This window comes from Eretmochelys imbricata, chromosome 4 (assembly GCF_965152235.1).
Source record: "Eretmochelys imbricata isolate rEreImb1 chromosome 4, rEreImb1.hap1, whole genome shotgun sequence".
In the NCBI taxonomy this organism is placed as follows: Eukaryota; Metazoa; Chordata; order Testudines; family Cheloniidae; genus Eretmochelys; species Eretmochelys imbricata.
In genome coordinates, this window is record NC_135575.1 from 90103597 (window position 1) to 90680312 (window position 576716).

Here is a 576716-nt window from a genome sequence, read left to right on the forward strand (position 1 = left end):
TGAGCAAAATGCCATTTAATTGCCCAAGGAAATAGCAAATAGTAAAAAAAAAAACAACCTTCAGCTTCATAACAGAAGACAAATAATTTTTTAGAAAATAAAGATTTTTTTTTTAAGTATGAAGCACATGCCAGCTAGATTACATCTCTTCAATGAGAATAAATGAACATGCAGGTCTCTCCCTCTCCCCAGTGCAGGTGCAGCCTTAATTGAGATGTACTGATATACCGAAACAAAATGAATGATCTTACTGGAGCTAAATGAATGTGCTGTTAAAATACTTGCAGGCATGTCCTTAGAGAATTAACTAGTCTCAAGTGTTTTTAATTTGTCATATTGCTCAAAACATCCATTAAGAGTCTGTGTGAAATACAGAAATTATTGGGAGGGTTTTTTCTAAATTTATTTTCTTGCATTCAAGATAAACCAATGGAGGAACAATTACAGGAAAATGAGTGTACCACTGCCTATCATTCTGACTAATTTTGTCTCATTGTTTCCTTCTCCTTCTGTGTCTGTATCTACCTCTTGTCTTGCCTTGTACTTTTTAGATTTCAATTTCTTTGTTCTGGGCTTGTCTAGAGACTAGCACAATGGAAGCCTGGCTGTTGACTCTGGCTCCTAGGCTACATGGTACAAATAAATGTTATCAGATAATAAAAGTAAACTGTGGTGCATTTAAAAAACAACTCTGTAGCCATGAACAATTGTCTTTTTTACAAATTAATATTTAACAATTATAGAATATATGTATATAATATAGAAGTTGAACGTAATAAATCTGTGCCTCCTATTCATCTAACTGCCAAACACTAAAACCATTTTGGGTGATTGATATGAATACAACTCTGCTATCTCTAGAAATTGAGTATGATTTAAAACAAAAAAATGGTGGCCTAATTCTGCTTCCACTGAAGTCAAGGGAAGTTTAACCACAGGCTTCAGTAGAAGCAGAGAGGGGTCAAAACAACTGTGGTGGTTGGTCAGTTAATAAAGTCCTTGAGTATTTTTATATATTCATGTCACAAGGTCCACTCACTGCTAGTGGTACCGCTTGCCGGCCATCCTGGGGAGTAGCTCCAGCCAGATGTTGAGCCCTCCCCTGGAAGTGTGTCTTCTGTTGTCCTCTCGCCCTGCAGACCCCTCTTGCTCCAGGAACTGCAGCCTCCTCTTCATGACTGAGGCCTCCAGCCAGGTCATCATGTGCATTTCCACTTCCTGGGTATCAATGTCCCTCTTGACAGCTGGTCTCAGGCAGTCTTCCTACTCACTGCCCCACCAGTGCCAATTTATCAGCAGCCAGTAGGGGGACTTGGGCCCACCCTTTATTCCAGGTCCCAGTTTAGAGGCCCCCCTCATGGCCAGCCATGAGGAATAATAAGAATAGGAAATAGGAATAATAATTTCCTACTTCACTGGGAAATTTTGAGGCTAATTTCATTAGTGTGTATAGGAAGCATAGATACTATGGTGATGGGGGCCATATAAGCATCTAGAGCAGTGGTGGGCAACCTGCGGGCCGCATACAGCCCATCAGGGTAATCTGATTGCGGGCCGTGAGACATTTTGCTAATGTTGACTGTCCATAGGCATGGCCCCCTGCAGCAGCCACAGTTCACCGTTCCTGACCAATGGGAGCTGCGGGCCACAGGGACATGCTGGCTGCCACTTCCCACAGCTTCCATTGGCTGGGAATGGCGAACCACAGCCACTGGGAGCTGCAGGGGGGCTGTGCCTGCGGACAGTCAATGTCAGCAAAATTTATCCCAGGTCACATTTGAATTCCATGAGAGAGTTAAAAACCTGAATCCAGGTTTCCTGAAACCCAGTACCTTAATCAGAAGACCATCCTGCCTGATTAAGAAGAGGAACTTTAGTCGGTGTAAAACTTGCGGTATGCACTGGCAAGTGTTTCTCAAATTACTCCTAAAAATTGGAGCATATTTTGATTGGGCCACACTGTGTTTCTCCTAATTTGGTTCCTCCCCAGCTGTGGAGTGCAAGGTGGCTAACTTTACATAAACATAGTAATCATGAGACAGTAACTTAAGTCAGAGAAGTTCAAAATTCAGTAGTTTTATTATCTGGAAAAAGTCTCCAAAGGTTGACAGTCCTTCGGCAGCCCATCTTTTAAAGTTAATGTCTTCCTGTCCTGAAGGAAAATCTGATCGATGAATGCCTGGAAATTCAGTAATTATTTTGCTACTACACTGAGGAACCTTATTTCCTTTTTTCAATACTGGCAGGGTGGTTCCTAAGAAAGGGGGATGTTCAGTTTCCTGAGGGAGAAAAATGTCTTTGGCTTCAGTCACAGTGGGGAAAAAAATAAAAGCAGAGGTTCTTTCTGTGCCATGTAAAAGTGCAGAATATTTTATGTAGTTCTTCTTAATACCAAGTATGTAGAAACAGTGGTAAGACCTGTAGTGAAGGACATTGATCAATGTTTATCAGGTTGTCAGCAAACATAACTGTGAGTTATGTCGTCCTTTTGAAGTCTTTACGTGAGAGAGAGTAAAGGAGGTGCAGACTGACTTTTTAATTTTTTTTTAATTAGTAGAGTTGGGCTAATTTTGTATCTCCACGTCTTTGAATACTTCTGAGACACCCTAGGTATGGAAAAGTAATTTAGAGCATTTCACTGATGCTCTAGGGCATTATTGCTTCTGGCTTGGTCATAGTTACACAAACAGATATGTTGAATAGAGGCTTGTGTTCCACTGAGATAAAAAAAATAGATTGTGAGCTGTGGGGGGCAGGGGGGAGAAATGTTGATCAAACTATGATGCCCTGGTTCTCGTCAGAATCTGTGACGGCTACTGCAAGCAGTTCAACAATAGAGAAAAGGAAAAAAGTGACACAGGACGCACTTGCCTAGAGTGGCATTTTAAGGAAAAAGGCTCTGATCAAGACCTATTAAAATAAGACTGTGTATAGTTCTTGTTACAAACTGATGTTCAAAATTCAGTTTCTCCAGTACTACAAAAAGATTGTTCCAATGAACTGTATCAAACCCCTTCTGTGCCTCTAATGGTAGAAGGCTGCTTTCATTCAATTGATTAATGTGGTAGTGGTGGTGGTTTCTTTTTTTTGCTGAATATTATTTATGCTTCTCCCTGGATTAAAGACAGATTATATCTAGCCCAATTCACACTAACCAGTTTGCTAAGACATTTGCAAATATTTTATTGTCATGATTTTGATCAGGCTTCTGGATTTTTCTTTTCTCCGGAGTACAGTTATACTGAATTCCAAATGAGGATCAAACAATTTTTCCTGATCAATGGAGACTGAACATTGGTGGCACTGGAAGCTTCTGAAAAAAGATTTATATTTATAAAGGTTTACTGTTAAAGCCATCCAATCCTGGAAACATGCCATTTGAAAAGTCTCTTGCAGCATTTTGAACTTCCTCAGTTAAAATCTATACTTCACTCTGTACTCTGTTCTTTGGTAATCTGTAGGATTTTTCAGTTCTCAAACACACAAAACTGTATGTATTTGTGTTTGTAGAAGTAGTTCCTGAAGGTTCATAAAGTTTTCTATCTGTCTAATTTCTTTCATTACAGTTGTAGGTATAACTGTCAGATTGGGATATTTTGGAAATCATACAGCTGATTTAATTTCCAAAATTTAAAAATGTTGGATATATGAGGGAGCTGCTTGTGCCCTAGGTGAGATGTCTTCAAGTGGCAAGTGAATTTCTCTAGCTCCATTTTGCTTCTTGGGAAGCACAGTGATCAGCTGGAAGAGATTTTAGTTTCTTTTCTAAAATCACTTCTCCTCCTGAAAGATCTCTTTTGGGTTTCTCATATAGGTAATAGTCAATCCACTAGCGCATTGCCTCCCTCAAAATCTGTAGTGAGTTTGTCCAATGCTTTTTTATTTTGTAATAGTCTATATATGTTCATTGATAAATTGAACACACAAATGCTTCTCTTTTCAGCATAAGAGAGGAATTTCCTTCTTGATGTATTGTCTTGAACATAATGCTTTTCAAGACAGATATCCATCTCTGCCCCTATTTTAGGACTGGTCTACATAAGGATTTATTCTGGAATATCTGTTCCTAGTTAACTCCCTTTGTGGACACACTTATTCCAGAATAAGCATGCCCACCCAAGCAGTTAATCAGGAACAGCTATGCTTAAAATTCAAACCCTACCTTAATCCAAATTAACTTCCCTGTGTAAACAGGCTATAGGAGTGAAAATTTTTTAGCTGTTTCAGCTTTATCATAGAATCACAGAAGATTAGTGTTGGAAGAGACCTCAGATGGTCATCTAGTCCAACCCCCTGCTCAAAACAGGACCAACCCCAACTAAATCATCCCAGCCAGGGCTTTGTCAAGCTGGACCTTAAAAACCTGTAAGCATGGAGATTACACCACCCATTCCAGTGCTTCACCACCCTCCTAGTGAAATAGTGTTTCCTAATATCCAACCTAGACCTCCCCCCTGCAACTTGAGACCATTGATGCTGCTTCTGTCATCTGCAGCCACTGAGACCAGCCTAGCTCCATCCTCTTTAGAACTCCCCTTCAGGTAGCTGAAGGTTGCTCTCAAATCCTCCCATACTCTTCTCTTCTGCAAACTAAATAAGCCCAGTTCCCTCAGCCTCTCCTTGTAAGTCATGTGCCCCAGCACCCTAATCGTTTTCATTGCCCTCTGCTGGACTCTCTCCAATTTGCCCACATCCCTTCTGTAGTGGGGAGGGGGCAAAACTGGACACAGTATTCCAGATGTAGCCTCACCAATGCCAGATAGAGGGAATAATCTCTCCCCTCAATCTGCTGGCAATGCTCTTACTGATGCAGCCCAATATGCAGTTTGCCTTCTTGGCAACAAGGATACTGACTCATATCCAGCTTCTAGTACACTGTAATCCCCAGGTCCTTCTCTGAAAAACTGCCACTTAGCCTGGTAATCCCCAGCCTTTAGCAGTGCATAGGATTCTTCTGTTGTAAGTGCAGGACTCTGCACGTGTCCTTGTTGAACCTAATCAGATTTCTTTTGGCCCAATCCTCCAATTCGTCTGGGTGACTCAGGACCCTATCCTTACTGTCCAGCATATCTACCTCTCCACACAGCTTAGTGTCATCCATGAATTTGCTGAGGGTGCAATCCATCCCATTGTCAAGATCATTAATGAAGATGTTGAACAAAACTGGCAAAAACAACATTTGGAGGGGAAAGTGAAGTCCTTAAGTGATTTATGTTTAGAAGCTTTCACACATTGACTAAGTAGTGTTCTATGAGGAGACAACTTGGGTGTTTTTTTGGTGTGTGTTTTTTTTTTAAACTGGAGGTTTAATGCCACATTAAGTCTACTTGAGAGAGTTTTCTGTTTATAAGATGGGAGTAATTGGTAAATAAGTCTGATAGAAAATTAAGAAATTCATCACGACAGACACATACCCCAGGTAGTAACTTATTGTGAGATTTGTGGGAGAAAGCAAGAGAGGGCATCCTTTCTCATTTGTAATGACTGAAGTTACTACAAAGGGCAAAGCTTAATAGGTTAGGGAATATCCACCATTTTTCATTTAAAAAGGAGAGGATTTTCATAGGTTTTAATGGGTGGGTAATGTCTTCGCTACAGTATATACAGAATTCTTAAGACTACAGAAGAGATGAGGGGAAATCACATTATATTGTCTGTAACCAAACAATTTTTGTCTAAATTGGCTATCCTCTCTCTGTTACTGTGATGTACCTCTACTGATAAATTGTTGGAAAATCAATCTGTTGCAGACTGAACGTTAAATATAGATCTTTTATTTAATTATGTCTCAAACAAAGCAAAACCCATTCAGATACCCTGCTGAGGGCAAAATGAATAGATTGGTTATTAAATTATCATGGTTAAAACTAGAACAAAGATAGTCAGTTATCATGGAACCAGTAATTATTACCCAGGCAGTAATGCTTTCCTACTGGATTCTGTTAAGTATAATTAATCTAAGCAAGATGACATAGATGGTACACTCTCTCTCCTCTTATTGGATCCTAAGTGTAAGAGAGAGATCTTTTTTCAAGCGCTGTGAATTTTAATGATTATGTATAATATTAGACCATTCAATGATTCATTTTAATTATATCAATTGAATCTTGTAAATTGGATGGGTGAGTGAGTAGGAACTGAAGTTGTAACCCTGTGTAGCAGACTTGGATGTAAGAATCAGTAGTTGGGACCCTGAAGAAAGAAACGGTATTGTAACTGTTCTGAGGATATTGAGTCTATTTGCAAGAAAATAATAGAAATAGTTTCCCCCTAAATTAGACTATAGACTGCTTTCAGTCGGGAATGCCAAAGGTTGATTGTCATAACATTCTAAAATATGGTGCTGCTCATTGATTAATTTATTATTGTGGAAACTAAGCACATACCATAAACTAGTTTAAAAAGAAACCACCTGTTTTTAATTTTTCATTTAGCAAACAGAACTACAATGTTAAATGCCAGCATTGATTTCTTTTTGTCTCTCTCTCGCGCGCGCACATTTTCTTTTCAGTTCAGTTTTCTTTTCTGCTCTTGTGTCTATGAATACCTTAGTGCTTCTACAAGATGGTTAAACATAAAAATTTGTGCTCCTTTAAGATCTTCAGGGTTGCTGAATGTAGGATAATATACCTAATGCTTTGCTATCTGAGAAGTTTCTTTACTATATTGAATGCAGTTCTGTCACTGGAAAAGTCATAGAATTGATAGTTCATAGAAGTGACAGTTTCTGTCTTTGAGTAAAATCTCTTTGCCATGGCAGTCTGTAAAATGGATTGCCTGTATTTAAAGTCATGTAGGGAGAAAATTACAGAGTAGCGGTGAAGGCTACCTCTTGCAGGTATACTTGACACCTTATGGGCTCTAAATTTTTATTCTATTTTGCTAGTAGTTAGAGATCTATTTTGGGGGGGTATGCATTAAAGTGGGGTTCTCTACTTCAGGGAGAACCAGAAGCTGTACATATGATGATTTTCTAGGAGTTTCAAATTAGTGTTCAATATTTTATGAACTTATCAACTGCTGCTACTCTTTGTCTCTGCAGTCACTTGATCTCGACATCTGTCTAGCCTTTCAATTATTTGCTGTAAAGAGGACTGCAGCAACATTGGGGCAGATCCTCCGCGGTTTAAATTGTCATATCTCTATTGACTACGATAGTTTGTAGAAGCTGAGAATCTGCCTTCGGTGATTTCTGAAAACATACTCTCTAATTTGCTGTGGTCAAACTCTAGGTAATATTTTGTATGACTGTGATGGTGAGAGTACCAGGTTTTGCAGACTGCACAGTTCTGCCATCTTGAATATCTTATCTGATCTCACTATTTTGGAGTGACCAGTTTTCATATCAAATTTAAATGTTCTCTCCTACAGCTCAGAAAGGATTCCACAGAAGTCTGGGAACCTAATTCTGTGACGTAATCAGTTGTGGAACCAAATTTAGATTCTAGATGAGGATCCAAAAGACCTAGCTGGCAGCTCAGACACTCGCTTAGTTGCCATGCTGCTTTACACAGTCTCATCAAGTCCAAGGGTTATGGTGAAATATATTTTTATCAATTTGCTATTGTAAACACTTATTAGGATATCTGAATTAGGCTTTCTTAGTACTGGACATCTTGCATAGACACAGGAATAATGGGGAATGTTTAGCATGCTATTCAGAAATAGTACTCCAAAAATGTCCTGCTGGAATTTTGAATCAAATATTTGTTTCCCTCTGTCATATGGCAGATGGAGCAATAAAATAAGAATATAAAATGTAGGGGGGATAAAATCAGCCAGTCTAATGTTCCTGCTCTTTATTCTACTTTTCCGTTCATTTTCTCTCGAAATAAATGTCTTTGTGCTTATTTCCTCCCATTGTCTTCCCCAGTAGCATACTAACTGTTGAGCAAATGCTGAAATGTTCTAAATCATTTTTCCCCCACCCTTAAAGTCAAATGGAGGTGAAGGCCCCTTTGGAGATCTTAGACATAATCTAAGTTGGAAAACCACAGTTGAAAACCACTGTTTTAAATGACACACATGGCCCTAGATTTTTTTTCAACTACTGTGGGGGAGGGCAGTGGGCCAGTAACTGTCTGCAAGCTGTTCACAAGCTACCTGGGCCCTGCTCAATAAGTTAGAGCAAATAATGCTTTCCGTTAGCACCACTGTGTTGCAAGACCACTTCAGCTAAGCAAAGCTGTTTTACATCAGCTCAGTGACAACTATAAGCATATGTTCTGGAAATCTTTGGAGGAGAGGGAGTATTGCAGTGTTGATCCTATGAATCAAGCTGTCACTAAGGATGCATTTGTTTTACAGTGCAAATTGGTATATCTTGGCAGATAATCAGACGTTGACTGCCTCATCCACATAGCAAGGATCTTCCCATATGGGAGGGACTTTAGAGGAAATAATTTCAAGAGGAAATGATGAATGTATCTGTTCTTGTTCTCGGAGAAAAAAAGGGTTAATGTGACAACATTTTGAAGTAGTGGCATCAGGTGAGCTGCCTCTATCCTCTCTTCCAGGAAGAAAAATGCATGATCTGATGAACTAGTGCTTGGTGTCATTTTCCAGAGATGGTGACTGTTTGTTTGTGGCAACCCATGAACTAAGACTGGGAATTCATGTAACAGTTCTCATTGCTGAGAGTGCAAACAGAAACAAGAGAGAAGGGGCAAGGGCAGAGAGGGGATATAAGAATGGGTAGCCCTCCCTGATCAGTTAGATGGAAGCACTGTGATATGAAGTCCCACACCTAACTGGGATTTCGACCAGCCTCTTCTCAACAAAAATTGATTTGGTCACCGTCTGATGTGAACAACTGGGACAAGGCTGCTGGTCTTGAGATCCCCATATACTACTGAACACATTCTGAGGGTGCAGGTTTGCAAAAAGTGGCTGTCCATTTTCTGGGATGTGGGATTTTGATTGGGGGAGGGGGAACACAAACACCTCCCTCCCTCCCCCAGCCCTGAAAAGAATGCAACTGAGAGCTGGAACAAAAATTTGAAAGAACAAGGGAAGAGCAGAAGACCAGAAATAACACCTGGTAAGAGGGGAAAAAATATTCCTTTGCCTATGTGCTATTATGTATATTACTACCTGCATAGACTCCAGGCCCCACTGTATTAAATGCTCTGCAGACACGTAGTGACATTCTCAAAGAACTCAATCTAAATAGTCATAGCGGTATTCTTCAAGTAAGTGATGTTTGTTTTTAAACATGTTGATTTTGTTGACTTGGTCTTTTACCTTTTCAGGAGTATGTAAACAATGGTTTTGCGTAGAACACCAACCTACCCAAGGCAAGCATGGCTTATGCTTTGTTGTTCAGAACTAAGTCCTATATGCATTACCTTTTGCACCAACTAGTCAACTAGTCCATTCACTCCTACCTTCCTTGTTTGTGAGCGGTGTCTTTTAGTTTTGAATCCCTTAGAAATATAAACAACAAATAAACGAAAGGACCTTTGACTTTATTTCAACTGTCTATGCAGCAATTTAAATTGACCCATATTTTATCCATTTTTTCCTTTCCTTTTTGTCCAGTGATTGATGCCACAATCCTTGGTGTCTAATCTTTGTACATTTTGTTTTGTTCAAATAGTATCTAGTAGCTGAAGTCTATAGGAAGAGGTTTGGGATTTCTTTTGGATCTTAGTGACCATGCTAACATTGGATGGTTAAGGACTATTTGAATGTATTCTGATACTCCAATAAAAAGGAAGCATAAGGCACCAGAATAACTTTTGCAATTGAACCCAGCACTCTTAGCCATTTCATTAGTTCTAATTATAGCTAATTTATTTAAATTCCCATGAAAATAACTTGGTAGGATGGAAACTATTACATCGTGCTTAGTTAATTACTTTAGTAAAAATGAGCAACTGGGGGCCAGTGTAATAGCGCAGTAAACAAATACATTAGTCACTTAGACTTGCTGTTGCTGAAAACAATGGTTTGAGTCTCTGTACTGCTGGTCCAGTGACTAATTAGTTCTTATAGCTAAGGAATTGAATCACATTTTTGAACCTTAATGCTGACATTTCTTCTCTATGAAGAAGATTATAAAGATCAATCAAGGACATCTCGGTTTAGAAAAGCAAAATAGGGGTTGGATCCTACAGTTTGACTGATCACGTGAGGTAAGAGTTAATAAAGCCAATGAGTCTTACTGAATCTGAGATTTGAGTAAAATCATCTTAACTGAAGGCAAAGTGATCCCTTTGGTGAGTAAGGGTTTGCAGGAATGTCAACAGGAAAGTCTGTAGTAAATTATCTCTGCTTTCATCAGTAGATCTTATCCTGAAAGAGGATATAAGAGGCTCATTGGCATGAGGCTAATTTGATTAGTAGAGGGAAGTTATGGGGGAAAAAATGGAGTGACCTTTTCATACAATAAGAAATTGTATCTTGCAGGGGGAGTTAAAGGGACTCTTATTAAGTAGCATTTTTTAAGAGTGATGAACTATTTTTTGCATTTTGTCAGTTGTCACTAATTATCTGTAAGAACCTTGAAAATCCAGTACCACTTCCTTTTCCATTGTTCTAATTCTGTTTTACGTTAAGATGATGTGCAAAGTGACCAACTGGGGAAGGAAAAAATAAAAGCATCAGCCACAGAGCACTTTGCATCCCCTAGCTTTAGTTACAGAAATAAAACTCAAAGGCAGTACAAATCACCTCAGAATACTGGGTAATAAATAGAGCTAGGTAACTTTAGTCAGATGGATCATTTATTAATTGAAAGACAGTTTTGGTTGACTCAAAACTATTCAGGAATTTGACCTGAATTCACTGGATAGTTTCTCACACATCTCAACCCTCTCCCAAACTGGGGGACTTTTGGCATCATTCAGAATATGGAGACAGGGATAGCACCCTTACAACCATTTAGCCCTGTGGTTAGAGCACTCACCTGGGACGTGGGAGACTGGAATTCAATTCCCTGCTCTGCCTGATTTGGGAAAGGGATTTGGAGTGCAATTACATTTATAATGACAATGAATAGACTATGAATTGCCACTTTGGATGACAAGTAGTTATTGTGCCAGGGAAGGCGAGAGAATGACTCTAAAGCTTGGTGGTTAGGGCACTCTATCAACTGAGACCCAGGTTCCTGCTCCAAATTATCTGAAAAGGAGACACTGAAGATCTGTTCCAGAATATCTCATTATGCGGTGACTATGGAACTAGCCTGAAATGTGGCAGACACAAGTTCATAAATCATTCTTCACATCAAGCAGAGGAGGGAATGAAACCCTGGTCTCTCACATCCCAGATGGGTGCTCTAGCCACTGGGCTAAAAGTTGGAGAAAGAGGCAGTGCTGTCTTAAGTCCTTTTTTTTTTTGAGGTCGGGGACTGTCAAGGTTCCTTCCCCACTCTGAACTCTAGGGTACAGATGTGGGGACCTGCATGAAAACCTCCTAAACTTATGTTTACCAGCTTATTTTTACCAGCTTAGAAAACTGCCCCAAGGTACAAATTAATTTTACCCTTTGCCCTTGGATTTCCACTGCCACCACCAAACTTTATCTGGGTTTACTGGGAAACATAGTTTGGACACTTCTTTCCCCCCAAAATCCTCCCAACCCTTGCACCCCACTTCCTGGGGAAGGTTTGGTAAAAATCCTCACCAATTTGTATAGGTGACCACAGACCCAAACCCTTGGATCTTAGAACAATGAAAAAGCATTCAGTTTTGTTACAAGAAGACTTTTAATAGAAGTAAAGGAATCACCTCTGTAAAATCAGGATAGTAGATACCTTACAGGGTAATTAGATTCAAAACATAGAGAATCCCTCTAGGCAGAACCTTAAGTTACAAAAAAGACACACAGACAGGAATAGTCATTCTATTCAGCACAGTTCTTTTCTCAGCCATTTAAAGAAATCATAATCTAACACATACCTAGCTAGATTACTTACTAAAAGTTCTAAGACTCCATTCCTGTTCTGTCCCCGGCAAAAGCAGCATACAGACAGACACAGACCCTTTGTTTTTCTCCCTTCTCCCAGCTTTTGAAAGTGTCTTGTCTCCTCATTGGTCATTTTGGTCAGGTGCCAGCATGGTTACCTTTAGATTCTTAACCTTTTACAGGTGAGAGGATTTTTCCTCTGGGATTTTAAAGGGGTTTACCCTTCCCTTTATATTTATGACAGGGACAATTAAATGAATTCATGTCAAATTCATAATAGCATCGAGTTGACCAAAACTAGTATTCTGGGAAATCAACTTTGTCCAAAAAAATTCTTTCTAAGTGAGAGGTGAGTCTGTTTTAAATATAAAGAAAATTCCAAAATGATAAATTCTGTGCTAACTACCGGATAATGCTCCTTTTAAAATTAAATTAACTGGTTTAGGACAAAGGATATGGTTGGGGGGGCCTGATTCTGCTCTGTTAAACCATTCTAGTTGAGTAGCTGTTGAACTGAATATAAGAATTACTGGTGTATAAGGAAAATTAACATCAGGTGCGCAATCCCAATACATTGGGCTGGATTCTACAGAGTTCTGATGGTCTCCTATAAGGTGTTAAGCCCCAAAATAAGCAGGAATATTTGAGTCTACATAGTAGGAAATAGTTACTTCAGTTAGTTTAACTCCCCACAGACTTATTAAAAAGAACGACAGAAGCTGTCCATCCAGACTTTGGCAAAACAATGTTTTATCCTAGTGTTAAATGTTGTACCAAGGGCAAAACACTGGAAAAGTGGTTGAAACATCCTATAAGTAAAATCATACAGTAGAAAGCAGACATTTTTTTCACCTTGTCACCTAACAGTAATCAAGAAGAGGAAAGTTAAGTGAGTTATCTCCTTTACAGTCTTTCACAGCAGAAAATGGAGTTACTCTTTGGCCTATGTGCTAATTGACTGCCATGCAGTAATTGGATGGAAGATTGAAATTGAACACCTGGGACAAGCTCTTTTCTTCTCACCATCAGTTATGATAATGTGGAGGCTTCTTTGTCCAATGTTCTCTAACTTCACAATGATCTGTCTAAATATATTTTTTTATTTTTCTTCCAAAATCATTACCTATGTGTCAGGCAATATAAACTGAACTACAGGTATTAGCAGTTGTCTCTGTGAGTTACAAGTAGTCTGGCACCAGTCGATTTCTGTCCCACCAAGCTACTTTTAGCTTTTGAGTTGAAATATATTTTCAATTCTATATTTCTCAAATAAATGGTGAGGGTTGCTAGGTTGGGGCTCTTGTCTGTTTGTTTAAAGTTCATAAAATTTCCATATGGCCATTGCTAAGCTATCCCAACATGAGGGAAACTGGGGATGGGTTTTTCACAATTTTTAACTCCCAACATTATAATTTTAAGTTTTGATTTTGCTAAATTTAAGAGATTGGTAAAGAAATAAAGGAATTATACAAGTAATGCATAGCACATGCACTAAATAGGTTGAATAGATTGAAGTGAACAGAAAATGTTATAAAAATAAACATCTATATTTATATAAATTCAGATAATTAGAAATGAAAAATAATAATGCGCTAAAGCCTTTGTCCTGCAAACATGTAATCACTTGTGCAATTCTAATCCGAAGTAGCAACAAGTAGTGCCAATCAAGTTCCACTGACTTCAGCATAGGCCCAATATGAATTTTAGGGGAGGTATTTGAGCAGCCCCAGTATTTATTTATGTGGATAAAAATATGAAAAGGATCAGAAATGCTAAAAATGTGTCAGATTCTAAAAAAGATCCCTCACCATGTAGATTAGCAACTCTCTGCCAATCTCCTCCATTACTCAAAGAAAAAGTTAGTTGACTCAGCTCGTACATCTTGTTAGTGAAGAGCCTGTATAAAAGGATAGCCTTGTTGTGTGAACTTTTGGGCAAGCAGGGGACAATGTCCAGAGGTGAATGCCCCTCAATGAAAACACAGTTGACCCAAGTACCCCCCAATACTGTAAATGGCCACCACAGATACAGGAGAGAGGCTAGACCTCACAATAAACATAATGCAAAATATGCAAAGGAATCAAGGGAAAATGATGATTATTACATGCAGGCTTGGAGGACTGTGAATTTACTAAAGGTGATTCTTTTGTCTGTCTGTCTCTCTCTCCCCCATTGTTTTGTCTTTCTCAGTCAGTCTTCTAGACTATAAGTTCCTTAGTGTTGGGGCTGTCTTTGGAGGTCTTCTGCTTGATTTTGTGCTATGGTGTTTAAATCTGCTATAGACAGGTCAAAGTCTACCCATGACATGTATAAGTAAGCACTAGAATGCACAAGTAAAATGGAAATCCACAGCAACCATCAGGGAGTGCAGGAAGGAATCACTGCTCTTCAACACAGTGACTGGGAAGTATTCTGTAACTCAGTGACTGGGAAGTGAGGCTGCAAGGCAGTGGCTTTTTACATGTGGTAGTGTCAACAGACTGCCTCCTCTGGAGCATCCCCTCAGGGCTTCAGGGCTGCCCTGCAAGCAGTCCCTCAATTCTGTTTCCACTCTTGGTTCCTCAATAAATTCAAAAAGTCTTTTACAAGTCCAGTAAGAAGACCCCTCCTTAGGATCTGGTTTATTAACTTAAAATTCAAAAATAAACACAGTGGTTTTCCCTCCAGCCTTAAATTAGGCACAGCTCCAAAATCCACAGGTGTCTCAGGATCTTTCTTTTCTAGCAGGTTACTTTCAGCCCTTCCTAGCTCGGGCAACTTTTCTGATCTTAGGGTCTCCTTTCTCACTCTAGCTACAGTCTTCTGAACTCCCCCTAGCTTCCTGCTGCCCTTTAGAAGGCAACAGCTGATCTCTCACCTGTGCCTCTTCAGCAATAGTAATCAGGGGCAAGCCACCCTGTTAGCAACAGATGTGTACATAATATCTTGTTAACTGCAAGTGCAGGGAGGAGAAGCAACCGTATAGGACCTCTGTACATATCCCATTCAGTGTAACAGACAGTGAGAGGAAAGAAAGTAGAAGCAGACAGCTGTTTAGGCAAAGAAAATCGATAACCATGTAGGCAAAGAAAATCGATAACCATGTATGTAACAACTATACAGGGTCATCTGATACCCAACTGATGTTTTGTTTTTATAATTCATTTTTTAAAAAAAACTTTAGCTAGGCACATTGCTGGCTTATTTTAACAAATGTTCTTCTTATTCTTTGCCTTGTCCTCCCTCACCTGCTCTTTCTCATTATACTGGGTTTGACTAGCATAGAGACACTCCTAAGCACTGGGTATACTGTAAACTATACACATCCCAGAAAAAGCCCTGAAAGTCGTTGTGCCTCAGACATTCCCTTTGGGGTAAGTACTTCATGTTCACTTTTGCTTGGGGGAGGGGAAGGAGAAGGGAAGCAATTTGCTGCTAGCCTCTACTAGCAAATTACAATTCCCTCCCATTCCCCATATCAATGCAAGCAAAACTCATCCACATGGCAGGGGCTCAAACTTTAATAATACTAAAAGGAGGCTTACACCCTCTCTTTTTTTTATTGATTTGCATGTAATTTCTCTCCTGGGAATCTGCTGAATGCCTGAGGCATCCTGCAAAACAATCTTTTTGGCTGATTTAGACATTAGAGAGCATTCCGATTTTAACATAAAAACTAAATTAAGGCTGCAATGGCAACTAGGAGTTGTAATCTTCCTTTTCCCTTGGTCCTAGATCAGTCTACAAGTCCCTCTTTTGTCTTATCAGGAGCTGCCTGATGGGTGAGACATTTTACTATGGAGAAACATTTGCAAAATCCTGTTTTTGTTTCTTTTGGAGGGGTTGTTTGCAGTTTTTGTCCCCACCCTACTAAGAGCATGGGTTTTTTTTGGTTTTCTTTAAAGAGCAACTTTGTACTTCTATCGTGCCCTATGTTTTCCAAGTGTTGGAAAATACTCATTAATTGTAGAGCAAGGTTACCTGGTTCCTGGTTCCTTTGCAGGTGCACAAAGATGGGGAAGAGGCACAAAAAGGCACAAGGATCACAGAGCTAGACACAGTAATAGTCCTTGAACTCAGAATGCACAAAAACTACACAAGGCAATTGCTACCATCAAAGCTAGCCAGTCTAACTGAGGTAGCGAGGTACAGACTGCAGGGAAAGCAGATACGAACAAGTGTGGAGAATAGAGGATACTTCCTAGGCCTGACTGAAAATAATCTGTCGAACTTTTTTGACAGAAATATTGAGGTTCTGACTAAATGTTTTTTTAGAAAAAACAAACTCAATTTTTTTGTTCAGTTTTTAAATGTTTGGTTTTCTGCTGGAAAATTTAGAAGAGATGTGTATTCTCATTTTAATACAAGTGTTCTGTAGGAAGAAAATGTTTTGATTCTCTCTGCTTTCCACTTGAATGCAATCACTGCACTGTTTGCAGCATGGAGTTTGTGGCATAACAGCAAAATCTATCCCTATTTCTGTAAGAGTTGTGAATGTAAGTGGCAGGTTGGCATGAGTTATTGTAGAAATATTGAGTACAGTAATTTAGAGCCAATCCTGCCAGTCTCACAGGTTGAATTGTCACTGACAACTGGAAATGCAGTGCATAGGTGGCTTGGAATATCAGGCTCTTGGTCAGCAAATGTTCAGTGGCTTTGTGTGAGAATCTGACTGTGTGCACATTTTAGTAAGTAAATAAACCTCACCTCCTCCAAATATTATGTCACTGGGAACTTGAGTTTCCATTGGGTCATTAAAATCTCTATCCATGTTGAAAAGTTCAGAATACTTCTTCGGTACATAAGAATGTTTCTACAATTGTATTTCAGAGACTGTTTGCTTTGTTTTCAAAGGCTGATTTACAGTGAAAATGAGTTGGGGCGTTTGCTTTCTGAGGATTTTTTAAGTTTCATTTTTAAAGATTTTCACGTCATTATGGATGAGGGATTTTGATATAACTTGAGAGATTCTTCCTTTGCTGATTAGTATGTACAGTACTCTGGGAGTTTTCCCCTTCAAAGCAGACCTGACTTAAATCTTTTAATCTAGCTCTTTTTTTCATTATCGGCCATTCTCCTGAGCTTCTTTACTTAGAGACAGTCCATCAATAGCTACTGTATAGGAAGGCTGGAGTCGGGCAATATACAAGGGTTTAATGGTACCACACTATTTTCCTATTCTTGTTTTGTTCATGGACATCTTTAGGTATCTTCATGGTCTCAATGAAGCTCCCTTCAACTATGTTGCTTACCTTGGAGTTTGCTTTGGACAACCGCTGCTTGGCTCTGATGTCTTTCCCCTCTGTAGTTTTTTCTTTCCTATTCTGAACTGCCACTAAGCATTCCAAATCAGTTCTGATCATTCACAAAAACACGTTCTCTGTGCAGGCCAGAGTAGCTCCCTAAAGTTTGAAATTATTTTTAAGCAGTTTAAAATGTAAACAATACATACATCTGAGCTCTCTAGGGAGAAATGGAAACGGTCACTTAACGCGAATGACCTGGTACATAAATCCAAAAGACTAAAGAAAACAAGAGAAAACTGCTGGGAAATAGAATGTAAATACGTAGATGATCGTGTAATTTATTTATTGGCCAGAACTTCAATAATTTTGAAGGAGCCCTGATCCTGACTGGTATTTGTGACAAGGTGTAAAAGTGTTGTGGCATGTTAGAGGTTCTTGCCTATCACATGACTGATCTGGGCAGGGTTATAAAAGGAAAAGGGTGGATATGTCCTCTCTTCTTCCAGCTGGCAAGACCTTGGTTGGTGGTTATAGGGTAGCTTGAGTTGGCTTTGTCTGGGTTTAGAGTTTTGATTTTGGAAATGGGCAGCCCTAGGAAAGGCATATGAAGTGATCAGTAGTGGACTTTTTTCTTTTTCCAGCTATTGGTAAGAGAAAGGAGTGAGATACAATGTGCTATGGGTGAGAAGACTACATATAGGATCAAATCCTGGGAACAGAGCTTTGAGAACAGAGGCTTAATGGGAGGGGAAGCAATTCTTTCTTTGAACAGGAGAGTGGAATCGCCCCCTATTTTTCAACAAACTGAAGTGGGACATTTGGGGTATATCTACACTGCAATTAGACACTCGCGGCTGGCTAATGCCAGCTGACTCAGACGTGTGGGGCTGTTCAATTGCAGCGTAGACTTTCAGGCTCAGGCTGCAGCCTGGGTTCTGGGAGCCTCCCACTTCGGTGGATTGTCGAGCTTGAACTCCAGACCAAACCTGAATCTCTACACTGCAATTAAGCAGCCCATGAGCCCAAGTCGGCTAGCCTGGGCCAATTGTGTTTTTTAATTGCAGTGTAGACATAGCATCAGTCTTAACCATTACTGAATGGCAACATTTTTGAGAGATGGGAGGAATTTTGTTGCACCAAAATATGGCATTTCATTCAGATTTGTACTAGGAAGGTCATAGTGGTATAATAGTAATCTAGCCTTTTTTGAAATTGGAGAGGTTAGTTTTAGCACCATATATGACTATTTATTCTGTGCTAGAAAAAAGATCAAATGTGTTAAGACAGCTGTCAACACTTCTGTCCTTATTTGATTCAATAGTAAAGATTGGCTTTTTAGCATCTATAAATAAAACCTGGCCTTACAATGTGCTTGCAAATTACCTCTGAAGACTATATATTTCATCTTTGATGGAAATGAAATACAAGTCCAATGCAGTCAGTGGAGTTTTGCATACTTGTATTAGGCATGACGTGTGCTCATGTAAGAGGAGATTTCTGGATGTCATTTACCCAACAGGTAATACTCAACCTCGTCTGATTTAGAATGTAAACACTGAGTCTTGAGCGATGCCATGGTCTCTTGGAATGTATTTCAATCTAGAGTGAACCAGATTGACAAAATAAGAATGTCAAGTGAAAACAGTCACAGAATATCTGTCATGAACAGTGATTGATTACCAGTCTTGATCAGCCTTGGAAAAGCCTGGTGAAGAATACAGAACGTATTTGTTCAGGATGGCATAAGCTAATTAAACTATTTATAAAGTACATGGCATTACACTGTACTGAAGAAGTGATATTACACATACTTGATCCTGCTTTCTGTCTTCCGTTGATTAGAAACAAACATTAAATTCTATATAGGTAGAATATCTCATGAGAGAGTTGTTTGAAGCAAACAAATAAAATTCTAAATTTCCCAAATATCTGTTTAAACATTTCAAAAAGGAAGTTCCATTTATCATGTTGACTTGATTTTTTAAAAAAAATCAAGTTTTCCTATTAACGTGTATATATAAAAGATCAAAATCCAAACAAAACCATTCTGATTGACCCAGTCTGATTTTCTTCTCCGATTTTTCAATTTGCAATAATTCTTGACATTTTGAACTTTGTCCCAATTTGGGAATGAGAGCTTTGCAATAGCTGAAAAATTCTCACGGGCCACCCTTACTGACGCCAGTGCTCTTAACCTAAGATCAGGTGTGGTTTTTTTTTAAAGTCAAAGCATGATAGAACCTAAATAAGATTTAAAGAAGCCCAAAGAGAAATTGTCCAGGCAGCATATGGCTGGACACAACTGGATGAAAACTGACATAGTTATCAATGGGTAAATGATATAAAGACAAGAGAGGCTGACTGAAACATATATGCTATAGCTGTTATCACCAGGGCTGGCCTTAAGCCAAATGGTGCCCCAGGCGAGGAGCATCTGACATGTGCCCCCCCCCCATTGATTATATTTTAAATACCTTATTTTTACTGTATTTGTAGCCAATTCATGACTTTGATGCCCCTAAATCCGGCCGTGGCTGTCAGTGACATAGATACTATGTTTGAAATCTAAACAAACCTAGTGAACGAATGAAGCCAATAGAAAACCATTTAGAATTCCTAACACTCCCATGCATTTTTAGCTTAAGCCATTGCCCCTTTCCTTACTAATGGTGTATAGATAAATTGCTGTACATTTTACAGATTTATCCAATGTTGTTTTTATTGCCTGATTTTTTCCCACACAGTAAAGAGTCTGCCTCTTCATTGCTGTATACAATATTTAAAACAAAGCAAAACTGTGTGACTTTATGCACCCAGGTGCCTGCATTTTATATATACGCTCCAATGTGCACTTGGCAGGATGTCCCTTACATGCTACTGTGTGGTGCCTGTTTTGTGTGGATGCAGTTTAGTCACTCACATCCATCTCGGTACAAGATACCCAAGGAAATTCATATTACAATCTACTGGAGAAGGCTACGGGGATTCTTCTGTTGCTTAAATAAGGGGAGGGAATATAGACAGTGAACCTCATAAATCCTTGAGCTTTCTATGCCTTCCTCACAGGGCATGAATGCTGGATGTTTCACTGTACTTTGCTATGCGCCATTTGTTATCTTTAAATGCAGTGTCTGGCTTATTTGAGGGATTCTAGCTCTGGTCTTCTGCATATGAATACTGACTTCACTAGAAAACAGATACCATAGAAGGAAACAGCAGTGTTTGAAAACAAAAAATAAGAAAACAACCTGCATATCCTCTTGGATAGAAATGAATAAATACATTGTTGAAACACACCATCTCACCGCTTGTGGAAAAAGCGTACATGGCTAGTAAGATTTTTCCAAGCAGGTACACTGTGCATTGTTCACAAGCACTCTGCCACACATTGCAAATGCAAAGCAGTATTTTATTTTCGTTCTAATTATTTCCATGTGTATAGATGTGAGAGCAGCTTTGGGATTTTACAAACTGAGGATTCCAATACAATAATGAACAGCTTATCATCAACTGGCAGTTGTTCTGTCTTAGCTTGCAATTCCTAGCCTCATTCAGCCAGTTGAGTATCTCTTTTTTTTTTTTTGTTAAATGTAAGTACCTCTTATTCTTCTGCTGCTTCAATAATGTGTTACTCCCTAAAGTTACCATCTCTGAAATTTAATTATCTGTTAACTAAATCATGCACTTTAGGAGTTCGTTAGATTAAACAGGAGCCTATGTTCCTAAAAAGGTATGCTGTAATTTTAAAAAAGAACTGGGTCAGATGAGATGCAGTGTTAAACAAGAGTGAATGTAGAAATGAAAGTCATTAAGTATGCATGTAAAGGTTTGGTACAGTGTGGTATAACCTTGATAACAATAACAGACCACATATGCATCAAACCTGCAATAAAACCAGTATTTCCTGAAACATAGCTCTCCTCTGAGAGCCCCAAAGCACTAGCAGGAACAAATTAGCATACCAGAATCCTACAGAATTCCACTGATGGAATGTCCCCATGTGAGGTAGATTTACTTTTTCACCGAAATTGGTATATTAAATGTATTTGCAATTTTCTCCTTTTCCTTCTCAGATACAGCTGCCCTAAAATCTATCAAATCCTAGCTACTTAGTGAAGTTTTTCCATTGGATTGCCCTGTTGATCCATGAAATGGTACTGTTACAGACATCAAAGTGACCTATTAGGCACCCTTTTGCTTAGACAATGCTGCAAGCACCTCATCAATTCCAGGAATATTTTTCCTTCTCCGCCAAGGAGCTGAGTCCATTTAGAAAATGTCTGGCATAGCAAATCAATATGCTGCAATACTAGTTATTTTCATCTATAAGGCTTTTTATTATGAAGCCTTAAAGTATACATAGATTGATAGCCTCAACTACCCTGCATAATAGGAAGACATAGACATAATGGAGCTGAAGTGCTATGACGTTTAATAACACTGTTATGTAACCTAAGGATCTTAATGAACTAAAAAAGTGAGGAGGAGGCAGACCAAAGAAGTCAAAAATCCAACTAAAATTCCCAGATAGTCAATGTTTAAGGTAAGTGAAACCAGAAGGGTTTATTTAGTAATGAGTAGGAAACAGGCCAACTGCATACATTGTCATGCATAACTAGCTTTTGACTTTTACAGTCTAGGACTGGATATCCAATAAATTCAAAATAATAGAAAGGCAGGATGAGTGGCAAGAGAACCCAAGACTGGATTAATTCTTTGCTTTATGTGTAGAATTGTGAACGTGTTGGAATATGATGGCCCTCTTTACCAACAATAAAGAAAGTTGAATGAATCTGCATTTGTAATGTGAATTATCCTTCTTCTGAAGAAGACTGATCTCTGGGCATAAATATTAGTGAAGTTTGATATTTAAGAGATTAACTCTTCCCAAAATGTATTGTGACAGATGGTGTATAACTTCAGATGGTGTATATCCTTTCTTATGGGAATTGTACTTGCTGCACCAGTATTGATCATTTTAATATTTTTTTCTACCACTGCTTCTAAAAGGAAAATTTCTATTTTTATTCAAGTGAACACTGATAACCATTCCCTGGGAACAGTTTTCCAACCAATTGTGCACTCACCTTATAGTAGCTCCATCTAGGTTGTATTTCCGTAGTTAGAGAAGGTCATGCAAGACAGTATCACAAGCCTTACCAATGTCAAGATATGCAGCATCTATCACCTCTCCCCCTCAGCCCCCATACACAAGGTTTGTTACCTTGTAAAGACAGCTGTTAGGTTGATTTGACACAATTTGTTCTTGACAAATCCATTCTGTGTTATTATCTTCTAGGTATTTACCAATTGCTTAAGTATTTGCTCTAGTACCTGGAAAGATAATTAAGATGACTGGTCTGTAAATCTGCAGGTTGTCATTTCCCTTTCTATAGATTGGCACTAAATTTGCCCTTTTCCAGTACTCTAGAATCTTTCTGGTCTTTCATGACTTTTCAAAGATAATCAATATTGGCTCATATCTCCTCAGTCAGAGAATATCAGGGTTGGAAGGGACCTCAGGAGGTCATCTAGTCCAACTCCCTGCTCAAAGTGGGACCAATCCCACTCTAAATCATCCCAGCCAGGGCTTTGTCAAGCCTGATCTTAAACCTCTAAGGAAGAAGATTCCATCACCTCCCTAGGTAACCCATTCCAGTGCTTCACCACCCTCCGAGTGAAATACTTTTTCCTAATATCCAACCTAAACCTTCCCCACTGCAACTTTTCCTGATTTTTCTTTGACTAGAGAGCTTTTCTTCTTCATCCTAGTTAATTTCAGGTCTCTGATCAGGCAGAAAGGGCTACTTGAGTGTCCCTTAGATGCAAATCATATTCTGGACCTGATTTCTTTCACCTTAAGTCATGCTGACCTCACATTATTTTACAAGTACTCCAGCTGAAACCAGTGGGGGCTTATGTCTCAACAAGATTTAAGATGGCAGAGTCAGGTCCTCTTAGAATAGGATATATATATTGTGACAAAGTTCTTCCTCTACCTTGGTGGGTCTTGCACTTATTGGTGGATTTGCTCGCCTTGGAGCTTCATGGCAGCCCTCACCTTGGCCGTTTTTCTGAATTCACAGTCCAGGTCAACTTCTCCTGTGTCTGACCAGGAGTTGGGAGGATTTGGGGGGAACCCCGGCCTGCCCTCTACTCTGGGCTCCAGCCCAGGGCCCTGTGGAATGCAGCTGTCTAAAGTGCCTCCTGGAACAGCTGTGCAACAGCTACAACTCCCTGGGCTACTTCCCCATGGCCTCCTCCCAACACCTTCTTTATCCTCACCATAGGACCTTCCTCCTGGTGTCTGATAATGCTTGTATACCTCAGTCCTCCAACAGTCCACGTTCTCACTCTGAGCTCCTAGTGCCTCTTGCTCCCAGCTCCTCACATGCACACCACAAACTGAAGTGAGCTCCTTTTTAAAAACCAGGTGCCCTGATTAGCCTTTCTTAATTGATTCTAGCAGCTTCTTGATTGGCTGCAGGTGTTCTAATCAGCCTGTCTTAATGGTCTCCAGAAGGTTCCTGATTGTTCTGGAACCTTCCTTGTTACCTTATCCAGGGAAAAGGGACCTACTTAACCTGGGGCTAATATCTGCCTTCTATTACTCTCCTGTAGCCATCTGGCCGGACCCTGTAACAATATATATATAAAATTCAACAGCCAGAAATGCAGGAGGTCTGTACGGTTTCAGAAGCCATGTGCAATGTCGGAAACAATTACATTAATTTTGATCAGTTAACCAATGTAAATCTCGCTAACTCTTAAAAAATTGTTAATCAGATAATGTATCCTTTTTATCCCATTTTAAGCTTACTCTTGGCCTTACTTTAAGTGTCAGTTTTGTATATGCTTTTAAGATGTCATCAGCCCCCACTTGAAGAACAGATGAGCGGTTTTAAACTTTTTTTTATTGGAAACATGCAAATATTTTTATTCAAAATAAATTGAGATAATTTCAATAGTAAACTATCCTGGAGAAATGTCTTTAAGTGTTCCCATCACTGTCAAGAAACCAACACTATAGACATGCCAATATTAATGCATCTTTTTTTGTCCACCTCATGAGCATGAGCATTAAAGTAATTATATAATACCTGTCTTCCTACTCATTTCATTATCTCCCATTTTGAAATTCATCTAAAGGCTTGAATGTAATCTTAAAGATTTCATAAGTTTCTATTTCAATGAAATCAAACTGTATGACATTTGATCAGAGTAGGATAATTTAGGATTAGAAAATAAATGTAATGTGTAATCGCAGGGTAGTGCATAATTCATGGCCATTCACGGACAAAATCCCATATTTAAATTATACCACAATTTTGACAAAAATGACTGCATTCAGTAGAGAAAATTAAAAGCTAACACTTAAATCTCTCATTCATTCCACTGGAGTTCCTTGCATTCTTTTTTAAATGACCATTTCATTTTAAAAGGAAACTAAGCCTGTGTGGAAGACCATGAAAAGTGCATTTTAACCTGATTGTGGGATGGTATTGACTAGAACTAAGCCTCAAAAAGTTATGGCTCAAATAGTAAATTGAGTTCATGCTACTTTTGTGAATATTTTCACAAATGAGTTTACGGAGAAGAATATTTGCAGAAACAGCAAATTTGAAGTGAATATTTATGGAAAATCACCCAGATTTAGCAACTAACACATTTTTTATAAATGAAATTAATCCTAAATTATATAACAATCAAATCTAACTGCTCCCAAAATTATCTTAGTCTCTAGAAAATTCAGATCTCCCCTGTATGAGACTACAGGGCTTAAACTGAACTTCACTGAAGTTAATGGAAAGGCTCACATTAACTTCAGTTGTCAGTGGACTTTGAATCAGGGTCATAATCTCAAGGAAGTGGACCAAATTCGATTTTAATCATGCATTCACTATTTTCATGATTGATTTTTTTTTTCTTTCCAAGTAATTTTTTAAAAAGGCATCACATCTTTTCCAGGTGAACTTTTACTTTCCTATGTGGCTTGTTTTATACAAATTAAATATTTTGGATTTATTTATCATACCGAGATGTCCACTTGCGGCTGAAACTGTTGTCTCTACCATAATTACAAGTGACGCCTAGCATGACTATACCTAAAATAAATTAGAAAGTTTTCTTTGTTTTTCAAGTTTACCTCATACATGTGACGGAACTTTGTGTACATTGAGGTTACTGTTTCTTCTGTGTGCTCAGTAAGTTAGCAAGTTTCTCTTTTGCTGAAGACCTCTTCTGACTAACGGTATATCTTCATTAGAGCTAGAGGAGTAATGCACTATAAGCAGACGTGTAGCCAGGGCAGCACAAGCAGTGGGACAGGCTAGCCATGGAGGTACATAACTCGGTGGCTATCTTGTCCTGCTGGTTGCACCTATACTTCTTCTCTTTTTAGTCTGCTAGCTTGATTAGACTTAGCACAGGTATGTCTACTTGAGCTTGAAATTCTATTCTTTACAGATTTTTATACCATGCTCATTACTGTATTATCTGAGTGTCTTCCAGTAGTGTATTAGTGTCCCTAACAGCTGTCAGGTGTTTTGTTCTCTCATCCTCTCTCCTGAGAGCCAGAGGGAGGAGCACATGCAGAGGAGTGTCTTGTTTGGGTAGTGTTGTGAATATACTTATTGCTATGTGTTAGAGAAGGCAAGGTCAAAGAAATGTGCCTTGCACTTGGAACAGAAAATGAAGTTTGTGATCATAGAAATCAGGGTTGACAGGGACATCAAGTCCAAACCCTGCTCAAAGCCAGACCAATCCCCAACTAAATGATCCCAGCCAGGGCTTTGTCAAACCTGACCTTAAAAACCTCTAAGGAAGGAGATTCCACCACCTCCCTAGGTAACACATTCCAGTGCTTCACTACCCTCTTAGTGAAAGTTTTTCCTAATATGCAACCTAAACCTCCCCCACTGCAACTTGAGACCATTACTCCTTGTTCTGTCATCATGGAGAACAGTCTAAATCCATCCTCTTTGGAACCCCCTTTCAGGTAGCTGAAAGCAGCTATCAAATCCCCCTTCATTCTTCTCTTCTGCAGACTAAATAATCCCAGTTCTCTCAGCCTCCCCTCATAAGTCTTGTGCTCCAGCCCCCTACTCATGATGATCCTTAGTTCTTGGTGGCTTTCATTCTGCAGTTTCAGGAACTTGGAAAATCACTGGAACCCACAAAGCCTGCATTCAGTGCCTAGGATTTCTATATAATGAATAGAGATGGACAGATGCTTCAGAATGTGATCCACAAAATACAACACCCTAGGTAGCTCCACTCCTAAGATAGCCAATGGCAGCTGACAATGAAAGGGATGTGTCCTAAGCATCACACTTTTTTCTTTTTCAATCTCTCATGTTGAAGTTGTTCCACTTTGTATAAATACTTAAACAGCTATTGGAGCACAGGGACTGGACCCTGGGTATAACCCAACCCAGATGAGTACCCTCAACTATTAGGCTATGGGGTCATTCTCACTCTGTGTCCTAGTGAGTATTCAAGTATTTAAACAAAGTGGAACAGCTTCAACAGGAGTGACTGAGGGAGCCCCACATCAGAATATTTCATATTCAGTGGTTAAAGCACCCTTCTGAGAAGGGGGAGACCCCTGTTCATATCTTTTCTCCCAATTAGACACAGTGGAAAATTGAACAGGGGGATCTCACATCCTGGGTGAGTGCCCCAACCACTGGGCTAAAAGTGGAAAGAGCCACCACTACACCACCAACTCCTTCTATAGATTTTGGATAGGCTCTTATTCAATAGGTGTGCTCAGCGCATACCTACCAGATTAGGCCTGATAGGCACCTTCACCTGGTTTGAAGATCCTGGTGTGATTTTACACATGTTGACATCTGGATGCTAGAGTGAGGCTTTGTTGCATACCTAGTGGCAGAAACTTAGATGTCTAGAGGATTCATACGGTGAACGTTTAGGTGCCAAAGGATTTTAGTCACCTACTGGATGAGTTAGCAGCCAAGCAGGGGTTTTGAGGATCTTGGTGGCATGTAAGTGTTGTCACCAAAGTCCTTTGGTGGGTCTGGGTCTAAGTGACTTGCCCATAATCACCCAGGAAATTTGTGGCAGTACAGAAATTGAACCCAAGTCTCTCACATTCTAAAGTAGGACCCTAACCATTGGACTACCTTTCCTCTTCTCAACCTTCCTCCTCTGCTCTTCTTCTGTTGATGTTTGTAAACACAAAAACAATTTTATAAAATATATTTTAAAGATTTAAAATGAAGTCACAGCATCATACTATTGAGTGTTGTTTCAGAAAATTGAACTTTTAATATTAATCCAATTGATAGTGTCCCTTTAAGGTGCCTGTCACTACACAGAACGTGGTTTCATTTGCAGTGGTCAGTACCTTGTTATTGCAGATTGCCGATCACAAGAAAAAGGTACTACAGCTTTCCCTTCATCCCATTTGTTCAAACCACATTCATCCTCTTCAATGACTTTTTTTTTTTTCTTTCTTGGACCATATTGCTGTCTGCCATCTCAGATTCTTAGGAATATGATAGAAATATGAAGTAAATATATAGTAATTAGATTAGTATTAATTACCAAATAATAATAATTATACTTCCTCCACACCCTGCAGTACAAGCAAGGTGTGGGGAAGAGAGAATCAGAGAATCGCCTGTTGAAGGTGAAGGGAAGGGAAAGATAGGGGAATGGAAGGAGAGGAGGAAAGGGGTGTACCTCACCTTGTTTCCAGGAGCTGAGATGTCTTCCCTCCCTGTTTCAGAGGGTGTTTCCACTGCTGCCATCCCTATCAAAGGCACACCTCAACTATTAAAGTGATCATTTGTTATACTGCCATAAATACAATCTTGAGTTAGTGATTTTCAAAAAGATATGTAAGTTACTTTTCAAATAGTCCTGTCTACTAAATAAGATATATTGGTAATGCCATTAATCAAAAAGTATTGTATATTTAACATAAAACATAGGAGGGGGATCTATATCCTGTGGACATAATGCAACATTTAATTTTGGACTCATTGAGTATTCTATATATGTAGTGGGAGCAGGAGAGGGAATGCTTAGGCAATATTCTGTATAACTGTATACGTCCCTTCTTCTGAACCTCAGTTTAACTCTTTCTTGAACTACAGGCCAGTGTTCTGTCTTTTCTGAAAGCATTACAGAATTAAACTTCGGAGCTATTATATGCAAAATCCTGATAAATGTATGTTAATAATTCCTAGTCAGTTTTCAGAGTACTGTACACTTAATAAAGCAAACGTGAAATGCACACAATACACATTCTAAATAGTAAAACATAAATAATATTTGGAATACTATGAACAACTTTTAAACAAAAGCTATTAGACAATAAATCTACTCGTGTTCCTTATCCAAACTCTTCCCCTTCCCCCCATTTGTTGCTGTTACCTTATATTTGGAATGTTTGTATCAACACAACATTTTTCTATACTTTAGCACAGACATCAAAACACAATGCTTCTGATCTTCTCTCAGAGGTGATTTCTGTAGTGTGAGCATACTATGGAGTGTGTCCGTCCAAGGGATTTTTCAGAGCTTGAGAAATAGCAGCCTCCCAGTCCTTGCAAACACTTCAGAATTCAATCAGCAAACGGTCTGGAGATCTCCACAGCCAGCAGCCCTTGGGTTAATAGTTGACTGGTCCTCTCTGTTGCTCGTGAAACGGAAATCTGTAGCCTATATCTAAAGTAGGAGAGGGATTGGGTTCAGTATATGAAATATCTACTTCCTGGATCTCTAAGGTTTTCAGTGTATAGGGCATTATTTAATTTCCATAAGCCGAACAAAGGGCTTGTCTACACACATGTAATCTGAACTTCAGGGCAGTGAACAGCAGTGTGCAGTAAAGCTGTCATAAATATAAAGGGAAGGATAACCACCTTTCTGTCTACAGTGCTATAAAATCCCTCCTGGCCAGAGGCAAAATCCTTTCATCTGTAAACGGTTAAGAAGCTAAGGTAACTCCGCTGGCACCTGACCAAAATGGCCAATGAAGGGACAAGATCCTTTCAAATCTGTAAGGGGTTTGGTCTGTCTGTGTGATGATTTTGCCGGGAACAGATCAGGAATGCAGCCTTACCACTCCTGTAAAGTTAGTAAGTAATCTAGCTAGACAATGCATTAGATTTTCTTTTGATTAATGGCTTGTAAAATAAGCTGTGCTGGAGGGAATGTATCTTCCTGTTTTTGTGTCTCTTTGTAACTTAAGGTTTTGCCTAGAGGGATTCTCTATATTTTGAATCTGATTACCCTGTAAGGTATTTACCATCCTGATTTTACAGAGGTGATTCTTTTACCCTTTTTCTTGAATTAAAATTGTTCTTTTAAGAACCAGATTGATTTTTCATTCTTCTTAAGATCCAAGGGGTTGGGTCTGTGTTCACCTGTACCAGTTGGCGAGGGTTATTATCAAGCCTTTCCCAGGACAGGGGGTGTAGGGCTTGAGGTGGGGGGGGTATTTTGCGGGAAGACGTCTCCAAGTGGTCTCTTTCCCTGTTCTTTGTTTAAAATGCTTGGTGGTGGCAGCATACCGTTCAAGGACAAGGCAAAGTTTGTATCTTGAGGAAGTTTTTAACCTAATCTGGTAAGAATAAGCTTAGGGTTTTTTTCATGCAGGTCCCCACATCTGTACCCTAGAGTTCAGAGTGGGGAAGGAACCTTGACAAAAGCGCTGCATTGTAATTCCCTGGGGTAGACACTTTAGGAGCAAACTAAATGGTTCATTAATGTATTCCAGTAGGAACTAGGAACCTGTTAGTATACTTCTGCAGTGTCCACATGGGATTTACAGCACAGCACTTTGGAGAACTCTGCTATTCAAATGCCTGTAGTCAAAACTGTGGGACAGTGTAGACATTAGCCTAAGTTAAAAACAAATTCACAAACCTCATTCTCTCTAAGAAACAGTGCCAATTCAGAGAAATTAGATGGTACCTGAATGTAAGTTCTTCAGGCTCTGTATCCTGTAGGGGTAACAAATGCTCTGCACTCTTCTCTAAGTCCATAAGACACACCAGCGTGGACCAAACACCATCCTAATATGGGGCTTCCTTCTTTAATAACACTGGAATAGCTCTGACCAAAGCAGTACAAAGATTGAGACCTAGCCCTTACAGCAGACACATTTCTTGGCACTGCATCAGTCAGCTACCTTTACTTCCTGTATTTTTAACCTTCCCTCTCCCCTTGCTCTCTAATTGGCTGAACTCTCAGAGGGTGACTAGAAGGCAATATGCCAGCAAGGTTGTCCACAAAGAACTTCATATACAGCTACTGAGTATTTCTGGTAATTGCCACACCTTGTTCTGGAAGTTTCTGGGTGGTTCTAGCTGAGCTGCTTCAGTATCTAGTATGTGACTGTCAAGGTTCCTTCCCAACTCTGAACTCTAGGGTACAGATGTGGGGACCTGCATGAAAAAAAACCCTAAGCTTATTTTTACCAGCTTAAGTTAAAACTTCCAAGGTACAAACTATTTTTCCTTTTGTCCCTGGACTTTATTTCTGCCACCACCAAGCGTCTAACAAATATAACAGGGAAAGAGTCCACTTGGAAACTTCTTTCCCCCCAAAATTCCCCCAAGCCCTACACCCCCTTTCCCGGGAAGGCTTGATAAAAATTCTCACCAATTTGCATAGGTGAACACAGACCCAAACCCTTGGATCTTAAGAATGATGAAAAAGCAATCAGGTTCTTAGAAGAATTGAAGAAAAAGGTAAAAGAATCACCTCTGTAAAATCAGGGTGGTAAATACCTTACAGGGTAATCAGATTCAAAACATAGAGAATCCCTCTAGGCTAAACCTTAAGTTACAAAAAGACACAAAACCAGGAATATACATTCCATTCAGCACAGCTTATTTTATCAGCCATTTAAACAAAAGAGAATCTAACACATCTAACTAGATTGCTTACTGACTTTTTACAGGAGTTCTGATCTGCATTCCTGCTCTGGTCCTGGCAAAACACACACACACACACACACACACACACACACACACACACACACACACACACACACACACACACACACACACACACACACACACACACAGAACCCTTTGCGTCTCCCCCCCACCCCAGCTTTGAAAGTATCTTGTCTCCTCATTGGTCATTTTGGTCAGGTGCCAGCGAGGTTGTCTTAGCTTCTTAACCCTTTACAGGTGAAAGGGTTTTTTTCCTCTGGCCAGGAGGGATTTAAAGGTGTTTACCCTTCCCTTTATATTTATGACAGTAACATACAGTTTACTTTTGGTTAACATTAATTACATATTTCAGAGTAACAGCCGTGTTAGTCTGTATTCGCAAAAAGAAAAGGAGTACTTGTGGCACCTTAGAGACTAACCAATTTATTTGAGCATGAGCTTTCGTGAGCTACAGCTCGCTGTAGCTCACGAAAGCTCATGCTCAAATAAATTGGTTAGTCTCTAAGGTGCCACAAGTACTCCTTTTCATTAATTACATAAGAAATGTATGGCTCGAAGGGACTTGAGAGGTGCTCAAGTCCAACCCCCTGTGCTGAGGCAGCTCTAAATAAGCATAGACCATCCCTGACAAGTGTTTGTAGAACCTGTTCTTAAAAACCTCCAATGACAGAGATTCCACAACCTTTCTTGGAAGCCGGTTCCAGAGCTTAACTACCCTATAGTTAGGTTAGATATTAGGAAAAACTTTCAAGTTCCCTTGCTGCAGATGAAGCCATTACCTCTTGTCCTACCTTTAGTGGACACAGAAAACAAGTGATCCCTGTCCTTTTGTAAAAGCCCTTAGAATATTTGAAGACTGTTTCAGGTCCCCCCCGCCCCCCCAGTCTCTCTCTTTTTTTAATCAAGATGAAACATGGCCAGTTTCTTTTTTTAAACTGTTCTTCATAGTTTGGGTTTTCTAAACCTTTTATCATTTTTGTTGCTCTTCTCTGGACTCTCCCTAATTTGTCTACATCTTTTCTAAACTGTAGTGCCTGGAATTGGATACAGTACTCCAACTGAGGCATCACCAATGCTGAGTAGAATGGGACAGTTACCTTCTTATTTATGACAGGTTTCAGAGTAACAGCCGTGTTAGTCTGTATTCGCAAAAAGAATGGTAGGGAGAGTGGTCACTTTGGATAAGCTATTACCAGCAGGAGACTGAGTTTGTGTGTGGGGGGGCGGAGGGTGAGAAAACCCGGATTTGTGCTGGAAATGGCCCAACTTGATTATCATACACATTGTAAGGAGAGTGATCACTTTAGATAAGCTATTACCAGCAGGAGAGTGGGGTGAGAGAAGGTATTGTTTCATGGTCTCTGTGTATATAATGTCTTCTGCAGTTTCCACAGTATGCATCCGATGAAGTGAGCTGTAGCTCATGAAAGCTTATGCTCAAATAAATTGGTTAGTCTCTAAGGTGCCACAAGTACTCATTTTCTTCTTATTTATGACACTCCAGTTAATACACCCCAGAATATTAGCCTTTTCCACAACTGTATCCCATTGTTGACTCATATTCAATTTGTGATCTACCATAACCCCCAGATCCTCTTCAGCATTACTACCACCTAGCTAGTATCCCCATTTTGTAGTTGTGCATTTGATTTTTTTCCTTCCTAAGTGTAGTACTTAACACTTGTCTTTATTGGATTTCATCTTGTTGATTTCAGACCAATTTGTCAAGGTGCTTTTGAATACCAATCCTGTCCATGGAAATGCTTGCAATTCCTTCCAGCTTTGTAGTCATAAAATTTTATAAGCATATTCTCTACACCATTTTCCAAGTCACTTATGAAAATATTGAATAGCCCTCAACCCACAGCTGACCCTGTGTGACCATGCTAGATACAACCCCCAGTTTGATAGTAAACCATTGGCAGCTACTCAGAAGTATGATCTTTCAACCAGTTGTGCACCCAGCTTAGAGTAATTTCATCTAGACCACATTTGCCTAGTTTGTTTATGAGACTATCATGTGAGACTGTATCAAAAGCCTCACTAAAGCAAACCTGATACAATTTACAATCTAAGGGTTGCAATTTGAGTAAAATAATAAAGTGCAACGTACGGTAATATAAAGATAGTGATGTATACTAACAGAAAACAGTGATACAATGACTCTTCAGAATTCTAAAGCAGCTTTCTCATCTTCATGTTTCTTTTCTTTGAACTTAACATTTTATAAACTTGAATAATATATATTCACTTATTTATGCATATGCTCTTAATACGTTTACTGCTACATATCTTGTAGTTACCCCAGTTATCTTGTAGTTACTTTTTCATACCCATTAGGCAGAAAATCAAATAGTTAATCCATATTAGAAATGTATTCTGATAAATTAAATTCCCTATCCTTTTCTAGTTTCGATTATTGATTCTATCTATTTCCAGATTATTTTCTGAAAATAATTAAATGAGGAATTGTATATTTTTTTAAAAGATAGTTTCCTTATGAAAGCTATGAGAATTTATTTAAAAGTTCCTGGGATATTATATTTAACAAAATAATAATTAAACAATTGCAGAGCACATGTATATATGTATGTAGTGGATTGCAGTTGTTACAGCAGGAGTTGGGCTATTATATGGGAAGTGTGTGTGCAACATACATATGTAAGCAGGGAGACATTTTTCATATAACTGAGCAGTATCGGAATAAGGCAATAATTGGGGAGACTTAATTTTGGCAGCTGATTTTCAAATGCTATAACACTACTTCTGGACCTGGAGTAAAAGCTATTCTACTCCATTGCTATTTGAAAGGGGATTTTCAGTAGCAAAAACTTCATCCTACCTAATGGTGGGTGGCATCTGAATATCTTGTTTGACATATTATTGTTACAATCTGTTTAACTTCAACTGAGTTGCTATGTTCTCTTGAAAACTCCACCCACTCAGCCCCTGGGTTGTGGACCATGTTGTGGATCATGTTGTCATAGCTTGATGTACACCTAATTAATCACAGAAATGAATTTGAAGCAGTGTTTTTTTCTTTAGGGGATTCACATTCATGCAGCTAGAACTAAACAAATGACCATTTAAGCAAAACAAACGGATATGCCCACCTTCTTTTCCGATGAAGTGAGCTGTAGCTCACGAAAGCTTATGCTCAAATAAATTTGTTAGTCTCTAAGGTGCCACAAGTACTCCTTTTCTTTTTGCTTCTTTTCCTTTGTGCCCTCTGTATCTATGTTCCTCAATTTCCAACAAAATTAGTGTAATACAGCAGATGGGGATTCTCTAATTGTGCTTCTGTTGTATTAATGGTTATCGATTTGCCTAGACCTGGAAGAACTGAGTAATTACACAGTTTAACACTATAAATAAGAGCAGGTGCAACTGTAAATAGTCCCTGATTAACAATTTCATTTTAAATGTTATAACAGATTTCTGTAGGCAAATTACTCCCACTGGTAAGGAAGTGTGCTTTTTTATAATACAATTTACTACATCTAGTACTTAATTATACCAACAATAACAAAGAACCTTACTGTGCCAAAAACCTCAAAATATATTGGTCCTTACTAGCAAAATAACAGCAGTAAAACAAATGAATTGTTATTGGAAACCTTCCTTGTGAAGCACAAATGTAAATTATAGCTTTCAGTGCTGTGCTTGTTTGTCATGTACTATATCAGAAGAGGAAGGTTGACACAAAGGGAGAAATCCCAGTGTTGAATGTTAATATAGTACTGTGTTTAATGCATATAGCTTTCAACATGAAGCATTGTTACTTGCCCCCTATAATATGGAAATTCTAAATGAAATAAGGTAGCTTAATCTTCTAGTCTGGAAGACGGCTAAAGGACAAGGGTTAAGAGTTGTCTAGATTGCATGCAATGAAAATGGTACTTTTTTTTTTTTTCAAATTAAGAAATAATTGTGATTTACTATATGAGAGCTGGGGTGAATAAACATGGAACACCTTAATTTCCTGAATAAAGTAACAAAATAATGGTAAATTAGAGCATTTGGTGTTTGCCATTGTTCCAGTACTAAATATTACCACTGATCCTGGAAGCTATTCTGGAGGAGGCTTTAGAAATCAGGGAAGATTAGGCTGCAGAATCTTACTGATGCATCACAACTCCTCCAGCTTTTTCATGTAAGAGTTAAAATAGAGTTGAGGGGGAGAGCTCTACAGAAAGGAGGATCGGAACAATTTAGAGAGCAGAGGAAATCCAGTGGAGTTGTGGAGGGACTGATGAAAGCATTAATATGAGAAGCAAGGGTAAGGAGGCAAGAGGCAAAACTGAAGCTGAAAGATCTACTGAAGAAATCCTTTGTTTATAGAGAGAGAAATTTATTGATGGCTTCAGAGGAGGCAAGAAGAGAGGAGACCAAGGAAGAGGTTTGAGAATGGACCAAAGAGAGGCCGTAGGCTTTCAGGCTGCATTGAAGTTGTTGTGCATTTATTTGATCTTCAGAAGAAGAATGTAGCCATCTCAAAGCACTCAGTTAAAAGAAGTTTACTATTACTGTAAGTATGAAATCAAGTCAGGAACAGATAGCACTAATCTCTGGTACTCTTAGTGGTAATTTGATTAAATCTGAGTCTTATCCCATAAAAGAGAGTGGTTGAAACATCAGCTAGCCTTTACAATAGGCTGTGAATTTTGAGACGCACCATCTCCAGATGTCAGCAGTTAGAGTAGAATTCATGAAGGTGATCCATGGGCCAAAGTAAATTAGTGGTACAAAATTATGGGTATTAGTGTTACATGTATTAAGTGCTGACAATATGCAAGGGCAAAATGTTCAGCTGATACTGTAGGGATGTGGGGGGAACAAATGTATTTCGCCAAAAAGAAGGAAGTTGGAGTAATCATGATGTGGTGATCACCACATGGATGGTGGTATAGAGGAATGGTTGAAGGAAGATATCTAGATATAGATTTGTGAGGGAAGAAACATTCAGATGTGAGCACAGTCTAGGGTTTGAATGGATAATGAAATTTTGAATACCTCTGGGAGCTGCTGGTGCAATGTTCCCCTCCTGAAGTATGATTTAGATAGCTATAAGACATCTTGTCTAACATAGCATTTATTGTTAGGAAAGGTAGGGCTTCCCAGAGAGCTCAAATAGATGAGAAATCTGTATCAAACAGAGCTGCACTAGCCAGTTGCTACATCCACCACTGTTCCAAAGGGATTTCAAACTGGGCACAGCTTGGGTTGGTGAGGGACATGGAGGAATCAAAGATGATTCCCAAGTTGCAAGTCAAGAATGAGAGAGCAGAATAGGACTGTAAGAATGCAAGCTGTTAGAGCCAGGGAAAGGCTGATATTGTAGACTTAACAAATGTATACGGAGAATGGAAAATAAGCAACCATGCATTCAAGAAGAAATGGTGCAGTGGTACAGTACTCCCCTTCTGTCTTGCTATGGAAGTGAGTTAAAGAGAACCAAAAAAAAAAAAAAAATTAAAGTATCACTCCATGTCCCATCCATCTGTAGTACTCTTTCTCGTAGGCTCCACTTAAGTGACTTGTGCCCAGCAATTTCACAATTGTACATCTCCACCTAGAACTTGCCAGTGCTACTTATTATACGTGTAGTCAGGTAGTAGACAGCAATATAAAGTATTTCTTCAGCATTTCAATGCCTCCCATTCACTGTTGGCCTGGACATCAAAGAACTGAGCTCAGGATTCAAAGTGTATCCCTGGCATGGTTACAAAGCTGAATTTATTGAAAGCAACTACTGACTGAAGTCGGAGGAAAGGAGGAGAGACTAGCTAAAGGGTGACCTCTCTGGAGTGAGTGGGATAATTGATCTTAAAGAGTATCTGAGAGAGAATAGAAATCACAGTAGATGCATAGTGTGTGGGAAGTAAATATGGACACTAACATTTCCAGTGAAAAGATTAGGAAAAAAGCTGAGTGGTAAATAATGAATGAAAAATAGTTAATGGGTGGAAATAGCTAATAGACTAATATTAAAGTTGAAGAGTAGTGGAAGGAGAAAGAGGTACTCGACGGCAGAGCAGATATAGTGGAGACTCACTAAATTCACACGTGTGTGTGTGTGTGTGTGTGTAAGCCTTAGAGAAAGCAGTACTACCCTGGGCATTACTTACTGTATCCTCTAAAGTCCTTTCCACATGAGAATGGTATTTCATGTGTAACTTTCAACTTTTAGACATGCAGGATGAGAATGGAGCCAAATCTGCATTCATAGATAGGATCAACACAGATAAAGGAAAGCATCACAAGAATAATCAAAAAACCTGGCACTTGCTGATTGTTTTGTTTTTTCCCCAAGTCTAATTGTTCATGATTTTACTGTGTGGCACCCATTGCCTCATCAACATGACTGAACAATAAGAGACCTTGGCATGTGGATACATTTTTCTAAACTGCACAAAATGATAACTTTGGGGAAAAACAATTAAATTCTCAATTCATAGCTTATTAACCAAAATCTTGTTTGACTCAGAAGCCTATTTAGTTTCACTAGATACCTTTAGTTTCACTTTCCCCCAATATTTTCTCTAAATCATATTAATTGACCAGGTAAAAATAGTCACACTGCTAATTTCTTCCGTTTTCCAAAGTAGGGCCCAAAACAAGCCTAAACTGTTTGGGTTTTTTTTTCAGTTTGAGTTTAGTAAGCCACCTAGTGTGGCATTTAATTCCATAGTAATCTCCCTAATGGGCTGAAGAATATTTCCTCTGTCATGTATAAATCCCCTAAAGGATTTTGAACACAAGTAGGGTGTTATGGATACAATTTATCATACCCAGATTGCCCCATTCCATGAGGGGGCTAGAGAGTCAGAAAAACTGTGGTGTTACACCTGCAGGGTTTCCTGCTAAATTTACTCTCCAGAAGTAGAGGATTGGAGCCCTGAGTAACTTAGAGCTTCCAAATCATGCAGATTTGAGTGGAAGTGACCAGTTAACTCTGTCTTTTTGGGACAGTTCCTGTGTCTGTTTTGTCCCACTGGCTCCCTTGTCCTGTTGCAGCACAGCCCTTGCAAGAGTAATGCTGCCTTTGGTTGATTCCACTTGTAGTACAGAAAGGAGTCAGATGGTGTATATTCTGCCCGAAAAAGCATTTACACCTGCTGGAGTATCGTCTGGGTGAGAACTATAGGATATCCATTGGCCTAACAACCCAGGTTAGTAAGGGACAATGCTATGGAATGCTAACTTTTTTTTCTCTACTCCAACCCACTCGTCCCATTCCAATACCACACAGAGCACCTTCAACGCACGGCTGCAACAGAGGTGTCCACAAGTTTTAAGGGAATGAAAGACCATGCTGTGAAGATATTGCCTAATTTCCATATAGCCAGTGGGCAATCCATCCGTGTTCCCTCTGCATGCATACATGGTCTATGTCCTCTACTACACTAAATGCAGCAAAATTAACTCCTTGCCATTTTCCCTGGGTTAATTTTGTGGCCTTCAGCTTCTGTGTCTTCCAGTAACAGATGACATTGGGTATTGACACTTTTTTGTTTGATATCATTTGAGAATGGAAAGTGTTACCATGGTGATAAATATATTTTATCTGTTGGTGAAACTTTTTCCATGTTTTATTGTCTTGGATTTTTTTTACTGGTTCTATTTTGGTTTTCCTTAACACTTGTATGTCCAGATGCAGGAATTCTGAATGGTTTGTCACTATGAATTATGTGTTTCTTTAATTTTGTTAAGAATTTGTGGTCATATGTTTCTGGTTTCGATGGAAACAAGCATGAGACTACAAAATCAAATATATATAATGTTGTTGTATTCTGAATAATAGCTTTGTTTTTATGAAAACAAATACCACTATAAAATTGTTTACAAAATTGAATATGTGAGCATGTACTGTAAATTGGATAAATTCATGCTTCAATCTCCAATACTACCATAGAAAAGCTTGTATATAAAGTAGCAACATAAGATACAATTTCTTAGTGCTGCAGTGTATAATTTTCAAAAGTGTTCAGTGTTGGCCTAACAAAGCTTCCTTTAAAGCTCCTACTCATGAATAGGCAGGGCTAGGTTTTCAGGATGTAACAACTCTGTAAACTGTCAAAGTTCAGAATAAGGTGCAGTTGTATAGGTGGTTCCAAGCACTAATTAACTGAAATAGTTAAAGAATTGCAATTTACCTATTAAAATAGGGAAGCAAGATTTTTGTGCACCCAAAATTACTTTTCTTAAATTATTGTAAAATAAAGTATGTGCATAAGTCTTATGATTTACTGGGGGGCTTATGATTTACTGCTGGATCAACGGCATATCCAAAATATCAGATTTTCAGAAAATGAAAAGAAATCATAGAATATCAGGTTTGGAAGGGACCTCAGGAGGTCATCTAGTCCAACCCCCTGCTCAAAGCAGGACCAATCCCCAACTAAATCATCCCAGCCAGGGCTTTGTCAAGCCTGACCTTAAAAACTTCTAAGGAAGGAGATTCCACCACCTCCCTAGGTAACACATTCCAGTGTTTCACCACCCTCCTAGTGAAAAAGTTTTTCCTAATATCCAACCTAAACCTCCCCCACTGCAACTTGAGACCATTACTCCTTGTTCTGTCATCTGCTACCACTGAGAACAATCTCTAGATCCGTCCTCTCTGGAACCCCCTTTCAAGTAGTTGAAAGCAGCTATCAAATCCCCCCCTCATTCTTCTCTTCCGCAGACTAAACAATCCCAGTTCCCTCAGCCTCTCCTCATAAGTCATGTGTTCCAGTCCCCTAATCATTTTTGTTGCCCTCCGCTGGACTCTTTCCAATTTTTCCATATCCTTCTTGTAGTGTGGGGCCCAAAACTGGACACAGTACTCCAGATGAGGCCTCACCAATGTCGAATAGAGGGGAACAATCAAATCCCTCAATCTGCTGGCAATACATATACATCCCAAATAACCATAGAAGTCCCCACGTATCCTCAAACATGGAATTTTTCTGCAGAAGTCACCCATTAACACAGAACTATACTCCAGATCTAACCTCTCATTTAAATATTTGTTAGTCCTTATGGTTTTGAGGAAAACGTTCCAAACGTGAGTCAGCTGTAACTAACGTGGTTCTGTCTGGCCTGAAACAATAGCACGGATGATATAACTTCCCTATTCATCTCAATGAGGTATTGACCCAAAGACCCAATGATAACTTCTCAACTTTTGTGCACTATTTCATTACTGACCACTTTACTACAGTACAATGTTTCTGCTAAGGTACTTCTCCATTATCTTGGAATGCAGTCCCAGATACTTGGATGGATGCAGTTGGCACTTAGTTGCTGAGTGGGGCAACTAGGATATCAAAGCACTGCCCCTTCTCAAACTGTAACCTCCACTTCTGCCCACAATGGGGAGAAGGTGTAATACTCTCCCAGTGGAAAAAAACTTCACCGACTCCTTTTTGTGCCTACAACCTGGATTGCCTTTTCTACCTTCAGAAAGCCAAGAGCACCACAGCACTGCTACCAATGCCTCCAACTGTATTGCCTGGCACAGTCTAGCTACATTTAGTCCGTGCATCTTTTTTCTTTTCAGGATATGGACAGTGTGGGGCAGCATAAATGAGTGCATCTTAATATCACAGTTACAGAAGTGAGTGTTTTGATTGTTAATCTAGTGAACTCTTTCGGTCTTTATTTTTCTGCAGAAGTTCTGCCCTGCTACTCTAAAGAACTGGTGAAGTGAGTGGGGCCATGGTTCAGCTTTTATGTCCCCTATGCCACAGAGTACACAGGGCACCAGACATGGGACTTGCGGCAATGACTTTATGCTGAGAGAATAATCTTTTGACTGCAGTATTATTGCACGAAAAGAAGATGTCGTTCAGTAGCATCTGAAATCTTCTGTTTGAACAGCCTGCATAATTAGATTATGGTAGGAATAATTGTTTGATCTGGTGGATATAGCATAAATCTCGAATTAGAAACAGATGTGCACACAGTTAGAGCCATGATGGCTGACTCCTGTGTTGCAGAAAGAGAGAACCAAAACACAGTAACCACTGTATAACACAAGAGTCAACATAAGCTACTATTTGAGAAACTATACTTGCAAATTCACACAAACATTCAATACTCTGCTCAATATATTCAAATATGCTCCCCATCCCCTCGCTTGCCAAAATGGGCACAACATCTAGATGTACTTGTAACTGGGCCTTGGGTTATTCCCCCCACAAACCAAGTCTTTGGTGGCTTGCATTTTCTTTCTGAATAGTGTCTGCCAATATTTCAACGCTTACTTTGGAAGTGGGGTGTTGGCAGCAAAGTCTGACTTAGGTGATTTAGGTTGTTCAGCATACTTGCTTTCTAGTCTACATTATTGGTTGTTGCTTCAAGCTGGGGCACTGATGTTGGAACAACTGGCAGCAGGGGAATTGTACTTCTTTTGTAAGCCATGGAGATGCCCCTGAATCTCACAACCGGTCAGTGTGGTGGTGCCAAAACCTATTGCATGCCATTTGTAGAATATAGGGCAAGGGACCTTTTTGCGCACTAACAAAAGCAATCTACTGGGTCCCCGATAATCATGTGCTATCACTGACCCACTTTTAGCTGGTCCCTCTCACCATAGCTTACATTATTTGATGATTCTTGACTTCTAGACACAGATCTGGCTTTAAGTTCAAGCATGATCTGAGACTTTAGCCAGGAAACAGTGTTGCAGGTGTTTGGTTCATCGTGGCATGTACTGCAATATGCTAGCAAGAAGCATGCTAGCTGCTGCTGGAATGGCCTCTTGTCTGTCATGTATTGTAGGGCTTGCTTAAAAGTTTGTACCAACCATTCAGCCAAGCCACTTGTGGCTGGGTGGTATGGTACCAAGGTGATATATCTAATACCATTTTAATTCATGAGCATCCAAAATTTCCAGGCTACACTGCGTTGTGCTGGCTGTCCAGGTCTTGCAAACAAGCTTAAGTTTTTCTATTGCCTGTGCGGCTGTGGTGGTCTTTACGCAAAAACCTGCCAGTCGTTTGGAACGCGGATCTACCGTGCCTAGATATAGCCTTCCCCAAAATGGTCCTGCAAAATCAATATGCAGACGTTGCGAGGGAGTTGGTGGCCATTCCAAAGGGTACAATGGTACTGGATTAGGCACATGCTATTATCTTTTGGCATCCCAAACATTCCTTAGCAAGCTGTTCTCTTTGGTCAATGCCAGGCCACCGTACAAAACTTCTGGCTAATGTCTTCATTTTTACTACCCCTAGGTATAATGACATGAATTGCCTATATGATACATCCTTGATATATGGTAAACGTGTAAAATCATGCCAGATTAGAACTGTCGGTATATTTCCAGCCCTTCAGAATGGCTTCATAAACCTGAGCTAGTGTGTAATCCCTCTTGGTTTCTTGCTTGATCAAACTGTAAGTCACTGGGTCACCCTCAATTTGAAACAAGGTGATACGTTCAATAGATTTAGTCTCTACTACAAGTTGCCCTTCAGCTAGCACAGGTAGGAGAGAGCATATGCTCCTGTTCTTTTAAATTTGATGTCATAGATCTAACCGGCTTGGAAGAGAGCCCAGCATTGCATACATGCTGCTGTTGTCACAGAAACTCCCTTTCTCGGGTAAAGTGGTTGCTAGTCAGTGGTAAGTGAGAATTTCCTTACACTCGGTACCAGGCTTAAAGCCCCCTTGTCTATTTGCACACAGTTATGTTCTGCCACTGAGAGAGATCAGGAGGCAAAAGCTATGGGTCTATCACTGCTATCTGCCATGCCGTGTGATAGAACTGCCCCCAATTCCATGTGAGGAAGCATCACATGCTAACTTGATGAGCGAGGAATGGTTAAAGTGTGTAAGCGCACAGTCTGATGTGGCCAACTGTTCTGCTTCTGGTAAAGGTTTTATTTTAACACTCACCTGGCCATACCCACTTTTGACCCACTTTCTGCAGTAAACGTTTCAGTGAATGCAATACAGTTGCTAGGTTTGGTAAAAATTAGCTATAGTAATAGATAAACTCTAGAAATTATCTAAAATTGCAATACAGCCTATGGCAGTGGAGCTTGCAGGACTGCTTTAATCTTCTCCTGAGAATTATGTAGGCCTTTTGCATTAATAACATGCCCAGCTATTGAGTCCTTGAAAAAAGTGTCATTTTATGTGCTTGGCTATAACCTGTATTCTTCTAGACATTCTAATACCCTTTACAGTATTTCCAGATGTTCTTCCTCATTTCCACTGGTCACAAAAATGTCCTCCAAGCAACAATTTGTTCTCATTGCCATTGCCACATAGTAGCAGCTGAAGCTATACCAAATGTTAGCCTGTTTTAGTGGTACAGACCCATTAGTGTGTTGATTGTGGGGTATGACTTAGATTCTTCTTCAACTTCCATCTGTAGGTAGCTCTGCGACAATTCAATTTTGCGTAATTGTTGTCCCCCTGCTGCTAGCAAAAACGTTTTCAGTTCGAGGTGAGGGCATATTTCACCTTTCAGTAAGGGGTTTACAGTGACCTTAAAATCTCACCCTTACTGCATCACATTTTTCTTTTTTCTCTACAATTGGAATAATAGGTGTTCCCCATTCGCTCCAGGCCATGGCCAAAAGTATGCTCTCTTCCAAATGTTTCAGTTCAGCATCTACCTTTGAGTAGATACTGTTAACTTTGCAAAGCTTGGGCTGCACCTCCACAGCTGGGATTATTTTAGCCTTCCTGCGTTTGAGTTCCTATATCCTCCTTGAATACGCTAGTGCCTGACTTAGTATGCTTCCGGTTGTTGTTCAACTGTTGTAATAGGGTCTGCTGAAAGTGACTGCAGCATCTTTCTAGATTTCTAGTCCAGAGGAAATTTTGTAACCATTCATGGCCCCACTGGCTCATCCCTCTGAACATCATACAATTCTAATAAACAGTGCTTACTGTTAAATTCAGTATTCACTCGCATCGCTGCAATTGGCACCATCTTTTCTCCTGTACATGATTTAGTCATATCAATGTCTATTTGATATTTTTACAAGTTTTCTCATATTCCAAACAGCAAATGACAGACGCTGCGGATCACGTATCCAATTCTATTTTTATTATCTTTTCCCCACCGCTTAGGGTGTCAACCAAATTTCTGGCTTAACATTTTTGCTCACACTGGATATATCCAGGCTGGCTTTTCCACTCTTGCCTTCTGTGTCACTACTGCCTCTGTCTACAGCGTGTAAATTGATATTTCCTTTTCTAGACCCTGATTGGCCTCTTCCTGATTTTGCTTAGTGTGACAAACTGCTTGGATATGACCTTTTTATTACAGCTTCTGCAATATGCATCTTTAAATTGACAATAAGAAGGATCATGGAACCCTTTTTGCACAACAATACCATGTCTATCTGCTGAGTGGACCAGCTTTTGCCTTGGGTTACTGATAGTAGATGCATTTCTACATCTGTTTTAGCTCCAGTATGCAATTCTGCTGCATCCCTTGATAAAGCATCCATTGCTACTCCCATTTCTACCGTGTGCTTAAAAGTAAGATGTTATTTAGTTAAGAGCCTCTTCCATGTGCTTTTATTAAGCAATATACACATAAGTCTGTCTCTTGGGGCCTTGCTAAGCTCATCCTTAAAAGCACTGAATTCTGATAATCTTTTTAACTCTGTTGCAAAGAAGGAAATAGATTCATCTTCAAGTTGAATCCTCTAATGCAACCTTAAGCTCTCTGCTATAATCAGCCTGGGTGCGAAGTGCTCTTGAACAATTTGCACCATCCCTTTACAGATTTTACTTGCTGGCTTCTCTGGGGTGATCACTGTGTACTAAACTGTGTGTGTGTGCTTCCCCCATCACACTCTGTAATGCTGTTATGTGTTTTTTCTGGGGGAATCTCATTCGCTTCAAAATACTGCTCTAGTCTGTCTCTCTCTATGTGGGCCACTCCTCTCTAGCACTTTTGGAGGTCTCCATTGTTCCAGTATAGGCTGCCGCTTCACCTTGCTGCTGTTAGTTTAGGAGTTTGGAGTACTCATTTTTAGCAGACATCTCTCCTCTCGCCCCTAATCTATCAATGTTTGTAGATTGTCTTGCTACTCTGGTGCATAGGAGGTTCTTGGAATCCTTGCCTCCAGTTGTTGTGTATGGTGGATACAGCACAAGTCCCTGATTAGAAACAGACTTGTACATGTGGTTGGAACCATGATGGCTGACCTCGTCTATTGCAGAGAGAAGGAAGGAAAAACATAGTAGGCACTATATAACAGATTCAACATAAGCAACTTCTTAAACTATTACTACAAATTCTCTTAAACAGATTCAGCAATGCTCAATACATTCCAATATGTCACAGTAATGTGTATGGGTATTTACCTTCAAATTTAGGCCTTGGTTTTTTTTACATGTGACATAAGAGAACACATGTCATGTAGCATCACTTTGTCTACTTATGTGTGGATCTTCATACTGTCTCTCATGGTAGATGCTTCTAAAGATCAGGTGGTAAAGTAAATAGTCATGGTTTTTGAGGTGTCAGTGGAAAATGAGTCTCACTCCATTACAGGGAAAGGACCCTGTCATGAATGCACATTTGGGTGGGCTTTAGAGTTGCCAAATATCATGATGTTAGATGGATTTTATTAAAGCCCTAGCTCCTACAAGCATGTGATTGGGAGAGAATGTCCTCTTTTCATTATAAAAGAGGTGAATTTCTAGCCATCAAACTGGCAAATGAAAGCCTGCAAATGCGAAGTGAGTTACACAAAAGGCTCAGAGAGGCTAATAAAAATTCTTACTTTTTATTTTCTGTAATAATCATATAATTTTTTTTTTTGTGTGGCTTGAGTGACTTAAAAAAATGCTTGGCGTTGGCAACACTGTGTTAAGAATCTTTAAACTACTAGGATATGGTGAAGGTGAGCATTCCTTCCTTCTTAATTAGCTCAGCCATAACACAGAAGGGCTGTCAAATATAGGATAAAAACAATAGTTTGCATAGCATAATAGAAGATTAGGTTGAAAGACTTCAGGAGGCCATCTAGTCCAACCCCTTGCTCAAAGCAGGACAAACCCCAACTAAATCATCCCAGGTCAAACTGGGCCTTAACCCTTAAGGATGGAGATTCCACCACCTGCCTAGGTAACCCGTTCCAGTGCTTCACCACCCTCCTAGTGAAATAGCATTTCCTAATATCCAACCTAGACCTCCCCCACTGCAACTTGACACCATTGCTCCTTGTTCTGTCGTCTGCCGCCACTGAGAACACCTAGCTCCATCCTCTTTGGAACCCCCCTTCAGGAAATTGAAGGCTGCTCTCAAATCCTCCCATACTCTTCTCTTCTGTAGACTAAAGTCCAGTTCCTTCTACCTCTCCTCGTAAGTCATGTGCCCCGGCTCCCTAATCATTTTAGTTCCACTCCGCTGGACTCTCTCCAGTTTGTCCACATCCTTTCTGTAGTGTGGGGTGGAGCAAAACTGGATGCTATCCTCCAAATGTGGCCTCACCAGCGCCAAATAGAGGGAAATAATCACTCTCCTCAATCTGTTGGCAGTGCTCCTACTAAGGCAGCCCAGTATGCTGTTAGCCTTCTTGGAAACAAGGGCACATTGTTGATTCGTATCCAGCTTCTTGTCCACTGTAATCACCAGGTCCTTTTCTGCAGAACTGTGCTAACCCAGTCAGCTAGCTAGCCGGCCTGTAGCAGTTCATGGGATTCTTCTGTCCTAAGTGCAGAACTCTGCACTTGTCCTTGTTGAACCTCATCAGATTTCTTTTGGCCCACTCATGCAATTTGTCTAGGTCACTCTGTACCCTTTTCCTACCTTCCAGCATATCTACCTCTCCCCCTAGCTTACTGTCATCCGTGAATTTGCTGAGGGTGTTCATGGATCTAAGTAAATACTTTGAAGTGACTGAAATTACATCCATATAAATTACTCACAACTGTTTTATGCTAATATAGTTTAAATGAGCAATTCATTCATGAACATGTTTAATAATTATATCTCACCAAGTCTCAGAAGTACATCACATATGTTCTATTAACTACTGCATAGGGTGTGGCAAATCCATAAACTCAGAGATGCTTTGCTAGAATCTCCATTTGCAGCTTATGGATGTTGTATTCTGAAGGATGAAAAGGAATTCGCCATTGTCTACTTTAACTATTCTATAAATATGTTGTTAATTGAATGTAAAGGCCCAAAAATAAATGCCTTGTCCAACTCCAGCTAGAGATGGTGAACCTGGAGGAGGAAGCTTGACTTTTTTACCAGACAATTTTACTCAAATTCAAGAGTAGATTCTGAAGTAACATCTGCTTCTCCCTATACCACCTCTCCCAGACCCATCATAAACAAAATACAGTACATCTCAGTTTCTAGTTGAAGTTTGGATTAAAAAGGGAAAACAAACCCCAACCCTGAGATTCTGTAACTTGCAGGGCTGAGGGAAATATCTTCATTTAGTTTCAAAGGCTTTGTTGGGAAATTAAAAAAATTACAGGGACTTGTTTAAACTAAGGATTGTTATATCTTAATGTTAATCACATTTATTAGAGAAAATATGTATTGATGGTTTAAAATTAGTTAAATGAAAGGTTAGGTTTGGTATGTTACTTTAGATTTATTTCTATAGGTCGCTGTTTTCTACGCATTTGGTAAACTATGCTGTAGCTTTGGCCTGGTAAATTGATTTTCAAAACAGTATAATTATTGAAAGAGGTCACCCTTTTCTAAGCTCAAATAGAGGGCATTTAATTATTTTTACATTAGAACTAAGATTCTGCAATACTAAGCAAACAGTGTCTCTGGTATATTCTGTAGCACTCCCACGTTGGATTTATTAATAATCTTGGCATACATTTCCATGGAACATGCAAAGCTAGTATTATCTGAACAAACACAATAGCTGATACCACCGGAATCCTTATACCAACCAGATGATGCTAGACTTAATTTGTAACAAGTGGTATAGTAGAGTGATTAAACACAGCCCTTTTCTGCTGTTTTTAAAGCTAGACACTGATACCACTAATTCAATTCTCTGTCTGCAGTGGGCTTTGAAAGTAACAAATATATAATCCTTGTCCCTCTACAAGCAGTGTAGCTTTATGTATTTCTGTTTTCTGTAGAGTTCATGTTAGGTTTATCTAAAGGAAAATTCATCAGGTGAACTCAACAGTTTTGTTATATCTGTTGCAGTGTTGGAAAATGATTGATGCAATGTATTTCTGATTCTACCTCTGTGGGATGGAATGTATGGAATGTTAAAATGGTTGGTTGTAGAGGATTGTTTTTATCAAAGTGCCGGAAAAAAAACCCAAACAAACAAAAAAACCGCCAGAAACCCTCACATTAGTTCACAGCAAAGGCCACATATTAAAGGCCTGACTTGATCATTCTCAAATCCTATGCTGTTATAGAATTATTAAACTGAAAAGCCACCAGGTATGTATGTTTACCTCCAAAACTTTTCTTTCTAACTACACAGGCTTATGTTAAGGATCAAATCCTTATTTACAAGAATATCTTGAAGTGATCAAAGTGTTTTGCTCTCTGAGTTTTTCCTGAATAAAGACTAAGAAAGGAGAGAGAAGGCCTATAAACCTCTCTTTTCACTGTGTGAAAGGAAGCCAAAGATTGAAAAAATGCAGGAGTATGAACTTCTATCCACTCTCTAGTCAGGTCACAGGAGTTGTAATGCATATTGGTCAAGGCCATGTGGGAAAAAGGCAGAGTCTTAGGAAGCGGTACTCCATGTGCAACTTAGTAGGAACAAAACATTGTAAATTACAAAAGCCCAGAAGAGCAGTAATTCCCCCTCTGTGGTTCTAACGGATCATGGGGCTGGTGGCTGCCATTTAATGTCAGCATTCGTACAAGAAATCTACCACAGCGGGTGTGGGTGCAGAAGTGCATACAGGCAAAGACTTCACTTAAGATTAATTGGATCTGCCCTTAGTATTCCAACAGATCATGTGGCTGCATTGTAAATCATATCAATCATTGCTATGACCCCTTCTGGCTCTGCACAGCTATTGGTCTGGCAGAGAGAATGTTACAGCAGATGGATCTGTCAGGTGGCTGCTGCTTTCCTCCCATGCTGTTTTAGGCATGAAGCAGAGCATATGGCCCTACACGATGGCTGCATCAACACAGAGATAATACATAAAAGCTTTGGGGGATGCAAATGTTCTTTGTGCAGCCAGGCTAGGGTCCTGATTTTACTCCACTGCTACAAATCAGATCAGAGCCAAGCGTGCATGATCCTGCCAAGAAAAAAAGTATTGCCAGTCTACAGTTTCCTCTCTAGCTATCACTTTGGAACCGTTTGCATATGTGCTGATGTTGATAGTAGCTCCGTGTAACAAACTGACTATTTGTTCCAGGATTGATAGTACAAATGGCATTGACTGGAGTTTGAAGCCAACACAAGACTTCTGTTACTATTCAGATGCAGAAAGCAGAGATACAGTTGGCATCATGGAAGCGTCTTCCTTTATGCAGCCTAGTGCTGCTTTTACCAAAGTCATGGTTATCAACATGTGATGGATTCTCTTTTGGGGGATATTTCAATAGGGAATAGAATAAATGTAGTTTAGAGTAAGCGCTCTTCTAATTTCCGTGTAGATTGACTGAGAAGATCCCCCCCCCGCCCCTATCAGTAGAAAGCATATCCCTTATTAAGAAACATAAAGTGAGAGGATACATTTTACTTCAGAAATTACATCTGTCTCTGCTTTTGATTTTGAAAAGCTGTTATTAAAAGATTAACATATTGTATTCTGTCCTACATAGGTTCGTATTGCTATAGAATCTGAATGCCTTCCTGTAGCCTATTATACACCATGACTAATATTCTTCACATTTGGTTTATCTCTTTCTAAACCTCTTTCCAGGGTGAGAATAGTGTGTGCAGTGCAGGATTTTGGTAGGGTTTTTTTAATGTGCACTCTGTGGATATGTTAAAGAAGGCAAAGTCAAAGTGCAGCTTAACTTGGAATAGAAGGTGAGACTTCTGATGGTCCTTAGCTCCTGTAAGAGTACATTCCTCAGTCTTGACCAGTCCCCAAGAAAGCTTGATCTCCCACGCGCTCTTTACCCTATTGTAGAAATTTCCATTGTGCCTGAGGAGAGGAGTCATTAACCCTGGTCCTCATTAAGCAATGTGTTTGGTAGCCATGGTCCAGGCCACTGAGTGCCTTGAAAGTAAGGACAGACCTTCAACTTGACCTACTATTCTCTAGGAAGCCAGTGCAGAGAGGGAAGGACAGGTCTGATGTGTATGTAGTACCTTCTTTTGTATACCAGCAGAGCACATATCTAGTACCTTCACACAAATCCTCTCCAAGGGTCCAATTGATAAAATATCAGACTGGGTGGAATCTGTGACTCTGCTCCTGAGGGAAAGTTATAGTGGTTGAAAACTATATGTGGCTGCCTCATATGAGGTCCTTTCTCATTCTTCTGCCCTTGAGCTGCTTAGGTGTCAATGGCAGCAAAGCCTGGTAGTGCTGCTCTGCTAGGGCCAGAATTTGTCCTTAGTTTGAAACTGGCTGTTATGCCGCTGAGACATACCAGGGTACAATCCAGACAAATGAGTAAATATCACCTCTTCCCTCTAACCTGGAGTGCCCTTTACACTGCTTTGCTGCTGTAGCCTCCAGCCTGGACTACTCAGAAACAGCCTCCATCGTGCAAGTCACTCCCAACTATGTCTTTGTGTGTGCTGCAGCCAGCCACGCCAAGACCCTTACCAGCCTTGGTTATATAGCAGTGTGACCGCCAACCACTCCCAGTCTTAGATTTTTCCATGAAAATGTACATCCTGTACTGCCCACCCCTCTCCTGGACAATAACAGTTTATAAAAAGTCTGTTTTGCTTTAGTAGAAATAATATGCACATAACTAGCCACCTCAAATGGAGTTTTTTAGACACTTCAATTAAAACACACAGGATTAGATAAATGTTAAAACAAATTTATTAACTACAAAGAGATTTTAAGTGAGTCCAAGTAATGAGGCATAAAAGTTAGAAATGATTACAAGTAAAATAAAGATAGACACGAGTTGAGTTTTATCTTAACAAACTATTCTAAATGCAAAGCAAAGATTTTTTCACCATATGCTCTCGGCAGTCTTACAGACCGAACTTCTTACGTGAGGACCCCTCCCCACATCCACACTCCTTCCTTTGTCCTTCAGGAGCCATGAATGCAGAGAAATAGAATGGTGCCTTGGGGTGTTTGTCCTTCCTTTGCATAGTTTCCTTTTCCCTCTTGAAAAAACATTTCCAGATGGGTACCAGGAGACAAGAAGTTTATATGGAAGGATGTTCCTGCTGCTTTTCCTAATCTTGTGGGACTTCCTTTGTCTCACCTTTCTGCTTGATGACTCTGTTTACTGCTTAAATACAAATTAAGCAAAGCACACATTCCTTTGAGACAGACCTATTTGCCAACCTCAATTTGGAACATGTGGTGGTAACACCATACAGTGGAATCTTGTAACTTCACATACAATGTTCCCACATATCTTTTATCAGGACATAACTCAATTTGCTTGTTATTTAATAAGATCATACCTCACAAAACATACTTTGTACAAAGATTATTATAATATTTTAAGTTGTGAACACCTGGGAATATTTTGTCATATCCACTAACTGAAAACAGACTTCCTGAGGTTTAACATCATATGAGTGATACACATAAATATCTCTATTTTTGCATATTTATTAATCTTCATTAATGTTTGTTACAAAGATAGTTAAACTATCTTCCATAATTAATAATTTACTATACTTTTTATATCTTAAGTAATAATCTGTTGGTTCTCCTGTTGGTTTATCTAATAGTGTCTGCTCTTAGGCACTGTCTGTACAGTTATATATGATTTTTTTAATACTGAAACATGCTTTATGATGAACACTTAGAGCAATTCTTGCTACCTGAATGCTCTGAGTCTAGTCCAAAGCTGTCTGCTACTTTCATCAGAGAATATTTCATTGCCTACTGAAGAAGACATATTTTTATGATCATCACCTCTATTATTCAAGTACAGTTATTTTTAATTTTGTCTTTATGGCAAGAAACCAGTCTGAAGCTGCTACTTTGTAAATTGAGACATGATTTCACCTCTGTATCTACATAAGACACTATATGGGTTAGATATACAAAGAAACTTAGGCGTGATGAGACTGAGTGTCACCATGTCCAATTTCTAGGTGCCTAGAATATCATTGGGAGTCTGAACTCCTGAGTTCAGCACCTATGCTCCTCAAACAATGAATGGGGAGAAACGGGTGCCTCAGAATGGGATTCACTTAAATTAGCCAATGGGTTATGCCTAGCTGAAGGGTGTAGGCTAAGCTCTGCATAGACCTGGGCTTCAGAGAAGTACCTCTCTCAGCTGGAAACCCCCTCCTGGTATTAGAAGCCTATGCTGTTTTAGAAAAAAAAACTAAGGAAGATTGAGGAGGAGCTTCCTTGTAACTCTTAGGACAGTGGTTGGGGTACTCGGCTGTGATGTGAGAACCCTCCAGTTCATGTTCCCTCGCTACCTCTCATGTGGGTGCTCTAGCCACTGGGCTATGGGATATCTTGATGTGAGGGCTCCCTTGGTCTCTCTTATTGCACTGTGAACAAATAAAGAATAGTAGGGCCAGAGAGAGCAAGCATGAGAACGATGGTGTTGGGTTGGGCTACCATCCTTTATTGATCACATCCTACATCAGCCTTTTCACAAATTTTCCTGTCTAGCCAACCTCGCTATAGTTTCCTACGTTATCCCATTTATCCTTTTTGTAAATACAGGTGCAATGTCAGTTTCCATCCCCCCCACCCAGTCCGCTACAGTGTTCTGAGATTTGTTCAAAATCAACATTAATGGTTCAGAGAGCTCCTCAACAAGTTCTTTTTGTGTTCTTGGTTGCAAATTACCTTTTTTTGACGTGACTTAAAAATGTTTAAGCAGCAACTATTATGATTGTTGATAAATGATATAGTGAATTGTTTGACCAGACTTTAGTTTATTAGTAACTATTTGGTCTTGAATATATTTATCAGTCAAGTTTACAGCTCTAAGCCAACAATAACAGTACTGGAAAAAGGCTCAATATGATACCAGTCTCTGGGAAGCCATCTCGTGCAGCATTGTAACATTCGCCCCTCAACATTACACCCCTAATACTCTACAGCAGTGGTGGGCAACCTGCAACCCGTGAGCCACATGCTGCCCATCAGGGTAATCCACTGGTGGGCTGTGAGACAGTTTGTTTTCATGGATCATCCACAGGCACGGCTGCCCGCAGCTCCTGCTGGCCGGGAACGGCAAATTGTGGCCACTGGGAGCTGCGGGCGGCCATGCCTGAGGATGATCAATGTAAATAAACTGTCTCGCAGCCCGTCAGCAGATTACCCTGACGGACCGCAGGTTGCCCACCACTGCCTTAAGTCTTTGTTCTGAACATATGCATTTCAGGTTCCAAGGGGTGAGAAGGCACATCTTAGGTTTATACAGGGGTAGAACATTCATATATCTTGTCATTTGCCTTTGGAACATTCCCACATTAGCCTGCAAGAGTCCCTCCCTACATGTTGCTATGGTAAAACTCTTGTATACACTGATCCTGACAGTTTTCCTACCTTCTAAAGCCAAAGCTAACTTCAGCTAATGCAGGGTGTTATGGGATACTTGACATGGGTGAGTAGAATTGTCAGGGTATAATAACTTACCAAAACATTTGTTAGGAATAATATTAATATATGTTCAGCTAACATGAATTAAAAATCCTTCTCAGCCTGCATAAATATAAAGGGAAGGGTAAACCCCTTTGAAATCCCTCCTGGCCAGGGGAAAGCCCCTCTCACCTGTAAAGGGTTAAGAAGCTAAAGGTAACCTCGCTGGCACCTGACCAAAATGACCAATGAGGAGACAAGATACTTTCAAAAGCTGGGAGGAGGGAGAGAAACAAAGGGTCTGTGTCTGTCTGTAGTCGTCTTGGCGGGGATAGACCAGGAATGGAGTCTTAGAACTTTTAGTAAGTAATCTAGCTAGGTATGTGTTAGATTATGATTTCTTTAAATGGCTGAGAAAAGAACTGTGCTGAATAGAATAACTATTTCTGTCTGTGTATCTTTTTTGTAACTTAAGGTTTTGCCTAGAGGGGTTCTCTATGTTTTTGAATCTAATTACCCTGTAAGATATCTACCATCCTGATTTTACAGGGGGGATTTCTTTATTTCTATTTACTTCTATTTTTTATTAAAAGTCTTCTTGTAAAAAACTGAATGCTTTTTCATTGTTCTCAGATCCAAGGGTTTGGGTCTGTGGTCACCTATGCAAATCGGTGAGGCTTTTTATCCAACATTTCCCAGGAAAGGGGGGGTGCAAGTGTTGGGAGGATTGTTCATTGTTCTTAAGATCCAAGGGTCTGGGTCTGTAGTCACCTAGGCAAATTGGTGAGGCTTTTTACCAAACCTTGTCCAGGAAGTGGGGTGCAGGGTTTTGGGAAGTATTTTGGGGGGAAAGACGCGTCCAAACAGCTCTTCCCCAGTAACCAGTATTAGTTTGGTGGTGGTAGCGGCCAGTCCAAGGACAACGGGGGGAATATTTTGTACCTTGGGGAAGTTTTGACCTAAGCTGGTAAAGATAAGCTTAGGAGGTTTTTCATGCAGGTCCCCACATCTGTACCCTAGAGTTCAGAGTGGGGGAGGAACCTTGACACAGCCACTCTTGTAAAGGATATTTTCATGATCACTGTAAACTGTAACTACATCATCCTGATTCTTATGGAGTAGAGAACAGAAATATTTAGTGAATACGTCTACATCATGATTGACAATTCTACCATTCTTATGAAGTGTCAATCTGTACCATTGTTAGAATTTTGTTTGATATATTTAAATTTTAAATGTAATACTTTTTATAAACATAATGGTTGGTGTTTTTTATTACTGATACTTTTAGCTCCCCTTATCAATTGCCTGCAATGTCTATCTGCTGACTTGCAATCATTGCTATGAGTTTCTCCATATTTTCATGTACTATATATTTCTTCTTTTACTTTGAGTAGAATCTGGCTTTGTTTTTTTGCTGGGAGGTTCATCTAATAAAATATTCATAATTCCCTATTCATATATTTTGTTTAAATATTTCCTCCCACTCAGTTTTGCTCATGATTGTTTTTCAGTTTTGGGAAATGGGTCTTTTAAAAGAACTCTGTGTGTGTGTGTGTGTGTGTGTGTGTGTGTGTGTGTGTGTGTGTGTGTGTGCGTGCGTGCGTGCATATAAATAAATAATTACTGGACAGCACATAGCAACTGAAGTTAGATAATTCACTTGCACCCAGGGAATCATAATTGTTTAGTTCTAGTAATCTTTCAGACAGAATAGATGTCTAATATAGAATTACCTGGAGTTGGTTTCAAATGATGAAATCTTTTACTTCAGAGCAGAACCCTGAAGTGTGTGTTATAGGAAAAGTAGTAGATGTTAGAACATTTTAAAATGATTGGACTCTGATTATTCTCATTCTTCCTTGCAATATACACATGTGGCTCCCAGTAAAGTGTGTAGTTTGTTTCCTGTTTCTTCTCTTCATCCATATTTCTCCCCTTCTAGCTAGATGGGCTGAGGTTGATCCATAACAGTAGGGTACTGAATTCTACCTCATCCAAAGGATTCTTAGACCAAAGGTATTTTTAGGTTTGCTTGTGGTTCTCACAAAACATTAGTAGCAGTCATATAATTTTGCCCTCACCACTGAAAGTGTAGGAGCAATCCTACTGCCACCATTTCAATAGGAGAGGGGAGAAAACTTTTAGTCGTGACTGTCTAATCAAAATCCTATGGAAGTTCAGTAGAAGAATTTTGGATTTTTTTTAATTTTTTTTTTTTTATTCCTGGTACTATTGTACTTCTTGAGAGGGTTTTTCAACAGCAAATGTCATCTGACGTTGAGAACAAAAGCATATGATCAGTAATATTTTTAAAGCTACGATAATGGGGAGAGCCAAATGATCAGTATACTTCTCAACTGTTGTGACATGAAACTTCTTGAAGTTTCAACTGGAAAGAGGTGGGAAATGAACTGCTAAAAGAAGCACATCCCATTCTCTCTGTAAAAATATTATCTGGAAAAAGTTAGCAAGACAGCAGGAGCTTAGTGGGTGGCTTTAAAATCTATCTACATTTAAGAAGTTGACCGCTATTAAATTCCCTCCTACTGTACAGAAAAGTGCCACTTGAAAAATGCTTTCAGGACAGCAGGAGCTAGAGTATGTGGTAGCCCATCTACTGTAAGTTTAAAAAGTTGGACTCAATTCTTAACCGCTATATATAGAAATAGAAGTTGGAAAATGTCTTTTAGATCAGCAGTAGTTATGCGAGTTAAAATAAATGTACAGGCAGCTTCCTTCTGGCCACCTCTGCAAGCCCTTCTTCCTCTTGAAAAGAATAAGGTGGGGATTGATAAGAAATGTGTAGCCGCACTTGGCTAAGAAGATGTTTTTGAATTAACTTTGCAACTTCTAGATACCGAGTAGGTTGCACCAGAGACCAACTGCACTCTAAGGGATTCCCCTTTTTGGTGAGGGCAGGTTCTATTTCAACCCCTACCTGCCTTTTGGAATTATATTGGGAAGGACATCTTCTAGTTTGATGTGGAGACTAGATTGGAACCTTGCAGATAAAAGCTGCTGAGTAGAAATGCTGAATCAGGATATGCCCCAGCCACCCTGGCTATTCGAACATAGACCATCACCTCCAGCCAGCGCCATCCACATTTTAAATCTGTTACGGTGACCTATGAAATATACCATTTGAAAAATGTTCTCTCATTTGAAATCCAGTAAGCCAAATTTGCCTTTTTACTTAACTGCAGTGACTTTAATTGGATGAGAATAACAAGAAAAATAAAGTAATAACAAAAAATTAATCAAATTAGCACAGTGAATGGATCTGTTCATAAGCTACAACCAGCTCCACCGAATTCTTACTTTGCATCGCCAAACAACTTTAATTGGCAAGACGTTTGAACTTTGCCAGTCCAGACTATCCAGACTTTAAAGGTACAGTCAACAGACGGTACCCACAGTTTAAAGTTCTACACCACCACATTTCTCCTTTTCATTGTGAAGTTATAAATTTAGGATGAAATACTAGTCCTGCTGTTAGTAAGAGTTTTACCATTTACTTTAGTGGGGTCAAGATTGTCTCCCTTAGTTTTTTGGGGTTCTACAATATCGTTGTGGTCTGAAGTGCGTTTCAGGAAACTCATCCAGTTCCTTGTGTGATTTAAGATCCATTTTTTTAATAATTGTTTCTATATTCACATTATTTTTGGAATGGTCAGTAGGTTGGGATGGGGGGGAGAAGATCCGCTTTAGAATATGATGGTGCCCTACAAGTCCCTTAGTATAAGAGAAGTTGCAGACATCTCTCGCAACATTAACCACTTCCCTTGGCATGTATACATTGGTCCCTTTGTGCTAGTTTATGTTGGCTGAAGCTGTGTAAACCAGAGAGCCTCTCATTGACCTCACTGAAAATTTTATTCTCATTCCAAACCGTGGCTGTGTGGTGCCTATGTTTAAACATAAATGAATGTTACACTATGCTAATTATTGCCCAATTAAGCTGACATTCCGTTCTGTGAAAGTATGGGAGGAGAATATTGAAAAGCTGCTCTATGGAATAGTTGAAATTTGGAAGAGTCGGTATGAAATAACGCCGGATATGAGCACAACTGATACTATATTTGCACTATGAATCTTCATGGAGAAGTTCAGAGTAAAGAGACAACTATGCATGACCTATGTGGACCTGAAGAAGGCATACCAACAGAACTAGTTTGGTGGCATATGTGACAGAGGTGTGCAAGATGTCCTTCTGAGCCACTGATAGTTTAGCCAAAATGAAATGGGGCTACAGTAGAGAATTTCCAGTAAATGTTGGCCTGCACTGGGGTCAGCCTTAACTCCTTTTGTGTTTGTGGTTATCATGGATGTGATAAGTGATGATATACAAAGCCTTGGAATATGCTGTTCTCTGATGACTTAATAATATATGTGGAAGCCTGGGGCACCCTACAAACCAACTTTGAACAGTGGTAACCTAGTTTTGACAAAGCTGAAATTAGTGAATGTTGCTAAGACCTAGGCTATGATAACAGGGAGGAGGCGCTATAATAAGGGCTATCACAGGCTGAGATATTGGAAGAGTGAAAGAAGTATCTAGGATCAATGGTTGTTGACAATGGTGCCCTTCTGAGTGATGCCTAGTATCACACTAAAGCTGTTTGGTGCATATTGTGGGAGGTGACCCCAGTTGTTTGTGACAAAAGATGCCAATAATGTGTATAAAATTACAGGTTGACCCATCCAAATGTACAGAACAGAGTCTTGGCTAGTCACTAGAAAAGAAATCAGCATGCTCTCCACCAGGGAAGGAAGATGTTGAGATGAGATGATTGAATGGTTGGACCCTCCCTGAGGGGAAGCAAAATGAGGCAGTAAAGGGACTAATGCAGATGGTTCCGACTGAAGATCAGTTGAGGGAGGCTACATTGGTATGGGCACATCCAGTGGAGACATGGAAGCTATATTGGGAAGATGGCTCTTGTAATGACTGTGGATGGAAGACAACAAAGGGGGAGATCAAGCCCTCAGTACATTGGTCCGAATATCAGCAGACCTCAGGACAGTCTGCAGGAAAGCCCGGTATTTGACTTAGTTTTGAAAGAAGGCTATAAAAGTCTCCACCCCCGAATAAGGAAGTGACAAGAATGATGAACCCACCCCTACAGTGTATTAATGGCTTAAGTTTTTTTTATCCTAACTCATTTGCATATCTAATCTGTTTCAGGTACAATACGAGCACTTCTGTGTTTTGGTAATTTTGGAAACAAAAAGCTTTGGTAGCTGTGAACACTCGAATTAAAATATATTTTTGCAATTTTTGGAATGAAAATGATGCTGGTTTCGTAGTTCTGAATACTAGTAACTTCTTTTTGTCTGAAGAATGGGTCTATCAAGGGGAATGGTCACGCAAGCTTCCCAAATAATTATGCTAATATACTTCTGTCATCCGCTTTAAGCTATTCATATAGGTTAGCTATGTAAGCATGTAATTCCTATTCTCTTCCTCCCTGTCCCCTTTTCTTCTATTGTCTGTTATATCCACTTATTGTGTTCTTGGTTTAAATTAGATTGTACGTTCTTTGAAGTAACTACTTTGTCGTCTTCTGTGTTTGTACATCTATTATAATTACTATTGTAAGCAGAGTCAGGATGAGCTCTACCCTGACATCTGGTGGCGAGTCATGGTGGGTTGTAGGAAAAACTTCAGGGGCTGATCTCATTTGCACAGGCACACCCACCCTGCCTAGATGATCACTTTGGCTGCTGTACTTTCAGTTTCTCTGTTATTGGGGCAGGAATAAACTGTTGTTATCCTGATTATGTGAATCAAGGACAGTGGAACTGTACTTGGCCTTTTGTTATGATGAAGGGACTCACCATCAACTAAGCAGCACTCGCTAGGCAAGGGTTGTGAGTTCCAAAACCCAGTGAATGGAGAGATGCTGGGGACAAGTATTAATACTTGTGGTATGGGCCCCCTGGTGAGGGCATTACATGCTAATTGCACTTCCTCCTCTCTCCACTGTGGAATATCAGAGCTAATTTTGATTCCATTAGAAGTCTAGTTACAGGCTGCTGACATTAATTCACTTTGGGCTAATGGTACACCAGCACTGAGGCTCCCCTACTACAAGCTGAAATCACAAAAGAGCTAAACTTACTAAGAGCTGAAATCACAGAGTGTTGTGTTAGTAGTGGGGGAGCCTGAAGATATATTGCAGAGCAGTTTGCGGGACAGCTGGCAGAGCAGAGCGGCTGGCGGAGCAGAGCAGTTTGTCGGATGCCTGGAGCAGCTCATGGGGGTGGCTGGCAGAGCGGAGCCCCATGGAGAGGTGGGGCAATCAGCTTTGGATCACATAAGGTGCCCCTTAATCTCCCCCCCCCCCATCTCCACACAGGTTGGGAGGTAAAACTCTGCAGATAAACTTTTGAACTCTGGGGCTGCCCTGACCAGGGACAGAGACTTTTGGGTTGTTGGACTTTTGGGACTTTGGGTGATTTGGGGTTGCTGGACTCAAGAACCAAAGGGAAAGGACATGCCCTAATTTGCTTGGGGTGGGTTTTTTGCTCATGGGTTGTGTTATGAATCCTGTTGGTGGTGGTTCCCCAACATAATGCCACATTGTTTGCGAGAGGGGAAGTATTGCCTCTTGGAGGTGCCCAGCGGGGATGGTATATACTTGTCCCAGGTCACTGGGTTGGGGCTCGAGCCGGTTTTGCATTGTGTTATTGGAATGGAACCCCTAGATACTGAACCCGGCCCTTGTTGCTGCCAACTCTGATGGGCAGAAGGGTTGCACTAAAATACAGGTTGTACAGCCACTATCACAATTACCAAATACAGATAACTTATAATAGTGTGGAAATAAGTTTAGCCCATATAGCTGAATTCTGGGCTTCTTTGCTGAGAGACCCAATAGAATAGTGATTTCTTTTTATTATTACTATGTGGAATCTTGCCCATTAAAACTGCATTAGGAACTAGACCACATTCAATCCAAACAGTGATTTATAGGCAAAAGGCACCATGTTCCATTACTATTCCAGTAAACACTTACTTAATATAATTACCACTGATAAGTAATTCTGTAGGCCAGGAAATAATCATTATTCAGTATGTGCAGTACTTTCTTGGCTTTTTTTCATATTTCCCCCTCCCCCCCATTATTTCTTAAACAAGGTCTTTTTAAGATTATTTTCCAGATTTCTTCAGTTTAAAAGGACAAAAGCTAGGGCTGATAAAATTGTTTTGCTCTATTAAAAGCATAATCAGTGCCACTAACAAACTGAACAAAGGAGCCAAGATTGGAAACAGTTTTACTGCTGTACCAAAATACCTGCATGAAAAGTTGTTGTTTTTTTTTAATTGGCATACACCATATTATGAAATTTACTGGCATTAAACTAAATTATACTTAGTCTTGAAAGGGAATGGGTTACCTAACTTCTTAGTGTAAAGTTAATTAATGCTGGCAGTCAATATTTTTGTTTTTTTCTTCTACACACAGTGTACTCACTGCTATACTGTACAGAAAAAGGCAAGAAGCTTACATTCTAAAATTCTTAGTATAGCCCTATAGGGTCACATTCCACAATCTATATCATTCCCCCTTGTGTATATGCATACACACACTCCTCCCCCTTCCATCCTGCTGTCTGCAGCAGGGTGCAGCAGCAACACAACTGCTCTGCTCTGCATTCCAGCTCTGAAAGTCCCCAGTGCTCTTGTGTTCCTGCTCAGCAATGCAGTATTAGCCAATGGATCCACTGGTCTCCCCTGTTTTCCTCACCCTGCCCGTGCCTGCTACCAAACCGAGTTGCACAGGAAATCCCTCTTAGCAGGTACCTCAAATCATGTTTATTTGTGGGGTGCAGCTGCACTGGTCTAACTTGCCTCTGTGTAGGAGGCAGCAGAATTTGGCCCACAATGTACTAAGTAATCAGCAGATGTATTTCTGCACTGTAGCATCATAATTTTAACTAAACTGATTTTTCTACCAATATTCATTTCATTGGAAGATAGGCTGTGCAGTGGTGGTAAGTTTTAAGGAAGGATTTGACAGAGCCACAGCAAGAAAGCAAGTGAGTTCCAATAGGGGAAGAAAGTAAAACAATGAAGGTGATAATGGGAAAGTAAGGTGTGTGGTTTTTTTAATGGTAGGGAGGCTTGGGTGCAGCAGAGGAGAGGAGAGGGAAAGCAATTTGAAATGAGACCAAAGATGAAGGCAGGAATAGACATTTAGAGTACAAGCATAATTGAAAGAGAAAGGAGAAGACAAAATAGGAGAGACAAGACACTGCTGACAAAGTTCCGACAAAGACTGCTAGTTTCACCCTGTTGATGAACTGTTTGGGTTTCTTAAGAGAGCCTATTGATTTCCAGCCCAAATGAACAAATTGGTTTGGATATGTCTGGGAAAGAATCTGAAAAGCATACAAACTTGAATGTCTTGATCACCCCTCTTTAGTTGAATTACTGAGGTTGCTCTGTGATGGCTGGAAAGGAATTTGAAATGAGGCCTTGAAAGTGATGAGCTATAGTGTGAATCCATTTTCTTGCCTAGTCGCAAGTCCTTTTGTCCATCTATACAGAGTTCATGTAATCTTGAAAGTTGAGTTTTCAGAAATAATAAAAACATAAGTAAAAATACCTTGATTAGACATTGTGATTATAGTGTACTATTACATAATGTTTCTTTGGTATAAAGGGTACTCTGTGATGTACTAAACACAGTACACTCTGTGTAGGAAAAGGGAAATCCTGTCTCCTCACCTGCTGTTTCAGAAGGCTCCAGACAGTTTGCATGAGTTAGGGTGTAGCTATGTTTAGGTAGCCTGCATAGGGGACTTCAATCCCTGGGTGATGCAGAACAGGTTTTGATAGGCAAGATGGTGCCAGCACATAAATTGCTATGTGGCTCCACTGGCCATTGGTCAGGGTTGCAACTCCTTGCTTTGGGTGTCCCTAGCCTCTGACTGCCGGAAGCTAGGAATGGGTGACAGGGAATGGATTACGTGATTATTGCCTCTTCTGTTCATTCCCTCTGAAGTATCTGGCATTGGTCATTGCTGGAAGACTGAATACTGGGCTAGATGGACCATTGGTCTCAGCCAGCGTGACCAGTCTTATGCTTCTGACCAGAAGAACTGAATTTTCAAAATGTGTGTAAAACACTGAATAACAATATGGTGACAAGAAAAGGAGTACTAGTGGCGCCTTAGAGACTAACCAATTTATTTGAGCATGAGCTTTCGTGAGCTACAGCTCACTTCATCGGATACATTAATTATAATTAATTAATGTATTATAATTAATTAATTATAATTAATTAATGTAGCTCACAAAAGCTTATGCTCAAATTGGTTAGTCTCTAAGGTGCCACTAGTACTCCTTTTCTTTTTGCGAATACAGACTAACATGGCTGCTACTCTGAAACCTGTCAATATGGTGACAGTGGAACTAGACAGTAAATGAGCTGCATATGGTTTATGGGACTGTACAGTAAATAAGCAGAGAGTTGTCATCAAGGCAAATGCTAATTGTAGTGCACAAGCCAAGCAAACCAAGTTGTGCTCTGGGGAGTTTTTCTAGGCGCTAGGGAAGAGAAGGAATATCCCTCTTTGCATGGCCCCAGACATGCTACAATGGCCTTTGTGACACCTGAGCATACCTACCCATGCACATATATCTGTGGGTGGTGGTGGTGGTAGGGAGATAGCCAGTGGATCTGTGCAGTTGTGGATGCTTCCTACTGCTAACTATTCTCCCCCACAACCTTGCACCTTGGGGAGCAGAGTCCTTCCACGGAGCCAGCACAGGGCTGCAGAACCACTCTGAATGGGGTCCCAGAATTTAGCCTTCTACCCCTAGCCTGGAACCTTATTTGTTTTGCTACATTCAGGATCCTCCATACCACTCGCAGAGGGCAGAATTTTCTCCAGTGGATATTTTGCAAAATGTTTATTTTTAGGTATTAGGGAGGAACTACGGTGGTACGTATTCTTGCATGTCATATGGAAAATAAAGGTCAATGCTAATAATTTTAGAGCGGAACCTACTTGCTAATATGATATGTATCTGCCCTGCCCTTAGGCACTGTGATGGGGTGAGATCTGCCAGAACTTGGAAATACTACTCCTGACAGGCAGTGCTCACAAACACATCAAAACATCAACAACTCAATGACCTTTATTTTTGCAATGTCATTTCCAGAGATGCCACTTCTTGGGTAGTGACAGAAAATAGCTAATGACAGGTGAACTTCAAAAAGATGGTTTTGTTTTGTTTATTTCATTAACATCCAAAAAGTTTAGATTAAATACACAAGTCTGGATGCTTGTCTAAAAAATGAACTGCTTTGGCCTGCTCAACTAGACTGGAAATACCATGAAAGCTTTATTATATATTTTCACTCTTCTTGTCTTGCCTAGAAAATAGGAAAGGAAAATTTCTAATCTCTTTCAACCTTTAAGTTGGGGGGTGTTCTGGGTCATTTTAAGTTTTGGGCAGAAGTTTAGGGTAATTCTTAATTTATATACACTGGTTTTCCTACCCTTAGTTTGTAATTGATGCAGTAATAATAAATTGCTCTAATCAAGTTTCAGTGGCAAGCAGGAGGACAAGTAATTTAAGAGAAGTGTAAAATGCTAAATAAAAGATTAGTCTAAAAAATGAATGAGGCATGATAGGAATACAAATTGAACCTATGAAGAAAAGGAGAACTTGTTTTAAAAATATGTGGAAGTAAATTTCCAATGTATACAGTAAGAAATGCAGCAAAAGAAACCACAGACTTAGGATCTAATGGAAAACTCTTTTGGGGAAAATAGTGCATTTATAAAATCTTGATTTTATACGTATTTAAACAAGTATAATCTAATGCATGATTTGCATTCTGTAGTTTGAGAAGCAAAGTGTTGGCTGAAAATATTCCAAATGCTACAACCTATAACTTCAGTAATATAGCACTTTTACTTTTCAAACTTTCCTAAATTGTTTTTTCTTTTTAGTCAGAAAAGCTGTTAATCCACTATTCAAATCTGTGTATATTTAGGATTCAACTCCTTTTACTCAATTACCTTATAAATGAACAAGAATAAATTCTTTCTGAACTAGTAGGAGGAAAAAGTGGCACTGTATGTGATTGGAAAGGTAACTTCCCCACCCCTGCCATTTTAATTCCAGCAAGGTTTGACATTAGATTTCTCCTGGCCTCTGAGTGGTCAAAGAGACCTAATTCCTTTTTGGAATAGAAATGCGTCGACATTCTTTCCAGAATGCTTTTTCCTAATCTCTCAATTTAGTATGGTTCTGTCTCTCCACTGCCTTGCACCTTGTCTAGTTATACACCCTGGTACAAAGTGGGTGTAAACCACAACCTGATCAGAATGATATTTTACATTGGTTTTCTACAGGTGCAAATGATTACACAAGGTACAAGATGCTAGACAATTTGGCCATATACATACATAGTTTTTTGAGCTTAAATAAAGATAGACTAAAGAGCAAAAGCAGCAGTGCTGCTTAATTACAAGAAACTTGACTTTTCCGAACTCTTACCAAATAAAGCTCAGGGTTTAAAGTTTCCTGAAAAACTGATTCTCTGTCTTAAAGTTGCACAGACACACTCTCTCTTCCTTGTTGCACTAGACAACTATGGGTGCCTTAACTCCACACAGGGTGCACTAATCTCTTCACATTAAAACACACATTTGCCAAGGTGGCTAGGTGCCTGGTAAAACCCAATGTTCAGATGCAATTGTTCAGAGTGGACAATTCAAAGTGATCTCAGAAACAACCAGAGTATGTGTTGGGAGAGAACAGGCTGACCCAGAGGCGGATTTGAATAGATGGTGGAGTAAGCACTGAGTTAATTACCTTACACTTGATTTATTAGTATGTAAATACCCATATTTACTACAACACCCCCAAAACCCTTATTGAGTAATATGAATGCCCACACAATAAATATTAACAGCTACTGAATATACTGAATATAATTATTCCTGCCCCTGATTACTATTTACAGCATTAGCATTTTCTACAGACAATTTTTACCTTACAAATACATTTTATTTTATTTTTTTGCTATAATTGCAGCCACAAATTCCCTTGATCAGCAGTTCACAGGGAAGAGAGGAAAGGCCATGTCCCCAAGCTCATTTGTGGAGCTGGGAAAGGAAGGGAGGGGGAAATAGCACAGCTTTACACAAAAGGGTATTCTTGAGATCCCCACCTTTCTCGTGCAGCTGCAATGCTTATCAATCCTTAACGAGGAGAAGGGAGGGGAGAGGAGTAGCACTTTATTTATCAAGCGAAGAGACAGTGCCTGCCCATGCCTTCCTCCCTAATACCATACTAGCGGTTACCCAGGTCTTTACTTAATCCTTACATACCCCAACAGTATGTGACAAGAAACACTGTTTGAAAGACAGTCTTTATAACAATGCAGCCATGTGTATGTCAGTGAGTAATCCACCCAAGTCCTGGGTTCGTTTACAGTAGTTATTTACCGGAACACCTGCTTTTATGTCCCACATCATAGTCATATCTGAGCTCCTCCCATTGATGTAGTGTATTCTCTTCTGAACCCTGGGGAAGGGGTTGGGCCAGATTCTCATTTTACACTTGGAAATTGAGACATAAAGGGGGCTCAGATTTCACCCCCCTAAGCCAAGGGGAGTTTTGCCATGGACATCAGAGGGTCCAGGAATGCGCCCAGAGAGATTTTGACTTGTGCAAGGTCACACAGGTAGTCTGTAAAAGAGTTGGGATGCATGAGCATTTCCTGAGCAGCCACAAGATCCTTCTTTCTCCCTTCACATCCTAAATTACATGGTTTATTTTAATAAAATAATTAATTTTAATTTCTTTACCACTTTGGCCACAACAGACCCTATAACCTCAGTGCCATAAAAATAAAGCCATTCTTAATGTACTGTTCCAAAATTTTGTACCTCAATAGTAGCAAGCGACAAAAAGAGGAAGACCTACTTACTAAAGGGTGGAGAGTAGGAAAAAACATTATTTTATAGTTACTGGTATTAGGAGGGACTGATCTTAAACCCATAAAAATAAACAAAGACTCCCGCTGATTTCAGAGGACTTTGGACATGGTTCATGTCTTTAATATTGTTCAAAGAATAAGTCTTAAGAGTACTGAATATAGGGTCAAAATGTTCACATTTCAGTATTTTTTTTCTAGTTTTTTCTTCATCCAGTGTTGGACTTTGTAAAAATATACAGCATTACACAAAGTAGTGTTGTGAAGCAGGTTATTAATCTCTTTTTATACTGAGGTTTCAAAACAAGATGGTAATAGATAAGTAATTATGCAAAATGTGTAATATACGTATGCATGTATGTGTATGTAATGGTGAAAGATAGTCAAGACAGAAAATGTGTTTTGAAATTTATCCCCATAAAAAGAGAACAATTAGCACAGTGTGTGTACACAATTTAATTGGTTTATTATACAAGGTGCTTATATCATTTCCCATCAATGGTGTTTATGTGCTGCACTTTGCCTTGTACTACTTGATTCTTTAATGCATACTGGGAATGTGCATTCAACACAATAGCGTAATGTAGTCTTAATTTTCACTTCAGTTCTTTATGAATAAGAACTATGTGGAATACACCATCACCAAAACATATTCTGTTAATGCTTTTATACTTAACAAACTTTGCTCCTATTCTTCATAGGAATTGGAGCCCAGAGTTCCTTGCTGTGGACAGCATTAAACTGCTCTGCACAGTCTTTGCTGTCTTGATGAATCTTTCATGCTTTAGAATAATGTTTACATCTGTTTCCATATTCTTTCTTTCCCCATCTGTTCTAGACATATAATTTATCTTTATAGAGCTTTTTTCCCCTCTAATTGCTACATGCTTTCAATCTGCTGTATTTACTTTTTCATTTAACTGCATTTACTGCCCTTCTGTTACTAGAGGCCTTCTTCGTCAAATATTTCATGTGTCAAACCAGTTTAAATACATTACGGGCCTGACTCCTTCCATAGTCAAAAGTTTCATTAAAGTAAATAGCATATGTTACTTCTAGCAGCCTTTCTTGGGCTCTTTGTGGGGAGCAGCTTTCATTTACAAATGGGCTTGTACAGAAAGTGCTGAAGTGATGCATTGTATACTCAAAAAGAAAAGGAGTACTTGTGGCACCTTAGAGACTAACCAATTTATTTGAGCATAAGCTTTCGTGAGCTACAGATGCATCCGATGAAGTGAGCTGTAGCTCACGAAAGCTTATGCTCAAATAAATTGGTTAGTCTCTAAGGTGCCACAAGTACTCCTTTTCTTTTTGCGAATACAGACTAACACGGCTGTTACTCTGAAACCTGGCATTGTATACTGCAATCCTGATCAACTGCCTACTCTGTCAGCAGAACCTACTTATGGCCTCTTAAAGCCTCCCTTATATGAAAGTGACTGACCTGGGGGCTATTGTACTTAGCACTGTGCGTTCACATTCACATGCTTGTGTCAAAGGATATTATTACCACAAAAATGAACTTCAAATTTCAGCTTTCCAAGCTCTCTTCTTTGGGATTTCTTTGCAGGACAAGTTCGTTTGAAAGTGTTACAGGATATTATATCTCCTTAATTTTTCATACGCTTGTCATGTCAAGCTATTTTTTTTTCTGTTGTCTACAAGCTCTCAGAGCTAGCCCTGAATTATTTATACTGGCAGCCATCAACACAATCTGATAGAAACAGTTGTGCTAATACTCAGCTCTGGACAGACAGGTTGAGTCCAGTAATTGAAAAGAGGAATTTGCCATGTTGATAGCTCATACAGCCATGAAGAAACACACGTGCTGCACGGTACAGAATACTGATACATTTGCAAGAAAAAAAGGTCAGCTTTGATTTGTCATTTAGGATTGCCAGCAGAATTCCAGGGGGTGACATGCTATAGGACTGGAAAGATTAAGTGTACATTTGTTTTTGTTCACATTCTTAAAGTTTCATGGAATATGTTTACAGTGAATATTACACGTTCTACCTCTCTGCTCCTTCTGTGCGGCTGGTCAGGAGCAGTAGGCTTGTTCTTGAGCTGACGCTGCCAAGGCCCTGGCACTTCTGGTGCAGCATTGGTGATTGAGCTGTCATTGCCTGTTACTGTGGCTGGGCAGCAGCTATGAAAATGAAAAGTGATCTAATAGGTGAATAATTAGCTCTTCTTTGGTTTGTTGAGTAGAGTAGAGCACTACTTAGGTCAAAGCTCTCCAGGGGAGAAGACTTCCTGTCCTAGGCCATGCAATGTACCTTGTGTTCACCACCTGGGCTCCAGAATAGTGACAGGTTTCAGAGTAGAAGCCGTGTTCGTCTGTATACGTCTATATACAGACTGACTAAGGTGCCACAAGTACTCCTTTTCTTTTTGCATATAATGACAGTAGATCGTAACTAGGAGCAGAGGTTAAGAAGTGAAGCTATGTCTCCCTCTAGTGGAGACTTGAGTTCCTCAAAGGTCAAGTTGTACTTAAATAGGTGTGCTGACCAGGAGCAATGGTCAAAGAAGTCCTTCAAACAAGATTCTTTGGCATCATTTAGGAAGGCTTTGGGTGAGGGGAGGAAGCTGTTGAAGCAGCAAGTGGAAAATAGAATCATCTGGTACTGGAGAGACTACTAGCCCTTTATATAAGCAGAGGAGAACTTGTGGTTCGGATTTGAAGGATCTTTTAGTCCTCCTCTAATGTTTTAAATATGCAGGCAAATACCAAGTATTAGAAACATAATGTGGAACTATTCCCAAATTGTTAGTGTCGTTATTGGGATGTTCAATGTTCTGCCAATAAAGGCTGTGGATGCTTGTAAATAATTTAAACAGTTTTTTGCCTGCCTCTCTTCAATTTGCATTCTTGAATTTCTCATCTGTTTGAAGCTAAGCAGGAGTGTAAGCATTTTTAGGAAAAAGTACAGCACAGATTTACTTTTTAATGCTCATTAGTACCAAGATCCAAAACAGTAAGACTATTAAAGATATAAAACTATAGGGCTCTTGACTTGATCACAGTTAACTCATGCGATTAACTAACTCAAAAAATTAACTGTGATTTAAAAAAAAAATAATCGTGATTTAATCAATTGTTAAACAATAGAATACCAATTGAAATGTATTAAATATTTTTGGATGGTTTTTCTACACTTTCAAATGTATTGATTTCTATTACAACACAGAATACAAGTGTACAGTGTTCACTTTATATTTTTATGACAAATATTTACACTGTAAAATCATAAACAAAAAATTAGTATTTTTCAGTTTACCTCATACAAGTACTGTAGTGCAATCTCTTTATCATGAAAGTGTAACTTACAAATGTAGCTTGTTTTGCTTTGAGTGCAGCTATGTAACAATGTCAAACTTTGAAGCCTACAAATCCACTCAGTTGTCCTTGTTCAGCTAACTGCTAAGACAAATACATTTGTTTACATTTATGGGAGATACTGCTGTCTGCTTCTTATTTGCAATGTCACCTGAAAGTGAGAACAGGCATTCGCGTGGCACTTTAGCATATCTGGCACTTAAATACCTTGCAACGCCGGCTATCAAACATACATATGCCTCTTCATGCTTTAGCCACCATTTCCAGAGGACATGCTTCCATGCTGATAATGCTCATTAAAAAATAGTGTTAGTTAAATTTTTGACTCAACTCCTTGGGAGAGAATTGTATGTCTCCTGTTCTGTTTTACCCACATTCTGCCATATATATATCCCGTTACATTAGTCTCGGATGATGACCCAGAACATGTTCGTTTTAAGAACACTTACACAGCAGATTTGACAAAGCGCAAAGAAGGTACCAATGTGAGATTTCTAAGCACTCGACCCAAGGTTTAAGAATCTGAAGTGCCTTCTAAAATCTAAGAAGGATGAGGTGTGGAACATGTTTTCAGATGTCTTAAAAGAATAACACTCCAATGCAGAAACTACAGAACTCAAATCACCAAAAAAGAAAATCCGCCTTCTGCTGGTGGCATCCGACTCATGATGATGAAAATGAACATGCGTCGGTCCCTCTGCTTTGCATAGTTATCGAGCAGAACCTGTCATCAGCATGGATGCATGTCTTCTGGAATGGTGGTTGAACCATGAGGGGACATATGAATCTTTAGCGCATCTGGCACGTAAATATCTTGCAATGCTGGCTACAACAGTGCCATGCGAATGCCTGTTCTCACTTTCAGGTGACATTGTAAACAAGACATGGGCAGCGTTATCTCCTGCAAATTGTAACCAAATTTATTTGTCTGAGTGATTGGCTGAAGTAGAACTGAGTGGACTTGTAGGTTCTAAAGTTTTACATTGTTTTATTTTTGAATGCAATTATTTTTTGTACATAATTCTACATTTGTAAGTTCAACTTTCATTATAAAGACATTGCACTTAAGTGAATTGAAAAATATTTCTATTGTTTTTTACAGTGCAACTATTTGTAATAAATAAAGTGAGCACTGTACACTTTGTATTCTATGTTGTAATTGAAATAAATATATTTGAAAATGTAGGAAACATCCAAAAATATTTAAATAAATGGTATTCTATTGTTTAACTGTGCGATTAATTTTTTTAATCTCTTGACATCCCTAAAAACTTTTACCTCAGGAAATTACTGAAAGACACACTCCATGCAGGATTTTCTATTAATATTAATCTTTCAAAACTTAGATCGGTCTCGCTCTCTCACGAATATCCCCTAAAAATCACCACCTCAGGTAGAATGACAGTAACTGTCTTCTATTAAACCAAATTTAAGTAGCTAACTTTAATAATAAAATAAAAAAAAAAAGGGCAGGGGGCAGGATTTTAGGGAATCCGTAGTCCGCATACTGTCATAGAAATAATCCTATAAACAAAACGTAAATGGCTGGTAGCATTTCTTATTACAAGTAAGTAAATTAAGCAAGGGATATGTGAAAGATCATACTCTCAAGTACCTTAGAGTATGTCCATACTGCAATTAGACATCCAGGGGTGGCCCATGCCAGCTGTCTCAGGCTAAGGGGCTGTTTAATTGCAGTGCAGATGTTTGGGTGTGGTCTGCAAACCGGACTCTAGGAACCTATGGGAGGGTCCTAGATCTCATCCTGCAGCCCAAACCGAAATGTCTACATCACGATTAAACAGCCCCTGAGCCCTGCAAGCCTGAATCAGCTGGCATGGGCCAGCCACAGTTGTCTAATTGCAATGTAGACATAGCCATAATGTTGCAGAATTGATATCAGGAGTCACCACAGAGGCAACTGTATATTTTCTAAAGTGAGGTATTCTGAATGAGAATTAACTATTGAAAGGAGAACTGTAGAGATCTGCAAATAATGGGTTTGTGTTTTGTAAACCTAAACTGTTGACTTTTCTTTTCAGCTACTGATACTCATCAGGCTTGCTTGGTGAGGGGGCGGGATAGCTCAGTGGTTTGAGCATTGGCCTCCTAAACCCAGGGTTGTGAGTTCAATCCTTGGGGGGGTTATTTAGGGATCTGGGGCAAAAAATGAGGATTGGTCCTGCTTTGAGCAGGGGGTTGGAATACATGACTTTCTGAGGTCCCTTCTAGCCCTGATATTCTATGATGTTTCAAAATGACATACACGAAAAACTCCACCTCCACGTTTTTCCCTATTGGCTGTAGTCCTGGTATAATCCAAGGCCGCAATAGTGGGAATCTTTCTAGTGCTAAAGAGCACACATGAGGCATTGGCAATAGAGCTCAAGAATTGCATCTCAAGTTGCTGATTCTCTGAGGAAAAACTGTAAAAATCTCCCTCAACATGAGGTGAGGGGCAAGACACAGTAGCCATTCAATATCGGGTCACAGATTCATTACATTCATTACAAAAAGAAAAGGAGTACTTGTGGCACCTTTCATCGGATGCAGTGAGCTGTTGCTCATGAAAGATTATGCTCAAATAAATTGGTTAATCTCTAAGGTGCCACAAGTACTCCTTTTTTTTTTTTGCGGATACACACTAACACGGCTGTTACTCTGAAACCTACATTTGTTACATTAGCCAGGATAGGCTCGGGAAACCATCTCTGCCCATGTTTGCCAGAAGCTGGGAAAGGTGATGGGATGGATCACTTGATGATTACCTGTTCTGTTCATTTCATCTGGGGCACGTGGCATTGGCTACTGTTGGAAGACAGGATACTAGGCTAGGTGGATCTTTGGTCTGACCCAGTATGGCCATTCGTATGCTCTTGTATTGGGAGTCACCCTATGTATTTGAATTCTTCTGTGGGGGGCTTGTGGCTATAACACTCCTCAATTTCTGTTTCGTAACTTGGGGATTAGGTGTTTAACCCCATTCCCTAATATCTGCCTATGTGGAGGGGCACTAGCTGTTCATTGGTAACTCTCAATATTGTAGTGGAGCCATTGCAATGCTTAAGGTTGAGTTCCATTTCACATGTAAAGCAGGAGTTTAACCTTTTGATTTTGTATGAAAAATAAGGTGCATCTGCCCCAAATTTTCAACAATTTGAGTAAAGTTTGAATTTTGAGAAGTTTCTAGAAAATGGTTTTGTTACTTTCCAAATCCTACTCAAACATTGGCCCCCTAAAAAAGTTTATATATGGAATCTGATGACTTTCCAGTCCAGCTGATACTAAGGCAACAGATGTAGACATTTTAAAAAAAAAAGTTGGCTTGCTAGGATTGTGTGACTATTTGATTAATTAGCAAAACAAAAATCAAACAAAACATTCTTTGACCCAACTGAATCCTTACGTGTTCCAGTTATTCTACAGAGTATAAGATTTATAACTACCAGGATTCTCTCTGAAGTAATAGCTGATGGTTTGTCAAGGACCAGAACCCTCAGGCCTTGACCATTCAGTCACTCCTGTATTTTGCTGAGCAATTCTATTGTGGCAAAGACCCCAGTCATTGTAGATGTTGCTTTTGTTGAAGACTAAGACGTGTCACTGGTTAGAGTTTCATGAACAGAATGTTCAACAAAGGACTCCTTTGCTTTTGATGAATAGTCTGATAATTGTTCAGCTGGCTCAAGAACTGAATCGTCTCATCTGGGAACTAGAGGAATTTTGAAATATTTTAATCAAATAATGGCTTTTTATTTCAAAAAACGATTTTAAAGATATTTTTGGAAAAAAGTGTTTTTTAGCATAAAGGCCATTTATGAAAAGCTACTTTCTTTTGAAAAATGTCAACCTGTTCCTGAATCAGCTGAATGGTAGAGCTGAGCTCTTGAACAAGCTGAATAGTTCAATGAAGACTAGAATCTTCATCATAGCAATTCCTCCTTTCATTCAGAACAGGATCTTGGCAGACCTTGTTGACAGTTGGGGTCGAACAACCCATACCAGGTGTCTCTTTGGGATAGAGGCAGAGTGACCACCATGGCTCCATACAGATCTTGAAAAATGAAAGGGAACTAATCATTCCTCCTGCTGAATACATGGCAAAAGACGGAAAAGATACAGGTCACCAGGCTTCCTACAGGAGAATTTCAAAAGTAATGGGATTTGTTGGGTAGTAGAGAGCAGCTGTCAGAAGATGGAAGGAAGGAGATTTTTTTCAATTATGCAAAGCCATAAGGTGGGGCCAAGTTTGCAACTGTTTCGTTGAACCTGGCTGAAGTTTCATGTTGACAATGAAACCTAACAGTCGCTGCATTTCTCCCAGGTGGGAACTTTTACAAAAAAAACATTGAATACTGTCAGTCATTTGAGGTTTTGACTTGTTCGAGAGAGAGAGAGAGCTCTCACAATTGAGAGACAATTCTAATAAGAACTAGTTGTCAGTTATCCAAGCCTCCTGTAGAGTCTCATTGATGTAGAAGTACATATGAATAGATCTTCTTTTTTTTTTTTTTTTTAAGGTCTTTGTTTTCGTGACTGCTGGATGCCCTAGTTACTGGAGATTTCCAGTAGGACTAATACTTTTTTGAACATATATCTGACAATCAAATGCAATTTCTGACATTCTTGGAATAACACACACATGAATAAAAATGACAGGCAACTTGAAAGTATCTTTTTACTTTAGCTATTCTTTAGAATTGAAGTGATGCTCATTTGCAATTTCATTTTTTTCTAACAATTTCATAGTTATCAATATATAGTTACTACTAACTACAAATACATAAGTTAATAACTTTAATTTTTGCTATTTGAAATATATTACTTATCCTTGGAAAAATACACACGAATGCTGCTCAATTATTATCTTCTGATACATTCATATTTGATACATAATCACCATGTAAGAGAAAGGAGCAGTAATAAATTGCATATAACTAAATGCTTATGTAGGCTGCAAATTCTTCAAATTCAAAATCTTCATAGTAGACTGTGCCTGTGATCTGCATCTATGTTCTCCACATCACTGAACACTCTCATATGGCAAACTACTTGGCAGAGCTACCAGGAATTACCTTGGGGAAAAAAATGAGATATGGAAGATGGACAGAGTTCTTCTTTTGCCATTCTGAGAGATCACTCGATCATGGAATGCATGGTTTATGGAGATGTTTCCAAAGCAGACACCAGAGCCTGAGATACAAATGCTGTCCCCAAACATACGGTTTTTAATCATGCATACCTGATTTTTTGATGTGCAGTTTTTCACATATGATCTGATTACTAGTGTGAATTCATCATTATTGTTGTCTGTTGGCTTTCAGCATGATCTGTTCAGCAAATGCTTAGAAGTCTATTGTATCAGAACAGTTTGCACCAAAATTAAATGGATCCATCACACATGAAAGATAGATCCTTGTTCTGTATCCAGATGACTGAAATATAAAGAACTAAAAAGCAGAAATATTGGCATCATAGTGCTTAAGTTTCTCTCAAAGTACACATAGTTCATAGGATAATGGGGATGCAGGATCCATGTGCGTTATTTTCTCGGATTAATTCTTCAGATAGTTCAAGTATACCAACAACCTCTGCAGTGGGAGTTAGCGATGTTTTATTGGATTCTTCACTCATTACCATGCAACTCAAAGTCCTGTTTAAAAAAAAAAATTAGATGTTTTTACTAAAACCCTAGATCTATTTTTCTTTCGCACTTCTGTCTGGTCCTCTTATTTCATTCACTATCCCGGAATGGGACTGATAGACATTTTCCCATACGTTTTCAGAACAAACTGAGATACTTAAACTTATCTCAAACTTAAATAGTGGCAAACCCATGGTTACTATGAAAATATAAATTGTGGGGAGAAGAGGAGGCTCATGGTGTTCTAGAATTTCCTACAGTGTGCGTACCACATATCGGCCATACTTTTCAGGTAACAGTGTTTCACAATCTATGTTGCATAACTGAAAACACAGCAGCATCTGGCCTTTTTAGTAGAACAATTGGTTTGTCGTGAAAGTCTCTGCATTAAAAGTTAGGCACTTTTAACTGAGAACCACGGTAGGGTCTAACTTTTCTTCCCTGACTCTTATCAGGGATTTGCAAATAGATCCCCAAATATTCATTTATAGCATCTGTGACTCTGAGAACATTTTCATTGTTACTGTGCCATGTACTCTGTCATAAACATAAAGGGAAGGGTAAAACCTTTAAATCCCTTCTGGCCAGAGGAAAAACCATTTCACCTGTAAAGGGTTAAGAAGCTATGACAGCCTTGCTGGCACCTGACCAAAATGACCAATGAGGAGACAAGATACTTTCAAAGCTGGAGGGGCGGGGGAAACAAAGGGTTCTCTCTGTGTGTTGCTTTTGCGGGGACCAGAGGAGGAATGCAGGTCAGAACTCCTGTAAAAAGTCAGTAAGCAATCTAGTTAGATATGCGTTAGATTCTCTTTTGTTTAAATGGCTGATAAAATAAATTGTGCTGAATGGAATGGATATTTCTGTTTTTGTGTCTTTTTGTAACTTAAGGTTTTGTCTATAGGAATTCTCTATGTTTTGAATCTGATTACCCTGTAAGGTATTTACCATCCTAATTTTACAGAGGTGATTCTTTTACTTTTTCTTTTCTTTTTTTAAGAACCTGATTGCTTTTTTAATGTTCTTATGATCCAAGGGTTTGGGTCTGTGTTCACCCATGCAAACTTGATTTTTATCAAGCCTTCCCCAGGAAAGGGGGTGTAGGGCTTGGGGGTATTTTGTGGGGAAAGATGTTTCCAGGTGGGCTCGTTCCCTGTTATATTTGTTAGACGCTTGGTGGTGGCAGCAATAAAGTCCAGGGACAAAAGGTAAAATAGTTTGTACCTTGGGGAAGTTTTAACCTAAACTGGTAAAAATAAGCATAGGGGATTTTTCATGCAGGTCCCCACATCTGTACCCTAGAATTCAGAGTGGGGAAGGAACCTTGACATACTCTTTTATAAACTGATTGAAACTTGATGACTATAAAACACAGCAAACAACTTTCAGGATAACATTCAATCAAAAGTGATCTGTTTTCTATAATCTTTCCTTCATAGTCTCACAAAGGGTAAGAAACCTACTTTAATGTTGTTGGAAATAAAAGTAGTCTCTTCATAAACAGTGTTTGAGTCCAGGCACCATGCTAGATTTAAACTTGAAATTTATTGTCATGACATGAACTTTTAGAATGCTCAGTTAAACGTTCAAAAATTATTTTTGAAATTCAGTATTCTCAGACAAAGTTATAGAAAGAAGGCAAGTTTCAACATATATGTAATTGTTGTAGCCTAAACTGCGTGGCAGTTAGCTATATAACATCTTGAGTTCACTCTTAATGATTGGCATATTGTACTGTACATGTTTCATTATGTGCATTTTGACACTGAAGAGTTTGTTTGAGACAATTACATAAGACCTTTGTTTACAGTACTCCCATCCTAGTCAGAATAGACATGATCAAAAAGCCTTAAATCAAAATGTGTTAATCCTATTTACTTTTTTTTAAAGTTGTCTAACAATAACGTTTGCTGAAAACTCAGCAGAGATTTAGATGTTTGGAGATTTAGGCCATGTGAAAGATTAATTTAGAGTGGGGGGAGGAAAGAAGAGATTGTAGTGGATTGTGGGATTGTAACAGGGTCCACTCCTGCCTCTCCTCCTGGGGCCCTCTTGCTGCCCCAATTCTCAGGCCAGCATCAGGCCTTTTCCATCAGCCCCAATCTGTTTCCGCTGATTGGAGCTGACCGGGCAGGGGCTAATTAGGTGCTTTTGCACCAGCACCCTGCTACTGGGGCATGTTTCCCTGTTGCACAATGTGTCTTTATATTTCAATCCTAATAAAGTGTACAATATTGTATAGCATGCAAGTGTAAGATTTAGCTTTTCAGTGCATGGTGACGAGACACTAATCTGTAAAAATGTGAGGGAGAAGGGGTTTGAAAACACTCAGTTTGGAATCGGACAGAGCTGCGGTTTGCTGTTGCACAGTGAGAACAGAAGGCATGAGTGAAATACTGGCCTTATTGAAATCAATGGCACAATTCTCATTGGCTTCAGTGGGGCTGGGATTTCATCATATATCTTTATAACTAACTTCAATGAAGTTCAAGGTTCCCATAGGGAAAGTCAGTCCCAACCCCAAATGGTATGCAATATGCTTGTCTGCCATATTGCTCTCTATGCTTGGCAGAATGCAAACTTAAGTATCATGGTTGCCGTATGTTTGCCACTGTGTCTGCACAATACCACTGTGTCCAAGACCTAAACAATACAAAGGACGAGCTGTTGCTGCTAAGAGTCATGTTAGCTAACATGCAGATTCCATTTGGAATCTGGCAGGACTATGAATCTTAAGACTCTGGGATTTAAAAGTTAAATTTGCAAAGACACTCCCCCCGCCCTCCCCACACCCATATTCCTGTTATTCTCCTGACCATCATTCTCCCACTTTGTGGAACAGACTAAAGTTCCAGTGGCTTCTTTCAATGATCAAAAGAAGAAATGGTGGTTCAGGCTGAATTCTTATCCAAAATGTAACTGAACTACTCATTTTTCTTGAGCCAGCACATTTATTTTTAGTCCCAACTGGATTACCGTTAAAACGCCCTTTTTAGTGCCCATTGAATTGGCTTCAGATAATGTTTTCCTCATTTACAGTTTTGGCTTGAACACTTCAGAATGGTTCTAAAACTAGGGGAGGAGGAATTTTTTTTTAAAATCTGAACAAATTTGCCCACTTGTGGACTGTCTATTATGAGTTTATGAATGAACATGGACACTGTTCCTATAAAACATTAAGAGATGTGTTATTCGAAAGGACAGGATTTTTCCCCCATTTAAAATTGTCAAGAGGGCCTTGGTTGGTTTTAAATCAGGGGATTCACAATTCCTTGCTATGCTATGATCAGATTCTTCTAATTTTGCTCAAATCAGTAGTTCAAAGAGCTCTTTAAGCTTGAGTTTACCTTCCTTACCTTTCATAGTCCATTAGATGATAGGCAATGTTAAAGATGACATTTTAACTGACAGCTTCTACAAGACACATAAGAGGCTCCTTGGACCATTTTCCTAGTAAATTGCTGGTTTCTTGAACTGATATTCTTCTTCTCCTTTTTTATTGTTTCTATAATTGCAGTAGCACTTTCATAATGAAAGATCCTGTCAGATTTTCTGTTCAACAGTTAGTTTTTGAGGGTTTAATGACTCTGCTGTTCTAATTCACATTAGGCTGGAACTTCATGTTGAAGAACCCTTTGCCTACATACCTATACTTTATTCAGTGATCTACAACCTATCCTGGAAAACAATCCCTCACTCTCAGACCTTAGGAGGCAGGCCACTCCTCACCTACAGACAGCCCCCCAACCTGAAGCAAGTACACACCACACCACAGAAACACTAACCCAGGAACCAATCCCTGTAACAAACCCTGTTGCCTACTCCATTCCCATGTCTACTCTAGCGACACCATCATAGGACCCAACCACATGAGACACACTATCAGGGGCTCATTCACTTGCACATCTACTAATGTGGTATATGACATCATGTGCCAGCAATGCCCCTCTGCCGTGTACATTGGCCAAACTGGACAGTCTCTACGTAAAAGAATAAATGGACACAAATCAGACATCAGGAATGGGAACATACAAAAGTTATTAGTGGACACTCACTCTCCCTGGACATTCTATAACAGATTTAAAAGTAGCCATCCTTCAACAACAACAACAACAACAACAACAAAAAACTTCAAAAGCAGATTTCAAAGAGAAACTGCAGAGCTACAATTCACTCTCAAATGTAACACCATTAATTTGGGCTTGAACAGGTACTGAGACTGGCTGGCTCACTACAAAAGCAATTTTCCCTCTCCTGGTATTGATCTCCTCATCAATTAGGAGTGGACCACATTCATCCTGACTGAATTGGCCCTTTAACACTGGTTCTCCACTTGTAAGGTAACTCCTTCTCTTCATGTGTCAGTATATATATGCCTGCATCTGTAATTTTCACTCATTGCATCTGAAGAAGTGGGTTTTTTACCCATGAAAGCTTATGCCCAAATAAATCTGTTAGTCTTTAAGGTGCCACTGGACTCCTCGTTGTTTTTGTGGACACAGACTAACATGGCTACCCCCTCTGAAACTTGATTTGAATGAGTTTGGCTAGTTTGATTTTTTTTAAAAAAAATCTTGTCATATTTAAGCCATTTTTTGTCCCACAGAGTCTGAAATGAAATGTTGCCAATGGACTCTTTCTCTGTTGTCCAACACAATGTAATGACAATGAAAATGTTTTGCTTTTTTATTTTCCATAGCGATATAGGAGAAGATTTTGCAAAGGCAGAATGGGAGTTGGGCCTCTAACACGCCTCTTGGCCTTTGAAAATCTCCTCCCAAAACTAATTTTTTGGAAAGTATTTTAAACAAGGAAAGGAAATATATTAAAAACTAACGGTGCCAATTGGGCCCTGATTCTTCTAAGATTTACATATGCTTTACTTTACGCACATGTTTCAGTGAGGTTCATACGACTGTTTTTCAGTGAGTAAAGTTCAGTTCATCTGTATATATTTATAGGATCAGGGCCTGAGGTTTTCTTTTCCTTGTCCTAGATATTATAGGCATCTCTAATAGTGCAGGACCTTAATCTAGAGTATAAAGGCTATGCAATAAGGGCCTATTTGTCTTAACTTTATTTAATGTAGGGTTACATCAAATTGTTGAGGAGGTTATACTGCAAGTTTTCGGGGGGCGGAGGGATTGTATTTTTGTGAGATTCTTTTTGTTTTGAGGGGGGCGGGGGTTCCAGGTCTGCATGCCAATGTATGATTTTTCCCTTTGGGAACAAAACATTCAGATTTTTCCTCATACTTTATTTTTGTCCCCTTCAAATTTCTCTCTTCTATCCTAGAATGTGTAAACACTCATTTATCATCTAGTCATCTATACAAGACTGCTCTGAGAAAAAAATAATTGACAAAGATTTTCTTATTGATTGTTACATTGAGTCACTTGTTTTATCTTTTATTGTCTCCACTATTTGGGGTACTTATATTCTGAGTGCTTTTATAATGAGAACAGTTGGCTTGCATGTGGGTGTCAGCTATTCCACTAATAATATTTTTGTCTCTCTAGCTGATTGTGATTATTCTGTTTCCTTAAATGGATTTGTAGCTTTTAGGAAATTGGATAGGAGTTGATACTTGACATCATCCGCTTACTAAGAAATAATTTCATTGGGCATGTTAAATCATGTCATTTATTTTTCTGTTTTTGGAGACAACTGACACTGAAATATTGACGATTTTTATATTTAGTTAAATTATCCACTACCAAGTACTGGATAGTTTGCTATTATATTTAAGGAGGGGGAACTGGATAACATTGCTAGCAAAGAGATTACAATTACTTTAGGCTTTAGCAAATAGTATTTTTCAATTTATACATGATTAAGAAACTTGGTGGATTTTTTTCATTGCTGAGTATGGATGTGGTGGTGATGTTCATTTTATTGAAAATCTTCCTGTTTTTTAAATGTTGCATCTACAAAGTCAAAGATATGAGGAATCTAATCTGGAATCATCTCATCTTTCACTTGACAATGCTATGTTTTTATAATTAAATATCTAAACCTTAGTGACCTGTAACTTGCGTGAAAACCTAGTGAAGAGATTTTACCATATCCTGTGGTTAGACTGAACTTTTCATTTTATCCCTCAGAGGTAAATATTTGTATTGACCTAAGGATTTTGGGAAATACCCATTAGCATTAATGGGTTTATACACCTACATCTCAAGTCCTAAGGATACCCCAAAAGCTGGTTTTCAATGTTATCCTGAATGAGTTGTAGGATTCTGATAGTCAACTACATCTTATCTTAGTTCTCTGTATAGTCAGTGTGATTATGCCATTTCTTGCCAGATGTTAGTCTTCCTTATGTTTCTTTTGTTGCTCATTTATGACTGCTGACTTTTGCCTGTAAATCCTGATATGTCCCCTTATCTTAGGACAAATAGCCTTCACATGAAATTAAAGGTTGCTTCTAAAACCCATCCCACTCCTATAATTAATCTGATTTTTTTAAAGTTTCTTTTTATCATCTATACTTGCTAAATGTTCCTACAATAGCCTATTTATATTCTTCCAAGTATTATGGAATGTAATTACTTGAATTCTTTGTATGTTATGGACTTGTTATAGTGTAGGACCTGATTCAGGAGGGCTCTTTAGTCCAGGTGATTTTTAAATGCTTAATACCCATAGATCTTAAAGCTGAGTACATAGTTAAATACTGCTCTGAAGAGGGATGCTTTCTTGACTCAGAACTGTAGTTAGTTGCCAGATACAATGGATATTGATTAGCACATTTGAGTCTCCATAATACTGAAGATAGGTCTAACTAATGAAACCTGGACATTTTCTCCAATAACAGAAATCCAGTTGTTGTCTCTTTAACAATAAAACAATTTAAAAGCTGAATATGTCCCTTAACATATTCCCTGTCCAATGATGTTAAATCCAAATCATCATGGATCATTCTAATGCTATCTAACAAAGAAAACTCATATATATGATTTAAAAGAGCATAGTAAGTTAATCTCATAGTAATGGCCACTTAAAGTTCTTCTGATAGGTTTGCTTACATATGCACAGTAATTGCCCTAAGCTTTGTAGAGAGCTTAATGCTTTTATTCAATATAGTAAAGAAACAAAGACTTGCACTCAACATTTGTTGGCAGAGGAAGGAAATATTTCTGTGGCAGGTTGTTGCAAAAAATGCTGGCAATTTCAAACGGCTCAAAAATTTTGAATAGTATACTAAGTACTGGTGGAGGTGAAATAGTTGGTACAGGTGAGGTGGTCAAAAGTGCGTGGTAAATGCAATTTATCACATGGCTTTGTAATTCATATTACCACCACGTGTGTATATATAGGAAAATTGGTATGGATACTTATAAAGGGGAGTTTGGGTTCTTCTCGATCTACTTTTATGGATTCCCTGCAGTCAAATGTTATATGAGCTCTAGTTGACTCACTGTGGAAGGTCAGCTTATTTAACATGCCCTAGATATAAGGGTGGTGGAATGGCCTCTCTTTAGAAGAAGCTAGGGTTTGGGCTGAGCAGTTCAAAGATTAGAACAGCCAAAATGGGGGAGAATGTTTGGGTAGGACTTTAGTTTGTTTAATTTGTGTTAACACGTTAATCAAAGGAAAACCTTCAGGAAAGTGGGGAGGGTGACTTTGAAACTCTTATATTTGCAGCAGGCACCCAGGGAAGTTAGATAAAAACATGGATTCTCTCACTGGAAGGTTGCAATATAACGTTCTATTTCTTTAGAATTGAAAAAAATGATATGAACAAACCCAGAAACAGAGAGAAATAAATCAAGTTGTTCCCTAAGATAGTGTGGAACTGCTTACCCCACCTTGCTTTAAGGTCAAATATGTCACGTTTTAATCCTCTCTTTTATAGTTTGGCTTCCCTGAATGTCACACTATAAGGCATATTTTCCAATTCTTTAAACATTCCTATGGTTCTTCCTTCTCTGAACCCTCTCCAATTTATTAACATCCTTCTTGAAGTGTGGATACCCAAATTGGACAGAGTATTGCAGCAGCAGTCACACCAGTATCAAATACAGAGAACCTCTCTATTTTTACTTGCTATTCCCCCATTTATATATCTAGGAATTGGATTGGTCCTTCTAGCCACAGACTCTCACTGGGAGCTCATGTTCAGCTGATTATCCATAGTAAACTCCAAGTCTTTTTCAGAGTCACTACTTGCCAAAATAGGCCTGTATCTTGCAAGTATGGCCTACAGATCTTGTTCTTAATTACATAACTACGTTTGGCTGTATCAAAGTGTGTACTGTTTGCTTGAATGTGGCTTACTAAGCTATCCAGATCTCTCTCTATGTGTGACTGGTGCTCTTCATTATTTACCTACCTCCTTAACCTTTGTACCATCCGCAAACTTTATTGGTAATGTTTTTTTTATTTTTCAGGTCATTGATAAAAGCATCAAATAGTGTAGGGCCAAAAACCCTGGTCTAGTGGCCAGTGAATGCTAATTCACGTTTGATCTGTGTATGTTGGATCTTCATCAGCCACAGCTTACCAAGGTGGTGCTGAGATGACTGCACTGCAAAAACCTAGATAGATAGTTTTACTCATTTGTATCTGGTTTCAGAGTAGCAGCTGGGTTCGTCTGTATTCGCAAAAAGAAAAGGAGGACTTGTGGCACCTTAGAGACTAACCAATTTATTTGAGCATAAGCTTTCGTGAGCTACAGCTCACTTCATCGGATGCATTCAGTGGATTCATTTGTATCTGTTTTCCACTAAATAGTAGTGTTTAGGAGGACAGGGCTGTGTATGAGTGTCGTTAGCTGGCTTCCTAGCAGCATGTCGTGTCCCTTCGTAACTTCTGTTAAGATAAAATCAAAATATGAAGAGGCTATCAGCTATGTGAACATGAATTTAAAATGGCTAAACTATAGTGACATCTGTTACTGGGAATTCTTTCATTATAATTACATCAAATATGTTAAATGACGAGTAATTCATGTAGGATGAAATTTACCCGAGAGAGGGACAGCACAAGTTAGGGCTTCAAAATATGGTTTAAATGGGTCTCCAATGGTGAACTGTGGCATGGGGTGAATTTTGCTCATAGTGCATGTTTAAATGGGTTGTTGAACATGCTTGGTAGTTGATCCTTGCTGAAGGTCTCAGTTGGAGTTTAGCTCCCTGCCTGCCATTAACTTACAGAGACAGGGCTCAAATTTTAATATATTTCGCTCTTAACTTTATTCAGTCACATATCCATTTAGTGGATGGCAATTATTTCTACTTATTTAGGACAGCTTTAGAGAGTTAATGTGAAGTGTCAAGGATCTATAGTGATTTTTATGGAAGTGTTGGTGAACAATGGTGAAATTTTAAACTCTGGCCTTTTAATACAGAAGTTTTTAAAAGAAGATATAAAAAGACATACACACGATGCATTGAATCCCAGACTTCCTCTGAATGTTTTATTCAGTGGAATATTGCATTAAATTTAGTCTCTCTTTTTTTAAAAATTCACTGATTTTGTTTTACAAAAGAAATACCTGGTTAATTGGGGGCAATTGCTTGTCCATGGTAGTGGTCCAATTTTTTTTTATTTTATTTTTTGCTTTCACCACTGTATTCAAGAACTGTAATCTTTCTCTCCGCTGCAGTGGTTGGGTGCACATAGAGGGGCACCTACATAATGCATTGGGAGCAAGGTTTTCATAACACAGGGCAGGATTTGGCCTAAATGGTTTGTCTGAAAATGGTTTCCTTTATGGACATCTGAGAGAACATTAATAATAATAAACTGACAGTCATTTGTATTTTTAGTAATGTGTTCAGATCTCCAATTTGGATAAAAGAGGAGGTAGGAAAAATAATCAGTTTTAATTTTCTGCTTTCAAGAACACCTGGTAGTGTCTAACAGTATACACTGTTACATATGTCTGAAATATTAGCAGCATGAAAGGGGGGCATACATTAAAACAGTTTGTCATAACGAATGATGACAAGTCATTTGGTTGTCAAATACAATGTAACATAATAATTCAGGCAGTGATCTGGTTAGGGAAATGTACCACCGCTCCTGTCCAAATCTAAAAATGAATAGAAAAGGCTAATGCAAACAGCAAGAACTAATGTCCAGAATTTATGGAACTCTAAATGATATACAAACAGTGTAGTTGCTACATATAAAATAGAAATGGAAATTGGAATTCCAAAGTCCCTGACATCTCCATATGGCTCACCCTTCTGGGGAGAATTCCAGTGGAAAATAAACACCCACTTTCTCCTACATACTGGTTATCACTTAAAAATGAATCCAGACATTCCAGTATTTTTTGGAGTGCATAACCACACACATTTTCTGAGATTGTCCTCAGATGCCAAATATACAATAGCTTGCAAAAATACCTATAGCATACAGTTGAGGGGTGGGAGGAGGAACACACACACAAACCTACTCTATTCTGGAATCCCCCTTCAAAGCAATACAGAAAAACACTCAAATTTAACAGTAGCTCTTAGAAAGCATACAGCCATCTCATGGCTCACAAAAGAGAATCCTACAATTAAGATATGGCTGGACAAAATATTAAATATGAGCTATGGAATAAATCACTGCACAAATCCTACAAACTCAAGAATGGTTTTTAAAAAAAAAAAAAGATGGATCTTAGACAATGTATTACTCTTGACATATAAAAGAACAAAAATTAACAGACGCATGCAAAATCACTCCTAAATTATAATACCAGCATTCAGTGATTCTGACCTTCTAGGGAAATAAGACCGTATTAGCATTTAAAATGCCTACTCAGTTATAATGCAATATCACTCTAAAAATAGACTCTTATCCATCTTGTTTGCCCACTTTTCTTTCTGATTTATTGACTTTCTATTACGGTTAAGTTCCTTGTGTTCTTTCTGTTTATGTAACTTATTGTGTAATTGCATATATGTTCTATTCACCTAAGCATTTATTCAGTTGTGTAACTGTCCCTGTCAAACACAAACTGGTATTTAAAAGAAAAATCTCGTGTTTCAAAGCAGTCAGGGCATTTCTGATTAAAAGAGAGTATCTCTTTTATTATCAGATACATGTAGTGAAGTTGCATCCCTGATTTAGTGTATATAAAGTATCTCTGATCTGAGAAGTGAAGTGTCCATATGTACCAGAAGGAAAAATGCTTTTGAAATGTATGACCCCATTCTACAATCAAATTTTCACGACGGGAGCAGGACTGACTTCAGTGGAGCTACCCAGGGGCACAGTCGGTTGCAGAATCAGGGTGTTTTTCCTTTTTCTTGCACTGTTAGAGTATGTGAAGAACTTGGATACCAGGTGATAAAGGTGGTACAAGAACTGGTGTAGAATACGATGGTCTGGAAATAGAGACCATTTTATTTTTTTTTAAATCATCCCTCATTATTAAAATTTGTATCTAGTGCTTCATGCTTCTGCATTCCTTGATCCAGAATAACTTTTAAATTAATGCAGAGACACTTTTAAGCTAAATGCAGCACAATGCTGTTTAGATTTTTTTTTCAAAAACTTGTAATCTTGGTAATGCCCACGTACCACACACATTAGAAAGAGTCAAAGAACAACGGAACCTATTTTGTGCCCCACAGCATATAACTTTTAATTAATAATTCAGTTTTATTTTAAAATATCCTAAATCCAATTTAGCTCAGCAACATTTTTCTTCACTCCCCTTTATTTTCTCACTGGAGGATAAAATAAACTCAGATGAACACAAGTGACATTCTATTATGACAAAAATAGGTTTATATTTTTGTGCTTATTTCAATAATTTATTTTTTTCTGTAAATAATTATTAAATTTGGTAAACAGGCTACTTTTATGAAGGCCTGATCCTGCAATGTGGAAGCTGAGAGACAACATCATGGAGGATCACAGTCTTGTAGACACTGGCAGCTGGTGGCCAAATAGTGGAGCTTGGGCTGGCAATTAGATTCTTACTCCCAGACTGTTTCTAAAAAAAATATTTGTACCAAATAAGATCAGTCAGCCAGCTAATTAATTTGGGGCTCTTTCCCCTCCTCCAGTCAGTAGATTCTGCCCCTCCTTTCCCTTAGCTCCTCAGCTGTAACTCCTAAAACTGCTCCTGAAAATGAACAGGCAACCCACTTTTGCAATGCTCCCTGGGGACTCCTGCGACAGCCACCAACTTCTAAACCAAGGGAAGGGAGGGATGGAGGGCAGACTTGGTGTGTATTAGGGCTGGTGCAGCCCTAACTTCTGCTGCTTCCAGGTTGCTCTGCATCAGGGAGCTGCAACTGCTACATGTAGACGGCCTCTTCTCTCCCTTCCCCTCCCCTCCATCCCAGTTCAGATAGAGCCCTTGGACCTGGTTTTCTAAAGTGCTGGGCACCTAAAATTCTAATTGAAGTCTCTGGCAGCTGTGGGTGTCCCAGTAGCTTCTGAAAATCAGGCTAAATGCATCAAAAATTTGGCACCCAGAATAAGAGGGCACTTCTGAGAATCTAGCTATTACTACAAGGGTGTCTGAGAGAATCTCCTAAATAGTTTAGTAGTTGCTTTGGGGACCGTATGGAGAGACAGTCCTATAGTAAATACAAGATATTAGTAGCTTTTATTTTCTGATCAATTTTGTGCAAAATGTGAGTGTTTGACACTGATAATTATTTTGAATAAAATGAGCTATGGAACTTATGCAACAATTATAGTAATTCAACAAGGATGTAGTTACTGGACATGTACTTCAGTATTTGAAATCAGCAGCAAGCAGGGTTGCCAACCCTCCAGGATTGGCCTGGACTCTCCAGGAATTAAAGATTAATTTTTAATTAGATTATGTCATGTGGCTAAATCTCCAGGAATACATCCAACCAAAACTGGCAACCCTAGCAGCAAGCCATTGGACATGAGCACTGAATAAATATCTAGGCTAACAAACAATGCAGGCAGCTAAGACTGTGATATTATTTGTACAATCACTGTGTTGGGAGATTCTACTATGAATTGGAAACATACTGAGGATGTAGCGGGCCACAGATGACAGACAGTCCTGCTTTGGAAACTTTCATGTTGGATATGCCTTTTCAGAAATCATAACTTTCACACTGATTTAAAAACTGCTGTGGTGGCACTAACTAATACTGTGAAACAGAAACATTTGCAGCACAGACCAGATTTGAATGTCCTTAGAAACTGTTTCCTCATACTGTGGTGCTTCAGATGAGAATATAGAACTGGTATTTATTTGTCAGTTCTTGTTGCACTGTAACCTGGGATTGAGAAGATTTCAGAAATATTTCTGGAATCTTGTACACTGTAATAATCTCCAACAATGCAGTGCTCCAAAAGCAAATTCTAGAGCAGCATGAATGTCTGCACCATTTTTACTGCCTGTAAGCAAAGGCAGCAGTGCAGTACTTAATTATTCCTTTTCAGTTCACAACACCTTTCCATCAGCCAGTGGAAAGATTCGGAAGGCATGGTTCTGTGTCTTTTGTAACGCAAACAGCTTTTTCTTTTGTTTGTAGCCGGAACAGATTCCCTCTCCCCAGAAATAAACTACCTTTGTTTCTCTCCAATATCATTATTGGGATTTTATAGCCACACGTATATATTTATATATATACAAAACGAAATATAAATGTAGTGCATTTTTTGTTGGAGGAAAATATATGGTAGAATGTGATGCACTATTGGTAGAACTGTGCAGTCGTGTACGTTATGTTTTTTGTGTTCTGGAAGCTGCTCCCCCACCCCTTCTCTTTATTGGTGAGGATTCTACAGGTTGAGATCAATAGTGCTTTCTGACCATTTGATCAGTCACATTATTGCATTACCCAGTATATTTTGCTGGAGCTCACAGCTTGAATAGCTAATTGAAATTCGCTGCCAATTTGTGTAGCATTCAAGAGTGGTGCACTGTGTATAGCTTCAGCTGAATCTGCATGCATATAACATGTACAATGTCTTCATGTTGCCTTGGTATTGACATAATGACCATTTTGGAAAAGGGTTATTTTGAATCAGGAGACGTACATTATTTGCTGTGTTTGATTAAGATAATCAGCGTAATAAAACCGAAAACTGGAATCCTCTTATTCCAAGTCCAGATAGCAGACAGCACACTTATGTTTAGCATCTTAGCAATTCTTTCACTCTTCAGTTGGAAGGAAGCTTCTGCCACCAGCAGCGTTATTAGCATTCATCATTTAGAATTAAGGCATGAAATATCTTTGTATAGATATTTGTTTTCACCATTTTATGAACAAAGCTCAAGCATGAAACCTTGACTAACAAACCTTGTCTAAAATCTTTCTTAGAGAGGAATGTACAGGCATTGAAAAAGCTTACTCGTATGTTCTGAGAGAATAAAATTCCTACATGAGAAAATGTCGTCGTCTTCATCTTGGCATAGAACTAGTCCTCATCTCAGAAGTCTCATCAAAAAATGATAGTTGCTGACCTAGAGATGGAAACTGCCCCATTAGGAATTGAAATAAAGTTTTGCAATGCATTTCCTTTAAAACAGCAATTTCTGCCTTCAGTTGTACACACCCAGCATCCCTTGAAACTGTGTGCAACTCTCATGGGTCTCATGAGATTGTACCCACAGCAGCTTGGTTGCTATTAGCAGGAATGACCACTTCTTTCCAAACTCAGAGCATGAGGAGAGGGCAGAGCATAGCATTTACATTGCTGAGATGGAGGCTCTATTGTGGCTAAACCATCCAAGACAGATGGCGATCCAGCCTTTTTGAAAATCTCAGGGAAGAAGCTTCCACAACTTCCCTAAGCAGTTTCTTCCATCATCTCACTGTTTTTACAGTTAGGAAGTTTTTCCTAAAATTTAATCTAAATCTGATATGCTGTAGTTTGAATCCACTGCTTCTTGTCCTGCCCTCTGAGAAGAGAAAAAAATTTTCTCCATCTTTTTTATGGCAGTATTTGAAGACTGCTGTCATTCTCCCCCGCCCCCTTAATCTCCCCTTCTCCAAAATAAACACGCCCAGTTCTTCAGCCTTTGCTCATATGGCTTGCATTCCATCTCTTTGATCATCTTTGTCATTCACATCTGGAACAAATCTAAGGAAGTCTAAGATAATGAACACCTGCTTTCATGAGATGTGAAGAGCTCTGTGTAAGCACAACAAAAGTTAGTACAATAAAATGTTTTCTCGCTCACACAGTATCTCTATTTTAATTTAAATATTTTTATATTCTCTTGCTGCATTTCTTGCTACATCCTTCTCTTTAGTATGTCAGTTATACATACTAAAGCTAACTGAAAGCTAAGCTTCCTTAAAGTGATGTGCAAATTACATTTCACTAAGTGGATGTAAGGCTAAGGGAGACTGAGTGTAAGTGCTTGTCTAAATGAAGACTTTAGTTTGCCACAAGCAAGGATGCAAATCTACCTTGCAGTAGCCTGCTGCGGTCTAAGTGTCCATATGAACCCTGCTGCTGCACACTAAAACTTCTGTTGAGCACTTTGAAACAGGAGTAGATTCAAGTGCACTTGGGAACTTTTGGTGTACAGTGGTAGGGTCTGCACAGACTTAGTGTGCAGCAGGTTAGTTTAAGATTCATTTACAAACTTGCTGTGAACTAAGTATTTGTATAGACAAGCTCTAAGATAGCAGAAAGTAAATACAGAAGTGGCCAGAACGAGGTGAGGAAGGGAAGACTCTTTTTGCTGGGTGAAATTCAACTCGGTGAAGGGTTGCAAAAGGCAGGTGCACTAAAATGTCTTGTGACAGGAAAGGGTCAGATTTTGGCAGTTCTATGCTCTGGATAACCGAAGATAGTTTCAAATTTAATATCTGATATGCTAAAAAAAAATTCTGCTTCATAAAAGAGAATCAAGGTACAGTTACCATGGGAATTGGGAATGACAGTGACCATTCTGACTTTACTACTCTTAAAACAATTTTATGCTCCTGTAACTGCTTACCTCAGCTGAGTTACACCAGCATAAAACTAGCATAAGGGTACAGAATCAATCCCTTGACTTCTGTATGTTTAAATCCTCAAATATAATGCTGTATTAACATATTTGCTACATAGATTTTTAATTATTGTAGCAGTCAGAATATCACTAAGAATTGCGGACAATTATTTATAATCCATATAAATGTCAGGAGTATTATTTTAGAACTATAGCAATAAACCCAGTGCTGGAGATAATAAATTTCATTTTAGTTTCCTTAGATCCTTTAAATTTCCTCGCTGTGTTTCAAGACTCAAATTCCAAAAGGATTGATAATACTCTTTCAGGCTTTACCATTAAGCTAAAATGAAAGGAAATAAATTCCTATCCAGTCACAGAATACTGAAGATATTGCAGCTGCAGTTCACACACAACACTAAGTTTTATAGGTCTAAAAATGATCAGTGCAATATTCACATTCTGACACATTGTGCTTTAAGAAAATGATGTATTGCAAAACACACAGTTGCAGATGCATAATATTTACCTGTTGCAATTATCTGGCTCATATATGCCAACACTTCAGTACATTTTCCTCGAACAATTCTGTGCAGAGTCCAGGGCTCTGGAAAATATATATGTGGTGGGGGTTGTTTGTGTGTGTGTGGGGTGGGGGGTGGCAGGAAAGTGTTTCTGGGTTGGGGAATAGGTTCGGTGGTCTGGGATAGGCAGGAGGAAGATTGTGGCATTTAGCCACAGTCATGGGCAAGCCTCACCATCACAAAAAGTCTGGGGGAAGGATTATGCTTTGTCGGGTACTTGGTCCCATGGGAACAGTGAAAGATCTACTATCCTATAGCTTCAGCCATCTCCACCAACCAATCTGTAGAGTGAGGTCATGGCCTTGCTTCATTCCACCCCCACCCTCACTGCTTTGGAGGGAGGGGCATTCCCCCAGAGGTGTAAAAGAGTAAGCAGTACTGTGCTCCTGTGAGCTAGGGACCCATGTGTGGAGATGCAGAAGACTACTTGCACTCACTCACATTGAGTACAAGGGATAATGTGGCTATTTGCTCTTTTAATCTTTCTTCATAGATCAGTCTTTCCACATTCATATTTTTCTTTTTTCTGAATTCCAACTTTGCTACATCTTTCTAGTCATGAGGTACCAGATGTGCAGTAATCCAAGGGAAGTCTCCCCAGAACCAGATAGACAGGGAATTTTACGTCCTGCCAGTGATGCAATGCCTTTCAATATGCTGTTGACTGTTTTTCACTGTCACATCCCTTACACACTCCTGTTTCATTTGCTGACCACTAGCACTCCTACCTCCCTTTCAGTGTTACTTCTTTACAATGGTTTTCCTCCCATTGAATAACTGATTATTTTTTTCATTTTCTTGCAGATGGATTTGCTGGTATTTTACAAAGCTAAATATTTTGTTTTCAAAGAATATTTGTGTATTTGTAGCCTTAAGGTCCCTTTGTATATTTTTTCCTTATTTGTATTTGTGGAATTAATTAATGTGCAATTTACTCCTCCTCTCAGCTCTTTAATGAAAAACTGAAATAAAATCATACCCAGCACTTCATCATCCCATCAGATAAGTCTTCCACCAAATCAGTATAATACTTCTTATTACTATCCTTCAGTCAGCTTCACATCCATGTGACAGTGTTCATAGCCAATCGAATGTGAATCATTTTTGCAATACAATTAAGGCACAATATGACATGCTTATATCTATGCTGCTTATTGCTAATTTTTCCATTTGTTCACTTCATATTTGTTCTATTATCTGACTAGGGATTGAAATTACACTTCGAAACAGAGCTGGGAGAATGATTTATGTTGAATTATTTGAATTTTACCTCTTCTACTGATCACAAATTATCTGTGAGCACATCTTGATTTTGTTGGCAGACAATTCTCAAAGAAAAAGATTATTATTTACCTAGTTATACTCCCCATTTCTTAATCAGTGGTTCAATAAATTTGGTATTTAATTCATTTTACTCCCTAGGATGCATATTATCCAGACTTGATTTGTATTCACATGTTTAAGCATTCTCTTACCTGTCTCTCAACAGCTATATTACATGGCCTTTCAAGGTTATAATTTGGAGAAAACCGGTAGTAGGAAAGATACCAGTCTTGAATACATTACCCATTTGAATTTATATAATCACATAAGATATTTGCACAGTAGATCTATATACATAAAAATATAGGTCATGGTATAAATATCTAGGTAGAAAATCCATGCCATGCCTATTTCACTGCTGAGTCACATTGCTTTTTTGTTGCCTCCTACCACCCCTTTCCCTGCATTCATATATGATGTCAATTTTGACTGAGGCTGTCTTGTTTTTATTAATCTACAAAACTCTACTAGCACACTACTGATATGATGAATCTGTTAGGTAATTCAACACACTTCAGACACCCTAATACGCAGTTTAGGAAAGCAACAGAGGTTAAATTAAGTGATCTTTCACTGTGTTTTGAATAACTTTGATGTGTTTTTAAAGTAATTCATTCTATTCTATATATTCTTATACCACATGTATCACTGAAGTGTCTGAGAACCTTCCAGCAATGCGTTAAACAAGGTGACTAACATCTGTCACATGTTTGCTCTTTCATCCTCTCTCCCGGGAAAGAAATATGTGCAATAGCGTTCTGGATTTTTTTAAAATACATAAGCACATGCATGTGTGTTTACCCATAGAACTGTATACAGTATTGATTAAAGAAGGCAAGATCAAATAAATGAACCATGCACTTAGAGCAGAAGGTGCTGAGGCTTGTGATAGTCCTTAGTTCTTTGGAGTTCATTCCACCGTCTTGGGCCAGCTCTTGAGAAAGCTCTGTATCCTGCACAGATGAGCTTTACCTTTATTGTAGAGTTCCGTTGTGCCAGATGAGCAGAGTTGTCACCCATGGTCTTCATCTAAGAGCTTTAGCTGATCTTTTAGCTACTCTGGGCCCAGGCCTATGAGTATCTTGAAGCTGAGGACTCGGAGCTTGAACTTGATTTGATATTCAATGGGAAGCCAGTGTAACGAGCAGAGTACAGGTTTGATGTGTTCACAGTAGCCAGTGTTGCTGAGGAGACTTGCTGTAGCATTCTGTACCAGCAGGAGCTTTCCTAAGTGCTAAAGTCTTCATGCCCATGTGTGTTGCATTGCTATAGGACAGTCAAGGAGTAATACTTGATCCTTGATTTAAAAAGAAGCTATTTAAAATTTAGTTATGCAGAAAATTCATTATCCAAAAATGCATGTAGCTTATAAAGGTGTGATATATAGGAATGTTTTAAATATGTAGAAACTGGGTTATTGCAAACTGACTTCATATATTGATTGTTACTATAAGAAAGAGGAACTGATACTTCTGAGCGTTTAAAATTAGAAGCTTTGGTTTAATAAATTTAAGTTTTTTATTTTATTAAAGACTGGGTGAAAGTAATAAACTGTCGTCCAAGCAAGTACAGAAACAGATATTAAAAGCCATGTACACAAATATATATGAAAATGTTTATCAGTTTAAGTAAAATGCCAGGTTCTCATAAATTATACAATGGAAGATTGGTTCTTCCATATTAAGTTACTTTTCCCAGAATGCAATTTGGAGATTATATACAATTCAGGACCATTATTTCCTTTAAAAGAGAGTCATAAATGGGTATATCTCAGGCAAGTAATATAGGATATTAAACTTACAAGTTTTCTATACTGCATGATGTAGTTTGCCCGTAGAGTGTTACAATTTTTAGATGAGATAATGAAAGCCTTATGATTTAAAGATTCAAAGTCCAGATAAATCTAGTTAGCAGACATTTTCCTCTGTGTTGAACACTGAAAACTTATCAGATAAGTTCAGTTCAGTCATTTGCTCACCTACTGTATCTCAGATTTTCATCGAAGTTGAATTAGCTGGTGTCCTCTTAGCATAGTAATTGTTCAGAAAAATGGTCTGTTTCAGTGAAGGTAGCTGCAAACTTTAAAAATAAGCCAAATTAGAAAAGAGATGGAATTGGTCAACTAAGTAAAATCTTTTGGGTGAAATCTTGTCCCTACTGAAGTTATTGGGAGTTCTGCCATTGACTTCAGTGGAACCAAGCCTTCAGCCTTTTTATTTGATTTTATTTTGGGGGATAGGAGGAAAAACTCTGGGCAAAAATTACCTCTGTTGAACAATAGAAGTTCTATGAATTCCCTAGGCTGTGTAGAAATGAGTTACTCACTATTCTGAAATGCAAGTAGCTAGTGGCCATACAGCTTCAGGCCCAGGCTAGAGACTGAGAGGAGCTGCTTTTCTTCCAGCTTGATCACAAAAGTTTCTTGTTTGTGTGGGGCAAAAAGGGATAGGATGCATCTCCCTCTTTCAATATCTTCTGGGTATAAAAGAGGAGGATTCCCTCCACTAATCACAGACTGCAGGAGACCTCTCTCCATCAAACTGTCCTGCTTCCACTTTTTTTCAAATCACGGAGAGCACAATATGCATAGCCTAAGGCTCATTTAAGCTTCTACTCTAGCTGAAGAATAGTTAGAGTAGAACCTGCACGGGTGTTAAATTGTTAAGGGATTCAGTGAGTTCCCCATGAATGGGTTCCCACGCATGGTGATTGTTCGGCTATACCAAAAGGAGGACAGGAGAGACGTTACATATTGTTTTGATCAGGCCACAACTTGTTAGACAACTGCAACTACCTAGCAGATAAAAACATACAGTGCAGGTAACTCCATGTTCATTCAATAACTTCTCAGGGGGTTTCTGCCACCCTCCCCGCTCTTTCCATCCAGGTCCCTCAGCCAACCCATTGCTGGGACCTTACCATCCACCCCATTGTAGGAGGGTTAAAGTGGGTGATAAGAAAGGTGTGTGTGCATCCTGCCATACCAGTCATAGGAGTCCCCACCTCCTGTTCCTCCCCACCCCCATTCCTTTAACCAACACCTCCTTTTTTTAAAGTCCTTTACCAAGCCATTTATTGGGTCACTACATACCTTTTTGAAAGAATATGCAAAAAGGTTAAAAGGATGAAAAGTTTAAAGAAATAAAAATATAGACACACTTCAGGTTCAAGGAGTATTGCACACAGGTTAAAACAGTCACAAAGACTGTTACTACAATGAGATTTACACAACACAACCAAGAGGGTACCATTCCCCATTCTCTTGGCAACACACATGCAAGACCACAGTGAAAATCTGTTCAGATGGCAATTCTCAAACTTAAGTTTTTATAAATATCAGTTGACGTTCATCATAATGCTAAAGTCAGTTTGTAAGATGATATTGAACCTTTATGTACATGACTGCTACAAAGAAAGGCATGAAATCCACAATGAGACATTGATTACAGGATTAAAAATTTCACAGCCTGTGTATAGAAATAAATATTTCATTACTGTGAAGCCACATCTGTTAATTATGAAAATCTACAGAAAAGAATTGCATTCATCAATAGCAAGGAGAAAGAAGAAGCCTCATTCTAGGGAGGAAAAGAACAGATTAGAGAATCATACCCATGTATCATGTAAAATTAAAAAATGCAAATTTTGAATGATGGAGCTATAATTCCACTGTGGAGTCCTAGTGGTTACACAAACAACTCAAGCTGTTCTCTCTGAGTATATGATGTCACCTGAATCCACTCAATAGAGTTATAGCCTCATAATGCACAATCGCACATTCTGTATTTTCTGTATGTAATTGTTTATCTAACTATAGCCTGCATGGGGAAAATAGTATTTTCAGGTTACTTTAAATATACTACACATACTTAAAACTTTAGTACAACTACAATAGTGCAAACCAGAATGTTGTTATTTTTCCTGCTATAATATATACCTTCTTGGTGTGGGTGTTTTTACGGTATATAGCTCTCAGATCAGTTCAGGGCCCCATTTTGTGAGGTGCTATTAAAAATAAAGGTTGAGATGCAGCATTTTTGTATCCCTGTTATGTGAACAGATTTTCCTGTGATTAAAAAATTCTGACCTTTTGAGCTCCTGTACTACAAAGGACTCAACTGAAGCCCCACTGACTTCAGTGGGGCTCTGGTTGAAAGCAGGTGTTGGCTCACACATAGTGGCTTCCAGGATTCGGACCTTCATTTGCACCATGTTGTTATTAAAACATAACCGGCCTTATGAAAAGTGGCATTATAAAATTTCAATTTGGACAGTTCTGAAATGTTCCCCAACTTTAATCATCTACTTCTGCAAGTGCAGAAAAAATATCTTTGCCATGCTGTATTTAAGGTAGTCATTGACACAGAGACTGTCAAAGTAAAGGCTCAATTCTGAATGCATCTTGCAATATGTTGTCTTCAACGCTTATTGGCATCACCGGAGGTACATAGGAACATACAAAGTCAAGCCCTGAATTGGAACATAAATATTTTTAGATCATTTCCTCCTCATATTAGACTCCAGAATCTAAATCTGTTTAGTTTAAAAAAGAGCATATTATGCTGGAGATCAGAGTAGATGATCTCAGTGGTCCCTTCTGCCCTTAGAATCTATATTAGGCAATTACAGGTTTTTAATTTGATGAAAGCGTACCTGGGAGATACAGGAAGTGAATTGACATTAGAGACTAAGATAGAGGTGGTACTGCATTGTTCCTTTAATCCAATTGCATCTGAGTTTCTCTGTAAAATGGTAGACATATATATAAATAATTTGTCTACCATTATACAGAGAAACTGTATAGTGTATATTCTCAGGATAGAGGGACTCCCTCTTTGAAACATTCAGTTTTTTTCAACAGTTACCATATTATGGTTCTGTGAAATCTATTCTTATTTTGTATTGTAACTATAAAATCTCAGAACAGAGTATGGCATACATTGACTTTGTAGTGACTGGAGAGGCTCAGGCTTTCTGGTGTGATATCAGACTAGTAAGTGTTTGTGGGTATTGGTTCAGATTGACTTTGTCTGACAAGAGACCATAACTAAGAAAAGAAAAGTGTTCTCTTTAAAAGGTGATCAGATTATCGCTGGTGTAAATTTCCCCAGCTCCATTGAAGTTGATGGAGCCACACCAGTTTACAGCAATTGGGGATGTGTCCCTGAAAGGGACTGTTATTTGGGGCCTTCATTTAGAAATCTGATTACACTGGTAATTTAGCTGAGAAGTGCATGTTTTACTCAAGAAGCAGTAATTTTGGGTCACTTTATTATGCAGCATGTGTGTTGCATAATGAAGTAATATTATCATCACTTGATCTAATCCTTAGTACAGGAATTCAGAATGATCTATGTATAGCTCTTTCCCTTGAAAAAATCAAAGCAGCTAGGAACAGTGATCTTTCTACTCACTACTACCATTAATCACTACATGCCAAATTCTTTCCTGACGTAACTCCTAGCTTACACCATGGCCCTTATCTATAAGATCTTCTGGTTACTCAACCACTGCTGGTATTTACATAAGCTGAAGGAATTGCTTCATGTGTATTACAGAGCACCTGATTCCTCTTGTCACCTTTTATATCAGTGTCTCTTACTTTGGTGTAGTATTAGGCCTGGAGCCAGCTACTCTGAGGTAAGAAAGCTGAGACAAGCTGTAGAAATGCATTAAGTGGCATCTTGGTGTCCATCCCAGGATGCTATAGTTCCTGCATAAACACTCAGGCAGTCCCAATCCTTGCCCCACAGAGTTAATGGTCTAATATGAAACACAATGCAAATGGTGAGTGTGACAAGCTAGAAAAGTCCCTTCTCTCCTGTCTTCCACTCTGTATCAACATACAGGTGTGGGCAAGTGGAAGATGGTAATATTTTTAGAACTTATCCTTTATAATTTATAAATACGTATCTTGGTCTGCCTCATTTGTTCTATTTTCACTTAGTGTTCATTCCTTCTACGTCATTTTCATTCTTATTTTTCATGGTTTTTGCTCTCAATCTTGATCTCTCCTGCTCATGCCCAGTTCTCCTGTTTCTTCAGTTTCTTTCAAATGCTCTTCCAAGTTCATGCATGTGCAACCCAGTGTTGCTGGACTTGTTTTTGAGTCTGCTTCTGCCTTTGAGTTAACTAAGGTGAGTCTTTTAGTTCATATGTTCAACTCCAGAGGTTCTTATCTGAGAAGCTTGGCCAACAAGCCAGGAAGTAGTGGGGCAGCATTACACATGCACCCAGCTCAGGGGAAACACCATGCATAAGTTTACTTAGCTCATGCACCAGCCCGCATTGCCCGTTCTGTTCCTGTTGACCTGAGGGAAGGAGCCTTTGGATTTCCTTTCTCTCCTTCGCCTGTGCACTGAGTAACTGCACATTCTCTTCCACCATGTTCTGAGGTTTCAGACTTTAACTCAGGCAGTCATTAATTCTGTAAACTGGGGGGAAGAGACAGAGCATGGTCTTTTTCCTTACCACTGTCCCACACTGCTTAGTTCTCTTCTCTCCCCCTCACCCCCGCCCCTTCCTCCTGCAGTCCCCCTGGGCTCTCCAACTTTGTTTCTTTTCCAGGTCATTTCCCTCCTTGCTTAGTGTCCCCTTTCCCCAAACCAATAGGTTCTCACTGCTTTTACCATCATTCAGATCTTACCTACCCCCAACTCTAAATTGGGTTTCTCTCAATTCTTCCCCTTGAGCAGTCTGCCACTTTTCACTCTACTTTCCCTCCTAAATCCTATTCTAGAATTATTTTCTTGGCAACAGTGTTCACTTAGTCATGATGCCAGGGACTTCCCTGGCTGCAACTTTCACCAGAAGCCTCCTGAAAGAGGGGAGTTCAGCAGAAAAGACAATACTGCCACACTTCTGCCTCTGAAGTGGGAAAATTATCCTTTTGCTTGTGGATCCTGAGAGGCATGATACTCCCCCTCCCCCACCGCCCCCGACACCATTTTTTTTTATTTTAATTTTGCATTGTGCCTAGAGAGTCATTGATAGGGCACAATAGAAGTTTGAAGGATGATTATTAAAGAACAATTCTGGCAAGTCACACCCTCTAACTGAAAGCCATTGCTTTGCTTTAATTTCTTGAATTTCTTGCTGCTTCTACTGAGTTGAAACACGCTGGCTATTTTTGGTCTTAAACTTTCTTTAAGATGTTAATGTATTGAGAAAGCACAGAGGTATGAGACAAAGCACAGAGATGACTAAGCCTTTGTGTTCAAAGAGCTTTGCATGTACAGGAAAAAAACATGAAATTATTCTGGTTATTAAAAGTATAACTTAGAAAAACCGATTACGATGAAACTTTATGTTCAGAGTACTTCAGTCCCTGCATTTAAGAGTATAAACCAACGAAGTACAGAATATTGTTCAGTAACTTTTCAATGCGTTGAATCTCTATCTTCAGTGAAAAAAATTATGATCCTGTACTTACCATATGATTATTCATTCTTATGAGCAAGTCATGAATTTGACTGTATGACCAACATAATTAAATGTTAAATACAGAGCAGCAGTAAATGTTCCCAGTAAGTTTTTAATGCTAAGAGCAAGCAACATCTAGCTTATGTCCGTTTTTACTATTTATTCTCTTTCCTTCTGATATAACTTTTACTAGAAAACAATATTTAAGGTAGAAGCATTTATTGTCCTCTCTTATAGACAGTTGTTCCAATAACTATTTAGTAGTGCTGGCATCACAGGGAGAAAATTGTATACCTCATCTGCTGTCCTGCCTGTGGCTGTAATAAAGTCTCTGTAGTAATCTAATTGCATCGACTTAGCAGGAAAGTGGAATTCTAATTGACAACATAAAGCCAAGCAAATTGCACCATCACAAGCGACATGCTGACTTAAGTCCAGTTGACACTGATGTCAAAAGTATTTTTCTGTGGCGAAGAAAAGTCAGATGCATTTCAATTATTAAACTTCCAAACATGTAAATTATCCAATCAACTGAGTATACTGTCTTTTAGGTGGGATCTTGAATTCCAGTCTTGCATTCCTTACATACTTACATCCCTTGTGATTTTTTTAAAAGGAGTTTGGGGTATTCCAGGACTGTAGGGGATGATCCTGGTTTCTAAGCAGAAGTGAGAAAAGCAATTCAAGGCCCATGAATTGCTTTTCTCACTTCTGCTTAGAGAGTGATATCAGTCCCTCCACTTTTGCAGGTGGAGAGGACTGAGATCCAGACCTGTTTTTCGGGGGGGGAGGGAGTACCCTGCTTTGGGGTAAGCTGGAGAAGATTTTATATTGTGAGTCCTAACTGATGTGTCTTATTAATCAACATGTATTTGTCCACAGATATGGACACATTTTAAAATCTAAATTATGTATATAATCTCACCCCAACCTTCCCACCCCTAGCTGGAGCTTGGAAAGAATGCAGGAAAGGGGAAACCTATGAAGTTAGAGTTATTGCTCAGCCATGAAAGAGCTATTCCTCATCCCCATGGCTGGCTTCCATCAGCTCCTGCTACTGGTACTTAAGGAACATCGCACTGACATCTGGAACCCCTGACCCAATAGCCATAGTTAAGGAGTGCAAACAAGCTAAAGACATCCATCAGCACAGATTCAAGCAACACACTCACTTTTCTGTTTTAATTTTTAAGAAAACAATGGAACAAAGCTGCTCCTATAGAACATTTTGGTAAAATTTTCTTGCTCTCCTTTCCAGATAGAAACAATGATAAAATAAGCTCAGAACACAAGCAATGTACATAACTGCTTATCTGATATGTGGTGAGGTTTAGGGCAGAAAGAAGGTCACAGGAAATTTTGATAAATAAGATAACATTTTGTTTGACAAAAGCCTGAGAACTGCTTTAAACTGAAAAATTGCATGTATAGCTTTTTGACTGAGAATTCCCCTAAATCAGTGACTCTCCAGGCCAATGTTGCTGGTAAATAGAAAAGCCATCGTATATGAGAGAAATTATAGTGCATCCTTTCCTATTTGCTCAAAAGGTCTCCTGGGAGCTTGAAAAACAAATTATGTTTTCATTATTCATCTGGCCTCCTAACTGAAGCTCTTTGGCAGAACACAGCTTTCAGGGTTCAGGAAATGTAGAGGTCAGGCTAAAAGCTAGAATGTGAAGGTGAAAGGCTACATAATTCCCAAGCCTGCAGTTCAAGGAAACAAGTCTAAGTCCCAAATGAAACTCAATAGAATGAATGGGCCCAAAACAAAGGTGATGTATCTCCTTCTGCAAACCCTGAAAGGACCAAATTCTCCAAATGCACACACTTGTCATGAAATCTGTCCCCATGAAAATCAGTGGCAAAGCAACCATTGACTTCAATAGACTATCAGGGTTGGAAGGGACCTTAGGAGGTCATCATCTAGTCCAACCCCCTGCTCAAAGCAGGACCAATCCCCAATTTTTACCCCAGATCCCTAAATGGCCCCCTCAAGGATTGAACTCTCAACCCTGGGTTTAGCAGGCCAATGCTCAAACTGCTGAGCTATCCCTCCCCCAATAGTGTCATGATATTTAATTTTTTCACTACTCTGATACGAGTCAATTTTGAAATGCCTTTTTCCCTAGTAGGAATAGTAGATTCACTTTAAAAATTAAATTGGTCTGAAATAATTGACTGGTTGCACAGATATTCCCTCCCTTTAAAATAGGGAATTCCACTACAATTAATTGTTGAATTGCTCGAGCCAGAGGAAAGTTTTAAGACCACTTAAGTTGTTGTTTGTATTCCATAGCACCTAGACATGGACCAAGACCCCATTGTGCTAAATGCTCAAACACAATAAAATGATTGCCCCTCCGCTGAAGAGCTTACAATTTGAGTATGAGACAAGCAACAAAAGGTGGATACAGATCAATGGGGGAGTAACAGGAAACAATGAGACAATATTGGTCAATATGAAAGGCAGTGGTCAAGTTTATTGAAGGTATCATGGCAAAGGAGAAATTTAAGGAGGATATGAAGGAGAACAATTACACTCTGAGTTAATGTCATTTTCCCCTTAAATTATTAAAAGAAAAACCCATGAGCTCTGAAAAATTCAGGATTTTCATATTTATTTTGTTTTGCTTCCTGATTTTTCACAAGCATGCATTGATTTGCTTGCATATTTAAACACACTTGCAATGATATCTATTTTCTAAAATAACACTTGGACACCCTACTGTTTTGTGGGGATGTTTATGTGCCTGAATAATTCCAAAATATTAAGAAATTCACTTGCTTACTGGTGTGAATAAGAGAATTAGACTGCTACGAGGTTGATATGAAAAAAAAAAAGTAATTCTGAAATATATACGCACTGGTCAGCTGTTGGGAAAACGTCAGGAGTATGGTCTCCATATTCGCTGCAGGACCCTCAGACACTAGAAGCAGCAGATGCATAGTGAGAGGGAAGAGTGATTTTGGGGAGCGTGCATGCACCATCTGTCAGAACAGAGGTTTTGTGAAGTTTCTCTGTCCAGCAGAACATGGGCCAGTCCAGGGAGGTATCTGTTACCCACCTCTACTTGGTGTTGCCCTCACAGTCCAAAGATGCAAATGTGGCAAAGTCTACTGCAGACTGAGGGATTCTTCCTCTTCAACCTTTGTAGAGCTCTCATCTGCCAAACCTGGCTACCTGGACTTAGAATAGGAAAGAGACTGTGGCTCTCAAGAATGAAGTGGCTCTCAGAGAGACTAGATAGAGGATATAGGATTTCATTATTCATAGGAGATCCAACCTTTGGCACATTGTCTAGGAGGTAACTAGTCAGAAGATTTCACCAAGTTGCTGCCAGTGCTTGCAAGTCTTCAAGTATATGGGAAAGAGCCCATTTAAACTTCCCAGAAGTCCCAGGCATAGAAAGGGAAGCAGTTCACACGCAGTTCCCTCTATTGCACCTATGTGGGTCTCTCATGTAGCAGAGATCATGCCATACACTACAGTGTGTGGAGCAGGATTTGCAGAGCTTATGTGGAAGAGCAGTCTCTGTCCCACTGCACAATGGGGATTTGGGGAAGAGTGGTAAATCCTCTGCTAGGTTAATCCACTGAACTCTCCCCCCTGCACCACCTTGTAGTAGAGACACAAGTGTCAAGAAGGCTACCTTAGCAGATGTCTGTTGGCAAGGAATTGCATGGGGAGAAGGATCCCTTCTACCATAGCCTCAGAAGAACACCCTAGGACTCAGCCTGTTTCCACTATGCAGTGGGGCATTTGCACTATGCAGTGGGGCAGGAATTTGGCCTAAGGTAGTTCACAGCTCTTCATTGTTTCAGGCAGACAGTACAAAAGCATTATGGTAGTGCACAGGACTGAGAAAATGCAACTGCTTAGAAAATTGCTATAATCAAAGTTAAACAGTGAAGTCCAATTTCATTTCCAAACTGAGTGCCATGAAAAAGTAAACATTGCCACTAATAAAGAATAATTTTGATTTTAAATATTTGAGCATTTTAAATAATCCACAATGGGGATTACACTCAGTACTAAAATCTATGCCCTATAGTAAGGCGTAGTATCAGGCCATTAACCTGCTGCAAGTAAGTGTTTTTCTATATTGATGATATAATTTAAATAAGGACAGGGCATGCATGAGCTAACACTTTTTATTCTTACCAACAGAATATTAATACCAATTCCCTTGTGCTTAGGTCTAGTTAGTCTTTATATTTAATATAAAATTTGTAGTTAAAGTCTGTTTTTGATGATACCAAGGGAAGCTATTTTCCCTTCCAGTGTTTAATTGTTTAAGAAAGCAATATTCACTACTCTCTCAATCTAGAACTGCCTGTTCTGTCATAGGTGATAGAATCACTGGCCAGCGTTGTGATCCTGATTACCAGAAATTTATATTAACATTCTAGAAGTCACTTAGAGAAGTCTAAGCCCTTGGGTGACAAAGGAAACATAAGTTAGCATGCGCTGCACAAACTGGAAGTGATAGCAAGAGCTTTGCATATAACTGTTTGTCATTTAAAATCTTTCTGAGTAAATTCATTTATGTTGGTGTAAAGCCTTTTACAAGAGATGCAAAAGTAAGGCTAGCCACTGATTATACCATTAATAATTCTCTTCATATAACCCACCCCACCAAAAAACCCTTTTCATTTTTGATCGTATCCAAGGTATAATGATTTCAGACTGTTTAGAATGTATATATACATATGTATATGCTTTAGAGTCTTCAGAGTAAGAAATTATTGTTGTTCCTATGCAGCATCTAATGCTGTGTGTGACACACGTTACACTACACATTGTAGATTGCCAGCTAAAGACTGTAAAGAAGACCTAAAGTAATATTTCATTTGTCAGGTTTTTTTTAATGTCACATGTTGCACAAATTGGAAAAAGAGCAAGTAACTTGCTGGCATGTCACACACAAAAAAAGAGAGGTGCCCACAGCCTGGGCTGCCTGGCTAGAGGGCATGTTACAGTCCGGGGGAGTGAGGAAAGCCAGCTGGTTCTGGTAAATTACCTGTCTAATGTCCTGAAAGAGTTCTGCTGAGCTGCTATGGCTGGTTAAGAGCAGATTGTTTTTGCTTTTCTCTTTCACACTAAATGCCGATGTGGGCACTTTCATCTTAGTAGCTATATTTTCTCTTCTTGGTTCATTGTCTGCTTTGGCAGAAAACACCACACAAAAATCTGTTCCATTACAGGTCACCTGATTGCTTGGAGGTCCTTTGTCAGCCTAAATCATTGTTTGGTCTGACTAATGTCATATTTTATATATGCTTTTTATTCCTTTATAACATTTTTCATTCAGTGCTTGAATATCAAAAGATTACTTAAAGGTTATTAAGATTAAATCTTAAATGCTCAAGATCTGAAAGCGGTGTGCTGTGTTTTGTTAAAATCCTAATAATACAGGTAGCAAAACACACTCAATTTTTGCATATCTATTTTATTATCTCTGTAGGGGTATGAGGCATATTTATTTGATTTGCAAGATTAGGTTCTGAATTTTCACAGCTTGTGAATGTAGAAAAATATGGGTGTGGAAATAGATTTTTACTTGATATTGGATTTTAAAAAATTGTTTGTGGTTTAAAGTAAACATTTTGAAGCTTACATGAGTGTTAGATATTGATGATCCTGCATGAGGCCTAAAAGAGTAAATAAAGCTAGCTAGTGATTTTTGGAAGACACAGTAAATACTCTGCAAACTATTAGACATTTAGTAAATGTACTACAATGGAATTCTGTAATGATACCCATTAATATTACGACTGCTCCACTAGACAAAATAGTAAAACCAAAATACTGAGTTGGCACAAAACGGTCACACTGAATCAACAAATCCTTCTCTTGCGGATATTAAAAGTGATTATATAGGTATATTTTTCCACCTACGTCGAGGATATGTCTAAACTTAGTTCTTGTCATTAAAAGTTCAAAATCTCTAAAATTCCTCCTTTTAAAAAAATAAAGTAACTTTGATAGAATTAAAGTTTTAAATAAAAACCTATTCAACAAAAACACTAATTCTGTAGTTTATAAAAAAGAAATGCAAACAGGTTTAAATGTCAGAACATCTGAAGGTAAAGTTTTTAAAAAGCTTGATAGTCAGCAAATAAGGTCATTGTACTAGTATCTCAAAATCTTAAGTCTGGAAATAGTTCTGGTTTCTACACCAACCTGAACTCTGCTCCCTTTTGCTCTCAGGGGCTTTAGGGGAGACAAATTGTCATTCACTAACAGATAAGGTAGGAGTATGAGACCTTGGTTGTTAATTTGGAGCAGGAAAGGTATATATTAATTGTCACTGGAAAAGTTGAAAGGAGAGCTCATGGGCTGCTGGTTTGTAGGTCAGTGCATCTTCAACTAGGCTGCAGGAATATTCTTTTTGGAAGAGTCTGTCTCTGTCTCGTTCTCCCAATCTCTCCTTCTCTACTTCCCTCACTCCCAGCTGCCTGCGCTCAGAGCTGTGGAGTGGAGGGAACAACTAGAGTAGCAGAGAAAGTCCCTGTCCCAGCAGTAATCATCATCAGCCATAAGTGGAGGGAAGGCTGGATGAAACAGGAAGCAGCAGCTGAGCTGCCAAAATTTTGCTGTGGAGGGCTATGTATTGTCTTAATGGGTCTTCTGTGGTGACTGGCCCCCACTACCATAGTGTGAGCTTCACACTGCCAGCTGCAGAATCAGGAGCCCAAGCACAGGGATCTCATCCCCACGTCACAGGGTATTGCATTTAAAATATTTTCCTTTTTTTTTCCTGTTCCCTCCTGTTCTTTGAAACAACAAAAAGGCCTCTTCAAAGAATCTGAGCACTGTGTGTTTTTTTTAAAAGATAAACAAAATAAATAGTATTTTTCAATTCTCCTCGTACAAGTCCACTTGGTCCTACTTCTTGTTCAGCCAATCACTAAGACGTTTGTTTACATTTACTGGAGATAATGGTGTCCACTTCTTGTTTATGATGTTACCTGAAAGTGGGAACAGGCGTTTAGATGGCACAGTTGTAGCTGGTGTTGCAAGACATTTGTATCAGATATGCTAAACATTCGTATGTTCCTTCCTGTTTCAACTTGTAGGCTCTAAAGTTTTACATTGTTTTGTTTTTGAGTGCAGTTACTTTTTTTTAAAAACACAAGTTGCACTTTAACAATATAAAGATTACACTACATTTTGAGGTGAATTGAAAAATACAATTTTTTCTTTCTTTTTACAGTGCAAATATTTGTAATAAAATAATATAAAGTGAGCACTGTAGACTTTTTATTCTATGTTGTAATTGAAATCAATATATTTGAAAATGTAGAAAAACATCCAAAGATATTTATAATAAATTTAAGTGGTGGTGGTGGTGGTGTTTCAGTTCAATTAAGACTGCGATTAGTTACAACTATTTTAATCTTGCAATTAGTTGCGATTATTAAAAAAATCACTGCACAGCCCTGTTTATTATAATACACCCTTTGATGCACTTTATGAATTGATTTGCCATCTTTGTAGTAACAGAATAGTACAACCTATTCTGTTGTTAATTTGAATCCCAAAATCTCCTTCAATATCCTTTTCATTCATTATAATGTATCCACAGATGGCCTTCTGATTTTTTTTGTGTCCAAAATTAATCAGATTGCTTATATTACAATTCTATTGACCATTTCATAGAACACTGCCCTAATATATTTAATTATCTTTATGACACCATTAATGTTCATTGGGTCTCAGCGGAGAAATAAAAACAAAATCCCTTCTTGGCAGGGTGACCTATCCCGTTTTTATAGGGACAGTTCCTGTTTTTTTGGGATTTTTTCTTGTATCGGCATCTGTTACCTCCCCACCCCCATCCCATTTTTTCACTGTTGCTATCTGGTCACCCTACTGCTTGGAAGAATTGAGTCTACACCCCGATCCTACAATTGAATCAGTGAGGCACCCTTGGGCCTGTGCAGAGCCCCAGTGACATTAGTGGGACTCCGCAAGATGGTAAAGTCTACCTGCGTTTATCAGCTTGCAGGATCAGGATCTACGTTAAGCCTTCTGAAGATACTCTGCTAGGTAAGGCATTTCTAAGTTTGCTGTACTTGGCAGCAAGCCAAAATTTGATTTTTGTGGAAAGTGCATTTTCTGTCAAAAATCATTTCAATGGAAGATTTCCAACTAGCTGTAATTGAAATATTCCTTTTAGAGGCATAAAAGATGCCAAAGGAATATCAAAGTATTATGTTACGGTGCAGAGCCAAGGAAGAGGAGGTTTTTGAATCAGGATCTGGACAAGTTTTGAGTACAGGCTTGGGGTCAAACACAGGCTCTGTTTCAACTGTGCTGAGACTGTGAGCTCTTCTCATGATATTTTGGGTCAAAAAGGTAGGAGTCTTGAATGATCAATACATAAATCCATCTCCCTCCCTTCCCTATCTCTCCCCCCCCCCGCCCTCCCAAAAAATAAACCCCACAAAAAACCCTTTCTCATTTGAAATGATAAAAATAAAAACATATACTGAAATCTGTCCATCCTATGATCTGAATGAGGCAGGAATCCTGACTTGGAGGTGGGAGGGGGAGAGGATGTGATAATGTAATTAATGACTCTTATAATGCATATACACAAGGAGGCCAAATTAAGGTTTTATGGGCAACCTGAGTTCCAACATTGCCTAATTTTTGAGAGCTTCACTTTACAACCTTAAGTCTTTTAACCTAGCTCTATTGTGATAATATATTTGTAGGTCACAAGGTAAAGAGTGAGGGATGGGCAGAATGTACCCAAATAATTCAAGAACTATTCAGAAATTGTTATGATTATGACTGGGTAAATATACAGGAATTCAGCAGCTGGAAAGAATAGGGTTAACTAATCTATTAAGAAGGGAAAAACTGCAGCTGCCTACCCCTCAGTTCATGGACTGTCAAGAAAATATGGCTGGCGACAGCTGTGGTAAATTATGTCATTCTGCCAGGGCATAAGGGGAGCATGCTTTGAGGCCTCTGAGCTAACCTGCACTAGAAAGCTCTCTAGAAGTTGAGAGAAGTGTGTTTAGTTGAAAGAAACCCTGTTGGTGAAGTCTGACTACAAGAAACAATCATGTAATTAAGACCAAGGGGCAAAGGGTAGCCTTCTGTGCTCTTTTTTTTTAAAAAACAAAACAAAACAAAGCAAAACAAAAATCCTCTCAATCCCCCCTGATTGTGAGACTTATGTTTTTCAGATCACTTTATAACATGCATAATTCTGTCACTTACCTGTTTTATTACAATTCTATATATGCCTTCTAATGTTCACTGCTGTGATACATACATTTTAAAGTGATTTGGAAGTAAAGAACTTAAAGCAACTGTGAAAGAATAGGAGTTAAAGAAAAGACAGGACCACTGACCAAACTTCTCCATAATAGGTTCACAAAGTGAATCCAATTCCAAGTCCCCATTGGAGTCTGTGCCTTTCACAATGCTGGAGGAAGAAGTTGGGATTGTAATGTCACGCAATTAATATCTCTGCTCATAAGAAGTGATGGGCAAACCTCAGTGTTTTGAGTTGGATAAGTATCCACTTATTCAGCTGCTTATCCAAATGGGTTTGGTCTTGAACTCATGAGAACAGACTTCCTAGTGAAATTTGAGACTTTGTTTGATCCTTCAAGCAGATATACATTGGTTCTTACTTTTGTTTGGATCAGTTCACCATCTTTACTCATAAGATATCTTAAAAGTTGCCCTATTATTTTTACCAGGAAATAAACCATTGTTTTTAAATGTAAAATTGGTAATTTTCTCTGATGTATTTTGTTATGGGTTGGGTGGATGGATCTACATACACATTTACTCAATGGCTTAATTTTTTTTATTCCTGTAAAGTTCAAAGTCATAATTTTATGGTCACATTAGAAATAGTATTTTTGGAAAACAAAAATAAATTGCCTTCATTTAATTTTAAATCATATAATAATGGAGGCCTTTTTATGTTGAGAGGGAGGCAAGTTTGAACATTGAATAGGAACATAAATGACAGGAAAAAAAGAGGATGTAAAAATGGAAGAACATATCTGTATTTACTTCTACACTTATTAAAACAATTTCTCCTAATACCAAAAGATTAGAAGTTAATGTAGTGAATGCCTGTGCCCTGACATTCTCAGTTAACTTCCTAAATTGGCATATGTTGAGAACAGTCTAAAATGTAGACTAAAGGTATTCTAATACAAAATTTGTCTTTTGTAATTTATGTCCAGTCTGCTGCTTGAGCTAAGTAAATTATCTGGTTTTGTTGACCATGTCTTTGCATTTTCCCTTTTTATATAGTCATGAAGAATCAAAACCACTCAGACTGGCAGTAAAAATGATAGACGTTCCTTGGTAGGGCAGGTTATACTGGGAAATACTTTTTTTTTTTTTTTTTTTTGCTATCATTGGTAGAGGGTTTTTGGGGGTGGAGGTGTGGTAACCCTTACATGAACTGCTCTGACACCTCGTTGATTTGTAATAGACCCTTGACCCTTGAGACATATGAGATCTAAAGACTATCCCTTTTGGTAGCCTGGTGACAACAATCCATTTGATATGGTAGCCTTATAAAGGTTTAAAGTATGGTCTTTGTGTAACCCACACGCCTCCTGAGAGTAATGAGTCTGCTCCCCAAAGCCTTAGCTAACAGCCATATGGTCCAGATCTGAGGTCCCAGGTTCAATCCTGCCCACTGGTGACCAGAGTCTGTTGGCGTTATAAGTGGGGGCTCATCCGGGATTTCATCTGGGAAGTTTCTGAAGCTGGGACATGCTTCCTCAGCTAGGGAAAGTATGTAACCCATACACCACCTCGGTGTGGTGTTCTGTCTCATCTAATGGCACTGAGACTACTTATAGATTAATGAGTCTGTTCTACAGCCTTAGCTAAGAGGCATATGGCTTTTAGCTCATGCAGTAGAAGCTCATGCATTTAGCTTCACAGGTTCCAGGTTCAATCCTGCCCAATGACAATTGGGGTCCATCGATGTTACATTTGCACATGATCACTGAGCTTTAAAGTGAAAGAGGCTTTTTTACTACATCCCGCAACATTCTGTTGACATGGCACAGATGGCTGAAGTACAGTGGGCACAGTTAACTTTTTTCTTTTACCTTTCTACTCCTAAAATAAGAAATGATTGATCCTCTTGGTATTTCACAAGATAAGTATGGGGAATACCTGCTCACACCCCTTCCCATTTCCCTCTTTTCTTGTAACTCTTCCCTCATAATGACTGCATGTCTGTCTGTCTATAGGCACAATGCCCAATCCTGCCTGGGGCCTGTAGGTGTTACTGCAATGTCAATAACTAGTCATATTGTACAAATCAGTAAAAAGATAAGGGAAAAAAAGAGAACTTTTTAACTGCCCACTGTGAGTAGAATTTTCAGTCTCTGACCAAGAGTATGGAACATCATCCAGATGTATGAGTGTTCATTTGGATGGAGGCAGGGTTCCTTTACCGAGTTGGATGTTGTGACAGAATACAGCCCTGTATTGACACCCTTCACACTATTGTTGTTATCTTTGAACAAGATATGCCTTGTAAGGTGTCATTAGAAAACTCCACAATTTGCCAGTCTGTACTGTCTTGATAAAATGTGTAGTAACATTGCATGTGAAGTTATAAGATTTTCCTCTATGATGATGATCATACACGTTCCAAACCCCACAGTCCTGCCTAAGTAGAAAGTCAGGTAAGTCTTAAAGGAAGGAATGTGTGCTTGCCTTAATTTGCATTTAAGCAGTAAACAGGGTCATCAAGCAGGGAAGGAAAACAAAGGAAGTTCAAGCAGGTGGGGAAAAAAAAAAGCAGGGAAGATCCTTTCACATAGACTCTTTCGGTCAGGTCTACACTAAAAACTTTCATTGGTATAAATAGGTCACTCGGGGGTTGAAAAATCCACACCCCGGCGATGCAGTTATGCCAACCTAACCCCCAGTGTAGACAGCATTATGTCAATGGGAGGGCTCCTCCTGTTAACATAACTACCACCTCTACATTATTTACATTACAGGGGTGCTGCAGTTTTATGCAATTACATTGATGTAAATTTGGAGTAAATCTATATTCACACCTAGGTAACTGAAAGCACAGTGGGACCCTGTGTGGCCTGTGTCCTGAAATGTGGCAAGTGTCTATGAATTAGGCAGTAAATATTAAAACAAGAGAGCTGCCTCATTCACAGTGTACTGTCCAACCTGTGCACTGAATGATGGAAGGGTCCTGAAGAAAAATTGTGAACAAATAATTAAACACTATAGTACCTCTTATGCCCAAAGGGAAAGACTTAAGTTTGCCTGGGAAAGGTTTGCACCTATTGACTGAGTGATTTACTTTGTAATCTTAATTTTCTTATAATGCAGGGATCGGCATTCCAGACCAATGGTGGCTGTCGGAAGTGGCATAGGCCAAGGAATGTGTTGGCTGCTGCTTCCCGCAGCCCCTATTGGTCTGGAACAGTGAACCGCGGCCAGAGAGAGCTGTGATCAGCCGAACCTGCGGACACCGCTGGTAAACTGTCCTGGCTCGCCAGCGGCTTTCCCTGACAGGCCGCATGCCAAATGTTGCTGATCCCTGTTATAATGTATGCTTTTCTATGGGATACAATATATGTAAGAAGATGAATTATTTAACCATCTGCATACATGATAAAACAGAGAATTTCACTTGTAAAATTTTGTCCTAAACCAAAGTATGACACTATTTTTTCTCCTTTCATATTAAATATATGAATGACTTACCTTTCAAAAATTACTTTCTGTGACCTGCTCATATATGAAGAAGCCAATAAAACTGTATTTGAGACAAGCACATATGGTCTATTTTCTTTTCTACACTTTTTTTCTCCTAGTTTTCCATATACTATTGAAACTTGTAGCCTGACTTAGTTATAATCACATCTGTTCCTCTATTAGTCACTTTATAATCCATGATAAGAAGAAGAAAAAGAATGCTTCATATCATGGAGCAGCAAATAGGTAAAAATCATACCAAGGGTACTAAAAGCCTAGCTCAAACAAATTGGTATGGTTGAATTTGGCTCAATGAATTTTTTTTCTTTAACACAGTTCAGTGGCTGTAATATGATGATTTTGGAAACCTATTCAGATAATCTTCATAGAATAAAATCTATCAAATGACCATTTTTCATTTCTTACTTTTTTTGTCCCCCCTCCCCCCCACACAGATGACACGAGAACAATATATACTGGCAACACAGCAGAACAGCCTGCCAAGGATTGAAAATCCGCAACTTTATCCAGTGGGAATTTATGGATGGCGAAAGAGGTGCTTATACTTCTTTGTCCTTCTGCTGTTGGTTACCATGATTGTTAACTTAGCAATGACAATATGGATTTTGAAGGTCATGAATTTCACAGTGGTAAGTACCACCATGATTTTACATCTCTTGATCTTCATGTTAATAGCTTGTCCTTTTTTCAGTGCACGTTCATGTATTCTTTAATGCTTGCACATTATTAAACTATCAACATACACGTTACAGATTTATTGCTTAATTAAAATGGAAGGTTACAATTTTTTGGTTTGTTTATTGATACTGGATATTAGGAAAAAGGATTTGTCAGTTTACATCATGTGAATCTGGAAATGGACATTTTAACTACTAATTGGCTTTATTATCCATGTAAATATGTGAAGGTGGTTGCTGTTTTTTTTTTTTTATGGATCACAACACATCATAACTCTACTGTGGGAAGACTTAGTGACTCCCTTATCTCTGTAAATCTATGGACTCTGCTTATGTATATATAAATAATATTTTAAATGTGTTTACAGACTTTGCTTGAGATGATGCAACGTTCTTCTTCAGATAATAAGCCAAATTCAAGGGATGTTAAATACAGCTAGAGGATATTTAAATCAGTTATAAAGATGTTCTTAAAATGCATAAGAATTCCTCTGTATGCTTGTCTTCATGATACATTGTACCGTACTGAGGCCAGGGCATAAAAGGCCATACAGGTGAAATATTCAAAACAAACACCTTTGTACCTGGGACTTATTTGGCTTTCAGGACTACAGCCTACCATAGGACTACCTAATTTAGGATTTTAAATTTTTGGAAAACTAAAATACCTTAATTACAGCTGTACAAAAATGAAATATCAAAACACTTTTTTCCATGCCTAGCATAAAATGATCAGGGGAACTGGAGTACTAGGGGGCATGTTCCCTGGAAGAACTGCTATTGATGGGAAACCAAGGGAATGGGGAGGGAGTGGAGTTAGATTGGAAGCCACTCAGCCACATAGACACAGCAATCCACAGGGTTTATAAAGTTCCACTTGTTCAATTTTACCTGTTTCAGCTTCTTTCCTTTACAAATAAAATCTGGTAACATCTGATCAGGGAATTCTCTGAAGTGTAGCAGCTGGCAGAATGAGTCCTGTAACTTGGTCTGGAATTTGCAGACACAAACCTAGTCCAGTAATGTGCCCGGTGGAAGGAGGAGTTTGAACTGTACATAGACCTGGCCATGCAGGAGGACGGCAACAGCAGGAAATTAAAACTATTAGTTTACCTTATTGGGGAACAATGTAAAATGAGAAAACAGTGGAGCCCAAAGGAATATGTGACCTCATAGTAACTAATCTGAGAAATAACAGATGGTACCAATTGAAGTCTGTGGATGGTAGATGGTAAGCACCCCAGACCTCTCTTGGGAATACAGCATACAGCCATACAAACCATGGATCTGATCGGGTAGTAAGCATGCAAAGAAAGTCTTATGACACTATGTAGTCCAGTGGGCCAAGGAGTTCAAAAGTGTGTAGAGCAGGGGCATTAGAGGACCTGTAGGGACTAGTGCAGCCTGGTGGTGGTAAAGATGTCATCAGGCATGTTGTTCATCTGCATAGACCAAAGCCACTGAAACCGGCATTGAAAATATCCACTGCACACAATAGATGAAATCTTGCTAGTACTTTCCAGATCCAGAATCTGAATGGTCTGTGGTGTGAAGACTGGGTTTTGACTCATAAGCCTGGTTAAAGAGTCAGCATGTGCAGCACTGTTTGGTCACTACAGATGGCTATGCCTGCTGATGAATATAAGCCCAGTGCCAGACGTGTTCCAGAGATGACTCATTGAGTGCTGTAAGGACTGCTTAGGGTGAAAACAATTGCAGATGATATCCTCATTGTAGGTGAAAGAAGCCATGATACAGAAGCTGAATGAGACTATGACAGGAAATGACAAGCTTTTCTACAGCGATGCAGGGACAAGAACATAAAACTGAATGCAGATAAAATGTGACTCAAACAACATGAGGTGACATACATTAAACATCTGCTCACAGCACAGGGACAGAGAGCCGATCCCATCAAAATGAAAGCAGTCAGACATTCCACGTTCCTAGTAGATGTGAAAGGGGTACCTAGGTGCTGAAATTAGGAGTGCTGAATGTGCTACCACGCCCACTGGCTTGAAGTGGTTTTCGTCATATACAGGATTTACAGTTTGGTTCAATGGCTCTCATCACCCCTCATACAATTTGTTCCAGCACTCCTGAAGGGGTACAGCACTTTATAGGAATGATACATTTTCTGTCCACATTTGTCTGCAATAGAGGAACCATATGTCAGCTCCTGTACAAGTCTCTAGCCTCTCATAAGGCAGGATGTTGAGAGGGACTGGGCAGGTCCGTAACAGCAAGCATTTGACATGCTGAAACAAAGGATAATGGATGCCCCTGTCCTGAAGTACTACAAGACAGGAGAGACACTGTCACTCCAGTGTGATGCATCAGAGAAAGGATTGGGTATAGCTCTTTTGCAAAAGCAGCCAGTCACTTATTCCAACAGACCCCTGTCAGAGACTGAACAAAATAGAAAAAAAGCTTCTGGCTATGGTTTTGGAGTGGAGGGTTTCCATCAGTACACCTGTAGCCAATAATAGTGCAAAAAGCTTAGACACCCCTAGAAACAATCATGGCAAAGCCCCTTCTTGCATATGTTGATGCATCTCCAACACTACCAAGGAGATCAGATGTTGTACACATATGTACCCAGTATCAGCGAGCTGGAGGAACGGGGTCTGGACATTGAATCCATTAGCATGCTGCACTGTCTCCTGGTTTCAACACTGAAGCTGATGAAAATCAAAGAGGCAATGGAAAAGCCCAATTGCAAGCAGTCAAAAGAATGTGATAAGAGCAGGGTGGCCAGAAGAAAAAAGCCAAGTTTCTGGTAGGAGCAGAACCATATTTTCAAATTAAAGATTAATTGAGTGTGCAGGATAGAATATTTTGAGGACAGGAAGTTTGTTGTCTCCACCACATTCCATAAGCATGTCGTGCACAAAATACAGGACTCGCACCTTGGCATTGACCGTTGTCTTAAACAGGCTTGTGAGTAGATTTAACAGCCAGGAATGAATACACATCTCTGCTCCTTGATAGCAGGGTGTGACGCCTGCTGGTCATGTGATAACCACCAGCAGAAAGACTGTTACCACATGATCTGCCCACCACTGAGTGGAGGCCTGCTGCATCCAGAAGGATGGAGAATCCACCAAGAGGAGATGGCCAACAATCAGTGAAAGCAGGCAACAGAGTATAGCTGGTTAGCAAACAACCTGCTGACCCTGGAGACGGACGCTCCTCACAACTCATAAGCCTACTCCTTCTGTTTTTTCTCTATTGGCTAGGTCCTCGCAGGAGGACCTGGCTCCAGGGCTTCTATGTACTTCACCTGTTGAGAAGACCAAACTATCTCAAAGACTGTTCAACCACATGAGTCTGCGGTAAAGATGAAGCTCCAATTTAGCTGTGTGCTAATGACCTCTGGCAGAAGAGACAGGAGCTGGAGTCTGGGTGTCAATTATTTGTGTTTAATTTTATATTAAAATGTTTGTTAAAACAGGGAAGATATATCATGGTCAGTGGAACTGAAGTGTCCCTGGAGGAATAGGGAGTGGAGGTAGTTAGGTTAAAGGACAACTCAGCCACATGGAGGCAGAAGTCCACAGGCTTTAATAAAGTTTCTCTTGTTTAATTTACTTTGCATTCAGCTTCACTCTTTGGGAATAAAACATCTAGAAGCTTTATTGGAAAGTGAATAACTTGTAATGGGATATAGAATCAAATCTCACATTTAGTGCACAGTGCAAATCTATCTGTTTCAGTGCTTCTGCTTACTATTTAGCAGATTGAAGCCTTTGGTTTAGTAGTTTTAGCAGTATGCATGTGGCAAATATAATTAAATGAACGGGAGCTTAGTGATTTCACTAAGATAACATTTGAAGTGTAATACACTTTATACCTAAATGCAGTTCTTCATGACAATGCTGGATATTGCAGTTCAAAAATCACTTAATGTGGATTTTTAACAGTCCTGAAATATTACAAATCCAATTAGATTATATTTAGTTGACATATGTGAATTAATCTTTAATCCTCCTGTTAAGAGGAAAAATAATTTTATATTTTTCACCAGTCCTTGCACTTGTATTCAAGTAAGCAATTGTTAATAGCGTAAGAAGAAAAAAATCACCCCATGACATCAAAAAGCAGAAAATAATGTGCAATTTGTTCAGGTAACATTACTGATCTACCAGCATTATATTTCACTTTCATTATTGCAGTTTGTCCCAGAAATGCAAACTCACATCTGTTAACATTTCTTATTTGAACAAGCATAGTGTATGCTATTGTTATCAAAAATTCTGTACCAAGGAAGACTGGAAGGATCATTTTATTTTATGGTGGTTCCATTAGTATATCATTTTTACCAACATTTGTATATAGTATATCATTGTTGACACTGGATTATTAACCTTTATTCTTCACATGGTGGAATGTGTAATAGCTTTGTTTGGTGAAATATTCTATTTTGGGACTGAATAGTTTCTCACTCCAAATATTTATATATATTCATGACCTATCATCTGGTTAGCCTGTTACAGAAAACAGGGTTTATAGATATAAATCTTGACTGGTTTATGATATTCTAATTCTGCATGAATGTTCTTACTCAAAATTGTATAATTTATAGTTTGCAAATATTTTTATTAACAGTGTGTTAGTCATTGTAGTATTTCAAATGCAGTGATCATACATAATATAAGAAATATCATAAATCTTACTATTGCACTTGTCCATGTATAAGAGCTTGACAGGGAATGGGTTCCTATCAGTAAGGGATCTGGTTGAACTCTCCACAGTTAAACCCACACAGGAAATCCCTTTGTATCAAACACTGTAATGATGATGTCAGAAAATCCTCCCAAAAATTGTTGAGAAAATTCTAATCTGTAAATCTGAAAAAAATCTATTCTATTCATTGGCATTCATGAGAAAAATAAGACTACATTTTTCAGATAACTATATGTTCTGACATTTCAGCTCAGCACGATTAGCCCCAATCTTGTCTATTTAAATTGTCTAGCATATTAGGATTTCACTGGTTTCAGGGGTAGTCGTGTTAGTTTGTATCAGCAAAAACAACGAGGAGTCCTTGTGGCACCTTAAAGACTAACACATTTATTTGGGCATAAGCTTTCATGGGCTATAACCCACTTCATCAGATTCATGGAGTGAAAAAAGTAGACAGGTATAAATATACAGCACATGAAAAGATGGGAGTTGCCTTGCCAAGTGGGGGGCCAATGCTAATGAAGCCAATTCAATTAGGCTGGATGTAGCCCATTCCTAACAGTTGACAAGAAGGTGTGAGTATCAACAGAGGCAAAATTATTTTTTTGTAGTGACCCAGCCACTCCCAGTTTTTTTTTCAGGCCTAATTTGATGGTGTCAAGTTTGCAAATTAGTTCCAGTTCTGCAGTTTCTCGTTGAGTCTGTTTTTGAAGTTTTTTTTTTTGTTGAATGGCCACGTTTAAGTCTGTTGCGTATCCAGGTTGAAGTGCTCTCTCACTTGATTTTGATTGACTTCATTCTTTTTAAAGCATCTTTAAAATTACCAAGGTAGTGTATGCATATATTTTTTGTTAATATATATATGGAAAATATGCCTGTGCATCAATATAACCACAATTCGCTGGATGATTTTCAAGGTTAAAAAATAAACAGTGGTATTGGTAAAATCCATGCTGGCTAGACTTTAACGTGCATAGCAGAAGTAGCTATGATGTCAAATTAAGAATGGGACATGATTTATTCATGTTGACTTAAGCTTAAGATCTAAAAATTATGTGTCTGAGAGCAATGAGAATTGAGGAATTGACTTGGAGATCTGATTACCAAACTAGAATGTATAGCTGAGTTAACTTACATACTCATGGTGTTTAGGTACAATGTATACACTATTTCATGTAACTTGTAATCTATGATTTGTTAAAAGCAGAAATTAATCCCTTTCTTTGTCTAGCTAAACAACTTTGAACTTTTCAGAGTAGTTTAAATTATGACGTTATTTGCCTGAGTTTCTTTACAATCACTTTTTTAGAAGATAGTGAGTGACCAACACATAGTGACAATTGCTGGATCAGAAATACAGCAATGTTGGCTTTGAATTAACCAGTCATCACCCATTTTTAAGAGACTAATGTAACCGTGTGTGTGTCCATGTAAATCTGTTATAGTTCTATGTTGGAACATCTCTTTAGTTAAAGCTGTAGAAACTTGTGCTTTTAGCTCCGGAGGTCCTCACTTCAATTCTTTGTGTTGGCCGAGATGGTGGCTGTCACACTAAGTTGAAGCTTAGATCTTTCCAGGAAAGGCCTATAAGCAAATGAAAAAAGAGCTATAAAAAGTCTCAAAGACAAAGCTGGAGACAAGCTGACCAAAGAAAGTAAAGGGTCCTTCCTATATAACTAAAGGAATTCACAGAAAGGTGGGAATACTCTTTAAAATATATATATGGTATGTATACTGATATATTTTATGAATATATTATCTGGATACCGTCCTGTAGCTATTTTCTGATTTTAATTATGTAGTACATATGTATTTTAAATTTTGGTGATGGTGAAAAACATTTAACCTATTTTTACATGTTCATGTCTTTATAGCAGATCTCTCATAACATTGAGACTTAGCTTTTTAATTTTAATACTGAAATTGCCCTTCATTCCCTGTTGCTGTCTTGATGGTTGTGCAACATCAAGTGATGACCTTCAAACCCTAAGAGGAGCTGTATTTTAGTACAGTGTGCTCTTCTTAGAGTCTGTACATTTCAGAAATGTTAACATTGTAGCCAACCTAGAGAAATTATGGATCCCATCATCTCTAGTAATGTGTTTTGCCCTAAACTTGTCACAGTTTAATGGATTCTAGTGTGCGCTACCCTGGCTACCCACTAGGACTGCTTTGAGGGGAATCCAAGCTCTGTTTCCTGCTCAGCCCTCGTTGCCAGTTGCGAAACCATTTGGTGGTTACACATTGTCCACCAACTAGCTCCTGTGGGGGATGACGTTTGCCTATGCACTTCTAGTCTGGCCTCAATTCCAACTGGAGATCAAGAAGTGAAAGGCTTTGTCTATTTTACCAATAGTTCCCCCCATCATCTAATTCCTAGATATCTCATTCCCATCTCTGCAGTCATTTGCAATTTACAATAAAACATTGGCAATTTTTGACTGGGGGTTGGACTAGATGACCTCCTGAGGTCCCTTCCAACCCTGATATTCTATGGTTCTAAGACTGCTTTGTGCTGTTTGCTTGCATGGTGGAGCTTTAACTCATTCATTGCAGGTAGTCATGCCAATAGCAGGAACAAAAGATACCATCATTTGTGAAGAGATGTTTAATGTTTACCAACTTCTGCCATGTTATCTTCAAACGTACATAATATTACTTTAAACCCCCCCATCATTATGGAGTTGCACAACTTGAAGTGTAAATAAATGTGAAGCTATATGTTTTGGGTTTTTTATGGGTGGTGTTTTGACAAAGCATCATGGATGCTGTTAGCGTGCAGAATCCTCCAGAAATGCTGGATACGTTACCAAGCCAGCCAAACAATTAAGACTGTTTTAGTCATTGCAATGTAAATGGACTCAGATTTATGGGGGTTCCTGGCCAGTAAGGTATTAGGTTACTGTTTGTCTAATAACCCTGGGTGTCTTGTGGTTCTGCAGCTTTGGTCCAGAGCTCTGACCCCATCACTCCACAAGCCTCACCCTGGCTTTGTCCCACCTGCTTACCTCTTGCAGGTTGAGCTTTAGTACCATTCTAGCCTTGAATTTCCCCCCAAATCCAGCCTCGCTCCTGGACCCTCACAGAGGAAGTTTTAGGTTCACTGCCTTTATAGAAACAGTAAAACACTTCAACCTGTCAGCTTTCTAGAAGCACACACTTTTTCCTGAATTTACACAGCACGGATTTACAATGAAAACCAAACAAGTTAATGAACTATAGAGCATGGATTAACTGATATCTAGTAAAAGAGAGAAAGATTACAAGCAAATAAAAGTGGAAAATATACGTCTAATAATTTAAAATTTAATATAGCAAGATAGTCTTTTGTTCAAAATGGTTTCTTTCCCTCGGTGGTCTTTCCAGTCTTTTGCTGGCCAACCTGGCTATGACCCAACAAAGATCTGATCGCTTGGTTTCGTTGTCTCCTAAAGTGAAGGATAAAGACGGAGGCTCTCTCCCTTCATATTCCTAAAGGGATGCTTTTTTCTTACAAGTTAGGAAGGACTACTGCAGATTCACTCTTCTGTGTGTCCCTGGGGTGCAGGAGCCATGTTAATTCTGTTTCTCGAGTTCCGATCAGGATAACCCTTGCCGGATTAGCTTCATCTCTTTCTTTACTGCTAATATATAAATTGAGATAAACGCATAATCCTTTGTCTAAAACAGACCTGTTTATCACCTTTACCTAGATTAGGCTGCCTGGTCTTAATCGTGTTCTAGTAATATAATACAGAGGGAATTAATAATGTCTCATATATTAACAACGCACTTTACAATGATATTAATAACCAACATGTTAGCTTTCATATGATACTTCTCAAACCATATTTCCTGCAAATATTATTGCAGTAGTATATAAGGTGTGAAAACAGGGATGTGTAGAGTCAGTCCCCACCAAACGATTAAAATAGGCGCTAAATCAGACTTCATTAAAAATCCCTCTGCAGCCCTGTTCAGCATTTTCATGATTCAGGCAGGCCAAGTAAAACCTTGTGCAGCAATGAAAGCTATTTTTAATTGAACACAAACCTAGTTCCAGGCATAAAATGAGGATAAATGACTTTTTTGATTTTCCTGCCTGGGATTCTTTGCTTCATATTCACAATTGAACATACACTGCTTGTTTGGCTGCCAAGACTTAGGTCCATCTATTTGAACAGCATGACGCCAGTTTACCAGTTGATCAGATGCTTGCCCTAGGACATGCATGCCAGCCAGGCATAGGTGTAAATGGGCAGCATGCATAATAATTCAGATGCACTTAACTTTTGCAATAATACTATCCTCAAGTGTTTCACTCAGGCACTTGCATTAGCATCCTGTGCCTACACTTCAACACATCTGTGGATGTTTGTATGTCAAAAATAATACTCAATAGTAGAGGGAAATTCTCTCTTATACGAGAGAAAAGTGATCAGGAACAGTCAGCATGGATTCACCAAGGGAAGGTCATGCCTGACTAATCTAATCGCCTTCTATGATGAGATTACTGGTTCTGTGGATGAAGGGAAAGCAGTGGATGTATTTTATCTTGACTTTAGCAAAGCTTTTAACACAGTCTCCCAGAGTATTCTTGTCAGCAAGTTAAAGAAGTATGGGCTGGATGAATGCACTATAAGGTGGGTAGAAAGTTGGCTAGATTGTCGGGCTCAACGGGTAGTGATCAATGGCTCCATGTCTAGTTGGTAGCCGGTGTCAAGTGGAGTGCCCCAGGGGTCGGTCCTGGGGCCGGTTTTGTTCAATATCTTCATAAATGATCTGGAGGATGGTGTGGATTGCACTCTCAGCAAATTTGCGGATGATACTAAACTAGGAGGAGTGGTAGATATGCTGGAGGGCAGGGATAGGATACAGAAGGAACTAGACAAATTGGAGGATTGGGCCAAAAGAAATCTGATGAGGTTCAACAAGGATAAGTGCAGGGTCCTGCACTTAGGACGGAAGAACCCAATGCACAGCTACAGACTAGGGACCGAATGGCTAGGCAGCAGTTCTGCGGAAAAGGACCTAGGGGTGACAGAGGACGAGAAGCTGGATATGAGTCAACAGTGTGCCCTTGTTTCCAAGAAGGCCAATGGCATTTTGGGATGTATACGTAGGGGCATTGCCAGCAGATCGAGGGACGTGATCGTCCCCCTCTCTTCGACATTGGTGAGGCCTCATCTGGAGTACTGTGTCCAGTATTGGGCCCCGCACTACAAGAAGGATGTGGATAAATTGGAGAGAGTCCAGCAAAGGGCAACAAAAATGATTAGGGGTCTGGAACACATGACTTACGAGGAGAGGCTGAGGGAACTGGGATTGTTTAGTCTGCAGAAGAGAAGAATGAGGGGGGATTTGATAGCTGCTTTCAACTACCTGAGAGGTGGTTCCAGAGAGGATGGTTCTAGACTATTCTCAGTGGTAGAAGAGGACAGGACAAGGAGTAATGGTCTCAAGTTGCAGTGGGGGAGGTTTAGGTTGGATATTAGGAAAAACTTTTTCACTAGGAGGGTGGTGAAACACTGGAATGCGTTACCTAGAGAGGTGGTAGAATCTCCTTCCTTAGAAGTTTTTAAGGTCAGGCTTGACAAAGCCCTGGCTGGGATGATTTAATTGGGGACTGGTCCTGCTTTGAGTAGGGGGTTAGACTAGATGACCTCCTGAGGCCCCTTCCAACTCTGATATTCTATGATTCTATGAAATGCTATCAGTCATTTATAGCAACCAACAATTATTCTGAGTATAAATCAACAACTAGTTAGCTTTGTGGTTTCAAAATATATGCATTATCCTATGAAAGTACCCTCTAGCTCTCAACTAAATACCATCTGGAGACAAACTGGGCCCATGGGATTCACTCCTTTGCAATTCAAAGATCAGGTTGCCTACTTGTCTTGAGTAATACGGAACTTGCCAAAAGAATTCTGTATGAAAAATGTCTTTATGTGAGGCTAAAGAGAACAAAATACTCTGCATTTGTTGGTTCTGCTTCTCTGTTCAAGGAACAATCCAAGATAATATTTGACCTGCAGCCTAGTGCTGGGAGATGGTTCAGAGGTTTGATTTAGATATACATCTAAAAGCTGGATGCTACCTTAATAGTCCAAACAGTTATAATTCTACAAAAATTTACTGGAAGTCTCACAAGAACAAGATTTTCTGTGAGATTCCTGTTACTTTGTTTTCCTTTGAGTTAGAAAACATGAGAGTGCAGTCTTTGTTGTGATGTACGGGAGTTTATGCCAGAAAGTGCAGAGGACTACAAAAGTAGAAAGAACTTTTCATCACAAAATGCTCTTTTCAGGTTTCTGATAGGTTCATTCAATTTTACCAATGAGCTAACGGCTTGCAGTATAATCCCAATCAAGAGTCTACACTGCCAGAAGTTTCAATCCTCCACTTGTGACATTACAACTGAGGAACAAATATTTGATAGAAGCAAAGGCATTCTACTCATGTAAATTTAGATTGTAAGCTCTTTGGGGCAGAAGCTATATTCCTATATGATTGATACAGTGGTCAGTACAATGCTGACTTGATTCTGACTAGAGCCTGATGGCTATTTTTAGTAGTAAATAATGGGGGGAGAGAGAGAGAAATATTGCATAAAAGGAGTTGTTTCTAAATAGAATGCATCACACAAATTTTTGAAAAGCACCAAATGCTTTTTTCAGTTTCTCAGTGGCTGGAACTGGATCCACATTTGGTGCTGAGTTTACTGTTCAGCATTAGGGAAATCCCTCATCATTTCTTCAAAGTATCAGACTTCAGTTAATTTTACTGGTACAGAACTAGAAGCAATTGTGTTCAGTGCTTTAATCAAAAGTTTGACTATGGTAGCAAATCACCTCTGAATTACCAATGCATAAGTAATTAATTTTCTTGCAAAAATATGTAATAGTGTCTTGTTTTTCTCCACATGTATCACAGTATTAGGGGGAGCATCTCTGCTTCAGACGTAACAGATTGTTTTGACCACCCAGATCTATTTATTTTGTATTTTGATCCAGTAATCTCTGTATCATCAATTCTGATGGCTTGTCTTGATAGACAAGCATCTCAATCTGTGTTATCTCAACTCATTTCTAAATGATCCTAAAAAAGGAACATGATTAAACAGTTTAGGAGGAATATTGGCATTACTTAATAGAAACATAAAAAGTTTCCAATATGCAGATGTTAAATGCCAGCTAATCAGTCCGAATCATTCATAATTTTCAAAGTTTACTGAGGATGTGCTGACCGCTACTCAAAAATAATGTAGATGGTTGCAGACAAAGTCTCTATTTCTTATGAAAGAAGTACTTCTCTATTGGTGACTGTACTTTTACTAAAGAGTGTACTTTTATCCACTCAAAAAGCATCAGTTTCATAGCTCATTCACTTACCAACATGTGCTCTTTTTTCAGGGGTGAAAGTAACTTAAAGGAATTACCGGTAAACCGGATTCCTGAGCGGGGGCATTGCCTCAACAAGAAGAGGCGTGGCCTCAAAATGAAGATTTAAAGGCCCCAAGGCTTTGGCTGTGGCTGGGAGCCCCGGGGCCTTTTAATCACCCCCGGATCTACCAGCTGCAGAGGCTCAGGGGTGATTTAAAGGGCCTGAGGCTCTGGCCACCATTACCACAGCGGAGCTCCACGCCCTTTAAATCAACGGAGCCCTGCCACCGCTACCCCGGGGCTCCAGCAGTGGGGCTTGGGCAGTGCTTTAAAGGGCCTGCGGCTCCGGCTGCTGCAGTGAGCCCTGGGCTCTTTAAATCGCCAGCCTGGGGAAGCCGGTCTGGTCCAGCATGGCATACCGGCTCTTGCCAGTACGCCATACCGGCTTACTTTCATCTCTGTCCCTTTTAGATTGTAAATGGTTCCTTATGCACATATACAAAGCTTGATGTCCCAACAGTGGTGACTATTTAGACTCAAGAAAATAGTTTGGAAGACTAAATCTTAAACAAAGGGGAAGAAAAAAGAAAGTGGATTAAAAATAAGTAAATAACATAGAACAATAATCCTTTCAACAATGTATCTTGGTAAATTACATGCATTTCTTTGACTTGATGTATTATCAAGTTGTTGAATCATAGCTAGTTACATCATTTATTGCATAGGATTGTTTCAGGATGTGTAAATGCACTTTATAGTCTTTAAATCTGTATGTCACTCCTGAGCTATAAATTCTCTATGGATTTTGATTATTGCAAATTGCCTCTGCACAGAGGAAAGATAAAATTGCTCATTTCTGGATTTGTTCTGTCATTTTGCATCTATTGGAAGAATATTGTTTGAGATTTCAGCAAGCACACAGGACAAAGTCCTTACACCTTGTTCTCCTTCCTCCCTTCCGCTTGGATGTGAGGGAAATTAAAACCAATTTAGTTAGAGAGAGTACTGCGTTGTTTAATGGTAGTTATAGAGAGTACTGCGTTGTTTAATGCATTATATCCTGTAGGTTGTCACTGTTAAAGTTTATACTACAATAAACCTTGCCTGGCATACAATCTGTTGGAAGCATAGAGGGTACTCTGGCCCCTGGTGGGGTCATTACCAGTCCACATATGTTAGAGCAGCCTTGGATCTACTCTACCAAATGCCAGTACTGCTGTAGAACAACCCTATGTTGAGGGATCCATACCACCTCCTTTAGTCTACCACACTGACAGCAGATAGTGGGTGCCACCGGTAATCTGTTCCATACTCATAAGAACGGCCATACTGGGTCGGAGCAAAGGTCCATCAAGCCCAGTATCCTGTCCTCTGACAATGGCCAATGGCAGGTGCCCCAAAGGGAGTGAACAGACAGGTTATCATAAAGTGATCCATGCCCTGTTACCCAATCCCAGCTTCTGGCAAACAGAGGCTAGGGACATCATTCCTGCCCATCCTGGCTAATAACCATTGATGGACCTATCCTCCATGAATCTATCTAGCTCCCTTTTGAACCCCCTTATGGTATTGGCCTTCATAACACCCTCAGGCAAGGAGTTCCAGAGGTTGACTGTGTGTTGCGTGAAAAAATACTTTCTTGTACTTGTTTTAAACCTGCTACCTATTAATTTAATTTGGTGGCCCCTTGTTCTTGTATTATGAGAAGGAGTAAATAACACTTCCTTATTTACTTTCTCAATACCACTCATGATTTTATAGCCCTCTATCATATCCCCCCTTAGTCGCCTCTTTTCCAAGCTGAAAAGTCCCAGTCTTATTAATCTCTCCTCATACTGAAGCTGTTCTATACCCCTAATCATTTTTGTAGCCCTTTTCCAAACCTTTTCCAATGCCAATATATCTTTTTTGAGATGGGGGCAACCACATCTGCATGCGGTATTCAAGGTGTTGGCATACTATGGATTTATATAGAGGCAATATGATATTTTCTGTCATATTATCTGTCCCATTTTTGATGATTCCCAACATTCTGTTCGCTTTTTTGACTGCTGCTGAACATTGAGTGGATGATTTCAGAGAACTATCCACAATGACTCCAAGATCTTTCTTGAGTGGTAACAGCTAATTTAAATCCCATCATTGTATATGTATAGTTAGGATTATGTTTTCCAATGTACATTACTTTGCATTTATCAACATTAAAGTTCAGCTGCCATTTTGTTGCCCGTCGCTCAGTTTTGTGAGATCCTTTTGTATCTCTTCTCAGTCTGCCGGGGACTTAACTATCTTGAGTAGTTTTGTATCATCTGCAAATTTTGTGACCTCACTGTTTACACCTTTTTCCAGATCATATATGAATATGTTAAAAAGGACTGGGCCCAGTACAGATCCCTGGGGCACACCACTCTTTACTTCTCTCCATTCTGAAAACTGACCATTTATTCCTACGCTTTGTTTTCTATCTTTTAACCAGTTACCAATCCATGAGAGAGAGTCTTCCCTCTTATCCCATGACTGCTTATTTTGCTTAAGAGCCTTTGGTGAGGGACCTGGTCAAAGGCTTTCTGAGAATCTAAATACATTATATCCACTGGGTCTTCTTTGTCCACATGCTTGTTGACCCCCTCGAGGAATTCTAGTAGATTGAGGCATGATTTCCCTTTACAAAAACCATGTTGACTATTTCCCAACAAATTATGTTCATCTATGTGTCTGACAATTTTGTTCTTTAAGATAGTTTCAACCAATTTGCCAAGTACTGAAGTGAGGTTTACGGGCCTGTAGTTGCCAGGGTCACCTCTGGAGCCCTTTTTAAAAATTGGTGTCACATTAGCTATCCTCCAGTCATTTTGGTACAGAATCTGATTTAAATTATAGGTTACAGATGATAGTTAATAGTCCTGCAATTTCACATTTGAGTTCCTTCAGAACTCTTGGGTGAATACCATCAGGTCCTGGAGACCTATTAGTGTTTATCAGTTTGTTCCAAAACCTCCTTTAATGACACCTCAATTTGGGACAGTTCCTCAGATCTGTCACCCAAAAAGAATGGCTTAGGTTTGGGAATCTCCCTCACATCCTCAACAGTGAAGACCGATGCAAAGAATTCATTTAGTTTCTCCGCAATGGCCTTATCATCTTTTCGCATCTTGATCGTCCAGTGTCCCCACTAGCTGTTTAGCAGGCTTTCTGCTTTTGATATATTTAAAAAAAAAATTGCTATTACTTTTGGAGTCTTTGGCTAGCTGTTCAAATTATTTTTGGTCTTTCTAATTCTATTTTTACACTTCATTTGCAAGAGTTTATGCTCTTTTCTATTTTCCTCATTAGGATTTATCTTCCACTTTTAAAGGATGCCTTTTTGCTTCTCACTGCTTTTTACTTTGTGGTTTAACTATGGTGGCCCTTTTTTTTTGGTTCTCTTACTATGTTTTTTTTTTTTTTTTTAAATTGGAGTATACATCTAAGTTGAGCCTCTATTATGGTGTCTTTTAAAAGTTTCCACACAGCTTGCAGGGATTTTACTTTTAGTACTGTACCTTTTAATTTCTGTTTCACTAACCACCTCATTTTTTGTAGTTCCCCTTTCTGAAATTAAATGCGACAGTGTTGGGCCACTGTGGAGTTTTCCCCGCCACAGGGATGTTAAATTTATATTATGGTTACTGTTACCAAGCGGTCCAGCTATATTCACTTCTTCAACCTGATCCTCTGCTCCACTTAGGACTAAATCAAGAATTGCCTTTCCTCTCGTGCATTCCAGGACTAGCTGCTTCAAGAAGCAGTCTTTTAAGGTGTCAAGAAACTTTATCTCAGCATCCCTTCCTGAGGTTATATGTACCCAGTCAATATGGGGATAGTTGAAATCCCTCATTATTTATTATTGAGTTTTTTATTTTAATAGCCTCCATAATCTCCCTGACCATTTCAGAGTCACTAACACCATCCTGGTCAGGTGGTCAGTAATATAGCCCTACTGCTATATTCTTATTTTTCAAGCATGGAATTACTATCCATAGAGATTCCATAGTACAATTTAGTTCATTTAAGATTTTTACTTCATTTGATTCTACGTTTTCTTTTACATATCGTGCCACTCCTCCACCAGCACGACCTGTTCTGTCCTTCCAATATATCTTGTACCCTGGTATTACTGTGTCCCATTGATTATTCTCATTCTGCCAGGTTTCTGTGATGCCTATTATATCAATATCCTCATTTAATACTAGGCACTCTAGTTCACCCATCTTATTATTTAGACTTCTAGTATTGGTATATAAGCATTTTAAAAACTTTTCATTTTTTGGTTGTCCTCTATTGCATGATGTAATTGAATTGGACTTTTTTTCATTTGACTGTTTCTCATCAGATCCTCCCTGTATTTTATCATTTTCCATCCTCTTCTCCTTATCAGGACATAGGGAATCTCCATTTATAGATCCTCCTCTAAGGGATCTCCGAACCACATGCTCCTCCGCACCTGTCTGCTTTCCCCCAGCCCTTAGTTTAAAAACTGTTCTACAACCCTTTTAATTTTAAGTGCCAGCAATCTGGTTCTATTTTGGTTTAGGTGGAGCCCATCCTTCCTTTATAGGCTGCCCCTCTCCCAAAAGCTTCCCCGGTTCCTAATAAATCTAAACCCCTCCTCCCTACACTATTGTCTCATCCACGCATTGAGACCCTGCAATTCTGCCTGTCTAACTGGCGTTGTGCGTGGAACTGGAAGCATTTCAGAGAATGCTACCATGGAGGTCCTGGACTTCAGTCTCTTACCTAGCAGCCTAAATTTGGCATCCAGGACCTCTCTCCTATCCTTCCCCATGTCATTGATACCTACATGTACCACGACCACAGGCTCCTCCCCTGCACTACACATAAGCCATCTAGATGTCTCAAGAGATCTGCAACCTTCGCACCAGGCAGGTAAGTCACCATGCAGTTCTCCCGATCATCGCAAACCTAGCTATCTATGTTTCTAATGATCGAATTGCCCATTACTAATACCGGTCTCTTCCTAATAACTGGAGTTCCCTCCCCTGGAGAAGTATCCTCAGTGTGAGAGGATACCACATCATCATCTGGGAGGAGGGTCCCAACTATGGGATCATTTACGTCTGCTCCAGTTGGATGTTCTCCTTCCCTGAGGTTTTCATCCTCCTCAACAGCACAGAGGCTGTCAGACAGGGGGTGGGACCATTCTACTGTGTCCCAGAAAGTCTCATCTATGTATCTCTATGTACATTATTCTTGTTTGGTGACATAGAAATCTAAAACTAAAATGGAAGGTCTCATTTTTCTGCCTTTAGATTAACTTCAGAAATATACGTGCAGCTCTGTTTAACTTCAGTGGGAACCATGATCACAAGTGTCTAAGGAGGTAATTAGTTCTATTTTTACTTTGCACTACAGAGTTGAAGTATCTGGAAAATTGGTGAATAATTTAGCAAGTGTCTGAGAATATAGCTTAAATGTGATTAGCAGTCCATGGAATGAATTTAAGACGTGCTTTGTAAAACTTTATTGACACAACTTTTGAATGCTGCTTAGGACTTTCCAGGAGGGAGGGGGAGGGACTTGGGAGAAGGGGGTGGAATGGGTGTGGGCGAGGGTGGTGCGGGGGCAGGAAGAGGCAGGATGGGGCGTGGCCAGGGACGAGGGTGGTCGAACACCCACTGGGCAGAGGGGAAGTCCATGTCTATGCCCCTGTGTGCCAATATTCCGGTCATGAGATTTATCTCACCAATTCTCTGGGATGACAATTGAGTCATAATTTAGCTTATGGGCTAATACTTCCAATTTGTCCCACATTTTTCTCCATACTCCTTGCATTTGTGGAGACACATCTCAGATTTTGAGTAGATTCCACCACTGTTACGCTTCTTGCTGCTTCTCTGACCCAATTGTAATTTCCCATTTCCTCCCCAACATATAGTTCTCTGTTAAGGGTCTCCTATTCTTTGCAAAGAACTCTCACTTCAAACCTGTAAAGAATAACTTGTCACACACAAGCATTATGATATGGATGCATGGGTAAGATTTAAGGAACAATATATTTACATTGAAAGGATATTTTATGGACTTTGAATAAAACATTTTCACTGGGGGTCTTGTGCCTCGGTAATGACCCATTCCCAAACAAGAAGGAGTTGTCACCCCTCCATAGTCAGCTGGTGAGGTAAAGCAAGATTCTGTTGTCTACCCCGGCCACATCCCAAAACAGGCAAGTAAACCACTTGGAGTTGGAAAGGAACATTATAGCAGGCAGGAGACTGTTCTGGCTATGAATAGAGACAAAATTTTGTTTCAGAATAACAAAGGGTAGGGAGAGGCACTCTTGATCCATTCACTGAGGAAACCCCTAAAAGATCATGGGACTTTTATGAATGTTTGGATCCTGCTTCTTGTGAAACCAGACAGCTCTGCAACAGATTAAATTCTTGGGGAAGGGAGCCTACTGTAAAGGAAAGGTAACTGTTGGTAAGTGTAAACCATGTTTGCATTTTATGATTTTGTGTTGTAATTATTTGCTTCTATCACTCTCTCATTTGTAGTTAAATCTTTATTCTTTCTTAAATAAAAACCTACTTTTGTTTTATCATAGGTGCTCACAAGTGCTGTGTGGTTTAAAATAAAACTGGTAAATTGGGGTACACTGCACCTTTGGGTGCAGGGGATCTGGAATTTCTGTGAGTAGCCAGTGCCAGGGGATGGATATAATGAGGGAATGATTCTAAGGGACTTGAGGAGTCGGGTGCACCTATTATTAACATGCAAGGCAAACGTTAGGGCTGGCATAGCCAAGAGGTGTGGCTGAAAGGCTCGTGGTGGTAGGAACCTGATATCCAGCTACCACAAGAAAGCCTCCCTCTCACAGGATTCAGGGGGTAACAATGTGTGTCACAGTCCTGGGTACCCTGAAAACCATCACAATGTGCAAAGAGACTCTTCCTCTTTTTGATCAGGTGGACCCCATCTCTTCCCAGCAGTCCTCCTTCCCTGAACAGCATCCTATGGTCAAGGAAACCAAAGCCCTCCTGTTAATGCCATCTGCACAGCCATGCATTCATACTCAGGGTGCATGTGTCCCTGATTGGGACATTATCCTCAAGAGGGAGGGTGGACAAGAACACAACCTGTACTCTTGACTCCCTCATGTCTTCTCCCAGAGCACTGTAGTCCCTCTGATCTTCTTAGGGTCATGCCTGGCAATATTATTAGTGCCCATGTGGATGAGCAGCATGTGGCAGTGGAACAGATAAGCCTTAGCAACCTTTCCATAATGTCTCAGATTATGGGCTCCACTGCAAGGACCCAGGGACTAGAACCTGGATCTGCAGAGACTGGGACAGCTGATAGGCTCACACTGCTATTGGAAGGCCACACAGACTTTGGCCTGTTGCAATGTGAGACTTTGCCTGATCTCCAGTTTCCAGCCTGACTCTGACTTTTGTTACTGGGTTCCAGCCTCATACTACCTCTGGTCTCCAGTCTATGACCCCAGCCTGACTCTGGGTCTTGCAATTCCTCCAACTCCTGCCCACTGACTACCATCCCTAGTAAGCAGATTCGAGCCCAACTGTGACTGCTAAACCAAACTGCCTACTCCCCGGTCCCTCACGTCCAACTGGGGAGCACACCTCCTGGGACATTATGTGGGGTAGGCCAATGGATGCTGCCATCCACCTCAAAAGGGAATCTCCAGCCATTACCACACTGTGCCTTGTACTTGTGGGTGCAGTGGCTGTGAGTATCCCAGCCTTGGGGATGGTTGTCTTCTCCTCAGCCATTGGGATCTGCTCCTCTCCTCCTGTTTCCAGTATTGCATACTAGTTCTTGCTCTCTATGGATGGAGGACCAGCAGCCAGTCTCCTTACTCCTCTGGTACCATTGTAGTAATCTGTGGTTAACTAGCATCCTCCATCTTGGATGTCTCCATGTGCATTCTGACAATGAAGCCCTCCTACTAGTGGATGCTATGCAGATGAGCCATGTCCTCCTGCAGTTCTCTTCCGGGCTTCCTGAATGATTCCACCAACGGATACCTGTCACTCTGGGTGATTTCTCCTGCATGGTTTTCTTCAGCAAGGACATGCAAACTGTATTTCCCAGAAGTCAAGACCAGGATTTGGATTGAAGTCTCCAGGGTCAGTATGCCTCCCTGGCCAAGAGCCAAACAGATGCAAGCAGAGAAAGAGCTAGTAGTGGTTCTGGTGACAGGCTGTTTACCTCCCATTGCAGATCCTTCCTCAAATGGCCTGCAAGTTAAGCAGGGATGGGCAGAAGGGGGAGACTCTGCCTCTCTGCCTTTCTCTTTTGGTGAACTCCCTTTATCACCCAGCTGCCTTCATCTCACCAGGAATGTGATGAAACCACCAAACATTTTAAACAGGATTAAAATGGCAATAAGAACTCTTTCATCACATATATGAATGAAATGTTTCTATGGACTTCATGGAACATCTGACTAAGGCTCCATTTTATCCCATGGGTCTGGCAGTTGATGGCATTTGCTGTGGATGCTTGAAGGTTGTATGTTTCTAGACAGCTAGAGACTATAAAAAGTAAAAACAAGTAAACCTTCTGACCTTGAAATCTATGATTAAACCAACAAAACCAGAATATGAATGAGGCTCCCTGAGACACCATAAAAATTGTTGAAGCATCACAGAGCACAAGCCAACATGATTACACAAGTCAAAAACCTCAGATTGTAAAGTTGGCCAATTCTTCCTGAAAAAAATCCAATCTAATGTATCTCACTTGTGAAATGAAGAAAGAAAGAAAAAGTAACTTTCATTGATTCATTGTGGTTGGCAATGTGTTACGGGCTAGTTCTGTGACTTCAGAATTCTTCATGCTAATAAAACACCCAAGAGTGCATTATCCCTCAGAAACTCTGTAGTGCAAATTTCCTTTTTTCTTTGCCCTCTAGTTAAACACAATTAATTATTTTCATTAGAGAAAATAAATCGGGTCTTTTTTCAGTGACATTCATAATAATGAAATGTGTATGTTTTTTTTTATGTTGCACAGAATTGTCTTTTTAATTGTTCCTCATTTTCTCTAGTCCAAGTGGACAAATTGTTTTTGTATGTAATACATACTAGAACAATACTGAAAGTATTCCAGAACCAAAAAAACTTCATTAAAGAAACAAGATACTCTACTCACCTATGACATTATTCGCAAAACTAAGCCACTTAAAAGCAACAAACTGCCCACATAATGTGTTTTTTGATCAAGTCCAAAGAAAAAGAAAGTCCAAATGCTTGATCAACTAAGTTTTTTATTACTACTACTACTAACAATAATTCCTGGCTCTTGTATAACACTTTTCATCAGTAGATTTCCACAAGCAGTTTTATTTTGAGTTTGGTTTCTCAGAGTATGTCTACACAGCCAGTGACAGCAAGTCCCCCCACCCCTGGCCTGGGTCAACCAACCTGGGTTAGTGGGGCTTGCAGTAGCACTCTAAAAATAGGTATGTAGGCAGAACTTTGAAGTTGTCTCGGACTGGAGCTCAGGCTCTGAAGCCCACCTGAGATGTTCCCCTCTGGTGTCATCTGGACTGTTGATCAGCTAGGTCACTCCAATTCTTGATTCTGGGAGCCAGAATTACCCTGCTCTGCTGTGAGAACCCCCACTCCTGGTCTGTTTATGCACAGCCTCTGGCATGTAAGCTGTCCTTGGATTGTACAACCAAATGACACTAGCCAATATCTCCGGTCCCAGACACAACCCTAGGAACCTCTGTCTTGCAGTGTCCAGTTATGCTCGCTGGACACTGCAAGCTTGTATGAGTTTGTCAATTTAACAAAGAAATTGATGTAGAATCATGGAAGATTAGGATTGGAAGAGACCTCAGGAGGTCATCTAGTCCAACCCCCAGCTCAAAGTAGGACCAACACCAACTAAATCATCCCAGCCAGAGCTCTGTCAAGCCAGGCCTTAAAAACCTCTAAGGATGGAGAGTCCACCACCTCCCTAGGTAACCCATTCCAGTGCTTCACCACCCTCCTAGTGAAATAGTGTTTCCTAATAGCCAGCCTAGTCCTCTCTCGCTGCAAGTTGAGACCATTGCTCCTTGTTCTGTCTCTGCCACCTCTGACAACAGTTGAGCTCCATCCTCTTTGGAACCCCCCTTCAGGTAGTTGAAGGCTGCTATCAAATCCCCCCTCACTTTGCTCTTCTCTTCTGCACAAGACTGAACAAGCCCAGTTCCCTCAGCCTCTCCTCGTAAGTCATGTGCCCCCGCCCCCTGATCGTTTTCATTGCCCTCTGCTGGACTCTCTCTAATTTGTCCACATCCTTTCTGTAGTGGGGGGCCCAAAACTGGATGCAATACTCCAGATGTGGCCTCACCAGTGCCGAATAGAGAATAATCACTTCCCTTGATCTGCTGGCAGTGCTCCTACTAAGGCAACTCGATATGCCGTTTGCCTTCTTGGCAACAAGGGCACATTGTTGACTCATATCCAGCTTCTTGTCCATGTAATCCCCAAGTTCTTTTCTGCAGAACTGCTGCTGAGCCAGTTGGTCCCCAACCTGTAGCGGTGCATGGGATTCTTTCGTCTTATGTCCAGGACTCTGCACTCGTCCTTGTTCAACCTCATCAGATTTTTTTGGCCAAATCCTCTAATTTGTCTAGGTGCCTCTGGACCCTATCCCTACCCTCCAGCGTATGTACCTCTCCCCCGCAGCTTAGTGTCATGTGCAAGTGTTAGTCGCAAGTGCAAACTTGCTGAGGGTGCAATCCATCCCATCATCAAGATCATTAATGGAGATGTTGAACAAAACCGGCCCGAGGACCGACCTGTGGCCCTCTGCTTGATACCAGCTGGCAGCTAGACATTGGGCTATTGATTGCTACCTGTTGAGCCCGACAGTCTAGCCAGCTTTCTATCCACCTTAAAGTCCATTCATCCAATCCATACTTCTTTAACTTGCTGGCAAAAATACTGTGGGAGACCGTATCAAAAGCTTTGCTAAAGTCAACATATATCACAACCACTGCTTTCCCCATATCCACAGAGCCAGTTATCTCCTCATAGAAGGCAATCAGGTTGGTCAGGCATCACTTGCCCTTGGTGAATCGATGTTGATTGTTCCTGATTATCTTCCTCTCCTCCAAGTGCTTCAAAGTGGATTCCTTGAGGAGCTGCTCCATGATTTTTCCAGGGACTGAGTTGAGGCTGACGGGTCTGTAGTTCCCTGGGTTTCTTCTTCTTCCCTTTTTTAAAGATGAGCACTTTATTTACCTTTTTCCAATAGTCTGGGACCTCCCCCCAATCACCATGAATTTTCAAAGATAATGGCCAATGGCTCTGCAATCACATCAGCCAATTCCCTCAGCACCCTCGGATGCATTAGATCTGGACCCGTGGACTTGTGCATGTCCAGCTTTTCTAAATAGTCCTTAACCACACAATCATACCACACAATTATATCCTATTATAAGGATGAACATGGGGGTGCTGGGTGTTCCCCTGAGGTACAGAAAATCACACGACACCCCTCCCTATTCTTCAGAGTCTGAGCTCCAGCCCAAGCTGCAATTTCAAACACTGTCTACACAGCTGTTTTTAGAGTGGTAGAATGAGCCCTGCTAACCCAAGTCTGTTCACCTGTGCTTGGAGGTTTGACATTGAGGGCTGTGTAGACATACCCTAAGAGGCTGGCTTGGCTAGTGACACATTGCCCCTTACTATGTTCTAGAAGGACAGAGTCAATAATAAAGAGAAGTGACTACAGCACCATTTCAAGAGCATCCCAGGGACAGAATTGTGGCTCTGAAAACTGTAATTGCTTTCCTGCTTCCACCATGCTTTTGAGGGATAATAATTTGCGGCTGATTTACATCCCTGATGCTGGCTCTGTAGGCCTGTACATTGCAGTAACAGAGCTAGTGTTCTACTCGTTTCCTGCACAGCTGCTCTATGGGGGGCAATAAGTGCAGCTGATGCATAATTCTATTTGTGCTTCTGTGCCCAGACTAAAGGGCTGAGCTGACCATACAGACATCTGGAGCAGGAAAGTCTTTCTTTCTTTCTTTCTTGTTATTTCTCATGGGCGGGGCAGGCCAAGAGACAGTTTTACGCTAAATATTTTATTTTAAATTTTACTGTTAAGGGAGGAATATTAGCATTCATCTATTTATCAAGAGGCAATAAAATTGTAAGTAAAATATATCTGTTTTTTGAGAATTTATAATTAGTTTAAAAGGAAACACTTATAACCTATTAACGGTGACAGGTTTCAGAGTGGTAGCCGTGTTAATCTGTACAAAAAAAAATTCTTCTGATAATAGCCCACCTTAATTAATTAGTCTTGTTACAGATGGTATGGTAACACCCATTGTTTAATGTTCTCTGTGTGTATATATATCTTCCTACAGTATTTTCCACTGCATGCATCCGATGAAGTGGGTTTTAGTCCACGAAAGCTTATGCTCAAATAAATGTTAGTTTCTAAGGTGCCACAAGTACTCGTCGTTCTATAACCTATTAAGTTAATCATTATAACGTATTATGTTAACCTATTAAGTTAACCATTAAGATAAATAATGCCTGCATAGGGGCTTACATTTGAGGCTGGTGTGCATGTATGTGGTTTCTTCAGAAGGGTTTGTACAGTATTTATATTTTAAAATTACTACTAAAAGACTATTTGGAGTCATAGTTACGGTGGGTGTATTGCAGTGAAATATGTATGTCTTGATTGATTTAAAATGCTTGATTTTTGTATGTCGGCAGTCTAACTTTAATTTTTCATTGCCTTGCTTTAGGTGTTTTGGGGTTGTAAATGATTTGAGGAGGGAATAAGTATGTTATCACTTAGCAACTGGTTTGGGGAGTTGTTTGGCTTTAGAATTTTCCAGGGTGTAGCTTTTTTGTTTTCATGTAGAAAAATTAAAATACCCGTTTAAAAATGATTTTTAAAAGTTTATAAAAGCAAGAAGTGTCTTGAGATTATTAAATTAAAAATGTGAATGGAACTGACCAAGCTAAAAATGAATGGAAATCAACAACCATATTCCAACAATAGCTTCAAAATTCTTGAGGAAAGATCCTGTCAGATAAAACGCTACTGCCTTTCCAGAACGAGTAAAATTTTCACATACTTATAAATCATTTTGGTAGCAAGAACAAATAACCTGTAACTTCCATTCCATTCAAGTGTTTTCTTCTTCAGTCCCTGTGCTTATAGTGCTCAGTCCCTGTGCTTACTTCCAGATCAATGTTTTTTTTGTTTTTTTTTTAAATGTAGCTATGTAAATATTCTCTTTTTTCCTCAAGGGCAAATGTTAGCCTTATCACTGTGAGATCAATTCTGTTACCTCCTGCACATTAAAAAATTTAGCAGTTTGCATTTTTGACCCGAGTGGGAGAGGGCAGCAAGAGAGAGAAGCCAAGTGTACATATTGAGTTGTCCACTTCATTGTAAAATGCTGGAAGAAAAAGATAAAAACCTTAAGTTTTACAGTACAGCTTTTCTTCATACAATTTATAAAAGATAAAAGACTGCATTAAATTAACACATCTTTCTCCCCCTCTGCCCCCACACCCCCACTGGGTATAGTGAAGAACTCTCAAAAAAGGAACACTGAGTGAGTGTGTGGGACATCCTAAAATGTGTGCAGAGGAAATCTTTTTCTTATAGATCTCCCCTGCCCATGCTGTAAGAGGTTGGGTTATCACTGACTTCTACTTAATCTTCATCTGACCCACACAAAGGTCTCTCTCCAGAGGGAGGGGAAGGATGGGTGATCCACATTGTCAAGGTTCCTTCCCCACTCTGAACTCTAGGGTACAGATGTGGGGACCTGCATGAAAAACCTCCTAAGCTTATCTTTACCAGCTTAGGTCAAAACTTCCCCAAGGTACAAAATATTCCACCCTTTGTCCTTGGATTGGCCGCTACCACCACCAAACAAATACTGGTTACTGGGGAAGAGTTGTTTGGACACGTCTTTCCCCCCAAAATATTTCCCAAAACCTTGCACCCCACTTCCTGGACAAGGTTTGGTAAAAAGCCTCACCAATTTGCCTAGGTGACTACAGACCCAGACCCTTGGATCTGAGAACAATGAAAAAGCATTCAGTTTTCTTACAAGAAGACTTTTAATAGAAATAGAAGTAAATAGAAATAAAGAAATCCCCCCTGTAAAATCAGGATGGTAGATACCTTACAGGGTAATTAGATTCAAAACATAGAGAACCCCTCTAGGCAAAACCTTAAGTTACAAAAAGGATACACAGACAGAAATAGTTATTCTATTCAGCACAATTCTTTTTCTCAGCCATTTAAAGAAATCATAATCTAACACATACCTAGCTAGATTACTTACTAAAAGTTCTAAGACTCCATTCTTGGTCTATCCCCAGCAGAAACAGCATATAGACAGACCCACAGACCCTTTGTTTCTCTCCCTCCTCCCAGCTTTTGAAAGTATCTTGTCTCCTCATTGGTCATTTTGGTCAGGTGCCAGTGAGGTTACCTTTAGCTTCTTAACCCTTTACAGGTGAGAGGATTTTTTTTTCTGGCCAGGAGGGATTTTAAAGGGGTTTACCCTTCCCTTTATATTTATGACACACATGTACCATCCCCCTGCACCCCAACTTCACAGAGATTTAGCCTTTTTAGCATAACCTTAAGTTGTTTTTTTTTTTCTGGTGCTGTGGGACTTCTCCCCCGTACTCCTCTTAAGGGGATTCTGGGGACAGCACACAGCTGGAGAAGCCCTTGTTATCCTGGTTCCACTTGGGGCTGGCTCCATGGGGGACTCTGACTAGGTTTTGAAGGAGAGCTACAGGGCCCAGGAATACACAATCACAGTGTCCATGGAGAATCCCTCTATGTCTGCAGGTTCTGTAGGCTATACCTTTTACTCATTCCATTGGAAGAGGCAAATCTTGTAGATATGCCTCTTAAAATGTTCTGGGCAAACTTCCCCCAACCCCCGCCCTTGTGCTTTACTGCAGGAGTGTAGTCCATTTTGTAGCAGGCTCTGTGGAGAAATAAATGTCCTGTAATGAAATGGTTATCTGAGTTTTGGACTAAATGTCAAAAGACTATTGTACTCCTCTTGTAAGATTTAATAAAGCTATAATCTCCAGTTCACTCAAGTTTAATAAACCATTTACTTTCAAGAAAATAAAATTGGATAACAGATGAAGGTTTTTATTACAGGAAAAAAGACTATGAATACCATTTCTAAAGGGAAATATTTATGGATTTCTGATTCATGGTGTGTGTGAAAGAAAAATGACTTCAGATGCCCTAAGGTCCAGGTTAGAATTGAATCACTTATGTAAAGCAGTGTACAGTGAAACATGTCATGAGAATTTTTTTATTGCAGATGTTTAAAGAATGTTTCTTAACTCTTTGCCTCATTTCCAAGGAGAAAATCGGTATGAATTATGGCATATTCAGATTAATAAAGGTATAATCTCATCAGAGAGTCCCACCAACTCACATGGAATTTAAAAAAGTCAAATTGAGTAATCAAGGCACATAAATATTTCACGATATTATGCCTCACTTGTTTGAAATTGAATGCTTAAGTAATATTTCAAAGTTTGATAAGCATATAATGTGTAACTGTTTATTAACAGAAAAAGATTTTCTTAAATATTAATTGCTATAGCATGCAGTGCATTTAATTAGTAACAGAGAAACTTCTGAGAAATTCTCTATTGATGACCTGATAATGACATTACAAAACAAGATTATTTATCAATATGTAGTGTGCGCTGCTGAAAATAAGAATTTTATACAAGAACATTTGATTATGTGTTTCTAATTGAGGAAGGGGGAAAATGTGTGCTGAGTAGTTCATGGAGTTGACATTTCTGGTTCCTCCATGCAGTGCGTTTTGGTTTTTGTGTTGAGGATAGAACATGGCTGAATATGGGCAAATTCTAGTTTCAAGTTTGCAACAACTACCTTGTTTTTGACAAAAAATGAATCCGACAAATTTTGACATTTTTAATTGTGTAAAAATGTTAGGTCTGTGGTTCTTGCCTGTGTCACCTTTTGGAGTCACTTAGTATCTATCACTTGATGATTACCTATTCTGTTCATTCTCTCTGAAGCACTTGGCATTGGCCACTGTCAGAAGACAGGATACTGGGCTAGATGGTTATATAGCAGTGTTAATTAGATTGTAAACTCTTTGGGAGATGGATCATCATTTCATTTGGTTTATGTACAGTGTCTGATGCAATGGGGCCCTGATCCCTGATGAATAGTAAATAATACATGGTGAAAACATCTGGGGACCAATAAATGTTGGCTCATCCAGAACTACAGCACAAGTTTCTGACAAACACTATCAGGTTTCCTGTTCAATATCTGTGAGTAAGCAACATGTTTGTATGCTGAAAGAAGGGTCAGATACTTTAGTTCCAGATGACAATCTGGCTTGGGAGAAATTTTCTTTTTCCTATGTAGAAAAGAGAAATACCTCACAAAATTATTCAGTAACCTGCTGAGTAGCAGTGTAGCACAGTAGGACAGAGCTAAATTGAAATCTTATCAAAATAAGTATTGGATCTGGAGACAAAAATCAAAATGATCAGCAATGCCAGTATGGTTTAATTTACAGATCATGTCCAAGCCTGAGTCACTGAATGGTCCAAAACATTTCAAGATAAATTCTAGATATTAAAATTGATGGATTAAAACAATACTGAAGGTATGAGAGCTGCTAATAAATGCAGCTGTTGGCTAGACATTTTCTATGGGTTTTGAAATATTTTATTTTTCCACTCAACTTTTTAAACTTTAGTTTCTCATGTTTGTTTTAATAAGTTCTGGAACTGATTTAAAAGTTACGCTTTTACATAAAATACTTGTGCTGAAAAGCACCCAACTCATCCATTATTTCCACCTGAGCGATTGGCTGTGGCTCTGGATCTATCAGTTTTTGGTCTCCAGGTAGCTTGTTACAGTAATGTGGGTCTAGCATTTTCTCAAGCTGTACATGATACAGTTATTAGGATACTATGACTTTGGATATATTAATTTTTACAGTCATATCAACCTTACAAGATCAACAGATTTTTTTAAGGAAAGCAGGGGAGGAGTTCACTCAGTAACCCAGACTGAAGTAACAGGTAGTATACATGATCTGTCAGATTACTAGAAATATCTACATTTTTCTTTACATATCTTTATTAAAGTTGTATGGTTACACTGACTTTGTGTCTCACTGTTCTTTAAAGGGATAGTGAATAAAATTAGTGATGAGCAATATAAAACAGTGTGTCGGTCTGGTTTGGAATTTTGGATTTCTAGTCAAATTTTATCTAAACTGTTCGTTTGAAACTCTGGAGTTTGCAAGACTTTGAGGGAGAGGCATTCTGAAGGGAGAGCCTGTATTTCCTGCTTCTATACTGGCTTTCAGATTGCTGCAAGAATAATGCTTCTCAAGATATTTAACACTTGTTGGTTTCAGGTCAGAAAGGAAATGGAAGTGCAATGACTTCTCAGTTCAGAAACAAACCATATTGTCCTAACTCAAATATCTTGAACTTTAGAGATTTATTTTAGGGTCATTTGATGTGTTAGGTGAAGTTTTCAGGTCTGATTTCTCAACTGGTTCACTTATCTGTAAATACAATACTGAATACATTTTTTTGCACAAAGGGTTAAAGGTATCAATAAGTAACTTGTTGGAGGCTCTCTACTGATAATAGATGCATTGGCTTCATTGGGATTACTCACATGCTTAAATTTAGGACTATCCTTAACTACCTTGCTCAATTGGCACCTGAGTGAGAGAACAAACTTTCATAACTGTTTTATTGTCAGAACGGATAGAATTTCATAAAACAAAACAATATTAAACAATATTTTTCTTGTTTTAATGTGTTTCCTCTGTCATGCCTGAAGAACAAATTTCTTACCACTTAGAAAGAGCTGTGTGGTACCATCTTTGAGGTGAAAGTAAAGAAGGTCTGCTTAGGCAGTTTGACATTGCCAGGGAATTAACAGCGTAGGCTGGGAGCTGCGCAGCTTGGAAATACCCCAGTCAGGACAGAGACAAACACAAGTTTCTACCCAAGAGAGACAACACTGCTGGGGAACCAAAAGCCCAAGAATTGGTGATGGTGCTGGAACATGAAGGGGGAATACCGGTGCAGTTGCCCTGAACAGTGACAGAAGTAGATGATTGAATTCAGCTGCTTCTTTTCATCAGTGGCGGAAGCAAAGATATTGGGATGATGTGCTGTGTATACACTGTGTAATCTAGTTGACAGGTGATTTCGTTAAGCCTTACAAATATCCTGAAAATATACTGCTTGTAGACAGATTCTTTCCATAAAAGTTTCAAAACTATTAAGACATAATAAATGTTGTTTTTCAGCGATTATTGGGGGTACATCTTAGCTCATTCCTTTAATTTAATAACCTGGTGACCCTGCTTTTCTTTGCATTTGATAAAAATAATGGGAGAGATTTTTCAAAGGTATAGATGGCAGTTAGGTGCCCAACTCCCATTGCCTTTCAATATGAGTTAGGCACCTAATTTAAGTCTTTGAAAAATCTCCCCCGATATGCATATCTTTGTTATAGGGGCATTTAAAGAGTGGTGTTCACCTATTCATTTCCACGTTTTGAAGTATTTTGCCTTTGTAAACAATGTGATATCTAAATACCTTGTTGTTGTTTAGCAACTGTATTTGAATTTTTAAATTTTGTTTTTAGTTTTGATCACTATATTAATATGAGCACCACACCACCCCAGATATGAACTTAGTATCAATCCTATGTTAACTCATTTTCTGAAAATATCCAAAAAAATCATTTTAAAAATGCTTGCAACTGACTTGAAAATTACAATGTACTGAAAGCATAAGGGATTTAGCATTTCAGGGAACCATTTTAATTAATTTCATTGATGAAAGGTGTATTTTTCCAAACGTTCCAACACTCTATTGTTACTCATTAGACTCATGGGTCAGTATTACCCCCATCCCCCCCCCCAAAAAAAAAAGTCACTGATATGCCAGTAAACCAGCAATCTGCCAGGAAATAATCCCAAGTGCATGAGCCTTCAATGCTGTTCATATCCTAATAATGAGATGAGAGCATGAACTGAACCCTAAAATGTTTTTAGAAAACATTGCAGACATTCTCTTTCACAGGAAGTACTGTTTCATGGAGTAGCATAATAATCTAGCATCCTATATCCTGTGTGCAACAGGAGAGAAGAATTTGCTGGTGTATTGGAATCCTAATTATATATGCCAGGCATGTGACAGTGGCAAGGGTCAATTCACCTTTGTCTTAGTTTCCCCATCTGTAAAATGTGGCTAGTAATATTCCCCCACACAATTCAAAAGAGTTTTGCGAGTGCTAATTAATGAATGTCTATGCTGTTCTTTGAATATGTAAGGCGTTACACAAATGGTAGGTGGTGGTGTTATAACTGAACTAGAGAGAATTTTTTTGCACCGTTTGAGAATGAAAGAACACAGAATGAATTGAAAATGAGGATATGCGACTGTTCAGTGGAACAACAAATCACTAGCTGGCTATGGTGTTTTTGCTTACAAGGGCCTGATTCTGATTTCACATCTCTAACTCCCCCTAATTTAACCAGGATGAGATCAGAATCAGGCCCATGAGATGTAAAACATCCAGGGTTTGCAGGATTCAGGCACTAAGGACAGATTTTAAACACTGACAGAAGCTACTGAGAACCCAAGAATTGAACAATGTGGGTTGTATTACATCCTGATTTGACTTTAAGAAAGAAGATTTTATCCTTTTTCAGAGATTTTTCACACTGGAGTGATTCAACATCTATTTATATAAGCTACCAGAGTTTGAGGTTTTCATGAGACCTGCTACATTCAAAGGAAAGCTTTCTTGATCTGGAACTTTGCAATTATTTCTACTTTCAGTCTTTCCCATTTATTAAATTGCAAATATAATGCTTAGTATTGTTTATAGGCACGTGCTTTTATTAAAAAAGAAAATATCTCACTATTTTAAAAAAAAAATCCTAAACCTAGGAGAAATCCATTGCACCATGTTGGTGGGAGGCTACTGGTATTCTAATTCAACCTCTATTTTCCTTCATTCTGAGAACATCTTTTGGTAGCTAGAATAACTTTTTAATTATAACTTGAGTGGACATACGGAGGAATACAATGGAGAATACATTGCTAATCAAGTAAATGATACGATTTACTTGGACAAAATGTGAAGTGACAGCTAAATATATATATCAATTAAATTCTTCCTAAATTCAAGATCTTGGCTCCTCCCTTCCCCCTTCTCCTTAACAAAGAAGCAGGTAGGGACTTCCCAGCTTTTCAAAATCTATCTAGAATTCCTTTGGTCCCAATATGTGTCATTTACATTTATAATAAAATATAAATATTGTAAAATCAGGTATTATATTGCCTGAAATCTTGAATGAAGACTTAGTTTAAATTGGCTTTGATAAGGAAGATTGTGTGGACTGACATCTGTTTGAAAGACAGTAAACAGTAAGAATCAATTATGTACTGGACTGGAAGAGAAGTATGTACTGGGGTACTGGAGGCATCCCTGTTTGGTCCCATCAAATGTAATGTTCTTATTAATAGCCCAAAAGATGGTTTAACAACACATGGCATTTGCATATGAAATTAAACTGGGAGATGCTATACACAGCATAATAAAGAGACTTGGAGAGCATAGAAATATAGACAGGAAATGACCAAATGAGATTCCTCTTGAAAAATTTGGGGAAAAATGAAAACAATAGATTCTCAATGGGAAAGAGAAACCTAAAAAGTGGTTGTCTTGAAAGAAATATCAGGGTGATAGTGAACAGCAATTTAAATATTAATACGACAACTATAAAGCTAATGCAATTTAGGGCAGCATATGCAAAGGAATTGGATTGTGGAATAGGAAGGTAATAGTTCCTTTCTGTACAGTTCTGGTGAGGCCATACCTTGAATATTGTGTAAGGTTCTAGCCACCAAATACTGGAAAGATGTAGACAAATTGGAGATAGTTCAAAGACAATGGAGAATAAAATAAATACATACACATGATCATGAGCTGGCTGATGGAATTAATTGATGAAACAATATTAAGACCTAAGGCCTCAGTCCTACAAATACTTAAGTGTGACAGATGTTCGTCTGCCTAATGTTGCCTAATGCACTACCAGAAGAGGCTCAGATGCTACAGTGATGAATGTTGTATATGAATTTTGTATGGAGTAGAATAGAATAGCAGGACTACTCCTGTACATGACAATGGGACTATTCATGTATAAAGCTTGGCATCTTTGACGCATGGGGGCCTAAATATTTATAGCTTGATTTAGTAAAGATTAAAGGGGATAGAACAGTTAATACTCATGTTTGAAGGGGTAAATGATGGGTTCCATTTAGATAATTAAATAATGAGATGTTAAATAGTTAAGCTCAGTTGGGTTTACTAAATTAGATTGTTCTAACCAAAAAAAAGATCAGCACAATATGGAAAAGCTGTACTCACCAATACAGGGCTCAATGATTGCTAGCTTTGACTGGTCAAAACTGGTTTATAATTTCATAGGTTTTTATGGACTAGTTATTACTTTCTACACCTTGAAGTTAACTGCATACTGAATATTATCCAGTCACCAACAAACGTTTCCAGCATAACAATTTAACCAACTTAACAACAAAGCTTAGTGAGTTTAAAAAAAAAAAAAATACGTCTGCACCGTCATTTCATTTTGTCTTTTTCTGGCTTGGAACATTTTATGCATTCTCCAGTCATATGTTAATGCCACATTGTGGTTATACACAGGCAAGGGGAATCATGTCCCCTCATATATTACCATTCTGTTTGCCCTTTCTTGTGGTTTTAGTTACGATTTTATTAGCCAATCACAAGAATAAAAACAAACTTAAAATAGGTTTTGAAATTGGATCATGCTTGCCAATATTTTTTCACTCTAAGCAATATAAAATCCACAAACTAGTAATTCTTCATTATCTCTTAGCATATCTTTCACAAGTCCTTATAATACACTCATATGCTAACAGTTTCTTACCATAGCTATGACGGATACTTGGAGCTATAGGCCCATATGGTAACAAAGTGTTTGAACATCGAGAAAAGAAAGGACTTACTTAACATGGTAAAGAGGTTGTAGTGAGAAGCAGCATTTGAAATTAAGTGAAATTAAGAAAAGGGGAAAAAATATGCTTATTAGAAAAAAGCTTCCTGAGAAAAAGTTCTAATAGTCAATGAAATAATACCCCCAGGTAAGCAAGCCAAGCTCCGTTGTTTGGGCCTCTTAAAACTAAAGTGGAGAGAGCACTAGAGAATATATTGCAAGGAAGAATCCTGGAGGAAAGGTTTCGGAGTAGCAGTCGTGTTAGTCTGTATTTGCAAAAAGAAAAGGAGTACCTGTGGCACCTTAGGGACTAACAAATTTATTTGAGCATAAGCTTCCGATGAAGTGACCTGGAGGAAAGATTGTTTTGGTTTAAGGCAGGGTTCAGTTTCCAGTTGAGCTGGCAGGGAAACCATTTTCATATCCAATGAACATTTGAGATTTTTCATTTGGATGAAACCAGACTTCCCCTCCTCCCTCAAACAGAGAGAGATCAGCATAGTCAATAGTTCAGTGTTTAGGGCACATATTGGATTCTGAGAAGGAACATTCCACCTGAGAGCCTTAATCCTCAGGCTATTGGTTGTTCTGGGGTGGGTCTCTCTCTCTTGTTGGAGCTGTTCTGCTCCAACAGTTCTTTGTATAACTAATTATTCATTGGGACAGAGAAAGAGAGGGATAGACTGTGTACCCTGGTGATTAGGGCACTACCTGGGAAGTGGTAGACCCCAGTTCAAGTCCCTACATCTCTGACAAAAAAAAAAGTGTTCTATCGAAAAATACCCAACCGGCGCTAGTTTTCAGTACAAATAAAGATCTGTCTCTCGTTTGGCTGTCTGCAAATGCTAATGCTTCATGATTTCACAATGGTGTTGAGGATAAATCCTCTGATGTATGTGAAGTGCTTTAACGTTGGCATAATGAATTCCATATAAGTATATAGATAGCTAGAATTCTCTAGGATTCTAGTCCACTGGGGAAGTGGATTAGATAACCCCACAGATCATTTCCATTTCAGCTATCTATTGTTGCATGACAACTCAGAAGTAAGGTTCTGCTGAATGGGGAAAAAATACATTGGAAATGTCCTGATTATTACATACTCAAAGTGTACTTATTTTAAAAAGTGTGTAAATGTGTTTTAATAACTCTCCTGCTTTTTTGGCCATTGCCCTTGCACAAAGCTTTAAAAAGTTCAAAGAGAGGATGTTTGCTCAGGGGTGAAATGGAGGCAAAGGTTAATTCTGGTGATTCAGTGTAAATGGTGTAATTTTGGATTTAAAAATCAATGAGTGTTGGTTGGTTTGCAACAGGTACTTGAGGGTTAGCTGTATTGAATGTTAAAGCATCACATGACAAAAATAAAATACCTGAATTGTAAATGCATAACCATTTTAACTGCATGTCTGAAAGTATCATTGGCTGTAATTAAATAGGTTTTGTGAGGGAGCAAAAGGAGAGAGCTGTATTTTATATTTTTGCACATTTAATTATGGATCTATCAACTGATGCTTTTCTTAAAAATAAGCATGTTAATTTTTATACATCAGGGCTTAATTCTGAACAGTTAGGTGGTTGAAGATGGATACTTTTTGAGCAGGATATCTTTTTTTTTTTTTTTTTTTTAAAAGTACCTGCCATCTCAGCCCCTCACTCAGTCCTAACAATTATCATTTCTTGTCTGTGGTTTTGGAAAGGAAACAAGAGGAATGTGAAAGTACAGGAGGAAAACCCACATGGGGATGAGCAATAGAAATAGGGAGGTGTGTGGGGGGGAGGAAGTAATTGAAAAGAAGTAATTTAAGAGAAGTGAAGAGCCCGATTGTATTTACTATTCTGTCTGCACACAAGTAGCCCAACTGAAGTGTTCATAGGGTGGGCCATTAGAAAGGTTCAGTTTTTCTTACTGAAGATGATGGTCATTGCACTTTGTGATATATGATTGTACTTCACTAGAAATAATTTCATTTGAACTCTGGTTCAAATTGGTTCAAGTATCTCTGCAAGAGCGGCTTCCTTGAACTAGTTTTATTGTCAGTTATAGAGAAAAGTTATTTTGTGAATTTCAGGTTAAAAAAACTAAACATTTATAAAAAAAAAAAATCAATATAATATTTGCGTTCTTAATTTGAGCCTTTAGAGCTGGTAATGATGCTATAGTCTTTATATATGTTATTAGAGAAACATTAAAGATATGGTGCATCAGATTTTATTATTTAAATGTTTATTATTTAAATGTTTAACTATTTATGGAAATATTTTAACTTGCTATGTGTACCTTGAGTACCTTGAAGCCATTCATTAGTTGTTCCTTTATTGCTCTGCCAATTAATGAATGCCTATAAATTTTATATTCTTTTAGAAATGCATTTGGCCTCAAATCATGATGATCCATCCTTCTTTGGTGATACAAAATAAATAAAATTGCTGGATGCAAAAATGATTTTACAAGTATTTATTACTTACAATAACACGGTCTTTAGTCTTTATAAACGATACAGTGAAAATTACTGTTCAGCTGAGGTCACAGAGGCAGAACTGAGAGGTTGAATCTTGAAAATATATGCTGTAAAGAAAAGGCCTCTTTCTCCAAATACACAGCAAATTAATATTTTTTTAAAAAGGAGCCTGTATGTTAGTCTATGGTTCATTCAATATCTACCAAGTAAGCAAAATCTAAGTACCAGTAGGATAATTGGAGACAGCTATCATAGAGCAAGACAAATGTATCTTACTGACAGATCATAAGAATGGCCATACTGAGTCAGACCAAAGGTCCATCCAGCCCAGTATCCTGTCTACCGACAGTGGCCAATGCTAGGTGCCCCAGAGGGAGTGAAGCCAACAGGTAATGACCAAGTGATCTCTCTCCTGCCATCCATCTCCACCCAGAGGCTAGGGATTAATAGCCATTAATGGATATATCCTCCATGAATTTATCCAGTTCTCTTTTAAACCCTGTTATAGTCCTTGCCTTCACAACCTCCTCAGGCAAGGAGTTCCACAGGTTCCACTATATGCTGAGTGAAGAACTTCCTTTTATTTGTTTTAAACCGGTTACCCATTAATTTCATTTGGTGGCACCTAGTTCTTATATTATGGGAACAAGTAAATAACTTTTCCTTATTCACTTTCTCTACACCACTCATGATTTTATATACCTCTATCATATCCCCCCTAGTCTCCTCTTTTCCAAGCTGAAAAGTCCTAGCCTCTTTAATCTTGCCTCATATGGGATCTGTTCCAAACCCCTAATCATTTTAGTTGCCCTTTTCTGAACCTTTTCTAATGCCAGTATATCTTGTTTGAGATGAGGAGACCACATCTGTATGCAGTATTCAAGATGTGGGCATACCATGGATTTATATAAGGGCAATAAGATATAAGATGAGGGCAGAGTTTATTGAATCTGACGACCCTGTGTTCTTAACTCTGCATGCAATTTTCCCTGAAAAGAACAGATGCTGAACAATATGGCACATCTGATTTTATGCTGCTCATGCATGCTAGCCTCTAGCATTCTTGATGAGGTCAGAAGATTAGTGAAATTTCAGTTGTCAGGAACAGTGGCCATGTAGGTAGAAGGCTCAAATCAGGTGTACTAAAGCAAAGTATATATGTGTCTTACTTGCCCTTCAGCATATTTCTCTATGACCATCTGTAAAAGGACCTAAGCTCAACAGAGCACACTTGTTGCATAATTTTGCTGCTTTCTAAGATACATTCTCTGTATTCGATATCTTTCCTTTTACATTTCTTGTTGGGTTTACATTTTTACTCCATGTATTTTTAATCTTCCTTTAGCTAACTCCACATCTTACTCCTTCTCATCACACAAGAACTAGAGGTCACCAAATGAAATTAATAGGCAGCAGGTTCAAAACAAAAGGAAGTATTTCTTCACACAATGCACAGTCAACCTGTGGAACTCTTTACCAGAGGATTTTGTGAAGAGGAAGACTATATCAGGGTTCAAAAAAGAACTAGATAAATCCATGGAGGATAGGTTCATCAACAGCTATTCGCTGGGATGGGCAGGGTGGTTTGCCAGAAGCTGGAAATGGGCGACAGGATGGATCACTTGATGATTGTCTGGTCTGTTAGGTTCCTCTGGGATATCTGGCATTGGCCGCTGTTGGAGGGCAGGATGCTAGGCTGCATGGACCTTTGGTCTGATCCAGTATGGCCGTTCTTATGGATTCATCATGGACAGCTCAATAAATTATATCTTTAATGTGCTGCTACAGTTAAATAAAGTATGCTGCTTTGGTGCATTATGAAAGGTAAAAAAAAAAAATCTGCGTTCAGTGTCATTCACTTCTCCTTAAGGAAACTGTAACAAAGATGGAAAAGAGAGGGGTAGCAAAGGTGGCTACAGGCACAGAAAGACTTGCATATGAGAAGAGATTGCAAAAGGTGGGATTATTTATCCTGGGAGGCTGAAAAGGTAAGAAGGGCCTTGATTGAGTTAAAAGTATTAAGGGCATAGTTTAAACTGCTCACTTTTTTCTTTACAGAAGGACAAGGATATTCTTGTGTAATAAAAAAGAAATAAATTTTGAATAACCAAAAAAGAAGTACTGTTTTATGCAGCACCTAGTCAACAAGTAAAACTCACTACTGTAGAAACCTGAATCATGTGCTGTCTGATTTTCTTTTCAAAGATAGCTAATTTCCTGACTGCTGACCCCATTTGTGACTATTCACTTTAAAATGATAAAAGTAATCTGGTGTTGTGCTTTCAGAAGTAAGCTGATTACCTTTGAGGGACTGGAGAGAATTATTTCCTCCATTTACTGTATTGCACAATTGCCTACATAGGTCTCCACTGAAATGTTGTCTTTTGCCCAGTAAATGTTACCAGGGAGGTGTTCTGTATGTAATAATGTTATGTGCAGATGGTAACAGTATTGCTATACTGAGCATTCAAAAATTACTCAGGTCGCAACAAAGTATGACATTAAAATAAATTTTGAGGGTTTTATATTTGCCTCCTGACTTTTGAGGGTTCATTTTTTCAAGGTTTTCTCTGCAACAATAAGGGCTAGTAACTTTATTTCAATGAAAGCTGATGGAATCACAAGATTCCAGGTACTGGGGCTTTAAGAAAAATACCCAACATCTTAAGACTTGTGATAAAATCAGGAAAGTCGGCGACACTGTGGTAACCTCAGAAGATATTACTAACACTATAGATGCCTTATTAGGGAATGGGAGGGAGAGATCTTCACTTTCTTCTGAATCATTGGGTATTGGCCATTGTTAGAGGCCAAGATAACAGAATATATGTACCAGTGGCCTAATCCAGTATGGCAAAACTTATCTTCCTAAAACATGTTCTGATTTGCTTTGATCTTGCTGGAGCTTGGAGTACAATCGTGTCCAAGACTAACATTCTAATGTGTCAATACTTTAAACTACTCCAAGTTATACAGGGATTATGATGCTTAGAAGTTAGCCTATATTGGACCAATGTAATTTCTGCATAAATGTCCGAAAACCAAACCAGCCAGTGGTGAGGAGCTGCCAGGTTCTGAAAGACTTGGCCGGCAATCTTGATACCAAGATGGTTAGAGATCCCTGGGAGAATTGCCAAGAGCAGAGTTCCTAGTGTGTGATATTTTGAAGCTTTGGTGCACCTGAAGGATAGGTCATGTTGGAAGTGGATGCTGACTTTTGGGGACTTGAAGGAAAGCAGGAGCAGTGTGAGCAGTGTTACTGTGGGCCACAAGGAGGTGTTGCAGAGGCTGACTTTTGCACAATGCATTGTACTTGTGTTTTCTTTGTTTTGTTTAAGCAGGACGTAAACCTGATTATATAAGTGATTTCAAAATTCAAGAAACTGAGCTCACTCATTCCTATATTCTCCCTTCACGTACTGTGAGCTTAGCAATTACTAGTCACTAGTAGAGTGGGAATTACCCAGCTCATGAAGTCTGTAAGTTCTGTTTTACTTTCTCAGTTGTCTGCAGGCTTTTAGACCTCCCTGCTGCTGAACAATTTTATTTATTTTTTAAAAGAGTGTGGGGAGGCGGGAATGGCAAAATGGAGAAAAAAATAACAATTTGGTGAAATCGGTCCCTAATTCTTAATTCAGTCTTCTGGACCATCTCTATGCCAAAGTAGAGCAGTGACCCAGTTGTTTCTCTGGGCAAGAAATGGGTGAGAAGTCAAGATCTGCAGCAGATCACATCAAGCTGATGATCTCTTTGCCAGTGACTGACAGGCCAGGTTCTGACCCCTAAGCTACAAATTGACTGACTACTCAATGAGAAAGTTCTGTTGACTTTCTTGTTAGAATAAAAGAGATTTTCAGGCAAGTGGAGATATGCTTTCCTATTATTAACCATGTGTATAAAAGAATGTCCTATTGATCAGATTAAATGTATTTTGATATTTTTCCCTTTTCTTGGAGAATAGATAATACATACAATGGTCCACAGTCACACCTAATCATGTGGTAAATGTGCACTGAACCTGTCAAGGTTCCTTCCAGAACACAAATTGAGTGACAATACAGTGAATGACAGGCTTTGATATTGATATTGATTTGATATTGATTTAGTGCTATCCACTAAAAACCCTGTTCTAAAACTGTAGCAAGCAGTTGTCACTTGTTTCCACCAGCACCCAAAGTTTGGCATGTTAAATTCAGGCTTTACTAGCCACTGTACTCTAACAGTCAAATGCATCTGTTACATTATTTGGATATAGTGAAGAACTGAGAGGAATCTACTTCTGTTCTGCCCAAGGGGGAACGATACATCATAATTAAAAGCTAGCAACTGGTGCTGCCAGCAACAAGAATTTCCAGACTTTAAATGGGGTTATAAGAAAACATAAGTTGTTAGTCACAGCATCTATTTAAAGTGAAACAGATTTGTATTTGGGTCATGCACCAATCTGGACCCCTCATTGAGCCAAAGACTCCCTAGGTCATCTAGCAGAACGGGGTGACACTTGCACAGCCATTGTGCTTCCATTGTTAGCAACCCAGAAAAATTGTCAAGTTTGATTCCACAGCTATACTTTTTTGAGTGTTGGATAGTGACTTACTCTGACAGGCTTTTTTTCCTTGAGTAAATCTATCCATAACTGTTTAGCAGTACTAGGTATCAAACTCCCATTGGGGGGAAAAAAAAGATTGCAATGAGAGAATGCAAAATTGTAGTAGTGAGGAGAGTAGAAAATGGAATATAGGATTGAAGACTTACTGTATAAACATATTAAATGGAGTCCTTGTAGAATCACTGTGACCTCCTGTATGCTGGTGTGGAAGCCATTTTTCTTAGGTAATCAGGGAATCAATGTATTGATACATGAGGAAATGAAACGGTTACTAAAGGCTTTTAGAACCCTTTGAGAACCCAAAGCAGTGGTAACTGAACTGTTTATCTACAGGCAGTGTCAAGAATAAATTAATGGGGGCACAGCTCATCCATCTGATAAATGATTGATACAAACAAGAGTGATTTCACCTGAAAGGTCTCAAGTGGGCACGTAGGCGCATGCACGAGCTCTGTAACATTATGTTCAGAACATTCCAAACATTTATATTTACCCAAAAAAAGTCTGAAATGGTTTTGAGGAATCATCTGCCAGGATTCTGGGGGCCCTCCTTCCATCTAGCTGCTGAAGAACTTAAGTGTCAGATCCTGCCTCCCAAAAAAGCTTCCTTGTATAGCTCCAAAGCACACTTTGTAACTAAACTTATAATACATTTTCTCCAGACAAAGCACATAACTCATAATAGCCCCTAATAGGCTAACAATTTCCCTAGCAACAGACAGGGAAATTTTTTCATTTTTTTCCTTATCAGAAAGCATTTCTAATCATCATAATAAAATGTATATATCCGAGGTACCCAAAACTAACATCGGACGTCCAAACATTCCTTCAATTTTGACTAGCAGAATTGCAAACATGCAGCTGCACAGCCTTGCTCCTCGGGGCCTAAGATTATTTCTAGCTCTATGGTGTTCGGTTTTCAGATCATCATGGCTGAATACACAAGATGGCTGACTGTAATACTGTCAAATTCTGGGTTATAAAACAATGTGAAAACATTTAGTGGTGCTGGATGTCTTGAAATATTAAAATAAGTTTATAGTTGGTAATCTGTGAACCTGTATTACTTGGATCAGATAGATTACAGCATAAAAAGGTAGAGGATAAACTCTCTTCAAAAGATAAATGCCCTTCAAAATACCAATGTCTGAATCGGTGCTCTTGTCATATTTCTGTCTATGGACTTTATTATTTAATGTCTAATAGACAATCGTTTTATCTTTTTATGTGAGATGGGTCGGGGGGGGGGGGGGGCGATAACCTAGGAAGATAATGGCAGCATGAATTCTGAGTTGTCAGGTGTATTTGGTTTCTTTACAAAGAGATCATTTAAAACTCTATGCAGTTACGCAGAACACAGTTTGGGATGTATGATATCAGAGAACTGAATAATCTTTGAAAACTCGTGGTGATCGGGGGAGGTCCCGGACAATTGGAAAAAGGCAAATATAGTACCCATCTTTAAAAAAACAGAAGGAGGAGAATCCAGGGAACTACAGACTGGTCAGCCTCACCTCAGTCCCTGGAAAAATCATGGAGCAGGTCCTCAAGGAATCCATTTTGAAGTACTTGGAGGAGAGGAAGGTGATCAGGAACAGTCAACATGGATTCACCAAGGGCAAGTCATGCCTGACCAACCTGATTGCCTTCTATGATAACTTCTCTGTGGATATGGGGAAAGCAGTGGATGTGATATACCTTGACTTTAGCAAAGCTTTGGATTGTGTCTCCCACAGTGCTCTTGCCAGCAAATTAAAGAATATGGATTGGATGAATGGATTATAAGGTTGATAGAAAGCTAGCTAGATCGTCAGGCTCAACAGGTCAAGGTCTAGTTGGCAGCTGGCATCAAGCGCTGTGCCCCAGGGGTTGGTCCTGGGGCTGGTTTTGTTTATCATCTTCATTAATCTGGACGGTAGGATGGATTACACCCTCAGGAAGTTCATGGATGACACTAAGCTTCAGGGAGAGGTAGATATGCTGGAGGGTAGGGATAGGTCCAGAGTGATTTAGACAAATTGGAGGATTGGTCCAAAGGAAATCTGATGAAGTTCAACAAGGACAAGTGCAGAGTCCTGCAATTAGGATGGAAGAATCCCATGCACTGTTAGAAGCTGGGGACTGACTAGCTAAGCAGCAGTTTTGTAGAAAAGGACCTGGGGATTACAGTGTACGAGAAGCTGGATATGAGTCAACAGTGTGCCTTTGTTACCAAGAAGGCTGCTAGCATACTGGGCTGCATTAGGAGGAGCATTGCCAGCAGATTGAGGGAAGTGATTATTCCCCTCTCTTTGGCACTGGTGTGGCCACATCTGGAGTATTGGAGTATACGAAAAGGATGTGGACAAATTAGAGAGTGTCCAGCGGAGGGCAATGAAAATTATTAGGAGGATGGGGTACGTGACTTATTAGGAGAGGCTGAGGAAACTGGGATTATTTAGTCTGCAGAAGAGAAGAGTGGGTGGGATTTGATACCAGCCTTCAACTACCTAAATGAGGGGTTCTAAAGGGGACGGAGCTAGGCTGTTCTCAGTGATGGCAGATGACAGAACAAGGAGCAATGGTCTTAAGTTGCAGTGGGGGAGGTCTAGGTTGGATGTTAGGAAACACTATTTCACTAGGAGGGTGGTAAAGCACTGGAATGGGTGGTGTGATCTCCATGCTTAAAGGTTTTTAAGGTCCAGCTTGACAAAGCCCTGGCGGGGATGATTTAGTTGGGGTTGGTCCTGCTTTGAGCAGGGGGTTGGACTAGATGACCTCCTGAGATCTCTTCCAAACCTAATCTTCTATTATTCTATTAATCTTAGTTCCACAATATTTTCCACCAGGGTTTGTAACATCTCTGTACTTATTGCTGCATAGAAGTTCCTCCTCATGGATCCTCAACCTGTAATGGACTGTTTTTTCTAAGGAGATTTCATTACCTGGAAGATTGTTTTTGTAGTTTTTAGTCATGCAGGTTAAATTAATCTGAATGTAGCCACTCTGAGTTTGACTCCAATCCCTACAAACTCAAAATTAGAGGAAAGTTACTAGTAATGTGTGATGTTTAGCCAAAAACTCCTGGTAACATCTGATTCATAGTTTAGAGGTTTAAATTTACAGAGCATTTAAGTTATCTGAAATAAAAGTGCAAATTTATAGCTTACTACTTCTGGAAATACACATGTACTTCATAATACAAAATATTCTGTTTGCATCATATTTCCAACCCATCTTCAATGCACCTGCATTCTGAAATGTAATAATGAAACAGTCTATATGTGTACTGTGGCACAAAGCCCACTAATTTGCTATATTCTGTTCATGTTTGGAAGGTGACTCTTCAAGTACACAATATTGTCGGTAGCTGCTATACGTTGGTTTTCAGAAGATAGCAATTTCATGTTTCACTTCCATTTGTCTTTTGATATATTTAAGACTGTTTCTTGTACTATTACAACAATCAGAATCTTTCTTCTGCAGAGTGCGACAAGCTACAAACAGATCTTTCAAAACTGGGTGACGTGACAAGAAAATGGCTGATGAAATTCAATGTTGATAAATGCATAGTAATGCACACTGGAAAACATAATCCCAACTATACATAAAAAATTATGGGGGTCTAGAGTGGCTGTTACCACTCAAGAAAGAGATCTTGGAATCATTGTAGATAGTTCTCTGAAAGCATCCACTCAATGTGCAGCAACAGTCAAAAAAGCAAACATAAGGTTGTGAATCATTAAGAAAGGGATAGAAGATAAGACAGGAAATATATTACCTCTATTTAAATCCATGGTACACCTACATCTTAAATACTGCATGCAGATGTGGTCGCCCCATCTCAAAAGAGATATATTGGAATTGGAAAAGGTTCATAAAATAGCAACAAAAATGATTAGGGTTATGGAATGGCTGCCATATGAGGAGAGATTAATAAAACTGGGACATTTCAGTTTGGAAAAGAGATGACTAAGGGGGGATATGATAGAGGTCTATAAAATCATGACTGGTGTGGAGAAAGTAAATAAGGAAGTGTTATTTACTCCTCATAACACAAGAACTAGGGGTCACCAAATGAAATTAATAGGCAGTAGGTTCAAAACAAAAGGAAGTATTTTTCACATGCAGCATGTCCCTGCAGCCCAGGCCACTTCTAGCAGTTCCCATTGGCTGGGGACGGCTAACTGCGGCCACTGGGAGCTTTGGGGGGCTGTATCTGTGGATGGTCAACGTAAACAAAATGTCTCGCAGCCTGCCAGTGAATTACCCTGATTGGCCACATGCCAAAGGTTGCCAACCCCTGCCCTAGCCTCTGTTTGCCGGAAGGGGATGGATCACTTGATGATTACCTGTTCTGTTCATTCCCTCTGGGTCATCTGGCATTGGCCACTGTCGAAAGACAGGATACTAGGCTAGATGGACTTTTGGTCTGACCTCGTATGGCTGTTCTTATGTTCTTTCAGTAACAAAAGGAATATTTCTCTTGGAAGTGTTGTTCATATTATTCTTTATTATTATGGTATTACAGCCCTCCCACCTCTGCCACCAGAAAAAAACAAATTTTGGTCCCAACGTGCTAAGTATTATATGTATTATGCAGGAAGAGACTGTGCCCAGAACAAATTACAATCTTAGAAGTATTACCACCTTTATTTTAAAGTTAGGGAACTGAAGCTAATTGGAGAGTTGCAGTACCGTAACCTTCTACTCATAAGTAGGGGCTTACCAAATTCACCGCTGCCAGCAGCAGCACAGAGGTAAGGATGTCATGGTATGGTATTGCCGTGCTTAGTTCTGCGCTGCTGCCTTCAGAGCTGGTTCCTCAGCTAGCTGCCACTCTCTGGCTGCCCAGCTCTGAAGGCAGCGCAGAAGTAAAGGTGGCAATACCACGAACCCCCTACAATAACCTTGCAACCCCCCTTTTGCGTCAGGACCCCCTTTGAGAAATGCTGGTCTCCCCTGTGAAATAGTATAGGGTAAAAGTACACACGACCAGATTTTGTGGGAGAAACCAGATTTCGTGGTCTGTGACGCATTTTTCACGGCCGTGAATTTGGTAGGGCCCTATTCATAAGGCATATACCCTAAAATAAGTAGTCTTGCTAGCATGTTCCTGAATTGCCTGATCTAATCAGGATTACTTCATTTATCACATTTTCATTGACATGTATGTATCGTTCATCTGGGTCTACATAACTCCTTTATTTTAGCTTAAAATGTGCTCTCACTTCACTTCATGGTCTCCTTTTTTCATACAAATTTCAAGGCAAAGTTTTCCCCCTAGAATGTGAGCCCACTCCTTATTTAAATTATCACTCTCAGCATACGTATTTAATTTAATTCATATTTAAGATGCCACCTTAATCTAAATGAATCAGCAAATTGCAGGTGCTCTTACACCCCCCCAAGAAACACATTTTTTTCAGATTCTCCGTAAGGGCAATATAAAGAGAGTATTCTACCATAAGGATAATGCTTAATGTCTAAGCTAATGGCCTGTTAGTTATTAACATCTCTTCATTTATCTTAATTTTAAAATAAAAAATGTAGCTTCCAAACTGTACACTTGGCCAGTATAGACCACCTCATCTTCATTACAGTCATCCTTGTATCCCATTTTGCCTCTCCATTGTGTTTCACGCCTTCCTTGTTTCATTGTGTTCCTGTTTACACTGTGACCACATTGGAGCAGACACTCTGCTTTATTTCTAAAGTGCCTAGTACAGTGGGATCCCTAATCTGACTGGAGCCTTTTGGTACTACTTCAGCACAATTAATATTAAAGTCCAGGCAGGTTATAGTAATATCTATACTGGCCCACCAGAAGGGAGCTCATTGCAGGATTGTGAGCTAAGCTTGTACAGTGTGCAGCTAAGGAAGTCCCCACTGAGCACACTTGCGAAACTAATTTGATTGTAATCTCAGAATGTATGCATGGACTGTGGCAAGAGTAAAATTGCCCACTCTGTGCGTGTGAGGTGCACATTGGCTCAGAGATGGGTCTTTGCTTGTCTTCTAATTTCACCATGTCAAGGATCTTTTACTGGAAATAGGCTATATTCCATTTATACCCACAATTAAAATATCTGAGGTAATCTATACAAAGCTATATAATTTGCGGTCATAGGAGTTGGTTGCACATTTCAAAGGGTAGAATTCAACCCCGTGTGTTGTTAGATCCATCTAGTATTTCAATATCATTTAAAATGTATTATATTTTGTTGTGAAACTAAATTACTGAAAAAAAAACTATGCAACATTATTTTTGAACTGATTGTACAAAAGAAGTCAGCAGCTGCAAAATTCTAGGCACTGTTGGTAAAAATGTTAGTAACTATTACAAATGAAGAAAAATAGTACATGTTGGCTGCACTTATTTCATTTATGGATACATGACATGAAGAGAATTTTCTCTGTCTGCTTTGGAAGAGACCTAGTAGAAATTCTATACAAACTGAAAAATAAATCGAGAATTGGAGTTAAAACAAGTACGGCAAGCATATAGCAGTGAATTCTTGTAACATTCTGACATGTACTACTGTACAGGAATTGGTTTGGTGCTTATATGAGAAATTGCAAATAATAAAATATAATTTAGTTGACTATTGAGAGAAAAAGATTATAGCCTGAGTCGATGATAGATTATACTTTACTGAGACAGTCATTTCTAATTTATTCTACTGAGAACTCTAGCAAATAAATAGATATTATGTAACTTAATCAGTTTTGTCTAATGATATGTGACTAAAATTATATGCAAATCATCTTTTAAAGACAGAGGAAGTTCCAAATTCTGGTTTAATGAATGGATTCAACATTTATGTGGTAGTTAACTTAATTTCTTAAAGTGAAATCCATTTTTCCCTCATAAGATAACTCCTTGGGTATTTATACAGTGCTTAGGATCTAAGAAAACAAGGCTTTGCATGAAGGGGATACCACAGGAGATGAGAGAATGCTACCACAATCTCTCCCAATGTAGAGGTTACAGAGCTACACTGTGAGGTGTTAGTAACCCTTATTCTGGGCTATTATCAGGAATAGAAACTTTTGCCCACTCTTCCTCCTAAACGGTAATTTGGGGCAACAATTCTGGGCCACTAGATCTGCTAAAAACAGTGTTCCCTTCTATAGCTCTCATGAGGTGAAACTTTTCTATGCTGCTGCTCCTTCTATACCCATTCTGTCATGCAAGCATTCTGTGACTTATTTTCATTTTACATAATTTTTTTAAAAGCCTGCTGACTTGATTGAAATTCACTTTACTTATGGTTTAATGGTTTCTAAAGGCCAATGTTAGGTGCAATTTTTAAGCGTTTTTATTAAGTTCGGTTTTTCCTTATACAATAATGAAACACATACAAAGCGTAAGAAAGGGAGGAGAAAAAAGAAACAAGTTCTGCTTAAAGAAAAGGAGTACTTGTGGCACCTTAAAGACAAACAAATTTATTTGAGCATAAGCTTTCGTGAGCTACTGCTCACTTCAAGGCTTGCATCTGATGAAGTGAGCTGTAGCTCACGAAAGCTTATGCTCAAATAAATGTGTTAGTCTCTAAGGTGCCACAAGTCCTCCTCCTGAAAATTGTGTTTAGATACTATCATGAAATGCAGAAATTGTGGGCCTAAAATTCCCCTGGGTAAAATCAGAGAGGAAGACCAAGGGTTGGAAAACAGATCAAGAGCAAATTCCCATGCCGCTATAAAGTATTTCACCTTTCTACTCCATCTGCCACTATCTTGCTGCTCCACCTTTTCTTTCCTGTTTAACTTTCCACCTGTTCTGTTTGCAGTCCCTGGTGCTGTCTTTAGGGATACATCTACAATGCAGTTGCACACCCACAGTTGGCCCAGGCCAGCTGTCTTGGGATCAGAGAACAGGGCTGTTGAATTGTGATGTAGACGTTCCAGCTCGTGCTGGCACCCAGGCCCTTGGACCCTTCAAGGTAGGAGGGTTCCAGAGCTCTGGCTTCAGCAAGCCAAAATGTCTACACTGCAATTAAGCAGCCCTGAGCCTGAGACTGTCAGGCTGCATGTATCTAATTGCAGTGTAGACATACCCTATTTGGCCACTCTCCAGGGCATTGGTGCTGTCTGGTCAAAGTCCCATTCATGTGCCCCAGAAATCCCAAGCATTACTTTAGTATGTAAGGGAGTATGGATGGTCTTTAAAACACAGGGGGGTTTGTCAACTGACCTAGATTCTGTTTCCGACTTTACTACACAGACTTCCTTGGGTAAGTCAGATAGACTCCTAACTTGGCTCCTATGTCTAAACTGCAGACACCCCTGGCTGGCAAGTACCAACTGACTCCGACTAGGGGGCTGTTTAATTGCAGTGTAGATGTTTGGGCTCAGGCTGCAGCCTGAACTGTGGCACCCTCTCACCTCACAGGTCCAAGAGCCTCAGCTCCAACCTGAGCCCAAACATCTACACTGCAATTAAAAAGCCTCTTAGCCCAAGCCCCTCAAGCCCAAGATGGCTGGCATGGGCCAGCTGCGGGTTTTTAATTGCAGTATGGACATACCTTCAGTCTTTCCATTCACTTCAATGGGAGTTTGATCAGGTACTTAATCACTTACTACCTCTGAAATTAAGAGAGCTGATTTTTAACCTCCGGTTATACACTGGGTTTAAACCAACACTGACGTCAGTGACCTTGCTTCTAAATTACCTCACTCTAACTTGTCAGCATTAGTTCCAAGATGTCAGTGAGATATTTAGATGAGTGTTCTGCAGGCTAGCTTGATTTATTATATTAAATTGACAAGTTAGTATTTATTTGAAGTTACATGTTTTTAATTAAGCTAAAGTATTAGCATTTACAATAATTTATTAAAGCTTGTATTTATCATAGTGGCTAGTGAATGGTAAATAACCCATATGCAAATGAATACTGTAAAATTCAAATGAAGAAATAATCTTATGTATGAGAATGAACTGAGAGAAGAGCTTAAAAAATCTAGAAATAAGATAAGTCCATTTTGCCCATTTGTTTTCCTCACTTCCATTTTCCTCAGACTACACATAAGCCTTATTCTGTGTCCAAAATAACAAAACTTAAAGCTTTTTAATATAAGCAGATACTTGTAGCTACTGTTAAGAAGATTAATTTTGTGGGAGACTGTGACAAAGTGGATTTTTGAAAAGCAGGCCAACAAAGTTTTGCATTTGAAATGAAATTATAAAACTGTTCAACATCATCAATGTATTTATCTTCTAGAATGAACTTGGAGTAGTTTTGAATCTACAGGCTTTCACTAACATCGCACGTTAAAAGTTCCTTCAGCTTTTTCAGCCAAGCCTGTGATAAATCTATAGTTTGTGTTTTGTAGAAACTATTCTCTTTCTTTGACCTTGTTCTTGCTTTCTTAGTCTGAAATTGTGATGTGTTATTTATTGAACAATATTTCTATGCATCCGCTATAAGGAGTCCTTTAACCTCAGGTCAGAAAAACAAGCACCCAAATGCAATCTTCTGTCTGCAGCTTTTACAAGATGGAAGAATTTTTCCAACACTACCTACCTACTTGCTGTTATTTACAGGATATACTTGTCAAGAAATGCTATTTTGGAGTAAATCTTGAGAACACATACATTATTCAATATTTAACTGTCAGGAAAAGCATACCTCTTATTTACCCGCTTTGCTAGAGCAAAGGTGTCATTAAAACATGATGATTTTCAAGTGCCGAAGTTCTAGTTGAATATTAGCAATTCAGTAGAGAGAATAGATACTTCTAATGCTGTACTAAATATGTTTTAGCCCATAAATTATTGTATATTAATAATACTGCTTTGTACTTGTTAGCTCTTTCATCCAAAGATTTTAAAACACTTCTGCTCATTTTAATAGGTGAGAAAGCTATTCTTGGGAAAGTCAATATTCCTTAAGGTCTTTCTCAGAGCTGGGACTCAAACCTGGGTTTCTTGAGTGTCACAGCTGTTCTCTAATCAGTGTTATGCAACCTTTCTGATATACTGATCACATAGAACAGTTTTTATCCTCTGTATGATTGGAAGAGATCTGTGCTAATGCGACTATCATTTTTTCTCATTGTTTATTGATGTTTACCAGTTCAGCTCATGTCTTTACCTATTTATTTTCTTCTCTGTATCCTCAAAGTAGTGTATTAATTGCTTAAAGTCATACTACCCTGAGAGCTGTGATCCTGTTTAATTTCACAAACAAACCCAAGTTATTCTGGGTCACCTGAAGAAAAGCAAAATGAGGAAGTAAAATGTGCTGAGCATTCAGTAGGTGGAACTCTTTCCTTTGGCTAGGTGTTGAGTGCTTCAGGAGATATTGGGGCTGTGTATAAGAGTGAAAGCAGAAGTCCTGATCTCCTATGGTAATTAAAGATCCTAAGGCCCTTTTTATAAGAATTGGAATGATAACCTTTGTTCTGGTTGAATTGCAAATCAGGAAATTCTATTCTGCTTAACTTTCCTCTGCAGAAACAGCTCTTCTTTACTTAGGATCAGATTTTTAAAAGTACTTAGGCACCTCATTCATTTGAAAATTAGATATGGGTGCCTAGTGAGATTTTTTTCAAAGGCACCAGGGTACCTAACTCCAAATTAGAGTTAAGCAGCTAGGCACTTTTGAAAATCCTACTAGGCCCCTATCTGCACTAGAAGTGCCTAAATTCCTTAAAATAGGAAGGGTCAGGTTTTTAAGGATGTTGCACAGAGTTGCTGTGTGGCTAATAGTTGCCAGATTCCCATCAGAAGTGGCTGCATTCTGGGGTACATCTACATTGTAATTTAAGGTGTAATTGTAGCACAGGTAGACATACCTGTGCTATCTTTAATCTAGGTAGTGTGAGTAATAGCAGCGAAGATATGGCAGCATGGGCTAGCACAGTCTGGCAAATAGCCCACGCTGAAGCCCATACTGCTGTGTTTTCACCGCTGTTTAGTATAACTACTCACAGGTATAGCTTTGCAGGACCGGGGCCATGGTTCTAAGCTTTTGGGGCAGTCAAGCTGTTAGTTTAGAAGTTCTTTTCTTTGTAAAGCGCTAGTCACATTTATAGGACTATATTAAAAACTAATAAATGCAACTTGATGAAATGTGCAGAAGATTGTACAAAATGGAAAGGCAGTAATGATGAAATATTGGGATCCCTGCCCCATCACCTGCTGCATAAATTCACCAGAGAGAGGGAGCGTTTACAAGAAGTAGCAGGGAGGAGTCTGAGAACAGCTGCTCAGTGTTGCATGTTCTTTCTACCATGAATTAGTTAACACTTCTTGAAACAGTATTAAGTCCCTCTCGCTGGCCACGATCCATACCCATTGAAGAAAAGTCGCATGTTTGTTTCCAATGGACTTTGGATCAGGGGCTATAGCCTCAGTTTAGGATCATAGCCAGAGTTCAGCTACTGCCCATCAACTCATGGCAGCTCAGCAAGAAAGCTGGTTGTGCTGCAAGCAATGGGTGGGAGGACCTTGCGTGGGGAATACTAACACAGTCCCCTTCATATGTCGGTCTGGGAATCTTAAGTCCTTGTAGGGTCCTAACCTTTGCTAACTTCAAGTGACTCCCTGTGTCCCAGCCACTTTCCAAGATGGGTACAGGATGTGCATCTGCAAACCACTCTCAGCAGCTAGACAACTCTCAGATAAATGGTTTCCTTCTGTTTAATTTTTATACAGAGAGTTGGAGGCCCTAACTTCTGGAAGGAATCCGATTGGCTGATGGAGGGTTGTCCATGTAGTTACGTGGGCCAGTATTCAGTAACTATAAATCATAAAAAAAAAAAGCATACATTTTATAAAACTACTTCATGATCAGCATTTTATAGAAGCTTACCATATTTACTCAGTGGTTGAATGCATTTGTTTGGAGGCCTGCATACCACACTGTATCCTGATGTATGAGTGGCTTTTGGATGTGCAGACAGTTGTGTGCGGTATTACTTCAGTCCGTCTCCTTCATTAAAATACAGTCGTGGTGTTTTTGGTGTCTAAAATAGGATTGTTCAACAGACTAGCATGCTACAATAACACTCTGTATTTTATTGTAAGAAAATCTAGTATAACACACAAATGTAACAGAGGTAAGCAATTACAGTAGTCCATCAAACCTAATGTGACTGGATCTTCCAGGGTAGGGTTCGTTGGGTTGGGGTGGCAGGCAATTGGAAGAAGGGTAGAAGAGACAGTGACCACTCCTCCCACTGTTTGACAGAGGAATTGTCCTACCACAATCAAATCAAAAGATAGAAAACTGAATGTTTTCTCTGCGTTAGATGAGACTGTCAAGATAAATGAGATTTTGCAACACCTACAGACTGGTAATCAGTTCAGGAAATTCACAGAATAGCTTGAGATGCATGAGAAATTCCTTGGGCAACAAAATTTAGATTCCTTTATTTAATTTTTTCCTTTCTGAAATTAGGCAGTACAAGTGCAATCTGTTTGAGAACAAGTTGTGATGTGACTACAGATGCCTAAATAATTTAAGTGCATGATGGAGTGGTACACTGGCTTCCTTCTAAACTGTGCTGATATATTTCAATGCTAATGAGTAACATTTTGTCTGCTGACCTACTGAGGAATTACTCAAAATTTCAATCAAGAAAATTATTCTTTCAAATTAGACACTTCTGAATAATTACCAACAAGTGTATTAAAATCTTCAAGTATTTTTCATACACTTGTCAGATAACTAAGAAGTAGTTTAAGCTATTTTTACAGAAGATTCGGGCTCTTGTTACTCAGGTCAAGAAAGTACAAACGGTTGCACTTTAAAGGGTTATACGTTTTTTAAAATATTCAGTTGTTACCACAATGACACTACTAAAATCCATAATCTGTCAGTCACAAAAAAGTAGAAAATATTACTTTTCTCACGAGTCTTAAGAAGTCAACATTGCCTTAAACAAAGAAGTTTAAATAGTGTCTCAATCTACAAGAACTATAAAAGTACTCAATATGTACAATTTTAAATAGAATATAAATATAAAATGTAAGAATCCAAACCTCCAAGATGCTGAGTTCTGCAAAACACTTCGTAGTCCCACTGACTAGTAACCACTAGCCTTGTGCTCCCCTTCCTCTAGGTAAAAGGTTGAGATGTATTAATGTGTGAAAGAGAATCCATGTATATGCACACTTGTATATTTGTGTTTGCATAAAAATGTTTTGGAAAATATCTTCCTCTGTCTTGATGACCTTGATCGATAGGTCTTTCAGCCCTTGTATAGATGACGCCGATCACAACACGTCTTCCATTCTTCTCATATCCTGGCCTTCCTTCTCCATGTGCGGCCATGTCTTTTTACAAATAAACCTTCCTGTCTCATTTGAGTCGGCTGAGTGGTCGTTTCAGTTTCTGTGGGTACCACTCAGCGACAGCTGCAGTCCATCAACTGTCAGTGAGCCTTGCTATATGCACAGACCTGTAAATGTAACGGTTTCTGGTATCAGTTTTCTCATTTGTTTCCTCATGTACTGGAAGAATCTCTGAAAAGACAATTTGTCCTTCCTCTTACTAGGTTCCTGAAGTGACTTCTGACCTAGTTAATCTTCCATCACTAGTGGTGTGTGTTAGTGGGGATTTCCATCATTCTTGGACATCCTTACTGTGACCCTTTTTTTTATTGTGCTGCGCACAAGACTGCATACAGTTTTCTTCTCACTATTGAGCCAGAGATGATGTTGGAATTCCTGTCTGTGGAGTAACCAGTCAATACTGTTGCTGCCTTTCATTCATGTAACTCCTTTTTATTAGTTGGTTCATGACTTATAGTTGAGCTTCTGAGTTCCCTTGTGCACTTATTAATCTTATCCCTCTCTGTCTTGAATATGTTATGGGTATCCATTCCTCATTTCCATCTTTTATGTCGTTTACTCTTGCGTGCCACACTCTTCCACTTTCCTTCGTTTTAGATCTCTGTTCCATCTACTGTTTCATTGTGCAATGTCTCTCTTGTAGGCCCTTCTGATCTAAAGTTCCTGTGGAGCTTCTTACAGGAACCCACTGTGTATGACATAAGTGATCCAAGTCCTATTTCTTAGTGGACAGAACTTCACATAACAATTAGCAAAACTTGAAAAATCTAACACCTCTAGGCCCAAGGTTTTAAGCCTCATAACCAGTGTGAAAAATATCTGAGCTACTGATCTATAAACTACCACCAAAATGTCATCCCTTACAGTATAAAGGAAAATAAAGCCATCAGATGGAAACTTTCTGATTACTAACAACTTGGATCAGAGACTTAAGTATTAAATGTTATCGCTTTAAAAATTTGAGAGTCATGGAATCCCCTTGGTTTTTCTCTTCTCTAACAAATGTAAACGTTCAAGTTAATACACTAGAGAATGTTCCAAATTAGCCATTTGTTTTCAAATGAAAATAAGATTTTCCAAACCAATGAAACTAGAAAGAAAATTTAATTTATTAACTCACTAATCATTTCAGGCTTGTAACTGTGTCAAATTTTTCCTGTTGAGTTCTTTTTTACTCAGGATTCATTATCATTTAAATTAGTTTTACAAGACAATTTTTGTTCGACACCTAAGATCCGTTAAAATGAAAATAAGAACAATATTTAAGTACTTGTGAAATTCTCCCATATTCAGCCAATAATCTGAATTTATGTGTATTGTGTTTGTGGGTGGACAACTCCTTTCTTCTCAAGTGCAGCAAAATTGTGAATGTTCATGTAATTAACAGCCTGAAAATTACCAGAGAAAGATTAAGAACCTGATTTGGCTAACCTGTGTTTCATTCATGCTAAAAGAAATAGCAAGGTGAGGTAGTATCTTTTAATGGACCGATTTTCTGTTGGTGAAAGAGACAAGCTTTAAGCTCCACAGAACACAAGAATTTTGTGCAGCTCAAAGTTTGTCTCTTTCACCAACAGAAGTTGGCCCAATAAAACAGGGCTCTCCACCTTTCAGGACTACTGTACCCCTGTTTTACCTCACTTAAAAACTACTTGTTTACAAAATCAGACATACAAATACAGATGTGTCACAGTACACTATTGCTGAAAAATTGCTTATTTTCTCATTTTTACCATATAATTATAAAATAAATCAATTGGAACATAAATATTGTACTTACATTTCAGTGTATAGTATATAGAGAGGTATAAACAAGTCATTGTATGAAATATTAATTTGTGCTGACTTCACTAGTGCTTTTTACGTAGCCTGTTGTAAAACTAGGCAAATATCTAGATGAGTTGATGTACCCCCTAGAAGACGTGCATATCCCCAAAGGTACACGTACCTCTGGTTGAGAACCACTGCAATAAAATATACTGTCTCACCCACTCTCTCTCTTTCCTTAAGATATTCAATTTCAAACACTTTGTTTAGATATTTATTTTGGTCAGTGGGGTCTAAGACAGACCAGGTGTAGATAGATGCATTTTTATTTAGAAACACCCACAAGTACAGCCTCATGGGTTCTCTGCAGCAGGACCTGATGTGACATATGATCTTGGTTTAGGTGTCTGTTGCCTATTGTATGATTTTGTTTTTTTAATTTGGTCATTTGTGGAAACTAAGAGTCTTATTTAATGAGACAAAACGTGTGTGTGTGTGTGTGTGTGAGAGAGAGAGATGTGCTTATCCTCCACTTTAATTTAGGCACAGCTTAGTCCCATGAGCAGTCAGTGATGTATCAAGCATGGCCAGGAGAGAAGTTGTCAGGGGACTGAAGCAAAGGCTCTAGTGAGTGTCAGGAAGGAGTGGAAAAGGAGTCTGTTATGTAGGGAGGTAGCAGGATCAGATCTGTGTGTATCCAAGTACAGAGGCTGCAGTGATTGTAGGAGAAGGGAGATATCAGGAGTCTGCCCTGGAGAGGATCCTGCTCCTCTCTGAGTCTGTGAGGCATTGATTATGGAAGCCAGATAGGGATTTAGTCTGGAACCAAAGAGCAACAAAATCTGGTAGCATAAGTTATAGCTTATTTATATTAGATTCCTTGCTACCATATTGCATTATGATACACCAACAGAGACCTATCCACGCACATATATAATTTGTAGTGCTATCGCTCATAACAAATTACTGGATTCTTTGCATATGATGATAGGTTTTAATATTTTGTGTAAACATTACAATGCCGGTTCCATGTAGATTTCTAGAACCTTGTTTCTGAAGCTTTGCCAAAACTCCTATTGAACTCAAACATATGCATCCCTCTGGAATTTTCACTTGTATTTGTTCCATGAAAGATATTAATGAATGGAAGTTCTCTTTCAGGTGATGTGCAATTGTAGTTCTGTCCTGTTACTAGACTCTTGTCTTTGAGTTGAGTGGAGGCTGGCAGGAGAAGGGGAGAGGACTTTAATTATAGACCAAATCCTTTTACTCACTCAACAATCCAGTAGGAGTTTTGCTCCCTTAAAGCCTGAACAAGGACTGTAAGATTTGACCCTAAAATTTTGCTATAGCTGTAGATTTGCTGTTTTTCAGTAATTTTGCTCTGTTTTTCAGACTATAAATTTTGTTGCAATTCTTTTCAGTAGTACTGAAGCATTAATCCCAAATTAAATAACCATAAAGAGTGATGCAAAATGCAGGAAAATAATCAGTGCCTTAGAGGCAACTAATGCTGTCGTCTGTTAAGCAGATCTCTACAGCCACCACGACAGTATTACAGGCAAAGAAAGATGTCTTTTCAGTAGCATTGTCTCTAACTTCCTCTTCACACCCTGAATGTCTGATGATCCATCTCTCATGTGGCACCTGGCATGATTAATTGAAAGTTGTGTACTTAAAACCCAACAAAAAACTTGACAGCCTACATGGGTGAAAAGCATTTTCAATTAGTGTCATCTACTGTGCCTGAGCAACAGCTCATTGGAAAAGGTAATGTCATTCAGCTAATGAATACATGCTTCATACCTGAAGATTATTCATCTTTTGTTGCAGTGGTTGTCACCTTCCTTCCCCCAGTTTCATGCATGGCATGAAGAATCTATCTAATATTTAAAACAGGAGAATGGGATTCAGGAGTCAAGGGGTGAAATCTTGTCCCAATGACTTCAGTGCAGCCAGGATTTTGCCCCTGGGGTTTATTCTTCATTGGCTCACTGTGTGAAGGTGGATAAGTTAATTACAGCAGGTCTTTGCAAAGGCTTAAGGCTCACTGAAATCTGTGAGAATAATATTTGCTCTGAACATCTGAAAATTGGACACATTTATTTTTCTGTGTCTCAGTTTAGCCATCTGTAAAACGGTTACAGTAATACTTGCCTTCCAGAAAGATTCTGATGTTTAAACATATTGAGAGCCTCAGCTGAAATGTGCTCTGTAAGTACAAAATGTTACAAACAGCAAGTGGTTAAATGACAGCTGAATGATTAAAAATATTAATCCCCTGGAAGTCTCAACTCACTGTTTGACAAACTCTTATTAATGTGATGATATACAAGAGAGCCTCATCAGTAGAGATGAATTTTTTTTTTTGATGAACCTTTTTATGCAGATTTTTTAGGTTGGCAAATATTTCATGAATTCACATCAGCTTTCCCAAATTGTTTTGGTTGAAACAAAATTCTGAAAAATTGAAACATTTTGACACTTTTGAAATGAAATGTTTCAAATTATTTTTTTGTTTAGAATTTAACTTCAAATGGTTTTTCTTTTTTTTCCCCTTTCTTTTTTTTTTAAAACCCTTTGAAACTAAACACTTCATCTCAGGCAAAACCAAACCAAAACATTTCCATTGACCAGAAACTTTTAATTATTTGGATTTGGCCACCAGACTGAAAAATCAGTTATTTGCAGTGAGAATTATGTGCTTACTTAATATTTTGTTTAGTTTGGTGGATTGCTGTTTTTTGATACAAGGAGTTATCACTTAACAAGTAAAGGATATGATTGGTATAAATTTTACTGAGAATTAAACTCTCACTATTCACATTCAGAAAATGTAGACTGAGATTTCCTTGCAACTTGAACATGCTCCAAATAGCTCTCAAATCCCATGAGATGATGCTTAAAATAACAGTGTTGCTTTTATGAAGCCACGTCTTCTTTCCACCTGAGAACTATAAATGGCAGGTGAATTTTAGAAATAGACTGCTTTGAACGGGTGTGCTTCCAATGCTATTAAAGGAGGATAGAGTCTGGAAACATATTAAATCCACCCCTGGAAATATTTACTATTAGCATGGTAGATTCAGTATGCTTTTGAAGCTTTAAATAAATGATTGTTTTAAAGAGGAAATATAAACTGTAATTTTAACTATGCAATACATTGTATGTTTAAAAATTTCAAGTGCTGTTATTTTTATAGATTAGGGACAATTTTTGTTACATCTGATAATTTACAGGCCCTTTGACAAATCAAGATTTTGTCATTTTCCATATGCATTAAACTCTGAACTCTTCCTGAAATGTCTTGATGATCTGTTGATGAAATCTGCCACGCATTCATAAATTGTAGATGAGTGTTAATCAAAATTTATCAGGCTAAAAATTCCAATGCAATGGGATTACTACCTCTATTCTAAGTCAAACTAAGCAATATTTTCATTTTGCTTAAACTTAAAATACTTCTTACTTTCCACTGGCAACTTTTATTTAATTATTCCTTAATTTTTCAGTTAGGACTGAAGAGGGGGGTTGTTTCTATTTTTGTACATGTGTCTGTATCAAATAGTATGTTAAGTATACAAATTGGACCTTGCATTTTATCATCTAGGCCTTTATACCAGTGTATCTCTGACTTCAGTATAGTTTCTTCTTTTCATACCAGTGTAACTAAGAGGAGATTCAGGTCAATAGTCTGTCTGTATGCTTTGGGAATTTTATCAATATAGCAGAGATGAAATTAATGAATTACTGACCACTAAAGCATTCTTCTCCATGGGGCAGTGCTTTCTACCATATTTGAAAACTTAGTTCTGTGGCACCTTGACAGCAGCAAATGACTCAAACTCTCCAACTCCACTTGATAGACTACATTCTCTCATCATATTAGTGTTCCCCTGCCCCCTCAAAGGCAATTTCAGGCCTAAATCAAAGTCCTGGACAGATGTTTTGTTCACTCCTGATTGTAATGGAAGTATAGTCAAAGGGGAAATAATCACCTATACAGTCTCAGAAGAGTTAATTACTTTCAGGAGCAAATTGGCCCCCTGGATATGAACATGACGGTACACCTATAGTAATAATCAGGAAGCAGAACATCAGGTCTTCAGAGTAATGGCACTCATAAACATAAGCCAGGATGTGGATGTTTAATTTTAATACTAGTTTTGCAATCTGCTTTAAAAGTCCATTTTCTGTTTGTGGTGACATTGTGATCTCCGGCTACTCTTACCTGAATCAGACTTGTTTCAGGATATTGAACATGTGGAAAGATATACTGTGGGTGTAGAGTGTCAGAGATTTAGAGCTGCTAAACACATGAGATTAAACTTCATGTACAGAAGAATGGTTGGTTCCTGTTCAGTTCCATGACAGCTGAGCCTTGCAAGTCCTGCTGAGGCTCTTAGGACAAAGTGGCATAAAATTTGATATAATGTTGTGAATAAAACATTAAGCACCTTCTCAGCTCCCTCTTACAGGTTATTTTATTGGCAATGAGATGTACAGCAACATGAATCCTACATCTAGGAGACTGTATCATACCCACAAGTAGCAAAAGACATTGTGGGTTTTTTGCCTAATACATCTTTGGAATACATAAATTATTCCACTTAAATTGTTCAAACACTGTTAATATGTATAATATTTGATACAGTAAAAGTAGATACCATATAAATGCAGAGAACTGTTGCTTACTCTTGTGAGTGCGAGTCCTGCAACTTTTGGTGTTTTCCTTAACATACCAACTGTTGGAATCAATCTCTTGCATAACAATCTGAGTTCATTTAAAAAAAAAAAATTCTAACATTTGTAGTTGCAGAGAAATGAACCAAGCGCACACTAAAGTCTGAAAACTCAGAAGGCAAACAAAAATAGCCCAAAATTTTATTTATTTTATTTAATATCATAATTGGCTTTTTTGGGGGTGGGGGAGAAGAATAGCTGACCCATGATTTTTTTGACAACTTGGGGTCGGCATGTTTTGGGAATCGGTTGCCTTAGTTATTGATAAAGATGCTGTTCTGCATCAAGTCTACATATATTGTTATGTTTATATAATATATATTCTTGGCCGAGGAGGACCAGTGAATGCCAGTTTTTAAGATTAACCAAACAGCTCTTTCAAAGCATAGTACATTTATTTAAAGACAAAAGCATACAGAGAAAACATGAAAGAAAAAAATGATCTAAATGCATACTTACATTTTACCATAGCCCCCATCAGTCCTGTGGAGATATTGGTAGGTTCCAGTTCATCCAATCCTTCCACAGGGGTAGCTTTCCCATGGACAAAAGTCACGACTGTCTGTTGAAACAAAAAGAAGGCCCCTATGTAGTTCAAACTGGCTTTTTATACCCAAACTCCTGCTTTGTCTACCAGCATCCTGAAAAGAAGTAAAACCAGTCACTGCCCCTTTACCCAGCCCTTTGAGGCTTGGCCCACTGAGGATCTGCATAAGCAGATTTGGGATTTTTGCATTAATGACTCCTTATTGACTCCAGATTTTGCAGGGAATATGACCTCGTCCCCGCCCTCCCCCAGCAAGTGAGAAACACACACACATACATATGACACTTAATGATACAAAGGGCTGTGAATGTATGAATCTCTATCATCTGGTCCATCTCACTGTCATGTTTGAAGTTGTCATGCTTTGAAGCCCTGGCTCAAACATACAAACAACATTTATAACATTAAATACAATAAGTTCCCTGTATGCCTGTGTTCATCATATCTGTTGCAAATAATACTTTAAAAAACATAAGCATAACATAAAATGTCAATTGCTTATAACCAACCTAATAATTAACTTTGCTAACAGTTAGCATAAGGTACCCTGCACTGTCGCCTGGACCTGCGGGGCTCCCCTGATACTTCAACACTACTGATGTCTGAAATTGGCTAGTTCAGTTGTGATTGTTTCAATCTGCTGTGCTTATTGCCTACCTGAGACCCTCCTGGGCATGTCTCACATGCTTCATTTTTATGTGGAGTACAGTATTGTCAAATTTCAGTACTCCCATTTCATAGTTCCTGAGTTAACTGAACACTATTAAACACATCAAGTGCTTCAGAACCAGCCGCAAATAAGGATACCTTGTGAGTGACTTCCTTTTATCTGGCACCACTTACCTCTGGATACAGAGTAAAAGTGCTGTTTGAACTTCCTCCAGTTGTCTTTTACGTGTCCAGAGTTTCAGCTCTAATGGAGCTTTGAAATGCTCCAGTTTTTCACTCGGAGTCGTCTTAACTTTTTACTCCTGATATTATGTGGTATTCAGTGGTCATCCTGTGCTTAAGGAGCTTGAAAGAGATCTGCTTTATTCTGTGTCCAGTTCCAACTGGCTATGCCTAACAATCAAAGTTTTACAGCACCTAGACCTGCTGTCTAAGAAGCTCAGCCATTAAAGGCCCCAGCCTCCTTATACTACAAACACAACCCCTGGGTGCCTTTAAAATAACTGGTTTATTTATTTATTGACAAGGGAAATATATTTCCTTACTGATTTTTAAGGTTTTGAATTGGGCTTGTATGGAGTAGGTGTACTGAACCTAACTGAAATGTCTTGTGTTCCTATACCAAGACTTCCGAGGATATACTCGATTACAGACCTAAAAGTGGCAATTCTTCAACAAAAAAACTTCAAAAACAGACTCCAATGAGAGACTGAATTGGAATTAGTTTGCAAACTGGATACAATTAACTTAGGCTTGACTGGGAGTGGATGTGTCATTACACAAAGTAAAACTATTTCCCCTTGTTTATTTCCCCCCTTACTGTTCCTCACTTGTTCTTGCCAACTGCTGGAAATGGCCCACCTTGATTATCATGACAAAAGGTTCTCCCCCTACTCTCCTGCTGGTAATAGCTCACCTTACCTGATCACTCTGGTTACAGTGTGTATGGTAACACCCATTGTTTCATGTTCTCTGTGTATATAAAATCTCCCCACTTTATTTTCCACTGCATGCATCTGATGAAGTGAGCTGTAGCTCACGAAAGCTTATGCTCAAATAAATTTGTTAGTTTCTAAGGTGCCACAAGTACTCCTTTTTCTTTTTAAGGCTATACTATATATACTATATGCCCTGGGCTTCAAAATGGTAATATGCCACTACATTTCCTTCCCTCCCTCCCTTCCATACTTTAAACATTGCTCTGGTAGTCTTCAGATCTATTTTTAATCTTTCAGAGCAAACATTATCTCACTAACCCTCTTTCAAACTTATTCCATATCAGTCATATATCAGTTCTCCAATATATTTCTTCAATTTTGATGGTAATATCTTTGGCACCTTGTGGTAATGTAAAAAACAAACAAAGGGCCCAGAAGATACACAATAGAAGTGTACTTAATGGCAAGTGATTGTCATATATATCTCAAGTGATTTGCCAATAAATTGTAATAGGAAGTAGCTGACCTTGAATTTACATAATAAAGCTGAAAGTTTAAACTCCTTGGTTTTTGCACCTTCCAATACATACATGTTGTAACTAGTTGCACCATATATGGTGCAATAAATGTGAAATTTGACGTACAGTAGCAAAGGACAAGAAGCTCACTTGGAACATGTACAGATAGAATAAATATATAGGGACATGTGCAGAAATTCTTGAGTGATTTTAAAAGTCATATGCAACGTTAAAGATGAGGATAGAACTAGAACATTAAAGTAACTTAGTTCAAGCAAGTATAGCTATGGAAGCAATATAAAAAGAACAAAAACATTAATGTGTCTTAGGAAGAAACTCAATACATTCCAGTAATTTGTTTCTATATTTTTCCTCTCTAGATTTTTAATTTTCTTGGATGAGTCTCATTTTTTCATATGAACTTGAAGTGGAGGACTAGGTTTAATATGAAAGCAGGTATTTAATGTAGTCTATGTTTATACTGCTTTTCTATCCGGTAACCTGGTGCAACATTTTAGATTATAAATGGGTGTCCTGGGGAAGCCCATCAGTGTTATGTTTTAATAGCTGAGCTTAGAGAGCACAACTGAGTGGATCATGGATCATAACTGCACTTTAAATAGTGGTCTACACTCCACTGAATTATCAGAAAGATAACTAAAATTGTGGAGTAACTGGCTTTTTATAATGATAAAATCTCATACATGAGTTCCATTAGAATTGTACAATAAATCCTAAGAACTACAGATGTATCACAAGGTTCTAGGTGAGCGGTCCATGTAGTTAATGATGGTGGACACCATAAACTTAGTACAGTCTGTTTGTATTCAGAATACAAAGGGATCATGTTAAGTGATCAGTTCAGTCGCATCTTAAAACTGGTCATTAGTTTTAAATACCTAAAACCAAAAAAGTCTATCAATTATATATTTAAAAGGGCTGATCATAGAATATCAGGGTTGCTCAAAGCAGGACAGATCCCCGACTAAATCATTCCAGCCAGGGCTTTGTCAAGCCTGACCTTAAAAACTTCTGGGGAAGGAGATTCCACTACCTCCCTAGGTAACGCATTCCAGTGTTTAAATGATAATGGATATGCTTTGGTAATGTCTCTTCAAGATGACTAATTCTTACAACAGTTTAGTAGAATTAGCTGGTGTTGCTCAGCAGAGTTTTGGATAAAATAAGAACTTGCCCAAATACTCCAACAAAATTTGAATCCATCCCTACTGGAACATTTATGGAGCTTGGTTACTATCTTTTTTCACTTGGAAATCTCAGCCCATACTCTGGTTTACATCAGAAACAGTAATCTAATGAGGGAGGTTATTCTTGATGTATTTCTGACCCAGTTAAAAGCAAGGATGTACTGGTAATCTCACACGAAGGTCTATTCTTCAGAGATTTCCAGACCAAAAGTTCTGAAAAGGTCAATTGAGCCTCAGATGAGGATCTGAACTTTTGGACACTTATCCCAAGTGAACCAGCAAGCCTTTAAAGTGTGCCTATTAGTAATTTCTGGCAGTTCCCATATATCAGATAATGGGGAAGGAAAATACTGTGGAACCATAGTTGCAAACCTTTCTAGCAATAATATGAAAAAAAAAATTCTGTAAGTGTAACTGAGTACATTTATAATATAAAAAGATGTGCATAACTTAACAGTATGTGAGACAACTCCTGATGGCCAACAGGTGAGAAATAAGATAATAAACTTATCTGATGCATTTTAATATTTATTTATTATTAATTGTGAAGCAAAGAAGTGTGGTCACTGGTATGAGATTCTTGCTTTGAAGTTTCATCTTTGAAATACAGCCCTGGCGATGTATAACAGTGGACCAGGCTGAGTGTATATATATATATTTTAACTGACCCTTTCTGTGAAAGATGGCTTTCACTTCAGACATTTTGTTTCCATGCTGCACAAGTTTTATTTTAGAGACACCCACCTTGTTTCTCTAATAGCCTGGGACCAACACAGCTATGACAACACTGTATATGTTGTTGTTTTCAGATATTCAGTTAGGTGAATTATAAAACCAATTAGAAAATATTTCCTTCTGTTTAAAAAAAAAATCAGACATACCATACTACTTGAACAACTCCACAATCAGGAAATCTTGGTGATTTGTCTTGTATTGAAATGAAAAATGTATTTTTAACTTATTCTTTACTAAGAAAGCAATGATCCTACTTCAGGGCAAAACTTTGCATGATGAAGGCAGTTGTGAGGTACTCTTTGTAAATAGATTTGCAATTATCTGTTAAGGTGACAGCACATTCAATGACATTATACTGAGGAAATTGATTCTAAATCATCACCACATTTTCAAAAAAATTCTTTAATGGCCATTTTAATAAGGTACTTTGTGTTTAACACATACATTTATAAATAATATACAGGCGTGATTAAGCTTTAAACACCTTGTATCCCACACTGTGGGAATTGCTTGAGGAATTTTATTCGTATTCTAGTCTATATTTGCCTTGTGATGTCTCCTTAGAGGCATCTGAGAAATAGAACATCCACAGTTATAAAAGGATGTATTACAAAACCTCCTTCCAAGATTGGCTGAAGAAGAATAAGGTGGGAGAGACTTCCTAGCTGACTCATCCCCAACATATTTATCTTTAGCCATACAGCTGCTCTAGATGCAGTTTGAACTGCAGATGAATTGTGTGCCAGTCCCCCATAAGTAGGTCATCCAATTCTTCCTTGAGGCTTTCTTCTCTGCTATCCATGCACTGGAGCTCAATTATTGGTGATCCCTTGAGGTCAAGGGTCATCTCTTTTCACAGGTTTTATTGCCCCAGTGTTCCCCTTATAGAGCCTACATAAGGGCTGATAGAATTCTAATCCCTGTCCTTTCCTTACTCCTCTGTGGAACACAACTCATCCCAAAGAGGCAGGGAGTGGTGGGCAAAAGATGGTCTTGTGGCTTGCCTTGGGAGCAAGCTTACTGAAGCCTCTGCACAAGAGATGTGGTAAAGAATGCTTCCTGGTGTTCCATCTGTCATTGTGCTTCTACATAGTTCTTACTGTGGGCTGTGCCAAAAAGTATGTAATCTAGTCATTAATTAGCATAATGTCACAAAGTGGATTTTAAACTGTAGATTCAGGTACTAGCTAAACCTTGAATATTTTGGAGTCTTACCTCAGTTATACAGTTGTGCATCCAGGCATCACAAAATCAGAGTGCCACCTGACATTGGTGCATTAGGATTTGGTCCAACCTGAGTTGCTCGAGGAGGCAGAACTTGGAACCACAAGAGGTCTTGGCCATATCCTTTATCCATAATTCCCCTATGGGGGTCTAACTCATAGTTGGGGAATCCCACCCATTATTATAGATATAGTACCTAGAGTCCGCAAATAAGGTGAGGACCCCACTGCTGTATAAACATGTAGTAAAAACAGTCACTGCTCTGGAGAAATTTACAAACTTAACAGACAAGATAGCTGAACTGTGGTTGGTAGGGGGAAGGAATGCCATACACAACACAGCGATGTGCAACAGTGGTCGAGATAAGTCTGTATGGTCTCAACTCTTTTAAATTAATTTCATTATGTCCTCTTACTTCTATACATACTCCCACTGGTGAGGATGGAAGGTTGAAAGGATGAGTTAGTAGGAGTAGAAGAAGGGAAAAGAAGGGTAATATTAAGACAGGGAAAGGGAGACAGAAGAGAGAATGGAGGGATATAGAGAAGGCAGAGTGTAGCTGCAGCAGTTAAATCATGAGGGAGGAGGATGGGAAGAAGGTTGGAGCCAATTATGGTGAAGAAAGGGAAAAAAAAATCAGAGTAAAAACAGAATAAAATAGAGTTCAGTTATGACATTTGTGTGAAGGCTGCTGTGGCTGGTGCTTGGTGCTGGGGGAGAAAGGAAGTGGGGGGCGGTATCTCAGGTCAAACTCCACCTGGAGAGGTTCCTCATGTCTAAAAACCATTTTTAACCTCCTGATAGCCTTGGATACTGAAGGACTCAGCGATAGGATTCAGAGCTGTTGACAGTGATGTTGGCAGCATGGAGGTAAGGTTCTTTGGCAATTCCAATAATCATTGGGGAAGTGAAAGCATCTCCTGCTCTAGCAGAGAGGTAGAATGGGCCAGTTAGGAAATCACTATGCTAAGTTTTTGTAAAGCGCTCTAAGATCCTAATTCTTACAGTGCTTTTGAAGGTCGATATTAATCTGATGGGTGGATAAAAAGAAGCACAAAGATTAGGTGATTTATGAAACACCAAGTCATTGGCTCAGTTGGGAAAATAACCCTGGAGTCCAAATTCCTTCTAGATTTTTTTTTTTATGTAGCTGCTCCTCTTTGGCTGGAAATATGGAAATGCTAACACTTATAATAGTTGCTTCATGCTAAAGCATCTGGTCAATAGCAGAAACTAAGGCCTTGTCTACATTGGGGTTTCAGTTGCTGGGTTAGCTGCATTAATGCAACTCCCTAGTGTAGACTCAATTTATATTGGTCTCGTTCACTTGGTTTTATTTGTCTGGACACGAAGCACTAGTGTAAGTTGTGCTTACACTAGAGTTGCACAGTGCAGCTACAGTCATGGCTGAAATCCCAGTGTACACCAGGGTTAAATCCAAGTAACTATTGTCCAGAACACACAGATGAAACACTTTAAGTATGTCAAAGCAAACCATACATGGTTCAGATTTCAGGATGAATAAAAAGTTCTTGTGTTAACATTAGATGAATACAAATGGGTAGAATAAATGTTTAATCTGGAATGAATGAACCTAATGGAACTAATTTTGCCATCATGCAAACACTGAACGCAGCAAATCATTTGCTGTATCACCCTACTGAGAGTCGTCAGTCTACAACGAGGTCACTAAAGATCAAATAAAATATTCAGGACTGTAACTGTATAACATTAGCCTTTGTTTGAACTGAACAAATCCTGGCTGACTCCGGGATCACTCTGTATATAAGCTGACATTTCAGCTATGTATCCTAGTAGCTCTTTTTATCGAAATTAATGGAACATACATAAATTTCATTCTCTCAGCAACTTGTACTGCACTAAAGACTAGTGAAGGAGGTGTCTGATACAAAATGTTTTTCATAAGTTTGATGGACTTTGGAATTAAAATACAAAACATATTTAATGAGAAATTTTCTTTAACTACTGGCTAGTCACTGGCCATAAGAGACCATATGCATTGTTACTGTGTATAGATGATTCTCTGCAATTTTTCATATTGATTTACACCATGTAAATTTGGGCTGGCTGAAAAAGTTTAAAAATAAATAAATCTAGACTATCACTCTGCTCTGATGTTTCTCTACCTTGCTTTTAGCAGATGTCTTTGATATAGAATATGCAAAAAAAAATTCTGATGAGCTACTTAAATAGCCAGTCCATTTTTTCCCCTTTTTTGTGATTCATATCAGTTTTAAATCTGACCTAGTAAAAGGTTAATGTAATGTAATGTCAGAGTATTGGCTGATAAATTATTAACTGACATCTGTTTTATCAGTTCACATTTTTCAAATCTTATGCAAATGAATGTGGCAGTTAGGCATGGACAAAACATAGGTGTTGCAGTTATGGTATGAGTGAGAGGTAGGGGATATAAATATATAGCTGTTTACAGTTGACTAAAAGTACACTAATGTTTGCATAGTGGAACACACAATCTTATTTTCTCCATTATCTGGCATAATAATTTCATTCATAAAAGAACCACTTTTTAGCACTTCAGTTGGGTAGGCAGAACACTTCCAGGCCTTTCAGTTGCAGCTACATGGTGAAAGCCTGCAGAATCTGTTCATCCTATTTCTGTATAATACATATAGGGTTTGTTAGTTTAATTGATACATACAACATCTAATCTGTATTTAAATCCTCTTCTCACATAGTTAAGTATACAGAGTACTTAAATCTACATAGTCCGCCATGTCATGGGTAAGTGACAGTAAAGGCTTTACCCTGACCTCCCTTCTAGGCAGTCTCAGCAAAAAGAGAGTTCTATCGACTATTGCCTAGAAGGAAAGCCAGGGCATAGAATGTTGCACAAGGCCCCAGTGAAATGAAATGGTGTGGGAAACTTGCAGAAAAGACTTGGCAAAGATTGTTCATAGCTTGTCCTATTATAATGGTTAAGTTAATTAAATTATAGCCTTTTTCTTCTAGAGGAATAGGTGTTTTTTTCATTAGTGGCATGCTAAGATGGAAGTACCATATTTTCCTGGAAATGATGTAGTAAAAAATAGCTTGCCATGACAGTACTCAAGGGGTATTTTACCATTTCCTATTGCTTGTGGTGAGAAATCACCACATAAGCATTTAAAAAAATAAGTGGACTGGAGAAGGAAAGTGAAAATGAGTTTAGCCCAAATGTGTGCTGAATGCTGCACCATCAGGCCATGGGGAAGCATTCAGCATGGAATTTGACTTAACTTTTAAAAAATGTTTTGACTATATGAAATACTCATGGTATTTCCTAGATTGTCCTCTTTTTATAGAGCCTTGTATGTGCTATACACTTTCCAAACACTTAAGGATGATCAGTGTTGTGAAGAGTTCGTGATCTAAGGTACGCTCTAGAATACCTGGCAATGGATGGGCTTCCAAGATGTAATACTATGGAGAAGACCATATACAATACAATATTCTGTCTCATCACAAATACCATGCATTGCATGGCTTATAATGAGACTCCTGCATTTTGTGACTTCACCTTCTAGAATATTTTTACTTGAGCCAAGAAATAATTAGTTGAAACTTTATTTCTATGTAAAAAGAAAAGGAGGACTTGTGGCACCTTAGAGACTAACAAATTTATTTGAGCATAAGCTTTCGTAATCTACAGCTTACTTCATCAGATGCATTAAGTGGAAAATACAGTGGGGAGATTTATATACACAGAGAACAAGAAACAATGGGTGTTACCATACACACTGTACTCAGAGTGATCACTTAAGGTGAGCTATTACCAGCAGGAGAGTGGGTGGGGGGGCAGATAAACATGGGGAAATATCACCTTTTGTAGTGATAATCAAGGTGGGCCATTTCCAGCAGTTGACAAGAATGTCTGAGGAACAGTGGGGAGTGGGGGGGGGATAAACATAAACAGGAAATAATTTTACTTTGTGTAATGACTCATCCTCTCCCAGTCTCCATTCAAGCCTAAGTTAATTGTGTCCAGTTTGCAAATTAATTCTAATTCAGCAGTCTCTCGTTGGAGTCCATTTTTGAAGTTTTTTTTGTTGAAGTATTGCCACTTTTAGGTCTGTAATCGAGTGACCAGAGAGATTGAAGTGTTCTCCGACTGGTTTTTGAATGTTATAATTCTTGACATCTGATTTGTGTCCATTTATTCTTTTATGTAGAGACTTGCTTACAGACAGTCCCCCAACCTGAAGCAAATATTCACCAGCAACCACACAACAGAACCACTAACCCAGGAACCTATCCTTGCAACAAAGCCCGTTGCCAACTGTGTCCACATATCTATTCAGGGGACACCATCATAGGGCCTAATCCCAACAGCCACACTATCAGAGGCTCGTTCACCTGCACATCTACCAATGTGATATATGCCATTATGTGCCAGCAATGCCCCTCTGCCATGTACATTGGTCAAACTGGACAGTCTCTACGTAAAAGAATAAATGGACACAAATCAGACGTCAAGAATTATAACATTCAAAAACCAGTTGGAGAACACTTCAATCTTTCTGGTCACTCGATTACAGACCTAAAGGTGGCAATACTTCAACAAAAAAACTTCAAAAACAGACTCCAATGAGAGACTGCTGAATTGGAATTAATTTGTAAACTGGATACAATTAACTTAGGTTTGAAAAGAGACTGGGAGTGGATTATGATGTGGTCGTTACACAAAGTAAAACTATTTCCCCATGTTTACCCCCACCCCCCACTGTTCCTCAGACGTTCTTGTCACCTTGATTATCACTACAAAAGCCCCCCCCCCCACCCCCCGTGCTCCCCTGCTGGTAATAGCTCACCTTAAGTGATCACTCTGGTTACAGTGTGTATGTATGGGGCTTATTCCTTCACCCACTTACTTCCCTGGTCCTTCTCACATGAACAGAGATCAACAATACCCGAAGTTCAAAGGTGCAAACAATTCAATGTTTATTGGGGTGAACTTCCAGCAAGCATGATTCCAGTTTCCTTCCTTAGTGTCCCCCTTCCCAGCTCTGACACCACAGAGCCTTACACCTGTGTCCTTGTTCCCATTCCTGCCCATAGCCAAACATGATTCCAATTTCCCCACCCCCATTCCCTGTTCCCATTTATCCCTTTAGCAAAACATGATTCCAATATCTTCCACCCACACACCCACCCACTCACTTCCTGATTGACTGCAGGCTATATAGTAAAACTTGAGTTCTGCTTTGCTGTACCTTAACCAATCATTTTCCTGAAATTTAACTAACCAATCCTAACCTATTGTAACATGATTATGTAACCAATTATATCCCACCACCTTACTTAGTTTACACCCAGCAAAATTAATTATACCGCAGACAGGAACAATCACAGAACCAGACAGAGATTATACAGACAAACAATAGCAAAGTGGGAACTATAATGACAAAACAATACAGAAGTGAGGATGTCATGCCCAGCTATTGATAAGTGAGTTCTTGCCAGACAGGATGCTATCAAACTAAGTTTCCTTTTACATTTTCTAGGCACTTCCCTTTCTCTGGAGGCGATGGGCACTATCAGAACAGGATTGTATTCCTAACAGCCCAATAGTACCTTCTTTCAATGTGGCTAGTTTGGAATGTGAGGATGTGGCCGGTCGCTTCCCAGCTTATGGCTGCCTCTGCTGCTTAGCCAAAGGCCTTAGCCTAAGAACAGGGCCTCAGACTGTCACAGTAAGAGAAGGACCTTACACCGGCAGACAGTGGTTTTGATTCTTTCTTTTATACCCCTAACTAGCCAAGTGATAAGAATACACCTAAATTCTTAGTCTAGCCCTTTACAGACAGGCCTGAATATCTATATCCTAACACTCTCAACATCTTCCTCCTAAAGCTCAGAAAATCTGGGTGGATCATGTGATGTATTTCCTTCCACTTATCAGATGACTCACTAACTTCACTCTATCACGGCATAGGCAACTTCTTGTACCTGCTTCAGGAATGTGCCAATATCTGAGATCTGCAAGCAGGAACATTGAATGACCCACTGACCTTGGTCAAACATTATAACCTTGTCTTAGCAACTTATTCAGGTGCCAAGTTTGTGAGAGCAGTGCTTCAATCATAATTTGACTAATGCATCTGAAACTTCTCATTTCCGCCATATGATACTGCTTGCCAATCGCCTATAATGGGATCCACATTGACATACGAAGAAAAAACAGTTATTTCCATACAGTAACTGGTTCTTCATGATGCCTTACTCAGTGCGGATCCCATGGCCTGGCTTCCATTCCTACTTTGAGCACTCAGCAACATGGGCTTCAAATTGTGAGGTAACTGAGAGAGGGTCACAGGTGCTCTGCCCTTTGTGCCCTCACACAGGAGAGCAAGGCACTCAGGGGACATTCACAACCCCACTTGACTTGGATCTTCTCTTCATGAGGCACGTGTTCACCTATGGTGGAATCCACACTGACTACAATATCTCATAGAATCACAGTTACTGTAGGGTAAGTAACTTATCTTTTTCAAATGACTTATCCTAAACAGTCTCGTTCTTTAAACATACTTTTGATTCTGCTTTTCAGATCATTTTAGATTTTGTTTTCCTCTCTCACTGCCTGATACATGTTTTGTTTTTAAATATAGCTCTTTTGTATATTTTCTGGTAAAAGGTTTTTGATTCAGCTTTTCCGTGACTTTGACACCTGTGAGATGACACGTGAGCTGAGGACAGCCTTATGCAACTTATTGTTAAAAATCAATTTCCCCGTTTTACAATGTACAACTGAGTTGTGATGAGTTCTGTAGTATTAACCAAGAAAATCACTTTATGAAGTAACATGAAGTCTGTTTTTTCTAAGTCTCTTCGGGTAAATTTATCATTTTTATATTTGAAAAGACTAAGAATCCTTATTTTAAGTGTCTGCAAAATAAGGGAATAGCTATTGTGGTTATATTCTAGAACTTTTTGTACAGTGTTTTTTTTTCCTTCAAGAATGAAGCTGATTAGTATAGACACACAAGAAAGAAAATTAAGCCCCTGTCCTTGTTAGCACAGCTAAACTATACCTAGTAGCTTAATGAGCTTTAAGTTGATAGGACAATATGCCAATCCTAAACATTATTAGAACTGATACGGAGAACCAAATTCCAACTGTATAGGGCTGTAGCTGTGATGACAAAGCAGTAGGTAGTGGGTGCACTAAGCTCATTTTGAAAACAATGTTTTGTGACTTGTGAAACTTTTTCACATGCAGTTCCATTTTAGTGTTGATGTGGCCCAGACTTTAGAAAACATTTTCAAGTTTGTTGCAGTGCAAATTACTTCACTGGTGTAACACACTAGAGAATCACCTGTCTCTATTAGACTGTGATCAGGTGCAATATGCTATAGGTTACCTGTTGATTTTGCTTACTGTAATTTTAATGTATGTGGCACATCAGAATTATTAGTAGGGCTCTGAAAAATATTCACTGAATTTCAAAACCGCGTGATCTGATCCTGAGATAGGAGGTCAAACTCATTCACAGGCCTTGGCCCACGATCACAAAAATGTCTTTAACACGAGCAATGGAAGCTACTTTAGGAACCATTCCTACATTTCAGAATGAAGGAAAATTTAAAATCCTTTGTGAAAGTGACTACTGCCTGTATGCATTTAAGACCTTGAAAGCCACCATCTTACCTAGGAGGACAAAATAATCTCAAGATGGATAGCAGTACACTGAGCATCATGATGCTGACAATGAAGCTCAGAGTAGCTCTGGAAGCTACATCTCAAATTATATTAAGGGATTGCATAAAATAATGGAAGGAAGCTCTATGAATTACCAAGTAGCTTCAATACCTGTATACCAGACCCACTCATTGGGATTCAAACACAGAAGCTACAGATCTTCAGCCATTTTCGGTCACATGAAAGAAGGTAGATTGTGCCCAGATTGTCAATACATTTAGAAACAAATTCTAGGAAGAAAGATCTATTGAAAGTCACCAATCTATTGTGTGCATTTAAACTATCTGCTCAGTCTGTCTGAGACCAAGGACTTGAAGCTGTCTCTCTCATATCCCAGGTGAGTACCCTAACAATGAGTCTATTGTGAGATTGGGGTGAAGGTGGCAGTATGCTCTCATTTTAACCAGAAATTCCATCTTGGACTTGAGAAACGTTTCCTGATGAAAGTTTTATCAAAACTGAACAGAGGCTGGGTTTCAACAAAATGGCATTTTAAAAAAAAATGTCAAAATTCCTGACCCCCTCTGGTTACACCAGATATCCAACTTGATCATAACAATCCCTTGACATTATGACATATTAGAAACTTATATTTTGTAGATAGCACCAGTTTTACCTTTTCATTTCCAGAGTTTTTAATATAAGAATTCAGCACAGCTGTGGACTTCTACAAATCCTCTAAAAACAAAAACAAAAAAAAACCCCATCAAACAGTGATGCAATTTGGGGGATAATTTAAACCCACTACACATACAATGAAAGTTACTTGAAATATATTAAAATTCTAAAAAGTAACATACTCTAACACCAAACAAAGTTTTAATGGCTATTAAAATATGTTCAGTAAATCTTGCTCACTTTATCTCATTGCATTTAATGCGTATTATAGCATTATTTAATTATGTATATTTTTCAACACATTATCGTAATCCAAATCCACTACAAAGAAAATTCTTCAAGTGAGCTAGTCACATTTTCAAATATTAATATTGCTTATCTTGGAGATAAGACACTGGTTTTAGCTAACTTTAGGTACCTCGGAAAGCTACAGCGTTTGGCAGTCTCTAGTTATTTGGGTAGAGCTCAGCTGGGAACCACCTTATAGCGCCATGCAAGGGGGGTAGCAGCACTGGGTGGATGGAACCTTCTGCAGGTTTGCTACTTCCCCTCCCATTCATGTGGGCAAGTGGGGGTGAGGAGCGGGGAGTCTGGGCTCCACCACACTCAATGTGCCACCCAGTGCAGCCGAGCTGGCGCACTGCAGGAAGCAATCTGGGCCACATAGAAACCAGCTACCAGAGTGTGGCTGTTAAATTCTTTTGCACAGCCTGACCCCAGGGAAGTGTAGGAACATACTGCCCCTTATGGGGAGCTTGTGGCAAAACCATAATCATGTCCATAATTTACAATCTGGGAAAGTAATATAACTGGGTTTTGCTGCTGAAGAGCACTCTTTACCAAGTACCTTCTGCTATAGAGGTGGTTGTGTCAAGGAGCTAGCTGCATGCTGTTTTCCACATTGTGTCTCAGTGAATAATCACACAGCATGACTGTGAATATTCATGACAGCACCATTTTCTATCTGCTTTTAGATGATGCCAGTGTGACACTGAAGGAGGATAAAATGAAAAACTCAATGTTAAGTCCTTAATAAAAAACTAGGCTTAAGACATGTGAGTGATCACGTTTCCCTTTATTTCCCTCTAAAACCTCTGCAACAAGCCTTTGCTGTGTATCCTGAAGTTCCAATTAGATTAAAATAGACGGTTGTGGTCTAGTAAAGACTCTCTCTGGATGTTTTCAGAATTCAGTACAAGACTTTACTCTTCGTCTGTTCATCCCTGACTATGACATCTAAATACGATAATGAGCACATTTGAAAAGCAAAGATAATACTTATGCTGTATGATGCCTGGACCTAGAACTCAGTATTAATACAATACCAATAGTGCAGCCTATTACGTAGAAATATTGCACTTTTGTTTTTTTGGTGATTGATTACAAACTTACATGTTGATTAATTTTCATGCTCTTTGCAATGAGAACTGCTAGCAGCAACAGAAAGACAGATGACATATTGAGGGCTGTAGTTTACCTTTGCTCTTTTATTTAGGGCAGCCTTTAAGTGCTAAGGCATCAGTATCTGATGTGTGATTCGAATACCAAAAATAGCTATTAATAGCTTAGCAGGGAGCCCCTAGCAACTAGGCACTTTTAAAGTATCCACAAAAAGAAAAGGAGTACTTGTACCACCTTAGAGACTAACAAATTTATTTGAACATAAGCTTTCATCCGATGAGGTGAGCTGTAGCTCACAAAAGCTTATGCTCAAATAAATTTGTTATTCTCTAAGGTGCCACAAGTCCTCCTTTTCTTTTTGCGGATACAGACTAACATGGCTGCTACTCTGAAACCTGTCATTAAAGTATTCAGTAATTCATCTGAAAGTTATTGCATTTTGGAGATGCGTATTCCAAGCATTGAAGTCTGTGCTTTTGCATAGGAAAGCTGTTTTCTGACTGACAGTTCTACTCCAGATGAAATTGGGACATGTGGTTAATTTCAGTTAGGCTTGCCTGCTGATATTAGAAAAGTGACTGTTGTGCAGTCCTTTGCATCCTAGTTAATGTGCCCCAGCTTTACAGCCAATCCCAGTGGTCACTGACAAGATGTGTTTGGCAGCAATAGATTCCAGATGGTGAACTCTAAAATCCGTCTTTTTGCTGCAGCAGCAGCATCTGGATCTGTGCTGGCATTCTCATTGATCTCTATTCAGCCCCCTGTGCTCATTTTTCTATCTGAAATTGTCATGGCTATTAAACTGCCTATGGGGATGTTTCCTTTTGGAAGGCATTTTCTTTTCAGTCACAAGTTGTTCACTCATTGTTCTTTCTATCCTTTTCCTCACATTTAAAAAAGGGAGGCAGAAATGGTAAAATATGAATCATACATTTATTGCTACAAAATATGTTTCAAATGGGGGACACTTGCTCTAGAAGGATTACATTTAAAATAATTCCAATTATTGCCCTAACAGACTGGGCTAATAACACAGGATATGGTTGCTCTTTCCTTATTAAAAACCTGGGGACTAAGGGGAAGAAAAACTCTGCAGTATTCCCCATATTCTGTCTGTATGTTCTTTCATACAGAACAGGCCCTGAGACTTCAGTGGAGCCAGGATTTCCCCCAAAATCTTTCTGACAACTCAGAAAACAGAGTAATAAGTTAACAAGAATAATTTGAGTTCCTCAGATTCCCAGTTCCAGGGCACCCATTGTGACAGTATCTGAGTGCTGCTGAGTTGGAGCCCTGAATTCCTAAGTCTTTGAATTATGAAGAAAACTTTCCCATGCCTCTGTCTCCATTATGTAGAAGTAGATGACTTGTTTATATGTATTCCTGGAGTGTTACTTTATAATTAGCTGCAGAGGAAGTAAAAGCACAGATATCTTTGTTTCTGAACCTATTACAACTTTTACAGCTTCATTTATAAGTTAAAAACTTTGATTTGCTCATGAATCCTCTCTTTGACAACAGTTCTCTGAAAAACTAAAACATTTCAATGAATAAACATGGCAAATTGTTTTGCTCTAGTCCAACAGTTGCCTATTGAAAGCTCATTTTATTTGTGCATCCTAAAAGAAGATAGAAAAATAGTTCATGTTAATATTAACTTCACAGTAAATTTATCTGAAGGCCCCATTCTATGTATTGTGCTGACTCAAATGTCCCTTGAGTCAGCACAGTGCAAGAGAAAAAGGGAGCTTTCATTTTCCCACAAGATTATATCTTACTCTTATACAGACCATTAGAGATTCCTTAAAATTATTGCAAATTAATACAGAGGGCTTGTATAAATTGATACTGAAATAACATTAAATGCTTCATAGCCTTCTGAAAACCAGAGTAAAAATATAGCTATTTAAAAGTAAATAAGTCCCCTGAGAGAGTATTTTATGGCCACTACTAATTTAAAACATTAACCTAAAACACAGAATCATATGGAGTAGCTGCTTTATATTCTTTAATAGGTTAAGGCAGTATTATTTAAGACACAGTTTTCATGAAATGGCCTACTTTTATATTAATAAAAACAGCAAGGAGTCTGGTAGCACCTTAAAGGCTAACAAATTTATTTGGGCATAAGTTTTCTTAATTTAAAAACCACTTCTTCAGATGGAACAATATTTATTTATATTAAACAAATTTATTTTATTTAAATTTAATTTAATATTTAATTTATTTATATTAAATAAAACAATATTTATATTAACGGATTCCTGCCACACATAATTGATGGCATGCTTTCCCAACTATCTGTGTGGTGGTCTTGCTTAACATTTATTCAAGGCAAGAGGGATTGGTCCTACTTTGAGCAGGGGGTTGAACTAGATGATCTCCTGAGGTCCCTTCCAACCCTGATATTCTATGATTCTATGAAATAATGCACAATTTTCACACTTATTTTGGACAATACTCATGGAAACTATGAAAAGGAGAAAACATAAAATGCATAAAAGTTGCCTTTTCCTATTATAACAGTCAGCACACACAGCCTTCTACTGTATCCCAAATATCATGCGTATTTGTTTTTCCCAAGAAAAGCTGAAGATAGTCCTCAATTAGATAGTATATTTGAGATTTGAGAAAGCAAATGTTCTAGTGCTGGAAGTAACTGTTCTGCAGATACTTAAGTAACATTAATATGACTTGGCAACAGAAAACCAGTGCAATAATTTTACATTATGAAGCATTCACAAAGAGATGCTAATAAAGCCATGCATTTATGCTAGGTTCCATTCATACAGATCAACGCCCATTCCTTTACTGATCATTAAAATAAACTCTACATACCAATATTGTAGCTACTACACAATGCACCAATCGGCAAATACCCCTAGATTAAGAGTCACAAAAAAGGAAAGGTAAATACTGAGAAAGGAAAACACAGTCTAGGCTGCTGTACTTCTATTTCTACTTCAAAACCACAATTAATCAGACTTCTCTGTACTGCATTTTAAATCCCAGGAAAGAAACAGTTAACCAAACACAAGAATGACCTTCATTTTCAACTTTGTTTCTTTAATACAGTACACACTTGCCCTTCTGACTCGCAAGAAATTCAGCATTTTTTGGTAGCATATTTGCAATATATTGTTGCCTTCTGAATTTTAGCCATTTAGACAGGTTTCATCAGCAGAACTTTTATACCTAAGCAAAAAGGGACCAAGCAACTTTTCAGTCAAACAAGAACATAGGTAACAGCTGAATGTGAAACTCACTTTCCTTTCTCCATCCTGCATTGTGAAGGCCTTCCTCTGTCTATTAAGTAGTTTGCTGTGATTTCATCACATATAAATGTGCCTTGCTTAAAATGTACATATACAACTTTTGTCAGTCAGGGTCGTTAAGTTGCATTCACCAGTTGTCCAGTTTAAGTGGGGTGGAGGAATTTTGCAAAAATACTGAATGAAGTGCAATAATTTCAATTATCTATGAGCCTTGTTTGAAACAAAGTCTCAGCACTTTGTTTTTCCAAGAAAACGAATGGATTATCCTAAGAACCATGTTTGTATTGACTTCGTTTTTTCTACTGCTGCTTAAGCCTTTATTTAACTTTTTGGTCATAATAGAATAATATACGCAAATAGAGCTCAGCTGTTTAACATTCTTAGATGTGTACAGAACCTATTTAGAATGAATATCCATAGCTGCTGGTATTTAAAAACCTCTTTCAAAGGAAAAGGAGGACTTGTGGCACCTTAGAGACTAACCAATTTATTTGAGCATGAGCTTTCGTGAGCTACAGCTACTCCTTTCAAAGGAGTTATCAGCATTAACAGGATTCACTTCCTACTATGTTTACATTAAATTCAGCATCACAAAAATTCTGGTGGTAAAAGTAACTATGTTAGAAAGATTTGCATATGTCTGAAGATAGGGGTTCATATAAAATATTTTGCTACAAACGTTGGTTTTCAACCTATTACGGGTTTTCTCTGTTTCCAGTCATAGAATTTGACCTACTGTAGCTATAGAAAACAGTCAGTTACAGAGATTTCACCTGGAAATAATGTAAAAGTATTAGCATATATATATATATATATATACTATATGGGTATTTTGATTTTATTCACATGCTATGGATACAGTTGCTAGCCGGTAAACTATCTGCAATATTTATGTTAGAAACCCCCAACTTAAAGGAATCATAAAGCTGCCAATTTCCTGAAGATTTCTGATATATGTAGATCTAAAAGTAGTTTGCACCTGATTTAAATGTATGTGGGGGACATAACCAAATAACTGTTGACTGAGGAGAAAATAAGAAAATAATTAATGTGAAAGGGAAGCCAGAATGGCATGAAACTATTTAAATGTATGAGAAAAGTCTCTCAGTGAGTTGTGCTGAGTAAAATATCATTACAGATGTTAGTAGTTTTGAATCTGAGTAGGCACTTTGTACCAAAAATATTTCCACTTACTGAAGAGGACAAACTAAAGTTTGATCAAATAGCCATCTCTGTGTTAACAGCCCCTCTGTGATTCAGAGTACAATTGGGGCCTTAAATGGTAAAAATTAAGTTTCCTTACTGCAACATTTTCATCTCATTGTGGTAAGACCAATCGTTTTCCTGCTTTGTGTTATCACCATAAAATCAGCATATACTTTCTACCACTGTTGATATAGTCACCTGACTTTGCTGTTTTAGTAAACATGCCAGATTTTTGCCCTGTATAATTCTATTGCTGTCAACAGGATTGCCCAGGTAACTGAACTGAGGCTTTAGCGCAGTTTTCATCTTGTAGCTCTCTTCAGTGTAGGCACTACCTATGCTCATGGGAGGGAGTTCTCCTGTCAGCAGTAGATAATCCATGTCTCTAAAAGGCAGGAGGTAGGTTGACAGAATTCTTCCATTGACCTAGTGCTGTCTACCTCCAGGAGTTTGGTTGGCATAGCTACCTCTCTCTCGAGGGCGTGGATTTTTCACACTCTTGAGAGATGTAGATATACTGATGTAAGTTCCCAGTGTAGATCACCCCACCGAAAGACAGAAGGAGCAGAAAGTGAGACACAGCCTGAATTAGCAGCTGGTAGCACAACCCTGTGGGGAAAAAACCTACAGAGCGATTCCATTTACTGAGGTCTGTAACAAGAAACCGCTTCCTTCTCTCTCACTCTTTCTCTGCCTCAATTATTTTAGGATGTTTGCTCTCTCTTGTCTGTGCCCTGTGAAAAGTCTTAGCTCAAAATCACTAGCCTCTGACAGCACAGAGTTTCTGTTGCCAGAAGTAAACATGGCCTAGTTTGCTGGGCACGATAAGTACGTCGTCTTTTGTGCACTGCTCTTCAACACAACCCTTAGGCAGGCTTGACTGTATCCAATGTCCATTGGATTTGCCTACTCTTAGTCTCCTTCCAATAAATTCAGTGCACTGTATGGGTTGAACACTAATGACTACCCAGATATGGTAGTTGTAGCTAGCTCTCAAGGCATCTGTGATAGGGTGTCCACACAATACAAGACCCTGAAGGGGTTAAGGTGGCTAGGTGGGCCAAATAACTGCCTAGGCTCCACCTGGAGAAGGAGCAAGGAGTCCTAATTAGAGATGAAGCTCAGCTGGACAGGAACAGGAGGGACCTGTATAAAGCCCAGTACTTGCGGAGAAGAGGTACAGAGATTAAGAGGCAGGCTGCAGTCCCTCTCAGGGTAAGAGAAAACAAGGTAGGTAGTAGCCTGGGAATGCAGCTGGAAGGTTTTGGACTGTGCAGTCCTTGACTTCTTGTGGTACAGTCCCTGGGCTTGAATCTAGTGCAGAAGGTGGGCCTGGGTTCCCCACCGGTCACTGAAGAAGTGTCACCATTAAGAGGCAGTGAAAGGGAAGACTGGCTAGGACAGGGGGTTCTGAGACACTTTGCTACATGCATTTCCCTCCCTCCCACCCACCAAAGGGGAAAAGTACAGTGACCTGGGCCAAGCCATAAAGCAGGAATGGCTAAGTTCCAAGAGAGGGAGACGGATGGAATGAGCAACCACAGGAAGGGGAGTCAGACTGGCAGAGCTAATCCCCAGAAGGAGGATCTCCAGCAGTGAGTACAGCGCACTCTGTGACAGGGTTCTTTGGGGCAGGCCCTCTGTTACTTCTCCATTTCAGTGAGGACTTGTAAACTAAGTATCTATATTCTTATTTATAAACTGTTAAGTCAGTAAGCTGTGACTACTGATTACCATACAAAACTTGATCATTTCACTGTTACACCTGTAACCCTTGTTCCTATCCTCTGTATGTTTTGTCCATCTGGTGTATCTTACATAAGCCAAAATTGTGGGCACTACGAAGGAGAGACTGTGCCTCTTGTCTGTATAGCACCTATCACAATGAGATTCTGATCCTTGATTAGGCCCTTAGGGCACTACTATAACAAAAATAAATGATTCATAGGTTGTTATAAGCAGAGCTGGGCAAAAATTTTCAGCTGAATAGTTAACTCACTAGAAAATGTTTTTTGATTGACCTGTAACTATTCACACTCATTGAATAGTGTCTGCCAAAACAAACAAAACATGTCACTTATGACCTTTAGCTGAGTAATTTGAGCATTCAACTGGGAGGTGAAATGCCTGGGTTAAATTCCCTGCTCCAATGGCTATTTAATTATTTATACAAAGTAGAGCAGCTTCAACAGGAGAGACTAAAAGTGACTTACCTCAGAATAGCCCATCCTTGCAATGTGGGAGACCCAAATAGTTAAAATCCCTTCTCTATACTAGGAGGAATTTAGCCTACGTCTTTCACATCTTACTTGAGTGCCATAACCACTAGGCTGCAGATTATAAGGGAGGTTGCTATCACCACTTCCTCTTTTGCCAAATTTCTTTTGCAGCTTTTGAATTTGGCTTGACTTGATTTTTGAAATTGTCAGTGAACCAAAAATTTCAGTTACTCACCAACCTATAATTATAAGGCTAGAAGGGATCATTGTGATCACATAGTCTGACCTCCTACATAACACAGGCCATAGGAGTTCCTGAATTAGTTTGTTTCATCTAGAGCATTTTTTTAGGAAAGCATCCCATCCTGATTTAAAATTTTCCAATGGTGGAGGATCCACCCCAGTTCTTGGTAATCACCCTCACTGTTAAATATTTGCCCTTTATTTCTAGTCTGAATTTCCCTAAGTTCAACTTCCAGCCACTGAATCTTATTGTATCTTTGTCTGCTAGATTGACGAGCCTTCTTTTAAATTTGTTTCCTATTTATGGACTATAATCAAGTCAACTCTTCAGTATTACAGCTGGGTGATTTTTTTTAAGTGAATAGTAAATTTGCATAAAAATGGATTTCGGAGGGCACCAAAACTATTTGAATATGAATCAAATTCTGCAAATAGTTTCTGCAAACACACACAAAAAACACTTATGACCCTGAAAACAAATTTTGGAAATGTCAAAACCTTACAACCCTGAAAACATTTATTTTGAAAATGTTGAAATGAACCACTTCATATCTACATTTTCCAGTCAAATTGTCAATTTGAATCAGTTTCATTTAGAATCATTTTGTTTTGACCAATTTTTTTTTTCAATTTTTCATTTTGGTGGGACAGGGAGAATCCGTTTTGGTTCCAAACTAAATGTTTATTTTTGCTTCAGCCAGCTATTGCACCAATGCTAATTACAGAGCTAATGTAACTCCTCTACTCCATTTTTACATCCAAGGATCATGTTAGCCCTTCTGGGCAGTGTCACACTGGAAGAACATGTTAAGATGGCTATCCATCATGGGTTTCAGTCTTTTTTGGAGTTGCTGCTTATCAGAATAGAATCCCCCAATCTGTAAGTATGGCCTATATTCTTTGTTCCTAGATGGATAACTTTATATTTGCCCATTCTAATACACATTATTTGTTTGAACAACCCAGATAGCTATATATCAGTGACCTGTCCTCGGTATTATTTACCACTCCCCCAATCTATTTTCTGCAAATTTTTATCAGTGATTTTGTGTCTTTTTCTAGGTCATTGACAAAGATTTTAAATAGTTTAGGGCCAAGAGCTGACCCTTGCAGGGCCCAACCAGAAACATACCTGTTCAGTGATGATACCATATTACTATATTTTGAAACCTATCAGCCAGTTTTTAATCCATTTAATATGTATCAAAGGGTGCACTCAGTCGCGTTGCATCTCCTCCTGGCCATCCTTGGAATTAACTCTACCTTCTGGCTCCCCCACACCCCCCAGGTTTGCCGGCCCAAGCTCCCTTCTCTCAGGGAGTGACTGCAGACTGCTCCCCTGTTCCCCTTTCTGCTCTCAGCTACTGGGCTTTATACAGGCACCTCCTGTTCCTGCCCAGCTGAGCCTCATTTAATCAACCCCTGCTCCCTGGCTTCTCTTCCAGGTGCAGCTTTGGGAGTTAATTGGCCTACCTGGCCACCTTAACCCTTTCCAGCCTTGTGTGTGATGGACACCCCATCACAATGTGCTCTGTTTATTTTGTATCATTCTAGTTTCTTAATCAAAATGGTATGCAGTACCAAGTCAAATGCTTCACAGAAGTCTATTACATGAACACTATTACCTTTTATCAATCAAACTTGTAATCATAAAAAAAATTGAATAAATCTGACAGGATCTATTCTCCATATATCCATGCTGATTGGCATTAATCATGCTAAGTTCTTTTAATAGTATCCTGTATCAATCATTCCATTATTTTGCCCAGGATCAATGACAGTTATCTGGGTTGTCCCATATATCTTTAGCTTTCTTAGGCCACGTCTTCACTACCCACCGGATCGGCAGGTAGTGATGGATCTATCGGAGGTCGATTTATCGCATCTTGTGTAGACGCGATAAATCGATCCCCAGTCACACTGCTGTCAAATCCAGAACTCCACCAGGGTGAGAGGCGGAAGCGGAGTCGACGGGGGAGCGGTGCGAGGACACGAAGTAAGTGATTCTAAGTCGATCTAAGATTCGTTGACTTCAGCTACGCTAGTCTCGTAGCTGAAGTTGCGTATCTTAGATCGACCCCTCCCCCCGCAGTGTAGACCAGGCCTTAAAGTCTTCCTGAACTTCTGCAGTGTTTCAAGATTTAGTGAAAATCGGTGTTAATGGTCTAGACAGCTCCTCAACTGACTCTTTAAATAACCTCCCAAGTTAGCTGTGCCTGTTGATAACATGTCTAGTGTTAGTAGCTGCTGTTAACATCCTTCTGAGTTACTGTTGGCATGTATCATCATGTGATAGGAATACATCATCTGGCTTTTCCCAAATATAAAACAGACATGTTTATCTAATGTTTCTGCATTATTAATGAAAATTCTACTATTTCCATCTAATAATGGACTAAGATTCCTTTTGTTCCTAATATGCTTTAAAAACAAACAAAAAACCATATTAACGTTACCTCTGCTGGCCATAGATGTCTCCTTGTGTCCTTTGGCTCATCGCATTAATTTGCGGTAATTCCTAGATTTTGGCTTTTATTCACTACTATTGTGTGTGTGTGTGTGTGTGTGTGTGTATGGGGTTGATAGTAGTAAATAAGTGTGTGTGTGTGTGTGTGTATGTGTATATATATATATATATAGTTGCTTTTACTTTCCCTCTCATGCAGGCTGGTTTCTTAACCAGTGTGGCTTTCTTGCTAGATTCTGAGATTTTTTGGGCATCTAGTAAAACATTCTTAAACAGTTCCCAATTATCATTCACATTGTTGTGTTAACGTTCTTTCTTCCAATTGATTTCACTCATTGTATTCGGTTTTATGAAACTGCCATGTTAAAGTAGTAAGTATGCTATTACTGGTATGGACTTCATTCTGTTTGCACATCACAAGTGTAGTCAAGTCATGATCACTTGTACCCAAGCTACCACAGTATTTTTAGTTTTGTGATCGATTGCTCTTAATCGGTCAAGATGAGATCTAATATAGAATTCCCTCATGTTGGATGCAACACTTTTTGAGTTAGGAAGTTGTCATCTATAATTTTTCCAAATTGTGACAGTGTTTTAGTACTGGCAACATGAGATCTCCAGTGTATGTCACTCAAACTGAAATCCCCCATGATAATTCATCTTTTTTTCTATGCATTCTAGAAAGGTGCTTAAAGAGCCAGTCATTCTCTTCTCTAGTGTGATTTGTTGGTCTGTAGCAGACATCAACTCACACCCCATCTTCTGTTTTATCTGTTTAGAACATGATCCATAAGCATTCAAGATCATTTGCTTCCAAGTTGTCAGTGACTTGGAAACAAGGAATGTCATTTTTGACATAGAATGCCACTCCTCCCTCCTCTATTGCCCACTCAATCCTTTCTAAATAGTTTACAGCCATTGATTTTTACATGCCACTTAGAGCTGAAATTAGAGCACCATTTCATTTTGTGGCATCTTTCAAGGTTTCAAAATTTATTTTTATCACTCAGTTGGAATTAAAACAAAACCTTTCAAGTTCTTTTGCAAGTGTGTATCCATCATGTTCTCCCCTGTAGCTTGCAGACAAAGTCCCTGGGCTGGAATGTGTCAGATGCAGATTCAAGTCTCTGCTGTGCCTAATTCAAACAGAGGTTTTTGTAACTCCAGTCACTTCACATCAGCTTGAGCAGGGACTTGAATCTGGGGTTCCCATATCCCAGGCCAGCTCCCTAAGTACCCAGATATTGTGTGCATGCTCTTGTGTGCACATGCACACATGTATTTGTCTCTCTTTCTTGCCCATACCCCAGCCCCAAAACCTTCCTGTAACGATATTGGGACTCATTAAATAACAAACCTATGAATGAAAAAGGAATAAATCTTTAATAAAACAAACCAAAGAGCATCTCTGGTGAACTGCTTCACAGAGCCATGTGCCTCCAGGGCACACCTCCAAATTCCCACACTCTCAATGCAGTCCCTGATGAGGGAGCATCTCCAAATCACAATCTTTCATAAAAATCTCTCTACACTTCCCAATGAGAGTTTTGTGGAAATTGATTTGTCTCTGCAAAACTCTTCAGCGAAATAACATATTTTGCTAAAAATTCATTTCAGCGAAAATATTCCGACCAGCTCTAGCTTCAGTCATGAAAGTCTTCCCACCAGACAACATGCAATTCATTAACACCTTTGCCATAGCAATATATTCTCATTTTAATACACAGACAATTAATAAGCTGGGTTTAGAAGTGCATTTTGATACCAAAATGGCCTTAACACACTAGTGAGTCAGGCATAAGATATTTTTTTCCGGCTGTACCAGCCAGATTAATTTTGTTTCACCTGTGATTGAGTCCAAAATTTAATATTTGAAATATTCAGCACATTAGCAAACTTTAGGAAGGATCTAGTGTACATGCCCAAAATACATTCATGTTCTTCCTCTGACTGAATTTTGGGATATGGAAAACAGAAATGTCAAAATCCTTAACTAAAGTGGGCTTTGTTGGTTTGTTTCTCTGTATATAAATAAACCCATGAACAAGCAAGATTTCAATATAAGCAACTAGAAATCATTTCTTAAAATAATTTTTGTCTGTGGATATTTTGTGAGCTGTTCATTGAAAATATTAATATTTGAAATTCAATTTCTGTTAATTTTAATTGGATACCTATGTCACATAGTACATTTCTGATACCTGGTTGGATGATTGCTGTAGTTACCACAAGCATGTCATGGACACTGGAGTAGAAAGGGAGATGATTCATGCAAACACAAATGGGAGATGAGGTTCTCCACAAGAAAATCTCTATTTTATATGTGATCCACACTATAAGAGTTTGAGAATTCCTGTCTTGTAGAATTTAATTAAAAAAATAACTTTTATATGTAACAGGGAATTATATTCCTTCTACAGAGTGATTTGAAACATAATATAGAAATAATAGAATTCTGTTAAATTATGTAGAACCCTAATAAATTTCTAGAGTCCTAATGGTGTTTCACCCTAATTAAATTCTACAGGACTACTTCATAAGAGTTAATTGTCTTGCAGTATTAATCACTGAAAGAACACACTGAGGGTACAAAGGCTATTATATTTATTTAAAATAATGAAGGAATATTTGTGGAATAACTTTTCTTCAAGACTTGTCCAACTCTAGAAATCAGGCTGGAACAATTTATTTCTCTTATGCTGAACTGCCTTGGGCCCTGATCCAATATTATGATCCACACAGGCAGACTGCTGAACCCTCACATAACTGCTTTTACCTCAGTAATCCCATACAGGCAGGATCAGGGCCTCAGTTCATATAACACTACTTTTTGAAATTTACATTAGAATTTGGAAGTTGCAAAAATGCATCTACTTGAGATTAAAGCAAGATGAAGTTGTTTTCTTTTTAAATTCTCTTTTGCCTGTTTCTGTGTTTCCAGAATCTGTAAAACAGATTAAATCCGCTAAGAATAATTTTCTCTGGAGTACCATTGGTGGGATTAAGCTTTACATATTTGCAGCCTTTGTCTTTGACTTTGACCTTTCCCTCTTCCTCTTGGCTTCCAGTTGCCTTTTGTGTGTGTGTGTGTCTCTGTGCTCATCTTTAATGTTAATTTTCCTGCTTTTCTGGTCTATCTTGTCAGTTGTTCTCTGTAAATCCTCCTTGCTGAATGCTGTCTGCAAATCAAAATTTTTACTGTTTTCTCACATAACATGCCGCCTCCTATTTTGTTGCTTGCAGTAACAATTGTAGCCCCTTCCGGTACCAAGTTGAGCAAATCTGGCAATAGTGTGAATCCTTGTCTCACTCTCCTATGGTTGTCCTAAATCATTCTGTCAGTTTCTTCTTCTTTATCGGCACTGCACCCATCAAGTTGCTCTCGATATTTTCTATCAGTTTGATCAATTTCTCAGGGATGCTATACATTCTGAAAATGTGCCATAACCTTTTCTGCCAAAATGTTATCAAAAGCCTGTTTGAAGTCTAAAGTTGTTGTGGCAGGTTCAGTTGTGTTCTGCAATAGTTCTCCAATGCCAGTCTTATCACAAATAACTGGTATATTGTACTTCACCTGGTGTATATCTGGCCTATTACTCTGCAAGTCCTGCTTCAATGTGCCTCTTTAGTCTCCTCTGCAATATCTTGGTGAATGCTTTCCCTGGTATACCCAATATGCTGTTACCTCTGCAGTTTTTGTACTCACTCATGTCTCCTTTGTTATAGACTTTCCCCTATATATTCATCACTTGCTCTTGTTTGTAAATTTTATTGAATATTTTGTGCATTACCCTTACCACCTATTTGCAAAAGGTCTGCAGTTATGTTGTCACTTCCTAGAACCTTTTTCATTTTCAAACTTTTTATCGAGATCTTTACTATTTCCTCTAAGAATTCTGGAATCTGCTCTCCATCAGCTTCTCCAAGACTAATTTATCAATGTGTTCTGCACATTGTACAGCTCTTCAGAGTATTATTTGTATCACTGATTCTTTGCTTGTTTGTTTGTCCTCAATTATTTGCTCTTGCTTCTCTTTCACTGCTGATATTTTCAACTCCATGTGTCCCACTAAATTCTCTTATCTTGCAGTATAACCCCAATGCCTCCTTTCTGTTCATGTTGTCTTCTGTATCTTTACATTGTTTGCTTATCCAGTTGTTTCTCTTTGCTTTCTGTTTTATCTGTCTGGTCAACCCATCTTACTCAGTTCTTAATCTTGCATCTTTCTTTTTATTCTCCTTCAGCTGCCTGTCTCTTAGCTGCAGCACTTTATCTGTTATCCACCTTGTTTGGGCTTTGTAGCCCAACACTTGTTCAGCCACTCTCTCAATGCCATTATTTTCAATCTTCCATTTCCTTCAACTTTCATTTCTTCCTTCACCAGGGACCTGATGATTTTCTGCATGACTTCTTTGTATTCTTTCCTGATGTCTGGTCTTTCAGTTTATCCAGGTCAGGTCGTTTTTTAGTTACTCTGTATCAACCTCATTGACTTCAGCAATAACTCATGATCTGATCCAATATCAGCTGCAAATGATCTACATGACAACGCATTTGTTTTCCATCTTCAGTTCACAGACACAAAGCCTATCATGTTCTTCTTTTGCCCATCAGGTGATATTTATGTCCACTTCCACTATGGTTTTCTTTGTTGAAATAGCATGTTTGTTATCATCAGGTTGTTACTTAGGCAGAAGTTAAGTTTAGGCAAAGCTAAAGATGACTAGTTATAACTGCAAATCTTGATCTAAGCAAACCATCTTCTGTCAGCAAGTGTTGTGAGGCTGCTTCTAGTGTCCTGTTCAATAACATTAAATCTCATTGTATTATGCATCTCATGATCAGTGTTTCACAACTTCCTCTAAAAGTTCCTTTTTGTCCTTGACTTCTCTTCCATGTTTATGTTGTTTATCAGATTTTGTTGAGGTCTTAAGTCATCATTATCATCTGACTTCAAATCAAACATCTTTGTAACATTGCATTTGTAATATCCTGTATTGTAATTGCGAACAAAATTAGCATTGAGACAGGATTTCAACGTAATTGAATTTCTACCAATCAGAGTCCCCATTGTGTATTCCAGTTTATCCAGTGTTTAAATGATGAGACTTAATTGTTCCACCAAACTGAAGGCAATACTTTCCAAATTCAGTATTTCTTTCAGATGTCCTTTTGGTCTAGTCACTGAAAGCTGTTTCACCAGAATACCCAATTAACAGTATCTACAGTAGGTATTGTCTGGTATCTTCTCAGAACAACAGTCATATCCCAGCTGTGACTGGGAGTGAACTCATCTTTTGCCTAATTTTTATTAATATGTTAACATCCCCTTCATTTCAGGAAACTTCTTTGTTTGCAGGCTGAGTGGTCATATTAATATATTTCTTTCAGCCATAAGGTTGAATTTGTTCTTCTGTAATTTATATCGGCAATCAATTTTAGATTATCATACTAGACTGGGGTGGGGAAACTTTTTGGCCTCAGGGCCACATCTGGGTATCTGTCTGTCCCTTGTATGGCCGGCCATGAATGCTCACGAAATTGGGGTTGGGGTGCTGGAGGGGGTGAGGGCTCTGGCTGGGGTTGTGGCCAGAAATGAGGAGTTCAGGGTGTGGGAGGAGGTTTGGGGGGTGCAGGAGGTGAGGGCTCTGGCTGGGGGTGTGGGCTCTGGGGTGGGGCTGGGGATGAGGGTTTTGGAGGGTGAGAGGGGGACCAGGGCTGGGGCAGGGGATTGGGGCACAGGGTGGAGTGGCTCAGGGTGCAGGCTCTGGACAGCGCTTACCTCAAGCAGCTCCCAGAAGCAGCATCATGTTCCCTCCCCCTCCCCGGCTCCTACGCGGAGGTGCAGCCAGGTGGCTCTGCTGTGCACGGCTGTGTCCTCAGGCACACCCCTGCAGCTCCTATTGACCGTGGTTCCCAGCCAATGGGAGCTGCGGGGGCAGCACTTGTGGGGGGGCAGCATGCGGAGTGGAGTCCCCTACATGTAGTAGCAGGAGTGGGGACATGCCACTGCTTCTGGGATCCGTGCAGAGTGGCCCCCGACTCTGCTCCCCAGCTGGAGCGCCAGAGTGGGGCAAGCCCCAGACCCCGCTCCCCAATGGGAGCATGAGGGCTGGATTAAAACGGCTGGCAGGCTGGATCTGGCCTATGGGCCATAGTTTGCCCATCCCTGTACTCAGGGAGGGATTTACTGTGTAACATACCATGCCCTGGCAATGTTTGAACATAAGAAAATTCCTAATGTGGGAAGGACACAACAAAAGTCATTGATTTCATGCTTGGCAGTGCAGAACAGGGGCTACTGGCCCCACAGCCTGACGGCCCCACAGCCTGACCTATTTGGAATTTCTCCAGAGAACCGAATGCATCCTTCCTACGACTAAACTGATTCTCTTAGGGCTTGTCTAGTCTGGCACTTTACAGCGCTGCAACTTTCTTGCTCAGGGGTGTGAAAAACCACCTCCCTGAGCGCAGCAAGTTTCAGCGCTGTAAAGCACGAGTGTAGACAGTGCACCAGTGCTGAGAGCCGCATTCCCAGGCCTGGTAGCTACGCCCCTCGTGGAGGTGGATTTTTTTAGAGCGCTGGGAGAGCTTTCTCAGAGTGCTCTGCCACAACTACACAAGCTGTAGTTTCGCTAGATACAATTGGAAGTGCCTCTTTACAAAATATTACTTATGATGGCTTTATTGATGATTTTGTAAAGAAAAAGTATAGAAAAAAAGCTATCAGAATAAATATATATATATTTAATTGAATAAGTTTCTTCAGAGGAAGTTAACTTATTTTTTCATTCATGCATCTACACTTTTTATTTTTACACATTTTTCACGTTAACGTAGTGTAAATACAAGCTTTCATCTAGGCCAGAAGTTCTCAAATTGTGGTCTGAGAACTACATTCAGCTGGACCAAAGAAAGGTCATGTTTTTTTATAAAGTGCTCTTGTACAATAGTTTATAAAGCACCTTTATTACACTAGTTAGCTAACGGTACAAACAATATTTGGAAAGATCATTAAGTGGTCTGCCGAGACCCTCAGCACTTTTCAAAAAAAAAAAAAGTTAGACTACAAAAACAATCAAGGTACCTCACTTTATTTTCATTTACTTCTTATTATATAGGAGGAGGGTGAAGAAAAAAAGAATGTTCTTTCTTTTGTCTGGGTCCCATGGAGGAGGGTAGGGGGCAAAAAATGAAGCTCAGCACAGGGCCCCACTAACTCTAAATCCGCCACTGCCTGTACTAGATTCATAGTGGGAAAACAGAGGACTGGTTGGTAGGAGATCTCAAGTTCTATTCCTGGCTCTGCCATGGATTTTCTGTAAACTAGGTCAAATCATTTAGGGCCAGACTCTGCCTGCTGCTTTGTAAGGAGTAAAAAAACAATTATAGGCCTTATGTTCCCTCAAGTGGGAAAAATACTAGTTGTATTACTTGCAAGTCCCCTGAGCAACCTAGATGTGGTTCTGATACAGATTGCATCACACAGAGGAAATTGATCAGAACTGAAATTTACTGGAACAAGTATTCAGAACAGCTAATTCAGTATAAACCTCTGGAATAAGAGCCCCCCCTCCTTCCACCCGCAATTTAGCTTAATCCATTTCCAAGTGGATTAAACTATACAAGATTTTTTTTTCTGGATCCAGAAAGCTATGTTCGTAAACTTTCCAAGTGTAGACTTGTCCTAAGCCTCTTTGTAAATGCCACTAATAGATAGATAGATAGATAGATAGATAGATTTTTTAAACACATTTTGTTCTACTGTGGAAACCTAATTTTTGTTTTACTTATCTTCGGGCCCTCCCTTGGAGTAATGATTAACTCTGTTGAAGTCAATGATGTAAAACCAGGGGAAGTGAGATCAGATTCTATCCCTTCTAGCTTTTCTCTGTGCTTTTTGTTCATTTATGCATGCACAGTACCAAAGACCAAAGCCCTGAGGTAAGTGGGAAAGCGGGATACAGGGAGGAAGCACAGGCAGGAACGTCTGTGAGGGGAGGGCTCCTGCCTCATACTGAGAATGAGGGGCGATCAGCAGGTTATCTCAAGTGCTTATATACGAATGCACAAAGCCTTGGAAACAAGCAGGGAGAACTGGAGGTCCTGGTGATGTCAAGGAATTATGACATGATTGGAATAACAGAGACTTGGTGGGATAACTCACATGACTGGAGTACTGTCATGGATGGTTATAAACTGTTCAGGAAGGACAGGCAGGGCAGAAAAGGTGGGTGAGTAGCACTGTATGTAAGGGATCAGTATGACTGCTCAGAGCTCCGGTACGAAACTGCAGAAAAACCTGAGTGTCTCTGGATTAAGTTTAGAAGTGTGAGCAACAAGAGTGATGTAGTGGTGGGAGTCTGCTATAGACCACCGGACCAGGGGGATGAGGTGGATGAGGCTTTCTTCCGGCAACTCGCAGAAGCTACTAGATCGCACGCCCTGGTTCTCATGGGTGACTTTAATTTTCCTGATATCTGCTGGGAGAGCAATACAGCGATGCATAGACAATCCAGGAAGTTTTTGGAAAGTGTAGGGGACAATTTCCTGGTGCAAGTGCTAGAGGAGCCAACTGGGGGGGAGCTTTTCTTGACCTGCTGCTCACAAACCGGGAAGAATTAGTGGGGGAAGCAAAAGTGGATGGGAATCTGGGAGGCAGTGACCATGAGTTGGTTGAGTTCAGGATCCTGACACAGGGAAGAAAGGTAAGCAGCAGGATACGGACCCTGGACTTCAGGAAAGCAGACTTCGACTCCCTCAGGGAACGGATAGGTAGGATCCCCTGGGGGACTAACATGAAGGGGAAAGGAGTCCAGGAGAGCTGGCTGTATTTCAAGGAATCCCTGTTGAGGTTACAGGGAAAAACCATCCCGATGATCGAAAGAATAGTAAATATGGCAGGCGACCAACTTGGCTTAACGGTGAAATCCTAGCGGATCTTAAACATAAAAAAGAAGCTTACAAGAAGTGGAAGGTTGGACATATGACCAGGGAAGAGTATAAAAATATTGCTCGGGCATGTAGGAATGAAATCAGGAAGGCCAAATAGCACCTGGAGCTGCAGCTAACAAGAGATGTCAAGAGTAACAAGAAGGGTTTCTTCAGGTATGTTGGCAACAAGAAGAAAGCCAACGAAAGTGTGGGCCCCTTACTGAATGAGGGAGGCAACCTAGTGACAGAGGATGTGGAAAAAGCTAATGTACTCAATGCTTTTTTTGCCTCTGTCTTCACTAACAAGGTCAGCTCCCAGACTGCTGCACTGGGCATCACAACATGGGGAGTAGATGGCCAGCCCTCTGTGGAGAAAGAGGTGGTTAGGGACTATTTAGAAAAGCTGGAAGTGCACAAGTCCATGGGGCCGGATGAGTTGCATCCGAGAGTGCTAAAGGAATTAGCGGCTGTGATTGCAGAGCCATTGGCCATTATCTTTGAAAACTCGTGGCGAACGGGGGAAGTACCAGATGACTGGAAAAAGGCTAATGTAGTGCCAATCTTTAAAAAAGGGAAGAGGGAGGATCCTGGGAACTACAGGCCAGTCAGCCTCACCTCAGTCCCCTGAAAAATCATGGAGCAGGTCCTCAAAGAATCAATCCTGAAGCACTTGCATGAGAGGAAAGTGATCAGGAACAGTCAGCATGGATTCACCAAGGGAAGGTCATGCCTGACTAATCTACTCGCCTTCTATGATGAGATTACTGGTTCTGTGGATGAAGGGAAAGCAGTGGATGTATTGTTTCTTGACTTTAGCAAAGCTTTTGACACGGTCTCCCAGAGTATTCTTGTCAGCAAGTTAAAGAAGTACGGGCTGGATGAATGCACTATAAGGTGGGTAGAAAGTTGGCTAGACTGTCGGGCTCAACGGGTAGTGATCAATGGCTCCATGTCTAGCTGGCAGCCGGTGTCAAGTGGAGTGCCCCAGGGCTTGGTCCTTGGACCGGTTTTATTCAATATCTTCATAAATGATCTGGAGGATGGTGTGGATTGCACTCTCAGCAAATTTGCGGATGATAGTAAACTGGGAGGAGTGGTAGATACGCTGGAGGGCAGGGATAGGATACAGAGGGATCTAGACAAATTGGAGGATTGGGCCAAAAGAAATCTGATGAGGTTCAATAAGGATAAGTGCAGGGTCCTGCACTTAGGACGGAAGAACCCAATGCACAGCTATAGACTAGGGACCGAATGGCTAGGCAGCAGTTCTGCGGAAAAGGACCTAGGGGTGACAGAGGACGAGAAGCTGGATATGAGTCAGCAGTGTGCCCTTGTTGCCAAGAAGGCCAATGGCATTTTGGGATGTACAAGTAGGGGCATAGTGAGCAGATCGAGGGACGTGATCGTTCCCCTCTATTCGACATTGGTGAGGCCTCATCTGGAGTACTGTGTCCAGTTTTGGGCCCCACACTACAAGAAGGATGTGGATAAATTGGAGAGAGTCCAGCGAAGGGCAACAAAAATGACTAGGGGTCTGGAACACATGACTTATGAGGAGAGGCTGAGGGAAGTGGGATTGTTTGGTCTGCAGAAGAGAAGAATGAGGGGGGATTTGATAGCTGCTTTCAACTACCTGGGAGGTGGTTCCAGAGAGGATGGTTCTAGACTATTCTCAGTGGTAGAAGAGGACAGGACAAGGAGTAATGGTCTCAAGTTGCAGTGGGAGAGGTTTAGGTTGGATATTAGGAAAAACTTTTTCACTAGGAGGGTGGTGAAACACTGGAATGTGTTACCTAGAGAGGTGGTAGAATCTCCTTCCTTTGAAGTTTTTAAAGTCAGGCTTGACAAAGCCCTGGCTGGGATAATTTAATTGGGGATTGGTCCTGCTTTGAGCAGGGGGTTGGACTAGATGACCTCCTGAGGTCCCTTCCAACCCTGATATTCTATGAGTACTCTTTTCAAAGCACTGTCTCTATCATTTCAGTATTCAAATTCCATTTAAAGATTCAGCTCTGGAAATGCTATACAATTTTGATGCAAAATTTCAGCAAAATAAAATGTTGTTTACTAGCAGGTTTCGCATGAGGGAAAGCAAGCTGTTAAATCCCTGAATCCTGAGGGTTAATGGTATTAATTTGGCTGTGGGGCCACAGTGATGCATGCTATCTTTTTGTACCGTTTGAAAGGAAATCCCTCCTTTTACTTATTTTTAAATCTGAATGAAATTGCAGATGAAATATTAGTCTGTTATAGCCTTTGGAGATGTTTTCAAATGCATCTTTTATCTGTCTTCCAGTTCAGTGTTAAACTGCGGGGGAAGTGAATTATATTTTGTACTGCCTGGACCTACATTGACTGACACACACACACACACACACACACTCTCTCTCTCTCTCTCTCTCTCTCTCTCTCTCTCTCTCACAAATGTGATCAATTAAAAACAACTATTTTTAATAGGGCTATCAATTAATCGCAGTTAACTCACACGATTAACTCAAAAAACTTAATCGCACTTATAACAATAGAATACCAATTGAAATTTATTAAATATTTTTGGATATTTTTCTACATTTTCAATATTGATTTCAATAACAATACAGAATACAAAGTGCACAGTGCTCACTCTATATTATTTTTATTACAAATATATGCACTGTAAAAAATGATTAAAAAATAGTATTTTTCAGTTCAGCTCACACAAGTACTGAAGTGCAATATCTTTATCGTGAAAGTAACTTACAAATGCAGATTTTTTTTGGTTACATAACTGCACTCAAAAACAAAACAGTGTACAACTTTAGAGCCTACAAGTCCACTCAGTCCTACTTCTTCTTCTGCCAAGTTTGTTTAAATTGACAGGAGATACGCTGCCATTGTTACCAACCTTGTTTGAGTGATTGGCTGACCAAGAAGTAGGATTGAGTGAACTTGCAGGCTCTAAAGTTTTACATTGTTTTATTTTTGAATGCAGGATTTTTGTATGTAATTCTACATTTGTAAGTTCAACTTTCATGATAGAGATTGCACTACAGTACATGTACGAGGTGAATTGAAAAACTTTTTTTTGTTTTTTACACTGCAAATATTTGTAATAAATATAAAATGACAAATTTGTATTCTGTTATAATTGAAATTAATATATTTGAAAATGTAGTAAACATCCAATTTTTTAAAAAATAAATGGTATTCTATTGTTTAACAGTGCAATAAACCATGATTATTTTTTTTAATTGCGGGATTAATTGAGACATCTTTTTTTAATTGCTTGACAGCCTTGATTTTTAACTCTTTTTGGTCAATGGAAATAAAATTTGCAAAGAGGAAAACTTCATCAATAGTCTGGAATAAAATTTAAGTTTTATATCTTTCTCCGACAAATGTCCTACATTGCACCAATGGAAATGTAAAATGTTGCAATAAGGGCTGAGTAATTCAGGATTGTAGACTTGTAACAACATGAAGAGTTGGTAAGACTGTCTGACCAATTACTATTTGTAGGCTGGGTAGAAGAAGGTGGCGTTCTTAAGAGATTAAAAGGCAATGACTCAGAGTGTGGTTCCTAGATTTATATAGCTGGTTGGAGTGAGCCTCTTGGAACTGTTTGTTTGTTTTGTATTTTTGACCTACACCAGCTGCTATAAAGTTTGAGTGCACATAATTTAAATTGCAAACTGGACAATTACCTGTAATTAAATCCTTGTACTACTTCCATGGCTGATTTGATTTTTAAAACTGGTTAGCTAAGGCAAAGCCTTTAGTAGGGATAGAAGGAACCCCCTGAAGCTACATAAGCACAAGTAGACAACCAACGTGAAGTGTTACACGCTTCTTTTTTTTCATGAGAACTTTGTCCACTCCCGCTCCCCTTTTATATTCCAGTAGCATTTCTTAAATGGAAGCGGAACTCAGTAGCTGTGGAGAAAAGCTTCTGAATGTTTGAGTGCTGCTGAAGTTAGACAAAATGAATTTAGTATTCCCATCCTCCATGAATGGAGAGGGAGTGGAACAGAAACTGGGAAGAAGCCAAAATCCTCCTCCAGGAGGGGCAGAGTGGAGATAGATTATATTTTATAGTTATAAGGAAGCATAGTGAGGAATGTGACTTATTTGAAAGCTACAGAAGTGGATGGATGAGCAGTCAAGTCAATTTTATTAAAATCGACCGATATGTCTGTGTATGGTTTTTTGTTTTGTATTCGCAATCTAAAACCACAACATCCATACAAATTAAAACATCAGTCAGAACAAAAAAATACTCTCTTTGACACACTGTTGAAAGGGCAAAAATTACCACCAATTGGATTACTAGAAAGTATTGAGGAAAAAAAACACATTATTTTTTTGAGATCCTGATAAAAATTCATTTTGTACTCCAGAGGTAAAATCCAGCATGCTCTCAGAAGCTGGAAAATTTTACAATCCCAAAGATGAGGTGGATCTTCGAACACTCCAGATTTACATGGACAGAAGCTAAGGGCTTGTCTATGCTTGAAATGCTACAGAAGCACCACTGTAACACATCAGCATAGATGCTATCTGCGCTGGTGGGAGGGGTTCTAGCTAGGTGGATGGAAACATTCTTCTGTCAACTTAATGCTGCCTACATGAGGATTTAAGTTAGCTTAACTCCATCACATGGATTTTTCACACCTCTGAGTGTTGTAGCTGAGTCGATCTAAGTGAGGAAGGTTAAGTAAGCTTGTTGTTGAAGTGTTTGGCAGCCTTGATGGCTGCCATGAATTAACAATACCATGGAGTTGAAGAAAGAGGCAAAGACTTTGTAGCATAGGACAGAGAAGTTGGGTTGATAAACTATTGAATGGTACTGTAAAGTATGGGAAAACACCCTGTGCCTTGGAGGTTGCTGAATGATAAAGTGGTGTCTATCTGGATCAGAGGAAGGTCTGTTGGAGGACTAGATGGTCCTCCCAGGACACTGTGTTGAGCAATAAAGAACTTCTTCTCCACATCCATTTTTCCCCACTCTTTATTTTATTTGATGTTGGAATTCCTTATCATGAAAGAGGACTTGCAAGGCTGAATCTGAATCCTTTCTAGAAAGTTTGAGAATTTTTGAAAGAATGGTGTTATCGTTTTCTGTAATATACGTATGAAACCGGGGTTGGAGCAAAATAGAATGCCAAAGAATAAGACTATCGGAGTTGTTGATATAAGCTGTTCAAGTGAAGAATAGATAGTGTGGGCTGGGTTTTGCAAAGTGTTGTTGAATTTAATCAGGGAATGTGTATACTGAGTCTGAGATTAGTCACTAAGTGATAAAGCATAGTTAATTATCAAGTCAAGAAAGTGGGTGAGTCATTGAGGAAGTCAGAGTTATGTTTAGAAGGACAGGATTTAACTAAAAAAGATTTCAGGGAGCAGCAGTTGAAGTGCTAGATGTATGAAGGATGGATATAATGGGAAAAGTGGATATAATGGGAAGATTTAAGAAGACAAGTCCTTATCTACAAGTCTCCATCCTTTGCCCGCTAATCCTCATCTCCCTTTCTCTAGGTGACATCATCTGCTCTCATGTTGTTAACTACCATCTCTATGCAGTGACTCCCAAATCTATCTGTTCCACTTCACCTAACACCACCTCTGTATCTGATATGACTTCTTAGATACCTTATTGCCATCTTAAATTTGACTTTTCAAAAACTTAACTCCTCATCTTTCCTCTAAAGCCTCCCTTCTTTCTCCGTTGCCACTAACAGTTCCTGTCACTCAAGTTCGTGATCTTGTCACATCTTTGGCTCTCATATCTCTGTACGCTGTTGAAATCTTGTTTCCTCTTCCTCATTGATAATGTTGCTGACCAGGCCGTGGACAGTCAGACCTAATGGTGACAGTAAGAGTTCAGCCCACAAGTTAAAGCTGGGTCTAGGGTGGGTAGAGTCCCAGAAACAAGCCAAGTACCACAGGAGCAAAAGCCAAATGCCAGAGCTGGGGTGGAGTTGTAAGCCAGAGTCGGCCGGGGATCAGTACTGGAGAGACAGAAGCCAAGTGCCAGAATCAGAGGGCTAACCAAAGTCATAAGGCAGAGGTGGGGGCCAAAGCCTTAAGCCAGAGGAGATTAGGGACTGGAAGCAAGCTGGAGCAAGGGCTAGAATGAGCAAGGACTGGAACAAGGGCAAGCACAGCTGTAGGTGTGGTATGTGTTGAGCTGCTGCTGATCTGCTGTGGGGCCCAGGCTTACAAATGGGATTGAGCATACAGAGTGGATTCATATTTTTTGGAAGCAGGCTCAAAGTTGTACACTACTCAGAGCTATCAATGGCAAAATCAAATATAAAACCATAAAGATGTTTTGTTTGGTCAACAACTTCCCCTTTATCCTCCTACTGACACATAAAATTGAACAACTGATTTGAATGTTTTTCCTAGTTAACAAAACTTTCCTGTACAATAAAATATCAAAACTTTAGAGATGGATTTTTCCTATTTTTCCATAACTCAGTGCTATAGAAATTGCAGACGTTGTATTATTATTCAGTTGTGCTTTGTCTGCAGCTTGCTTTAAGGGGTGCTAGTGCTGCAAGTAAGCCCATAAATGGTCGTTTGTATCAAGTTGTGCTTGTTTCCTGAGCAAAAGGATGGTATTGGAGGTGTCTACAACTTATGGCTTTAAATTTCCATGTAAATGTTTTGATTGCTAAGCCTGCTTCATAAAGAACTTGATTACAGAATTTACCAGCAGATAAACTAAAATGACCTCAGCAGTTATGAATCTAAGTCTCATCGAAAGGCACTGGAACTTAAATGCCTAAATGACATAGAAGCCTATGAAAATGTTACTTCAAAACTGTTGCTAAGGAGAAGGCCAAGGCAAAGGACTAGCGTATAATCAAAGAGGGGAACGAAACATTATTTGCATGCAGAATAATTCTCTGAGCAGACTAGGATACAGGAGTCTATCCTATTTATCAGTTAAAGTTATAGTTAGGCCTTATTAGAGTACTCATACAGGTAAGAGGAGGTCTGCAGTTAACCGTGGGTCTATGTTAATTTCTATTAAATAAGCCCAGAGAATAAAAGGTGTTAACATGACCCTCTCACTGCACAACAATAAACAATTAAACAAAATTCAAGGCCTGTTTAGTACCATGGCAGCAACAACCATTACAATGTTTATAACCTTTTATTAAAGATACAAGAAAAAGAAGGGAAAATATTTAAAGCAGCGGTTCTCAAACTTTAGTAACCCAGGGACCCCCCCCCCCTTTGATTTAAAATTTTGTTGTGGACCCACCCCCGCCCCACTGTTTCCCACCCCTCCTCTTTCCCACCTCTTTCTGCCCCCTTCTTTTCTCTGCACTCCTCCCAGAGGAAAACTCTGGATTCTTCTTCTTTTATGATGTGCTATATTTTATTTGAAAAGCTTTCAGCTAGCCCTACAGGAGTGAGCTTTGCATTCTTGGACAGGCTTCTCAGAAAGCTCTGTCTTCCTTCACAAATGAGCTTTACCCTTGTGGTAGACAATGCCATTGTTCCAGAGTAGTACATTGACCATAGCAATCATGATCTCAGAGCATGAGGCAATCATTTAACTATTTTGATCCAAAAGTGTGAAGTGCCCTGAAAATCTTGACACAGTGTGCTGTTGGAAAACACTGTAGTGAGTAAAGACAAGTCGGATGTTCTCATAGATTTTTAAGGCCTATTATGATCATCTAGTCCAGAGGTGGGCAAACTATGACCTGCAGGACCATCCTGCCCGGCCCCTGAGCTCCCAGTCCCTCCCTTGCAGTCCCCCTTCCCTGTAGTGATGCCGCCGTGCGGACAGTGTGGCTTGCACCTGCGCACCTCCCAGGCTTTCCAATAAGCCTGTCCTGCCGCTCTGAGCAGCATGGTAAGGAGTGGGGGGAGGGGAGGTTGGATAAGGGGCAGGAGGTCCCAGGGGGAAGTCAGGAGACGGGAGCATTTGGATGGGGTGAAGGTTTGGGGATGGGGGCGGTCAAGAGACAGGGAGCTGGGGGGGGTGGGGGAGTAGATAGAGGGTGGGGTCCCGGGGGGCTGGTTAGGAGTGGAGGGTCCCGGGTGGGGATGGTCAGGGGACAAGGAGCAGGGGGAGTTGATGGGTTGGGAGTTCTGACGGGGGCATACGGGGGTGGGAAGTGGGAAGGGGCGGATAGGGGGCGGGGGCCAGGTTGTTTGAGGAGGCACAGCCTTTCTTACCTGGCCCTCCGTACCATTTCGCAACCCCGATGTGGCCCTCGCACCAAATAGTTTGCCCACCCCGATCTAGTCTGACCTCCTGCATAACATACTGCCCTAGAAAGAAGAGAAGTATTAGACACTTTCTCCCCAAGATGACAAGGTAATTGAGTGCCTGCACAAGGTCACTTCATGTGGAACTGGGAAGAGAGTCCAGTATGGCACTATCCTTGTGGGTCAAGAATGCAGACCTGCAAAACTGCCGGGTAGCTGACAGCGCCATGCTGCCACCTAGGAGCAGCTGTAATCAGTTTGCACTCCACTACCTATGTTTCTTTTTTGTCACAGACCATGAGACGTCCTGTCTCAAGGGGTCTGACAAACAGCAGTTCCAATGATTCCTGATTGGCTCCCCACCCTGTAAACCAAATGGCTGTTCCAGGAAGTGTCCAGGCAACAGCAGGATTCTCTGTAGCTGTCATGACCACTATTCCTAGTGAACTCCTGGCTTCAACCTCAGCTTGATTTGGACTTTGTCTTCAGACTCAGATTCTGAAGCCTCACACAGATTCTGACCCTTGGTATTAACCCTGGCCTAGAACCTGACTACACACTCCACCTCTACCCCCTGCCTCAGGTTTGCCCCTACTCTGACTCTTGACTGCCTGTGTTGGGACACAGAAACATAGGCCATCGAATTTCACCCAGTAATTCCTGTAATTCAGTAGCTTTTGGTTGAATTATAGAACAATGTATAGAAAAAAAAATGCAATCTTGATTTAAAGACTTCAAGTCATGGCGAATCCACCTCTTTGTTGCTGAGTTATTCCAACAGTTAATTGCCCTCCCCCTTTAAAATGTTCACCTTATTTTCAGTTTGAATTTGTCTAGTTTAGTTTCAACTTCCAGCCACTGGAGACTGCTGTTGGTAGCCTGGGTTGCTGACGTGAAGCACTGCTCTCTAGGCTATTTGTCGATTGCTCAGTGTTGATTTTTTTTTTTAAGCCCGCTCGGGAAGTAATGTGAATTAAAGCCAGGTCATCATAGTGTAGTGCAGTCTTCTGGACAATCAGAGAGAGGAAAACACAATCCTCATAGATGATACTATGTGCAAACTACTCATTGCCACCAAGGGATCCAGAAGAACTCTGAAACTGTGGACTGGCTTGACCAGTTGCAGCTAAGTCTTCAGCTGGAAGAGCCTGTGTCAAGGTTCCTCCCCCACTCTGAACTCTAGGGTACAGATGTGGGGACCTGCATGAAAAAACCTCCTAAGCTTATCTTTACCAGCTTAGGTCAAAACTTCCCCAAGGTACAAAATATTCCCCCCCGTTGTCCTTGGACTGGCCGCTACCACCACCAAACTAATACTGGTTACTGGGGAAGAGCTGTTTGGACGCGTCTTTCCCCAAAAAATACTCCCCAAAACCCTGCACCCCACTTCCTGGACAAGGTTTGGTAAAAAGCCTCACCAATTTGCCTAGGTGACTACAGACCCAGACCCTTGGATCTTAAGAACAATGCACAATCCTCCCAACACTTGCACCCCCCCTTTCCTGGGAAATGTTGGATAAAAAGCCTCACCAATTTGCATAGGTGACCACAAACCCAAACCCTTGGATCTGAGAACAATGAAAAAGCATTCAGTTTTTTACAAGAAGACTTTTAATAAAAAATAGAAGTAAATAGAAATAAAGAATTCCCCCCTGTAAAATCAGGATGGTAGATATCTTACAGGGTAATTAGATTCAAAAACATAGAGAACCCCTCTAGGCAAAACCTTAAGTTACAAAAAAGATACACAGACAGAAATAGTTATTCTATTCAGCACAATTCTTTTCTCAGCCATTTAAAGAAATCATAATCTAACACATACCTAGCTAGATTACTTACTAAAAGTTCTAAGACTCCATTCCTGGTCTATCCCCGGCCAAGACGACTACAGACAGACCCAGCCCCTTTGTTTCTCTCCCTCCTCCCAGCTTTTGAAAGTATCTTGTCTCCTCATTGGTCATTTTGGTCAGGTGCCAGCGAGGTTACCTTTAGCTTCTTAACCCTTTACAGGTGAGAGGAGCTTTCCCCTGGCCAGGAGGGATTTCAAAGGGGTTTACCCTTTCCTTTATATTTATGACAGCCTGCACCACAGCTATACTTATTCCAAAGTGTCTTCATCAGGTTCATGGCATAATTCCTTTCTTGCTAGGGTTTGACATCAGCCAGCTCTTGTTCATCAACGTGTTGATCTCAGCCATACACTTAATTAGCTGGGTGAAAATGACATTATCATAGTGTGAGGGACAGACAGAGCTGTGAGTCCTCTCCTTACCACTGGCATTTGAGTCATTTAAGTGACATCAGTAGTCCTACTGGTCACATGTAGATGAGGAATAGCACTGGAAAAAGAAGTGATCCACATAAGATACTAAAGCTGAGGGGACTGATGGAGAATATGCGGTTTCTTGAGCAGTCATTTAAATCTGTGCAAAGTGGTTATAAAATGCTATCAGATCAGAATCAGTGTTTTACATCCACTTTGAACAGACGTAAACAATTCCAAGATGTGCAAGGTAGCGGAGAAGCAGGCTCATTATCTGTACATGCATATGTAGCTAGCTAGCATATATTGCCTGCTTTGTTTACTGCCCTGTTCTACTGTACTTCTGCCTTCAGCATGACAGGAATCTCTGAAATCAGACAGCATTGACATGGTTACATATGGTCCACTGTAGTGGGGTGGCCACCTGCTCCTGCCTGGAAGGGCCTAAAACAGCCCTAGGAGAGGGCTGGGGCAGGGGAAAAACTGGGCTGATTGGCAGAGTAGCCGCAGCTGGGGACCAAGCCCCAAACACACCCAGCGGGCCTTATAAAAGGCAGGGAAGCCAGGAGCAAAAAGACACTCTCTCTAGCCCTGGGAGGGAGGGACCTGGCTGCAGAGACCTGAATAGAGGACCTAGTTTGGAGCAGGGCTGGGGAAAGGCCAAGGGAGCCCAGGAGCTCAGGCCTAGGAAAGCCCCATGCTGCAGACCTGGGAAGGCCTATTAGGTACGGGAGTTGCAGGGGCAGCCACAGGTAGCCAGAGGCAGCAGGTCTAAACCCTCTCACCTGTGATGAGTGGCTTCTACTACAGTCTGCCCTAGGGAATAGAGGCTAGTTGGTGACTGGCAGTAGCCTTGAGATGAGGATAGTGGGAGGGGGAGACCCAGAACTGGGGGGGTACTGTCAGGGGGCAGCACTCAGTTAAAGTGGCACCGGGGTATTGGGAGGGACACGGGAGCCAGCAGCAAGGCGAGACACAGGCTGAAGAGGGCGCTCTGGACGCTGGTACGCTAATTCCTTGAGACGACCAGCAGGAGGTGCTGCCCGTGAGTCTGCACCCAGCTACGTCCACTCTGGTTTATGTCTCCAAGAGCCATAAATGCAGGTGTGTGTGTGTAGTGTTTAACTAAGTGTTCCTTGAATCTTCCCCACCCGCTGAAACAAAGACACTGCTTAAGGCTCATGTTATAAGGTTACCTAGATTTGATGGGGTGCTAGGGTACATTTTATACTGCCCTATTTTAGAGTACATTTTAAACATATTTTTACCCTATGCCCTTTTTTTTTTTTTTTTCCAGAAAAGGGGATAAATTGGCACATAATACCCATTTCTATGTTTAGGGCCTAAGTATACTTAGGAAAGTAAACAAAATAGAGTAATAGTGTGATTCTTAACAGTCTTTTGAATACCTTCTTGCTTAAACATGTGTATATACTTTTTTAAAACTTGCTAGCTTTAAAATATATTTCTAGATTATAATTGCTGTTAAAAATGTTAAGTGTAATATACACCTTGCTGGGTAGACTACTTTTTAATTATGCATCTGATTATTTAAACTGAGAAACATTTTCTAGAATAGTTTAAACTGTAACCTGACACTGGCCTACTGTACCAGCCAGGCTGACTTTCAGTTTTGCAGGCCGTATCCATCAAGGTTTAAAATGTCAAATAGCTTACAAACCCCAGCCATTTCTAATTAAAATCATGTCATCCTTATGTCCTATACAGAGAATTCTGATGCCTTGCCCCCTTGGTCCTGAAAGGATTTTTTTTTTTTAGTCTGTGGTAGGGATGCAAATGCAATGCATTATCCTCTGCAAGAAAGTTCCACTATAGTCTGTGATGATTACTGATTAAAATTAATGGCACTTGAAAAATGGGACTGAACCAAATGTGAGATTTATCATTTAGATGCCCACTGTAAACATCTACCTTTAATGCAGAGTTTGTGGATTTACCTAATGAATAAGTGGTGATTCATTTTCACTGAACTACACAAAGCAGCGTCCAAAATCATTTCTGCTAAATGTATCTGATTCAAAGGGTTTAAACTGGAAAGGTGCCTGATTTGAAGTTTTATGACATTTTACATTTCAAAAGATATGCATCAAAGGCAACTTTGTTTTCCTATTTTACATTTTAAGGATAAGTTGGCTTTGCCTTATAAATAATTAATATCACAAAGAATTTAAGATCTGAAATGACGAATAGCATTTGGCAGTAATAATGTATTGGTCTGGAGCTAAGCATATATTATTCTAACAGCTGGACATTGAAATTCATAGTGGTATAAATTGCAGCCCTCATTTGATCGATTGATATGGAAAAGTGAAAGATCAAACTACAAGGTGTCCTCACATAGGTGCCTCTAGTCTGACAATATGGTTAAAAGATAGGAACTGCATATTGCCTCAAAATAGTGGTCCACCTAGTCCCATAACCTGACAGTGCCTAGTACCAGATGTTTCAGAGGAAGGTGTAAGAAATCCTATTGTAAAACATAAATTATGGAAATACCAGCCTGATGAGTATCCTTCTAAGACCTTTTAGTGAATGACTGACTTATGCCCTGAAGCATGGGTATTTAATTATATATTGTGGCAATGAGTTCCACTAGTTAGTTATGTGTTGTGTTAATAAGAAGGACATTTCTTTTTACTAGTTTTACATTTGCTACCTTTCAGTTCCACTCAATGGCCCCTTGCTATTGTATTATGGGAGGATTAATAACAGCACACAACTTTTTGTGTAGTACCATTTAGTTCTTCTTTGAGGGCTTGTCCCTGTGTATAGCACACTTCACGTACTCTGTGCACTTGGGACTGGAGAATTCTTCCTAGCAGTGTCTGCTTGGTCTGTACATTCTCTCTCCACACACTCTCTCTCTTTGAGAGAGAGCACCATACCACAGGTATAAGGTGGCTGTCAAATCACCACTCATTTTGGTTGCTTCTCATGGCTCGTGGTTTGGGATGGTGCCTCAGCGTTTGTGCCTCTTTGGCCTTATTCGTAAATAGTTAAAAGAGGCTAGTTTATACTCTAGTTAATTTAGTTTAGTGTATTTTGGGGTTCGGTACCCTGGCTGGAGTCCCACTGAGTAGGAGAACAATCTCTGCTCCACTTTCTTTCCTCTTCCTCTTCTATCCCCATGCCTTCAAGAGCTGTGGACAGCCAGAAGCCCTTCCCGCTCACAGAAGATCACAATGCCTGTCTTTACTGCCACAGACAACCACATCCCTTCCAGGTGCGATATCTGCAGTTGGTTTCTGAGGAGGATAAAGCAGTGAAGAGAGTTCTGGCTTAAGAAGTTTTTCATGGAGAAGACTGGGAGCCAGTCTGGAGTGTAACAAGGGAGACACCACCTGTCCATCTGAAGAAGGTAGGAGTTCCTCTTGAGTGTGGCTATGGCCAGTTCCAGGGCCTCTGCTCTCTGCATTGGCTCCAAGAGACTGTGGTAAACAGAGCCGGGGTAAACATGGGGAAGGGAGGCACAGACAATCCCATAGAGACAAGAGGGAAAGTTACTAGTTCAAGTCCTGCAAGAAGAGGCAGAAGTCCCCATATCATTCCAAGGTGGAGGAGCCCTCACTGTCCGGTCCAGGACTTCAACTAAAGACAAAGCATTGCACCCTCCATTACCAGTAGCAGTACCTGAGCATTTCTAGTGGCTGTATCTGGAACAGCATCCTCAGCTCCTGTGTGTGCAGCACTAGCTGCTCATGCAGTGGAGGAGGAGGCAGATAATCCGTCTACTCTGGTCCACTTCTTGGCACCAGAAAACTCTCTGATCCTCCTGGAATCAGAGTCACCATTACTGTCTGGGGACCCGTGCCTGGCAACAGGATGCCAACACCAATCTTGCTGTGGAGCCAATCAGTGAATCCCTCATCAAGCTGGGGGAGAGCCCAACTTTTGCAGCTACTGTCGATGAGCACAAGGCTCCCTGGTAGAAGGAAGGATCTCCACAGCCTTTCCTGGAGCTATGAAAACCCTCTGAATGGGAGGACAAGTCTAAGCCGGAAGACAGTGCACCAGTGAGCTTGTCATTGTCCTCTCTGGCTTCCCCTCCATGCCTGGGTGACCCTAAGGACTTTCAGATCTTGGTTTACAGGGTGGCAAAGGCCTTAAATGCCCCTGGAACAGGATCCAGGAGGTTCTGCACAGGCTGCTGGACATCCTGCACAGCTTGGGCCTGAGCAGAATAGTGCTGAAAATTTATGAGGCCATCCTTGAGCTGTCCAAGATGTTCTGGCAGGCACCAGCCACCACAGCACCAGTGTTGAAGTTGGCAGAGAAGAGGTATTTTGTTCCACAAAGGAGTCAAAATACCTTTTCTTTCATCTGGTCCCCAACTGTTACTTATCACCTTATTTTCTGTGTGCTTGCAAATTGATTATTTCCTTCATTCTCTTTCTGGGTACCATAGTTAAACTGACTGGTCTATAAATCCCTGTGTTGTCCTTATTCCCCCTTTTTATAGGTAGGTACTATATTTACCCTTTTCCAGTCTTCTGCGATCTTCCTCATCTAAAAGATAATTGCTAATGGCTCAGAGATTTCTTCATCCAGTTCCTCATATATTCTAGGATGTATTTCATCTGAACCTGCCCACTTGAAGATATGAAACTTATCTACATAATTCTCATCTTGTTCTTTCTCTATTTTAGCTGCAGGTCCTACGCCATTTACACTGATGTTAACTGTGTTAGTGAACGTCCAGTCACTGATAACCTTTTTGGTGAAAAACTGAAACAAAGGCATTTAACACTTCAGCCATTGCTGTATTTTTTTATGATTGTCTTTCCCTCCTCATTGAATAATGGACCTCTCTTGTCGTTGTCCTTGGTCTTCCTTTTGTTTCTAACATATTTGTAAAATATTTTCTTATTACTTTTTATGCCCCTAGCTAGTTTAATTTCTTTTTATGTCTTGGCCTTTCCAATTTTGTATCTACATGCTTGTGGTGGTGGTTTTTATATTCATCATTTGTCATTTGACCTAGTTTCCACTTCTTGTATAACTCTTTTTGAGTTTCAGGTCATTGAAGTTCTTTTTGGTAAGGCAGGGTCGTCTCTCACCACATTTCCTATTTTTCCTGTGCATTGGGATTTTTTGCTCGTGTGTCCTTAATAATGTCTCTTTAAAAAACTGTCAACTCTTGAACTTTTTTGCCCTCTTAGACTTGCTTCCCATACAATCTTGCCTACCACCTCTCTTAGATTGCTGAGTCTGCCTTCTCAAAGTCCATTATCTTTATTCTGCTGTTTTCTGTCCAACATTCCTTATGCATGTATGAATCCCCACTGAAGTTATTGACGTGTAAGGGTGAACTGACTGGCTTCTCCTTGCAGGATTAGCACCTTAGTTTCCTTAATTTTGTCTTGTTAAGGGGCTTTCTCAAGTCCACACTACCATTTACTTCAGTATAATTTGTTGCTCAGGGGTGTGAATAAGCCAGCATAGCTACAACCTCTTGTAGAGGTGATTTTATTATGCTGATGGGAGAGCTCTCTCCCATCTGCACAGAGCATCTTCACCAGATGCGATACCAATGCAGCCGCACTGATGTAGCGCTTCTTGTGTAGACTAGCACAAAGGATTTTGAAAGTCCAATACATGTCAGATAATTCTCCCATATCTATGGTTGGTTGGTTTGTTTGGTGATGTATTATATTTAAGTAAGTGTAATACAGGTTCCTATGGGTGGTACTGAAAGCAGGTCTCTCCATATTACCATTATAAACCCTTTATTTTCAGGATTTTATTTCTTTCAGGATGAGATTTTGCACAATGAACATAAAAATCATGTTATTTTGATAGACGGAGTGGTTGTCTGTTGGGTAGTGATCTGCATTTTAAACCGCATTAAATATATCTTTTTTTACTATAGCTGGAGCCATTACAGTCTGGTTTTAAAAAATCAGCCACTGTACCTGTTACACATTATACACGCATAATAACTCACTTTTTAAAAAAGTTCCTAAATCGTTATTTATAATGGTCCAAATTATCCATTAACTAATATTTGTAAAATTTTCCATAGCACTTTTTTAATTTTTAAAAAATAAATTAATACTTAAGGTACATCTGCACTGCAATAAAGTATTTGGCTGGCTTGTCACCTGACTCCGTCTCATGGGGCTTGGGCTTCAGGGCAATAAAATTGCAGTGTAGACATTTGAGCTCAGGCTGGGAGATGGGAGCCCAGCCCAAGCTCAAACATCTATACTGCAATTTTATAGCCCCATGAGCCCATGTCAGCTGACTCAGAGGCCAGCCAAATACTTTATTGCAGCATAGACATACCCTGAAAACTTCTAAGACTTTTAATTGTTTTTCCTTTTTCTACTGTACTCTGCACCATGAGAAAGAAAAATAAAGAACAATAACATCTAGAAAATGTTGATTGGGAAAAAAATCTACTATAAGGTGCTTTGTCCTTAAGTCATATTATAAAACCTAGCAGACCGTATGTCTTGTTTGCAATATCTACACTGTATAGGGTTTTTTAAAAAATGGATACTAGGAAATGCCCTTCTGGATCATACCAGTGGTTGGTCTAGTCAAATGTCCCATCACCAGAAGTGGCTAGTGTCAGATGCTTCAAAGGAAATGCAAGAAACCCTGCAGTAGGCAACTAATGTACGTTGCTCCCAATTCCAAGTAATTAGAGATTGGCTTATGCCTGTAAAATTGAAGATTTTGTATCCCTTTGAAAAATCTTTTCTCTGTTTAATATTTACATTAAACTTGAGTATTCATCTTATTCATATATCTAATCCCTTTTAAATACTGCTAAACTCTTGGCCTCAAGGACTGCTTGTGGCAATGACTTCCACAGATAGTTGTGTGGAAAAGGTGTTTCCTTTACCAATTTTAAATTTTCTGCCATTCAGTTTCATTGAGTACCGCCTTGTTTTTGTATTATGAGAAAGTGAATAGCAGTTCATCTGTATTTAGTTCTGTGATTGTCACATCTAGATGTTTATAGGTTTGATTTTGTAGGCAATCAATGGCATTTAAAATGACAATGTGTAGTTTGACTACCTGACATTGAAACAATGTCAGGTAGTCAAACTACACATTGTCATTTTAAACGTTATTGATTGACTACAACACACTCTTAAAATTGGTGCTTCTGAGACTGGCACTACAGAATTTCCTAAAGCTGCTTGACCTACCATCCTTTGTGAGGCCACGCGGAGAAGTACCATCTTTACGGCAATGGTGTCTGAAAATATTGATAAAGATAAATAAAATAGGCATGATGTTGAAGGTGGAACTTCCTGGAGTTATGTAAAATTGCTCTCTTAGTTCTATATAAAAGGTCAGTGCAAATTTTCGGTACTATATATTGACAGCTAAGAAGGATGGTTACTTAGTACTTAATCACCTCAGCAGTGATTTTTTTGCTGTTGAATAGATGAACAGGAAAAAGGTGCATTTAGAAATTATATAAATAGTAGATCATAACTTGTATTTTAAAGTAAGCAGCTGAAAGACACAAGTTTATTTCAGGCATTTTGATATCCTTTCAAACACTAACTCAGTTAGTGTGCAGTTTGTTCAGCATTTGTATGGCATTTAATCCTACAATTGAACCAGCTTTTAAATATCCAAAATGTCAATGAACTAGGTAAGCAAGAGTCCCTGCACAGACATTCTTTAGAGGCAATTTTGACTGCATGCCACATTTCATATCCTTTTCGCTCGAGACTGTAATAACAGCAGATGACTTCTCAGTTTCAGTAGATGAAAGGCAGTGGATCTCTACTGGCAATGATAAATGTATTTGTCTGATAGAACTAAATGTTTTATAATGCATTTCAGGCAGTGTTAAAATGATTAAATTGACTGTGCAAAAATAATACTGAACAAAATTTTGATTCATGAGTAACTATATATTTTTATTTGAAACCCTTATATATTCTTTATATGACCCCAGCAAAGTACAAAGGAACAAATGTGCTGAGAGAGAGAGAATTAATTTAGATTCAATTAAAATGCTGCAGAATTTTTTTTTTAAACACAGCCTTAAATCCAGTGTTGCTGTGGATCCCCCTGTGTTAAGTGGGTAAATTCTTTGGAAAACATGGAAATGAAGTGATTGAGCTGGCTACGTACTTTTCAGGATTCAGAAATGTGATGTTGAACATTGATTGCTCCCACCAAAGTAAATTACGCCCCCCCCCTCACCCACTCCCACCCCCACCCCCCGTTTGAGTGGCTGTGTATAGATTAAGATGGATTAATTTTAGGCACTCAAGTCTGAAAATGTTGACCTGAAGTTGTCTAACCTCATAGGTTCTGGAACTAGGGCTGCTGGGGTGGGATGGCTGCCACACCCCCTGGCTTGAAGTGGTTTCCATCATACACAGGGTTTACAGTTTGGTTCAATGGCTCTCAGCAACCCCACTATACAAATTGTTCTAGTGCCCTTGTCTACACTGCCTCCCTCCCCCCCAAAAAAAATAAAATCCTCCACAGCAGTGCATCGTAGAGCCTGGGTTTAAACTTGAGCTCATGGGGCTTGTGTTATGGTGCTAAAAATAGCCATGTAGATGTTCTGGGTTGGACTGGAGCTCATGGCTCTGAAGCCCACCTCTTTCGCAGGGCCCCAAGTTCTAGCCCAAGTCAGAACATGTACGTGGCTAGTTTTATCATCCTAATGCAGGCCCAAATTTCTAGACCGGGGATCTGAGACTTGCTACCATGTTTTTGTTTTTGCAGTGTAGACATATCCTAAGAGGCTAGTTTTTAAAGGTGCTTAGGCACCTAAAGATATAGACAAGTGCCTAGATGCATAGTGTGTTAGTCAAAAGCATGCACCTCCCATGAGGAATTTAAATACCTTTACAAATCATTCCTATGTTTCTAAACACAGCCCTGACCTAGATCTCTCTGAAATCCTAGAAATTATCATCCAACTGGACCAGATACTGCTTTCATTTGTATCCGTTTAACTGTGGTTTTATGGATGTATATGAAAGCAGAAATTACCCTTAGTAGAGTCAAAAAATCCTGCATAAAAGATTCTCTTTTTGGTTATGGAGACCACAACAGTTTGTAGGCATTTGCAGTTGAATTGGAGCTCATATGAATTTCACACTAAAGACATTTTCTGACCAGAGTTAGTGCTGATTTGAAAAAATTCAAAATTTTAAATTTGAACTAAAAAGTAATGAAAATTTAAATGAGAATGAAAGGGACAAATTAATCAAATAGCTGATGACAATAGAGAGAGCCTGCTTAGGCTCTATGAAGAGATTGAATTGGTATTTCCGTTTCTGAGTTCAGCAGAAAGGCAGAGGTTAATCTTAAATGTCACAACTTCTCTTTTTCCCTTGGGTAGGGTCAAGAGCAGAACAGGGAAGTGTCCACGTTGATGATAAAAATTAATGGCTACTTTGGAAAGAAAATAAGGATAGAACTCAAAGAGCTGCTAACAATGCTATGTAGAGAAGGTTAACAGAAATATCCCCTCCAGCTCAGTAAGAGAAGGGGGGGACCAATTCTAAGGGACGGAAAAGTGGGCAGCCCTACTAGCCTGACACGAGATTAAGCTCTAGCTTAATAAGGGGGACCTGATGGGATGCTGAACGAGAATTGGTTTAAGAAAGCCCTGGAGTAAGGTAAAAGTGATTTGTATAGGTCCTACAGAAATTTCCATTTAAATGGGTTTTCTGCTGTTTTCCTGTTCTATACGCTTTAAAGAGAAGGCCCTGATCTGTCCTTCCGTGTTAAAATACAAGTTAAAGTGACTCCATCAATTTCCTTCTGTCAGATGACTATAGAGTAGAGAATTTTTTTTTCTGTTTTCAGTTTGCTATATTTGTGTATTTGGCAGCACTTTGTGTACTGTCAATCTCACAGTTTATCTTCTAAAGTCAGTCAGTCAATTTCTTCCTGTCTTGTTCGTGCACTTTTCATACACATCAGTGAGGAGGGAGAAAACCTTCTTATTAAAAATGAAAATATTATTGTAAACCCCAACATTTTGAAGTAGGATCTTTTAGTTGTCCATGTAGTATGTGTGGAGGGAGACATCTCTGATGTTCAGACTACAGTTTTTGTTGATTGGGTTCTTTAACCCTGTATAACTGAAAGGTGTGTTTTAAACCCTAACCAACACATTTCCTGTATTTATTTTTTTCATAATAGGGTTTACTGAATTTTTCCTTTGGGGAAGGTAAACTTAGCTCAATGTCATAATAGTAGTTTTATTTGTATTGCAGTAGAACCTATAGGCCAGGGCCCAATTATGTTAGACACCGTGCAACCATATAACAAAGAGACAGACCCTGCCCCAAGGAATTTATGATCTAACTATGTATTATATACCTATAGAGCAGGTCTTCCATCACTTGCATCTGTTCTTATTTCTGATACATGTTGGAAGGATTTAAAACTGTGCTGTAATATGGACAAATTCAAAATATAATCTTAAAAAAACTCCCAACATTTAACAAATAAGTTTTGCTTTACTAGATAAAAATGAATTACAATATGTATGTTCTTGCTTAATTCTGTTGGTCTTACTTATAAATCTGCATGACGATATTTTAAAGACTCCTACTCATTTTTAAATGTTTTATTTATGAATCAGTTTAAATTTTAATGAAATGTTTTTATACAAGTAAAATGATCTATATTATTCTGGAAGCCTCAAACCATTATGCTTTCCAAAGATATAGCAGAACACATAGCTTTGTCATGTAGAGAGGATAAATAGTCATTTGAAACCTTTAGCTTGTACTTCCAAGTAAAGAGTAAACTTTTTTCCTTAAAAACAAAAGTTAACAGTCTTAAAAGAAACCCATCATAACACCATTTAAAATAAATCACTGTAGATTATTTTTCTCAAACACTTGTATTAAACTTTTGTCTATTTTAGCCCATGTAACAACTGAAAAATTGTGGGTTTTGTAAAGACTTATTTAAGATACCATATGTTTTAAAGGTTTCTAATTGTATAATGGAGGATCTATAGAATTATAATTTTTAAATAGAAAACTCACTTTTGTGTAAGTATAATGTAGACAACAGAAATGTCAGAGTTCTTACTTGGGCAGAGCGTGTTTTTTTGTTTTTCTTCTGTTTTGTTCCCATAAAGTTCCATCATGCATATTGGCTTTCTAATGTTCTCCTTATGCAATCTCTCTCACAGTGGTGTAGGTGGATTACTGCATCCTAATTATGGATGAGAGATGCGACTCAGGAGAAATTAAGAACCAACTTCAACTAAAACTCTTTGAAGATAACTTCATTTCCAATTCCCAAGTACTTCTTTATTTCCTTTTTCTTGTTGAGTCCAGGTTTGATTATAGTATTTCTAGCCTGAAGGGAAATAGGAAATATCAGCCGCTCAAGATGTTTGGTCGAATGAGATTTTCTTCTCAATTTTGAAACTTGACTCAGAAACAGATATTTGATAGGACTTTCCAAATATTGCTACAACTCTAGGCACTTCCTGGTGATGGTCTTGCAAATTCTCCTTTGGGCTGAAACTTCCCATCTAATGTTTTGGAGTAACCCATAGGTAATTTTCAGTCACTTGTAACTTTTCAAATTTTGAATCATGTTTCTTCAAACACAAAGACACTTATCTTATTTGAAGACTAAATGCATGGAAAGAGTAAAGTTTTTAAATGTGAGTGTAAGAGTCAATAGTGTAACACTGTTGCAAAAAAACCCCAAACATCGTTCTGGGATTTTTTCGCAAGAGTGTTGTAAGTAAGACACGAGAAATAATTCTTCTACTCTACTCTGCTCTGAATGGGAGTTTAGTGTTCAGTATAGTGGCCTGAATGGGAGTATAGTATTCAGTTCTGTGTGCCACATTTCAGGAAAGATGTGGAATAATTGGAGACAGCAACAAGAATGATTAAAGGTCTAGAAAACATGACCTAAGAGGGAAGATTGAAAAAATTGGGTTTGTTTAGTCTGGAGAAAAGAAGACTGAGAGGGGACATGATAGTAGTTTTCAAGTACATAAAAAGTTGTTACAAGGAGGAGGAAGAAAAATTGTTCTCCTTAACCTCTGAGTGTAGGACAAGAAGCAATGGGTTTAAATTGCAGCAAGGGAGGTCTGGTTGGACTTCAGGAAAAACTTCCTAACTGCCAGAGTCTTTAAGCACTGGAATAAATTGCCTGGGGAATTTGTGGAATCTCCCTCATTGGAGATTTTCAAGAGCAATTTAGACAAATGTGTTAGGGATGGCTAGATAATCAGTCTTCCCATAAGTGCAGGGGGCTGGATTAGATGACCTCTTGAGGTTCCTTCCAGTCCTATGATTCTATGAGACAGTGGACAGCAAAAATAGTACTTGTACTATATTTTGGACATGGAAACATGCAATTTATGTTTGTGTGTGCATATACACACACAGAGCTCATCTGAATTATTTCAAACTCTGTCCCCAGAAAATATCTTTTGAATGAAAGTAAGCATGATAAATTCCTGCCCAAAGGGAACACTTTTTTTTTAAAAAATTGAAAGTTAAACTGAAATGATGAGGGCTTTGGAACATCTCTTTCAATCTGTGTTTAGGTTGCACAGTCTGTAGCATTGTCGCTAACTCTGGCAGAAGAACTAGGCAGTCTGCAACCAGGGTCGGATTTAGGGGCAGGTGTTAGCATGAATAAATACAAATTTACAGATCCCAGTATGCAAATGTATCATCTTATATGACTGGGATAAAAAATGCATCCAAATTATTGCCCAAAGTCCTGAGTGCAATAAAAATAAGGTATTCAAAAGTTTAACAAATGGGATTGGGGGAGCAACGAAGACGCTCCTTGCCTGGGACACCATTTGGTTTAGGGCCCTGTCTGTACCTTAGGTTCTGAAGAAGTTAATAGTTACCTCAAAGAGTAAATTTTTCCTTCTTTGAAATCTTTCTTACCTGATGAAGAGTTGGTTTGGGGATCTTACAGTGTGTGAGGTTTATTATGTTAGAAATTATCTTCAGGCATGTTCTGACACTAATGTACCTAAAGTTTTTTTTGTTTGTTTTTTTTAAAAACCTGTTTTTGGGGGAAAGAAGCTGAAGTCTTGGTATATGCAGTGAATTTTGGGAAAGAGCATGTGAGGACAGTAAAACAACACCAAGCCTACACCCAGAAGTTGTTGTTCTATACCCTCTTTTGGGACAACCGCATCCAAACAGTATTGCCACTCTGTCATAGGAGGTAATGAGTAACAAATTAATTTCTATTTGGAAAAGTGACTTTGGTAGGAAAGCAGCTGGGTGTAGAAAGGTAGGAGATACCAGGAGAAGCTTGTTCTTTACTATCTAGACCAGTGGTTCTCAAATTTATTTGATTGCACCTCCCTTCTTTGTGTCTGTATTCGTTTACAACCCCCCACCCCACGACCACACAAGTACATATGCCAATTTTTAAAATATACACAGCTCTTACTAAACAGCAAGACCTTGATTCAAACGACCCAATGATCCATTGTAATAAGACCAAGAGCAAAATTGTGATTGTGGTTGATGCTTACTATTAAATATGCACACTGCATTGTAGCAAATGGATTAATGTACAGATGGCAACAACATTTTACAATGCCATGCAAGCTTTATAGAAATCTGTCAAAATGCATAGCACCATCTAGAGTCAAATGCACAGCACCATCTGAGGATCTGATACGACTGGAAGAAACAGTTTTGCTAGTTATTCATTGCTGTGGGTAAAATGTGCAGAGTCAGTTTTTTTGTTTGCTTATTTGGTTTTTTCCCCCTAAAGCTTCTTATGCCCCCGCAGTTTGAGAACCTCTGATCGAGACAAATTCCAGTTCTTATGAATAGATGGCTTAAATTGAATCCAGCCTGAGCACTGAATGAAGCTGTGGTAAAAATAGGATGTAATCATATAATTAAAGACTGTATCATAATGCATATGCACAGGCATCCTTAATTCTGGCATTTTCTAACTTTTGAGTATTTGTTTTAATTTGCACCCTAAATAACATTCTTTAAATAAAATTTTGCTGTGTAATTTCCTAGGGGTTTTGCTGCTGCTTTTTAGTGTTTTTGTTTTTAGGAAAAAGGGAAATCAAATTCCATGTTAGATACAACTGCAACAACACTTAACCATCAGACCTCATCATCGGGGTTTGAACTCTCAGTACTGCAGCATAGACATTTAGCAATTGAACTACAGGATTAGCTGTATTAACTGTTAACAGGGGAGAACTGTTATCCTGGAGGATGGATGGACCACTGGTACCATATGTTAGATCTGAAGGATTGATGGGAGAAGCCTGGCCCCTCTCTCTCTCTCCATGCTCCTCCTCTTCCAGAAGATGGGGAGCTCTTGCCCCTTGTGGTGACCCCTAAGGCAAAACGAGATATGGAGGCCATGTGCCTGGTCTGAGAGGGGGACATGAGGGTGTCTTTCCTGCCCAACCACCACTACAGCAGCTCCAGCAGTTCCCTGTTTACAGCGCACTGCAGCGTAGTGTATTGGTGGCGGGGCTGCTTTGGCAGTGGTGTGTGGGCTTGGTTTTTTAGAATGCTCATATTCAGTCCTTATTTTAAAGAACTCTCAGTGTTTTCCTGAGCAACACAGATAGAAGGGAAGTGGCAATTTTTAATAGTTTGCAACTCAGCTAGCTTGAACGTGGCAAACAAAATGCACTGATGTAGCTCCAGCAGCTTTCTTCCGGCTCAATTTCAAAGGCCTACTCAAACAATTAGTGTCTCAAAAACTATTCCAGAACAATTAAGATGGAGAACAAACTCTTGCTGTTTGCAAAAGCTTCATCACAATTTCACTAGCAATGTAAGCATTTTTTTTCAAGACTGTTTCTGCACCAAAAAAGAACTTTGTAAGACTACATATAACAGTGCCACTTGGTGATTCCCACCATAATGCAGTAAATGAAATCTGCAAATAAACAGGCTTTACAATGTTAATGTCTACGTATAGACGAGAGTTAAGTATTACCATCATTTTACAGATTGATCTGAGACAGAGACATAGAAAGCCAAATTTTGTTCTCAGCTGCACAAATGTAATACCTAAATAAATCAATGCAGTTATATCAATGTAAATCTGGAGTAACTGAGGACAGAATTTGTCTCAGAAGTTAAATTACTTGCCTGTGCAAGAACAATATAATTTAATGAATTTCAGTTGCGTCTGGATCCAGGAAATCTGGATTCCATTCCAAGTTCTGATACTGGCTTTCTGTGACACCTTGGCCATAGCTCACTTCCTGTGTGAAATGAAGAGAATCTTTACCTACTTCATGATTAAATGCTGTTAATTCTGTATGAGTAAAAGGTATTGGTGCTAGTCATTTTAGAGGATGGCAGTGTAACTTAGGAACCACCTACCTCCCAGTCTTAAATTCCCTCTGAGAGATACCATCACCACTTGTTTTCACACTTGTGCATTTTCAACCAGAAGTAGCATGTTAAATGTGTCGTGCAAATAATCCATTGCATTTCCTAATATTTCTTTGTTTGCTACTTGGTGCTCTGGGGAGTGTTTCTGACAAAAATAGCATGAGCATCATTGCTCTATTTTTATTTGTGCCACACAAAAAGGTTTGCTACATACTTCACATAGCAAATAGTGAGACAAACCTCTTCCAAAAGGGCCTGGTGTACAATCTAGAATTTAGATATATGTAGCATGACAGGTGAGAGAGCAAACGAGGGAATGAGGGAAGTAAGGATAGTTTTAGGTGAATAAAATCACATGGTAAAACAAGGATCATGTACACTTCCTGATGGTTTATTTTTCTGTATTTTCAATTATATGTTATGATGAAAAACTTATTACCAACCGAGTTCTTAGACTTAAGGCCCTTTGTTTACAGTTTTACCATGGTTTGTTGCAGGGAGAGGAGGGAGTGGGGTGCCAAAAATTTCCTGGGATTTACAAAAGCTGCTTTTGTTTTTTACCAATTATTTTTTCACCCCAATATTGGACCACTCAAGTATGTGATTATGTTAAGAACATCCAGTACATTACAGTAGTGTGTATAGTTTAATATATAGATATGTATAGTTTAATAAGTTAGTCTACATGTAGATGTGAAGCTGTCCAAGTAAGACAATGTAGTGGGAAATACACCTGTGCACGTGCATGCAGACATTCCATTAACGTACTGTTCATGAAATAAACCGCAGCATTAAACTGCTTTTACTTTCAACGCACTTACCTTTCTCTATTTGATGGTTTCTTTCTGTCTTCCTGTACCCTGATATTTTCCCAGAAAACTGAAATTATTTTTTTTCTGAGAGTCTCACCCATATTTAATGTTTTTGTAATAAACACTGATAAATTCCTGGGAAATTTTAAACAAAAACTGAAAATGAAGGGCCTTGCTTTGTACTATAGTAGAAAGGGCCCTTAGAAATTGCTGATGATACAATAATATATAGTTTCTATAACTTACTCTTATTTTTCTTTGAGAAGCACAAAAATATTTATTCCTTTTAATCATTTTATTACACATCATTGAAAGTTTTCTTATTAAACATGAACTAAAGCAACACATTCACCCCACCCCACTTATTTCTAGTGAATCATGATGAGCAAGGACTATCATTAAAAAGCCATTAATTTTGACATGTGGTGATGCCAATATACTATTAATCTAATAAAAACAAAATATATGTTTCAAACCTACATGATAAATTTAGCTTATACAGTAGAACTGTAAAACAGATGTTCCTGCCAGAAATTCTTAATTGTTAGAGCTGAAATTCTTAAGACTTACAAACTTATTTATAAAATATTACAGTATTTGACATGTACCACATCTACTGTGGAGATGACTAATGCATTTACAATAATTGTGTGGTATGTTTCATTATTATAGCTGCTTTTCTGTAATTTCTTAAATGCATAAACTAGATTCTAATCTCTGATCTGCAGACTACATCAATTCTTAACTCAGACTCTGCATGTAAAAGCAAATCAGATCTGCAGTTCAGAAATGCAGCAAGACAGAGTGAACATCTGAGATGATAAAAGACCAGAACAGCTAGGATTATGGTTTTTTTAATGTACAGCAATGTTTTCATAGTCATGGAAACAATTCCCAGATTGATGATATAAATTGTATTGCTATTGTGACAAAGTTCCTCCTCTGCCTTGGTGGGTCCTGCGCTTATTGGCAGATTTGCTCGCCTCAGAGGTTCACGGCAGCCCACAGTTTGGACGCTTTCGTGGCTCAAATTTGCCATTCACTCAGTTAGCCTCATCACTGGCCAGCATGGGGAAAGGAAGAAGAACAATCCCCACAGTCTTTGCTGATCCACCTCGCGGATTGGGGAACAGGTCAGAGACCTTTCCCTTTGGTGGAATCCACAGTCCAGGTCAACTCCTCCGGTATCAAGTAGGGAGTTGGAGGGATGGAGGGAACCCAGTCCCGCCCTGTACTCTGGGTTCCAGCCCAGGGCCCTGTGGATTGCAGCTGTCTACAGTGGCTCCTGTAACAGCTGCGTGACCGCTACAACTCCCTGGGCTACTTCCCCATGGCCTCCTTCCAACACCTTTATTCTCACCACAGGACCTTCCTCCTGATGTCTGATAATGCTTGTACTTCTCAGTCTTCCAGTAGTATGCCTTCTCACTCTCAGCTTCTTGCACCTCTTGCTCCCAGCTCCTCGCACACATGCCACAAACTGAAGTGAGCTCCTTTTAAAACCCAGATGCCCTGATTAGCCTCCCTGTCTTAATTGATTCTAGAAAGTTCCTAATTGTTCTGGAACCTTCCCTGTTACCTTACCCAGGGAAAAGGGACCTACTTAACCTGGGGCTAATATATCTGCCTTCTATCACTCTCCTGTAGCAACTCTTTAACCACACTGCTGTCCCTGTTATTTCACTAGTTGTCCCCTGTAATCATTTGGTTTCCCGGTCCTGTGGATCCCCCTCTTAGGCTATGGGGGGGATCCTTTAGCAGTGGGTGGGTTTCGCCTGCCCACTTCCTGGATCCCAATAGGATCATTCTCCTGTAGCCATCTGGTCTGACCCTGTCACACTATAAACTCTCTAGAATATATTCTAATCCAATTTTGATTTCTGACAGCAAACTATTTGTCTGGTATGATAGTATTTATTTCTTTGGCTGGTTTTAATTTGGCTTTGAATGTGATTCAGTTATTGTATTAATTTGTTCTATAAACTTCCAAAGTCCTTCTTGAAATATACTATGGCTTGTAAAGTAACTGAAATGAAATGAAGAGATACATTTGAAACAAGGATATTTCAGTTTGAAATGATCACTGCATAAAAGAGACCCTACAGGTATGGTAGAGGTTAGAATCTCTTTGTATTGAAGTTCAGAGTCCTATCTGTCAGTTATGGTTTCCAGACTTTTGTAATTAAAAATACACTGAAACTTGGAAAACCCATTCAGGAATTGGTGCTATCTTCGTTCTCATAATTATATCTTCAGTCACTCTACAATAACCAGTGCAATACAAGGAGTACATGGCTTAGCATTTTGTGAGGTTTAGTATTAATTTCAGAGGTTTTATTTGTTTTTCTTGCTTTCTAAATATTAATCAAGTGATGTGTACTGAAGATTTGGATTACTGTGGTTCTAAGTATCCACTTGCAAAACAAATTGCAAAATCATATTATCCTGTGGTTGGCTGGTTTATTTATTTTTCTTGGATACATTTCATGTTTGGGTTGAGATTACCATTTAGAAGTTGCAGGGGTAGAAGGTGGTGACAAACAAAAAGCAGTCTGAAGCTGATGAACAAAAAATTAAGTGATTTAGGATTAGGTGGTTGAGGATTCATTATTGAAACAGACATTTTCTATCAAACTACTAGTTGTGGATTTTAATGTTGTGCTCAGGAGACAAGTGCTTTTCTTCTGCATAATTTTGCATTTTGCAGGATAGGACCGCGATCTAGTTTCTGTCCATTTCTATCAACAATGTTTTGATTCTACTTCCTTTCCCACTTTTTGTAATGATTCCTTGAGGGCTTTCTTCAGGGCAAGATGATTTGTGATACACAAAAGAAGGTGGACTTTTAGTAAGTATGAGTAATAATGGTTCAAATAAGATGGAAAACCCACAACTTTTCCCCCAATGGTTGAACAAAACTAAATCTCTTCTTCAAATTTGAAAAAAAAAAATTCACCTGCCTCCTAAAGAGCTGTATTCTGGTGGCATGTCCATGGCTGCATCAGAAGGTATACCTGAGCAAGCTTTGGTCAAGTTAGCTTGCTTAAAATAGCCATGTAGCTACAGTAGCATGGGTGGTATCCAGCCAAAGTAATCAATGCCGCCACCTGTGCCACTACTGAAATACTGCTACTTTTAGCAAGCTGATCGAAGTTAGCTCAAACATACCTATATGTGCTGCAATCATAACTCCTGATTGCAGCGTAGACGCAAGTGACAAGAGAAACAGAAATGCCGAAGTACCACAAGGGAAGTTGATCTTGCACATTTCAGCTTGATTTGAGAGCAAGGACATCCCACAATATTTCCATCCTAATTATTCAAACCCAAAAGAATAGCATAATTTAAATAATATCTGGATATCCATTCAAATATCTAGAGACTTATCTATTTTGGGTAAAATTTTCAGAAGCACTTTGTGACATAGGCTCTGAATCACTGGACTAGAAGTTGGTGATTGCCTGGCGTTCAGTAATCATGAGGTGTCTACACAGAATATGGAAAAACAGAAGAGTCCTAACCAGTAATATATGTCCTTGGTGCTTCAAAAGGACTAATTTCCAAAAGATAAAAAAAATTGTAAGCAAAATTGATTGCAAAGAAAAAATTTAGATGGAAATGTGAATGAAAATTGGGAGCTCTTTAAGAAGAGTTTATTAGATGTTCAAAAAGCCATAATTCTACAATCAAGAAAAAGGATAACTTGGCTAAAAGTTCTGGTTCAGGGATGAGATGAATGCAGCAATTTCAGTGTGTGCATTTATGTAGTTTATGGAAAAAGGAAGAAATAGATAGTCATCAATTTATAAATTAGAAGTTATAAAGTGTAGAAAATTGATAAGGGAAGCTATGGATCAGCGAGCAGACAGGGAAATAAACTCCATGGCATGTAGGCTAATGGCAATAGGAAGGCATTTTTAAATATACTAGGAAGAAAAGAAATCCTAGCAAAGGCATAGACCGTTGCTAGATGCAGATGCTTAAACGGTTAATAATGATGCAGAAATGGCTCGAAGTGCTGAAAAAAATATTTCTCATCTGTATTTGGAAAGAAGCAGGATGATATATTTGAATCAGATGAGAATGAAAAAGTTCGTTCTGAACCATCAGTAAACAAGGATGTTCAACACATTCTCGAGATTAACATTTTTATATGCACCGGGCCCAGGCAACTTGCACCCAAAAGTCCTAAAGAGTTGGCTAAGGAAATCTCTGTCCCACTGATTTTAATTTCTAATAAATCTTAGAGTAGTGAATAATTCCAGAAGATTGCTGGGCCAATATTCAAAAAGGTGAAGCAGGGTGACCGGGTACCTATAGCCTTGTTAGTCCGACACCCATAGTACACAAAGTGATGAAAAAGATAATATGGGATTCAATTCATAAAGAGTCAAAGGATAGGAAAATAATTTAATGCCAGCCAACATCATTTTATGGAAGTAGGTCTTGTTAAACCTAATTTTGCTCTTTGAGGTCAGAAGTTTGGTTGATAAAAGTAACTGTGTAATATAACTTGGTGCTTGTCTACATGGGGAAGTGTGTGCACAGGAAGTTTGAATTTTGAGATGCGTTAGCAGCTCTGCACTAACTCCCCATTTGGATGCTCTCTTACTATGCACTAGAAAGGCTCTTGGGTGGTTTCGCTTAATACACTTTAAAAAGTATTCCTCTAAAGTCACTTGTGGCGCACAGTAAGGCTGTCCACTCAGGGAGTCAGTATGGGTAGTTACTGCACTGTAAATTCAGACCCTAGCTTTCTGCACACTCACTTCCCTGTGTAGATAAGCCCTTAAACCTTTGTAAGGCATCTGACTAAATACTACATCACATTCTGATTAAAAAATTAACACTATCAAAAAGCAATAAAGCATCTGTTAGATTAAAAACTAGCTAAATAGGAGATCTCAAACTATAGGTGTCAATAGGGAATTCTCATCTAACAGGGGTGTTTCTGGTGAGGTTCCACAGGGATTGGTGGTAGGCCCAATGCTATTAAACATTTTTGTCAATGATCTGGAAATACAAAATGACTGCTGAAAAAATTTGTGAATGTCACAAAGATTGGTAGAGTGGTAAATAACGATGACAGGGCAGTCAAATAGAGCAATCTGGCTCTCTTGGTATGCTGGGCCCATTCAGACAAAATAAATATTAACAGAGCCAGATGGAGAGTTATACTTCTGGAACAAGGAATGCAGGCAATACCTACAGAATAGGGGACTGATACTGGAAAATAGTGACTCAAAGGATTTAGGAAGAGGCATGGACAAACAATTGAACATGAGCTCCCAGTGCAATACTGTGACAAACAGGACTAATGTGATCCTTGGATATATAAATAGGGGAGTAGTGAGTAGGATGATCACATTTTTACCTCTGTACCTGTCCATCTGTGAGATAAATACTGGAATATTGCATATAATTATGGTGCCCACATTTAAACTAGGATGATGGCAGAAAAGAGTCATAAAAATGATTTAAAAATAAAAATGCAAAAAATACTTTTTACTCGTACTAATATCAGTAAAACGAAAAGGAGCACTTGTGGCACCTTAGAGACTAACAAATTTATTAGAGCATAAGCTTTTGTGAGCTATAGCTCACTTCATCGGATGTATACAGTGGAAAATATAGCGGGGAGATTTTATATACACAGAGAACATGAAACAATGGGTGTTACCATACAGACTGTAACAAGAGTGACCAGGAAAGGTGAGCTATTACCAGCAGGACAGAGGGAAGGGGTGGGGGGGGGACCTTTTGTAGTGATAATCAAGGTGGGCCATTTCCAGGAGTTTACAAGAACCTTAGGAGGGGAAATAAACAAGGGGAAATAGTTTTATTTTGTGTAATGACCCATCCACTCCCAATCTTTATTCAAGCCTCAGTTAATTGTATACAGTTTGCAAATTAATTCCAATTCAGCAGTGTCTCGTTGGAGGCTGTTTTTGAAGCTTTTTTGTTGAAGAATTGCCACTTTCACGTCTGTAATCGAGTGACCGAAGAGATTCAGGTTGGGGGGGCTGTCTGTAAGCAAGGAATGGCCTGTCTCCCAAGATCTGTGAGACTGATGAGTCATCCTTCAGTATAGGTTGTAGATCCATGAAGATGCGTTGGAGAGGTTTTAGTTGGGGGCTGAAGGTGATGGCTAGTGGCGTTCTGTTATTTTCTTTGTTGAGCCTGTCCTGTAGTAGGTGACTTCTGGGTACCCTTCTGGCTCTGTCAATCTGTTCCTTCACTTCAGCAGGTGGGTATTGTAGTTGTAGGAATGTTTGATAGCGATCCTGTAGGTGTTTGTCTCTGTCTGAGGGTTTGGAGCAAATGTAGTTGTATCGTAGAGCTTGGCTATAGACAATGGATCATGTGGTGTGGTCTGGATGAAGGCTGGAGGCATGTAGGTAGGAATAGCGGTCAGTAGGTTTCCGGTATAGGGTGGTGTTTATATGACCATCGCTTATTAGCACCATAGTGTCCAGGAAGTGGATCTCTTGTGTGGACTGGTGCAGGCTCAGGTTGATGGTGGGATGGAAATTGTTGAAATCATGGAATTCCTCAAGGGCTTCTTTTCCATGGGTCCAGATGATGATGATGTCATCAATGTAGCACACGTAGAGTAGGGGCGATAGGGGATGAGAGCTGAAGAAGTGTTGTTCTAAATCAGCCATAAAAATGTTGGTATACTGTGGGGCCTTGTGGGTACCCATAGCAAACAATGCAGTTAATACAGCAAAAAATGTTTTATAATGTAAAACATACTTAAACTTTTGGATGCAGTATTTTCTCTTCTCCTAAAGTAATTTGCAATTGGATACAGTTAATTGAACTGTAAAAACTTACAGATGAAAATATACTGGTGTTTCTTTTTTACATTTAGTGCCTCTCTTTCCCTTTGTATAACAAAAGTCTTGCTGTTAGTTACCAGCTGCCATATGTCTAACTATGGCATGATCTTAATATACTTTTATCATCCCAGTAAGTGTCCCCCATCTGACATGCTTTTCCACATCAACAGCTACCTTAATTTTTAGAGTGTACGTGCTGCTAGAGTACCAGCAACCAGATTTGTACTCTACGGGTCTTTGCTTAAGTTTTCTGCTAAGAGGATGTAATCAAAGAGATCTTTCACTCTGGAATCCAGCAAAAGTGCAGACAAAAAGGAAGACTGTTAAAATAATCCTATATTTAACATAATTATCATCATATGATTTGTTTTTAGAATGTATAATTACAGAAAGCTAGATATACACCTACCTAAGGATTACATTTGCTTCGATTATAAAATTCTGCAGATTCAAAGGACCAGGAATTGAGCATAGTCATACACTAGAAAAAACATCTTCAGCAGCAGAAGCTCAGGGTAAAATATGGCCACCCACATTCTGTCTTCTATAAGTTGTGGAAATACCACAAAGGGTCTGTAAAGCAATATCCGCTAGATTAAATGCATATTAACATTTGCTTTTGAAGCACATCAGTGCACTCTGTTTTAGGGGCATAGGGTTTCCTGTTTAAAGATACCAGAAAGTATTTGGTCCAAAATGTGTGTGTTATATATAATAAGCTGCACAAATATATATTTATCCAGACCTGTATACATAAATCTATGATGAGACCAGGTCAGGTAAAAATAACTTCCCCACTAGCAAAACACAAAATAAAATAAAAATCTTAGCCTCAGTAGAAGTCTGGATAAATAGAGAGGCTTTGCAATGTTTCCTGTAGATCAACACATTTGGACTCTCCCTGTTAAATCAAGGAGGGGAGTGAATTCCAGGGCTCTCATCTGCCACCAGCCTCAAAAAAACAAATCCGGGCAATCCCGACTCAGAAGGTTCATCTGATTTTAGTTGTCATATTACAACAGACAGGTAATTTTTTTCATTTACGGAGGATCAAAAGCTTTGCATGTTAAAACCAACAACTGTAATTGTCCCTGGAAACTAATCAGTACAGTTTATGGAGCACTTTTGTAGTGTGCTCCCTGAAAGAAGCATTGCTATATACACAGGCAGCTGCTTTCTGCACTAGTTAAACACTTGGGTGATCTACAATTGTATCCCAGCCCAGGGAGTCTGGAAGTAACAAATAAGCAAGTTGCAGACACCACTGATTTGGTCAACCTAATTTATACTGTCTACACACATGCATGTCACATATAATTTGAAAGCTTATTGTGTCTACTTTAAGGTAAAGTATGATGTGGAGCTGTCAAATGGTGCTGTTACCATAGAAAGGGGGATAAAAAATGAAACCATCAACAAGTTAAAATGATCACTTTGAAATATTTGCATTTGTTTGCTATTTTAATAACTCTGTTATTTTAAGCCATAAAATTGGATCTTTGTGACCTCAAAGCACAACCACAATCTAAAGGGTAAAACAAAATCTAATAAAAAATTTGTACGGGTATCATTGAAATAGTAATAGTGATGGTGACATTTCTAGTCAACATCATTATCATCATCATGAACTCTGATAGTGTGGGTTATCACACTCTTCCTTGTCTTGGCATATACAAAGTTCTGTGCAGGGAAGATTGTTCTGACTATACTCAGTTGATTGGGGCACAACCCTTACTGGCACAGGAACAAATAAGGTGCTGTAGAAGTTCAGATGCCATTGGGCCACTGAAGAATACAGGAAGTAGTTAATCATCCACATTTTTCCATCCACGTTGCAATGGTGATCCAATATCTATGTTTGAAGATATCCAAATCTTTATTTGTTTGTCAAGATGTTCTTTTGATGTGTTCTTCAAAACTTTCCTCACATGGTGGTAGTTTGGCCAGTGACCTGTCCTTTTTGATGGCTACACATATGCACAAGCAATTCAGGTCTCTATGGGTTTCCTGTTCTTTTCACTCTGGTCATACAGCACTGCTACCAATTTCCTTGCTGCAGAATTTGCAGCTTGTCCATCGCTCCCCGAGTTTGGCAAGATGTCCGAAGCAGTAAGGGCCCTCTGTTTTGGGATTTAAACACAGAATTTTTTCCCCAGTGTCAAATAGGGATGATATGGTCACATCCTGTTAATGCATTTACAGCAGAAAGTATGTTGCAGAGTCAAGAGTGAGTGCATCAGAAATTCTATGCCTGGGAATTAAGTGATTCTTGTCAGTTGTGCTGGTAACATTGCCTTTTTTGATCCACATGTTATCTATGGGTTCTGTTTTTTTGGAAAGTAGTGAACAGCAAAGACCAAAACATCTGTATTAGGTAACCCGATTACTATGGTTCCTGACTCACCAAGAGATGCAAAATCCATATTGGGCACATACAGCATGCAGAAACATCCTTGTGTCCACTTCTTCCTCATTACTGCAAAAGCCTAGGGCTTCTTCAACACCTTTACTGTAGTTGACTTTGTTACTTCACCACTGGAAAAGCCTCCAGCAAGGAGGAGTGTTTTTTTTGGGGTTTGCTGCTCGATTGTCAGGTGCATTTTGAACCATATAGTCATACATGTGACTGCTTCTTGGATGCCATGTTTAGAAACCTTTGCCATTGAGGCACAAGGTGTCCACCAATTCCCTGGTATTTCTTGCATCCAACCTTAGATCTAGTCCAATGCTGTCTTTGTGCAGTTTTCACTGATTTACTGTTATATCTATCAAACATTTTGATTACAAAATTAACTTTGTCAAATCCTTTTAGGACCTGTCTCAAAAATACTCAGCAGCCAATTCATCTAGTTTGTTTTCAGCCATCGTTTGTGTGAGAAGCCATGGCATCTGTGATGTACACTATAATTTCTTTGTTGCATACTTTTAGCTCATGGATTCTTTCAGCTGGAGCTTCTAGCTGATGCCCTAATTCATCTTGGTCTGTTCTTTTCATTGTTCTGGGAGCACAGAAGCGGGGCACAGATCCTACTGGGTGACCAAGAACAGTCGCCATTGAAACATCATCTCTGCATCTTGCTAAGGACAGGAAAACAATTTCCGGACGGATAGCTACCGTGTTTGTCCCTCCCTTGCCAGACTTAAATTTGGTGGTCTTGGCCATGTTAGCAAATGTTTTGATGCCAGATTTCTCGAGTGGGCTGAAGAAGCTACATATGCCCTCAATCAATTGTGCACCAAAATTTCCTGTTTTCAGTAGTGTCTTGTGTACATCTGATATTACATGCAGCCCACTAGATATGTTGATAAACACCACTGAATGTGATTCAGGGTCAAATGGGTTTGTCATATCATTTATGAAATGCTTGGTAAGAGCTGTAACATGCTTTTTGTTCCTTGCCTCTGCACTGAATAGGAGCGGTGTGATGACAATAAAGTCCTCAACTCTTTCTCTTATAGGTTTTGCATGTTCAATCAGGATGTTTTGTGAGGGCTCATCTGACGAGGGCTGGCTTCTTTTTGTCAGTCCTACATCCCAATGCTGCTGGTTGAGTCTTTAACTGTAGAAGCATGTGAACATGATGCTTTCAGACCAGATTTAGTGTGTTTTCTTTCCTAAATTCAGTACAATTCTGACATATGCCAAATTCAACTTGTTTGTGTATTTGGAAAGCAACCCCTCTGATAGAGTATTGATGGCACATCATCTGAACTAGAAAACTCATCTAGTAGCCACCAATACAATTAATCTCTCTTGGCTTCTGCTGCCAGAATGACACTAGGTCCCATATTCTTCATAGAGATGATATTGTGATATGATTTACTTTATGCAAGATAAGTCATGTGAGATCATTGAAAAGGTTGTGATTTACTGAATGATTATCTTATTTATTTGCATGTATCATTTGGTATCTGAAATTAGGAATATTATCTATGCATCTATTACAAATGTGTTTACACCTGGGAATGCCCACTAGGCAGAATGCAATCAGTCTAGATGGCTGGCTGGGAAGGACAATTAGGGAGAACTATAGGACTTAGAAAATGCTAATCTCCCACCGGGGAGCCTTCCTGAGGATGCTACGAACAGCTTCTGACTCATGGCTGCAATGACACTATGGGATCATGCAACCAAGTCACCTGGTACTGAACTCCATCATACAATACCAGTGTTTTTCCATTGAAAGGCGTAGGAACTAAAGAGGAGAGACAAAGGTTTACTGCCATATGCAAAAGCTATTTAAGGAAGGGGAGAGACATCATCTTGGTTCTCCTTCACTGACTGCCCGCCCAAAGGAGACACTTGGGAACACCTGAGAAACAAGGACCGAACTGGGGGAAAACCCAGGGCTGAACCCAGGCTAGAGGGATTTTTAGTCTGTGGAAGGTATACCTGGGGTTTTAAGCTACAAGCAAGTGCAGTTTGCCCTCAAGAATCTCTGCAAATTGCCTAAACCAACAATTGGGGGGAGAATTGGCTACCAATATTCAATTTCTTTAGTATATTAAAAGCTTAGACTGCAGTTTTGTTAGTTTGCTCAGCGATCTGCTTTGATTTGTTTGCTATCCCTTATAATAACTTTAAAATCTATCTTTTGTAGTTAACCTTATTTCTGTTTTCTCTAAAAACAATCTGTGGCAATCCTAACTGGGGTCAGAAAGCTATTGCATATCTTCCTCCACGTTGAGGGAGGGAGGGAATTTCATGAGCTTACACTGTACAGTTCCCTGTGCAGCACAAGATGGTATAATTTTGGGTTTACCCTTCCAAGGGTTGTGTGCACTTGAGTAACTGGGCAGTTCCTTAGCTGAGCCTTCCCATGCAGAGCTGATCTCAGCATCTGTGTGAAGCTGCAGCTGGGTGTGTCCCTGCCTGTATGTGTGCTGGAAGGGGCTTGAGAGCCTGTCACAGCTGTACAGTGTAAAGGGAGCCCAGGCTGGTGGGTCAGGCAGGCTCAGTGGTACCCCAGTTCCAAGTGGCACACCGGGGAGAGCCTGTCATACCTCCAGTACAATTAATCTCTCCTGGCTTCTGCTGCCAGCATCACAGAATTCTGTCCAGCACTGCATTCTTTTGATTTTCTTGAAAAATAATATTTTTCAAAGTTTTTGTGAAGTGTCTTTCTCTTTGCTGTAAGCTTTAAGAGGCTTGTATCCTCCATATCTTCATATATGTAACTTCCCTGTGCAGGTAAAATTCCTGAAGTATATTATTTAGTATTACCACCACCACTTCCACCATTTTCATTTTGTACAGACACACAGCTTTGTGTGAAATTAGATGTTAATATCAAATTGCCATTTTTGTTTAGTGAGCACTTTGATTGAAGCTGTATATTATTATTTCTAACACTAATTCTGACATAAGTATCACTGAATTAAAAAGGTAATTTCTAGAATAGTTCAAAAGCTACTACTGCATGCATAGGTAATTACAAATTAAAACCTTCTACCAGACAAACTAGATGCTACACTGTATGTACAAAAGCATGCAAATGGAGAAGCATTACATTAGGATTTCACATATATTTATATCAACCCTCAAATTATGACCACTCAATCTTCTGCTATTGATGCATAACCTTCAGTGAGAGACTGAACTAGTCAGCAAATTTCCACTGAAAATATCAAAAAATATTATCACTTGAGATACTTTAGCAATTAAGAATGTGATGTGAAAACATTTCATTTTAATATATTCCAAAATGTTGTTGGTTTTTTTTCCCCACATGCTAAACAGCCTCCTCATTTCTTAAAAAAAAGAAAAATAAAAAAATTGCCAATAAAAAACAAACACATTTTTTTCATACGTTGTTGTTTTATAGCTTTGACCAAAAACCACCACCTTAAGGGTGTGGAAATCGGCTTAAACAGGAAAAACTATAGTCATAGTCATGTTGCAGCGTTTCTGGAACTGTGCAAAAAAACATTTTCATTTTGGGTACCATTGTTTCATCTTGCCTACACGCTGATAGCACCACTTTCCAGCTTCACATCGTCCCTCCTCTAAATGTCCATAAAATAAGTTTTCAAATGAGAAATGATGTGGTTATTTATAAAATGGGTACATTAAACTCCACAAAAATGGCCTTTTGGAGGGGGAACTGCTGTACACCCATACATGTATAGGTATTGATGACTGAGAGAAGATCTGCAACAGGGGGAAATGGTGGCCAGGTCTAAATGGAAAAATAGCATTGTTGGCCAAGAATGCTTATCAAGACTTCCAAAAACAGTACATCATCCAACAAGATCCCTTTGGTTGCACACAATGGTAAGAGAACATGGGAAAATTCCTCTGCCAAGAGGAGAGAGATTGTTTTTGGTTGTTTATGTGGCCATACAGCATCAAGTATGTTTTATATAGACTAAGCATAAGAAAGGTAACCTAAATCTCGGATAGTAGGAAAGCTGAGAATCTGCATCATCTGGGTCAGAGCTGGGGGGACGTTGGCATATTGATGGCTGCCAGCAATAACCTCCACTTCTTGCTGGGGTGGAGTAATTTGGCCAATGGGAGAGTGCTCTCTAATAGGCATAGCGCATCTTCACCAGATGTGCTATAGTGACGCAGCTGTGCCAATGTAGTGCTGTACTGTAGACTTGTTCTTGGTGTTTTGCTAGGAGGTTTAACAAAAGGATTTAGCAAAACAGCACAAGTTGTACTTACTTTAACCAGGTGCCACACTGGCATGTAATGGCAGCCTGCCTCTTTAGATATCTGTATCTTCAATAAGTTTTAATAGCACATCTTTCAGGTATTAATAGTTTTTTTTTCTCTTTGCTTTGTGATATAGTTTTGAGAATCTTTGGGAAGATTGCAGTAACTTCGATTTTCTGAGGGACTAATAATAATTGAACATTTTACATTCTGATTACAGAAATACAAAAGGTAGATAAAAAGTTTAGATGCAGTAGCATGTTTAAAAGTGAGCATGATAGTCAAATTGTCCTGTCTTTTGGAGAAGTATATTTTCTGCTTGACACAACCATTTATTTGAATGACTGGACAGCTAGCCAAAATGTTGTAATATCACTGGTAGCATTTTTGTTACAAACGTTGGATCTAATTTACACGGAATTACATTTATTATGTGGATGATTAGTTGGATGCCCTCTCTGCATGTAATTTTCAGGGCCTTTTTCAAAGTGACAAGTTAGAGGAATAGCTTAAAATATATTTAGGACTTCTTGTATCTAACTTTTTCATTAATAAAAATAACATTCTACAGTTTAAATGTAGAAACTCTTGTTTAAATATATAGTTTTCCATTTATCTCAAAATGTAATGGTAAAGTAACTAAATATACAGTTACCCTCTGACAATCTTTTTGTACTCTTTTAACACAATCAATGTCACAATATTATATTAGTCATTTATTATGTGGCCAATCAAACAACAGGAAAACAAAAAGCAGCAGTACAGGTGAAAAGTTACTTATTTAAATGTCCTGCAATGAAAAAGATCACAGCAATGCAGAGCATCATTCTCCACCTCTGATGTATCATTTTTTTTCAATTTTGAAGCAGCTGTCTGTGGTCATTATGCACTTTGTTTTACAACCATAGGAAACAAGCACAAGACATACAGTTAGAACAGAAGGATGTTTTGGTTCCAGATGGCTTACAGAATGTCTCTCTTCCCCCCCGCCCTTCTGCACTCTACTAACTTTGACTTTTACTGTCTAGCTACCGTATCTGCCTTAAATCCTGGCTCTAGCTAAATGCACTTTAATTTAAATGTATTACTGGTAAGAGAGCATCTGTAGTGAGCCTTTTTTATCAGCTTTTGAAATCTTGTGCTATCAACACAATAATTTGTTCCTCTACTATCATACACATTGTAAGTGATGATTCTGAAAATTTGCTTGCCCCATACAGTGTTTAACAATAGAGCAACAGGACTGTATACTTGTCATTTCCACTGGAGCCCAAATATATTTGACCCACTGCTTACATGTGAAGCCCCCCCTCTTGTTCACTGGCCCAGTATGAGGTTGTTCAAGATAGGGGAAGCCTGCTTTGCAACATTTTTACACAAGTTTGGAAAATTGGGCCTGAGGCTCCTTTGTATGCTCTGTGTTGTGTCACTTTGTGTCCACCTCAGACCAGACCCAGTCAGACAAACTACCAGGATAAGGGTCCCTCTTACAAATATGTTCTAACTCCCGCAATAACTGAACCCAAACAAACAAACAAGCCAATGTTCTCCTTTGTGTCATTTAAACGCCTCTCGGGGTGCTCTTTAAGTTCTTTTTGGTCCTACCTGTAAAGAACATAGAACAAGTCTACAGTCCAGCAGCCTCCTCTCTGCTTGCCCGCTATGTGCTCCCAGCTCAGTCAGTGCTGAGACCTCCTGCCACGGGGGGGTGCGCAGTGGTACATCCTGGCAGGAACCAGGAAGTTCTTCCAACATGATGCAGTTTGTAGTCCATAACTTCTAGTTCCCACGGTTGCTGTTGAAGCACACTGGACCTTGAGCTACACATGCAACGAGGTCCTGATCCATTGCTCAATGGAAAGACTCCCATTGACTTGAAAGGGCTTTGACTCAGGCCCCTATTTATGATGTATGTTTGAAGGGTATTTTGTTTTTCTTAAATACATGATGTTATAGCTTTGGAGCACCTTACTCTTGGTTTTTGTGTGTTTTTTTTCCCCTCTTCCCACATTAGTCTTGCCAATTTTTGGAATCTTTGTTGATTACTAATCCTCTGTTCCCAACACAGTAAAATTAAAATCCATCCAAGACCCAATTGGCTTGCCAAAGCAGGTCTTTCACAGTAATTGATGACTAGCAGTACATAGTAGCACCATCTGGTGTCAACAGAGCATCTTTTACATAATCCCTAATGGTAGTGCGACGGACACTTGTAATGTGGAATGTACATAGTGATAAATTTTGTGGCAATTTCACAGTACTTGCAAATGAAAAAGAAATGCATAAGTATTTCTCTCCACACACACACTCACTCACTCACTCTGCCAGCTGTTAAGAATCTCTTGTTTCTGCTGATGCAATATACATAACTTTGAAAGTGTGGTGGGTTTTTTTTCCCAAGATATGTCATAAGACTTGAAAAATATTCCTGAAAGCAGGAATGTTAGTGAAATGGATTTTTATTCTCACTTTTTATATTTATTTGCTAATGAAATCATTCAATACTGAATATTCAGCTTGAGTTTCAATAGGTTCCATCTTAAATGTGAAATAAATCCTTAGTTCTATTTTAAAAATATATCTTGATGGAGCAAAATTAACTTGAGAGCACATGTTGCAGATAACAAAACTGGACTAGCACAGCATAAACTTTTTTATTAAGGATTATTTTACTGGCCTGAAGTTCTCTGAATTCTTATTTGCTCCACTATTGTGTTGAATTCTGGTTATAAATACTTTTCAAAGTGCTAAAATGAGATTCTAATCAGGGTGACGGTACAGAGAATGGATTTAATGTGTGTGTGAAAGGTGGGGTAGGGAAGGAGAGAATGTTCGGGGGAGGTGTGTTCTGGAGATTTTTGTCAGGGTGCAGAGAAAAAGGATTGTCTGGCTTTTTTCCCCTCACTTTTCATCAGCCAAGCAACCTCATTATCTTCTCTTCTCCTTCTCCATCACTCTGTCCATTTTCTAAGTATAAAACAGGACAGGTTCTGGTAAATGGGGGCTTGAAGGTAGGAGAATCTTATTTACCTATCTGTGTCCCCTGTACTTCCCCTTGTACCAACCCTTGTAGTGTTTTCTACCCTGTATCTGCTAGCCCAGCAAGCATGTGCTTCCTCCCTTCCCCCAAAAAAAACCTTTTCGAGTCTTTCTTTCTTTCTCTCTCTTTCTACTGTGTTCCTCCTGGGTTGTCTGTCCTTATGTTCTGTTTATATCTTCCGTTTTCTCATCACAACAAGCAGTACTGACTTTTCAGAGGGGCCTTTTAATCTCGGTTCCCTCACCCCTTGATTTTTTCCCTCGCAGAATAAGTGCGAACAAAAGCTTGGCTCCAGAGGAATCATCTCAAGGGGGAAAATGTTGCACCCACTTATAAGGACCTCACCTAAGGAAGCAGTCTGATACTAAAGAATGTTGCTGCTGCTCTGGAGTGATTAGGTCTGCTTTCACTAAGAAGTTATTTCAATAATGTATGTTTTGTCTTACTACTTTTGAGTTGTTGGTGGTATTTGCAGTTTTGGTATCCTGGCTAGCTGAAAACAAATTCCAGGTCTCTTCCAAAAAGGTACTCCTCTCCCCCCTTTCAGCGTGTCTGTTTTGGATCCTGGCTCTGACACATTCACTCATGGATCTGCTCACTTTTTCTCTGTACTATCTTCCCCTTTTTCTACTCTTGCTCACAATCCCTAGTTCCTTTCCATGTACTCTGCTACTCTGTCATGTCAAGAAGATGTAGATTAATGCAATTAAGATGTTGGTTTTTCAAATTATACCTTCAATATTTTTCTCTCCAGCTCTTCTCTCCATCCAATCTCTCTCCATAATTATGTACTCTCACCGGTTCTTGTCTTCTTGTTCCTTATGCCCCTTCTTTTCTCGTCTTTCCTTTATACTCTTCCCTCTGCCCTTTAACCCACCCACTTGGTCTTCTGGGAATGTGTGGAAAGGGTTAAAATGAGCAAATGGATCATAGAGTGAACCTGCAAATGTGGGATGTTCTAGTATACTTAATCCAGCTGCAGAGTCTCACACAGATATCCTCCATGCTCTTTACTTTGTGTACTGCAACAATAAATGAGGCTCATTCTAAGCACTCTAATATAATCCATTTTATTGCTATACACTCAAATAATAGAGTCATTAAAGCTGGGAATAGAAACTTTGAACGCTTTCAATCAAATAAAAATGTTGCCACTGTTTCACTGCTGGTAGAAAGACATAAATTGTATCCTATTCATGACACAATTATAGCAAAACATCTTTGTGGTTTGTAAACGAACAAAGTATACATACATTTTGCTCATCAATAAAATGTGCAATACATGTTGAAGTTGACATCATAAATAAATATGATATATTTGTATTCAAGGACAGGGTAGGACAAACTCCAGTGCTTATTGCAGCAAAAGGAACAAGGTGGAAAATGATTCTGTACAACTTGTCAATGTCGCCTTTAAAAATCTTCCTTCATTGACAGCATTCTCATTTTATTTTATCTGTTTCAAGACTGGGGAAAAGTCATATGGGAAAATATCAAGTTTTGATTTTTTTTCTAAACTTTTATTTGCAAAGCTAGACTGACAGCATTCTGTTTTTCTTTTTTGGTAAATTTATTTATGGTATTAACATAAGGAAATAAATAGTCCCTATGTAAAATAATGCAGAGCTAAGTAATCCAAAGTAAAGCATTGTTAACTTGAAATATGTTGTATTCAGCATATACGATAAGGGTAAAGGAGTTGAATCCTAACCTCTTCACTTCCTCTTTGCCTAGCTTTGATTTAAATGGTACAGTAAAAAAAAAAACAAAAAACCTCATTTCTTTTAAAGACTACCTTCACAAAGCTAGTGTAATTTGGTTTTATATGAAGTCCTCTTCAGTGATGAGTGGGACCAGAATTAATCTCTACAATTTGTGAGCAGATAGGCAGCCCCATCTGGAGCCCCAATGGAGCTTTGGGCCATTGCATCCATGTGAGCTCAGCTCCAATAACACTTGCTCCATTTACACACATTTGGACTATGTATGGGATCTCCTTTATTGCCCTGGGGAGCTGTGGAGGACTTTCTTTAGGGCTAGCCCCCTGGCTACTAACTTCCACATAGCCATGCTGCAGAACTTAATTAGCAAAGTTTCATTCATTCAGGGCCAGAAGGGATCACTGTAATAATCTAGTTTGACCTCCTCTATAAAACAGGCCATAGAACTACCCTGAAATAATTTCTGTTTGCACTAGAATATACATTTTAGGGGAAAAACTCAATCTTAATTTAAAAATTTCCAGTGAAGAAGAAGAGGGCCTTGCATGAGCCCTCTTTGCTTGGGTGAATTTCACTCCATTAGAGTTTTTTAAAAAAAAATATTTTGAAAAAGAGGAACAAACATGGAACCACTAATTAGAAATCTGGCTATGCAATATACCTAACATTCAGTTAACAGAATTCCCTGTTGTGTGTGTGGGGGGGAGGGGGTAGAGAAGTTCACAATTGTATTCAAATCAAATATGAACTTGCAGAAAATACCATCTTCTGCATACTGTTACTAGTCCTCTTGTAAAATTTTCATAATACTTTATTCAAAACCAAGAGATTGGCCACTGTACACCAATACACAATACCATTATCCATCTACAAAGGCACCCATGAACATTTACGTAGACTGTGGGAGGCATCACAGAAATAGAAGTATAATTAGCATCTTTAAGATGTTAATATTCCATGTAGTATTTCTTTATGGAAAAAGAAATCACTATGGTATCTCAGATAGTAACAAACACTTAATCTTAATAATGTCACAATGGAAAATGATTATTTTAATAATCATTTAAAAGTTAAGGAAAAAGTTGACAAATTCAGAATTTTACTTCACACAGGGTAATCAATTTAATATGTATTTAAGTTAATTGATAATCCTTAATATTCCACTGTAACCAATGTAAGTCCTTCAGGTAACCACCTAAATATATTAAAAGGCCAATTCCATTAATATTATTTAGGAAGCTGAAATGTTTTTTATCAATGCTTCTAATCAACTACATTATTTTTTCTTTGAGCAACCTTTTTCTTTATAAATTTTGGAAATCCCTACAGACTTGATATTGTCAACCTTAACTACAGTAAGTACTATCCAACTATACCAGTAGTCTAAAGACAAACAATGGGACTAATTATGGAGTGACTTACTACTCAGTGTGAGTAAGCGTAGCTGAATTGGGCCCTGTGTGACTCGGTCTTTTATGTGCACGTAATTAAGATACGTTTTAATTTGAAAGTGTGAGTTCAGTTCTTAAGAATGGTTCCAGTTGGGGTAGTTCCTTCTCCATGCCTGTTCAGTCCTTGGTTTCTCAGAAGAGTGAATAATTTTAATTCTTCTGCCAAGAGCTAGTCTTTCAGTTCTGTGATGTCCACTCCTTAATTTGAGGGATATAAAACATAAGGCAAAGTATAACTGAAATATATATTAGAGAGTTAGTTGAAAAATTGCTATTGAAACTGTGGGGAGGGGGTGTTTTTGTTTGTTTGTTTGTTTTTTAATTGGGTTTTAAGTTAAATTATTTTTTGTCTGTTTTGTGCAGAAAATTTGTTTTGTTTTTTGTCGTAAAACATATGGCTGAAAACAGGAATATTTCAATTTGAAAATACCACTATGGTGTCCTGTGAAAACTGTGTTTGGTTCCCTCATGTCCCTATTCTCGTTTATGGGCTGGGTTGTCTGGCCAAACTACATCTCCTATGATACACCATGGGCCGGGGCTCCCATGATACACTACCTCCCCTTCCCAAGAGGTATTTCTGTTCCATGGCAAAGAAAATTCATTTTTCAACTAGCTTTAGTGTGTTTTTTAGACCTCCCCCCCTCGCCCCATAACTTTAGACCTGAAAATGGAAAACTGATGTAAGCTGATCGCTAGAGTTCAAAGACACAAACAGATGAGTTCCAGTTTTGCACCATGAAACTGAAAACGATCTGAAGATCCCCACAGATGGACAAAAACCCTCTTGCACTTTGTGTAAAATTACTAAGTTAATTACAGGGTGTCCCCAACCCCAAACAATCATTTCATTACTGGTCTTCAGAATGATTAGGCCAGATGTCAGCCTAGCTGTGTGATAATGATGTCCAATGTTTATGGGGAGTACAACAGAAATTGTTTTGTAGATTCTCCCAGAAATACTGAAGATGGCTCTGCATCTGTTCTAAGAAGACTTTAATTATGTTACTTTCATGCACATATAACTTGTGCCCCTAAAATTGATTTGATTACTTTTTTATTAGGTAATTTATTATGAGAATAATTCCACTGGGAATACAGCTAGAAATATCAATAGCTAATGGTAAAAAGGTGAAAGAATTTTGAATGTTGCTTACTGTGCTAATGTGTTTAGGCAACAGAAATCAGTTTCAGTATTTATTTTTGCTAGTCTCTAGATGTTTTGTTCTTTTTTTAAAAAATAAATTGACAGCTTAGCTAAAATAAACAGTAAGACTAAAAGAGTGCAATTAAATTTTCAGCAGGATTGAATAATGTTTTAAAAACTGTTTCATGCTTATATAGTTGCACTTTTCCTAGTTTCTGTATCTTCGAGAAGTGGGGATAGTGTATAGAATCTGAAAAAAAGAAATGTTAAGTGAGATTCTCAATTGATGCGTATCAAACTGCTGCTAGTGAAGCAATGCTGATGTATACCAATTAAGGATCTGACCACTTAGTAAAAAGAGGTCTTACACTACACAATAACATAGTGACAGATGCAGTATAAGTATCTCAATATAATCGAATAAGGCAAATGCACTTCATGAGGGGGGGGGAACTCTCTGCATTGTATAAATAAATCTTGTTAGTGATTTCATAGAATCCTAGGACTGGAAGGGATCTGGAGAGGTCATCTAGGCCAGTCCCCTGTACTCATGGCAGGACTGAGTATTATCTAAACCATCCCTGACAGGTGTTTGTCTAACCTGCTCTTAAAAATCTTCAATGAGGGAGTTTTCACAACCTCCCTAGGCAATTTATTCTAGTGCTTAACCACCCTAATGGGATTTTTTTCCCAATGTCCAACCTAAACCTCCCATGCTGCAAATTAAGCACTCATATGTGCGAAACAACTGATGTTTGTATTTTATTTTTAGGATAAACATTAAAACCATCTTATAAAAACTGAGTTTTACTAACTTTTTTCCATGCAAGCCAAATGTTGGACCAATTAACTTTGTATAGTCTGTTTTAAAAGGAACTAAATGACTGGTATATCTGTTTTATCACCATTGGTCTTCTGCACTTCTGTTTATCAGATATTTAGACAGAATCCGTGGTAGGTTCACTTGGTCATTTCCTTAATGTTTTAAAAAACATTTTCTATCCATTGCACGTAAAGTACAATACAGGATCAATTAAGGCAGACTGCTTGGTTTTACTGTCTCCTTTTAACTCCATTAGCAATGCTTAAGCCTCCCTACATTTAGCAAAGCATTTTTAAATAACCTCCTGACTTGGAAAGCACGAGTCATAGCTCACTCACGTTTGCTTTGTGTAATGGTGTGTATAAAATGGCTTATCTAACAAAAGTAAAGAATATTAACCTGGAGTTATAAAAGTTTTTGTTGCTTGAAGGAATTGCCAATACAGTGACAAAAAATGAAATACCGGTAAATCAGTTTTTTTCCTTTAGAAAGACCACCTTCCTTGTTTTTAATCTTTAAGATTCATTTTAAATATTAAATCATATACACTAAACCCATTTAACAGTTCTTTTACAGACATATCTGTGCCCACTTACTTACAGCCCAAGACTTTAAAAATTCCTGAATGTTGGTATTAAAAGCTTGATTGACCCCATGGACTGATTATTCACTTTTTCATTTTCAAGAGCAGAAACATTTGTCATAATAGAGAAAAATGTCTGTCTTCAAAGCATCTCAAATCCATTTCATAAGCTCCAGTAAATTAGACTTCCTTTCCTTCCCAACAACTTTCAATAAAATTGTAACTTAGAACTTTATTCACCTTGACATAGTCATTCAAATGCAGCAAAATTATTGCTAGATAATCTCAGTGGCAGCATATAATAAATGTTTTGTTTCCCTATTTCTGTGGTTTAATATTCTTTCTTTTTTGAATTTCCGGTGTAGAGCTGACATGTGGTGTAGAAAAATCACTAAGCCAACAACGTCAGAATATTACTGACACAGGTGTTAACAGAAAGAAAAAACAGGCCTCGTTGGGCTCTGGGTATTGAAGTGCTGGATGGAGCTGGCGTCAACATCAGAGAATGGAAAAAGAGGGCCTCTGATACTTTTTTTTTTAGATGGTAGACAGAAGGGGGAAACTATAATATTTCTAAAGATTATCCTACATTTTTTTTGCAGTGCTTTTGTATCCATGTTGGTCCCGGGATATGAGGCAAAGTGGGTGAGGTAAAGCTTTCATTGGACCAAGTTCTGTTGGTGAAAGAGACATTATTTCAACCTACACAGAGCTCTTCTTCAGGTCTGGGAAAGGTAATCCGTGTGTCACAGCTAAATATAATCTGTTCCACTTTGTAGTTAGTAGTGATACTCTGATTCCTTTCCCAGACCTGAAGAAGAGCTCTGTGAAGCTCAAAAGTTTGTCTCTTTCACCAACAGACCAGTAAAAGATATTACCTTACCCTTCTTTTGTTTGTATGTGTTGCAGTGAATTTAACTGTCCCACAGAACAAAAGATTATGGGACTGAGGCTTCATGCTCCAATACAGTGAAGAGTGTGAATGGAGAGAAGTAATTCTGCCAAGCAAGAAAAAATTGTAATCGATTTCCATGCCTGCCAAACATGCTGATTTGTTTCATTCACACTACTGTGTTGCTACGTTTTTTGATAAAACCCACCTAGTGGAATTGGAGAGCATGAAAGTGGGATACCAGGGAGTATAAATCAATCAATATTGCTGCAGTCAGTGACTTAGTATTTCTTTTGGACATTGAATCAAATCTTGATTCAATATATTGTGTTGGTCTTTGGGGTGATGCAGATAGAAATGGCACCTAATCTAAAATTCTGAAGACAAGTACTAGAAAATTATGTCCTTGGGAAGTGAGTTGTATTCCTCCTTTTCCTTGGGTGGCATTAAGACTTGTTTGGACTAATGGCTAAACTGTCTGTGTATAAATGTAGCCTTGGATATATTTCAAAATACAATGTCAAGCACCTTTAATCCTTGACCACTTCAGAGTTTAATTTACACAAACCTCATTTTATTTGAAACCTTATTTTCTTCAAGAGCCAGCTCTGACAGACCAAATTTTTAATCTCACAGGTCACTTACTTTCTACAGAAGTACATCAGAAGATTTTTTTACATCAGTTAACATAAAAATAATAGTTTCATATTATGCTAGTAAATTAGATTAACGAAAGGCTTCATGTCCTTACTCTGACAAGGTAAATAATGAAATCTCAGAAGGACTCCTGTAAAGACAGTGGTGCACCAGACCATACATTTTACTGATTACAGAACTAGTCAACGTCAGAGTCGATGTGTTTTAGTGCCTTTTAAAATGTTTTACATTGCACAAAGGGGATTTATTCTAGTGGTCTCTCAAAGTTATTTATTTCCATTTTTCAGACTGATTCCTATCAATTTCCACATAATGAATAATTTTGCTAGATAGTACCCACTAACCATCTATGTTTTTATGACTGTAATAATAAACACCATGGCTTACATGAAGCTTCCCTGAGACCAAGTGGGTGGAGATTGAAAACTACACATCCCTATCACTTAATCTAAAGGAGTATTTATTTCAGCTCCTACCAGTACTCGGTAAATGACATATCAGCCTTGCTCTGACTGTCCCCAGGATAGGGCAAAGGTATTCATACACACACAACCTATTTTTTTTAAATGGATGTTGAGCCACCAGCTTCTTTCCCATTGGATATCCTGCCTCTCTTCCCAAATGGGCTGCTTCTAGCAGTGATTTACACACTTTCATCTCCATTGTATCTTACTCATGGCTGGCTGTCTGCTTCGTGCCCATTCTGCGCTCCAGATTGAGGTGTTCTAATCCACCCTCCCAAATCTTATCTTTGAGAAACAGGAGAATAAATTGGCTGAGTCCTAATCTTTTCTCTACAGCTTCCACAAAATATCTTAATTAGAGTGGATATTTCGTACTGGCTTTCACTTTACCCTCATTTCCCCACCCTCCCCTCGGCTCACACTCTATTCAGAAACAGTGGGACCCAAAATCTTCGTTTTATCTTCCTGATGTTGCTCTCGCCACATATTTCAATCCGAGACCAACTGTATCTGGTTTTCTTAACTGTGTGGTGCACACTGAGGGGGCAGGACTGCCCAGGGTCAGGTTGATAACCTCACCAGAGGGCCTGGCTGCTGCCAGAATTTACCAGGGTTGAGGCAGCCAATAAAAGTAGACGCCGGCCAACACCAAAAGGTCGTCTCAAAGCCCAGCTTCTGATGCAAGCTGCCTGAAGTGCAAAAAAAACAGAAGCTTGAGCTGATCATTTGTCCAGAAATGGATTTTATTTTAAAATGAAAAGTCTCAAATTTATAATCAAGGGGGCTGATTATGTAAATCCTTTCTGCTAGAAGTGGTAATCTCCTTGAAATCAACAATTCTCTGATCAACTGCTTGCACTGTTGAACTATTATGACCTCCATAAATCATAAGGGGTGTAATAATAGATCTCATATTGACTTCCAAAACTGAAGCAGTGATTTGAAATCACACTGTATACTCTTACCATATATGAAATATATTATTTCAAATTTCAAGAGAAAAGAGTAATTTTATGCCACTTTATACCATTGAAATGGCTGAAGCTTTTGAATTTAAGGTTTGCTAAAATGAAAATAACATACCACAGAGCATGAATGGGAACAAAATAATCCAAGAGTTCACTTTCAACAGTAACCCTGGAAATAAACTATCTTTATATGCCATGCAGTAGACAGACCTCTGATCCCAGACCAAAGTTTTCACAGGTAAAATCAGACAACAGTAAATATGTAATAATTACTTATTTTCCATTTCCCCTCTCCCCCCAGCATATTGTCTGAGAGTTCTTTAAGTATTTAAAATGAGAAATTACAACACTATCCTCCTCCTTTCTCAATTCTGGTCCAGGGCATGCATTAGGCATAACACTCAAGTATTTGCCTCTTCCCTCACATACTTCTACAGGCCAGCTGGATTTTTATGCATACAGCAGGGTTACAGAGACTGGGAAGGATATTCCTGCAATTGCTACTCCTAGACACCAATATATGGCACTGGGCACTAGCAGCCCTTTCCTCAAACAAGCCCTTATGCTCTAATCCCACAGTCTTCTCCTGATTTCCTTCAATACTGTGGTCCCCCCACCCGGCTTCTCCAGGCTCCCAGGACCCTGGGTTCCCCCAACACCCATGCTGGCTCTGGATCCACCTTCTTTCTCCCTCTGAGTCTGCCAAATGAAAGAGAGAGGCTTCTGCCTGCACCCACTTCCCACTGCTTATGAGCAGCCTGAGGGGAAAATAATTGGTTCTCTCTCACTTCTGTAAAAGATCACACATGGACAAAATTTAGCAGCTATTCTAGCCTATAGAGGAAAAAGAGAGAGAAAAAACAATCTTACTGGAGGAATCCCAGGTCTGTCTTACACCCAGGAATATGCAAAAAGAAAAGGAGTACTTGTGGCACCTTAAAGACTAACCAATTTATTTGAGCATAATCTTTCGTGAGCTACAGCTCACTTCATCGGATGCATACTGTGGAAAGTGCAGAAGACATTATATACACAGAGACCATGAAACAATACCTCCTCCCACCCCACTCTCCTGCTGGTAATAGCTTATCTAAAGTGATCACTCTCCTTACAATGTGTATGATAATCAAGTTGGGCCATTTCCAGCACAAATCCAGGTTTTCTCACCCCCCCCACCCCCGGCCCTCCCCACACACACACAAACTCACTCTCCTGCTAGTAATAGCTCGTCCAAACTGACCACTCTCCTTACAATGTGTATGATAATCAAAGTGGGCCATTTCCAGCATAAATCCAAGTTTAACCAGAATGTCTCGGGGGGGGGGGGTGGGTAGGAAAAAACAAGGGGAAATAGGCCTCCTTGCATAATGACTTAGCCACTCCCAGTCTCTATTTAAGCCTAAATTAATAGTATCCAATTTGCAAATGAATTCCAATTCAGCAGTTTCTCGCTGGAGTCTGGATTTGAAGTTTTTTTGTTTTAAGATAGCGACCTTCATGTCTGTAATTGCGTGACCAGAGAGATTGAAGTGTTCTCCTACTGGTTTATGAATGTTATAATTCTTGACATCTGATTTGTGTCCATTTATTCTTTGACGTAGAGACTGTCCCGTTTGACCAATGTACATGGCAGAGGGGCATTGCTGGCACATGATGGCATATATCACATTTGTGGATGTACAGGTGAACGAACTTCTGATAGTGTGGCTGATGTTATTAGGCCCTGTGATGGTGTCCCCTGAATAGATATGTGGACACAGTTGGCAACGGGCTTTGTTGCAAGGATAGGTTCCTGGGTTAGTGGTTCTGTTGTGTGGTATGTGGTTGTTGGTGAGTATTTGCTTCAGGTTGGGGGGCTGTCTGTAGTCAAGGACTGGCCTGTCTCCCAAGATTTGTGAGAGTGTTGGGTCATCCTTCAGGATAGGTTGTAGATCCTTAATAATGCGTCGGAGGGGTTTTAGTTGGGGGCTGAAGGTGACGGCTAGTGGCGTTCTGTTATTTTCTTTGTTAGGCCTGTCCTGTAGTAGGTGACTTCTGGGAACTCTTCTGGCTCTATCAATCTGTTTCTTCACTTCCGCAGGTGGGTATTGTAGTTGTAAGAATGCATGATAGAGATCTTGTAGGTGTTTGTCTCTGTCTGAGGGGTTGGAGCAAATGCGGTTGTATCGCAGAGCTTGGCTGTAGACAATGGATCGTGTGGTGTGGTCAGGGTGAAAGCTGGAGGCATGTAGGTAGGAATAGCGGTCAGTAAGTTTCCGGTATAGGGTGGTGTTTATGTGACCATTGTTTATTAGCACTGTAGTGTCCAGGAAGTGGATCTCTTGTGTGGACTGGACCAGGCTGAGGTTGATGGTGGGATGGAAATTGTTGAAATCATGGTGGAATTCCTCAAGGGCTGCTTTTCCATGGGTCCAGATGATGAAGATGTCATCGATATAGCACAAGTAGAGTAGGGGCGTTAGGGGACGAGAGCTGAGGAAGCGTTGTTCTAAATCAGCCATAAAAATGTTGGCATATTGTGGGGCCATGCGGGTACCCATAGCATTGCCGCTGATCTGAAGGTATACATTGTCCCCAAATGTAAAATAGTGGGGACAATGTATAAAATGTAAAAGAGTGGGGTGGGAGGAGGTATTGTTTCATGGTCTCTGTGTATATAATGTCTTCTGCCGTTTCCACAGTATGCATCCAATGAAGTGAGCTGTAGCTCACAAAAGCTTATGCTCAAATAAATTGGTTAGTCTCTAAGGTGCCACAAGTACTCCTTTTCTTTTTGCGAATACAGACTAACACGGCTGTTACTCTGAAACCCAGGAATATGAGGCCTGTGTTAATTCTTCTCTCTTTGGGTACTGATTTCCATAGTCTAGGTCTAGCACTTGTGTATATTCTGCCTCCCACATTCAGGAGCCCTCCTCAGGTTTGTTCTCCTGTAGCACATAGAGAAAGCATTTAATTACAGAATCTTGCAGTAGATCTATTTAACAACACAGTTAGTGAATTTTAAAATGAGAGAGACAGGTCTTAACTGTCAACAAGTAATGGAATTGAATTTGTCAAGTACCACAGCTTGACAAGAAAATAGGAATCACATTCAATTCAGTCTAAGATGATTCATTACATACATTAGACTCCAGACAAGGCATCTGGAAGTATCAAGCAGATGATGCATGTCTTGTAGTGGTGCCAAAGCATGCTGTTGGTATGCACTAAGTACCAAACAATAATACTTTGTTCAAGTATTATTATTACATAGTGACGCTAACGTTACGAACCTTTGGGTTCAATCAAGAAATTTACTAGCAGTACTATGCCTGGTGTGTGGTTGGTAAAACTCCCGTTTACTACATAAAGATAATGTGTTACATTAGGATAAAGCTGAATCCTACAAGCAGCTAATATTATAGCCTGGAAAGTTTCAAATAATATGGGCCAATTATTTGGCGAGGGAGAGAAGAGGAATAGCTCAAACAAAATAACTTACAGCCCTTATTCCACAAGGGTGCAAATAAATTTGAGAGATCCATTCTTTTCTTGGAGTTCCTTTATTCATTCTGTACTGAATCTCATTTTTTTTCTTCACGTCTTTGTGGGCCCTTTTGTTCTCTATGCATATTAGAATAATTTGTTTTTTTTTTTGCCCTATAGCAATTGTAGTTTAAAACAAATGCTTGAACTATTAATGTTCAGAGAGACCTTAAGCGCGTTAGCTCTCTTGGGCTAAGAACACACCGGAGTCAAGGGCAAACTGCTAAAATGTTTTAGCATTACTGTGGTATAGTAAAACAAAATTCATGTCTTTAAAAGCAAAAAAGAAAGCAGATGTAAAAAGTAACATGAAGCACTACCAAGGTATGAAATGACACATACAGCACTTCATATTTCTATAGTCTTTAATACTGAAGCCTTATAACCTTGAACTTTAGAGCATGCAACTTCAGATGTGCAATGGATGTTGAACCCCATAATACCATTTTGTACAACTTTTAATGCAGGACCTTGCTTTAATGTTAATTTCTCCATTAACATTTTACTCAGTTTCTTTGGGTGGGGAGCACAGTTCATAGCCTGAGTTTGTAGATGTGTGACATTCTTCAATATATAAATGGGTCATAGAAGGCAATATGCAATGCTAAAATTTATCCTGACATTCAGTAGAAGCATGGACATAGGGTGGAAGTTGGTACAAGACAAAGGTCTTGAGCAATGAAATACTGGGGAAAAATTAATATTTTGTTCTGCATCGCCTAGTGCAAGCCAGTATAAAGATTAGGAAAGCTGGCCATGAACGAGAGATAATAGAGAATATCTGATATAGACTATATGCGATCATTCTCCTAGGGCTTGTCTCCACTTACCGAGGGATCGGCGTGCTGTGCCAATTGCTCTCCCATTGACTCCAATACTCCACCTAAATGAGAAGCATAAGGTAAGTCGATGGGAGAGTTTCTCCTGTCGACCCAGTGCAGTGTAGACACCTCACTAAGTCGACCTAAGGTACGGTGACTCCAGCTACGTTACTACGTTGCGTAACTTAGGTCAACTTAGCTCTGTAGTGTAGACCTGCTCTTAGTAAATTTTGTCTGTGGATGTTAACTGAACTCTTATCCCTGAATGTTTGTGTTATGAATTCAATTTAGGCATTTGGCTTGTATGTCTGTTAAAGGAACAACATAAATCTTAAATTTAGTCAACTAGAGTTAAGTTAGTTTCAGGTACAACACCTACCGTTGAGTTCCCCGGGTCTTGTATGTAGGATTTGCACTTTTTCTTATTTATTAAAATGTTTACTGTGATCTGAAGATATTTTTTCCCAGTTTGGCCACCAAACTGAAAAATCAGTTATTTGCTCAGCTCTGATTGTAGTAACTGTTTGTTATAAGGGCCATGGTATTGGGGTAGGAACTGTGGTGTGGGAGATTGGCTGAGCTCAGATTGAGCACTCCCCAAATCACAGCCCATATTTTGCTCATATGGAAAGGGAAGCTTTGAGGAGTGTCAGTTGGGGGCCAAATCACAGTGGATATAGGGAAAGTAATTAAAGTCTCTCTCTTTCCATTGATGGCCAGGCAGCAAATAAATAGAATCATGTTGGATAGATAAGTTTTCACAACGGGTATAATATAATTATGACCTTTTGTTAAACTAGAACCAACTGTGCGGTATTTTAAATTTCCTCATTAGTGGCTTTGTGGTCAATGTTTTTCTTTTTGGTGGAATCATACCAGAAGTCCAGTGGGTCATTTACTTTTTAATTTCAAGTGTTAAAACTATTAAATAATTAATGAAATTACCTAAATAAAGAGGCAGTTCTCTGGCTGACTGCCTCTATATGACTCTTATTGGATGATCTTCTACCTGTAGCAGTCACTTCTAAATCCCAGATAAGATTACATGGTTTACATTCCCCTAAAAACTTTTGAATAGCAAGCTGGGGGAGAAAGAGGAGAATTAGTGTTCTTTGGAATCCTTGTAGAAACGAAGATATGTGGTTTGTTTCTGGAAAATACAAAGGCCCCAAAAGCCCACAGCCACAGCTGAGGATACCACAGCTCAGATCAGCAGGCAAGAAAGGTCACCTTTACACTCCTCTGTTCCTGGGCCAGCTCTGCAACACACCAATCCTTCAGGATAATTTAAAGCAACCTGAATGCTGCTTGATCTTGCACAAGGGATTGTGAATGGCTCTAATAGGTCAATATGTAGCTGTGGAACAGCAGGGCTCAGGGTTGCCTTAGAAATGGTTTCTACACCAGCCATAAAGAGAGTATGACACTCTACACCCCAGGGGAGAATTCCGTAACCGTCGTGTTCAACATTTGTATACAGTTGTAATATGGAATACAAAGCATGCCTTGTAAAGTATCATAGGAAAGGTTATGATCTGTTGAAACCCACTGTTTCATCTAAATATGTATATCATTAATGCATATGAAGTTATGAGAATTGTGTTGTGTGACTGTCACTAAAATATGCTGTGGGTTTGGGAAGCACCCAGATACTAGCTCCCCAAAGACAATAACCAGGGGGATAACCAGTGCCCAGGCAGGTGTTGAACAACCATCAACAGCCATTGTCCAGCAAGGGAGCTACAATTCAATGACTCACTTGCACAAGGCTATACCCAGGGCAAGTGCTCAACCTTGCCTGGTTACTTAGCAATGTCCACCAGACATGCCTGGACTTATGTTCTCTAAGCACATGGACTAAGTGTATAAAACAGAACACAGTGGACCCATCCTTCATCCTTTCTTCTTCCCCACCAATGCTGAAGGCAACGAGAACACTGGAGCTGAAGAGACTGGTCCCTGGGCAAGAGAAAAAAGCTTACCTATGAAAGACTGTAATCAACCTGCAATATCCAGTGGGGTGAGAAAAACTGCTTAATCTAGATGTTGCCCAGTCTAATAGGGCTGAGAATTTAGACTGTGTGCTTATTTTATTTTCATAACCACTCTTTTTGCCTATCACTTGTAATCACTTAAAATCTATCTTTTTAATCAATAAATTTATTCTAGTGTTTATCCTTACCAGTGAGTTTGACTGAAGTGCTTGGTAAATCTGCTCAGGTTACAAAGGGTGGTGTATATCCACTTTCCATTAATGAAATGGTGAACCAATTAATAAACTTGCATTGCTAAAGAAAGGGTCTTGAGCAGCGCAAGATGGCATATTCCTAGGGTACAAGGCTGAGAACTAGGGGTATTTTGCTTGTTCCTTTATCTGTGTGATTCATGAGTGGCTCTGGGAGCATTCATGCAAAATGTACAGTAAGGGTTCATATTCAAGTGGAATCTGGGTATTAAGTCTTGGGCTTGAGGAGCAAAACCCGCAGGCTCAGTCTACAGAAGCTGCTGTGTAGCATGCCTTCAGCCACTGCTATCTGATATATGGGAAGTGGTTGATGTGCTCACATGGGATTTTTAGCTTATTTGGGTTGCTGTTGTGTGTTGCCTCACTGATTATGCCCCAACATTCTATATACTCATTCTGTGTCCTGCTGTGGGGAGCCCTGCAGAGTATTGGCACCTGCCAAGCCTGGGGCACCTTTCTGTGTCACGTTGTGATCAGTTGGGGACACTTGTGCCATGCATATTTTTTTTTTTGTTTCTATGGTCCTAGTAGGTCCTCAGAAGTGGACACAGGATCCGGGCTTTCTTGTATAATTACATATTTATGACAATATGTTTTTTATTTTATTCAAATAGGTACTGTGTGTTTATATTTCAAAATGTGTGCTAAAAAGCCTGATGGAAAACATGCAGAGTACGCTGATTCAGCAGCCATCTTTTGAAGCTTCCTGTCTCCATATTAGAGACTAATTATTACTTTCAGCCCAGTTCTGTTCCCGATGAAACCACTGGGAATTTTGCCATAACTAAGCAGGAGCAGGCTCTTTCAATTGTATTATCATTAACAAAATTGTGTTTAAACAACTTCTTTATTCTTCCGCCATTCTTTGATTGTACTCCAATCTTTAGTGTAAAAGAAAATAAAGGGGAAAATAAAGCACTCATGCTCAGAACTTTCAGGCCAATATTTATCCCAGCTAATATTTCACAACCCCAGTTCCTGAGCTACGTTTTAGTGAATGCTGCTTTTGCACAAACCACTGTACAGTGGCAACGCTGCTCTGTAGCTGCTTCTCCATCCTCTGAGCCTGGAGTAGCCTCCCTGCCTCTTGTTCCCCCACTGGAAAGATGCTAGTGGAGATGGATAATGCATTCTTATAAAATTAGAGCTGGTGAAGCTGTCCTCAATTCTCCAGTGAGTGGTAGCATGCAGGGATCGTCCCTTGCATGGGCTCCCCAGATCCTGACCTAGCCTTTGCTCAGTGGAATAGTATTAGTTTTGCTACAGGATTACAAAGAAGAAAGCAGGATTTGCCACAAACTCAGGTGTAAAATGCCTCTTTTCATATGAGATAGAATGTTAAATATAGATTCTTTGTAACCATCTTTGTTTTTACTCGAAACTGCTGTGTGTCTGGAATTTCCAGAAGGCTTCAAAAACCTTCATTCTCCTGCTCACCACAGACCTAGCAAAGACTTTGACTAGTGATTGTAAAAGTAATGACAGGTTTCAGAGTAACAGCCGTGTTAGTCTGTATTCGCAAAAAGAAAAGGAGTACTTGTGGCACCTTAGAGACTAACCAGTTTATTTGAGCATGAGCTTTCGTGAGCTCACTTTCATCACGAAAGCTCATGCTCAAATAAACTGGTTAGTCTCTAAGGTGCCACAAGTACTCCTTTTCTTTTTGTAAAAGTAATGTTTATCTTCAAGCTAGTGAACCTACTGGATGACTGTTACGTTTTTTTAAATATTTTTGCAGCTTTTGAAAAGTCGAATAAGTTGTTATCCACATGTGTATCAAGTGGAGTGCCCCAAGGGTCGGTCCTCGGGCTGGTTTTGTTCAATATCTTCATAAATGATCTGGAGGATGGTGCGGATTGCACCCTCAGCAAGTTTGTAGATGACACTAAATTGGGAGGAGAGGTAGATACGCTGGAGGGTAGGGATAGGATACAGAGGGCCCTAGACAAATTAGAGGATTGGGCCAAAAGAAATCTGATGAAGTTCAACAAGGACAAGTGCAGAGTCCTGCACTTAGGACGGAAGAATCCCATGCAGCGCTACAGACTAGGGACCGAATGGCTCGGCAGCAGTTCTGCAAAAAAGGACCTAGAGGTTACAATGGACGAGAAGCTGGATATGAGTCAACAGTGTGCCCTTGTTGCCAAGAAGGCCAGTGGCATTTTGGGATGTATGTGTAAGGGCATTGCCAGCAGATCGAGGGACGTGATCATTTCCGTCTATTCGACATTGGTGAGGCCTCATCTGGAGTACTGTGTCCAGGGTTGGGCCCCACACTACAAGAAGGATGTGGAAAAATTGGAAAAAGTCCAGCAGAGGGCAACAAAAATGATTAGGGGTCTGGAACACATGACTTATGAGGAGAGGCTGAGGGCACTGGGATTGTTTAGTCTGCGGAAGAGAAGAATGAGGGGGGATTTGATAGCTGCTTTCAACTACCTGAAAGGGGGTTCCAAAGAGGATGGCTCTAGACTGTTTTCAGTGGTAGCAGATGACAGAACAAGGAGTAATGGTCTCAAGTTGCAGTGGGGGAGGTTTAGGTTGGATATTAGGAAAAACTTTTTCACTAGGAGGGTGGTGAAACACTGGAATGTGTTACCTAGGGAGGTGGTGGAATCTCCTTCCTTAGATATTTTTAAGGTCAGGCTTGACAAAGCCCTGGCTGGGATGATTTAATTGGGGATCGGTCCTGCTTTGAGCAGGGGGTTGGACTAGATTACCTCCTGAGGTCCTTTCCAACCTTGATATTCTATGAAAAACTTGATCTCTCATGCACTTTTGTATATTCAGAGAGTCCCTTTCACTTTACTTCCCTCTTCCTTATTCTTTGCATTTAATGCTTCTAGACTTTGAGCTGAATGTTTATTTCTTCACAGTGGTTACTTCCAAAAGTGAAATAAATATATATATGTTGTTGTTGTTTGTAGGATGGAATGGGGAATCTGAGAGTCACCAAAAAAGGAATTCGACTTGAAGGCATATCTGAATTTCTACTTCCATTGTATGTGAAAGAAATACATTCCCGAAAGGTAGGAGCTTGATATCTTTTGGGTTTATTTACAGCTAATTCAAATTAATTTCTTCACCCTGAAAACGTAGAATAGGATTTCTGCACCCTCTAAACTGGCATTCAATGCAGGCTTGCTTTGAGAATACCTTAGGAGAAATCACTGTAGATCACAGAAAGGCTCATGAGTGCCAAAGATGAGCTTTAATCTAAGAAGTAGATATTCACTGTTTTCTAAAACTTTCTGTTCCTGTGCTATTACTTAAAAAGTGCCATCATCCCTCATCTATGTGGGAAAACAAAATATGCACATTAAACTTCAGGAGATGGAGCTCAGCACTGTGAATGGAACATTTGATTCTTCTAATTTGATGTGAACCCAGAAATACAAGTTCTGCAAAATGCAATGAAAAGAATGAATAGTTTCATATATACTCAAGTAGCTCCACCTGAGTACCTTCTAGCTTCAGCTAGTGTAATTTTTTTCATGGGGAACAGGGAATTTTATTAAAACTGGATAATGTACACTAGGATGGAGATTTTTCAAAGCAACCCATTTGTAATATTGCTAAAAATGTAATTGTTTTATCACTTAACAGCAGGCCATTATAGAAAAAATAGTTAAATCAAGACATTATATATTCAAAAGTGCAACGCAGCTCATTTCAACTGAGTCATGCTGGGTTGTAGCTCTCCTAGATATATTAAAAATAAAAAAATTTGCAGTACTTGAATTCTATTAAGTTCTCGCTGCTCTACAAATGCTATCAGAGAGGAATGTTAAAATGTGTTTTAGTCAATGAAGTACAGAGAATTTCAATATGCATATTGCAAATGTTGAAAGGAATGAAGAGCTATTAAAAATGTCTTTCTGCTATTAAATCTCCCTCAGAAAAGTCTTTGACCTCCACAGGCAGTAGAAACAATCATGTATGCTTGAAAATGTATCATGAGAACTACAGGCTACACGAAGCTTAAAATCTAAATTTATAAGTGGTACAGTACCTTGATATTTTTCCTTCATGATTATATTCTTAGTGTAGTAGAGGGAGCCTGAGAAATGGGGCCTGGTGCAAGAGTCCTGTTACGAGGCCTGAGACCTGAACTGGAGTAGTAGTCAGGCCCTGTAATATAAAGCAAAGCTAGCAAAAGTCAGGCAGTGAGCAGAAGTCAGAGCCTGCCTGCCTGCAAGCTCACAGCAACTGGCAAAAACAGGGCTGATACAGCAAAAATAGACCCATTCCTAAGATGTGTGTGGCACTCAGGCAAGCACATTCCAGAGGGTGATACCAGAACACCCCGATACCAAGTATGTTACAAACACACTCTCCAAAGATGATAGGAGGTCACACTGATTCTCCCCCTCCATCCCCAACCCTTAAAGATAAGGTCAGGATGTCAGTATGATTGATAGAGATGTTTTGATTGAACCCACTTATCAGCTAAAGGAGTGGTAACTAACTACATCAGAGGGACAATAGGCAACTTCTGGGTATCCATGTATGAAGAGAGGTCTCAGAGGGAGTGTCTTTGGCCGGCCCAGGGTGGAATGGAAAGTCCCGCCAACATCTGACAACACTTAGTTCTTAAAATAATCAATTGAAATGGACAATTAACTGCTCTGTCTCCTTTATCTGTAAGATAAAAAAACTGGTGAAGATTTAGAGTCGTGAGTGTTTGCCTGCCAACTGAAATATCATGTAACACTTTATGAATCTGTTTCAGAGTAACAGCCGTGTTAGTCTGTATTCGTAAAAAGAAAAGGAGTACTTGTGGCACCTTAGAGACTAACCAACTTATTTGAGCATAAGCTTTCGTGAGCTACAGCTCACTTCATCGGATGCATATTGTGGAAAGCGTAGAAGATCTTTTTATACACACAAAGTATGAAAAAATACCTCCCCCCCCCCACCCCACTCTCCTGCTGGTAATAGCTTATCTAAAGTGATCACTCTCCTTGCAATGTGGCCCAACTTGATTATCATACACATTGTAAGGAGAGTGATCACTTTAGATAAGCTATTACCAGCAGGAGAGTGGGGTGGGGGGAGGTATTTTTTCATGCTTTGTGTGTATAAAAAGATCTTCTACGTTTTCCACAGTATGCATCCGATGAAGTGAGCTGTAGCTCACGAAAGCTTATGCTCAAATAAGTTGGTTAGTCTCTAAGGTACCACAACTACTCCTTTTCTTTTTATGAATCTGTGTATATGTCAAAATAGTGATTGTGTTTTGATCACTTTATTAGATAGATAATCATCTTTGACTTTTTTCTATTCACAATCAGTTTGTTCCTTTAAGGCTTGCCTTTTGAAAAATATTCCTTATGAAAGGTTTGCTAAAAATAGGAAAAGGTAATTAATGTAACATCTATAAGCAAACCTTCAGTAACAAGGTAGCTGAATATATTTAGAAATGCAAATATCATCGCTTGGATTTAGATCACGATACAACCAAAAGATTAAGCTCACAAAAATGACCTCTATATATTTTATTAGCCATTTCTACAAGGAATAGACATTTAAGGTCACATTCTGCCCTCTAATACATGAACATGCAACTCTGGGTAGAATTTGTCCCCTCCAATAATTTTTTTTCAAAGTGTCATGCTATGGAAAGGCACAAAGTCCCTCTCAAAATAATCTTCCTAAAAGTCTCATGTGCATCTTTGCAACTCGATGATATTTGATACACTGACTTAGCTTTAGCTTTTTTTATCATTTCCAGAAGTAACAAAGTAAACCACTAATATTCTAAGGGTGATGCTGCGGCCTAAGGTAGGAAATAGAAGATTTGTTTTAAAGGCTGCAGAATACTTAATGAACATTTTGAAATAAAGCTAAAAAAATAAATTCAAGTATTCCTAAAAGTATCCATGTCCTAACCCAGCCAATAGAAACTTTACAAGTGCAGTGTTTATGGAAGTTTTGCAAATTCCCCAAACTCTGCAATCCTTGTAACTACACTGGGGGAAACACAGCTCCTTCCAAGTGGTCACAGAATGCCAGATGAAGTATGCCATGACTGTTCCTTCCCATGTGTGATTTGTGATTCTGTCCGTCCCAACTACTATGTATGATAATCAGGCTTATGGGAATTATGTTACTGTATTTACCCACCGAGACCTTGCTATTGCCAAGTGCTTAAGCAAGTGTGAGTTTGCTCACACAGATAGAATTGGGAAAGGTACAGAGAAGGGCAGTAAAACTTATTAGGATATGGAACAGCTTCCATATGAATAGAGATTAAAAGGACTCTGACTGGTCATCTTAGAAAAGAGACAGCATAAGAGAGGTCTATATAATTACGAATGGTGCGGAGAACATGAATATGGAAGTGTTATTTACTCCTTTGCATAATATGAGAAGCAGGGGTCACCCAATGAAATTTAATAGTCAACAAGTTTAAAACAACCATAAGGAAGTACTTCTCTACACAATGCACAGTCATCCCGTGGAACTTGTTGCTAGGGGATGTTGTGAAGGCCAAAAGTATAACTGGATCCAAAAAACATTTAGATAAGTCGATGGGGCATGACTCATATCCCTTGATGGACCTAAGAGGGTCAGGGACACAATCCCATATTCTGGGTATCCCTAAATCTCTGACTATTAGAAGCTGGGTTTGGACAATGTGATGGATCACTAAATAATTGCCTGTTCTGTTCATTTCCTCTGAAGCATCTAGCACTGACTACTGTCAGAAGATAGGAGAATGGGCTAGGTGGACCATTGAGCTGACCTAGTATGGCCATTCTTATGTGAAATAATCCAGTTGAAATCAATGGGAGGCATCTTGACTGCATTGAAGTCAAAGGGAGTTCTACCATTAATTTCAATGGGGCCAATGCTGCTGCTTACATAAGCAAAGTCCTATGGAAGATTGGTGTGCCAGGAAGACTAGATAGTCTCCCAGAGGACTACTGTGAGATGAAATAGTCAAAATATAAAATGGCTGATGCTTGGTTGGAGAAAGGTAGGCCTGGGAGTAAGTCCTCTGGAAAAAATAGAAAAAAGGGAAGAGGATAGCTGTAGCTGCATTGTTTGGCAAAGGTTTGGAGCACCCGTTCAGCCACAGAGCCTATATTCTGGACCAGTACTTACTTAACACTCCCTAACACTGAAACATAATGGAGACTGATTACAGTCCTAAGGCTGTAGTAAATATTGTGGGATGTAAAAATGTGGAGTGAGTGTGAGTGAGTGTGTGTAAGATACTTCTGGAGCTGTGCTAAAGCTGGAAATGCATGGTGGTTTTTTAGTTCTTCTACTAGCTGTTGAGAAATATTTGCATTATTTTGGGACCTTCCTACCAAGCTGACCTTTCCCCTAGATATGCAGAACCATCATGCTTGATTGTCTGGGCCACAGATATAGTAAATGCCACCATTTGAAAGTAATAAATTAGGATGTATTTTTTTGATGGCAGGAAGAGAGTGGAACACAATTTAAATCTGTTCAACTACATTGTATTAGGAGAGTGTTGGCCTTTTTGGGGAGTGGGATGGGGAAACAGAGACTGTGACTTCCATAACAATGGTGAACATGTGAATCTCATACACTAATTTTCTTTCTGGTATGCATAGATTTCTGACCTTTTTGCCAGCAAATGGTAATATACAGAGAAAATCAAATCACAGTTGTAGTAAACTTAGTAAAGTTAATAAAAAGGAAAACAATAAACACATTCTCACAGCGTCAAATTCCTAATGTTCTTTATAAAATAGACTTTATTTGTGTTATGTTGTAGGAAACAGTCTTGAAAATGTTCCCCAAACTTAAATTTATTAATATCTCCCATTATTGGCAATCGTTTCTGATACTTTAAAAGTAGAAGTAACTGTGATTTATAAACAATACTTGACATTCAGACTGAGATAATAGAGGTTCTGTTGTTATCACTTATTGTCTTTCCTTCCTTTTGATTAACTTTCTATTTAAATGAGACCAGAAATCTTATCTTGTATTTTCCAGATTTAATAATATCCAGCTCCTATAATAAACTAACATCAAATTCAGATAGCATCAGTGTGAACAGAATATTGTCTTAGGTGCTAAGTTACAGCACAAATGTAAGCAGCTGATTGGATACTCATTCCAGATCCCAGAGGGGAATTATTATTTAAACTATATATGTAAATTTCTCTGTTTCCACTTGAAATAGGCTTTGCACGTGCAAATGAAGAAAATACTTTAAGAATAGTTGTTGTGTTTTTCACCTTAGCCACCTTTTGAAAGGAACATACCTGAAATTCTGCACTTGTAAATTGTAAGGTTACTCACTTGCATCTTCCTTGTGATTTAATCCATAAGTGTCACAGCTTGCTTGGAAAAAAAAAAAAAAAGATGTGTATCTGTTATATTAAGAATACAAAACATTAAAATGTGAGAAGGAGAATAAAGCAGCAGAATGAGGTTTTTAACCCCCCCCGCCCTATTTTTTCTCCTTGGAGATAGTATAAACCCATGGTGAAATAATATTATTAATGTAAGTAATGTACATCAAGGAGTAAAAGATACAACTGAATCTGAGGACTTTACATGCTCTTTTTTTGTTGCTGATTTATTTTCCATACTACTAAAAATGGAACCCATAAAAGGTCTGATCTACAAATATCTTCTCTTTTATCAAGTTTGCTATTTTCCCATTAAAAGCAGGTAGGCAGTGAAATTAAGTTGGTTGTTAGTACTTGAGCTGAAACAATTGATAGATCAGAAAATATTTTCTCACAACTGCTATGTTTTCCCGGCACAGAAGAGGGAGGCTGTAGAGAGGTTACGTGGGGACTGCTGCACACACCTGGGGGCACTGTAAAGCAGTGTTTCACTGTTGCTCTCCATATCTAAGGCAAGGGAGAACTGAGCTCGGGAGAGGCCAGGGAACTTCCAGTGTTGGAATCATGTCTACTAATCCACTGACCAAAACCCACTGCAGATGATTTACTTTGGTTTTGTACAAATTCTAACTCCTCTACTCTATATCTTGTAATTACTTAATTTAGAAATATTTGTATAACAGGATTCTAGGATTGCCCCTCTGTGTGTCACTCTGAAGCCTAGAATGTCTGCTGAGTCAGCGTGACGTGATGGAAACTGCTACAAGGATATCTGAGAGTTCTTCTTCTTTAGAATATTACCAGATTCAGTCATCACTGGGATTCATGCTCTGTAACTGTTCATTTTTAAAGTTCCTGGTCATTTTTAGCTTTTTGTCATTTTAGGAGTTACACCCATATAACAAACGGATTTCCACCTAGTGAAAAATTAATATGAAAAGCAAATGCTAACCATTTTTTTTAAAAGCCCATTTGGAGATTTGAAATATTGATGCTAGGAATTTGGCTTTCTCAAATGTTTACCCTTAGCAAATAGTGTGGAATTAGTCTTCCTCAAGCGATGTCCTATTCTTCACCATGGTAAAGTAGTAGCACTAGTTAGTTATGCAAAGTTTTGCTTCCCAGAAATGTAAACAAAATATTCATATTTACTTTGGCTGTAGAAATTATATAACTGATAGGTGCAACTTGCCTAGGAGCCAGTGACTGATAGGTCTGGTGCTGTCCCCTCTGATGTACCCACTCCCTGATAGAATCAGTCTTAAAAACTCATTGTAGGAACCGTGTGAGTCACAGTTCAGGGCAACTGCACTGGTCTTCCTCCACTGTAGGCTCCCAGTTCCTCAGCTGTCATGTCTCTTGGGTGGAGACTTGTCTCTCTACCATCTGACAGGGGTTTTTCCAGGCTGCACAGATTTCTCGCTATACTGTGAAATTCCCAGCAAGCCAGACTGCCTGACTAGCATCTGTACTTTGAAGTTGAAGGCAATGACCAGATAATTGCCCAGAGTTATGAGTTACCACTCAGCTCCTTCCAAGCAAGCACATTTATTATTAAGGTAAAAGTATTACAGAGAAAACATATTAAAAACAATAAAAGGACCTACACACCTGCTAATAAGCTTACCAGATATTACCCTCAACTCCAACAAGAGCTCTGACAGGAGTCAGTGCTTCAGATTTCTCAAAGGGGCTTCTCCTGTAGTTACAAATTCGTAACAGCCATAGCTCAGACCAAGTATGCCCATGAATAGGTTAGTCTTTTTTTTTTATACCACTTAGGCCTTTGATCTTGTGATGCTGAGAACAGGTAATCAATAGATAGTGGTCCTCTCCTCAGGGCATAGCTTCAAAAGGTTGACTTTTTGCTTTCACCTTCACCTAGAGATTCCCCGTTATTTGTCCAAAATTTCATTCTTGTCTGGCCAATTGTTCAGTATAGTCATTTGAAATTCATAACACTTCCCAGGGTTCACATTCCATCTTTCCCCTAGAGAAGTTGCATACAGTTCTGGTCCACATTAATAGGTACATTTTGCATTTATTACAATGGCCACCAAACTTAATTCAATGATTTTTTTCATGGATATTGCCTTATCTGTCATCTTGTGGATCTTGATACCCGAAGAAAGGAAAGTTTCGGGGAAGCATGGATACAATATTCTATTCAAAACATCTAGATTTTGAAATACACATTTTTCATTTGTTTGAACTGATACCTCATTCTTAAACCCTAACTGCAACTAATCTGATCTTTTTCTTGAGTTTTAGCCTTAGAAAGTTACTTTATTTATCTAGCTAGAAGATTCTGAAAGACTGTAAGAAGTTCATTACCACAGACGAAAGTCCCTTGTGTATCAGCTTTGCTCTTGACATTTTTTTCCATAAACTTCTTTAACTGACTTAGTACTCCTGGGACTTTGTGCAATAACTTCCAGTATATGAGAGGCATTATGACTGCAGTACTGATTTAGTGAAAGAAAATGTACTGTGAACCTTTCACACAGAATCATCCTCTTCTTCTTAGATATCCTGAACGTTGGGATACTTCAAGCTGCATTATTTGTATGTTTTTCTCTTTAGGTGTAGAGAATTGTTATAATTGTATACATTATCTCCCCTAACTCTTGTCAAAATGTTTGGAAGCTATTTATTTCCAACCAATTTAACAAACATTAAAGAAATGAAATAAAATACTGCACTCTAAAAAAGCTTAACAATAAAGCTGAAAATGGGAAAAGAAAAGAGGTGAGGGATGATACTAATGGTTCCAACTCAGCTGCCTATGGCGTCTGTGACAAAACCCCATTCCGATAAGGCCAGCAGTTGTCAAACTAATTGTCAATCTTTTGAACTTATATTTTAGAGTAAAAAGATTGTAATTTTTTGTTTAATTGGTGAGAGAAGTTGTGAGATGAAATTCGGGGGGAGTTCTACAGCCTAGGGCACATCACAGTAGTAGATTACTCCTTGCCTACTGATTGAAGTCATGATAGTGAGAATCTTAAATGGTTGCTGGTGTCTGAATACAGATATGCAAGGTCTGAAATATAGAGGGACAGATTCTCTGCCTCATTCCGGTCTAACTAAACCGTTAATATCTCCCTTGATGGAGAGTTCTAGCAGTCATTGAGCCAGGCCATGCAAAGGGGTGTCAAATAGTTACAGGGGAGCGGGACCCAGGCTATCAAAGGCCTTGTGTTTTTGTTTTGTCTTTTACTTTACTTCTCGTTGGGGGTTGGGCCAGTGGGCTTGGACTGAAGCTGCTAGTCTGAGCTGCTGCAATTGCCACGGTGTCCACAATACTATTTTTAACATGCTAGTTCAAGCTGAGCTATCATGAATCTGTCTACCTGCTCTGGGATATACAGTTTGACTCTTGCCTCCTTGTTCTGTTTCGCTTTTTTGCTTTTCCAGTCAAATTCCTCCTCTTCCCTGTGAACCATAAAACTGGGTCTATAAACTTTCTACTATAGCAAGCAAATATGCCAATATGAATGTTTGAAGGAATATGTGGAGACCATCTTTACTGGATGGAACTTGCAGAATGGTTGGAAAAGGGTCATAAAACTGACAACGGTGTGCAAATCTGCTATCAGGTGCAGAAGGATGTGGTACAATATTTTGCATCATCTCTTGGATATTTTGTTGTACTTAGGTGATTAGCTTTGAAAGTTTTAGATGAGAAATTAGACAGTTCTTGTAATGGTAATTTTGGGGGGGTTACTTGAATTGCTTGCAAGGTACATGATTAGTTGTTTGTGAGATCACTTGAAAGCTCTGAAGGCCAGTATGGCAAAGGTGACATGCTTATCAAACTGAAATCAAAATGAATTTACAGAAGGATAACAAGAATAGTATGGCAGACAGCTTTCCCAACCTTGTTGAAAGTAAAATATTTTTCTTATGTTTGATTGTACTCCAGACCTTTCCTGACTGGAACCAATATCTTAGGTACTGAGGTTTTGAAAGATGGCACAAAGGTTGTTGAGAGCTTTGTAGATTTCATTGGTATCCTCTCCAAAACAAAGGAGGATTTACAGATACGTTTCAGAGGGGTAACCTTGTTAGTCCTAATCAGCAAAAGCAAGGAGGAGTCCTTGTGGCACCTTAGAGACTAACAAATTTATTTGGGCATAAGCTTTTGTGGGCTATAACTGACTTCATCAGATACATGGAGTGAAAAATACAGTAGGCAGGTATAAATATACAGCACATGAAAAAATGGGAGTTGCCTTACCAAGTGTGGGGTCAGTGCTAACAAGGCCAATCCAATCAGGGTGGTCAGTGGCTAACAAGGCCAATCCAATCAGACCCATTCCCAACAGTTGACAAGAAGCTGTGAGTATCAACAGAGGGAAAATTACGTTTTGTAGTGACCCAGCCACTCCGTCTTTATTCAGGCCTAATTTTATTGTCAAGTTTGCAAATTAATTCTAGTTCTGCAGTTTTTCAGAAAGCTAAAATGAACTAAGACCCATCTAAGAACATCCACAGGGCAGGAAGAGTTAAGCAATTTGGCATTTTTATTTCTCTAGGGAACTTGAAAGCAAGACGGATAGACTGGGAGTAGCTAATTAGTAAGATTGCTTCAGAGAAGGCTAGGACGGTCCCTTTGCAAAAGTACTTAGTGGTGATTGCACAATGGCAAGGGGCAGGGGACCCAGATTTGCGTTTCAAACTGGCACAAAACTGTATTCAGCCAGCATACCTAGATCCTAAGCACTCCCTTCAACTCACAGCACAGAGACTAGAGGGGAATAGGAAAGAGAAGTGATCAAAGGGAGTATAGCAAACAGGTCCCTAGAGAGCAGCAGCCAGGTTCGCTAACTGCCCCTTCCTGAATCCAATCTACTGCTGTATATTTAGCCAATGTAAAGAAAAGGGAGCAAGTATTGTATAATGATATCTGGGTAAAATTTTGCATCCTGAACTAGCTGCAAGTGATGAAGGAGCCATACTGTAATCTGTTACAGAAAGGGAATTACACTAATCAAATCTTGTGATCCCATAAGCATGTGTTTCTGTTGTAAAATGTTCACAAGCATCAATAGGTGTAGCCTATACAAATTGAACTACTGAAAAAAAAAATCAAAATGCATCCAACAAATAGGTGGGCTAAGAACTTTTGGCATCATTTTGACCACAACTTTTTCATGGAAATCTATCTCTGAATGATTTACCCAGCAGCAAATCTTCTGTTTTCCCAGGATCAAGGGACAAGGCTGCTCTGTTTTCAAATGTCCCATCTGTAACAGAGACTGCACCTGCTGGCTGCATAGATTCAGTGATATATAGTTCCATATCAGCAGTATCTATTCAAACAGTTTTATGAAATTGTCACCAAGAGATCCCATATGTACGTTGAACAAGAAGGGTAATATGATTGATCCTTGTCATGCACTGCAAATCATCCCTTGGTAATTATAAGTCTTTTTCCATTATTGCCAGCTGACTCCTTCAATCCATAATATGATTTGAACCACTGGAGGGAAGTTCACGCCACACAGCAGCATCCCTTAATCTCTGAAGCAGCAATCCATGGTTAGTTGTGTCAAAAGCTGCCAAAAGGTCTGTCTGGACCAGAACGTCAAATGACCCTCCCCTAAACTGGTTTGTTTATGGTTTAAAATAATTTTCTTGCCATTAAATGGCTTTCTGCTCTCATCATTTTTATTAATCTAGCAAGTAACCATCATCAGATGATAATTAAAATAGCATCACACACAGATCAATTGCTGATTTGCAAATAACTCATAATGTATTTAACTAATTTGAGACTTCAAGGTTTCTGAGTTAAAATATTATAGTTTGCCGAAGCTGTACTATCAGTGTAGAGGTTTATTAGTTGTAAATATACTGCAAGTGTAACAGGCAACTCTCCCAAATTCCTTAATCCTGACTAGTTATTTACCACTCACCCATACAATGTTGCCTGAAGCATTAAGGAAGCCCAAATTTGCACCCCTGTAATGCAGTCTCCTTGCCTGTCTTGGAGAGAGAGACTGTTTTCCTTCATTCTATAATCCATTGCTTCATATTCCATCTTTTCTGTCCAGCTAATAGGGTCAAAAGAGTGCTCTCTGTTCCTGTATCACATGCTTTCAAGAGATTGCCCTAAGAGAACACATTAGTATATAATACAATAAAAGATTATTAGAAAAAATGGTTTACAAGGCACAAAATCAAGAATCTTGATCAAATGAAATATATGTACAACATATTAGTAAAATCATGCATTTTTGTACTCAGAGTTGAACACCTAATTAGGTTCAAAATCTATATTTTTATTTTAAAATGCCTAGTATGCTCTTGGAGGGAGTCGGGGAAATGTTTCTTGGAAATTCACGTTCATGTGAAAGGTGAACTTCCTTAGAGATTCCATCCACTCGAGATTTTTTCGCTCAAGCCTTGTGTTTCCCGCATGAAACGTAGTAGAAAGAATGCTGCTAGCTCACACACAAGGCAGTGTTAGCGGAGACTAGCATGCAATAGGCTCCTTCTTCCACCCATCCCACCCTACCTTACATGTATCACCCTCTTATATTCAGCTTAAAAGAGGGGATAAGATCAGATTCACTCTTTGGAAAGGTGGTTCAGAAGCTCATCTTTTGAGGGTTGGCATTTAGGCATCCTGTCCCCTTCAGCAGCTGCTCATCAGTGAGGTTATGTCTGAGTCCTCTCCCCAACTGGAGGTTTTCTTTGGAAGGAGTGGAGTGAGTTCCTCCTATTCTTCCTGTGAGCAGAAGGTTGGATTTGGCATGTTCTGATTATTGTTGTTTTTTTGTGGTCAGTTGTAACATCCATATCACAAACCAAACTTCTGTGGTTTCTCCAGCCTCTAATACACAGAGAATTCATAATTTAAAGAATAAACAGGAAATGCTGGGGTATGCTTCAGCCACTTTTAGGAGCGCTTCTTGCTGATTCCTGGTATTTCTTAAGTAGTATTTTCTATACCTCTGTTGTCTTTGGGCCTCATGATGGTCAATTTGAATTCTACTACTCCATGTAGCAGAGGTTTTAGAGGGAAATACTGACTCCATCCTAGGTAGGTGAAAGAGAGTATATGTTCAATTACTAGGTGGAGATCTTTCTACATTCAGAAGCTGTTTCTGGTCTTGGTGATATCAGCTGTTGCCCCTGGTGAACTTCAATATTCCTTCCACGCGTAAACTCATATTTTGCATAGATTCAAGTTCTTAACTGGCTTCATAGACGGTAACAGTATTTCTACTTGTAAAAGAAGTGAGACTTTTGATGACTATGACTGACTGACAGTTAACCACATTGAAAGAGTGAATATATAATGTGACTATTTGAGGGGAAATTCTGCCCTTATATACATGTTCAAAACTCCCACTGATGTAAGTGGAAGCTGCACTTGTATGTCAGAGTAGCATTTGGCTGTCTATAACTCTGCAGTCAAGAAGAGAACATTTCTACCGGTAATGTTGCTTTGATAAATTCAACAAATACATGATTAATTTAGTGTTCCTAGAAGTAACAAGGCTGTTAGCTTCTTAATCATTGCTTATCTTTTGGAAGGTATTTGATTACATTGTTCTTGTGATTATATTACAGTGGCATGGTTGCTGAAATTGATTGCCCCAAAAAGATTTATTACTTGGATGGGATCAAATATATTTTTTATTAAAACTTAACTAGAACTGAAAAATATTGGCTTGTTTCCAGTCTGGGTTATCAAAAACCATTTGTAATCTAGTAGTATAATGATGATGATGTTTGTGTTATTTACCAGTTGCACACTACATGCCTAGAAGGTGTCCATAATTTTCTCTAATGTTCTGGAAGAGCTATCTTTTTATTTAGTGGGCTTTCTTCCCAAGCGCATTCTCATGTATGCATGCAGGGCCAGATTCTCTGCTCCTTCCTCTCCACCCCAGACATGCCATTTGTGCTGGGGGATCTAGGAGACTATTTTGGTGTAGGTATGAGATCTACAGGCACTGAGGATTCTTATATGCTGGGGAATTGTCAAAGGGGTGGGGGAGTGTCTAGTCTATGCTATCTTTGCATCACCTGAGCAGCACAAAGGGAATGCAGAATCCACCCTTCATTGTTTTCAGTGTAAAGTACAATGTCTATTTCTGTGACCAAATTTTACCTTCCTGTGTAGTGTGATAAAATCTAAAATGCTCCTGAATTCCTAATGTTGAAATCTACTTGCCTTTACGATTATTTGCCTAATGGTGAGAATAAAGTAGTCATTGTTTCATTGTTGCTCTCAGAACGATGGTGTTCCAATGTACTGAGAGTCCAGTGTCAGTTTATTGTCTATGAACATGACAATGTTGTCTTAATCATAAGCTTTGCCAAGGGACCAGTCACAATTGTTTTTGCTGGTTGTCTGTGTAGTGACTGCCATTCTGAAATTCAGTTGGCTGTTCTGCATTATCTAATGGCACCTAAGGACACGTTGATTTACGACAGTGTCCTTGATTTGCTTTACTTCACTGAAACCTGTATGGGGTCATCCAGTGGTAAAACTGTAATTTTAACACATTTTTGTTTTCAAATCATCCTTTTATTATTTCATTGATTTATTGTCTATCCAAGCAGATGTCTGACTTTTAGTTTTAGGTGATAACAATGTCCCTGACTAATCATCAGTGGTTTAAATCCACCCTCTCTTGTACCAAGCCTGAGTAGCTGGCCTTGGCATGTGGATGTGGGGGTGAGGAGAATTCCTCTCCAAGTCATGAAGTGCCAGCAACCTCTTTGCCTGCTACTGCCCATAGCCCTGGCTTCATCAAGGGTAAATGCTGGGTAAATTTTTAAATTTAGTAATGACCTTTTCATCTATCTGATCCTTCATATAGCTCATCCAGAGTTGTACTTACTTTTAATTTAAGTGTGAGGCTTTTTAGGGAAGGAGGGGAGGATGAGTTTTCTCAGGGAAAGTTGTATTAAATGAAATCTTCAGCTCAACAACAGTTAAGAAAAATTTCCAGTTGCCATCACTGAAAATAGCAGTCTTGGAGGTTACCACTTGATTGGTTGGAGACCAGCTTTTTTGTCCAGGTTCAGTATGAATTTCATTCTTATCTTCTAGTCACTGTATCTCATCTGAGAGTGAAAGGGAATGAAGGCCTCTTTGCCATCATATTCCAGGAATTGTAGTTTTGCCCTCCTTAGTATTTTAGTTTTGTCCACATTTCCTAAACATGTAACTGTTAGTGTATGTCGTATTATCCTTTAATTCAGCTGTGGACCTGAGCGCTCAGTGTGCACTCTACAGTAAACAGTCTTCAGTGAGATCAGATTATTCTACATCTTTCTAGTTGGTAAATCTGTGTCCTTCAGTTGCATGGTATGGGAGAAGCCTTGATACAATCTCTTCTCATAATTTTGCATGGGAGTGCGAAGTTTCGGTGTGGTGGGGCCAGGGGGGATTTGAGTGTTTGTTTGAATTGCTGGCTAGAAGTTGGTTATTAGCATTTGGCTCTTCCTATTGCCGTAACTCACTGTGTAGCGCCCTCAAATGACAAAACCCTAGCTCTTTTCATCAGTGCAGTGGTAAAATAGGATTGGAGTCCATAAACATTTTGGTTATAATTAGTTTATTCATGGGAGGGAGGAAAATAAACAGAAGTTGAACACAAATAACTTTAACTTCTGTCTGTAGTGTGTTCATTCACCATAGAAAGATCGAGCTTTTGTTCAAAGGTTCAAAATATAAAAAGTTAATTCATGTAACTCTCCACTCTATTATACTAGCTTTATGTCAGTACAATCCTACTGAAGTTTATGGAATTAGATTGGCATAGAACCTATATATCAAAGTGAAGAATCAAGCCCCATATTCCTGGTTCCTTGGGTTGATGAGACAAATGGAGCTTCTTACGTCTGTATATTATAGGCACGTAAAATGTTCTTGAAAATTTAATATAGGTTTTAAAAAGTGTTTAGAATTTACAGAGTACAAAAAGTCCCATAACAAGAAAATGACAGCCTTTATGCATTAGACAAAGAAAAGGTACTAGTGTCATTTCACAGGAAACCCCTACCCAGGTGAGAACTTTAAAAACTAGAGAGAATTGAGACACAATCTTACATTCTCTCTTTTTATAATGGAAAGAGAAAAAGAAGTTTTTATTGTCTTGCACACTTCCATTAGATCCATGGATCTCACTGGGAAATTCCGGAAGAACCCTCTGTTAGAATTGTAAATCTCTAGTTACTAACAAATTACAGATAAATTGCCCTTCCAAAAATACATATGGGACTTCAGGTAACTCAGTAACCTATGGAGGGCATTTTAATTGTTTTCCTTTAAGTTCAAAAGATTGATTCTCCATTAGATACAAACATTATCTCGAAATGGTAAAACTAATAAAGTGTCTAAAGTAGGGCTATGTGACATTAGGAGATTTCATTTCTTAAAAACAGAGAACATAATTAACATTCTATATCTAAAAATGTTGATATACAAATTGCTTCTTAGTGTGAAGAAACTCTGGTCCTTCATATACACTATTCCCACTTTGGCAAACCTGAGAACAGAAAGTTTAATGATAGAATATAAAAAGAAAGAAAAATGATAGAAGGAAAAGAAAAGTACACAAAACGAAAAATAATGAAAATACTGCTTTTGTAACTGTTCAGAGTTAGTTCTCTCTAAGGTGGTAGTAAAGACTGAAATCTCTGACTGAGTCATGTACAGCCACAAAGCCATTGATTGGAATAAAAAAACCCCCATAAGTTCAAACGTAGAACAAACTTTTAAGTTCAGCTTAAGAAAGAAAGGGGGTTCATAAAATATTAATTCTGAGACCGAGATTAAATTAGTTTATTGACATTTTGAACTTTGAGTTTGGTAAAATGCAGACTTCTTTATTTACAAAACTCAGTTTTTATCCATTAGCAAAATCCATAGACAATCTTCAATTCATGTCAAATTTACAATTGAACAGCACTGTATAGTTGTATAGGCATAATTTATCAGAGCAAGTTCTTTGATGTTGTAACTTTGCTTTCAATATACCTTGTCTTTTTCATACTTTTTTCACAATATTTTTTTATGTAAATCATTTATAATCAATACATTTAAAAAGTCAAGCTGCCAGATCATTTAAAATCTACTGAAATAAACATAAGTCAAAACTCTAAAGTATGTTTGGGACAGTAAAGATTTTGTGAACGGTCAAACTCAAATCTTAGCACAATCTTTGTGTTTTCAGTTCATCTTCTCTAAAATCACATCTTATTTCTAGGGATTGATGAACCAGTTTACATAAAATAAAAATCATCCTGTATCTTTACTCAACGCTCAGACTGAACCTTTATTGTGTTTGACTAACTTTCTCCCTATTGTTTTTGTCTGCACTCATGGATTCCAGCAGCAAGCAGAAATGCTGAAAGGCTGCTCTCACAATATTTTTGGACAGACAGAGGAAGGAAAAATGTCTATGAACAAATCCCATAGTATTCATAAGTCTGATCAGTAGGAGTAGAAGGAGTTCATAGAATCATAGAATATCAGGGTTGGAAGGGACCTCAGGAGGTCATCTAGTCCAACCCCTTGCTCAAAGCAGGACCAATCCCCAATTAAATCATCCCAGCCAGGGCTTTGTCAAGCCTGACCTTAAAAACTTCTAAGAAAGGAGATTCTACCACCTCCCTAGGTAACGCATTCCAGTGTTTCACCACCCTCCCAGTGAAAAAGTTTTTCCTAATATCCAACCTAAACTTCTCCCACTGCAACTTTAGACCATTACTCCTTGTCCTGTCCTGTCCTCTTCTACCACTGAGAATAGTCTAGAAACATCCTCTCTAGAACCACCTCTCAGGTAGTTGAAAGCAGCTATCAAATCCCCCCTCATTCTTCTCTTCTGCAGACTAAACAATCCCAGTTCCCTCAGCCTCTCCTCATAAGTCATGTGTTCCAGACCCCTAGTCATTTTTGTTGCCCTTCACTGGACTCTCTCCAATTTATCCACATCCTTCTTGTAGTGTGGGGCCCAAAACTGGACACAGTACTCCAGATGAGGCCTCACCAATGTCGAATAGAGGGGAACGATCACGTCCCTCGATCTGCTCGCTATGCCCCTACTTGTACGTCCCAAAATGCCATTGGCCTTCTTGGCAACAAGGGCACACTGCTGACTCATATCCAGCTTCTCGTCCACTGTCACCCCTAGGTCCTTTTCCGCAGAACTGCTGCCTAGCTATTCGGTCCCTAGTCTGTAGCTGTGCATTGGGTTCTTCCATCCTAAGTGCAGGGTCCTGCACTTATCCTTATTGAACCTCATCAGATTTCTTTTGGCCCAATCCTCTAATTTGTCTAGGTCCCTCTGTATCCTATCCCTACCCTCCAGCGTATCTACCACTCCTCCCAGTTTAGTATCATCCGCAAATTTGCTGAGGGTGCAATCCATACCATCCTCCAGATCATTTATGAAGATATTGAACAAAACCGGCCCCAGGACCGACCCCTGGGGCACTCCACTTGACACCGGCTGCCAACTAGACATGGAGCCATTGATCACTACCCGTTGAGCCCAACAATCTAGCCAACTTTCCACCCACCTTATAGTGCATTCATCCAGCCCATACTTCTTTAACTTGCTGACAAGAATACTGTGGGAGACTGTGTCAAAAGCTTTGCTAAAGTCAAGAAACAATACATCCACTGCTTTCCCTTCATCCACAGAACCAGTAATCTCATCATAGAAGGCGATTAGATTAGTCAGGCATGACCTTCCTTTGGTGAATCCATGCTGACTGTTCCTGATCACTTTCCTCTCATGTAAGTGCTTCAGGATTGATTCCTTGAGGACCTGCTCCATGATTTTTCCGGGGACTGAGGGGAGGCAGACTGGCCTGTAGTTCCCAGAATCCTCCTCCTTCCCTTTTTTAAAGATTGGCACTACATTAGCCTTTTTCCAGTCATCTGGGACTTCCCCCGTTCACCACGAGTTTTCAAAGATAATGGCCAATGGCTCTGCAATCACAGCCGCCAATTCCTTTAGCACTCTCAGATGCAACGTGTCTGGCCCCATGGACTTGTGCACGTCCAGCTTTTCTAAATAGTCCCTAACCACCTCTTTCTCCACAGAGAGCTGGCCATCTACTCCCCATGCTGTGATGCCCAGTGCAGCAGTCTGGGAGCTGACCGTGTTAGTGAAGACAGAGGCAAAAAAAGCATTGAGTACATTAGCTTTTTCCACATCCTCTGTCACTAGGTTGCCTCCCTCATTCAGTAAGGGGCCCACACTTTCGTTGGCTTTCTTCTTGTTGCCAACATACCTGAAGAAACCCTACTTGTTACTCTTGACATCTCTTGCTAGCTGCAGCTCCAGGTGCGATTTGGCCCTCCTGATTTCATTCCTACATGCCCGAGCAATATTTTTATACTCTTCCCTGGTCATATGTCCAACCTTCCACTTCTTGTAAGCTTCTTTTTAATGTTTAAGATCTGCTAGGATTTCACCGTTAAGCCAAGCTGGTCGCCTGCCATATTTACTATTCTTTCGACACATCGGGATGGTTTGTCCCTGTAACCTCAACAGGGATTCCTTGAAATACAGCCAGCTCTCCTGGACTCCTTTCCCCTTCATGTTAATCCTACCCATCCATTCCCTGAGGGAGTCGAAGTCTGCTTTCCTGAAGTCCAGGGTCCGTATCCTGCTGCTTACCTTTCTTCCCTGTGTCAGGATCCTGAACTCAACCAACTCATGGTCACTGCCTCCGAGCTTCCCATCCACTTTTGCTTCCGCCACTAATTCTTCCCAGTTTGTGAGAAGCAGGTCAAGAAAAGCTCCCTCCCTAGTTGGCTTCTCTAGCACTTAGACCAGGAAATTGTTTTAAGTTAAGGTTTTAGCCCCTCAGGCGTGCTGCAGACCAAGTTGGAGCCTGCCCCAAACACAAGGCCTTCGTAGAATGGCCTTCTGCAGTACATGCAGTGTAGTTGTAACCATGTAGCTCCCCAGATATTAGAGAGACAGAGCTCTGTGTGGCTCAGAAACTTGTCTCTCACTAACAAAAGTTGGTCCAATAATAGATATTTCCTCACCCACCTTTTCTTCTGCAGAACAGTTCAATACTCCCCACCCAATACAGGGCTTTGCCTAATCATAAAATTTAGCCCTATATGAGAAAATATCTCTCATAACTGTACCATCCAGCTCTTCTCTGAACAAATCACTTGTTCCTGTACTATAGGTGATTAGTGCAACCGCCTCTTCTTTTTATTTATAATATTGTATCCTTCCATCTTTGAGATTATTTTTCCTATTTTCTCTATCCTCAAAAACTCTGAATGCCATACTGATTTTCATCTCTTTTAGCTTTTCCTGCATCAGACTTTTTAACATTTTTTTATTGTTGTCCACCTGTTCCACATGTTAACACATTTCTAGTGTAACTAATTTCAGCTCTAGTCAGTTCACTTACTATGTCTGCATTCAGCTAGCAATATTTGGAAATGACCTGGGCTAAGGTTAAGGACTTGGAGCCTTCCAAACACATTTCAACCTTTATACCAGACATACCTGTTGAATTTACAGTACCTAGCTTATTGTATGGAATAAATCAAGTTAGGATAACCATCTGGTTCCCTAAGCAGGTGATCATCAGCGAAGGAATTTTCAGTTTTGACAATACCTGGTTCAATATTTTGCTGTACCCCAAAAGAGCTCCCATCCCTCTAGTAATGGAACTTTTACATGTTTTGTGCCTGCAGGCCTCTTTCCTATCAAAGCTGCTTAGTATAAAAATGTTCAAATTTCGGAAGCTGCAGCAGTACTAGTACTAACTAAATTCCAAACGTCTTTCCTCAGCAGTGAAAAGGAAATGATCTGTGTTGTATCAAAGATTGTTGTATTAATCTGTAAAGTATGTGGAGTATTGTGATAACAGGGTCCAAACTGCAAAGGTTCTTTTTGGCTAAATAAAGAATATGCTTCTTAAAACCAAAGACTATATTTCCCACCCTTAGTATTTTCTCCTACTGCAATTAGTATAGGGAAAATTATCACCAGCCTTTACTACACATAGATACTTAAAATATTGTTCATGCAATACCTCCTTACCACAGGCTTTCAAAATGTCTTCCTTTAGTAATCACCCTTTATAGGTGTAAAACAGAGTCGCCACTCTTCCAGGATGAGCCATCTCCTCGTGCGTTATGCACTTAAACTTTATTGGTTGTATTTGACTTCAGTGGTAAACATTATAGAGCAGGGACTTTCTTTCTCTGTGGTATGTCTATACAGAACCAAGAACTGTGCTTAATAAATAATATGTTTCCATATAGCAAGCACTACTGATTTTTCTTTTTTAACACAAGTGCCACGTAAAGGAGAATTTCTATGCAAATGTTAACATTTCTGCACTAAGCAACTTTGAGCTTAATTCTTTTGAGAATATTTGGGGACAAACATGGTTTTCCCAGAACAGTGACAGTGCAATTTCTGTGATTGTGCTGCATTCAATAGTGATAAGAACAAATAATATTAACCTTAAATTAAATGCTTGCTAGCACATTCAGCATCACTAGGGTTGCCAGGTGTCCGGGTTTCAACTGAAACACCTGGTGGATAAGGGATCCTGGCAGCTCCAGGCAGTACCACTGACGGGCTATTAAAAGTCCGGTTGGTGCGGGATTGGCACGTTCCCTACCTGGCTCTGCATAGCTCCCTGGAAGCAGCGACATGTCCCTTGGCTCCTATGCAGAGGAATGGCCATGGGAGCTCCATGTGCTGCCCCTGCCCTGAGCACTGGCTCCCATGGCCAATGGGATCTGTGGGGGCAGCACCTGCAGTGGAGGCATCACAGAGTTGCCTGGCTGCGCTTCTGCCTAGGAGCAAGGGACATGTTGCTGCTTCCGGGGAGCCACCAGAGCTGAGCACCGCCTAGAACCTTCTCCGTGCACCCCCTCTCTCTCCCCGTCCCTGAGTCCCATCCTGCACGCAAACTCGCTCCCAAAGCCCAAACCCCCTGTCCTAGCTCAGAACCCCCTCCCACACTCCGAACCCCTCATCCCCAACCTGGAGCCTCCTCCTGCACCCAGAGTCCTCCCTTCCTCCTGCTCCCCAACCCTGTGCCTCAGCCTGGATCCCCCACTTACAATCTGAACCCCTCTTCCCCAGCCTGGATCCCCCTCCTGCACCCTGAACTCCGCATTGCTGGCCCCAGCCCAGAGCCTGGACCACCTTCCAGATTCCGAATACTAGAGCCCACTCCAAACCCCTTGGCCCCAGCCTAGAGCCTGTACCCTTGCCCCAGCCCAGTGAAAATGAGAGCATGAGTGAGGGTGATGGAAAGCAAGCATCCGAGGGAGCGGGGATGGAGTGAATGGGGGAGGGCAGACTTGAAGAATTGGCAGGGCAAGCTGTTCAGTTTTGGGCAGTTACAAAGTTGGCAACCTTAAGCATTGCCAGGAGCCAGCCTGTACAAACCAAATGATTTTGAACTCTATTTTGTTCTAAGTAGAGACACAGACAAGACGTTGCTTTGGAAATGAGTGTAAAATGCATTTATTACAAGTACATTTAAAAGTAATTTTGAAAAATTGCATCAGTAAGTTAAAATGTTTCTTAAATATAACTTATTCTATTCAATTACAAACACCCTTCCACACCTGATTTTTAGGGTTCTCTGAGGACAAGATTTATAATAGTTTGAGACGGAATCTACTTCCAGTACTTTAAGCTGTGTTCCTTGTGTCCTACTTTGGGTCTGGTCATGCAGTCCTTATTCAAGAATAATTTAGTGATGAGTGCCACTGAAATGCAATTAATAATATCAGGTTTCAGAATAACAGCCGTGTTAGTCTGTATTCGCAAAAAGAAAAGGAGTACTTGTGGCACCTTAGAGACTAACCAATTTATTTGAGCATAAGCTTTCGTGAGCTACAGCTCACTTCACCCATAACTATTTTACATTTGGGGACAACGTATACCTTCAGATCAGCGGCACTGCTATGGGTACCCGCATGGCCCCACAGTATGCCAACATTTTTATGGCTGATTTAGAACGCTTCCTCAGCTCTCGTCCCCTAACGCCCCTACTCTACTTGCGCTATATTCATGACATCTTCATCATCTGGACCCATGGAAAAGAAGCCCTTGAGGAATTCCACCATGATTTCAACAATTTCCATCCCACCATCAACCTCAGCCTGGTCCAGTCCACACAAGAGATCCACTTCCTGGACACTACAGTGCTAATAAACAATGGTCACATAAACACCACCCTATACCGGAAACCTACTGACCGCTATTCCTACCTACATGCCTCCAGCTTTCACCCTGACCACACCACACGATCCATCATCTACAGCCAAGCTCTGCGATACAACCGCATTTGCTCCAACCCCTCAGACAGAGACAAACACCTACAAGATCTCTATCAAGCATTCTTACAACTACAATACCCACCTGTGGAAGTGAAGAAACAGATTGATAGAGCCAGAAGAGTTTCCAGAAGTCACCTACTACAGGACAGGCCTAACAAAGAAAATGACAGAACACCACTAGCCGTCACCTTCAGCCCCCAACTAAAACCCCTCCAATGCATTATTAAGGATCTACAACCTATCCTGAAGGATGACCCAACACACTCACAAATCTTGGGAGACAGGCCAGACCTTGACTACAGACTACAGATAGCGACCTTCATGTCTGTAATTGCGTGACCAGAGAGATTGAAGTGTTCTCCGACTGGTTTATGGATATTATAATTCTTGACATCTGATTTGTGTCCATTTATTCTTTTACGTAGAGACTGTCCAGTTTGACCAATGTACATGGCAGAGGGGCATTGCTGGCACATGATGGCATATATCACATTGGTGGATGTGCAGGTGAACGAGCCTCTGATAGTGTGGCTGATGTTATTAGGCCCTGTGATGGTGTCCCCTGAATAGATATGTGGGCACAGTTGGCAACGGGCTTTGTTGCAAGGATAGGTTCCTGGGTTAGTGGTTCTGTTGTGTGGTATGTGGTTGTTGGTGAGTATTTGCTTCAGGTTGGGGGGCTGTCCGTAGGCAAAACAAACAACAAACAAACACAACAAACAAACAACAAAAGTACTTCAAATCCAGACTCTAGCGAGAAACTGCTGAATTGGAATTCATTTGCAAATTGGATACTATTAATTTAGGCTTAAATAGAGACTGGGAGTGGCTAAGTCATTATGCAAGGTAACCTATTTCCCCTTGTTTCTTCCTACCCCCCCACCCCCCCAGATGTTCTTGTTAAACCCTGGATTTATGCTGGAAATGGCCCACCTTGATTATCATACACATTGTAAGGAGAGTGGTCACTTTGGATGAACTATTACCAGCAGGAGAGTGAGTTTGTGGGGGGGGGGGGGGCGGAGGGTGAGAAAACCTGGATTTGTGCTGGAAATGGCCCAACTTGATTATCATACATATTATAAGGAGAGTGATCACTTTAGATAAGCTATTACCAGCAGGAGAGTGGGGTGGGAGGAGGTATTGTTTCATGGTCTCTGTGTATATAATGTCTTCTGCAGTTTCCACAGTATGCATCCGATGAAGTGAGCTGTAGCTCACGAAAGCTTATGCTCAAATAAATTGGTTAGTCTCTAAGGTGCCAAAAGTACTCCTTTTCTTTTTTTAATTAATAATATGACACTAGATCAAATGCCAAGAATGCATTAGGGTGGGGCTGGGAGGTTGTAAGTGCCTCCAGGGCAGATCCTCAGGGTATATTTTTCTCAGTACCAATGAATTCTTACTTAATTGATTAATATTAAAGTCCATCTTTTACACATACATTTGTATATCTTTTTGCTTTTTTTAGTGTATTATTTGTTATGTCCCATAGCATTGGGACTATGAGAGTAAGATTTCAGAGGAAGTCAAGTGGAAATTATTTAAATAAACAAAATCCAGAGAAATGGTACTATGAAAAATTACTGTTGCATACCCGTGATTGAAGCCATAAGTGAGCTGGGATAAAGAAAACTCACAGGGAAAGCAAAAGTTTTATAGGGAAACAGCTGAGCATATTACCACATTTGTCTTGGAGTGTTAGCATTAGTTTCATAAGATGAACATCTGTGCACTTACTCTGAAGTTGGGAGGCTTTCTTGAGCTAGAGGAGTTACAGGACTCATTCATATCTGCTGACTTGGATTTGCTTTTTTTTGCAAAGCAAGTGCCGATAGTTGTTTTCAAAGTTTGCAGGATTGCACCTTACAGTTTACTGGTACTGAAGTCATTGGACTGATACATGATAGAGAATGCTGTGTGCAGTGCATAGCAGCAAGTGACAGGGAGAAAAACAAAAGAAAATGTTATTTTAATGAAGTCTAGAGTGAGAGTCTAGAGCGAACAACAAGGCTTTAACTAGCTGGATCAGAAATATAGATCAAAAATCCATGAAGGAAGAATTAGTTGTATTTTTAGTTTTAACGCTTACTGAATTCCATGTTGGCACCTGATGAATTACATGTTTCTTTTAAAATCCATGGATTACCTTTCTTTTCCATTGATTTTTGTGGAATCCAATTACCTCCAAAACTCTAGAGGAAAAGAGTCCCTAATTTTTGGGTAATTAGTCCCCCTGATTAGCTGAGCCAGAAAACTGACACAGCTAGTTAATCAGCTTTCTGGAGCAGCAACCATGTACCCTAGTTTCATGAGTCTCATGGGAAAATTGCACATTCTACAATTAAACAAAATCCATTTTGAGAAATATTTTAGTAAAAATCACACCACGCCAAAGATCCGGGCCCAGATTTTGTTCACAAGGTATTAGATATACCACATTTGTATCCCCCACTATTATAGATATAACAGCACAGGATACATTGCACAGGTTCTGGACAAGTCACACAACCAACCCTTTATCTCTGACTCTGAATATGATGTATGGATCTGTTCTTCTGGGCCACAGTATGCTCCATATTTGTTTTCTCAGCTGTATTGTTTAGATCAGGGCTTTCAATCTGGCCCACAGGATTCCCAGCCCCATGGTGCAGCGGGCTAAGGCAGGCTCCCTGCCTGCTCTGGCCCTGCGCCGCTCCCAGAAGCAGCCAGCACCATGTCCCTGTAGCCCCTTGGGGGGCAGGGGAGGGCAGAGTGCCCCCCCCAGCTCTCATTGGCCAGGAATGGGGAACCGCAGCCAATGGGAGCTGCGGGGGTGGTACCCACAGGAGAAGGCAGCATGCAGCAGAACTGCCTGCCCCACCCCACCCCACCCCCCAGGAGCTGCTGCTGGACATGCTGGCCACTTCTGGGAGCAGCGCGGGGCCAGGGCAGGCAGGTAGCCTGGCTGCATGCCACTGGCACCCCGAACCCCTCCTGTACCCCTAGCCCCCTGACACACCCTGCATCCCAATCCCCTGCCATGAGCCCCATTCCTGACCCTGCACCCCAACCATTTGCCCAGAACCTCTTCCTGTACACCGCACCCCCTCCCACACCCCACTCCCCTGCCCTAGCCTTACATTCATGGCCCTGCATACAATTTCCCCCCCCCCCCCCCCCAAGATGTGGCCTTCAGGTCAAAAAGTTTGCCCACCCCGATTTATATTTTTCCACAACATTACTCCTGTTGAATAGTAATGCTTATTCCATGAGTAGTCCCATGGATTCTTCAACATGAGTGACCGAATTTGGTCCTTAGGTAAGTTATATAGAATGAGAATGGCAGTGTCTGCAATAGAAAGAATATCTCCTAAGATCCTGCTTCAGACACAGATGGAAAAAAGGTCTTCCTAGAAACTGCTTTATGTGGACTAACGCTAGCTGAAGATCCGATGCCTCCCCCCAGAACGCAAATTCTGCTACCACAGTGTGGATCATGCATATTAAGAGAATTGTGTTTTGAAAGTAATTAAAACTAATAATTTTATACAAAGCAGGAAAAATTTGTTGACTGAGATAAGCATTATGCAACATTTTCATTATACTTAAAATTAGGAAAAATAACCTACCTTGGTTCTGTCTTTTGAAAATTGAAACTCTGTTTTTGCATAGACTATAGACGGTGGCTGAGTACTGATGGCCCAATACCAAAATGCCTCATACATGAGCTAGCAGGACCTCTTCTAGAAGCAACAGGCTAAATCTTTTTCTCTGTCCTTCACTTTTGTGCAAAGATGGGCACAGATGTTAGGACACTCGCATGCAAGATTCAGGAGACCTGCTCTACCCACAGTCTTTCTCTGTAACTTTGGGCAGGTCACTTTGTCTCTGTACCTCAGTTCCTCATCTGTAAAATGGGGATGTTTTCGGGAGAAATACATTAGAAGAGTGTGAAGCACTCAGATGCTGCCAATGGGTGCCATGAGTAGACCATATGGAACAAGGTTGCAGAGCTGATGATATAGAAGGAAGCACAAGATTTGTCCTGAAACCATCAACAAATTCTCAGCACCTAGAGTTGCTATTTATTTCTTTGTTTCCAGGATCTAAAGGATCAGTTTTATATCGCATCATTTTAGCTCATGCTTCTCTTATGATATTTCCTATGTATTTTGAAATTGACATGCTATTAATTGCTCATGAGAAGTCGCACCTTTTTCCTAACCAAAGCCGTGGCAAGTAAAGCCCAGCCTTTTTGCTCTACTAAGCACTGCTGTTAATGAGACTAGAAGTGAAATATTTTCATTAAAAATATGAAACTACTAATGATGTTGCTCCTGACTGGGGAAGAAGGGCAAACAGTACTGTGGTGGACTGTTGCCAGCAAATGTCTCCATTCTTTGAGAGGCCGTGGGAGCAGCAGTGCTAACAGTAGTCTAGCGCAGGTGAAAGCAAGTAGACGGCCTAGTAATGTAAGAAAAATCTGGAGATTCATCTTGGCCTGTCACACTTAAATGCTTCATTCCCCGATAGTACAAACAGGTTTTTTCACCTGACTTGAATACATGTATAGTGTAGTAAACAGAGTGCTTTGTTTCTTGTACAGTCACGGAAATGTACATTAAAGATAACATTACTACACTCTCTGCAACTTTATCGCAAGCCTGTTGTTTCCTGTAGCATCTATTTCTATATTGTACTCTTCTGTAGCAAACTTGGCACTAGGCCTAAATATGCAAGGTGCAAAGTGCCTCCTGAGAAATGCTGAGTACCCTCAAGCGCCAGTAACTTCACTGTAGCTACAGGCTGCTCAGCACCTCTCAAGAGGCACTGAACAACTTTTTGGGTAGCTGAGGGGGCTCCAGTTCTACTGCCTCCACTGATCATAGCTTTGGTAGGAAGGCAACGACAGAGAGAGAGGCAGTGTTATAAGAAGGCATGTTCTGAGCCCCTGACGTTCAGAGGTGCTATGTACACACAACTATCATTGACTTCAGTTGCAGATGGAGTTGTGAGTGCCCAAAGCAGCTGAAAATCTTGATTTTTAAGCATTTTTTAAAATTGTCAATTTAAATGTTCAGTTGCACACAGTTGTGGAGGGTTATTTTATTGATTGATTGGTGAATTATGGAATGTCAGACAATGGCGGAGGGTCAGACTTTTGTTTAATGATAGTAGATGTTGAGATGCAGAAAGTTAAATGATCACCGTTAACGCACAAATTGTCATATGAGATTTTAAAATATAAAAAAAAAATAGAATTTAAATCAAACTCTAAGAAGTTCTCAAGTAGCATTTTTCTTTTCATATCCGTAAATGTAGATGATTATTTATGGAAATATTTCTCAGTTTGTGTGTGTAAGGTGAAATTAACGTTTACTGATATTTACTGATAAGTAGGCTTGGAAGGATTAGATTTTTTTAAAGATGTCCAAGGTATGTTCATAGGCTGTATTTTATCATGTACTTTACAGATCATTCCTGAAAACAGGGGCTTATGGAAAAATTAAGTTAAATATGGAGATTTTGGCAGAAATAATTAGAGCTCCTGATATGCAGTTAATGTAGATCACCACCAGTGTGAGGTTTTTTCAAGCACTGGAATAATTTCATTCCTTTGTTCTTTAAAAACTTAATAGAATCCAGTTGCAGACTGGATTATGGTTAGTCCTTTGCAGTAAAACTATGGCAGAATTTTTTCAGCCAGTAGGGTAGGGCAAGGTCCAGAAAATTGTCTTAACATTTTTTTTATCACAATGAAAAGATGGCACAATGAAATGTGTCACAGGCATTTCAGACAGATGTTACTCTGGATGAAACAGGTTCAATGCTATTCTTATGTTAAAATGAGATTGGGCCATCCGGTGCCAAAAGTATCTTATCACTGATGCCACAGTATCCTTGCTGATGCAGGTGTATGTGAAGCAAAACTATCTATCTATATAACTATAATTATTAGTAGCTAGTGACTTGTAGGCTGTCTTGAGTCAGGGCAAATGAGTGTTTGTTTCAGATAAGCCTATAAACCTAACACAGTACAAAAGGTTCCTGTGACTGTTTGACATTTAATTTTGCTGCCAGTCTGGATTTTACTGTGAAAAATTTGGCATTCACAAGTCCCATGTGACTTTCTTTTTCCCAGGGCATATGGTGGGGCCAGTGTATTGAGCGGCTCTCACAGGAATTCCTAAGATTTTTCTAATAGTCTGCTTTAGCTATTTATGTTCCCAGCTACACTCTTACTGTCAGTTAAATCTTATTCTCGTGTATTTTTGCCATTGTATTTTTATGTGATTGCTTCTGCTTCTATCCAAGATCTGCAGTTATTTTTCACCATATCAATTACATGTAGCAAGGGACAATTTTAAAAAAGGAGATTTGACAAAAAGCCAGATTGATCATTGAGTTACTCCATTTTTTTTTCACCAGGGTAATTCCATTGATTTCAATTCAGTTACATGGGTTAAAGCTAGAGTGATGCAGTGGTGTATCAGGCTAAAAGTTTACCTAACCATAGATGTGAACAAGATTGCTGTTCTGCCCACAGGGTCTCAGACAACAGTTTCGTTGCCCTTATCCCTTCTGAGATTTGGAGAAGGTGCCGCCTTCATCCCATCCCAATGAGTCGAAAGAATAGTAAATATGGCAGGCGACCAGCTTGGCTTAACGGTGAAATCCTAGCGGATCTTAAACATAAAAAAGAAGCTTACAAGAAGTGGAAGGTTGGACATATGACCAGGGAAGAGTATAAAAATATTGCTCGGGCATGTAGGAATGAAATCAGGAGGGCCAAATCGCACCTGGAGCTGCAGCTAGCGAGAGATGTCAAGAGTAACAAGAAGGGTTTCTTCAGGTATGTTGGCAACAAGAAGAAAGCCAAGGAAAGTGTGGGCCCCTTACTGAATGAGGGAGGCAACCTAGTGACAGAGGATGTGGAAAAAGCTAATGTACTCAATGCTTTTTTTGCCTCTGTTTTCACTAACAAGGTCAGCTCCCAGACTGCTGCGCTGGGCATCACAAAATGGGGAAGTGATGGCCAGCCCTCTGTGGAGATAGAGATGGTTAGGGACTATTTAGAAAAGCTGGACGTGCACAAGTCCATGGGGCCGGACGAGTTGCATCCGAGAGTGCTGAAGGAATTGGCGGCTGTGATTGCAGAGCCATTGGCCATTATCTTTGAAAACTCGTGGCGAACTGGGGAAGTCCCGGATGACTGGAAAAAGGCTAATGTAGTGCCAATCTTTAAAAAAGGGAAGAAGGAGGATCCTGGGAACTACAGGCCAGTCAGCCTCACCTCAGTCCCTGGAAAAATCATGGAGCAGGTCCTCAAAGAATCAATCCTGAAGCACTTGCATGAGAGGAAAGTGATCAGGAACAGCCAGCATGGATTCACCAAGGGAAGGTCATGCCTGACTAATCTAATTGCCTTTTATCATGAGATTACTGGTTCTGTGGATGAAGGGAAAGCAGTGGATGTATTGTATCTTGACTTTAGCAAAGCTTTTGACACGGTCTCCCACAGTATTCTTGTCAGCAAGTTAAGGAAGTATGGGCTGGATGAATGCACTATAAGGTGGGTAGAAAGCTGGCTAGATTGTCGGGCTCAACGGGTAGTGATCAATGGCTCCATGTCTAGTTGGCAGCCGGTGTCAAGTGGAGTGCCCCAGGGGTCGGTCCTGGGGCTGGTTTTGTTCAATATCTTCATAAATGATCTGGAGGATGGTGTGGATTGCACTCTCAGCAAATTTGCGGACGATACTAAACTGGGAGGAGTAGTAGATACGCTGGAGGGGAGGGATAGGATACAGAAGGACCTAGACAAATTGGAGGATTAGGCCAAAAGAAATCTGATGAGGCTCAATAAGGATAAGTGCAGGGTCCTGCACTTAGCACGGAAGAATCCAATGCACCGCTACAGACTAGGGACCGAATGGCTAGGCAGCAGTTCTGCGGAAAAGGACCTAGGGGTGACAGTGGACGAGAAGCTGGATATGAGTCAGCAGTGTGCCCTTGTTGCCAAGGTCGCCAATGGCATTTTGGGATGCATAAGTAGGGGCATAGCGAGCAGATCGAGGGACGTGATCGTCCCCCTCTATTCGACATTGGTGAGGCCTCATCTGGAGTACTGTGTCCAGTTTTGGGCCCCACACTACAAGAAGGATGTGGATAAATTGGAGAGAGTCCAGCGAAGGGCAACAAAAATGATTAGGGGTCTAGAACACATGACTTATGAGGAGAGGCTGAGGGAGCTGGGATTGTTTAGCCTGCAGAAGAGAAGAATGAGGGGGGATTTGATAGCTGCTTTCAACTACCTGAAAGGGGGTTCCAAAGAGGATGGCTCTAGACTGTTCTCAATGGTAGCAGATGACAGAACGAGGAGTAATGGTCTCAAGTTGCAGTGGGGGAGGTTTAGATTGGATATTAGGAAAAACTTTTTCACTAAGAGGGTGGTGAAACACTGGAATGCGTTGCCTAGGGAGGTGGTGGAACCTCCTTCCTTGGAAGTTTTTAAGGTCAGGCTTGACAAAGCCCTGGCTGGGATGATTTAACTGGGAATTGGTCCTGCTTCGAGCAGGGGGTTGGACTAGATGACCTTCAGGGGTCCCTTCCAACCCTGATATTCTATGATTCTATGATTCCTCTGTAGTACATATCCATCTGGGGATAACAACCTCATATAACCACAGGGTTACCTCTTGTGATACCATTACTGATTGCAAGCTTTGTTTACCATTCTAGAGCCTCACAGTGTCATTTTCATTAAATAGTGGCCATTTCCATGACCCCAAATGATATTCATATTTTTGAGACTTAACAAATTGATTTGGGCATAAGCTTCTGTGGGCTAAAACCCACTTCATCAGATGCATGGAGTGAAAAATACAGTAGAATCATAGAATCATAGAATATCAGGGTTGGAAGGGACCTCAGGAGGTCATCTAGTCCAACCCCCTGCTCAAAAGCAGGACCAGTCCCCAATTAAATCATCCCAGCCAGGGCTTTGTCAAGCCTAACCTTAAAAAATTCTAAGGAAGGAGACTCCACCACCTCCCTAGGCAACGCATTCCAGTGTTTCACCACCCTCGTAGTGAAAAAGTTTTTCCTAATATCCAACCTAAACCTCCCCCACTGCAACTTGAGACCATTACTCCTTGTCCTTTCCTCTTCCACCACTGAGAATAGTCTAGAGCCATCCTCTCTGGAACCACCTCTCAGGTAGTTGAAAGCAGCTATCAAATCCCCCCTCATTCTTCTCTTCTGCAGACTAAACAATCCCAGTTCCCTCAGCCTCTCCTCATAAGTCATGTGTTCCAGACCCCTAATCATTTTTGTTGCCCTTCGCTGGACTCTCTCCAATTTATCCACATCCTTCTTGTAGTGTGGGGCCCAAAACTGGACACAGTACTCCAGATGAGGCCTCACCAATGTCGAATAGAGGGGGACGATCACGTCCCTCGATCTGCTCGCTATGCCCCTACTTATACATCCCAAAATGCCATTGGCGACCTTGGCAACAAGGGCACACTGCTGACTCGTATCCAGCTTCTCGTCCACTGTCACCCCTAGGTCCTTTTCCGCAGAACTGCTGCCTAGCCATTCGGTCCCTAGTCTGTAGCTGTGCATTGGGTTCTTCTGTCCTAAGTGCAGGACCCTGCACTTATCCTTATTGAACCTCATCAGATTTCTTTTGGCCAAATCCTCCAATTTGTCTAGGTCCCTCTGTATCCTATCCCTGCCCTCCAGCATATCTACCACTCCTCCCAGTTTAGTATCATCCGCAAATTTGCTGAGAGTGCAATCCATACCATCCTCCAGATCATTTATGAAGATATTGAACAAAACCGGCCCCAGGACCGACCCCTGGGACACTCCTCTTGACACCGGCTGCCAACTAGACATGGAGCCATTGATCACTACCCGTTGAGCCCAACAATCTAGCCAACTTTCTACCCACCTTATAGTGCATTCATCCAGCCCATACTTCTTTAACTTGCTGACAAGAATACTGTGGGAGACCGTGTCAAAAGCTTTGCTAAAGTCAAAATACAATACATCCACTGCTTTCCCTTCATCCACAGAACCAGTAATCTCATCATGGAAGGCGATTAGATTAGTCAGGCATGACCTTCCCTTGGTGAATCCATGCTGACTGTTCCTGATCACTTTCCTCTCATGTAAGTGCTTCAGGATTGATTCTTTGAGGACCTGCAAGATATATATGATAGCATATGAAAACACAGGAGTTGCCTTACCAAGTGGGGGGATCAGTGCTAACGAGCCAATTCAATTAAGGTGGAAGTGGCCTGTTCTCAACAGTTGACAAGAAGAGGTGAATACCAAGGGAGGGGAAATCTGTAGTGCTAACAAGGCCAATGCAATCAAGGTGGCCAATTTCCAATAGTTGACAAGAAGATGTGAGTATCAGCAGAGGGAAAATTACTTTTTGTAATGACCCATCCACTCCCAGTCTTTATTCAAGTGTAATTTGATGGTGTCCAGTTTGCAAATTCATTCCCGTTCTGCAGTTTCTCGTTGGAGTCTGTTTTTGAAGTTTTTTTGTTGAAGAATTGCCACTTTTAAGTCTGTTATTGAGTGTCCAGGGAGATTGAAGCGTTTTCCTACTGGTTTTTGAATATTACAATTCTTGATGTCTGATTTGTGTCCATTTATTGTTTTGCGTAGAAACTGTCCAGTTTGGCCAATGTACATGGCAGAGGGGCATTGCTGGCACATGATGGCATATATCACATTGGTAGATGTGCAGGTAAACGAGCCACTGATGGTGTGGCTGATGTGATTCGGCCCTATGATGGTGTCCCCTGAACAGATATGCAGACGGAGTTGGCAACGGGATTTGTTTCAGGGATTGCTTCCTGGGTTAGTGTTTTTGTTGCGTGGTGTGTAGATGCTAGAGAGTGTTTGCTTCAGGTTCCCTATACCAGAAACCTACTGACCACTATACTTACCTACATGCCTCCAGCTTTCTTCCAGACCACATCATGTGATCCATTGTTTACAGCCAAGCTCTACGATACAATCTCATTTGCTCCAATCCTTCAGACAGACACACATACCTACAGGATCTCTACCAAGCATTCTAAAAACTTCAGTACCCCCCTGATGAGGTGAAGAAACAGATTGACAGAGCCAGAAGGTTACCCAGAAGTCTCCTACTACAGGACAGGCTCAACAAAGAAAGTAACAGAATGCCACTAGCCATCACCTACAGCCCCCAACTAAAACCTCTCCAGCGCATCATCAAGGATCTACAACCTATCCCGAAGGATGATGCCCCCACTCTCTCAGACCTTGGGAGACAGGCCAGTCCTCGCTTACAGACAGCCCCCCAACCTGAAGCAAATACTCACCAGCAACTGTACACCACACAACAAAAACACTAACCCAGGAAGCAATCCCTGAAACAAACCCTGTTGTCAAGATTGGCAGAGCACAGAAAGATCAACTATGTTAAAATAAAACCCACAGCAAATTGTGTGTATCTGGCAAGGGGAGTAGGAATTCTTGCAGCAAGAATGTGTGATGCACGTGTGGTTGAAATGAACTTGATACCCTTCAAATTGAGTAACAATCTGTTTGGGTGCAATTGGATATGTCACTACATTCACTGTTCCTTTCTTGCAATATCAGATACTGGTGGAAAGGCTGTCCTGCAGTCTTGGATGAAGCTGCATTTTTGTATCAGCTGACTTAAGAGCATATGAAGGAGGGAGTGAAGTGTTTACAAAGGGCTTGTATCTGAGTCAGGGCAGAGTGTTGGATCTCAAGCAAGGTCTGGTCTCTAAATGAATGAGTAAGTGAAAGCTCCTTGACCCCAATCTAGTCCTAAAATCTTGATTCACTATATCAGGAAGGTGCATATGCATGTTATAAGTTCTAAACTGGTATCAGATAGGGACCCTAGAAATAAAAACAAAGAGAATCCCTGACATACAAACTTGCAGGCCGAATTTATTCCTGGTATAACACTTTACTTGAATGGCATAGAAGCTAATGGAGTTACACCAAGGATGAATTTGGCCGTGTGTGTAGAGACAGATACAGACACCTTCCCTGGTTGTGCAGCTCCTGTGAAAGAGAAACTTCTGTTGATTGCTGATTAGGCTGTTTGAGGATTTCACCAACAGGCCCTTAATGTCACATAATAGATGGATTCTACTTAAATCCGTGGACTTACTCCAGGATCACCTATTGTCCTTTTCTTGTTTATTGTCTATAAGTAACTTAAAACCTTCAGAGCCCTTAAAAAATCTTTGGGATATGACTTTGTGGTGTGTACTGCCACATAGCTTGTAAAATGTAATACTACACTTAAACTTCCCACATTTGAAATCTCTTTTTTTTTAATAATAGCTAAATACTGAACCTTCTCTAATGCTATGTCTACTCCCATTGAGATGTGTAGAGTATATACACTGCACACGTCTCCTAGAATGGGTATAAATAGCAGTATAGATAGATTAAGTGAGCAGAATAAAGGTACTGCTTAAGTGAGCAGAATAAAGACACATCAAAACCTTAGGGTATATACCCTACACCTACAACATGACTCTCTACATGTCCAAGCAATGCCTCCCATACCTGCAGTGCTGTCCTTAGTAGTATCGGGTCCCATCACCAGTAGGGAAAGGCTCCAGCAGCAGGCAAAGGCTCTTGCAGGGAGGATGCAGTGGGGAAAGGCTCTGGCAGCTCCCCACTGCCAGAGCCTTTCACAGCTGCATGTAACTATGCACTTCAGTGTGGAGGCAGCCAGCTTTTCACTGCAGCATGTAGCTACATATATCTGGGATGCTGCCCGTGAAAACAAGGCCTAAATGATGTGTGAGAAAGGGTATTATTTATCACTCTCATAATATCAGCCAAGTGGTATTATGGTACCTCTCTTGATGACATCACTATAATAGTGTCATTGGTTTATACAGTTTGCAAAGAATGAAATCAGCATACATAATAAATATTATAAAATGATCAGTGAACCTAGTGAAGCTGTATCAAATGAATAATTTATGGATACGCAGGTGATAGATTTAACATACATGAGATCTTTTAAAGTAAGGGTCAGTCAGCATTTTCATTATACAGTGAACTTATTTTCTGCTTCAATTTGCTCTGTGTTGAAGCTTGACAATTTCTCTCTTCTCAGGAATGATTTTTTTTTTTGTACAAAGCTGCAAATTTTAAAGAATTGTATCAGTTAGTTTAAGTTGTGAATGTGTTTGCAGTTGCTACTGTTTTCTCTATAGGTAACGTTGAAATCGTCTCTTCCCTCCCCGAACCCTGAATTTGTTTACAGATATTTGGAATGTACCCTATCACATCTCAGGGTATGTGATGAGGTGGGCTTCCTGCACTGGCCCTGTGGGGGTTGGATTAGGTCAGACAGGCCCAATTAAGTGGCAATCAGGGAAAGATTTAGTCCATGAGGAGTCTGCTAATTGGAAGCAAGCTCATGTAAGGGAGCAGGCTTACACAGAGCCAAGAAAAACAAGGTAGTTGAGGTAACATCTTTTATTGGATCAACTTCTCTTGGTGAGAAAGACAAACTTTCAAGCCACACAGAACTGCGCTTCGGGTCTGACAAAGGAACTCCCAAAGTCGCAGCAAAATGCAAGGTAGAACAGACTGTTTAGCATAAGTAGTTAGCACATATTGTAAGGGATCATTCAAGATAGAGTGGCCTGTTAAAATCTCTTCAGGCATAGGACAAAAAGAAGGGGGTGGTAGATTACAGGTGGTTGTAAAGAAGACATAAATCCAGTGTCACTGTTCAGTCCATGGTTTTTAGTATCTAGCAGAGTGATTAATTTAAGCTCCCAGGCTTACCTTTTGAAGGTGCTGTACAGGTTTCCATTGAGGATAAGGCTTGAGATATAGAGTGATCACTTTATGAAAAGTAAAAACAATGCGGGGTCCTTGTGGCACCTTAGAGACTAACAAATGTGTTTTGGCATAAGGATTTTGTGGACTATAACCCACTTCATCAGATGCATGGAGTGAAAAATACAGTAGGTAGGTATAAATATACAACACATGAAAAGATGGGAGTTGTCTTACCAAGTGGGGGTAAGTGCCAATTCAATCAGGGTGTATGTGGCCCATTCCCCACAAGTAAGCGGCAAGCGGGGCCGGCCCACAACATTTTGTCACCTGAGGTGAGGAGCTCAAATGATGCCCCCATGCCCCCTCGCTTGGGCCAAAACTTTGAAAGGTCTCAATTCTGTCTTCCTGTTCTACTCCTCTCATGGTACTGCTCTGCTACCGACCCCAATAAAGGAGAACTAACAACTTAAAATGCCTTGTTCACAAATTTTAAGTAACACTTACATTTGCTGTTCAGGCGTTTGAAAGTTAACTTTTCGTGTCTGCATAGTAAACACTGGCATTTTTTCTGTTTGATTATTCAAAGTGGTGCTTTCCATGCCTTCTTGGCTGCCAAGATTTGAACTGCTTCCTGAAGGTCCACAGTCTGGGCCAGTTCATGCTCTGTTGAGATGGTTGCAAGGCCAACTAGCCTCTCCTGTGTCATTGTGGAGCGTAGATGTGTTTTTATTAACTTCAGTTTGGAGAAGCTGCGTTCTCCACTGGCAACCGTTACAGGAAGTGTTAGAAGTATACAAAGAGCAACAAAACCATTTGGAAAGAGGGTGGTCATCTTATTTGTGTACATATATTCCAGAACAGCCTTTGGAGTTGATCCTGCTGAAATGTATCTTGAAAGGGTTTTTAGTTCATTACCTAAATCACTCGCATCAATATTGCGCATGTCATCATGTGTCAACACTGTCTCTAGTGCCCTGCATTCCTGGTGTAGGTATTCTTCAGATAAAGGGAGGAGTTTTGTAACATCATACAACATCCCAAATATAGTGCTGTCTTCCTTGAGCTGCATGAAACGTTCTTCAACTGACTCTATTGCACAATCTAGCACCTGCTTAAAGAATTCAACTTTACGTGGCGTGGGGGATTTCATGCCAGTAACAAAGACATGTTCCCCATTGTCTTTGGGGAACATGAAGTTTTTCACTTGCTGTGGCCCCTGCAGTACAAGGAAGTCCCTCAGGCCACTGCTCAAGTGGGTCCACAGTCCTGGATCATCTAGACTTAAGGAACTCAACTCAGCAGCAGCTGTTTCTTGCGCCTCCACCACACTCTTCTGAGTTACTTTTCTTCAGGAATGTGCATGGTTACATCCATTTGAGATGGAGATATGGATGCTGCAGTAGCTGCCAGGTCACCTGCACTCTGACTAACTGGAAGATCAGGCATCGCCTCATCACTCACATCCTCACTGGGGCCGGAAGGCTCACCGTGAACATTTATATCTATGTATCTCAGGAGAGCTCCTTCCTGCTTAGATAGAAAAGCTTCCTTGCTTGCTTGCTTGCTTGCTTGCTTGCTTTCTGATTACTGCCCCAGAGGGGTGTTTTATTCTTTCACTCATGATTGTTGTTCTGTGCCATCTATAGTGGCTCTCAACACTCAAGTGAAGGGGACAAATAAGCAGGCTGGTAGCAGGGCCTGAGTGAGGGAAGATATCAGTGTCTTAAGGGCCTAACTGGCTCCTACTACTTCAGTTGACTGCCTGTTCTCCTCAAGTGGGTTCAGGAAAGCAGCAGGAAACAGGAAGCTCCCTGAGAAGCTGGTGTTAATCAGTCCAGGCTCCTGGGGGTGCTAGAGAGGTTCATAAGAGGCTCCTCCTCCTTTCTCTCCTTGCAGCTCCGGCTGCTTTCTGTTATTCCCTCTCACCTTTTCTCCTGCCTGCCTGTTATGTCTCTTGTGCTCTCCTTCCTCCAGCACAGCACTCCACCATCTCTGTGTATCTATAGCAGAGATAATACATATGCGCCTGCAACAGACACAATTTTCTACACTCTGGGTCCTAGTGCCCGCCCCCCACACACACACAGTCTGGCACCTGAGGCGGCCACCTCACTTCGCCTCATGGTAAGGCCAGCCCTGTTGACAAGAAGGGGTGAATATCAACAGAGGGAAAATTTACTTTTTGTAGTCACCCAGCCACTCCCAGTCTTTATTCAGGCCTCATTTGGTGGTGTCCAGTTTGCAAATTCATTCCAGTTCTGCAGTTTCTCGTTGAAGTTGTTTTTGAAGTTCTTTTGTTTAAGAATGGCAATTTTTAAGTCTTTTATTGAGTGTCGAGGGAGATTGAATTGCTCTCCTACTGGTTTTTGAATGTTACAATTCTTGGTGTCTGATTTGTGTCCATTTATTCTTTTGCGTAGAGACTGTCCAGTTTGGCCAATGTACATGGCAGAGGGGCATTGCTGGCACATGGCGGCATATATCACATTGGTGGTTGTTGTTCACCCACAGGTGACATGGTGCTTTTGTTCTTTTTATCTTTTTCCTGTGTGAGTTTGAGAGCATAGTGACTCTCTGGTTTCACTCACATACTTGTTGTTGGGGCATTTAGTGTTGCCCACGCGTTGAGATAGGCTTGTATAGGATCTGTGGATTGTGAAAGGTGTATTGTGGGGGTGTTGATCATTGTGGCAGTGGAGATATGTCTGCAGGCTTTGCATCTGTTGTTCTGGCAGGGTCTGGTGCTGCTTTGAGTTGGTGTCCTAGTCTGTGGTCTCACCAACAGAAGTTGGCCCAATAAAAGATATTACCTCACCCACCTTTTGTCTCTAATATCCTGAGACCAACACAGCTAAAACTACACTGCATAAAGCCCAGAGACTGGCTTCAGGGTTAAGAGTGTTAGTCACTCTCAGTGAGGTAAGAGAGAGGGAAGGAGGGATAGGAATCCCTGAGACCTAGAAGACCCTTGGAAAGAGGGGTCTGACTAGGAAGAGTGGAAGCAAGGTAGGAAGTAGCTCAAAGGTGAGAACAGTAAGGTTAGGGAAGATGCAGACCTTGATTGCTTAGTAAAGGGCCCTGAAATGAAACCCAGAGTAGAAAGCAGACCTGAGTTCCCCTACCAACCATTCCCAAGTGGTACTGCCAAAGGCGGTGAATTAGCAGATTTCCTGAGTCATGGCAGGAGTAACAGGCTCAGGGCAGCGGGAATAAGCACTATTGAATGCTGATCATCTGGAGAGACTTGGAAAGTCTCCCCCAATCCCCAGAAGGAGAACCATGGTGTGACTTGTCAGAGGGCTGAGTAACAAAATAGCTGCACTACAACTCTATGAGCAAGAGGAGAGTGGCAAACGGAGTGAGTGAGTGGGGCAGTGGGCTATACAACTGTTTAAGGGGGTGCCAAACCAGGGGGAGCTAGTCCCCTGAATCACCCGGGTAAAACAAATGGCAATAATCCACCAATGAAGTCATAAATACATAGATTACTTTAGCAAAGTCTGGATCTGAAAGAACAGGTCATAAATTCTGAGCTGGAAGCAGATGAAAAATAGTGCCCTTAGCCATTGGTACCATTTTGGATTCCAGCAGCAAACAGGGCTCCAGGAGTACCCTAAAACTGTGACTCTTGGACAAAGGATGGAGAAGCATTCTCAGTGATAGAGATGGAAACCCATAATCACCAAATACTTTTCTCAGATGACTGGAACTCTGCTCACACACCAGGCTTAGAGCCAGACTGAATGGGAGCAAGGAAATCTCAGGACTGCAAACAAAAAAAAAATGTGTACCATTATTAGTTTGTAGACAACTGCAGTAATCATAAGGATTCCAAAGGAGCCTTTAAAGTACAATATATATGCTGTGAATGAATATTAAGAGCAAATGCAAAGGTGTCGGCCAGGATTGTATGAAACCTCTCTGGGGGAAGATGGAATGTGAGCCCTGGGAAGTATTATGAACTTCAAAGAACTGTATTCAGCAATGTGCCAGACAACAATGGATTTTTGGGACAAACAGTATCAAGTAATTTTTGCCTGAGGAATCTTAAAGGAGGTGACTCCAAATCCTCCATCTCCAGTTAGGCAAAACTCCAGCCTTTTGAAGCTATGCCCTGAGGAGAGGACCATTGTCTGCTAATTACCTGTTCTCAGAGTAAAAGGCCCAAGCTGTATAAAGAAAAGACTAACCTATTCATGGTGGTTCTGATTCCGAACTAACGGTGTTACGAAATTGTAACCATGGGATTTAAAAGACTGACTGCTACCAGAGCCCCTGCTGAAGTTGAGGGATGGTGGGGAAGGGGGGAATATCTGGTAAACTTTTTAGCATATGTGTAGGTGTGACGAGGCTGCCCGTGGGAGCCACCTGAGGTCACTCAATTAGGGTGAACTGCAAATGGAGCAGACAAACCCCCAAAGCTGGTGGATATTCCAATACTTAAATATACCAAGCCAGCACAGAACCACTTCTATAGTACCTCATTGGTTACTCAGAATTTCAAACAACAAACTTCCCTTAAAGTGCCCAGCCTCAGGCCTCCATCCAGACACACATGTTAAACATATGATGATGAATTCTGAAAATCTTTTTTCATCATATAAAAGAACAGGTTCTTCCAATCCCAAAGGATCAGGCCCCAGACCCAGGTCTAATTATAACTTAGATCTTACCCAAAATACATGCTATAGTCATTTTTTGTTGAAAGATCAATATACCTACAAACTTGAATTCAATTCTTGAGGTTCAGGTACATAGCAGAGATGAGCTTGTAGTTTCCAAAAGTCCTTTTGGAAATAGTCCATAGGTTATAGTCCAATGTCCATATTCAGGGTGACTCCAGTCAGTGACTGGGGATCTCAATCCTTATGGCTTAAGGTTTCCCCCTCTTGAAACCCAAAGCAGCTCTGAGATGAAGAAGGATCATGTCCCAGGGTTTTTATATATTTCCAGTAGCCTTTTGGGATGAGAAAACAATAGGCTTAACTTTCCTTCTCCTAAACATCATGGCAATTAGCACAGGGTAATGTATCCATTAAATAGTTCAGAACAGGTTACCACAACCTTCAAAGAGACGTATAGACAACAATACTACTTCACTCAAGTGTCTTCATAAATGTTAATATTCCTTTTTTGATCTTTGAATCAAAGCTATAGCAGTAGACAAGACTTGTTTGCTTACATCACAAGACCTGAACACACATCTACCTTTCTATCTCAAACAATGCAGGCTTGCATTTTAAAGCTCTATTCATTTACATATTTTCCTAACCCATCTTTAAAGTTCGGCTCTGGGTCAGGTCAGTCTGAGAGTTAATTAATTCTTTCTGGCCCTATGGCACCTTTCAATGAGAGATTATACTACACTCATAACGTCACAGTAAGTTCTTCTTTTGTATTTAATGTTTCCTCTCCAAAGTTTTCCCCTCTAGAATAAATGTGCTTGAATATAAAAAGCTGCGTGGTAACTTGTGATTACTGGCAATCTACATTGTACATAACTTTTGGAGAGAAAGTATAACAGATGCTGCTTGCCTATATGGGCAGTCTGGCTTGATGGGAATATCACAGCGTAGGTGGAGAACTGTGCAGCCTGGAAAAAATTGGGCCAGGAGAGAGAGAGAGAGAGAGAGAGCCATCTAGCCAAGAGAAAGGCACCGAGGAGCCAGGAGCCTAGAGTGGGTGACCTGGGTGCACCATGTAGAGGGGATACATGTGCAGTTGTCCTGAACTGTGACAATGGTTCCAAAGAATCAATGGATAAGTGAGTCAGTTACAAAGCAAGCATTTGGGATTCAAAGTATCAAAATATATTTTAGTAAAGTAGAAACCAAGAGCTTAAAAAAAATCGTTACTTTTGGACCCCATTTTTACTGTAAACAAATCCAAAACGGAGGTTGATGTCTAACACACACAAATTGTATGACAGTATTTCAGAAGAGTCTCAGTTCATGACACCATAAAACAACGTATGGGCCTCAGTGCCTATTCCTAATTCCATTACTTCTGCTGTTTAGTCAGATTCTTAATACCATTATATCATAGTTTATGTATGTGAGTACAGTGTACTAATTTTAGTGTGTAGCTCTAGGCAAGAATATACACAATCCCATGCATTACAAATGAGGAAAAAAAAAATATATATATATATATAATGTGTATTTTATTGTGTGATTATACCAACTGAATAATGAAACAAGAAATATGAAAGCTAAAATAAATATAGGAGTGATCAAAATTGATTTAATAATATATATTCTTTTCAAGCTTCTCCTTTTTTAATGAAAAGTAAACTAATATTGGACAAGAAATGAATAGCTAGTTTAACTTTTCTTGGTGACTCAGATATGAAAGATTAAATTTATGGGTTTTATAGATCCAAAGTTTTGTGTCTTCAAACCAAAAAAAAAAAAAAAAAAAAAGCAGCTGACAGCTGGCCTTGTGATAAAGGCTAGCCTTGCATTATGAAAGAATGCTTGGAAGTGATTGATTGGCCAAGGTAATTTTCTACTAGATTATAGCAATTAGAATAAATATGAATTGTCAGTATGCCAGCCACTTTTCCTTGACCTGTTGAAAGCCATGTGCAAATAGGCTTATAGGACAGCTGGAGCAAAGGCAGCTCAGAGACATAGGTATGTAACATGATTCATGTCATCTCACCTCACCTGATGAAAATGAATTTTAGTAACTTTAAAATATTTATGCAAGCATTAGCACTTTGGAAGAATGGCACTTGGTAACTGCTAGTGGCATGCCCAACAGTTAAAAACAGCAGTTAAAACAGATGTCTTATTTACTTTCCAGGATGACCCATTGTCATGTGTTGGAGGGATAGGAATAGTGAAAGTAATGTATTTTAATCAAGGCAGAATGAATACTGAATAGTTGTTAATCAGATTTTGAAGAACAAATCAATTAGGGCAAAATCCTATGTCCTTAATTAGCTAGTCTTCCCCCACTCTCCCAGGTAAAGCCATCCATTGAAGTCAATGGGAGTTTTACCTGAGTAAGGGATGTAGGATGTGCTTGTTGTTGTTGTTGTTTTATAGGATATTTTTATAATACTTCAATTGGATGACTATTTAATATAAAACAAAAAGTTCCTTAAAATTATCCAATGTAAAGTATATTTAAAATAGTCAATAGATGCAACATTTCTTCAATCATTTCTCATAATGTTTTACAAGAAGTTATTGTAAATCACTTATCATGCTGCTTTTTGCCATATTTCTAATATAACACATGAACTAGGATCACCAAATGAAATTAATAGGCAGCGGGTATTTTTTCACACAACACATAGTCAACCTGTGGAACTCCTTGCCAGAGGATCTTGTGAAGGCCAAGACTATAACCAGATTCAAAAAAGAACGAGATAGAATCATAGGACTGGAAGGGACCTCGAGAGGTTACCTGGACCAGTCCCCTACACTCATGAAAGAACTAAGTATTATCTAGACCTTCCCTGACAGGTATTTGTCTAACCTGCTCTTAAAAATCTCCAATGATGGAGATTCCACAACCTCCCTAGGCAATTTATTCTAGTGCTTAACCACCCTGACAGTAAGTTTTTCTTAGTGTCCAACCTAAACCTCTCTTGCTGCAATTTAAGCCCATTGCTCTTGTCCTATCCTCAGGGTTAAGAAAAACAATGTTTCTCTCTCTTCCTTGTAAAACCTTTTATGTACTTGAAAATGGTTATCATGTCCCCTCTCAGTCTTTCTTCCAGACTAAACAAACCCATTTTTTTCAATTTTCCCTCATGGGTCATGTTTTCTAGACCTTTAATCATTTTTGTTGTTCTTCTCTGGACTATCTCCAACTTGTCCACATCTTTCCTGAAATGTGGTGTCAAGAACTGGACAAAATATTCTAGCTGAGGCCTAATCAGCATGGAGTAGAGTGGAAGAATTACTTCTCATGTCTTGCTTACAACACTCCTACTAATATGTCTCAGAATGATGTTCGCTTTTTTTCAACAGTGTTACTCTATTAACTCATATCTAGCTTGTTATCCACTATGACCTTCAGATCCCTTTCCACAGTACTCCTTCCTAGGCAGTCATTTTCCATTTTGTATGTGGAACTGATTATTCCTTCCTATGTGGAGTGCTTTGCATTTGTCCTTATAGAGTTTCATCCTATTTTCTTCTGACCATTTCTCCAGTTTGTCCTGATCATTCTGAATTTTAATTCTATCCTCCAAAGCACTTGCAACCCCTTCCAGCTTGGTATCATCCTCAAACTTTATAAGTGTACTCTCTATTATCTAAATCAATGATGAAGATATTGAACAGAACGGGACCCCACTCATTATGAGCTTCCAGCATGACTGTGAACCACTGATAACTACTCTCCGGGAATGGTTTTCCAGCCAGTTTTGCACCCACCTTATAGTAGCTCCATCTAGGTCGTCTTTCCCTGGTTTGTTTATGAGAAGGTCATGTGAGACTGTATCAAAAGCTTTACTAAAGTCAAGATATACCATGTTTACCATCCCCTCTCTCCCCCTCCCCCCCCCACCTCATCCACAAGGGTTGTTACCCTGTCAAAAAAGGCTATCAGGTTGGTTTGACATGATTTTTTTTTTTTTTTGACAAATCCATGCTGACTGTTACTTATCACCTTATTATGTTCTGGATGTTTGCAAATTGATTGCTTAATTATTTGCTCCTTTATCTTTCCTGGTGAAGAAGTTAAGCTGACTGGTCCATAACTCCCCAGGCTGGTTTTTTAGATTGGCACTATATTTGCCCCTTTTCCAGGCATCTCGAATCTCTCCCGTCTTCCATGACTTTTCAAAGATAATCAGTACTGGCTCAGATATCTGTTCAGTCAGCTCCTTGAGTATTCTAGGATGCTTTTCATCAGGCCCTGGGGACTTGAAGACATCAAACTTGTCTTAGTAATTTTTAACTTGTTCTTTCCCTATTTTAGCCTCTGTTTCTACCTCATTTTCACTGGCATTCACTAAGTTAGACATACGATCACCACTAACCTTGGTGAAAACCGAAACAAAGCACCTCTACCATTTCCACATTTTTAGTTATTTCCCATCCCCTCACTGAGTAACGGGCTTACTCTGCTCTTGGTCTTCCTCCTGCTTCTAATGTATTTGTAGAATGTTTTCTTGTTATCCTTTATGTCTCTAGCTAGTTTGATCTCATTTTGTGACTTTGCCTTTTTTAATTTTGTCCCTACATACTTGTGTTATTTGTTTATACTCATCCTTTGTAATTAGACCTAGTTTCCACTTTTTGTAGTACTTTTTTTTTTTAAGATCACTGAAGATCTCTCTGTTAAGTCAGGGTGGTCTCTTGCCATACCTCCTATCTTTCTTACACAGTGGATAGTTCGCTCTTGTGCCCTTAATAATGTTACTTTGAAAAACTGCCAACTGTCTTCAATTGTTTTTCCCCTTAGACTTGCTTCCATGGGATCTTATCTACCAACTCCCTGAGTTTGCTAAAGTCTGCTTTCTTGAAATCCATGGTCTTTATTTTGCTGTTCTCCCTCCTACCGTTCCTTAGAATCATGAACTCTACCATTTCATGATCACTATCACCCTAGCTGCCTTCCACTTTCAAATTTTCAACCAATTCCTCTCTTTGTCAAAATAAAATCAAGAACTGCCCTTCTCCTAGCAGCTTTCTCGACCTTCTGAAATAAAAAAATGTCTCAAATACATTACAAGAACTTGTTGCATAATCTGTGCTTGCTGTGTTATTTTCCCAACAGATGTCTGAGTAGTTGAAGTCCCCCATAACCATCAAGTCCCTGTGCTTTGGATGATTTTGTTAATTGTTTAAAAAAAGCCTCATCCACTACTTCTTCCTGATTAGGCCACCTGTAATAGACCCTTACCATGACATCACCCTTGTTTTTTACCCCTTTTATCCTTACCCAGGAACTTTCCTGAAGTACCTCGTCCCTGTACCAAGCCAGCTTGGTCAGAGGCAAAATTTCAAAGGCATTGAGCCTGTATTGTCAATAAAGTACCAGTGGCTGGGTTACCTGAAACAGCTGTCTGCCTTCCTTGGGACATGAGGAGAGCTCCTACAGGAGATAGCTCTTTGATCCCATGTACCAAACAGCATAATAAGACTCAAATAAACAGAGGTACACATAATCATAAAAATAATACCGATATCTTCCATATTTTTCACAGTGCTTCACCACCTTTTTAATGTGTTTATCCTCCTAACATCCCTGTGAGGTAGGTAAATGCTATTATCCCCATTTTACAGATGGGAAGCTGAGGCAAAGAAAGACTTTCAGAATGTCACTTTCCCAAGCTCATATAAGAAGCTTGCAGAGGAGCAGGCAAGCAGCTTCCATTTCCCAGGCTAGCAACTTAGTTTGTCATATGCATTATACTACTTCTCAATTCCAAATGGTAGTGGCCTATGAATTTGGACAAGAATCTGAGTTCTGTCTCTGCTGCTTCCTTGAAGTTCCAAGTGATCATGGAATGCAGCCAAGTGACAGTGTAAAATCCTAGTTTGTCATGGATATTTTGCCGTATGAATGCAAAAAATCATGTAAATTTGGCCTGTAACATTGGCAGATTCTTTTACTATCATAGCTTTTAAAATATATTTCCTTCTATAGGTTTGCTATTCTGCTTGAGGTCCTATTTGCTCCTGAAAGTTTGAAGAATTCATATTCTTCAATCTTTCACCTACTTAATAATTTTATTTTAGAAAAGTTTCTTCATGTTTGGACGTGATGCCTTTATAGGTATAGCTGGAATAATTCTGAGGTGAGTTTTAGTTTGGAATGCAATGTGAATAGCAGATACAGATGGATAGATTGTTGTAGTATGCAAATCCTGAGAGAGAATTTGGCAGTGGTACAGATAGAAGTAGAAGTATCTTACCTATAGATCCCTGGGTACACTCAAGGCCAGTGTACTGAATATTCATAAAGGAAACTGACATCTCTAGCACTAGTCCTTTTTCAATTAATTTCCTTTTTGGAATTGTGATGTAATATTTCTAAAGCAGCACACAATGCCTTCTGGTTAGTCAACCATATTCATATCTTTTTTTCAGCTGCTGACTGGTTGACTTATGCACTTTTATCATTAATCTCAGTACATCTACAGTTAATATTTCTTCTCCCTTCTTTTTAAAAGAATAAAATATACTGCAGTTATACTTGTCTATGAACTGGTGGAAAAGACATTAGGGCACTTTATCCAGTTAAAAAATTCCACCAGCTGGTGACTGGATTTGTTGTGTAGAAGTTCATTTTATTACTAATGAAATTTAAAGCAAGACCCTAGTAGTCTGTAGTCATTAACTCTACCAGACAAGATAGACAGCTTATTTTAAAGATAGCTTTGGCTGTACAATTAGTTTATATGATTCACTGAATTCTGATTTAATATGGACAAAAGTCACTAAGAAATCAACAGACTCTACCATACAAAGCAAAATAGACTGAGTGAAATGGTAGCCTGTCACAGGTTGCCCTTTATTAGTGTTCATGAGCAAAAAATGATACTCTGCCACATGCCTCAGTGTATTTCAAATTATTTCAATTAAATTTTTAGTGACAGTCAAGCTGGGGATGGATTTAAATGCACCTGGTGTAAGCTTTCACACGGATTCAGGTTTCACCCCACAAATTGATTTGTATTGCAGGGTCAGTGGGAGAGTGGTGGAACCCTTCTGTTATAACCTGGTTATTTTCTCTCTAGATCATATAAACCTTACACCCCTTCTCATTTTGTTACAATACCTGCCATGTGTTTTGTCCTACTGAATTATGGCTTTGGAACAGCCTCCAGCTATCATGAATCACAGGTAATACAGTAGAATGAATGAATCCAAATAAACCTTTTCATCCACAAAGCAGTACCTGGAGACATTTTATACAAAGCATTAGAGAAAATAAAAAGTGAGACAATAAAATGAAAGATGAAGATGTTTCAACACTAAAAGGACAGCATGGCACAGACGATGTTTTTTCTAATCAATTCTTGATTGAGACTCGTGCATTTCTTTCACAAAAGCAAAGTTAAAATAAAATAAGTGTTTTATTAAGTTGAGATGGGTTAAGGGAAGTATCTAAAAGTTAAATATCCATCCTCTTCCCCTCTGGAAACCTCAGTCTAAATCCTTCTACATTAAATCCTTGAATCAGGTGGCAAGAGAAAAATGAGTAGGCCCTGCTGCCCTGGGGGAAACCATTTTCAATGGAAGATCCTTAACTCTGGAATTTAGTCTCCATGTTAGTCTGCCAGAACCTACATTCACTGACCTTCATCACAATGCCAGGTGTTCTATGCTATCTGTTCACTCAGGTCCTTCTCTGATGTTACATTAGTTTAGACGTTCCTCATGTCAAAAGAACTGGTTAGATAAGCACTTAGGGATGGTGTTCTTTCGTTTCTCTTTATTGTGAATATTGGAAATCATCTGTTTGGCAAACAATCATTAGCAGTATGTTATGGGTTGTTGCTTTTTTAATTATGGGCCACGTTTTCAAAGGCCTCAACCCAGCTTCTAATTTTGTACTTGCAGTTTTCTGACATCAGTCGGTTATGGATACAAAACTGCAGGCCAAAAACTACAGCCTAATTTTGAAAATTTGACCTTTGATTTCGAGCAGTAGATGTTCATGTGCCCAGAGACTTGTACAGTGGATATGTAATTTTATAAACTTAATAAACATGATTTTGAAGATCTGTTCTCTCCAAATGCATATATTCCCATATCAAGCTGAAAACACAGTTGAGTCAGTCTCATGAGATATTCACAGCTGGAATAATACAGGTGTTTGAAGGTAAGAATTGAAATATATTGGTTTTATTCAACACTTCCCTCAATATAACTTCAAACCAATGCTGTTAGGACTTCAGTTTCATAATTCATTCTGATATAATTTACAAGGAAGAAAAATATTAATACACTTTTCTTTGCCTTTTGTCTTTTTCACATCAGTTTGATTTTGTCTAGTATATAACAAAACCTAGAGCTGATTTGTCATAGTAGCCTACTAAAACCTAAATGCCATTGATTGAGTCAAGTTAGAATTATTTCAAACTGAAATTTTTCTACTACCCATCAGGGAGTATGTATTTGAAGAATCAGAAAGATCTGACCCAGAAAAATGTTATTGTTAAGGTACAGTTTTAGGAAAGCACTATGCAAAAGAAACATTGGTGCTTGGCTTATAAAATGCTTTGGTTGAGGCTGAACTATCTGTTGATCACTGTAGAATGTGCAAGTATTTCAAATTTAATATTTATACCACTTTATAAGGAGACTCTCCAAAAGTTAAAAATGTTGTGAACAACTGGCAAACAAACTGGCTTTGGGAAATGTCACATAAAATATTTAACAGGCCATTTAGCTGTATTATGAGAATCAGTGACAAAACTTGAGTTCAAATAGCTTTGCTATGCAAGAAAATAGAACCTCTCATACTCAGTGTGCTGACCATCTACATAATCCCCTGCAGCAAAACAAAAGAAATATGCTCCTCAGGGGGGGAATTTGAGCACAGCCTTATTTTAGGAATGAAAAGGACAGAAATTCACACAGGACTCCCACTGACTGAAATGACTGTTGTACATTTCTATCTGGAGGCAGAATATGCTCCTTAAAATAGAATAACCAGATAAAATCACTCTAAGTATTTAAAGCACCCGAAGTTGCTTTTAGTCCTTGAAATGGTAGAAAGGCCTGTGACAAATAGGGTCACTACCTAGTCCCCAGTGAACCAAAGGTAAATTTGGGTTCAATTTCACCCACCTCACTGTACACCATTTGCTCAGGGTTAAGACTATAACTTCCACGGGGGTGAGCTCTACGCTAGCAGTGCTTTACCAGGATAGGAATACTGGTATATTATATTGGCAAAGCGCTTCTAGTGTGGACCTAGCTATATCAGCAAAGTTTTGCTCTGTACAACTACAGTAAAACCAACACCCACAAATGAAACAAGCTATATTGGTAAAGGCACAATTTCGACTGCATAGGTGTGTCTGTACTACAGACTTCTGCTAACAAAGAAGGATTACATCTCTCTTACCCATTACTGATATAGCTATGCTAGCAAAAATCTGTAGGGTTGATGTAACCTAAAAAAGGAGAAATCTGTAGGGAAAGTTGTATTCCCCAATCAGTGATCCTCATCTAGTGTAGCACTATTTTCTCCATTGCAACTCCAACTATCCCATAAGACTAGGATGAATCCTAAACTGGGAAAAAAAATTGTTTACACTTTCTGCTTATGTTACCTTTCTTGTTTAATAAAGGGTTACACTCTTTATGGTAAAGGGAAAAGAATTGTTGAGGTTCTCTCCTTCCCTCTCCACCCCACTGCAGAGTTCAGAAACTCCTTACCATTTTAAATTTTGTACATTTTTTTAATTATTAGTTGAGAGATGTCTCAGCCTTTTTCATTTTCTTTCTTTTTAGTATGTGGAAGTGAAAGTGTGGCTGTGTGTAGGCATGTGTGTGTGAGTATCCATAAGGCCACATAGGGAATGCACCAGATAGAAAGTTCTAGATATCATCTCATAAAGATGCTCATTAACGTTTTGTGTTTTAAACTTGAGATTGCCATCTGTAACTTTTTGTAAATAAGACATTTTAAAACTTCTGCTTGTCAAGGTCCGCATTACATGTTTGGGCTGTGAGAGAGGAAAGGATTAGTTACCTAGTCTGATCAGTAATTTTCTGAAGAATATGTTTTGCCCTTTGTAAAATACTAGTTCATCTATACAAGTTTATCAGGTCCGGGATGGGGGAGAGACCAACCCAAGAATAGCCAATAGCTTTGTGTTTGGGACTCTCACTTGGTACGTCAGAGACCCATGTTCTAGTCCTGCTCCGTAGAATTTGAGCCAGGGACTCAAATCTGAGTCTCTCATGTCCTAGGTGAGTGATAATTGGTGTCTAGATTAAGAAAATAAGAACGGCCATACTGGGTCAGACCAATGGTCCATCTACCCCAGTATCCTGTCTTCTGACAGTGGTTGCTGCCATATGCTTCAGAGGGAATGAACAGAACAACAATCATGTGATGTAGCCACTGCCATCCAGTCAGAGGTTTAAGGACACCCAGAGCATGGGGTTGCATCCCTGACTATCCTGGCTGCTAATCATTGATGGACCTATCTTCCATGAATAGATTAAATTTCTTCAACTGCAGTGGTTAATAAGAGTTTGGTCTTCTAAATGGCTACAACATTAGGAAGATTACTATCAAAGTTATTGGAATGAGGTCAGAGGAACACACACAAAAAAATTGCAATTTATCACAGGTCCCCTTATTAACAAATCCACTAAGCAGATAATAATGAACACTGAAATACAGCAACAGATGGAGAGTTTGTACAAAGTGTTTAGCCCTATGACTGGCCTCATTCACACCACCTTGTGGGGAACCCCGGAGTATTTGTCGTTTATCTTCACAATCACCATGAGTGATTGTCTTCCTGATGGTTCCCAAGGCAGGCAGGTCAGGTTTCAGAGTAACAGCCGTGTTAGTCTGTATTCGCAAAAAGAAAAGGAGTATTTGTGGCACCTTAGAGACTAACCAATTTATTTGAGCATAAATAGCTCACGAAAGCTTATACTCAAATAAATTGGTTAGCCTCTAAGGTGCCACAAGTACTCCTTTTCTATTATAATGTGTTACACTGATGCCCACTGGGGTTCATGCATACTTATGAAGGTTTGCAACCCCTTTTCCTATTTGAACTTCCACACCCCACTACTTTGGGGTGCCACATTTTTCATGGACTAGTTTATTAGTTCCCCATATATTTATTAACACTGACATTATTCATTCACCATAACTTGTGGTTAACACATTGTTCATACCCAATGTCTGCAAAAATCCCCAAAATACTCTAATTAGCTTTAACTGGTACACTGAAGTACATATGTACTAAATATCAACAGTTGAAACAGTCATAGGAATAGATGTTTTATCGTGTGACCTTGGGTCATGCATAAGTTAAGCTACCAGTAGAAACCTATCTTTAGGCGCAAGGCCTTGTTTAACTAAGCTAAATATCTTATAGGCCTGCACTTGGAGGCCCTGTGTTACAACATTAAGTAATACTTATATTTCACCTCTATATCCTAAATCTTCCTGATATTGTTTATCGTAACTCTGTTTCAGGACCTCTCCCCCTTCTGTTTACTACTTCTTTTTAATTTCCTTCTGAAGTCTCCACAGCTCTTCATTAGCATTTGACTCAGTATGCCACTAGACTTCTGTTGTGAGATGCACAATATTGAGGGGTCCACCAGGGAAATAAATATCTCCTGCCACTTGTCTGGAGAAGTTTGTCTCAGAATTTGCTGCCTTTGAGTGATCTGCATTTAACTACAGAGCCTAGAGAACATAATTTAAGCATTATAAATAACTCCTCACATTTTCCCTACATACATCACACAGTTTTTATGAAGACCGTGTGACACAGGCTTTCAGTACAGACCTTACATGACCCTCTTTGGTGAACACAAGGGATCCCCGAAGACCCGTGTGCTCTTGTGCCCTCTGCCAATTGGCATCAAGAGGTTCTTGGGTCACAACTATGCCAAAGAGCATTTTCAGATGCTTATAACTTAATATTCAAAACTGAAGCTTCTAGTTTTCAGTGAGGACTTTGTGATAAACTTGAACTGTCTACGTTCAGCCATTTTTTTGTTTACACAGAAACTAATGGTCAGAATATTAAATGGTGTATTTTTAACATTGACTTGCAGCTTAAAAATAGGCGGTAAATTTGCTCCATTTTTAATTTGACCAAGAGTATGTGTGTGTTTTGCGAGACCATTCATTTAAATTTCAGCCCCACAGGAAATCTTTTTGGACAGATTATTAATACAGTTATAATGAAATCTTAACAGAGTTATAATGGAAGCTTAAATATAGTAGTTGCTAATGACAACTGCTGTAATATTCAGAAAGGAAGATGTTTGATCACCCTTTCCCTCATTAGATCTTGTCCAGATGCCAAAAACTTTACAAGGAATAAAAAACTCCACATAGCTACCACACTAAAGCCAGTGATGCATCAGTTGCAAGCATTGTAAGGCAAATTTTCCAAAGCAGGCTCTGAAAACTTAGATGTGAGTGCACAAACTACATATTCAGATGCAAATTATTTTTTTTATCTTTAAAAACACACACAAAAAACCTCACTGGGAATAATATTGTTATGCAGAATGAGGCCCCTTTAAAAGTTTGGTCATATAAATCTTGATAAGAACATGCATGCATTTGGGTTTTTACTTGAGAGTTCCCATGTTGCACTGTAATCTTGTAGCCAAAAAAAAATCCAACAGTTTGATTTCTTAGAACTGCAATAATTCTAGACTTTTTTTAGAACTCTGTTATGAGTTCTATTGATTGAAGGAATAATATCTTATTGGGGATCTCCTATGCTAGTCTACTCTGAATATAGACAGTAGGAAGCTGTAAGCCACAGGGCTGTATTTGTTGAAGTCACTAAGGGTATCTGTACACTTGGAGCTAGGTGACTGGCAGCATAGACTAGCCACCCAAGAACGTACCCACGTGGCCTGGGAGAATATGCACTGAGGACAGGTTGCCCATGCTGACACTACCCGTGCGAGCCCAGTTACAGTGTTATTTTTAGCATGCTATCTTAATGAGAGCTACCGCAAATATGGCTATTCAAGCTTGGAATCACACCCCTAGCTCCAAGTGTAGATGTAGCCAAAAGTGAAAGTGAGAGATTTTCTTCAAAAATCTGCAACTGAGCACTTCCTAAAACGTTATGCACCAAAGAGTTAGTTACCAAAGCAGAATTAAATAATTAGAAGTTAGATGGTAGAAGAAGACGACATCCCTAATGATTTCATTTGGAAAAGATCTACAGTATTCAAAGTTTGCAAGTATCTGCAACTAAAGAGTAGAGACCAATGCCATAGTCAATCCCCTTCAAGGGATGTGTCCTGTGCTCTCTCCCTGAACTATAATAATTTTTCAAGAATCTTAATTCCTTTATTTTGCCCTTCTGAACAGAACTGGTGACTTTTCTTCATCTGTGACTGGCAAGTCTCATGGCAAACTGCCTTTCTGTTAGAAAATGTATTGAAACATTAAGTCATGTCCTAGAGTAAAGGTGGTACTGAATATCTCTTCTCCACAGATGACAAATTTTAGAGGAAGACCATTTAACAAATTTTGAGCTCAGATACCAGTCAATTTGTGTCTTACGATGACTAAGCTGCTTGTTAAAGATTTTACAAGGTTAAAGAATGTGCAGAAGCAGAGTATGAGTACATTCTTTTCAAACTCACTTATGATTGTTGGTTTGTCAGAACTGTGGGTGACAATCTGATATATGGAGGGGCTTTCATTTGGGCAACTTGGGGTATTCCTTTCCTCCTAATTTATACAATATATTGCAATATTCCTGTTGATGCTTCAAGTCTGACAAAGCAAATAGGATGGCAAAAGATACATACTGATTTTATTTTCATGAAAGGGGAAAAGCAAGGGCATTCCCAGACCTGAATCCATCATCTTGATGGTCAAGAGTAAAGCTGGATGATGGACATCTGCCATTGTTTAGGACAAATGCAAAACTCATAGATCCTATGCTGTCATGATCAAGACAGATACATTTTGGAGATACAAAAAAATATATAATTTATCCCATAACCAAGAGATGATTTACTAATTTACCTTTCAAATTATTATGACTTATTATTTGTGTGACAGTGGTACCTACAGGCCTCATTTAAGTACCTTAAACTCATCAGAGCCCCATTGCACCAGGTTCTATACAAACATAATCCCTGCCATAGACTACAATTGTGGTTCATGAAAACATGCAAGAATTGGATAAAATAAGCAAATATATGGGTGTAGAGTGAAGGAGAGCAACAATAATATGAACCATTTTTTACATTTCAGTGGGGCTGTTCAGAGTCGATCGGAGATGTATAAACTTCTTATTTAACATGGGAACAATAGATAGAACCAACATTACAGATATCATTGCCAAGAGACCAAAATAATTAAGATGTAGCAATAACTGATTCTTCACGGCTTGTGATCCAAACCTCAAAAAGTGTTATCAGGAAGCCTCCGCATTGGAGAAACAAATACAGTTATGTATAGCTAACAAAAAATGGATAGAACAATCTCCACTTTGTTGTTCGAGTAACTGATAATTTTAGTAGAGTTACTTAAATCATATAAGATTTTGTGGTTTTCAGCTTTGTTTAGTACTCCATTAAGTTCAGAGCACACTAAAAATAGAATGCCAGAAATAAACCTTCTTATTAAAAGACAAACTTTCCCTGCATCTTATTTTCTTAACTTCCCTCTCCAATTTGGTGATCAGATCTCTGTGCCCTTTATTGTCCTTACAATTTGTGGGGTTTTGTACTTTTTGTTTTGGTTTGGTTTTTTTGCAGTTTAAGATTATCCAAGTCCTTAGAACTAATATCCAATTGTAAGTCTTTGAAAAGTACCAACAGGCAACTTATAGAGAAATAGAAACAGAAGAGCTATCTGTCCAGGCTTTTTTAGGGCTTCGCACACCAGGGTATCTGAGCACATTAAAATGATTAAAAGTGTAGATAAGGTCTCTGTATCTCTCACTCATTCTTTCATTCTGTAAGCTTTAAAAAAATGTGATTTTTGGTGATTTGGTGATTTAAAGAGGTGGGTTTTACAGTTTTTCAGTACGTGCTGAGGGTCATGATAATTCCAATCTCTTTTGGAATTAGTTTCCACAAACACAGGCCAGTTGCTGAGAAAGCTTACCTCTATGCCCTGTGTAGGTTGACCTCATTCTTGAGCTTGTCTCTTCCATTGTTCCAGTGGAACACACTTGTTGTGGCAAGTTATGGTCATGCAGAGGGAAGTGATCCCTCAAGTAATTCAGGATCTGAGGTGTACACCAATGTCTTACTTCTGGGGGAAGTATCAGATTAAGGCAATCAGTGAGGGGCTGTAAATACATACACCAGGACACACACACCTGGTTGAAGGAACTCCTCTCCCAGACAGGCAGGGCAGCATGCCCCCAGAACAGGGACTCCCCTTCTCTCAGGATAAGCAGCAGAGATTTTCCTCTCCTGCCTGTGGACACAAAGATAGCAGCAGCTTGCCCTCAAGTACTTCCACCATCAGTTGGGGTGTAGCTGTGTCACTAATGAAGCAAGCTCACATCACTCTGCAGTTGTTTCTAGACAGTGTTCTGCTGGGGTGGTGCTTTGAAGCCACATAGAGCAGTGGGTCTTGGCGCTAACATCCCATGCATGTGCTGGGAAGTTTATTACATCATTAAGAACTATTATGTCAGGCTTTCTGCAGCCCAAGGAAGATAGAAGTGCATGAGTTACTTTCAGTTATTATTTTCAAGCCTTTCTGTACAACCTCATGGGCTAAAAATTATGTTTAGAAAAAAAAAAGAATTGACTATCTGATGTAATCACATGACTCCAGGAGTTGGAGCCCTAGTTACAGGCTGATAGGATCTATGCCTTAACCTGGTCATGATTGGGGTTTATAAGAAGCTTTCCCTGTATGCATGTTATCCAATAATCTGTGTACAGGGTTTGATCTTCTGAAGCAGCTGGTACTGGTTACAATATAGCATATGGACTGGATGAGCCCCCATGTCTGATTCACTTTATCAATTTCTGTGTCACTCTGGCCAATCCTATAAATGGCTTTGAAAATTCAGACTGAAACTTTGAACTTGATCCAGAAAAGAGAAAGAGGCACTGGATTGATGCGCTCTTGGCAGCGTATGTTGCTGAATAAGCCAACTGCTGTTTTCTGCACCAGTTGGAGCCTTATAAAGATTAGGGTTTCAATCCTGTTTATCATACATTGTAGTAGTCAAGACTGTAGGTCATGAATCACCATAGCCAAGTCTAAATCTCACAGGATGGGGTCTTGTGTCCCACTCAACCATATGTAAAAAAAAAAAAGGGGGCAAAGTATATCTGTTTGCACATACAAAAATAGGGAAGAAGCCAGGTGAATATTGAGGCTGCAGCCCATATTAGCAATCTGAAGGCAAATGCCTTCCATTTTGGGTGGTAATATGGAGGTGGTAGGTGAATAAGAACAAGGTTATTAGCAGAGTTGAGCCAAATTATAGACAATAAAGTCAGATTATAACAAAGTTTGGCAATTTTATGTTCAGATAAACATTCATAAATTTAAATAATAAATTTGATTATCTAGCTTTATAACTATCTGTATTAGTTTATAGAGTTTGTCAGAAATTTTCTGTTGGAAAATAACCTTCTTCCAAAATTGAAGTTTTCACATGGCAAATTTCAATTTTGCTGCAAAGTTATGATTTCTTCCATCAGAAAGAAACAAAATGAAGGCTCCCTAGATGCCTGCCTGGAGGCCTGCCAAGGCTGAGGGCCCTGGCTCTCTGCCTTCTCCCCACAGCTGCAGGATTGGAAAGGCTGAACTCCTAGGTTCTCTGCCTCTCAGGGCAGCCAGGTTGGAAGGCTCTGGTCAGTTTCATTTTCTGTGGGGGTGGCTGCAGGGAGAAAGTGAAACTGACAGGAGCATTCCAAGAAGGCAACTAGGAAGCAGAAGAATTCCATTTCAGTTCTGTCATAACAGAATTTTTATGGAAATCCTAACCTGAGAAAATGTTGCATATTTGACTTTTCATCCTGGTTCAAAAGGAAAAGTTTTCAAAACTGCAGAATCTTTCATGGGAATGGATTTCTATTTTCTGGCCTACTCTATTTGTTTGGCCATTAGAGGTATGAATTTAGTGTAGATCCCAAGTATATGGGATAAATACATTTTTTTAAAAAGGTGAAATCTAGGCAGGGAAAAATGTGAAATTTAATCTGAAACCAAATTCTGCCACCATTTGCTCGCTTCATTTCCATGGATGTTCAGGATTTCCCCCTCCTGTATATTCACCAGTGCTTTGTCCGGTGATGTTTTAAGCAGTCAAGTTTTAATTAGCTTTTTCTCCCAGCTAGTGAGTCTAAAATAAATGTTATTAAAAAACAGTGGACAAGTCCCCTCTGGCAGGGCAAACAGGGAATAACACTTACATGAGTGTATTACTTTTAATTTTTGTAAATTTGCTTGCAATCTCTTCACCCTCTGACTGGATTTATTTAGTGTTGTCTGTAAAACAAAGAAAAAACTAAATTCTGTGCTGTTACATTACCACTTTGGTTTAATTTCCTCCTCTGACATGTGACCCACTCCTAACATGTATACATACAAAGAAAAGATGGTCAGAAAGAGACCACAGTGCAGTGATCCTGATCTGAACCGTTGTCTTATAGTGTTAAGATCTCCATTGGCCCCCTACACTTGTCATAATTTGAATTTTCTGGGGTTTTGCAGCTCAGTGGTCCAGAATTTTATTTGCTATACATCATCGCTAAGGAGTGAATTGTGGGTAGTTCAGAAGCTTTCTGCAAGTTCACTGCAGCTTTGCTTCATTTCAAGTTGGGATGTTTAAAATCAAGTGGAAGTTTTGTCTGATGTTTGAATCAATCCAAAACTCTGGGTCTATTTGGTATTTGAATAGGCTGCAACTATTGTATCATTAAGTTTCTTTATGCACAAGTAACTGCTGACATAATTCAAATGTCATGGTACATTATACTACAAAGAAAAACAAGAAGGTTATTTTTTTATCTGGAGGTTATAGCATGCATGTCTCACAGAGTCCACAGGTTTGGTCAGAGTTCCTCACAGGACAGCATCTTCCTCTGATGCATAAAAGGATTCATGATAAATAGACTGGAGATGCCAAGATTCCTCCCAAGCAACCAGTGAGCTGTAGGTGAAGGGAGGGGAAATAGAAATAAAGGAGAGAGAACCTTCCCAGCAGATGGGGCAAAGGGTAGTAGGGAGAGGAGGGAGGATATATTTCTGTAAACTGGAGTCTGAGACGCTCACAATAATCATGGTGCTGTATGCTAGGAACATTGATTGGAGACAGGGATAACTAGGCTATGAGCATTGTTTTGGTTTTCTAGACTTTCTTAGCATTTATGGAAGATTAAATTTCCTGTGCAGGACAGGAAAAACTGAAGGGAAACCCTTAACTGTTTGGCTCCTAGAAGGCAAATGAGAAAAGAGAGGAAACCTAGAAAAAGGTAGTCCCTTGAGCAATTTTAGGGAAGGTTTTTCCACTGATTACAGGCCAACTGACTCTTTCGCAAAGACCAAATCCTGTAAGGTAAAGCCTTAACTCCCATTAAAGACAGTGAGTTGACTGGTACTTATTACCTTACAAATGGGGGCCTTAAAAGCTGCCCAAAGATAGATTGATGCAGATCCTAATTGTTGGAACTGCCTTTTGCATATATAAAGGTGTGACCTGGAATGAGAGAGGTGATTAGGAACTAGTCCAACAAGAACAACTAACTCTTATAATATATGTTTTGTTACAATGTCCTTTAGTGCATAAGTACAATTTTTGTTAGCTAGCTAAATGTCTTGTCTCTTTTACTCTATTAATTGAGACCCTGTGTTTCAATATCAAATAATTTGTATAATCACTGTTTTTGTTTGCTGATAATGTGGTCCTCATCTTCAAAGTTGACTTGTAGGCAAGTCATAAAAAAGAGCTCTTTGTTCCTTTCTGAACTGATCTGGGAAACCAGGTAAAAGTCGCATCACACTGAAAATCTGGTGCTACATGTGAGCATGAGATATCCTTAGTAAGTGGATTTTACTGGTCAAATCATAAAAAATTATGACTCACTTTAACTAGTGTGTTTTATAAAAATGTTAATTAACTGATTTTTCTGCTTGCTATGCAATTGGTGAAAATTGCATAGATAATCAGCCTGGCCATTGCGGAATGAATGAATTGACCTAGGGTTGGTTTGAATACTTATCCAAACCTCTTGAGTCTGAAAAGTTGGCGTGAAAAAGGAAAATAATTTTCAATAACAATTAACTGGACTACTTCAGAGCTCAAGAACACTTCCTTTGGGAAAAAGTTCGAGGTGTTCGTTATTGTTTGTTTTAAAAATGAAAGTTGAATGATGCCGGATTGTTTTCTACAGAAAAAATAAATGAGGCTGTCATGCTGTCTGGTGTGGCTCATGACTGTGATTGTCAAACTCAGGACACACTGTCAAAAAGGAGGGCAGAAACCCCAAACTGGTTGGATGTTATATTTAGATTTCACAAACCCAGTAACAAGTGTGAACTCCTAGAGCAGCACAACAGTCTTAACATGGAGTCACAGTCCCATTTTACATTCCAGTCTATCTTGCCAACCAGACAAGCTGGAATTAGTGATAGTCATTTTACACCAAAAATCACACCATCTTTCAGGTCATTCCCAGTTCCAAAGAACCAGTCACTTACCCCCAGGTCAGCTGTACTCAGATCTCAAACCAAAGACAACAGTTGTAGCCAATCCTATAATAAACTAACTAACAATGTATTAACTAGGAGAAGGAATGAAAATTATTTACAAGGTCAAAACAGGAAACATACATGAGTTAGCACACATGAGTTAGTCATATAATCATAGAATTATAGGACGGGAAGGGACGTTGAGAGGTCATCTAGTCCAATCCCCTGCACTCATGGCAGGACTAAGTATTATCTAGATTTAAAAAGGTAATAAACACTTTTATGAAAAGCAGCTCTATTAGGGCTGACCCATGCAAAGCAGCATGGGAATCTCTTGCTTAGGTTTTGGAATCTTTGCCCCTCAAAGTCCAGACAGCATAAAGAGAACCCAATTCATGCTCATATGAGATTTGTATCCCCCTCTCCCTAGAATCCAAGCTAACGGGATGAGTTCTTCTGCTCGTAACCCCTTCATGTGTGGGTGGTAGGAACAATTGATAGTCTTTCGTTCCCAGTTGCCCAGTTGGATTCAGTAGTCCTTCCTGATGGGCTGGAGATACCACCTTCTGTAGAAACCCAGTATCTTGCAATAGGTGAAGTTTTTCCCCTGTTTGGTGAGTTAGAGTTTCAGAACAAACATTTTACGGTTACAGAGCAAACACTTAAGTATGGAATACAGATACTATAAGTAGGCTTAGTACAGCATCTTACTAGCATTCCATAAAGTCTAAACACAATCATATAACACTAATATCTATTTTAACTATACTAACGCACAGGTGAGCAAGACTGGTTTCCAATTATGCATGTGTCAGTGTTCAGTGAGGCTTGGGCCTTGCCATGAGCTGGGACCAGGTCAGAGTCCAACATACTAGGTACCTAAATAAGTGGCCTGATTCCGCCTCAGCATTTATTTAGATCCTAACTTTTGCACCAGATTAGGAAAAATTTGGCTAACGTATCTGTTTTAATCAAGTGATGTGTACAATGCAGAAATGAGGCGCACAGCCTATAAACATGCTAGGGTGTACATGAACCGCCACCTCTGTTAGAGTCAGAATTGTGCAACTGGGTTTCATATGTCTGTGCAGCTCACAACTATTGGAGAGGCTCTAGTGTTATGGGCTGTGTGATAAATAAAGGAGGAGAGAGCTCCCTTTGATGGACACCCAGCCAGCCAATTAGCTGTAAAATCCCTCTTGGTAGCTGTTCTTTACTTGCTTTACCTGTAAAGGGTTAAAAAGTCCTCCAGTAAAATAAAAAGAGAGAAAAAGAAAAAAGGTGGGCACCTGACTAAAAGAGCCAATGGGAAGGCTAGAACTTTTTAAAAAACTTCAAAGAAACTTTCCCTTTGTCTGTTGTTCTCTGGGCTGCAGGGACAGAGCAGCAATGCTGTGTAAGGCTTGAACCCGATCAGATCATACCTAGAATTACTTATTTGGCAGCCCCCAAATAGCTAAGTAAATTAGGGCTGTTTAGCTAGACGTTATCAGGTTTATTTTCTTTATTTTGGCATGTGGATCTCCTCTGTGCTAACCCCAGATGTTTTGTTTGCTTGTAATCTTTAAACTGAACCCCCAAGAAAGCTATTTTGGGTGCTTGATTTTTGGAATTGCTCTTTTAAAATCTAGCAGAAGCCTAAGTTCCAAATGTATTGTCTGTCTTTTTGTTTTTAATAAAATTTACCTTTTTTTTTTTTTTTTAAGAACAGAACTGGATTTTTGGTGCGTATGTTTGATTAGCTCGTAGCCACAACTAATTTCCTTTGTTCTCTTTCTCAGCTCTTCCCTGGAAGGGGGGGGTGAAAGGGCTTGAGGGTACCCCAAAGGGAGGAATTTCCAAGTGCTCCTTTCTGGGTTCGAGGGGCTTTTTTGCATGTGGGTGGTGGCAGCCTTTACCAAGCCAAGGTCAGAGAAAAGCTGTAACCTTGGGAGTTTAATACAAGCCCGGAGTGGCAAGTATTAATTTTTAAAATCCTTGCAGGCTCCACTTCTGCACTCAGAGTGACAGAGTTGGGATTCAGCCTTGAAAGGCTGTAATTTTGGAAACAGAGGTATCACTTGGTATGAAATGTCAGGTGTTTCTAGTTTTCATCAGAGGAACAAATCTGAAGATCTAACTGTGTTAACTTTGTTAATATGTTTGTTATAGGCAGCGTGAACACCTGTAGTTAAGGTTCACATTGTATATCACTTTCCATTACAGCCTTTTTATTTTTGGTGGCTTAAAACTCTGCCTTTAACCATGGGGTAAAATTTTCTGTGCTTGAGAGCAGATCCTCAACTTGTGTAAATTGTCATAGACCTTCTGTGGCAGCTTAGGATCTACCCCTTGGTGACCGCTTCTGGATTTGTTTGTTTGTTAATTTAAATAGGTATAAGGTATTAATGGTGCACCAAAGTATAAGGGAAAATGGTGCACCAAAGTTTCTTCAAAACTATGCCTCTGGATTTCTTGATTTCTTTCAACCTACTAGTTCATCTATGAACTTTAAACGTTCGCTTTCTTCAGTAATTTTATGTGGAGGCAAAGCCTTTTAATCACCCTGTTCTGCTAAGACTCTTAAAAGTCTGCAGGCCTCAATAAGTCTCTGGAAATTCCTTTAATCTAGATGGTTCTTCTAAAGACTTGAAAGCAAATTATACTTGAGGCTGAAAGAAGATAGTAAAAATAAAAGCAAACGTATATTGGAAGCAACAGCCAAACAACACAGCAGAAAAACAGAGCTCTGCATTATGTGGTAAATTAATTTTACCATGTCTTATGCTTTTCAGGACTTGCTGATGGTCCTTTGGGGGGTTTTGTACTAAATTTTAGCCCGGCTGTAAAATCCCTGACGAATTCAATTAGCCTGTCCAAGAAATACTTGGAGGAGAATGATGTTGCCCTGAACAACAAAATTAAAGCGAGACTGGCTGGGAATGGTTAGGTGTATGTTTGTTTTTGGACAAATCACAAGTTGATTACCCTGCAGTGGCAATTTTGTAGGATTGCTGTTTGGCTGGGTTTTTTTGGCTTTTTTTGTGGAAAAGCCTGTACTTATTTTGGGAGATTTGGAGATTGTAATTTTAGCAAATTGTCACACAGTTGCATCCTTGTGTGAGTAAAACTATTTTAAGATGAAAAGGAGTACTTGTGGCACCTTAGAGACTAACCAATTTATTTGAGCGTAAGCTTTCGTGAGCTACAGCTCACTTCATCGGATGCATACTATGGAAAGTGTAGAAGATCTTTTTATATACACACAAAGCATGAAAAAATACCTCCTCCCACCCCACTCTCCTGCTGGTAATAGCTTCTCTAAAGTGATCACTCTCCTTACAATGTGTATGATAATCAAGTTGGGCCATTTCCAGCACAAATCCAGGTTTTCACACACACACCCCACACACAAAGTCACAAAGATCCATTGGTTATCTTCCTGATAACACCATCCTGGCCACTATGGATGTAGAAGCCCTCTACACCAACATTCCACACAAAGATGGACATTATCCCTGATAATGCCACGGCTAACCTGGTGGCTGAACTTTGTGACTTTGTCCTTACCCATAACTATTTTACATTTGGGGACAATGTATACCTTCAGATCAGCGGCACTGCTATGGGTACCCGCATGGCCCCACAGTATGCCAACATTTTTATGGTTGATTTAGATCAACGCTTCCTCAGCTCTCGTCCCCTAATGGTCCTACTCTACTTGCGCTATATTGATGACATCTTCATCATCTGGACCCATGGAAAAGAAGCCCTTGAGGAATTCGACCATGATTTCAACAATTTCCTTCCCACCATCAACCTCAGCCTGGTCCAGTCCACACAAGAGATCCACTTCCTGGACACTACAGTGCTAATAAACAATGGTCACATAAACACCACCCTATACCGGAAACCTACTGACCGCTATTCCTACCTACATGCCTCCAGCTTTCACCCTGACCACACCACACGATCCATCGTCTACAGCCAAACTCTGCGATACAACCGCATTTGCTCCAACCCCTCAGACAGAGACAAACACCTACAAGATCTCTATCAAGTATTCTTACAACTACAATACCCACCTGCGGAAGTGAAGAAACAGATTGATAGAGCCAGAAGAGTTCCCAGAAATCACCTACTACAGGACAGGCCTAACAGAACGCCACTAGCCGTCACCTTCAACCCCCAACTAAAACCCCTCCAATGCATTATTAAGGATCTACAACCTATCCTGAAGGATAACCCAACACTCTCACAAATCTTGGGAGACAGGCCAGTCCTTGCCTACAGACAGCCCCCCAACCTGAAGCAAATATTCACCAGCAACCACATACCACACAACAGAACCACGAACCCAGGAACCTATCCTTGCAACAAAGCCCGTTGCCAACTGTGCCCACATATCTGTTCAGCGGACACCATCACAGGGCCTAATAACATCAGCCACACTATCAGAGGCTTGTTCACCTGCGCATCCGCCAATGTGATATATGCCATCATGTGCCAGCAATGCCCCTCTGCCATGTACAGTGGTCAAACTGGACAGTCTCTACGTAAAAGAATAAATGGACACAAATCAGATGTCAAGAAATATAACATTCATAAACCAGTCAGAGAACACTTCAATCTCTCTGGTCACGCAATTACAGACATGAAAGTTGCTATATTACAACAAAAAACTTCAAATCCAGACTCCAGTAAGAAACTGTTGAATTGGAATTCATTTGCAAATTGAATACAATTAACTTAGGCTTGAATAGAGACTGGGAGTGGCTAAGTCATTATGCAAGGTAACCTATTTCCCCTTGTTTTTTCCTACCCTCCCCCCCCCAGACGTTCTTGTTAAACCCTGGATTTGTGCTGGAAATGGCCCAACTTGATTATCATACACATTGTAAGGAGAGTGATCACTTTAGATAAGCTATTACCAGCAGGAGAGTGGGGTGGGAGGAGGTATTTTTTCATGCTTTGTGTGTATATAAAAAGATCATCTACACTTTCCACAGTATGCATCCGATGAAATGAGCTGTAGCTCACGAAAGCTTATGCTCAAATAAATTGTTTAGTCTCTAAGGTGCCACAAGTACTCCTTTTCTTTTTGTGAATACAGACTAACACGGCTGTTACTCTGAAACCTATGTTAAGATGAACTTACCTGGCAGGATGTGGCATCAGTGAATTCTGACTCAGCCTCTTACTACACAAGGCCTAGCTCATCTGTTGCACATTGCAATGGGTATTCTAGAAATGGCTAATTTAAAAACATTCATAACTGAATGAGGTTTTCAAGCATTCCAGGAAAATTAAAAAAAACATCTTCTATGATGTCTGTGAAGAGATCAAATTGGAATGCAGTCTTCCAATTGTTGTTGTACCGACAACCCTTAGCTGCACAGAATTGTCAGAAGGCCTGGGGTGTCCTAATGCGCCTTCTAGATCATAAAGAGTTTAGCAGTACAAAAGCTGAAATACTGAACAATAAAGCAGCTATTGAAGAAATGAGGTAAATCCTTTGCTCAAAACTCAAATTTCTGATTGAAACCCTTTGGCCATTGTATGAAGCACAGAAAAGATTGGAATCCCATTCTACAATAGATTCTGTGCTGTCTAACACAGAGGTGTATGTCATTCTGGTCAACAAGGTCTTTGCAGTATCTTGTCTCAAAAACACATCTGGGGAGATTCCAGGGGAAAAAAAACCCAAATCTTTTCATATCCATTTTGCCAGTTAGTGAGCAGTATATAGTTGGAAAGGTTTTTTGAAGTTTTCACAGAGCTGTCAAAGAAGTGGGAAGCTACTGTCTCTCATAATATGTCCCCTGAAACTTTTAACAGTGAATCATAATTCTGGAAAGTCATTGTGCTTGTTTGACCTCCATTGCAAAAGAGTGGCCTGTACTAATGAAGATTTAAAGATTACTTGTGTATAATTTTCCTCTTTGTGACTCCTAATGAAGGAAGAACACATCTGGAAAGTGAATTCCATACATACATGGCAATATCTCCACCAGACAATGGCAGATCACTCCATTTGAATTTTGGAAAATCCACTGCACTGACTTCCCAAATTTGAGCCTACTTCTCGCATTCTCAGTGTCCCACCTAACTTGGCTGATGCAGAGAGAATATTTTTAAAATTCGGCTAACTCCAAGGCTGCAGGAGAACAAGTTTTGGAACAGACACTTTGAAAAAACTGCTGTAAGCCTTAGCTATGTAGGACTTCTGGAATTTATACAAAGCCCCTTATATTAAATGTAAGCTAAAAAGAGAAGTATTCTTTTTAATAAACCATATACAGAACCACATTAACTTTTGTTTGTTACAATATCTTGAGGCTCCAGTTGGTTTGGGTACCCATCCAGTGTATTATGCAGCTAAATACAGTATATGAAACAAATCACCACGTCATTAAACACCTTTTACTTTCAATATTCTGACTTTTTTCTCTATTTGTTGCTTTTTTTAAATGTCCTTCCCATCCCCTGATATTTACCCAGAAAACTGAAGTTAGTTTTTCAGACTAATTTTCAGCCATTTTTAATTTTTTTGTAATATACACTGATAATTCCCAGGATTTTTTCAGCAAAATAAAAACTGAAAACAAAGGGCCTTTTATATCAGTCCAATCCATGGTAAAATCAGCCAGACATGAGAAATTTCTAGTCTATGTGCAATCAAAATGTTTTTCCAGACCTAACAGATTATTTCTAACTAGACAATGAAGAACTTCAAAAACATTCTAGATTCTGCTAAAAGTTCATGAATAAACCCAATTTTTAGGCCATAATATTGAGACATGGTACTTCAAAAAGTGTTCAGCGTATTTTGCTGTATATTATTTATCCCATAATTTTTCAGCTCTCCTATCTTAGAAATTTCTCGTCTAATTTACTTCAGAGTTGGTCAAACATTTCTACAGTGAACAGAAATGACTCAGTCAAATCAAAAATTTCAGGGATTGTAGTTTGCAGTCTATAATGGTTGTATCATCAGCATGCTTCAACTTCTTAAACTCCTTCTCACCTCCCCTTGTAATCCCTTTGGTTTTAATATTTAACATCACTATTGCTAAAGGCTTTATTCCAAAATTAAAGGAGAGAAGGGCATTCCTTGCATGTTCCTTTTAAATAATTGCAATATAGACTCTGGTATGGCCTCAATATTCATTTACCAAATTTCTTCCAAATGTCAAACTTTTACCTAATGTTGCAGAAAGAAATCCAAGTATTCTCAGCTAATGATGAAAGATATATCTTTCATCAAGTATGTTCTATTTAAGAACCCACCTATGACTCTGTGAAGAAGTTGGTGCTGAATTAGTAACATCAAAGACATTTCCATGACAATGTTTTATGTCAGAAATTCAGGATTCACTGTAGGCTCCAGAGCAGAAAAGAGGATTGAGGTGAAAATTACTTACATTGACACAAATATCTTCATTAACTATTGGGGGGAAATGCAGGAAGATACTGGTTATGTATCATAAACTCATTTGCTTTTTGCATGAAATGTTCTGTTTTTGCAAGTTTGTCCCAGTGTGAAATTTTTTTTCAGTATACAGATTCGGTGGTTTGTTTCTTTAGACAGAAGGCTTTTTACCTGTTAGATATTTGGATCCTGGAGTCATTTCCAGAGGAAATAAAAACCCACATAACATCATTCTATGAAATCTAGTGTTTATATCTTTAAAAAACCAAGGTATTTGGGGTGCCATAAGTGGGGGAGACGTGAGAAGTCAATACCATCAAAAGGGATTGGCTGCCCTGTATAATCAGAAGGTGAATACAAATAAAATCCTCATGTGGATGGTTTGACTTGTTCCATTTAAGGGGTTTCCATAGGCTTTGCACTGTCCAAGAAACTTTCCCTGCAAATGGTTCACAAATACAGATAATCTCAGAGCAGGCATATAATGATATGGTGACTGCTACATTTTGTTCATAATAAAAAGAAAAATTTAGAATTGCAGTCCTGAGGAGAGAAAAAGCTGTGACTCCTTGGGATCCACAGTGAAAGTAAAAAAGGAGAATAAGAGAGTGGACTGTCTATCACACAGTTCTTTCTCCAAGGTGGGAGATTCCTAGGGGTTAAAAACATGTTGGCTGTCCAGTTCATTCATATATTTTTATGTATCCTATATATAAAAAGTTCTTATGTGTCCTTAACATGTTTATGGGCTTCATCATGGAATGTTAAACCAGATTGTGACAGTAATTATTGGTCCATATTGGAGCACTATGGATAGCTTCAGCTTTGTACCTCAGGAAGACCCAGTGAGTGCCCCCAGCATTGAGAACACAGCTGTTTTGCCACCTTTAGGAGGGTGTAGTAAGGACTTCCCTCCAGGCAGAGGTGGAAGAGCCAGTGCACTGTACCGGGGCGGACTGGCTTCCCCAGGTGGCTGGAGCCCCGGGCCCTTTAAATTGCCACCAGAGCCCCGTGGCTGGAGCCCTGGGGTAGCGGTGGTGGGGCTCCACCGGCTATTTAAAGGGCCCATGCTCGGAAGGGGCCCTGCCTGCTCTTCTCCGCCCCTCCTCTCTCCTACAGGGGCAGAAGCTTGGTGCTGCCTTTTCCCAGGGCTCTGTCCTGCTGCTGCAGGGCAGGCTCCGCCGGCAGCCCAGCTCCCCTCGCCCCTGCCTCTTCCCGCAGCGTGCTCCCCTCTCACTCCCTCTCCCTGCCGCCGATCAGCTGTTTGCCGGCATGAGGAAGCGGAGAAGAGGCAGGGGCGGGACCTTGGGGAAGGGGATGGAATCGGGACATACACCCTCCAGCCCCCTGCCATGAGCCGCTCAGGGCAGGGAGCTGGGAGCGACCCCAGCCCACACCCCCAGCCCTCTACCCTGACTCCTGCACCCCCCCCACGACCCCAGCCCACACCCCCAGCCCTCTGCCCTGACTCCTGCACCCTCCCACATCCCCACCCCCACCCTGAGCACCAAACGGGAGCTCCTGCACCCTCCCCCACCCCACATACCCACCTGCAACCCTCGCACCGAAAGGGAGCTGCCCCAGGTAAGCGCTCTGCACCCCAACCTCCTGCCCCAACCCTGAGCCCTCTCCCTCATTCTAGCTCCTGGACAGACCCTGCACCCTAACCCCCAGCCTGCTCCTGCACCCTAAATCCCTCCCAGACCCAGCCCTGTTCTCAATGCACCCCCACCCTCAGCTCGGTGCAGAAAGAGAGGAAGAGAATGGGCTAGAACCAGGGAGAAGGTAGGTACCCACTCTATGTGGGAAGGGGTGTGTGGGGGGGATCCTGTTTACCCTCTCCCCAGCCCTGCTGCCCTTGCAGTTTACCCCTGGCCCCTCCCTTGCTCCAAGGACCAACCCTAGCTCCCGCCCCACTATGCTTTTGCCCCCAGCCCCTGCCTTGCTCCAGTCATCAGGGACTAATTCTCCCACTGTGCTTGTCTTGCCCCTGGCCCCTGCCTCGCTCCAGCTGGTGACCAATCCTTCCCCCCCACCACCACCACCATGCCCCGCTGTGCTCTTGCCCCTGGCCTCTTCATTCCTGGGTGCGGGCGGGGGGGCACAAATACGTTTGGCGCCAGGCCAAAAAAAGTTAATTCGGCCCTGGCACTGTGCCCTTTAAATTGTCCCTGGAGTCTTGTTGCCAGAGCCCTGGGGTAGTGGCAGCCAGGCTCCGGTGGCAAGTTAAAGGGCTGGGGTGGTAGCGGTGGCCCCGAGCCCTTTAAATTGCCCCCTTTAAATCACCCCCGAACCCCAAGGCTCCCAGTTGCCTCTGCAGCTGGGAGTGCAGGGGGTGATTTAAGGGGCCCAGGGCTCCCAGCTGCTGCTCCCACAGCCTTAGCCCCAGGCCCTTTAAATCCTGATTTAAAGTGCCTGGGGATTTAAAGGCCCCACCTCTTCTAGTTGAGGCCCCACCCTCTCCTCAGGACTCTGGAGTACCGGTAAGTCCTTTAAGTTACTTTCACCCCTGCTTCCAGGGCTGGCCAGCTGTGTTAGCAGATGTAAGAGGATGACAACGTCACAGACTTCTCCTTGTTCCTCCCTCTCTGTTCAGATACTTTGTCCCCCAGATTGTGCTAGCAAGGAGTGGGTGGTGATGGCAGGGACTGTATTTGTGAGGAGAAGGACATGCCTTCCCACCTGTTTCCCTGCATATTCTCAGGTGAACTCAATGCCAAGAAATAATGTTAGTGTAATGAAGAAGATTGCTCCTTTCCCAACATCTAAGTGGGAATCAAACAGGAAAAACTTTTTTACACTACATGTATATATTCTAAATATGAAGCTTAAATATTTGACCTCACTACCCCTTGCATTCATAGCTTAAGGGGGGGAAAGCAGAAGAAATCACATTATAAAGCAGTATACTTCCCTTTGTGTGTGTGTGTGTGTGTGTGTGTGAGCAATTTCTAAATCCTTCATCCCTGTTTTTGGAAAAGTATGAGGTAAAGTCGCCATCACTTTCAAGGTGTATATCAGAAAAGGAATAGTGACAGGGTATCTTAGCTTTCACTTGCAAAAACTCTATTTCTGGCAGGCAGAATCTAAGGCTTTTTAAGACCATTTTGTATGCACAATTATTAATTTACAAATGTACTTATCTGTATTTTTGTGAATCAGCATCCTAGATAATGAAAGTGTGAATCACATATAAGAATAGTATAATGGGTTTAGTGTGCGGGTTGTGGGTGATGTTGGTGTCCTGTTCTATAAAGGAGGGCCTTTCTGGCCTTAAACAATATGGTCGTTAAGAAGAAAAACCACGTGTGTGTCTTCCAAATTAATTCTGACTTTCAAATGTATTTTCCTTATTTAAAACACTTGTCCAAATGTGAATGGATGTGTTTAGTTTTGTGTTCTGTTCTATGTGTTAAGTTCATTGTGACATATTGGTTTAACTTTCTGTTTACAGAAAACGTTTTGTGATCATATTTTGGTGCTAACCGCTAGCCCATGCCTTCTCTTTGATAGTCAAATATTCCAAAGATTATCCGTGCAAAAGACTAAGGTTAATTTTCATTCCTAGAACTGCTTCTCATCTCACAACTGTTTTACGCTGGAGTAATTTCAGTACTTGTACAGTCTCCTAGACACCACATATGCCTCTGAGTTGGTTACTGTTATAGAAACTAATTCCTCTGATTCTCTGTCTTTGGAGCCAATAGCTAAGAAAAAAAATAATCACTGTGAAATCCTGGTCTCCTGACATCAATGGGAGTTTTGCCATTGACTTCAATCAGGTCAGGATTTCATCCTATAAGTGTATATAGAAGACATGCATGAATTAATAACACAGATTTAAGTCCTCCTCTTCCCCTTTCTCTTCTATATGGAAGACAAGTTCTTGGAGTTGACACAGAGATGTGAGGGAGGAGGTAGAAACTAAGGACAGGTTTGTTCCACCTACCTTTCCATAGAATCGTAGAAGATTTTGGTTGGAAGAGACCTTAGGAGGTCATCTAGTCCAATCCCCTGCTCAAAGTAGGACCAATCCCAACTAAATCATCCCAGCCAGGGCTTTGTCAAGCTAAACCTTAAAAACCTCTAAGGATAGAGATTCTACCACCTCCCTAGGTAACCCATTACAGTGCTTCACCACCCTCCTAGTGAAATAGTGTTTCCTAATATCCAGGCTAGATCTCCCCCACTGCAACTTGAGACCATTGCTTCTTGTTCTGTCATCTGCCACCACTGAGAAAAGCCTAGCTCCGTCCTTTTTGGAACCCTCCTTCAGGTAGTTGAAGGCTGGTATCAAATCCCCCCTCACTCTTCTCTTCTGCAGACTAAATAATCCCAGTTCCCTCAGCCTCTCGTCATAAATCATGTGCCCCAGCCCCCTAATAATTTTTGTTACCCTCCGCTGTACTCTCTCCAATTTTTCTACATCCTTTTTGTAGTTGGGGGTAGGGCCAAAACTGGACACAATTCTCCAGATGTGGCCTCAGAAGTTCTGAATAGAGTTCTGCCGCTTAGCTAGTTGGTCCTCAGCATGTAGCAGTGCATGGGATTCTTCCATGCTAAGTGCAGGACTCTGCACTTGTCCTCATTGAACCTCATCAGATTTCTTTCGGCCCAATCCTCCAATTTGTCTAGATCACTCTGGACCCTATCCCTATCCTCCAGCATATCTACCTCTCCCCTCAGCTTAGTGTCATCTGCAAACTTGCTGAAGGTGCAATCCATCCCATCATCTAGATCATTAATGAAACTGTTGAACAAAACTACCCGCAGCACAGACCCCTGGGGTTCTCCGCTTGACAATCGCTGCCAGCTAGACATCGAGCCATTGATCACCACCCATTGAGCCCAAAAATCTAGCCAGCTTTCTATTCACCTTATTGTCCATTCATCCAATCCTTACTTTAACTTGCTGGCAAGAATATTATGGGAAACCATATCAAAATCTTTGCTAAAGTCAAGATATACCACATCCACCTTTCCCCATATCCATATCCACAGAGTCAGTTATCTCATCCTAGAAGGCAATCAGATTGGTCAGGCATGACTTGCCCTTGTTGAATCCATGTTGAGTATTCCTGATCACCTTCCTCTCCTCCAAGTGCTTCAAAATGGATTCCTTGAGGACCTACTCCACGATTTTCCCAGGGACTGAGGTGAGGCTGATTGGTCTGTAGTTCCCCAGATTCTTCTTCTTTCCTTTTTTAAAGATGGGCACAATATTTGCCTTTTTCCAATCGTCCAGGACCTCCCCCAATCACCATGAGTTTTCAAAGATAACGGCCAATGGCTCTGCAATCACATTAGCCAACTCCCTCAGCACCCTCGGATGTATTAGATCCGGCCCCATGGACTTGTGCATGTCCAGCTTTTCTAAATAGTCCTTAACCTGTTCTTTCACCACTGAGGGCTGCTCACCTCCTCCCCATACTGTGCTGCCCTGTGCAGCAGTCTGGAAGCTGACATTGCCTGTGAAGACCGAGGCAAAAAAAGCATTGAGAATTTCAGCTTTTTCCACATCATCTATCACTAGGTTGCCTCCCCCATTCAGCAAGGGTCTCACACTTTCCCTGATCATCTTCTTGTTGCTAACATACCTGTAGAAACCCTTCTTGTTACCCTTCACATACTTTGCTAGCTGCAACTACAATTGTGCTTTGGCCTTCCTGATTACACCCTGGCATGCTCGAGCAATATTTTAATACTCCTCCCTAATCATCTGTCCAAGTTTCCACTTCTTGTAAACTTCCTTTTTTCATTTAAGCTCCCTGAAGATTTCTCTGTTAAGCCACGCTGGACGCCTGCCATATTTGCTATTCTTTCTGCAAATCTGGATGGTTTGTTCCTACGCCCTCAATAAGGCTTCCTTAAAATACAGCCAGCTCTCCTGGATGCCTTTCCCCCCTCATATTAGCTTCCCAGGGGATCCTGCTTATCAGTTCCCTGAGAGAGTCAAAGATTGCTTTTCTGAAGTCTAAGGTCTGTATTCTGCTGCTCTCCTTTCTTCCTTTTGTCAGGATCCTGAACATGACCATCTCGTGGTCACTTCTGCCTAGGTTACCATCCACTTCTACTTCACCTACCAATTCTTCCCTGTTTGTGAGCAGCAGATCAAGAGGAGGAGGGCCTCTAATTGGTTCTTCCAGCACTTGCACCAGAAAGTTGTCCCCAGTACTCTCAAAAAACTTCTTGGATTGTCTGTGCACTGCTGAATTGCTCTCCCAGCAGATGTCAGGGTGATCTTAGTCTCCCATGAGAACCAGGGTCTGTGATCTGGAAACTTCTGTTAGTTGTCTGAAGAAAGCCTTGTCTACCTCATCCTCCAGGTCTAGTGGTTTATAACAGATGCCCACCATGACATCATCCTTGTTGCTCTCGCCTCTCAACTTAACCCAAAGACACTCAACAGGCTTTTATCCAGTTTCATACTGGAGCTCTGAGCAATCGTACTGCTCTCTTACATACAGTGCAACTTCTCCACCTTTTCTCTCCTGCCAGTCCTTCCTGAATAGTTTATACCCATCCATGACAGTACTTCAGTCATGTGAGTTACTCCACCAAGTCTCTGTTACTCCAGTCACATCTTAGTTCCTTGACTGTGCCAGGACTTCCAATTTTTCCAATTCTTCCAATGCTTGTTTCCCAGGCTTATTGTGTTCATGTACAGGCACTTAAGATAGCTAGCCGATTGCCCTGCTTTCTCAGTATGAATCAGGAGGCCGCCCCTGTTACACCCTCCTCATTGTGTTTCTTCCCGGTATCCCACATCCCCACTTACCTCTGGACTTAGGTCACCATCCCATGGTGAACCTTGTTTAAAGCCCTCCTCACTAGGTTAGCAAGCCTGCCTGTGAAGTTGCTCTTTCCTCTCTTCGTTAGGTGGATCTCATCTCTTCCTAGCAATCCTTCTTCCTGGAACAACATCCCGTGGTCAAAGAATCCAAAGCCCTCTCTCCGACACCACCTGCGTAACCACTTATTTACTTCCACAATTCAATGGTCCCTACCTGGGCCTTTTCCTTCAACAGGAAGGATGGACAAGAAGATGACTTGCTCCTCAAACTCCTTTATCCTTCTTCCCAGAGTCATGTAGTCTGCAGTGACCTACTCATAATGACCTTGAGTGTTATCATCGGTGTCCACGTGGAGAAGTAGGAAGGAGGTAGCAGTCCGAGGGCTCGATCAGTCTCAGCAGACACTCCATCATATCCTGAATTCTAGCTCCAGGCAAGCAGCACACTTCTCATGTCTCCTGGTCTGGATGGCAGAAGGATGACTCCATCCCCCTTAGGAGGGAGTCCCCGACCACCACCACCCATCTCCTCCTTTTGGGAGTTCTGGTCGTGGAACCCCCATTCATAGGACAATGCATCCCATCCCTTCCAGTCAAGGGGTTCTCCTTCTGATCCCTTTCCTAAGATAACTCTTCCAAACCATTCTCCACCAGTACCTGTGCAGAGAGCATGAAAATGGTTTCTTACCTCTATCTGCATTGGGGGTACATGGGTTCTCCTCTTTCTTCTTCTGGAGGTCACATGCTGCAAATTTTGTTCCCTGTTCTGCACTGCCCTCTCTGATTCTTCAGCATGCTATACCTGCAGTTCCAAATGCTGACTTCTATCCAGAAAGTCTTCATTTTCTCTGATGCAATGCAGGGTTGATACTTGGGTCTCTAGTCCTTTAACCTTCTCTTCCAATATGAAGACCAGCTTGCACTTCGTACAGATTAAGTCGTTTCTATCCTTTGGGAGAAAGACAAACATGGCACATCCTGTGCAGGTCACAACAGCTGATTGCTCACGATCCGTATCTTCCATCTAAAAGCCTCTTCAGATGGTGTATTTACTGCTCACAGAAGCCTGAAAGGCAAAAACACTCTGGGAGAACTCCCCCAGGCAAACTCACTTGGTTTGTAACTGGCTGCTTTTTTATAAGGCTGCTGGCTTGAAGCAGTTGGCCCGGCTCAAAGCCTTCCCTCCAATAAACCACGCAAGGCCCACCTGGAACAAAGCACTCCCAATTCACACTTTTCAAACAAACAACCACACAGCCAAACAGTTACACTTAAGTTACACTACCCTAGGTTTTCATTTACAATCAGATCACTAGTTCAACAAACCTGAGGAGCATGTGATAATGAAGTTAGTTATTCTCCTAAGTCAGAAAAGAAAACAAAAACCCTTTGGATGAGAATGCAAAGACCACTGAGATCGCTACTCAATTTCAGTAAACTGCTGAATCTAAAGATTTAGTTCAACAGGCAAAGGTAGACATGATAATAGCCTCTCTTGATAAGGATATCATTGTTCTGGGTGAGAAGGATGTCTTTCAAAAAAATTGACTAGCCAGCAGAGTAAAGGGCTCTTTAAAGATACATTTTGAAGCTTCAGCTGTGTATTATAACCTCTTTTGCCAGAGAGGCAGTTGCCTGTGCTAATGATCTTCAAAGGTCCATAGGGGACATGAAAATCAAATCAGTGCTGAGAAAAATATCCATAGCAGCTGCTTTTGTTGCTGATGCATCCCTTGGCATGATCATATTCTCTGCTCAAATGGTTGCTCTGAACACAATGTCTCAGATAGTTATGGCTCCGCACCTGGAAAGAAAATAGACAAGCCAAGCAAGCTCTTTGGCAGGGAATTACATAAGATTGTTGTCGGGTCCAGTGAAAGACAAAACACACTTACTATTTTGGAAACTAGGTCAAAATAATTTCAGACCTTTCTACAGGCAGAGTACCATTTTACAATTAACAATCACTGGCAATGCAATCCAGAAGAGCTTTTTATTATAAAGGAATGCCCTGAACCAGAAGAAAAAGCCGAGGGGGTATGCAAGATTGAAGTACAGCTCCAATTCATCATTCAAGTAAAATAAGTCCAACTGTGACTTTCTTAGTCATTTCCCCATCTTCTCAACAATGATGAAGAGTTAGTGGGGAGGAGATGATCCCTCTTTCTAGAAAAGAGTGACCATAGGCAACTGTGTTTTTAATTTATTTTCTTAATTTTCTTTTTTAGTTAGAATAACGAAAGAACTGATAATCAGGCTCCTAATGACTTACAATCATTTAAATTCACAAACTAAATATGCAGTTCAGTCAGCTCACCCTCCATGCCAAAGCAGCAGCTCATAATCAAATGCTAACCACCCTATACCTCAATCTGTATCTCAGTACTTCTTCAAAAGTTGGATGAGACAAATGGATCCTGCAGTATGCCCTGGAAGTTGCAAATTCAGGCTGTATTGTACCAGGGGTTGAATGAGAATAGAGAATGTCCTGCCTACTCTCTCTCTCATATCAACTCTATTATATCAAGAAAGGATCTAGCATCCATGGCTCAGCTGATTGTAACTGTGATAGTGTTTCACAGGGAAAGAGGTGGTCTCTTAGGTAGGCTCATCCCAGGTAATTTAAAGCATATTAGGTCAAAACCTGATCTTGCCATATGCACAATCAAAGTTTTAGACCAAATATGTTCATATAAGTTCAGATAAACTACAGGACTGGATGGCTCATGGAATTGGTTATTTGATGCAAAAAATGTACTTTAGTCACAGTTCTGGGTTAGGTAGTTAATAGAGCTCTGCAGAGTATGGAAGTTCTGGGTCATGAAGGATTTTGAAATTTGGCTTCATTCAGAATCTGAACAAAAACTGAATTTCTGAATTTTTTTTTTAATTTTGTAGTATAAAGTTTAAAAAAAAATCAATTTTGAAACAAAAAATCAAAATGTTTCATTCCAAAAAATGTTAAAATAGGATGTTTCAACATCATTGAAACTTCCCCCTAGTTTTCTTCTGAAATAAAATCTGGTATAACTGACCCAATTTAATGAAGTTTCTGTTTCAATGGAACCAAATATTCCAACAAAATATGGTTTTGTCAATTTCTCCAACCAGCTCTACTTGTTTGTGTATCATCTCATGGCTATTCGATGTAACAGATAAATACAGTAATAATCTCAGGTCATTGTCTACATCACTGTCAATCTTGTTAGTAAGCACTGTGTCGACCTTAGCGGTCTGCATTAAAAGTTCCCTAGTGCACTTTAATGTAATACTGTTTGAAATCACAAACCAATACCTTAAAAATTGAATTTTTAGCCAACATGCAAGCATTCTTATCTAAATCAAATCAATCCAAACCATACCTCTGAACTTTAGAGTTGCTATTCAAATGGATTCCATAAGCTCACTGATTTTGAGTAGGATTATGGCATTTGTTTTCAATTTTCCGTTATAAATCTAATTTTTAAAATATGCATGATGGGCTTCTTGTAGCAATATTATTTGTGCCATATCTGCATGTGGTGTCCTTGATCCGTTTATTTGTGCCAAATGTTGTGGATTTAAAATAGCATACAGTACACCCTAGCATACAGTACACACTTTTCCCTTAATCACAATGAACTTTTAGCTATGATGAACACAGATCCTGGATCCCAACTACAGTACTATACTGTTATAAAAAAAAAAAAAAGTGTACGGGGGAGGATGTTGCATATAGGTGCACAATTTTTACCCAGCCTGCCATGGGGCTGCCAGCTGAGCTGGCATCCTGGACCCACTCTGCTGGCAGGAGCTGACAGGCCTCATTGTAATTGTTGTTTTTGCTGTAACGTACCCCTGGCTATAATGAACAAATGGCTTGGATCCTGATAGGTTTGTTATAGAGAGAGTGTATTGTATGTCTATTTTAAATATATTTCCCTCCCCTGTTGTATGAAAAACCCATGTAAGCAATTGTACAAACTAAGTAGTGGAACTGATCCTGCACAAGGTCATGTCAAATGAACAAAGCAAAGAAGCTATAAAAAAAAAAATCCCCTCTGATCTCAGGCACTATCTGTAATAAGTGTAGGGAAAATAATTCATTGTGATTGTTAAGTTGGTGTTATCCTCTGTAACCTTTCAACACTTCTGTTTTGATCAGTCTGGAAATAGGAATAACAGTTATTCCTCCAAATTTTTAAAATCATTAACGTTTGTAAAGTAAGATTGTTATAATGTTTGTTGACGACACTAAGGGTGTTGTATGAAGAATACATGGATTTTGTGTCATGGTAAAGGTTAAGATAAAATGCAACAATTTTATTCTTTTTAGTTTATAAATTGTATCATCCAAATGTGGTCTTCAGAGAATAAAACAATTTCTAGAGCATAATTTCATGTCTGATCTCCAAAAATAGAGGCTGTGCAGTAAGATTTTCATCCTTGTTCTTTGTATATACTGGATATGTAAAATATTTACATGAATATTTACATGAAAATAAGAATATAATATTTTGGCAAGACCCTATCATCATAAGTATGGGGTTATTTTTACAGTTCTAACTGAATTCTACTTCTATATTTTTTTTTCTCTCATTTGCTTGTCTTATACATGTTTACCAGGATAGCCCAATGGTCTTACAGTCTGACAGGAACGTAACAGTGAACGCAAGAAATCACATGGGACAGTTAACTGGACAACTGACTGTAGGTGAGTGTTCTTCTTTAAAGAAGATTATTTGTATTATTTAAGTCTCATGAATAACCTTTTTATTCAGTGATGTAAAATATTTTTTGCAAAAACTCTGATAATCATACTGAAGAATAACATTGGGCCTGATGCAACACTTATTGGAAAGTAGAGCTAGTAGGGGAAAAAAAAGAGAGAGAGAAAATGGATTTTTCATACATCAAAATCATTTATTTATTTTTTCATTTGTTTTTTTGTCACAAAAAACAAATATTTCAGCAGACAGTTTTGCATAAAATGAAATTTTTCTGGCTTCTTTCAATTTTTTCATGGAAAGTAATTATCAGTTTTCTAACAGAAAGACTTCCATCTCTTCAATGAGCATTGAATTGGTCCCCCTAGCCCAGATCCTGAATTCAGTCCTCCACAGATTCTGAATCTGAGTACCAGAATGTAAACAGTGTAAACCTATTTGAAATTCTTACCGAGATAACAAGATATTGTCTGTGTTGTCAGGACATCACTGTACTGTAATCAGGGTAATATGGAATATATTTCCAGTCATTAATGAAAATGAATTTGATATATCTTTATTTTACAATTGAGGGACAAAATATAAGAGCTAAAAATTCCAAATGAAATTAAAATTCAAAGTGGTCTAAAGTTACTAACTTCCAAATGTAACTAATGGGGTACATTTTATTTTGATTTCCTTTTATGTTATCCTGCTTTTATTAAGTCTACTATTTTCTAATATTTACTATTATAAGTATGATTTACTATACATTAAAGAATTACTAATAATATATTACTAATAAGGCTGTATATTTTAGTGGCGAGCACAGGACTGAAGGCATTCATGGCCTTCCTGGTAATATTTATGAAAAAGGTCAATACTGCGGTAACCTTTAAAATAATTAAATGTCCTAGATAGAGGATATATTAGAAGGAAAGTAAATGGATACTGGCTGGGAAACCAAAAGTGTGTTGGTTTTCCTTTAACAATAGTTCTGACTTTTTTGATATTGTTGCCTTAAAAACTCTTGATCTTGTCTATCACAAATCTTGCTATGGGGAGGGTAGAAGAAAAACAAACCTCTACACCCTGTTAGTAATTGCTATATAGTGTTAGTGGTGTTAACAGTTTTAATAGATGGTTCTACTATACAGGATGCTGTAGTAAAAAGTTTTTCATGAAAGTAGTATTTCTGTCTAGGGTTTATATCATTGATGTTAACATAAAATATTGCTGTCATCTTTTCTATGTAGTAAAACTTTTGGATAAAAGAATCTTGTGTTCCCTGGGAAAAGGATATTAAAAAGGGATTTTTTTTTTAAATAAAGAACTCTTCTGTCTCATGTTATGAAACCTAAGATGTATTCAATCTGGAGAATCAACATACTATATATTCTACAGGAAAAGGATATGTCCAAATGAATGTTGTCATATTCTTTGTAAATTCAAGAAGAAATAACACAAAATACTGAGTAATCTTAAACTACTCAGAATGTTGTATTAATAACTTTACAGAAGTTTTTACTAGAGGTTGGGAATTTTTAAACAACATATTTTTTGTTGGAACGTGCCATTTGGTTAAAACCAGAACTTTTTGCAGAAACGTTATGTTTCCACAAAACATTTATCAAGAACTTTTCTCCAGTTCAGGATGTAACTTAGAGGGGGAAAAAGAGACCAAACAAATAGTTTTCGGGTTAGGGGTGTCATCTTCTATGTGGAAGAACCAGGTTCAAGGCCCTGATTTGCTTGACTCAGAGTAGAGGTATGAACCTAGTACTCCCACATGAGAGTGAGCCCTAACCAGCAAGCTATTGAGTCAGTCTTTATGTCTCTCAGGGTCTCCTTTTGGAGTTGTTCGCTTTTTTCAACTATTTATATACTCATTGCGACTCTCTCTCTCTCTCTCCTTTTTTTTTAATGGAAAATTTTGAAAGCTCTAATTTTTTATTTCAATACAGGACAAAAACAAGTTTTGAAACATCAACATTTTTCATTACGCTGAATTCTTGTTTTCTGGCAGCCTTAGCTTCTACAAATTTGTATTGCTCAGCTTTATTGCTTATGAATAAGGCTACAATTTAATCATGGGTATTTTTAGTAAAAGTCATGGACAGAGCACGGGCAATAAATAAATTCACAGCCCATGATCTGTCCATGACTTATACTATAAATACCCCTGACTAAATCTTAGTGGGGGTATGGTACTGGGGAATGCAGTGCTCTGGGGGGCCGCTGTTGGGGGTATGGAGCCAGCGGCACTGGCTGCTGGGGGCTGCCAGGCAGTGGCTGCTCTGGCTGCCCTGGGACCACTGATGAGACAATCCTCGGGGCCAGCCACACTGGCTGCTGCTCAGGCAGTCCCCAGGGTCAGCTGCCCAGGGTCACCCGAGCAGCGGCCAGTGCGGCTGGCAGCAGGGCTGCCCAAGTAGCTGGCTGCAGAGCCGCTTCAGCAGCAGCCAGTGTGGCTGTTACCAAAGCCACCTGAGCTGCTGGCCCTGGAACCAGCTGCTTTGGCAGCGCTGGGGTCAGCCACACTGGGCACTGCAGAAGTCCCAGAGGTCCTGGAAAGTCACCATATCTATGAGTTCCGTGACAGATGCGGAGTCCTACTTATGAAAGCAAAATGCTGCCTCTTCCCCACTTCATTGAAAGCAAAGCATACATTACCTTTCAATTAGGAGTTTTGCATTCCTAAGAAAACTGTTAAGCTAACATTTCAGAGGTGCCGAATTGCAGTCATGTCAGTTTTTCTCCATCCAAAAACATCCATATGTAAGGCCTAACAATTTTTAAAATTAGGCAGGAGCATTTTAATCCTTTTTTGTTAGATGAAAGATACTATAAAATATCTGCATTTAATAGCTATAATCCTGACTTGGCAATTTATCACATGTAATGCAGTCTATTAGATTATATTTACATTAAATAAATCAGTGTTGTAGGGGTAGTTACACCCTACTCCAATTATAAGGCTTTCTGTTATAAAACTCTGGTAACAGACTTCTGCGTCTTCTTGGAGTCCTCATCTTAACTGCATCATTTTTACAACATCTTTTACAAAACTTCATCATATTTGTCTACCAAAGATATTTCTGATAGTTTATCACATTCAGTTTCCACCCTTTTTCCATAGTAGATATTAATATTATTTTAGTTCTTGCAAGAAAAGAGGTTAAACATCTCTTGGGATGAAAAGCAGCCGTTAGTAAATTATCTCTTCTTTGGGCAAATCTACATACTATTTAATATTTGAACTAGCTATTTGGTATGCAAGTTTGTGATTTTTTTTAAAAATCCACAAATTTACTTTTAAATAGCACAAAATAATAATAATAAAAATAATCTACCAGTGATTGCCCATTGTATTATACAACAAATCCACAAGTAACAGAGAAAAAATTGAAGTGTGGGGTTGTGAGTAAGGAGAAAATTAGAGTAGTAATGAGGAATGTTTTCATTTATTAGCTTTACTTCAGAATAACAGAACTTCCCCATACTGCAAAGATATGGGCATGTAATGGAAAAGGTTTAATGTGTAGTTAGATAAGAAACTTGGATATTCTACTGTTCATGAGCACCAACAGAAAAACGAATATGAGATGTGCTCTGTGCTGAGTTTGAGCCATGGCCTTGACTCTCTCAAATCTACAGCCTTCCACAGAACTTTAAAGCAATCAGTGTTTAATGGGATTTGGAATTTGTGCCTTGAAGAAGGGCTTTAATACTTTGCTTTTCTCACAGTGATATTTTTTCATTTTATAAATGATACCTGCTCTTCTCAGTATGCTCCAAGAATAGGTACTAACCTGGACTACTCAGGCATGGCATAGAAACGTTTCTGGTAAAAACAAGTCAACCTCTCATTAAAAGGTGAGAATTAAAGAATCTGACCTTATAAACATGAATGCTTAAAAGGAAAACCTCCTAACATTATGAAAGCCCAATGGTTCTATCTAGTGTTAGGCCATTAACTATCATATGTTGTTTCTGAACAAGGGGAGGATTGAAATCTGGTTTAGGTACCTTATGTATTGTGACTACTATTTCTGAAGTTCGTTCTCAAGGGAGATGCTCCAGCTTCTAATCAGTCAGAAGACCTCTCTTCCTGCAGAATGTCTGTTTTGTCTGATGGCTGAGAAAAATTATCTTTTTCAGGAGAGAGGGTTAAGAGATGGTGGGCGGGGAGGAGTGAATTTTTTTTTGGACAGATATTTATATTCATTAATCAGTAGTTCCTGTAAAAGTCTGGTTTCATTTTCCTTTAATTCCATAATTATAAAATCATGAGTGGAGTGGAGAAAGTGAATAAGGAAAAGTCATTTACTTTTTCCCATAATATAAGAACTAGGGACCCCCAAATGAAACTAATGGGTAGCAGGTTTAAAACAAATAAAAGGAAGTTCTTCTTCACTCAGCACACAGTCAACCTGTGGAACTCCTTGCCTGAGGAGGTTGTGAAGGCTAGGACTATAACAGGGTTTAAAAGAGAACTGGATAAATTCATGGAGGTTAAGTCCATTAATGGCTATTAGCCAGGATGGGTAAGGAATGGTGTCCCTAGCCTCTGTTTGTCAGAGGGTAGAGATGGATGGCAGGAGAGAGATCACTAGATCATTACCTGTTAGGTTCACTTCCTCTGGGGCACCTGGCATTGGCCACTGTTGGCAGACAGGATACTGGGCTGGATGGACCTTTGGTCTGACCCAGTATGGCCCTTCTTATGTTCTTATGATCAAGCAATGTTGCTGCTATTACACACATTCTTCATGGTCTGCTAATTCATATATTCAAGAATCCTGAGATAGTTTTACAGTTAGTTGCTTTGTAAATTCTAGCTTTGATGACTTTTTGCCTTCACATGGAGTTAAGATTGTTGTTTCAGGCCTGTAGAAACTACACTTGTTGTGTGGGAGTATCATTCACAGAAACCCACCATCTGTGCTGATTATTATAAATGACCATGGGAAATTTGTGTGCAAAAGTAACCAGACTTGCTAGCAGATACAGATGAGAAGAAATTAAACTGATATCTGTTTTAGCCACTTGGTACTTGCCAGTGTCTGTTGCTTCGAGAAGATGCATTATTAAAACATTCTACTTCAGCCGATATTGTTAAAAGGTGGGGTTCCTGTGACACTCATTTACATCTGCAGCAGTGAATCTAGTACTCTGATTGGTAATACCATGTCTTGTCAAGTCAATACAACGTTGCAAAAGTGTGTGTGCATGACCTGATCTGCTTAGACACATTGTATTTGAGTTTAATATTATAAATAGTTAAAAAGCCTGAAAGAAAACATGTTGTTTTAGTCATTAATGTGAACACCTGGGAACTGTTTAATTGGTCTACAGCTGGTGCAGATTAAATCAAGAGAGTGGAATGTTCCTAACTATAAGTGTCATTTACATTTTGTCCCGTTTATCTTTTTCTTTCTATTTTTTGATGAAGTAAATCAGGAGTGAGTAGCCTAATATTTTTTAGAAATCTTCAGTACTAACACCGTTTATTGCTGTTAATACAAGTTGTGGAGATTCTTTTATTTATGAACGTCGGCCCACAGGATTCAGAGAAATTAATAGTGACCTAAAATGGAAAATGAATTTAATTGTTAATTCATCCTAAAAGTGGAACAAATAGAAAAGAAATAGGGAAGAAAGGAGAGCAACAGAATACGGAACCTGGACTTCAGAAAAGCAGACTTTGACTCCCTCAGGGAACTGATGGGCAGGATCCCCTGGGAGAATAAAATGAGGGGGAAAGGAGTCCAGGAGAGCTGGCTGTATTTTAAAGAATCCTTATTGAAGTTACAGGGACAAACCATCCCGATTTGTAGCAAGAATAGTAAATATGAAAGGCGACCAGCTTGGCTTAACAGTGAAATCCTTACTGATCTTAAACACAAAAAAGAAGCTTACAAGAAGTGGAAGATTGGACAAATGACCAGGGAAGAGTATAAAGATATTGCTCGGGCATGCAGGAGTGAAATCAGGAAGGCCAAATCACAACTGGAGTTGCAGCTAGCAAGAGATGTTAAGAGTAACAAGAAGGGTTTCTTCAGGTATGTTAGCAACAAAAAGAAAGTCAAGGGAAGTGTGGGCCCCTTACTGAATGAGGGAGGCAACCTAGTGACAGAGGATGTGGAAAAAGCTAATGTACTCAATGCTTTTTTTGCCTCTGTCTTCACGAACAAGATCAGCTCCCAGACTACTGCACTGGGCAGCACAGTATGGGGAGGAGGTGACCAGCCCTCTGTGAAGAAAGAAGTGGTTTGGGACTATCCAGAAAGGCTGGACGAGCACAAGTCCATGGGGCCGGATGCGCTGCATCCGAGAGTGCTAAAGGAGTTGGCGGATGTGATTGCAGAGCCATTGGCCATTATCTTTGAAAACTCATGGTGATTGGGGGAAGTCCCAGATGGATGGAAAAAGGCTAATGTAGTGCCCATCTTTAAAAAAGGGAAGTAGGAGGATCCTGGGAACTACAGGCCAGTCAGCCTCACCTCAGTCCCTGGAAAAATCATGGAGCAGGTCCTCAAGGAATCAATTCTGAAGCACTTAGAGGAGAGGAAAGTGATCAGGAACAGTCAGCATGGATTCACCAAGGGCAAGTCATGCCTGACTAATCTAATTGCCTTCTATGATGAGATAACTGGCTCTGTGGATGAGGGGAAAGCGGTGGACGTGTTGTTCCTTGACTTTAGCAAAGCTTTTGACACGGTGTCCCACAGTATTCTTGCCAGCAAGTTAAAGAAGTATGGGATGGATGAATGGACTACAAGGTGGATAGAAAGCTGGCTAGATTGTTGGGCACAACGGGTACTGATCAATGGCTCCATGTCTAGTTGGCAGCCAGTATCAAGTGGAGTGCCCCAAGGGTTGGTCCTCAGGCTGATTTTGTTCAATATCTTCCTTAATGATCTGGAGGATGGTGTGGATTGCACCCTCAGCAAGTTTGCAGATGACACTAAAGTGGGAGGAGAGGTAGATACGCTGGAGGGTAGGGATAGGATACAGAGGGACCTAGACAAATTAGAGGATTGGGCCAAAAGAAATCTGATGAAGTTCAACAAGGACAAGTGCAGAGTCCTGCACTTAGGACGGAAGAATCCCACGCACCGCTACAGACTAGGGACCAAATGGCTCGGCAGCAGTTCTGCAGAAAAGGACTTAGGGGTTACAGTGGACGAAAAGCTGGATATGAGTCAACAGTGTGCCGTTGTTGCCAAGAAGGCCAATGGCATTTTGGGATGTATAAGTAGGGGCATAGCGAGCAGATCGAGGGACGTGATCATTCCCCTCTATTTGACATTGGTGAGGCCTCATCTGGAGTACTGTGTCCAGTCTTGGGCCCCACACTGCAAGAAGGATGTGAAAAAATTGGAAAATGTCCAGCAGAGGGCAACAAAAATGATTAGGGGACTGGAACACATGACTTATGAGGAGAGGCTGAGGGAACTGGGATTGTTTAGTCTATGGAAGAGAAGAATGAGGGGGGATTTGATAGCTGCTTTCAACTACCTGAAAGGGGGTTCCAAAGAGGATGGATGTAGACTGTTCTCAGTGGTAGCAGATGACCGAACGAGGAGTAACGGTCTCAAGTTGCAGTGGGGAAGGTTTAGATTGGATATTAGGAAAAACTTTTTCGCTAGGAGGGTGGTGAAACACTGGAATGTGTTACGTAGGGAGGTGGTGGAATCTCCTTCCCTTGAAGTTTTTACGGTCAGGCTTGACAAAGCCCTGGCTGGGATGATTTAGTTGGGGATTGGTCCTGCTTTGAGCAGGGGGATGGACTGATGTCCCTTCCAACCCTGATAGTCTATGATTCTATGAATGTTGGTTTGTGAACATTACAAAATCTGAAATGCTCCTGTAAGAGTGTAAGAGGAATACAGGTGTATACAATGTTATTGAAAATCTCAGGAACAAGACTTCTCATGGTTGATTCTTTACGACCTTACACTTTCTATTTACACATGTAGAAAAAGGTGTAAAATGCTACCAAATCAGAACAGTAGCATTTAACACCCACTTTACACAAATATAAATGACTACACAAGGGGCCACAGTGTGGATAATCTGGACCCAGATCTTGACGTCCAAATTGCTGCACTGGTCAAACTTTAAGAGAATACACTCTCTTCATCTGAGATATTTGGAAAAGTGTCCATACTAGACTAGGAGGGTCTGAGGAGCAGGGCTTAAATTCAGCCAGAGCTATCTGGAGCAGAGCTCCGTTAACTATTTTCAAACCTGCAGAAGCCCCGGTGAGCCCCACTGGGGCTAAAGCCCCAAGCCGCACAGTGCCCAGTGGGTCTCTGGGAAATATTCAATGAGAATTTAAGCTCTTCTGAAGATCTTCAGATGGAAGATTAATCTAGCTACCATTTTCTGTTTTAAAGAAAAGAAAAAGTAAGGTATGATCATTCAGGGAGATGGAAGACCCTGAATAAAACTGTTAATAAATGAGGTACTCCATTCCATGAGAGACTCAGGATGATGAAGTATATTCAGTAGAGGTGGGTTATAAAGTACATCATGAAGACATTTTGGAGCACATCCCAATCTACAAGGAGTGAAGGGGGAAAGTATAAACAATGGTGACAGGTAGTATTGGAGAATTCAATTGTATATGTTTAAATATAAAGTCATGGCTCTGAGTCGTTATAACAACAACAATGCCATGTCTGTCATCAATGCACAGTGCTAGTTGTCTTGACGCTGAAAAATTACAAGGGGTGAAAGTCACAGGAACAGCAGCTCTCTGTATTGTTATCACTATGGATTGTGCTGAACGGCCAGGCAAATGGTAGAATCTGAAGAAGCATGTGTTGTGTTTGTGAATGTTACTGAAATTATATTTGTTTTTAATAATAAAAATATTGGACAGATCATAAGGAGCTTTCATTTTGTGTGATGAAATCCTAATTTTAGTTGAAGGGTCTCTTTAGGAACATCACAACAATGCAAAGATAACTTTAATGTCAGTGACTGAGCAGCATAGGCAAGTAGGACAGGTGCAGAATAACAATTGGATAAGGGGGGAAATTGTACCTCCAGAAATAATAAATTTTTCATCATGTAGTCATTACATGGGTAATGTTGAAAGATGTATTTTGTTTCAGTCAATTTTTTTTAAAATGAGTGCCTGATTAGGATCTTAACTTCATATGTAGGCACCTATATCAGTGGCTTAATTTGTAAAAACACTGAGCACTTAATTGTTCCTGTTGATCTCAGTGAGAACAGCTGAATGCTCTTTGCTTTTGAAAATTCGGCCCCTTATTTAGGTATCTAAATTGTTTTTGGAGCCTAACCTTTAGGCACCCATTTTTGAAAATCTTGGACCTAGATCCTCAATCTGAACCCTGTTCTGGCTTTATTTAAAACAAGCAAGCAACCTTTTGGTCTAAAATTTTTCATGTTACACTGCAGAACAGAAATTAAAACTTTCAAATTATTTTTTTTAAACAGCTTAGATTTCAAAATTCCAGGTTCACAGAAGGAAAAAATACTTTTTCCAACTAAAACGTCTAACTAAAAATTGTTCAACCTTGTTAGAAGAGTTGGAAACTCAGAAATGTTTTATATTTATGCCTTTAAACTTTGCTAGCACTTAGCATTGACATGTAGTGCATAAGTTAATTTTTGAAATCATAAGACAAAAAACCAAAAGTTCCAATGGCAAAAATCTTCATTAATTCTCAGTTAAAATTAAGAATTTATACATGAAAATTTTCAAGAAATTATCATTCAACGTGCCCACACAACCTTAACTGTACCCTTTTCTTGCAAATCTTGTGTAAATGGAACACCCATTAATGTCTTCAGACTATCTCTATTAGTTTGCCATGTGTTCCTACCTACCCTACATAAATACACAAAGACTGTGGCTTTGTCTGCACAGGAATTCAGTATTCAACAAGACAGCATGTGATTTGGCAGAGTGCTCGCTACTCTACATTAACTCACCATGAGGATGCTCTTTTTAAGTACTAAAAGTGCCCTTTGTTTAGTATACTTTAAAGCGTATTAATCTAAAGTGCCCAATGATGCTTTTAGTGAGCAGTAAGAGCACCCACCTTGTTGGAATTCCCTCTGAGACCTCTTTCCACTCAGCTTTCCAAGAGTGCAGTTTGACTCCAGCTTTCGACAGTCAACTATCTTTATTTGCAAAAAGAAAAGGAGTACTTGTGGCAGCTTAGAGACTAACCAATTTATTTGAGCATAAGCTTTCATGAGCTACAGCTCACTTCATCGAATGCATAAAGTGGAAAATGCAGTGAGGATGTTTTATACACACAGACCATGAAAAAATGCGTGTTTATCATTTCAAAAGGTTTTCTTCCCCCCCTCCTCTCCTGCTGGTAATAACTTATCTAAAGTGATCACTTTCCTTACAATGTGTATGATAATCAAGGTGGCCCATTTCCAGCACAAATCCAGGGTTTAACAAGAACGTCTGAGGAACAGTGGCGGGGGGGAGGGGTAGGAAAAAACAAGGGGAAATAGGTTACCTTGCATAATTACTTAGCCACTCCCAGTCTCTATTCAAGCCTAAGTTAATTGTATCCAATTTACAAATGAATTCCAATTCAGCAGTCTCTTGCTGGAGTCTGGTTTTGAAGTTTTTCTGTTTTCAAAACCAGACTCCAAGTGGGGGGGGAACCTTTTGAAGTGATAAACACACATTTTTTCATGGTTTGTGTGTATAAAACATCCTCACTGCATTTTCCACTTTATGCATCCGATGAAGTGAGCTGTAGCTCACGAAAGCTTATGCTCAAATAAATTGATTAGTCTCTAAGGTGCCCCAAGTCCTCCTTTTCTTTTTGCGAATACAGACTAACATGGCTGCTACTCTGAAACCTATCTTCATTTGACATACATCAATGCTAAGGTGCTCAGACTAAAACACAGAGGGGATGGATGCGGAGTACATCACAGCTCTAAAATTACTCCGAAATTCTCTCCCTTAATATATATAAAACACATTTCATTGCATTTACTATACATTGCATCACACATTTGTTTGATTGGCTTGGTTACTTTGCAGGCATCAATCCCTGTGCAGCATGCACTATTACTGTCCATGGTTAGACTTCCTCTTTCCCTCATCTCTACATTCCTAAGTTATTTTGTCCCTTGTTATCTAGTTCATAGTAAATAGTTCCCTGGATGTTCTCTCTCTTATTTCAGTTCGCTCATTCTGACTTCTTAGCCTACTGACATATTTACTTATATTTAGAACAAACATTCTGTTTTCAACCTGATGATTCATTTACCTCCCCAATTCTGTCTTCAAATAAATGAGGCCTCCCTCTGTGTGTTAATTACTCATGTCTTCCAGTGGAAGTACTTCCAGAGTCCAAGTGTGGCTTCAGACCATCACAAGGCACAACCAACATGATTTTCGCAGCCAGGCAGATCAGGAAAAATGTCAAGAACACCAAGAGCTGGACATGGCCTTTATCGATCTGACCAAAGCCTTCAACTGTCAACCATGAGGTTCTGAGGAAATTCATGTCAAAGTTTGGCTGCCCAAGCAAATTTATCACCATTGTAAGACTCCTCCATGACCAGATGACTGCCTCCATCCTGTGCAGTGGCTCTATCTCTGAGCCCTTTGTCATCCGAACTAGTGTAAAACAAGGCTGTGTAGTGGGACTCAGCCTTTTCTCCATCTTCTTAGCAGCTGTGAAAACACTAACCCAAGACCATCTACCACAGGGCATTGGCATCCAAGATCGGATTGACGGCAACCTCTTCAACCTTTCTCATCTCCATGCCAGAACTAAAGTAATATCAGCAACAATAACCAAACTCCAGTACGTAGATGATTGTGCTGTAGTTGCACACTCAAAGGAGGATCTACAAACAGCCCGTAATTGCTTCTCTGAAGCTTACAAAAGCCTAGGGATAACTCTGAACATTGGCAAAACAAAAGTTCTCCACCAGCTAGTCCCTGGTCAATCATCAGACCCATCAAGAAAGATCTCCATCAACAAAGAAAAACTAGAAAATGTAGAATACTTGCCAATCTTGGCAGCCATCTCTCACAATGGGCAGACATAGATGTTGAGATTCAGCACAGAATTCGCTGTGCCAGCCTTGCCTTTTGCAGACTGTCTCGCTCTACTCAACAATCATAACATCAGAACACATACTAGACTTTTAGTTCATAAAGCGGCGGTAACCCCAACTCTCCTCTACGGCTGTGAGACTTGGGTGACCTACAGAAAACACCTGAAAAACCTGCACTAGCACTTTTCTTCGGAAGATCCTCAACATAAAGGGGGAGGATCACCACACTAATGTCGGTGTCCTCACAGAGGCCAACATCTTTAGTGCTGAGGCCCTGATTATTCATCTTCAGTTGAGGTGTAGCAGGCACTGTGTGCACATGCCTGATGTATGCTTACGAAAACAACTGCCGTATACCTAACTCACCAAAGTAGAAAGGAAACAGGGAGGTCAAAAGAAACGCTTTTGACACCCTCAGGATAAACATCAAGTGATGTGGCATTGACATTACACACTGGGAGACAGCAGCCTAGGATAGAGATAACTGGTGAAGACTTGTCCAAAAGGGAATGTCCACTTTTGAGGAAAATCGCCTTGCCCTGGTCACAGAAAAACGCCAGAAAAGAAAGGAAAAACAATGGTCACGCAGCAATCTCAGCCCAAGCCTGTCTTCCAACACCACCTGCAATGTCTGCCAATGAGCTTGTGGCTCAGGGATTGCCAACGACTCATGTCGGGCCAGGCCTCAACTACATTCCCCTGCTTCTGTCTTTCTTTTTATATTTGCATTTATTCCATTTTCATTAAATTCCTGTATTTCTGTGCTTTATTTTTCAAGTATATTTACTCAATAGCACATTCCCAAGACCACAATAGTTGTAATCATTTGAACCACCATTAAAATTAGGCTCAAAGTACAAACCAGGGGGTGCAAGCACACCACGTCTGGTACAGCCCACCAAAGTGTCTCCTCTGCCTGTACAATATTGTCTGCAATTTCAAGTTGCTTAGCTGTTGGACAATGAGCACCAATTACTCTATTTTCCTTTGTACCAAATCAGTGGTGTTAATGGACAAGGGAGGTATGGGTGCAAAGAGATTGGTCAGCATTTGGTGTTGTCTATCATGGTCTCTGTTGCATTCTCCTTAATCTGTACACTTGGCCATAGGGCATTGGTCCCAGTCTGAGTCAGAGAGGTGAGTTTCAGACAAAATCCATTCAGGCTCCCGTAGCATGGTGGTGTTCCCACCAGAAACTTGTGGTATCCCAGAGCACATACTGTGTACCCAAGCTGTACCACCTCCTTCACTCTCTGTTTAATGACTAGTCGGGCCCAACATCCCTCACTTTTGGTTAGCTTAATTCGTGCTGAGCACTAACAGAACCACCTGTGCTTGGTTTTATTTTATTTATTTATTTTTAGCAGGTTGTGTTTATTTAATCTCCTCTTTCTGTTGCTATCTTCACATTGGTACAATGCTGTTTATAGATCTCATTCTCTATTATACCCATATTATTCAAATATACCAATTCTTTAGGATTACCTGTCCATTTAGAAATAAAAATCATAACTGGCACAGTCGAATTATTAATTTCATAAGGTTCAGAACTTACTAGCTTTGCAAATTGCAAATTTTCTCCCCCCGTGTTATGAATTCCCTTTTCTATTAGTGTGGTAGAGGTAAGTGTGCTATTTAACAAACTTGATCGCTCCTCCTACTTTATCGCTTCTATTTCCTGTATTACATGCATAAAACATTTGGTACCATATATACTACACACAATTGCCCAAGAAACATTATTATTCAATGAACTAATTAGGGTATTTACAGATATATTAATCCAGTATGAAGTTTGTGCAAGGGAGTACATATTAATAATAATCAATGCCTCCTGCTGCAAGGTTGAAGTACTGCTTCCTCCTCCTTTTTTCAATGGCTTGACCAAATTTATCAATCATCAAGTTAATTTTAAGGTTTAATCCCTCAATGGTTGCAGAATTCCATAGAGAGACCCCAACTCCCAGGCGACCAAGTATAGTTGCCACAGAATCCCGTCTGACTGTACAATTTCTATAGGGCATCATATTTAAATGATTCTATGTTAGAGGTACATATTTTGGGCTGGGGTGTGGGGTGTTGCATATTTATTATTCACCACCAAAACAGCTGGGTTCTATTTACATACAAGCCCACCAATTGGGCCTACTAAAATAAAATTGTTTTGCCTTAGAAAAACGCCAGACTTGTTTATATGCCACAATGTTCCCTCGTCTTGTTTAAAAGCCCCAGACTCATTTATATGCCACCACCTTCCTGGAATGTATTTTAGACCCATAAACTCTCAAATCATACAGCCCCTTCCCCAGTTGTGCATTTTGGCCCACAGATACCTCCCAAACACACCCTTGGTAGTTCTCCAACTGCCGACAATACTATCCCTGTGTCTGAACAAATTTCCTAGAAAGGTAGTTTGATTTTGTTTAGTTCCAGATAGTGGTTTTCATATAATTTCCCCTCCATTCTTATGGAGCAGTTGGAGTCTGTTGTACTTCTGAGGTGGCCTTGGGACCGAGGAATCATCGATTGGACTGTTTCTAAAACTTGTGACCAATGCCACACACCCCCACATCAGGACACACAAGGGTGTAACCTTCCACCACTTCATTGTTGCAAATCTGTAAGACAAAAAGGGAAGAAACCATTTCTCCCCTCTTTCTTTACTTTCTTTCATGAGCTTTGAGTTGGCCTCCCTGAACCCAACTCTGCTCTTCACTTCCCAGGTCTGCTAAGCATACGGAGGGGGCAAGTCGATCCAATATCACTCATGGAACATACCCTTTCAGAAAGGGTGGTAGGGAGCCTGGATCATGACTATAGATCCTACTTGATGATAGGTCACGTCTCCTTTGGCATCGATCCACGCTTTAGTCTTCTGTGCTTCCACCTCATTAGTTGCCACACTCTTCTTTACATAGTCTTATTACAATTGTTTGTTTTTCCTAATTTGCACCATGTGAGTTACTCTGGTAACTCCCTGAATCCTCACTTGCTTTGGCTCTTCTGACAAATTGGCCCTTTCACAGTTATTGCTGCCATCCTGTGAAAGGAATGCTACAAAAGACAACTGTGGTGCTGGGTCTGGCAGCCCTATTGGGAGCTCACTGGGTCCCCTCCTCCCGCAGAGCTTTTTATCTCTTCTTCTTCCTCCAGTTTATTTTTGTTAAGCTGCCAAAATGGTATCTTCAGTCTTCCATGTGCCTGATCTCCCAGTCCCTTCCTCTAGAATCTCTTGCCCCTGGGGCCAGATTCCACTGAAGGAAACAACTGCATTCCATGTACCTTACAGATCTCATTTTGCTCCTCCAGCCCCTTACTTTTCTTTTCCAATTTGTGGACCAGGATCTTTAAATTCTTTTAAATTCCTTTATTCAAAGAAAAATATGTATGAAAATGCCATGAAAGTAGACATGTCCCATGAAAATTTTCATTTAATCACAATGCGTAATTTTGTTAGAAAATTTTGACCAGTCCTATTCTGTACTTTGGCCTCTTTGTTGAATAAACAAATTACATAAATAATGTCATATTCATTAAATTTTGCTTGCTGTGCAAAGTGTGGTCTGATACAGGGAATGTGCCTTGTTAAAATACTATAACCATAAATAATATGTTCAATTTTTGCTTCTTCTAATTAAAAATAAAGATAATTATTTTGGGAGATTTCCTTTTATAAAGTCTCTTTAATATTTAGGGCAATGATTTCAAAACTTGTTTCTTATAATATCTATTTTTCATTTTAAGTTGAAGAAATTAATTCTCCTCAATTAAAGTGAACAGAAACATTTAGCATGTAATAAGACGGCTAATTTACCAAAAAAAAAGCTCAGCTATATAAAGATGTGGTATGTAAATAATGAGACAAATTGGTAAGTAGTTGGCCATTTGAATGACCCTTTAGGCAAGAAACAATTGGCCAATTCTTAAAGTGCACAAACTCATACACGAGAGCTCTAATGAAGGAAGCGTAGCTCTGACTGCTACTTGTGAAACAGCCATTGCTAACTTTGCTCTAACTGAGCTTCTAGTGATAAATCTAAGAGAATTATTTTATTTTTTACACACACATGAAATGTTTTAGACCAATTCAGGCTGTTTGATAAAGAAGAATTCATTCTGATATCCTAGCTAATAGGCACATTGCTGCCATTACTCCTAAAGCTATGGTGGGTGGTGTATGTATACAATGCATGATATGTAACGTTCAGGAGGTGATAACAAAGATGTATGATTAAAATGGCTAGTAAATAAAATTTCCATTTAACTCTCAGTGAAATATATCTACTACCCAAGCATTCAGTAGATAGTCAAACAGTGGTTTGAGCATTGGCCTGCTAAACCCAGGGTTGTGAGTTCAAACCTTGAGGGGGACATTTAGGGATCTGGAGCAAAAATTGGGGATTGGTCCTGCTTTGAGCAGGGGGTTGGACTAGATGACCTCCTGAGGTCCCTTCCAACCCTGATTCTCTATGATTCTATGATTTATTGGTTCCTTCTGCCAGATGAGATTCTGAAGCATCTTTTTCAGCTCACTTGGTAGTTAGTCTTATCTGTTCTTTGAAGCCAAAAGTCTGGTGAGCTTTGGTCCCTGCATTTATGCCTGATGACTGACATATCCATGATTATCGGTAGAATGGGATGAATGATATGCAATTCATCCATGTGACCGCCATCAAACAGTTAATTAGACCTATGACCATTAGCTTTGGTTGAGTTTACCTTGAAGATTTTCATTTCACTTCACTTCACTTCTCATTGTACCGATTATCACCTTTTTTAATATAACATTTCAATATAAAACAAATATCTTTTTATATATTGGTTAGTTAGTTATGAAGAGAGAGATTGCATTTCAATTTAAAATAGATACCCTTGTTCAAATTATTTGCAGTATTCTTTGTGTTTCTGTTTACCTTGGCAATAATTCCTTCTTAAACTGTTTATTGCAAAAATGTTTGTGTTTATTGCAAAAATGTTTGTGATAGCCTTTAATTTTTTTATATACTTTTTTAGATGTTAATTAATATTTTTACATCTGATGTACAGCTGTACCAGTATACTACGGTATCATACAATGACTATCAAGCAATATCTACTGTGTTTCTCTTATGAATTTCTAAGTATAAAACATATTATGTAAATGAAAAAGGTAAAACAGTAAGTCACTTCACAATTTAGCAAGAGTACATGGTTAGTTTAGTTAGCTGCCTGTTGCTGTTACACATTCTGCATTTCCTCTGTGAAACACAGAAGCATGTCCTGCTGTTTGATATGTCTGAGTTCAAACGCCTACTATCAGGGTTTTGGACCTCTACATACATATGCGTAACATTAATATGCTAAATTAAATTCTATCTTTTCTGTGTTGTCATTACAATGGGGGGTGGTCTATGCAATAATGAATAGTTGGGCCAGTATCCTGAGCCTCTGTGTACAAACAAGGTTGAGATTCCCTACTTTATGACAACTTTTTTTTAGTGAATAAAATAGTTTCATCCCAAAGTTTTCACCCATCTGTATGTGTAACACCTGCTTTTCAGTATGGTTTTGCTGTTAAGCGATCTACAGATGGTTTATGGAAGCATGGAAAGGAAGTGATATTCTAGAAGTTAAAAGAAAGAAAAGGAGTACTTGTGGCACCTTAGAGACTAACGAATTTATTTGAGCATGAGCTTTCGTGAGCTACAGCTCACTTCATCAGAAGTTAAAGCAACTTTTTAAACTGAAGACTATTTTAGTGCCTTGATTTTCTATACAACCACTAGACAATACTGATTCACCAGGGCCAGCTATAGGTTTTTTGCCGCCACAAGCAAAAAATTTGCCACCCCAAGCCCAGGTGAGGCTAGGGCTCGCAGGCGGTGCTGGAAGCGGAGGGAGTGATGTCACCTTCTCCCAGCGCCTGCAGGGGCTTTACCCCCTCCCCCACCTGGCCGTGCAGAGAAGCCCCAATATAAGGGGTGGCACAAGGCAGCGCAGCTGCCAGTGCGCAGATGAGGTGGCGCAGCCCTGGCTCCCCGGAAGAACTCGCTCTCTCCTCCCCAGGTAGTGGCTGGGCCCTGGCAGCTCAGCATCCCGGGGCTGGGGCTTCTCCTTCCCGCTGCAGCCGGGGGGCACGGCACCCTGGCCCCGTCTAAGTGGCACAGCTCCAAGAGCACAACTGCCCCAAAAAAAAGGCTGGCCGGAATGACGCCGCTCCTGGAAATGTGCCTCCCCAAGCACATGCTTGCTTTGCTGGTGCCTAGAGGCGGTCCTGTGATTCACTAGCAAACATTCCCTACTTTGGTTGTTAGGGTTACATTTATGATAGAGGGAAAACCTTTCCCTCTCCTCCACTCCAGTTTTTGTTATAAGTCCTTCTCTCACTTACACCAATATTTTCATTAAAACGGAACAAAAAACAACAACAAAAACACACCTTTGCTTGGAGTAATTAGTAACTCTAGATATTAGCCCATAGGCACCAACTCCGTGGGTGCTCCAGGGCAGAGCAGGCGTTGAGTACCCCAAGGAAATCAGAAGGTCGGCACATGTGTACCCCAATTCAGCGTGATGCTTAAGCATATGAAAAGCTTTAAGCATGTGAGGAACTGAAGTCAATTCAAGTCACTGGGACTCTTCACTCGCTTAAAGGTAAGCATGTACTGAAGTATATTACAGAAGTGTGCTTTAATTTTGTATTCCAGCATTGTAACAGCCACGCTTTTTGTTCTCTCTGCTATTTAAATGGGCTTTATTATTTCTTTTATTTGACTTTATTGTTTTGGTTGTCTAGCATTTTTGTTATTTCTACATAAGAGCCAAGAAACAGACTTTAGAGCAGGCAATTAGTCAGCTACAAATACAGCAAATCTTATCTTTAAATAAAAAATAAATAAACACTTTTTTTATGATAGTTTGGTTACGTAGCGAGACGATCTACATAGAATTGTTTTCACCTGAAGATATACATGTTGTATATTATTCACCATAATGTTGGCACTTTGTATGTATTTAGAGGTTAATGAAAGAGACCAAAGAATACTGTCAACATATTCTTCAGATGAATTAGTTGTATTCTACTTTTACAATGGATTAGTTTATAAAAGCAGTTGAGATTTCTCCCATCTCCTTTTTAATTTCCCCTTTCTTCCAATTAGTGAGGAAGTAAGAGATTCAAGTGATCCTTTATTGTTCCAGCATGGTAAATACTCTTCCTGGAGAAACATACATGTGGAATATGTAATGAAACTGCATACATTTGCTCATACCTTGTCATATTAGGAAGTTTATCTCTTGTCCTGAGATAATGTCCATCTCAGACATAGAAATAAAAGGGAGGGCTTCTTAACAAAATAAGTCCTGATCCTGCGAATGCATATGCCTGTCTTTACCTATGTGACTAGTCCCATTGAAGTCAGTGGGATTACGTGTATTTAAAACTGTTTGCATTATCAGAACCATGATCGGTAGAGTGTCTGAGTGTTCCCAGGTAGCATGAAGAAGAAGGAAAAGGAAATGTCTTGTCTAGCAGATTATAGCACTTCATTAGAAAGGAAACTGCATTTCCTTAAAGCTGCTAGCTGTCATGGAACTCCATGTTACAGTTGGATTCAACTGTAGAAGTCCTAGTTAGTGAATGAAAAGAAGTCACTAATGGTTCCAGTGCAGTACAGTAGTGTTTAATCAGCAATCCCTTGCCATCTGTCTTGATGATGCTAACCCTCATGCTAGGTCAGCCAATACAGATAGCATAACTGCTGCTCAGAAATGTTTAAAGTAGGAATACTTGGTTTGGTTATGTAGCAGGTGGATCCAAAAGTGGAGGCGGGGCGGAAAGCGGACACTATTCAAAGGAATTTTAATGTGCTTTTGGCGGTTTGGCGTACATCTTCAAAAGATGGTGTTAATTCCCAGTCTTTAACTTCTTTAACTGCTAATACTTGATTCAACTGCTAAGGCAGGTGCTGTGCATGTGTCATGACATGCACAATGCTGCTACAGGGTGTTAAGCACAATTAAATTACCTACAGCATCTGGGCCTTTAACAGTCCCTGACAGGACACTCAGATTTTATTTTTACTCCTTTTTTCCTTCTGACATTCAGATAGCTCATTAATTTTGCGGAGAATATGCTGTTCTATATATGAACGATTTAGGAGAAAGGCATAAAAAAGGGCAAGTAAATTTAATGCTATTTTGTAACTTTATTCTATTAAATCCAAAAATTTAATAATACAAAAAAAAAACCCTAGTAAGAAGCCATCAGGTCTTTCTAGCATGCTTCTTGACTTCACCATTTTTCCTCCTCTAGGGGAAAAAAGCTAATGTACACTATACGTTGTTAAAATGATAGCAAAGAGACATATCGTTAAGAAAATATGAGGGGGTAGGAATACATGGTTGCAGATTTGGAATCTATATCCAGATTTGCACTTCTTACAGCAGTCTGAACTTAAGCTCTATTATTTTAATATCTTATGGGTTCCAACATGGGGAAAAAACAGTCCCAATGTCCAGATGTGCTAGGATTTACACGTGTAGATTGGATAATCAGGCTTCTAAGCATCACTTTGCATGTACAATATAGTATATTTGTACGCAAAATTAGGATCATATGAAATATATAGCCTCAGTGAAATGTATTGCAGAAGACTGCATATTGATCAGTGCTTCTTCCAGTCGATCTAATGCTCTTAGGGCCTGATCTGAAGTTAATTGAAATCTGTCCAAGCCAAGTGTTGACTTCTGGGGGGTTTGAATCATGGCTTAAAAGAATATCAGTGGTTCATTTTGTTGAAGATCATCTGTGAATCCATCCATATTAGCTATGCAATTCCTAGAAATATCATCTGGTGATCATTTCACTAACACCACAGCTTGTTTGCTCTCAAATACCTTTGGTCTGGTATAAATTGTTGGCAAATTGAACCATAGAATAGTCCATTATTGTGTTATGTTTACTGCCTATTTTTAAGAACAATATGTCAAATATCAAGATTTGCTTTGTTTGTTTCAGTACAGTAATCAAAAGTAGAGTAAAATCAAACCTTCAAATGACTTCAGTGCAGTCTTGTAACCATAAAAATTTCTCATTGCAAAATCAATACCAGTTAATGACCATAAATAGAAAATAGTTATGTTTAGTGTGCTAATTAATCAAGTTAATTACATTTATTGCTGTTTATATTGTTTTGCCTCCATTTAAAATAGCATGGAGCTTCATCACTGATATTTATAGAAAAGATGAATGGTGAACTGACAAATTTCCTTTTCTATAGGGTAAATCAAAAGCTCTTACGTGGTTGTTTAGCTTGGGATATTTTTAATGAGTACTTTTAAATTCTGTAGTAACTAAGCATTCAAGATTTGATATTTCTATTTCATTTGTTGTTTGAATTGATAATAAATACTGTACTTACAGGAGAATGAGGGAACTGATGGCATTGAAATGGTGATATAGCTGATCATTGAAAATATCCTGCTACCATTCTTCTATTTTTGTGAGTAAGAATATTCCATAAACCTGCAATTAATAAATCACATGGAATAACTAACTCATTGAAACAATCATTGTTTGATCTCACTTAGAGATCAGAATAGCTCAAGTCAAGTACCAGTCAATGCCTCTCAGAAGTAATCAGAGCAAATCACTACATCTAAATGGTGACACATCTTATATTCAAGAAGCATAATAAGCCTAAGTCAGAGTTTTCCCTCTCAACTAAAATTAAGGGCAGTATTGTCCAGTAAATAGACTATTCCTAAAAAGGAGACTGGAAATGTCATGAGCTTTCATCTGTGGATTTTCCACCAGATTGTTTCTTACATGAGTTGGGTTCCTCTCCCTCCCCGTGAATTATCAAGGTATTGAAATCTTTTAGGCCAGTACCATCCCAGGGCCCAACTTGTGGCCTGGGGTGCCCCTGTATGCAGCCTGTCTCAGTTTTGCTCTGAGTTCCACAAATAATTCACATATTCCCAGTGTCTTTAAAATAATATTCCCCTTCACCTAGGATCTAATGTATTCAGATTTCTCAGCTCCCTTTTAGTTGCAGAGTTTCATAGCCCTCCCTCTTGGGGCCTATGTGTTCCTATCTGGATCTCCCTCGTCTGTAGACTCTCCCCTTGCTCGCCCTTAGGTCCAGGGGTTGCATGGCCCTTCTTGGGGCTGTGTCCTGGCTAGGGTGACCAGATAGAAAGTGTGAAAAATTGGGATGGGAGTGGGGGGTAATCGGTGGTAATATAAGACAAAGCCCTGAATATCAGGATTGTCCATATAAAATCGGGACATCTGGTCACCCTAGTCCTGGCTGAGTTCTTCCCTCAGCAGCAATCTCCCTGACTGAGTGGGGAGTCTCCCTCTTGAGTCATCTGCCTCTATTCACCTAAAACTCAAGCCTTCCAAGGGGATCCAATTACTCCACATGCCTGTCTGTGCTGGCTCAGAGACTTTACCTACCCACTCTTCAAGGTTTCTGATCCTAGGCCCTTAAAAAAGCAGTAGCTTGGGTTTTACCTATACCTTTTCCCTCCCAGACACAAACTATTCCCAAGTACCATCTTCCTCATAATCAGGGTCTGGTTTTGGTTATTTCAGACACCTGCAATGAGATAACTGGTCCCTCACATGATCTTAAAGGACAGTACCCCATTACAGATCCTAAAGCCTAGGATTCCCAGAGATCCCAAAGCCAGACCATGAAAAATCTATCAAACACCTGCTGGGTGATGGACTTAATTTACAAGTCAAAGGAAGATATGGAAAATGAGGGCAGAGTCTATCCCAGGGCGGTGTGGAACAACACCTTGCTGAAAAGCCTATTTCATTACCACCTTCAGCAGTTGAATTTCCAGCAAAGCGTTGTCCCTGGATCCTGCTTTAAAGGCCTCTGGTTTTTAGGTGCTTTATACACGTGAAGCTTCTGATCACTCTTCTGGAATAGAGAAAGATCATTCTGTCACTTCTTCACCCTTTGGATCCTCCAGGCTGCTGTTTGTGGGATGGGTGACCTGACTGTTCTGTTTCCCATCTAGCCTTCTAGAAGGGAGGAGGGGTGTCCTGTCTCCTTTCTTCGATCTTCTTTGCCCCATGAAGGGTTCAGCTTACATCTCTGATGTGATGTCAAATGCATAGCCACTGCCTCAATTTACTGCTAAAGACAGCCTTCTCCAGGCCAGTAGAATGATTTCAGTGCTTTGGCTTTGTGACCAAAGCAAAATTTCCCTCCCTTCCACAGTAAACAAAGTTCAAAACAAAGTACAATACATTTTTGTCCCTCCCCATTCATTGACCTTCTGTACTATAGGTCTTCATTAGATGGCCTTTCTCAAGCTAAAAAGTTTCTTGGCCTTTCCAAGGCTAAACACCTCAATACTCCTTTGCTCCTCAGTGCAGGATTCACAGTTCTTTACCACTGGGCCAAATGCCTCTCTTGAGGGTATCCACCTTCTCCCCTTCTTGCAGAGTTTACATGACTCCTTTCCCGCTTAGTTTCAAGAGCACTGGCTCAACCCATCCAAGAGGTACAGCTGAAATGCAGGGAGCATGTTCCATGGGCTCCAGTCCCAAAGCCCTCTAATGAAGTAGCAGTATGCTCCCACCTCCACATTCACTTCACTTTTCCCAGAAGCCATTTCTATGTTTATCTATCTCCTTTCAGGCCTTTCTCAGGCTCTTTCAGTCAAGACCCTTATGGGCTCAATTCCCATTTTCCTCCCCACAGGGAACTTCTATTGCTGGCAGTCCTGACCCCTGAATCCAAGAAGAACTTGCTCAATATGCTACTGTGCTCCCTGGATCTCTTGCCAGCTTCTTTCCAAGAGTAAGCCATTGCTGTTTTTTTCCTAGACCCTGGTTCAAGTAGCTACTGGTTACTCTTTCCCTTGACTGAGAGCCTGGACCTGCTTTTTACCCTGCTTCCTTCTTCTCAGCAGACTTTATCCTGGTCCACAGCCAACTGATCTCTGGATTATAAGCCCCATGGTCCAAGAAGTATCAGGCACAGGTTGGAGGCTGTGAGTGAAATCCTTAAAGGCACAGATCTCCATGTGACACATTAATGGTGGGCATTAGTTATATCATCTTCCTGAGTCTGAAAATAGCTCCAGTGTCTCTGCTGCAACCCATAGCTCTGTCAAGTGGCAATAGAATGAAAATAAACAGACTTAGGTCAATTTTCCACCATTGCTAACCCTGGTTCATCTAACTCTGGTGTTAGTAATGTTGAAAGCCATAGTGCAGATGGACCACAAACTGCCTTCATTAGTTTAAGCATTGTGTCTACAAACCTTACTCAGAGCAGGTATAATCAACATGGTGTTTGAAATGCCAGCACCTGACAGCAGCCCATTTACATTAGGGCTCCCAATGTAGCTACTCCTGTGGGACTGACCTGGTTTTAGCAAAAATAAATATTTGCAATGATTTTTTTCTAGTGTAGGAATTTCCACTCTGGACAAGATTATATTACATGGTGCTTAAAGCAATTGAATCAGCTATCAGTCTGTCCATAATAGAACTCTTAATATTAGTAAGGGCAATGAAATGAGTTATAAATTATAAAAAAGAGAGATAAATGGAAATAAGAATAGAATAATAAGGACATGAAGAAGCAATGTCAGAAAGGCAAAGGGACACAATAATGTGCTATTCATCAGTTATAAAAACACACACAAAATTGTAAGTACGTAAAAAACAAGGAACAAGGTACAGTAAATGTAGGTCTAAAACTTAACAGAGAAAGAGAAAATAAGAGTTGACAAGCAGAAAACTGAAATGCTGCTCTTCTGAATTCTTCACAAAGCAAGGTGTTCAATATAATAATAGTTAACAAGGAAGGGAAAGGTCATGAGGTACAATCAGAAAGGGAAGGCATAAGAACACTTAGATAATATGAATATATTTCTCATGCTCATAGCCCAGTAAAATTCACCTCAGAGTGCTAAAGCAGGTAGGAGAAAAGTTATTGAAACCATTAGCAATTTTTTGAGAACTCATGGATGACAGGTAAGGTCTCACCAGATTGGAGCAAGTCAGACATCAAACCTATTTGTAAAAAGAGAAAAAAAACAGCATGCAGGGACTTACAGATAAATGAGTCTAACTTCGAGAGCTGATAAACTTTTAGAACAATTCATAGACCAGTCAGAGTGAAAGCACCTGGAAGAAAATAAGATGATAAATAGGAGATATTATAGAGAGTATTTAGGAATCCAGTGATCTAGTGAATTTGAGGATTTTATATTTCTTTGGAGGGAAGTGTAAAGATTTTTGTGAACCTAGATTTTTGGATTTATATAACTAAAAAGTTTTGTATTCAGAGTAGTTCTTTCTTACGAATGCTCTTGCTATTTGATTTTGATGTGCTCTTCCGTATGTACAATGGATGGTCATGTATATTGTACTTTATATTATCCCCTCACTTTTCAGTTTCTCGTTTTCTTTTCAGTTTAATAGCATGTAAATAATATAAAAAGGAGAGCTAGTAGGCAACTTGGGTTTGTCATAAAACATGTAATGGCAAACTAACTTAATATTTTGTTCTTCAGTAAGGTAGCATATGTAGGACCTGATCCAACTCCCATCAAGGTAATGGAAACTCTCCCATTGATTTCAATGAGTTTTGAATCAGTTTTCTAATGCATAATGTAAAAGTAGTCACCTCAGCTTCAATAAAGTTTTTAATATGGCTTCACACACCGTACTACAAGAAGAATATGGATTAGATAGAACTACATTATGATGAGTACACGAAGTGTTACAGAAGGCTCAGTTCCAAGTTTGAGGGTGGTGTCAAGTGCCAAGACTTGGTTTGGGTCTACTACTACTCAAGTTTAATTAGTCACTTACAGAAATGAGTGGAAAGTGTGGTAATCACATTCATAGATAATGCACATATTTTGGAAACTAGATTTAAATGATCTTGATAAATTGAACAACTGGGCTAAAGTCAATGAAAGGTGAGTTGATAAAGGCAGAGGTAAAAGACTTCATTGGTGAAGAAATAATCAAACATAGTCTGACTACATGTTAGTATTGCAGAGGAGGATCTGTGGTTTATAGTGGATAATAAATGAAGTATGGGCCAAAGCAATACTATTTCAAAAAAGGCAAATACTAACCTGGATTTTATTAATACGAGTATCATGCATAAAACAAGTCAACTAGTAAACTCATTGTACTGTATCCAAGCCTAAATTAAATTAATGTGTTCATATTAAAAAAAGACTTGAGGAGGTTCAAAGTGGAGCAACAAAAATAAGTTTTTGAAAATAAGACCTGTAGAATGAGGAAATATAGATAACCTACCCGAGAAATGTCTGAGAGAAACATGCTGGGGACCCACTTCCTACCCATTTCCAGCCCCTTTACAGTATAAAGGGGCCCTAAAATTCCCAATTCCATCCAAAAGAATTCTCCCACACAGTACCTGAGGAAAACTGCCTGTGGATCTCCCTGTAAGCCCTGATGTAAGGAGTATGTTGGGAGCTTGATTGGGCACAGAGTGCTGGGGAGATTCCAGGCAGTACTGCCACCACCTAGGGCAGCCCTACAAGTCTTCTGTAACTTAGACAGCTCCTCAGGGCCACTGCAGCTTCCAGAGCAGAGCTGAATCAGGAGGGCACAAAGGTGGCTTGAATCAGTCTTGAATCCCCCTCTCCCTGCGCTTTGCTTCTTAGAGGTGTAGCACAGAATCTTGCCCCCTCTGTGAATGCATAACATATTTGGTTATGCTTGTGTTCCTGCGGGCATTGTTTACCTATAGGGGCTGGTCCATTTCACGCCTCCAACCAGCATTCGGCGGTAGAGCTGGCTGTGCTCTGAGGGGAGCATACATTGTACCCATTGCAAGGGTGGCAGAGCTGCTACTGTATATGTGCTTTCAGGGAGTCCCCAGGAGGAAATTCTGCATTAGTCAGCCAGAATTCTCCTGGTTGCTCGGACTTCACCCAGTCCCATGCATGTGGATGTAGTGGTCAGATTCTAGATGTAATTACTTATATGCATGAAAAGGGATTTTCTCAAGAGGAAAGAAATAGAATCATTTTGGATCTAAACTTGATCACTCATGTATTAAAGATGATTTGATAAGAATATATTGTTTATTTGGTATAGTATGAAGGAAGGGTTTAATGAAAAGCAAAGAGAAATAACAAAATAAAGCTGGCCACAACCCTGGGAATGGACTAGATAACACACTAGGTGTCCCTTTCAGCTAAAATGATTCAGTTGTTCAGTCTTCATCTCCATTCAATCTGCATCTGTAAGATGAGAGGTGAGAACTCATAGCCTAAGGGAGGTTAGGGTTCATTTAAACCACTTTTGTGTCGTCCTGACCCTTGGCTATTATGAGGCTGAAGAGACCCACAGTGTAACTTAGATGGCCCTGGAGGGGCGTCAGAGTTAGGGCCAGCTCTCCAGACTGCCCTGAGAGCCACAGTGCTGCCCATAATCTCCAGAGGTTTGCCCCCAACAGGCAACTCTCAACCCAAGTCCCACCCCGTACACTAGGGTTATGATGGAGTCCTCAGAAGGCAGCGTTTCAGCTGTCTTCTGCAGTGTCTGCACAGGGGGAATCTGCACACAGCTGGCTATGGAGCTCTTAGGACCCCTTTAGGTCTCTTTGCCCTTTTACATGGCATAAAAGGGTCAGAGCAGGTGTGAATGCCCCCCAACCTCAAATGAGGCCAATTGTGTGGATTTCTAATGTGAACATCCTAGACGCACAACTGAAATAAGATCATTAAACTCATTTCACATAAGCCACTAAGAATCCACAGGCCCATGATAGAGAGAGGAAAGCTCTCTCATATTGTTATTTAACTGAGCCAAACTAGTCCATTTCATGTTTTTTCCGAATATATTTTTAGATTCATAGATTCCAAGGCCAGAAGGGAGCACTGTGATCATTTAATCTGACCCCCTGTGTAATAACACAAGCAATAGAACTTCCCCAAAATAATTCCTAGAGCAGATCTTTTAGAAAAATATCCAATCTTGATTTAAACTTTGTCAGTGATGGAGAATTCATCACGACTCTTGGTAAACTGTTCCAATGGTTAATTACTCTCACTGTCAAAAATGTACACCTTATTTCCACTCTAAATTTATCTATCTTTGACTTAGAGCCATTGGATCATGTTGTACCTTTCTCTGCTAGATTGAGAAGCCCATTATTAGATATTTGCCAGTGTAGATGCTTATATACTATAATAAAGTCACCCTTTAGCCATCTCTTTGTCAGACTCAAAGAGCTCAATCTATTTAGCGTATCACTATAAATGTGTGCTGGGAAATTTTATATTCTATTTTTAATCAAAATGTTGTGTGGTACCAAGTCAAGTGCCTTACAGAAGTCTAAGTATATTTTGTCAACACTATTTCCTTTATCAACCGAACTTGTAACCTCATCCAAGAAAGATATCAAGTTAGTTTCACAGGATGTTTTCCATAAACCCATGTTGATTTGCATTAATTACATTACTCTCTGTTAATACTTTATTTATTAAGTCCTTATCAGCTGCTCTTTATCTTGCTCTAGGCTGACAAGCCTATAATTACCCGGGTCATCCCATTTACCCTTTTTTTAAAAACGGGCACAACTTTAGCTTTGTTACAGACTTTTAGGACTTTTCTGGTGTTCCAAGACTTGTTGAAAACTGGCATTAACAATCCAGTGAGCACCTCAGCTAGATCTTTTAAAACTCTTGGATGCAAGTTATCAGGATCTGCTGATTCAGAAATGTCTGACTTCTTAATATTCTTCAGAGATACTAGTGGAATGTTTTTACCACCATATGATGACTATACTGTATCATTAGTATAGACAATTTCTATATAACATACAAATGATTAATCACTATGTAAATAACATATTTACACCCTTTTATTATTTAGTGTAGATTGCAGTTGGGCACTAGAGAATAATGTCAGGAAAAACTGAATATGTGTATTACCTCTCCTTCAAGCTGAGCAGAGACAGCAGCCATTGAGTCAGGGAAGCCTTAAAGGCCCACTACCCCAAAATGTCATCTCCCATTTGACAACGCCAAAGCAGAGCTATCAGCCAGGTAGCAGAACTGTCAGCTGTCTACAAGTTAGGACCCATCAATCCAAAGATTCTCACCCCAATACAAGTGAGAAGTTCTCTTGTGACTTATACCTTCACCCTGTTACCCAGGGTTCCTTCAGACCAAAGCTCTTCGTAACTTTTCTCTGTGCAAGGTGGTGTCAGGAAATAAATCAATGGAGGCACAGCCGTCCGACTGATAGATGGCACAAACAGGACAACACAAGAATGCTTTCACTTAAAGCTATACTTTACTTAGTCTCAAGCACTTACACACATCTGCAACTGGTTAGGAAAACACCTCCGACCCTCATTAATTACCGAAGTTGTGTGTGGCTCTCGAATGGTACAGTGGCAGTCTTCCAATGGGGACCACAAGATGTGTCCAGAAGGAGAGTCCCTGAAGAGTACAACTACCCCAAACTTTCTTCCCTTATTTATTCATTAGTATTACAATAAGATGTCACTCAAAGAAAACTTATTAAGCAAGCAATTTCAAAGAGATTTTCCTCTAATTATCAATTAGTCAGATATGGGTTTTTCTCAGAGTTTGCATGCCTTGAGGCCCTGACAGACACATCCCTGAGGGCACATATAGATAAAGTTCCAGTTTTATTGAAACACATACCTCAGCAATTTCAACAGAGATCTCATCAGGAAGGATGCTGGGTCAAGCTGCCCTTTTTGTGGTTGCTCAACCCCCCACCCCTCCTGACTCAGTCATGCTAAGGCAGCTGCATAGGCCCACTTATGACCTGCTGGCTTGGTTACTTTTAACAATAAACGGGAGTGGTTCAGGCATTTTTCTGGTCCCCCAAGATTTCCTCATACACACCCTCACCCTAAAAATTTGAGAGCCCAGTCCATTTCTCCACCCAATTCCCATCATCCCCCAGAGCCACCTGTTGGAGCCATGCAGGAATTCCAGCTCCCTCAGCAGATGGAGAGAGAACTTGGATTCATAGAGGGCTTCTATGGAAACGGTCAGGGAATTCTGCATATATGCATTCTCTGTATTTTCTAACTATGTTGAACCTACTGATGGTAGATCCCTGATCATCATCCTCGGGATTAATAATCCTGATGTGCATCTGGTACAAGCTATTGTAGTTGAGCCTTGCTTTTATGTTACCTCCATAACACCTCACTCGAAACTTCAAACTTAATTGGATGTATGCAATTGAGAATAACAATACCGTATTGACTCAAAAACAAAATAGAAACGTGCTTCTGTAGCTAGCTATGCAAGACGATTTGAGAGGAAAAATTGTAGGCCTTAACAAAACCAGATACAGAAAATTGTGTCATGTTATATGTGCTTTAAAAAAACAAACAAACAGACCTAATCACTTAAATTTAATGTATAAACTTAATTTAAGAGAACCTCTTCATGGGGCAGTTCATATGTAAAATATAGGAAAAATTTGCTTTAATCATCTGTTTAATATAATATAATATAATTATAATTAATATAACACCCAAAACACTTGTTTTCATGGAAGTCTGAATGTGTTGGCATCTTCATGTGAATTAGGGAACACATTATTTTAAATTGAATATAAGGGGTATGGAATTAGTATGAATTCTTCATTTGCTTTATTGCAGGGGTTCTGAAACTGGGGGTTGGGACCCCTCAGCGGGTTGCAAGGTGAGCTGTTAGCTTCCACCCCAAACCCTACTTTGTCTCTAGCACTTATAGTGGTATTAAATATATTAAAAAGTGTTTTTAATTTATAAGGGGGAGGGAATCACACTCCAGTACTTGCTATGTGAAAGGGGTCACTAGTGCAACATTTTGAGAATGACTGCTTTATTGCCTTTGCATTCATTGAAAAATATGGGAGCCCTCTAGTGCCTGAAATAATATAATACCTGAAGTTCCTATGAATATTGAACAAAATCTCTGTAGTTTAGCACATACTTTATCTGCCTTTATATTTCAAAAATATTGAGTTTAAATCCTATGGGGGGTTGACTCTTTATTAAAAATGCTTTATCTCTTTTATCCTCTTAGTCTCAAAAGCATCCACACATTTTCAAATCTTTCTTTATCAAGAAATATCCTGTATTTAATAAATATTTAAACAGCCTGTTTTTATTGAAGAAACAAAACACTGTAAGTTAAGTGTGAATTTCATTACAATTTGCATTCACAGAGATCATGAGCTCTCAATAATTCACTTTGAACTGTGGGCCTTTGTGATGAACTGGAAGATATCTGTATTACTTTTTATGAATATGATGCATGCCTCTCTCTGTTTGTTGATGAGGGGTTACTAGCTATGGAGTTAGATCGAAAGGAGTTATTAAAGGAACCAAGCAGGAAAGGTAAAACAATGGCTTCTGTGAATCAGGTATAGAATGGATATATTGCAATTTAAAGGAGCCATTGCAGTGAGCACGCTGATGCTTTGTATTATTGATGCTTTTCAGGCACCTCAGTTTCAGTTCATGCACTGGTGCTTTGAGGATGGATTAAAAATGTACTGTAGGTGCCCGGAAGCAGAGCAGAAAGTACAGCAATGAAAGTGCTAGCTTTATTCTCTTGCACAGCTTTGTATTACTTTTATAGTTGCTGATAGCAGTGGGAGAGGATGGTTTTTACAGGCAAGACAGAAAGAATAATGCACAGTGTCAGTTCCTTGGAGAACGACAGATCTTTAAAGTTCCATGCACGTTTCTGTGCTGTGTGAATAATAAACAACTGCAACACTAAATACAAAAGAAAACCACACGATGCAAAGTTTCTTACTGAAACCTAAAACTACAGGAATTCAGAGTTTTGTCTTTCATTCTGGTCCACATAATAAAAAAAAATTATTTAGTACTTTTCATCTGTAGACCTCAGAGCTTCACAAACATGGTAAGTATCATTATCCCTATTATGATCCCTTTTGTATGGAAAAACATGGAAGAGAGTGAAATCTGTGAAAACATTATGCAGTAACTAGGGTCTCAAAAGTGACTATCATTCATCACAATCCGACACATGACTCGGTGTGTCATGATGCACCACATGCATAGTCACAAAAGCCCGTCATGAAGAGGTGCAGCCTGCAGATAATCGTGTCAAGGCTGGCATGAGACAAGAGAGCATCTAACAATCCAGAGCATCTAAGAATCTGTGATGAGCTATACCAACAGAGAGATGTCTGATGGTAAGGCTTCTGCAGAGTGTACATTCTGCAGCAAAAAACTTCCTAGGAATGCCAAGGAAAAAGGCATCTCTATACTAAATTACATTCGTTTTTCAGGAGAGCACATCTATTATGCATGCAAGTATGAGCTTTACCTTCCCACAGCCACTGTTTGCAGTTCCTTTACCAACTTTGTGTAATGTAAAAATATAGCTCTATACTTGGTAGGGTAGTATATCACTTATCCAAATTTGGGAGATTTCCATGCATATTTCCAGTAAATTCCACTTTATCTAATCCATTTCTGATGGTTACCATCTTGGCTGATACCAAGGAATAAACCAGGGACAGCTAGAGCTAAAAGCAGAAGTTGTTACAGTTTCAGCTAAGTTTTCTAGCTGAGAGCTAGAACAGACCCATGTCTTCCATGGATTGGGTACAGAATAGGAAATAAAATCTTCGCTGATCATTGGGTTGCATAACATGCCGAAGTGCCTCCAAAGCATTTTTTTTTCTTAACTCAAGAGCATGCCAGTCATGGGAACATGGAAAATCACTTTTGTGATGCCTAAATCTTAGGGACAAGATAGGGGTGAGAATTTGTTAATATGTACCATAATTCCAAATAATGGTTATCATTTGTTTGTTGAGTAACCAATGAAAATTGTGCAAATTGCTATCTTATTTTAGCAAAGCTATAAAACAGTTATTTATTATTACATATTATTTGTATGCTGCAAATAACCCAAGGCCTCATTATGCTATAAACATATGACAAAGTGCCAATCCCTGTCCGAAAGAACTTATAACTGAAGTAATAATGCCATACTCCAGTATAAATTTATAGCATATTCAGACCAGCTGTTTGTTATATATAAATGTGTCACAATTCCAAATAAGATAGAATTAATAATTTTATACTTCATCATTTGTACTCTGAATTATCTAAAGGTGCTTTGCTAATGATGAGCAAATACACAACACAGTAGGTGTGATGCTAACTTTGGTCATACAGATGTGCAGTAAGCATAAGTTATAAAGGCACGTTCATAAATAATTTTAAAATGGATGCAAGTACAGTGACAACTGCCTTAAGCTGTCATGCAAAGGAATGACAGGAATTGGTTGCTTAACAAAGATATACTTCAGAATTGTGCACAATATGTTTGGTTGCAGTGTCGCCTACTGGAAAGAGCACTAGATTGGGATTCAGGAGACATGGGTTCTATTCCTAGCTCTGCTACTAGCCTGCTGGGTGACCTTGGGTAAGTCACTTCACCACTCTGTGCCTCAGTTTTCCCATCTGCAAAATGGGGATAGTGACACTGATCTTTATTAAGTGATTTTCGACACACTGATGAAAAGCACTATGTAAGGGGTAGGCGTTATTAATATTTTGAGTCTGATTCTCTTCTGTGCCCGAGCTTTGCTCAACATAAGGGTAGGGTTAAGAAAGTGGGAACAGGCATCAGGGAGGCAGTTATGATGACTACTGGTTTCTCAGTGCCTTTCCCACCACTGGTGCCATTTAGAGCTACTTCCAAGCACTGACACAGGGTTCTTAATGGCTATTTCCTTGGTGGAGTTAGTGCTCCACTGTGCCCACCTTCTGCCTCCAAAACATAACGTTCCACTGACATTCCCCCAAGGCAGACAAGGGGACTGGCTACAGTGTAAATACACCACAAAGGATTTCCCCTCTAGCAAGGGAATTTTTTTACCAGGTACTTTTAGCTGGATTTTGGCCCCTTTGCATAATGGCTTGAGAATACCCGGTTTCAGAATCTGTCATTATGAGTGAGTCTCTTACAGTTGGAGATTGCCTAGTAAAGATGGCTTCCTATACACCTTTCATTCTAGTGTTTTAATACCTACATTTATTTTGATAAATTTCTGTATGGAAAGTTCATGTTAAAGAAAGAGCCAAAATTTTCCTGTATTATTGTACTTGTAATTTACCTCAATATTCATCTTGATAATCTGCAAAATAAAGTACAGTATGTTACTATTCTTACTGTGAAATCCCCTTTAATGCAAACAGTCCTAAAAATCATTCTTCACATTTTCAGCAAATACTCTGATTTAATACAGGTTCACAGAGAATATTATTCGCTATTAATTTACTTTGAAATCACAGCTACATTTCCCAGGGATTATTTAAAAAGTACTTAAGGAAGATACTGAAATAATATTTAGGCTTTTGAAGTATAAACTTTGCTTCAAATGAGTCAGTAGTTTATAAATTGAAAATGCATTTAAACTTCTCTGGGTTCTTAGTCCCAAATCCTCAGCACACTGAAGACAGAGTTTGGCCACTCACATTGGTGGGACAAGACTCTGACCCTTGGGAAGTAGACTGCTCCAGTAATATGCATATATGTGCTCAACAGAGCTGAAGAGTTTCTCAGATGGCTCACTAACTGGAGGAATTCACAGAAATGACATTCTCAATGCAGTAAAATTTGGAAGAGACAGACACATGTTTCCACAAACTGTGGAATCTATAGTTCAGAGAGAGATGCTATTCTGTGTCCATTGCAAATGAGTATACTGGAGGATGTGATTGCTCTACATGTTTGATCTAACAACTTCACAGATGTACACTGCTTATACATGATGTCTTGAGAGACAGTTCTGTCCTACTTTGCTTCTTTCTGTTATTTTAGCATACTGTCACGGATTCACAAATCATGTATTTGCTGACTGCTTTTGAGAGACAACTGTGTGCATTGTAACCGAAAGGATGCAACACAAATTTATCACACATGCAACTATATACACTTATTTTCCTTCTGCATGGCTGAAATGTAACAAAACAGTCCAGCATTTGTTGTCATAGCATTTATGACTTTGTCAGTAACTTAAATTCTCAAAAAAAAAACCCCGAAATTGTTGCACATCAGAAATGGTTTTAATCTTATCTCTGGATAATTCCACAAATGACTTGAATATACCAACTACTGTTTCAGCAATAATAATTGAGTACTACTCAGTAAAGCACACTATGGAACCCAATGGTAGCATATACTCAAAGCACGTTTCTTTTATTGTACAAAAAGTGGAATTCACTTTTATAATGACATTTGTGGAGTAACAGATACCTAGGAGTATTTTCATATAGTATGAAAGTAAAGAGCCACAAATGTCGATGGTTTAAAATATCTCACAAGTTTCCTGGTAGTAACAATAATTTCTGCTATGGATGGTTGGCTTGTTACGCATTCTGTGTGAAAAACGGTACTGTTTGTAACACACTTCAAGTTTTACATGAGAGTCATTAAAAGCTGGGCTATTATTTGTAATAAATATCTTTCCTTCTCGTGCTTTTCCCGATCGTTTTTACCAAAACACTATTCTCCTTTTCCCAGACCTGGCAGTAGTTCTATACCCAGCCCATCTGTTTTGATGCCCTCTGCCTGTGTAGTGGGGCCCAGGAAAGTAAATATAGGGTCTGACTTGGTATAGATATGGCAATTTCCTGCATGTCCTTGGGAGAACTTTTTGAATTAAGTTTAAGTATCTTTGGGGTCCACCATTTTAAATGCAAAATGTATGTATCATTATGTATGGTTCCTGCATAAGTTTACTCATGTCCATCTAGCCTATCCTGTCTTCTGACAGTGGCCAGTGACGGATGCTTGAGGGAATGAACAGAGCAGGGCAATATTGAGTGATCTGTCCCTTGTAATTCAGCCCCAACTTCTGAAAGTTGGAGGTTTAGGGACACCTCGAGCATAGGGTTGCATCCCTAACCATTTTGGCTAATACCCATTGATGGACCTATCACCCATGAACTTATCTAATTCATTTTTGAACCCAATTACACTTTTGGCTTTTACAACATCCCCTGGCAATGAGTTCTGCAGGTTGACTGTGTGTTGTGTGAAGAAGTACTTCCTTATGTTTGTTTTAAATCTGGCACCTCTTAATTTCTTCTGGTGACCTCTGGTTCTTATGTTATGTGAAGGGATAAATAACACTTTATTCATTTTCTCCTCATCATTCATCATCATTTTATAGACCTCTGTCATATTCCTTTTAGTCAACTCTTGTTTTAAGTTGAACAGTTCCAGTCTTTTTAATCTTTCCTCCTATGGAAGCTGTTCCATACCCCTAATCAGTTTTGTTGCCCTTCTCTGTATCTTTTACAATTTTAATATATATCTTTTTCAGATGGGGCAACCAGAACTGCACACAGTATTTAAGGTGTGGGAGTACCAGGGATTTGTATAGTGACATTATATTTTCTGATTTATCTATCCATCCCTTTCCTAAGGGTTTCAAACATTGTTAGCTTTTTTTAAAAAATATCCCTGCACATTGAGCAGATGTTTTCGGAGACCTACCCACAATTACTCCAAGATCTTTCTTGAGTGGTAACAGCTAATTTAGACCCCATCATTTTGAAGGAATAGTTGGGATTATTTTTTTTCTAATGTGTATTACTTTGCACTTATCAACATTGTATTTCATCTATTGTGTTTTTTTTTTGCCCAGACACCAGTTTAGTGAGATTGCTTTGTAACTCATCACAGTTTGCTTTGGACTTAACTATCTTAGTAATGTAGTATCTTCTGCAGATTTTGTCACCTCACTGTCACCACCTTTCCAGACCATTTATGAATATGTTGGACAGCACAGGTCCCAGTACAGATCCTTGGGGGACCCCATTATTTATCTCTCTCCATTGTGAAAAATAACCATATATTCCAACCCTTTGTTTCCTATCTTTTAACAAGCTACTGATCTATGAAAGGAACTTCCCTTTTATCCCATGGCTGCTTCCTTTGCTTAATAGCCTTTACTGAGGAACATTGTCCAAGGCTTTCTGAAAGTCCAAGTATACTGTATTTGCTAGATCACCCTTGTCCACATCCAAAGAATTCTAATAGATTGGTGAGGCATGACTTCCCTTTACAAAAGCTGTGTCGACTCTTCCTCAAAATACCATGTTTATCTATGTGTCTGATAATTCTATTCTGTACTGTTGTTTCAACCAATTTGCTTCTGGAAACTTTTTTTTAAAAAACAGTGTTACATGAACTACCCTCTGGTACAGAGGCTGATTTAAATAATATGTTATATACCACAGTTACTAGTTTTACCATTTCATATTTGAATTCCTTCAGAACTCTTGAGTGAATACCTTCTATTCCTGGTGACTTTTTACTGTTTAATGTATCAATTTGTTCCAAAACCCCCTCTATTGACACTTCAGTCTGGGATAGTTCCTCAGATTTGTTCTGTACAAAGAATAGCTCTAAAGTGAGTAGCTCCCCAACATCAGTGAAAACTGATGCAGAGAATTCATTTAGCTTCTCTTCAATGGCTTTATCTTCTTTGGGTGCTCCTTTAGCACATCAGTCAGTCAGTGACCCCATTGACTGTTTGTCAGGCTTCCTTCTTCTGATAAACTAACAAAAATATTGAAGTATTTGTGATATTTAGCTAGTTGCTCATCAAATGCTTTCTTGGTCTGCCTTCTTACATTTTTACTTCACTTGCCAGAGTTTATACTCTTTTTCTGTTTTACACATGTTGAACTTCATGCCTAAATATGTCTAATTTTTGGTATCCCATTTTGATTTCCCTAGTGCAAGCAAGACTGAGGGACTGATCACAGATAAGAGTATTCATAGTTGTTTATAGTCTCATTTTATATGGTACTCATTCAGTAAGTCCATAATCTTTGGGGGTGTAGAGTGTGACCACCCTGCAGAATCAATACTATTCTCACTCCTGTCTCTGTGAGATTAAATCTGGGGACTATCTCATTTAGTACAGAGGAATCTTGGGTGTTTTAGGCCTAAATTAATTTAAGCAGAGTAAACAGCTTTTTTGCAGTCCCACTATAGAGGATGGTGGAGAAATAAACTGTCCACTCTCAAATTTCTAGTAGTTTGTGGGAGAAGGAGGTAGTAGCCCAACTAACTAATCTCAACAAAGAAGACCTGATGTACAGGTGAGCCAGTCATTTGCCCTGTGAAGACTTCAGAAATGAGGGCAATAGTGGGCTATTTAACCTTTTTTTTGTACCAGACACCCTGCCTTAAAAAATCAAGTGGGAGTAGAGGAACCTCAGCACCATGTTGGATGAGGCCCTTAAATGGGATTTGAGGGACATGTGCACCTCACAGTTCAGAAGCTGCATGAGAAGTAAGTGGGCTCTCTCTCTCTCTCACACTCACACACACACACACACGATCCTCAATGCAGTAAAAAAAAACAAAACAAAGCCACTTTAGAGCTGTTGAACCTTGCCATCTTGGTTTTATAGTGTTTAGGGATTATGAACCAGCAGATTCAGTTCTTAGGGGGTTCATATCTGTTATAGTTAGCAGGTGTTTGTCAAGCCACTGGGAGTGAATGCCTCTCTGGAAGCACTCTGCCCTTTGCAGGATTAAGCCTCTGTTAATGGGATATGAGGGTTCTGAGAGACTCTCGGGAATGGTCATTATGACGTGGTTATAAAGAGCACTTCAAAAACCTGTTCACTTCTTTCATTACACAGAGTAAATAAAAATTGTATCAAAACCTGATGATCACAGTCAAAATGTTAAAAAGAAAGCAAAAACATGACATGGGTGTGGAATCTGATACATTCTGCAAAAGAGGCACTTTCACATCAGGACAAATATTGCACTAATTTCAAAGGAAGAGAGCTGCACCTATATTACTATAAACCTTCTGTATTGATATTCTAAATATAATTCTAACTTCTATATAGTGTAAATATAATATCACTCTAGTGGTGTAATCACCCTTCCAAGAGCTTAATTTATTATTATTTTTTTTAATCTTGGCCCTGAATATTAAGAACCTCATCAGAAAATCCTAATTCAAAATTGGCTGGTAGGGCTTTTTTCTCTGATTGGATTCCGGTTTTTGATGATGGCCATTTATGTGTTGAACTGATGACTGCAGCATTATGTAAGCAGGTGCATTCCTCGCTGTTCAATATCTACTAGCTTCAACAGAGCTAGGAGGCTTGTAAGTGAACTCAGATGACAACTGCAAGATAGAGTTTAGAATACCACCCCCATAATCCCTTGCATGTGTATCTCGAGGGGATAATCTAGGCCTAAATTAGTAATCTAAATTTATAAATGTAACTAAATTGGTGAGGATCAATGAGAAAACCTAGGAGTGTCATAGAAATAACATTGCACAAGAAGGCTGAAGGATTTTTTACTATTGGTCAATGGAACATAATTTGTCATTTATCACCCTCATTTTTGAGAACTAAAGCTCTGTTTCATTGCTGGATGAGTGAAATAAAAGAGGATACAATTTTTTAAAAAAATAAGGGAAAATATATACTGAAGTATGAGAAGAAAAAGGGATTGCATTCTAAATATAGTAGATAGGGCATTGAAATCTGCTATTTGTCTAAAACCTGTTCACCACACTGTAGCTGGGACATTCTCTTGGGACTTTGATGTCTTTTAATTGTAAGGCACTAGGTGCCTTAAGATATTTAGGAATTTTTCTTCCATAACTCAAGTGTCAAACAAGTGATGAGACACAATTATGTGTGTGCATTTGCTTTTTTAAGTTATCAAATTATAAAAGTATGTGACAGGACTAGAAAATCAACCTGGAAAGAATACGTTTTCCACAAAGTGAATTTGTTTGATTGTTTATGTTGGCAGAATATGCCAGTGCTTATCTTTTGTTCTTACAGGCACACAACTGAAAATTTATACAGATAAATCTAAGAAACCTTTCTGAACTGACATTTCAAGATCTCAGAATTTGAGTTAATTCTTAATTCTGGCTTCTCCTTCCACTAATGTAAATTAAATAAATTATATATACACTATTTATTTTTGTTATTTTAAAATCCTATCCTAATAGACAATACTGGGATAATCATTTATATTATGAAACTGTTGAAAGATTTTATAATACAAAGTGTTCTACAACTGACAAAAATATTGAAACCAAAATATTTTTCAAAACTTGAGGTACTGTATGTGCTTCTGGGATTCAAAATGAAGTACTGATTATTTATCTTTCATTTCAATTTTCTTAGATTAAGTGTCTTATTTCTCAATTCCAGGAGCTGATGCTGTGGAGGCCCAGTGTAAGAGATTTGAAGTGAGGGCAAGTGAAGGTGAAAAGGTGCTGTTTTCTGCAGATGAAGATGAGATCATCATTGGAGCTGACAGACTGAAAGTAACAGGTAGAGTAACAAACAGGTCTCTAAACAATATTTGTTTGTATTCCCTGGTGATAATTTTACTTAGTGAACTTGTATCTCTCAGACTTTCATAAACTCTTTTCCCGTAGCAATGTATGGGTATATGGGGACAAATTCTTAGCATTATCAGTGAGTGCTTGAGCTGTTCAGAATAATCTAGGATGAGCAACCAACAGGTGCTGCATAATGTCAAGTATGAAAGACATTTTCTAATGCTCAGAAAAGGGTGACTGGATAGAAAGTGTAAAAAATTGGGACAGGAGGTGAAGGGTAATAGGCTCCTATATAAGAAAAAGCCCTGAATATTGGGACTGTCCCTATAAAATCGGGACACCTGGTCACCCTGGCTCAGAATAAATTTCTTTGTGACTAGAGTTGAACTTAGAATGAAGTTTATATGACCACAAACTGTATATGTTTCATTTTTAACAGGGATGATTTTATATGTCGTCATTAATAAAGCATTGATTTATGGTACATGTGCCATTTTGAAAGGTTTTACTTACATAATGCCCCCTCCTAATTGTGTAAGAGCTGCCATTACGTAGTATGTTTTGCATTTCTTCTGTACTGAAAATGTCAAATCTAATTTCTGTATGGCCAAGTAGTGCTCAACTAAAGCAGGCTCACCTTGAATTTGAGAAGGGGAAGTCTATTTCTGAGCTTAACCTTAGTCTGCTTAATAGAAGAATTAGAAAGTACTCTCACTTAGGAGGCAAATTACCCAGTTTTGGGCAAGTCTGTAAGATTTATATACTATCAGTGTAAAACAGATGACCACTAAAACATCTTTATGCATTTCCTGAACATCAGTACCTAGAAGGTGTATCGATGCATTATTATATACTTGATTGTAGTGCAGGGTGAACCTTAAAAGGCTCAGATAAACTAGGTTTAGTTTAGATAAGCATCTAAACATTCAATACTTAAAAAGCCTTATCTGAACTAGAGGTGGGTCTGAATTATGAAGTTCTAATCCAGAGTGAGATACAAATCTGAATTTCCCCACAATTCAAGTATGTTTGGACTTGGAGTACCAGGTCAGTCCACATTTAAGAGAGGCTTGAATTACAAAATTCAGATTATTATTCCACTTCTCTAAAATTCAGGTGGGATGGTTCTGTTTTGAGCCCAAATTTAAGTGGAGCTATTTTGTCTGTAAAGTTAAGCTGTAAATCCTTTGCAACAATAGGCTTTTTGTGAGATTTTAGAAACTACTTCTTTACAGTCAGGCCAGATATATCAAAATGGTTTTCTCATACTATTCTACTACTACTACTTCCAGTCCAGACTGGACCCAGGAAATCCAGAGGCACAGCCTGTGGGGGGAAAAAGTTAACCAAACTTTCTTTTTAAGCATCAGAAAAGATATCGGATTACAATAATATTGATGAATAGGTAAAGAATGTTTTTTTATTCACTCCTATTCTTCCATTCTTACCTGATCTCTACTTATTTTTCACACTTCTCTTCTCATGTTGGTACTTCATACTCAAAGGCTTTTCACAGTAGACAATTTAGAAATGCCATCCTGTGAAATAGCATTAGTTCCATCTGTTTACAAGAATGGGGTGGAGAGTTTTTCGTTGCTTCAGAGGAGCTCTTCACAGACAGAAGTTTTAGGAGACTTTTATCATGATAGAGGAGACATCGGAAGAACATTAGAAGAAAAAGGCAGAATCATCCTGGAGCCGCACTGGGATCCAAACTCCCAGTCAGATTGTTAAATATTCAGACATTCAATCTTACACAATTGACACGAGCTTTCAAAGCAGCTATTAAAAGTGTACAAAAGAAAACACATCTGACAAAGGACAGAGAAGTGCTAGAGTTGTCACCATTAGGGAAACTAATTGTGTGCTGTAGATGTGATATATCTTTTTAAAGACTTTGAAAAGCAATGTATTGTATAAATGAACCTTAACTTCAGTTTATATGGCTATATTTTCAAAGTGGCTGAGTCTAAGCAGTTCCCATTGACTTCAATAGGACCAGTAGGGAAAATCAGGCCAATAAAATTGTTCCTTGTGACAAAGAAAAGGATTTTTCTCTTAATTCCTGAAAGAAACCAAAGTGTATATATCTAATATTAAATGAAACATAACTATAGGTTTTTTTAAAAAATACTGAAGATTTTACCTTACCTGCAAAGGCCAGGAAAATTTGAGTTAATGCTGCTTTGACACTGTTAGCTGAGTTTCAGGGATTACTGTATATATATATGGTCCTCTACTATAGGATCTCATGATATTAGTGAATTGAAATAGCTATGGCCTAACATTTGTTTGTATATATAGTGGCTGCTAAGTGCAAACTAAGCCCTGATCCTGGAGTGACTTATGCACAGGCTAAGCTTTACTCATGTGAACAGTCCCACTGAGTTTAATGGGAACTACTCACAAGAGTAAAGTTGAGCATGCTTGTAAGTGTCTGCAGGGTGAGGGCCCAAGAGAATACTGTGTATACTTTGGTAATGCTATCTACTGTTACTGAAGCAATAGAAAAGTTCTCAAGTTTCACCACTTTATGAACTACGGGCCAGATTGATGAACATACTCATCAGCTCTGACTGTTTCAGCTGGAGCTGCTGAGAGCTAAGTACATTTGAAAAGCTGTCCCAAGTATGCAGATAGATCTTCTCTGGAACACAGGTGCAGATTCACTAAATGATCATAGTGATGTCTTGTTACTTAGAATGAATTTATTAAAGCAATATAGGTGCATGCAAATGCTGGGGACAACCTGGGTAAATTTGGCCTGTTTGTGGGCATTTGGATATATTAGAGATTGCTAGAGCAGGGTGATATTTTTCGGAAGCTTAGTTTATTTGCTGAATAAATGCAATTTAGTCAACCTGAAACTATTTGTGATTTTCACACAAATTTACTGAATATTTTGGAGAAAAAATAGGGCTAGATTCACAAAATGGCTGGAGAGGAGGTGTCCACCTTGTAACTATGTTAGAGCATTCACTCAGGATGTGGGAAACCCAGGGATTTGAACCAACGTCTCCCTACATCCAGGTGGGTGCCCTAAACAGCAGACTATAGGCTATTCTGGGCTGGATACCTTCAACAGAAGAGAGCGAAAGCAACTCAGCTTTATATAAATGATTACATGTTATTTGGAGCAGGGACTTGAACCTGGACTTCTCACCTCTCAGGTGAGTGCCCTAGCCACCATACTATGGAGTCATTCTTTCTTTTTTTTTGCTCTCTCTCCCTCCCTCCTCCTCCTCCCCTCCCCCTCCCCCTCCCCGGGTTCAGCTGTTTTATATAAAGTGGAAGAACTTCAACAGCAGAACTTGAGAGAGCTCAACCAAAGAATAATGTATAGCCTGCTAGTTAGGGCATTCACCTGGAAAGAAGGAGGCCTACCCTCCCCCTTTGGAGGAGCAATTTGAATCCAAGTCTGTCCACTCTGAGGAGAGTGCCCTAACCACTGGAGTAAAAAATATAATCACTATATACATAGGCCTCATCTGGAGTACTGTGTCCAGTTTTGGGCCTCACACTACAAGAAGGATGTGGAAAAACTGGAGAGAGTCCAGCGGAGGGCAACAAAAATTATTAGGGGACTGGAACACATGACTTATGAGGCGAGGCTGTGGGAACTGGGATTGTTTAGTCTACGGAAGAGAAGAATGAGGGGGGTTTTGATAGCTGCTTTCAACTACCTGAAAGGTGGTTCCAAAGAGGATGGATCTAGACTATTCTCAGTGGTAGCGGATGACAGGACAAGGAGTAATGGTCTCAAGTTGCAGTGGGGGAGATTTAGGTTGGATATCAGGAAAAACTTTTTCACTAGGAGGGTGGTGAAACACTGGAATGCGTTACCTAGGGAGGTGGTGGAATCTCCTTCCTTAGAAGTTTTTAAGGTCAGGCTTGACAAAGCCCTGGCTGGGATGATTTAATTGGGGATCGGTCCTGCTTTGAGCAGGGGGTTGGACTAGATGTCCTCCTAAGGTCCCTTCCAACCCTGATATTCTATGATTCTACCTGCTACTACCACCATGTTGTGATCCTAGCCCTTTAAAAATGTTTGGAAAAAAAACAGTTCAGGTTGAACGACACGCTTTGTTTGGCCCAAAACAAATGTGTTTTGATTCAGTGAATTTTTGGATTTGGTTTGATCTGAACTGATTTTTTTTCAGAGCTGTCAGTGAAATGAAAAATCAATTATTCTCCAAGCTGTAGAGATGAATGGTAATTGTAGAGTACTAGTCATTGATGGAAAGTGTTAGTAGGGCATTTTTTAATGAAGGAGAGTACTTGCTGTTGCTATGGTGTCTCTTAGCATCCAAGTTATTTACTGATGACCAAGAATTTCTGCTTATGTTTTTTTCCTTAAAGATGAGTATTCTTGGGCTTAGGTTTGCTTACTTTGGCTGGTATATCTTGGCTGGGCATAGCACCAAACTCCAGACCTTAAAGTGCTGCTATTTATTAAATATGCTATCTCTGGTTCCCTTTGCCTCCTGGGCCCTACCTTTCTCAATATAAGGACAGAGCTGTTCAAAATATACATTGAAGTGTAAAACTGGTTAAAAATGTGTATGTATAGATAAGTGTTTGCATTTATTTGCAAACTTAAAAACTGACCTATTCCTGTTAGAAAAAAATCATTAAGGGTACTACACTGTACACAAAACCTTCCCATTTTTAGGTGTTAATGCATGAGTTTTTAAGAGAAAGTGGGCCAATTTTCAATTTAAAAAATACTTTGCATCAGAACATGCAGCAGTTTCTATTTTCACTTTTTTTAGTTTAAAAAAAAAACATTTTGTAAACATTTCACAAAAAGCAAAATGTGTGCATAGAAATCAGATAAAAAGAAGCAATTTCTTTGCAAAAACTTCCACAAATAACATTTAACAGATTTCTTTAACAGATGATTAAATGAAGCCTAGACAGATAGATAATATAAAAATGATGAGGCCTAAATTAGCTTGTTACCATTCAAGAAAGACATCTTGGAGTCTTTGTGGATGGTTTCTCTGAAAACATCCATTCCATGTGCAACAGTAGTCAAAATAGGTAACCAGATGGTATGTATCATTAGGAAAGGGATACATAATAAGATAGAAAATATAATAATGCCATTATACAAATCCATGATATACCCACAGCTTGAATACTGGCTGCAGTTCTGGTCTCCCCATCTCAAAACAGGTATATTAGAATTGGAAAAGATACAGAAAAGGGCAACAAAAATGATTAGGGGTATGGAGCAGCTAACATATGAGGTGAGACTAAAATGACTGGGATTGTTAAATTAAGAAATAGATGGCTAAAGGGGGATATCAAATCATGAATGGTGTGGAGAAAGTGAATAGGGAAGTTTTATCCCTTCATATAACACAAGAACTAGGGGTCACCTGATGATGATGATGATGATCAGATTGTTTAAAACAAACCAAAGGAATTACTTCTTCACACAATGCAGTCAACCTGTGGAACTCACTGCCAGGGGATGTTATGAAGGCCAAAAGTATAACTGCAATTCAAAAAGAATGAGGTAAGTTCATGGGCGATAGGTCCATCAATGGACATTAGCCAAGATGGTCAGAGATGCAACCCCATTCTGTGGGTGTCCCTAAGCCTCTGACCGTAAGGAGCTGGCTGGGACTGAATGACAGGAGATGGATCATTCAATAATTGCCCTGTTCTGTTCATTCCCTGTGAAGCATCTGGCACCAGCCACTGTCAGGAGGCCGGATACTTGGCTAGATGGACCATTAGTCTGACCCAGTATGGCTATTCTTATATTCTTAAGATCACTCTTTTACAGTTACTTCCTGACTAGCCTCATTAAACTGATGTTAATGGCCCAGGAATTTAGGGGCCTATAATGTAACTAGGATGAAACTTTGGCTAGAATCCAAAACCTTTTTCTGTAAAAACTCTGCGGTCCCTTTTATGTTAACTCTTTAATCAGCTTATAATAACACAAAAGTATCCTCTATATTGGAATTTTAAAATGTCAATTTAATTACCTTCTCTAAGTGGGTTACACAAAAATCCTTGATTTCCAAACTTCTAGATTCCCTGAAAAGAAAATGGAGCATGCACTACGCTGCAGCCAAACATCAAAGCTGTAGCAAGTCGGATGAGCTTCATTACTGACTGCAGACCAAAACTGAGACTATTGAGTCAAGCTATCCAGGCATGTCAATTGGAGATGAACTAAATACTTTGTAACAACTGTACGAGTTTACATGTAGACTCATGGAAAGTACTAAAATCTTTCCAAAAGATGGTAAAATACCCAGCCTGGGAAAAAACATAAACATTTCTTCATAGCACAGGTCTTTGAGTTCCGACCAATGATTGTGTACTACTTTTAATTTTTTTCAGAAAAACCCGGTGAAGTGATGAGTCTCTGTGGGTTGCATCAGTCAATTTACATTACACTCTATGACATGATACAACTGATTAAACCTGTCAAGGGGTCACAGTGCCAATCATCAGACGGAAATTGGAAAGAAAAAAAAGAGTATTTTTCTCAAGCTGACACTTTCGTAACCACAGTACCTTGGGGTGGTATGTAGAGAAGAAGAGGAGGGGAAAGCAGGACTTTGAAAAGAAGGAATAAACAGAAACAGAACCATATTTCTGCATGGAAAATCAGAAGTTTTCAAATTACAGTAATTCAGGATTGATATTACAGTGTAAACCAGATTTTGTTTTCCCACTTAACTGTGGCCTAGAGGTCTCTCTCAGGAATCACCACTTTATGAATGAACCCACTACATAGTTAGCAACTTTTGTCAAGATTCTTCTTAGGGCTACACCTCTGATGAGTTGCAGAAAGCCACACAGCCAGACTCTGTTGGTTGTTCTCCCTTTGGATATTCAGGAAACATTGGTGCAACACAGCTTACAATGCAACCTAACATAAGATATTATGACAAATTTCTGTCTTTAGAGACCTGGAAATATTAAGCATCAGGTAAAAGCTACAAGGCTTGTGACACTTTTATTTGTCTATCTAGAATGCAAGGAATCTTATTTTGTGCAAGAAAAGTGTGGCACCAGCACACTGGTGAAACAAGCCATTGAGAAAATGAATATACATTCTTCCAGGACTAGCAAAACCTGAAGGCAGAAGCTGTATTTTTGTTTCCAGAAAAAAATTACAGTTATGGATTTCCCCATTAAGGAGCTTCATCGCTAACCTTGAAATTTTATAAATATTATATTAAAAGGTGAGCATAGGAGTTCTTGTTATTTTGCCACTAAAAATAATGGAGTCACCATAGCCATTGACACTTTACCTTATGAGAACCGCACTAAATAATGAAAATAATTCACACCCACATTGCAGAGGTGCCAAAGCTTAATTTAAAAATCTTGATGATATAGAGTTTGCTGATATAATTTATAGAACTTCTATTTCTCTCTCATTCCACCACCATTTTCTGCTTGTCTTTAAATTGTGTTTGTTCTTTCCTACTTTATCACACAACGGGAGACAAAGACTGTGCACATTCTGAAAGCTTTGCATTCTTGTGACAAATTTAAAACTTCACATCCTTCCCTTTTTTGTTTTAAATTGTAGAACATCAGCTAGACAGGGAAGTTACTTCAGAGAATTTTCTCTAGAGAGTTGATGGATAAACAAAATGTATAAACCTACACTGTGTAACAGAACATTGAACCTTTGTGGGGGACTGCTGTCTTTCCTAGCCCCAGGACTCCTGTTGCCAGCCTTAACACATCCCAGGGAGGCTTCAGAGGAAGAAGGGGAGTGTGGCTATTGCCAAGAGGCTGGGAAGTGGGGCTGAACAGTAGAGCTCCCAGTTGACTCCATTAACCCTGTTGTTCGGGGGTCCCAGGGCAGCCCTCCTATTGCATACATCCAGGTTCTCAAGAAGTTGACCTATCAATCTGTTCCTGCAAGGTGAAAGGAAGGGGCCTATCCTAGTAGAATTGACAGCGTTTACCAAGGATCTCCCTATGCCCTTCCGGAAACTCCCCCAAACAGACTAGATCTGTTCACCCCTGGGAGGAAACGGATACAGCCCTCCACTCAAAGGACTGACACCCACGCAGTACTTTTCCAAAACAACATATTTTCTTTATTTAGTGTAACCAGCCTTTCCTAACACAATTAATCTAAACGTAAATTAAAATATAAACATAAATCCCTAAGCACAGGTATATAAGTTAAACTACCCAAGACCATAATGTCATACAGATGGAATGGCTTAAGTGACTATGTTCCGCACATGGTGATCAGTCATATGTAGGACACAGACAGCAATCTTAGTAAACTAAACTTTATGCATATAGAACAAGGTAACATTCATAACACAAACACACATCTTTATTATCCCAAGCATACACATTTATTAACCCTATTTCTATTCTATACTATGACTGATATCCTTACTCTCCCTGGCATTCTTTCCCTCTGTCTTAAGGATCCTTCTTCTTTGTCTCGGGATCCTTTTCTGCTCTGTGCCAGCAGCCCCCTGCTGCAGCTGCTGTAACCCTGCAGTTGCTTCTTTCTTCAGGTCTTCTTCCTTGCTGATCTTTGCTCTTGTAGGTTTCTCTGATCTTCTCCTGCTCCTAACCTGACTTTTGCCTGCCTGCTCTCTACCTTATACGCTGTTTTTGGCTTGTTCTGATTGGCTTATTTTTCATCTATCTTAAGCATACCTATCTTCCCGTCACCTTTAGATCTTCTATGATTGGTCCATACTTATAGCTCAATGACAACTGCTAAATCTTGCTGTCAATCAGAGCTGTTACCCAACAAGTTTTAAGTATTATGGGATGTTACTATTATGGTATAGTGACCCTCACCTAGTTTTGGACTGAGCATGCCTGTATGATCCCTCCCTGCAGCTTTGGAGTGACCTTTACCTGACCTCAGTCCACACCCTACCGACCAATGTCTTAGTCATAGGCTGAACTGCTCGGAACTGCCAAGTCACTGTCCTTGGCTGTGTGCCAACTTTCTGTGCACACTTACAGTTATCAAAATTTTAAACGATAAACAATTACCTTATTTCTTTAATAAATACTTATTTTGCGAACTTATGTATCTTAATGTTATGATCTAATGCTGCCACCCCGTTTCTGACCAATTTAATTAATTTTATTTCAGTTTTCCCCTCTTTTCAGTTACTGGTGGCAGAGCAATGTTTTCCAGTGCTACGCTTGCAAACAAGATAGAGCAGCTCAAAATCCTTTTGTATCACTGTTACATGCCTTTTGCAGTCCTACTGCAGAACCCAGGTCCTTGACCTCAATGGATATGCTGGCTGTCTAATTGTGTGGGCCCTTTCCCTATCTTCCACCTTCCCTAAATCCCAATCTAAAATGAAAAGATGCTTTTCTTTCCCCTTTATTGTTAATTATTTAATAATTAGGATTTTTATTATTAACATGTTGTTAGTTACACAGGGAAGTGTGACAAACCTTGAAAATGCATGTGTAATGCCATATGCATGACTTTGACAGGTCTGTGTACAAATGTAATGTATGTTGACTCATGCTCAACTGCACACCTGTCACCCTTTCTTTCAGCAAGCCCAGTAGAAGGATCATCATTCAAGGTGAATGAATTTTGGAGGGAGAAGTGATGCAGAGTAGGAGAAGCACTTAATAACATTCACCCGGCTTACTCAGCTAAGTCGTAGGTGGCACTGGCAAAATTGCTATGTTTCATGTGGTTGTAAAAAAAATAAAAATTCCAAATAGAGACTGAGCAAAAGTTAAGTACACATGCCAAATTAGTGGGCTCATGTTGAACCCAGCTCTCTATCCATAGCAAAAAAGCAAAAGTTCAGTTATGACAAAATATGGCGATATTTGGTACATAATATTGATCTATACCCCAAAATTGTGTTTTTATGTATAGGATATCTGAGATGGTGTTTTGGAATGTCAGGGGGAGCAGACAGCTTCAGCCCCTTCCCACAATAACTGGGCCTGTGACTGAAATCCATTAGACTTGAATGAATCTAGCTGCCAAACAGAGCGACCATCACGGGGGCATTCTCTCAGGTGGATCGCTGAGTAGGGCTTTGTCTACACTAGCTCTTTTGTCGGTAAAACTTTTGTCGGTCAGGGGTTTGAAAAAACACACCCTTGACAGACATAAGTTTCACCGACAAAAGAGCTAGTATGGACAGCGCTATGTCGGCAGGATAGGCTCATTGGATTGGTTTAATTATGCCGTCAGGAGAGCTCTCTCCTGCTGGCAAAGAGCAGTTACATGGGAAACCTTACAGTGGCACAGCTGTAGCGGTATAGCTGTGCCGTTGTCAGGTCCACAGTATAGATATAACCTAGGAAGAACCAGTCTGAGGCTAACGGAAGACTTCTCATCCTGCAATAAACCCATTGAGCAGTGTGGTAACTGGAGTCAGGAGCACACATGGAGGATAGATCTTTGATAATTTGGAATTTTCTGAAAGGAGAGGGAGGAACAGACATGGGGGTATATTCTCTGGAAAACAAAGTGGAATGAGACTGGATCCCAAGAGATTCCCTTTGCTTCCAAAAAGAATGTAAGCTGGTTTGGTGGTTATCTTGTAACACAAGGGGAAAGCCCATCTGTGACAGATTCATAATAATGTATTAATATTGTGTGTTGGTGTGGTTACCATGGGTTTTCTGTATGACTACAATGATTTAACTAAGCAAGAGTTTGAAAAAACAGGTAGGAAGGAAAAGAATGGCTCAAAATGAGCCACCCCATAGCAAATGCTTGAGTTGTTAATGGACCATGCCAGAATCAGTGGCTCTAGGGCTGTGTCTTGATCTCCTGCTGAGTCTACAGGACTTGTTTAGGGAACTAGAGGATGGTTTAAAAGGGGCTCTTTCTCAAAAGATGGGTGGCAGTTGTTCGTGGGGAACCAGACTTGTCACAGACACCCACTGGGGTATCTGAAGAAGTTAGGCCTTCCTTAGGTTACCATTAGAAGAAACCTTAGGTACAACAGTTATGCATGTAGACTGTAGTTTTAAATATCTTTTTTCCTCTGATGCTTTGTTCCTACTGCAAAATAAGCAATATTTTTGTGTTAAGGAGACTTTCTGATCACTGTATACCTAAGAACAGACACTCCCAAAGGGAGGAACTGCAATTGTCCAAACTCATTCAGACCTACTGTGTGAGAACAGTAGATACACAGGGTTCTGTACCTCAGTACCTGCTCTAGGACTGGGAGAGTTGTGCAATTCTGCCCCAGACAGGTAAAGGCACAAGACTTTACACCTGAAGTCATATGCCCTCAGAGAGACCAGAAAAGGGACAAAGGTGCTGTTAGTCCTATAACCATGACACTATCTAACTCAGCATGCAGTGAAGCATGAGATTAGATGAGTCTAAATATGGATATGGGCTGTTTATTTTGAAACCATTTTTCCAATGCTTTGTTCTGTTTGCTAATAAACATACTTGTTTTAAGAAGGCTATTGGTCACTATATCAATGCTCACAGATTCCCAAGGAAAGTACCAGTCAGATCTGCATGGTAATAAGTTGGCACAGATGAAGTATTGTACCTTGATCCTGGGCTGAGAGTGGGAGACTTGTAAAATTTTACCGCAAGACGGGTAAGGGCATGAGGCTTAAACACCTGAGGGGATGCATTCAGAGACCTCAGAAAGTGGGAAAGCTGGCTCCATAACTGTGACATCAGTACAAAACATCTACATTAAGAGAATGATAAATATGCACAGTTAAGCACCCAAAAGTTGGGAAATGCTAATGTTACAGTTGCACTCTTTTTGTGTATGCATGACTATGAATCCTTAGTTACATGAATATATGTGGCTTGATTCTCTCATGTGCCTAAGCTCTTCTCAGTACAGGACAGTGGATGTGAGGTAGTTGATTCCAACTTCCTGATTCTCCGGACCAGCCATTGACCCCAGTTGTTAGAGCTGCTTCAGCACACCTCTAATGTGCACCACTAATATAGGGTCCCTAACTGACCATATGCCAGTGGAGCATAGAAATAGGGAAGCGAGCTCTGCCAAGCCCTCTCCTCGCCTGACATGCCTCCTAAGCAGGGGTGGGGATATCAGATTCAGGGGACAAATCCATTATGCTTGCACCAGCAGCATCTGGCAGTGGAGTTTATCTGTTGACCAGCTGCATCCAGTGTCTGGCTCCTTTCTGCCTCTCGTCAGTGGAACAGATGAACCAGATCTGAACAGAGGATCTGTCCCATTCAAATTCTTCAATGGAATTTTCAAAAATCCTTGATATTTAATTACTACTACCATAAATACACTTGTATAGCATTATTATTATTATTATTTATTATATTCTTTCATCCTTTTACACTTACACCAATTTGAATGTCCCAATGATCTAGTAAATGTGCATTCCCATCCATAAGTTTTCCTTGCAATTACCTAAAGTTGAGGTTGTCCAAACATTTTAATTTTAATGGATTATTTTTGGATACTTCTACCATTTTGGCTCAAGTCTTGCTTGTTTGTTATCAATTTGCAAGTGAGCATGCTGGGAAATTTTGAGTAGAAATGCCTCAGTCATTGAGAGTGAATAAAATAGTTTTTCTTTTAGAAAAAATTGTTTGCTCCCGTTTTTCTCCACAGCTTCCCCATTGCAGTGGAAGATGAGGGAAAACTGATATTTGAAAGGCATAAATCCCTGAATGGTAAATATGCTTTTTGGTGGTCTAGTAAAATTCAGTTTTGATTTGGCCAGGTTTAAAGTTTAAAAAGGGCTTTCTACATCCACAGTTGGGTTTTTTAGTTTAGTTTAGTGTTTTGTTAAATGAGACAGAGCCAACCCGAAGCAGCTTGCATTGACCAAAAACCTGGATCATTGTTTTAACCTGTTAGGGTGTTTTCACTTTTCAGGGTGTCTTCTAAAGCTCCTACTTTTGTGGTAATAAAAATATCGAGAGGTTAGAAAATATTATCATAGTAATAGTAAAAAGGTCACATTTTAAATCCTGTTTTCTAGATTTTCAAAGCTGTGCACCTAACTTGTGATGCTCATACATTTTTATGTGAGCATATGTCTGGACTTGCATATATTCATTTAGTATTACACACGTAAAATGGGCACACAAAAATAACATGCATTTTTTCATATGTGGCTTTGGAAATCTTGTTCACTGTTTGGATCTGATGCCTTCATTATTGAGAATGAGTTTAAAGATGGAAACCATGGGCTAGATTCCCTGGTCACATAAGCATGAGGTGTGGAGGGGGCATGTCAGAGGCCAGAGGCAGACACCCAGCTGCTCTAACTTCCATTGGTTCTGAGTGGCACTGTATCAGGAAGTCACAACTGGCCCCTTCTGAAGTTAGGACACGGTGGATAATTGAACCTGTTTGGTAAACTGAGATGGGCCTAAACGAAAGAATCCTATATCTTAATACACTTTGGAGTTTTGAAATCTAAACTTGGATAGGGATCCAGATTTTGCAGTGGAGAACTACCTCTTTAATGGGCTGAACCAAAACTTCATATCCAGACACGCCCAAGCATTGGACATTTTTAAATATAGATTTTAATTTTGCAGATCAAGCCCACCTCTATTTTTAAGATACAGCTGCTAACAAAGAGGAAGGGTAAATCATAGAAGAACTTAATTGCTTCTGTTTGTTATTGAATATTTGGTTGTGATTAATTTATGCATGGAAACACAATCCAAGTGGTGGAGAAAGGTCAGACTGAAGAGACTGAAGAATATGGGTTCAGTGATAAGGATGTATGGATTGGAATGTTATCCATACAAAGAGGATGCTACAGGCCAAAGTATATCACTACATCCCAAGGTGGCACTAGGGGTGGAGTAGTGAGGAGAAAAAAACCTCAGAATTCTACTTTCAGAGTCATTGGAATAATAGAAGGGATAATAAAACACACATTTAAGAAATACCGTGAGCACTTTATATTACTCTTTTTTTAAAGTGTATACAATGACACCCTGTTTCTGTGAGCTGTAGCAAAGTATTGTGGTGAAAGCTATTTTATGACATCAAGCACCATATATTAACATTAGTAATACACTTTGAATCCTATTTGGAGCCAGCACCTTAAGGCAAAACAGATATTGAACATTCATTCTGTGTAAAGCAACGTATTCAGTGACCGTATCTGGTACTGTTAGGTTATGTAGAAACTTTATTGAATATTGTGTGTAGTTCTGGGCACCCTGTACCTGAAAAGTACAGAGAAAATGATTAGGGATATGGAACTGATTCCATACAAGGAGAGATTAAAAAGACTGGAACCGTTTGGCTTAAAAAAAGAGATGCTAAAGGGGATATGACAGAGGCACTGTTCCCTCTAAGCTGTATGGGTGTGCATGCACACACGGATCCTAAACAACGCGCACAATGCAAAACACCGCATGCACAAAAATTTGCACAGAAGCACAAAAATTTGCACAGAAGAATTTTTTTGTGCACATGGCCTGTCAAAAATTAGAGGGAATATTGGACAGAGGACTGTAAAATTATGATGAATGGTGTGGAGAAAGTGAATAAGGAAGTGTTATTTACCTCTTCACATAACACAAGAACCAGGAGTCATCTGACAAAATTAATAGTCAGCAAGTTTAAAACAAACCAAAAGAAGCACCTCACACAATGCACAGTCAACCTCTGGAACTCATTGCTATGAGATGTTGTGAAGGCCAAAAGTATAACTGCATTTCAAAAAGAGTTAGGTAAGTTCATGGAGGATATCCATCAATGGCTATTAGCCAAAATGATCAGGGATGCAACCCAATGCTCTGGGTGTCCCTAAACCTCCAACCTCCAGAAGCTGGTACTAGATGAGAGGGGATGGATCCCTTGATAAATTGCCCTGTCCTGTTCATTTTCTCTGAGGCATCTGGCATTGGTCATTGTCGGAACACAGGATACTGGGCTAGATTGACCATTAGTCTGATGCAGTATGGGCATTCTTATGTTTGTATGTGCAGTGTTTGCAATGACTACACAATAATACCACTAAATTTGCAATGGACTGGAGGTCCCTGCATTCAAGTGGGAAATGACAGACAAAATAAATTTAGACATTTAAGGAGATTTTTTTAAATTGTTGAGAAAAAAAAATTCAAATAGAGGATATTGGAACCTTTCTACTAGTCATTAAGCAGATGCTTCTTTCCTCTTAATTTAACTAGAGATGGGGGGTTGCTATCTTTCAAATGTCTGAATATACTATTTTGCAGGGAGTCAAACTTGGTTTTATATGTTATAGCTGTCTAATTTTTTAACTTGGACTCACAGGATAAAATACTGGCCCCACTGAAATCAGTAGGGAGAAAAAGTCATTCATAACATTTGTTTGTGTATGTTTGAGTTTGAAAAGTAGAAAAGGTAAGCAAAGGAAGGTTGTGAAGTATGTAAAACAGGCTTTGTGAACACAATATTTGAATAATGTGACCACAAAGTATTCTTTGCTAGGGAGATATATAAATCCATGGTTATCAAAATTTGAAACCAGCATCTGCACTGATAGGGCTGTTAGTTTTGCAGCATCAGCATCAAGGGCTTCACTATTGTAGATCTATGCACAAAGCAGCAGAATGCAGGTAAAGCTGTGAAAGATATTGTTTATTCAAGTAATTTCTTTGGTGCAATGCATCTCAAACCTTATTGGTAGCAGACTCCTGTGAGCTAAGAATACTTTCACCCAAGGGAAGGCACTCCAGAAAAACATTAAATCACCCACAAAAATATGGCCTGAAGCTTTCTGCCTGCATTGTAAATTTAAATTTCTGTTTGGGTGGAGGATAACAATGGGTTTACATTTCAGTTTGACAGCAGTAAATTCAACACACTTATACACAGGCATCATGAGTCATCCTTTTGACTCTTAAAACACATAATCAACATATATGAGCCTTATTAAAAGTATATAATGTAAATGTATGTGTATGACTTCACTGGGTTTTCAGCATATACAATAGTGCATGTACACAGATAAGGATTGACAATTGGAAATGAGCATTAGTGCACATCAATTCCAGAGGGAAAAGTAGCAAAAATGAACTTTGAATTACATAGAAAAAGCAAAAGGAAATGCAGTAATGATTGTTCCACTGAAGGAGGTTCAAATATAGAGAAGACCTGTAGATTGGCAAAACTCTAGATCCAACAGATGCTTTCCAAAATCCCTCCCCACCCCAAAAAAAAACCTGGGAAGAAGACTATAGAGTAGATCCATTTTAAAAGTATTTGAAAATGATAGACACATAGAAGAGTAACAGCAATAAAATATTTTAAAAGGTTGTCGGAAAGACCCTGAAATCTCATTGTCAGCGAAGAGAATCAAACAAAAAAATGTTCATAGTGTACAATAAGGGAGCTCCTAGAAAGATATGATATAATTAAGGACAGTCAACGTGGTTTGACCAGCAAACAGGAAGAGATAATTCCTAACAAATCTGGTGGATATATTTTGAGGAACTATGACAAATGTTGCTTGACGTGTGATTTCCCTTGAGACTCCTGAAAGAAGGCTAGATTGCAGATGCACATAGTCGCGCAGAGGAAATAGGACAAGAAAAATACAGGCTCTAAAATATTCCACTCACAATGCATCTGTAGAACCTGTAGAATACCATCCAGTAAGTCTACAAGTGAGAAGAATGCTGATTGAACTGCAGGTGAAAGGATAGCAAGCCAAAGTTCTTTGTAAAGTGAACAGCTGAGTACTGAAGTTCACCTATTATAGGAAATGAATATGAGACGGTGCATTATGATTCCATCCCAGGTTTTGGCTTTTCAATACTGTTCTGAATATAGGTATTGGAACAAAAAGGGCCCTTATAAGATAAAAGAATAGTTAGCATTTTACCTCTAGTCACAAACTGGTTCAGGCAAGTTCCAAAAAAAAATCCTTCCTTCTCTTTAATCCTATATGAGAGAACGGTGTGCAAATACTTTCTATAGCTCTCAGAAGCCTGAACAAATCACTCTTCTTACCTGATAGAATGCTTAACTCTCAGTCTCTGCTTGTTAAACAAATCTTTTTTTCCCCCTCTCTATGTTTGGTTCTACTAATTTACTTTATTTTCTTTTGAATATTAGATATGGTTTTGTGTTTCTTGTATCTGAGTTTTTGAAAGCTAATTTTAATTGTTTTGTAAATGTTAACATGCTTTGTGATTAAAAATGTTTTGTGCTATTTTGAGTTTTTAGAAATGTATTATGTCTCAGTCTGTTCAGACACCAAGGGAACACTGAGTCACGCCTGGCTTTGTGACAGGAAATAAGACTTTGCTACTATTAGAACCAAAGATACTTACGAGTGGGAGAATTTCAGGATGAGGAGAGGAGATAAATGGAGTGTATCTATCGTTGTCCATTTTATATATCACAACTTGAATGGAGAATTTGGAATTATTATACTATGGAACCACAGAGTCGTAGGACTGGAAGGGACCTTCAGAGGTCAATTAGTCCGGTCCCCTGCACTCATGGCAGGACTAAGTATTATCTAGACCATCCCTGACAGATATTTGTCTAACTTGCTCTTAAAAATCTTACGTTTTTTTAAAAAATGAAGAGATTTTTTTAAAGTAAAATACACTTCAGAATATCTTCACAAGACTTACACAATTTAATTATAAAGGTCATTTGGAAGATGCACTCTACTAGCATTCTTATTCCATATACAGCAGTACCAGATCAGCAGGTCTAGATATTCCCAAGGTTTGAACTTTGTCTGCTTTGCACACTATGACAGTCCTCTTTCAGCAGTGTATGAGTTGGAATTCCCTTCACTGCTAGTGTTGTTTGCAATCTGTAAAAATAGCTAGACATAACGCAATGTTTAGTATAAACAAGAGGATCTCAGCATAGCAAACAAGAACGAACAGTATTTGCATGGGTGTGCTTGCGCGCGTGTGGATGAATATGTCTATATGTTTCTCTCCCCCTTCTGGGCATATGTCATCTAATATATTCCTTGCCATTGCAGGGGCCTCAGATATTGGTGGTACCTCTGTCTTCCCTGTTCTTTGCCTGTAGCACACAATAGTTTAGCCTCCTGAGAACTGAAATGCTTTAGTCCAACGCTAGTTATTGGTTCTAACACAGGGGTAACTGGGTGAAATGTAATGATATACAGGAGATCAGAATGAAAGATCCAATGGTCTCTTCTGGCCTTAAACTCTATGAAATCTATATTTTAAAATTCATCTATATGTATCTATATATCGTCACTGATTAAATCAGCACCTTCTCTACCAACTATGAAGTCTTCTGAGTGGGGTACATATGGAGGTTTTTGATGCATGCAGTAGACTTTATTTTATATATTTTAGAATGAAAAAGAAATAATGATTGTATCTAAAATACTTTATCCCTTTTTGTTTCAGATTTGGATTTTTTAAAGAAACCTAAATGCAGTGAGGTGCCTTAATGCATACTAATTTTCAGTGGCATTTGGGCAGCCAACTCCAGTAAGCTCGTTGGAAAATCCAAGATTCCAAGTTTGCATGGGGTGGCTTAAATTAATATGAAAGTCATCAAATTATTTTAGAGCAGACATTCATCAATAGAAAAAAGAGCAAACATCAGGCAAGAAATATCAATTCTAAAAGATAGATTGAGTAACGCATAGTTTACCCAATCTTAAACTTTTTACTCTCTCATTTGTAGGGCTTAATTGTAGCCTTGCCATGAGCCTTGAAGAAATCTGCCTCCCATCTTCCCCCTGGTTCTTGGAGAAGGAATATCCAGTTCTAGGCCTATACCTGGTGCAGTGCGTATTCACAGGCAGTGCTGGCACAGCTATACTGGCCAATGTCTTGTTTCTTCTCATCCCCCTCCCACCATCTTTTGGTACCCATGTGTCTGGGTAGGCAGCTCACAGAGTCTGGAGCCCTCCCTGTACAACTACCCACATTACTCCCCTGTGTAGACTTTCCATGAGAGAGCCCCTTACACCCTGTAACTCTCCTGCATGGCTGCACAAGCCGAGCAATGATTTGGCTCTTCATGAATGATTTGCAGTTATTTTTCTTTATCCCAAATCACAGGAACATTTTCACCCATTTTTCCCCCCAGAGTTAAACATACAGTATTTGTAGACTAACTCTCTTAGTGATTTAAAAAGAAACGGTCAAACACAGAAATAGTAGCATCCCAGAGACAGAGCACAAGAGAGATCATTTTGTGGATTATTGTATCAGGTCTCCCTACATTTGAAAGGTTACATTTTAAAAATGTGATATGCAAAATATACATACAGGTTAAGGAAGTGGGTGAATGTCCTTTATCCATGGGGTTGTGGGATCGTGGGCACAGCCATTTAGAGGCTCTGGGTCACTTCGCTTCCATCAGGTCCAAGGGAAGGAATGACCAAGGGAGTCATGCTCTGTTGCTATGGCAATGTTGGTGATGGTAGGGTGATATCATATGGGAGGAGTAACATTCTCTGAAAATGGGAGCTGTCCTGAGGCTTACAAATCAAGCAAATATTGAATGGGCCTTGTATGTGCATATTGGATCACTGATGTTCCTGTCAGTATCTGATATGTACATGCAATATCAAATTTGGTCCCAAAGGTCTTGCTGTATTATTATAACAATACGTTTTTATTTTGATCCTATTGTTCATAATATTAAAGGTGGTGGTCAGAATCATTCAGCTACAACATGTTAAAATGTCTGACCCAGGCTAAAGAAAGAAACCGTTTTTAATGATGCTATGTAAAAGGCTGTCATAAACATACAACTAAGGGTATCATAAATCCCTCTGTCAAGGTTCCTCCCCCACTCTGAACTCTAGGGTACAGATGTGGGGACCTGCATGAAAAACCTCCTAAGCTTATCTTTACCAGCTTAGGTCAAAACTTCCCCAAGGTACAAAATATTCCACCCGTTGTCCTTGGACTGGCCGCTACCACCACCAAACTAATACTGGTTACTGGGGAAGAGCTGTTTGGACGCGTCTTTCCCCCCAAAATACTTCCCAAAACCTTGCACCCCACTTCCTGGACAAGGTTTGGTAAAAAGCCTCACCAATTTGCCTAGGTGACTACAGACCCAGACCCTTGGATCTTAAGAACAATGAACAATCCTCCCAACACTTGCACCCCCCCTTTCCTGGGAAATGTTGGATAAAAAGCCTCACCAATTTGCATAGGTGACCACAGACCCATATCCTTGGATCTGAGAGCAATGAAAAAGCATTCAGTTTTCTTACAAGAAGACTTTTAATAAAAATAAAAGTAAATAGAAATAAAGAAACCCCCCCTGTAAAATCAGGATGGTAGATACCTTACAGGGTAATTAGATTCAAAAACATAGAGAACCCCTCTAGGCAAAACCTTAAGTTACAAAAAAGATACACAGACAGAAATAGTTATTCTATTCAGCACAGTTCTTTTCTCAGCCATTTAAAGAAATCATAACCTAACACATACCTAGCTAGATTACTTACTAAAAGTTCTAAGACTCCATTCCTGGTCTATCCCCGGCCAAGACAGAATATAGACAGACACACAGACCCTTTGTTTCTCTCCCTCCTCCCAGCTTTTGAAAGTATCTTGTCTCTTCATTGGTCATTTTGGTCAGGTGCCAGCGAGGTTACCTTTAGCTTCTTAACCCTTTACAGGCGAGAGGAGCTTTCCCCTGGCCAGGAGGGATTTCAAAGGGGTTTACCCTTCCCTTTATATTTGACACCCTCCTTACCTGTAAAGGGTTAAGAAACTCAGGTAACCTGGTTGTGTCTAGTTATACAAGATGGGAGTGTAATTGGGGTACAGCTCTGTAAAAAAAAAAGTAATCACAGTGCAAGTAATGTTAGAGAGAATTTTGTGTGTGCGCATAGGGAAAAAAAGTAAAAGAAGCACCTCTGTAAAATCAGGATGGAAGTTAATTTTACAGGACAATCAGATTCAAAACACAGAGGATTTCCCTCTAGGCAAAACTTAAAAGTTACAAAAAACCAAAACAGGGATAAATCTCCCTCTAGCACAGGGAAAATTCACAAGGTAAAACAAAAGATAAACTAATGCATTTCCTTCCTTTACATACATTTTTGTAAACTAGATGCTTAGTTCAAATAGGGCTTTGGGAGATGTATTTTCCCTGTCCTGATTCCTCACTGACCTGGAGAGAACCAACAAAGAGAACAAAGCAAAAACCTTCCCCCACAGATTTGAATGTATCTTCTCCCCTTGTTGGTCCTTTTGGTCAGGTGCCAACCAGGTTACCTGAGCTTCTTAACCCTTTACAGGTAAGGAGGGATTTTATGATACCCTTAGCTGTATGTTTATGACAAAAGCCTTGGCAAATAAATATGAAGTGTCTCTGAAAAGATAATGGGTAACATTTTCAACAGTGCCTAAGTGACTTAGGAGCCTTATGTTTCATGTAGTTTTGTGAGTTTGACACTTTCGCAAATGGGAGTTAGGCTTCCAAGTCATGCAGATGCTTTTGAAAATCTTATCTTACAAAGAGAACTTATAAAAAAGTCTTCTATATTATAATTTATGCACTTTAAGTACTAAGATATTTTAGGTCCTGATCCAAGACTCATTGAAGTCCATTGGTGCTTAGAACACTTGGGGGGTTTTCTAGATTTGGGTTCAGATCCTCAATCCTGCTCCGGCCCCTTTATGTTGTGTAAAAAGATGAGCAGTGTAAAGGGGCCCTAAAAACCCAGATTCTCCCTAACAGAGGATTCCCCCTCTGGAGGGGGCAGCTGCAAGCTAGTCTCCCAAGGATCACCTTGTGAGCACCAGCATAGGTGAACACACCAGCACAGAGCCTGTGCAGGACGGGTGGGTCAGGTGCAGGGCTGCAGCTGGAAAATGTGAGAGGTGCCACAAAAATGACTTGGAGGCTGGAGAGAATGCTTTACAGGGAGAGACTTAAAGAGCTCTCGCTCAGAAGTTTATTTTAAAAAAAAAGACTGAGAGTTAACGTGATTATGAGCAGAAAAAAACAGGTACTAAAGGACTTCAATCTAGAGGAAAGAGGCAAAACAAGAAACAATAGCTGGAAGTTAAATACAAATAAATTAAAATTAAAAACAAGGCACACATTCTTAACAGTGGTGGTGATTAACCACTGGAACAAACTACTAAGGGAGGTGTTCAATTCTCTGTCTCTTGATATCTTCAAATCAAGGCTTCAGTGCCTTTCAGGAAGATATGTTCTAGACAAATGCAAGTTATTGGGCTCACTGCAGGGGTAACTTGGTGGAATTCTATGGTCTGTGACATACATGAGGTCTGACCTAGCTAATCTAGCGATACCTTCTTGCCTTAAAATCTGTGAATCTATGAATATCAGAGTCCAACATATATCTAACAGCAATAAAGCTAACAAATGTTTTATTTTCTTAACCAGAACCCCTAAAGAATGTTGCTTATTTCAGTTTAAAGTGTCCATGAATAAAACTGTGTTTTTTCTCGTATTTGTTTTTGAAATTATTCACTAAATAATGTCAGGTTTCAGAGTAACAGCCGTATTAGTCTGTTTTTGCAAAAAGAAAAGGAGTACTTGTGGCACCTTAGAGACTAACCCATTTATTTGAGCATAAGCTTTCGTGAGCTACAGGAAGTGAGCTGTAGCTCACGAAAGCTTATGCTCAAATAAATTGGTTAGTCTCTAAGGTGCCATAAATAATGTCAGTGAATTATTAATAGTCTATGCCTTGGTCATGAATACTTTGTTATGGCTTGTTGGTGTTTGTAATCTGAGCTGTTTTGACATAGATCACAAGTATGTTTGTTTAATTAATGAACAAGTCTAATTCTTGAAATCAGGTTTCCAGTGCAAAACTTCTCATTACAAATTCCATTTTCAACATATTTTGCCATATTTGCTTCAGAAACATTATTATAGCAAACATTCGATCCAGTAAAGTTTTTCTCTGGAAATTTTGCTGAAAGCTAACACAAAACATACATATTTATTTTAATACTTACGAAGCCTTATTTACTGAAGGTCTGATCTTTCATCATTAAAGTCATTAGGAGGTTTGTGATTAACTTCAATGGGAGCAGGATGGGACCCTAAATGAATAAACTAAATTGATTGTTATATTGAAGGTCACCAAAGTACTGCACTTCGGCTGGTCTAATTAATAGAAGATTTATGGTATGGTTCGGCTCTCCAAGATTTCTCACAAATAATTGTTAGGGGTACAACATTTTTAATTGCAAATCCTTTATTCTAGAGGATGCATTTCATCTGTTTTGTTAATTTGAGTATATTCACATTTTCCAAGTACCTTACCCATTCTTTGGGTTTGGTCCTCCGAGTTCCTGAGTATTCTACCCCCAATTTTCCAAGGCACTTAAGCATATGCTTCATTTAAGCATGCAAGTGGTCCCACTGAAGGGAAAACATATGCTGAAATGCATTGCAGGATCATGGCCAGAGTACTCTAATGGTTGTGGATTGAAGAGTACACACAAATAAAGGTTCCTCTTCCTGATTACATCTTGGCACACTGAAGCATCTTGGTTAAAATGATTGAAAATGAAAGATCATTCCCAGTTAGCCCTATACAGTTATCCCCTTGTTCTAGTGACTAAAGAATGAAAAGTGTTTGTTTTGGCCTTAAAGGGGGTTCATACTTTGAGTTGTCCTTTCTTTTTTTCTACTATGCACATGTGCTCTTTTCATACCATATTTCCCATACCTATGTTGATGGAAAGTAGTTATTTTTGTATACATGTTCCAGCTAGACTTCTGATGAAGTGACAATTACTAACTTAGGCGTGCAATAGTATTGGTGTGGAAATGGGGAGATCCGTTTGTCTAGATGTTCTGACTTGTGCCTGTGTCACCTACTGCGAGTGCAGAAAAGCTGAACTTTGTGGAATGTACATTATAGCAAGTTTCTAGAAGAGAATGAGCTTCACATGTGGCTGAAGTTGTTATATATTGTAGTCTGTTAATCAGTTTGGAATGCACTTTGCAATAATTCTAGATAATAGGCAGTTCAGAATATAAATCAAAAGGCAAAAATCTCCTTTTAGATCTTTAAAGTGTGTCTCAATCCATCATTCTGCTCTCCCTATTCATGTGTGTAACTGCCACTGATCTCAAGTAGAGAGTTTTCCCTCCGAGCCATTATTATTGCACAACAAACATTATGTAAGACGTGTGACACAGTGATGACAAAACAAAGAGTACATCATCCTAAGCTATAACTAGCAGTGGAACAATTTCGTGCAAAATATGTTGTACCTGCTTTTAATCTATCTTCTTGGAAAGCAAACCTGTATGGAGGTTGAAGCTGTAGACCCAGTATACTGTAAGTCTCATAAGCTACTGGGTCTACAGTGGGGGTGGGCAAACTTTTTGGCCTGAGGACCACATCAGGGTTTTTGAAATTGTATGGAGGGCTGGGTAGAGAAGGCTGTGCCTCCCCAAACAGCCTGGCCCCCACACCCTATCCGCCCTCTCCCACTTCCTGCCCCACAACTGCCCTCCTCAGAACCCCCGACCCATCTAACCCCCCCCCCACCCATTTCTTGTCTCCTGATCAGCCAGACAGGGCCAGGACGGACAGTCCCGCAGGATGGATGTGGCCCGTGGGCCACAGTTTGCCCGCCGCTGGTTTACGGCTTCGACCTCTATAAAGCAAAAATGTATAGAGGTTGAAAGCTGTAGACCCAGTAGCTTATGAGACTTATAATTACAAAAATGCAGTGCTCCAAGACAGACTAAAGGTGGCCAAGATCAACCATGTGGAATCCAAGAGGTGACAGGATGCAAGGCCCCTTTGAAAAATGCTTTTCCTTGCTTTTGTGGTCATCAGAAAGAGTTGAGGTTTGAACTTGCATTTGAAAAGATTTATATAAATATCACTTTCTTTACTCATTAAAGGTCAAAGGGAAACATCTCTTTTAAAATATTAATTTTCATATCAAACTGGCTGCATTATATCCACTATTTTATCTCAGCCACATTACCAAAATGCTTTCTTTATCTATTTCTCTCTCGGTTTGTGTTTCTCACAGCATGGAATGGAGCAAACCCAATAGCGAAAGCATACCGTGCAGTAAGAGTATTTATCAACAAGTGTGTTTCATGTTTAAGTTCTCAGGATTGCTTTCAGTTTTCTTGGTATTGCAATTTTTATCCGTTTACTGTTACTTCTGCCTGGGCTTTCCTGGTTTGACTTAAATTTGAGATGAAAGCAAAGATAGCAATTTCTCTTTCTGAAAATATGGATTTAGTAGGAATAGATTTTCTATAGTAGGTTTCTCGTGACAGCAATAGTAACATTAATTCAAAAGGTTTTTTGTTTTTAAAAAACATTGAACTGGAAATTAGAATTATTATTAGTGAGGAGGCAGGTGGAAGGAAAGTCCTGCTGAAAAAGATAAAATGCTGATTAGTAAGAACCAGTACAGAGACTGACCTATATGTAATCTATTTACTTCCCAGTTGCATTCCAAACTATTAATGATAATCTTTAAAACTCTGGATCGTCTGGGACATCCTCTCACCTTGCACCATGCTGCAGCAGTTAAAAACCTGGGAATGTTTTTGCTGATGTTCTGAGGATAGACTGCTACATGGACGTCAACAGGGCATACCCAGTTAAGAGCCTTTGTGGTTTGGCAGAGCCTGAATTTGGTGAACTTGAGAGCACAATATGAGACTCATTTGTTTTGTTTAGCAGTTGGTTGACTGATTTTATTTATTATATTTGGCTCTTTTTGAATATTTATGTAACATTTGGTCTTCCAAGACTTGCTGGCAACAGTTCTAACAGCATCTCCTTCTCTGGGGAGTGGCATATGCTAATTATTTATTTTAAATTTTTGTAATTGAATCTCCTTATAGTTATAATGTTATGTGCCATAAAAATAATAAAATAGAAATCAACACCACTTTTAAAATGGTACAAAAAGGAGAAAAGGAAAAAAAGTAGTCAGTGATTCTGTTTCTTCACAAAATAACTCTTAAAACATTTGAAGAAGAGTTTTATGAACACATACAAAATTCATTTGGCAAGCTCTTTAAAGTTACTGTAATGATAAAGTGCAATAGGCTGCAGAAGCTACTGCTGTAAACATGATCACCTTCCTTGATGAATAAAGGTCACATACAGGCTCTTCCTAATATTCTGGCTGACATGGCCATTTCTGGTTCCCAGTCACTGCTGTTAATTGTTTTAAAATACACCTGCTTCCACTCTTTTGCTAAATTAAAAGGCTTGTTTCACAGTTATGCTGAACTGGATTTGGGAATATTTTAAAGTGACAAAATTACTGTTCTACATTTTACCGTTTCCCTCACAGCTTCAGAATTTCCATTTTAAACTACAGTTAAGAAATGTCTAAAGAAGTCATTTTCCCTTTTGCATTGTAGTAATGACCGGTTTGAATGTGCTCTATTCAGCTGTGCAATTTAGTTCCAGTGCACAAAGTCAGAACATTTATGAAGAGCATGACTACAAAGGCAGTCAGAGTAGGTAATAATCAAGAGAATTAATGGTAATATCCAAATAGAAATTTCTTAACAATCTTCTGAAGAACTGATACTATAGCTTTTATTTATTCCACATTTTTGCATAGAATCTAGGACTTTCAATAATCTAAGTTGCTAATATTTTTGTTCCAATTTAGCCTATTAGGCAGCAAAGCAAGTAATATCAATGCATCTTCATTTTGTTAGGGAGGAAATTTAAGGACTTCTCACATCTTTTTTATTTCTTCTTGTACTGTGAGGTATTTGAAAGCATTGTGGAGTGACATTTTGAACAAAAAAATTAATGTACATAATACCCTGTTTTTATGCAACTGTCTTCCCAGAATTTGTACGTATATTACTGCCCTCTACTGATCAAATATCATCAGTGTCTGATTATGTGGTAACACTACACTAGCTATAGTAATGACATTTCTAAAACATCGGTGATAATATTGCCGTACGGTGGCTTCATTCTTCAGAGCTATAAACCCAAGCACTACTGCTTCATTAGTAATAAGTAATCCAGCAGACTCCAACTACTACACCAGCACGTAGGTTTTACAGGTAGTCTTTAATAATTATAAAATAGGGAACAGAAATACTCTGCTGTTCTCTGAGAGCAGCTTCCTTTGCAAGAGATTCATCAACACTTGAGAAGCATTTTCTCTACAGTCCTTCACAGTCCCTGTTTACCATGAGGCTCACTGTAGAACGAGGTAAGAAGAATGATTGATTGCCTCTACCAAAGCTTTCCGGATTGGATCTCATTATCCAAGTTTGACTGTTTCAGAGGTTAAACTTTTAAATTGCAGGGTCTAAGTTTGACTTTTGTGTTGGCAAGCTCCAGGAATTGCATTTTGAAAGGAGAAATAAGTATTCCACACTGATCCTGGCAATGGTTTCTATATTTTAAAGCCTTTAAATAGACACATAGTAACATGTACAGAGGCCTTAAACCCTCAATACTTACAAGTTAGCAGCAGGACCCTGTTTGTCTCCTCATATATTTGTGCTCAACCCTCATTTGCCATGATATGCTGTCAACAAGCATTATGCCAGTCATTATCTCATTGTCCATAAAACTCCAGATGCAGCCTGAATTGCAAAGACTTGGCTAGGTGCCATTGCAAACCACAGACCTCATGAGATCAGCCAAGAGAACAATTGTCTTCTCTTTCAACCCCATGCGAAAAGGGAATCCCCAGAAAATAAAATTCTAGCATCTGCAAGAAACACTTTTCACATCGGACTGCCTTTTTTATCCCTTCCAGGTGGATTATTGCAATGTAATTTGTTTGGCCTTGAAAACCTCACTCTTCAAAACACTAAAACTGGAGCTAAATGTAGTGGCATGTCTCCTTGGAAACAGTTTCCCAAGATCACAGTGCTCCTGTACTCTACTCCTTCCACTGGCTTCTTATAGAAATTCACATCAAGTTTAGACATACTCCTTAATTTCAGGGCTTTAAATGGTCTGATCCTAGCATTCCTTAAAGATTGCAACAATCTCCAGGACCCCCACCTCCCATGACTTAGAACACTGACTCTCAAGAACATTGGATCTATCTAACTTTTAAATGTCTGGCTCATGTGAGGGAGGCAGGGCTTCCTCCAGGTCAAGGCAAAGGTTGTGGAATTCACTCAGCACAATGTATGAATGACCACAAACCTCACCATATTCACTTCTAAATCATTTATTTGACCTCCCTTTCCCATTAAGCAACACATGTCAATTTCACAGATTAGACAGACAAAAATCAAACATATCCGCAAGTACACATCAATATAACTTCACTCTCTGGAGGGAGGAATGAAGAGGAAAAATGTTTTTGGCGTGCAGATAGCATGGTGATTGGTTCAATATGAGAATATAGATAAATAGAATCTTAAACAGAATAAAATTTGTTCAGCGTGATGAACACTGCCTATTTATGCTATTTAATTAAAGCCACCATGGAGAATGAGATGCATTATTACTTTAGATGACAGAACAAGCAGCAATGGTCTCAAGTTGCAGTGCGGGAGATCTAAGTTGGATATGAGGAAACACTATTTCACTAGGAAGGTGGTAAAGCACTGGTGAAGGGTTACATAGGAAGATGGTGGAATCTCCATCTGTAGAGGTTTTTAATGCCTGGCTTGACAAAGCCCTGGCTGGGATGATTTAGTTGGGGTTGGTCCTGCTTTGAGCAGGGGGTTGGACTAGATGACCTCCTGAGGTCTCTTCCAACACTAATCTTCTATGATTTTATGATGTACTGAAACTGAAAAGAGAAGGCAGGTATGCATATTCACATGATTACAACTATGAAAAAATAAAGCATTCAAAATCAATTGAATATGTAGTTCAAGTCTCTGGACAACTGGAATTAAAATTCTCCATAATTACTGTAGTAGAATTTATTGTCAGAGGGAGAACTGAAAATGACATGTCCCTAGAGCTAAATGATGAGTATCAAATCTGAGCTTTCACTTGGGACTCTTACTCAATCTTAGATAAAGGTTTAATAATTGTTTTATTTCCCACCTACTTGTAACTGTTAAAATAAGTAGAAAGATGAGTAATTGCATATTCATGTGTAATCTTGCCCAATGCATATTTCTTCTGACTTCAAGATACAGCCACCCTAGCACAGTGCATGAGCTTACTGCAAAACATATCAAGAAGAACATAGCAACACAAGCCTATATAAGTCACTTTAAACAGCATCAATCAGCTATTAAAATAGAAGGTAACTTAGATAATTTCAAAGACATCTGAAATCTGGGTGCCTAAAGCTAGGTTCCTAAGTCCCTGTTTAGACACGTAAATCAGTGGGCTGATTTTCCAAAGGGCTAAGCACCTAGCAACTCCTGATCACTTGCTGAGTGCTCAGCATTTTTGAAAGTGAAGCCATTTATTTAGACCCCTAAATGTGGATTTAGGAGTGTAATTTTAGGCACTTATTTTAAAAAAAATTGGCCATGTTCTCCTTTTCCAGGGCCCTATGCACTAGACCAGATAGAGTCCATCTGGGTCATAGAGATACATATCTCACCCATATGACTTTTTCAGAAGAATGGTCAGACAGGAGGAAACTGGAGAAACAAAAGTACTTGCTGCATAGTGTCAAAACTAAAAGAGTACTTGTGGCACCTTAGAGACTAACATTTATTTGAGCATAAGCTTTCGTGAGCTTTAGCTCACTTCATCAATTCACTTCAACGATGAGGTCCCTTCCAACCCTGATATTCTATGATTAAATGGCTTAATCTGCAACAAGGGAGATTTAGATTAGATGTTAGGAAAATCTTTGTAACTATAATGGTAGTTAGTCTGGAATAATAGACTTCTAAGACAGGTTGTGCAATCCACAGCATTGGAGATTTAAGAACAGGTTGGACAAACATCTGTCAGTGATGGTTCAGGTTTAATTGGTCCTGCCTCATAGCAAGTCCTGGACTTAATGACCTCACTCATGGTGTATCATTAATACGAGAAAATAGTATCAAATATGGATCAGTCCAGGCATAATGAAAGCCCTAATGATAATACGCTTGCATCAGGGTCATGTAACCAGCAAAACTTAAAATGAGTCATTTAAATTTTGGCCACTCAGGGAGTTACACTGTCTACAGGCCAGGAGTCTGTGGAATCACCACAACCTTATTTGTATAAAATGGTGCAGTTTAACTAATTTTTACTAGGCAAGTGCAACCTGTAGAAACTGCTGGTTCCAGAAAGCAGACTTGATCCAAGCAGGCTGGCTGAATTTTGTGCTGGATCCTGTATTAAAATAAAGGCAGTGGTGACACTTTCTGTAGGGCTGTAGAAGCTGCATTTGGTCCACAACCTGCAATGCACTTTTGCCTTAAACTCATAATAAAAATAGCTCGCTTTTCTTTTCTTTTTTTTTCTAAATAGTAAGTCAAATGAATGTGTTCTTAAATGATGCCTTGATGTACTGTTTCTGATTGGTTGCATATTCCTGTGTTTGGTGTAGCATTAATCAAGCCTTCACAGGTTATAGTTCGTAGGAGAATGCCTGATCCTATGGCAAGAGTGACAAATAAGGTTAACTCTCGACACATAGTACAAAAATTATTAAGCTTTTCTATCTCAATGAAACCTTTTAGAGCATAAAGCCTCTAATTTCAAGGTCCTTGCAATGGCAAAACAATCCTGATTAATTACTCCTATTTCTCTTTGAAAGTTAGACTGTGGATACTTTTACTTGTTACAAATTCTTTGAATTAGATGTCAAGCTTCCACCATAATGAAGATTTTACAGCGTTTCCTTTAAACTCAATAAGACAAACTGGTACTACATCCTAATATATATACGAAACCAGCACTTCATAAAGTTCTTTTACCAATGGAAGTAGTGGATTCTCCATCTTTTGATGTCTTCAGATGAAGATTTGATGCCTTTCTGGAAATTATGTTTTGGTCAAACAGAAATTACTGGGTTCAATACAGGGATAACAGAATGAAATTTATTGGTTCCCTCTGACATTATACTTGGGAAATCTATTTTTCCTTGTATGTGCCAATTTCTTTCATAGATATTTACAGATAATGTATCAAAACAGCCCTTTTTAGGATCTTCTCTAATTTGGGAGAGCTAAAGAAAGTAAAGGAGAATCTCCCCTTTTTTAAAGTAAGTTCCTAGCTCTCTTCCTTAAGATGATAGTCATGAGAATGTAACTGATGCATTGATCACTAGGACTGAAAGTTTGTCACTGGTACCTAAAGATCACAAGTTATTCTGACTTTCCTTGCATACTCTGACAAGATTGTGACAAGGCTGGCCTTTGGGGTCTGGAAAGCCATTGCCATGTGTCCTTTAATATTTTCAGAGAGCCTAGAACAAGTTCACATCCATAGAGGATGGCACTCTTCAGGGCATCACAACCTCCCTTCCTATTTTAGGAGAATCTGCAATTGTCCAATTAAGCCTTCTTTCTGTATGCTCTGTGGTGCAAAAGAAATGAAAAGCAGGAAAGAAAGTGCCAGTATCTGGCCCTTTATTCACGATGAATAATTTAACCAGCTTTCAGGTTCCTGTTTTCATTGACTTTAGTTGTGATTCTGCATTCTTTTCACACACAAAATCCACAGTCGTCTTGGTCTCATGCTCAAATAAATTGGCTAGTCTCTAAGGTGCCACAAGTACTCCTTTTCTTTTTGGTCTAACCTGTGTCCCATCTCTATGGTGTCAGCTCTTTGAGTCATTCTCTATTCCAGTATGTCTTGAAGCAGTTGGAAACTCCATAGCTAATCTAGTCCTTTTGTATGACACTTATTTGTCTAGTTTTGGTTCTTCCAACCTTTCTCTCACCCTCCACTTCTAAGTTTAATAACTTATTTCCTATATATTCTTCCAATCTTCTTATTCACATGCCCAAAATATTTAAGCCTGGATTCTCTCAGCTTCTCTATGGTTGATACCATCTTCACTAATTTGTTCGTTCCAAATATGGTTCATCCTTGTAACTCCAAGTGTTCAACTTCCCATTTTCATTTCCTGTCTCTTTCTCAGTGCCCAGAATTTGGGCCCATACAAAAGTGCATCTTAATTACCATCTTGCAGATTTTAGTTTTGAATTTGATAGGTATTCTACTATGACAGATCACTCTACTCACTTCTTTCCATTTAGTCCATCTTTCCTGATCCGCTTATAAATTCATCATGGAGTTCACCATTATCCTGTACTATCATACTTAAACTTCTGTACCTTCAGTATAGACTGGCCTTCCAAGACTTAGTCTCATGTCTTCCTGCAAGAGATCATGAAATCTACAGATTATATACTCTGTTTTATTTCTTCTGATTTTCATGCAATATGTACCGCTGTGGCTCTAAACCGTCTTCCACACCCTCTTTGTTCTCCCCCATGAACACTACATCATCTGCAAAAAGGATGCACTGGAGTGCCATCCTGGATGTTTTCTGTAAGTACATCAAACACTAATATGAACAAAAAAGGGGCTTAGTGCCGAGCTTTGCGGTATACAAACTTCTGCTAGAAACTGTTCAGTTTGTCCATGTGACATTTTAACTGTGGTAACAGCACCCTCGCGCATGTGCTGGATTAATCTGATATAGTCTTCGGGTATCTGTTTCATTGTCATTCACCACCACATGACTTCTCTCAGGACATGGTCATATGACGTTTCAAAATCAATCAATACTATGTGCAGGGTTTTCCTCTTTTTGCTATATTTTTCCACAAGCAATCCTAATGCAGAGATAGCATCCATTCATTGTTCACTTGCCTGACACAAATCCAAACTGATTGCCACTCACCTTTATTTCTCTTATCAATAACTTTCTCCCAGATCTTCATTTTGTGGCTCAGGAGTTTAATGCTGCGATAGTTACCACAGTCTTGTTTATCTTTTTTTCTTTTTAAATATTGGTACTAATGTGCAGTTTCTCTACACATCAGGCATCTTCTCAGGCTTCATGATGAAATTAAACAGTCGTGCCAATATATTCATGCTTACTTGCACTTCCATACTTCTGTTGATATGCCATCAGGCCAAGAACTTACTTATTTTTTGTATTGATCAATGCTTCTGCAACAACTTCTAGAACTAGTGCCACCCAATCCTGATTTAGTTTTATCAAATGGCATGGTTCTCTTGGATTATTTGCATTTATAAACCTTTAAAAGTAATTACTTTACTGTTCTTTAATCTGGTTCTTATACAAAATCTACAGGGAAATCAATAATGCAGGATCTGGCCCTTTAATTGCTAGCTTATGAGTAAGGCACTGAATGCCACCAAACTTCTTTTGAGAACTAACGAGCCATAGTTTGCTGGTTATGCCTAAATAAACCAACAGCTTTTCTCCAAGAGCACATGAATGAGATAACATCATCCGCTACCAAACATCAACTTTGTATTTCCAGATGTATTAATGAAACTTGTCATTCTCCAAAAAGCTGCAAATCAGTAAGTAGTAAATTGAGCAGAAATAAGTAGTTTACACCAGTCGGTCTAAGTATAAATTTTCAGTTTCCATAGTTTCAGGGGGAATACAATTTGGGAATGCATGACTAGATCTTCCTTGTACTGAATTAGGACTAATATGATTTGTGCTGTGCTCTCTGTCAGAGAAATGTCTTTTTAAAACCTGCCATCTCTAGGGGTTCTGAGGATTTCTTTCCTTACATCCATTCTGCCTCAGGTTGCTTTAACTTCTTTCAGTGTTTCTGAATAGATTATCCCTATTGTCCATTAGGCTGCTGTCAGGGGAGATGCTTTTTTCTAAATGAAGTTTGTTGTGTTGTTAACTCATTCTCTTCCAGAGCTGGAGTTGGAAGTAATTTCACTCATACTTGTGATTTTTGCTTTTACCTCCTTTGCACCTTACTCAGTGCCCTCTCTATTTTTTCTCTGAAAGGTTGACTTTTTATTGTTATCCATTCTCTGTCATGTTCCACTGAATTCAGTTCCTTAACTATATCTCTTTCCAGAGATCTCCATTCCTGCCAAGTTTCAGTCACTGAGAGAGATTATTCTTATTTTGAATTAACTTCAGGAAATTTTAAAAGGACCTCTCTTATCCTGATGAAGGACTTTTTTCTGTGTGACATTTAAATTCTTATAGTTTTTTGAACTCATTCATATGGTAAGTTCTTGTGAGTCTTGGGTACCAGATAAAGCAGCTTTCACAATCCATTAAAAGAAGACACACATTTTACCTCTGAGTAAAACAAGTAGCACTAAAATACCCTTTGGTTTATTCTTGAGGACAAATCTTCAGAACATAAGAAATAAAGGGTATGTTTCTTCCTATTTATCCCAATTTGTCTTCAGAAAACGAATCACACTTCTACGTTATAGATATGGTTTATGATAAAGCATGTAATATTCATAGGCACACACATATCTAGTGTCATTTTATAGTAAAGGGTGGAGATGATAGCCTAATTTCCCACCAATGACCTTTGGGAACTTACATATAGTTCCTATAATACTAACAGGAGTTATCCACTGAACATTCCCCATACACATAGATGAGAGAAAAGATACCTAGAACATGTCAGCTTTATACAATATATTCCTTAGTCACTCTCCTCTTCTTTTTAGCTTCTAGTAATAAGGTATTTGTAGTTGTTATGCTAGTTCTTTGAGTTTTTCTTAATCTTGGTATTTTATCATAGGAGGTATATCAGTAGATTTTGAGGGACTGATCTTTTTTACCCCTCTTGCTAAAAACAAGATAATATATGTCTTGTATATATATATATAATGTGAACACATCTCTTCTGCTAGGGAGTACTGTATTTCCCTGGTGAGCAGAATGACACATTTCTGAGGATAAAGAACTTGCTGATCACTTTAGATAAGCTATTACCAACAGGAGAGTGGGTTTGGGGGGGTGGGGAAAAAACCTGGATCTGTGCTGGAAATGGCCCACCTTGATTATCATACACATTGTAAGGAGAAAAGAAAAGGAGTACTTGTGGCACCTTAGAGACTAACCAATTTATTTGATCATAAGCTTTCGTGAGCTACAGCTCACTTCATTGGATTCATACTGTGGAAACTGCAGAAGACACTATATACACAGAGACCATGAAACAATACCTCCTCCCACCCCACTCTCCTGCTGGTAATAGCTTATCTAAAGTGATCACTCTCCTTACAACGTGTATGATAATCAAGGTGGGCCATTTCCAGCACAAATCCAGGTTTTCTCACCCTCCGCCCCCCACACACAAACTCACTCTCCTGCTGGTAATAGCCCATCCAAAGTGATCACTCTCTTTACAATGTGTATGATAATCAAGGTGGGCCATTTCCAGCACAAATCCAGGTTTTCTCACACCCCCCCCCCTTCCAAAAACCACACACACAAACTCACTCTCCTGCTGGTAATAGCTTATCCAAAGTGACCACTCTCCTTACAATGTGCATGATAATCAAGGTGGGCCATTTCCAGCACAAATCCAGGTTTTCTCACCCCCCCACCCCATACACACACAAACTCACTCTCCTGCTGGTAACAGCCCATCCAAAGCGACCAGTCTCCCCACAATGTGCACGATAATCAAGGTGGGCCATTTCCAGCACAAATCCAGGTCTCCTCACCGCCCCCCCGCCCACACAAACTCACTCTCCTGCTGGTAATAGCTCATCCAAACTGACCATTCTCCTTACAATGTGTATGATAATCAAGGTGGGCCATTTCCAGCATAAATCCAAGTTTAACCACAACGTCTGGGGGGGGGGGAGGAAAAAACAAGGGGAAATAGGCTACCTTGCATAATGACTTAGCCACTCCCAGTCTCTATTTAAGCCTGAATTAATAGTATCCAACTTGCAAATGAATTCCAATTCAGCAGTTGCTCACTGAAGTCTGGATTTGAAGTTTTTTTGTTGTAAGATAGCGACCTTCGTGTCTGTAATTGCGTGACCAGAGAGATTGAAGTGTCCTCCGACTGGTTTATGAATGTTATAATTCTTCACATCTGATTTGTGTCCATTTATTCTTTTACGTAGAGACTGTCCAGTTTGACCAATGTACATGGCAGAGGGGCATTGCTGGCACATGATGGCATATTAGGTTGGATATTAGGAAAAACTTTTTCACTAGGAGGGTGGTGAAACACTGGAATGCGTTACCTAGGGAGGTGGTAGAATCTCCTTCCTTAGAAGTTTTTAAGGTCAGGCTTGACAAAGCCCTGGCTGGGATGATTTAATTGGGGATTGGTCCTGCTTTGAGCAGGGGGTTGGACTAGATGACCTCCTGAGGTCCCTTCCAACCCTGATATTCTATGATTCTATGATATATCACATTGGTGGATGTGCAGGTGAATGAGCCTCTGATAGTGTGGCTGATGTTATTAGGTCCTGTGTTGGTGTCCTCTGAATAGATATGTGGGCACAGTTGGCAACGGGCTTTGTTGCAAGGATAGGTTCCTGGGTTAGTGGTTCTGTTGTGTGGTATGTGGTGGTTGGGGGGCTGTCTGTAGGCAAGGACTGGCCTGTCTCCCAAGATTTGTGAGAGTGTTGGGTCATCCTTCAGGATAGGTTGTAGATCCTTAACAATGCGTTGGAGGGGTTTTAGTTGGGGGCTGAAGGTGACGGCTAGTGGCGTTCTGTTATTTTCTTTGTTAGGCCTGTCCTGTAGTAGGTGACTTCTGGGAACTCTTCTGTCTCTATCAATCTGTTTCTTCACTTCCGCAGGTGGGTATTGTAGTTGTAAGAATGCATGATTGAGATCTTGTAGGTGTTTGCCTCTGTCTGAGAGGTTGGAGCAAATGCGGTTGTATCGCAGAGCTTGGCTGTAGACGATGGATCGTGTGGTGTGGTCAGGGTGAAAGCTGGAGGCATGTAGGTAGGAATAGCGGTCAGTAGGTTTCCGGTATAGGGTGGTGTTTATGTGACCATCGTTTATTAGCACTGTAGTGTCCAGGAAGTGGATCTCTTGTGAGGACTGGACCAGGCTGAGGTTGATGGTGGGATGGAAATTGTTGAAATCATGGTGGAATTCCTCAAGGGCTTCTTTTCCATGGATCCAGATGATGAAGATGTCATCAATATAGCACAAGTAGAGTAGGGCCGTTAGGGGACGAGAGCTGAGGAAGCGTTGTTCTAAATCAGGCATAAAAATGTTGGCATACTGTGGGGCCATGCGGGTACCCATAGCAGTGCCGCTGATCTGAAGGTATACATTGTCCCCAAATATAAAATATTTATGGGTAAGGACAAAGTCACAAAGTTCAGCCACCGGGTTAGCCGTGACATTATCAGGGATAGTGTTCTTGACGGCTTGTAGTCCATCTTTGTGTGGAATGTTGGTGTAGAGGGCTTCTACATCCATAGTGGCCAGGATGGTGTTATCAGGAAGATCACCGATGGATTGTAGTTTCCTCAGGAAGTCAGTGGTGTCTCGAAGGTAGCTGGGAGTGCTGATAGCGTAGGGCCTAAGGAGGGAGTGTACATAGCCAGACAATCCTGCTGTCAGGGTGCCAATGCCTGGGGGGCGCCTAGGATTTCCAGGTTTATGGATCTTGGGTAGTAGATAGAATATCCCAGGTCGGGGTTCCAGGGGTGTGTCTGTGCGGATTTGATCTTGTGCTTTTTCAGGAAGCTTCTTGAGCAAATACTGTAATTGCTTTTGGTCACTCTCAGTGGGATCATAGGGTAATGGCTTGTAGAAAGTGGTGTTGGAGAGCTGCCGAGCAGCCTCTTGTTCATATTCCGACCTATTCATGATGACAACAGCACCTCCTTTGTCAGCCTTTTTGATTATGATGTCAGAGTTGTTTCTGAGGCTGTGGATGGCATTGTGTTCTGCACAGCTGAGGTTATGGGGCAAGTGATGCTGCTTTTCCACAATTTCAGCCCGTGCACGTCGGCGGAAGCACTCTATGTAGAAGTCCAGTCTTCTGTTTCGACCTTCAGGAGGAGTCCACCTAGAATCCTTCTTTTTGTAATGTTGGTAGGGAGGCCTCTGTGGATTAGTATGTTGTTCAGAAGTATTTTGGAAATATTCCTTGAGTCGAAGACGTCGAAAATAGGATTCTAGGTCACCACAGAACTGTATCATGTTCATGGGGGTGGAGGGACAGAAGGAGAAGCCCCGAGATAGGACAGCTGCTTCTGCTGGGCTGAGAGTATAGTTGGATAAGTTAACAATATTGCTGGGTGGGTTGAGGGAACCATTGCTGTGGCCCCTTGTAGCATGTAGTAGTTTAGAAAGTTTAGTGTCCTTTTTCTTTTGTAGAGAAGCAAAGTGTGCGTTGTAAATGGCTTGTCTAGTTTTAGTAAATTCCAGCCACGAGGAAGTTTGTGTGGAAGGTTGGTTTTTTATAAGAGTATCCATTTTTGAGAGCTCATTCTTAATCTTTCCCTGTTTGCTGTAGAGGATGTTGATCAGGTGATTCCGCAGTTTCTTTGAGAGCGTGTGGCACAAGCTGTCAGCATAATCTGTGTGGTATGTAGATTGTAATGGATTTTTTACCTTCAGTCCTTTTGGTACGATGTCCATCTGTTTGCATTTGGAAAGGAAGATGATGTCTGTCTGTGTCTGTACAAGTTTTTTCATGCAGTTGATAGATTTCCATTCCATACGGCTAAATGCAGTGCCTTGCATAATGACAGGTTTCAGAGTAACAGCCGTGTTAGTCTGTATTCGCAAAAAGAAAAGGAGTACTTGTTGCACCTTAGAGCCTAACCAATTTATTTGAGCATAAGCTTTCGTGAGCTACAGCTCACTTCATCGGATGCATACTGTGGAAACTGCAGAAGACATTATAAGGAGAGTGATCACTTTAGATAAGCTATTACCAGCAGGGAGTGGGGTGGGGGGGAGAGAAAACCTTTTGTAGTGATAAACACCCATTTTTTCATGTTCTGTGTGTATAAGAACATCTTCTGTATTTTCCACAGTATGCATCCGATGAAGTGAGCCATAGCTCACGAAAGCTTATGCTCAAATAAATTGGTTAGGCTCTAAGGTGCCACAAGTACTCCTTTTCTTTTTGCGAATACAGACTAACACGGCTGTTATTCTGAACCTGCTATAAAACTAGTTATACTTACCTTTCTTCTCTCTCTCTCTCAAAAAAGTAATGTGGAATTATGTTCCTGGAGGTAAAGGAAAACACATCTGTCTTTGAATGTTAGATGTGTCTTTAAGGATTCTACTTAGTCACCGGTGCTAAAATTTAGTTTAGTTGTCTTCATGTTAAAGCTCTCTGCTTATGTAATGGATTTGCCTTTTAACAAATGTGTATTATAGGAAAAAATATCTCAATTCATAAGCAAATGTACTCATGAAAGTGAAAAATGATTACTGTTGCCTTTGAGACAGTGATGGCCCATATTCTATTCTTGTTCTTTGCACAGAATTATCTGTGGTAGCTTGGCACACACAATAGAATATGAGTAGAGTATGGCCCTTGGTATGGAGATCGTTTGTTCAAGCTTCCCCTAAGCACCTCCGTCTTGACTTTCCAGCACCTCTGCTACTATCATTTTGGGCCTCCCATAAGTAGAGACAGATGGTTGTTCTAAACTGTGCACAAATTTCTGAGTTAAAGTCTTGTTCCCTCCTTCACACCTGCAGAAGGCCCCTTGGATGTGAAATGTGTGCAGCTTTGCTGGCCAGGATGGGGGGAGGAGCTGAGGATATGTAGGAAGCACCCTCTTTGTGGCAAGGAATCCAGCTCCACAAGAGTTCCCTTCATGGCACTACATGTGGAGGCAAGGTTTGGGTTTTGAAAGCAGGGCAGCATATGGCGGTAGCTGGAGAACTTATCACTATACAGATGCTCCTGTCTGACTCTTCCCCTCATCCCTGTCTACTGACAGTACTAGGCTTGCAAAGGCTACTCAAAACCACAGAGTAGATTCCATAACACAGCTTTGTTCATGTTCTGTGATGTTGGAGGAAAATTTCTCCCTCTCCTTTCCTGTCGATCTCTATAGTAGTCAGCTGGTTTGGTGGTTTGAAGTGGATTTTCCCATAAATTATGTTTGTAACGTTTAAAAATAGCAGCTGGGATGAGTCCACCAAACTGGTTTTCACTGTGACCTAAATAACGATTGACAACATTTACACCTCTCGAGATGAAAGCCTAGATCTTTAATCCACACTGAAGTCTGTGCTGCTGTGGCTACACTGTCAGTACCCAAACTAGCAAGATTAAAGCTATTTTAGGTATATTGATACCTGCTGCTATTACAGCCCATTAGACCTCCCTAAGTCCCCTCTCTTTCTGTTAACCACAGTAGCATCAACCATTTCAGAAAATCTCCTGTGCAAGCAGCTTTTAGAAGAAGAACTACTACCGTCATTTTTGGCCAAGGAAATCAACACCATCCTTCAGTTTTAACTGAGGCTTCACATTGAGGACATTTTCCCTCTATCACTGCAAAATGTTAAAATAATATAACATCCCATTTCAGTTTTCTTTGTTCTCTAATCTACACACCATAGCTGTTTTCTTAATCTTATCGTCATAGTTTAGTTCCGCAAAGTGTTTAAAATATTGTTACATCTAGAGTGATGTATCTGTACTGTTCATTGTATTTCTACAATTATTTAATAAGATTTGTAAAAAGCTATGTTTAGAAATACAAAAGAGTAGTGCTCAAAAATAAAGACATATCAGAAACAATTTGAAATACAATATTTAATCCTAGAAGATTTAACGATCAGGCATTTGGATACTTGACATTCTCCTCAGTCCTATTTCTAATAATATAGAGTGAGTGGAAATATATTCATTTCATTTCGTTCTTTTCCCTTTTATTGTCAGTGGTCTAGTGAGGACTTCTTTAAGGCATAGCATTGAATCTGTTTTTATTACACAGAGTCCACTATTCCATCTTAAAAAGGAGAGAGAAAGAGCTTACAGGCACATGGTTGTTGATTTAGTAACAATGATAGAAAATTTGTAGAGAGAATGGGTAACAAAATTAAAATATGGCTCTAATACAAAGGCAATAAACAAAAAATAGATATCAATATATTCTCAAAAAAAGCCTAATCTTCTGAAAGGCTAACAATATCGGTTTGGTATTGCTATACACTGAAATACATAGTTAGACATTTAAATGGCTGATATATGTGTTTTATCCTTATGTCTCAGAGTAAATAATAATACCAGTTTTATGGAACTTTTGTCTGAGAGTCAGTACCTGTCCTCTTAGCCTTCTTATTACATTCCTGATTATTCCCACTTTGCAAACAGCCTTTTTTGCTTTAATGGGATGTTTATTAAATGTTGCCAAATTTCTTCAGTATATTTTAAAGAAAGGCTTAAAGTGGAAAAAATATTGTCAAATTTTGCATCTTTGTTTTGAAATTATTTGTTATCTGAGATGGGAAAACTAATTTGGATAAAAGAAGAATTTCACTGAACATTCCCTCAAATCTCAAAGCGAACCTTTTGTGTAAGCATCTGATCCTTTTAGATGATTGAACAACCACCATCTCTTGCCTTCAACAACAGGTTCTTTTCTAGAGCCAGCCAATCAGTCTGCCTGTTTCTCCATCCTTGATCACCTCTTAATTGGAGAGGAACATTACACTCCTAGAGTCAGAATAATAGAATATCAGGGTTTGAAGGGACCTCAGAAGGTCATCTAGTCCAATCCCCTGCTCAAAGCAGGACCGATCCCCAATTAAATCATCCCAGCCAGGGTTTTGTCAAGCCTGACCTTAAAAACTTCTAAGGAAGGAGATTCCACTACCTCCCTAGGTAACACATTCCAATGTTTCACCAACCTCCGAGTGAAACAGTTTTTCCTAATATCCAATCTAAACCTTCCCCAATGCAACTTGAGACCATTACTCCTCATTCGGTCATCTGCTACCACTGAGAACAGTCTACATCCATCCTCTTTGGAACCCCCTTTCAGATAGTTGAAAGCAGCTATCAAATCCCCCCTCATTCTTCTCTTCCGTAGACTAAACAATCCCAGTTCCCTCAGCCTCTCCTCATATGTCATGTGTTCCAGTCCCCAAATCATTTTCATTGCCCTCCGCTGGACATTTTCCAATTTTTCCACATCCTTCTTGTAGTGTAGGGCCCAAAACTGGACACAGTACTCCAGATGAGGCCTCACCAATGTCAAATAGAGGGGAATGATCACGTCCCTCCATCTGCTGGCAGTGCCCCTACTTATACATCCCAAAATGCCATTGGCCTTCTTGGCAACAACGGCACACAGTTGACTCATATCCAGCTTCTCATCCACTGTAACACCTAGGTCCTTTTCTGCAGAACTGCTGCCTAGCCATTCGGTCCCTAGTCTGTAGCAGTGCATGGGATTCTTCCTTGCTAAGCGCAGGACTCTGCACTTGTCCTTGTTGAACCTCATCAGATTTCTTTTGGCCCAATCCTCTAATTTGTCTAGGTCCGTCTGTATCCTATCCCTACCCTCCAGCGTATCTACCACTCCTCCCAGTTTAGTGTCATCTGCAAACTTGCTGAGGGTGCAATCCACACCATCCTCCAGATCATTAAGGAAGATATTGAACAAAACCGGCCCGAGGACCAACCCTTGGGGCACTCCACTTGTTACTGGCTGCCAACTAGACATGGAGCCATTGATCAGTACCCTTTGAGCCCAACAATCTAGCCAGCTTTCTATCCACCTTATCGTCCATTCATCCATCCCATACTTCTTTAACTTACTGGCAAGAATACTGTGGGAGACCGTGTCAAAAGCTTTGCTAAAGTCAAGGAACAACACATCCACTGCTTTCCCCTCATCCACAGAGCCAGTTATCTCATCATAAAAGGCAATTAGATTAGTCAGGCATGACTTGCCCTTGGTGAATCTATGCTGACTGTTCCTGATCACTTTCCTCTCCTCTGAGTGCTTCAGAATTGATTCCTTGAGGACCTGCTCCATGATTTTTCCAGGGACTGAGGTGAGGCTGACTGGCCTGTAGTTCCCAGGATCCTCCTCCTTCCCTTTTTTAAAGATGGGCACTACATTAGCCTTTTTCCAGTCATCTGGGACTTCCCCCAATCGCCATGAGTTTTCAAAGATAATGGCCAATGGCTCTGCAATCACAGCCGCCAACTCCTTTAGCACTCTCGGATGCAGCGCATCCGGCCCCATGGACTTGTGCTCGTCCAGCTTTTCTGGATAGTCCCAAACCACTTCTTTCTTCACAGAGGGCTGGTCATCCTCCCCATACTGTGCTGCCCAGTGCAGTAGTCTGGGAGCTGACTTTGTTCGTGAAGACAGAGGCAAAAAAAGCATTAAGTACATTAGCTTTTTCCACATCCTCTGTCACTAGGTTGCCTCCCTCATTCAGTAAGGGGCCCACACTTTCCTTGACTTTTCTTGTTGCTAACATACCTGAAGAAACCCTTCTTATTACTCTTAACATCCCTTGCTAGCTGCAACTCCAGGTGTGATTTGGCCTTCCTGATTTCACTCCTGCATGCCCGAGCAATATTTTTATACTCTTCCCTGGTCATTTGTCCAATCTTCCACTTCTTGTAAGCTTCTTTTTTGTGTTCAAGATCAGCAAGGATTTCACTGTTAAGCCAAGCTGGTGGCCTGCCATATTTACTATTCTTTCTACACATCAGGATGGTTTGTCCCTGTAACCTCAATAAGGATTCTTTAAAATACAGCCAGCTCTCCTGGACTTCTTTCCCCCTCACGTTATTCTCCCAGGGGATCCTACCCATCCGTTCCCTGAGGGAGTCGAAGTCTGCTTTCCTGAAGTCCAGGGTCCGTATCCTGCTGCTTACCTTTCTTCCCTGTGTCAGGATCCTGAACTTGACCATCTCATGGTCACTGCCTCCCAGGTTCCTCTCCACTTTTACTTCCCCTACTAATTCTTCCTGGTTTGTGAGCAACAGGTCAAGAAGAGCTCTGCCCCTAGTTGGTTCCTCCAACACTTGCACCAGGAAATTGTCCCCTACACTTTCCAAAAACTTCTCGGATTGTCTGTGCACCGCTGTATTGCTCTCCCAGCAGCTATTAGGGTGATTGAAGTCTCCCATGAGAACCAGGGCCTGCGATCTAGTAACTCCCATTAGTTGCCGGAAGAAAGCCTCGTCCACCTCATCCCCCCCGATCTGGTGGTCTATAGCAGACTCCCACCATGACATCATCCTTGTTGCTCACACTTCTAAACTTAATCCAGAGACACTCAGGTTTTTCTGCAGTTTCATACCGGAGCTCTAAGCAGTCATATTGCTCTCTTACATACAGTGCAACTCCCCCACCTTTTCTGCCCTGCCTGTCCTTCCTGAACAGTTTATATCCATTCATGACAGTACTCCAGTCATGTGAGTTATCCCAACAAGTCTCTGTTATTCCAATCACATCATAATTCCTTGTCTGTGCCAGGACTTCCAGTTCTCCCTGCTTGTTTCCCAGGCTTCTTGCATTTGTGTATAGGCACTGGAGATAACTTGCTGTTTGTCCTGCTTTTTTAGTATGAGGCAGGAGCCCTCCCCTTTCGCGTTCTCCTGCTCATGCTTCCTCCCAGTATCCCACATCCCCACTTACCTCAGGGCTTTGGTCTCCTTCCCCCAGTGAATCTAGTTTAAAGTCCTCCTCACTAGGTTAGCCAGCCTGCTTCCAAAGATGCTCTTCCCTCTCTTCGTTAGGTGGAGACCGTCTCTGCCTAGCACTCCTCCTTCTTGGAACAACATCCCATGGTCAACGAATCCAAAGCCTTCTCTCCAACACCACCTGCGTAGCCATTCATTGACTTCCACGATTCGATGGTCTCTACCCAGGCCTTTTCCTTCTACGGGGAGGATGGACAAAAACACCACTTGTGCCTCAAACTCCTTTATCCTTCTTCCCAAAGCCACATAGTCTGCAGTGATCCGCTCAAGGTCATTCTTGGCAGTATCATTGTTGCCCACGCAGAGAAGCAGGAAGGGGTAGCAATCCGAGGGCTTGATGAGTCTTGGCAGTCTCTCCGTCACATCGTGAATCCTAGCTCCTGGCAAGCAGCAGACTTCTTGGTTTTCCCTGTCATGTGAGCAGAGTCATACAATGTAACGCCAGAAGGTACCGCTGGATCATCAAATCTGACTTTCTGCATATCAGAGGCCACCAACACCGCCAAGCGCCCACACACTAAACCCGGCAATGGAAATGAGACCAAAGTAAATGAGACCCATAGGAAACTACACTATGATGTGCCACAGTCACAGAATAGGAAGGACCAAGGTTCACCAGTACTTGAGGCTTCTGCATTGACAGGGAAATGATTAAATGAGAGGTACCCAGATAATCCTGGCAAGAGATCCACACAAACATGCTGCAGAGGAACATCAAAAAACCCCAGAGGTTTTGCTCATCTAATCTGGGGGGAAATTCCTTCCCAGTCCCACATATGGCAATCGGTTAGACCTGAGCATGTGCACAAGAAACAACCAGCCTAGTCTTGCATAGGTCTGTTCTTCAGAGATCAAGCTGAGTGACTTAAACGTGAAGGGCACTCCAAATAAAGAACCCACTACCAAAGTGTGGGTCAGGCTGCCTGTGTATAGTTCATATCCACAATCTAGACTGATAGAAGAAGACAGTAGATTAAGTACAGGAAAGATGAACCTATTTGGGAACAGATCAGTGTATTATTTAAGCTTGTTAGTTAAAAGAACTAGTCAAAAAATGGGGGGAGAGAGATTGCTGTCAGAAACTTTCAGCTTTTTGTTGAAAAATAAAATTTTTGGTTGAAAACCAAAGGTTTTTTGTTTCTCAGTTTTTCAATGAAAAGTCAAAATGATTCCATGAAACTAGATTCTTTTTGTGAAAAATTTCATTTAATCAAACCCTATTTTTCATAAAAACCCAGTTTTGACTGAAAATGGTAAAATAGCCTTATTTGTTAAGCTTTGTATGAGCATCTGAAATTATAGATGCTTATATAAATTGAGTATTCAGAAATATTCACTTGTTCTGTATGCCTCTGTTTTGGGTGTTCAGCAACACACACCAGGGTGTCTCCAGTTAGGCACCCAAAAATGAGGCTTTCAGAATTAGTGGCCATTTCAGAAATGTTGTCATCAGTAAATTAGTGAGCCAATGTCTCTTGGCAAGGGAATGTAAGACATGAAAAGGGTAAAGAGATTCAAAATAGTTGATATCTTCAGAAGAATAAGAGAGCTATGCATTTTCAAAACCTTTGAAGACCAGGTACATGATATCTCAAGCTAGACACACAAAAACCAAGGCACACAAAATTACTGGACACTTCTGGAAGTTTGACCATACATTTTTGTTGTTCATACTTACGTTCTTTATCTTTTTAAAAATTTTGACCTTTAACATGATTTCTCTAAAAGTGTTGAGATGGGTACACTGATGGGCACACCAATGCTGGAAAGTTTGGACTTCTATTATTTAAGTTAACTTTGTTCTATGGATACATAGATGATTGCAGTTTCTAGTACTCCTAATACAGATTTTGACTTAAGCAATAACATTTTCTTGAATGCAAAAAATGAACGTTGACTCTGAAGAAACCTTATTGATAATGAAATGCAGAAGCATAAACAAATGAATCATTTGTTCTAGTATGTCGATTGATGGTTATAGAATTGAATGTGTTTTTGTTTTCCAGTATAATTGTACTGTATTTTATTTGTGTGTTTATTTTAGGCACAGAAGGGGCAGTGTTTGGGCACTCTGTGGAGACACCCCATATCAGAGCAGAACCTTCCCAAGACCTCAAGTAGGTGTTCGTTAAGAGTTATTTAAAATTTATTTTTTCCCAACACCAATTAAGAAATCGATTTTTATTTTTTATTTATAAAGTAATCTATATCATTTAGGCCATTAATGTATGTATATATATATATTCTATTGGCCTGTTCCTGGTATATATCTAAAACAGCCACAGACTTCACCTACAACAGAAGGTATCACAGTCAGAGAGAAAAATATCCTGTATCACAAATAATATGCACACCCCTTTACTTTTTATAATGTAACTTTCTCCAGTGCCAGACTAATCTAAATCATAGAGTTTGGGGTTCGTACACACACTATACCTTTTGGAACAGCCTTTTAAAAAAAAAAAAAAAGTCCCGTTCAATACAGTGCTGTCTAGCAGCATGAAGCCCAGATCCTGTTTGTTTGAGCTATTGCAGGAGATAAAAGCCAAAATGTCAACAGAAAGTAAACAGCCTCAGGCTTATCCTTCAAACAATACTTCTACGGGGTTTTTAAAGGTGTTTTTGCTTTCTTCAGGAATTCATTTTTAAGTAAGCCAGTCCACCTCTCAAAATGTATTCAAAGTCATTCTGAGATGGTTGCATATGTATATGGATGTGTATGCATAAGTAAATTGTAAAAGGACAAAATCCAAAGTTTACTAGAGTCTAAAAGACCAAGAAAAAGATTATTTAGAATGACTTGCCAATGTAGGCCTTTTCATAAAGTTTATATGTGATTTCAGTGGTAGGTATTAATAATTTACACTAAATGATGGAGAGATGAAATTTAATTGTGAAACAAACAATCATACTAGAATCTAAGGATTTTTTGTGATCTTTCCTCACTTTACTTACATCAAAGTTGACTGCAACTCTTCCATGGTTTCTGCACATTATAAACCCTTCTTGCTATCCTGCCTAGCAACATTTACAGTGCCAGCTGTTCACTGGCTACCAGAAGGAGGTTAGATGAAGCCCCCTCCATGCATTTAAAAAAAACATCAACCTAATATTGACTTCAGTGTGGCTTTGCATAGCCGTACAGCATGCAGGATTGGGGCCTTTATTTTTTTTCCCCCTCTCTCTCAGAAAATGGAAGTGTCTGACCAAAACTGAGCATTTAAACAGAACATTTTAAACTTAATGCAAGGCTTTTGGGGGGGCCTCCAGAGAGTGCAACACTCTTTCCCCCCCATCCCTCCCCTCTGCCAAAGGCTGTTGTCTGTTGTTAAAAGTAGTTGTTGTCTACAGTAACCAGGTGGCAGGATTGCTAAAAGCGAGGAGGGCAGCAGAGACAGAAGAGAAAACACAAGAAGTTGCTGTTTCAAAAAGGCATAACCAGCAGCAACAGTCTCGTGTGAGGGTGTCAAGGTTCCTCCCCCACTCTGAACTCTAGGGTACAGATGTGGGGACCTGCATGAAAAACCTCCTAAGCTTATCTTTACCAGCTTAGGTCAAAACTTCCCCAAGGTACAAAATATTCCACCCGTTGTCCTTGGACTGGCCGCTACCACCACCAAACTAATACTGGTTACTGGGGAAGAGCTGTTTGGATGCGTCTTTCCCCCCAAAATACTTCCCAAAACCTTGCACCCCACTTCCTGGACAAGGTTTGGTAAAAAGCCTCACCAATTTGCCTAGGTGTCTACAGATCCAGACCCTTGGATCTTAAGAACAATGAATAATCCTCCCAACACTTGCACCCCCCCTTTCCTGGGAAATGTTGGATAAAAAGCCTCACCAATTTGCATAGGTGACCACAGACCCAAACCCTTGGATCTGAGAACAATGAAAAAGCATTCAGTTTTCTTACAAGAAGACTTTTAATAAAAATAGAAGTAAATAGAAATAAAGAAATCCCCCCTGTAAAATCAGGATGGTAGATATCTTACAGGGTAATTAGATTCAAAAACATAGAGAACCCCTCTAGGCAAAACCTTAAGTTACAAAAAAGATACACAGACAGAAATAGTTATTCTATTCAGCACAATTCTTTTCTCAGCCATTTAAAGAAATCATAATCTAACACATACCTAGCTAGATTACTTACTAAAAGTTCTAAGACTCCATTCCTGGTCTATCCCCGGCAGAAACCAGCATATAGACAGACACAGCCCCTTTGTTTCTCTCCCTCCTCCCAGCTTTTAAAAGTATCTTGTCTCCTCACTGGTCATTTTGGTCAGGTGCCAGCGAGGTTACCTTTAGCTTCTTAACCCTTTACAGGTGAGAGGAGCTTTCCCCTGGCCAGGAGGGATTTCAAAGGGATTTACCCTTCCCTTTATATTTATGACACACCCCCCAAATCTCAGCTAGGGTGAAACACTGGCTGGGATTTCTTCCTGGAGCTCTAGGAAAAACGGAGTTAATAAGACACATGCATCTCTAAATATACTACCAAGTACATAAAGACTAACAATATTTTCCACATCTCAAGGATGATTTTAACCAGTTGATTCTGGGAAACTTTCATGGGAGAATGCATCAGCCACTTTGTTAGAAGCTCCTGAGATGTGTTGGATGTCGAAATCAAAATCTTGGAGAGCTAAACTCCACCGAAGAAGTTTTTTGTTAGTTTCCTTGACGGTGTGAAGCCACTTCAGTGCAGCATGGTCGGTTTGCAGGTGGAAACGCCGTCCCCAAACATATGGGCGTAACTTTTCCAGAGTGTAGACAATGGCATAACATTCTTTTTCAGTGACTGACCAGTTGCTTTCCCTCTCAGACAGTTTTTTGCTGAGAAACACTACAGGGTGGAATTCTTGATCAGGTCCTTTCTGCATTAAAACTGCTCCCACACCACTCTCGGACGCATCTGTGGTTACTAGGAACGGTTTGTCAAAGTCTGGGGCCCTTAGTACAGGGTCAGACATGAGTGTCGCTTTAAGCTTGTTAAAGGCCCTCTGACACTTTCCGGTCCACTGAACAGCATTTGGCTGTTTCTTTTTGGTTGGGTCTGTCAGTGGGGCGGCGATTTGGCTGTAGTGCGGTACAAATCGTCTGTAATAACCGGCCAAGCCTAAGAAGGATTGAACCTGTTTCTTTGACTTTGGGACAGGCCACTTTTGGATAGCATCCACTTTGGCCTGTAGGGGGCTGATAGTTCCTTGACCCACCTGGTGTCCAAGGTAAGTCACTCTGTTTAGGCCTATTTGACACTTCTTAGCCTTAACAGTTAGTCCTGCCTCCCTTATGCGCTCAAGGACTTTGTGTAGATGTTCCAGGTGGTCTGCCCAGGAATCCGAAAATATGGCCACATCGTCAAGGTAGGCGACTGCATATTCTCCTAATCCCGCTAGGAGACCATCTACAAGTCTTTGGAAAGTGGCGGGTGCATTTCGCAGCCCGAAAGGGAGTACATTAAATTCATACAGCCTGAGATGTGTGATGAAGGCTGACCTTTCCTTGGCAGATTCATCTAGCGGTACCTGCCAGTACCCCTTGGTTAAGTCCACGGTAGAGATGAACTGGGCACGTCCCAGTTTCTCTAATAGTTCATCTGTGCATGGCATTGGATAGTTGTCTGGGTGAGTTACAGCATTTAGCTTATGGTAGTCCACGCAAAAACGTATTTCCCCATCTGGTTTGGGAACTAGAACCACTGGAGATGCCCATGCACTTTCAGAGGGGCGGATTACACCCATCTGTAACATATCCTGGATCTCCAGTTCTATAGCAGTTTTAGCTTGAGGAGACACCCGGTAAGGTTGGACCCTAATTGGGTGAGCATTACCTGTCTCAATGGAGTGGTATGCCCGTTCAGTCAGTCTTGGGGTGGCTGAGAACGTTGGCGCATAGCTAGTGCACAGCTCCTGGATCTGCTGTCGCTGCATACGCCCAAGGGTCATGGAGAGGTTCACCTCTTCCACACCACCAGCACATTTCCCTTCGTAGTAGATACCTTCAGGCCACTCAGCGTCGTCTCCTCCCTGGGCTGTAAACTGACAAACCTTTAATTCTCTGGAATAAAAGGGCTTTAGAGAATTAATATGGTACACCTTAGGCTTTCGGTTGGAGGTGGGGAATGCTATGAGATAATTAACAGCTCCCAGGCGCTCCTGGACTATGAATGGCCCTTCCCACGATGCTTCCATTTTATGGGCCTGGAGCGCCTTTAAGACCATGACCTGGACTCCTACTTTGAAGGAACGCTCTCTGGCATGTTTATCATACCAGGCTTTTTGCTCTTTTTGAGCATCCTGTAAGTTTTCTCTAGCAAGAGCTAAAGAGGTTCGGAGGGTGTTTTGTAGGTTGGTTACAAAGTCCAGAATGTTAGTTCCTGGAGAAGGTGTAAATCCCTCCCATTGCTGCTTCACCAACTGCAATGGCCCCTTAACCTCATGGCCATATACAAGTTCAAATGGGGAAAACCCTAAACTGGGATGTGGTACAGCTCTGTAGGCAAAGAGCAACTGCTGCAACACTAGGTCCCAATCATTGGAGTGCTCATTTACGAATTTACGTATCATGGCCCCCAAAGTTCCATTAAACTTCTCCACCATGCCATTGGTTTGATGGTGGTAAGGAGTGGCAACCAAGTGATTTACCCCATGAGCTTCCCAAAGGTTTTTCATAGTTCCTGCCAGGAAATTAGTCCCTGCATCTGTGAGGATGTCGGAGGGCCAACCTACCCTGGCAAAAATGTCTGCTAGTGCCTGGCACACACTTTTAGCCCTGGTGTTGCTTAGAGCTACTGCTTCCGGCCATCGGGTGGCAAAATCCATGAAAGTCAGTATGTACTGCTTTCCTCTGGGTGTCTTTTTCGGAAAAGGACCCAGAATATCCACAGCTACTCGCTGAAATGGAACTTCAATGATGGGGAGTGGCTGGAGAGGGGCTTTGACCTGGTCTTGGGGTTTTCCCACTCTTTGGCACACCTCACAAGACTGGACATAAGTAGAAACATCCTTGCCCATTCCCTCCCAGTGGAATGACCCCCCCAAACGGTCTTTGGTCCTGTTCACCCCAGCATGGCCACTAGGGTGATCGTGGGCTAAGCTCAAGAGCTTGGCCCGGTATTTAGTTGGAACTACCAACTGTCTCTGAGGATGCCAGTCTTCCTGGTGTCCCCCAGAAAGAGTTTCCTTGTATAAAAGTCCTCTTTCTACAACAAACCTGGATCGATTAGAAGAGCTGAGAGGTGGTGGGTTGCTCCGTGCCGCCGTCCAAGCTCTCTGGAGGCTTTCCTCTGCTTCCTGTTCGGTCTGGAACTGTTCCCTTGATGCTGGAGACATCAGTTCCTCATTGGATTGGGGACCTAGGCTTGGTCCCTCGGGAAGCGATATAGGGGATGGAGCTGTTTCTGTTGACTGTGAACCACTCTCCGCTGGTGCACTATGTTGGGATTCAGGCTCCGGCTGAGCCTCTTGTGTAGGGTTATCGGCTGCTGCCAGTTCAGGTTCGGTGGAGGCCTCTGGTGTTGAGGTTGCAAGTACTGGATTCAGTGCTGACACGGGGTCTGGTGTTGGTTGTTCGGCTGGTTCCGGTTCTGGGACTGGATCCACTACTGCTGTTGCAGACATTGGCCTGGGGTCCGGGTCCATCACCTCTGACCGGGTCCTTATAGAAGTTTCCGGAACAGAGCTAGGCCTCACAGCTTGTTTAGCCTGGCTGCGGGTGACCGTTCCCACCCTCTTGGCCTGCTTCACATGATTGGCCAAGTCTTCCCCCAACAGCATGGGGATGGGATAATCATCATAGACTGCAAAAGTCCACATTCCTGACCAGCCCTTGTACTGGACAGGCAACTTGGCTGTAGGCAAATTGAAAGAGTTGGACTTGAAGGGTTGAATCGTCACTTGGATCTCTGGGTTGATTAAATTGGGGTACACTAAGGAAGCATGGATAGCTGACACTTGTGCTCCGGTGTCCCTCCACGCGATGACCTTCTTCCCGCCCACACTCACAGTTCCCCCCCGCTCCAAGGGTATCTGGGAGGTATCTGGGCCTGTGGACTTCTGGTGTGATTCCGGTGCAATGAACTGTAATCTGTTGGGGTTCTTGGGGCAGTTGGCCTTTACATGCCCCAGCTCATTACATTTAAAACATCGTCCAGCTGACGGGTCACTGGGGCGAGGAGGGTTGCTGGAGAACGGGGTGGCGGGATGATAAGGGGTCTGGAGGGTTCTTTGGGAGGTAGGTGGGGCCTTGGGCGGCCCCCGGTAACAGGGTGTGGTCTGGGGTGGTCCCTTCTGGTCTCCGCTCCAACTGCGACCAGTTTTCTTCTTCTCTGCCACCTCCACCCATCTGGTTCCAATCTCTCCTGCCTCGATTACAGTTTTGGGTTTCCCATCTAGGATGTATCTTTCTATTTCCTCAGGAACACCCTCTAAGAATTGTTCCATTTGCATTAGGAAGGGCAAATTTACTGGAGATTCAACACTTGCTCCTGATATCCAGGCATCCCAATGTTTCACAATGTGGTAGGCATGTCGGGTAAATGACATGTCTAGTTTCCACCTTAGGGCTCTGAACCTCCGACGAGACTGCTTGGGTGTTATCCCCATTCTGACTCTCGCCTTGGATTTAAACAGTTCATACTTGTTCATGTGTTCTTTAGGCATTTCAGCTGCCACCTCAGCTAAGGGTCCACTGAGCTGCGGCCTCAGCTCTACCATGTATTGGTCAGTAGAGATGTTGTACCCAAGGCAGGCCCTTTCAAAGTTTTCTAAGAAGGCCTCAGTATCATCACCTGCCTTGTAGGTGGGGAACTTTCTGGGATGGGAAGTGGTACCTGGAGAAGGATTGCTAGGGTTTGTTGGTATATTCTGCTGGGCCTTTATCCTCTCCACATGCTTCCTCTCTTTTTCCTTCTCCTCCTTCAAATGCTTCCTCTCTTCTTCCTTCTCCTCCTTCTTCAGCCGCATGAGTTCTATCTGTCTTTCATGTTCCCTTTGTCTTTCCTCAGCCTGAAATTTGGCTAATTCCAGCTGTAGTCGAGCTGCGGATTTGGTCATTCTAACCTCTCTGTTTTTACCTAACTTTACACCCGAGGTTTAGAAATAAACAAACAAAACTTGGCTGTAAAATTTTGCTGTGCTGGAATAGAATACCTATTCTCTGATAATGATTGTCAGCCTACAGAAAAAGACAATTCCCTTGTCTCTGCTCTGGGCCCAAATTAAAGCAAAAAACCTCCAACTACTTGGAAACCTGCTTACCCAGCCCAAAGAAAAAGCAAATGGGTAGAACACACACCCTCTATTTACTTTTAGGAAGAAAAGAAAAAAAAATCTCTGGGTTGGAAGACTGTGAATTTCCCTGCAGGAGTTAAGTACCCTGCCTCCAGGCAAAGAAAACCTGCAATTCACAAAGGTAATCCCCTTTTGTCTCTGCTTGGCCACAAAGCAGAGAAAAAACAAGCTGCTTTCAGTTTCAGATGCTTTCTGGACTTCCTTTCCAAAGGGAAAAAAAAAATTCCTTTTTAAAATCTGTATTTCTAGTTCAAAAAATCTCAACTGGATCTCAAAATGATTTCAGGTTAATCCCACCACTATGCCACCATGTCAAGGTTCCTCCCCCACTCTGAACTCTAGGGTACAGATGTGGGGGCCTGCATGAAAAACCTCCTAAGCTTATCTTTACCAGCTTAGGTCAAAACTTCCCCAAGGTACAAAATATTCCACCCGTTGTCCTTGGACTGACTGCTACCACCACCAAACTAATACTGGTTACTGGGGAAGAGCTGTTTGGACGCGTCTTCCCCCCCCAAATACTTCCTAAAACCTTGCACCCCACTTCCTGGACAAGGTTTGGTAAAAAGCCTCACCAATTTGCCTAGGTGACTACAGATCCAGACCCTTGGATCTTAAGAACGATGAACAATCCTCCCAACACTTGCACCCCCCCTTTCCTGGGAAATGTTGGATAAAAAGCCTCACCAATTTGCATAGGTGACCACAGACCCAAACCCTTGGATCTGAGAACAATGAAAAAGCATTCAGTTTTCTTACAAGAAGACTTTTAATAAAAATAGAAGTTAATAGAAATAAAGAAATCCCCCCTGTAAAATCAGGATGGTAGATATCTTACAGGGTAATCAATAAGGATAAGTGCAGGGTCCTGCACTTAGGACGGAAGAATCCAATGCACCGCTACAGACTAGGGACCGAATGGCTAGGCAGCAGTTCTGCGGAAAAGGACCTAGGGGTGACAGTGGATGAGAAGCTGGATATGAGTCAGCAGTGTGCCCTTGTTGCCAAGAAGGCCAATGGCATTTTGGGATGTATACGTAGGGGCATAGCGAGCAGATCGAGGGACGTGATCGTCCCCCTCTATTCAACATTGGTGAGGCCTCATCTGGAGTACTGTGTCCAGTTTTGGGCCCCACACTACAAGAAGGATGTGGATAAATTGGAGAGAGTCCAGCGAAGGGCAACAAAAATGATTAGGGGTCTAGAACACATGACTTATGAGGAGAGGCTGAGGGAGCTGGGATTGTTTAGCCTGCAGAAGAGAAGAATGAGGGGGGATTTGATAGCTGCTTTCAACTACCTGAAAGGGGGTTCCAAAGAGGATGGCTATAGACTGTTCTCAATGGTAGCAGATGACAGAACGAGGAGTAATGGCCTCAAGTTGCAGTGGGGGAGGTTTAGATTGGATATTAGGAAAAACTTTTTCACTAAGAGGGTGGTGAAACACTGGAATGCGTTGCCTAGGGAGGTGGTGGAATCTCCTTCCTTGGAAGTTTTTAAGGTCAGGCTTGACAAAGCCCTGGCTGGGATGATTTAACTGGGAATTGGTCCTGCTTCGAGCAGGGGGTTGGACTAGATGACCTTCAGGGGTCCCTTCCAACCCTGATATTCTATGATTCTATGATTCTATAATTAGATACAAAAACATAGAGAACCCCTCTAGGCAAAACCTTAAGTTACAAAAAAGATACACAGACAGAAATAGTTATTCTATTCAGCACAATTCTTTTCTCAGCCATTTAAAGAAATCATAATCTAACACATACCTAGCTAGATTACTTACTAAAAGTTCTAAGACTCCATTCCTGGTCTATCCCCGGCAGAAACCAGCATATAGACAGACACAGCCCCTTTGTTTCTCTCCCTCCTCCCAGCTTTTGAAAGTATCTTGTCTCCTCATTGGTCATTTTGGTCAGGTGCCAGCGAGGTTACCTTTAGCTTCTTAACCCTTTACAGGTGAGAGGAGCTTTCCCCTGGCCAGGAGGGATTTCAAAGGGGTTTACCCTTCCCTTTATATTTATGACAGAGGGAAAAGTGGTACTTTTGCCACCCTAAAGAATATGGAGGATAGAAGCAGACGTACTTTGCCAACATGCAGTATCCTGGATGTGATCTTAAGGGTTCATTTGAGTAGGGCTGTATCTCCCTGTTGCCTGTGTGTATGCAAATTGCATTATCCTTTGCCATCACAACCCATTGAAAACTTGCATCTAAATTTCAGTCTACTATCAACCCTAGTTCTCTTTTGGCATTTATCTTGTCCGTGCTTCTCCTTCCCACTGACTATCTGCCAAACCAACCATTCCCTCAAATCATTTGTTATTACACATGCTGCAATTAATGGGAATTCCTCAACATTCTTCAGCTTGCCTTCCCCTCTTCTTCTGACATCAGATTGATTTAGAGACAACTCAAAGAAGGACGATTCAGCACCAATCATCATCAAATAAGACATTTATGAAACTGAAATAACTCCTACTGTGCACATTAGAATTCTAGTCAACAGCATTAACTTATGATTAAATTATTTTATTCTTCATTTATTGAATATGTATTATGCTCTGCTAGCTACCCCTAAATGTTCACTGCTATGTATTCATTAGGGTTCAGGGTTATTGCATTTGAAACCTCTGAAGTCATCTAAACAAAGTCAAGTTATCAACCTCTGGAATTAGGATTTTATGAAAGATGACAATATAAGTCTTATATAAGACAATATAAGTTAGTCTAGCACAGAAGATACTGGACAATTTATTAAATAATGACCTTGTATATGCAGCAGAATCCACCACTGAAACTAGAAGGTAAAATTATGACCATGTTTACTAGAGATGAGATTGAACTACAAAATTGGATGTGAACCCAGATTTTGACACCCACTAAATTAAGGTAGTTTTTGTTTTTTTTTTGTTTTTTTTTCAAATCTGACATTTTGGCTCAGCTCATTACAGACAAAAGGACTGGTTTCAGAATTCAGCTCTGAAGCTTGGTTCATACTCTGAACAGTGTCATCCCCACCAAAATGTAAGGGTGTTCAGACTTTGGCCCTTCTCTAATATTTGCTATTAAAATGCTCCTTTTAAAAATCATACAAAATGCAGCTTTAAAACAACTGCATATTTGTCCCCTCTTCTGTGTTGATTTTTCCTTACATTTTTTTCCAAATCTAACCAGCCAGCTTTTGCTAGCAAAATGTTTTCCTACAATCCTTTGTGAAAGCTGATAAACCCCTTTAGATCAAGTCCATTGCCTAAAATATAATTGAATCTGACTTTCATTAACTAAAACATGCATAATAAAAGAATTGTGCTTTAGAATGAGCAAAATGAATTACATTTTAATAATTAAATCTCCAGATTTCCATTGATACCTTTTCTCACTAGAATGCTGTGAAGGAACTAAACTACCAAGATTATAGCCCCAAAGTACTGGCTTTAATGATGGTAATGCATTAAAACATGGTGCACTAATGGGTAATATCTATGCACAAAAGAGGCAGCCAATGGTTATATGCTGATAGCTATGCCCTGAATCACCTTCTTAATAAGGGGGTAAATTACTTTGTTGTTGTTTTCCTACCTCTGGGGAGAACTAGAAGATCAAATTTAATAGCTTTTTTTTCTTCTATGTCAAGGCTAGTATACCATTGACTATTAGCTAATCCTGAAAGCTAGTGCTGGGCATAATGAGATGGAAATTGATCAAGCAGCAAGAAACAGATAAAGCCCGTAAGATTTCATTTTGACTCTGATCAGTATCGAAGATACACAAATCCCACAGAATGGTTTTATATTTTCCACAAAGCTACAAACACAGGACATCTCTAAGAACCTTTTTCTAAAAGGTTGTAGTAGGTAGCATGCTAACATAGCAGTGTGTCCATTTTGTAAAAGCTTGAGGCCAGAGAAGGGGTCACACAGTTTTGTCATTGAAATGATGAAGGTTGAGAGAAGCTAGGCTGAGAAGCTATTTATAGTTGGCAGGAGAGGCGTGATCTTCTGTTCATGCATCTTTTGTTCATTCTTTTCATCCAGGAAAAGCTAACAAACCAATCTTCAACACAAAAGAGAAGATGCTATAGCCTAAGACAGTCCAAGCCCCTGCTTTTTTAAAATTATTTTTTGTAGAACGTTAATGGCTATAAACTATTGCCAGTCTCTCAAGCTATGACCAGACGGATTTTAGTGACTTTCTCATTCTCTGACTTTTTTTCACAAATTGGTTTCCTTCCCAAGTTGATCTCACCTTCAGATAATCAGTATTTAAACTGATATGTTCCTGTGTTGATACAAATCTGTTTTTCTAATCGTATCTCTAATTGGTGAGAATAACTTCTTCCTTATATTTATACTTACAGACGGGGGGGGGTGTGTGTATGTATGTGTGCACCATGACCATGTCCCCCTGTATGCTCCATTTTCCCTAGTTAGTATGACAAGCTCCTGTTACTTCTGACCTTTTTTTTAAATTGACAAAGAGCTTCCATTATATGTCCCTGTTTTTATATGCTTACATTTTTTCAGAAACATTCACCTCTTGGATTGATGTTTAGGACCCATAGTGTAAGCCCAGAGATGACTATTCTTTGAAAAATATGGCCCAACTCCTTTCTGCAAACATCAAGAGGATAATAAGGTGATAAGTAACAGCATGGATTTGTCAAAAACAAATCACGTCAAATCCACCTGATAGCTTTCTTTGACAGAGTAACAAGCCTTGTGGATGGGGGGAAAGCAGTAAACGTGGTATATCTTGACTTTAGTAAAGCTTTTGATACTGTCTCTCATGACCTTCTCATAAACAAACTAAGGAAATGCAACCTAGATGGAGCTCCTATAAGATGGGTGCAAAACTGGCTGGAAAACCGTTCCAAAGAGTAGTTATCAGCGGTTCACAATCATGCTAGAAGGGCATAATGAGTGGGGTCCTGCAGGGATCAGTTCTGGATACATTTCTGTTCAATATCTTAATCATTTAGATAATGGCATAGAGAGTACACTTATAAAGTTTGCGGACAATAAAAAGTTGGGAGGGGTTGCAAGTGCTTTGGCGGATAGAATTAAAATTCAAAATGATCAGGACTGGAGAAGTGGTCTGAAGTAAATAGGATGACATTCAATAAGGACAAATGCAAAGTACTCCATTTAGGAAGGAACAATCAGTTGAATACATACAAAATGGGAAATGACTGCCTAGAAAGGAATACTATGGAAAGGGATCTGGGGGTCATAGTGGATCACAAGCTAAATATGAGTCAACAGTGTAACACTGTTGCAAAAAAAACCCAAACATCATTCTGGGATGTATTAGTAGGAGTAAGCAAGACACAAGAAGTAATTTTTCTCCTCTACTCCCTGCTGATTAGGCCTCAACTGGAGTATTGTGTCCAGTTGTGGGCACCACATTTTAGGAAAGAAATGGACAAATTGTAGGAAGTCCAGAGAAGAGCAACAAAAATGATTAAAGGTTTAGAAAACATGACCAATCAGGGAAGGTTGAAAAAAATGGGTTTGTTTAGTCTGGAAAAGAGAGGACTGAGAGGAAACATGATAGCAGTTTTCAAGTACATAAAGATTGTTACGAGGAGGAGGGAATTGTTCTTCTTAACCTCTGAGGATAGGACAAGAAGCAGTGGTCTTAAATTGCAGCAAGGGAGGTTTAGGTTGGACATTAGGAAAAGCTTCCTAACTGTCAGGATGGTTAAATACTGGAATAAATTGCCTAGGGAGGTTGTGGAATCTTCATTATTGGAGATTTTTTAAGAGCAGGTTAGACAAACACCTGTCAGGAATGGTCTAGATAACACTTAGTCCTGCCATGAGTGTAGGGAACTAGATTAGATGACCTGTCAAGGTCCCTTCCAGTCCTATAATTCTATAATAATAATCCATCATCAAGGATGTGCAGTGCAGTTGAGTCAGCATTGCTACTGAAACCTTAATGTTTGCAGTTCCTGTCTTTTTGTGATTTTAACTGTGCAGGCTTAATGTTGGATTGATGTAAGAGGCTTTTTTATTTAATCCACATTTATTTTCCTTAATCTCTTTTAGTGTTACATTTTGTTTTAGACACTTTATCATTCTAGTTACTCTTCTTTGCAATCTCTCAATTTTCTCTATCATTTCTATTGTATAATGCCCATATTTATGCAGAGTATTCCAGCTGTAGTCTAACCAGTACAGAATAAAGGGAAATTATTATCTCTAGTTTTATTCTGTCTTCAGTGGCTCTGAAGATAGAATTCACTGTCAAAAAGGAAGAAAGAGCCACTTGGCTCCCCTCCGGTGGCATGGCCTGCTGCCAAAGAACAGAAAGAAATGTCTGGTCTCTGCTAAAGATGGTACCTGTCATAAGGGAGATAACTGAAAATAAATTGACTTACCAAATCTTTCCTGGTTTCAGAGTAACAGCCGTGTTAGTCTGTATTCGCAAAAAGAAAAGGAGTACTTGTGGCACCTTAGAGACTAACCAATTTATTTGAGCATAAGCTTTCATGAGCTACAAAAGCTTATGCTCAAATAAATTGGTTAGTCGCTAAGGTGCCACAAGTACTCCTTTTCTTTTTGCAAATCTTTCCTCACTCTTGTTTTCAAAAACAAAAAGGTTTGGTTGAGTGCAAGTGCAACAGACTTGGAAGTGTGCGTTACAGATTCTCCTCTGTGCCTGGTGATAAAGCAGGTTGGAAAAACTTCAACAGAACCATTTTCTATAAGAGAATGCAGTTCCAAAGATCAATACACTTTGTAAAATTGTGTCAACCTCCCTGAAATTTCGTTTTGGAGTAAAACTGGGAAATGACGTTCCCAACAGTGTCAAAATGTTCTATTTCAGTGTTTCAAAATGAAACATTTTGATTTATTGTTTTGAAATTACTTTGTTTCAAAAATATAATTTGTATTATATTCTGTTTTAAAATAGAATATAGAGTAAAAATTCAAAATCAAAATAGAACTGGATGGGACCTCAGTAGGTTGAGTCCAGTCCTCTGCTCTAAGGCAGGACTAAGTATTATCTAGACCATCTCTGACAAGTGTTTTTCTCACCTGTTCTTAAAATCTTCCAATGATGGAGATTCCATAACCTCCCTAGGTAATTTGTTCCAGTGCTTAAGTACCCATTCAATTAGGAAGTTTTGCCTCCTATCTAACCTAAATCTCCCTTGCTGCAATTTAAGCCCATTACTTCTTGTCCTGTGCTCACTGCATAAGGAGAACAATTTATCCTCCTCCTCTTTACAACAATGTTTTATGTACTTGAAGGCTATTATCCACGTCCCCACTCAGCCTTCTCTTCTCCAGCCTAAACAAACCCAAATTTTCAATCTTGACTTGTACGTCATGTTTTCTAGACCTTTAATCATTTTTGTTGCTCTCCTCTGGATGTTCTCCAATTTGTCAACATCTTTCCTGAAGAACTCCAGTTGAGGCCTTATCAGTGTTGAGTAGAGTGGAAGAGTTACTTTTGTCTTGCTCACAGCACACCGACTAATACATCCCAGAACAATGTTTGCTTTTTTTGCAACAGTATTACGTTGTTGACGCATATTTAGTTTGCGATCCACTATAAGTGTATTCTCTATGCCATTATCCAAATCATTTATGAAAATATGGAATGGAAACAGTACCCAAGACAGATCCCTGTGGGATTCCGCTCAATATGTCCTTCCAGCTTGACTGTGAATCATTGATAACTATTCTCTGAGTATGGTTTTCTAACCAGTTGTTAAACCATTTGTTGGTTGACTTGTCTAGCCTATATTTCTCTGGTTTGTTTATGAGAAGGTCATATAAGATACTATCAAAAGCATTACTGCTTCCCCTCTATCCACAAGGCCTGTTACCCTGTCAAAGAAAGATATTAGTTTGGATTGACATGATTTGTTCTTGACAAATCATGTTGACTGTTACTTATCACCTTATTATTTTATACATGCTCAAAAATTGATTGATTTGTTCCATTATCTTTCCAGGTACCATAGTTAAGATGACTAGTATATAATTCCCTGGGTTGTCCTTATTCCCCTTTTTATAGATGGGTACTATATTTGCCCTTTTCCAGTCCTCTGGGATCTCTCCTTTCCTCCAAGAGTTCTCAAAGATCATTGCCAATGGCTTAAATATCTCTTCAGCCAGTTCCTTAAGTATTCTAGGATGCACTTCATCAGGCCTTTCCAATTTGAATACATCTAACTTGACAAAGTAATTCCTAATTCCTTCCCCCCCCCCCATTTTAGCCTCAGATCCTACCCCATTTACACTGATGTTAGCTGTGTTAGTCTTCTGATCACTGTTAACCTTTCTGGTGAATACTGAAGCAAAAAAATGCATTTAACACTGCAGCTATTGCTGCATTCTCTGTTATTGTCATTACCTCCTCATTGAATAGGCCTACCCTGTCCTTTTGCTTCTAATGTATTTGTAAAATGTTTTCTTCTTACCTTTAAAGTCTGTAGATAGTTTAACCTCATTTTGTGCCTTACCCTTTCTAATTTTGTCCCTACATGCTTGTGTTTGTTTTTTTGTTATATTCATCCTTCATAATTTGGCCTAGTTTCACTTTTTAAATGAATGAAGTATTTCAATTGATTTGCAACTATTCTATTTTTTTATTTATTTTACAGTGAATTTTGAACTTGTTGAAACAAAGCTATAGTTCAAAATTTTGAAATCATTTGCAAAACAGATTTTCCATCCTCCACTCAGCTCGTGGATATGAAACTGTTAGAGAGCTTTTGCTTAAGCTGTAACAGCTTATGATTTTTAGCACTGAAAATCTCCTGTTCATTCCCCGGTATATTAGCCAACATGGCGGCTATCACGCAAAAGATTAAAAAGAAGCTTTTGCTGCTGCTTTTTCTGAACTAGTTCATCTTTGTTATCCCTGTAAAGACTTAGAGCAATACCCCTACCCCTTGCAACCAGACTTTGCCTCCCTCAGTTAAAGCACACAAGATATGTTCTAAAAGATCTTTTCCTGTTTCACATTTTTCACTTGGCAAGGTAATGTTTTCATTTTCTAATGTCTGATATAAACCAGTAAGACTGTTTTTTTTCATTATTTTTGATGTGTTAGCTTTGTGCAAGCAAGTATGCTGAATCATTCTACTGTCACGGTTTCATTTAAGTCCTACTAAACATTAGGTGGTCAATTCAGAATGTTGTAATGATGAGGTTTTCAAGTACTAACATGTTAGATATTAAAAAGCAAAAACAAAAAAAACCCTTTTTTGTGTGAAAAATAAGATGACAATACATTCAGAAAGGTTTTTGAAAACTATCAAGCGGTTGCCAGGCTTTCTTGGGTAAAGGATGCACAAGTGACACCTGCAGCGAAAATCATTTAAAGGCTGTTATTTTCTCCCATGCCCAACTCTCATCCCTGGATCTATCATAAATTATTATAAACCTAATGTAAATAAGTTTCTGTTGTAAATTTAGATTCCATATTAATAGCTGTCTCATTTACTCTACTAACATTGACTCTTAGCTGCCCCTTAAAATGCCCAACATTCACTTAACTTTCTTGGTTGTTTCCATCCTCCTCCAATGTTCCAGGTTTTTTTGTTTGTTTTTATACTTCCTTGTCTTTTGGGTTGTTTCCCTGTATTCTCATAAATCATTAGACATCCTGGGGATGCCCTTGCTCACTCTGTAATCTATAGATTCACAGACTAGGCCTTTTTAACTTTCCTCAAACCTCCTGGTCATTCCTGAAGCTTCATTACACTTGATGGATGCTGTATGTTCAATGCTGTTGCCCTCTCCAACACTTCTCCAGACTTCCTTTTTGTCTCTTCACTAATTCTCTAGTACTTGTAATAAATAAAGATAATGACACTTTCAGAGCCTCTCCTATTCCATTTTATCTCTATCTCTTCCTCTTCTAACTTTCAGAAGAGATCCTGCAGCTTGACCTTTGAAGAAGTGATTTTCCTCCCGACCTGTGTAGGTCTATTAATATTCAAGTATTCAGTTACTACGATAATGCAGATCCACTATAATGAAGTAATGGAGTTTGCAGTGCAATTAGTATTCAGCGCTTAGTCTAGTGAGTTGGTTTCTAGGTTAATGAGAGCTTTAGGAACTCTAAAGGTGACAATGACTTGTCCTACAGCCAATGATATTGGTTAGATATCATAGAATGTCAGGGTTGGAAGGGACCTCAGGAGGTCATCTAGTCCAACCCCCTGCTCAAAGCAGGACCAATCCCCAATTTTTGCCCTAGAGCCCTAAATGGTCCCCTCAAGGATTTAACTCACAACCCTGGGTTTAGCAGGCCAATGCTCAAACCACTGAGCTATCCCTCCCGCCTATGAAGGTGGACATAACAGCAAATGGTACAGTGACTGCCTTACTGTCCTGATACTGAGTCACAAGGGGTTCATCTTTATTTAAATGTGTTGTCAATGACCTGTAAAGTTAAATGTGGAAAGTATAAGTGAAAAATTCATATTTACTGGTTTTCAGGAAGGGGTACCCACTATTTCCATAGGAAATCCACTTCACTCCTTTGATGAGATCACAACACCTAGGGCCAGATTCTGTCCTTGAATGTATGTGTCAGGCTGCCACTGAAGTCAAAGGGAGTGATGTGTGCATCTGAGGACAGATTTCAGCCTTTATAATACAGCTGATGATCAGTGAACAGAATTAGGATTCTATGAGTCTGGCATATAGATGTATATTTCTTTCCCCTTTAATTCCAATAACACAATTGATTTGATCCTGGAGTTACTGCATTCTAGTGGTTACAAATAATTATTTTAAATTTCATGTACAGATTTGAAACTGGTGTCCAACAAGGTCCAGGAAAATTTATCTTCAAGGCAATGTAGTAGGTTAAATAAATCAAGAAAAGATTTTTTTCAGTACATTTGTTCTATAACATTTGACATATTTTTTTAAAAAAGTGGGTGTATTCAACTATAATAAATATTGTAAATAATAGCATAAATAATGGAAATAGAGTAAAGAAATCATTTTAATTACAAAAGCACCCTGATTCCCACAGCCAAAGCACGTAGGGCAATAAATTACCTTTTCATAATAACGATAAAAAACAAATATTTATGTGAAACAAGCTCATGAATGAATGCAAGTTCTAGGGTGAGCCATAGTTGTGCAGAGTCAACATCTCTGCTTGTCAGTGTTAATTAATGCCCCTTTAATATATTTTTTCTCTGTCCTTTGATGTAATTTGTACTTCCTGATCATTTTCTTCTAGTGTGTTGCTATTTATCAGAATTAAAGTGCACTTCTACCTAATAATGTCACAGTTCAAACAAGTATTTTTCAATATATAAGGTGACTTTTGGAAGTTTAGGGACCCCAACTCACCCTGCCCAGCTGGACATATACATCGGCGGGGAGGAGGGTGGGTTGAAAGTTTCTGCTGTAAGAAAAGGGAAAGGCTGCTGCTTCTACTTGAAAGACCCATGCAAGGGATTCCCACACCAAAGAACTGGTAATTCTTGGGTGGGGCTAATATAGAACATCCTTCCTGACCAAAAAGAAACAAGGCACAATTATAAGGCCCTGCTTACCTTTGCTGTCCTGCCTGGAGAGATGGGAAATGGTCTCTGTCCCTATTCCAGGTGTGAGTAGGTGAATTATAGTTCAGAGATGCCTGGTGGAGCCCTCACCTTTTCTCTGCTCCCGTTGTGTGGCAGATCAAAGAGATGCAGGGTGAGGAGTAGAGAATGTGTAGCACGAGGCTCCCCAGCAATAGTGGGCAAACTAGTGCTATAACTCATTCACTGAGGTCTCTGCTATACTTCTCTGCCAGCTTTTAGTGAGATGGGTGCTCTCCCACTGACCCCCACATCTCAGGTCTGCTACATGTGTTGTCTTTCCCTGTCCTCCCCCTCAACTGTGACTGTTTGGGGTGAGGTGGCACTCTCCCTGGAAGCCTGTCAGTTTTTCTGTGATTATGGGAAAGAACACACATGCTTCTTCCCAGTCCCTTTGCTAATTGCCCCATCTGCTGTCTCTCCCGTCTCTTCGAAGAGTATGACATAGATTGGGGTGATTTTTTTAGGGGACTGAGTGGAGAATGGGCCACAGGTGTGCTCTTTACAACCCTGAGACATCTTTTCCTAGAGAGGAAAGAGGTTCTCACTCTGCTCTTGCCACCCCAGTTCTAGAGAAACTCCCCTATGCATTGGCTCCTCCTTCTCTATCAACCTTCAGGAGAACCACAAAAGTTTTGCTGCCGGGGGGATGTTCCACAGTTTAGATGGTAAGGTCAGGATTTGGCATATCATGTTGCTATCTGATATATATTACTCTCAAAAGACAGATGGTCAAACTCTGTGGTAACTTGCAGTCCTATTCAATTCCATGAGATCGAATAAGGGGTGTAAATCAGTGTTGAATACGACCACAGTACCATTAGAATTCGTATGCAGTCCGCCTGAATTTCTCATATTTCCCTATTCCCTTATCCTTTGCTGCTTCTTCCCTTTCCTTGCTTTCTGCTTTTTGTTTTCCTAATGATTCTCTTTCATAATCCATGACATTGTCACTGTAATCTAGGATGTCGAACATATGCCAGACTGGTTTCTCAGTGCCAGCATGTCACATTAGAATATGTGTAACTGTGATCAGCCAAGTGTTTTATTTCGATCTTCAATCTGTGACATTAAAATAAGGTTTGGATCTGATAGGCTACATTCATTTGATCCCACTGACAGAACATGGTGAACAATTTATCCAGTCACTGAATATTTGCCTGGCACTTTTTCATATCTTTATTGAGTTGTTGATTCAGCTGCCAATCTAAGACAATTTTAGTGCCCAGAAGCACCAGTGGATACATCACATGGTTGACACACTTCTCTCAATATGCCAAAATCTTCATAACGGGTACCTAGTAGACCAGATGGATTTTTCTTTTCTTTTTGTTGGTGGATCTTTACTCTTGTGATACTATAGAAGTCCACAAAATAATACTAACTGAAAAAGAAAAGAAAAGAAAAAAGGTTGGTGAAACTCACAGATAAAGGGATCAAAGTCTTGAAAATGTGTCATCTTGGGACTCTTTGCATTAAGACCAGTTTGAAAGATTCTGGATTAGAGAGGGGGAAGTGGATGCCCTTCTTCATGTGTGTTTTCTGGTTAGCAGCACATTTTTAAATACTCCTGTTCCTTTTTAGCAGACTTAGCCTACAGTGCTTTAAGTTTTACTAGCTACTTGCACATGCTAGAGAGAAGGGACTCCGGTGATACCATGGGAAGAGAAATTAGAGGCCCTATCTATACAGACTGAAATGTGGTTTGGTGGTTCTACTGAATAGTGTGGGCTGGATTTTCTGCTCAATGGGCCCAAAGCAAATTGAAGTCAATCAGATTCCCACAGGAGAAGTCCCCCTGTGTTGGGAGAATCTTTGCCGATGTAAAGCCAGTTGATATAACCCTATACCAGCTTCCCTACCAACTCTGTGTAAGGGGGAGGACAGAGACGTGTACGTGGTGGACTGGTGATGAGACAGACATGGAAAGGGTTAGGGTGGAGCAGAGGCCCCTATGCCTGATCCTCCACCTAGGTAAACTCCATTAGACATGTTAGATTAGGCTCCCTAGTGCTCTGTATTCCACTGAGTGGCTGAGGATCATGGACCCACAACCAGCTCACTGTGAATCAGGGCCTGTATGTTTTCTGAGCAGATCAGAAGGAGGAACAATGAGGAAACAAAACAAGAACCCCTAATAATTTTTTTCAGCTGAGGGTACCTTGAAATTGCATGAGATGGAAAAACTCAGGTCCTGACCCCATCATATGGTATTCTTGGCCAAATTCAGATGTGAGTAATTAAATTATGCCTTCCTAAATTGCTCCTTGTAGCTGAAGTATAATGCTGCTATGGACAGATGACCCATTTCACCCCAAAAGGGTTGGCCTTCAGAAGCTGACAAAGTGATCCTCTGGGTGAAAGGTTTCATGTAAATGTAAGATTGATGTAAGAATGTAAATGTAAGAATCACACAGTGTCTCATGTAAATGTGTTTCATGTAAATGTAAGAATCACACAGTGTCTGGGTGATTCAATTCACTAGTGGCTCATCAACCAGTCTTCTCAGATCCAGCACAATGGAATATCCTAACTGTAAGGTTCATGTGTCATTTCAATTTAGTGTCACGTGTCATTTGACCTTTGAACCAAAATATTTAGGTTGGTTTAATCTGGATACCTGTTGTGTCTGAAATTGGCAGATTAAATTTTTAAAGATCCTTGTTTTAAAAGTATACTTCTCTTTCCTGCTACATTAAGGTGTCTGTCTAATAACAGAGGAAGTATAAAGTTTTCTGCTTTGTCAGATCTGCTTGTTGTCTTGGGTAGAAAAAAAAATGAAATCATGGGACTAGGAAACACTCACAGAAGTAAATGCCACTCTGACAGGCCCTTAGTAAATTTGAAAGGAAAGCAGATTCTTGCTCCAGTATTCAGAAGAGAACTTTGCTGCCATTTAAATTATACATTTTAGAGACCTAAATATGATATCATGCAATGTTGCAATAGGTTTATGGCAAAGATCAAAGCTTTTAGAAAATAGGACTGAAACAAACAAGAAGTGTTATTCTACATCATGGGTCTGATTATCCCCTGGCAACACCTACTGAGGAAAAAAATCTCTCTGAACATATAGGCTTTTACTTTTCTAGTTGATAGTTTCAGGTCACACAGCCCCTAAGATTCTTTCCAGATGTATAATAAGTAAAACAATAATAAAAGTACAGAAGCAACTGTAAAAAGATAGGAAAAATAATTTGTGCTAGCAGATAGCTTTTAAAAACTAAACTGCAAATCTCAGAAATTCATCTATACATCACATTGCTGAAATTAATAATTTCCACTAATTACTTAAACGCTTTTGTTTTCTGAAAATGCTCAAATTTCTTTCAACTGTGCACAGAAATACAATATTAATAGCTTCTTCGGGAATTCATTGTTCAGATCTTTTATATTCATGCAATCAGTCACTTACCAGTTTCATAAAACTGGTGGAAATTTGACTATTCATGTTGAAACTAGAGTTGACAATTCTGAGCAGCACTGTGGCATGTTTATTGCAAATAATTGTTAGTGATCCTATAGAAAAGATTACAGTGCTGTGAAAGATATTACCCAACACAGATCAGCATATGCAACACTATACCTGCTACTGGAAAACTTCCAGGAAAAATCAATTGTGGTTTAGATTTTCTGAAGCCCGCAGTAACGTGGAATTGTTAATGTCATCCATTCAGTGCAATACATATAACAGAGGGCAGTTGTATCCTCCTGAGTAAAAGATGATAAAGGTCTTCAAAAAATCTCTCTCATTCTTTAACACAAGATCATGTGTTCATGTTTTGCATTTGACTTTAAAGACAGGCATCTAAAATGCTTAGTACCTGATCATGTCATATCTGAACAATGTATTTAAGTAATATTTTTACTTCCAAATAATTGCTTTCAGATTTATTCCCATTGAGTGCCAGTGACACCCAGCAGTCCGAAATATTTTACAGATGATATCTTCATGACATTCAGCTCAGACCTCATCTCCATTATCCTTGTTGTAATGTGGTATTTTTGGCTTCAGGAAAATAATCCATGACTGCTATCTCCTGTCTGCAAAAAATAAATAAATAAAATATTACAATACGCCTAAATCCAGTCGTCTGATACTTAATAGCTATTCCAGTTTACTTTAGCTGGCAAATGCTTTATATCAAACAATTCCTTTCTTCTTCCCCTTTATAAATGCATTTTGTTATACTTCTGGGTGATTATGACCTACTACTCAGGGGTCAAACTGATAGAAGGAAAATGCAGAGGAACAAACCACTTCAGCTGCTTTTCTCCCAGCTATCTATCTAGGTGCTGAACTGGCTCTCTTTGTGGTAGTATCTGAGCACCTCATGATTATTAATGGATTTCATTTTCATAATACCCCTGTGAGCTTAGGCAGTACTATCCTCATTTTACAGATGGAGAACTGAGATTCTGTGTAGATTAAGTGATTTGTCCAAGCTTGCTCATTCTAAATAAGATCACATAGTAAGTCTTTGGCTGATCCAGGAATTGAATCCACACCTCTTGAATCCCAGTACAGGGCCCTATCCACTAGACCATCTGTCCTTTTAAGCCCTGCAGGTTAGCACTGTGAGGTTCCTGCAGGTTCCTCCTCTGTCTTGGTGGGTCCTTAGCTTATTGGTGGATTTCCTTGCCTCAGAGAATTCACTGCAGCCCTCAGTTTGGACACTTTTGCTAGTGGCTCAAACCTGCCGTCCACTCAGCTAACCTCATCCCTGGCCCAAATGGGGGAAACAGAGAACAATCCCTGCAGTCTCTGTGTCCTAGTAGGTCGGGGACAGGCCAGATCCCTTTCCAATTTAGACCTTCCCTTCTGGTGTTTCCCACAGACCAGGTCAACTCCTCCTGCGTCCGATCAGGAGTTGCGGGGATGAGGGGAAACCGGGTTCCAGCCCAGGGCCCTGTGGATAGCAGCTGTCCACAGTGTTCCCTGTATCAGCTGTATGACAGCTGCAACTCACTGGGCTACTTCCCCATGGCCTTCCCACAGCACCTTCTTTATCCTCACTGCAGGAGCTTCCTTCTGAAGCCTGATCACACTTGAACTATTCACTCCTCCAGCAGCACACCCCCCTACTAACTGATGGGAGGTCCTTTTTAAACCAGGTGTCCTGATTAGCCTGCCTGCCATAATTGATTCTAGAAAGTTCTTAATTGGCTCCAGGTGCCTTGATTAGCCTGCCTGTCTTAATTGGTTCTAGCAGGTTCCTGATTGCTCTAGGGCAGCCCCTGCTCTGGTCACTCAGGGAACAGAAAACTCTTCATCCGGTGGCCAGTATATTTGCCTTCTACCAGACTCCTGTATCCCACTGGTCTGGGTCTGTCACAGCACCATCACCACAAATCCTCACCACTACAACTCTCAATTAGCAGAGAAGCGTGGAGTACTGTGAGCTAGCACTGCAGAGAGAGCTCACCCCTTGACTTTGAGTGGTCCAGGATCTTGAGGACAGAGAGTGTGAGGAAAAGAAGAGATAGAAAAGGGGAAACTAGTGGACGGACAAAAAGAAGGTTTCAGAGTAACAGCCGTGTTAGTCTGTATTCGCAAAAAGAAAAGGAGTACTTGTGGCACCTTAGAGACTAACCAATTTATTTGAGCATGAGCTTTTGTGAGCTACAGCTCACTTCATCGGATGCATGTGGTAATTGCATTGAGAAGTGATACAGAGAATATGGCATATATTGTGGGGTTGAAGAGGTCAGTGAACAGTTTGCAGAAGGGGGTGAAATGTGTGCAGAAAGCAGAGTTATACAGACTGAGGGCCTAATCAATCTCTCACTCCCCAATCCCCTCCTCATCCCCAAGCATGTGAGTAACTCCGGTGCAGTTAGTAGGAGTTATTTGTATGTTGCGAAGGAAGAGGAGGTCCCAGGGAATTGAAACTGTTATTAAAAAATTCAAAGGAAACATTTCAATTTGGATTTTATTTAAATGTACATCTGGCATTGCATAGACAGGTTAGACATTGCTTTCAGCATATAGTCACAGTAGAAAGCAGCATATCTGTACTAACGATAATTAAGTGTCGGAGCAGCTATCAACTAAATTAGGTCTCAGTTCAAGAAAGCATCCCTAAGCAGTACAGCAAGCATGTGCATGAATCCCGTTGCTTAAAGTTAAGCACATACTTAAGTACTTTCTTGAACAGTGATGGGTTTAAGTGCATACTTAGGTGCTTTCTTGCATTGGAGTCACAAAGAATAATAAATAAAGAACTCATGCAACAATTCACTTTTCATTTTCTTTGTCTTGACAATGGATTTTCATCAGCACATGCTGTTGATATGAGGATTTTTTTATTAATGGATACTTTTATTTTTCAGACTTGAGTCTCCAACTAGATCTTTGATAATGGAAGCACCAAGGGGAGTACAAGTTAGTGCGGCTGCAGGAGACTTAAAGGCAACCTGTAGGAAAGAACTGCACTTACAGTCCACGGAAGGGGAGGTAAGCTCAGTCTGCAATGAAATACTATGCAGTTCTGTCCAGCAAAAAGTAAATAACATAAAGAAACTATTTAATTGATACTGTATGTAAGAATCAGGTGTATACTGTAAAAAATGGTCTGGAGCTCCCTGAATTTAAAAGTGGATTTACTCCAGCCTGGCTCATGCATTATTCTTTGTTTGCTTTCTAAAAAACCATGTGAATGGTTAAATTTTATTCACACCATTTCTCTCAGGAAAAAGAATGTTTACAAAATACAAATGTGAGTATTTGCCCTAGAAATAGCATGGCATGGAATGCTGCTTAGTATAGCAGTAGAGGACAAGTTTACCCAAATCTGTCACCAGAGTCCTGGTACAGAGGCAGATATGAGCTAGGATTTTGAATACATACACAATTATATTGTGTGAATGTGCACAGAGAAAGTTGCATCCAGCCAATGAATCTTAAATTTGGAATGATATCTTGACAAGGCCTGAGAAAGGAAGAGGTGTTCTATTTTCTAACTTTCCCCAATTTGGTTTAACTGCTCTCTCTCCTTAAATTGTTATTGCCTCTCTGAGAGATTGAAAGCTCCGCTTCAATGATATACCCCACCATCCATGTGATATTTCAGTATGAACAGATTTTTGGGGCAGGATTCTCTGCTTGTGTGGTCATTTATACCTGTGAAAAGGGGTATAAAATGCGACCAGAACAGAATGAGAATCAGATTCTTGGTTTTGTTGTAAGTCAGTTAATGTGTGATAGTTGTGCCTGGAAAATTACCTAAAAATGAAATAATATTAAGAAATCTTGGACAATAACATCTAGAGAACTCAGTTCCCAACTAGATAATTCAGTGAAGTGGCTAGATTTTCAAATTCTTGGTGGGAATTGCTGGGTTCCAAGTACTTTTGAAAATCTGGCCACTTCATTTAGGTGCCTAACTGGGAACTGCACTCTTTTGAAAATCTGTCTCCTTGGGTTTATATATCACATCTTCTCCAAAGAATCCCAAATGTTTCACAAACTATACTAAATGCATATAACAGCTTTGACATATACCCACATCAACCATTGCACAGCATGTAATAGTGTATTACAATACATACAGGAATGTTGTGGCCAAGGACTCTCTGGGTCATAGCCTTACATTTATAAAAATTTCCACGGGATCTGTAATTTCCATACAGCATACTTAAAGCACAATGATAATTTTTCGGGTACTGAGCCTAGATTCTCCACTCTCTTTCTGTGCACCATAATACCGCCTCCTTTCAGTTTTTCTTCAAAGCCCACTTCTTCTCACAATCCCTTAAGAAGTTACTCTCATACTAGTGCAACCCTCAGAAAATCTCATTGAAAGAGAAGGAACCGATATGATGCATCTCCAATGACACAAGGAAAACAGCTGTTTTAGAGCAAAATTAAACCTTTTGGCTCAGCATTCTGCAAAGGACAGCATGTAGCCAAATGGGACACCCTAAAGGTATTGTATGTCACAGTAACTGTTTCTCCCATGCTTCCCCCTAGCTATGTGGGGTACATAAGCTACTTCACTCTTTTGGGGAAAGACTTATTTCCTTCTTATGCCTGGCTATTTCCATTGGCCATTGTGTCTGACCGGAGGGAGTGAATTTGTGGCTCTGCCCACTCCCCATCCACTCCTCACACATTCTTAGCACCTTCCCATCCACTTTCTTACAGTGGAGAATACAGGTTGTGCAGTTCTTCTCTCACTTCAGAAGATGAGGAGGGGGCAAAAAGAATGTGTCCTATGTGGCCATGTTAGGACTAGTGACAATCTAGGTCTTATTTCTACTAGCCTCCAACCTCCCTCACCTTTGCCCAGTCTAACATGTCCTTGAGTCATCTTACGTTTTCCACCTAGTGCTTGTGTCTTACTACTCTTGCTCTACCTTTAATGGCATTTCTCATGTACTAATATAATACTCAAATGCTGAGACGAGTGGCAGAACTTTTTTTAAACTGTTAGCTCTTTGAGGCAGTGAGTGTGTCTTTAATTTCTCCATTTAGTACTATGCACATCTATGGTGCTTTTACAAATGCTTTATAATAGTAATAATCACAGGTGCTGACTCTGTGGGTGGTCCAGGGTTGGAGCACCCATGGAACAAAATTAGTGGATGCTTAACACCCACTGGCAGCCAGCTCCCCTCCTCCCCACCAGCACTTCCCACCCACTAGCAGCCTGCCAATCAACTCTTCCCCATCCCTCCTAGCAGCTTCCGCCCACCGCAATCAGCTGTTCTGCGGCATGCAGGAGGCGATGGGGGGAGAAGGCAGGAGCGGGGATGGGGCGCGCTTGGGGAGGGGGCATAACAGGGGTGGGAAGAAGTGGGGCTGGGTCTGAGGCAGAGCAGGGGTTGAGCACTCCTGGAGTAAGGAGGAAGACTGCACCTCTCATGATAATTAATAATAATTGTGAACCAATGGTTGTGAGGATAACCTCTAGCCCATGGGTTGATCAGGGATTTTGTCATGTACCCTGACTGCTATTTGCCTTCCTAACCATTCTTCTGAAGTTCTGTTCTCTCATCTCCATGTAAGGTATTTTTGTAAATGACATTCAATGACCTACTTTAGTCTAGATACTTTGGTGATGAGCACCTAAGGAAAGTCAAATTGATTAGATTCTTTATCCAGAATTCAGATTCACTTACGTGTTCAAACTTAACTGCCTCTGGATGTCATGGTGTTGTAGCAAGATTGACAAAACTATTTAGATGATAAAAGAAGGCCCCATTCTCAGATAAGCATTGCAGATATTTTATTCCTAACACAAGTCTCTGTTTAGAATGTTAATAAATTATCTCAACACAAACCTGACAGGTTCTTGGCTGAACACCAAATTGGAGCATTTGTTCAATTCTTAAACCAACATGATAATCATGGAAACCAAAACTTTATACACATCTGGGATTTCCCAGGTGGTTGATTCCATAATGCTTTGTTAATTTATTAATAGTTGTCATGAAACATTACTTTCCTGCCCGCTCCCTGACAGACAAACACCACCCTTTGTTACTCCCTAATAGAGAGTTATCATAGCCAAAATAATTTTATATGCTTATCGTACGTTGTTTAATTCTTTTAGTGCTGGTAATTTTTATGTTCAGCAAAAAACAGTTTTACCCTATGGCTCTGCCCCTAAATAAACACAAGAATTCCATACTGGATCAGACCAAGGTCCATCATGTCTGGTATCCTGTCTCCAACATTGGACTGTACAAGATGCTTGTGGAAGATGCAAGCACTCTGCATAGGCAAATAACTCCCTCCCCCCCCTTAGGACTCATCCTGATCTCTAACCGAGATTACTTCAAGCATTGAAGCATGAAGATTAATATCCCTTCCACAACTTTTTTGTTACCATTAATTATTATAGCTGTGGATATTCTTGATCTCCATACAAATGTTCAATCCCTGCCTGCATCACATTAAATTTTTGATCTTAGCAACTTCCTGTATTCTAGCAAGTGATGTGAGGAGGTGGCGGTTTGCTGGATGTAGAGATAGCAAATATCTTTCCCTCTTCCCACTGCCCTCCTCCCCTCCAAAAAAGTCCAAATGTCCTTATAATGCAAGGTTCTGGGAAACAAATAGTTCAAGAGATTGGTAGCAGGCTATCACACTGTTTCCTTGTGCGTCAGCATTTCATCTGTTATCCAGGTCAGTGGTGATAGCAAATGACTAACTGATGGTAGGTAGGGAACCGATGAGTAATGATCTGGTAGATTTAATCCAGTTCCTAAGGGACAGATTTGCACATCAGAGCAGCTGTATCACAATTGCTGGAATGCATGTCCCCGTGTGCCTTTTGTCACCTATAAATGACAGTACCAGAAGCACCAGAATACCATTCCGGTTGCCAGCAGATAGGCCAAAGACTTTTTGAGCATCAAGACTAAATTATCTTTTCATCCCTAGAAGTGGCCCTTCTAGAATGCATCTTGGTTGAGCAGTCTGGAAGAGCATGACTGTGGATGCCCATTTTGTATCTTTCTGTGGACACACATGGGACTTCAGTGTTCAAGACTAGCAGTCCAGCACCATTCATTGTATAAGAAATTGACAAAGCAAGTCAGTGGAGGAAAATTACATGAGAGAATTTATACCACAGAGACTAATACAATGAAAAAATATTCCTAATAAATAGTTCACAATTAGTTTCCTTGTTAACTCACTGATGACTAGAGAGTTTATCATTATTGTTCTATTAGTATATCACATTCTTAAGTGCAATCAGACACATTTTAAAAGTAATCTTTGCCTTTTTGTAATAAACACAGCCTTTGTCAATCGGTCTTTGTGCTCATGGTGTTTGTCGTATTTGAGGCTGAGGTTTTGTACTAGAAAATAGTTCTTTTGTTTTGTTCACATACTGCCGAACCAAATTGAACTTTATAAGGTTTGGAGACAGTTACTTATTCTGTAAATCACTTGAGATAAATTTGTTATAACCATATTATCAGAACATTATAAATTTACCATGGATTAAGCAGTGAAAGATATACTTGCCTTTTATTTAAGAAGAACATTAAAGTTTTGTGAGTTGTTGGGTTTTTTTGAAGAATATAACTGTTTACCAAATACTTTCCCTCCAGTCCTATTTCTTGTACAGTATAATCCTTAGCCTCCCACAGCCCAAATTGAAAGTTTTTGCAAGCATTCTGCATTCTGCTCTTTGACGCATTTTCTTTTTATTTACTTCAGTATTATTATAATCTTTTTATCCACATTATAAATAATAATGCATGATCCCAGATTGAATACTGGAGGCTGTAATTTAGTCTCAGGTTCTGCTACCCTTTATAAAGCACTTGAGCTGCACCCTTGTAATTCAAGGCATCAGCAGAATCTTTTGATTCAATTACAGCTTGGCATTTAATTGTGAACTATGTATTACTCTATAAATAAACCATAGCCAATGGTTTAAAGCAGCAATCATTTACACGTAAAATGGAATTGGAAACTCTGGGCATTAAAAAATCCTATCAGCTCACATAAGAGGAAAAAAGAACATTCCATCTTTGGAAATGCGCACACACAAACACCCTCCCCCCCCAGGCTGCTGGTTGACTATTACTTCCACATATAAACACAGTAGAAAAGTTCAAAGATGTTCAGATCATTTCTGAATAATGCTATTTGCATCCTGTAGCTACTACCTTTTGGTAGACTGGCAAATACATAAAAGTTTGTTGAGTTGAACCAAAAATATACCAGTATATAACAGTAACAAGTTTCAAGAATTATTTGATGGTGGCAACTCAGTGGTCCAAAATATGACTTACCTAGCCCAGCTCTTACGAAAATTAATTCTGATTCAGTTGCTACATATTTACCCAAACTGCTCCCATGCAACAGACTCTGAACTTTTGCAGCATCACATTGGCTAATAAAGGCCAAGTGTAATCAAGAAAAAGAGACTCTGGGTATGTCTACAGAGCTGCTGGGACGAGTCTTGCAGCCTGGGTCAATAGAGTTGTGTTAACAGGTCTCATGCTAGAAAGTCCACTAAAAATAGCAAAATGGACATTCCAGTTTGGGCTGGAGTTTGGATTCTGAAGCCTGAGGAGGAGGGGTGGGCTTCAGATCCAAGCTCTAGCCCAAGCCAGAACATTTCAAAGCTGTGTCTACATAGCTATTTTTAGCATGCTACCCCAAGCCCTGATAGTGTGAATCTGTCAAGCCAGGCTGCAAAACTCACTCCCAGCAGCTGTGTAGACATACACTCTGAGATTACACATTTATGCAAACATATCCATGTTTATTGTCACCTTGTCCCTCCACTCCATCCCCCTTTGTTTGTATATCCACCTGTTGTGCCTGGTTATTATAATCCTAGACTGCAGGATCTCTTGGGCAGAGGACTGTCTTTGTTTTGTTTGTTTATACATTGTCTAGCATAATCGGGCCCAATCCCTGTCTTGGGTCTCCAACTACTACCATAATAAATCCATAATTACATTAAAAATTATGCTGAATATTAGGATACATTTCCCAAATATCTCACTGTGAGACTATTGACTATCATCCCCAAGGAAGTGGTTGAAGCACCATTATTTGTGTCTTCTCAAACCTTACAAGACAGTTGACAGTACACTTTTCTTCTGATCTTCTGTGGCTTTTTGTTCTTGATATTTTTTGGCTTCTGTGACTTATTCATCAAAATAAACAATATTATTCAATAAAAAATTATAATTATTGGGTCAAACTCCAATTTTAGTTATACTTGTGAAAATCCCATTGAAGTCAATAGAGTCACTCCAGATTTATAGCTGTGTAACTGAGATCAGAATTCACTGTTGGTCATCTAAGTATTTATATGGCTCTATATTATCTGGTCCAGTAAGTTTGGAAAGAAGTGTGAGCTACCTGATCTGTTGACAGTGAGGGTTGTGACTACAGCTGGTTGGAAAAATTCCAGTGAAATATTTTTTGTTGGAATTTGCTGATTCATCAAAATCAAAACATTTTTCTGGAGAGGGTTCATTTCTGATGGAGTTCTAACAAAACTAAGCCTGTCAGGCAGGTTTCCTGCCAGCCTACCTGATAGCAGCTTCCAGGCTCCCAACTCCTTGACAGCCAGCTGGTGGGCTGATAGGGAGCCAGGAGCCTGGAAGCCCCAGTTCCAAGGATCATGGCTCTTCGCATACAGGCTTCCAGGGTTCCCTGCTTGGGAACAGCCCATGTGGTGGATTGCCTTGGAGCAGGGAATGCTTGGTTTTCAGAGTCCACGGCTAGGGCTCCATTTCCTTTTGCAGAGAATTCTGAAATTTGTGGATTTTGTTCTGCATTGGAACAAATCCAGCCTTTGAAATTTCTAAGTCCTCCTTGAAACTGAATAACTTTTCTCTGCCTGGCTCTGGTGTTGCCTGAGTAGAAATGATGGTTTGAAGGCAACTATAATTTCAGGGATGAAATAATGCCTCAAGTGAATTAATTAAAAATGAATGATAAACAGAATTGGGAGAACAAGTAAGCAGTAGGCAGCTATTCTATTGGATCACCCTTCAAAACAATGTTTAACAATTGTATTCTGTTTTTCATCTTCAGATCACTTTGTAAACTCTGTGATGGGGCAAGGCCAGATGGCTATAGAAAAGTAGTTGTTGTTTTTTTTTAATTTTAAACCACAGAAGTTTATTAGTTTGCCTTGCACAAGGAGTGGTCAGTGACATTACAGTTATCACCTTTAGGGTTAGTTACAAATCTGCTTCTGAGATCCCATTACATCACAGTTACATAGTAAAGTCAACCACCCTTAGTCTAGTCTCCAGCCCCAGGGAATTTATAGCTAAAGGGGAAAAAAGTAAAGAGTCACTAGTCAGCCACAGGAAAACTAAAGCCTAACAGGTAGCTCTCTCTCCACTAATATGGTTAACTGTAACCTTCGTCACATGTGCAACCTGTAACAGAGCTTAAGATGCATGGGATATAGTTACTACACAGTACATCAAAGGAATAGTCAAGTTAAACATAAGAGGTGGTGAGTAAATCAAACAATATTGGTCCAACATGAAAGGCTTTTCAAGGGCAAAGTTTACAAGTAACTACTCAATTTGGTAAATACATTTGCCCTGACAATTACTGTGGGTAACCCCATCAGCAGAGGCTGAACACACCTGCTGAGACCATCTTTCTCAGATGGACAATGGATGGGAATATGATGAGTCTGGACGTAAGCATTTACGATGGACAATGGATGGGCCAGACTCATCATATTCTGCTTACTGATCCACATCTGCTGGAAGGTGGAGAGAGAAGCCAGGATGGAGCCACCAATCCAGACGGAATATTTATGCTCCGGTGGGGCAATGATCTTGATTTTCATTGTGCTAGGTGCCAGGGCCGTGATCTCCTTCTGCATTCTGTCAGTGATGCCAGGATACATGGTGCTTCTGCCAGAGAGCACCGTATTAGCATAGAGGTCCTTTTGGATATCTACATCACACTTCATGATGGAGTTGAAAGTGGTCTTGTGAATGCCACAGGACTCCATCCCCAGGAAAGAGGGCTGTAAGATGGCCTCTGGGCACGGGAACCTTTCATTCCCAATAGTGATCACCTGGCCATCAGGGAGCTCATAGCTCTTCTCCAGGGAGGAAGATGAAGCGGCTGTGGCCATCTCCTGCTCGAAGTCCAGAGCGACATAGCAGAGCTTCTCCTTGATGTCGCGCACAATTTCCCTTTCGGCCGTGGTGGTGAAGCTGTAGCCTCTCTCGGTCAGGATCTTCATAAGGTAGTCGGTCAGGTCACGGCCAACCAAGTCCAGACGAAGGATGGCATGGGGCAGGGCGTACCCCTCGTAGATTGGCACTGTGTGGGTGACCCCATCCCCAGAGTCCATGATGATACTGGTGGTACGCCCAGAGGCATACAGGGACAGCACTGCCTGGATAGCCACATACATAGCTGGGGTGTTGAAGGTCTCAAACATGATCTGCGTCATCTTCTCTTGGTTGGCCTTGGGATTCAGGGGGGCTTCAGTGAGCAGGACAGGGTGCTCCTCAGGGGCAACTCGCAGCTCATTGTAGAAAATGTGGTGCCAGATCTTCTCCATGTCATCCCAGTTGGTGACAATGCCATGCTCAATGGGATACTTCAGGGTGAGGATGCCTCTCTTGCTCTGGTCCTCATCGCCCACATAGCTGTCCTTCTGCCCCATGCTCACCATGGCACCCTGGTGCCTGGGGCGTCCCACAATGGAAGGGAACACGGCTCGAGGAGCATCATCCCCAGCAAAGCCAACTTTGCACATCCCGGAGCCATTGTCAACAATGAGGGCGGTGATTTCTTCATCGGCCATTTTGATTTAATCTGAGAGAGACAGTGAGGAGCACAGACTCCGTTAGGTGCATGGAAGCTTTCAAGGAGATGTGATCGGCTACCTCCCCCATGCGCCCTACGGCAGGGGATGTGGATGGACTGGGATGTTGTCTGGACTGGGATGTGGGTGTAGCAGGGCTCAGCCTATGGAGCTCCCACCCCCCGCATAGGCCAGGCCCAGCCCAGCACTGCCTCCTTGCCCCGCCCCCTCACTAGGCCCGCAGACTCAGCAGCTCCGACTGGAGACGAGGGCAGGCAAGCGTGACCCCAGGCCGGAGTGGCCGCCGAAGTGGCCAGCGGAGTGGCTAGCCCCCTCCCAGCTTGATCCCAAGGCTGCCGGCCCTGCCCCTATAGAAAAGTAGTGGGAGATAGATATATTCGCTCCAAGCTAAACAAATCCCTGGTACCAGGATAAGTGAAATGGCAGCTGCTCCAGGTCAGTTAAGACACCTGAGGCCAATTAATTCTCCAGAAGGCAGGGAGAAGGCTAGGTTGATTGGGACACCTGAAGCCAATCAGGGGCTGGCTGAAACTAGTTAAAAGCCTCCCAGTTAGTCAGGTGGGGGTGCATGTCAGGAGCTGTGGGAGGAAGTTGCGCTGTTGGAGAGGTTGAGTAGTATACACCATATCAGGCACAAGGAAGGAGGCCCTGAGGTAAGGGTGAAGTGGAGCTTGAGGAAGTGAGGGCTGCTGTGGGGGAAATAGCCCAGGGAATTGTACATGTTATGTTTCTAAAAGGTCAGCTACCATAGCTGATACTATTAAGGTCCCTGGGCTGGAGCCCGGAATAGAGGGTGGGCCCGGGCTCCCCCACACACACACCTTTGCCCCCTGATTAATCACTGAGACTGGGAGACAACAAAGACTGTTCAAGGAAGGATAACTTCTCCTCACCTCCCTCTCTGGCTTATGATGAAAATGGCTCAGTAGACTGTGACCCTTGTCTCTAGAGAGAGAAGGGTTACGTGGAGGGTCACAGTGAGCCTCTGAGGCTAGCGAAATCCGCCAAGAAACGCAGGACCCATGGAGGCAAGGACAGAGCTTTGTCACAACTCTAACTAATTACTCGTCACCTCTGTGAGGTAGGAATGTAATTAGTAGAGCCAGTGAGGAACTTTTCAATGAAACTTTTTTTCATCAAAAATTGCCAATTGGTTGAAACATAAACAATACCAAATTTCAAAATTATCAAACTATCTGATTTTGACATTTTCAAAATGAAAAGTTCTGATATTTGCTTCCAAACAACTTTTAATTTAAAATTTAAGTTAAAGTATAGTAATAAAAAAAAAACTGTTAAATTTAAAAGGTCAAAATGGAAACACAATGTTTCAGAATTACCAAAGAAAATTGACTGACCCAATCTGAATTTTTTTCAATTACCAATTCATGAAAATTCTTGAGATTTTGACTTTCAGGACAGGATTTTTTTCAAAATCTTGAATTCTTGCTGTATTGGAAAAACATTTCCTGAGAAGCTCTAACAGCTAACACTGTTAAGGAAAAGAAAACTGACACAACTGCCTAAATTTCTGACAGATTTACTAGTTTTCAGAAGCTTGGTGATAAGGCTTGAAGTATTCATAATGCAAGGATTTAACTGGTGTTTTAGGGCACCAGCTAGCTCTCAGCTATGTGAGCCAAGGATATTTTCAAATCAAAAACCTTCACATTTTGGATCCAATTTAATATTTTAACATATAAAACCACATTTGGATGTATTTTCAGTTTTTGGAGTACTGATATGTAGGACCCTGTGGATTTTCCTTCAAATAATGTCCATATTCCTCATTAATAGAGATGGCCAAACAATTCACAGTACACAATGTATTCTGCACATGTAGCCACTTTCACAAGCTGAGCACAATTTTCTTGAATGTATTCATTGTTTGAATTTATGTGATGAATATATCACTCATTGGACTGAGCATGCATATTCAAAATTTGAGTATTTCTTTTTTGCAATTGGGCCGATAAGTCACATGGGATTGTTTCTGTCCTTCATTGGATACACATGCTAATGTTACCAACTCAAATACCTACAAGTGCAAATTTCAAACTCAGTTTCTGTGAACACTTGAGCCTGTTCCTTTGTACAGTAATTGGCTTTCCACAAACATCTGTGCTTGTAAAAATTGATTGCTCAAATGTTCACAGAAAACAAACTTAAAACAAATGAGATCATGCTTGAATTCATTAAAAATGTGAACAGATATCTCTGAATGTTTTTTTTTGCACCATTCTACACTGCACTGGTTCTCTAACATCTCGGATAATGTGTGTTTAGCATGATTTAATGTTACAAAATAAATGATCTCAGAAGAGAAGAATTTTGAAATATTTTTGAACAACTTCTATAAATAGCTACTTTGGTACTGGAAAATCCATAGTGAAGCACAAATTCTTACTTTCTCAGTAGGTATTAATAATTAAAGAACATTTAACAAGCAATGTCTCTGTCACCAAAATATAGGGTATAATATCATCTAACTTGTATATAGTGTTTTTGTCTTCAGAGCATTTTACAAAACCTAACATATTAATGCATTTGGCCCCAGTCGCCAGCTTTGTTTCAATATTTAACCATCCTCAAAAGCCATTCATTGTCTCATGCTTGTTATGTTTTTGCTTCTGCAAACAGATGCCCTATTGTGCACTGATATGTTGGCACAGAGTCTCATTCATTGCAATTTATCACTGCATGGACACAAGGGTCTAGGCTTGTGCATCTATTTTCAGATTAAAAGTCATATGTAGCAATAAATGGTTGAAAATTCACCATGGAGGATTTAACCTCAAAACCTTTTTTACTGCAAGTGTACCAATGCAAAGAACATTATTGCTGTTATTATTAAACTAGTAAAAGTTGCAGTAAAACAGTTCTTTTGTTTGTTCACTTGTTAGACAAATAATGCAAATCAGTCTAAATCTCTGAGAACAGAATTACACTCTAACTACTTGGGCAACCCAATGTGAAATTTAATTAGCACCAACACCCTCACCTCAGGGCAGCATAAAATAATCTTAATGTGTTAATTTCATATTATACAAATATCCGTAAAGATTTAAAAACACACAAGAAATCGGGTTCTAACCCACGAAAGCTTATGCCCAAATAAATTTGTTAGTCTCTAAGGTGCCACAAGGACTCCTCATTATTTTTGCTAATAGAAAATTAAAATGTTTTGATTTTGCCTCATGAAGGCTTGTTTCTTCTTTCTCGGAATGTCCAGTTATACCAAATGGAGGTTGAATTCAGTGAATAAGTGTTGAAAGAAAGGAATAAAAATGGTTAAAAGTTTCAAGGAATGGTCTGTGTGGGAATACAATGTTAAAAGGGCCACAGTTTGGGTGCTTAACTTGTATTTTCAAACATACCAACATGTGAAAACTGCATTGATGGGAGCCTAATGACCCAATTTGTGAAAACAACCATCTGTGCTTACAAAACAATAATATATCCAAACTAATGCACAGAAAAGACCCAACCCTGGGACAAATCCTCAGTTGGTGTAAATCAGCATAGCTCCATTGTACTTGGTAGAGCTTCTGAGAACCAAAGAACTAATTTAGAAGAAACAGATTAGGCTCCTAGGTGGATTGGCCGATATCCACCAGAGATTTTCAATAATTCTGGCTCAAGTTACTTATTGGGAGAAAGTTGACTTAATATCCTTTTAATAAATTGTTATTAAAGTTAATCAACAAACAAAAATGAAATCAAAACTTATCACTAAGGCTAAACTACTGTAAACCAACCAAGGGTTCAACAATTAAATTGTTAAACTGAGGTCAAAATAAGATGGAATAGACAAGTTAACAGCAATATTGAAATTAAGCAATACATTTAGTCAAATCATCAAATGAATACAGCAGATGATCTAGCTGTATAAGTCCTAAAAGATGAGTAAAAAAGATGAGTCCTAAAAGGAGGTAGCTCGCTATCTATTGCGTAACAGACCCCAATTAGAGAATTTCCCTATGGCAACAAAATCAGCTTAGCTAGTTGAATTTTTAATACTAAAATCAAATTATTATTTACCACTAGGTCATATCCTCAGAGCCAATTGAAGCTTCCACCTTAGATTTCACGATTATATATAGAGCTAATCTGTTTCATCTTCCCTGCCTCCACAAAACACATAAGACATTAACAAAACACTAGGATAAACAAAGTTGAGCAGCTCTCATTGAACACATTGTAGCTGACAGCTTAATTTCTCTGGCCTCTTTCACAGAAGGGGAACACTCATTCAGTGCTTTTACTAAGCAGAGTTTAGGGCTATTTAGATTGGGGGGCAGGGTATTCATTAGCACTTCCCCGTGTGCTCTGTACAGGGGAATCCTCAGCCAGGAAACTACAGGTGGTTTGAAACGTAACAGGGCAGAGAATCTGCCCCACAGTATTGACTGTGATCCCTTGACCTTTGTGGAATTACATGTTTGGACCCCAGGCGGGAAAGTGCTGATCTAGGGAGTCCGTCACAACCTCAAATGCTGATGGATTGCAAGGTGAATCTTACTGTTTATAATTGCAAAAGACCCTGGGTGGTGAGTGGACTATATTGGTGTCTTTAAGACACCTTTGCCCCTTCCTGACCCTGGGCATGCCCCATAGGACTTGCAAGGAGGTCCTTGGAAGGGAGCTTTACAGCTGTTTTGTACTGTTCCCGTGTTGGGAGAATCATTATGGCATCGAGGGGCCAGAGCTGCAATGAGTATCTCTTCAGCTCTCTCTGACTCCTTACTTCAACAAAATTCTGAAAATTGATGTCAATAGGAATTTTTCCCAAGTGGGGATTATAATAGCTGGGAAATTTGACTCAGAACAATTTTGAAACCCTTTGTTTTGTTTTTTTATTTAGTCTGTTACAATATTTTGTTTTAATGTAATAGCTTTCTTCATATTGGTTTTCTGTCTAGTCAAATATCTTGTATACTTCCACTGGAAATTGTCCTTTCTTTTTCGCACATGTCATGTCATGCCTGGTTCTGGCCTAGATATGGTTTGTGAACTACTGTAACCAAAAACTTACTTGTGGTACAGAATTTTCAAAAGAAAAGCATTTAATTAACATCCAGAGCTAATGTAAGAGAGCACTTTGTCACAGTACTGCTACTGAACATGAAAAAAATCAAAGAATTTCATAATCTTGTTGCCCAAATCCTAGGAGACTCAACATAATTTTACCGTAAACACATCCCTGCTAGTAGCTCTAATGCCTTTAAATATTTCTCATAGCAAGAGAATGCTCTTTTATGAATTCCCATTGGGGTTTGGATCTTATTTGTCAAAAGTTCACTTTGCTTTGAGTTGTTCCTTATGAAAATCATTATATCACAAGGCTGTCTTGTCAAATAATAATGTAGTATTGCCCTTTCTTCTGTTACCACTCTATTTGCATGATGTCATATTGCATGGCCAAATGCATGCCTCATAGAAAGAAAACAAGAATGCTGCTTTTATATTGTAGCAAAACCAAAATCAAGTTGTCACAGCACCACAATGTGAAACCTGAAGTAGAAATTAAAGTTAAGCAACATTCCAAATCTTCAGATGACTAGAAAAAATAATTGCAGCAGATTCTCTTCTGACTTACACCAGAATAATTCCATTTAAGTTCCCATCTACAGCAGTACAACACGCCTACATTGAGGTTCTGCACAAGTGTAGCTACAATGATATAAAAAAAGATCATTATAGATTCACAGATTATAAATCCAGAAGTCTAGATTATAAGGGCGTGGAACTTCCCTAAATTAATTCCTGAACTAGAGCATATGTTTTAGAAAAACATACAATCTTGATTTAAAAATTTCCAGTGATAGAGAACTTACCACAATCCTGGTGAAGTTGCACTAGTGATTAATTACCCTCACTGTTAAATATTTATACTTTATTTCGAGTCTGAAATTTGTCTAGGTTCAACTTCAGTCATTTGATTTTGTTATACCTTTGCCTGCTAGAATGAATACCCCTGCATTGTGGGTACTTTAGACTGTAATTGTCACCCATTAATTGTCTCTTTGATAAATTTAGTAGACTGAGCTCCTTTAAGGAATGTTTTTCAATCCTTTAATGATTTTCATGCCTCTTCTCTGAACACTCCAATTGATCAAAGTCCTTCTTGAATTATGGACAGCAAAACTGGACACAGTCTTCCAGCAGCAGTCACACCAGTGCCATATCATCTCTTGTAGCAGGGTTGCCATTTATTGACCACCCACTTGTGGCCAGAGGTGACTCCGAACCATGCTCGCTCTGTTTCCCTTCTTCAGGGCCACTTAGGAACTCCCCTCAATATGTTTTTGGACTACCCCCAACCACCACATGGGGCTGGGTTAATAGGTGAAAGCAGTACAAAGTGGTCCTCGGGATCTCCAAAATAAACACAATAGTTCAAACTCATCTCAGGTTCTTCTCCAGCATACGGAGCTCTTTTTCTACCCCAGACTGTTCTTCATGGACCCGTGATGCTGACCTTCCTCTCAGGAGCTCAGCCTACTGGCTCTAGCATCCTTCTCCCTGTCATCGCACTCTCTGTGCATTATTTTGTTGGGAGTAATGTCAGTCTGACAAGCCTATAACTACGCAGGTTATCCTGTTCACCCTTTCTTGGTTCTAGGAAGACAGCACACCATCCTGTTGTCTTTCTGCCTCTTGCAGAATGTTCTTTCCATTCTTCTTAGTATGGAATCTCCAACAAGGGTCATCTGTCTTCCTTGGACAGTTGGCGATCTCTTTGTGGGCACACTTGATTGCCTTTTGGGTTATGATATGTCCCATACAGCTCTGTGTTCCATTCCTCCCACCAGGAACTTCAGAGATTTTCTGCAGTTTCCTCACTGACCATATAACAATAGGATACTTCTAGCTGTGTAGAATTCCTCTTTGTCTTCTCTCTGGTAAATCATAGCCTTCCCATCCTCATCCACTTTTGGTAGGGGATTAGTGGTGCTTTCCCGTGGCTTCTCTGACAATTTGCAACTGGTGTTGAATATAAAAGAATTTTTGCCTACTGAATGGAGGAGTAGTATGTATGCTATGTCATTATGCATTCTATATATTTGCTGCCTATAATGTGGTAGATAACATTTTAAAGCACTGGGCAGTATTTCAGGATCCCCACCACCTCATAAGTCTCATAATGCTATCTCCAGGGCTTGTGTCCGCACTGAAACACCTTCTGCTGTTTAGAGTTTCTAGTGTTGCACCTAGGGCAATGGCTGATCTTGCTTTAGCTTGTTGTGGAACTTTCTCACTCAAACTATCTTCCTCAGTTCATCCCTCATTAATTTAATTTAAAAAAAAAGAACAACAGCAAAACCACCAAACACCTAAAAGCTCACTTTTTTCAGAGGTTTTTTCTCTATCAGTATGCCCCTCTGAAGGACTTGCTTTTTTATTATTTTATTCATCTGTTTTGATGAAGATTCATTGTACTGTAGTTATTTATTCAGCACCCTGAGCAATTTCCCAGATGGCTGATGTACTCTCTAAACATTATAAAACTATTTATAAACAAATTCATGATCACATTATCCTTTCCAAACTGGTCAGCCTCAGAACATTTAGTGTTGTTTCAGATGAGAGAAAGTAAAAAAAAGGACATTTCCGACTTAGATACAATGTTCAGAAATCAAATGGTTATAATTTGATTGTGCTCTTAACAAGACATTAACCTTAAACCTTTTTCGTCTGATTTCAAATCCAGTAAGCACATTATCTAATATATGTGAACACACATGATTATTTAACTATTACGTGTATGTAGTTATTGTTAAGACTATACAGTTTAGCATATTTCACCACAAATTTTCTGCTACTTAAAGTAATACATGGGGGAATAAGCTTTAATAGCACTTCACGCTCATTAAAATATGAATTGTTTGAGGTAGGGAGACGCTACTGTCTGGAATGAATGAATTTCTGTCATAAAAGATACAAGAGAAAAATCAACCTGTTCAGGAAACATTCTTAAAATGTTATTGTATGGGCACTCACTTATTCACTTATGGTTGAATAAATGTCTTGGGTGAGGAGTTAAGAGGTATTTGCATAAACTGTAATTATGTGTACTAATGTGTGTTCAAAGGCACATGCCAGCAATACCAGTAGAAATGTATGTTGTTTAGATATTCATATTAATCTCTCAGGTGCACATTAGAATAAAGTTTTTAAAATATTTTATATAAAGGATGGAAAAAGAAATTAAATTTAGTTGTTTTTCTTTTTTTTCCCCCTCCACAGATATTTTTAAATGCAGATATAATCCGACTGGGAAATCTACCAATGGGTTCCTTTTCATCTTCCCCATCTAGCTCCTCAACTCCTCGACAGACTATCTATGAGCTCTGCGTTTGTCCTAGTGGTAAACTGTACCTTTCCCCGGCAGGAGCAGGCTCTACTTGTCAATCCAGTAGCAACATCTGTTTGTGGAGCTGAAATGACTCCGGTTTCTCCTCACACCAGAATAGCCTTTTGTTACTGTCCCTCTGCTTCACAGTTCTGCTCGGTTTCCTTGTGACAAGTTTGAAGCTTCAAATGGCCCGCAGAGCAACTTCTTCCAGTGTAAGCAGGAATACAAAGCTGCCTTCTCTTGTGGCTCATGTTACCACTCAACGTAGAGATGGGAGTGAGATATTCAAAAATAAATGTAATCTTCATCAGGAAACCTGGATCATAATATCATCTTTTGTCCAAAAGAGAGAATAACACAGGTGCCTTTGCTACGTGAAGTGAAGCACATAGTTTAGTTTTATGCAGGACCTGGATATGAACTGCATACGTATATACAGTACTTATACAAATTAGCCCAGAATCCAATTGTGAGATGAATAGGTAACCCCTGTATGATAATTAACTTCACTGTCTGAAAGCACAATTTTCCATTCATCTTTTTGGATGTAAACTTTTATCCCTGAATTTTAAAATTTTGAAGCATTGTGTGATGCTTGCTTTATTAAACAATTAAAATTCAGTACATGGTTTTTAACAAAAAAAGAAAAAAAAAGAAAAAAAAGAGAGACAGAATCCCTCTGAGTTTTGTTTCTTTAAAACAAATGTGTTGTTACTCTGTCTTCTAAGTCTGGGGTTTTGTATGTTTAGGTAAATTTTGCAAGCACTCAGCAATATTAAATTTATGGAGTTCAAAAGACATCCACTCTTGTTTGTCAGATCTGAATAGCCTCACACAGTTATTAGTGGGTTACTGCACATGAAGTGATTGCTTTAAGTAAAACGTACAGTTTCTGGAAAAGAAGAACAGGATAAAGAGGGAAATATTGATGATATTGAACTGTCTGATCAAATAGGTTTTTTTCAGAAGACATTTATGTTTGGCCAAAAAAAGAGACGCTCTTCAGAGGTATATCTTGTCCATTTTATAGCACTTATAGCTTGTCTATCCGCTGCCATAACATAATACGTAAATACTAATGTAATGCATAACACCAAGAAGCAATGCATTTACAACTGGAACGCCCCCCTCAGATTTATTATCCTTTTTTCTTTTGTCATCTGCTGTTAAGGTTTTTAAAGTAATAGCATTAAAAATCCATGAGCAAATATGAAATGACATAGAATATTAACAAGTACATTGACATTGTGTTGACTCCACCAGGTCTGTGTTTAGATAAAGCTATCATATTTCCACTCAGCTTTCAATAGTAACTCTCTTTTTGACTAGCTTGACCTGGGAATTCAGTTATGTTCCATTTTTCATTACCTGTTTTCTAGTAATTGAGCTCCTGCAAAAGACACTTTGGTATATTGTTGATAAATTTGTCTCACTGCTGCTTAACAAGAGTATCTTGAAACTTGCAGAATCCAGGAATGTAAAACAGATAAAAAATGTTTCCTATTGTGGGAAGATGACTTGATAACAATAAGGTAAGTGTGCTTTTAAATATTATCTTTTCAGTTATCCCACCCAGCTCATAGTTTTTGCTGTGTCTAACTATAAGAACACCAATGCAATGATTTGCTTCCAAAGCTAACTCTAAAGTTGGGGAGAGTAGTATTAAAGGGGTAAAAAATAAACGAAAAAATAAAAAGTGAAACTTGGCAACCATAATAATGTGATTAATTTTCTGTTTTAGTATCATCTATAGGGTTTATTTTGTTCACTACAGGTGACATTCACCCTTATGAAGAAGACCAGCACAAGGTCTATACACTGCTTCACAGCTATTTGGCCTTGTTCTAGTCTTATGTGTAGGGATGAATTTCACCAAAAAGGAAGAGCTATCCCCTCCGCTACTACATAGTCAAACAAGGATTTTAATTAGACTACTTCATTTGCTCAGATTTCTTCAGCTGTTAACTTTTGAGTTTTGAGACTTTAATTCCTTGTCTTTAATAAAGAAAAATACTTCTGTTGTTAGTCATTTGTTTTTCCTTTTTCTGGTACGCTAATTCTCTGCAATACAGGAAATAAAGTAGCAGCATTGTAAGAAAACTGTAGGAATTGTCAATGTATAGTGGATCTTCAAATGACCTTATGAGGAAAGAGATATCTTTCATTTGGGCACATAGGTAACAGAATGTATGTGTAAAACTCATCAGCACAAATGATATTCCAAGGAGAGGAGGACACCGCTGAATGAGTCTGTGTGTCTGAGCTCATACATTCTATCACCTGTGCCCACGTGCGTATGCTGGTAATTTAAAAGAGGGGCAAAAAATTGCAGAGAATCATTGATTCGGTGAATTTAACCCTTTGTGCTGTTCTCAAAGTGTTCGTGAATAGACTGATTAGTTCTTTGCTGTTTAAAGTGTATTGCGGAATGTTTGTGCAAACAAATGTCAGCCTCTGGGAATGGCTTGCAATAGTTTGCTGTGAGTCTTCCCTTGAGTATTCTCCATTCATGATATTCGAACTGTATGACTGGTCACCTGAATACAGTAGAGTTTTGGTTCCCTGGCTGAATGACCTAACTTGTATAAACTACTTCTACTTCTGCGTGAACTGAAATTCATTACATTGCAAAAACAAATGTAATTATGTGATGAGATTAATTTTAGCGACAAGACTAAATTCATTTTCCACCAACATTTGTATGTTCAGGGTTGCCAACTCTTGCAAATGTTAATGTGAGTCTTGTGAAATTGGACGTTTTACTTTAAGCCCCAGCTCCTGGAAACAAGTGAATATGTAAGAACCTCAGCATTCATTTTTTTAAAAAGTAAGTTTCTAGTTCTCAAGGTTATGGAGAAAAGCTTAAAAATGTGATCCAATTTAAAAAAAAAAAAGCAGAAGGAAAACAACAAGAATGGACAAATTATTTTAAGCCAAATCTCATGATTTTGGGGGCCTGACTGATGAATTTTGAATGCTTGGATTTGGCAATACTGAAAACCTTACTTGTATGTATGTTTATGAAGAGCAAATAAGAAGGAATGCTGAAACAAACCATAGTTACAAGTTCCTAAAATGCTTTAAATCAATGTTCCTCCCTGTTTCCCAGTTCAACTGGTGGTCATGCTAAAAAAAAAAAATGCAGCTGCAAACACCCATGCATTTAGTTTTCGATAGAGGGCTCGTGGATGCTCTCAGCAAATAGATCACACAGAAACAGGGAGTGATATCATTACATTTCGACTATTGATTTTATGAAGCTGAGGTGTAAAGTAAAGGAGGTCGCGTGTTCAAAACCGAAGGATGTTTTTCATTGCTGACCTTGCCACCTGTCACCTTGCTGCCTTGCTCTGCTCATGATAAAGCAACTGCAACCCTTTCCCCCATTAGTATGCTTGACTGGCTGAATGTTCCGATACCCCTCTTTAGAAAAGGTATGCAACTTCTTGCCGTGGCTAAGGCAACAGCTTCCGAATTTCCAGGTCATTGCATTGTGACAGCTGCAGGGCAGGGGTGAGAGTCCCAAAAGCATTTTTAACTTTTTCTTTTCAATTAGTAAATGTCCAATTAGGAAAATAATACCTGGGGCTAAAAAATAATCCTCTAAGGTGCTTTATAATATATGAATACATGTATTACATACTGCCTCTTTTTATTAGCTTATTAGCTTGGGCGCTACTGAAGTGGTTTTGTAGTTGGCTCACCTCCTCAGAATTGCTCATATGGCCACAATGAAATATAAAAAAAGACCTTGTTAGCTACATGTATTAATATTTATTATCGTATAATATGTTGTAAAAATGTCCGTTATAATAGAAAAGGATACTGTCTCTTTCTTGTTTAAAAAAAGCAAACAAACATTGAATGACCTCTTTGAACACTGTTACCTGTATGGTTTTGTACTGCAGTTCATTCACTGGTTAAATGTTAAAGACCAAAGACTGACACTTCTATTATATCTAATAGTATGACACAGCTGCTTCCACTAATTCTGTTGGAAGGAAGAGAGGAGAAGTTGTAATTACAACATGAAATGGTAATGTACTTTTGCTCTGTGCAGCATTTTGAGATGTAGATTTTTTGTTCCAGAGGGATAGTGTGTCAGTGTCCAATTATATTGTTCTTCAGACATAACAGGTTCTTTCACTGTTTGAGATCATGAGAAGAGGAAAGAATGTGTATTCCAGAATGTACCAAAAAGTTGCTTACTTCAACTGAATTTATAATTTACATTGTTTTGCTTGCACAGTGGTTGGACCGGATAACACAATTCACATTAGACCAATTTAGAAACAGAGGGCTATATAGTATGGATTGAAGAAACAGCCATAGGGACTGAAAGAAGTTGATGACGGATGTTAAGGATATTCAGCTGTAATAACCTGTGATATTTTTAGGGTTTCTAAATCATTGCCTACATGTTAACAAAATAAAAGCCAAACTTAGAATATTGGAGATATCAGCTGATTCACTGTAATGCAGATGCAAACTGGATAAGAGTTTGAGTGTTGTATTGTTTAAAACCATACTTAAAAAAAAATCTGCTAACCATTTTTTGTTTTGTTTTTGTAACTATCATGTTAATGTTTTTCTTGTGTGTATAGATATATAAAAAGATGGAAATATTTTCTTACACATACTATGCAATGTTTGTAAAATTGCAATATTACCAAAATTACAAAAGCTGTGCTTTTGTACTCTCTTGCTTTATGTAATACAAATCTTTTTATATTTAAATTGATTTTGTCTTATAAATTGTAGATAACATATTTATTCAAAAGCAGTATACTGTATATTCAAGTTTTTTTGTTTGGTTTTTTAATGAAATAACAGCAAGGTTTTGGAAGTTGGAAATTACTTTTGTTGAAACGGTGGAACTTCTGTAGCATGTAATTAACACATAGAATTTACAATCTGTACTGTACTTCTTTGTATTTGGTCTTAGTATTTTCATCTGGTGCTACCGTATAACCACAATGTGATAGATGAAACAGGAAAACAATGAACAGAATTCATTCAGGATGCTCAAATGTCAAGGGGAGACTAGAAATGTTACTATTGATGAGAAACCTGTTTTTTTTCTGGATAATTTCTATTTAAAGATAACTTCTGTTAGCACATTTTCTTTTTGTTTTGTCTAAATTTGCAATTTGGTAATAATTTTTCTTGGTTCAATCTAACTTTCTAAACTACATACAAAACAGAGACTGCTGGAGATTGTTTTGATTTTAGAAAACAAACACACACCACCAACATATTTAGATTGACTATTTTGCAGACATTCCAACCTGCAAAGTGAATGGATTTATTTTCATGCCAGGCTTGGAGAAGTTAAAACTAAGGGAATGATTCTAATTTATACTAAGGCAACTTTGCACCACTCTTTTGAAGAAAAGGAGCCTTAAAGTCAACATAAGTTACATTTGTACCTGCTTAGACCTCCTTAACCCTAGAGCTGGTTGGAAATTTGTAGGTGAAACGTTTTTTGGTTGAAAAGTCCTGTGTTGTTGAAAGCAAGACTGTGAAAATGCGTCAATTTCAATGAATCTCCCAACTAAAAATATTCTTTAAAATAGTATTTTCAAGATGTTTAAACACTTTTGAAACAAAAAAAATAGTTTTCCAGTTTTACTTTTTATTTCAAAATTTAAGTTAGACTGAAAAAAGTTAAAGAAAAAACAGGTTGAAATTTAAATGAAATATTTCAAAATGATCAGACCAAAATGTTTCAACTGACTTGAACAAAACAATAGTGCGGCTTTTTAGTTCACAAAAATGTTTGAGATTTTGACTTTTTGTCCCAATCTAGGGCAAGAAAAAATTATGAACTCTTGAAAATATTATCTGGACAGAAAACCATTTCTACTTTACGCTGTCAGAGAGGTGTAAAGTGGCCTTAATGTAAGTGTGAATCAGGCTTGTGTTGACTAATTCAAAAATACCAGTGCAGTATTCAATAAAACAAAAATATTCTGACTCATTCTATGCAGTCATGAATTAGTCATTCTCATCCCACTAAACCTGTATAAGTATAATTTTATATACTCTTCTAGTTTTAAGAGAGAATCTCACCTGAAACTTTGCTTGGGCCTTGAGTTGAACCCAAATTATGTTTTTGACATTTGTGTTTTTTTTAATATCACCACACACCTATACAGTTTGTGACTTGGGCTAGGACTGGAAGGAAAAGTGCTAGAATACCCTGAAGAAATCACGTGCTGTATATCTGGTCAGACCACATCAGGAAGTACCAGTTATAGTATCATAGAACTGGAAGGGACCTGGAGAGGTCATCTAGTCCAGTCCCCTGCATTCAAGTCAGGACTAAGTATTACCTCAACCCTCCCTGAGGGTGTTTGTGCAACCTGCTCTTAAAAATCCCCAATGATGGAGATTCTACAACCCCTCTAGGCAATTTATTCCGGTGCTTAACCACTCTGACAGTTATGAAGATTTCCCTAATGTCCACTGTTGCCGCAGTTTAAGCCCACTGCTTCTTGTTCTATCCTCAGAGGTTAAGAAGAACATTTTTTTCTCCCTCCTCCTTTTCACAACCTTTTATGTACCACAACTAAACTTGTTCCACATAAATGAGACAGATACCATTATTAGACCAATAAGATTATGAGAAACAGCCAAACTTTAGATGCTTCTCTGAGCATCTGACCCTTTTGATGAAGTACTTCAGAAAAGAGGTAAATAAGCTTTATAAGTTGTTTTCAGGGAAAAAAAACAATGGGCCTTTGTTCTAGCCATGCTACAATTGGCACAGGACTTCAGTTGGGGAGCAAAGGTCTCTTTACACCACCTATACAACTCCATGATTCTCCTTGACCAGCTCAGCTTCTGACATAAAGCAGCAGCCTTAAACAATATTCGATGTAAATTAGAGTTGCTATTTCGGCTGCCAGAAATACCCAAAGTACAGTTACTGCACAGGGTGTGCCCCCTACGCTGTCGGCTATGTTGGGAGGAGGGTTAGAATATTTTCCACCACTAGGAGAGTTCCCCATGCTAGGGAGTCTGGCCCAGTGAAACACTTCTAAGTTTTCTGTTTTCTGATGTGTACACTTTTCCTGCTAAATCAAATGCATCTTTAATAGTCTCACCCTAAGTACTATAGCAATTCACTAGAAGGCAAATCCTCTGTCTACATTCCATAGGTCTAGGTAGCCCCCACAGGTGAGAACAGGGGCACTTATTCAAAAGATTTCACCAAATGTTTTAGGGCCAAATGTGAGTTAGTGAGAGGTGTGTGTACCTTCGTGAGAATTGCAAGTTCAGGAAATTTTATTCTGTCCAAAAAGATAATTGTTTGATCAGTGGAAAAGACTGGTATATATATTCAGGAAAATAAAAATACAGGAAACTGTCCAAATTAGTTCAACCTATTGTAGGGAGAGTAGGGGGTTATCCAGCTCCCCATAATGCTTTCTACTTAAAATGCCTTTAAAAAAAATCCCAAAAATGATTTACAAAAAAGTATCAAAGAAATACATAACATATTCTATATTATTAACACTATATATATGCATTGTATACAAGTAGAATAGAGAAGTTACGAGTGTGCTAATAATTTATACTTCTATATTCTATTAATAACTTTATTACAAACCTAAATTTAGTAAGTACTGCTTAGAATATTCAATAACAGCAAACAAAATATTATTTCTTTGATACAGCATTCTCATATCCCTTATAAATTAAGGGTCTTCTGTTGCAGTGATTTCTTCTGTGGTTTTCAGCACTTTGTAGTGCTTCTTTGAGATCTGCTGCTGAAAAGTGCTATATAAGAGCTAGATTTTATTATTATTATTATTCTCAGGATAGCTCAGATGCTTCTCTGGGTTCCATTGACCAATATTCCAGAACATGTAAGGAAGGAATGCCAAAGGCAGACTGACAGGGCCTAGGAGAAACATTGCCATAAAGGCAGATAGTCAAGATTCTGTCAGCTGCTGTGCCCACCAAAATACTCGATTCCACTGGCAAAATTCACTTCGGGCCATGATACTATCACCAAAGTTGTGTATGCTTGTTCCAGAAGTGACTCAGATCTTATATATTGAAAGAACAGGGAGCATATATTGACCATTTTATTTAATATTTGGAAGGCAGTAATTATTCTCGGGCAGTGCATTGAAAGTGGCTGTCCCAAGTGTGCACAATAGTAATATAGCTGAAAACTTTCTTTCTTCTTTCATGAATAAAAATAGTCATTCTGCCATAGGGCAATTATTAACCCAGAGAAAACAGCTAGAAAGCTGATAGGGAAGGCTGGTCATATATAATATAAATCAAGTCTAGTCTCTCTCTCTCTCTCTCTCTGATTCTTCTTGGGAAACATCCATAGAAAGGGACAAACACAGAATCCTAGAAGTAAATGTCTGTGCCTCTCAAATATTAAGGGTGAACTCTAGATGTGTGTGTGTGTGTGTGTGACAAATAGAAATAAAATAAGCTCAGATCATTAAGGGCCCAAGCCAAAGCCTATTGAAATCAATGGAAGTCATTCTATTGGCTTCATAAGCTCTGGATCAGGTTCAAAACCTTTACTGAATGTTTGTGTAATACAAGTTTAATCAAATCACACCATTAAATATACTATTTCTAACATATACAATTAACATTTGTACATTTCCACTCCTGCATCTAACAGCTTGTGAAACTTGAGTGCCAGCATATTAGCACACATTAGTCTGGTTGTGCTGTGTTCCCTGATGTGTCAAAATGGAGTATAGCAGATGAATTTAGGACCATTCAGACCATGAGATCATAAACAGAAATAATATACATCTGTTGGCACTGCATTGCAAATTGCATCCCCTTCATTCTCTTGTCCGGCTTGAGAGGGCCCATTTATTTAAAAAGTGCACTTGGGTTGAGGTTTGAGTATCCCTCCTCCTGGCAGAAAAGTGTTTGTGTTTGAAGTCTCCAGTCACTTCTAAGGAGACTCAGTGGACTAATGTCAGCCATAATAAGGGCTCATGGGCTCCTTTCTCCTACCTAGTGGGCAGGGCAATAAAATGAGTCCCTCCCCCCCCCCCACACACACACACACAATCAGGACTGGGGCTGGTCTTCCATGACATGATCTACTTTGTCTCCAGACACAGCAGAAGCCCTTCTGTGAAACTAGCATGGCATTCTGTGAGAGGGAGAAATATAGTGGCAGCCACGGGACATGACAGGTGCCTCTGCAGCGTACAGATTTTTCCCAGGGGAAGTCATCTGTGCTAGTATCACTCTTGGAGGGAGATGCTTGATATGCAGGCCTGGGGACCAGAGGTATTGATTATACAGCTCCAGATGGAGCTAGGCGGCTTGTGAAGAAGGATTTGTCTTATATGTGGAAGGTCTGTGGATTCTGCATAGACTTCCCTGCAGATCCATGGTGTCTGCTGGTTTTACCAGGTGTGCCTCCTTCCCTATCTCAGTTTCCCAAACTTCTACCAGTTCTCTCTCTCTCCAGACTGGAGGTGCATGTTTCACCCTCTTCCAGATTCTGGTGTGGGAGGTGCAATCACATGTGGGCCTAGTTTGAAACACAGATGTAAAAGATGTGTGAATGGAAAGAAGAGAGAGGAGGTCAACGAGCAAAAAAAGCAGAGAAAAAAGAAGTAGAGAAGGGGAAGAGCCGAGAAAAAAAGATAGGGCCAGAGGAGGAGATGTTGCCATTTAGAAAAATGAGGATAATATATTCCCTCTTTACATTTCTGTTTGCCTCACCAGACGTTTTAAAACATGGAAAGAAGAGACAAACCTTCAGGAGGCTGTTGACTTGCTAGGCTCTCGTGGGATTAAATATGTATTATTGATAGCAAATGGAGGGTATAGGTTATTTTACGGGTTACTACAGTGTTTGCTATGCCAAGCCCCTCCTGGTGACTTCTGAGCTTTTCTGTCTCTGACAGTAGCAGCACTAGAAAAGGAGCAGCTAGGGACAAGACTGAAAGTTATTTGTATGCAGACAGAGCCCAAGGACTTCCGGCGGGGTTTCAGGTGCACCAAGGAATGCAAGTTCAGACTCATTACACTAGATAAATGGAAAAAAATCAGAGAGCCAGCTGGGAAATAGAGATGTCCAGTGCATCTATGTATGGTTAAGATTAACACTCATGGGTTTTTTAAAAAGAAAACAGTATCAACCTATCATGCGTTTCTTGTATTTCTCTTCATTAGACATATTTAAAAAAAATCAATTTCTGGCATCAAAACATTTTGAGTTTGTCTGTGATCACCTTCACAGCCCCCAGAAAAATTATAAAAGAAAACAGTCTTATGTAGAAATGACAGTCGGAAAATAGTTGTGAAAGAATTAGTTTAACAAATAACAGCAACTCTTTTATGTTTTGTATTATAGCCCAAGCACGTATGGCCAGGTAACAGTGAAAGTGTAAAAGAAATATCTTTCCGTGACACAAATTTCATTTCAAGGCCTTAAAATCCATGTTAAATTAGATGGGACCACTCTCCCGGCTGCGATCTTAGTTTCAACAGTTACTAATGTGAGAGAACAGTCTACATCTGTAGTTGTGATTTAGGTCATACAGTACACAGTCTACATAAGGTCATTCACACCAATCCTTTATGATTAATATGTCACATCATACACGTCTCTCGGTAAATCTGCACATTAGATGTACAATAGACCTGCCGAAATTCTAATACTGAATGTAGACCATTTGTACCTCCAGTTTCCTTTGGGGGAAGTCAAGGGTACTGTGCAAGTTCTTTCTGAAGGACAGTGAAAATAAACATTTTTTTCATGCATGTTAGCATATTTTTCATGAGCAAAGCACCACATGAGTAACCAGTTTACTGGAGTCACTTTATAATATATCTTGATTTGATTATTTACCTCCAGGTTCCAAAATCTTGCATGGATTTAATCTAAGATTGGTGTTATATTTTTGTTTATCTATAGTACATTATATACTTTTTAGGATATTTAAATTATATATCTAAACCACAACACTTTATTAATGGCCATATGTTGCTGATAACTGAAAGGGAAAAATACATTTAAATCATTTTGTGTCTCATTTTTCAGTTATGATTTCAGTTGATTTAGGCAATATTCCTATCTAGTTTTAGGAAATGTAACAAACCTTTAATCAAATTTGCCACTGTACAGTTTGTCTATCAAGCATCACTTTAGTTAGACTATTGTGATAGCTAAGTATTTACATTCCAAGACAAACATTTCTAAATGGTGTATTATTCCCTTTTAGAAAAGAAAAGTTGTTTATTACTAGAATTACTGGAAAAAAGTATATAAATGTATTACCATGTTGTGAAGTATGAGAAGCTATGTTATATCAATTTTTAAATAAATGTGAATAAAAATCTTTAATATAAACCATTGTTAAGTGTTCAACCTCAAATTATTTAACCACTCTGGTGACCTCTTGTTTGAAATGATTCTGGGAAGATATACAGTATTGTAAATGTGGTCTTTATATTTTCTTGTGTTATGAGTTGCTGCTTACATCTTGTAGAAGTTTTGATTATATCTCCTGGAAGGGAGAGAGGTTTTTTTCTGTACAGAACTGGTATATTTTTTGCTCTATTCTTTCATACTATGTCAATTTATTCTTTGGGTACATTCATACATTATCAATTTATCCTTTGAGTGTTCATTGTGCATGTAGTAGTATTTCTTTACTTAACACTTAAGCTAAGATCCATCAAAACACTTGAGCATGTGCTTAATTTTAAGCACATGAGTAATCCCACTGAAGATAACATGATGTGGTTAAAGTAAAATCATGTTTAAGAATTTTGCTGGTACTGAATCTTGATGAACTAAAGCAGTATAATGCAAAGCATTGAATGGCCAAGATTTACTACAAGGGAACTGAGGTGAAGGGAAATTGCAGACTGGTCTCCAGTGTCCTACTCTTATCTATTTGATTAGAATAGTAAACCACTAATTGGAGGATCTATTCCTCACCATTTCCCTTTGTATATCTATGTGAATTCTCTGCACAGCTGCCTGCATCAAATCAAAAAGCACCAAAGGAGGTACTTGGTTATTATCTGGCTTATGTTGCATCCACTACATGCTGGTTGCTTTCTGCACATATAGTAAGAAACCAATTCCGGCCACATATGAGCATCTCAGTGTGCTTTGGTTAGCTGCATATTTAAGCGTGGATTCCACCAATTACCAGAGTGAATCCACAGCTATTGGCCATATAAAGTGACACATACACACATACACAGATCTTCACATTATCCATATATTTCAAACTTGTTCAGCAACAAGGAAATAGCCTTTTGTCAGCATGTAGTGGGCGGTAGCAGCTTGATTTCACAGCATATCTGCCTCAGCACAATTTGCTTTCACTGATTAGTCTTGTACTAAAATTGTCTGCACATCCATTGTGGATGGCACTCCTGCACCGTGTCAGGCAGTGAGCACAGTAACTCCACTAATACGAGTTAAATCCATTTCAGTCCTCAAAAGATGGAAATACTGGAGCTGGCTGCTGTATATTACAAGCTGTTCCATGACACCGGAATCCTGGAGGGGGATTTTAAAAAAGCAAGCAAGAAACTGGTTTGTTAAATTGTGACAAATCCTAAATTGTGTCACTGCCCTATTTATTATCCCAAGGTCAGAGGAGAACTCAAACAAATGAAGAATGGATTTTTTCCTACACTTGCCACCATAATTTTTTGGAAGAAGAAGAAAAAAGGAAACATTTGCATTTCCAGTGTTTCAGGGAAGGATCTCCAGATAAAATACATAGGAAATATCATTCAAAAATGGCTCGTCCTTGTAAAAACATGAACCTGGTAATATTGACATTCGGTAATGAGACAAAGACTTGGCGATCGATTACATGAACCAGCCAGTGTATATATCAGACATGCTGTGGGGACCACATTGACCTAACTTTTCAGAATTTTTTCTGTGTTTTCATGTCAGAGTAGTCTGCTCATGCATACTGATTTCTTACCTTTTATTTTTCCTTTGGGACATCTGCCTCCTTTCTCATGTACTGAGTGGTCTGAGTGAATACCCATGCTGTAAAACTTCCACAACAATGGTACATTACAATGGCTCCCCAAACAAGTTACTTTTCCTTCTTTGTTGCTAAGAAGAATTTTTCCTGATTGCAAAGACCAGGCAAAGTTAAAACTGATTGAGTCCCAAAGTTTTCTTACTGTCTTAGTGCCACTTTCATAGAAGCTGGAAGACATTTTAGAAATGCTAGGAATAATTCCTCATTTCATAAGCACAAGTCAGAGACCTTGTCATCATTCCTGGCCAAATGATCCTAGGCTAAATCATCCTCTTCACTAGATAAATTATTCTTTTCTGGCCATTGTGGCTTCTGGAGGGAGGGTAGGCAGGGCAGTCCCTGAAAGACATGATGCTGAGGCTTTTCTAAACCCCATGGTTCTCAAGGCATTCATACAAAGAGCCCGTGTTTTTCCAGCACTTTCCTCTCTTGCACAGCTAATGCAGGATCTAGGCTACTTCTAGTTCTGCACTGACATATTCCTGCCCTTTCCAAAGGAATCCTACTGTGATTTTCTGCTAGAAATTCTTCAGGTTTCCTGAGGAGAACACTGTTTCCTATGATGACTGCTCCCCATTGTATCCCTCAGCAGTATTACTCCCTCCCCTCAGAAAAGACCTTCAAGATGCCAGCCTCAGCATTCCTCAGTTTTAGAAGAAGGGGTGACACAGCCATATTCACTGTTGTTTTCCTCCCCCTGATGTTCTGGAGATAATTTAATTGGATTTTCCCCTCAGTGACCTGGCCTATATCCCTTTGCCTCTTCATCTCAAATCCAAGTACACATGTAAGAGAAATCATAAGTTCAGCCACTTCCATGAAAAGAAATGACCATTCTCAAAGAAGCAGTCAACTTCTGGTTGTTGCTTTGTTTACTGGTCCAGTCTATAAGAAAATATCTAATTGCCAAACTTGCAAAACATTTTCAATTCTCAAAGTAGTGAAGATTTCAAAGAATAAGTTTATCATTTTATACAGATGTTTTGTTCTATTCAGGTGTCTTGAATTTGAAGCTGTTTTCTCTGAAGAAAGAAATTAGTGAAAGATGTTAGAAAATGTACTAGGTTACTCAGAAAACTAGCACTGTATGAAGTCTCGGGGGGGGGGCGGGGGGAGGAGTGTCTGACTTCTATTTTCCTTGAATGTGTCCCGTTCCCTAAAAAGCAGATCATTCCAACACTCAGTTTATTATCACTGGAAGTGATATAGACATACACATTTTCCTCACAAGAGAAATTCCTCAGAAGCAGAGAGAAACAGAATTCCCCCCCAGAGATATTAAGCTGACCTGCTAAAATAAGCAGTTGTAAATAGTGTCCCACTTTGGTGTGGCATTGTTTCTGTGCTTGAAAATGCTTGAAATTATGATCTCTCATATTTAAAGTGGATTTTATCATATGACTGAAGATTGCATAATATATCTCACTGTTTAACTAGCCTTCTGTTTGCAGCAAAAGAGAGTTCAGTATTTATCTCTCCTGTAAAAGGATATTAAATTGTCAGAGGTTTGAGCTGTAAAGTGGGATATAGTATGTTGCTTCAGGGAAAAAAAAAAAACCTACTTGTTTTCTCCCATCAAATAAACTCTACCTTAGCGGTCGATTGTGCATTTTATACTATTAGCTAAGTGTACTATACTATAAGCTATTTTAACTATGTCATTTTCACTGGCTAAGATAAGTCTAAGACGCCACAGTAGCCTGTAATGTTACTGTTTGGGCTTGGTTAACATTGGTATTTAGTAAAACTGTGCTTTGCATTTTGTAATTCAAAATAATAGTTTCTGCAGTAAAGTAAAGTTTTCTTTAACACTCAAAACATAATCGGTGACTAACATTTAGCTAATAATAGGGGGGAAATAGTAACCTGTTAGAAATGATAAATTATCCTAAAAAACTTCAAACACTGCAATATTTCTGAAAGGAAAAAATGTCATGTTCCATTTTTATACACTCTGTTATAGGAGATTCATGGGGAATCTAATAAAAACATTTTGGTTACTGCATTGTATGATGTTTTAGTATCAACTATTCTTGATGACTTTTCTGTCTGTGTTGTTACTATTAGAATTAACAGGAATGCTGATGTGTGGCTTACCACACAAATTCCAGTCATGGAGTTAGCCTCTGCTGTAGCTATATTAAAGTTGAAAGGAGGTAACCACATTGAAGAATTTGTTGAGACATTTAAACCAATTTGGTGCTGTGGGTTGTTCCATTAACTAGTCACAGGTGGACTAGACCCACAACTGCTTCAAAAATCCAGTCTCAGCTGTCCCAGACATTCCAGTTAGGAGAAGAAATTGAAGATAGTCTGGTGTTTTCTTTGTGATCTTCTTTATTTACAAATAACATATAAAGTCCTGTTTCTTGGAAAACCAGGGGAACTAAACATCAGGAGAGTGGTTCTTTATATACAGAGTCATATGCCATGCTTGTCCAGGCTGCTTCTGTCTCTGTCTCTCTCCGGACAGGTCTGCCGCTTAAGCTGATCTAACTTGCGTTGCTCTGGAGTGCAAACAATTAAGCTAAGCACTGTCCACATCTGCACTATATTGGCGGGAGATGCTCCCCCGCCGACATAGTTTCTGCCTCTCACTGAGGTGGAGTAATTATGCCAACAGGAAAGCACTCTCCCACTGGCATAGAGTGTCTTCACCAGTCATGCTACAATAGTACAGCTGCAGTTGTGCCGATGTAGTGCTTCTAGTGTAGCCCTGCCCTTTGTCTGCTGTCTCCTGCTGCTTTTATAGCCAGGCACCCACCCCACCGCTCTGGTCAAACAATACTCAATGAAACCTTTGGCCCAGGCCGTTCACATTTCTAGGCAGCCTTGATTTTGCCTTTGTTTTGGGCAGAGACACTTGCCTATGTTTTGGGTTTGGAGACTGCTACTATTTCAGTCACCTCTTTACTCTTATCCTGAATTAAAGGCAGCAGTTACCTCCAGCCTAAAACAACAAGGTTTAACCCAACCTAGCACATTATGTTACTCAATCACTTATCCATCAGGCATGAAGAAATATGTTTTTACTTAACCCGGTGCACTGTTCTTGTCTTCCATGTCTAACCATTAGAATCTTAGGATGCTGTAATTTTAACATTCTACCAATGTCATTTCTTCTCTGTGGGATACCCAGGTACTCCTCAGTGCTCAGTATCAAATGCCATAGCTGCTCATTACCATGATGAGGGAACAATAATGTAACAGCCCGGTGAGTGGATGATATGCCCTATTAGTTCTTGTCAGGCTATAATATTTATAATTCTCTCAATTATGAAACTCTGAATCTCAACTTTTGTAGAAGTATCATGTACAAAATAAAGATTTTGATAAAATACCGTACTGTATTTACAATACTGAATTTACACCCATTATTACTTAGCTGTTTTCAATTTTTTGGTATGTTTCCTGCCAGCTTCTAGCTGATCAAAATAGTTATTTGTGAGATTTCCTAATGTCAGTGTGAAAACTTGCATTTTACTAATATGTTGATCAAATACAATTATATAGTTAAGCTGACCAGGCAAATAATTCAATAAATCATAAATAATAGTATGTGTTTTCCTTAAGGGCCCAGAAATATTGAAAGATCAACTATGGGATCTATTCAGCTGTCCTTGATGATTTCAAGCTGGTGACTGTGTCTTACAATATTACAACATCAATCATGTTAATGTACCACTGAAACAGCCATTTCAACTTTATTGAATCCTTCTTACTTAACTTTAACTTACGCCTCAATCTGAGCTAATTCTGGCCCTAGCTATTGTTTTCTTATTGTCTGCTTTTTAATTTTGTTTGTCCTTGTTTTGTTACAGTGTTTCTTGTAATGACTATATTTAAAATACATGGGTTGAGAATTATAGAAAACAGCTTCATCAATGGTTCTCACATATATTTGACTGTGCCCTCCTTCTTTGTGTCTGTAGTAGTTTATGCCTCCCTTCCCACCACACAAGTATATACCGATTTAAAACCCCCCAAGCAATTCTCACTAAATATTAAGAACAACAAGGTATTGTTTCAAACAAAGCCAATGATCCATTCCAATAAAAGCAAAAGCAAAACTATGACGGTGGTCGATGCTCACAATGAAATGTGCACACTGCATTGTAGCAAATGCATTAATGTACAGATGGCAACAACTTTGTATAATACTATGCAAGCTTAATGGAAATCCATCAAAGTGCACAGGGCCATCTGAGATGTCTGGAGGAATCAGCTTTGCTAATTATTCATTGTTGTGGATAAAATGTACTCAGTAAGGTTTTTTTTTTTTTTCCAAAAGCTTCTCGAGTCTTCCCTCCCCAGAATACATTCCCTGTCCCACCCCCCTACCACCAAGGGGACCTGCCCCCCCCCCAGGTTGAGAACCTCTGATGTATAAGAGAAATAGAACTATATGGAAATGGTGAAACACTGCCAAAGATGCTTAAATCACTTAAAGCTGACAAGCTAGAGGACTGGATGACTGAAAGGACACACCATGACATGGGGTCTCTCACTGTTATAATATGGGTTTGAATCTACATTGCTGCAATAGTGACTGACAATTGCTCAATGACCTGTGAGAAATTAATTGGTTGTACCTATCTAATTACTTGTGGACAAGTAGTCACCTTAAAACAACAAGAACACACTGCAAATCATCAATCAGAATCAGCATAATTGATCCAGTTATTGAGAAGCGTCAGCCAAGAGGAAGAGGATTGAGTGAGCATACAAATTGTGTTGACCTCTGATCTCCACAGGTGGTCCCCTCAATTCAAGATAATATGCACATGAGTAACTTTACATTACATGAGTAATTTCATTGAAGTTAATCAGAGGCTTAATTTGCTATGCGAGAAATGAGGGTGTTGCACCCCCAGACTTTGGTTTGCCAAGCCCTTTTCTTAGGTCTAGATGCACCATTATGGCTTCTACTTTTTTTGTCCCCTTCCACTCCTGACTTTACAGGATATAATATAATCATATGATTGACACAACTTTGCCCACCCCAAATTTTTCTCAAACGATACGGCTGAAGTCAATTGGATTACTTACATGAGTAAAGTTACCCAGACATTTAGTTTTCAGGACTAGTCCCTGAGGATCCAATCTGTGCTCATAAATGCATAAAGTTAAACAAGTATATAAGGCCTAGTCTGCACTAGAAAATTAGGTCAGCACAACTACACCGCAGAAGGGTGTGAAAAATCCACATCCATGAGCAGTGTAGTTAAGCCGACCTAAATCCCTATGATACAGCACTAGGTTGATGGAAGCCAAGTCCTAAGTGTCTGCAGGATCAGGACATAAAGCTGTACTGCCTATACTATGAAAGTCTTAAATAAACCCCTGTGCGTCATTTAAAGGCCTAAGTGGAACTTAAATAGAGTATTTGACATAATACGTGAGTCCATGTATGCTGGGGGAGACCCCTTTAGACTTTTCAAAGTAGCCCCTGTCATAAGCATTATTATTTTGTTTTTTAAGTAAAATATGAATGTAGTATTTTTTTCAGAAAGTTGAATCATCTCAAAATCTTTTTGGAGAGAATTTAATGTTTCTGCTGCTATTGATCTGGTACCTGTTGAGGGAGCTAAAGTCACTTTCGACCATAGTAAGCTAATAGGCCTTTATTTTTCAGTTTGGAATCTAAGCACTTCTTGCGCTAGATGAAAAACAGAGTTGAAGTGCTTTCACTGCTGCTAAATTAAGTAGTAGACTTAATCTGAGTGGAGTCAGCAACTTTTTGATTATCATGACTTGCTCTAGGGCAAGTGCCATTTAATTTTTACTGTTCTCCCTTTCAATCTAAGTAGTTAGCCAAATTCAGGGTGTTGCAGGTTGCTCCAGTTAGGAGGAGAAATTGAAGATAGGTATTTCCTTGATGCAATCTTGTTTATTTACCAAGAATGTACACAGTCCTGTTTTCTTAAATAGAGGAGGAACCAAACAGCAGGAGAGAGGATTTTTTGCTTAAAAAACCCCAAGCCTCTTTAGCCAACAGCAGACCCCAATGCCCCATCTCTAAGCTTTTCTCGGGGTCACACAAGTTGCTTGTTGTCACAACCATAAGGGTAGCCTAAAATCCCTCCTGGCCAGAGGCACAAAATCCTTTTACCTGTAAAGGGTTAAGAAGCTCAGGTAACCTGGCTGGCACCTGACCAAAAGGACCAATACGGGGACAAGATACTTTCAAATCTGGGGAGGGGGAGAAAGGTTTTGGTTTGTCTGTTCTGTGTGCTTGCCAGACACAGATCAAGGAAGCAAGCAATCCAACTCCATTAGCATCAGTAAGTACTAGCAAGTGTTAGCTTCTTTTTGTTTTGGCTTGTGATTTTCTCTGTGCTGAGAGGAAGGTGTATTCCTGGTTTTCTTTTTGTAACTTTAAAGTTTGGCCCAGAGGGAAATCCTCTGTGTTTTTGAATCTGATTGCCCTGTAAGATTATCTTACATTCTAATTTTACAGAGATGCTTCTTTTACCTTTTTTCTTTCTAATGAAGTTCTGTTTCTTTTAGAATCTGATTGGGGTTTTTTTTGTGTCCTAAAAAAACCCAAGGTTAGTCTGTGCTCATCTTGTTTATTTTCAAGCATCCCAAGGAAAAGGGATGTGGGGACTTGGGGGAATATTAAGGGGGAGTAGGAACTCCAAGTGGTCCTTTCCTGGACTTTGTCTAAATCACTTGGTGGTGGCAGTGTTACCTAATCCAAGGTACAAGGGAGAATTTGTGCCTTTTAACCTAAGCTGGTAGAAATAAGCTTGGGGGGGGGGGTCTCTCATGCGGATCCCCATGAGTTCAGAGTGGAGAGGGAACCCTGACACTTGTCTATGCTATGTCTGTCTCTTTCTTTGTGTGTGTATTGGCTCCTGCTTCTCTTGGGCTATGTCTACACTTGGAGCAGAGGGTGTGATTCCCAGCTTCAGTATACATACTCATGCCATCTTTTGTCAAGCTAGCATGATAAAAATAGTAGTAATGTTGCAGTTGCATGACAGTGGTGAGCGGCATTATGGACTAGTTGCTCGGAGTGGGTATATACTCAGGGTGGTTGCCCATTCCGTTGCTTGCCACTGTCCATGCAAGTGCAGCCATACTGCTAGTTTTAGCGTACTAGTGCAATGAGAGCCAGTGCGAGTGTGTCCACTGAAGCTGGGCCTCACAACCTTGGCTCTAAGGTTAGGCGTAGCTATGCACAAACTCATGCATGCACTCACAAAGGCCTGCCAACCAGAGAAGAAGTGTGGAGTGCGTGAATGGTTGAAAACATAACAGAAAATGAAATAGTATTTGCACCAAATCCAGTTATGATTATCAAAAATGGGATGAGTCCTCTCAGATTAAGTCCATTAAGAAGCTAATAATGAGCAAAAAATATTTGGTTCCGTTCCATAAAAAGACAAAGGTTTATGATGGACGGATCCTTTTTCCCTCTTTCATAACTGATTCCTCCATCCCTGCAGCCTAACTGATTTTTATTATTTTCCTTATAGTGTGCACAATATTAATGGCCCCAGTTTCATCTTTATGTATAGCTTTTGCCTATCAAATAATTTGAGACTCCAGTCAACACCTTTAATTTGGGATCCTACAATACTCTGAAAAAAATATCTTCTGTCAAATATATCTTTAAATTCATACTAGGATTATGGATTTTAAAAAATATTTACTAGAGTACATCAGTCTGTTAAAAGGTTATTTTAAGCCTGGTTATTTTAAACCTGGTTAGTTATATTTGTTACATGACTAGGGAAAGGCCATAACTAAACTTATCTGACCTTTCTGTAAATGTGAGCCTATACTTAAAGAAAAAAGAGCATGGTGTAATATCTTCTGTGTAATCTGGTTTCTTTGGGGAATGTTTCTAAGTATATTTTCAATAATTATGAAGTGTAGATATTGAGAAGGAAATAGAGGATGTACAGAAAAGAGATGTCAGCTAGTAGAACGCTCAAGTGATGTGAATTGTCTAAAGAGTGTGTACGTGTCTAATAGTCTGCAGTCCTGAGCACAACAGCTGCCACTTATAGCAGAGGCATCATCTGATTAATGCCACTCTTCAGTGAGTTGATAGGCTTTTCTGGTGCAGCTGATTGTATATGATACCATTTGGCATAGCAAAATATCTTTAATGGATACTTTTATTGTTCACTGAATGCTGGGATACTTGGCAAAATATATAGCTGTCAGCCAAGAGACCCTTCCTAAAGCTGGCTTAGTTAGTGATCTTTCTAAAATGAATTGGTGGCCTTAATGAACCAGTTTCCAAATGGCAGAAAAATCACCAAGGGCTGGATTCACAAAGACACTTGGGTGCAGTGATGCTCAGCATCACTACTCCTAACTTTTAGGCATCTAGAAAATCACTAGGATTCACAAAGCCTGAGTTTGGCACTTTTTCTGCATACTTAATTAACAGTTTCAACAGGCGAGACTGGGAGAGCCCCAAATCAGAATATTCCATAACTCAGTGATTAGGGCACTCACCTGAGATGTGGTAGATCCCTGTTCAAATCTCTTCTTCCCCTTCAGGTGAAGGGGGAATTGAATCCAGAGGTCTCCCTTATCCCAGGTGAGTACCCTAACCATTGGGATAAAAGTTATAAGGAAGGTCCTCCTCTTCCCCTACCCCCTAGCATTTTGTGTACACTATAGGACCTGATCTGGTAGGTGAGCTCAGAGCTCGTATCTCGGCTTGGGCCCTGCAGGCAAATTAGGGAAGGAATGGCTATCTTTCCTCTAATTGTGCTCTGGGGCTGAGGCTTGTGGATTCCTGGCATGAGGCTTCAGTGCATGTGCTCAGAGGCAGAAACACAGCCTTCTAGGGAACAACGACTTAGCACCACAACAACAATTTAGGTGCTGGGTGAGTTTAGGCACCTATGGGATTTGTAGGCAGCTGAGTGGTGGTTTGTGAATCCCTGTGTAACCTGATTCTGGACAGTTAAGCGTCAAGGCCTTTTGAGAATCTAGCCCCACGTGGATAGAAGCTGGCATCTTTGTCGGCAATCTCAGCAGACAATCTTATCAAAGCGAACAAAGTCCCTTCTAATCTCTAAATGTGTTGCCTCCAGGATGAAGCCAACTGTAAATAGGAGGTGGTTGTGGTGAATGTGAAATTACCGCTACCTGTGTCTCACCTCACCTGATTTATGAATTAAGTCCCTGCATACTGAAAGGAGTTCTGCATGGGAGTAGCCTAACATCTGCGCAACGGTCATTGCGGAATCAGGGTCTAGGCAACGCCTTCATTTTTCAAGCCATGAGTACAGCACTTTCCTAAAGAAAAAGGAGATGACTTCAGCAAGTTTATTCAGGAACTGGTGACTCCTACCGAGCTCGTGAAGACTACAGCACTGGTATTAAGTCTAACAATCTTGGGACCGCATTTATAAATGTATTGTGTGTCTAAGAAAATAACACATTTATGATTATTTTTATTTATTATTTAGTTAATATTTGCATTGGGGTAACAGCCAGAGGTCTTGACCAGGATTCGGCCCAAGTAGTGGCTGGCATTGTACAAAAAATGGTAGAAACAGTCCCTTCCCTGCAGACCAGAAAAATGGTGGTACCGTCAAAGTGACAGAGAATGGGAGAGTTGCAATGCTTTATGGAGGAAAGATCAACAGGTCATGTTAAATTTAAATTAGCAGGCGATGTCTGTGACAGGCTGAGATCTGCAATTGGCATAGAGGGAGGCAGGTCAGTAAATCTGTGTAGACTCAAAAAAGGATGTCTTTGTTATCCTGCTCTTCTTCTTTCATCTCTCCTTTTCCATGCCTTTCATTTTATCCACTTTTGTCCTCCCTTCGATTTTCCATTCTCTTTTCAACTGCTCTTTGCAACAATATGAAGAGACAGAAGGCAAAGGTTATGTCACATATACGAGCACTCCATCTGCCCAAGGTGGCTTCATCTACAGTAGATGGTATTTTGCACAGATAGTTTTGAAATGGTTGTCTAGCCAGCTAGTTGTTGGTTTAGTAACCAATCATTCTGCAACTTACCATATATTCTTTGTTATGAAGAGAAATCCAATGACTTTCCTTCCTTTTCTTATTTCTGCTGTTTTGTTCCAAATCCATCTGTGCTTAGAGGCCCCAAAAATGCCATGCCAAAACTGACTGACAAATAAGCCTACTCCATAGATGCTCATTTAGAAATAGCAACTGGATTCAGGACCAGATTGAGTTTTACAGCTCTGGCCCTTCTTTACTCATGCAGGATTTCTATCAGAAGTTTTGTGAAATCATAGTTTGTGCTATTCATATTTCAGTACGCTATCTCAATTGCCTTCCTGTCACTACTTTGAGTTCTGACACATCCTGGCATCATGAGGGGGTCTCCTTTATTAATTATATCTGACAAGAGTTTTGCAGGTTGTACTTAATGTGTGCTGATACAGCATGTAAGTTTTTTTTGGAAGATAGGGAAGTCAGACTTATTGACAATTATGTAATAGCAAATCCTATTTCAGGGGTAGAACTGGATTACATGGGATCACATACATGGTTAATTTGTTTTATATTGTTTCATAAGAGTTTGTGGGAAGTTATTCAGTCAGGTTGGTCCAATTTACTGCAATCCATCCATCCTTATAAAATACATTTTGAGAGGGTAGTATCAGAGGTGAAGAAGACCTTAAATTGCTTAACAATTGGCAATAATGGCCACTTGAAGAACTTTCAGGTTACATCTAAAGTCATAATTTCAAAAGCAACAGGGAGATTCAGGCGATCTCAGTACAGTGGTGGGCAACCTGCAGCCCGCAGGCCACACGCTGCCCATCAGGTAATCACTGGCAGGCCAAGAGTCAGTGTTTACATTGACCGTCTGCAGGAACAGCCGCCCACAGCTCCCAGTGGCTGCGGTTTGCCATTCCTGGACAGTGGGAGCTGCGGGCAGCGCAGCGAGCACATCCCTGTGGCCTGTGCCACTTCCCACAGCTCCCATTGGCCGGGAACGGTGAACTGTGGCCACAGGGAGCTGCGGACAGTCAATGTAAACGCTGTCTTAGGGTAATCCGCTGATGAGCCACGACGGGCCATGTGTGGCCTGCAGGCCCCAGGTTGCCCACCACTGCCTCAGTATATTTGGTAAATCTCATACTGTAAATATTCAATTGTGGGTGCCTATATATACACACACACAACCTTTTAGACATTTGAGCGTTCCAACAATAGTTTAAAACAGAACTATATCCTCAATAGCTAGCATGACAAAAGTAAGATTCAAAGAAAGCTCCAGAAAAAATGACCTAGTCTTGACCTTCTGAGGTCCACATGTTGGATGAAGAAAGAAATGTGAAAAAAATGAAGAAAGCTTTCAACCAACTAGGATTAATATCTTCAGCATAAATAGATCCTCAGCTGTGTAAATTGGCACAGATCCATGAAACTGAGTGTCTCTCTAATCTCAGTTTCATGGTTTAAAATTTCTTCTGTAAACATCTAAAAATGAAACAAGACCAGGGGTCTCATTATGCTGTCACTGAATTCAACGGTAGTGTTGCCATTGACTTAACTGGGAGCAGCAGCGAGTTTGTGTGAGGTGGAGGTAAATTTGGATCTAACTGTGCTTTAAGATTCAAAACAAAGGAGGTTTTTACCTGGAGAGTGAACATCAACATAAGCCTTAAATATGCATAGGAAATTTGCATATGAACTCACTATTAGGCAAATGCAAGCCTTGCAATCTCAAAGGCCTTTGTCTGGATGGGTGGAAAAAAGAGGTAGTAACTCTTTAAGAACTGTTGATTAATATGCATAGGTAATTGCTTGATTACACTTGTTGTTGGTTAATAAGAATGTTCAAGAGACTAACCAAGCTGGGCCAACTTTATTGCCCAAAGACAAAACAGTACAACACAAAAAGGAGACATACATACCATCCTTCTGGGAAGCATTCTATCTTTCAACATGTCCACCTTACACAGAAGGTATGCCTCAAAGATATACCTTCAAACCCACTTATGTTTATACTATGGTTGTTGACAAGCTAAAAGCCCCCTATACGCCACTTAAAGTTTAAGTATGTGTAACCCATTAAGTTCTTCTAACTTTGTCCTTGGTACCTCCCTACGCTTTTCCATATATCATATTTGAATACTACATTGTAAGTGTTCTTATGCCATGAAAGGACACCCTAACTCTACTTGGTATAAAGTATCCATCTTTGCTTTGACAAGTTTCTTATTTTCTTATGCTAAAGCTGACTTCAGGTTTGCCATGTGTTGCGGGATACTTGGAAGCCAGTGGCAACAAGGTGATGCCCGGGCCTGGTGTCCTGAGAAGTGCCACAGTGGTGTAATTGGTGGGAGAGATGTAAATATATATCTGTGTGTGGGGATACACACACACACACACACACACACACACAGTCATAAACATACAGCTAAGGGTATCATAAAATCCCTCCTTACCTGTAAAGGGTTAAGAAGCTCAGGTAACCTGGTTGGCACCTGACCAAAAGGACCAATAAGGGAAGAAGATACATTCAAATCTGTGGGGGAAGGTTTTTGCTTTGTTCTCTTTGTTGGTTCTCTCCTGGTCAGCGAGGAATCAGGACAGGGAAAATACATCTCCCAAAGCCCGACTTGAACTAAGCATCTAGATTACAAAAATTGTAAGTAAAGCAAGGAAATGCGTTAGTTTATCTTTTGTTTTAGCTTGTGAATTTTCCCTGTGCTAGAGGGAGGTTTATCCCTGGTTTTTGTAACTTTTAAGTTTTTCCTAGAGGGAAATCCTCTGTGTTTTTGAATCTTTTGTTACCCTGTAAAGTTATTTTCCATCCTGATTTTACAGAGGTGATTTTTACCTTTTTTTAAAAAAATAAAATCCTTCTGTTAAGAACCTGACATGGTGGCAGAGTGGTGGGATCATTTTGAACCAGAAGCACAAACCTTCGGAATTTTTTTTCTTCATTTAGCTGCTTGGGGAAAGCAGGAGCTGAGAACAGCTAGAGTCTTTTTCCTTTTCTCTCTCTTTGCCTGGAGGCAGAGGTGTTAGGTGTTTTTCTAACAAAGGTGTAAGCTACAGCCAGGAAATTCACAAGCAGGTTTTTTTTTTCTTTTTAGCTCTTGGGTAAGCTAGGCAAGCAAAAGCTAGGATAGCAAAAAACAAGGTCCAAGAAAAACTATAATTCACTAAATTTGAAGCTGAAGAGAGACAAAAAGAACATGACAGACAGCCTTAAAACGCTTGGAGTTGGAAACATTGGAGAGGAAAAAGGCGAAATGCGTGGAGGTGGAGAAGCACAGCTTGGAGATGGAGTTAGCGCTGAAGTGCGTAGAGCTGGAAAAGGCTAAGCTGAATTTACCAGCTAACCCTACCAATCCTTCTCCGGGCACCGCTCCTCACTCAAGAAAATTTCCCACCTACAAGGTAGGCTGTCAAGGTTCCTCCCCCACTCTGAACTCTAGGGTACAGATGTGGGGACCTGCATGAAAAATCTCCTAAGCTTATCTTTACCAGCTTAGGTCAAAACTTCCCCAAGGTACAAAATATTCTACCCGTTGTCCTTGGACTGGCCGCTACCACCACCAAACTAATACTGGTTACTGGGGAAGAGCTGTTTGGATGCGTCTTTCCCCCCAAAATACTTCCCAAAACCCTGCACCCCACTTCCTGGACAAGGTTTGGTAAAAAGCCTCACCAATTTGCCTAGGTGACTACAAACCCAGACCCTTGGATCTTAAGAACAATGCACAATCCTCCCAACACTTGCACCCCCCCTTTCCTGGGAAATGTTGGATAAAAAGCCTCACCAATTTGCATAGGTGACCACAAACCCAAACCCTTGGATCTGAGAACAATGAAAAAGCATTCAGTTTTTTACAAGAAGACTTTTATTAAAAAAATAGGAGTAAATAGAAATAAAGAAATCCCCCCTGTAAAATCAGGATGATAGATATCTTACAGGGTAATTAGATTCAAAAACATAGAGAACCCCTCTAGGCAAAACCTTAAGTTACAAAAAAGATACACAGACAGAAATAGTTATTCTATTCAGCACAATTCTTTTCTCAGCCATTTAAAGAAATCATAATCTAACACATACCTAGCTAGATTACTTACTAAAAGTTCTAAGACTCCATTCCTGGTCTATCCCCGGCCAAGACGACTACAGACAGACACAGACCCTTTGTTTCTCTCCCTCCTCCCAGCTTTGGAAAGTATCTTGTCTCCTCATTGGTCATTTTGGTCAGGTGCCAGCGAGGTTACCTTTAGCTTCTTAACCCTTTACAGGTGAGAGGAGCTTTCCCCTGGCCAGGAGGGATTTCAAAGGGGTTTACCCTTCCCTTTATATTTATGACACACCCCCCAAATCTCAGCTAGGGTGAAACACTGGCTGGGATTTCTTCCTGGAGCTCTAGGAAAAACAGAGTTAATAAGACATATGCATCTCTAAATATACTACCAAGTACATAAAGACTAACAATATTTTCCACATCTCAAGGACGATTTTAACCAGTTGACTCTGGGAAACTTTCACTGGAGAGTGCATCAGCCACTTTGTTAGAAGCTCCTGAGATGTGTTGGATGTCGAAATCAAAATCTTGGAGAGCTAAACTCCACCGAAGAAGTTTTTTGTTAATTTCCTTGACGGTGTGAAGCCACTTCAGTGCAGCATGGTCGGTTTGCAGGTGGAAACGCCGTCCCCAAACATATGGGCGTAGCTTTTCCAGAGCATAGACAATGGCGTAACATTCTTTTTCAGTGACTGACCAGTTGCTTTCCCTCTCAGACAGTTTTTTGCTGAGAAACACTACAGGGTGGAATTCTTGATCAGGGCCTTTCTGCATTAAAACTGCTCCCACACCACGCTCGGACACATCTGTGGTTACTAGGAACGGTTTGTCAAAGTCTGGGGCCCTTAGTACAGGGTCAAACATGAGTGTCGCTTTAAGCTTGTTAAAGGCCTTCTGACACTTTTCAGTCCACTGAACAGCATTTGGCTGTTTCTTTTTGGTTAGGTCTGTCAGTGGGGCAGCGATTTGGCTGTAGTGCGGTACAAATCGTCTGTAATAACCGGCCAAGCCTAAGAAGGATTGAACCTGTTTCTTTGACTTTGGGACAGGCCACTTTTGGATAGCATCCACTTTGGCCTGTACGGGGCTGATAGTTCCTTGACCCACCTGGTGTCCAAGGTAAGTCACTCTGTTTAGGCCTATTTGACACTTCTTAGCCTTAACAGTTAGTCCTGCCTCCCTTATGCGCTCAAGGACTTTTTGTAGATGTTCCAGGTGGTCTGCCCAGGAATCCGAAAATATGGCCACGTCATCAAGGTAGGCGACTGCATATTCTCCTAATCCCGCTGGGAGACCATCTACAAGTCTTTGGAAAGTGGCGGGTGCATTTCGCAGCCCGAAAGGGAGTACATTAAATTCATTAAATTCAAGCCCGAGATGTGTGATGAAGGCTGACCTTTCCTTGGCAGATTCATCTAGCGGTGCCTGCCAGTACCCCTTGGTTAAGTCCAAGGTAGAGATGAACTGGGCCCGTCCCAGTCTCTCTAATAGTTCATCTGTGCGTGGCATTGGATAGTTGTCTGGGCGAGTTACAGCATTTAGCTTACGGTAGTCCACGCAAAAACGTATTTCCCCATCTGGTTTGGGAACTAGAACCACTGGAGATGCTCATGCACTTTCAGAGGGGCGGATTACACCCATCTGTAACATATCCTGGATCTCCCGTTCTATAGCAGTTTTAGCTTGAGGAGACACCCGGTAAGGTTGGACCCTAATTGGGTGAGCATTACCTGTGTCAATGGAGTGGTATGCCCGTTCAGTCAGTCCTGGGGTGGCTGAGAACGTTGGCGCGTAGCTAGTGCACAGCTCCTGGATCTGCTGTCGCTGCATACGCCCAAGGGTCATGGAGAGGTTCACCTCTTCCACACCACCAGCACTTTTCCCTTCGTAGTAGACACCTTCAGGCCACTCAGCGTCGTCTCCTCCCTGGGCTGTAAACTGACAAACCTTTAATTCTCTAGAATAAAAGGGCTTTAGAGAATTAACATGGTACACCTTAGGCTTCCGGTTGGAGGTGGGGAATGCTATGAGACAATTAACAGCTCCCAGGCGCTCCTGGACCGTGAATGGCCCTTCCCACGATGCTTCCATTTTATGGGCCTGGAGCGCCCTTAAGACCATGACCTGGTCTCCTACTTTGAAGGAACGCTCTCTGGCATGTTTATCATACCAGGCTTTTTGCTCTTTTTGAGCATCCTGTAAGTTTTCTCTAGCAAGGGCTAAAGAGATTCGGAGGGTGTTTTGTAGGTTGGTTACAAAGTCCAGAATGTTAGTTCCTGGAGAAGGTGTAAATCCCTCCCATTGCTGCTTCACCAACTGCAATGGCCCCTTAACCTCACGGCCATATACAAGTTCAAATGGGGAAAACCCTAAACTGGGATGTGGTACAGCTCTGTAGGCAAAGAGCAACTGCTGCAACACTAGGTCCCAATCATTGGAGTGCTCATTTACGAATTTACGTATCATGGCCCCCAAAGTTCCATTAAACTTCTCCACCATGCCATTTGTTTGATGATGGTAAGGAGTGGCAACCAAGTGATTTACCCCATGAGCTTCCCAAAGGTTTTTCATAGTTCCTGCCAGGAAATTAGTCCCTGCATCTGTGAGGATGTCAGAGGGCCAACCTACCCTGGCAAAAATGTCTGCTAGTGCCTGGCACACACTTTTAGCCCTGGTGTTGCTTAGAGCTACTGCTTCCGGCCATCGGGTGGCAAAATCCATGAAAGTCAGTATGTACTGCTTTCCTCTGGGTGTCTTTTCCGGAAAAGGACCCAGAATATCCACAGCTACTCGCTGAAATGGAACTTCAATGATGGGGAGTGGCTGGAGAGAGGCTTTGACCTGGTCTTGGGGTTTTCCCACTCTTTGGCACACCTCACAAGACTGGACATAGGTAGAAACATCCTTGCCCATTCCCTCCCAGTGGAATGATCCCCCCAAACGGTCTTTGGTCCTGTTCACCCCAGCATGGCCACTAGGGTGATCATGGGCTAAGCTCAAGAGCTTGGCCCGGTATTTAGTTGGAACTACCAACTGTCTCTGAGGATGCCAGTCTTCCTGGTGTCCACCAGAAAGAGTTTCCTTGTATAAAAGTCCTCTTTCTACAACAAACCTGGATCGATTAGAAGAGCTGAGAGGCGGTGGGTTGCTCCGTGCCGCCGTCCAAGCTCTATGGAGGCTTTCATCTGCTTCCTGTTCGGTCTGGAACTGTTCCCTTGATGCTGGGGACATCAGTTTCTCATTGGATTGTGGACCTAGGCTTGGTCCCTCTGGAAGCGATATAGGGGATGGAGCTGTTTCTGTTGACTGTGAACCACTCTCCGCTGGTGCACTATGTTGGGATTCAGGCTCCGGCTGAGCCTCTTGGGTCGGGTTATCGGCTGCTGCCAGTTCAGGTTCGGTGGGGCCCTCTGGTGTTGAGGTTGCAAGTACTGGATTCAGTGCTGACACGGGGTCTGGTGTTGGTTGTTCGGCTGGTTCTGGTTCTGGGACTGGTTCCGTCTGGGTCTCTGGGACTGGATCCACTACTGCTGTTGCAGACATTGGCCTGGGGTCCGGGTCCATCACCTCTGACTGGGTCCTGATAGAAGTTTCCGGAACAGAGCTAGGCCTCACGGCTTGTTTAGCCTGGCTGCGGGTGACCATTCCCACCCTCTTGGCCTGCTTCACATGATTGGCCAAGTCTTCCCCCAACAGCATGGGGATGGGATAATCATCATAGACTGCAAAAGTCCATGTTCCTGACCAGCCCTTGTACTGGACAGGCAACTTGGCTGTAGGCAAATTGAAAGAGTTGGACTTGAAGGGTTGAATCGTCACTTGGATCTCTGGGTTGATTAAATTGGGGTCCACTAAGGAAGCATGGATAGCTGACACTTGTGCTCCGGTGTCCCTCCACGCGGTGACCTTCTTCCCGCCCACACTCACAGTTTTCCTCCGCTCCAAGGGTATCTGGGAGGTATCTGGGCCTGTGGACCTCTGGTGTGATTCCGGTGCAATGAACTGTAATCTGTTGGGGTTCTTGGGGCAGTTGGCCTTTACATGCCCCAGCTCGTTACACTTAAAACATCGTCCAGCTGACGGGTCACTGGGGCGAGGAGGGTTGCTGGAGAATGGGGTGGTGGGACGATAAGGGGTCTGGAGGGTTCTTTGGGAGGTAGGTGGGGCTTTGGGCGGCCTCCGGTAATAGGGTGTGGTCTGGGGTGGTCTCTTCTGGTCTCCGCTCCAACTGCGACCAGTTTTCTTCTTCTCTGCCACCTCCACCCATCTGGCTCCAATCTCTCCTGCCTCAATTACAGTTTTCGGTTTCCCGTCTAGGATGTATCTTTCTATTTCCTCAGGAACACCGTCTAAGAATTGTTCCATTTGCATTAGGAAGGGCAAATTTACTGGAGAGTCAACACTTGCTCCTGATATCCAGGCATCCCAATGTTTCACAATGTGGTAGGCATGTCGGGTAAATGACATGTCTGGTTTCCACCTTAGGGCTCTGAACCTCCGACGAGACTGTTCGGGTGTTATCCCCATTCTGACTCTCGCCTTGGATTTAAACAGTTCATACTTGTTCATGTGTTCTTTAGGCATTTCATCTGCCACCTCAGCTAAGGGTCCACTGAGCTGCAGCCTCAGCTCTACCATGTATTGGTCAGTAGAGATGTTGTACCCAAGGCAGGCCCTTTCGAAGTTTTCTAGGAAGGCCTCAGTATCATCGCCTGCCTTGTAGGTGGGGAACTTTCTGGGATGGGAAGTGGTACTTGGAGAAGGATTACTAGGGTTTGTTGGGATATTCTGCTGAGCCTTTATCTTCTCCATCTCCTCCACATACTTCCTCTCTTTTTCCTTCTCCTCCAGTTCTTTGTCCCTCGCTTCCATAGCTCTCCTGTAAGCAGCCGCTTGGTGGTGTTCTGCCTCCCTTTCTTGTTCCTTCTTCAGCCGCATGAGTTCTATCTGTCTTTCATGTTCCCTTTGTCTTTCCTCAGCCTGAAATTTGGCTAATTCGAGCTGTAGTCGAGCCGCGGATTTTGCCATTCTAACCTCTCTGTTTTTAACTAACTTTACACCCGAGGTTTAGAAATAAACAAACAAAACTTGGCTGTAAAATTTTGCTGTGCTGGAATAGAATACCTATTCTCTGATAGTGATTGTCAGCCTACAGAAAAAGACAATTCCCTTGTCTCTGCTCTGGGCCCAAATTAAAGCAAAAAACCTCCAACTACTTGGAAACCTGCTTACCCAGCCCAAAGAAAAAAAAATTCCTTTTCAAACCCGTGCTCCTTGTAAAACAAAAAAATCAAAATCCTAAAAAAAAAAACCCTGCCACTTTTGTCTCCAGGCAAATGGGTAGAGCACACCCCCCCCCATTTACTTTTAGGAAGAAAAGAAAAAAAAAAAAACTCTGGGTTGGAAGGCTGTGAATTTCCCTGCAGGAGTTAAGTACCCTGCCTCCAGGCAAAGAAAACCTGCAATTCACAAAGATAATCCCCTTTTGTCTCTGCTTGGCCACAAAGCAGAGAAAAACCAAGCTGCTTTCAGTTTCAAAGCTGCTTTCTGGACTTCCTTTCCACAGGAAAAAAAAAATTCCTTTTTAAAATCTGTATTTCTAGTTCAAAAAATCTCAACTGGATCTCAAAATGATTTCAGGTTAATCCCACCACTATGCCACCATGTCAAGGTTCCTCCCCCACTCTGAACTCTAGGGTACAGATGTGGGGACCTGCATGAAAAACCTCCTAAGCTTATCTTTACCAGCTTAGGTCAAAACTTCCCCAAGGTACAAAACATTCCACCCGTTGTCCTTGGACTGGCCGCTACCACCACCAAACTAATACTGGTTACTGGGGAAGAGCTGTTTGGACGCGTCTTTCCCCCTAAAATACTTCCCAAAACCCTGCACCCCACTTCCTGGACAAGGTTTGGTAAAAAGCCTCACCAATTTGCCTAGGTGACTACAGACCCAGACCCTTGGACCTTAAGAACAATGCACAATCCTCCCAACACTTGCACCCCCCCTTTCCTGGGAAATGTTGGATAAAAAGCCTCACCAATTTGCATAGGTGACCACAAACCCAAACCCTTGGATCTGAGAACAATGAAAAAGCATTCAGTTTTTTACAAGAAGACTTTTATTAAAAAAATAGGAGTAAATAGAAATAAAGAAATCCCCCCTGTAAAATCAGGATGATAGATATCTTACAGGGTAATTAGATTCAAAAACATAGAGAACCCCTCTAGGCAAAACCTTAAGTTACAAAAAAGATACACAGACAGAAATAGTTATTCTATTCAGCACAATTCTTTTCTCAGCCATTTAAAGAAATCATAATCTAACACATACCTAGCTAGATTACTTACTAAAAGTTCTAAGACTCCATTCCTGGTCTATCCCCGGCCAAGACGACTACAGACAGACACAGACCCTTTGTTTCTCTCCCTCCTCCCAGCTTTGGAAAGTATCTTGTCTCCTCATTGGTCATTTTGGTCAGGTGCCAGCGAGGTTACCTTTAGCTTCTTAACCCTTTACAGGTGAGAGGAGCTTTCCCCTGGCCAGGAGGGATTTCAAAGGGGTTTACCCTTCCCTTTATATTTATGACATAGGCGATGATACAGAGGCCTTCTTAGAAAATTTTGAATGAGCCTGTCTTGGGTATGGCAACTCTACAAATCATTATATGGTGGAGATGAGGCCACAGCTCAGTGGACCCTTAGCAGAGGTGGCAGCTGAAATGCCAAAGGCATCCATGAACAGCTACTAACTTTTTAAAGGTTTCAGAGTAACAGCCGTGTTAGTCTGTATTTGCAAAAAGAAAAGGAGTACTTGTGGCACCTTAGAGACTAACCAATTTATTTGAGCATAAGCTTTCGTGAGCTACAGCTCACTTCATCGGATGCATACTGTGGAAACTGCAGAAGACATTATATACACAGAGACCATGAAACAATATCTCCTCCCACCCCACTCTCCTGCTGGTAATAGCTTATTTAAAGTGATCACTCTCCTTACAATGTGTATGATAATCAAGGTGGGCCATTTCCAGCACAAATCCAGGTTTTCTCACCCTCCGCCCCCCCACACACAAACTCACTCTCCTGCTAGTAATAGTTCATCCAAAGTGACCACTCTCCCTACAACGTGCATGATAATCAAGGTGGGCCATTTCCAGTACAAATCCAGGTTTTCTCACCCACCCCCCCCAAACACACAAACTCACTCTCCTGCTGGTAATAGCTCATCCAAACTGACCACTCTCCTTACAATGTGTATGATAATCAAGGTGGGCCATTTCCAGCATAAATCCAAGTTTAACCAGAACGTCTGGGGGGGTTAGGAAAAAACAAGGGGAAATAGGCTACCTTGCATAATGACTTAGCCACTCCCATTCTCTATTTAAGCCTAAATTAATAGTATCCAATTTGCAAATGAATTCCAATTCAGCAGTTTCTCGCTGGAGTCTGGATTTGAAGTTTTTTTGTTTTAAGATAGCGACCTTCATGTCTGTAATTGCGTGACCAGAGAGATTGAAGTGTTCTCCGACTGGTTTATGAATGTTATAATTCTTGACATTTGATTTGTGTCCATTTATTCTTTTACGTAGAGACTGTCCAGTTTGACCAATGTACATGGCAGAGGGGCATTGCTGGCGCATGATGGCATATATCACATTGGTGGATGTGCAGGTGAACGAGCCTCTGATAGTGTGGCTGATGTTATTAGGCCCTGTGATGGTGTCCCCTGAATAGATATGTGGGCACAGCTGGCAACGGGCTTTGTTGCAAGGATAGGTTCCTGGGTTCGTGGTTCTGTTATGTGGTATGTGGTTGTTGGTGAGTATTTGCTTCAGGTTGGGGGGCTGTCTGTAGGCAAGGACTGGCCTGTCTCCCAAGATTTGTGAGAGTGTTGGGTCATCCTTCAGGATAGGTTGTAGATCCTTAATAATGCGTTGGAGGGGTTTTAGTTGGGGGCTGAAGGTGACGGCTAGTGGCGTTCTGTTATTTTCTTTGTTAGGCCTGTCCTGTAGTAGGTGACTTCTGGGAACTCTTCTGGCTCTATCAATCTGTTTCTTCACTTCCGCAGGTGGGTATTGTAGTTGTAAGAATGCTTGATAGAGATCTTGTAGGTGTTTGTCTCTGTCTGAGGGGTTGGAGCAAATGCGGTTGTATCGCAGAGCTTGGCTGTAGACGATGGATCATGTGGTGTGGTCAGGGTGAAAGCTGGAGGCATGTAGGTAGGAATAGCGGTCAGTAGGTTTCCGGTATAGGGTGGTGTTTATGTGACCATTGTTTATTAGCGCTGTAGTGTCCAGGAAGTGGATCTCTTGTGTGGACTGGACCAGGCTGAGGTTGATGGTGGGATGGAAATTGTTGAAATCATGGTGGAATTCCTCAAGGGCTTCTTTTCCATGGGTCCAGATGATGAAGATGTCATCAATATAGCGCAAGTAGAGTAGGGGCTTTAGGGGACGAGAGCTGAGGAAGCGTTGTTCTAAATCAACCATAAAAATGTTGGCATACTGTGGGGCCATGCGGGTACCCATAGCAGTGCCGCTGATCTGAAGGTATACATTGTCCCCAGATGTAAAATAGTTATGGGTAAGGACAAAGTCACAAAGTTCAGCTACCAGGTTAGCCATGACATTATCGGGGATAGTGTTCTTGACGGCTTGTAGTCCATCTTTGAGTGGAATGTTGGTGTAGAGGGCTTCTACATCCATAGTGGCCAGGATGGTGTTATCAGGAAGATCACCAATGGAGTGTAGTTTCCTCAGGAAGTCAGTGGTGTCTCAAAGGTAGCTGGGAGTGCTGGTAGCGTAGGGCCTGAGGAGGGAGTCTACATAGCCAGACAATCCTGCTGTCAGGGTGCCAATGCCTGAGATGATGGGGCGCCCAAGATTTCCAGGTTTATGGATCTTGGGTAGTACATAGAATATCCCAGGTCGGGGTTCCAGGGGTGTGTCTGTGCGGATTTGATCTTGTGCTTTTTCAGGAAGTTTCTTGAGCAAATGCTGTAGTTGCTTTTGGTAACTCCCAGTGGGATCATAGGGTAATGGCTTGTAGAAAGTGGTGTTGGAGAGCTGCCGAGTAGCTGTTATCCTTTTAACCTTTTATCCTGTTAACTTTTTAAAGACAAGGCCAGGATTTGAATGGGGCTAACACCCGAGCAGGCCCGCCAGTGATTCAGAGCCCTAAGGTGGAAACCAGATGTATCATTTATCCGATATGCCTGCCACATTGTGAAAAAATGGGATGCCTGGATATCAGGAGCAAGTGTTAAATCTCCGGAAGAGTTGCTCTTCCTGATGCATATGGAGCAGTTCTTAGAGGGTGTTCTTGAGGAAATAGAAAGGTACATCCTAGATGGGAAGCCCAAAACTGTAATTGAGGCGGGGGAGATTGGAGTCAATGGGTGGAGTCGACAGAAAAGAAAAAACTGGTAGCAGTTGGAGCAAATATCATAAGGGGCAACCTGAAACAAAACCCTGTCAGAGGGGGCCACTCAAAGCCCCACCTACATCCCAAGGAAAACCCCACACACCTTATCGCCCCACCACACCAGTCTCCAGCAACCAAGCTCGCCCCAGTGACCAGTCAGCTGGGCAGTGTTTTAAATGTAAAGGCCAACTGCCCTAAGAACCCCAAAAGATTGCAGTTCATTACACCACAATCACACCAAAGGTCCCCAGGCCCAGATGCTTCCCAGATACCCTCAGAGCGAAGGGAAACCGTGAGTGTGGGCGGGAAGAAAATTGTCGCATGGAGGGACACTGAAGCATAAGTGTCAGCTATCCACCAGTCCTTAGTGGACCCCAAATTCATCAACCCAGAGGCCCAAGTGACAATTCAACCCTTCATGTCAAACACTTTAAACTTGCCTACAGCCAAGTTGCCTGTCCAGCACAAGGCTGGTCAGGAATGTGGACTTTTGCAGTCTGATGATTATCCCATTCCCATGCTGCTGGGGGAAGACTTGGCCAATCATGTGAAGCTAGCCAAGAGGGTGGGAATGGTCACCCGCAGCCAGGCTAAGCAAGCTGCCACACCTCGCTCTGTTCCTGAGCCATCCAACAGGGGCTCGTCTGTGTTACCAGAGACCCAGATGGAGGTGGTGGAACCAGATTCCCTACCAACGACTGCAACAGTCATAGTGGATCCAGGCCCAGAGCCATAACTGGCGAAGCAACCAACACCAGAGGGCACCACCAAACCTGCACCAGCAGCAGCAGCTAAATCAATGCAAGAGGCTCAGCTGGAGCCTGAAATACAACATAGTGCACCAGTGGAGAGCGGTCTACAGCCAACAGAAACAGCCCCATCACCTGCATCGCTTCCAGGGGGACCAAGCCCAGGTCCACAATCCAGTGAGGAACTTATGTCTCCAGCGTCATGGGAAGAGTTCCAGGTTGAGCAGGAAGCAGATGAAAGCCTCCAGAGAGCTTGGACGGCAACATGGAACAACCCACTGCCTCTTAGCTCTTCTAACTGATCCCGGTTTGTTGTATAAAAGTCCTTTTTCTACAAGAAAACTCTTTCTGATGGGCACCAGGAAGACTGGCATCCTCAGAGACAGTTGGTAGTTCCAACTAAGTACCGGGTAAAGCTCCTGAGCTTAGTCCATGATCATCCTAGTAGCCATGCTGGGGTGAACAGGACTGAGGGCGGTTTGGGGAAGTCCTTCCACTGTGAAGGAATGGGCAAGAGCGTTTCTACCTATGTCCGGTCTTGTGAGGTGTGCCAAAGAGTGGGAAAACCCCAAGACCAGGTCAAAGACCCTCTCCAGTCACTTCCCATCATTGAGGTTCCATTTCTGCAAGTAGCTATGGATATTCTGGGTCCTTTTCCAAAAAAGACACTCAGAGGAAAGCAGTACATACTGACTTTCATGGATTTTGCCACCTGCTGGCTGGAAACAGTAGCTCTAAGCAACACTAGGGCTAAAAGTGTGTGCCAGGCATTAACAGACATTTTTGCCAGGGTAGGTTGGCCCTTTGACATCCTTACAGATTCGGGAACTAATTTCCTGGCAGAGACCATGAAAAGCCTGTGGGAAGCTCTTGGGGTGAACCACTTCATTGCCACCCCTTACCACCATCAAACAAATGGCATGGTGGAGAAGTTCAATGGAACTTTGGGGGCCATGATATATAAATTCGTAAATGAGCACTCCAGTGATTGGGACCTAGTGTTACAACAATTGCTCTTTGCCTACAGGGCTGTACCACATCCCAGTTTTAGGTTTTCACCATTTGAACTTGTGTATGGCCGCGAGGTTAAGGGGCCATTACAGTTGGTGAAGCAGCAATGGGAGGGGTTTACGCCTTCTCCAGGAACTAACATTATAGACTTTGTAAGCAACCTACAAAACACCCTCCAAAACTCTTTAGCCCTTTCTAGAGAAAACTTAAAAGATGCTCAGGAAGAGCAAATTGCCTGGTATGATAAACATGCCCGAGAGCAGTCCTTCAAAGTAGGGGACCAGGTCATGGTCTTGAAGGCACTCCAGGCCCATAAAATGGAAGCATTGTGGGAAGGGCCGTTCACGGTCCAGGAGCGCCTGGGAGCTGTTAACTATCTCATAGCATTCCCCACCTCAAACCTAAAGTCTAAGGTGTACTATATTAATTCTCTAAAGCCCTTTTATTCCAGAAAATTAAAGGTTTTCCAGTTTACAGCCCAGGGAGGAGATGATGCTGAGTGGCCTAAAGGTGTCTACTACAAAGGAAAAAGTGACGGTGGAGAGGAAGAAGTGAACCTCTCAATGACCCTCGGACGTATGCAACGCCAGCAGATCAAGGAGCTGTGCACTAGCTTTGAGCCGATGTTCTCAGCCACCCCAGGGTGGACCGAATGGGCATACCATTCCATTGACACAGGTAATGCTCACCCAATTAGAGCCCAACCATACTCTGTGTCTCCTCAAGCCAAAACTGCTATAGAACGGAAGATCCAGGACATGCTGCAGATGGGTGTAATCCACCCGTCTAACAGTGCATTGGCATCTCCACTTGTTCTTGTTCCCAAACCTGATGGGGAGATATGCTTTTGTGTGATCTACCATAAGCTAAATGCTGTAACTTTCCCAGACAACTATCCAATGCCACGCACAGATGAGCTATTGGAGAAATTGGGACATGCCCAGTTCATCTCTACCTTAGACTTAACCAAGGGATACTGGCAAGTATTGCTAGATGAACCTGCCAAGGAAAGGTCAGCCTTCATCACCCATGCTGGGATGTTTGAATTTAATGTGCTCCCTTTTGGGCTGAGAAATGCACCTGCTACTTTCCAGAAACTTGTAGATAGTCTCCGAGCAGGATTGGGAGAATCTGCAATCGCCTACCTTGATGATGTGGCCATCTTTTCTGATTCGTAGGCAGAACACCTAGAGCATCTGCAAAAAGTCTTTTGAGCACATAAGGGAGGCAGGACTAACCGTGAAGGATAAAAAGTGTCAAATAGGCCTAAACAGAGTGACTTACCTTGGACACCAGGTGGGTCAAGGAGCTATCAACCTCCTACAGGCGAAAGTGAATGCTATCCAAAAATGGCCTGTCCCAAAGACAAAGAAAACAGGTCCAATCCTCCTTAGGCTTGGCCGGATATTACAGACGATTTGTACTGCAAAACAGCCAAATCGACACCCCTGACAGAGCTAACCAAAAAGAAACAGCCAAATGCTGTTCAATGGACCGAAGAGTGTCAGAAGGCTTTAACCAGCTTAAAGCAACACTCATGTCTGACCCTGTGCTAAGGGCCCCAGACTTTGACAAACTGTTCCTAGTAACCACAGATGCGTCCAAGCGTGGTGTGGGAGCAGTTTTAATGCAGGAAGGACTGGATCAAGAATTCCATCCTACAGAGATAAAGGAAGAAAGAAGCACGCCTTGGGGCCCTATTTCACCCTGTAGTGTTCACTACTTCCCACCACCCAACACAGAAGTGATGAGGTTAAGTGGTGTCCGTATAAAACAAGGAAGAACTACTGATTATTCCTCAAGGAAAGCTTTTAATGATTTCTGACTATAATAACAGCATAAACAAAACGAGAAAAGGAAAATCAAGGACCAGCACTGAATAAGGATTAATCCAAAAGGCAGATTATATTGAAGACAAGCACAAGGATATGTAATATTGTGGACCATTTGTGAGTTCCTGAACAGTGACTCTACATATGCTGGTCCTGGCAGGTTATAATAAAAGCCCTGAAGACAAGCATAAGTAAAGCTATTATTCACCAGCCCTATATTCCTGGTGTGAAACTACTTTAAAGGCAATATAAAGCTGATGAACGACAGTGCTACATGCATTTGCTAGGACTATGTAAAAGACAAGCAATAACGCATGCAAAGCTATTATGCATCAGCCATCTACTATTGGTTTTGTACTACAGTATCGATAAGACTATGATCAAGTCAACTCGAGTGACCAGACTTCTTTACTTCATAGACTTACCCTGCATTCGTCCGAAAAATACATTACCCTTCAGTTGGCCGCTTTACGCATTGGCCAGGTACAGACAGTTGAAAAGTGCACGTCCCTTCAGTTCGGGGGTGTGGGTCAGGTACGACCGAAAACACACACACACACACACACACACACACACACACACACACTCCTGTGTCTTCATCTTTTTTATCTGGTCTGATGGCCATGTTTTAGAAGAGACCAGCCAATCAGGGTGGGCCACATTGTTTATGTGGTTGCCCTAATTGTATAATTGATGCGTATTTAATTTTTATGTCCAATTGTTTGTTGTTCGTATAATTGAGGCCTATTTTCTGTAGCCAATTAGATTTTGAATGTGGGTAATTTTGGATTGATAAGTACATAGGAGTCAGCATAAATCGCTATCTGGTCACCTCGTTTCCTGACCACAAGTCACAAGCTTAAGTTTTATTTTTGCAAGGCTTGCATTTTGCAGTATACGGAAGTTTGAGGCCTAATGTTTGCAATACTTCTATTTCGTTCAAGCTTAACAAGACAGTTGTTCACTTTATTCACTCATCCTGTCGTGTTTCTCAGCAAAAAACTGAGAGGGAAAGCCACTGGTCAATCAGCGAAAAGGAATGTTATGTCATTGTGTATGCTTTGGAAAAGCTACGCCCATACGTTTGGGGATGGCGTTTCCACCTGCAAACCGACCATGCTGCGCTACAGTGGCTTCATATTGTCAAGGACAATAACAAAAAACTTCTTCGGTGGAGTTTAGCTCTCCAAGATTTTGATTTTGAACTACAACACATTTCAGGAGCTTCTAACAAAGTGGCTGATGCACTCTCCCATGAAAGTTTCCCAGAATCAACTGGTTAAATCATTCTTGAAATGTGGGACATATTGTTGGTTTCTATATAATCCGTAGTATGTCTAGAGGTGCATGTGTCTTATTAACTCTGTTTTCTCTTAGAGCTCCAGGAAGAAATCACAGCCAGTGTGGAGCAGGCTGTCCAGTACTGTCTATGATTTGGAGTGTGTGTCATAAACATACAGCTAAGAGTATCATAAAATCCCTTCTTACCTGTAAAGGTTAAGATGCTCAGGTAACCTGGTTGACACCTGACCAAAAGGACCAACAAGGGGAGAAGATACTTTCAAATCTGTGGGGGAAGATTTTAGCTTTGTTCTCTTTGTTGGCTCTCTCCGGGTCAGGGAGGAAAAAGGACAGGGAAAATACATCTCCCAAAGCCCTACTTGAACTAAGCATCTAGATTACAAAAATTGTAAGTAAAGCAAGGAAATGCGTTAGTTTATCTTTTGTTTTAGCTTGTGAATTTTCCCTGTGCTAGAGGGAGGTTTATCCCTGGTTTTTGTAAGTTTTAAGTTTTTCCTAGAGGGAAATCCTCTGTGTTTTGAATCTGATTGTCCTGTAAAATTACCTTCCATCCTGATTTTACAGAGGTGCTTCTTTTACTTTTTTTTCTTTACAATAAAGTCCTGTTTTTTAAGAATCTGATTGGGTTTTTAGTGTCCTATAAAACCAAGGGTCTGGTTTGTGCTCACCTTGTTTATTTTTCAAGCCTCCCCAGGAAAGGGGGTGTAGGCTTGGGGGGATATTTTGGGGGAATAGGAACTCCAAGTGGTCCTTTCCCTGATTCTTTGTCTAAATCACTTGGTGGTGGCAGCATACCTCAGTCCAAGGACAGACAGAGATTTTTGCCTTGGGGAAGTTTTAATCTAAGCTGGTAGAAATAAGATTGGGGGTCTTTCATGTGGGTCCCCACATCTGTACCCTAGAGCTCAGAGTGGGGAGGGAACCCTGACACACACACATACACACTGTAATATGCTATAGGCCATTGAGGCCGAGCATGAATGCAGTATGCTTGACATGAGTAAGAGAGTTGTGTGTTGGCAACTGAAGCATGGATTTAAGGTTATGAGCAGTCAAGGACTGTCTGTGCAAAACAACTTTGTAATGTCCATGGGGAATACGAAGAATTATCAGAGAAGGAAATAACACCAGCTGTGCTGTTATGCAAGAATTGGGGGAAATGGATTATGGTGGCCTGCCTGGAACTGCTTTCCTGGAGTTATGAGTGAAAGGCTTAGTAAACAGACAGAGCCAATGATGCAACAAACTGCTCTATAAATAGGTACCGGACATATCTGAAATTTGGAGTCAGACATCGAACCAGAACCCTGATTTTGAAGAGTGCCAGCTCCCCACACCTTATGATTGGAGTTAACCTCGACTGGCCATCGAGACTTCATTCTAATTGTTGGACTTTGGTGCAGTATGTTTGGGGTGTGAATATGAAGTGAGTGGGTTTATATTGTAATCAATAAACGTATTTAGAGAGGAACACGGCTCCCAGAAGCAGTGGCATAGTCCCCCTCTGGCACTCCAACCAGGGAGAAGGGTCGGGGGCTGCTCCACGTGGCTCCCAGAAGCAGCAGCATGGCCCCCCTCTGGCTCCTACATTTAGGGGCAGCCAGGGGCTCCATTCTGCATGCTGCCCCCACCCCAAGCACCATCCCCGCAGCTCCTATTGGCCAGGAACTGCGGCCAATGGGAGATGTGGGGGCGGTGCCTGCGGACAGGGCAGCATGCAGACCGCCTGGCCATGCAGGAGCTGCAGAAGAACATGCCGCTACTTCTGGGAGCCACTTGAGGTAAGTGCTTCCCCAAGCCTGCACCCCTGAGCCTCCCTCTGTGCTCCAACCCATTGTCCCAGCCCTGATCCTCCTCCCACCCTCCAAACTCATTGATCCCAGCATGGAGCACTTTTCTGCACCCCAAACCTCTCATCCCCAGTCCTACCCCACAGCCTGCACCCCCAGCAGGAGCCTGCACCCATTTCTGCACCCCAACCCTCTGCCCCAGCCTTGATCCCCCTCCCACCCTCCAAACCACTTGGTCCCAGCCTGGAGCAACCTCTTCCACCCCAAACTCCTCATACCCAGCCCCACTCCAGAGCTTGCACCCCCAGCCGAAGCCCTCACCCCTTTGCACTCTAACTCCAATTTTGTGAGCATTCATGGCCAGCCATACAATTTCTGTTCCCAGATGTGGCCCTTTGACCAAAAAGTTTGCCCATCCCTGATTTAGAGTATTATCTACCAATACTCTGTCCAGCATCTGTCTGCTCCCCCAACTCATAGGGAGGCATCTAGTAAGAGCCTCACATAGTCAGCTGGATCAGTACCTCATTTGCTAGCTAACTAAAGACCATGCTCCCAGCACTTATAAACCAGTTTCTGAGATATTCAAACGTGTGAAGTTTGGAAACAGGTAAAGAAAAATGACTATTTATTGTGTTCTGGTTTTTTTGGGTAAGGGAATAGAGCAGTAGAAAAGGAAGGACGAGCAAAGACGCATACGCTAAATATACCATGAAGCAGGTAGAAGAGTTATGTACCAAGCACTGCTTATTTGCTGCAGAAAAAACCTGCAGATGGGTAGAAAGCCCTACTTGAAGAATACGACAAGCAACATGGAGGGCAACCGAATTCCTTGAGTGTGCCTAATAACTCAGGGAGCCTGCCTCATATCGCCACAGTGTGACTATCCTGGAGCTGGGCAAGGCCAGGGTACAGCCCCATACACTGGAATTAGCAGAAAAAAAAAAGAACATGAACACCAGCAGAGGATGGCAGAAATCATCGCCAAGGACCACAAGGATGCACCAGAGCTGGAGGAAGTGTCCCTAGCCTCTGTTTACCAGAAACTGGGAGTGGACAACAGGGGATGAATCACTCAGTGGTTGCCTGTTCTGTTTGTTCCCTCTGAAGCAGCTGGCATTGGCCACCGTCGGATACTGGACTAGAGAAACCATTGGTCTGACTCAGGATGGCCATTCTTATGTTCTAAGAAGCTGCATATAACCGAGCCGTGGAGCTGGAGGAGTGAAAGCATGAGGAAAGGGATCATGAGTGCAGGATGCTGGAGACACGGACCTCAGACAGCAGGCAATCTACTCCAAGGACCACCCAGCTGGGATGAACTGTGCCCAGTCTATAGAAGTCAGATTGTGTTGAGGAGTACATCAAAGGAATACATAAAAGAATATATGAATTGCACAAAATTCCTAAAGAACACAAAGTATCCATATTAATTCCCAAACTGTCTGGTAAAACTTTACAGATATTTAAGGATATGGACAAAGGGGGAGGTACTATTTATGAAAAGTTTAAGAAAACTGTTTAAAAGGGTTTCAGATCACCCAGAGATGTATCGATTAAGGTTTAGAAATTTTAACAAGCATGATAATAATGAGTCCCGGGGAGTGTGTTTATAAAATGTATGATTTCATGAAAAATGGGTAATGGGTAAAGATGCAGAGGACTATAATAGGTTATTTCACCTCTTTGCCCAAGGATATTTCTTGAGACAATGCACTGAGGCAGTAGGGCAGCGGCCGGAGATCACTTCCCAGCATCTGTGCAAGAAGCAGCTGATATCACCGACAGATTAGATGTACAGATTAGATTGTTCATTGAGCTCAGACCGCAGAGGAAAGGGCAGAAGCCTGGTGTAAAAGGATGAGAATCTACTTTATTAGCTGGAAAGGTAACTATTAATAAGTGTAGGCCCTAGTTCATGTTTTATTATTTTGTTTTACATGTAACCATTTGTTTCCATAACTCACACTTGTTTCTATTTGAATCTCCACTATTTCGTAAATAAATTTTCTTTTGTTTTACTAGAATTGAACTCAAGTGCTGTGTGTGATACAGGAGCAGTGGTCTAAGGAAAAACCAGCTTAATACTATCACCTGAAAATCTAGAGCAAGTATCTAATTTGTTACGCTCCACACCTGGGAGGTGAGGGATTAATTGCCTCATGGCTAGAGGAGGCAGCATTAGACTGTATAAGGAGCTGAGAGAGCTCAGTTCAAAGGGGGGGAACTTCAGGAGAGGTCCCCCTACAGGGCCTGGAACAAAGTAATTTAGGACTAGTTGTGGCCAGGAAGTAAAGCTGCAGGAATAAGGTTAACTCCTGTGATGGGGCCCTAGAATGGAGAGAATCCCTGAGCTGGAGTCTGAGACCAGAGAATTAGGTAGAAGCCCAATCTGTGTGAAGGACCTTTTTTGTTTAGAGCTGAACCCCAAAAGGGCATTGAACTGCTGTGTCTCTTAACCAGAAGGCCAAGCCACAGAAGACAAAGTACAGCAGTCTGGAGAAGAGACCAGCTGGGGCTAACCATTGTGGTCCAGGAAGTGGCCACCAGAGGGAGTGTGAGAAGCAAACTTCCCTGCAATGCTGTGTCCAGGCAGAAGGGGGTGCCCTAGAGGTAAGGCTGTATATACACTGGGCTACACTATTCTTTTGGGAATAGAAGATCTGGAATTTCTGTGGAAATCTTGTGGTCAGTGGCTAGACATCACATAAGAACATTTTGAAGGGAATTGCGGCCTGGAGCACATCTATTTTCAACCTGCAGAGTAAAAGCAGGTCTGATTTAGACCGGAGAAGAGTGCTTGAGTGGTGAACATCCAGCTAGCACAGGCAAGACTCCCTCATGGGAGGTGATTCATAGCCTGGGGTGCACCAAAAAGGCTCACAGGAAGCAATGTAGGAAAGAAGGGAGACAAGATCCAAGGGAGATTAATTGACTTTTGTGAGGGCATTTCAAATTACAGACATCCACAGGGAATTCAGCAAACTGAGCCAAGTGAGGAATACAAGTGAAAAAGCAAAGAGGAAGGTCTGAATTGAGAAAGGACATAAAGGAAACACTGGAAACATACATAAAATATTAGAAAAAGAAGATTATATTACTGGTTTGGGGAGGGGAGTGGGGTCCAGTAGGCTGGGAGCAAGGACTTCTGAGTTTTATCCTGGCTTTAGGAGGAGAGTGAGCACTGCTACCTGCCTCTGAAAAACCTGAACCTGTTCCTTTAACTCTTCTCTGTCTCTTCTACACACTAAGTGATCTGCTGTGGTGCCCAGTTTGGCTGCAGTAAACTTTTCCTGGGCCATTCGATTCCTCTTTCTACCAGCCTAACTTCTCTTCTTCTTGCTAGCTGCTTTTCATCCAACAATCCCCTAGTCTCCCTTTTTCTTTTTCTTTATTTTTTCCTTTTTTCTATTTTACATAGAGAACAAACATAATGCCAGGGGTTACACTTATATATCATATTCCACATAAATGAAAAACCCCAGGGACAGTTACAAATTTCTTTACAAAATATTCAAGAGCTCCCTTATTATTTTCCATGAGTTATAGATGGTGTTCTGTCAAGTAAAACATTTAGCAATAGGTATTAACCATTTATTCAAGGTGTTTTGCCTAAGTAGCACCCCTCCCCCACAGAGTAGAATGCTGCAAGTCTACTTAGGGTCTGTAACATGCCCGCAAAATCCAATTTTAGAGATTACTATCCCAAATCCAAATGGCCAGGTTACACACCCATGCCAAATCAGTTTGATGAATGCTTGGCTAATGGCTCCTGACTCATCAATTTGTTAACTAATATGGATAATCAATTGCTTGACTACACTTCTGGTTTATTAAGAATGTTCAAGAGACCAGCAAACCAAACTTAGCCAAATGTATTGCCTACAGATAAAACAGTGCAATTCAAAAGGAGCCTCAGGGTGACTAGTAAGTCAAGTCATGGCACCACTAATGTTGGGATTCCCTCAAAGACCTCTTTCCACTCAACTTCTCAAGAACTCAGTTCAACTCCAGCCCTTGTCATTCAGGCATCTTTATTTGGCATGCAGTACTGCAACACTGAGTTGATCAGACTCAAACACATGGGGAATGGATGCAGGGTATATCACAACTCCAAAGTTACAGAGAAACCCTCTCCCTTTATGATTCATTGATTTTACTATACTTTGCATCACACATTTTTTGGATTGGATTGGTTGGAACCAATCCCTGTGCAGCATGTGCAGTCCATGCACTGTCCATGGTTTGACTTTCTCTTTGCCTCATCTGTATATTGACAAGTTATTTTGTCCCTTGTTATCTAGTTCATAGTAGATAGTACCCTGGGTGTTCTCCCTCTTATCTTAGGCCTGGTCTACCGCACGCGGTTATTTCGGAATTAGCCGAGTTACTTTGAGATAAAACTGATTCCGTCCACATGACCAAACCAGTTTTTTCAATTTAAAGAGCTCTTTAATCCGATTTCTGTACTCCACCTCGGCAAGTGGAGTAGCGCTAAAATCAAGACCGCAGTTCCGGGTTACAGGAACTGTGGACGCAATTCGACGATATTGGCCTGTGGGAGCTATCCCAGAATGCTCCCTTGTGACCACTCTGGACAACGCTCTCAACTCCGATGCACTAGCCAGGTAGGCAGTAAAAGCCCCGGGAACTTTTGAATTTCCTGTTTGGTCACCATCAGCACAGGCGACCATCAGCACAGTCCACCATCACAGGCAACCATGCAGAGTCCACCATCACAAGAGAACACGCAATCCCAGATTCACAGACGAACTCCAGCATGGTCCAAACGGGAGGTATAGACGAACTCCAGCATGGTCCAAACGGGAGGTACTGGATCTCCTTGCATGTTGGGGAGATGAATCTGTTATGGCAGAACTACGTTCCAAAAAAAGAAATGAAAATACGTACACTAAAGTCTCCAGGGCCATGACGGAAAGTGGCTACTCCACGGACACAGAGCATTGTTGTACAAAAATCAAGGAGCTCAGGCAAGCGTATCAAAAAGCCAGGGAGGCGAATGGGTGCTCTGGGTCACAGCCTCATACATGCCACTTCTACCGAGAGCTGCATGCAATTATGGGAGGTGACGCCACCACTCCCCCACCGCTGTTTGTGGACACCTGCAAGGGGGGAGTAGCACGGAGTGAGGAGGATGAGTTTTTGGAGGATGAAGAGGAGGATGAGGAGGACAGTGCACAGGTGGTAAGTGGGGAATCTGTTTTCCCCCCCAGCCAGGAACTATTCTTAACGCTGGAGCCAATAGCCTCCCCCCACTCCGAAAGTATGCTCCCGGACCATAACCCTGGAGAAGGCACTTCTGGTGAGTGAGAGCTTGATCGGAGCGACGTGGTGGAGGGTAGGGGGAAAGCCAGCCGCACTGGGATGCTTGTGTTTAGTTTAAAGGGTTCATCCCTGCTCAGAGCCTCATCGGAGCCAAGTGGGGTGGGTGTGTGTGTGTGTGTGTGTGGCGGGGGAGGGATCATAATCATTGTGTGAAGTGATCATCCCAGAGAGCCCGCAGGCCATCCTTTTATATGGCAAACCCACCAGGCATTGCTTGCTATGGAAAAGGAGGCCCGGCCATTTGAAAGCATTGAAATGAATGCGGAAGAAGCAGAATCCCACGTGCCCCTAGGGCTTACCATGGCTGCCTGCAAGCTGAAATGTACAAAATAGCTTCAGAAAATTTGAATAGAATAATTTTGAAATAATTTCATAGTGTAGATGTACCCTTAGTTGGCTCAGTCATTCTGTCTTCTTAGCTTACTGACCTATTTACTTAACTTATTTAGCACATACATTCTGTTTTCAGCCTGATAACTCATTTGCCTCCCTAATTCTATCTTCCAAGAACTAAGGTCACCTTGCATTTGTTAATTAGGGCTTGTCTACATTTCCCACTGGATCGACAGGCAGCGTCTAGCCGAGCACCCTCCTGTCGACTCCAGTACTCCACCAGGGCAAGAGGCGCAGGAGGAGTCGATGGGAGAGCATCAGCCATCGACTGACCGCAGCAAAGACAGCACAGTAAGTAGATCTAAGTACACTGACTTCAGCTACATTATTCACTAACCTGAAGAAATCCTGCTGCACATTCTGTATCCTGAAAATAAGATACCTTAAGAGTAAGCAGGTTCTTCACTTACTACTGCACTTTGCTAACTCATTTGGTTTGCTTTACTTTTTTTGTTTTTATTCGAACAATGACAAGCATGCAAAATACAAAGATTCAACAAACTAATAAGATATAAGATGAAACTAAAGACTTGGATTTTTCTTTTAAATAACACTTTCTTTAATTAATTCTCTTATCAGTTGCTCACAGAGTTGTTGCAACTTGACATTCTTGGCTTCTATGGGAATTCAAGCTACATCAATCAAATCAGTTTTCACTTCAGTGATTTAAGCAAAAGAGTGGCTGATTTCTGTTATGACTGCAGTTCCCACTTCCATTAAATGTATCCTCGCAGAGAAATTCTGCCTGATACTTTCACAACAAAGGGGCATTAGGACCATCACAAAGTAACAAGGCAACAGCAGAAGTGCTAAATAACTATTTCTTTAATTTATGGAGAGACCACAAGAGGTGCTTTCCTCCTTGTATACCATAAGCACTCTGCATTACTCGGGATATCCAATCAAATTCTGAAGTGGTTTTCTATATCCCTGAACTGATAAATGGCATGGATTATCTGTTTACTAGATTAGTCACTCATTACAGTGAGATGTTGTACTGACGAGGAGTGCTCTCCCACTGAGCCAGAGGGGGAGTGATCACTGTGTGAACCCTGGTGGCAGAGCCAGGCTGTGTTCATCCCTCCCACCAGGAGTCGGGAGTGGAACAGGAAGTATAAAGGGCAGGGCCTGGAGCTCAGTTGGGCTGCAGCCACCGAAGGAGACCGACACCTCGTGCCTGCTCCCAAGCTGGGAGACTGCAACAGACTCCCACCAAGCTGAGGACTGTCCAGGGCTGCTGGATTCACCCACTGACAAAAGGTATCAAGGAGTTGCTGGGACTGCCACTGGCCTTCTACTCAGATGAATCGGATGACCCCCTACAGATCCAGGGACAACCTGAGGGGAAGGTAAGAATGGCCCAGGGGCAGCCAACCCTTGTCTGGCTGTGTTGCTACCAGAGACCCAGTCAGCATGTTATGATTGGATTCCCTGCTGACCCAGACTGAGATCTCCAGTCCCATCTGGATCACCTTGAATATGAACATTGGACTATAACCTATGGACTAATTCTGAAAGAACTCTTTGCAATTCCAAAGCTCACCATCTCTACTATGAAACTGATCTCAGAAACTGTACTTACATCTGTATGTATACTGATCTTTTAACCAATACACTCTCTCTCTTCTTTTTTAATAAATTTTAGTTTAGTTAATAAGAACTGGATATAAGTGTGTATTTAGGTAAGATCTAAAATATTCATTAACTTGGGAGGTAATGTGTCTGATCCTTTGGGATTGATAGAACTTTCTTATATGGTGAATAAGATTTTCATTAATCCTCATCATATTTGACTTGGGAATCTGGGTGCTATAAGGGAACTGTGTTTTGGTTTCTGTGCATCCAGTAAGGTATTGTAGAAGCAGTTTTCTGCTGGCTTGGAAAATCTAAGTATTGTAATATTCATCAGTTTTGGGGATTATCTGCCCTATTACTTGCTGTTTGCCCTCATTAAGTAATCTCAGTGTCCCCCCTCCCCCCGCCCTCCTCCAGAGACCCCGGTCACAGGGCCTTTGTACCTTCTACTCATGGAAACGATGCCCTGGCATCTGACCTTCCAGAGCCTTCTAGAAACTGTATCTGTTGGGACTCCATAAACACCCCCTTGTGGTGTCAAATGTATGGCATTAAAGGTTGCCAAAGCCCTCAACTTTCTTATTCCTCCTTTTCCATGGCAGGGAATACAGAAAACTTTGCTGTTGACTGGATCTGCAGTCATGTGGAGGTGTGTACCCTGCAGACTTGTTTTTTCAGTGCCTTTTACCTCAATATTTTCATATAGTTTTTTTTTTATAGTGTAAGTTAAGTTTTTCCTCCCTTTCACAGGACTTTATACAATTTTCTTCAGTCACCATAACTATTGCACTTAGAGCTCTTGAGGGTTCAACTCAGTGCCAGAGCCATGTCTCAGTCGAAAACAGGCCTGAAAAGATGTTCCTTCTGCACACCTATCTTCCCTGATTCAGATGCATGTGTGTCATGGCTACAGGACTAGCTGCCCATCTATCCATTTTCTGGTCTCCCTCATTGCAACCGCTCAAGTGCCAAGCCCATACCTTTACCTCTCCTGTGGTTCTGTCTTAGCCAGACCAGGCCCTCGGCTACAGTACCCTTTGTATCAACCGTGCTCACCCGGCAGGTCCAAATAAGTTCCAACACCTGCAGTTCTTCCCTTTGGGAGTCTATAACCAGTGGTGTCCCGTGATCAGACAACCTTCTTAGCCAGCGAATATTGTTTATTTTGCAGTAGGAGCAAAACTATTAGAGAAAAGGGGGTTTTAACGCAACTAAACATCTACATCTATATCTCTTTCCTGTAGCCCTACATCCATTGATTGTGATTTACATAGGTTTAGCTCCTCCAGACACCTCAAGTGCTTGTTTCTCAGTCTGGTTGCTACAAGCAACTATCACCTCTTGAGAGAACATCCTTTTTAAATGCTGCTATAATTCTCTTGCACTTGTGTGTTCCTGGACTTTGACCCCTCTAGTCAAAACCTGTGCTGTAGGTTCATCAAGAGATTGAGACAGTCCTCAGAGCCCATGGTCCTGGCATTGTCCATTAGCAACTCTTGTGAGAGGTGGCTTAAATGAAGCTATTCTTTTCCTTCCTGCCCATTTTCCTATACAGCCCTCTATTGAATAAACCTAATATCTTCATACAGTCAACATCCCAATTACAAGGCCAACGTACAGTATTCATCAATCAATACAGAGCAGCTCCAAATCTGTCACAGCATGCTAGATGTGTCTTTTGTCTCAGGAAGGCACATTCACTATCACAATGCTCAGTGTCCGGGGCATTCACCTCTCTGGCCCACTGAGTGAGGCAGGGCATACAGGCCTACCTGACAGCAGAAGCCACACAATCAGTAATAAGAAACCCTTCACTCTTTTAGTCTTTAACTCACTGTGTCCCATCCTCCTGCTCCCACGTTTTGCTTATAATTTTTTCTGTGTAATGTGCAAATTTTGAGGGTAAGCTTTTGAGGACAGCTTTTTATTTATCTGTAAAGCCCTGTGCCCACCTATGGGGCTGTATAAATAAGAAGCTGTATGGCTTAACTGAAATTACAAGCTTACATGACAATTTATTTTTTGTTTGGTGAGAAACTCTAAGCTGTCAGGCCAAACTGAGAGCAGAAACAAGGGCTTTTGATGGCAGCAGAGAAGCCTCGGAGTTTTGGATGCTTTATTTAGTTAAACTGTCAATCTCTCCTAGCATGAAGTAGAATAAACAGCAAGATGTCACTTGAAAATTATTGGGAAAATTTATTGGGGCATTCAAAAGGTCCCTTTTGGTCAGTGAAGTGGGACACTAAGAATGAAATCATCAAGCTCTATTACCTCATGTTTGGCTGGCAGAATGCTAGGGCAATCTGAGAGAGCAGCCTGTTGGATGAAGTGATTGATAGCACCGTTTAACAAGTGTCAACAAAGTTGGAGAATTTCTGTGTCTTGCAACCACTCGAAAGTGAAAACATTGAACAAACTTGGATGAAGCTAAAGAGCAAATAAAATAGAAGAAGGAGCTCAGAGATGGAGTTTTGGACAAGCAACGATTGATCAAAAGGTGAATATGGTTGTGTTGAGACCTGCTGCTAACAGTGAAATCAGCCTATTTAATTAGATCATTTTAGTAGTTCTTTTCTGAAAGGAAGACAAGTCAATATGATACACCCTTTGTGCCTGCAGGTCAAAATGCTCCAAAGAATGGCTATGTCTACACTAGTACTTTTGCTGGTAAAACTTTTGTTAGTCAGTGGTGTGAAAAAAATACACCCCTGACTGACATAAGTTTCCCTGACAAAAGTGCCAGTCTGGACAAGTGCTATGTCGGCGGAAGATGCTCTCCTACCAACATAGCTACCGCTGCTCATTGGGGGTGGTTCTATTATGCTGGCACAAGAGCTCTCTCCCGTCGGCATAGAGCAGCTACATAGGAGAGCTTACAGCATCGCAGCTGCAGCAGTACAGCTGTGCCACTGTAAGGTCTCTAGTGTAGACATAGCCTATGTCTCAAAGATACTAAGCCCCATTATGCCATATGATAGACGCTCCCAGCTATGCAGTGCTGACAGATGTTTTATCTGGGCTTTTCCCCTTCAGTGTCTACAGGCTTTTGTCTAAAATTTTGCCTCCCTCTAAGACTAGACAGCTTTCCCAGCAAAACTTTCCTTTTGCAGCCATTGGGTATGCTCCACAGTCCATTTTGATTCTCGGCAACAAAACCCTCAACTTTGCAGGCAAATGTAAGCCACCTCCCTAAATGACATAAGCCTTCGCCCAGTATAATTCTACCAGCACAATGCCTGTGTAAATGCAGAAGTACCTCTTTCAATGTAGTAATCCTCCAGCAAGAAGCCCACAGTGCTTCAGCAGTCACTGCTCTGACTGTATTTGTGAACTGTGTTGCCTGAAGATCAGTGACCAGAACCCCATCCCACCCCCATTTAAAATCCACAGTGTGTTTTGGAAATGCTTCTTTCCCTGATAGATACCTGTACAAGTATGACTCCATATCCAAGTCACCCTTGTGCTGCTGCATGATCTAGGAGAGAGGTCCTAGATTTCCACAACTTGTGGGGTGAAGAACATGTGCTTGCACAACAATGGAATTCCCACAGGAATAATAATGATGTGTACATGGACATCACAAAGGCCGTGGAGAACCTGGGGCACATCATGGAGGAGGGCCGATGCTAGGCTACGGGAAGGATCTATGGCAGGCTTACCAGAAGACAAAGGAGAACAACTTCCAATCTGATGTAGTTCCCAAGACCTGCTCATGACATATTGAGTAGAGATCCGCCCCCAACAATGATTGTGGCACTGAAAACTACAGAGGAGGACACCAGAGAACTGGCAACCCAGGAGGAGATTACTAAGAATGGGGATGCAGATAGCGCGGGCCCAACCGTCAGCCAGGAGCTCTTTGAGACCCAGCCAATCAAAGCCAGATAAAGGGGACTCTGATAGGTGCAATTAAAGAGTGCTTCCTTATTAATGCAGGCCATTTTAGGGCCCCCAAAACCTCTCTGTCCTGCTGCCCCCTGAACTGGTGGCTGCTCCTATGGGGACAAAGGAATTCTATTTTAACAGCATGAAATGGTTGTATTAAGCAATAGTGTGAAAAGGGGGAGGAGGGTAAGGTAATGATATCCTGATTTATAGGAACAGTTCTGATATTCGGAGGTTTGTCTTATATAGGTGCCTATTACCGCCCACCCTCTGTCCCAATTTTTCACACTTGCTATCTCGTCACCCTAGGGGTGGGGGCAGCCAAAACACATTCCCAAATACATCCTTTCACAGAAAATGCTTGTCTTTTAACCATTAGAAAGCCAAGCTGTAATGGAAACTAACCGACCACTTCCACTGATTTGAAAGTGCATGTATGCACAAGATTTACTGGATGCACAGTGAAACCAGACACTGAAAGGAGCGACTTAGGGTATCTCTACCCTGCAATTGGAAGCAATTCTTCCACCATGGGTAGACAGACTTGCACTAGCAGGGCTCATGCTACCATGCTAAAAATCGCAGTGTGATCATTGCTGCATGGGCAGAGACTCAGGCTAGCCACCCAAGTTCAGACCCAGAAGGTTGAAGACATGACAACACCAGGAGCCTTCACTTACGTGAAGGGCCTATTAGAAAAGACCATGACTGTCCAAGGACTCAGCTCCCACACAGTCTCTGCACAAAAGGAGAGTACTGGAAACCTTGGGCGTAGGGCTGCTAAGGGACTGTGCTTTCAGAGGGAAGGAGCCCTGCCAAAACCCTGCCTAACCATTAGGCAGCACTGTTGGTGATTGTGCTTCCTCATACATCTGGCCAGCTCCTAGGACTGCCTGTCTACTTAGAGGACAGTCTAGAGGGTTGCCCAACTTTCTGGGCTGCCTGCCTGGTGGGTATGTGGAAAGCGGGCTGCACAGCTCCCGGGCTACCCAGAGAGCCCAGTGGCCCACTCCTCAGCTGGTTATCTCCCTGAGCTGCCTGGCTTCCATAATCCACAGGCAATCAGCTGAGTGGTCAGGAGCTGGCCAGAAATTTTCACATCATCCTACTTAAAAGAAACTTGTGATTTGAAATATGCTTATTTTACTAGTTGTCTTGACATTTAGGCTGACCTTCAGTCTTTAGAGACACAGCTACAGTTTCTGGAAAAGTTCTCAGATCTGCCTTGAATATAACAAATGGAGGTGCAACAGACTTTAGTTTTATGTTAACTTTTATAAAAATGAAAACATTTTGCTAAAGCAACTCATTAGATCTGGGCATTGTTTTTATAGCTATCATATGAATAACATTCAGATCCAGAACAACTAATGCTGAAAATTACAGTTTAGTTTTAACCTTCAACCCTATTTCCAGTGGGAGGCAAGCTTTACAATTCAGGTGACAAAACACAGCTTTCTACCCGTGAAAATATGTTTTGCTTATGGCAGGACTGACAAAACTGTTCCAAGTAAAAAGAAGATTTTTCTGCCTAATAGGAAAAACAGTTCAAAGGGTGATTTTGCATATTTTTGTTTCTACAGTTCTAGTGGTAATATAATGAAGAAATCTAAACAAGTCACCTGCATGCATGATGAGTCATGCAAAAAAGAATGTGATGATTAAACCATTTAAATTACGTAGATAGCAAGGATACAATTCGGTATATTTGAAAAAGAGGCAATTTATATTCCATTAATCTATTGTCTCCTGTCTTGTATAAATTCAGTATTCTGAATGTAATTTACATTGGCAGATAGATGAGCGTTTACTGTAAAAACATATGGAGATACTGAACAGCTGTTTACAGATGCATGCAGAGGACCACATCCTCAGCTGGTGTAATTGGTATTGCTCCACTGAAATCTGAGCAAATGGACCTGTAAAATGTTTTATATGAACCTCTACTTCTGTTGTTGTTTCAAGATATTTTCCAATTCTATTTCTGACAAACACTTTCCCAAACACCCCAATTTGCTAATTAATAATATTTTGCAAAATAAATGCACTTATGTGACAGGAGGCTGGGCTTACCATCCAGTGGTTGTCATTGGGCCCTCAATTTCCCCCTCTTGGTCTCTGGTGCCTCCTGTCGGCAACTCCTCCAGTATTGGGATGGCCTGCCTTTTGGTGGGTGGTGACTCAGCCCTCCTGCTGGGTCACTGATTTAGCTCAACCCCCCTTTTGAGGCAGCAGTGTCCAATGAATTGTAGAGGGCCCTGCATCCTTGCGAAGGGAAGGACCCTTAGTCTATCTCCAGGCCCCTGTATGTGGCTTGTCCTTGCCATGAGACTTTCAGCATCTCTATCTTCTCTTTACTCATGAGATTTATGTCCCTATATGGCAAGGGTGTTTGGCAGGGGAGCCTGGGCCGTCCCACTCCACTAGTCGCTTCCCAGGGTCCTATGAGAGTCACACAATGTCAGGGACCAGGACATGCCTCAAGGCTCCCTCCCTGGGCCCCTTCCTACCATCCAGCCCCCTCCACAGACTCAAAGTCCAATTTAAGATGGCAAAGGAGCTGTAGAATTTACACCAAGTAATCTGGGCTGTCTCTCCAGACATGAGATTATTCTAATTTTGTATGTAGCATCTAGAAACTACAGTGATAAGCACATTAGAAATTCAGGTAGATAAATATGTACAAAGATAATAATAGGTGCTGGTAATTAAAACTGTATTCATTTGTAATGCTTTGCTTATATGGGCACACTGAAAAATACCTGTTTATTACCCTTTTATTCTGCTCTTTGTCTGTGTAGTCTGTACAGTGCCTAGCACAACAGGATCCTGATCTCAATCTGGGCCTCTAGATGTACTGTAATACTGTATTTTTTTATTATTATTATTATTATTATTATTTACTATTCCCTTGGTTCTCATTTAACTGAGCTCTTGTCTACACTGTGCGTTAGTCTGGTTCCAAACAATACTGTGTTAGAGCACACAAGGGAACTTCTAGTGCATGCCTACAGGGTCCACATGGACCAATTAGTGCGCAACACACTAGTGAAAGCTAGAATTTACACCCCTCTAATGTGGACTAACACACCATGTAATCAACCCTGAATATGAAGACCTATCCGCTTAAATTGTTGTTTTGCATCAACCTTGCATACGTTTTTTCAATTCACTTTTCTCTTTTTGCTGAGTAAGATAGTGTAGTTCAGAGTGAATTATGAATTACCCCCATTACTCCACCACAATTAATTAATTAATTTACTTTCACATCATCATCTTATTTCTATAGTGGAAGTGGCTAGAAACACTAAATGAGATTCCAGTCCCATTGTGCTTCCAAAATGTGGAATTGAGGCAAAAAGAGAGAAGGGCTCAAATTCTACAAAGTCTTTAAGTGTATGCTTAACTTTAAACGTATGCTTCAGTCCTATAAATTTCAGTGCCAGATATTTTTTTCAGATCTAATGACTAAAGTGAAAATATTGTTAAAAAAATACAGCCACCAATATAAACATCTGGTTTTTAAATGTTTAGACACCTTAATTTTCTGTGATTAATTTCAATGGGACTTCAGCAGTTGCTTAAGAGCTTTTCTTCATAGGATGCTTATAAGCACAAGCTTTATCGAGGCCCAAGTGATTTGCTCAAGGTTATGCAAAAAGTCTGTGAATGAGATGGGACTTGAACTTAGATTTCCTGCATCCTAATCTAGTGCTTTAACCACAGGACCATCCTTTCCCTGTTATTTGTCCATCTAGGTGTGTTATGGAACTTTATAAACTTTCAATGTATTTCATAAACTTTTTCAGAATGTTGAGACTCTTGCTTCTGGAGTGTGAAGCTTCCCCATTTTTTGCATATCTTTTAAGAAACTGAGATTTCCTTAAGATTCTGGGGGAATTCCTTAACTTTTGCAGCAAATATTGTCACATATTTTGACCATTCTCTACAGTGAAGTTACATTCTAAATATTAAGACTAGCATTCTTGACTAGTTGATTTCTCTTAAACATTATTTGCCATTATCTAAGCTATTGGTAGCAGCTATATTCTGATAGTGTATAGTTAGGAGCCAGATTCTGATTTCATTTATATTGTTGTAATTGTGGGATAATATCATTAATTTAAGTGGAATTATTCCAGGTTTACACACAAATTTGTATATTTGGGATGAGAATCTAGTCCTTTATGTTTAATCATCAAACATGTTTGTACAGGACCTAGCACAAAAGAACCCCAAAATTATTGTGGTGTCTACATGCCACTAGAAAAGAAATACTAGATAATAATCAATGATCCTGAAGCTGCAAAGGCTACCATAAGACAACACTTTTATTTATCCTAATACATTTACTGGACTGTTACTTGTAAATGGCAATTGTACAAATAACTTGGGAATCAAAGTTGATGATCAGTCAAACATTTGAAACTGAAAGTTGCAAATGCTCAAATGCTTGCCCACACCTTTTTTCACTTACATGTTACCTGTGTAATTGTGGAGCATACACATATTGCAAAAAAATATGTCAACTGAAGATATACTATTCATCAGATATAGTATTTTACTTTTTACCACGACAAATGTGATTTTTCCTCCCTTGGTATTCTACTGTTAATTGAATTGCCATGTTAGACTGACCCCTCACTTGGTAAGGCAACTCCCATCTTTTCATGTACTATGTATATATAAACCTGCTATGGTATTTTCCACACCATGCATCTGATGAAGTGGGTTCTAGCCCACGAAAGTTTATGCCCAAATAAATTTGTTAGTCTTTAAGGTGCCACAAGGCCTCCTCATTTTTTTTCTGATACAGACTAACACGGCTACCACTCTGAAACCTGTCATAATACTACTGTTTTCTTTGAATTAACAAAGACATTATTCATCACAGAAGACTTTAATCTCTTGTATACACTGTTCTTTGCAAAGCAGAGTTGTTTAAACTTTAACAAAAATAGGTTAGAATGGGTTCAACGGCTCCAATTAATTCATGGTTTCATCAGCAACTTGAAAATTAAAGGAGACCCAGAAATAACTACACTTTTCTTAGAACCTTGTTTTCCTATTTTTTTTCTCCAGGGTAAAACTGACTCAACTTTAATTAGGTAAATCTTCACTAACTTCTGACATTGAATAGTAAGTTCATATATCACAGATTTACCCACTGCATTTTGAAATCCTTTTTCATTAAGAATATAATAATGTTCATATCTTCATTAGATCTATTTAGCTACAAAGATTATAATGAACTCTAAAGTCCTTCATATCTAATTTAAGCAATTTTTTTCCTCATTGAATCATTAACCATTGTCTTTGGGGAGTTTGCTAAATAATCATTGAAAGTTAAGGTCTCCGAACACTTTAGTACTAGCTGTTTATATTGGCTGTAGTATTTCTACAATATTTTGCACTTGAATCAGACAGGGATGGATTAAGGAGTGGATACTCTATTATCATGTCCTAAAGCCCCCCTTCCTGGAGTCCTGTGCTTACATCAGAATCTCAGCTTTCATTCTGGGGTGTGGGGGGGGGAGAAGAAGCAGCAAGCCTCTTCATGGCTGTGGAAAAAATTGGAAAATATGACCTAAGTATAAGTGATGCACTAATGTCTACCTGTGTCTGCTGAGAGCCTGGAATAATAGCTCTGAGATGTATAAACTGCACTATGCATTTCAATGGGGTTTAACTTCATGCCCCACAGTTCTGTGTGGCAGGTTGAGCAGCATGTGGCCAGCTCAGTCTACACACACTTGCTTCTGGGTACTGGCCCCCACTCCCTGCTGCTATTTCGCCTAACTAGAGATGAGGAGGGGAATCCCTGAGACCACCTTGCTGTTCCTGAAGGGAGAAAGAGTAGGCTAGCACCACTACTCCAAGTGAAGGACAGGGCAATAGTAAATGGACAGAGCTGTAGGGGTGGAGCCAGGGGGACCCATGTTGTGATGTGCCTACAGCTCCAGATTGCCATAATCTGTTCTGAGACCAGAAGCAAAAAAAATATTTTCTTCAAAAGAGTCAAATGTGAATGTGGTCTGTGGAAATGTGACAGGAGTTAGCAGGCAGAGAAATCATCACCTTTGAAGAAGATACAAACTGATACAGAAAACACATTTCAAATGACTGATACTAATACTGTTTCTGTTACTAGTAAAGGAGTGATATACTATAATGGAATATAGTATCTTATGTAAGAAAGAATTACCTATTTTGTATTTTTAGGTGCTTCCTTTCTTCACCACACTGAATGGTAACACTACCTCCAGGAATATTTCACTCATACTGGGGGGCTGGAGGGAGGTTGTTTAGAAATGTTCTGAGGCTCTTTTAAAGCTGATTCCCTCCACTGCAATCTTCACATCAAAGGGAATAGGATCTCTGGGAATATATTTTAAGTGTCCTAGGAAAAACAATGTATCATTGTTGTTATTTTCTGTTATGGATACGGTACCACCACCATCTATAATATCAAACCTCAGAGTTATGAACACCTCAGGAATGGAGGTTGTTCATAACGCTGAAATGTGCATTACTCTGAACAAAATGCTATGGTTGTTCTTTCAAAAGTTTACAACTAAACATTCACTTAATTCAGCTTTGAAACTTGACTATGCACAAGAAAAATGCTGTTTTCTTTTTAGTCATTTGCATTTAACACAGTACTATACTGTATTTGCTTTCTACCCACCCTCCCCCCCCCCCAATTTTTTGTCTCTGCTGCTGCCTGTTTGCATACTTCTGGTTCCAAATGAGATGTGTGGTTGATTGGTCAGTTCGTAACTCTGGTGTTCATAATTCTGAGGTTCTAATGAACAGTACTGTCCATTACTGAGTTTGGGGGTATCCCAATTCCACAATCATCTACTGGTGTAGACAATTTTTACAAACTGCATCCTTGAGGAAATGTTTCTAGCTACATTTATTTGGTCAGGAATGAGAAGATTAATACTGAAATTTCCTCCTCCCCCCCCCCGCCCTCCCCCAGGAAGCTTCCCCCCTTATATGTTGTCATAAATATAAAGGGAAGGGTAAACCCCTTTAAAATCCCTCCTGGCCAGAAGAAAAATCCTCTCACCTGTAAAGGGTTAAGAAGCTAAAGGTAACCTCGCTGGCACCTGACCAAAATGACCAATGAGGAGACAAGATACTTTCAAAAGCTGGGAGGAGGGAGAAAAACAAAGGGTCTGTGTCTGTCTGTGTGACGCTTTTGCCGGGGACAGAATAGGAATGGAGTCTTAGAACTTAGTAAGTAATCTAGCTAGGTATGTGTTAGATTATGATTTCTTTAAATGGCTGAGAAAATAGCTGTGCTGAATAGAATGAATATTCCTGTCTGTGTGTCTTTTTTGTAACTTAAGGTTTTGCCTAGAGGGATTCTCTATGTTTTGAATCTAATTACCCTGTAAGGTACTTACCATCCTGATTTTACAGAGTTGATTCTTTTTTACTTCTATTAAAAGTCTTCTTGTAAGGAAACTGAATGCTTTTTCATTGTTCTAAGATCCAAGAGTTTGGGTCTGTGGTCACCTATGCAAATTGGTGAGGATTTTTACCAAACTTTCCCCAGGAAGTGGGGTGCAAGGGTTGGGAGGATTTTGGGAGGAAAGATGTGTCCAAACTACGTTTTTTCAGGAACCCAGATAAAGTTTGGTGGTGGCAGTGGAAGTCCAAGGGTAAAATAGTTTGTACCTTGGGGAAGTTTTAACCTAAGCTGGTAAAAGTAAGCTTAGGAGGTTTTCATGCAAGTCCCCACATCTGTACCCTAGAGTTCAGAGTGGGGAAGGAACCTTGACATATGCCTATATAGGAGCTAAATGCAGCCACAGTCCTTGCCCTCAGTTCAATACAAAGACTGTGTCAGGCTAGTAGTGCTAGAAACCCCAAGGGGAATAAGAGAAGTAGGTGGTGTACATCCTTGACTACTCTGTTTTGGCCAGTTGCAAAGAGAATATTACACTACTTGTAACATTGTTAATGGGAAGTACAGCAGTCATGATCTCCCTGTGTGCTGGGAAGTGCCATGAAGCAATTCCTTCTGGAGCTCTAACTAAGGTCCTCATCTCCCTTCTACCTTCCCCAACATGAAGCAGTGCTATTAAGGAATAATCCAGCTCTAGGTCTCCTACAGTAGTGCTTAATTTACTTGTGTTAAGCCTACCTTGCCATCTGTCTCTCATCACTTTACAGTCCCTTGGCACCTTCTCCAGTTTTCCCTCCTCCTCTGATGCTCAAATATCAGCATACTGCATGGATATGCTTGGCTAATAAGACTCAGATTGTTGGTGAGGTGCAAACAGATAGGGAATGTATTGAATATAAACAACTAAAAGAAAAGTCTTTTGAGTGTTTGTTGTCCCTCAAGAACTTGAGAAGACTTTGTTTCCAGGCTATATTAGAACCTATGCTTTGCCTTCCCCATATCCTCATTGTAGAAGTTATGCCAGTTTGGTGCTTAAGACCTTTGGGAAGCTGCTAATTAATTGTCCACATGTACCTCTCTTAATTAATCCCATCTGATGGTGCTTCTACCCAAAGGCAGCAGCTTCCAGTTAGTGGCTGTTTGTCAGCTCATCTGAATGGGAGGAGGATTATTATTTATTTGCAAAAAGAAAAGGAGTACTTGTGGTACTTTAGAGACTAACCAATTTAGCTCACGAAAGCTCATGCTCAAATAAATTGGTTAGTCTCTAAAATGCCACAAGTACTCCTTTTCTTTTTGTGAATACAGACTAACACGGCTGTTACTCTGAAACCTGTCATTATTTATTTGCACTGTGGTAATGTCTAGAGGGTTTGGTCCAGCTGTGCTAGGCCCTATACAAACATAACTAAAAGTCCCAAAGAGACAAGGCTGCTGCTTCTCCTCAGGCAGAAAGCCATTTTTGATAGTGGAAAAGAGTGCAAGTGTGGGGAGCAAAGGGGGGTAAAGCAGAAAAAGCTAATAAGGGGGTAAAGCAGAAAAAAGGACACTGCAGCAATGTTAGAAAAACAAAGAGGAATAAGAGGTATGTTGTATTCATATCACATTATTTCACACACTTATACAAAATTCCCAGAGCAGAAGGGAATCTCCCCTCCTACCCTCCCGCTCCCCACCCCCGTAGGTCAGAAGAAGGGGGAAAAATAGTGTTTACAAAGAAAGGTATTCTTACTATTCTCTTTTTTGCTTAGGAAAGCCTGAGAGAGCATTTTCTGAAAGTAGAAAGTGCAAGCTTTCCTGTTTATTTAGATTATAGGCACAGCTGGAAGCAACAGAGATGGGCAATCTTTACTAACTTTTTCCATTATCTTTGTTTTCACTTCTTCCAAACTTTGCAAAACTTCTAACACTTTGCGCTAAAATTGTTTCACCGCCTCTAGCTGAAATGCATTTGTTTGGGAGTGGGGGGACGTTTTAGTAAAAAGGTGTTCAGCCATTTCTGAAAATGAGGATAGAGGAAAATAAACAGATGTGCCCATGTTAAAAAACAAACCAAACAAACCCCCCATTTCTTTGAAGAGTTCTGCATCTTGGAAAGTTGTATGAGGAACTCAAAATCTTTTGCTGTACTTATGAAAATACACTCAGATTTGTCTGAGTTATGAGTCCTCTGAAAATCACCATTTACATATGCTCAGAGCTTTTTAGAGGTTTGCTGCTAACACCTTTGAGCTCCTGACAAGGGTAGGAATGATGCAACTGCCCCCGTAAAAACAGAGTGAGCACTCCCCATCCTCTCTCTGGATTGTGGGAGGAGTTTCCCCTAGCAAGATCCTCTCATCCTTAGAAGCTGTGGTAGGAGTACCCCTTACTCTTTGAATCTACTTCAAATCACTGAGTGAAGTGTTTAGCTGGTTGCCAAGAGGAGGCATGTGTTTTAATGTCTTCCACTGACTGGTGTTAATAATTCTGTGCCTTTCAGAGCCCTTGTTATTAAGCAATTTTTATGTTAAGAGGCATGGAAGTATCATTCACCTTATCTTACAGATGGGGTAACTGAGATGGTGCTCAAGGTCACTTCTGGCAGAGCAGAGAATACTAAGCAGGGGCCAGGTTCTGTGCTGTGTCTCTTTCTCCTGTCCATGTTGTTCCTTCCTGGGCAACTCCTGGCATACCATTGAAGGTAAATAGAGCTTTGAGTGGGCATGGGTCTGCTAGCATGGATCAGTTTGTAGGAATGGGGACATAGCTTCTCATATCAGGTCTAAACATGCACACCAATGTGCCTTATGGATCAGATGGCAGGATGCAGCTATGAATGTCTCACTTTTGAAAAAATTATGTTCATATTTTGTATCAAAAGACCTTTGCAAGTGAAATTCTATGATTCGTTAAGCTCTGCTTTAAGGTCCTACTACATGCTACTAACTTCTGGCTGTACTGGATTTATTCTAGGGATGCTCTTCCTCTAATACCCTGTAAATAAAAACTCAATCTTCCATTGGTGTAGAGCAGGTCTCAGCCTTATCCACATGCACGTGCACAGCAGTAGTGGTTCTTCCTAGACATTGGGGCGATTTTCCAGGTTTTTTTATTCAAATACACATTGTACACTAGGAGCACGTTGCAGCTCAGAAGAAATTGTGGATTGCCTTTTCCTTCAGTGCATACATCACTGAAATTAAATTTAGCACTTAACAAGAATTATGAACAATGGTCAACATCTTCCTTCTGGCTCAGATTTTGATCCTACGGTGATCCAAATTCATAGGTTACGCAGTCTGAGTGCCAAAAATATTCAGGCCCTGAGAAACCCACAGCAAAAAGATACCTGTCACAAGGGGAGGGAAAGAATTGTGCAAATAGCGGCATTTGTGGAAAAACAGGGCTCTCTGAATCATATGATTTGCAGAGCCTGACACTGCAGAGGAAACAGCTACAGAAGAAAGACACAGCCACATCAGGAAACTAGGAGGATAAGAGATGGCAAAGAGATGAGACTCTGATGAGAGAGATCAAAAATGTGAGATCAACTGGGAAATAACAAAGCTTCTCATTAGTGAGGCACCATAGCTAGCTTGAGATAATTTTAATTTGATGCTGCCTCATGAAATATGCACAGTGAGCCAACCTGTTCTGATTTACTCCCTGTGCAATCATTGATTTCAGTGGAACTGTACTTGGATTAAGGCAGAGGGAAACTTGGTTGAATATGGTTAAATAATGTTTATTTTAAATGCTTTGTTTTTAAACCTATACCTTGGTGTTCAGTGCTGCTCATGAAATGGGTGGCTAAATGTCTGTCCAAGATGCTTAGGCAGCATATTTGTGTCAGGAACTGACTTTTTATGTGTTTGTACAGTAAGTAGGACAAAGTGGAGTCCTGATCAACACTGGAGCCTCTAGGCTCTGCCAAAATACAAGCAATAGTGTGAGGTGGCCTAGTGGGAGGAGATAATAAAGAATGCTTGACCATGAATTTCCTATCATTGGGAATTCTGTATTGAATATGATATTTAATGAATTATATAATGACCTAATGTTGCTAGTTTTTAAAAAATTTGATTAAAGTTTAATTTGTATTCAGTAGCTAAGCAAAATCTGAAGTCTGATCAACGTTGCAGAAGATTCATCTGCTCTCAATAGCTTTAAGGAAAAAAGAATTTGTGCTTTAGGGTAACAAAAACTCACTTTGTTGAATTTTCATGGTGACCTGCAGGGCATTATTCTTTTTTTTTCTTGTTTTATTTGTTCATAATAGAGATGGAGGGGAATGATGCATTACTGCTTTGCATAGACAGAAGCAGACTGAGTCAGCAAGGTAAGACATTTCAGGCAATGGATTTACTAAATTCTATTAGCTGATTGCACTTCATCTTATTTTATCTCCCATGCCACCCAAAAATGGAAAAAGGGGTCAACAGAGTCTGACTCACAAAAAGGACAAAATAAAAGGAAGAAAGATGTTGAGCATAATCAATAAGGACATCGAGTTAATGTCTTGCCAATTGAAAAACTAAGACAAAGAAGGTTCTAGCAATCACTACTTCTGTCTGTTAGTCTAAATTCATCTGACTCAAAGTCAGAAGAAATGGATTTGATCAGCTGGTGATTTCAAACAACAATAATAAACCCTATATTTCTAATGCTTCATCCATGTTTTTAAAAAAGTTTTCTGGAATCTGGAGAGTGGAAAATTAGTGTTTAATATTATAATACATGTATTATCATATTTATCAGTTCAAAGCATAATTTTTTTTCCTATTGACAAGATTATTTTGAGGAACTCTGACTAATTTAACTTCAACTAGCTATTTCCATGGGTAAAGTGAATCAGCATTCCTGAGGGGAAATGGTCTTCCACAGGGTCTTAACAGTATCAGAGTAAATTATGGGGACAATGTTTCTTTAATTAAAGGAAGTTACTGAAAGAAAAAGGCTTGTATCACTGAGCTCCTGTGTAGTCCTTTCTATAGTTCTAAGAACACAGATTAATTCTACCATAGGACAGTAACTGGCTGTCAACCCTTTCAACAGTTTCATGAAGGAATGTTCTGTGCCATGTGTCACAGTTTCAAAGAGATCTGCTCCTGTATGCCCCCTTTGTGGTCCCTCAAGAGCACCCTCTTAGGGTTTCAGGTTCCCCACTGTCAACTTTTGGGCAGAGACATGCATGTCTTTCACTACCGACTGGAGTTTTAAAGGTGCACAGCTCTCTGCCATACAGTGTGATATCCTCAGCAAGCCAGTCTGCCTTAGGGCCAGCACCGGGGCTGTGCTTTCTCTGTGAGATCAATGACCAGTGTGTGGCAACAGTCACAAGTTACAATTCAGCTCTTCCAAAGCAAGGTACAGTTATTCTTGGAGCAAAAGCATTATAGAGAAAACACAACTCCCCCCTTTCCCTCTCAACAATAAATGGCTCTATATGAATGTTAAAACTTACCAGAGGTCATGCCAGCCCGGCATAGGGCTCTAGTAGGTGTCAGGCTTTAAAATCCCTTACCTAGATTTGCTCTCTTGATTATCAGTTAATGTCAGGTTTTACATCATGAAAAAGAACCACCTCAGGACAGTTCAACCATTTCTTTGTCCAGTTTGGGCCTTTGATCTCTGGCCTCCTATAACAGGTAATCACAAGTCAATAGTCCTCTCCTCAGGGGAAAGCTTCAAAGTCTTGGTTCTTGCATTACTCACCCCCTAGTGATTCCAGATTCCACAGGAAACCCACTTCCCCAGTGAGCCAGGAACACAAAAATACACATCACCAGAATTGAAACAACAGGTTGTGAATATTCTTTAGCTCATACAGGCTGGGCCATCTCAGTGTAATGGCTTTTTGAGGTTTCCACGTTTTAAACATAAAATACACTGTGGTGGTCCCCAGAGGTGCTGCATGCGGTTGTAATATCTGCCACATCTTACTCGTTTGGGAAGATTCAGTTTGGTCACTGGTGAAAGTTTGATAGCACCCAAGGTTCAGCAAACTATGTGATGAATTTTATATTCTTCAGAGTGAAACAGAGTCCCATGACCATTGATAAAGTTAATTAATTGAAATATGAGCAAATATTTGTGCATTCCTGGGTCATCTATTCAGTCCGTCTCCCTACCACTAATGTTGCCATACATTTGCTGGTACTTCTTCCCATCTGGTTTAAGAATATGCAACTTTTTTTTTGTCCTATACTGCCTCTTTGTGTTTTAAAAAGACAGTTTGTATTATTTGCTTGTTTTATTTTACGCTATTTTACATTAGAAATCTCCAGTCTTCACTTTCCTCTCTTTACAGGAGAACCCTGGCATGATCATTGAAGGACCTGAACAGTGATCTCAGATGAAGTAGGAACCTTAGATAAAGTTCTATTTCCTTAAAATTGAGAAGTCAGGGAGAGCTAGAATTCAGATTTGAAACCTTGTTTGGCGTCACTGTTTCTGTTCCCTAAAGATCTTGCCAAAGTCCTTTAGCAACAAGGAGAAAATGAAGACCTGAGAGTGCCAATGTAACAATCAAGCACAATGACTTTTTCTTTAAACTGAGACAAGCTTCACCTATCTTCAGAAGCAGTAGGCAGCATTCTGGGGGTTTTCCTTTGTGATTCACCTTTAAGTGTTTCCAACTGATAGGGCTTCTATCACTTCCCTTGGAAGACTTGCACTAGGAATAGTCTTTCAACTTTACTCCTTAAGGAGTTCTTTGTAATATGTGTCCTAAATTTGTTCATTCTTAATTGCATCCCATGATTCCTAATTACTATATACCCCCCATGTACTGCTATATATAAATTCTTCGTGGCTTTAGCCTCCATATATTTGTAGACTGCTACCATGTCTCCTCCTCTTCTTGTAATACCTTAACCAAAACTACCCATCTGATTCTTTTAATCATTTGTCATAACCAAGTTCTTCTAGCACTCTGATCATTTCTGTTGCTTTTCTCTGCACTCCATCCAATTCATAAGAAACTCTAGTAATATGATGATAACTGAATGAAATATTCCATGTATAGTTTAACAAGAGCCATATAGAAATACAAATATCATTACCAAGGAGCTGACTGTTGATTTACTGTATTAAGGAGTGCTGCGAAGAGCCAAAGCCTGTGAATATCAAAATCGGATGACATATGCATATAATGTCTGTCACATTAATGTGTATCTAAGCACATAAGAAGAGAGAAAGTATAACCTAAATCTATAAGTCACTATCCAGGCACTGACTCCTGAGAGCATTTATAGAGATGTCATCTAAAAAAACCACTTCAGGATCTCTGATCTTTGTATGGCAACATCAATGTTTCTCATGGAAAATAACCAAATGACTTCTAAGCGGAAGGAAATGAAAGGGGTTTTATTGTAAAATTATGACTGAAAAGAAACATTTTGCTTTTTCTTTTGTCAGTATATAGTTAGTGTTTTAGGGTAAGCTTGTGGCATGCTTACTCTTCCATCGTGGTGAAGGTTAAGCATTGTCAGAGCTGTAAGAACAGTTCAATTCAATTTGCAAGCACCGGTATAGAACAGTAGTCAGGTAAATGTCGATGAATATCTATTGGTGTGAAAGTAAATGTTAATATTCAGATGTTTTAGCTGAATGCTAAATATTATGATTAATCTGTTATATTGAGATAGGGACACGTGATGCCAAAGGTAAAATGTAACCTCAAAACCAACTGTTTCTTTGGTCAAAACCATCCCTGATGTAATGCCATAGAAGTCAATCAGTTAAACCAGTCTTGCTGATTATTTTAAGATCATGCTAACCAGATTCACTATGTGAACTGCAGTTGGTTCTTGGCAACAGGAAGATACATAGGTTTGTGCTGGTCATGATTGTATAAGCGGGCCACAACCATACCTCCACCAGGCAGCTTAATGTAAAAAGGAAAAAACAGGCCATGCTAGCTTGAAAGTGGGTATGGCCTGGGCATCTCTTCACTGTCTATGGAGTTCCTTGTGGAAATGAAAGCTGCCCTCCATCTAGTATGAATTCCTACCATCCCTTACTCCTCCACCCCAGAGCGCAAGAGACTAGTTTGGTGAAGAGAGATGGAATTTTCACCACAATATAGAAGTAGCGATGAATGGGATCCTATATTTTCTTAGGGCTAAATTCTGTTTCCCTTTTCCTCCTTATGCAGGCAAAACTCCTACTGATGTCACTGAGAACTTTGCCTGAGTAAGGACTGCGAGATTTGGCCCTTTATAATTAGGGTATTTATTTCAAAAGTGAATTTATATTAAATTACAGTAGAGGCAAAGCTTAGCTGTGATCAGGGAATTAACCTCCTGATTTAGCTTTTAACTTTGATTTGGGCTCCTGGTGGTATACAGCTCTGCTACGTCTTTCTTTTTATTTTTAACAATAGTTTGAGTGTTCCAAAAGCTCTTCTCTCAGCTTCCCAAAGGAAATTGCAGGTGCTCAGGTACTATGGTGAATAGCTCAGTGTAAATACTGTATTGAAAGCTTATCAAAGCACCTACTAGAATTGTTCACACAGTCACTGAGTATATGCATGCTGAGGAAAATTGTCTTCTGAAGCCCAAATTGAGAGCTGATCATCAGCAATTTCAGGGATTTAAAATGGTATGATATTGCTTCTTGGTATTACAGGTTACACATGAAAGCCCAGCTCAGATGCTGTATCTCAAATGGAAATCCTTTATTCCCTTTATTTCCAAACCTTCTCTCTCATCACTTACATCTCCCTCCCACAAAGTCAAATAGGAAAAAGCTCACAAATAAATCTGCTGGTATTTTGCTACCCAATAACTGTAAAATTATAAAAAGTACATTTCTAAAAGTAGATTGTTTCAAAAAAATAGATATATGGAGAAGAATAGCTCAGTGATGTAAATTCCATACATTACATTGTAGAATAGTCCACTTAAAGATTTTTTATTTTAGAAGAAATATTCCACTTTAAAGAATATCCTGTAGATAACTTTCTGTTCAGCCAGCAAACTACTCATCTTGGCCATGTGAGTAGTGCCATTGATTGACGGCTGGTTACTTGTATGAGCAATATTTGGCATGTTTCAATTCTTACCAAACTGTTAAAATTGCTATTTCATTGACTTATTTCATTTATTATTCTCCATTATCTGACACTTTATATTGAGTCAGTGAAGAGCTTATATTTACCATAAACTTTTCTTGTCTTAGCATTTTAAATGTTTATTCCTCTAATCAGCCTTAGCAATCAAATTTTTAACTCTGTCTCTGAAAGAAGAAACCTGTGTGATTTCCATACATGAGGTCATTCCTCCCGTAACTTCACTGGGTCAGTATCATTAGGGTGCTTTAGCAATCTCCAAAATGCACTATACTCTGCTGCCCCAGTCTGCAATGTTGTTCAAAAGTGTGTGTGTAGGTGTGTGTGATTTATTTCATAGTCTTATATTTTTCTTTGATCTTTGCATAATATAAAACCTACCTGTCTTTTTTTGAAGTATTATTCTCTCATCTGATGCAAACCTCATCTTTTTCAACAGCTTCTGTATTAAAACAGTTGAGTAGCAAATAACTGTGCCATTATCAAGTTGCCTATGAATGTCTAGGACTACCATTAAAAGTGTTCTGAGATTTTTCTGTCTCATTAAATCCCTAAACTACTGTATTATCACATTGCCAAAGGACACAGACATATTAACTTTGTCCACTTTATCTATGCCTGGACCCTTGTATTTCTGTACTTCTTTGTTAACTTGCTTTTTCCCCAAGAAAAAGATTAGTGTGTATATACCCTTTTTATATATAACACACAAATATATTAATATTGAATGTGAAAACTCAGGGGACAGGAGATGAAAATAGTGAAGTTAACCCAGCTATGATACCTACCTTGTATGTATTTATAGTGTGCATTTAACAACACATATTTACAGTAGTACTCACATAAAAAACAACAACATGGGATAGCAATATATGTGCTATGTGGCCAGCGTAATATTACTATCAAACCCTTATGTCTTATATTTTTATTTCCTGACCTTAGAGTGTTGGAGGGCCAGACTCTGATTCCCTAATTCTTTGTGAATAGAAACTATGTAACAAGTAGCCCCCTTTAAGCCAATGGAATTACTTATGTAATAAGGTAATATTCAGTGTGAGGAGGTCAAAAACACTTTTTGGTTTCAATTATGTCAGCATTAATTTCTGCATCCACTTGAGCTCCCAGGGTGCCTCATGGGAGTCCCATGATGCACTGCAGCATCTCAGTACAGGGATGGACCACAAGATATCATGGGAAATGTAGTCCAGCTCAGAAGCAGGGCTCGTAGCAGACGATAGGGCTATAATGGACTTGGAACTACAACACCAATGAGGCAGCATGGTTGCTCAGGTAGATATAACGGTAACCTGACCCAAAACTGAATGCTTTGACATTTGCAAAGCAACATTGTTTTTAGAACTTATCAAAACCTTTAAAATTTTGACATTTTTGTTCAGAAGTGTGACAAAAATAAGTGTCAAAATATCTGAATTACCCATGGTCTGAAAATTCTGTTTTTCAGTCAGTTTTTCACTCTAAATCAGTGGTTCTCAAAGCCGGTCCACCGCTTGTTTAGGGAAAGCCCCTGGTGGTCCAGACTGGTTTGTTTACCTGTCGCGTCCGCAGATTCGGCAGATCGCAGCTCCCAGTGGCTGCGGTTCGCCGCTTCAGGCCAATGGGGGCTGCGGGAAGTGGCGCGGGCCAAGGGACATGCTGGCCGCCCTTCCTGCAGCCCCCATTGGCCTGGAGCGGTGAATCGCAGCCACTGCCAGCTGCGATTGGCCGAACCTGCGGACACAGCAAGTAAACAAACTGTTCCGGCCCGCCAGGGGCTTTCCCTGAACAAGCGGCGGACCGGCTTTGAGAACCACTGCTCTAAATGATAATTAAGTTATCATTCCTGTGGCTCTAAATTTGCAACCTTAATGCTACATTAACATAAGATTTTTGGGTGCTAATTTTCTATTCTCCCTTCCTCTCCTCTGCAAAGCTTAGCACATCTTTCTGTCAGTCTGGTCAGCACTGAGAACAGTGTAAATGTTTTAATATAATTTAATTTAGTTGAAGAACATGTGAAGATGGTGATCAAACCTCCTAGTCCAAGCCATCAAAAGAAGAAAAATGAATTTTCTCTTTTTGATTTATAGATACAAGGTATGTATTATTCCTTATTTTTGTCATGGAATAGTTTATATGTAGAAGCAAGTCTTCCACAGAGCAAATGGAAATCAATAGGACAAATTAATTCCTGAAGCAATTTCTTTCACTTCAGTGCAGTTAAAACAGGGGTGAATTTGGCCCAATGTACTGGCCATGTGCAGAGATTTTCAGTGCATAACTGACTGTTCTGCCCCCTCACTCTTTCTAATCTTTTGCTTTTTAATGGATTCCTGATTTTAATATTCAAATGTCGGATGTGTGGATTTCACTATCACATTGGAGTTACTTCACTTTAGCAGCAGAAATGAGTTTTCTGCCTACAAGCAGGGGAGGAAAGATTCAGAAAAGTGTATTCTGTATTTTTTCTTCCTTTTCTAATTGCTTCTTGATAACAAATCTTCAATGATTATTCTATTTTCATAGATTTGGTTCCTGAGCCTGAACAAGAAACGTAATAGCTTTAGCTCTGTCTAATGCTCTTTAAAATTAATCTAAAACTTTGTTCCTTTCCATCTGCCTCTATTGGTAACTTCAGTGGCATAATGGATTCAAGGAGATAATGATTTGTGTTAGTTGATACTCGTATGTCCCATAATTAGGAGGAAAAGCAATGGACTATAAGGGTACGTCTACAGTACGAAATTATTTCAAAATTATTCTCTTTGAATTTTTGGAAGCGATTTTATACTCAGTCTTCTGTATCCCCACTAAAGCGCATGAATTTGGCGGATTGCGTCCACAGTACCAAGGCTAGCATCTAATCTCAGAGCGGTGCACTGTGGGGAGCTAGCCCACAGTCCCCGCTGCCCATTGGAACTCTGGGTTAAGCTCCCAGTGCATGATGGGGCAAAAACATTCTCACTGGTGTTTCTTGGTGTGTGTCATCAGTCGCTCCTCTCTTCGTGAAAACTACGGCAGACTATTGTTTCGCGCCTTTTTGGCGTGCAGATCCCATACTGCTTTCAGCAGACGGTGTACCGCTGCTCTCCTGCTACTATGAATCCACCTCTCATTTCCTCTCATCTTCCTGTGTAATCTCTACTATCTACTCTTTCTCTTCCCCATCAAACACTTCCGCTGCCAACTCTGCTCAGCCATCGTGAACCGAGCAGCACAGCTTCCACCGCCAACTCTGCTCTCCCGCTATTGCCGTGCTTCCGAGCTTCTCCATGTTGTCTGTCCTGGGCTCCCACCTCTGTGAAAGCTACAGAAGACAACCATTTACTGCCTTTTTTCAGCTATCGTGAACCAAACAGCACCTCTTCCGCTGCCACTCTGCTCTCCTACGTTTCGCGCCCTTTTTCCAGGATTGCCCATGCAGGCTCCATAGCCATGGAGCCCACTCAGATCTAAGGTATTGACCATTGGAAATACCTTGCGCATTATCCAGCAGTATGTGCAGTACCTGCAAAACCGGGTGAGGAAGCGATGACAGCGTGATTACGATAGTGATGAGGATATGGACACAGATGTTTCTAGAAGCATGGCCTGTGTCGATTGGGAGATCATGGTGGTGTTGGCCCAGGTTCATGCCGTGGAATGCCAATTCTGGGTCTGGGAAACAAGCACAGACTGGTGGGACCGCATAGTGTTTCAGGTCTGGTATGATTCTCAGCGGCTGAGAAACTTTCGTATGTGTAGGGCCACTTTCATGGAACTTTGTGACTTGCTGTCCCCTGCCCTGAAGCGCAAAGACACCAAAATGAGAGCAGCCCTCACAGTTGAGAAGCGAGTGGCCATAGCCCTGTGGAAGCTTGTAACACCCTACAGCTACCGGTCGTTCGGGAATCAGTTTGGAGTGGGCAAATCTACTGTGGGAGCTGCTGTGCTGCAAATAGCCAACACAATCATTGACCAGTTGCTATCAAGGGTAGTGACTTCAGGAAATGTGAAGACCATTGTGGATGGCTTTAATACGCTGGGGGGCGATGGAAGGAACGCATATCCCTATCTTGGCCCCAGAACACTGGGGCGGCCAGTACATAAACCACAAGGGGTACTTTTCCATGGTGCTGCAAGCACTGGTGGATCACCTCGTTTATCATCATCGTGGGATGGCCGGGAAAGGTGCATGATGCTTGCATCTTCAGGAACTCTGGTCTGTTTGAACAGCTGCAGGAAGGAACTTACTTCCCAGACCAGAAAATTACTGTTGGGGATGTTGAAATGCCTACAGTTATCCTCGGGGGACCCAGCCTACCCCTTAATGCCATGGCTCATGAGGCACCCTGGACAGTAGTAAGGAGCAGTTCAACTATAGGCTGAGCAAGTGCAGAATGGTGGTAGAATGTGCGTTTAGACATTTGAAAGCTCGCTGCACAATTTACTGACTCAGTTAGATCTCAGCACAACCAATATTCCAATTGTAATTGCTGCTTGTTGTGTGCTCCACAATATCTGTGAGAGTAACGGGGAGACTTTTATGGCAGTGTGGGAGGTTGAGACAACTCGTCTGGCGCCAGTTTCACACAGCCAGACAACAGGGTGATTAGAAGAGCACAGCAGGGCGCGCTGCACGTCGGAGAAGCTTTGAAAGCCAGTTTCATGACTGGCCAGGGTACAGTGTGAAAGTTGTGTTTGTTTCTCTTAAAGTTACCCGCCCCCATATGAAAGGAAATAAAGTCACAATTGTTTAAAAACCATTCTTTATTATTTGTTGCACAAAACATTGAGAGAAATGAGAAGCTAGATGGGGGAAAGGGAGATATTGTGTTAGATGGGTGGAGGAGGAGGGAAGGACAAGTCTAGAAATCAAATCAAAATTTAGGATATGCCAGCTTTCTGCTGCTTGTGCAATCCTCTGGGGTTGACTGTGTGGGTCCCCGTAGCCTCTCTTCACCCCCGTCCATGTTCTTGGGCGTCTGGGTGAGGAGGCTATGGAACTTGGGGAGGAGGGAGGGCGGTTATACAGGGGTTGCAACAGCAGTCTGTGGTCTTGCTGCCTTTCCAGCATTAGATCCACCATACAGCGGAGCATGTCAGTTTGCCCCCCATGAGGTTGACCATAGCATCCTGCCTGCTCTCATCGCACATGTCCCTCCTCTTTTCATATTCATGTAACACTTTACACAACTCTGCAATTGTTTGCCTCCACGCATTCAACTGGGCCCTATCAGTACGGGAGGGCTGCATGAGCTCAGCAAACACCTCGGCCCGAGTTCTTTTTTTCTGCCTTCTAATCTGGACCAGCCTCTGGGATGGAGTAGATAGGGGCCGCGTTGAAACATTTGCACCTGCTGCGGGAGGAGAAAAAGGAAGGGTATTGTTATAAAAGATACAGTTTAGAGAACAAAGGGGACACACTTTCTCAGTGAAACAGGCAATTCATAGTACACAGCACATGTTCTTTCTGTGCAAGGTCTCCTTTTGCCTCTTATACTGAAGTGCCTGCCACTTAGGTGTGACTAAGCCATCACGTGCGGCCGGGCAACAGAATTCAGCTTGCAGGCAGCCATGGTAAGCCCTAGGGGCAAGCGGGATTCTGCTTCTTCCACATTCATTTCAGTGCTTTCAAACTGCTGGGCCCCCTTTCCCATAGAAAGCAATGCCTGGTGGGTTTGCCATATAAAAGGATGGCCTGTGGGCTCTCTGGGATGATTGCTGCACACAACACCCTCCCCCCCCCCACATACACACACACGCACACTGCATGGTTCCGATGAGCCTCTGAGCAGGGATGAGCCCTTTAGACTAAACGCGAACAGTCCAGCATGGCTGGCTTTCCCCCCACTGCGGGGCTCCGATCAAGCTCTCACTCACCAGAAGTGCCTTCTCCAGGGTCATGGTACGGGAGCATGCCTTGGGAGTGGAGGGAGGCTATTGGCTCCAGAGTTAAGAATAGTTCCTGGCTAGGGTGGGGAATGGATTCCCCACTTGCCGCCTGTGCATTTTCCTCTTCATCCTCCAAAAACTCATCCTCCTTGCTCCGTGCTACTCCCCCCTTGCAGGTGTCCACGGACTGGGGTCGTGGTGGCGTAACCCTCCAGAATTGCATGCAGCTCACAGTAGAAGTGGCATGTATGGGGCTGTGACCCAGAGCGCCCGTTCGCTTCCCTGGCTTTTTGGTATGCTTGCCTGAGCTCCTTGATTTTTGTACGACACTGCTCTGTGTCCCTGGAGTAGCCCCTTTCCATCACGGCCCTGGAGGCTTTAGCATACGTATTTGCATTTCTTTTTTTGGAACGTAGTTCTGCCATAACAGATTCATCTCCCCAGCATGTGATGAGATCCAGTACCGCCCATTTGGACCATGCTGGAGTTCGTCTGTGAATCCAGGACTGCATGGTCTCTTGTGATGGTGGACTCTGCATGGTCGCCTGTGATGGTGGCCTGTGCGGATGGTGACCAAATAGTAAATTCAAAAGTTCCCAGGGTTTTACTGCCTACCTGGCTAGTGCATCGGAGTTGAGAGTGTTGTCCAGAGCAGTCACAAGGGAGCATTCTGGTATAGCTCCCGGAGGCCAATAACATCGAACTGAGTCCACAGTATCTGTAACCTGGAACTCCGATCCCGATTTTAGTGCTACTCCACTTGCCGAGGTGGAGTACAGAAATTGGATTAAAGAGCCCTTTAAATCAAAAAAACTGGTTTGGTCGTGTGGACGGAATCAGTTTTATTTCGAAGTAACTCTGCTAATTCCGAAATAACCACTTACTGTAGACCAGGCCTCACTCTCACTTGTGTGATGTCAATACAGCAGACAATCTGTCTAAAAACATGCAGGCAATCTTTCAAGAAAGGATCATTGTATTTTTTTTCCCTTCAGACTCAATTAGACATTTATTGATAAGTCAAAATATTTATTCCTATGTTATATAGGGAACCTGTGACTTACACTTTCAAAAAGCATTAAAACTAATTTCCCTTGATGAAGAATCAGTTGTGTCAAGTGACAGAAAAAGTAATTAAACATGTTCAATCCATAGTTAGCTCTTCTCTTTGCCAACAAACTAAATAGCTAACCAGCTGTAAGGACCACAACAATAACTAGATTTCATGAATAATGGGACACTAATACCACATAATTTGTCCCAATAGACAAGGCATGCTACTGACTTCCATGTGACCAAACTGTGTATAATGATTCAAATGTACAGCTTCACAAGTACCTCTGTCCTGTTGAATACTGATTAAAGCATAAATATAGCTATCTGTGCTGTAAGATGACACTGTCTCCACCTAGCTAGATTGTCTGCAAAAAAGATGAATGAAAGAAATCCAGTGAGTTAAATGAAATATTGATATGAAAAAACAAAAGACCCTAGTTTTACAAAATTAATGACAGTGTTATAAAAAATGTAATTGACTACAGATTTGTCTGCTGTGAGAAGGAGAGCTGCATATCAAGATCTTTAGGATGATTGATAAGAAGACTATAAAGCCCTCATTCCTCTAGATTTATATATTGGGCTAAAATATCTGAGTACATAGTCTGTAAGTTTAATCACCAATCCAAGCCTCTAACTTTTTTTTTAAAATGTCTTCATTACTGGCTTTCAGAGATGTTGCTCCATTGAGAACCATCACAGCCACTCACTGGAAAATCTATAGTACGTACATCCCTTCCCTAGCGTCCCTAGGGAATGTAGCAGAGATAGGAAGAAATTTAGCAAGCTCCACCACTGGAGTAGTGAAATGTTGAGCAACACAGAAGTACCAGAGAGCAGTGGTTCTCACAGTTTTCAGAAGTACCATCCCAAATTTCAAAATAGGGCTTTTGCGCAACTCATTGATATGAATAAACACTCAGTCGTCATGATGTGCGTGCAGCTAAATAAATAAAGGTAATATCTGAAATCTTTGTCCATATCATCCTTTCTTCTGCTTATCTTGCTGTCTGAAACTGGAACACACATCTATTTATTTCTAGTAGAAACATTTCCTTTCAAAAGTCCATAGCAGCCAGTAGCACCATTTTTTGTCTAATAGTATGAGGCATTTTCCATTTCTGTATAATGCTAAATATCTGTTGGTTTGCAAAAAAACCAGGAATGAATTGAGTAAGAATTTGGATCGGTTTCTCCTGGGGAAATGTTCACTTTGTTTGTGTTTATCTTCGGCAGGTTTACTTCTTTAGGACCAAGTTGTGCTTGAAGTCCATGGCTCTAACCCCATGCTTGACTTTAATAGTAACTACTTGCTGTATTAGGGCCACATTGCACCATGAGTGTAGATGTGACTATGCACAGGGCTAAACAAGGCAAATAAGTAAGAGTCCTGACCCAAGAGAAGTTACAGTGTAAAGGTATGAATGGATATAATACAGCAAAACAGGGAGTTTATGGTTTTTATAGCTGATTTACTTCATGAAGATGATGGGATTCCAGAGGTTTTGAAGGAGGCAAGTGAGGGAACATGGCACATATTAAGGAGCCTTGGGCAGCAGAGAGAAGCTTGGGTAGAGCAGAAGGCTGTGTAGGAGATGAGAGCACAGATGTAGGCAAGAGTAGAGCTGTTCAGTGCCTTCAATATGAGGACATGAAGCTTAACTTTGATGCAGAAAAGTGAAAGCGAGTGAAAACTTCAAAAGAAGGAGATATGGTCAGAGAGGCAAAGAATTATATATAGTTCTTCTGTTTTCCCCTTTCTCCTCTTACCCAAGCCTCTTGAATTTCAGCCTATGTTCAGCACAGAGAATCTTTGTTAGCAAACAAAAATAGCTCTGTCAGTCAATTTATCTGACAGTTTCCATCCTGATTTATAGAAACCTTAAATCTTTGCTGTTTCTGTACCATATATATTAGCCCCAGTAAAGGTATAGGATTTCTTAACTCAAAGTCTCAGAGTATAGCAGGGGTTAGAAGCTCTTGACATTTCTTGCAGGCTATGTTGCCAACACTACATAGAACACAGACACAAGACTAAATAGAGTGGTGAAGGTAATGATGCAGGGAGTTTTAAAAAATGAAAATCTTCATTGCCTTGGGGGAGACCCAATCAACAGTTTCTTTTATTTTTTATCTCTGTAAAAACAGAGCAGAACTTCCAAGCTGTATTGTCATCACCCTTTCTGTCCTGATTCTCAGATGACTGTCCCTCTCTCCATTTATTTACTTAGGACCAGGCTGTTTCTTCCCCTTTCGTGTGTTCAGAGCTCAAGATATAGTAAACAGAATTCTATCTGTGGGCAAGCAGCCACTGCTGGTAGAGAAGTTTTGGGAGTCATTCTGAATCTCTCCTTACTCGGGGCTGCCCCTAAATAGCATAATCTAGCTGTTAAATATTTGGATGTATATAACTGAAGGCTCTAAGCACCTTTGCCATGTATCACAAATGTGGTTGTTCCCGAATAAGCAAAGTAAACCCAGCTCCCCCAGCCAGGAAGGGGAAACAAAACATACCCCAACTACAATATCAGATTTCAGAGCGACACTTTCGGCCCCCATTTTCCACCCAAAAGTTATCCGAAAAGGCATTTGCTTTGCTGTGTGCCCTAGGGGTCAATATATGGGGGATATTTTACACCAATGTAGAGAATGATTTCCATAGTTCGGAGCCCCTTGCATGCTCTGAGCAGCTCCTTCTGTGTAAGTCAAGGTCGCTTCAGTTTGTGTGTCATTGCCCAGTCTAAGCATGTGTCTATAAAGAGCTATCTCTTTCCCCCAAACAAGCAAGTCCCCAGCCAGGAAACGGAGACCATTATTTTACCAGAATTCTCATATGCCACTCTAATATTACACACTAACCCTGAAGGCCTGATGAGTCCTGTGGGAAGGGAGACCTTGTGGCAGTGCAAAGGCAGTTATTGGTGAAAGGAACTGCAGTAGCTGTGAGACTAGAAGGAGTTTTCCAAGAGAAGGAAACTGTTACATGAACCTCCTGAGTCTTATCTGAGTAAATCCCTGCTCCCATAAATTGCTAAATAATTCCCCATTTGAGACATAATTAAGCGCAGCTCTGATGAATAAATCAGGGATCTTTATGCATAATGCATGTCTAATATGCTGAGTAGTATAGAGGGACCTTAGTTATCCCTTAGCATGTTTTCAATGTTTTCTAAACCCCTATTAATATTTCTAAATATTGCATAGTGTTTGGTATCCATCTGAAGTTCCATTTTGAGGAAATGATACTGGGGCAACACTAAGGTGAGCAAATAACCTCACTTTTTGTCCAGTTTATATCATGATAATCTTGACACACTGTCAATCTAATCTGACCAATATGTAGGAGAGACTCTGATTCTAAGATTTTACCTGCCTTATCAGATGCTTTCTAGTTCACCGTGACTTGCACATTCCCATGAATACCCTTATATTCGTTCCTGGATATATGTCTATGCCTCTTGTGCTAAAGTGCTGTGTAGCATTTGTTGCAACCCATTCCCAGGGGAATTTAGTGGCGAGTGAAGCAATACCTCAGAATGGTTTCAAACACATATAGTGCACAATGCTTTGGGATTCTCAAGAATGAAAGGAACTATATACATTTCTACTTTTGTATTTTCAAGTCTTCTTAAGTTTATTTAAAAATTAATAAAAACTTCTGGATTATAGCTACTCTTCAAATGTCTGAATTATTTTTAATTAACAAGCAAATGATGGAATTCTTTATTAAAATAGATAGTTTTATATGTACAATCAATACACAGTCTGGATTGAACACCAATGGAGAATAATTAAGATTCTATTTGACTACATATGTCAGGGCTTGAAAAAAAATTTCCTGACAGTTACAATAGGCAGAAGAACAGACCTGTTAGCCAGGGGCCAATACAAAAGAGTTCATACCATGCTCCCACAGACACTGTGTAAAGACACTGCATTGATTAAAAAAACCAAACCCAATATGGCCCAACTTCTTGGCTTTTTGGTACTGACGTTTGCTGGGCTTCTTACTAAGACGCTGCTACTAGATTCTAATGGGGGGCCCACATCCATCATCTCCACTAATACACATCTGATAAACTGAAGTTGTCCCTCCTCAGCACCCAATCAATTACTTTTTACTTGTATTTCTCTTATTTCTCCCTGCTCCACTGGCCTACTTTCCTATTCACTCAGCCCAAGTCCCTCAGCCACTCATCTTCGAGTCTCACCCTGTTAATTCTCAAAAGTGCCTCAGTTTTAAGGACATCAGTCATTCATATTCTACATATATTTGATGTCCTCTCATTTATATTGCCAAAAATGTATATTCCTCAGAACTAAAAAACCATAAGAATGAGGTATTAGAGCTGTTTATATGAATCAAAGCAGTGTAGGACTGGGAGGGACCTCAAGAGGTTTTCTAGTCCAGTCCACTGCACCCAAGGCAGGACTAAGTATTATCTAGACCATCCCTGACAGGTCTTTCTCTAACCTGCTCTTAAAATCTCCAATGATAGAGATTCCACAACCTCCCTAGACAATTTATTCCAGTGCTTAACTATCCTGACAGGAAATTTTTCCTTATATCCAACCTAACCTGCCCTTGCTACAATTTAAGCTCAATGCTTTGTGTTCTATCTTCAGAGATTAAGAAAAACATTTTTTCTCTCCTTGTAACAACCTTTTATGTACTTGAACACTGTTATCATGTCCCCTCTGTCTTCTCTTCTCCACATTAAACAAACCCAATTTTGTCAATCTTCTCTCATAGGTCTTCTTTTCTAGACCTTTAATCATTTTTGTTGCTCTTCTCTGGACTCTCTCCAGTTTTTCCACATCTTTCCTGAAATGTGGCACACAGAACTGGACACAATGCTCTAGTTGAGCCCTAATCAACATGGACCAGAGCGGAAGAATTACTTCTCATGTCTTCCTTACAACACTCCTGATTATACATCCCCAAATGATGTTTGCTTTTTTGTGACAGTGTTAAAATGTTGACTCATTTAGCTTGTGATCCACTGTGACCCCCAGATCCCTTTCTGCATTACTGCTTCCTAGGCAGTCCTTTCCCATTTTATATGTGTGCAACTGATTGTTCCTTCCTAAGTGGAGTATTTTGCATTTGTCCTTATTGAATTTAATCCTGTTTACTTCAGACCATTTCTTCAGTTTGTCTGGATCACTTTGAATTGTAATCCTATCCTCCAAAGCACTTGCAACCCCTCCCAGCTTAGTATCATCCGCAAACTTTATAAGTGAAAAGAAAAGGAGTACTTGTGGCACCTTAGAGACTAACCAATTTATTTGAGCATGAGTTTTCGTGAGCTACAGCTCACTTCATCGGATGAATCCGATGAAGTGAGCTGTAGCTCACGAAAACTCATGCTCAAATAAATTGGTTAGTCTCTAAGGTGCCACAAGTACTCCTTTTCTTTTTGCGAATACAGACTAACACGGCTGTTACTCTGAAACTTTATAAGTGTACTCTCTATGCCATTATCTAAATCATTGATGAAGATATTGAACAAAACCGGATCCAGAACTGATCCCTGTGGGACCCCACTTGATATGTCCTTCCATCTTGACTGTGAACCACTGATTACTCCCTGGGAATGGTTTTCCAATCAGTTTTGCACCTGCTCTGTGTAGCTGAGAAGAATTTTTGCCTTACTGCAGCCATTTTTCTTTTTGACAATTTCACCCCTGCTTTCTTTTTGAGTCTGAGTTTATCGGTTGCTAAATGTGGTGGTATATATACTTGTGCAGTTTTAAATAAAACAGATGTTGAGACCTGCCAATACGCTTCAGAATGTTCAAACAAGATGTTTTTCCTGCTACAGTAACTACTAAAGATAAACAGCTCTATGATCAATAAAGCAGAATGAAAATCAGCTTCAGACAGTGCCCAAAGGGCCCAGCTTTTATAACACAGTACTTTACAACTGTCAAAGTATTTTTCCTGGTTCTTTTCTTTTCTATTTTACAACATACAGTGAGGCATAATGACAGTGAAAACAGTGGTAGTTCCCAAGTTACCCACCTGGCTAGCCCTAGACACTGTTGAATTTTCAGAAGTAACAAAACCTCCAAAATTGTATCTTTGCTTAGACTATTAAAACAGTGCGTTAGTCAGAGCAGCATGGTAAGTGATGTAAGAGATGGAATGTGGTTGCTAGAGAACACACACTGTGTGGTTGCTAGAGAACACACACTCCAGTGCCAGGCTATTTAGGAATAGTTTTTAACTCTGACCTAGCTGGAATAATATGTCAAGTACAAAATGTTCTATCAAACAAATAATTTCTATTGATTTTTGTTTGTTTGTTTGTTTGTTTTCTTTTACAAACAGATGACCCTCTGCTGCCTCCAGCCTCTATTAGGTCCTTTTCTAAATGGGGGAGGTGAGCTCTCCCCCCCCCCCCGAGATGTTATATTTACATGACTAGTGAGCCCTTCCCAGTCTTCAGGGAGTGCTGCAGGGGCCCACTTTCCATTTTCAGCTTTTTCAAGGACCAGGCTATAAGCCTATACTTCTCTTCCACCTACCCCTAAGGCACTCCTGCATAAATCCATCAATATATAGTGTACTGAATTGTGGATCATGTCCATGGTAGAATGAAGGAATAATCTAGAAGAAGTGGGATTACATAAGCATTTTGTGGTTCACTAGGAATTCCTGACAAAGATGATGAATGGGACAAGAACACCATCTGTTCTATACCACTCCCTACCCATAAAGTATTAGATGGATTGAAGGGGAGATAGTTTACTTGTTACCCCTCACAAAAAGAAGCAGTTTAGGTCAGACTGCTACAGGTTTCAAATTGTGACTAGAAAGTTTATCAAAGACTTGACAGGAATATTTCTCACACACAGCAGGCTTCTGGAAGCTCCAGATAATTATCACTTTAGAAGAACAAGCCTTCTTTCATGCATAAACCCAACCCTTTTTCAATAGTGATGTTTCAGTTTGGCTGTAAGATTTATTGGGAAAATTTTAAGGACTTCCCTCTTGTGTGGATTATTCTATTTTTATTGCCAAACCCCACATTTGTGCACACAAAGCAAAAAGTTGAGTGTGAAGTTACTTGACTTGTGAGGAATTAAAATGGTTATCTGAGTGTACAAACAGGTGTATACACACAAAAAGGAAGCACTTCAAGTACATGGCCACTATATTTATCAACATGCTGAACTCTAAACAATAGCATTTTTGCAGAATGTTCTTGCCTTCGGTTTGAGATTGCCAATAAGTCTTTCATTTATTAATATGGTCTTGCTGTAAGGAGAACTGATCATCTGAGGAAAAACTATTATCTTATCTTGTACTCAGGTTTGCTTTTAAAATGTGACTGAATATAAACAAACTTGTTGGGTCAGTGGATTCAACAAATACAATCTATAGGTCATCTGCATGCAGTGACAGTGATCCTCCACTTGGGGCTATGCTTTTGTTGTTCATTGTATGTGGAAGGTTAAAATTTTTGCAGCTGTAGAACATTACTATGGTAATGGACAGGAGTATAAAACCCAAAGTTAGTGATTGATGCTAATTTTGATGCTCAGGGTTTTTTTATACCTACTGCTGGGGAATTATGGCCAAAACGAGGAGGGAAGATGTGCTTCCTTGAGGAGTATGGCTACAGAGAGGAAACTGAGAAATAATTCTTCTACTGCATATTCTAGCTACTTAGTGTAGATTAATTAGACAAAATCTGTAAACTTTTGACCTACATCAAACCACTTTATTTTGAAGAAAAGACATTTGTTTCACTTTGTCGAAGTGATTTGTTGTGTCAAGTGAAACAGAAGCTGCAGAGAAATCTTGTTTTTTCACAGAATGAAGTATTATATATTGCAAAGTTTGCAGGGGATATCTGAGCCGGGTCTCTTCTTTAAGAATCACCCTTGATCTTGGTGTACAACATTCTGTGTTACAGACTTCAGGCATGTAGCAAAGATTGTACAGACTGAGATAATAAGTGATGGGTTATAATCAGACCATTGGAGACAAACTCTTCTGTTTTTCAAGCAAAAAAATTGTTAAGACTTCACAGACTGTACCGTGGAGACCTGTCATGTTAGAGAATCAGTGAAAAATTCATGAAGAGATAGGTATTGACCGCATTTTAAACGGAATTCTAATATTTGATTTTTTTTCTGATTTAAGGTTTTGTCTTATTTGTGTTATGGTGAAATGATTTTCTAAAGGAATCTTGTTTAATTGACAAACTAGATTATTTTTTAAAAAAAAATCTCAATAGTCCTCTGTTTCAAGAGTGTACTGTCAGATGTAAGAAGTGTCATGTCTCTCTTTATAACACTATTTTTACCAGCATGAATGTATATTTTTTCCTATGATTTATAGTAAAAGCAACTAGAAGACTATTATGCTACTCTTTGAATAATATCTCACACTATCCCCAATGAGAAATCTAGTCTTTTATTTAAAATTAGGTTTTACATATATTTGAGTCTGAGAAGTTGAAGAGAACCCCATTTGCTGTTTCACAATGAAGTTTTCTAAATTTTTAAGTATTTTATTTTTGATTATATTAAATATAAAGGAAAATTGTCTATTCTAAACAGTCTTTAAAGTATCGGTAATGTGTCAGTATCCCCTTCAGGCAGTGAAGCTGTGTATCCCTCCCTGGGAGTGATCATTTTAATGATATGTCCCAACTGGCTTCTCAAATTGATAATTCAGATTAGGATTGAGAAAATCACCTGTAGTATTTTGAAAACACTGGAAATTAGATACTGTTCATCAAATTGAACTGTTTTAGGGTGATTTCATCAGAATTGCAGTTGTTAATTTAATAGCTGACTTTAAACATCAGCAAATGCACCAATTTTTTGTTTTATTTTACAACGATCTTGCCAAACAAAAGGTTTGGAACTCTGATCCTCCTTTAAGAATTCCCCATAAAGATTCCTTCTCTTTGGAGAAATGAACCCTGGAGCTCATCTCAGAATTTTTCTAGACAGCAGTGTTGGTTTGAGTCATTTGCCCTTCTTCCTGCAGGGTTCTGAGGGTATAAATTGGAGTGGTTCCAACTGCTCTCCAGTTCTTAATGACCGCTGAGGGTATGTCTCCCTGTAGTGAGCCGGTGTGGCTCCCCACTGCCCCGGAGAGGGACGAGCCCTTCCGGACACCGGAGTGGGAGGAGCTATGGAGCTCTGAGCCTGCCCCTCAGAGGCTCAGGCAGCACCCCGGAAGTAAAAAGGCTCAACCTCAGAAATCACGAGGGAGATAGCTGCCGGGGAGGCCAGATACCTCCGACCTGCCCCACCCTGCTACCTGGAGGAGTTGCGGGGCCTGCCCCACACCTGCTATCTGAAGGAATTGCCAGGTCTGCCTCTCGCCACCTACCCCGAGGAACACATGATGATGGACCCCCCGGAGGACACCACCATGACCCAGGTACCACCCGAGGGGGAGTCCTGAAGTAGCCCAGGGCAGCTGACCTTAGTCTGGCTGCAACACTGCCAGAGCCCATGTCAGTGTGTTGCAGCCAGGATCCCCACTGACACAGCAGCTGGTCTTCTGCTGCTGCTAGGGCCCCGGGCTGGGACGCAGTGGAGTGGGAGGGCCTGCATTCCCCCCTGCCAACCAACTCGTGGGTGGTAGTCTCCCCCTCTCCCAGGTCCTTTGGGGCCTGGGCTTATTGCTTCTATTGTATTGCTACTGCTCAGCCCCTGCCTGAGGGCCTGAGCACTGGACTCATTGTTGACCCACCCTGACCTAGGGCCCAGGTTCACTGTGCTTATTTCAGTTGCTGCAAGGGCCGCCGAGAGAGACTCCCATGGCAGAACTAATTCCCCGTAAACATCAACAGTGTGTAGTGAGCTGGTGTGGCTCCCCGCCACCCCGGAGAGGGACAAGCCCCAGCTAGCCTCTTTACACTCCCCAACACACTAAGCCCAAGCTCTGCAAAGCTTAAGCCCCCATTCATCCACACAGAAGTTAGTCTGACTCAGGCCAGGACTCCTTCTAGATTTGGGCCCGTGGACCCTGAATCCCACTGTGCTTCAGGTCAAACCCAGGCATTTTAGAGTATGGATGCAATTCAAGTCCAGATCACCAGATTCAAGTCTGGAGACTCCACCAATACTATTCCACAACCCCCTGGGTCTGTTTCACAGTCCTTCAATTCCAAAACTTGCCACTCACTTCCCATGAACTGGAAGCAACCTTTTTGGTTCAAATGCGGCTGCTTGATATTTAACCCTTCATTTCCACGTGGATTGCTCACCTGGAAACACAGTCAATGCTCACGCATATTAGCTGTGATCCAGTGTAAGACCTCCTGCATCGGGTGCACTGCTAGCTGGCCAGAGGAACACAACAGGATTCTGGTGAATTTCTCGTGTGAAGTGAGCAAGACATTCAACTTCAGTGAGAGCACAAGCAATGATCATGTCTAGAAAGCTACATATGAGTGGCTGGCAGCTTTGGGGGTTGACCGGAAAGTAGAACAATGCAGACAGAAAATCAAGCAGATGAAGACAGAGTACCGTAGCGTATCAATGGCACCTCTGGGAACTCCCGATCTTCCAGCCTTTTCACAAGAAATTTGACTGGGTACTGAGAATTGTAGGGAGCACTGAACCCATATGGTGCATGACAATCTGCTGAGCAGGGATGGCTGGGCAGAGGCAGAGGAGAGCCAACTGCTGGATGGAGAGCAAGAAGTGACTCTGGAGCCAAAGCTGGTCACTGAGGAGGCTATGCCACTGAAGCAGCTACAGCATCTCTAGGGTCCATACTCAAAGGAGCTATTTGGGGATGGGCTTGGGGTTGCAGTCCTCTGCAGAACCAGCATCAGAACAAACACTCGTAAGTCTCTGCTGCCATGTTGTTTTATTAATATATGGATGGGAGGGATTTAAGTTATTAAAACAAGTTGGGGTTTTGGTGTGCTTCCCTTCAGGACAGAGCTCAAGCCATTCCCCTCGTGCCGCTCCTTCCCCCTAATGCCACATGGGATTAAAATTAACACTGCAAAATGAGGAAGAAAGTTAAACAAGAAGTTATGAAATTTTTACTAGTTATTCGCTGATTGTTGTAATTATGGATTGGGGCTCCATAATTAACAGCCTCATGTAACCGTCCCATCTAATATAATGCACCTTATAAATTGCTCATGCCGACACTGTCCCAGACGGCCTATGAACTGCGTATCCAAAAACCTGACTGTTATGAGTCCATAGCTGGCTTTAGTATGAGTCCAAATTGCAGCAGAGGATGGCAGTCTAAAGGAGGCTGTACTGCATATCCAAGCTTAAATTAGCATCTGTTTGATATTTACAATGCATTTTCACCCAGTGCTGACTGGAGACAAAGTGAACTGTTCATGGAATAGAAACTCCACCCCTGATATTCTATAGTATAATGAAAGAATATATGTGGTCACTAAACTAGCATGTGTTTGGGGGGGGAGGGATAGCTCAGTGGTTTGAGCATTGGCCTGCTAAATCCAGAGTTGTGAGTTCAATCCCTGAGGGGTCCATTTAGGGATCTGAGGCAAAAATTGGGGCTTGGTCCTGCTTTGAGCAGGAGGTTGGACTAGATGACCTCCTGTGATCCCTTCCAACCCTGATATTCTATGATCTATGAACCCTGGGATATGATAGTAAATGCCTATGGAAGCTGAAATTCTGACTCAGTCTACATACTACAGAATGGAAGTGCCAGTGTGGCTGTGAAACCCAGCTTTCCATCGCAACGTGGATGCTCAAGTGAAGTCTTAGAAACACCATGTTTACAGATGCAGGTCACACAGACTCTTCCTGACTGCAGGTGGGCCAGAAGTCTTCCTTAAAGTACCTTTTTTTTTTGTCCTGCTTCTGTAGCTCATTAAATATATTGAGCTCCAAGTAGGAGGTTTAATGGAACAGGCTTGAAAAATGCCTATTTTCATGTTAGTCTATCCCTCACATGCATGGATTGTGTAAAACCAATCCCATATCCTATGCTTTGTTTTTTTCTACAGCATTGAATGTATGCCTGATGGTCATATCCACTGTTCTCAGATTTCAGGGCACATGTCCAAATGGTTGAACAGAGCAGAAAAGTGAGCACATTGTTCCAGTCCTGGAGGTTTGCATAAACAAGAAGTCCCCATCCATTCCACTGCAAAAAATAAGATTAATTGAAGTCATTGCAACTCCACAGCTGCAAAAGCTTCCTTACCAAAGGACTGGTCTCACGGTCCTCTGGGAGATCAGATCTCAATTCATCTGATGAGCTTTAGAAGGAAGAATGATGGTAGGAAGGGAGAGTACCGTCAAGAAGATTTCTGGCCCATTTAAAGTTCAAACGGGTTCTCCAGCTGGAGCCAAGAGGTAGGCCTCGGAGACTCATACAATTCCTCTTTTGGGTGTCAGTTTAAATCTGAAGTCTTCAATTCTAATTTTCCCTTTGAACAAAACAGTCAGTATAGCATTGTTTTAAATATGGTGAAAACACTTACTTACCGCTACATAAGTAAACACCAGTACTGATAATATGGCGTCTTTCTCCCACTGCCTTATGTAGAGTACCAAGCCCACATGGGGCACAAAGGACTTAATGAGAGCCTGTGGCTGCAATCAGACTTACCCCACTACATCTGCAGAAGGTGTCAAGGCTGGAAGGAGAAGTTAGAAGTGCTAAACTTGGCTCATTTAAGCTCTGACCAGGAAGAGGAGCAGATCTCTGGTCCTCACTAAGTGAGAGAAGCCTGGCTGGAGTCATGGAGTCATGCAGGACTGCTGCCAGACAGAAAGGAAAACTCCTCTGAAACAGGGAACCCAAGGCAGTTGGGAAAGAGCAGCAGGAAGTGAGTCCAACCAACACTCTGCATGCCGGTGTTGGGGCCTATAGGGAGCTTCCCAGTGTCGGATTAAGACCTTTAGAGGCCCTAAACACTGAAAAGATTATGGTGCCCCCCATATGTAATTCAAAATAAAAACAATACTATACCGTAAAATAAAATTTTATTTTTTGAAATGACACAAAACTTACACGTATGCTGAAATTAAAATAGCTTCTTTCTGATTACAAAATTCTGGATAAGTTCATCAAAGCTGACTCGATGAAGCATGTCCGCTTCCATACACAATAGAGAAAGTGAATCGAGTCTGTCCTGACACATATTGTTCTCTGAGGGTTTTTTATTCTTTTCAGCTGAGAAAAAGAGCGTTCTGTGGAGCAGTTGATAATCATCAATGTTAGAAAAATACATAGTGTGATCTCTACATTTGGAAATACACATTGTATTCTGTCTTTCAGTATTGCGTCATGAAGATCAATGTGACTGAATTTCATTTTTCCTGTTTCATTAACATTGCATGCATATAACAGTGGAACTGCCGTACTTCTCCCCATTCATGTTCAAGTCAACAGGGTATGAGTCAACTAGCTTTTGGGAACCTTGTGAATATTGACAGGTTTCAGAGTAGCTGCCGTGTTAGTCTGTATTTGCAAAAAGAAAAGGAGTACTTGTGGCACCTTAGAGACTAACAAATTTGTTAGTCTCTAAGGTGCCACAAGTATTCCTTTTCTTCTTGTGAATATTGTTCGTCAGATAAGTCCATATCATTTAGAAAAGAAAATCTACTTGATACTTCTTTGTACACTTCACCCCTCCTCTTCATATGAGCTTCAAGTGTATCAATTATAGCGTAGTAAGTAGATACGTGAAATTTGTCTCTAGGATTTAATGCTGTTTCTGTTGCTATCATTTGCTTGTTTTTTCCTGATTCGCTTGCAGGACTGGGCTTCTTTGTAGTTAGTATCAGGCAAGATATCTTTTGATATGTCTACAAATCTTTCGAAATCATTCCTCAAAGTGTGTAAGAGGTCTGCTAATGATTGACAGAGGTTTGCATATGTTTTCAGATCCAATTCTTTTTCTTGGAGAGCTTGACTTGTGTGGTAAACGTGTTGTAAAATTTCATTCCACATGGTCAACATGAATACAAACTCTAGTTCTTGCATCTTGTTTGCAATGTTTTCTGCCTCTCGTATAGTGATTGGTCTTCAGCTATACTTTCTAATGCGTCCAGAATTGCACTTGTTGGCACTGCATGTGCCTCCCAGCAAGTATTAGAAAGAGATTTCAACACACGATCATTGCCCAAATATGTTTTAAGAACTGCCCATCGGTGTGTTGAGGCAGAGAAAAATGTATAAAGTAACTGGACTGTTGAGAAAAAACTTACTCCCACCAGACAACAATCAACAGCACTGCGGCCAACAAGATTGACAGAGTGTGCAGCACATGGTAAGAATATGGCATATTTGTTCTGTTCTAAAAGCTGCTTCTGCATTCCTTGATAACGCCCTGACATGTTGGCAGCATTGTCATAAGACTGACCTCTGCACTTTGAGAAATCTATTTTGCAAACTTGACACAGATAATGCAGTAGTTGATTTGCCATTTCTTCACCAGTGTGGCTTTTCAAATTGAGGAATGTTATAAATCATTCAACTGGTTTTCCATCTGTGGGAGACACACATCTTAGTACAATACTCAATGGATCAATGTGAAAGATGAGGTGTAGAGTCAACAGATAAACTGAAGTACCCAGCAGTATTTATTTCATCCACAATGGCTGAACGAACTTTGTCACTCATTAGACCAACGAGTTCATCACATATTGTCTTGGATAAGTATGATGGGTTACCTTTGCCAGCATTCCCATATTTTGAGATATGGTCTGCTAAAAATGGGTCAAACTGAGCCACAAACTCCAACAATCCCAAGAAATTTCCATTCTGCAATGATCCAGATGTGTTGTTTGATCCCCGGAATCAGCAAATCAGACCATGTTCAGCAAATGTTTGAATAACAGCTATAATACGCTGCAAGACATGTTGCCAGTATTCATGCTCCCCTTTAATTTGTTCTTCCAATTTTTGTATCAATCCAAAACCCTGTCTTCAATTTAAATATGTCAACATTGAATCTCTGTGAGTAGTGCTATTTTCTTGTTGTTCAATTAAAATAGATTCCGCCAGTCACTAAATCCATCTGCAGCAAACCGGGATGTTGAAGGTTTATATGCAAAAGTTTGCAAACAAAACAGTACACAGACCCTGTTGATGGTGAATAGAGTAGCCATTCTCGAGTGTATTTCTCACCATTCACTTTCATGCCGAAAAATATTTTTTGTGGACAATATCTTGTTTGTTTGCCCTTGGTAAAAGTCCGACGTGATTTCTCAAATGGCCCAGGGTGGTGTTTACAGCCATTTGGTCCACGATCTATCCAGTAAGCTACATCCTTGATACTGAAATCAACCCATGTACCAGGATCTTTTCTCCTATTATTTACAGCATGAGCAGGTTCAGTCTCTGACACATCGACACCTTCTAGAACAACATCTGTTTTACCACCAGGAGTAGGATGATCAGTTACGGTCTCTGACACATCCACATGTTCTGGAATGGTGTTTGTTTCACCAATAGAAGAAGGGTCAGTCTCTGAAACACCTACAGGTTTTGGAATGATGTCTGTGCTACCAAGAGAAGATATTGCTTCTGATGGATTTGCTTTGAAAAATGATGTCAGCTTTGGAAGATTTTGGAAAATTTCACTAGTTTTTTATTTCTTTTCTTCCACCAGTTTATGTTTCTGTGCTCCACTCAGTTGGTTACGTTTCATCCTTCCCCGTACCTCAGTTATTTGAACTTAAAAAAAAAAAATTACACAACATACACTATTTTTATGTATATATATAATATATATAAAAGAAAGAAAAAAACAATCAAGTACGTATCACTCAGAAGAATATATCAATAATAAAACATAAATTTATTGCAATACATGACAGGATCTGATTTCCTCGCATTATTTCTATCTACATTAGTAGGACGCTCCCCTGGTTTAGGTGGGGATAAGTAAGAAAAAGAGAACAGAAAAAACGGGGGAAGTGTGTGTAGTGGAGTGTAAGGAAGTCTAACAAAGTTCTGATTTTTCCCATGATGACTACTTGGATTCTTTTTTTGAAATATCAAATATCAAATTTTTAAAAAAAAAAAAAAATCTTTTTTTTGGTGCCCCCTGCTTTGCTGGTGCCCGAAGCACGTGCTTAGTCTGCCTATTGGGTAATCCAGCCCTGGAGCAAGAAGGGCAGGTGCTTCCCTGCAAAGGGAGTGGAGAAAATTCCCCTCTAGCTGAACCGGCTGGATAGCTGAAAGGACTAAGCTGCTTAGAGTGGAGCTGATACTTTGGGAGGCCAGGAAGAAGCTGAGGCAAAAACCCAAGACATGGGAAGGTAGCAAGTGGTCCAGTGAGGCAGGAAGAGGTCTGTGTAGTCAGGTTTGGACGACTGTGCAAGGGTCCCTGGATCAGAACCCAGTGGAGAGGCAGGGCCTGTCTTCCCTACCAGCCCACCAAAGAGGTGAAGTGGAAATCCCCCTGCCAAGGGGCAAAGAATACTAACTACCCCCCATGCCCCAAAGACCAGAGGTTAAAGACTAATGAATATGACCCTGACTGAAGGTTCAATGTGAAGTTGACAGACTATTATTTCTTAGAAGAGGTGAGACTCTGTGATCTAACCTGATCACAGTCACAAGAAGCAGCAGCCCACCGCAGGGCTGGAATTGCTGTCAGCAGACTGTGCTAAAGGAGGAGACACTGATACACCATGCCTTGACACTGCGGGGTACACCAACTGGTGAGTGGCTTGCTTATGGTAGCCGTTTTCCCAGTGCATTCAGAGGCTGACTCCTGTAGTCCTGTTCAACATACAATGAAAACAGCAGCTTTGTGTTTGTTCAGTTTTTATTATACATAGGTACATAATTAATGATTTCCTCTTCTTCTTAGTTATGTAGAGTGTATCTTTCATATTTCAGTGGAATTTTTAAAGTCGATGCGTGCATGATCTAAAATTGTGATAGAATTAATCAATTCAGTCATTAGTTACATTAGAATAGCTTTTTGAGACTAGAAAATTATCCAGTCTAGCATACAACTGATGGGTGTATGAACAGAAAATAAATTCCTTCTCAGCAGAGTGTAGTTATTAGAGCTTTGTGAAATCCACTAGTTTCAGTTCAGAGCTTTGGTGAACCCAAAATGGCAGGTTGGTTTCCCTGTGTCTGCAATCACTTTAATTGCTTGGACTAGGGGTTCACATGAGCCATAAGACATCAAGCCAAAGCCTGAAAAGCTCAGTGGATTCATTACAAGACTGAGTTTTATCATTCCTTAGAGCTTGTCTAGATAAACAGTTTGTGCCTGGCACGTTGGGATGTAAACTTACCTCATATTAGCTGTCCATATGGATGCGGCTGCCATGCATTAAGCATTCCCAAGTACTCCCTAATCTCCTTAATAGTCTCCCACTTTCAGTGTGAAGTAAACAAAAGGGCACTAGGAAACCTTTAATGGGTCCATCAGTGAGGGGTAGATTTACACCCCAATTTGCCATGCACAGTTAATCTCATACAACTCCCCTTCTAAAGTACCCCTCAAAAGAAGTGTTCAGTGGGTCATGATGGGCAGGTAAGATAGGTTTTTGGGCAGCCTATGTCAGGAAATGTTTCTGCTGGTGAGAGAAGAAAGGGTTTCAGGACCCCTGCTGTTGAGACCCCTGTTATGTAGAGGTTCAGGGTCCCCAGACAGCCCAAGTATTCTGAGACTGAAACCTGCAGAGTCTTATCTTGTTTCAAGATTCAGTTAGAAAATTGTGTTATATCCCTAGTAAAAATCTCCTGGAGACTTAAAATAGTAGGTCTTTAGTTAAAGTATTACAAAAATCCAGAATTTTGAGTGGGGAATAGCTAAAGTTAGACATTCCTTGCAGACATAGTTCAAAAGGAACATTAAAATCCTCCAATTAAGAGATAATTCTCTTATTAGAAAGAGGGAACAAAAATTAATCTTCTCTCTTACCTGTGAATAGTCATATCTGCTGAGGAGAGAAGAGTTTGAAGGGTGTTCCTACAGTTGGGTGTGATGTTTAGATCTTGGCCCACAGTTAGGGTATGTTTTGAATTTTGGATTTTAATATGGACCATCATAACCATTGGACTGCAAAACCCAGATCCATATCTTGGTTTAGATTTCTTAGATCCTGAAAGTTCAGGGATGTTGTTCTGATTCAGAGTGTTGGTATCAGCCTTTTTCTAGTAATATAATATTTCTTCTTCATTATAGGTAAGGCTATGTTTTAGTCATGGGTATTTTTAGTAAAAGTCATGAACAGGTTACGGACAATAAACAAAAAGTCAGGGCCCCGTGACCTGTCCATCACTTTTACTAAAAATTCCTGTGACTAAATCTTATCTGCTGGGAGGAGGGGGCACTCCTGAAGACTGCTACTGTGGGGGGAGCAGCATGGGGTGATGCTTCTGCTGGAGGAGGGTGCGGCCCAGGGCTCCCTTCTGCTACTGGGTGGGGGGTTGCCTGGGGCCCCACTGCCGCTGCTGTTCTGGGTGGTGGGAGCCCTGGGCCCTAGCGCTGCTGGTCTGGGAGGGGAACAGCCCACGGCCACAAACAGACGATTGGTCAGACCCACAATATCCTGGAAATGCAGCTCAATATACCTCAGTTATAGGGAGCAGTAATTATGGCAAGAGGGCCCCCAGATTCATGGGAAGTCTGTAAATTGAGGAGAAGGGCATGTAACGGTTAATCAGCTCCTCTCTTCCCTCTTGGCTGGACACTGGGAGACAAAAGCCCCTCCCCAAGCACACTCCCACATGCACTTTGCAGCACAAGGAGCGGTTCAGCTCCAGTATATCTTGGATATAAGGTCTTCCATCTCCCTGCTGAGAGGTAGGTGCATTTGCAACTATAGTCCTTGCATTTCACAACTCTGTATCTAAACCAAGGGTAATTTTGGTGATCTTGATTCACTGCTTGTAGTCGTCACCAGCAATGTCCATTTCTTAGGTCTCATTTAGTCATCAGTAAGGCTATGATTTAGTCATGGAGGTCATGGCAGTCACGAATTCTGTGACTTTACCAGACCTCTGTGACTTCTTAGGGTTCAGTTGTCAACAGTTGAAGCTGGGGCTGTTCGCCC

At 40.0% G+C, this 576716-nt stretch overlaps 1 protein-coding gene and 1 pseudogene across 2 annotated transcripts; one reads left to right on the plus strand and one right to left on the minus strand.

The window, feature by feature from the left end:
- The first annotated feature begins 114059 nt into the window (after positions 1-114059).
- Positions 114060-480020, plus strand: SGCZ (sarcoglycan zeta). Of its 2 annotated transcripts, XM_077815587.1 has the most exons (7): positions 114060-114263; positions 270686-270787; positions 350390-350477; positions 390807-390929; positions 437465-437537; positions 462613-462736; positions 479826-480020. In XM_077815587.1, the coding sequence occupies exons 1-7, from the start codon at positions 114069-114071 to the stop codon at positions 480018-480020; spliced, it is 900 nt and encodes a 299-aa protein (XP_077671713.1). In that variant the 5' UTR covers positions 114060-114068. The 2 variants fall into 2 exon arrangements, with proteins under 2 accessions (XP_077671713.1, XP_077671712.1); XM_077815586.1 differs by lacking the exon at positions 390807-390929 and having other exon boundaries at positions 114069-114263.
- Positions 470389-471554, minus strand: LOC144263757 (actin, cytoplasmic type 5-like; annotated as a pseudogene).
- Positions 480021-576716: the final 96696 nt, after the last annotated feature.

Excerpts from the sequence above, each read along its gene's own strand:
- SGCZ (XM_077815587.1), top strand. The coding sequence starts at position 114,069 with ATGACACGAGAACAATATATACTGGCAACACAGCAGAACAGCCTGCCA. Across the intron at positions 390,930-437,464 it reads TGACAGACTGAAAGTAACAG|GCACAGAAGGGGCAGTGTTT; the intron begins GTAGAGTAACAA and ends TGTTTATTTTAG. Across the intron at positions 462,737-479,825 it reads TACAGTCCACGGAAGGGGAG|ATATTTTTAAATGCAGATAT; the intron begins GTAAGCTCAGTC and ends CCCCCTCCACAG.